We start from the raw sequence: 438172 nt of genomic DNA, 5'->3' as shown, positions 1-438172 counted from the left end.
CGTGTATATTACATTGCGATGTTTTTTAGAAACCCCACTTAGAGAGTTTAGAAAGTTTTACTCTATAACATTATAGACCCACCTGGGACCAACTCATTATTAAATACAATAGTCTTCCCATATAACACAACACAATCCTACAGATATCTTGAGAATATCCACCAAGGATATAGTAAATATCTTAGGGATATCCAAAAACTAGAGGAGGATATTTATGGGATATCCAGATGGGACAAAAAAAGTCATCTTCAAGACATCCCTAGGCAAACCTTTTACGATATTTTGGGATATTTATAGGATAATACAAGGATGATGTTGGGAACATTATAGAATATTTTTAGGACATATGAGGACTGTTACTTGACAATACTTCATCCTTAGTTTATAGTAAAAACGTTCGCAATTTAGTTTTATTTAGCCACATTTTGACGTTATTCATTAGATATTTTTATTAACAGCTCTAAAATATACCTACATATTCATATTATGTCAATGAATTTTGCGTCAAAATCATGTCAAAATTTAGAAGTTTATTTGTATGTGGTGTTTGTATGAGTTAAGAGCTTTCAATTTATACTGTACCTTCGAAAAAAAACGGCGTTCAGTTGGCTTGAAAATTACGATCGATGGCATTCCCCATATAATTTTACATACAAAATAACAGCAACCAAACCAAGCCACCTCTGACGCCGTTTTTTTCGATCGTATGGTGTTATACCAGATTATACTACCCTTTATGGAGTCTAGCAGCAACAGTTTACATCAAAGTTAGCACACAGGGGCATAGATAAAAGACTTATACTATTAAATAGATAGGCAACTTATAATACATTTTATTTTTATTATACAAGGGCGCCTCTGGTAGTCGGAGGAAGAAATACTTATGGAAGAGAGGGGTGCGGGGAAGGGGGGTTGTTTTAGTTAATTTAAAATAAATTTAGACATACATGTAAGAACACTTTGTGTGCTTTTAATTAGGTCGAACATATTATAAACGATAAATCAACTTAATTAAAAGCATACAAAGTGTTCTTATGTCGGATATTAATTAAAAATATATAAAAAGACTAGAAATAGTATATATTAAGTTGTTACAGTTATAATTTAATCTTTGGCGGTTTTCAGCAAATAGCAGGCAGTTTTACATAATTTTCCTCCCTTTGAAGTGAATTGGAAACGGCTATATAATTTTGGTGTAGGCAAGATTCCCAGTTTGTTTCCGTTTGAGACCTGAAATAATAAAAACAAATTAAATTAGATGTAATCATCTGCTGATCATGCTAATATAACACAACGCGTCCTTAATTCACCGTAAAAAAATTAAATAACTGCTTAGCAAGTAGCATTTATTAGCAGTACTAATTTAAAAAATCTATAACTGTAAGTAGATATGTTTAATTTACTTACCATTGTATCCTTCGGAAACCAGGTGTACAACAATTAAACTCCATGATAAAAAATAATTAAGAGTCTATACAAAACACAAATGTCCCACCATTTTTAAAAAACATTGTCTAAAACAGAATACTGGCAAAAACTCTGAAGGAATTTAATTTTACAATAATTCGATAAATCAAAACGAAATCAAACCGTAAAATCACAACAAAAGCGTCTCTGAGTGACAGTTAAAAATCAAATTTTATTATTGTCAGATATTGACATTTGCATTGATAATATTGACAGTTTTAATATTTTGCGCCTCTGCACAGTGCCTTCTATTAAAAGATCAGCCTACGGGCGAGATTTATGACGTCACTCTAGTTAGATATAACGGATTAATAAATTATATGTTGTAGAATACATGGAAAACATAATTATTCCTCAGATTTTTGGTTTGTATTTTAAAAATGATATAGTTTACATGAAATATACATAATATACAGTTAATAACTACAACATATATACCTATTTATAGTAATAAATACTTTGGCAAATAAACTATGAACCATACAAATGCAGCAAATGTTTTACAATGTACAAATAATGTATAGGTACATAAGATAATGGGTAAAATGTAAATATATTTTAAATTTTGGGGTTTGAAAATCGATCTAATTTAACAAAAAACATTCAATATCTACTAATAGTGATGTATTATTATTTGCATTCACAAAATTTATATGTATATTTTGCAAGTATCAATGTTCGAAAAATTATATTTACAAATAATACAATATTATCTAAAAAAAGGCGTCAGCGATGGCTATGAAATGAAGATCGCTGGCATTTTAATGTAAAATTATTCTAAAATTTTTTATTTTCTTGGGATTTTTAGGTTCGGGAAAAACGCCGATTTAAGTTTTCATTTGGGTTTTCTTTATTTTTATTTGGTTTAAAAAAACGTTTTGGCTAACTATAGCCTTCATCAGTGTTGTGTCATATGAGAAAAATAGTCTCGGATATAATCCAAAAAATTACATATACAATATAATTCACACCTCATAATGTTTACTGCAATTAACAAACTAATATAAACTTATCAAAAGATGACCACATATTTTTTAAAATTACTATTCTTAACACTAAAATTATCTACATTGACTATGGAGTACGCGGGAAACATTATGTGTGTGGTGTGAATATTTTATATGTAATTTTTTGGATTATATTCGACACTATTTTTTTCATGACACAACACTAATGAAGGCTATAATGTTAGCCGAAACGTTTTTTTTAAACCAAATAAAAATAATAAAAAACCAAATGAAAACTTAATCAGCGTTTTTCCCGAACCTAAATCCCAAGAAAATCAAAAAAATTAGAATATTTAGAAACAAGGTTCGAGAATATCAAATTTTCCAAGATTGTAAAATTCTAGTTAACTATTTTATGTGTACAGTTATTTAGGGAATGTCATCGATGTTCATTTCCAAGCCAACTAGACGCCGATTTTTTTCGATGATACGGTACAATTCTTACGTAAAATGTAAATATTATTAGACCAATTAAAACAAAGAAATATGAATTTCTTAGTATTTTTAGTAACACCTTTATTCTTAAAACTTAATTTTGTATTATGCAAATATACCAATTTTATTGTTATTTTATTCATATTGTATTCAGCCATCACTTAAATATTTGATATTAATTTGGTATTATAAATAATCAACACTATTCATTAAAAATTACTGAACAAAAATATATGTTATGCTTGACAACTTGACATACATTATATATTATCAAATTGTTATCAAACAAAAACACATTCTTCTTTTAAACTGTATCAGTCTTGTCTTTACAAAAATCTTTTTTAAAATTTGAACTCAAAATAATAATCTTTTTCATGATCTTTAATACACATATTCTTTATTTTTCCCTAGATCATAATACCTACTTAGGTGTTTGAATCTATCGAAGCTGAACCAACAACACTTGGAGTGGAGATTCCACAATATGAATAAAATAAACATAATTGTCCAGTTTTCATTAATACGATCATGGGAGAATATTATTTTTAAATATATTAAAGATATTTTCAATAGAATTCTCTTAATTTATAACTCGTACCCACTTTTCTTGCTCTTCCGGACACTTTAGGCTGCCTAGTATAACTATCCTTTCCACCAGGAACACAACAAAGATGATGCATAGCACCGAAAACACACTCCACTTAAGCTTTATTGATGAATTGTTAGAGTCTTAAAAAACACACACAAAAATCACGATGAGTAAAAAATGTATCGGCACTTTTAGGTTAAATCACTTACACAACGTGTAATTTTTCAATTTTTCTATTTTTTTATGCGAAACCGAGAGTGACCATATATCTGGTAGTAGTTTATGTCACTTAAACACCAAAATAATTAGTTTTTTGCACTACAATAATAAATAATACCAAAAATCAACCGACAAAATATGAAACGGAATCTAACCCAATGTCTAAGTATGTACAGCTGATGAAGTAAACAAAAGTCCGCCCCAAGGCTGATCTTTTAAAGAACGGCAGTGCTCTGCATCTTGGAGGAAAAACTATTTTTAATGAACCGTCATTTCCATTTAAGTTTCTCAGCCATGCACAGGGGATACAGGTACAATTTCTAACACCACACCTTCCAGAAACTCACAATTTAAACACAAAAATAGGATTTCTGTTCGAATAGATCAAACACGAAAATGGGTTCAGGGATAAAGAACAAGCGCTTTTCAACAAATTTTCACCTATAATTTTGTCACAAATTTTTCATTGTGAGACCCTGAGTCGTTCGTCGTTTTTCGACATTAGTTGAGGTTAGGATAGAATTTCTGCTAGAAGAAAAGGTTAGAACCAGTGTTGCCAGATATACCATTTAAATGGTATCTATACCATTTTTTCTTCCTTGATACCTGCAAAAATTTTGAGTATACCATTTTCCATTTTTCTACCATTTTTTGAAGACGTTACCATTTTTCTACCATTTTTTTAGAATCCCAGCGATCTACATTTTTTAAACTTTTTAATGCAAACCAATCTAGTTTTCACATCTACTAAAAATATGAAGCACATCTCTATTAGGCTATCTCATATCTCTATTATTTTTTATAGGTATTATTTCTTGAAAAGTTTTATTTTATTCTAAGTCTATGGTTTTACCTATATTTTCAGAGCCAAATATGTAGATTATTAATGCTGAATTATTAATAATATATTTTATGTTACCTATCTATTTAAAATGTTCCCATTACCTTATTATTATATTAGGTCTGTTCGTTTTCCTGTTATTATCGATTCTGAATTGTCCAAGAACTCTCCAGCGCATGCGCAAATGAAATAATGTCTTCATATTTCCTTCTGCGCATACGCATCACAATTCTAGGACGGTTCAGAAACGGTAATAACTGGAAAACGAAAAAAGCTATTAATTATACCTATTTCTTTTATTATTATTTTGCATAAATAAAATGTTAAAAAAAATTTAAATGCCTTGCGCAAGAGTTCAAAACTGATGTGACAACCAACAGCTACGATGTTTTCAACCAAATTGAGGTTCGTTTGGTTTTTGGGGTTAATCCACGGTTAATCATAGTATCAAAATTATAAAAATATTAAGATCCTCTTTAAAAGTAAAAATACCATTTTTTTCAGTCAAATACCATTTTTTTAAATACTCGATACCACTTTTTATTTTTTCCATCTGGCAACACTGGCTAGAACTATGGGTATAAGAAAAAAACTAAGTCAAACTCAACCAGTTTTGTTAGTTTCAGTCATTTTTAAGCCCATTCAACATCGACAAACGACCGAATTCACCTCGAATTTCACTAAATCAAAGAACTGAATAATACACGATGCAAAAACAAACAACTGTCTCTGCAACCATACAACCACCCTTAGATTAAGAATAAAAACAACCACCAAACACCAAACACATACACAATCTGCAACTGTCGAGATGGATTGTGGGAAATTTTTTGAGCGGTCGTTTTAAATTCTCTGTCGCATTACTGAAAGTGGCCAAGCTCATAAATATCCAGATTATCGAGAAGATACCAAGTTGCCTTGACGTAATATATATCTATCTGTATGGTTTATTGCATTTTATGTAATATAAAAAGTAGTAAATTATTTATTTTTCCTAAATATCTAGACCATATTGTTAGGATATTTTATTATCCTGAGCATGTTTGGATATCTCAGCTGGATGTACATTAGATATACGACAGATATATCCATAGGATATTCTATTCTGAGACATCTACAGGATTTCAGGATGTCTAGAGGATATCCTATAGATATCTTTATAGGATGATCCTGTAGTGGGACATTCCGACATTCTATGGATATCCTGCGGATATTGTGTGTTATATGGGTTTTTATCTGCAATAAGGCTCGTTTACGTTAGTATTGCAGTGGCGGCTCGTGACCCCTTCTGACAAAATTGTAGGGTAGGCGCCGCTTAAAGATAAAACCAACTTACTAAAAGCCATTTGCGTCATCACCGCAAGACAGCCTTGTAGAAGTTGGTTTTATCTTTACCTTGCCTACCCTGACGAGCCCGCCACTGTCGTACTTATTCATTATTATGAAGGCTAGAAGCCGTCTAGCCTCCATATTCATTATAAATCTTTTAGGATGGACGATTCATAAAAAAACGGACATTGTTTTGGTACTTTTTTATATATCAAAAGAAATACATACAATTCTTTATAAAAAGATAATCAAACATATAATTTTACAAATATAAAAAAATAAACAGTTGTAAAACTTTTACACTAGACACACTACATTAATTTCACTATAGATGAATTATTACAAAAGTAATTTTTAAATGTAATGTAATGATTCATAAACTTATATCAAATAAATCAAATTATTTTACATATTATAAAGATTTAAAGTGGTACCACTAGTTATATACAGATATTAAAAAAATGCTAATTATTATATAATTAGCATTTCCGATTAGTTTTATACACCCAAGAAATATTGTTCAGGTGTATGCTCCAACTGTTGCTTCGAGCGATGTTGAGATTGACCATTTCTACCATGAAATTCTCTCCAAAATATTCCGAACAAAGACCTAACCATAATAACCGGCGACTTTAATGCTAAAATTGGAGATACAACTAATAACGAATATATTAAAACTATTGTTGGCAAATATGGCATTGGTATGGGGGGAATGCTTACTTTGCAATCGAAAACAATCTAAATGTAATGAACATAACATTTCAACATCATATCCGAAGGCTCTACACATGGATTAGTCCTGGATACAGAGCACCGCAACCGGATAGATTATATTCTCTCTAACTCGAGATGGAGAATCTCGTTCAGGACAGTGGGGATTCATATAAAGTTAAAAAATGTTGTAAGAAAACCAAAACCGAAGCAGATGGAGATCCACGACTAATACATTTTCAACAAGAACTACTGAAAACATCGTGGAACGTCAATGAGAACACGCAACCGCAACAGATTTGGATAGACTTTAAGAACTGTCTCAGTAATACCACTTCTCAACAACTGAATAACAAAAAACAACATTGGATTTCTGACAACACATTGCTAAAAATTGAACAAAGATGAACATTAGTACAAAGTGGTTTAAAAACACAATATGAAAAAGATAACTACATATAGAAAAATAAAAATTGACGCAGCTGAGATGTACTGCTGGCGAGGAATGCTCAGAATTCCCTGGACTGCCTGATAAACCAATGAAACCATAATCCAAGAACTGAACATCATAGAACGTCTCTCACCTTCTATACAGTCACGTATGCTTAAATATTTCGGTTACGGTATATGAGGAGGGATGCTGATTGTATGTAAAGACTCATTATACAGGCCAAGGTTCCAGGAAAAAGACCAAGAGGCCGCTCGCCCATCCGATGGATAGACCAGTTAAGGACAAGACAGGGAATTATGGAGACAAACTACACACACATCAGTTCACCACCACATTCCTCTTGTAGGAAGAAAGACAGAGAGAGATTATTAGTTTTATAGTTATAGTGGTTATATATTTTGTACTATAATTGAGTGTCCTTACTTATGACTATTTTCTTTTTGCACAGAACGTTGGTAATTTATTTTTTCTTTTCTTGCCTTTATTTTCATTAGCTGATAATTCCCCAAAATCATATTTGATTTTTAGCCGTTCTCGTATAAGCAGCCCTTGAATCAACCTTTTCCAATTTTTATAAACACGTTTATCAATTCTTTCTTGTTCTTTCCGGTCCAATTCATCTTGCTCCTAAATAAAACCGGTAAAATATATGTAGGTAAAGTTAATGTGAATTAGAGTTGGGCTAGAACGTGAAATCGCATTAAGCGGTATACCGGTGACCGCGATTTTTTATTCGCTGTAAAATTTACCTGTGAACGTGAATTATACCGTTAATGTTAATTTTTACCACGGAGGAATAAGAGAGGGGAGGCGCTACAGCTGTTGCGGAAACGATATCAGCCGGTCATATTGATACTCTATGTCATTTGTGCATTTTTCTTAAAATTAAAAAAGTTCCATCGATAATTTGAGTGTTTTCTATTAAAAAAAAGCATTAAAACCATGGTATCGTGTGGGGTATAGTTTATCTGAAGTCAGTTGGAATAGATTGGGACTCTTAATTTCGGCACTGTCTTTCTCGGTGCCTTTGTCGGTATCGACGGGACAAGGGAATTAAGAGTCTCACTACTTCCAACTGACTTCGGAAATACTATACGCAGTTGTAGGAGCCAGCAAGGTATCGACTCGAAGAAACTCCCAAAAACTACAAAATTATCGATAAAAAAATAAAAATTAGATTACGGAATTACGAGGTATAAGTTTACTACAGCATAACGGACATACATTTAGTGGATCATTATTACCTTAGTTGAAGGCCTATTTTAATCATTGTTTGCTTTTATTATTTGAAGTTTTACCTAAACCGGTCCTGTCGAATTACTGTCCTTTGTTGTATCAGTTACGCTTTAGCCAATCAGGGTTTATTCTTATCTTGGTAACGACCATGAAATGCTACTGTTATTTCACGGTGAAAATATCACTAGGTAGCGATTTTTTGCCCAACTAATGTGAATTAATAACGCTAATAATAATTATATCTGTATAATATTTACCAATTCCCAGGCTTTAACTAATTGATCTTCATATTCTTTGCAAACGACATAACCATCATATACAGGATGACTCCAACCCCCATGAAAATCAAATCCGACTATAGCTGCTGCACAGTCAATATTCAATTTCCTTGCAGTTTTATTTAACCCTGAAACTAAATGTCAGATATTAATAATAAATGTTTCAAAATGGTAATATTAAATTGTTTCCATACGTATTAAATGAACAGTTCCTTTAGGTAGCATGCAAGGTTTAAATAAATCCACATTTCCAAATGCATTTTTGGGCACTATGCCATTTTCAGCAGTTGGAGGATCATAATCTTCCACTTGCCAGGGCCCATATATTTCAAGCATTTGATCAGTAATTACCTTATTTGATAACTGAAAGTGCAAAATTTTATCATATACATTCTGAAAATGATTTTATATTGAATGTCACTTACTTTATCATATTTAGGTCTAGCCTTGACAATCTTATAAGGTTGTTCGCCTAACTTTACAACCTTAGCTTGCTTGAGCCAAATATCTCTAGAATGTAAAATATAAACGCAACTTCTTGGATAGACGGCCTCTCCCCTAATAAATCCTAGTGTTGGTGGTTGTGGTGGATACAGACCTTCAAACTTCAGTAAATGCCTCTTCAATACATACAAAGGATGACTTTTGTATCTGAAATAGAACAATATGTATGTACTAGAGATGGGTAGATCCGGTATTTTAAAAAAAGTCGGATCCGGAGTTACATCATGTTTCATAGACCATCCAGGTTCCAGTTATGCCGTATCTATATCATTCTAACCTTTAATTTTAATTTAGACCTTTTTGTTTTGAATGAAGCAATATCCGCGTTCAAAAGTTTGGTAGTCCGTTAAGAAAATCTGATGTTTGCGTTTTGCCAAATCCTTATCACCTGATAACGTAAATTCCCTATGAACGAAAAAAAAAACCGACGTCAAATACGGCTGGGAATTGACAATCAATGATAATTTCGGCGACGTCAATCTCTAGGCGTCATTTACTAAAATTGACATAAAACTTGTCAATATTAACACTAATAATTATAGAAAGATTAGACAAGGACATTATTCCTGGACCGCAGAGGATACGTTTCCAGACACAAAAATCTGCTGCGACACGTATAATACAATTAAATCAAATGGTGCAACGCGCACTACCGTACAGGCCGTTGCGTTAGCTGGTCGCTGCGACCTGGTTGTCACTGTTGCCAGTGCGTTTGAGCCTTAAAAGTTACTATAAGTGCTATATATTTTAATGTAAAAAAAGTTGACATCAGGTTCAGTCATTACAGAACCATGCGTCGAGCCTGGTGCTGTAATGGAAGTCGCTCAGTGTGAACAGGGTCTTAAATGAGAAATGTTCTTATTGGTTTATGTAATTTCAAAGACCTTAAATAAATTAAAGAAGAGAAATTATTTTTAAAAAAGCATGGCCTGGTCAAAATATTTAGAAACCCTGGTGATACTTTTTGTGTGGTATTTATACCAAACCAAACAACAAACATACTCAGAAATCGATTTAGGTAAAGGTTGATCCAGTTGTTGCCTTTCTAGATCTTCATCTTCCTCTTCATCTCTAGGTGTTGATATTCCTTTAAAAGGGTATAAACTTTCATTCCACCATTTAGAGTTTATTCTTTCTTTTCTTGTAATAGTATTGAAATTAGGACAATATCTTGAAGTTACATCTTTAATATTATTGTTGTTATCCCATCCAAGAATATACACAACCGGATGTGAAGCCCTTTGCTAAATTATAAAAAAATTGTAGATTATGATTAAACACAAAAAGGAAATCTTACATAAAGTTCTTTTACACAATGTAATTTTCCATTTGCCACATCAACACTTATCCATTTTTCTTCAGCATCGAGAAAAACCTCAACCCATACATCATTTTTATTGTTCTTCTCTAATTTTGGTTTCTCTTCGACTATTTTTCCAGGTACTTGAACTCTTCTCTTAACTTTAACTTTTGGGACAAAATCGTCATCGCTACTATGATATTTCTTTCTTATAGGTGTAGGTATATCACTATCGCTGTCATTATCAGGCATAGATTTTCTTTTTCTTACCATTCTAAGGGCATATTAATACTATAATATAGTAATAAATAAAATGTCACCTAAGTGACAACTACCTTACCTACTAGAATCATTTCTTTTTTGTTCAGTAATTCTTCCTTTAACAAGATTGATAATATCCTCACGGACATCAAGCTGTCTAGATTTTCCTTTACTCTGAGCTTTTTCCAAGTTAATTGGTACTTTTTTCCCACTTTTACCATTTAATAATGGTGTATTTTTTCTTAGTTCCTTTAAGTCTGGTTTTGAACTTGACTTTTTACAACTCCTCGTTCTTCTCTTATCATCAAAGTCACTGTCACTATCATAGTTACCATCCAGTTGTGGTATAGAAGTACTTTTATATCTTTTTGAATTTGTTTTGTTTTCAATGTTTTTTTCTAAATTCAAAGGTGTCTTTTTAAGCTTCGTTAAATCCAATTTAGTTTTTCTTTTAGTAGCATTAGAGACTTTCGTTTCACTTTCAGAAGCAGATACTTGTTTTAAGTTAGTATTTTCTACTTTTTTATTTATATTATCTTGTTTGCTTTTACCACGCTTTGCAGAATCAGAACTCTGAGAGGATGTAGATTTATTTTTTAATTTACTAGATGTCGAGTCAGCTTCTGTAGTTCTCAAATGAGTATTAATTTTCTTGGTAACTGAACTTTTTGATTCAGTGGTTTTATCCTTTTTTAGTTGACTTGTTACTGTGTTATTCAGGTGTTTTTTGACATCTTTAGAGATTTTTGAAGATCTATCGTTGTCTTTATTTTGTAACTTTTCTTTTAAACTGATGTTAGACTTATTAAGACGGATCTCTTCGTTTTTAACTGTACTAAGTTTATTTTCTTCTTTTACATTTGTTTTTGACTTACATGAACTTTCTCCTAAAGTGACTTGCTCATTATTTTTTTTAGTTGGTTTATCAACAGCAGTTTTTCTTTCTGATAGTAATTCATCAACTGGAGGCCTTAGAGGTTCAACTTGAAGTGACATTACAATTCTGCACTGAATACCTAATGATCTTATTATAGCAACAAAAATAAAGGCTAACATTTTTTTGTTATATGCCTCTTTTCTACTCATTTGCAAGCAAAGGCATTTTTCTAATAGTATGTCACTAGGCACCGGCTTCTCCAAGACATCCATTGTCTTCTTATACCAACTTAGAATACTTTCTAAATAAGTCAAATCAGGCCTTTCAGATGGATAACTCTTTACTGATGGTATAAGAGATAAAGCCATAGCTAAAACTTCTGTTTTATTTAAAATACTGTTAACATAGTTTCCGTGTGCTATCCAGCACAATAAATGTACTTTGTGTACTAGAACTTGATTTTCCTTTCTGACACGATTTAATCTTCTTTTTATTTTTGCAGCATAATCTATATCTAACAAAAAACTCATAAAAAAATAGTAAATTTTATATAATATGTATTACCTTTCTTTTTTGATGTGCCTGGCAGATCAACAATAACTTGTATATCTTTTAATGGCATACATTCAGTATTTTTGCTTGCAAGTTTAGAATTAATGTCTTGCCATTCATCACATGAATTTTCTGAATCAGATGATGTAGAATGTTCAAGACCTGAAGATTTTCTAACGTCATTTTTTTCTCCTGCAGCTAGTAGCTGTTCTACATCAACTCTTTTGTTTTGAACATTTTTTTGTGCTTTATATTTCTCTACTACTTTTTTTGCTTCTTCAATTTTATTCCTATAATCAGACAATTGTGTGAAGACTATTTTAGATGAATTACACATAGGAATGTTTTCTGTTTTTAATGAAGTACTATTTTCTGAATTTTCACCTGTCTTACTGTCATTGTCTGATTCAGAATCACTAAGTGTAGCGAGTGCTAAAATTGTAATGTCACTGTATTAGAGTTTAATTCTAAATTATTAATTTTTATTGAATTTTAATAATGTACTTTTTTTAAATTACTCACCTGCAGAAGTGGGTTTTGAAAATGTACTTAATTCAGTTACATTTTCTCCTTTACTCTCAAATAAAATTGAGTCTAAATTTATATTTCCCGGTTTTATAAAATAGTTCTCCATGTCACTCTCACTTGACGACTCATGATGAAAAGCGGAAACCATTTCCTTAGAAGACTTTTCATCTTCACTCTCACTTGAACTTATATACTTTCTAGTAGTGTTTCTGTTACGTCTCATCATTTTCTATTAAAACAATTAAAACAATAAAAAATGTTTATACCTCTGTTGTTCAAAATATGTTTATTCATCTCTTCAAAGAAGTCCAATGGGTATTTAGCCACTTGAACTACAAGAAAAACTACAAAATAGAATAGTTAGAGTAGAAAAAAATATGTTCTTTGTGTTTTCTGGCGACGGGAAGAGTTACTTCCTGAAACTTAAGCATTTTTTTTATTTATTATTTTGTTTATTAGTAAATTACTCCTGACAAATTGGTCTTCTTTGGATTAACGCATCAGTGTTTACAAAAAATACCTATTTTATTTTATTTTGTAGTTTTTCTTGCAGTACAAGTGGAGAAATACCCATTGGACTTAATTACTTTATTTCAAATAGAAACTTAAAAACCAAAAAAATATGCTGAATAATTATGCAATATTGGTTCATAAACTGTTTAAACACACCTTAGGTATATAATTGTATTAATCAATCCCAACTGCTTCTGAGGAACAAAAATGGTATATAACAAAGGGTTTTTGTGGCGTACTTCGTTACTTGTTTTTTTGAAATATCTACCATTACCTAAATACTGTTTTAATCTCTGCTACCTTTAAACAATTCAAAAAATTACCAAACCTTCAATGATATAATACCAAAATAACACCAAAAAAGGGTACAATAAAATATGTATTAAAATTACCAGTCATATTTTTTAAATTGTTATTCATTCGGAGATGTTTTGAAAAAGATTGTGCTAAAATTCAAAATATTCAAAACAGCAAACATTTCACAAGCAGCTGATATCGATACACTATCGACAGGTGACAGGAATGACGTACCAAGGCCAATGTCTTTGGTTCCGTGCATCAGAGATATAGGGTAAGGACAGTTAGCTGTTATATTTTGGTCAGAAATTCAGTAAATTCTAATCATGTTTAGCTGGCGCTAGCCTGGCGTTAGCTGATCCTCTGGCTGGTCCATAGATTACTGATCTAATTTTTGATATATATGGAGAGGTCAAAAAGTTGTATCATGGATCATGGTCCACAAGTCCACAGTTCACACTGAAATTGATAATTTGTCATTTTGTCTTCAACACGTCCTCAAGAAAAAGGTTTATCTTTTCGAAAGACCGAATTGATATTTGAGACTGACATTTAGCAGGAACAAACTCATTACCCATCTATAATAGACGACCAAAATAATTACATTGTGGAATTCTTGTGGAAGGCGGTCTAATGATTAAAAATATAAATTGATAATTAATTAAAAAAACTACTGTCTGTATCTGTACACCTTCAATTTATAAATTAGGCGCCGCTTTAAATACCTGTATTCCCTAAAAAGTATATCACTCTGTATCGATATCGATATTTTCCCTTGATATTTTTTGAAAGAGAACAACTCTATAAAGGAGACAAAACCACGGACAAAACCGTGACAAAACCACAGATCTGACACAGAATAAAATTTAAAATACATATGCTGTCCTCCTTTCACGCAGTTGAGCAGCTCTGAACTGTTCAAGAACGCGATACTCTCACTCCATTCAATTGAGTCATAAAGTTCCAGAACTGTTCCGCGCCATATGGAGGCACCAGCTATCGCGCACCGCTCCTTTCAGAACCGTTCTCGAATGGAGGACAGCAATCAAACTCGATCTTCTGTCCTTCAATACTGGGACATAAATTCTCTCATTGCTCTTATGGGGAGGCCGCAGTATATTTTAATTAAAACGTATTTGACAGCAATAATCTCTGACAAAACTGTCAGATTACCGGTAAAGTAGATTTCAGTTTTAGGAATGTTATATTAGCATCCGTAAGATGACCATACCCCAAAAATGGAAATCTGTGTCTATGGAAGTGAGTTATTCAAAGAACTTTAAGGTTAGATGGCGGAACGCTCGACAAAACAATCGAAACTAACATCAAACTACTTGGGCAAAAATTAAACAGTTTTACGCGTGCTTTCCGAGTGGTTGGTTGAGTTACGGATTTTAGTGTTAGCCCGTTTGTTTCAAAATGGCGTTCAATGGAGATGGACCTCATAGCAAAAGACAGAGGACTGATACCGACTCCGCTAATAATAGAGTAAGTACCTCACTAGTCAGTTTCCCCTGTATATCTTCGAATCATAATTAGGCGCCGCTATAAAATGTTAGGTTATGTACAACAACAATCGCTTCTTAGGGGATGATCCCTTTAAATCGTACTCTAGGAGGTATTTACTTTCTAGAGGCGTTATTCATCTGCTGATTGGAATACTTGCTTTTCTAGTCTTTTCCCATATAATTGATTTGTTTTTTTGATTTAAAGAAAGTTTTCAGTGATGTTTTCTTTATTTTGTTTTGAAATTCGCTCGCTCATTTCGCACATTCGAAAAACTATTTATTTGACATAAAATTATTTTATTACTAAGTTGTTAAGAATATTTTTGATTTAATTTTTCGTATTAATTTATTATTCATTATACTATAAGATATGCACATTTTTGTAGTAACTTCTATTAAAAAATAGCCTTTTTTACATACTTGTTCGGGTTGCATATCTGCTTGTAAATTGTAAATAAATAGATTCGAATGTTTTACAAGGATCCTACAGTAGGTACGCGCAATAAAAAAAAATAACCTTAAAACCTATCTAAAATACATTTTGAAAAATTTTATAGACCAATGTGCCGTTAAAATTGTGAGGTATTTTACCTTCAGCTGTTTCGGAGAGTATCTCTGACAAAACATTTATTTTTTTTTATCTTTGGAAATCGTAAACACTTAATTTTATTTATAGGTAGATTTGTAATACAATTATTATACAGTAAGATCCCAGAGCGATCAGACATAACTTATTTTCCCAAGGATGAAACCTTACTTACGCTCTCAGTAGTTCTCTCATGTGCTTTGAATAGGTACCGGCTTGGCAGATACTAGGTGAGAAAGGCAACTAAAAATAAGAGTTACTTAACTTAAATTTCAATTTGTATGGATGATTTTCATATATATAAACATATATTGTAGAATATTACTTTGAAATAGTATCAAAAGTATCAGACATTTTTCATGGACCAGAACTTTTATCAGACGCTTTAAAGCTCCACAAGAAATAAATGAACTTTACTTATTTTTATATGTATTGTCTGTAAAATGCATGCTGGTCATTTAAGTTTGGCGGTCACTTGTCGAAAACGTAACGAAACGACCAGAACTTAACAAAAAAAAATATTCAACGTTATCAATCTTCGCTAATTAGTACATTAAAAGACTTCAAATCAAAAATAAAACACCACAAATACGTCTCTGGCGAGGTCTCTGCTTAACTCACTGAAACCCAATGCCCACAACTGCGGCTCATTCGACGAAACGATTGAATTGAACAAGTCAGGGACTATTTCGACAGAGGACATCCAAAAATGACAGAAAATACGATTTACTTGTGGATTAAAATGACAGATACAACTGTCACTGTCATAGATCTTCTCGTTAGATAGATTATAGCCGTCGGTCTAAGCGCTGCCGTTGTGCGTCCTCTATGAGAACCGCGATAGGCGATGCGCAAAATTTTATTTGAGTGAGAGATTTAGATGTACTTAGTTGGCGAAAATGTTTTACGATACTATATACTTTGAAAACCTCTTATGTACCCGAAACCTATTTTCGTAGGAGAAACAAACTTTCAAGTGAGCCCTATTTCTATTAATTGTAAAAAAATTGTGCACAGATCGAAATAATTAGATTTTGTCTTACAATAAAATAGACTATGAAGTCTCTATCGAAATAGGCTATAAATATAACTTTTCCCAAAAATTGAACTTACGAGGTTTTCGAAGTAAGGTATCGTATATCATTATAAAATGTTCAATTTACTCAGTTTGCTGAATGCGTATACGATAACTATTTTCTATTTTTTACGAATGAAGTTTAAATTTCCCACGAATATGGTGTTTTGGGTTAGAATTTCCCTCTGGATCTCGAAATTTCCCATGAATCGGGAAATTTCCTGCGAGTTGGCATTTGGCATCACTGCCCAACCGTCTTTGACGCCGTTTTTTAATCATACGGTATAAAATCCTTTTATATATGATTGGTTTTCGAACATTTTTCAAACAATCGAACATATTTTTATCTGCGAAAATTTTTAATGGCTGAAATGTATAATAGGATGCTAAAAATCTGTTTTCTGTCTCGATTGTCCGAATTCCGTTTTATACGAGCTGCCCGCGAGCAGTAGCAAACTACCAAACTAGAAATTAATGTTTTTAAAGATTTAAAAGAATGCTTTGTATGATGACCACTAAGTTATTCCACTAATTTCGAGGTTGAGAATGAGGCTCTAAGTTTGATTCAGAACTTCGATGGAATAAATTAGTGGTTTGAATTAGCGTATAAGTTTGTTTCTCTAAAGCTGCATTCACAACCTCGCAATTAGTGGAATAAATTAGTGGTTTCAATTACACTTTATACTTTTTAGTTTACGATCATTCACAATATTTAAAAAGCACAATTAAAATTAATAGAATATCCTAGCAACCGCTAGTTGTATCAGTTGTATCCAGAGAAAGCCTAATATTTAGATTATAAAACAATCAACTTTTGATTTATAATCACAATTTCTCTTGGCAGAAGGTAATCAAAGGCGCCAAAATTACATTTCTCGCAAATTTTGTAGTATAAGTTTTGTAGTAAGTATCTACAATTAGTGGAAAAGTTAAAAGTTTGATAACTTTTTCTACTAATTGAAATTGTCTACTACTAATTTTGACGTTATAAACGCTTACATTGAAATTAAAGGAACAAACTTCTACGCTAATTGAAACCACTAATTTATTCCACTAATTGCGAGGTTCTGAATGAAGCTTAATTTCAATGTGAACATTCAAAACGCCAAAATTAATGGTAGTACTTTTCAATTAGTAGAAATAGTTAGCGTTAATGCCATTTTGGCCTTTAATTATCATCCGCCAAGAAAAACAATTTTAAAAAACCACTAATTTATTCCACTAATTTCGAGGTTCTGAATGAGGCTTTAAATATACTTATTTTTCAAGTTAGGTATTGCGATAAATCTATATGTCATGTTATCGTTGATATTACAAGAAATTAAAATACTGTCATTTACATTCTAATGATAAACATATCCTGCTATATGTAATGAAACAATTTTCTTCCCGCTAAATAGTGCGGAATGCTAGGTAATAGAACCGCATGCAGAATACATAAGTTATAGATTAAAATTCGCTCTGCTCTGGGAAAGGCGTATTCACGAGGACATTGACCTTCTACCAAGGAAGGTTGACCAGATGCAGTTCAATCTGGTTGATTTTTTTTTCATTTGCTCTTCCATTCTCGTAATTCTGCTTTTATTTATTTCTGTTTTGCGAGAATCTGCTGCATTTTGAATATCGAATCAATAAGCAATAAGGTACTATATTCTAAAATATAGTTTTTGATATTTATGTTTTGGTTTCGATAACTAAATTAAGAGTTAATGGATCATATTCTTCAATAGTATTATGATCTATCCATTCAGTTGGCTTGGAAATGAACATCGATGACATTCCCCATATAATTTTACATATCAAATGACAGCGAGTCATTCTTCATTTCATAGCCATCGCTGACGCCGTTTTTTTTCGATCAGTAGTAGGATGAAAATGTAGTATGGGCTAAGGATATGTTTTAGTGTTCTCGGATTTTCTTCTTTGAAAAGATATCGCCACAGATATTTTTTTTAAGTTTTTTTTATGGAAATAAGTATAGTAGAGCATATTATTTTAGAAATCCCATATCAAGCCAAATAAAATGAAAAAATAATATACAGGGTTTCCCATTTAGAAAACATAAGTTTGAGTCACGTATTTCGAGAACGACGACAGCTGCTAGCGAGAAACTAGTTACGCCACTGGTTTCTAAGTAAAATACTTTACGGAACTCAGTTTTCACTTTTTCGCTAAGATATAACCAAGATACGGAGGGGGTTGAAACATGCAAAATTCTCTAATTTGCCATGTATTTCAGAAACAAAGGGGGCTAGGACAAGTCTGTGTTTAATATGTGTGTTTCATAAAAAATAGCACAGTGATGTGAAAACCACATCTTTATATCTCTACTCATGAACGAGAAACCCCATAAAACACACGAAAATGGGACACCTTGTACTGATGCCTCGTATTTTTAATTTTTTTTATTATGACATACATATGTATGTCATAATAAAAATATATATTTATTTAAGACATACATATGTATATACAGGGTGGCCCATCGAAAACGTTCCGCAAGACATAACGGCCAGGGTATTTTTATTTCAAAAAATCCAAAAACACGTCAATTTTGTTTGTGAGGGGGACAACTTTTGCCCCAAAAAGATTGCAAAATCTTCAACCCTCTAAGCGGGGGTGTCATCTCCCAACTTTTTTCAAATGGGAAGGGGGGCCAAGTGGCGCCGCAATGAAAAGAGCTTTCTATTCTCTATATTTCCCCGCTTCGTTTTTGAAAATCGGTCTAGTCATTGAGAAAATATGAAGGATTGAAATTTGAAAAGTTTATTTAAACATTTATCAGAGTAAATCGTCCCATTGCTGCCAAAAGTCACTAACTTACTTTTTATTACTTCCGAGAAAAACGCGTCTAAAGATGAATTGCATTGCATAATGATGTTATAGTTAGTAACTATTCGGTATTAAAATAAAACATAGAAAACATAACCAGAAATCGTAGTTAATGACTTTCTCAATCGATTCTCCGCTTCAAAATATAGTTAGTAATTCAATTTTCAGGTTGTTCGGAAAAATGTTAGTTAGTGACTTTTGGCAGCAATAGGACCAAATGATCAGGACAAATTCCTTCGACCAATTTGCTGTTTTTTCTTATTATTTCTAAATGTTTACGCATTTTTTCACTTGCCACAAGGTTGAACGATCAGGTGTGGTCTCAATATCGTTAAACTGACCCACAATAGAATTTCCAAAAATACCAGCCCGCGACGATCAAAATCGTCTTCGTTGAGTTCTTGTACCAACTGAATTTTGTATGGGTGGAACTTGTGTTTTTTTAATATCGTTTGGACACTTGTACGATTCACGCCGGTCGCGGTCTTATTGGCTAATTTTCTTGTACTCCCGCCCAATACGAATACCTCCATAGCTTCATTTACTACAGGATTTTCCCTCTGCCTCTTTTTATTCATAACGGAACCAGTTTCGTGAAATTTTGCTACTAAATCGCGAACAATTTTGCCATAAAGGTGTTTGTCAGGATGGCGTTCATTTAATATCTGCACAAACTGATTGCCACATTCATTATTTTTAAAATAAAGTTCGATTATATCCACTTTTTCTGCAAGTGAGTACACCATAATTGTTAAAAAGTTTAACGATATTGAGAAGAACTTCAACGCACAAGTCACAGAACAGCTATCTAGCAACTACCGCACCTGATCGTTCAACCTTATGGCAAGTGAAAAAATGCGTAAACAGCTAGAAATAATAAGAAAAAATAGCAAATTGGTCGAAGGAATTTATCCTTATCATTTACTCTGATAAATGTTTAAATAAACTTTTCAAATTTCAATCCTTTTCAAAAACGAAGCGGGGAAATATAGAGAATAGAAAGCTCTTTTCATTGCGGTGCCACTTGACCCCCCTTCCCATTTGAAAAAAGTTGGGAGATGACACCCCCGCATAGAGGGTTGAAGATTTTGCAATCTTTTTGGGGCAAAAGTTGTCCCCCTCACAAACAAAATTGACGTGTTTTTGGATTTTCTGAAAAAAAAATTACCCTGGCCGTTATGCCTTGCGGAATGTTTTCGATGGGCTACTCTGTATTATATTTATTATACAGAATATTATTTTTCTAGAAATATTTTCCATTCGTTACAGAAAGGAAATGTAGGAAGGAAATACAGGGTATTTCAAAAAACATGTCAAATCTTTCATGGAGAGATTCCTCTCGTAAAAATAAGATTCATTTTTCATATTAACGTAGGTTCAATTCTGCTCTCTTCGTAACTAAAAGGGGTTAAAGTTTTCATCTTTTTTCGATTTATTATATTTTTTTCCAACCACTTTTAGACAGTCGAATCAAATTTTGAGGGTAAAAGTCACTATAAGTGCGACATATCGACACGATTTGTCGACACCAGGGACGTGCATATGGGTTATCACTGGAATACTTTAAAAAAAATGTGCGCCACTGACTTTTTTCTCTTGATAGCAAAATTTTGTAGACCGTTAAATGTTGACTAAAAGTTGTCTCTTCATATTTTATCCATTTCGGTCTCCTTGATGAGATAATCCCAATTTAATTAATTTGCCTTAATCCAATTCTAAAAGCAACCTTTAAAAAATTTAATGTCATTAACTTGGCAAAATGTTAAATAAGTACTCAATGATTCGTCATCAATATGAAAAAAAGTTCTTAAAAAAAATATATTATAGTAGTATAGAGTATTAAATAAAATCTCATTCATTTCTCATCAAAAAATATGAAAAAAAAAATCCTATAAACATGGGTGGGGAAATGCATAGTTTTAAAGTTACAGGATGTTAAAACTTCTAAATAATAGGCTTTTTGTAATTATCTTAAATACCAGATTTTTGGGGGGAATTTGTTTAGGCAGCACTGTACATCAGAGTTATACATTTTAATATAATTTAGTAATAAATTACATTAAATAAATAGTTTATTAATTTTATTTTTAATATAATTTTACGGGCGAATAATAAAGCTACGTTTATCTCATCTTATTATCTCTTCTCGGAAATAATATTCATGTCGGTTTACAAAACACTGCCCGAAATAGATAATGTAGGTAAATCATTGAAATTGAATGTTTATCACACATATATCGTTTGTCTTATCAAATCACATTAGTTCACTACAAGTTATCGATTAGCTAAAGCCAATAGATCCACACCCGTTCGTAGATATGCTTGTTGACCATATATACAGGGTGTTTCAAACAACATGTACCATCTTTCGTGGACGAATTTCCTACGTAAAAATAAGATAGGTACATTTTTACATTTTATAGGTTAAATTCTTCATTTTTTTCGATTTATTATATTGTTCTTTCTTTAGTGCTTCTAGCGATTTGAAGTAAATTTTGAGGGTAAAAGTTAAGTGAGGGTACTACCGTATGATTGAATAAAAACGGCGTCAGCGATGGCTATGAAATGAAGATCGCTGTCATTTTATATGTAAATTTATATGGGAAATGTCATCGATCGTCATTTCCAAGCCAACTGGACGCCGTTTTTATTCGATCATACGGTATAAGTGCGACATATTTTACTACTAGAAAGTTGTTGACATATTCATCAGGAACGTGCATATGGGTTATCACTGGAATGTTTCTCTAAAAAAAATGTGCGACACTGATTTTTTTTCTCTTGTTAGTAAACTTGGGTAGACATTTAATGCCGATTAAAAGTTGTGTCTTGATATTTTGTCTCTTTGAAGAGCTAAACGCAATTTTATTAATTTTTCTTAATCCAAGTCTAATAGCGACCTTTAAAAAATATAAATGTCATTCACTGGTCCAAGTGTTAAATAAGTACTATTTGATCCTTCATCAAAAAATATAAAAAAGTTCATATAAATATGGGTGCGGAAATGAATAGCATAAAATTTTATTTTAATTTTATTAATTGTTATTAATAAATTTGCGTTTATCTCTCATCAGTAAAAAAACCATTTTTAGATGCAATTGAAAATTGGATTTCTGTTAAACATTTTACTACATAATATTTCATTACTGATTAGAAGGTAAAATTTTCGATAAAAGTTGGGTTTAATTTTATTTTCAAACCGCATATGCACAGTCATAAAATAGAAACACTTTGCAATATAAGTCCAACGGATTAAAACCCCATTTACATTTTCATCTGCTGTTGAGAACTTGATCGCTACCATTTATAAGGCAATTTCGAAGTCGATACAGTTACGTGAAGTAGTTTCTATAGCATCGAAATTTCCTTAGGAACGTATTCAATTGGTTTCGTATACCATGCGACTACTGTCGATGACGACGATGGTCTAAATTCGGAAATCCATTCACGATCTCGAAATATCTAATAAATCATAAAGCATATATTCAATCGTCAAATAGGTTTTGACCGATTCAATATACAGCGTTGATTTTTGTTGTCAAATCTTAATAAATTCTATTGTAAGGTTAATATATTCAGCATTGTCGAAAACATAAGAGATACGAGTACGGTTAAATTAGGGCCTATAATAATTAGTGATGGGAAAAACCGATTAATTTCAATAATCGAGTACTCGAGTTTCAAGCGATTTTAATAATCGAGCAATCACTCGAGCGAAAGATTGCTCGTATTTAAAAATACGGTTTTTCTCCCGTCGCTTGTTGTACTCGCTAAGCAGTAAGTTGCGTGCGCAGAGCACATATTCTTTCGGTGATAATTGGCAAGTAGCAAGCGACGAGCGACGAGTAATTCGCTTGATTTAGTTTCTTTCAAAGCATTGTCGATGTAGGTCGTTAAATTTTGTCACTCAGATACGCAACGGATAACGTCGTATAAATTTGCTACTTGCAATGTATGTAGAAAATTCGCTCGGCTTTTTATCGAGTATGTCACATTAAAATCGGATTTCAATTTATTTCATTCTAGGACCGCTTGCGTTCGTCGCTCGTAACTCGTCACTTGCATCGCTCGTTCATAATCGAGCGATGTCGGTTATTTCAATAATCGAGTAAAGAGCAAATTCGCTCGAGTCATCACTAATAATAATATGCCGTTTAGAAATTTTTATCCTGAGTAGTTCCACAGATATTCGAGAAAAGCCGAAAATAATAATAGTGGAGTGCTTTAAGCCCTTATGGGATAGAAACCTCGGAATTCATTTACTGTGAACGAATTTTTATAAAACTTTTTGCATTGTATTGTTAATAAGATATGTTACAAAGTTTACCCATTTAAATTCGTTGCTTTCACTTTAGTATTTAAATAAACACACATATACAAATGCATACATACTCCGTATTCCGGAAAAGCTCTGTATCAGGATTCCTATTTGAGATTTTCACTCCAAACCTTTTACAAAATATATGTTTAATGATCACCCTGTTTACTGTCCACAGAGTCAAATATATATAATTTATTTATTCGAGTTCAGTGAATTTGCTATAAAATTCCGGTTCCCAAAATACCTTAATACCATAGAGTATACTAAATGGTCTTTGAATTATGACCACGTCCATGAGAACGTCAATCTAGACGTCCAGGAACCTTCGTATGAGAACTTCTAATCGATACGATCGACTTATTGTAAGTTTATCGCTAAGAAACCGCCGTTTGCCAGCTTTTGAAATTGATAATGAATTGCACTTAAGGACCGTACATATTAACTGAGATATTAACTAACGGACTACACAAGAAAGATTAAATGAAGCAAATCTTATCTCAAGAAGGCCTTTTTCGGGACCAGAACTTACTAGATGTGTTGACTAGGCCCAAAAGCAAAGGCATGGTCTTAATGTAAAAATTACAAAAAAATATTAGTGCCTTCTTTAAAACTGAATATTTCCAACAAAAATAAAGCTAATAAGATGAATCAAAAAACAAACCATCGAGAAGGGATGTATCTAGGTGATAAAATGATTTTTAAATTTCTTGCTGTTTTAACATATTTCACAGGGTGTTTCAAACTTTCACCAAAATATCAACATTTTGTTTTTCCTCGTATAATTAACAGATGGGGAGTTTCATTTTTAATTTAGAAAAATTAAAAATGAAACTGTGAAAAATATGATACTAAAAAGTCAAATAATTTAGCAACACACTGCTTAAAAAATCATCATTTTTCGTACCGGTGAATGTATTTCAAAAACTATACATTTTAGTCATATACTTTTCTAATGAAACAAACCTTTATTTTTTTACTAGAATCCAAAAATCAATTAATATATAGGGTGTTCCATTACAAAAAACATAACTTTTATGTGTAACTTTTTGAGGGGACACCCTGTAGAACTCTAGATAATTTTAGAAAATGCTTTAAATTGACTTACATAAGCTCACAAAATTTCACTTCAATATAAACTTTTGTTCTCCTTGCAAGAACCGCGGAATATATGACGCGCCACCCTGTATAATTCGATTTAAATCAAAATTTCAATAGAATATAAGCAGAATAGGTATAGCTTATGCATTAGATTTATTTATTTCAATAAATTTACTTAGAAAAAGAACTAAAAAAATCAAAATATTAAGAAGGAAATAATTAAGAATTTACTAAAATTACTAAAATAAAAAATTAAAAGCAACGTAAAAAAATGGGTAAACATTTTAGTATTTTATCTATAAAACACAATACAGAAGGTTTTACATTAATACATTCACAGTAATTGAATTCCGAGATAAAAGTCTCTGGGCACTCCACTAATAATTGAAGATTTCGATTTTATTTTTTTTTTCGATTTCATTTTATAATTTTCCCAACAAATTTAGTGAAGCTGATAAATATGGTAGGACCTCGCTAATACTATTAATCATGAGAATAGTGGTTTGCCGCAGACGTCTCACGGTACGAGTAATCCTAGGTCGAATCGTCCATGGTCTTAACGGTGATTGACCGGACGAAGACAAAACGACACCACCACAAAACTTAACGGATTAATTGCATAAAAACATTTTCGATTAAATCTCATGTAAAACCGAGTAGGTATTTTCTTAGGCTTTTGAAGGCCGGCTTTTAGCTTTGAAGGTTATAAACTTTGTCAAATAGTGAGATAGCGGTAAGCTGTTCGGACCATATTTAATGAATTCTACCAAATTAAACTGTATAACAAACAATTTAATGAAATAAAGGAACCTACGTTGTGTTAAAAATATTTTTTAATGTGATTATCTCGGATGCGCTCGACAGAAGCAATATTCTGGGAAATTGGAGGAGGATAGGTTATGTAAATGAAACGCTAAATTTGTAAATAGCCCTACTTATTTTATTGAATGAAATGAAATTAATGAGTGCCGTACTCTGCATGGAATTCACAAGTAAAAGAGCACGGCAGAGAAAACCCTGATCACTATTCCAGAGATCCAACTATGTTGTTTTGAACTTTAATTAAAGATAAATAATAATACAAATACTATCTTCATACCAAGGTTTCGGGTTTAATACATTCATAACTGAAGAAGTTTTGTTAGTTAGCAGGTCCCCATATGCAGGTACTGAGGTCCCTGGGATTCGGGAGGCTACTCAGCTAGGGTTTTTGTTGATATGGTTGGTGCCAATATATTTAGACTACGAGTTTATACTATATACTAAGGGTCGGCATTTCTGGTCTTGGGTGCCGGTTTTCATGTGTACGAAGAGTACGGTCAACACGCTTAGTAAAATAAGATGTACTGAATAAAGACAGAAGGCGAGTTTTTTCCCAAGCGCATGGAATCTAGCGTCAGATTAAGTAGTTATGTAATAAATACTTCGTATTTTTGCTCACTCCAACTTACTAGATCGCCATAACGACTCACTCCTCTACATGTAAACGCCGACCTAAGTGTGTGCTTGCCAGAGGGGTATACCATTTATTGGTTTTGACTGCTCATTTGTGTGCTAAGATATTCACCCAGGCATGATTGGAAATTATTAGTATACGCAACAAGGCCCTTATTGTCACACTATTATACTGTCAAAAAGTCATCCTGTTGTCATAAGTTGTGTCTCAAAAAGTCATACTGAACCTAAAACATCGGCACGAATGTACAGTAAACGATTGCATTTAGTTTTAATTTTAAACTAGATATTATTCACAGCATAAATGGAATCTATTAAATACATACACATGCTATACAGGGTGAGTCTTAACACATTAAAATTTTGATGTATTTTAAAATTTTATATATTGTGTTCTAGTGGACCGATTTTTATTATTTTTTAAGCAATTTGTAGCTAAATTATTTGATTTTTTAGTATCTCTTTCTAAATCAATAATTACATTTTCTATCTTCAAAAAAAATTCCATCTATACGAGAGAAAACAAAATGTTTATATTTTGGTGAAAGTTTCAAGCACCCTATGGAGTATATTAACAAAGCAAGGAATTTAAAAGTCATCTTCATCAGTTCTAGGTGCATCTTTTCTCGATAGTTTGCTTTTTGGTTCATCTCAATAGCTTTATTTTTTTGGGGATATTCGCTTTTGAAGAAGAACATTTTTTTGTAATGTATAACCAACACTGGTGTCGGTGTTGATCTTAGGTGTTCAGGGCCGTTCCTGGCGAGCGTGCAGTGCGTGCACGCACGTAGGAAAAACATTTTGGGAGCGCAAAATCAAAGGGCCAATCAGTACTTTGTAACAAAAAACCGATACGCTTTCTTGCCAATAAACAAATACTTAAACTATCAGAGAATAAAGTTTGCTTAGCGTCTTTTTTGCGTTGGCCGCACCGAGTAAACAAGTTAATAGGGCAATCTGTCGGCAACACATTGATCTCATCTATTTATTTTTCATTTTATTCATTTTATGGAAAGCACTGTTTATTAAAATGTTGTATCCTATTTTATAGGGCTTGTTTCTCTCTACAATTTCCTGTCTCACAATGTACCGTTTGTGTCGGGGGAAGGGATCATAGTTTCATAGTTGTCGATTTTCGAAAGAAATCAGTACATGTATATTATTTCGTATATTTTTTTATTTTATTGATTTTATGGAAAGCACTGTTTATTAAAATGTTGTATCCTATGTTATAGGGCTTGTTTCTCTCTACAGTTTCCTGTCTCACAATGTACTGTTTGTGTCGGGGAAGGGATCATAGTTTCATAGTTGTCAATTTTCGAAAGAAATCAGTACATGTATATTATTTCGTATATTTTGCATTTTATTGATTTTATGGAAAGCACTGTTCATTAAAATGTTGTATCCTATGTTATAGGGCTTGTTTCTCTCTACAGTTTCCTGTCTCACAATGTACTGTTTGTGTCGGGGAAGGGATCATAGTTTCATAGTTGTCGATTTTCGAAAGAAATCAGTACATGTATATTATTTCGTATATTTTTCATTTTATTGATTTTATGGAAAGCACTGTTCATTAAAATGTTGTATCCTATGTTATAGGGCTTGTTTCTCTCTACAATTTCCTGTTTCACAATGTACTGTTTGTGTCGGGGAAGGGATCATAGTTTCATATAGTTGTCGATTTTCGAAAGAAATCAGTACATGTATATTATTTCGTATATTTTTCATTTTATTGATTTTATGGAAAGCACTGTTCATTAAAATGTTGTATCCTATGTTATAGGGCTTGTTTCTCTCTACAATTTCCTGTCTTACAATGTACCGTTTGTGTCCGGGAAGGGTTCATAGTTTCATAGTTTTCGATTTTCGAAAGAAATCAGTACATGTATATTATTTTGTATATTTTTCATTTTATTGATTTTATGGAAAGTACTGTTCATGAAAATGTTGATCCTATGTTATAGGGCTTGTTTCTCTCTACAATTTCCTGTCTCACATTGTACTGTTTGTGTCGGGGAAGGGATCATAATTTCGCAACATCATAAAACACATTTCAACACATCATAAAAATTGTGTTTATTTATTTTATGCATTTTCTTTTATTAATATTTTACATAGCGTTATAAATTTCCAGGCCTACACTTCATACCTTTTACATGATTACTAAAGAATCGACAAGTTAAGAATAGACCATCATTAGTTGATTATTTAAGCAATATTCTTGTTTACGTTGTAAAATAGAGGCGTGATTTCAGGACAAATTAGCTTTTCCCGATAAACGTCCGCTTCAGTTCTGAATAAGATATAATGCCACGCTTGTTGTGAGCATTTCCTCTAGGAAATAATAGAATAATGTTGCATTGTGTAGTTCTGCATATACGGAGAATGCAATTTCTGTCTGACGAAGGTGAATCAATAGAACGTGAGCTTGTTTTTATCTTTTAAAATTAAAAATAAATTATACAGTATGTCTCCGGATGGTCTTTACCAGATAAAAAACTTTTTTATTATTGATAATAATTGATTTTATTAAGTATTTTCTTAGTATTGACGGACATAATTTTCTCAGTATTGACGGAAAGCTGTAATTGTGTCTTGACTGTCTTTCCAAAAAAATCCTGTATGGGTATTTCGCCACTGCACTGCAAGAAAATCTACAAAATGAAATAATTATTTTTTGTAAACACTTCTGCGTTAAACCTAAACGGACGCTGCTTGTCAGAAGTTATGTTTACGGTAATACAAATTTGCCTAACAAAGCAAAAAAAAATGCTTAACGTTTCGGAAAGTTATCTCTTTCCGTCGTCGGAAGCAAAAAAATACAAAGAATAAAGAAAAAACTATTTAAAATATTTAAAGTCAACTATTCGAGAACACTTTACTTTTTTAAAACAGATACGTCTACAAGAAACCGTTGACGTTCTGTTAAAAATAATTAATTTACATTTTTTTTTATTTTAAAATTTTTTTATTTAATTTATTTTTTTTTATTTTATTTTTTTTATTTTTTTTTTTTATTTTTTAATATATTTTTTAATTTATTTATTTTTTTATTTATTTATTTGTTTTTATAAAACGTCAACGGTTTCTTGTAGACGTATCTGTTTTAAAAAAGTAAAGTGTTCTCGAATAGTTGACTTAAAATATTTTAAATAGTTTTTTCTTTATTCTTTGTATTTTTTTGCTGCCGACGACGGAAAGACATAACTTTCCGAAACGTTAAGCATTTTTTTTGCTTTGTTAGGCAAATTTGTATTACCGTAAACATAACTTCTGACAAGCAGCGTCCGTTTAGGTTTAACGCAGAAGTGTTTACAAAAAATAATTATTTTATTTTGTAGATTTTCTTGCAGTGCAGTGGCGAAATACCCATACAGGATTTTTTTGGAAAGATGAATCCGCCACAAGGTATAGACATTTTTTACAATTCAGGTATTTGACTGTCTTATGTCGACTGACTTGTCAGTATCTAAGTTCGTCATGTTTTGCCTCATATAGTCATAAATTAGAACCTTGTGAAGCTTGCTCTAATTCTGGACCTGACTTTTAAAGTACTTTTTACGACAGTATTTTGTGTTATAGAGTTATAAAAAGTTAGACATTTTAATATATAAAATGTAATTAAAAGTTTTTAGTGTACATCTATTGATATACTTTATACGGTTTGGAAGTTTTTATTAGAGTGACACGAAAAGTTAATTAATGCTGGTAACGCTGTGTACTTTTATGGAGCACTTGAATAGACACGGGTAAAATTTTTTAAAAAGCGTATGCTTTTTAGTAGAAAAGTTAGTTATCCGGCTTTTTAATATCAAAAGCAAGAGTTAAAGTGCATTTTTTTCTCCAGTGTTGGCGCTTTTGACGCTTAATGGTTCTCTTGTGTCTCTTCATTCTTCATATTTAATTCCATCAGTTTTGGGTAATATCATTTTAGACTATAAAAATATGATACTTTGACTTAATTTATTATTATAATAAAAACGAGTTACTTATGGAGTAAAATGTGTAGCAATTATAGTAACTATAACCCTGAAAATTTCATTCCAATCGCTATAAGCACTTGAAAGAAAATTATAATAAATAAAAAAAATAATTATTTTTTTTTTAGACTTTAACACCCTGTAGCTACGAAACAAAGTAGAATCGGACCTATGTTGATACAAAAAATAAATATTTTATTTATATGTGAGGAATCTCTCAACGAGAGATGGCACATGTTTTTTGAAACACCCTGTATATCGCTGAGATGTAATTATTACTTAAAAGGGTGTTACTTTTTATATTATTTGCGACTTTTGAAATTGTTTAAAAAATTATTAATTATTTGTGAACGTTCTTTGAATGGAGTGAAACGTACTTTTTGTACCTTTCCATGAAACCTCGAAAAAAGCCGTATCAACACCAACATCAAACGTACAGGCTCGCCGTAAAAATATCGTTTTTACTCCTAATAAAACAATATACGTACTATTTTTTTATTTTATTTTTTTTGTCATAAAAAGAGACATATTTCGATTTATAACTTATATGATTTAAAATACTGCTAATTTTATTATTTGTTATAATTTATTGTAAATGAATTGTGTATTTTGTTCCAGGGCTTTAATGCTTCAACAGAAGAACCAAGAAGGAAAAGACCAGAGGAGTCTAAACCAAATCATGTTCTTCTATTTACTATTATAAATCCCATGTATCCTATTACAGTGGTAAGTCTTGTTTTTTTTTAATATTCTTAATACTATAGATTGGTTAATTCGTATTAACTATTATTGTGCTTATGTGTTTATATCTAACTTATAATTATTTTGCTTTTGAATATAATATGTTAAAGTAAAAACAATAAAACCTATTTTGAAATATAATACAGTAGAATGGCTTATTTCGGTGGTTAAGTTGGATCACTTAATATAAAATAATTTTTAAAAAAAATTCTAATATATTATTTAGATAACTCATAACTTTCAAGTAATTAAATTTTATTTGAAAATAACTATCATTATCAAATTTAACTATCATATAATTGACATATCATTCCTCTAAAAAAATATTCGATTATATCACCAGTAGGGTTTCCAATTTTCGGGATCGGGATCCCGTTTTGAAATCCTGGGATATGAACCTATAATACCGGGATTGACTATCAGAGACTAAATAAAAGACTAATTAATAAAAATTCAGCTACATATCATGTCAAAAAGAACATGAGAAAAGAGCTTTATTAAAATAGACAAAACAAAATAACATTCATATTTAGTAAGTAAAAAAATACAATTCTTGTTGTCTGATATCTCAAGGATGTAGCATTTGTGCCACTAAGGGGTGATTTATCTGCTATAAAGTTAGTCACGAAAAGGCTTAGGGTAAGGCGATTGTTTTAGAGACAGGACAAATCTTCTTGATGAGGTCTAGAGGATCAAATGCATACGAGAAAAGCTAATGCCGTTTTTTGAGACAATGGATGTGTCGTGGTTATTATTTAGATATGTTATAAATCGTGAAAACATTATATATGTATTTCTTAATTGGTTTGAACAAATACCATTATAATATTAATGGTATTTGTTCTTTTGCAATCAGTATACCGGATGCGTCTCAAAAGTGGCTCACCCGTATAACTTTTTTATTTTTTTAGATAAAACAACGAGATTTGGTTGTAGATATGTGATGTTAGTATATGACATAAATTGGCATTGATTGACGTATTCAATTGTCTTCGGTGACTTCCGGTTTCACCGGAAACGACTACAACTTTTGATTTTTAAATGGTACCCTCGGTATTTTTTTACTTTATTCGATAGAAAATGATACTCTGAATCGAATGACATATCATATGTCAACTTTTGACTTAGTCACTCAAAAACAAATTGTATTTTAAATTTCAATCTAGTGTGCCATGGCTGTGTTAAAAACATTAAATTTTAATCAAGGAGCCTTAGACAAATAGATTTGATCGTCTAATGTTTTTAGTGTCTTGTCCTGGCCGGTCAAAAGATACCCAAATCGTATTTTTAATCATATTTCAAATGGAATGAGGGTGGTTCATTCGCTCATTAGTATATTTGGAAAAATCATTTTTTTACGAATCATTTGATACCACACACTTGGTATTTCGAGTCAAATTGTCGTTATGAACCGTATGTTACAATGTCAAAAGTAAAAAAAATTGACATATGATATGTCATTCGATTCAGAGTGTCATTTTCTATCGAATAAAGTAAAAAAATACCGAGGGTGCCATTTAAAAATCAAAAGTTGTAAGTAACCGAAAACAATTGAATATGTCAATCAATACTAATTTATGTCATATACTAACATACCAAATCTCGTTAAATAAAAAAGTTATAGGTGTGAGCCACTTTTGAGACGCAGCCGGTATACTTAATTGTATTTAGGTCTCTTACGTTTTTATGGCAATTTTACAATTCAAAACCTTACACTTTTTTGGCAATAAGAATTAGTTAATAGTAGCTAATATCAGAGAGCCAGGTGCAACTATTTCGCGTTGTAGAAAAGGTTGCTAATGAAAATAATGATGCATATTCTAGCGAGTTTATAGAAATATGATTCATGTATCCAGTTTTTGATAATGAAAAAGATGATGAGAATTTTGATAGTTCCATGTTTGTGGTATACCAGAATGGCACTGGAAAACACTGGTATAACATTGTTTGAAATATGAAATAAGAGTTTTTACACTGCGTGTTTTGATATAAATATGTTGAAGATATAGATGAAGGTACTGTAGAGATGAGTAGCTCCGGATGGATACGAATCCGCAAATCTCTCTCGGTGCTAGTACTGATTGATGTAGATATTACTGAATATCGACCCCATCCGCGGAACTGCATTGCTGACAGCCAACCGACCAGGTCGTTGGCGGATAGCGAAGACATAACGATGCAGCGAAATAAATCAATATTGGAGAGTATTGGAATAAGGAGGGAACTATGACTGCTGTTGAGCTGCATTTACTGTTTTTTAAATTTACTTCATACCATTAATGGTTTAATACGGATATACCCATCTCTAGAAGGCGGACAGATATATAATAGATATTAATAAAACCATAGAGATATAGTAAAAATTAATTACATACTTTGTTTGTTGTAATGGTGTCATAATGGAGAAAGAGTTAATCATAATGCCAGAAAGGAATTTTGAACAATGGTATGATTTATATAGAAATTATTAGAATCGGAATACTTTATAGAGTAACTTAAACCTACCGGATAATCGAAAAAAAACGGCGTCAAAGATTGGGGAATGGAATTCGATGATTTTGAATGATTAATTTTTAAAAAAGAATCGGACACACAAATCTATTTCCAAAAAAAAAAATTCTGGAATTTTAAACTACACCATTTTTACTAAATACAAAAATAAATTACAACCATCTTAAGGCCAACTGGCAGTAAGCGCCATTAAAAAATAAAGAAGACTACGGACCAAGTAATGACGTCTAGGGCTTGACCTCGCCAAAATTATTATCGATTCCCATTCCCCAGCCGTCTTTGGTCGTTTTTAGGGTTCCGTACCCAAAGGGTAAAAACGGGAACCCTATTACTAAGACTTCGCTGTCCGTCCGTCTGTCACAAAGGTCTATCTTATGAACCGTTATAGTTAGACAGTTGAAATTTTTACAGATAATGTATCTATGTTGCCGCTATAAGAACAAATACTAAAAACAGAATTAAATAAATGTTTATAAATAAAAAAGTACTTTCACTAAATATTACCTTTTAAGTAAGAATTTTACATAGAATCTTTCAAGTCCTCGGTGGCCGCGTGGTTTAAAGCGTTATGACTTTACGCTGCTATGACGTTGGAGCTGTAGTAAGGCAGTTTCGAATTATTAGTCAAGGCGACTTTTTTTTAATCGTTTTTTTTTATTTTTACATATTTATTTTTACTTTTTACATATTTATTATTGATTAATACAATTTTTAGTAATGTGTTTCTTCATTTTTTTTTAAATTACCGTAAAATGGGGTGAATAGAAACATAGTGGTGAATAGAAACAACATTTCTGAAAAAAATCAAATCACGATTAAAAATATTCAAAGTAAAAAGAGTCGACATATCTAATTTTTCTATCATTGGTAATACATAATAAAATGTAAAAACTATATTTTTATCTGTGGCAGCACTGTTTCTGTATTTCCAATTACCAATTATTTTTTTCTAAACAATAATTATTTATTGATTTATCTTAAATGGGACAGCGTCAGTGATATATTAGGTATATTCTGATATGTTTAGAAATATATTTGGAGTACATTAACATCCTATTTGTCACTGTCCGAAATACATGCTTCGTATAAATCAATTTATTAATCTAAAGGTACCATGAATAATGTAAGTTGGTTAATTATGGATCTGGTTGACAATGATGGATTTGATATTATTTTTATTTCTAGTTCTTATCGGATTCGGCGTGATAGTTTAACCATTCGATAAAAAATAGATACTTACAGCTACCTAACTTCGTACGGTAGGGATATACAAAGTTAATTTTTTTCTTTATTTTTTTAATTTAAATTTAATTTTTTCATTTTTCAAATAGATATTTTTCAAAAAAATAATTTACTAATATTCGCAGTAAACAGTGGATATTAACAATAACAATATATTATTATTCTTAAATTAATTTTTGGTGACATTTAGGTTCCGAAAACACTGAAATTATGTTTTCATCTTGTTTAAAAAAAACTTTATTTAGTCTATAGACAAACGTTTCGGCCCCCAATACAGACTTCATCAGTGTTACCTGTATCATACAAAAATTAATATTCATAAACAGATAATCTATCACAGCACAATGACATGATTTTCACTAAAGTTTTTCGAACAGTATAAATTTGTGCAAGAAAAAGAGAAATACCTGAGACGGTTGGAAGCTTTTGAAATGTGGATCTACAGAAGACTCTTGAAAATACCCTGGACAGATCATGTACGCATTGTACGAGGTTCTTGGGAGGCTTAACAAGGAAAGGGAATTACTTGCAAATAGAAAAAAAAAACGAAAGACAGCATACCTGGGCCATGTCATGCGCAATAGTAGAGCAAAGCTTCTGAAGTTGATTATACGAGCCCTAACAACTATATGTTGGGACAAGGTCTTTTTTTGCAATAAATATAGTAATTTGTTAAAACGACTCAATTTATTTTGTTTATTATTCTAAATTCAAACATTACAATATGATCTAGACAATTTTACTATATTTTTAAACTTTGCAAACAAATCACTTTTGATAATAGCTTATTTTGCCAAAATCAAGCCAAATTTGCTATATATTGGGACAGCACAACAAGAAATTTGTTTAATACGGAGTTACATCACCTTTCGCCTTAACAACTGCCTGAACTCTTAATGGCATTGTATTTACCAAAGATTGGTACATTTGAGGAGAAAAATTATTCCAAATTTCCTGCAGTTTTGTCCGCAAATCAAAAATTGTTCGTTGAGGGTGGTTTCTTAAATATTGCTTCATTTTATGCCACACAATATCTATAACATTGAGGTCCGGACTACTTGCAGGATGGGATAGAACTTTTATATTATTATTACCGAACCAATTTTTAGTTGATTTTGCTGAATGGCACGATGTTCCATCTTGTTGGAAAATATAGTCTTCGTTAGGAAACAATCCTTGAGCACTAGGCAAAAGTGAGGTCTCAAGTATATGTTGATATTTTTGGGCGTTAACAGTGCCATCTATAAAATTCAATTTGCCCAAACCTCTTGCTGACATGCAACCCCAAACCATAATCCCCTTAGGAAATTTAACAATCCTCTTTAAGCAATCTTTATGAAAGGCTTCTGCTTTATTTCGTATTATTCGTTTTCGATGATCTCCAACGCAAACATCAAATTTAGGCTCATCGCTAAATATGACCTTATTCCAATCATTTTGTGTCCACGATAATTTAGATTTTGCCCAATTGTAGCGATTTTTCTTTTGAATTTCTGTCAGTAGCGGTTTTTCTTTGGCCTAAATAAGAATTTGTATCAATAATCTTCAGGTAATTGATTATCCACACAAAATAAAGTTTACCTTGTAAAACCCCAGACAGCATTTAAGGATATATTTTTGGCAACATTCTCTTGATATATTTAAACCAGTTACAGTATTCCATTTAACTGTTACTTCGCGAAGAGTACTTCTTCTCGCAGACTTGCACATTTTTACTAAATTGCGTAAATATCTCTGAGATACAGTTTTTGGCATTCCCGAACTTTTACCTCTAACGTCTACATTGGCAGATTCGCCCTATTTTTTTTTATTATATTAAAGACCGTGGTTTTTGGAAAACTTAAATCATCAGAAATTTTTCGAATTGTTTTTCCCGTACTGTATTGACGAATGATAATATCGCGTAGTTTTTGATTTGTAGCTTTTCCACGGACCATTACTTTGAATTAAATTAGCAAAATTGAAAATTAAAAAGAAAAATTATTAGTTTAAATCTCACTACTCAAAGTATTTTTCAGTTTATTACATTTGTGACGTTTATATTAAAATAAAATGATGATAAATTAAAACCATTATCCCAACATTTAGTTGTCAGCAAATTTGTCCTTATAATACCAATTACCAATTTACGGTTCGTTGCCTCGACTTTATTTTATTTCATTCTCAACTCTAAAACACTGGCTATGATAGAAAAAAAAATGAACACTGGTTAATATTAATGCTGGGTTTATACAACATTTGCATAAGTCGTAATCATAATCACAGTCTTAATCATCGTCATAATCACAACGCAATTTTAATGTGCGTTTATAGAACATTTTCATAATCATAATTTTTATATCAGTGAAGTTGGGTAACATAATTAAAGGCTAAGTTCATGGTAGATGTCAACAGGTTTATAGGAAGTGGATAGTTTAACTTTTATGATTATGACGATGATTGTGATTACGACTATGTAAATGTTGTATAAAGCCGGCATAACTTGCGCAAAGACCTAATTATCACTTAAAAAATGTATCATTTCTAACTTACAAGAAATCTTGCAAGACTCTTGAAATTTCTTGCATATTAAAGTCTTGTCTTGTCTTGAAATTCAAGACAAGAAATTTTGAAAGTCTTGTCTTGAATTTCTTGTAAGAGTCTTGGTCTTGCAAGACTTTTTCAAGACTCTTGTGCAACACTAGGACAGACAGTGTTTCGCCGCGATTGTTGCCAACCTTCGTTAGAGGATGATACTATAAGAAAGAAGATTACTCTACTGATGTTTCCAAAACCAAAGCAGGAACAGGGATAGGAACATTTGAGTCGAAAACTAAGTACTCAGAACAAATGGGCATCTACCCCAGCATCCTTCAGGTAGAAATATATACGGAAGATGCGTACAACTTCTTATCTTAGATAGAAACTATCGGAAACAAAAAATGTCCATCTTATAGATAGTCATGCAGTATTAAAAGCGATCAACTGAGTAACTACCAATTCGAAGTTGGTGAAAGAATGATTGGAGAAGCTGAACAAATTAGGCAAAGAAAATAAAGTCCTATTCTGGGTGCGAGCCCACTAAGAAATAAAAGATATCGAAAAAGCAAACGATCTAGCTGGAAAAGGAGCGAACACTAAACTTAACTGGACCAGAACCGTTGTGCTTCCCAAATGGAAATCAGCCTAACGCGGAACTCAAGAACCTGGTAGACTCGATCCGTAACCTGGAATGGGAAACCTTTAACGGTCTAAAACACTGGGAGAAATTTCTCAGTTTTATTAGGTTTTCTTCACAATTCTCAAAGAAAAATCAAAGATTTTCCTCGACTGAAATAAGAACAATCTTCGGATTGACACGGTTTTTTTAACAGGACTCTCAATGAAGACCTCAGTAGATTGAAGCTAAGAAATAACAGCGAATGCAGATTCTGTGGAGAAAATGGGGAAACACAATAAACTTTGGTACGACTGATATATCTGAGGACACAATAGATCTATAAGGTCGCGGTGGTTAACCTTCCTCTTTCTATACAATCTACGAGTACATCTACATTATATTTAATACTAAGGGCTTAAATAATATATTCTGCGGTGGAAGCTGCATTGCGGTCTTTTTTTGAGAATATTTTTATTTTTTCAGATAGGTTAATCTTTATTTAATCTACTTACTGAAGTACATTCTTATATATGTAGATCTTTTATTCAGATCTTATTTGTTTTGTATGTGTCTATACAGTATTTTTTACTGTCTTACTCTGTATTTTATTGGCTAATAAATTTCATTGCAATGAATGAAAAATATTTTGTTTTGACGGTTTTAGTATATCCACAAACAATAAATTTAAATTAGAATAAATAAATTGCCCCTTTTTACTTGTACTGATTGTACTGACTATCTTCATTATATTATTATATTTTTTTTTAATACATACCTACTTTTTTCAGAGAAGCAGAAACAATAAATATTTAAAAAAAAATCTGCGATTTTATCACTGAAATCGTGTTCACTGACCCAAACATAAATATATATTTTTTATAGTGTGCTAACTATAGAAAAATATTAATGTAGTCTGGAAACAGTTCATTTTGTTTTATTTTTATAGTTGGCGAAAAGTTTTAGTTAAGTTGTATTGATATATAGACATAGACGCTTTATAGAGAAATGAGTGTCACAGGTGGCAACGAAAGTTGATCGTTTGTTTAGCCAGCGGATTTGTGTTAAAATAAATATATATTTAAGATAAAAGTTATTGGAATTTATCGTACAAACGTTAATAAAAAACATAGTTAATAATGAAAAAAAAATATTACAGAAATAAAATTGTTAATAAAAAAACAAAAAATGTTCATATTCAGTAACTTTTTTTGTCCTAATACTTATAGATAAATGTTGCAATATACAGCATCATAGATTTATGCCAACTTAATGTGTAAATATATAATTTTATTCAAAAGGTAAAAATGATTTAGGCGATTGGCAGAAATTTTCCACTTCACAAATTACACGTTTTATTGGATTAAGAATAAGTACATTTAACTGCATACGACCTGCTTTATAAAAGAGACCGGCGACAGGCACTTTCACTAATACATACCGGAAAACAACCAATCATATTCTATCAACAAGATCTACAGCTTGATTTTAATCGTAGTGTAGATTTTAAACTACCTATTGGTGTGACGGAACAAGGGTTTCATTTATACCTACTAGAGATTGCATTAACGGTTTATCGATTTATCGGTTTACCGATTAAAATGTACGAAAACTTGCGGTAAATCTGCAATCCCTAATTTATACTAAAAATCTGAAGTTTAATAACAATTTACTTTTAGCTTTTATCATTTTATTTGACGGCTTCTGGTTTAGTTACTTATATCTTAAAGCGGATTTAAAAGATCGTAAATCTAATAACGACTACGAAACCTGAAATCGTACCGAGAGTAAACATTTCACATTATCGATAAAACTATTATCTGTCTGATAAATGATAAATATTTGATTAGGTTTGAGCACCTAGTACGGTCGGCATTTTGGAAATTAATGGCAGGAGAAATTGGCGCGTAAAAAGATAACCTTTCTGATATAGACGGTTGAAAGCGAAAGTAATGGACAGTTTAATCAATGCATCATAATGATTAATATACATATATATATATATATATATATATATATATATATATATATATATATATATATATATATATATATATATATATATATATATATATATATATATATAAAGAAAGAAATTTATTGGGCAAGTCCACAGAAAGATTAGTCATGATACATGACTAAAACATGACTACCCGTAGACACTCAGTGTTTCTGCCTTTCGGCTTCATCAATACGGGAGGAATCAGCAACGATGAACTAGCGATCCTGAAAAAAGAGAAAGAAAAAGGAGAAGCAAACGAGGCACAAAGGCGCCATTTGCAGCTGGTCCGGCAGTAGCTTACAATTTGAAGCGTTACTACCGAAACCGCCGCGGAGGCGTTCCAACACACCTCGCCGCTATCACCCTGGCCCAGAGAAAACAATAAACAAAGGAAGTTATCGTGGAAACTATAAAAAAACGAAGAAAGAAATTTATTGGGCAAGTCCACAGGTGTGGACTTGCTTTGTTTATTGTTGATGATTAAATTGGGGCAAAATTGCGCTCTGGGCTGTTTACCAAGATGCCATCACAAAAGTGTTAAACATTTCAAGGATTGCTGAGTTTTTTGGAAAAAACGGATTTTTTTGAAAATCAATTTTATTTTTTCCTGTCGTTACTTTTTAGAAAATCAAAAAACTAATTGCACATTCATATAGCCAGTTTAGTAGGGCTATCTGATAGTATTTTTAGATTTTCAAATTAGCTGATAATTTGTGAGATACAGAGGCGAAATTCTAAAAATAAAAAGGAAATATTTTGATATCTTCAGAAGGTCTAACTTGTATTAGAGTTTATTCCAGTTAAAAAAACTTTTTAGATGAGTTCAACTACGGTAGCGAGCATAGTTTTAATCACCGGTTTTGCTAGTGGAGCATAATTGGGGCTATTTCGGCTATAACAGTATTTTTTTTAAATACGGACCTGCATTTTTTATTTCAGGTTTTGAAAGAACTCGGTCTCCTGAGTACAATGATATGCCACACTTTATACTTTTATTTGGTTTTGGGTACCTTAACAGCAACAAAACTATTTAATTATTATTTAAAATACCTAATTGTAAGTCCGACTCTGGTTTTTTAAATTATTTAATCTGATTATATCACCAATATTGATCACCGCTAATTATCATTGAGTAAGGAAAACTGAGCCAATTGGAAGATTCAAATAAATAATATCCGGATCAATAATTTAAAGATATTATTTTTAACTTTTTTTTTATTGTGAATTTGAAATCTCCCTGTATGATCTAATAATTTGCATAATAATAATCATAGTTATTATGAATAAATTAACTTCTACAAACTAGTTTCTAATGCTATACATGTTCGAAAGGTTTACCACTCTCCCTATTACATAAATTTATTTTTTCGTTTAATTTTATTAATAGCTCGTTGAGCAGATCTTCTTCTTATACTTCCGAATGCATTGTAGAAGTTTAATAAAACAATCATTAAATCATTATGAAGAAATCTATGTTAGATGTTTTCTTTGATATCATACATCATACATCTAATTTACAGTATGTTTTTTGGATTGGAACGATTTTTTGGATTGGACGATTAACTTAGAATCTGGCGGCATCATTAACCTTTATAGAGAACCGAATTGTGTTAACTTTTTTATTTTTAGATAATAAATTGGAAACATATGTTTTGTACAGCTTGAGTTGCATGACAATTTTTTCTTTATCAAGTTCCGATGATACACATTGGCTTATCTAAATGAACAATCTTTATGAATGTAAGAGACCAGAAACTGAGCTGGGGACATTTTAAGGTTGCGTGGGCTATATACATACGTGTCTTTAATCTGAAGTCTAATCTATATTTAGATTATTGGATTATTTTTAATATAACCAGTTTTTTTTGTAGAACCTACTGTGATACGATGAGGACTATACTCAGTTGCTCTGCTTTAACTGTTTCTAACATAAAATTATTATTGTATCTGGATCAGTTTATTATTTTGTAAATTTTGTGGACTTTTTTATTGCTTTTGACCACTATCATCAACTTTGTTTTCTTAGGGCGCTATATTAGATTTTTATACATTTAAATCTAAATAGATAAATTCATTGCGGTTTTAACGATGTACAACAAGTTATGCACAGGGGCTTTTAGACGTCAGTAATTTGTAAAAATCGTTTTTTTTTCAATAGGCGGCTTTGGTTGTTTGAAAGAAAAACACGACATGTTAAAATTTTACTAAAAATTTGACAGAAATAGCGCAAGAACATCATAAATATATTTACAAACTTATCCAGAAAGATAATATGACAGAATACTATTTGAAAAGTTGGAGTAAAGCTTAAGTTTTAGCAAAGTTTTGCGCTTTTTAAAAACCAACGAAATACATGGAAACTAGATAGACATAATAGTAGATAATCTGAGGGTCAGTGTGTGAGTGTGTCTCACTGTTGAAATTACATATACCTACATTTTCTTGGCAGTCGCTGGAAGTCTTTGGCATCAGTCGACTAAAATCATATGGCAGACATAGGCAGGGTTCTTCGCAGTCATTGGCAGTCGCTTGACAATAAAATTAGTGACTCCTCGAGATAATTCATTAATTTATGCTAAAATTATAGTAAGTGTTTAAACTGATGGCCCTCTTTCTGGATACATACTAGTTATATCCTTACTTCTGATAGGTCGAGACTACGATCTGTTTTCCTTTAGGTCTTCCACTGTTACCACTACATCTTACTGCCACTACACTATTCTTCAAGGTGTCCCACAGAAATGTGTCCAAGCGGTAAGATTAGGAGATCGCACTGGCCATTTAACAGGCCCTTGAGTTGTTTCAGTATTTTGCTTCAGTGTTATGTGAGGCGCTTTGTCGTGTTGGAACCAGTACCTGTTGAAATAGACCAGAGGAGAGTTGTCAAAAACTCCAAATATGTTGCTTCAGTTAAATGTTCATTGTCTGTCGATCGCCGTAAATGCCTGGCCACACATTTAAGCTGAAACGAACTTGAGGTCTATCTTCCCTAAAGTGCCTGGGATTATTTGCGCTCCAAATGTATTCATTATTTCCATTGAACACATTACAATTAGTAAAAGTGCTTTCATTAGTTATTTTTTAACTTTGCCCTTATTTAACGATCCTCGTATCTCCTATAGTTTTTTGGAGGTGAAATTTGGATTACCCTGTATACAGTTTTGTATGGGATAGAAACTTTTGATGCCAAAGCAGGTGCATATCGGAAAACTAATTGCGAGCTTGAAATTCCTTGAACGAAAAAGGAAAATCTCAAATACTTGATACCTGTTACAAAGAAAGTTTTATCCATTATGTTGGCTTCACGGTACAGTTTGTAACAATCGATTATTCGGGAGCGATTTGTGAGCAAGTAATGTGAGAAGAATTCTGAAGCTGAATATTTTGACTAAGAAGTTTAAAGCAATTTATGCAGAAATGCTGATCTGTTTAGAACAATTTTATTACATTTTTAAGGTTCCGTACCTCAAACTTCTAGATACTCTCAGAGCTTGACCTCGCAAAAATTATTATCGATTGTTATTCCCCAGCCGTCTTTGACGCCGCTTTTTTTTTCAGTCGTACGGTATAATGTTATGCCAGTTTATTTAAAATATACTGTAGTTTTTACTTCTTATGAAATTTTAACAGAAGCGGCAAAGTTGCTCGCTTTGATCTTGTCAGTATAAAACGGAAATAAAACCTAAGGAATCTTATATCGCGTAGTTAACTAAAGACAATATGATTTTTTATCGTATAGATTGCAAGTTTAATATTAAAAAGTGTAATATTGTGACCTAAAATGGTAAAAATATTATGACATAGCTTAGAAATTTAAAACATTAAAAAGAATTTTTCCATAGGAAACCATACTTTAATTATTATTTCAATAAAATTTGCAATTCGCATATTTTATACTAATAGGCTTTAATTTTAATATTAAATTAGATATACATACATTGTGCATAAAGAACTTTGCATGAATGGATGATAATAAATAAAACTAATCGTTTTTTGCAAGTGTATTATTATTTTTACCACCCAGTAATGACCATACCAATAGGTATGGTAGGCTATTAAGATCGGCAAAAAAAAGTTTTTTTAATTTCACTCAAAATGAGTTATTTGGGTCATAAATGACCTAAATACAAAATAATTTCATGGTGTCTGTCTGTCTGTCTGTCTGTCCGTCCGTCTGTCTGTCCGTCTGTAACACGATAACTCAAAAACCGCTAAACCGATTTTAACCAAAGTTGGTACAAAAATACTGTGGCACCCGAGAATCTTAGTTTTTGGCCATTAGTTTTTGGTGGGGGTGGGGGGTTGGTAAGGGGGTATGGGAGGGGGTTAAACATTTTAAAAACTCGTAACTCCAAAATTACAGTAGCTAGCGAAACGGGGTTTTAATTTAAGATTAGAAATAATATTTGCAACAAAATTTATAATAACATCAAAATCAGTCAAAGTCGCAGTTTTTGAGATAAAAAAAAATGGAAAAATTCCTTTACTTTGAAACTAAAAAAACTGCCTATCAACTTGTTATTAACATATGTTAGTATGGGCGGCTATACGTGCTTCCCGGCGTCAATTTTTTTAATTAGGACTTGTATTTTTTATTTGTATATTGTATATTGGACTCAGTCATATCTTTGTATTCCTGTCAGATTTTCTATTGTATGTGTTACTTAAATCAAGGAAAATCTTAGTAAGTTCTGAGAAATTTCTTCGAGTTTAAGAAGATTACGAGGTTTTGGATGGAGTCTTGAGTTCCGCTTTAAGTTGGTTTCCACTTGGGAAGCAGAATGATTCTGGTTCAGTTAGTGAGTGGAGTGTCCGCTCCTTTTCTAGCTAGTCGTTTGTTTTTCATTACCGTCTATCTTTTGGTGGGCTGGCAGCCAGAGTAGCAGGACTTTATTTTCTTTGCCTAATTTGTTCAGCTTCTCTAGGCATTCTTTCACCATCTTCGAATTGATGGTTACTGACTTGATTGCTTTTAATGCTGCTTGCATATTGGATAAGACGACTATTTCTTGTCCGTTCGCTATATTACATTTTAAAATGTAATTCTTCACAATCGATCCAAACTTTTATGATAGGTATTCTGTTTATTGTATTAATTGTAAACCTCGATCTGTTTTATTTATCAACACTACTGCGGCAACTTTATGGCTAAGAGCTAAAATGGAACGAAACCCATATTTTACAGCGCTGTTCTCATAACGGTAAATTTTATTAGCAATAGAAGTTAGGTGCTTTGTTTTATGGTATGAGTAGTGGAAGCTAGATTACTTTATCCAATAAATTCTCTTGAAATTAGGCGTGTAGCCTCGAGAGAAAAATAAATTATCTAGTTTCTCTCCTTTCCGAAATTCTTAGCACAATAATTTATTAATATCGATATTAAATTTATGTCACGTTCGATAATATTGAAAGTAGAATATTTATAGAGATTTAAAATTGTGTCATTAGTTTGTATTTATCTTTGTATTTTTGGTTTGTTTTCACACTTTTTGCATATATTCTGAGGATTTTGGTCATTTGCCATATGAGATATGGTAAAATTGCGACCCTAATATTTTGCGCTGGATGTACAGGGTGTCCCAGGTTGTATCGGATCACAACCAGATGTATCCGTTAAAAATATTTTCAATATGGCGACACTTCCGGAAATACCGGAAGTTGACAGCAACTTTCTTATTGTAAATGGGTGCCCCCATTTTTTATTACATACTTAAACTCTCTGCAAAATTTGATCAATTTTGATATTAAACACTCTATACCTAACATTAACCGTTTTTGAGGAAAAAAAAATATTTAAAATTTTTGGATGAAAAAAACTACCTGTCAAAAAGATTTGTATAATCTAAAAGTGAAATTTAGTGACTACCACAGCCACTGTGACATAAAGAGAAGACATGTGGCTATGTATTTCAAAAATTAAATTGTTCAAATGTCATATAATAATGGCTATAGCTGTCATGGAATTAAGCGATTAAAAAATTATCATAAATCATTTTTTCAAATGGAAGCCCACTTTTTTTATTTTGCTAGTAAGAAGGTTTTTCAATTCGTTACTTTTTAACTATACATGTTCCTATACCTAAAATAAATCGTTTTAAAGTTATTTAAGATTTAGTTTGAAAACGTATATTTTTGTTGATTTTATCTAGCTTCTTTTAAGTGTCAAACAGTCAGACAATTTATTTCCATCTGTCAGAAAACGAATTATTTGAATTTCCTATATTATAAATACTGCCTGCTTAAGAATTTAAAAAGTGTATTTATAAAAATATATATCTCGCATTTTCGCTCTTTAGTGATATTTAATAGTTGATATTAGTAATAATATACCGTATGACCGAAAAATAAAACAGCGCAAACTTGGTTTGGAAATGACATGGCCAGATCTATTGTTTTACATCACTTGACGTTTAAAGTCATAGGCTACTGGTTAAAATCAAGAAAAATATATGCTTTATAACTAAATCTTAAATAACAATTTATTTTAGGTATAGGAACATGTATAGTCAAAAAGTAACGAAGTAAAAAGCCTTTTCACTAGTGAAATAAAAAAAGTGGGTTAAAAAAAGTGGTTATTTGAAAAAAATGATTCATGGTATTTTTTTAATCGCTACATTCCAGGACAGCTGCGGCCCTTGTTATATGACATTCGGACAATTTAATTTTTGAAATAGATAGCCACATGTCTTCTTTTTATGCTACAGTGGCTGTGGTAATCGTTAAATTTGTCGTTTAGGCTATACAGATTTTTTTGACGAGAAAAATTTTAAATATTTCTTTTCTCAAAAACGGTTAATGTTAGGTATAGAGTGTTTAATATCAAAATTCATAAAATTTTACAGAGAATTTAAGTATGTAATAAAAAATGGGGGCACCCATTTAAAATAAGAAAGTTGCTGTCAACTTCCGGTATTTCCGGAAGTGTTCCCATATTGAAAATATTTTTAATCGATAGATCTCGTTGTGAAATAATTATGTGCAAAAAATCTCCGATCAAGATATTGTAGTTCTCTAGAAACTTCTAATGCACGCTCAGCCTGGGACATCCTGTATACCATAATACGTCGGCCTAATGTGAAAATTGCACAAGTCCCAAAACCTAAATTTTACAGGAGAGCAAAAAAACTATTTTATTTCTTTAAAAATAATGCTATTGGGGTCAAAGTCGAATATGAATAAAAAAAACATTAGGGAACTGCTATTAAGTATTGATTCTTTTTATAATAGTTACCTGTTGAAAAATAAAGGAGTTATGCAAAATTCATTCTTATATTCAGTACAAAGATGGACTTATGCAAATTTCACATAATAAAACAACGCTACTATTTACCTAACCTAAGGCATTATTTTTATTAAATTTAAAATAACTACAAATAAAACAACATTAAAGAACTTGGAAGATCGAACTTATTATATTAGAAACACAACTTAGGAACACAACATATTATATTAGAAAATAATCAAACGGTTAAGTCTAATGGTACATAAGTTATTCATGTCTTAGATTGTCATAAAATCATGATAATCTTTTGCAAGAGATTGTTTCAAAAACATAAGATGTTCAAACTTTTCTTTTTAATTTTTAATTGTTCTTTGTACAATAAAGGAAGAGAGTCAATTGATACGTAATTTAAATTTGGTTTTAATCTCATAGGCATATCTTGAAATTCCTCGGAATGTTTAATCTTAAACTCGATTTTACCATCTGGATTATACTTCAGAGCTCTAAGACTGTTGACAGTTGGATCACCAACTTTAAATCCAGGTCTAATTGATTTTATTAAATTAAGTTTACTAAAATCTTTGAAAAAAGTATGATCTAAATAGCTCACCTCATACGGCCTAGGATTTTTTCGAGCCAATTTACATAGGGAAACATAATCAGCTGGCAAATTAATGGTTCTACCTTTTAATTGCCTCTCTATGGTAGAGTGCATCGAGTCACACTCCATTTGGGTGTGACCTTTTTCTAAATATTTTTGGATGATACAAACATGTTTTTCGAGTGCAAGATTTAACAAGGCGTTGCTTAAAGTCCAATTACGATTTTGAGCGCTACAACCGTCACTATATAATATTATTTGTTGCATTGGCTCAAGTTGGGGAATTACATTATTAATCAAGAAGTTACAAATTATTGATGAAAAACAGTTGGCACTGAGCTCCCCCTGACCTTCGTGCCAGAGAAAACAATAGCCATCTTTAGAATGCAAATCAAAGACTGTAAAATTGTGTACAATAAGCTTGGTGCGATAGTACAGAGCTGATACATTCGATTTCGGGCACAACAGTACTGACTGGAGGTCCATCGTAAATACCCTATTTTTGGAATTTTTGTCTTCTGCTTTTGCTTCCCGTGCTTCTTCTTCTTGATAATGTGTTCCCTGTAGAGAGAATCCTCTACGTTTTTGGTCTTGTAGCCTACGCATACATCGCATTCGTCTTTTTTTGGCAAAAACAATGCAAGATTCAGATCGTCAAATGTTTGAGAATGTGGCAATGGATAAGGGAGCTACATTATGTTCTACACACCAATTATCTTTATAAAGTAAATAAAGCTCCGATTTGGTTTTGAACGTTGGCTCTACATATAATTTTGTTGACGATTTCCGACAATAGTGTGATTCAAGTTTAGGCAGTTCTTCAAAGAATTTTTTCAAGTTTGCCCTTCCTTCATCAAAACGTAAAGTTTTTTTTTAATATTTTTGTCACTATTCTGTTCATTTTCACTTTTGGTTGGGCTAGACATGTCACCTTTTATCCACGCTGATATGGTCCTCATAGAAAGTCCTAATGTATTGCAAAATATTAGCTTACAAACCCTAATTGCTTCGCTTTTGTTTTTAAGAAAGTACTTATACGAAGTTGTCCTTTGGCTAACTTCCGGATCCTTTCTATGTCTCGCCCTTTCCGTTTTATTCTTCAAGACTTTTGCAGAAATGTAGATCTTTTTTTCGGGCCACGACAGGGACCAAAACTTCACGAAAATTAACTTTCGTTCTTCATCCGTCAACTTGTAACACTGAATTGCTATTTCTTTACCGGTTTTCAATGGTTTGTTTGAACAAAGACATCTCGTTTTCATTACTCTCTTAGTTTTCTTTTTGTCGAATTTGTTATTTTTTCTACCCATATACTCAACCCCTTTCTCTCTGTTTATTTTATTAGTATTATATTTCCATTCTGCAGGTTTAGAAAATCTTCTCTTTTTTCTTTTTTGTGTAACTTCTTCAGTGGAATCATTATTTTCTTCATCAGAATGTTGTTCCCCATCATCGTCAATTTGATATGTAGGGTCATTGTTTTCATTATCTACTTCACCAGGATGACTTGTTGCATCTTCTTCATCATTATCTTCATTTATAATATTTCCTTCTCGTTGTTTTTCTTTTAAATCCAAAAGAGTTTCTGTTGGCGCGTCAATATCGTTTGTTGTATGGGCATTGAGCATCTCATCAGAAAAAATAAAACTATCATAGTTTGTAATATCCGTTTGCTCTATGCCGGATATTATTGCATTGTTGAGAAAGCTGGATGATAAATCATTATTTTCCCCTATGTCTAAAATGTTTTGTGTCATATGAATTTCTTTTTGTAATTCTGTTAGAGCTGACTGCAGTTTTTCCTCATTTTTTTCTGCAAGACACTTTTCATTTTCCGCACTCTTTGTATCAGTATGATCTTGATCTTTTTCTCTGAACAGTTTTATTGTCTTGTTTAATTCTACAGAATCACTAGTTAATGTTCCAGAACTATCGTTAGTTATGTCCTTCAAAGCGTTGGCCGGATGTTTTGTTAAAATCAACAGTTTGAAACCTCTGCTTCTACGATCCATAGCTGAAACAAAATACTTGTTTATACCTACCCTTAGCCACAAAGTGTAAAGCCACTGGTACAAAAGACCCGGTAAAAAAGCATCCGACCTCGGTATTGTTCGGATGTGTGACTTACAAAAAAATTTGTTTTTATTATTATCAGGGGGCTTTTTTGGAATGAATTTTTTCACTGAGGGCTTTTAACAGGGACTTTTTCACAGGAACGTTTTTAACAGCGGCTTTTTCACCTGGTACCAATATTTCTAGCCAAATTTTTTTTTTATACCAAAAGGAGGGTTTACTTATACCTCAAGATTTGTCAAGAATTTCCATCTACACGAACTGTTCAAAAAGGTAAGGTAAGGCAAAAAAATGTGAATTTGTCATCATTCTTTGCAGTAATTGGTATTCAAAATGCTTTGAAACATGCGTAACTCCCGTGAGTTCCAAATATATCAACAGTGTGAAAAATGCACAACTCCTTAAGTTTACAAAAATGGCATTAATCCAGTCCAATGTATGATAACACATTTAAAAAGCTTAAATTTACATAGTATGTACTTACCTAAATGATATTGAAACTCAGTCTGATAAAATATCGGCCAATTTAAAGTCTGACAAACTAAAAAGCACGACACCAAACAACAGACAGAACACCAACGTACACTTTCTAGGACTTATGCAACTTTCTTACTGATATAGAACGAGTTGGACTTACGCGCATTTCATATTTTTGTTTCTAGCGCCATCTAAATACTTTTTGCGTAGTTTTTTTATTTGGATGTATAGATAAGCTGCTTTTCTAACAGATGGAGCTAAAAAACAATTTTGTGAAAAATTGGACTTATGCAATTTTCACATTAGGCCGACGAATAGTAATATCCATGATTATTATGGAGCAGTTTTTTGGCACACAAAACTAGAGCAACGTATACAGCAAGACAAAACCTGTGCAAAATGAAGAGAGTGGCATGCATTTGCATCACAGGAGCCATGAGAATAGATATGCCAATGCGACAGTGATCATAGAATGGTTATTGACGGAAACAGTACTGGGAGAATTGTCAACTCAGGAGCTTGGAACACCCTTAAAATGAAAATTCCACTCCTCCCAACTCCCAGTAGATAACCAAGAATATACAACTTTGAGAAACACCTCACTGTAGTATTGAGCAATAAAAAAAATGGAAGAGAGAAACTTTTGCTCAGCAGGTAAAAGCCCATATCATAATGTGGCATACTGATGCCTCCAAAACGGAAAATTAAATACTTCGATCCAATAGGTACCTACCTCAGTATCCTTCAAGCAGAAATCGACGGTATGGAAGGATGCGTACAATTAACCTCTGTAAAACCGTCTCAGATACTGGTTTTTGTTAAAGCTCTGAGACTGTATGATCTGTTAGGAACTCAAAAAACGGTCACGGTGATTAGCTTCCCCCCTCCCATACAATTTACAATGGTAAAGTTATTATTTTTTATTGTGCATATTGAATGAATTATTGATAAACTTTTTTCAATATCTCAATAATAAAAATGTTTCCCATTTATTGGGATCTTTTTGGCACCCTGTATAATTATTCATAGATTTAAGCGCAGTGCCAGAATACGAATATTGATGTATTATACATGCATTTTGGTGTCATTTTTGTATATTAGTGATCAAAGGTTTGGAAAATGATTCAAATTGCGAGAAAATAAGTCACAGTCACTGTCTGTCTGAGAAGGTCGGTCTAATTAGTGAAAAATGCGACAAGAAAAAAATAAGTGTATTTTATTTTAACTTTTCAAAAATTGACAGTAGAATGATCAATGAGGTAATTTTATACTCACGTGAAACATGAAGTTGTTTGGGTGAAGTAGTCTAAGATTTTGGTTAGTTTTAAAATGGAACAAGGTTTAATATTTGCTTGTTTCGTTTTTATAGCACCGTTTTTATTTATTTTATTTATATACTTTCTGTCCTACTTAAAAGAAAAAGAAAAAAACTTTAAAGAAAGGAAAATAATTAGGTATCAATATTACAACTAGACATGAGACATATTTTCATTGATGGTGATATTATATTAATAACGTTTAAATTTATTTTGTAATGATTCGCTTTGCTGTAATCTAAGCATTTCGATCATATTATTTCACAGTTAACATATTTTCTGACGGGTGAAGTTAAGAGTTGTGGTTGGTGGTAAAAACTTGTAAAATACATACATTTGTCTAAAACTTGGTAATACTTGATAATGCACAAATGTTGATAATGACTACCAAAATGTCTAATACTTGATAATGCACAAATTGATAAAGCACAAAGTTAAAATATTAAAGCATCATTCATGCAGAACTTCGAAATTAATGAAATAAATTAGTGGTTTCAATTATCCCTTACCATTCTGTTTTTTTTGTTCTTAATTAATTATTTAGAGTTCTTAATTATTATTATTATTAGATTTATCTTTAAATTTTGAATTACAATTGATATATACAGGGTTTGAGATGTGGGTATATCGCAGAATGCTGAGAATACCATGGACTGACCTATGGTGTCTCGAATGAACGAGTTCTAAACCAAATGAACAAGGACCGAGAACTCTTCGATATAATAAAAAAGAGGAAAGCAGCCTATTTGGGCCATATCATGAGACATAGCAAGTATGAATTCCTTCAGCTCATCATCGAGGGTAAAATTGAGGGAAAGCGCGGACCCGGACGACGGCAATGCTCCTGGCTGAAGAACATCAGAGATTGGACAGGCCTGGACTCACATACTTTGCTGAGAAGAGCGAAAAATAGAGAGGAATTTGCCATGGTTGTTGCCGATCTTCACTGAATGGAGAAGGCACTTTAAGAAGAAGATATACAGGGTGTGTCTTAAATAAGTGCAAATATTTTCAGGGCCAAAATAACCGAGTTATTTTACTTTGAAAATTTCCCCGAAAATTATGTTTTTTGCTAAAATTTTGAGAACCACTGGATCTTTTCTGAGCTTTCTTTCTTGTAAATTTAACCTACCTATGTTGCCATATTATCAATAAATTTTGTTTTTAACTAAAAACTAAAAATATTTCCAAAAAATTTCGAATTTTCAATTTTTTTTTGGGCAAAAAAACTCTTTATCGTATTTCTGGGGTCGAAATATACTACCCCTAAAAATATTTGCACTTATTTAAGACTCGCCCTGTATATATATTATTGATTGTAATTACATACGATAACTTCAATCAATTTTTATTTAATCGTTTTATCATTGAATCTTAACAATATATTTATTATTATGTTCTTCGTAGTCGCAAAGTTGATAATGGAGGATGTTTTATTTATATCTTCTATTGATAATAAAATATTCAGTACTCATACATAATAAGTAGTATTGTATATTATGGTACGTGTGCCGGATTTTTAAAACTTTATTCTGTGAAGATATGTTTGTTTTGCTTTTAAGATTTTTTTATTAAAATTGTACATGTCATAATATGTGAGGTATTATACAGGGTGGTCCGAATTAAAAAAGTACGTATATATTCATGTCGTGTTGTCTTGGTCTTGGTTTTGCACAAAAAGCAAGACCAAGACTAGCTTTAGATCTGCAAGACCACTCGTGGACAAGACTCTTGCGGTTTTGTATTTTTTTTCGCGTTTTTTATTTGTATCTCATTTTTTATAGGTAATAATTAAAAAGAAATGATGATATTTTTGAACACTTACACCTTCTCCTTATATAATTTATTAAATAAAAAATAATAAAGAAATGTTTCTCCGAAATACTGTCAGCGAATATGTGGTTTATGCTAATTGTCAACAATAAACCAATCACTATTCATGTCGTCCTAAAATGCTTCTTTTTAGTGATACGGGGTGACATGTTTGTGTTTGACATAAGAAATTCGATTTCGATTCCCACTTGTAGGGGCGCTACCTAGATATTTTTTAATTGTTTTGAATAACTCTTTTCCTCCATACTTGTATCATACTACTGAGGAAAAAAAATCTTTGTCATTTCTAACGTAAAATAGGTCTCGTGTGAAGGAAAGCTCTACGAACAGATGATACTTGCAAAACTAAACCAAGAGCTTGACAGAACGGGTGGACTGTCAATAAACCAATTTGGCTTCAGAAAAGGAAGGCAAACCGTAGACGCTATTATGCAGGTAATGAAAATTGCCAAAGAAGCAGTAGATTATGCCCCACGAAACCGAAAGCTTTGTGGAGTCATCACGTTGGACGTGAGAACTGCCTTTAATAGCGCATCTAGACCATTAATTCTAAACAGACTTATCGAAAAAGAAATTAATATCAACTTGATTACCATTATTGCGTCTTACTTAACAGATAGAAGAATAATTATGGAAGCTGAAGAGACCGCAAAAGCTATTAGTGTTACTAGTGGTGTACCCCAAGGATCAGTGTTAGGGCCAACATTGTGGAATATATTGTATGACAGCCTGCTAAATATAGATCTACCTAACGGCGTGACGTTAATTGGATTTGGAAAGGATTGGAAAAAAAAATGCCAAAGTCCGAGAAAAAATGCCAAAGTCCGAAAAAATAGTTTTTTTATTTTTGCCAATTATAACTAGTTTGTAATCTACGGACACAAAATCAAACCAAACTTCTCCATGATTTTTAATTTTACTAACCAGTAAAAACTCTAACGTTTTAAGTGGTATATCTACGTCGTCCAAAAAAAAAAATGAAAAGAACAAATTCTTAAAATATCGATATCTAATTATAATATGAGAACGATTCTTTGGAGACACTTAAGTTTGACCGTTGACGTTTTGATAAGACTGATTTTCCTATCTTGTTTTTATCAGGTCTGGTTTTCAAGATTCTTTTTCAATTTTGTGTTCTTATATGTTTCAATAATTTGTCCGTAAAGTACTGAAAGTATGATCGAGAAAAAACTGCGTCAATGACGGCTGAGGAATAACAATCGATAATAATTTTGGGGAGGTCTTGGACACAATAGATTTTTAAGGTCGCGGTGGTTAACCACCCTTCCACTCGTCGATTATTTTGGATCAGTTGTTATCATCGATTGTCATTTTCCAGCTGTCTTTGACGACATTTTTTTTCGACCGTATGGTATATGTTAACAGAGACAGAATTGTCTGGTTGATTTAATTCAAAAATAGATTGGTTATTCTGTCATTTTTGGGAGTTGAGAAATTATAATCGTCTTGTCGGATGCACAGGATTGGATGCACAGGATTGTCGGATGCACATCGTCTTGTCGGATGCACAGTACGTAGATTCGTGTCAACAAACTACATAATTTCAAATTGATCGTTTAGTAAATATTCGTACAGTTTGTATACAGCGTGAGTCTTACAAAAGTGCAAATATTTTCAGGGCTGGTAGATCTCCATAAAAGAAAAATAATTTCTCTTTACCATTTTTCAAGTAGGTCCAAAATAACCGAGTTATTTAAGTTTGAAAATTAAAAAAAAAAAGATTTTTTTTTGGAAAAATTTTGAGAGCCACCGGATTTTTTCTGTATTTGCATCCCGTTTAGTGCCGTAACCATAGAGTAAAGCTGTAACTATGGTAATATCTGAGATTAAGAAATTATGCCGTGGCAAAATTTGCGGTGAACAGGCAGTTCTAAAAAGTTTTCGAAAAATATACAGGAAAATTTAAAAGAAAATGCACGATTTTCAATATTTTTTTTGCGAAAAAAACTCATAGACGTGTTCCTGGGGTCGAAATATACCACCCCTGAAAATATTTGCACTTATTTAAGACTCACCCTGTATAGGTCATTATAGGATATGCAACACACGCAAATGATGATTTTGATACGGGTTCGAATACAAATAATGTAAATTGGCATGAATTATCTTAAACTACATATTCTCTGATTCTGCTGACGGAATTACGAACTCAGCTCATATTTATAGCCAATAAGTCAGCTGGCTTGCTTGCTGGTTGTTAGTACAGCAGGCGGAAATAGGTGATTTTTAAAAGTTTATGAGAAAAGTGTGTCATCTGTATGAAGCATCGGTTACAGATGATCTTTAACGTAAATTTTCAAAAGAATAGTTACATTTTGTTTTGGTTCTGGGCAATGAATATGAAATCAAAATACTATCTAAAATTTAAAAGTTCTAGGGGCTTACCGGTGGTAATCGTATTACATAGTTGCGCATATTTTGATATTGGTTTGGATATTTTATTAAAATATTCTTATAGACTAAATAAGGTTTGTATCGAAAGAAAATTGGAAAGTTTTCCTTGCATTAGTAAATATTTATTCTCTGTAGAACAACCTCGCTGTTTGTGAATATTATGGAAAAGATTTTCAGAAAAAGAAAATTGAGACAATTACGAGTAGAGAATGTTCGAAAAAAATCAAAATCAAAATTTTATACGCTCTCTGAATCATAATATAATATTATCAAGAAATTTTATGAATAAAGTAGAATTGAAGTCGAATGTGAATGTTAAAAAAATAATAATAATAACGTTTTTCTTGCGGTATGAATTCTTCCGGTGTCAATATAATAATAGTGCCCGGTTACCTGGTACAGTTCTCGTCTACCAACCTAAAGGTTGTGGGTTCGAATCCTGCAGCCGACAGTTCATTAGCCGACTATTTTTAATTAAATAAAAATAGTTTGAGTACCTATGTCGACTCAGCCTTAAATGAGTACTTTGGATTCACAATTCTGACGTAATGATAGGCGATTGAAGAAAAATTTATTTTACTTGATAGTAATAAGACAGTACCAGGGGCGGATACAGAAATTTATTTTAGGTGGGGCCCAAAATAAAACGTAATGTAGAATGTGCTTTTAGTGCGCCATTTTTAACCGGAAAGCCTAATATTTAACCCAACTTACAAATTTCAGGGGGGGCGGGCCCCATGGGTGCCCCCCTCAGTATCCGCCACTTGACAGTACATTATGTATATCATATAAAACTGACGTGATTTTTTTATGTAAAAGTAAAGTAAAGATTTCAGTTAACGTCTCCTTGTTGCTGCCAGGGCTAATCTGGACGGGGCCTACTTTGTTTACGCGGAATCCGAACCGCGGTCCTCGGCCATATCATGGTCAAAGGCCTATCGACTTAGGAAGTGTCTAAATCAACCCTTACTTACGAGATATCCGATCTCATCCGGCCTCGCACCGGCGTGAATGAGCAGTGCGTCACAAGATTTTACACTTTTCCCTTGAACAACCGCACGGATACAGAGTTCCGAACCGGTCACCCGTCCATCCACCAGTATCGCCTTACGTCGCTTAACTTCGGTGTTCTAATGGGAACCGGTGTTTCGACGTAGCTGGGCCGTTGCCTTTTCGATTTTTTATGTACTGATATAGTTACAACTTGATGTTTTATACAACATAATTATTGTTTGTATGTTTATTATTTCTATATAATTACATTTTGCTATTTTAATCACATTTACATGTCCATTACTATAGACTTTAATATTTTGTTGTGACACTAACATAAAGAGACATACAGTAATTACAAAACAATTGTGCAATTATTAATCATTATTAGTTGTTTATAAAATGAACGAAGTACATACCATATTTTGATTTTCTTTAAAAAAATCTTTAATAACTAAATATGTGTTGTATCTCAACTAAAAAACTAGATATTTATATAAATAATAGGCGATATTTTTTTAGAAAGATATTAGAAATTGCATGCATTCGACACCAAAGGCTGATTGATTTAAAATAAGGATATTTTGTATTTGTGGAAGTAAATTTGTTTCAATGACAAATATTTTTATTAATAACGTAATATCGGACATATAGTTATCCGTTCTTAGGTAATGGCAAGGTTATTGAATTTTATTTTCTGGGACCTGTTACTACAGTTGACTTTTACTTGTTTCGTTACGACTTTTTTTACATTTGTCTAGTTTTTCCATATCTTTTGGGATTTTGCGTATTAGTATCACTCTTACTTATAATTTTATTAACGTGTTGTTTTTATTACATATTTACATTTATTTTTCTTTTGTTTCAGGATGTGTTACATACAATATGTCAGTCCAGTGGTCAAGTACTTAGAATAGTGATATTCAAGAAGAATGGTGTGCAAGCGATGGTTGAATATCCTTTTTTATACTGAGTAAATTATAGTAAATATGCGATTTTGCGTTAATTTAGCTTAACAAATAATATCGTATGATATAAATAAGTGTGATCAGTAAGCCATAAAATAGCAATCTTCTCTTCACTTAATATACGCCGATATTAACAGCTAATTATGGTGTCTAATTTGTCAGAGCATGAGAAATATTGAAATTACGAGGAATATGTACTAAATCCAGTAATATTCACTTTTGCAGCATTGTGTTTTTGTTTACATGCCTCTTAATAATTTTAAATATCCGTTACACCGCTGTTTTAATTACTTTAATACCAAGTGTTGGAATACTATCTAATGTAATATCACTAATTTAACATTTTATTTTGTTTGTTTAATTTTTCGGTTGTATATTGATATTATTTTGATGATCAGTGAAGTTGAATTATATTTAGTGCGTGTGTGGCCTTGAAGGTAGTTTGAATGGTATTTATTAAGTTTATGCTTGTATTTTTTAGCCAATATCTATTTTTATTTTTATTTTTATTTTAAATTATCTCATGCAAAGTGTCATGGTCACACACCTATAGATAAAATTTGACAGTAGGGATATTTGGAACTTTATTTATATTTTTGTAATTTGGAAAATGCTAAAAAAGTCTTAATTGTATTTATCTGTGATATTTATCTGTGATACTTATTTAATACTTTTTTTTAAATATGCATAAATTGATCTCATCGCTGAATTGTTTTAAATTAAAATTAGTTAGTTTATTTTTTATTGAGTATATTTTTATTTTTGTATAATTGAAATTGTTTTTTTTATAGTAATTTTGCAATAAATTCGTTATTTGGTAAATATATTTTTTTTTGTTTTAGAACCTTTTAAAATTTTCACACAGCACATAAATACAATACATAAATACAATTTAAAATCCAATGTGTGCTATCTAATAAGATAGACCGATTTAGTAATGCAAAGCTTATTCATTAATTAATATATGGCTTTTCCAATATCCAAGTTCTACATTAAAAATCTATTATTTTAATTATTTCATAATTTTTATGTTTCTAATTACCTAATTCATATTTTTTACATTTTTAAATTTTCAACGGTAAAGGCTTTGGTTAAGTTTTTTTAAGCTCTGAAATGAACCTAATTTAAAATTAAGATTGTTTTTTGAAAAGAACGCATGTAGTTGTCGATTTTAGCTAAGCTTTTTTTATGACAAACTTATACATACAGGGATACAGTTTTTTTTTAAATAACTGCCGGTTACCAACTTGCTTTATATTTATTCAAATGGATATATTACCAGTTTATTTTCTGTATTATTGTGTTTATACAGGGGGTTTCAGAAAACATGTGCCATCTCTCGTGGTGAGATTCCTCACGTAAAAATAGGATTTATTTATCATATCAAAAAAACAAAATAAAAATAAACAAAAACCCTTAAAAAGAAAAAAACTTGAGTCCTTTGGACACAATGAGAGGACCGAAATATGCTCTGCTGCAGAACATAATAGAAGGAAAGATAAAGCTCAGAAGGAGCCAAGGAAGATGAAGAACATCATGGCTCAAGAATTTGAGAGAATGGTTTGGAATGACTTCAAACCAGTTATTCAGAGCAGCCGTTAATAAAGTTAGAATTGCCATGATGATTTCCAACCTCCATTAGGAGATGGAACCAGAAGAAGAAGAAGAATATTTATTATATATTCTGGCCGTAGCCCTGTAGTAATATAGTAATAACGATCAATATCTTATCAGTATTTATTATTTTTTGGAACAGTTCCATATGTCTGGGTTCCTAGTTCCTAGAGACGCGGTGTACGCACCTTGCTACCCGAACTGCCTAGTATTTAGTAACATAAGGTTTGTTCCAACCCAAGGTTATTAAAAGATAAGGTTGTCTCGTAACTCGATCCGTCATCCGACAGTCCGACGGTGCATTTCCGAATCGATATTCATTATGTATATGGAGTACGGCGGCCATAGTTTTTAGTTGTTTGATGTTTGTTTTCTTTATTACATTGACCATTTATCTCTCTTTGTCCGTTGCATTTTATTTTTTATTCCTTTTATCTATGATTTTATACGTTCTGTTACCGTCAGAGGGATGCTATTCCGCGTCGCTCCTATTGGTCCAAAAGTTATGAGGCAACCTGTTATAATATAGTAACCTTGGTTCCAACCAGCATTTCGGGATCGTTCCGAAATCGTACAGAATCGGCTGTTAAAAATCGATAATCCCTGCCAATATGCTTTAATGCACAAGTCAACCCAAACAGTCTCAATTTGGACCATGTACCGAAATTACCATTCTGAAATCGTAACTAAACGATCCCAAGGTAGGTTGGTACGCAAATAGGATCGTTCGATAACCGTCAAATCTCGGTTGGAACGCATTTGAATTACTGCGCACGAGCGTGATCGCTCGGTGACGGTTCTGCGGTGGGTTGGAACAAACCTATAGCATTTCTTAAATCTATCGACTAAATTCGCTGATACCTGTTACCGCCGTACGCGTTTTCCAGTCCGTATTCGTATCAATTCTAAACTTGCACGGTATGGACTGGGACTGTCATGTCGGCTCGGCTCCGAATACGCGCCTGGCCAACTGAACTACCTAGTACTATTTGGTACCCTAGTATTTTTTAAATCGATACAGTATTTCCTTAATCTAAGAGTATTTCTCATCAACTCTAATAGCAACCTTTAAAATATGTGAAAATATCTTTAACTTGCGAAAGTTTTAAATAAGTACTCATTGATTCTTTATCAAAAAATATGAAAAAAAAGTTCTTATAAACATGAGTATGAAAATGCATAGTTTTAGAGTTACAGGATGTTAAAACTTTTTAAAATTAGTTTTTTTGTAATTATCTTAAATACCATTATTTTTCTATTTGAAATTGCAGTAGGTTGGGCTAATAGTAATAATAACTAATAGTAATAATATTTAAAAATAAATTAGTTAAAATATATAATTATTATTTTTTTTTAATTTTATTAATTGTGATTAATAAAACTGCGTTTATCTCATCAAGGAAGCCGAATTCGACAAAATACCAAGAGATAACTTTTAATTGATATTAAACGACCTACACAATTTTGATCAAAATCAAAAGAAAAAAGTCAGTGGCGCACATGTTTTATTTTTGAAAAATAGTCCAGTGTTACCCATATGCACGTTCCTGATGAATTTATTGACACTTTTTTAACATGAAAATATGCAGCTAATAGTAACTTTCACCCTCAAAATTTCATTCGAATCACTAAAAGTACTTGGAAGAAAATTATAATAAATCGAAAGATTATTAAGACTTAACACCCTGTAGCTACGAAACAAAGCAGAATCGGATCTATGTTGATATGAAAAATAAATCTTATTTTTACGTGACGAAACCTTCCGACGAGAGATGGCACATGTTTTTTGAAACACATTGTATATATCTGTTTATTTTCTTTATTTTCTGAAGTATAACTAGATGTTCCAAACTAGACTAGGGTTGGATCAGGAGAACGCTTGCAATCACATATAAAATACCTTAGATCATATTAAAAATAGTATTAAAACGGATTTTAATAACGTTACAACCTGTAAACATGAAATATAGTTACAGAAAAAAGTTAATTCAATATGTAGACAGCCGTTCAAAAGCCAGCCGTAGAAAGTTTGTTCAATCCGTGTGCACCAAAATAATGAAATAAGTTTACAAAAAGATTTTTATTTTTTCTAAGGAGCTATATTTTAATTTCTATAAATGGTATATTTGCTCCACTAAATTCTTCTCATTGCTTAAATTACAGAGGCCATTTTCAAACTACAAACATAAAATTCTTAATATGCTATTCAGTTTTACTAGTCGGGTTTAATTATCTACGGCCATGGCTGGAAGCACTCAAAAGATTAAAACGAAATACCATCGTATCTAAAACAAAAACAAAAGCTGTATTACGACAAAGGAAGAAGTTTTATTAAATATCAAAGAAAGGCATAAATCCCTTATGAAAACTGCCCGAAGACACCCAACAATATAATTCCAGTTTAAAGACCCGGCGAACAAGTGCCGCACAAATTATTATTCCGCTTCCATTCACCGTATTCAGATTTGTCCTTTTTCGACTACCTCTCTGCTGTTTATGCATTATTCAGTCCAACGATTATGTCAATCAGAGCTTGAATAGAAATAAGGCAGGTGCTGACATTGTTCTGACATGTGTGCATTATAAACTAGTGAAAACGAATTAAGGATCACTTTGATGAATTTCATTTAAACAAAGAAAATATATTTTAACACATAAATTTAACAATATTAAGCATACATTTTGAATTTAATGTATATGCATCTTGGTTTTTTTTCTTAATAGTGTGTGTGTCCTCTGCGGTTTCTGTCCACTTCTGCACATCGATTTGGCATAGACTGAATAGGTTCCGAATAATCTCTTGAGAAAAAGCGTTCCACTCACACGAAAATTTTCTGCCAAAGTTTGGTGTTTATGGTCTACTTTCTAGTCTTCTCTTTATTAGGCCCCAAAGGTGCTCAGATTGTCATCAGGACACTAAGATCCGCAGGCCAAGCCATAATTATTATGATAGGTATTGTAGTCTTGAAAGTAATGAGTAACTACTCTAACAGTATGAGGCCTGGCATTATTCTGTTATAAGATGAATTCTGGACCATGTTGTGTAGCAAATATACCGGGTGTTTCTCAAAAGTGGCTCACCCCTATAACTTTTGTATCTTTTCAGGCATGTTATTATATGACAAAAATTAGAATTGACTGACGTATTCAATTATTTTCGGCCACTTCCTGTTTATCGGAAATGACTACAACTTTTGATTTTTAAATGGCACCCTCGGGTTTTTTTACTTTATTCGATAGAAGATGACACTCTGAATAGATTGACATATCATATGTCAAGTTTTTACATTTTCGTTTAACATAAAATTGTATTTTAAATTTCAATCTAGAGTGGCTGTGTTAAAAACACTAATTTTTAATCAAGGAGCCTTGGAAAAATAGATTTTATCGTCTAATGTTTTTATTGTCCTGTCCTGGCCGGTTAAAAGATTATTAATTATATATTATTACCTATTAAATAATATTTTTAATCATATTTCAATTTTTTCAAACGGAACGAGGGTGGCTCATTAGCATATTTGGAAAAAGCATTTTTCTACTAACAATTTGGTACCACACACTTGGTATCTCGAGTCAAATTATCGTTATGAATCGCATGTTGCATTTCAAATAAACCATATTCGAAAATGTCAAATGGTGACATATGATATGTCATTCTATTCAGAGTGTCATTTTCTATCGAATAAAGTAAAAAAATACCGAGGGTACTATTTAAAAATCAAAAATTGTAGTCCTTTCCGGTGAAACAGGAAGTGACCGGAAACAATTGAATACATGAGTCAATCCTAATTTATGTCATATACTAACATATCAAATCCCGATATTTTATCTGAAAAAATAAAAAAAGTTATAGGGGTGAGCCACTTTATTATAGGGGTGAGCCGGTATATTATGTGGATATATAAAATGCTATGGGGAATAACAAAAAATATAAATGGAGGATATAATTATTATACTTTTTTAATTAAGAATTTACATATCTTACGCTTTTACTTGCAATATGTAGTATTTTTTTAATAGATAGACTATTATTATTACAGCTTTCACTTCTTACATGCTATTTTAATTTAACTTTCATTAAAAATGCATCTTACGATAAAGGTACTTGTTATGTAATATGTAAGTTATCGTTTCACATATCGCTAATTTAACTTTGCATGTATGAAAAATTGTGCACACGGAGTATTTGAGTTTTACTGTTTATTTTTTATTTCTTGAACACTCACCTAAGAACTACTCTGTCAAATTGATAGAAATAAAAACATACCTACATATTAACAATTTTTCAAAATCTTATTACATTTTCTACCTACTAAGACTCTTTCTACAAAGTCGCAATAAGTTCTCTTTCTATACAGGGCGAGTCTTAAATAAGCGCAAATATTTTTAGAGCTAGTATATTTCGACCTCAGAAACACGAATATGAGGTTTTTTCGCGAAAAAAAATGGATTTTTTTTAGTTTTTAGTTTAAAAGCATAATTTCTTGATAATATGGCAACATAGATAGTAGATTAAATTTACAAGAAAGAAAACCCAGAAAAGATCCAGTGGTTCTCAAAATCTTTTAGTAAAAAATATATTTTTTGGAAATTTTCAAAGTAAAATAACTCAGTTTTTTTGGACTTATTTACAAACGGTAAAGAGAAAATATGTTTCTTTTATCGAGATTTAACAGCAGTGAAAATATTTGCACTTATTTAAGACTCACCCTGTATAGCTTTTCGATTACTAAATTTGTAAAAAATATATTATTTTTAGTATATGTTTCTATTTTTTTTACTGTGAATCACTGAATACTAAACGCATATTTTAAATCTGCTTGCGATGAGCATAAAATACAAGCGATAAGAAAGTTCTTTAGAAAAAAATTACGTAAATATCTATTACATAAAATGTATATGTAATGCGTTGAAACAAACGAATCATAAGAGTCGATTCAGTATGAGAAATTGAATCGTGTGATTCGGTTCACTAAAAAGTATCGTAATGCCCATCACTATCTGTAGGTATACAAAAATAATTTTCACTTTTCTATTGCCTTTATCGAATGACTTCCCCATCCAAAAATTTCACTGCACGCCACTTGGAAAGTTGAAGATTATGACAGCTTAATATGTAAACAGATACGAATGCAAGTGAAGATTCGGGGAGCGTATGTAATAGAGCATAGTTTTTGTAAACCTTATCTGTAGCAAAATATGGCAAATGGAATCTGTGAAGGAGTTATTTCAGTTACTAGAACAATCAGCTAAAATACTAACCATCTAGTGCAGAAATCTATCTATATCAGAAGTATACAGGGTGTCCCAGAAATAAGTGCAAGTATTTTAACTGGTAGTATACTTCGACTCCAGAATCACGCCCATGAGTTTTTTTGCGAACGAAATGTTGAAAATTTTATATTTTTCTTGACATTTTCCGGAAAATATTGAAAAACTTTTGAGTGTCGCTTGTTCAGTTTCAGGAAATTTGTTAATAGTGTTACGTTATCCACATTCTGTATGTTTATAAGTTATAAGTTAACATTTTTAAATTTCATACTAAAACTACCTACTTAAATTAATTTTATAGTATAGTAAAACTAAATAATGAACAATTATAGCATCTTTTCAACAGTTCAGAATCAGTGCCATCTGTTAGATATTTGAATAGTCAACATTGACCTACATTTAAAGAAATCAGCTGATGGTATTTTTAGGTTATCCAATATATTTTAGAAATGGTAAAGAGAAAATAATATGCTTCTTTTGTCCACATCTACCACCCCTTAAAATACTTGCACTTATTTCTGGGACACCCTGTATAGAATCTAGAATATAAATTATATTTTTATAAGAGTCAGAGTGGTCTATAGTACATAATAGAGTGGATAATGGTAAATCATCCCCAATCTCGTCAACTGGTTTCTTCTTTTCGTGCTTTTGTCTGTTTTGTAAAAGCTTTGTCGATGAAGCTATTTTGGCTTTTTGTACAATAAAGCGTTATTTATTTCCCTTAAGTTTACTTTCAAATCGATATCTTCTTTTTCTTACATTTCTTTCTTAGCAGCTTCTACCATTCTTGGATATTCTTCTCCATTTAGTAAATTATAATTGTAGTAATTGTATTCAGTAAATTATAATTATTGGGCAATATAAGTAAGTTCAATACAATTCATAAAGGCGGGGTGACATAGTCAAAGTTACTTGAACCAAGTACGCTTGGATATCGCCATATAATAATGCTGCGCATGTCTTACTTGTACGCTGCTTGTATAATATTAACTGTTTGTTTAAAGTCGAGATGGAAGGCTTTTTAACATCAAAGTTGCACCAAAGTGAGTAGGCTGCCTTCCAGCTTACATGTCAAGCAGGCTTAAGTTAATTTAAGTTCTTTCAGTTGCGGCTGGGGACGATGGTAAATTTAAAATGTCTAGAGCACCTTTATCTATGTATGGTATGGTCCAGAGCCAACATACTTATTTTAGAGCTGGGCAAATGAAAAAGAGAAGGGCGGAAAAAAGCAATATTTCCAATGTTACCGATCTTGCGGTAATGTTACGCAATATTACCAAAATTACCAGTAATATTACCGGTACCGGTTTTACATCAGTAGGCGAAGTCCAGATGGGGAACCCTGATCTACTTAACCATTAATAAGCAGGTTTAATCACAATACTTTTTAATTACATTGATAATATATTAAACTTAATTTCAGCTAATATTAATTAACATCGATTGAGGAAATAAAAAAGATGCACAATCTTATTGGCGAATTTGTGCCACAAAGGTTGTCCGAGATGTATTACAGCATCGTTGCATACTAGGGCTGAAGACAATCATAACTAATACTGCAATAAGTTCGATTATTTAATAGGGGGGTAATGAGGGTCCGGTTTTTTCCCATAGATTTGTGCATAGTTTTTTTCCTCTTCAATTTTTTCCTCAATCAACAATGAGTACAGGGTGTGTCATTTTGGGACACTATTGTGTCATTTTGGATAATAGCCTATTTCTCCACAGGAAAACTCTTATCTCTTACATATATATAGTAAATGGTTTACTTTATATTCTGCGTGGAAATATAATTGCACCTGACAAAATTCTTGTGGATTCTCGTGTAAAATGACCTCTATCCAAATATGAACTCCGTTTTCTTCCATAACCTCTCTTTTTTAAACTTCCTACCTATTTTTACTGCTTTTCGATAGTTTGGTGGGATGAAAAAGATTATTTTGACTTCTATATTGTTATTTCTGGGGTACTAGAGATATTAAGTGTTCTGAAAACATGAGCTTTTGTAGGAAAGGTCTAGGATTTCTTTACTTCTTTTTGACATAAATTTCACCTTCCATCCCTAATAGGTAATAAAGTTATAAGTTTTATTAGTTGTTTCTTTGGGTGTTGTGGTTATGGTCAATTAAAACAAAAATCTTTCGTTGCACAACGTTTCGCATTTAATGTAATGCTTCTTCAGGAATGCTTTTTTTGTCTTTCTTACTCTCTTGGAAGTAATAATGCTTATTTTCGTTTCTTTACTGAGAATCGAAATATTATAATTATTAGAAATATTATAATATCAACTGTATAGCAATATAGAAAGCAACATGCTGATATATAAAAGTATATAGAAACTATAATAAAATTTACGAAAAAGATTTACTCCCGGTGAGAGTCCACGATCCTTTGCACATTCCGCCTTTGCACATCAAACTACAGTTGACCAAACAGTTTGTGAAAGTAACAGATAGGTGATGCATTTCACGTAACTTCCTCGTCTTACAAGGCTAAAGTCTAGAAAGGAGTTTTTGTGGGTCCCCAGCTTATACATCTTTTCCAATATTCGATATTTTTTACCTGAATCGAAAATAAAAACGATGTTTTGCAATCCAAAACATGTGGAACATTTGGGTAACCACAAAAGTAATGATTATATTGATTGTGTCCATGGGATGTAACATACCTCTTAAGGTGCATTTTTTTCACTCGCACCTGGACTTCCTCCCTGAAAATTTAGGAGCAGTTTCGGATGATCACGAGGATAGATAGGCTCTTAGAGGTGGCTCTCGGCCTGATCCACTGCGACCTTCTCAGATCTATTGTGGTCCTCTTCTGATCATTAGATTACATTCTCCATAAGTCCTATTTTTTTCACGAAGTTTAGCAACTTGGAGACTGAATCCTTATTACCGAGAATCGCACATTTGCCAGGCTGTCGCACAGACATAAAATGTGTTCTGTCATTTCTTCTTCAGATTGGTAGAACCTACATATAGCTTCTTCTGTCAGTCCCATCAGCTTTAGATGCCTATTCAGCTTACAATGCCCTGTTAGTAGACCTACTACAGCATTGACTGTCTTTTTCTTCTTGCTTATTAGGTCTACCGTGAATTTTGGCGAATGTTCTATAATGAACTTTTTCGCCTGTCTCTGCCCTGGTGAGTTTCTCCATCATTTTAGAGATTTGTTGGCTATCCATCGTTCCATGGCCATTCTCGTGCCCGCTTTTGCAACGCCGCAGAAGGGTTCTGGGCCATGAACACGAGGAACTGTTCCATCAAGACATCGCTAAGCAGGAGAACACATTTTCAGGGAAGTGGAATGTAAGCATGTTCGCGGAGTACTGCTGCTTTTTGAGACGAGAGAGCACCCTCTATATTCAGGTTATAAATGGCAAGCAAACGCTAAATAGAAGTAGAGATCTTTTTATTTATTATTTTTTAGAGCTAAAATAATTCCTTTTCACTTCTCCCAATTAAATTCATGTCCATAAAATTATTATCGAAAAGGGATAAAAATAGGAGTGGGAAGGGAAAAAACGGGCGTTATAGTTGCATTCAGGACGCCATTTTACATAAGAAGTCAGTGGGAATGGTGCAGGGCTCGAGAAAAAAAAATGTTTTTGCAGACCAGCTTTATGCGAATTAATCTTGTCCTTTTAAAAATAAATTTATTCTAGTTGTATATGACTATATACCTACATGAAAATTACAATTTCATTTACACGTAAATACTTTTTGCTAATGAGTTTTTAGATAATTTTGTAGTTGATAAATTATTTAAGGTCGGTAAATATTTCGTTAATTACAAATTTGCATTTTAATTAACTGGTCTAGCGTTACGGGAAAGCATTTTAATCGTTTTTAACAAAAAAAAATGGATTTATTAAGGGAAAAATTGGTTTTATGTTATATACATATATAGAAATAAGGTTAATATTTTATTGTCTTTAACCAAAATTAATACAGTATGATCGAAAAAAAAACGGTGGCACTGATTGTTATGAAATGAAGATAGCTGTCATTTTATATGTAAAATTATATGAGGACCGTCATCGATCGTCATTTCCGTGCCAACTGGATGCCTTTTTTTTCGATCATACGGTATAACTGCCTTGTTATGAATTCTAATAGATATTTTAAGTTTATACATTCGATTTGATCGTTATTGGCAACTAAACTGCATTAATTTATATTTTTGGTTTATATTTTTGGTATTCCATTGTGAGATAAAAACACAAAGTTGCTCTTGAGTACCTGAAAGAGAGAAAGTAGCGTATGTACAAGAAGTAAAAAAAGAAGAATAATTCAGTAAACAGTTAAATTGCAAAAAGGCACAAAAGTTGTACATGGGTTCAAAAAATCTGCCCAGTAGTTATACTTTATGATCGAAAAAAAAAACGGCGTCAAGTTGGCTGGGGAATAAAATAACAGCGATATTCATTTCATAGCCATCGCTGGCGCCGTTTTTTTTTCGATCATACGGTATTTAATATGCCATACTTAGTTGTAATTAAGTATAATAAAACTAAGAAGAAAGAGAATTTTTAATTTATATGAGTAATAGTTAAATATCGAATTATTAAATATAGGTTGTAATTATTGATATATTAAATTTAAGTATTTAATTCCCCTTGGCGATAGTATGGAAAATAATGGCTATTAGTATCAAAACTATTATTGAAATGAACTTTAGAAATCATACTTCCTTAACTAGATATTACATTTGACAGCGTGGAATCAGCAGTTAGAGCTAAGGACACATTAAATGGAGCAGACATATATTCGGGCTGCTGCACACTTAAGATCGACTTCGCAAAGGTAAGTTGAAATTTTCTATAATTTTTTTAACAACATATAATTTTTGGAAAGTTTTTTCATATTATTTCTTTTATTATCATTCTGTTATTCTTTCGCTTAATATAATGTTCGAAGGGTGTTTTGTAAGTTAATAACGATTAAATGTATACAGGGTGTGTCATTTTGGTAACTATTGAATTTTATCTATTATCTGGCTTATTAGTAAAGATAGAGCATTGCATTTTTCGCGAACAAAAAATTGTCATGACTTTCTTAGACTCAATGATACAGGGTAATTTAGAAAATATTGTATTTTCAGACACCCTTTATTATCTCAATTGTCTGACAAAAAGGTAAACGGGACACCCTATACAGGGTGTCTAAAAGATGTGGGGAGATTCCTCACGTAAAAATAAGATTTATTTTTTGTATCAACATAGGTCCGATTCTGCTTTGCGTGGGTTAACACTCTTATTTTTTTTTATTTATTATAATTTTCTTCCAAGTGCTTTTAGTGATTTAAATGAAATTTTCAGGGAAAAGTTACTATTATAATCAATACTTTTTACTGTGTATGTATATCAATTCTTGTAGTTGATACACCCTCTATATTATATTACTATCATAATTTAATATTATTATAATACAGTTTATTAGTATTTATGCATGACCTGTAATATGAAATTTCCTTTTATTTTGTTTTCTATTTATAAGGATTATTTAATTTATTATAAAATCCTCTTGAATACTGAACTTGACCTTGGTCAGTTAAGTTTATTGACACAGAAAATACGTGGATTGCATCGAAGTGTGCTAACTAGCATTCTTACTTTCTCATAACGATTCTATTGAGCAATCTAACAGCGAGAAAGACAGTGAAGACACGCAAATATGATTAACGTTCGGCTGTTTAAAAATATTCAAGAAGTCAATAACCGAGAAAAAGTTCGTGTTGTCCTTCCTGATTTATAGTTTACATATACTTTATATCAAAGTTTACGCAAAACTTTGTTTATATTAGGTTTTATATAACCTGTCTGAAATTCTTGTTTTGATTTTACGCCCACACTTTATTACAGATAGCGGAAAGTACAGGATGTCCCATTTTCGTCTGTTTTTATGAGGAGAGATAGAAAGATGCGGTTTTCACATTACTTTACTACTTTTTTATGAAACTAAAGATGTAGAATGTAGAATGTATGGGATCTCAGGGATAATCACCGCGACCTTTCAGATCTATTGTTCCTTTCTTGAGTTAAAAGTCTCAGGGCTCTGACTAAAGCCAGTATATGAGACGGCCCTACAGAGGTTACTTTTCCATCTCCAATATCAGTCGTATCAAACTTTATGGCACGAATGGTTGTCGTCTCGGCGCACTCAGTGATGAGGTGTTCTAGTGTTTTCCCATTTTCCCTACAGAATCTGCATTTGCCGTTATTTCTTAGCTTCGATCTACTGAAGTGTTTACTGAGGAGACAGTGTCCTGTTAAAACCCCGTGACAATTAGTGTTGCACAAGAGTCTTGAAAAAGTCTTGCAAGACTAAGACTTTCACAATTTCCTGTCTTGAATTTCAAGACAAGACAAGACTTTAATATGCAAGAAATTTCAAGAGTCTTGCAAGATTTCTTGAATTCGAGATTTCTTGAAAGTTAGAAATGATACATTTTTTTAAGTGATAATTAGGTCTTTGCGCAAATTATGCCGGGTTTATACAACATTTACATAGCCGTAATCACAATTATAGTCCTAATCATAAAAGTTAAACTATCCACTTCTTGTAAACCTGTTGACATCTACCATGAACTTAGCCTTTAATTATGTCACCCAACTTCACTGATATAAAAATTATGATTATGAAAATGTTCTATACACGCACATTAAAATTGCGTTGTGATTATGACGATGATTAAGACTGTGATTATGATTACGACTTATGCAAATGTTGTATAAACCCGGCAATAATATTGACCAGTGTTCATTTTTTTTATCATAGCCGGTGTTTTAGAGTTGAGAATGAAATAAAATAAAGTCGAGGCAACAAACCGTATATTGGTAATTGGTATTATACACAAAATTATATTGGTATAATGGTATTATAAAAAAAACTTACGGGAGTTGAAACTAATGGTGGGTTCGTGGAGCACGCTATTTGTGCTATTCGGTACTACTTTTCATGCACGAAATTGCTCCGCGAACAAGAAGTAGTATCAAATAGCGCAAATAGTACACTTTAGCATGACCTTTCCGTACACCCTGTGTCCAAGCTTTTCCAACCAATGTTCCGTAATAAAAAAAATAAAATAAATACCATAAAAAATAAAAGTAACAAACGGGTAACCAAAATAACACATAATAAACTATCAAGAATTAACAACTAGAACTAAAAAATAAACGGACGAGGTTAGGTACGAAATAATAACCCAAAACCCATAAATCGAACTTAACCTGACTTATTCTTATTCAGCTTATATTTGGTAATGGCTCCTGTTTCGTCAAACGGGCGAGTTCGTTTGCGATTCGTTAAGATTTTTTTTACTAAAATTAGCATCGTTGTTGTTCATTTTTCTGTATTACATTTTGTATACGACGCTTTCTATGAAATAAAGTATAGAAATATTATTACCTTTTTGTTAAACTGTAAAATTTTTCAAGACAAGAAATTTCAAGAGTCTTGCAAGACAAGACAAGACTTTGCCATTCGAGAAATCTGCAAGACAAGACTTTGAAAATTTCTTGTCTTGAATTTCAAGACAAGACAAGGAATTGATTTTCAAAACAAGAATTCTTGTCTTGCGCAACACTAGTGACAATCCGAAGATTGTTTTTACTTAAATCAAGGAAAATCTTATTATATTTAGATATTATTTCTTATTTTAGTCTTTCTATAATTAATTTGTTAATTTTTGACACGTTTTGTATCAATTTTTAGTAAACGAGTCTAGAGATTGACCGAACCAAAATTATCATCGATTGTCATTCTCCAGCCGTCTTTGACGCCGTTTTTTTTTTCTCGATCATACGGTACTTTGTAAGTAGGTAATAATTATATTATATCGAGCAACAATGAAGACACTCGTTGACTTTGACACTTAATGTTAGTTTAATAATATATTTTTGTACTTGTTGTGCTTAGGCGTAAAAGTGCTTTACTTTTATGCCTAGGCGTTAAAATTATCTTTTTATATTGTCAATCAAGTCGCAAAAATTAACACTTTTGTGACGTTAAAAAAAATGTTTTTATGTATTTGCCAATAAAAGTTTAGGCGCTATAGAGGCGCTGCAACTCACTTGGTTGTATTCGATATAGTTTTTTGGTTAATAACTGGTTGAATGCGCTGAATTTAGTTGTCAAAAGTCATAAAACAGGTAAATTTTAGTTTGGTGGAACGATCCTCCTAGATATAAAAGTCAACCTCCAAAGTTTGCATCGCCAGTAATAATCTTGGAAATTCCTAGACTAACTGAATTTCCAACTTTTCCCATAAAGAACCTAGCATATTCTAGCTATATCTGGCCATACAGCGTGTCTAACAAACCTCAAAAGACCAGTTTACATCTCGCATAGTGTTAATTCTATTACACGTGCCCGTTATTTATCTTGTTTTGATCTACTCGACGTCGTACTTTATCAAACTAGACGAGGTCTCGCCCGCATGTTAAGAGTTGTGTTATCTTGTTTTTAGTCGAGTTTTCCCGTCAAGTTTTCGCTCGGAGAGTGCGAAATTTTCCGCCAAGTTGGATCTTTAAAGGAACCGAATGATGGCCAGACCAGTAAACTTTGCCCACACTTTATTCAGGTTAAATTACAACCTGTTTGGAAGTGTGAATGTTGACGTTTCTGAAGGAGCCTCTGATATACGGACAAAATACTGACTTCGCCGAAAACTAAATTATGATTTTATTTATGTAAAATTTGTCTAACGGAAGAATACCTGATAGTGCGAGCCGGTATCTCTATTTTAAGTCACCGGTAAATTGTATTTTCTGTCATTGTTTGGATGTCGTCTGATGATATTCTTCCTTGAATGGCTGGATAGACTGATAGATTAATTAGTTACAATTGTTATTATTGGTTAAAATTAATTAACTTTACTCCAATAAACTAAAATCGCAGTCGTGAATTTTAGGTATACAGGGTGTCATTGAAATGGTGTAAAAAAATCGGGGGGTAGATATTACTCCTAAAAATAGTAAAAAAAGTTCCTATAAGTATAGGGCGGAAAATGCATATTAAGGGAGTTAGGGACACTGAAAGGGTGAATTTAAAAAACGGTTGTTTTAAAATTGTAGGCTTAAAAAACGAGATAAAACTTCGAAAAAAAATCCTCTGCCATAAATTTTGACCCTAAATCAAATGGTGATACTGAAAAATTATTTGGAATGGCGGAGAGGGTAGTTTTTGCAAGGGCAGGGGGTTGTTTCGTGAATAACTTTTTTGAGGTTATTTTTTTTGTAACGTGGGTTCATTTTTTGAGAACTACATACCTTTTCCTACAAAAAAGGTACTTGTTGCACATCGCTCAGAGTGATAGTTTTCGGGAAAATTGAAGACAAAAAGTTTGCTCTGATGGGTTGCTAACTGGTTAATCAACATAAACTTATGAAAGTTATGGCGGTTCAAAAGTAACCAATTAGCTATCAAATAATTAATTGAAAAATCAAAATTTCATGGTTTTTAAAACATCTTATTGCTTTAAAAAACGAAATAATCCAATTACCAAAATTCTTTATTAAAATAATGCATTCCTTAATTCATTCATAGTAAATGTTCAAAGTGACCACCATTCATTTCAATGTAGACATCTGACCTCCACGATCTGCGTAGGTACCCTGTGGAATATCCTTGGTGTTGTCCGAATTTGATTGGAACAGTCAATGCGTTGCTGTAGTTGCTTTTCAGTATTAATCGGCACTGAGTAAAGCTTGATTTTCATGCATCCGTTGTCCGACGATACGATGATACGATATTAATTTTATTGGTTGAATTGAAAGGCTTCGATAGGTTAGAAACGGTTAACCAATCGAAGCTGTTAAATTCAACCTAATTCAACCAATAAAATTAATATCGTATCATCGTATCGTCGGATAACGGATGCATGAAAATCAAGCTTAAACCAAATTTTTTTAAAACCAAAAAATTTTATTTCGTTTTTAAAGTAATAAGATGTTTTAAAAATCATCAAATTTTGATTTTCCAATTAATTATTTAATAACTACTTGGTTACTTTTGAACCGCCATAACTTTCATAAGTTTATGTCGATTAACCAGTTAGCAACCCATTAGAGCAATCTCTTTGCTTTCAATTTTCTCGAAAACCATTGCCATGGGCGACGTGCAACAAGAGTACCTTTTTTGTAGGAAAAAGTATGTAGTTTTCAAAAATCCACGTTGCAAAAAACATAGCCTCAAAAAAGTTATTCACGAAACAACCCCCTACCCTTGCAAAAACTACCCTTTCCGCTTTTCCAAATAATTTTTCAGTATCACTATTTGATTTAGGGTCAACATTTATTGCAGAGGATTTTTTTTCGAAGTTTTATCTCGTTTTTTAAGCCTACAATTTCAAAACAACCGTTTTTTAAATTTACCATTTCAGTGCCCCTAACTCCCTTAATATGCATTTTCCGCCCTATACTTATAGGAATTTTTTACTATTTTTAGGAGTACTATCACCCCCCGATTTTTTTACACCATTTCAATGACACCTTGTATAACACTATTACATAAGAAAGTTATAGAATTTTACACAGAATTAAAAATAAAATAAAAAATAGGGAATTTCATTTTTAAAAAACATATGTTATATTCGCCACAATTTTTTGAAGCACCCTGTATATTTTGTAATAATTTTAAAATGTGTATCTTTACCTTCCCTATAACTTTTATATTCAATATTTTTTTTGTAAATCTCGAAATAAATGAGATACGCTAGGACTTTACTCTATCGTTGACTCACCCTGTACAGTTTAATTTCATTTTATTGTGTTTTAATAATAAGCTAAAAAGTAATTTTGCCAAAGAGGCTTCTTTCCAGCCTTTTAGTTCTCTACAATTTTATGTTTGCTGGGCATGAAATACGATTAAATTGTCTAACAACATAAAACTGTCGTGTGTAAAGTTATAATTTGTCAGAATAATTTTACGACTTTATTAAATTTCTATGCAACTGAAGTTAAAATAAATACTACATTGTATTCTTATCGCTCATAATGATTTCTTAGATATACAGGGTGGTCCGAATTGAAATCGTGAAACTTCGCCAAGATATTCTGCATTAAGAGTAGATACAGATTCAAAATAAGTAAGAAAGTTCGTATAAAACCAAATCCTGTAGAATGTGTGGAAGTTTTATTTTTATTTCGATTTTTTCCAAGTAATTTCTAAACTAACGTTCATATTTAGATAAAAATTGGTGTCTGGGTGTTTTTTGACATGAGATTTCGATGCATATAAAAAGTTGCAAAATTTACCATATCAACTATCTAGTCAAATGTTTTTTTCCAATAATGACACGTATTGACTATTTCCACTTCAAATATCTTAAGAACGGTTAATCGTAGCAATTTTTACCAAAAGACTTTTAACTTTAGGTAAAAAATGACGGAAAAGTATATTTTTTCTAAGTAAAAAACATGTTTCAAAAAAAATAGTCAAAAAGTACTTTTGTTTCGTTATTGTGCTTATAAGTTGATACTAAAAACGCACAGAAATATTTTTGTGATTCTCCTATATAAAAACTTTTATGTTTTTCCTCTTCTCAGTTGTGGTGTTTGAAAATGGTGAACAGTATATTCTTTTCCTTGGCTTGTAAGGCAATATCATATTTTATTTTTATTGAAGGGTCTTTGTGAAAAAATATCGTTTTAGTAGGGGTGGCATTTTTCTTTATATCAGGGGAAAAGGGTATTTATGTATGAAGGGATGTCTCGAAGTCATAATAAGAAACTCCAAATTGATGAAGGACATTGTCAATAATAATTTGAAAAAGTTCTATAAATATTACTTGGGTTTGACGCGTTTTATTGATATTTGTAGTATTTTTTATATTTTAAATTATTATGTTTAATACCTAATATAGCTGTGTTTTCAGGACAGTTCTTGTATTTTTAGTAATTTTTTTTCAGAAAGGCTGAAAAATATATTTTTTATTTATTTATTAATATCTCTGAAACTATCTTAATATATTTACTCATAATATCTTAGGATTATGTAAAGCGATCTGAAAGGAAACCAAAAATGCAATAATATACAGGCTGTTCCATTTAAAAAAAATAATTATCCCGATCCGCTCACAGTTTCTTGAGCCACCCTATAGAAGTTAAAATATTTTCCTGAAACACATCCTAATACATACTTTAGATTTGCACTTAAACAAAATTCCCAATTTTTTTTATTTTACTACAAATGTCCGACTATTGCCGGACCCTGTATAGCCCTTCTTTAATATTATTTTTTTTTCGGTTTTCCTTTGAATACTTGTACACAAACCAATTTATCACAGAGCAAACATGAAAGCATTGTAGAATATTGTTTTTTTCGCTGTCCGGATACATTTATCATGAACTTATCTGGCGATCAAATCTTGAATATTTATCTTAGCCTGAACGTATTATTCATATGGTTTAACGATGTTCCGTTCTTGACTTAAAGTACAATTTTATGTAAAATATTTACTTGTGTCGTTTATGAATATGTTGTATGAAATGTTTTTTGTCTGCCTATGCTGCTATGCTGAATACACATACCAAATTTGAACAATTTTGGACAAGCCGATTTTAAGTAATTTAATTTTAAAACTTAAAAAAATTAAAACTAGATAGGTAACAATGCAAAGTCAGGCAAATGCCAACGTACCTTAAGTTGTCATTCTATAATTTTGTCAATGTCAAATTGTATTTTATAAAAGACTTTTGCCTTATTCGAAACAGTTTTAAATTATAAAAATAAGCGTAGGTACTATAATATAGTAGTGTAGACAGCACAACAAATTGCACTTGATAATGATAAACTCATCGGTTGACAACTTAAGGTATTGTTACGTTTTTCGTCGGTTCCGTGTGGATAAAAAGTCTAATTTATTTAAAACACAATTTATTCAAACTAAGTAACAAAACAATAACGATAAAACACTTATAGAACTATTTACAAACTTATTTACAACTATTTATATAAAACGGACTTATTTGAATTTATTTTAAGAGGCGCGAGCACGATACCGATTCTGATTGTTTCTGTCTTCCTTTCACCGGCCTTGGTTTATATACTCAGAGACAGAGAGCCTAGAGTAATCCAGTCTTTTCTTAGCCGCTGTTCCTTGCCTTTCTGGTGAATTCGCTAGGTCGAAATGGGGGCGGGGCATATTGGTCCGAGGACTGAGTTATGTACTGCAACAGTATGTAGACATTTAACTGGTTTTGTATTGTTTAGTGATGGGAAAAACCGATTCATTTCAATAATCGAGTACTCGAGTTTCAAGCGATTTCAATAACCGAGCGATCGCTCGAGCGAAATATCACTCGTATTTAAAAATACGGGTTTTCGCCCGTCGCTTGTTGTAAGTAGTCGTTAACGCCAAGCACCAAGCAGAAAGTTGCGTGCGCAGGGTACATATTCTTTCGGTGATGAATGGCAAGTAGCAGACGACGAATGATTCGCTTGATCGCTTGATTTAGTTTATTTCAAAGCATGTCGATGTAGGTAGTAACATTTTGCCCCTCAGATACGCAACCGATAACTATGCATATATTCGGCGTGGTATAAATTTGTTACCTGCAATGTATGTAGAAAATTCGCTCGGCTTTTTATCGAGTATGTCACATTAAAATCAGATTTCAATTTATTTCATTCTAGGATCGCTTGTAACTCGTTACTTGCATCGCTCGTTCATAATCGAGCGATGTCGTTTATTTCAATAATCGAGTACTCGAGCGAATTTTCGCTCGAGTTAACCCATCACTAGTATTGTTACCTGTTCAGTTTTAATTTAAAAACAGATGCAGTTTTTCTTAAATTATTTAAAATCGGCTAGTCCAAAATTGTTCAAATTTGGCATGTGTATTCAGCATAGGTAGACCTTTAAAAATCTATGTGGGACTTAGCTGTAAAATTAATAGGAGAGCCAATATTTGGACAATTTAAAATTTGCATGGGATTTCCTATGTTTCCAACGACGATGAATATGGTATATTGATTTTATTGGATATTCAGAAGTACCTACATTTGCTTAACAAGTTTCTAAATTATGTTCTACTTCGTAATTGTCAAAGGAAAATTACTTCGCAAAATAATAAATTCATCTTGCTTGTAGTTTTACAAAACAAACATGATTTTAGAAAACGTCCGTTCTCTTAACCCCTTTTAAATATTTGTTGGTACATTAACTTGAGCAAAATATTAAACTTTAAAACTAGTTTCGTTTCAAAAGTTCTCGCTTTTCCTTTATTCTGTATTTTCTTATTTATAATGCCGAGTGTCTGTTTGCGACGACCGAATCTGAAATTATTGAAGAGGAATCTGCTGTATATACAAATTTAAAAGGTTTGAATTTAGAGTTCGTTAAAATTATTTCCAATCGAGAGCATTTTACGCGGCCTGCATTCAAAGGCTTAGTATAGGTTCACGTACCGTAGCGTCATTAGTAATTGGTATTCGGTGTTCGAATGGATTTAGAGAACACTATGCACCAGCTGTTTGTTCGTATTGCTTCGTTTGAAATCCTGACTAATTCTGTTAAATAAAAAATGGTATGTCATGAATGAAAAGTGCCTGTTATCGCATCAGCAGCTGCTTTATCCCTGTTATTTGTGCTAGAGAGAAAAATACATTTCTTTATTTACAACCACATATCTAATATTGATATTACTGCCATTTTAAAATTTTCAAAATGTCATATTCACTTATTCCGTGATTCTTCACTCCATTTTTCTTGATCCTGCTCTGTCTTTCTCTAATTTCTGATTCGGTACCAATGTTATCGATCGGAAAGCCACGAACACTACAGAAATAGCAGGTTTTGAAGTTGTAGATCAATAATGTCGGCTTACTTGATCGGCTTGATACCTCGGCTCTTTGATCTCAAACAAAAGAGCATGCGAGGCAGAAATCAAAAGAAGACTGTGTATAGCACGCTTTTTCATGACGAAACTTCAATTGTTTCACTTAGCAACAAACTAAGCTCTCATTTTTCCCATTGCCACTTATGCCGTAAAATCGATGCTTTTGAAATTACTTACTTACTGCCATTACGCGCTGACGAGTATTTGACACGCATCAGAAGATGATTACGCAAGGCGTTTCCTGTCATGAGCTTTTCTGTGACTGAAAAGCCCGATACGTGATGTTATCTCTCTTCCGCACTCCGGACATTGGAAAATCTCATTACTTTGTTGCCTCTTTACTTTTTGGTTGTCGTTATTAACTGAATTTACAACTCTCCTCCATTGCGTTCTATTAAAATGCTTTTGAACCGTACACAGCTCACCATACAAACATTTTAATTCTTCAACAACTTAATATCGAATCTAGACTCTCTTTCTCTTTCTCTCTCAACATCTAATAATAGTTATTTATGTATCATGAAATTATAAAAATCAACAGATACCTTCTATGGTATTTAAGCCTAATTTATCGATTCCGATTCCAATTCCGATTTTCAAATTTTTCAAAGGGGTTTACCCAGAACATCGACAATCGAATTTTTTTAAATTAAATATCGGAAACTATGCCTTTTCGAAGCACAGTTTAAATGGGGCGAATTTAGAGTTCCACTAGCTCTATCCGTAGAGACCTCATTCTCATTAGTCGTTTAGCTACTTACCGTTTACCTTACCGAGAGGAAACATCTTATTTTTGTTTACACCTTTATTTTTTTTTCTGCTGCTATAATTTAATGTAGCGACAAAATGCCAAAATTATTGAAGTGACTTCCACGCTTAATTTCAACGTTAAGACCTTATAAAAATTATTTAGAATCATAAAAAAGACAGTTTTTTGGTAGCTCGACCGGGCTATGCAGCTATAGTTTCTAGATTGGTTCGTAATGAAGTTGGTTTTTTAATATGATTAATTTGTTTCAAATAATCCTAAAATTACTTTATTAGATAAAGCGAAAATAATAATTAGATCATTAACATAGCAATAAAACTTTAATCGTCTGTAACTAATTTGTTTTACAATTTGTGGTGATCGTAGAATGCTAATTATAGTGATTTAACACCAATTTTATGTTATGCTAATTTCACTGAATTTTAATTTTATGTATTACTAGTATTTAAGTATTACATGATGTTTACATTTATCTGATCCGTGCGACTTTATAGATTTATCCACATTGTATTAATGAAATATTCATATAGGTGCCCGGTGGCGTAGAGGTACAGCTCTCGTCTATCAATCTAAAGGTTGTGGGTTCGAATCCCACACCCGGCGTTGCATCAGCCGACTATTTTTATTAAAATAAAAATAGTTTAGGTACCTTACCGACTCAGCCTTAAATGAGTACTTGGGATTCACAATCCTGAGGTAATAATAGGCGGTTGAAGCGTAGTGCTAGCCACATTACTTTTCTTGTATACCGAACGGCTCTAGCATGGCAAGCTGTACCTTGCTACTCCCAAGGCATTAAACGCTATATACGGGAGCTATTATTATTATTATATTATATTAATGAAATAAATTATATTATATTAATGAAATAAATCATATTATATTAATGAAATATTTTAATTTGAAATTAGAAAACCTTTTGTATTGGAAGTCAACTACAAGGTAAAAGTTATAATCTTGTTAACACGTTGGGCATTGTTTAACATATTTTATTTCTGACTATGCTGAAAACTTGATTCATTCGTTATAATAAATAATCGTTTGACGTCATATTGGATATTTTCCTGATTTATTGAATTTTTTCATGTATCCTTATCTAAATTGACTAGTATGGATGGTGTTGTTGCACTCTAAATAATTTATTTAAAAACAGGTTTTTAGATGGTAAGCGCCTTGTTTTGCTTTATAATAAATATAAATGTGTTTAGTAATTTAATATCTTAAAATTGAAAGAATAAAACTAAAGCCTCATTCACAACCTCGAAATTAGTGGTTTCAATTATAGTTTTTACTTAATAATTTATGATCATTCATAATGTGCAATATATAACAATAAAACAATTAAAATCAATAGAATATCCTAGCAACGGCTTGAGGTAATCAAATGATCCATAGAGAAAGCCTAATAATTGGTTTATAAAAAAATAAATTTTTCATTTCTAACCACAATTTTTCTTGACGCCAAATGGACATCACTTGCTGATTTTGAAATATAATTAGTGGAACAAGGGTAAGGTTTGTTAACTTTTTCTACTAATTGAAAATTATTACCACTAATTTACAGTTGGGGTTTGGAACCTTTGGTGTTACACAGCAAAATGATGAGGTGATTTAGTGTTTTATTTTGCTACTACCACTAATTTTGACATTCTGAATGCTTACATTGAAATTAGAGGAACAAACTTCTACGCTAATTGAAACCACTAATTTATTCCACTAATTTCGGGTTTCTGAATGAAGCTTAAGTATGTAATTATACAAATTATTACCTACTTGAAAATACTTCTACTGGCAAAAAAGTATTTTAAAGAAATGAATCCGCTATAAAGGTATAAGCAAATTATTAGATACTTTATATCTTTTATGACGCTGATGTTGATTTACAATAAGAATATTTGTGATTATAAAATAACGTCTTAATGAATATCAGGATTGGATAGATAATTCTTTGAGAATACCTAATATTATAAAAAATCTATACTGTGTAAAATTCTTTTATACTAAAATTGTAAGTTATTGCTTTTTGACCTTGAACTGACATTGATCAATTCTTCACGCTCTGAAATTGGTTAAATGTCCTATAATAAAGAAAAACAGGGTCTTAAATATACCGTATGATTAAAAAGTTTTATTTAAAAGTTTTCGAACGTTGTTAGTTTATCAAATTTTAATATTATTTTATTATTTTAGGTTTCTAATCAGATTCTTTCTGTATGTTTTTACTTGTAGTTATTGTTTCCTATAATTTTAGTATGGCTTTTCTACTAGGATCCATACATACCAAGGGTTTTTTCAAGACTGTTTTAGAAAACATTAAAGAAAAGAAAAAAATTAGATAAATTCAATTTATTTTATACTTTTTCACTGGCATGCAGAGTAACTTAAATAATTTATTTAATTATGGCGTTTTACTGAAATATTTCTTCATTACAAGGAGCAACTGAGATCTACAGTCAAACGATGTACCAATTGTTTTTCCTTGATTTTCTTCGGATTGTCGCGGGGTTTTTAACAGGACACTGACCCCCAATAGATCGAAGCTAAGAAACAACGGCGAATGTAGATTCTGTAGGGAAAATGGGGAAACACCAGACCAGAACACCTCATCACTGAGTGCACCGAGATGAGAACCATTCGCGCCATAAAGGTACCACTGATATCGAAGATGGAGAATTGACCTCTATAAAACCGTCTTAGCTACTGGCTTGAATGAAGAGTTATAACTCAAGAAAGGGTGACACAATAGATCTATAAGGTTGCGGTGATAACTTCCTCCGTCCCATCTACAGTCTACAAAGCACCGAATGACTTCAAAGTCATATTTCACTTGAATCCATTATCAAGACAAATACATAATTTATCTGTCACACTGTATGTTCCTTGAAAAAAGTAAATTAGTTAAAGTTGTTACATTAATTTGACCGTGTCTAATCGGCACGAGGCGGTTGGAATTTCGCGCGGCGTCTATTCAGGCAAAAAACTTTTAGCTTTATATTTATACTCGTTCGCAGCTCTTCACTAGAGTTAATCGACCCTAATAGTGCAAGGGATCGCAAAATGACTTTTCACTCCATTTAGAAAGGCATTTCTGATTCGATCTAAAAGTCCGGTCGGCAAAGTTAGCTTTTCTAGACAAATAACGGTTTCATAAGTTTCAATGAGACGGAACTGAATTCTAACAATATCCGACAATTTGAAGGTTAGAGAAAACGTGGTTTCATTGTCACAATTTGTCACCTTGTTCTTATCAATAGATATAGTTAATGCGTATCTTAATATTTTACATTACTAAATGTCGTCTTACGATGTAAAATTTCTAGTGATTTTTTTTCTCCGCCTTGTACTTTTACTTCTGAATTCCAGACAGAGTACGGCACTCTTTTCATTTCGTTTAATAAAATAAGTGGATAGGGCTATTTACAAATTTAGTGTTTGATTTACATAACCTATTCTCCTCAAGTTTTCCTGATATTGGTTCTGTAGAGCGCATCCCAGGTAATTCACAATATAAAAAATATATTTTTTTCCATAGCAACTGTTAAAATTGCCTGATATCTATCAAAAATAGTAGATAAAAAATGTACTTTAACCGCAAGGGTAGATTAAATGTTACTTTAACAGCGAGGATAGGTTAAAAACTTTATTTCTTTTCGCACGTTATTTAATTGCTTCCATTTTTGAAAATTTTTGTATTCCTTTTCATAAGTTATTCGGGATTTAAATGGAAGTAGTTTGGATATGGCGTTTGTCGCCTCAGCCTGAATATCTGTTAGTAATTTACTTATTTAGTTTTGAGCCATTTCTGGCTCCAATTCAATCACCAATCATCACGAAAGAGAATTAAAAAATATTGTAATAATTTCATTTTTTTCTTTTTTCATTTTTAACGGCAATAATAAATTAACCATGCCCATCATAAAACATGTAATAATCATGTTAAGACGCCGGTTTCAAAGCCATAACAACTTACTTTGTGACAGACAGTAAGGTATTAAATTTATTACTAATGCTAGCGGCGATAATGAAATCCTTTTAAATGTGTTATGTACACTGTAAATGTGCAGATATTCTGCATTATTAGATATTTGTCTTTCCTGAAAAAATAGAGTGAGTAGAGATTTTTGCCGGTTTTGCTTCTATACCCGTCATATTTATAATATGCATGCAATATTTTAACGATATATAAGCTATTCTCCCACGTCTATTTATTATGAATGTTGACTCTATGTAAAGTGTTAACTGCATAATTAAGCTGCTAAATAGGTACTATTTAAATAAGCTGTTTAAACATTTCGAGTCGGCAATTATATTTTTTAACGATGATGTTTTCTCATAAATAAAAACATATTTAACTCGGTATTCTGTTTTTTTTTCAAATTCATGTGAAAGATTAGTTTTGAAGTTTTTTTTGGAATCTTTTTTTTGTAGGCTTGAAAAAAAAATTCTACTAATTATACTTGATTTGCGAATAATGTCATTTTGGAGTCTGGTTATCATCAAATTATAGTTAATAAAAAGTTTATTGTTTTATAAAGTAATTATTAGCCTTTCTTGATGGACATAACTGATTAGCGCAAGCTGTTGCTAGGACATTCTATTAATTTTAATTTTATACGATATAATAATTAAAACCACTATTTTATTCCACTAATTTCGAAGTTCTGGTTGAAGCTTAACTGTTGACGTTTAATGCCAGCATGTTTATAAAACATTTTTATCATACGGTGTAATGTAGTGTAAAACAGTATTTGGTGTGTTAGTTCTCGGGTGACTTTCTACCTTCTAACAAAATTCGTATACCGTAAATATTTTATTCAGAGTCGTAAAAATGTATCGTAGCACGACTTCTGGCCGAAGTCAATATTTACGAATGTGTATATGTACATTGAAAGGAATTGAATCGCTCTCAATGAAATAATTCATCTGTCTTGCATATGCCGTTGCTCGTGCGATGTCATGCCGAAAATATACGACTGCCAATGAATTATTAGGCCGATATATTATTAGAAAATTCGGTCGGTTCTAGCTTGTATTGTTTTAAATTATTTTCGCTTCTGAAAGATATTCATTACTCGTAAATTTCTTTGGACCACGCGGTTTTGTTTCTTTGTTTTCTATGTAATGTATTATTGTATACCAATGTCTTTTGTCTTTTTTATGGAATATACATATATCCGACTTAGTATACAGCGGGGACAAACATTTAGCGTGTTTTAACTAAACTCACAATAATTATTGTAAGTCCTAAATTTATTTAATCGCGTTATAGTTATTATAACGTCATATAGGCGGTGCATTCTCTGCTGGCACTGCCACCATCGGAGAGTACCTTCTAATCTGAATGTCTAATGTGTATATTCTAATTTATTACTCAAGCTAATAAAACTTTTTAGATTAGTAAACAGGCCCGTTCCTGGGGTATCTGGCGCCTACGTGCAGCATTCTTTGGTGCGTCCTTTTTATATTTAAATCAATTATATATTTTAATTTTAATCTCAAAAATTTAAAGAATTTATATTCTGCGACAAACGAGGATTATGTAATTGGAAATATAAAAAAACTATTCTAATTAAAGTATAAAAACATTTATTAAATAAAGAAAACAAGCCAAACCACAAAAATATTTAACTAAGTAATACAAGTAACAAAAATAGTACCCTAAAGAAAAAAACTGACCCATTTTATATGAAATACATAAAAATAATAAACTAAAAATCGGAAATAATATGCACGTTCTGATTTCTTTCGAAAATCGACATCTATGAAACTCTGAACCCTTCCCGGACACAAACGGTACATTGTGAGACAGGAAATTGTAGAGAGAAACAAGCCCTATAACATAGGATACAACATTTTAATGAACAGTGCTTTCCATAAAATCAATAAAATGAAAAATATACGAAATAATATACATGCACTGATTTCTTTCGAAAATCGACAACTATGAAACTATGATCCCTTCCCCGACACAAACGGTATATTGTGAGGCAGAAAATTGTAGAGAGAAACAAGCCCTATAACATAGGATACAACATTTTAACGAACAGTGCTTTCCATAAAATCAATAAAATGAAAAATATACGAAATAATATACATGTACTGATTTCTTTCGAAAATCGACAACTATAAAACTATGATCCCTTCCCCGACACAAACGGTATATTGTGAGACAGAAAATTGTAGAGAGAAACAAGCCCTATAACATACGATACAACATTTTAATGAACAGTGCTTTCCATAAAATCAATAAAATGAAAAATATACGAAATAATATACATGTACTGATTTCTTTCGAAAATCGACAACTATGAAACTATAATCTCTTCCCCGACACAAACGGTATATTGTGGGACAGGAACTGTAGAGAGAAACAAGCCCTATAACATAGGATACAACATTTTAATGAACAGAGCTTTCCATAAAATGAATAAAATGAAAAATAAATAGATGAGATCAATGTGTTGCCGACAGATTGCCCTAGACTTGTTTATTCGGTGCGGCCAACGCAAAAAAGACGCTAAGCAAACTTTATCCTATGATGTATGTTTAAGTATTTGTTTATTAACAAGAAAGCGTATCGGTTTTTTGTTACAAAGTACTGATTGACACTTTGATTTTGCGCATCCAAAATGTTATGCAATTACGCACTGCACGCTCGCCAGGAACGGCCCTGATTAGTAATAACACGCTGCGCCGGCTGGCTGCTTCAACGCTTCAACTCAGTAGGGACCATAGTTTTATGCACCGGTTTTGCTAGTTGGTATTTAACCAAAGTTTACTTAGTTAAGTTAGTATTCAGTAAACTTTTATATTATCATTTTTAGCTTATTCAACCATTTCTAATTATGGTGTAGCCTCCCTCACACACTTTGATATAACTAGGGCTATATGGACTGTAACGATTTTTTATAAAGATACATAATTATAATTTTAGAAGACGTTCACAAAACATTTAAGAACTATTTAATTTAAAAGAAGTGTGCCATTAATATTGACCATATTATATTGTATCCTCATAGTACAGGCCTATTTAATTTTTTGGTTATGTAATGGGCAAAGGTGTTTTGATTATGATTTGTTAATTTTGTTTTCCGTAATTTTATTATCATTCTTTGAAATTGCCGCAACATAACGCGTCGCGTCGTCCCGTTTGGGTTCTTTTTTACTTAATTTTTGTTTCGTATCTCGGAATTTTATAGCTTCAATAACTGGCCCCAGTAAAAACTAAAATACCTACTTAAATATATGATAAAGCCACGATTTTAATATTATTTCAATGCGATCAACATGTACGTTAACTGGGACTGCGCGAAATACAGATCCGTGAAGTACTGATTTTTGCCGTACCGAGCGCTGCTGTCGAAATTTTAAAAATCGACTGGTATGCACCAAGCCTATACTAATAACCTTATTCCGTTCGTTTTGCTTATTATTTCGAATAAGCTATTTACCGTACGAGTATATGCGTAGTGGTAAAATACTTTACCTAGCACTTAATTAGTATGCCTTTTAACGTGGTCTAAAAGGGCATACTAATTAATTCGATTATTCACATGTAAGATTCTTCATTGAATCCATATTAATTATTAATTTATAGTAATCTTTAGCATCTTTGTTGAACTGTGTTTATTGTATACTGTCTATATTATAAAATTTGAACAACCCTAATCAGGATTTACATACAATGACAAATTGTAAATAATTTGTTCTATTAACTTACTAATAATTAATTACACAAGGAAAGCTACTAGACGAGAGATTTATTAATATAAAGTGAAAGTTACAGTAATAAGAAAAAAATATATAGTGCATTGATTTCGAGATTAGCGTTAAGACAGTAGCGGTTCTTGGATTTTTTAACTTTTATTTTTGCATATTTTAAAAAATTATAAATAAAAACTGACCTGTTAAAAATTAGGTCCATCTTACGTGATTTTTATTTAATTTTATTCGGGAAACTTCGGCAGCATATTTTGCGGATATAAATAAGTGAAAAAGTTCGTGTAAATGTATGTCCTAAAGAAATTTCATTTTTATTTCGATTTTTTTTCAAATAATTTCTGAACTAACGTCGATATTTCAATGTCAATGTGACTCCTAATTATAGGGGGCGACACCTACGTATTTTGTAACTGGTTTGAAGAGTAATAACTTTTCGTCCGTACCTGTATAACTGAGTGAAAAATATACATTTTCACAGTTTTCTACGTAAAAAAAGGTCTCTTGGTAAAAATGGCTACGAGTAATGGTTCTCGAGATATTCGACATTGAAATAATAAATACATTTCATCATTGAGGAAAATTGATAGTTATTAGATTGAAATAATAAATTTGACATGTTTTTGTGCCAAAAGTTCAACAGAAACTGTATCATCATATATTTTTATGATTAATTTAAAAAAAAGTTCCCAAATTACCACTTCACTCAAATAATTATCTAGTCAACGTGTTTATTTTTTGTCAATGATGGCATGTATTGATAATTTTCATTGCAAGTATTTTGATAACGGTTAATCATACCGATTTTTATCAAGAGGCCCTTTTTACATAGAAAATTAATTGGTATTATATTAATTAATTATAAAAAAAAAGTATTAAATTGTTAGCAAAAGGCTCAAAACTAGTTTCGACTTATAGAACATATCAAGTAAATATAATATTAGAAAAATAATTACCAAATTCAATAAGAAAAGAATAAAAGGTGGAGTGGGCTGTTTTTTACCTATGAAACGTAACTTCTGCCTCTTTCTTGTCGTTGCGGCTTTTGCACTTGAAAGCTGAACAAATCACCATTGTAATAAAATTTATACAAAGTTCACTACACACAACAGACTATTAAAAATCGCTAAAATTGTCGCTGGTAACACATCCGTTGTCTCGAAAAAAATGGCGTTTAACAACACAAATTCTGCTTCAGCCGTATATGGGCGTTACGTGTTCTTGTATTCTTTAGTCATTGATATTTTGTCACTCAGTAGTTTTATACAGGTACCGACGAAAATTATTATTCTGTAAAGCAGTTAAGAATATGTAGGTGGCCCCCTACAAGTAGGAGTCATGTTCACATCGAAATTAAAATTTTCATGCCAAAAAACACCCAGATATTTTGAAATCATCGAAATAAAAATCAAATTGCTATACCGTGTCTCCGAAACGAAGCATTTTAGATGTCCTGTTTATGGAAACTTATATGAACTTTTTTAATTATTTTTATCGGTATTTTGCCGGAGTTTCCCGAATACAATTTGGACCACCCCGTATTATTATTACAATTTTTAATTAAGTATAGGTAATATTTTAAAACCACATGTATGTCGATTATTTTTATATTTCATACTAGCGTGTACCAGCGACTTCGTTCATTAATAATTTGTAATGGTGATGATAAAGCAAAGCAAGAATTTCCATTAACATACAGACTGGATAAAATTTTCTCACATTTATGTCAGCACGAGAAAAAACAATATGGCGATATTATTATATAACTTGGTAATATTTGAGAGGTAGTTTCATTTCGTTGGAATTTGACTTTTTGTCAAAAATAAGATTTTTACGTCAAGCAGTTTAAGCAGAATCGCGGTTAAGAAATGACCCAACTTTTTGGAACGCCCTGTATGATTTTTTAAAAAAATTCAAAATATGTAAAAAAACCATATAAATTATGCTTGTCCAAGCGTTTTCCCGAAAGACTAACCGTGTTTTAAATAACAAATATTGTAATATTTGAGGGGCGTTTTCACCTTCTTGGAATTTGAGATTCGAGAAACTCCTTATCGAACCTCTACACCCCACAGTCAATCCGTTTGCCAAAAATCAGCTTTAAACGTCAAGCAGTTTAAGCAGAATCGTGATTACTCAATGGTCATATTTTATGAAACACCCTGTATAAATTTGTAAAACATCTTAGATATGTAAAACAACAAAATAAAATATGCGTGTTTAAGAGTTTTTCCGAAAAACTCACCGGTTTTTAAATAAAAAATATTTTGATATTTGAGGGATAGTTTCACTCCCTTAGAATTCGAGTTTCGAAAAATCCCTTCTTATCGTACCTCTACACCCTAAAGTCAATCTGTTTTCCAAAAATCAGCTTTTTACGTCAAGCGCTTTAAGCAGGATCGTGGTTAATCAATGCCCAGATTTTTCGAAACATCCTGTATACATTTTTAAAAAATCTTAAAATATGTAAAAAAACAAAATAAAATATACGTGTTTAAGCGTTTTTTCGGAAACTTGACCGTTTTTTAAATAAAAAATATTGTAATATCTGAGGGGTGGTTTCACTCTCTTGGAACTGGAATTTCGAAAAATCCCTTCTTATCGAACCTCTACACCCTAGAATCAACTTGTATGCCAAAATTGAGTTTCTTACGTTGAGTGGTTTGAGCAGGATCGTGATTAATCAGTCAGTCACTTAAGGATTTTATATATTAGTATACATAGATTAAGATTACTTCGATTGTTTAAAATTTAGAAAATAAAATATTTGGGAAATTGGTTAGGTTATATAGGCACAAAGGTTTGGTTAGGTTAAACAGGCGAGCAGTGCGAGCACCCCTTCTAATACAAGTGCCCTAACTACTAGCTACGCCTCTGCGTTTATGCACTAGCCGCCACTGTATGGTTAAACAATTAAAAAGTATTCAACAGAGGTCTTTGTCGCTGGCATGGCGGTCGCCAGGTTGTTAATCTGTTAGTCGACCTTCTTACTCTTTTTACTCGGCCTTGCAGCAATTGGAAAATTTTAGTAGCCTGTTCTTAGTGAGCAATGCAAGTTGCTGCTGTTTTCCCTTAATGCCTTAATAATCATGATTTGAAAGTAATTATTATGTTCTGCTTTCTAACTATTCTTTCTTTTTGTTTACGGGCGATATTAGAAAGAATAGTTTTTCATTTAATAAAAAATACATTTCATTTACTGGTAAAATTATTTGTAACATTCTTAGTTTGTCTTAATTTTTAAAAGTTTAGTTAGTATAATCTCAATTAAAGCTTTAGAGTATCTTTATAATATTACTCTGATGTTTATCTGTTACAAGTTACAAGAGTGGTACTCTGAATAATAGTAATATACGCGATGTATTCTAAAGTATTTTATTTTAATATAACAACCTATTTTTTAGTTTGATAATGAACAGTTTTTTACACCTGACCGAAGTATAAAAATATCGAATAGGTGCTGCGTTGAAAGACAATACTATCTCTGTATTACTGACGGAAAGTATGCGATTTTTATGTTATTTATTTTTAGTACCGGGTGGCGATATATTCTGTGGATCATGTGGCGACAGATATGGTTTAAATATAAAACACATTTTTTTACATTATAGTTTTGTTGGTTTAGCATAGTATACCGGGTGGTGCATCGTTGTCATTGGAAACAGGACCGCCCTTGCAAATTTAGAACTATCCGAATATTGAAGAAAGGCATTTTTAGAAAAGCAAATGTTGATATAATAATATTTTGATGAAAATATCCGTTAAAAGCAATTTCCAAAGCCTACCATGAATTCACTGAGGCGTCGTTTCTTGTTCACTGTCATTGATATCTTAATTATTAGATATTAATACACCTATAATAGTATTATGGTATTCTGGTACATTTACATTGTCGAATTTTTGAATAAAATAATCTTTTTTATTTTGTTAGAATGATCATAGTCAAGAGGGCTAGTGATATCGTGTTAGAAAATGTAAGGTAATTAAGGGCTTATTTTTTCGTATCTATACTAATAATATGTATAAAATTCTTAAGTGACTGACATACTGATTAATCACGATCCTGCTCAAACCCCTCAACGTAAGAAGCTCAATTTTGGCATACAGGTTGATTCTAGGGTGTAGAGGTTCGATAAGAAGGGATTTTTCGAAATTCCAGTTCCAAGAGGGTGAAACCACCCCTCAAATATTACAATATTTTTTGTTTAAAAAACGGTCAAGTTTCCGAAAAAACGCTTAAACACGTATATTTTATTTTGTTTTTTTACATATTTTAAGATTTGTTAAAAATGTATACAGGGTGTTTCGAAAAATCTGCTCATTGATTAATCACGATCCTACTTAAAGCGCTTGACGTAAAAAGCTGATTTTTGGAAAACAGATTGACTTTAGGGTGTAGAGGTTCCATACGAAGGGATTTTTCGAAACTCGAATTCTGGGGATGAAACTATTCCTCAAATATTAAAATATATTTTATTTAAAAACCGGTGAGTTTTTCAGAAAAACTCTTAAACACGTATATTTTATTTTGTTGTTTTACGAATTTTAAGATTTTTATCAATTTATACAGGGTGTTTCATAAAATATGACCATTGAGTAATCACGATTCTGCTTAAACTGCTTGACGTTTAAAGCTGATTTTTGGCAAACGGATTGACTGTGGGGTGTAGAGGTTCGATAAGGAGGGGTTTCTCGAATCTCAAATTCTAAGAGGGTGAAAACACCCCTCAAATATTACAATATTTGTTATATAAAAAACGGCTAGTTTTTCGGGAAGACGCTTGGACAAGCATAATTTATTTGTTTTTTTTACATATTTTGAAATTTTTTAAAAAATCATACAGGGTGTTCCAAAAAGTTGGGTAATTTCTTAACCACGATTCTGCTTAAACTGCTTGACGTAAAAAGCTTATTTTTGGCAAACGGATTTTTCGAAAGTCAAATTCCAACGAGATGAAACTACCCCTCAAATATTACTAAGTTATATAATAATATCGCCATATTGTTTTTCTCATGCTGACATAAATGTGAGAAAATTTTATCCACTTTGTAAGTTAATGGACATTCTTGCTTTGCTTTATCATCACCATTACAAATGATTAATTCGACGCGAACGAAGTCGCTGGGACACGCTAGTCAATTATAATTTTGCAAATAACTTTGGTTTGAAAAAAGATATCAAGATGCGGTTTTTACTGACTTTTAAGCTTTTATTACTCTTTACTATCAGCTAAAATTACATACTATCGCATTTAATTTTTTTGAAAAAACGCGCAATGTTTGTTAAATTGTAAGACAGCGCCCCCTAGCGTGTACGTTCAAAAACTTATTATCATATGATATAATATAGAGTAAGAAACGCTCTTTTAAACGAGCCCGCGTTTGTTGGATTCCGTCCATCCAGTCCAAGGAGTTATTAATATTTAAATAAAAACAAATCTAACCTTCCCCCACCACTTTATTTTGGCAGATAGGAAAATGGTTCTAACAAAAAATATTCAGAATTTACTGTAGATTATGAAGCTATTATTTATAGTACACTTTATCTAGGCAATATTGTGTAAAAACTCCATTTTCTTATTTTTTATAGTAGTTGCGCCCTCTAGCGGCCATTCTACAAATTTCAAAATAATTTCAAGCAATTTCTTATGGCCTCTTTAGTTACAAATATTTTTTCCGCAGGCCCTACAGCTAATACTTTCCGAGATTTCGCCTACCAAAATCTCTGCTTTACGGTGAGCTTGTAGATGGTAAGAGAAAACCGGGTGGACAACTAAAAAGGTACAAGGATATTTTCCACGAAAACTTAAAGGGGATTAACATGCAGAATGAGTGGGAAGAGTCAGCGCACAATAGAACGCAGTGAAGAAGAATTGTAAACTCAGTTAACAGCGACAACCAAAAAGTAAAGATGCAAAAAATTAATGAGATTTTTGAATGTCTTGAGTGTGGAAGAGAGATAAAATCGCGTATCGGGCTTTACAGTCACGGAAAAGCTCATGAAAGAAAAAGCCTTGCGCAATCGTCTTCTGATGCGTGTCAAACACTCGTCAGCGAGTAATGGCAGTATGTATGTATGTATGTACTTTCCGAGATATAGCCGAGAGCTATTCTTAGTGGGACATCCTGTACACTAAAATTTAACTTCATCGATTTTTTGTTATAGAAAACCTTATTATCCATAGATACATTTATGATTTATTAGGAAATATACTTAACTGTACACGCCTTTTACTTGTCGTTTCTATTTGTCTCATCGTCACACAACGTTTTATAACTAGGTGTTTTCTGAGTATATTTCATTCTAGGTTAATGGAGTTTTCTTACATACTCGTAGTTCTGTTTGTGTTTTGTGGATGAATATTTTATAGTTCCGCATATGGGCAATTGAGGTAGAACAAGAGAGAAATTATTTATGTATTTTAGAATTTGTTTTGTGGATTTCGCAGGACAATATACAAACTTTTTGATTTATTATTCAAGTTTCAGTCCGTTAAATGAAATAACAATACAGATTTTGTACTTTGTACTTGTATGGACACTATTGTTGTATGAAAGGTTGAATATATTTAGTAAGAAAATGCATATGCATAGTTATTTATTGATAAATAACATTCAATGATGTGTATTTAAGATAGATATTGTAATTCTGTTATTATGAGAAGTTAGAAACTGGCTTTAAGTATTTTTTTATTAATATTGACGTAAAAATCTGGGCTGGCATGTCTTGGTGGTATGTATATATAGGTACATCCAAAGTGTCGTCCGCAATTGTATACAAAAATATAGCTTTTACGTTCGGATGATTTATTTGTAACTATTGCAGCGGCCTACCGAAACACCGGTTCCCGGTAGATCACCGAATGTAAACGACGTTAGACGATACGTGTGAATGGACGGGTGACCATCTGGAAACTATGCAATACTGTGATAAGAGTGTAAAATCTATTACACACACTCGAGCCCCATTCACGTCTGTTCGAGGCCGGATGAGATCGGATACTTCGTGTGTATAAGAGTTGATTTAGATACTTGCCAAGTCGGTAGGCCATTGACAATGACAAAGGACCGCGGTTCGGATTCCGCGTATACAAAGTAGGCCCTGTCCAGATTAGTCTTTGCAACAAAAGGGAGACGTTAACTTAAAATACTTTATTTTTACTTTTTATAACGAGTAATGCTGTTGATAATAAAATATTGTATAAAAATTTATAGTGCAAGTACACACTCGCCGAGACGACCCGAGGCCGAGACGAGGCGAGTGTGTACTTGGGGCCCTCTCGTCTCTCGCTCTGAACGTTTTGTACCAAGTATACGCTCGCCGAGGGGACCCGAGGCGAGACAAGGCGAGTGTGTACTTGGGGCTCTTGTCTTGCCTCGGAGCCTCTCGCCTCGTCTTGGGAGCGCTCGATCTAGAGGTGGTCTCCAGCACGAGTCAAACGAGACGAGAGCCATAGAGAAACAAAATAAAAGAGAGACGCAATAGATTTTATATTTCTGCATGACGAAAGCGTTAAGTAGGACTTAGTTCGTTTTCTCAACTGCCTTTGATTTGACGCTTATTTTCGGTATTTAAATTATTTAATACAGTGGATAAACGATTTTAGTCAAAGTACCCAAAAATCTGTAAGAGAACTGTAGAAAAAAAAGTTTCTTTAATGATCACTTTCCGGGCCGTTTAAGAAAGAAAAACCACGTATATTAAAAGCCATGCACGAGGTTTTCATTCAGTTTGATGGAAAATCTTCAAATTCAAATATATGACTGCCAACCTAATATAAACACCCATTAGTTTTCATAAGTATCTAAGTTTATTTTAATAATTGAGAAGCGATCAAACAAAACAAAATAAATCCATTTTGAGATATTAGCAAAAAACGTGTCGTCTTTTTGCGTGTTTTAAACGAAGAAAATTATAATGTACGTGAAAGATATTTTGATACAGACTTTCTAGACACTGTTTTCGCTTTTTTGTCATTATTAACATAAGAATTATTACACTAATTACAACATTATTGATTAATCTCTTTTATTCTCAGTTAAAAATAAAGTATGGCGAGTGTGTACTTCCAGCATAAATATCTTAATCGAAGTATACACTCGCCGAGGCGACCCGAGGCGCGACAAAAAATTAACGATTTGTACATTGTTATTAGTAAGGACTGTCTTTTTTTGTCGCGCCTCGGGTCGCCTCGGCGAGTGTGTACTTCCAGCATAATAAAATTTGCGCTAAACGAAGGATTAATGTTCTTTCTAGTTTCTTCTTATTTTACTTTTCAATCTAAAAATGATTATACAGGGTGAGGTTAAATAAGTGCAAATATTTTTAGGAGCGGTATATTTCGACCCCAGAAAACACGTCTATGAGAGTTTTTCGGAAAAAAAGTGTTGAAAATCAGTCATTTTCTTTTCAATTTTGCTGTATATTTTAGAAAACATTTTAGACTGCCTTTCACCGCAAATTTTCTTACGGTATAATTTCTTAATCTCTGATATTACCAATGGTTACGGCACTAAGTAAAATGGATGCAAAACAGAAAAAAAATCGGTGGCTCTTAAGTTTTTGCAAAATAAATAATTTCTTTTAATTTTGAAATTTGAATAACTAAAAAAGAGAAAAAAGAGAAAATCTATTTTTATATCGAGATCTACTAACCTTAAAAATATTTGCGGTCATTTAAGACTCACCCTGTATAAATCAGGTCTATTTTCTGTATGATTATACAGGGGAGTCTTAAATAAGTGCAAATATTTTCAGGACTGGTATAGGTCTCAATAAAAGAAAAACATTTTCTCTTTACCGTTGTTCAAATAAGTCCAAAATAACCGAGATATCCAAGTTTGAAAATTTTAAAAAATTGATTTATTTTTAAAAAATTTTGAGAGCCACCGGATTTTTTCTGTATTTGCATCCCTTTCAGTGCCGTAACCATCGAGTAGAGCCGTAGCCATGGTAATATCAGAGATTAAGAAATTATATCAAGGGAAAATTTGTGGTGAACAGGCAGTTTTAAAAAGTTTTCTAAAATATAGAGGAAAATTTAAATGCATGATTTTTAACATCTTTTTTGCGAAAAAAACCTCATATAGATGTGTTCCTAGGGTCGAAATATACCAGCCCTAAAATATTTGTACATATTTAAGACTCACCCTGTATGCTGTTATTGATTTATATTATTCTATTGTACAAAAAAGTAACAAATCTGCTGGGTAGTTAGGTAGCTATTAAATTGCAAGTGAACAACGTAACATATAAAACTATTAATATCAACCTCCTATATGTTGAAAATTTGCCATAAAGGTAATTTATGTAGTCATAACATGTGTTTAGATTGTCCGGTTCTAAACGAATCGAATAAATTTTCTGAATATCCTAAACATTTCTCTTCGAATTCATAGATTTATTTCTTCTATCTTTATAAATATCCGTTTTGCAATTTTATGAGCATAATTTTAAAAGTTTTTCTTACAAAGTCAATATATTTGCCGACATAATATGTCGACACAATATGTCGGATATATTCTTTACAATAAAATATCACATACACGATCCGCAAAGACCGGCATTGGGTGCCAATTTTCTTGTGGACGAAGAATACAGGGTGTCCCATTTTTGTGTGTTTTACGTAGTTTCTCGTTCATGAGCCGAGGAACAAAGATGCGGTTTTCACATTACTATGCTACTTTTTTTATGAAACTAGAAATGGTATACACAGATTTGTCCTAGCCCTCTTACTTCCGGAGATACAGGGCGAATTTCATTTTTCAATAGTAAAATATTCTCGTAAAATTCAATGGTGTTTCAATTCAACATTTTTTTTTTGTTGGATACGTCAAATTTTGGATATTAGCTATTTCACGCTATGACCGACATGACCCGCTTTTTAGACAAATGTCGCCACCATCTTTTTGGAAACATTTCGAGAATAATTTATAGAATATTTCGAGAATAATTTAAATTATACATTTTTCGTATACTCGCTATTTAAACCTCTGTGTATTTGTATATATCGATTGCTTACGATATTCTCCGATGGTGGCAACACTGGCGGAGAATGCACCAAGCCTATATACAAGAATATAATTTTTTTATGCGATTTACACGGTGACGGTAATAGACAGAGCTTGGAAAACAGTGCAGTCGTTATTGGTTGCGTGATTTTATTAGTTTTTTAATGTTTTTCTTCTTATTTTTTTAATTTTTATAAAGATTATGTGTCATTTAGGTGGAAAAATGCTGAAAAAAATAAAACTGATTTGGTATTTTTGAAATTTTTTTATAAGTAAGTAATGTTATTTAAAATATTTAGAGCACGCCTATGTATGAATTGCTCGCTACAGGGAATTTTATTTCGTCCCTTAACGGATACCCCGTAGCTTCAGTATGGATCGACGTATGTAGATAATTTAATCTTTTATTTTTTGTAAAACCAATTTAAAAGAAATATAAAGCGATACATAAACCTACATGTAACTGCGTTGTCTGAAATAAAAAAAAACAAAAGCAATAAAAACGATTTGTTTGAAATTCCGCCGTGGAAAATAAACAAAGCAGCACCTCTCTTGTATTTTGTAGTAAATTTTTCGAATAAAATTTGAAATCGTCTATGCCTACCGACATTTATTTCTATACGCGCGTATAGGATCGCCGTGATTCATACATGCGGGAAACGCTGGTATCAGTTGCCAAAACACGCATTTTTTTTAATTGTCGGTCACGGGAAAATTGATGATTATTTTTTTGGAGTTTAACAAGCTCGGTGCCATCACTCATTCAAGCAAGTCAGATATTTAGAAATTTAGCGCAGCTATTGCTGACGCGATTGGTGCTATTTGACATTCTTTTTTTAATTTTGAGAAACTATATATACAGGGTGATTCATGTAATTCGAGCATTCATGTAAGAACTTCGTGTAATTCGAACACGTTTTCTTTTGAGTTCACTCCAAAATGTTTGATAGAGGAAAGACTGATTTCTTCAATGGAAACCCTCGGGAGATAGATTCTGGATATACATCAAGTTCAAACGTGCTACTCAAAGAGGCAGGAATGCGAAAGACAGAAGAAGAAGACACAGTGCTACGTAATTGATAAACTATATTGTTTTTGAAACGTTGATCAGCATTATCAATGAATCGTTTTCATCGCTAACTGAAAACAAAATAAAATTACAAAATCATCAGACTATTTCTACATTTCAACAGAAATATTTTTATAGTAAATATTTAGATTAGATTTTCTATTATTTTTTTATTATTAGGAAATTATTAATCTAAAATTAAATTTGTTTTGATTGCTCCCAATTGAGGAATCTTCCAATGTTAGTGTAACTGTGCGCTCGAACAGACACCCGATGCTACAGGCATATTTTAAACACAATTTAAAATAGGTTTATGCTATATTTAGCGCCACCGAATTACCAGCTCTTTAAAGTTCAACTAGAAATAAAATTAGTTCCGACTTTTTTGAAAATAAAATGGAATGTCAACCTCGGCTGGTAATGTCAATTATTTTTTTATTATTTATAGGTATATTTTCAATATGTGCCAGAGACATATAATATCTACTATTTTATTTAAAGACGTTCTTTATAAATTTATTATATTAAAGATAACTCATAATTTCCCAATTTTCCAAATTTTATACAGGGTGTCACAAGATTCGGATTGTCACGCGCCTTTAACAGGACACTGTCTCCTTAATGCACACCTCAGGAGATTGAAGCTAAGAAACAACGGCGAATAAAACAGATTCTGTAGGGAAAATGGGGAAACCCAAAAACACCTCATTACTGAATGCGCCAAGACGACAACCATTCGTGTCATAAATTTTGATACGACTGATATCGGAGATGGAGAACTAACCTCTGTAAAACTGTTTAAACTGGATGATGAGTTATAAGTTATAACTGAAGAATGGGGGAGAAAATAAATCTGTAAGGTCGCGGTGATTAACTTCCTCGCTCCCATATATTCTACATTCTAAGGATAAAATCGAATATTGTAAATATTTGCTTAGGTGTTTGCTTTAAAATTGTAAATAATTTACTCCAAATTGGAAAACAACTTTTATATATTTAAGATTTAAGTGTCATTTTAGTTAACTGAGATAGTCTGTTAACTGTTGTAATTCAAATTCTCAATTTCTATGGTAACAACCTAACTTATCTTTTAGATATAAACACCTTTAATAGATTTAAAATTTTAACCTATTTAAAATATAACCTAGAATATTTCATATTGAATTAGGACAACATTTTTGTCTGTGAGCGGAACGAACAATTTTACAAAGAATCGTTCTACGTCAATCGCGTCGTTAGATTGGCTGACAGCCAGAAATGCCTAGATGATTAAAATTTGCGATTTAAACACGTGTTTACACGCTTGTTTTCTTATTCTACGGTCCTTCCTTTTTACCCTATTTTTTTATTGTTTGGCTAACTGGTATATAGTCTTTACGTTTGAGGGTGCCGGGCGTGTAACATATTGCTCTAATAATTGTGTTTGAATTTGTGATTTCGTTATTTTAATAAATTTTCTGATGAAATCTTTTATCGACAATGAAAACAATATATCGGGTGTTTCAAATTCGGCTCTCACCAATGACATCTCAGAAACATAGATAATTGGTTTGGAACATTGCCGTAGAAACATTGTGATCCGAAAAAAGAATCGTGAAAATTGAATCACGATTCTTTTTACGGGTCATCGTTCAAATCTTATGGATCCGTGCTGGCCACGATCCAATTGAACGAACTGTATTGTAAGCAATGAATCGATTCTCACGAATCTTTGAACCAACGATCGCACTGTGATCCGATTCAATTCTCACGATTCTTTTTTACGCCTTATCGTTCAAATCTTATGGATCCATGCTGGCCACGATTCAATTAATTCCCACGACTCTTTGAACCAAAGATCGCATTGTGATCCGATTCAATTCTGACAATTCTTTTTTACGGCCCATCGTTCAAATCTTATCCGTGCTGGCCACGATTCAATTGAACGAACCGTATTGTAAGCAATGAATCGATTCTCACGAATCTTTGAACCAACGATCGCACTGTGATCCGATTCAATTCTCACGATTCTTTTTTACTGCTTATCGTTCAAATCTTATGGATCCATGCTGGCCACGATTCAATTGAACGAACCGTATTGCAAGCAAGGAATCGACCCTCACGATTCACTTTTAATACTCGTTCAAATAAACGACTCGTTCAATCTTTGCCCACTTCTACTTGAGACGTATTTCCAAGTTGTTAATAGGCAAACTGATCATATAAAATTACATCCTTAAACCAGTTTGGACTTACGACATGACATAAAGAATGATATAAATATAGATAAGTACCAATTTTATATATTAGTAATTAAAGAAATAATAATTTAACGCCGTCTTCATAATTATTAAGAATGTGTATTTATGTAGTAGGGTATCATATATATATATATGATATATATACACTTATATATATATATATATATATATATATATATATATATATATATATATATATATATATATATATATATATATATATATATATATATATATATATATATATATATATATATATATATATATATATATATATATATATATATATATATATATATATATATATATATATATTCCGGTTTGCTTCCTTTAGCTCCGACACTTGAAGGAAACTTGCCGGTGTCCTCTTTCAGTGTTCAACTCCTGACGTCCATCTGGTAAGCCCTTCACTGAATCCGCGTATCGTGTGCCCTGAGTATTTTGAGAGAGCCCAAAATCACAGCTTTCTGCATGCTTGCAGCAAGTCGTTCAGCTACATTATAACACGCTGGTATCAGTTTCAATTGCTGGAGCAGGGTGTCTTTAACTCCTCCTAAACTTCCTATCACTAGTACCACCAACCTTACAGAATGATCAGCGTACATTCTGCGCATTTGCTCCAGGAGTTCCTGGTACTTCTCCCTCTTTTCCTCTTCTTTACTGATTATGTTCTTCTCTGATGGCGCCGAGAATTCTATGACATAAATTATTTTCTTCGCTATATCCTGGAGAACTATGTCTGGTCTGTTCGCCCGTCGAAATATATATATATATATATATATATATATATATATATATATATATATATATATATATATATATATATATATATATATATATATATATATATATATATATATATATATATATATATTATATATATATATATATATATATATATATATATATATAGATTCGAACAAAAGCCCTAAACAAACATCATAGATATAAAATGCAAGCGATGTGAAAGTTATTTACAAAAAATATCTATTTATACTGTGATACGCAAAATGTGTTTGTAGTTTGTTCAAATGAACGAATCGTAACAGTCGATTCATTAGGAGAAATTGAATCGCGTGATTCGATTCACTAAAAAGACTTGTAATGTCCATTGCTAGTAGGTACAGTGCAATCTCGTTAATCGGAACACAAAAAATCCGATTTAAATAAAAAAAATCGATTTTTTGATTTTTTTAATTTTGATTTTTTTGCACTCTGGTTACAGCTCACCAAGGAAGACACAAACTCGGCTAAAAACGAAAAAGCAAATCCTATTTCCGACAAATACGTTTAGCGAGTGACTGACTCACTCTACGTACGACCCGTACGCCCAAGCGAACCCAAACAGCCGCCCGCGACCTTTAAATAAAACATTACTTACGAGCTTGCTGGGTTTTGGCATAGAATCCTGTGAATGCAGCGACGGAATTCGGCAAGGTCTCCCGAATGTTGTTGACATTGAATGAACGGCGAACGCATCGGTAAACGGGTTAAGAGTTAAATCCAGCTTGACACTCGGGACCGACGGAACTGTATAAACAGATTTGCCTCGATCCGACGCCATCTTTAAGTCTACCCAGGTTACACTGGGGCTCTAAATCTTTATTAAATTTACTAAATCAGTTTAACCATTTAACTTTTTAGAACATTGAAATAAAGATTTCTGTTATTATTCAAGATGTATTGTATACATGTTGCTTGGACATACCAACATAGCAACCAGAAAATTATACGAGGGTTGCCGTAGCATATTCAAACTTGGAAACTATATTTCCCAAGAATTTCTTGTAAATAAGGGCTTAATACAAGGGTGTTCATTAGCACCGACTTTATTTAAAGTATATTTAGAAGAAGTACTAAAAAGTTGGAAGATGAAATGCCGTGGAATGGGAAATCCCAGTAGGAAAAGACACTTTATATACCTTACTCTTTGCCGATGATCAGGTCTTAATAACGGGGGACAGAGACGACTCCAGTTATATGTTTAGAAAAATGCATGAGGAATATTCGAAATGTGTCCTAACAATACACACAAAGAAGACGGAGTACATTGTAGTGGGTGATGATCAACGTGAGGATTTAGATGTAGGAATCTGCACAATTAAAAATGTCTTTACGTTTAAATACTTGGGCGTCACTTTTACAACAAATGGAAGAAGCACTCAAGATATTGCAAATAAAGTTGGTCAAGGAAAAAGAGTGATCGGTCAACTTAACTCTTTGTTGTGGAGTGACAACATTTCCCAAAAAACAAGAATTCTACTATATGTATAAAGCCATTGTAGAGAGCATTACCACTTGTGGTGCTGAAACGTGGGAGCTAAACAAATTAGGGAAAAATAAGCTGCTGTCTCTTGAAATGGATTTTTGGCAAAGAAGTTGAAGCATCTCAAGACTGAAACACATCTCAAATCAAAGAATAAGTACGAGAAGTTATTGGAGAAAAAGAAACTATCCTCGACGCCATTGCGATGACAAAAAGAATTCATTCATGGGCACTAAGCGAAAGGCGGAAACGTGGAAGACCACCTCGAAGATGGAAGCGGGGCATCGTTGACGCTATGAATTCAAGGGGCCTTCAGGAAGAAGACAGGACAGAAGATCTGTGGAAATTGAGAAGCAGGAGACGACGAATGTCGTAAAAATCCGAAGTATATATATTGTAGAGTATGGCGACATCATGTCTCAATTGCGCAAATTATTGTTCTCCATCCAGAGGGTACCAGTTAAAAATTAAAAGCATGCATTTCCAGCAAGTGTTCGAAACAGCAAGTGACCGAAAATAATAGAAAACTTCAAACAATCAATCCTAATTTGCGCCCCTATCCAGATTAGCCTTACCAGCAAAAAGGAGACTTAAAACACTTTTTTAATATGTTACTGTTTCGTAATCGCCTAATAACTCTAATGAAAAGTTTCGATTTGTTGAGTCTTTTATTTATAAAAGCATAATAATTTGCTAGCGCCGCTTGGGGAATCCATCCAATAGAAAAATATCCTTTTGATATAGCGACTTTGTGCTTTTTATCTTGATATGCACCGTTCCTTTTCAGTTTGGCTTAGTGTGAACCAATTAATTGCACGAGTAATTAGAGATGAACAAAAGGACGATTTTCCAATTGCAGTTGAATTCGCAGTTGAAGCTGCGATTTCAACTGTGATTGTCTTCTTCTACAAGGTTGCGGCGATTAACTTCCATACAATCTACAACCTTTAGAATTAAAGATATAATAAAAAAAAAAATACTGCGCAATAAAAAGGCATGAGTTCAGTTAGTTATAATGTATGTTATTATTTTTTTATCAGTTTATCTGGGGTAGGCAAAGCTTCTTTTGCCTACATTATATGCACGCCACTGACGGTAAGTCATTATTCATTAACGCAACTATCTAGATCATTACTGAAAATAAATAATCAAATTGAGTTGCTATCGAAGGAATCTTCGAAGAACTCTCTAATAACTAATGTTAATAGGTACGGACTTTTAAGGACTTACATAAAGAATATTTGCTTAAAACAATTCAACGAATCGTTAATATTTCTTTACAAAAATGTTGAAGGGTCTTTTGTTTTATTTAAAGAAATGTCTTGCTTTATCCTTTTACGTCTGCTCGTTAAAATTTAGCGGAAAAGTTTAAATCTTTTGTATATCCCTCTTCTTAGACAAATTATTTTAAATTCATACTTCAAGTGAAAGAATTTAACAAACAGTTTATCTCGCCGGTTAGTCTTATTGATTATATTTTTGTAAATGTGCTTTGTTAAATCTCGTCCAAATATAGTCTGCAAAAAAATAAAATGACGATCATGTTTTTGTCAATTTTTATCTCAAAAACTATTAGAGACAGGTATGTATATATGTTCAGAGGAAAAGATGTTTTGGAATGCTCACCAAGCGCGTTTTTATTTTCGATTCAGATGATCAATAAACGTAGAATCTTGGAAAAGCTGCTCCACTGGGGATGTAGAATGTAGAATGTTTAGGAGAGGAGTTATTCACCGCGACCTTATAGATCTATTGTGTGTTCCCCTTTCTTGAGTTATACCGAGTTATAACTCATCATACAGTCTCAGGGCTTTAACAAAAGCCAGTATCTGAGACGGCTCCACAGAGACCAGCTCTCCATCCTCGACATCAGACGTACCAAAGTTCATGGCACGAATGGTCGTCGTCTCGGTGCACTCAGTGATAAGGTGTTCTGGTGTTTCCCCATTTTCCCCACAAAATCTGCATTCGCCGTTGTTTCTCAGTTTCAGCCTCTGGAGGGGTTCGTTGAGGAGACAGTGTCCTGTTAGAAACCCCGTGACAATCCGAAGATTGTTTTTACTTAAATCAAGGAAAACCTTTGATTTTTCTCGGTCGTAAGTTCTGAGGAACTTTTTCGAGTGTCTTAGACCGTTGGAGGACACCCATTCCAAGTTACGGATGGAGTCTTCCAGATTCTTCAGTTCCGCTTTCAGTTGGTTCCCGTTTGGAAAACAGAACGGTTCTGGTCCAGTTAGTGGAGTGTTCGCTCATTTCCTAGCTAGATCATTTGCTTTTTCATTGCCTTCTATCCCTTGATGAGCAGGCATCCAGAGTAGGACGACTTTATTTTCTTTGCCTAATTTGTTGAGCTTCTCTAGGCATTCTTTGACCAACTTCGAATTGATGGTTACTGAGTTGATCGCGTTAAGTGCTGCTTGAGTATCAGATAGGATGGCAATTTCCTGTTTTCGATAGTTCCTATCTAAGATAAATTGTACGCATCTTACGATAGCGTAAATTTCTGCCTGAAGGATACTGGGGTAGGTGCCCATTGGTTCGTAAGTATTTAGTTTTCGGCCCAAATACTCCTATCCCTGTCCCTGCTTTGGTTTTGGAAGCATCAGTATACCACGTGATGGTATGGTCTTTTATATGCTGAGTAAGCGTTTCTTTCTTCCAATCCTTTTAATTACTCCACTGGGGATCCACAAGAACTTTCTTGATTTTAGCGTCACTAAGAGGATGAAATTTAGTATTCAAAAATTGAAATGGACAAGCGATGGTTATTGTGGCGATCCATGGCCAGCCATGGTGATGGATTATTCTTTATATTAGACTATATTAAAAAAGCCTCTTTTATTTTTCGTTTATAGGCTATCGGTCTTTCATAATAATTTTTGCGTTGTTAAAATGTACTCTATGGCCTGTGTCCTACGAATGCTGACAAATCTTGGATTTGCGAAAATCGCCCTTTTTAAATAATATTTATGTTCTTTAATTTGAACATTTAGCGGCCTAGATGTTCCACCAATATAAAATTTACCATCACATTTACATCGTATTTTATATATTACATTTTTATTTGTTATTCAGTGTTCATTTGTTTAGTATGGGCTAAATGGATCTAAGTGTATTTTGCATGTGTTTTTTTAATTTTTGAATAATGTTCTGTTTTTTATAATCACTCTTTTGTTTCGCGTCCATCTTAAAATTTTAAGACTTTAAGCTTTTTTCTTTATGTTTTATCCTTCCTTTGTTCTTAGGTTCCCGCATTTTAAATTTTCTGCTTGTCCAGCCGTTAAAGTTTAAGGGATTCGGTGAAATTCTACAGGAATATCCAGAACAATAAAACAACCGCAATGGGTATTCTGTTAAACGGATCGTTAATGCCTATGGAAAAAGTTTAATCTTTAAGATCGTTGTTTTACCTTTAAAAATTGGGGAGAATTTTTATCCTCCTAATCTTAGCCGTAAAAAAATAATGGGATATACCTTGTTCATTTCATAAAGAATTTATATTTAAGATGGATTATTTCATGGATTACCGTTTTTATCACACAGAAGATGTTTTGTCTCTCTTTGATTCATAAGTGCCGAAAATTTGATAACAATTTTAATACAATTGTTAGAGTATACTTTATCATCTTAAATCAAAATTTCAATAGTTCTTTTTACTTCTTACTGAATTAATATAAGGTTATATCCAAAGATATTTAAACTCAACTTAACCGAGTTTAAATATTTTTGGTTATATCATATTATATGTTATTATACAGGGTCCGGAAATAGTACGTCGGGCATCTGTAGCTCCTAGAATAAAAAACTTGAGAATTTTGTTTAAATGTAAACCTAAAGTATGTACGAGGATGTATATCAGGAAAATGTTTTAACTTCTATAGGGTGGCTCAAAAAAGTGTAAGTGAATGGGGATACTTTTTTTAAATGGAACACCCTGTATATTATTGCATTTTTGGATTCCTTCTTAAACACTTTACATAATCCTAAGATATTATTAAATATGTTCTGCTAGTTTCAGAGATATTAATAAATAAATAAAAAATATATATTTTTTATCTTTCCTTAAATAAATTATTAAAAATACAAGAACTGTCCTGAAATCAAAACTATATATAATAGATTTTTACTTTAGATGGTCTATACTTAACTTGCTTTAAATATCGCAATTTTAATCATACAGGGTGTTCAAAATTCTACGCCAAACTTTCTGAAAATAATTGTTCTTTGTAAATTTTTAAATGGAACACCCTGTATATAATTTTTTTTATTAGATATATAGTTAAAAAATGGTTATTTTTTGTATTTAAAATATTTCAAAATTTATAATGGTTTCGCAGATATACGTGGTATTATTTCATATGGCTCTCTCAACGGTAAAATAATTGTGTGGCTTTCATAAAAATTTGCTGTGGTAAATGGCCATATGAAATATAAAACCGTGAATATCTGCGAATCCGTTAAAATTTTTGAAATACTCTAAATACAATTTATTTTTATTCATTTTTTAATTTTCCATCTATTGAAAGATATTTATATTATATTAGAAAGTTTGGCGTAGACTTTTGAACATCCTGTACGATTTACGATTACCATATTAGAGGTGGGCAAAGATTTAACGAGTCGTTCATTTGAACGTGTATTAAAAATGGATCGTGTGATTCGATTCATTGCTTAGAATACGGTTCGCTCAATTGAATCGTAGCCAGCACGAATCCATAAGAGTCGTGAGAATTGATTCATTGCTTGCAATACGGTTCGTTTAATTGAATCGTAGCCGGCACGGATCCATAAGATTTGAACGATGAGCCGCCACGGTGGAAAGACACAATATAAAATGTTGGACATTGACTTAAAAATAAAATTTTAAATTAAATAATTTTGGTAGAAGATTTTAATTACTTAAAGTCCAGACCGTTATATTTTATCCAACTCAAAAAAATATTGTTAATTATATGTCTGTTTGAAAAGTTTCAAATGAAGATATTACACTGACTTAATTATGGTATTCATTTCTTGTGAAACAACCTAGTTTTATAAAAACTGGCAAAGACATTAATAATTTTTTTTAACCATACATATTAGTGCAAACGATTGTTTTCACTTTAAAATAAAAGATATATATAGTCACAAAAGTTTGGGAGAACAATTGTATATAAGAGACACATAAACATTTTTTTGCTGCCAAATACTATATTTAGTAGCAAAAAAATGTGTATGTAGAAAAATAAAAAAATGGCCAAAGTTGGCCAAGACTTTATATATATCACAAGGTAGATTAAGCCTTTCTAATAACGAAACTAATTTAACATCTTGCCCCAGCTTGCCCCCCTCTAAAAATTTCCATTTAATATATTACTAATACATGTTATACTAAAATCAAAAACCTTTTCAATTCCAATAAATTAATTTAAAATTTTTAGAGTCAAATTATCTTTATTTTTTTATAAATTTATTAATATTTAATTATTAATTGGATAAATACAAAATGACGCTAAAATCAAAAACAGATACAGGGTGCTACAAATATATGGAAACTTATAAACTATTGGAAAAAGAAAAAGGGTTAAAGTGCAGCGTTGAGCTTTTTTGTTTGTGTTAAAAATATTCTAGTGCGTAGATTTACTGTTATATTCTTTGCTTATAATAAAGTTAGTGTACAGGGTGTCCCACTAAGAATAGCTCTCGGCTATATCTCGGAAAGTATTAGCCGTGAGGCCTGCGGAAAAAAATATTCATAACTAAAGAGGCTATGAGAAATTGCTGGAAATTATTTTCAAGTTTGTAGAATGGCCGCTAGAGGGTGCAACTGCTATAGAAAAATAAGAAAATGGAGTTTTTACACAATTTTGCCTAGATAAGTGGTACTATAAAGAATAGCTTCATAATCTTCAGTAAATTCTGAATATTATTTGTTAGAACCATTTTCCCCTACCTGCCAAAATAAAGTGGTGGGGGAAGGTTAGATCTGTTTTTATTTAAATATTAATAACTCCGGACTGAATGGACAGAATCCAACTAATGGGGGCTCGTTTAAAAGAGCGTTTCTTACTCTATATTATACCATATAAACAAATAGTAAGCTTTTGAACGTAGACGCTAGGGGGCGCTATCTTACAATTTAACAAACATTGCGCGTTTTTTCAAAAAAATTAAATGCGATGGTATATGTAATTTTAGCTGACAGTAAAGAGTAATGAAAGCTTAAAAAGTCAGTGAAAACCGCATCTTGATATCTTTCAAACCGAAGATATTAGCAAAATTATATTAAATAGGAAAATATAAGCAGTGTACCATATACACATAAATATATGCGTCATATTTTTATAATACGGTATCAGTAATCCTAGATTTCAGTGGTAAAATCTAAAGATATTTCTTTTTAAAAGAATCCAAACTAAAACATTTCACGACAGTTTGGCAAAGTTTATTAGCATTTAAAAATTCTAAGATTTTTCCAAACATACTATATTTTTAGGTCACCCTGTAGATGGTTTGTAATGAGTCAACCACTTTCTTTCATTAAAATTTAAAATTGTTCTGTTTATACATTATTACGGTATATAAAAATCATTTTTTCGTCCTTTGGATTAAAAGTGTTGAGAAGAAAACCTCATGTCCAACCGCTCCCATAAGCTCGTTCCACTGTGAGCCGTAAAAAAGAATCGTAAGAATTGAACCGGATCACAATGCGATTGTTCGTTCAGAGTCGTGAGAATTGATTCATGTTTACAATACGGTTCGTTCAATTGAATCGTGGCCAGCACGGATCCATAAGATTTGAACGATGAGCCGTAAAAAAGAATCGTGAGAATTGAATCGGATCACAATGTGATTGTTCGTTTCTACGGCGAGGCGCGTCGCGACTGTGATATAGGCATAGAGAAGTTCCAAATATTTGCATTATTTTAAATAAAGCAAATAATAAATATGTAAATGTATTTCATACTTCTTAATAATGAATATCTTATGACGAAATATACATTTAATAAGTAGTATCATTCTAGGACGCATTCGTTTATGCCACATAGCTTAGCGTAAAGGAACAGATTTAATGGGTCGCATACCAAATATTCAGTAGCGAGAAAATTAACTTTGGCACTGGTTAATTACTTTGAGAAAAAATATTGGCAAACATTAACTTTAATATAAATGGGGTCGAACCAGAGGATGTCTGTCCTGGCTGTTACATAATATTATATAATACTATTCTATGGAGCTTTTAGGACTTACCGCAGACCTTCAAATTATTTTACTACATATTTGATGTGCCGAAAAGTTGTTACCTCGTAATTAAATTAGAGTTTATATGTAGTTTACCAACCGTATTCTGTAAACTTTTTCCAACTTTTCCTAGTTTAGTTAACAACTTTTTTGTTTGGATTCATGGTCAAACTAAAACGGTTTTCTGCTTTCTAAAGCAGGTGTAATTAAATTATCAGAAATATTTCAGTTTAGAGAAATTTTATGCCTTATAAAACCTGTATTTTTTACCAAAGTTGTTCGTTCAGATTTTAAAAAAAAATTCCTTTTAAATATACAAGTATCTATGTAGATATATTCGATACCAATAAAACTTTTAATTACGTAATCGAGGGCGCAATTTTTAAATTCATTGTTTCCAACCATGGACATATTCGGCGTCGGGCTGGCTAACTGGGATTTAAATTTCCCGTTGGGTATTCAGGTGGTAGATCTGCTGTAAAAATATCCAGTTGCCACATTTATTTATTCATTTCCTGACTTTGTCATTCGTTTTGACACTTTAGTTTTGTATTACGAGTTTTTGTTTTAAATGAATTGTGTTGTTATATTTTAACATTAAACGTTTTTACTAGCAGACCTTGCGAGCGTACATTGTTCTTTTTAGAACCTCTTTTAGTTTGAACTGTACAAGACAGCTTAATAGCCTGAAAACTCATCGCAACTTTATTAAATATTTTAGATCATTAGAATCTAAAATTAGTATTATTTGTTTAATTAATTTGTAATAATTTACTGCCTTATTTTCTTTAATCCAAAGAATGTCTAAACTTTCGAAAACAAACATGGTGTTTTTATTTAAATTTAACCACAAATTGGACAAAGTTTCCTACGAAATATTTATAGCCAAGACCAAGAAGGATGGGTAACGTATTGCTGTCTGCGTGCGATTAATAACGATTTTACGAGTTTAGGAGTCAAATATTTCATCTGTGGTACAGTCACGAGCAGATGTTGCAAGATAAGTTTTAAGCGGTTTTAGATCAGCAACTATCATGCAAACTTTCGAACGAGAGGTAAGTATGTTGATGTGGTAAAGTTGGGGGTTTCGGCTGTGGTAAAACTCAATTCGTTGTCGAAAATGATCTAGCCAGTTGGTATAAGTGTTCAAGTACGAAATTTGCTTTGGAGTAATAATGGAATGAAAGTTTCTTCGTGTTGCCAGTGCGGCATTGCAGCCTAGTTAAAACAGATGTATTAATTTTTTATTACATAATTTAATTATCTTCCCGTATATTTGTATTAATGCTGCTGGTAGGAACTTTGTTTGTTGCCAGGTTACTATTGCATTAAATGGCCTGTTATATAAAATATATAAAATAAATTGGCAGTTGTTGTCAATTCAGTGCAAAACATAACTCGGCTATTACTACACCTATACGGTAAACAACAAAAAATGAGTCGATTCGTTGTTCCAAAAGCTTCATTTTTTCTTTATATGAGTTTTGCGATAAAACGCAAGATTTTCGAGTTATTTATAAAAAATTGCAGAAAAATATGCAGTTTTTAGATGAAAACTCAACATTTTCAATCCTAAATAACTAGGAAAATATTAATTTTCTGGAAAAATGTTATAGAACATTTTTGCTTAGCATTCATCCCTTTATTGATTTTTGTAATTAAAATGGGTGATTTATTTTTCACCCCCGAGAAGGGGTGGCACTCACCCCCAGGGTGAAAGCACACATCGCTACTATGTAACTTTTGTTTCTTACATATATCTCTATTCACTGTTAAAATTTCACGTCAATCGGTGCGGGTGCGAAGAATTCGGAGGTAGTGATGTGCAGGTCGGAACGTGTCTCAGGGAACGTGCCCATGTTCCGGGAAAGTTCCTCTAAGGTCGGGAAAGTGACTGAAATTCGGGAAAGTTGTATTTTGATGCGAGTTGGGATATTCCTCAGAACATTCCCCACTTTTCGGGAACTTTTCTTAAATTTAGGGAAAGTAATCAAAACATTGGAAAAGTTGGGAACAGGCCACGCCACAAATAAAAAGAAGAAGAGAAACTAGGTTATAAACATAACCTAAATTTGTTTCTTTTATCGACTTGTGTTGCTTCTGTTGTTATTTATATATTTTTTGTTGTTATTAAATATATTTTGAAAGTTATATTTTCTTAACTTTATCACTTTTCTGCTTTGGGGAATATTTCCGGGAACATTCCCGGAAAAGTTTCCAATTTTTCATAACATTAAAAATTTTTTCCATTCCCATCACTATCCCGATTTGGGGAACATTCCCAGGAACATTCCCTCAAAATAAGATTCCCGGAATGTCCCCATCTCTATTCGGAGGTAATACCCTATTTTTATCCTCGCTTACTGGCCTATAAGCCCCATACTCATACTCACTATGCGCTGATGCGTTAATTTGATGCGTCCATGCATGAATATAGTGGTATAATGTGGTTCGCCAATGCGATTCGTTAGTTCATTTGGAAATTCGTCAATTATTGTGTTCGTGATATTTCTATTGATGGTTCACCCAAAAACCGCGCGACATTGACGAACTCTATCGGCGAATAGTTAGTATGAGACTTCTTAGTATTATATATTTTTGATATTCTCAACTATCTTTATTTCAATAATATATAATATTTTGTTCTATAAACTGAATATTGTGCAGAGTGTCCTATTTTCGAGTGTTTTATGGGGTTTCTTCTCTATGAGCAGAGATACAAATATGCGGTTTTCATAAATAAGGTAAAAAATATGTTAACTTTTTAACATAAATCAACCTATGTAGTTTAAAAGATATAATTGTGTCATATTAATAAACTGCACTAAAAGTGAATTTGTGAAGCTTTTATATAATACGCCGTCAATCAGAGTTATTGATATTTTTGATGCAGTTATGCAGTAATTTCACATACAGAAACTAGCGTGGAATAGCCAATTACCAATATTTAACGTCGAATAAATTATTTAAAATTTCACGTCAATCGGTGCAGGTGTTCAGAATTCGGACCCTAAAACCCTCACTTACTGGCCTATTAACAATGAAGCGGACACAAAAAGTAGGTATACGTTTTTTTTCTCATAGTTTTAATAAGCAATATTAATTTCAAATCTTCAATACATTTTCATAGAGGAAAATGTATTTGAATAACATATTTCAAATGGCGAGAATTACACGAATTGGGAATATAGAATGAAATATGTTCAATTTATAATTTGATGATTTGGGACCGGGACAATTCATCGCTGACAGGAGTCACGACCAGATGTTGGAATACTTGCTTTAAATGCTTTTGAACCTAATAGTATATATATTAGATTGTATTTTGAGTGGACCGTTTTACCACACAATGGATAAATTTTGCATATTTAATATTTGAAGTAATAGCATTGGGATATAATTTTTTCTTATTATACATGGTGAGTCTAAAATAACTGCAAATATTTTTAATTTAAAAAAACTGCGCCTCATCAATGTCAATATATAAAGATATAACTTTTAATCGGCATTAAAAGTACTTATATTAACTTTCACCCTTAAATTTTCGTTCGAATCAGTAAAAGCACTTGGAAGAAAATTATAATTAATCGAAAAAAAATTGAGACTTTAAGCTTCTGTTCAACAAAGTAGAATTCGACCTATGTTGATATAAAATTAGATCTTATTTATACCTGAGGAATGTTTCCACGAGAGATGACACATGTATGTTTTTTTGAAATACCCTGTATAAGCAGCTAACAAAACGAAGTATATCATTCCTAGCCTAATTTTATAAAATCTCTAATTTTCCTCATCAAGCCTAACTTTCTAAATAAAAAGCTGATAAGTTAGTAGTTATTTAATACATAATATTATTTAAAAAAGGTAAAACAATTAGGTAAGATTTTTTTAATAGAAAATAATAACTAATAACCTAAAAAAACTTTTTTATTTCAAATATTTTCATTTAATAAATTTAATGCTGCCAGCTTTTAACACGAAAATTACAAAACAGGGACAACATTCTATTTAATTATTTAAATTTATAACGGCTTTTAATATCCGAATTTTCATAAAGCTGATAATAATTTAATGGAAGGGTTTATTGGAATATCTTAACCTCAAACCTTCTGAAAATTAATAGGAGATTGTTTTTGTTGGAAACATAATGAAAAGTGCCTTGGGTTTTTTTTAATTAAGAATTGGGGAGTTTTATTTTATTTTATACGAATTAATATAATACTCCAAATCCGTAAGATTATCATTAAATAAAAGTTGCCGGATTCATTTCGACTTTTAAAGACTTTTTGTATTTCGTAAATACATTTAATTTTTGAATGAAAGTTTTAGGAGAATTTTCAGTCTTAATTGGCCTACTTAAAATGCAATTAATTTAACATGTAAATATGAAGATTAGTAATTACGAAAGGACTAGCTATAAAAAAATTGTTTATTTTCTATAAAAAGTAGATGTTCTTATTTGATTTTATTACAGCCTGCAGTAGGTTTATTAAATCAGGTACTCTATTATCCCTATTCCTTTTTCAAACGAGTGAGAGTAGTTATTATATTCATTAGTATAGAAAAATTGTACACTTTTTGATTAAATAAGTAACTTATTGTGTATTTTGTTTCAGGTAATTATATTGGCCATCCATTATGACTTTTAAGGTAATAATATTCATTTTTAAACCAAGGAATCAATTCTCTCGACTCTTTGAACGAACGAAGCGTAGAATGAATGAGTCGCATTAATTCTAACGACTCGTTCGTTCAAATTTTCTGGATCCGCACTTGGCACGATTCAGTTGAACGAATCGTATTTTAAGCGGTGAGTCGAATCTCACGATTCATTTTTAATACTTGTTCAAATGAACGAATCGTCCAATCTTTGCCCATATCTACTACAAACAGCCCTATTTTGCATCCAGCCCAACGTGTATAGCCGGTCTAAACTTTCTTAATATCACTAATTTGTAGCTTTTCATTTAAGCTGTCTATTTTTATTAACCGGAAATATTTTACCGTTTAAATTAAAGTCATTATCAAGATAGTAATAAAATAACTATAACTGCATTTTATTTGTTTTCTTAATCAAATAATATATATTATGTTTATTACTAACCGGGGCAATAGGTTAAAGTAAATTACTGCTCTTCATAATTAACTATGACAATAATTACCTATAAAGTTAGTTTTCGTAATATAGGTTTTCACTTACTAAACTGATATACACCAGACGAAGCATAGTTTATTTATTTATTGCCGTAGTATGGTTCTTAATAGCTTTTTTAATGGTTTTACTTATCAACAAATATATTTTTATGGCAACAAGAAAGTACTTGAAGTTTTATATTACCGTTATAGATTTAGTTAGTTGTTTACAACTATTTTTACTAGTATGTATTACATACATATACATACAGCCGTTACTCGCTGACGAGTATTCGACACACATAAAGAAAATGGTCACGCAAGGCGTTTTCTTTCATGAGCTTTTCTGTGGCTGAAAAGCCCGATACGTGATGTTATCTGCCTACCGCACTCCGGACATTCAAAAATCTCATTGCTTTGTTGCCTCTCTACTTTTTGGTTGCCGCTGTTAACTGAGTTTAAACCCTTCTCCATTGAGTTCTATTGTGAGCTGCTTTTTCCCACTCATTCTGCATGTTAATTCCCTTTAAATTTTCGTGGAAAATGTCCTTGTATCTTTTCAGTTGTCCACCCGGCCTCCTCTTACCGTCCACAAGCTCACCGTAAAGCAGAGATTTTGGTATGCGGTTTTCTTGCATTCTGCATACGTGACCAGCCCATCTTAAGCGGGATTTTGTGACCATGACTTCAATACTCTCGCAGTTAGATTTTTCAAGGACCGATACGTTTGAGACATGATGGAACCACCGGACTCTTAAGAGTTGTCTAAGGTGTCTCTGTTGCAACTTGTTCAATGCGTTCATGTGTCGGCGGTAAGGCACCCAGGTTTCGCTCCCATATATCATGGTGGGGATTATAATTGCTCGGTATACTGCAAGTTTTGTTTTTGTACTCAAGTCATGATTGTAGAAAACCCTGTCTTTTAATTTCCAGAATGCTCTTGAGGCGCTACTAATCCTGTGCTGAATTTCAGAGTCAATATTGGCCTTTTCCGAAATCAAACTGCCAAGGTAATTGAATTCCGCCACATATTCGAATAGTTCTTCTCCGATTTTTATAGCATTGTTGTGATCTTCCGGGGGAGTGCACATGATTTTAGTTTTGCCGATGTTCAGCTTAAGGCCCAAAGCCTCGTATGCCCAGGTATATGTGTTCAACATTTCTTGTAATTGTTGTACCGTGTTTGCAACTAGAGCGCAGTCGTCAGCGTATTGAAGTTCTGTGATAAATTTTGTACGTGTTTTTGCCCTGAGTCTTTTTATGTTGAACAGACCGCCGTCATATCAGTATCTAATGCCCAATCCTCTCTCCTGCAGTTTGCTGTCCACTATAATGGAGAGCGCTGCCATGAATATGTTGAATAGGAGAGGCGCTAAGACACATCCCTGCCTAACTCCTGTATTTGTTAGGAATGGGTCTCTCAGTGATCCATGATGTGACACTCTTGACTTGTTGTTTTGGAGGCTTTTACACACTGTAAGAAATTTGTTGGGTACTCCGAACTTTTCCATAATTGCCCAAAGCGCATCTCTGTTCACAGAGTCGAAGGCTTTTGTTAGATCGATGAATGCAACATAAAGTTTAGACTCCTGCTCTTTTACTTTTTCCTGTAGTTGACGGATGGAAAATATGGAATCGACGGTGCCGCGGTTGGTACGAAAACCCCTTTGCGATTCTGGAAGGATTTTTTCTATATATGGGTGCAGGCGGTTTGACATTATTTTTGCAAGAATTTTTCCGCCGATAGCCAATAGCGAAATTCCCCGGTAATTTCCGCAGTCTGATGCACTTCCTTTGTTCTTAAATATATTCACTATATTCGCGTTGCGAAAATCGTGAGGTACCTCTCCGCTTTCCCATACGACATCAAAGAGAGCCTTAAGATGATCCATAATTTCTTTACTTGCACACTTATAGATTTCCGCCGGAATCGCGTCACAGCCAGCTGATTTGTTGCTGTTTTATGGAGGTCTTTATTTCTTGTTCTGTTATTGGGATGTCTAATACATCGAGGCTGTTATACTGAGGTATTGTGTTTAGTGCTTCCATATTGGGGTTGTTTTCTTGGTTAAGGATATGGCTGTAATGTTCTTTCCAGTGATTTCTGATTTGTTCTTCCTCTTTTAGAAGTTCGCCATTTTGAGCCATGATTGGGCAGCTTACCTTCTTAGTTGGACCGTATACTTCTTTTACAGCCTCGAAGAATTTACGATAATCGTGATGAGTGGCGTACTCTTGAATCTGATTCGCTTTTTGTGACCACCAGTTATCCTTTACTTGGCGCAGTTCTCTTCGAAGGGTGTTGTTGGCTGCTTTAAAGTTATCTACCAGTCTTGGATTAAGTGGATTTGCAGTGACGGCTTGATGTGCTCTATGCTTTTGTTCCAAAAAAGCCTGTATATGCTGTTGATTTTCGTCAAACCAGTCTGGTTGTTTCTTTTTGTTCGACTTTCCCAGTACTGCTTCGCTGGTTTTATGAATCGCATCCCTTAATTGTGTCCAGTCTTGTTCAGCTTCCAATATTGAGATTGAAGTTATCGGTGGAAGTGATTCTTTGATGGCTTCCCGGAGGGCGTCGGCGGTATTCTTGTTCTCTAGATCCCGTACGTTCAATCTGGTCATGTTGTTTTGCTTTTTACAGCGTGGATGTTTGGGTTTTAACTGGATTTTCATTTTTGAAATTAAAAGTCGGTGGTCAGTGCCGCATTCGGCATCTATTCTAGCTTTTGTGAGCCTAACATCTTTTAGATGCATCCTTCGAACGATTATGTGGTCCAATTGATGCCAGTGGCCTGATCTAGGATGTTTCCAGGTATCTTTAAACTTGTTCATCAACATGAACCACGTATTGGTGATGCAAAGATTATACTCTGCGCATGTTGTTAATAAGCGTTCACCATTGCTATTTGCGTTTTCCATTGTTTTCCCAATACGTCAGGCCATATTTCCTGTTGTTTGCCTACACGGGCATTAAAGTCACCTAGCAAGATGATTCGTTCGTGCTTTGGAATTCGTTGAAAGGCATTTTGTAATGCTTGGTAAAATTTATCCTTATCTTCAATTTTAGCGTCAAGGGTGGGAGCGTAGGCACTAATGTTGTTGACGTAAGTTTTGTCTGATATGGGGTACCTTAGGGTCATAAGACGTTCGGAGACACCAATAGGTACTTCTGTTAACTTGGTGGCGATTTCGTTTTTGATCGCAATGCCTACACCATGAATTCTCCTGTGTGTTGCGGGATGACCTTTCCAAAAGAAGGTGTAATGCTCCTCAGTGAGACTACCTTCATCTGCAAAGCGTGTTTCGCTTAGAGCGGCAACATCTATATTTAATCGGTTGAGTTCCTGTGAGACCAGTGCTGTTCTTCTCTCTGGTCGATTTGAATTTATCTTGTCCAGTAGAGTGCGGACGTTCCACGCCGCGAACGTGAAACATTGATGTTTTTGTTTCTCCGATGATACGCTCGAGTAGGCACCCCTCCCGGAGATCCGATTGAGGGGGTATTTTTACCTCCGGACGATAATTTTGTCCCACTCGAATGTTCCATCATTGCTGTGTGTAAGCTGCGTGAAAAGGTTTAACTGTGGCGGTTACGCTGCCGCACAGTTTTGGCTGCAACTGTAGCACGGGATGGCTATGGCACAGTGAGGACTGCGACGATAGTTCCCTGTGCTGCGTTCTCGGCCGGCTAGGTGTATTTTATTACTCCTTTTCCCCAGAAGATGGTAGGTCTGAGGGTTGTATAAGGTTATACCGCCTATACTCGGACGTCAGAGCCTCGTTTGTGTAAACAGGGTGCACCACGTGAAGGTGAGGTTGACTTTTGGGTAAGCTAGGCTATATGTATCGCTTCAATACCCCTTGCACCCACGTAGTTATGTATGCTTCAATACCCCTTGCACCCACGTTAGTATGTATTATATTTATGTTGATATATGCATTTTATATCGACAACAAATTGTTTTTAAATTCAAAGGAAATCATTATTTTTCATACCTTATAAACTGTGTTTTAGATATTGCGCTGATTAGGAGGTTGAAAAAAACGAAGAAACATTCTCTAGCAAAAATATCTCAAACTTTTGACTACATTTTTGAGATCAACGACAATTTGACCAAAATTGATTGAGACCAAGAGACTGAAATATCATTTGAGTGATGCAGAAAATCTCCAAAAATATCTTTATTTTTCGACACAATAATTAATTTTTAACCAGGAATAAGAGACGAACAAGAAAAAACGATTCCTGCGATAAAAATAGAATCTAATGCAGTCATAAATTTAACTGCTCTTTGTAGCGACATTACGACCTAGAATCTGAAGCGGCACGTCAAAAATAAAATACTGAAATTAATAAATGCCTTTCAAAATTTATTTTAATTTGACAGCAAGCAGAAACCGTCCGTTCATTTATAAATACATTATTTGGTAATCGAAAATAACTTCTGCAGTAAGAAATAATCCAGATTATGCCTGCTTTCTTATCGAATATCCAATTAAACATGATGACTTATTGTATAGCATAAATTATAAAGTGTATTCTGTATTGTAGGAGCAAGTCAAATAACGCAAAACTACAGCAGAAAGCTCAAAGAAAACTTAAGTAATTTAAGTAATGTAAGTCATTTTTTAATATTAAATCATTTTATTAACTTAGTTCATTTCATTTTAAGTAATTTTTTATAGCTGACTTAAGACTTTTTATTTGAATTTGTAATTTAAATCTTTATTCGAAAATAGAAAAAGATAAATTAAGTCATTAAAAAAGGCTCAAATGTCTTAGAAGATTTAAGTCGTTTTAGAAAAAACTTATCTCTATATAAGAAAGATATCTTATAGAAAATTTTGCGTTGAATTTGAGGGATATCATCTGAAAAATTATTAATTTGGAAGAAAAGCGGCAACAAGGACAGAAAATAATAATATTTTAGTGCAGTCTACTGATCGCAGCGACCTGGTCGTCAGTACGTTTGAGCCCTTAGTTTTGGAAGTTTTGGAAGCATCAGTATACCACGTTATGGTATGTCCGCCAATGTTTTAACATACGTACATACTGTCATTACTCGCTGACGAGTATTCGACACGCATCAGAAGAGGCAAGGTGTTTTCTTTCATGAGATTTTCTGTGACTGAAAACCCCGATACGTGATGCTATTTGCCTACCGCACTCCGGACATTCAAAAATGTCATTGCTTTGTTGCCTCTTTACGAAAAGAGTTTACAATTCTTCTCCATTGAGTTCTATTGTGAATTGCTTCTTTCCACTCATTCTTTATGTTAATCCCCTTTAAGTTTTCATGGAAAATGTCCTTGTACCTTTTGAGTTGTGCACTCTTACCGTCTACAAGCTCACCGTAAAGCTGAGATTTTGGTATGCGGTTTTCTTGCATTCTGCATACGTGACCAGCCCATCTTAAGCGGGATTTTGTAACCATAACTTCAATACTTTCGCAGTTAGCTTTTTCAAGGACCGATACGTTTGAAACATGATGGAACCACCGAATTCTTAAGAGTTGTCTAAGATGTCTCTGTTGCAACTTGTTTAATGCGTTCGTGTCGGCGGTACGGCACCTATGTAGGTTTCGCTCCCATAATATATAACATGGTGGGGATTATAACTGCTCGGTACACGGCAAGTTTCGTTTTTGTACTCAAGTCATGATTGTAGAAAACCCTGTCTTTTGGAAAGAATGCTCTTGAGGCGCTGCTAATCCAGTGTTGAATTTCAGAGTCGATATTGGCCTTTTCCGAAATCAAACTGATGCCGAGGTAGTTGAATTCCGCTACATATTCCAATAGTTCTTCTCCGATTTTTATATCATTGTTATGATCTTCCGGGGGAGTGCACATGATTTTGGTTTTGTCGATGTTTAGCTTAAGGCCCAAAGCCTCGAATGCCCAGGTATATGTGTTCAACATTTCTTGTAATTGTTTTAACGTGTTTGCAACTAAAGCGCAGTCATCAGCGTATTGAAGTTCTGTGATGAATTTTGTACGTGTTTTTATGTTGAATAGACCGCCGTCGTATCTGTATCTAAGGCCCAATCCTCCCTCCTGCAGTTTGGTGTCCACTATGATGGAGAGCGCTGAAATCCCTGCATAACTCCTGTATTTGTTAGGAAGGGATCGCTCAGTGATCCATGATGGTGACACTCTTGACTGGTTGTTGTTATGGAGACTTTTATACACTGTAAGAAATTTGTTGGGTACTCCGAACTTTTTCATAATGTCCCAAAGCGCATCTCTGTTCACAGAGTCGAAGGCTTTTGTTAGATCGGTGAATGCAACATAGAGTTTAGACTGCTGCTCTTTTACTTTTTCCTGTAGTTGAAGGATGGAAAATATGGAATCGACGCGCGACGGTGCCGCGGTTGGTGCAGAAACCCGTTTGCGATTCTGGAAGGATTTTTTCTATGTATGGGTGCAGGCGGTTTGACATAATTTTAGCAAGAATTTTTCCTCCGATAGCCAATAGTGAAATTCTCCGGTAATTTCCGCAGTCAAATCAGCAGTTAATTTCCGCAATGTTTTAAATATTATAGACTTTCGGATTACTGTATGCTACGGTGTTGTTTTGGTACAGGTAAAAATATTTATATGAAATACCTAGATTACAAATAACCAATTATTTTTTAAGTAACTTTATAATGACGACCGCTACAGTTCATCTGATTTATTTGAATTTTAGAAATTACCATCATTAGATTAAATAAGAAGGGAGTTGTCGACAAAAAGTTTTGCTTTGAAGTCGATTCCAGAAATGTTTTACTTTTTCGTATTTAAATTTTAATTACGAGTAAATTTGAAACTGGAACTTAGTTCAAATTTAAGCTGGTTTTGATAATAACTTTTGCTTAATTAAACGCTTGCTTTGCCTAATTTACAGCACTCGGTAATGAACTGTTCGGATGAATTCAAATTAAAGAATAACTGTAGATAAAAGTTGATTAATAATTAAAATGGATATCGATTTTCATTTCAATTTCTGTTCAAGCCTGAATAGTAGTTGGTAAAACAATAAAAAAATTGTTATAGGTTTCTAATATGATATCCAGTCAAAAGGACATTGATTAATATTTTAAATATAGCATTAATGATTTCCTGGACTCTTTTTCGGTTTGTGTTGTCAAATATTTATTTAAAAAAAATACCTTTACTTTATATTATTTAAGATACGTATTCGTTATAGTTTTAAACTGGATTTTAATAGTTATTTGTGGGATTATAAGGTTAATTACCGAGGGCAAATTTTCAGTCCCGAAAGTCTATGGTACGAGGGACAATAATTGACTGAGGTTATTAACACTTTATAATACCCCTGGTACATAGATAATTTTATTTCTTACTGAATTTAGTATACTTTTTGTCCCATTTTTAAACGACACAAATGTTGCATTTATTAATCTTCCTTAGTAGGAATTTTATTTGTTGCCTGGGTATACTATTGTATTAAATCACCTGTTCATTCAATCAACTATGTGGCATTAATGATGTACATAAATTATTAGAGTAGTTAGATGAATGTCCATTTTGATTTTATATTACTCAAAAATATCTCTATTAATTATATGGTTGTTACCTATAAAAGGTAGAGGGAATTATGGCATCTTAAATTCCCGTTAATAATGTTCTGAGGGTGTTATAATTCTATCTATGGTTATCGTAACGATATAAGCTTATATTAATTTAGTTGGATTTAGTTTAGAGGAAATAATGGTATTTTTTGTCGGATTATTAAAATAATTAGCATATTCCAGTTTCTTATTCATATTATCTGTGAGTAAGTGGAACGTTTTCTATTTAATCGAGATGCTATTATTTTCATAACATTCAGATAAACATGACATGGGCAAACCAGTGTAAAAGGAAAACCTGACACATTAGTAACAAACTTTCTCTCTCTTATCTACTATTTTTAGTCGATCACTTGCGTTTCTCTCAATATTTTATACGATAGATAGTTAACGACCAATACTAATACAATAGGAAATAATTTTCTGTATTCTTCACGAAAATAACGAATAATTCATTATTTACTAGTAACCCAAAAACTACCATAGACAAGTAATCGATAAGTATTCCTAACAAACAACACAAAAAATAAATAGTTTGTATTGTTAGGATATTTAACAAAAGAAATGCCTTATAAGTTTCGTTCTACTAATCCCTAGAGATTTAAATGTACAGGGTGTCCCACTAAGAATAGCTCTCGGCTGTGTCTCGGAAAGTATTAGCCGTAGGGGCTGCGGAAAAAAATATTCATAACTAAAGAGGCTATGGGAAATTGCTGGAAATTATTTTCAAGTTTGTAGAACGACCGCTAGGGGGCTAACTGCAACAAAAAATAAGAAAATGGAGTTTTTACACAATTTTGCCTAGATAAGGTGTCCTATAAGTAATAGTTTCATAATCTTCAGTAAATTTTGAATATTTTTTGTTAAAACCATTTTCCCCTATCTACAAAAATAAAGTGGTGGGGGAAGGTTAGATCTGTTTTTATTTAAATATTAATAACTCTGGACTGGATGATCGGAATCCAACAAGTGAGGGCTCGTTTAAAAGAGCGTTTCTTACTCTATATTGTACCATATAAACAATAATAATAAGCTTTTGAACGTAGACGCTAGGGGGCGTTGTCTTACAACTTAACAAAAATTGCGCATTTTTTCAAAAAAATTAATTGCAATACTATATGTAGTTTTAGCTGATAGTAAAGAGTAGCAAAAGCTTAAAAAATCAGCGAAAACTGCATTTTGATATCTTCTTTCAAACCGAAGATATTAGCAAAATTATAATAAATACCAAAAAATAAGCCCTTAATTACCTTATTTTTACAACACGGTATCAGTAGCCCTCTTAATTATGCCCATTCTAACAAAAAAAAACAAGATAGAAACAGTTAGTTTATTTCAAAATCGACGAAATACCAGAATACTATACTGCCGTACTAAGCTGAAGCGTCCTAACTGACAAAGTAACATTTCTGAGAAATAAACGTTTTAGTTTTTTGTTATGTACCACCTCTTAGATATCGTTTAAGAAAACTAAAATTTTGGGTAGAGCTTGTTAATTGGTATACAATTTTATTATTATTTTGATTAGTTAAATTACCTTAGTAGATAATAGGTTTTTGAAAGATAGGACATTATTTTTAGTAAACTTTAAAAATAATTTCGTATGAACCACAGATAGGACAAAGACGCACCTTAAACTTTTACAAATAATAAGTATTTATTTTCATTTTGAAAATTTTAAAACCGTATAAAACGATTTAAAACAAAATAAATTTTTAACACATTATTGAAAACGACAAACAGTATAAAATGATATACAACAGTTTAAAAACAAATTTTAAACACATTATTAAAAACTACAAACAGTTCCAAACACAATTTTTATGCAGCGCTCTCATCGTCACCGTCATTAGGTGGATCACGATAAACATCCAGTTCCTGCCAAAATTTAAGACGAGTTTTAGGAATAATTGGAGCAAGGGTAGAAACTAAAGTGTCTTTTCGAGTTAAATCTACCCCACGATTCCTATCTCTAGGTTCTGGCATGGGGATCCCAGTTTTTACTGCCTAAAAAAATTAAAATTACTTAGGATGTGTAAACAAAAAAAAACACTATCTTACCTTATTATTAAGAAAATTCAAAACTTTGAATTGTTCTTCTTCAAAATTAGTTTTATATTGAAATACATTCTCGTCTCTGTTAAAAGTTGCGATGACTAAATTTTTGAAATAAAATTGCTCTTTTTTGAGCTTAAATTTTGATGAAAAATCTTTCCAGTTAAAAAAGTTTTTGACGGACATTTGAATAACATCAGTTTTGCCTCCATTGGCTGACGAAACACAGGCAACAAAGTCGTCAAAATCCCACACTGTTTTGTGTTTTTTCATCGACAGTTCCACCTGGTGATGAAAGTGGTCTGCCGACATAAATGAGTGACCCGGCTCGAAATATTTAATTGTTAGACTTTTTAAACTAACTTCTTTGCTATTAACAATGTGAACAAAAAAAGAAAAAAGAGCCCAGTTTTCGTTCTGAGCCGAGCAATTATCCATCCAAATTGTAACATTTTCCTTGTCTCGATTTTTTAAAAAGAAAGCATAATAAGCGGAAATAATATCTTCTTTGCTGCGTTTAGCAATTCCTTCGTGCCACAAGACTGCTAGTGGTTTTATTTTTTTTCCCTTACCGACAGGCACTAAACTTTCGTTGAAAACTGTGATCCGTGGTACGAAAATTACTTCTTGAACATCTCTGCTCTTGGTAGCATAATTACCTTCTCTAAATCGGCCGATACTGTTAATTCGCTTTCAACTTCTAATTTTTCCCCATCTTTTGCATATTCTTTTCGGGCTGCGGGGTATTTGGCTTCATGGTGAAGATATTTGCAGCATTGGTCACAATCTAAGTAAATGCATGGATCCTCATGATTTTCCTCTTTTTTATGCAGTTTATATGCTGTGCAGGTAAACATTCTTCACATCCTAACTGAGCAAACGAAATATTCAACGAAGACACTTCTTTTCTGTATAACTCATAACTTCCTGTAAAATGTGGATTTTTTGATTTAAAATCCTTATACATCATAGTTATGTTTATCTCGGAAGGCAGATACAAACGTTTTGGAGCGTGCTCCCTTCTATAATGAGATATGTTTGGTTGAAATGATTTAATATGATCTATTATAGGATTCTTATCAATTTTATTTAGTGCAGGGCGATGTCCTCTTTTCGTGGCTGAAGGAGTTAATCTAGTTTTCTTATTGGATCTAAGGTTTTTTAGGAAACGATCATTTTTCGTGAACCCAAGTGTTAAAAGAAAAAAAACTTTGCAAACATGTATATCTGTTCCTTCGGAGTTTTTCAGAAAATATTTGTACGTGTTCTGACGACGAGAATTAGGTCCATTACCAGTCGTGGATCTTCCTTTACTTATTTGTTGCACGCAACCATTAACAAATAAAGATTGCTCTGCTTTACTACTGAGGTTCCAGTATTGCCTATTAATATCCTCTTGGCGAGCTTCATCAATAAATTTTCAGCACTTGCGTTTACAGGTTGCAGAATTGCACGTACCTTTTACCTTATGTTGCGCTGATTCGGTTGTTCTTTTTAATTTTTTTCGTTCACTTGCAGGTGTATCAAATCTTTGTCGCTTACGAGGATTTCCTTTTTTGGTAAAGAACATATTATAGTTTTTTTCAACACAGTCAAGGGACAACTTCACAATGTCTTCGACAATGTCCTTAACCATATCGTAATTTGAATGGAAACCAGTTTCGTTTCCAGTATCCGTTAAAATTTCAGAATTGGCTGTTACATGACTAGTATCCAATTCAGGGACTTCAGAAGAGCTTCCAGAAGAACTTTCAGAAGAAGAGTCATATTCACTTTCTAAACAATACTCAGGATCATCTTGTTTGTTTTTAATATTTTGCTTTTTATTTGCCAATTTGGATTTGTCTATATCTTGTTTTAATTTTTTGTTTAGAACCAGCGTAACCAACAATTTACTTCGGCTGCTTAAGCCCGCGGCCATTATTCTAAAACCAAGTCAAAAATTTAAAATAAAAATTAGAAAAAACATCCAGTCTGTAGAAAAAAAAAATATATTTTTTAAATGATGAAATTAATTGTTTGTCCTTTAAAAATACATATCCTTACAACGCAAAGATTGTTAAAATAAGTAAGATAAAACTATTAATTAAAATGATTTCGTTCGCGTCATCAATGATACCACACGCATTCAAATAAAATTTGCTGTTCACCGCATTATGACGCGAACAAATACATTTAATAGTTTTACCTTAAAAAGTATGAAAAAAGTACAAACAAATAAGTTTTTCAGTTCTTAAAAAAGCGTGAAATTAGTTTTAATGCTTAAAAAAATCTATACTCTTCGTATTTCCGCATAAAGTAATTGAAATTTATATCATGAATTTGTCGTTATAAAAAAGTGTAAGTATACCGTAAATTAACATGCATTTTATCTTAATACTTACCTAATTATTATTGTAAACACAGCAAACATAAAATTTTTGTATTATCGTGACAAAAAATGCTAAACTTAAAACAGGATCGCGACCGGCTTCAGCGACTTTCAATACAAATTTTTAGATTAGGTGCACCAAAAAACAGGAGAATACTAAGCGGTTTTGTCTTATGTGCGCCGAACCAAGTGAGTGATACTAAGCTGACTAGTCCGATTTGCCAGATAGGACTCTTGCTTTGTAATAATATTTGGGAATTATTATATGTACATAAGTAAATGTCCAATGTGTGCAGTTAGAACAAAAGAAGGAAAGGAATATTACTTAGGACAAAATATCTTAGTATTTAGTATGGTTTTGTAGATAGGACAAAAAAATGGACAATACTGTAGCATACCTAAGTGGGATAGGACTATAATGCTTAGTGAATTAGATATAGATGTATAATAAGTGACCAACGATGCATTTAGGACAAAATATAAATTTTTGTCAGTTAGGACGCTTCAGCTTAGCACGGCAGTATAATATACCAGAGGTATTAACATCTAATAATTAAGATATTAATAACAGTGAACAAGAAACGACGATTCAGTGAAGTCATGGTAGGCTTTGGAAAAAAGTTGCTTTTGATGTAATAGTATAAACGTCAAATTATTATTAGATCAACATTTTGATAGTCTTATCAGCGTTTTTTATCTTTTGATTACTTTTTCAAAATGCTAACAACTCAACTATTTCAAATAATAAAGGCATTTTGAAAATAATTTCAGTTGATGTAAAATCTTAAGTTTCATTCAGTCAAAATTCTGAATGAGGCTTTCCATTTAAGTGTAAAATCACTTGGTACTTGGTATATTCATAATTTTTTATATTTATTAATTATTTTAACATTTTTGCAAACATCAGATGTTACCATTTCCCTAATGTTTGGAAATACGTTATAAATATAAAAACTCATGAATATCCAAGTGGTTTTACACTTAAATTTAAGATTATTCAAAAGTGGAATAAATCAAATTGTGTAGTGACGACTCATATGCTTGCAATATTATGTATAGCGAGTAGAAAAAATATTCACTAAACCAATCTATTTGACTATCAGTATTATATTTTTATAATATTTTGGAAGATCCAAAAATGTTTTAAAAAAAGCATCAAATTAAGATGGTGTTAAACAAATTTCACATAATGTTAACATTTGAAACAGCTGGTTCTGTTTAAGACATAGAGTGAATAGTAGTTTGTTACATTTGTTAAATGATGTGTAGGCATGTAATTTCGCATGTACTGTTAACGCCTCATTTATGTTAATAGATTTTCCTTTACACCATATATCATTTTGAACACCGTCAATTAACAAAAGCCTTAAAAAGATTTTTTTTGTTTATTACAACACTAGTAATTTTATTTCTTTTGTTTAGCATTATATAGACAAAATTAAGATATACAGGGTGGTTCGAACTGTATTCCGGAAACTTCGGCAACATGTTCTATGTAAATAGGTAAAAACGTTCGTATAAATGTATGTCTTAAAATGCTTACTTTCAGAGATACGGGGTGCAGAAGTTTCATTTTTATTTCATTTTTTTCTAAATAATTTCTGAAGTAACGTCAATATTTGGATGAAAATTGATGTCTGGGAGGTTTTTGACATGAGAAATTTGATTTTGGTGTCAATATGACTCCTACTAGTAGAGGGCGCCACCTACATGTCTTTTAACTGTTTTGAAGCGTAATAACTTTTTATCCGTACCTGTATAAAACTACCGAGCAAAAAACTTTTTACGTAAAAAATATGTCTCTGTAAAAATCGCTACGAGGCAACCGTTCTTAAGATATTTAGAATGGAAATAGATAATACATGTCATTATTGACGAAAAATAAACACGTTGAATAAATAGATTTCACTGAAATATAAAGTTTAGTAAATTTTTATTTTTTTAATTTATATATTTATTTTTCTGCAAAAAATGATGATAAAACAGTTTCTGTTGAACTTTTGGCACAAAAATATTTCAAATTTATGATTTCAGTCTAATAACTATTTAGTCAACATATGTTAATTTATGTCTATGATGACCGGTATTGATAATTTCGATTCCAAATATCTCGAAAACCATTACTCGTAACGATTTTTACCAAGAGACCTTTTTCACGTAAAAAATGTATATTTTTTACTCAGTGGTTTTATACAGGTACGGACGAAAAGTTATTACTCTTCAAACCAGTTAAAAAATATGTAGGTGGCTCCCTCAACTAGTAGAAGTCATATTGACATAAAAATCAAATTTCTCATGTGAAAAAACTCCCAGATACCAATTTTTATCCAAATATTGACATTACTTCAGAAATTATTTGGAAAAAATCGAAATAAAAATGAAACTTCTATACACCCTGTATCTCCGAAACTAAGCATTTTAGAACATACATTTATACGAACTTTTTTAATTTTTTTTATCTGCAGAAAAGTTTTATCGCAGCCAAAGTTTCCGGAATACAGTTTGGACCACCCTGTATAATAATTCTGACGCGTTATGTTGTATGTGTTTTACTATGCTACGCAAGTTTACACACATCATACAGCTTATTTCCTTTGCAATTAAATGAGTGGCGTGCATACTCATCTGACGCTACGCTATCTGACGTGCTGTGTCACAAATGCCTCTAATCCAGATTTTCGTCAAAGGCCGTTTCACGCCAGAACGCTTTCAACCGATGAATTAACTCAAAAAAGTCCTTTTCGAACATTAAATTCCCACATTTAATCAACAATTTAGTCTTTTTTCCCAATTGTGTCAACAGCATAAATGAAATACACGCTTTATAATATAGCATACAGGGTGAGTTTTCAACTGGTTAAATGGCGAAAGAATTGCAGTTTTGTGGGGTTATAAATATGCGCCTTTCAGATTTTTGCAAAAGTTCATGGCTTACTAGATATTTCGAAAAAACAAATTTCGGCTATTTTAAAAATGATCCCTAATTCCATTATAATTTTAGACAAAAAGTTTTCAGATAAAAGTTATAGATAATCACATCCTTAATGAGATTGTGTTCTCCGTTTTTTTTCTAGAGCCTGTCATTTTTGACATATGACACAAACTTATGTTTTTTTAAATGGAAACCATAGTTGGCCATAACATCATAAAAAGCGCCATTTTCAGCGATATAAGCTATAATATGTTTTTTTTCGAAAAAATTACTCAGTTATAGTAGTAAAAAATATATATATATATATATATATATATATATATATATATATATATATATATATATATATATATATATATATATATATATGTATATTCTTATGATTTTTAAACAATATCACTTAGTTAGCCATGGAAACAAGTTCAATCGTCGTTGCTCTCAGAAATGCCAAACTGTCACATCCAAACTTGTATATTAAAATAACCAAAAATTGTAAATATGACTTTTTCAAATGAAGAAAAACGTGTTCTTGACCATACATTTTCGAGGATACGTTACATACGCCTTTGAGAGAACGGTTTTCAAGACATGTTAGAAAAGTTAAATTTAGAGACTCGTGCATCAATAGAGTGGTTCCAACATGACTTTCATTATGACACTTATTATAATAATTAAATAAATAACAGAATTTGAATACCATGCCAACTAAATGAAATTAGTCAAGAAAGATTAGTTTTTATAGATTACTAATAATCTATAATTTATTAATCGAGTTATAACTCTATTAATAAATTACTAATTTTCAACACTAATTTTTCGAAAAAAAAAACATATTATAGCTTATATCGCTGAAAAGCTTAAAAATGGCGCTTTTTATGAAGTCACAGCCAACTGCGGTTTCTATTTAAAGAAACATAAGTTTGTGTCATATGTCAAAAATGACAGGCTTTAGAAAAAAACGGAGAACACAATCTCATTAGGGATGTGACTTTTTGACGATGAAAAACTTTTTGTCTAAAATATATTAGAATGGAATTAGGGACCATTTTTAAAATAGCCGAAATTTGTTTTTTTTTCGAAATATCTAGTAAGCCATGAACTTTTTCAAAAATCTGCATGTTTATGACCCCACTAAATTGCAATTCTATCCCCATTTAACCGGCTCTCTATCTTCAGCAGTTTCCGAGATACCCATAGAGAACATCGTAGAAAACTCACCCTGTATAGTTGGAATGTCAGAAATCGAAACATTTTTCAAAGTAATGATCTCCGATTCTGTTGATTTTTAATCGACTAAAAATACACGATCTTAGTTATTTACGCATTATTCATTCTAACATCTTTGCAATGGCTGAATGAGTTGAACGTTCATAACGAGAGAAAAGCAAATGAAATAACAATGCTCATTACCTACCATTAACTTACAGACAAAATTAGACCGTGGCGTTATTTTGGAACGCCTGCACCCGTCGAGTTATCTCGGGCTTGCGGGTAGCGGCATGCAAACAAATACCAACCAGGATTTAGGCTAAAATAATTCAATATTAACCGTTCCCGGCTTAGAATAATATACAGTTGAAATCAGTTAATGTGCCAAAACGCAGTTTACAGTTCAACGCCGCCACGCAATTACGTCTTAATGCAATTTGCATTTTCGAAAAATGCATTTTATTTAGTCGACTATCTATACAGGGTGGTCTGAACTTTATTCCGGAAACTTCGGTAGCTTATTTTGCAGATGAAAATAAGTGAAAAATATCGTATAATTTATGTCCTAAAATGCTTAGTTTGGGAGATACAGGGTGTAGAAATTCTACATTATTTTTATTTCCATTTTTTCCAAATAATTTCTGAAGTAACGTCAATATTTGGATGAAAATTGGTGTCTGGCAGTTTTTTGACATGAGAAATTTAATTTTGATGTCAATATGACTCCTATTTGTGGGGGCGCCACCTACATGTGTTTTAACTGTTTTGAAGAGTAATTACTTTTCTCGCCCGTACCTGTATAAAACTATTGAATGAAAAAATATATATTTTCGTGATTTTTTATGTAAAAACTGTCTCTTGGTAAAAATCGGCAAAAATCAGCAACCGTTCGCAAGATATTTCAAATGGAAATAGTCAACACCTCATTATTGACAAAAAATAAACATATGTTCAGTAGATAGTTATTTGATAAATTTAGGAATATTTTATTTTTTTAAATTAATCATACATTTTTCTTCGAAAAAATAATGATAAAACAGTTTCTGTTGTGGCACAAAACATTTCCAATTTATGATTTCAGTCTAATAACTATTTAGTCATCATGTTTAATTTATGTAAATGATGATAGGTATTGATAATTTCAATTCCAAATATCTCGAGAACCATAACTTGTAGCGATTTTTACCAAGAGACCTTTTTTACGTAATAAATGTCGTAAATGTATATTTTTTTACTCAGTTGTTTTATACTGGTACGCACGAAAAGTCATTACTCTTCAAACCAGTTAATCTTCAAAAATATGTAGGTAGCGCCCTCTGGAAGTAGGAGTCATATTGGCACCAAAATCAAATTTCTCATATCAAAAAACTCTCGGATACCAATTTTCATTCAACTATTGACGTTACTTCAGAAATTCTTTGGAAAAAATACATACATACATTTATACGAACTTTTTCACTTATTTTTATCTGCAGAGTTATGCTACCGAAGTTTCCGGAATACAGTTCGGACCACCCTGTATACAGTGGCGTGTTGATTTTTACGAACTTCTAGTTGTTGTCTTTTATTCCTATAGATATTTTATTACATGCATTTATTCTTATTGTTAACTTTTTGTTTATAGTGAAACTAAAATATTGCTGCAAGTTTACTCCTAGACCAAATACTTGCGATTTGTCAGAGCTTGCTAGTATAGACGGTTGATTTACGCAAAATTTTATCCTTTATTTAAATTGCATAAAAAATCTTCTGCAGGGATTCGTAAAATATTTTTTTTAGTTGCTGCGGGTCCTTTGCTTTTCAGTTCAGTCAGCAATTTTTTAAAAAGTTACCTTAAAACCAGAAAAATTGCAATTATTTTAGTTTTTTTTGCATTTTCTTCAATGTTTCATCACGAAATTTTGTTAGCAAACATCAGATTCGAATTGAGCGCAGCGCAGCGCCCCAAAAAACATAGAGATAAAAATAAAAATTAGGACTATTCCAAAACTTTCCTCCGAAAAATACAATTCGACTAAATTATAGCGATACATACAAGATATAAGTCGACATCGAAGGAAATCTCCACTCCAAGAAGATATTTTATTACATTATTCATCAATAATCAGAGTGTCTGCCACTTTCAAACATCACAACTCATAAATTTTATCTTATAATATTGCACAAATATTTCCAAAATTAGAGAAAATTTTTGACTTTATCAGAACTTAAAAGAACTAATCTACTTATAAGCTGAACTTTATCGATCATATTTGATTTATAACGGGAGTTTATATAGGGATTTATTTGCATATGAAGGTTTTATTTGTATTGCCTATCTTATAACAAATATTTATGCAAGACAACTTATGGCATTGAAAATATTATATCTATTTTATTTGGTCAACTAATAAAAACTAAAAAGGTTTTTGATTTCCATACATTAAGGCAGTATATTGTGCTTTTAGACGGAGAGCTGGCTACATAAAAAACCTTATCATCGTTAATTTTTTGTGTGAAGTATCCTTTTGTGTAGCCATTATGAAATAGTCATGTCTGCCAGCGCGATCCCGGGGCTTAGAGCGGGGGCGGCCAATCGAAAGGGTGAAATTTTGACACTAAAAATATTATAAGGTACACATGTTATAACTGCGAAAATAGCTTTTATTTGTTATTAAGAAACGTGTAAAACTGCCGACAGACATTTTTCTCGTGGCTAAAATGCCGGCAGACAACCCGAAAAAGGCATGGAATTTGACAAAAATAAATCATCGCATACATGCATGTCGATTGGTGGAATGTCATGTTTATTTATTTAAAAAGCCGTATGCAAAAGGACAGACAAAAAAATCGTGGCTCAATCAGCGGTAGACAGTTATAAAAAACGCGATATTACGCTACAGAGTGAATCTTGAATAAGTGCAAATATTTTCAGAGCTGGTACACTGAAAAAAAGGATCTCTAAGTCGAAATGAATATGACTTTGACCCAAAAGATTGGCGCTTTTCAATAGGGCCAAGAACGACGTTTCTTTGCCCAAAGCATTAACTATCTGTTCATAAGCTTTAAAAAATTACTTTAGAGAATAGAAGAATCTATCTGTCCAAAGTATTTCGCTCTTGACCCAAAATTAATATGCAAAGAAGTTCTTGCTACAAGAACAATAGTCTCTTTGATTCATGCAAAAATTCTTGATTGAAAAGGGACATTTCTTGATTAAAGAGACACTTTTCTTAAACCAATAGCGAATACCATTGACTCAACTAAAATTTATTTTGATATAAGAGAAGTCTATACATCATAAACAGGCATATTACGAGGTATATTATTTTCTGATAAATTTAGGTTTTCCTAGTCTGTAGTAGGTAAAGTGATATTATTTTCCTCGATAGTAGGTAGTTATTTCTGCTTCTTCACTCCTTGGTATTTTTTGGGGTGGTTCATCACTCTACAAATTACAAAAAAATGTTACATCACGATTAATCAAAGTAAAGCAAACAAATAATTAAAATTATAAGCTTTGGTCACATTTTGTTTTTTTTTAATACGACGACTTGAAATTCTAAAGTTTTTGTAATTATTTGCATAAAAAAATCGATACCTATGTATATTCTTATTCTATCTATAGTCACGCATGCATTATCTATACAGGTGCATTAGGTAAACGTCTCTTACCATGGGCGCCGGACAGGGCAAGACAGGGGCAAGAGGGGGCATTTGCCCCCCCCTCCTTGATCACTGAAACAGTAAAAATAAAAGCTACCTTTTTACATCCATCTGTAAAAATATAATCATTATTATAAATTTTTAGGTGTTACCTGGGGTAAAATAATAAAAAATGTGTTTTTCAATTTTTTTTCAAAAATTTTTTATTCATTTTTACCTTGCCCCCCCTAAATTTCATTCTTCCGGCGCCCATGTCTTTTACCTTCAGATATAGCAAATAAATGCTCTAATTTCCATTTTTTCAGAAACTCCTTTAAAGAATCCATATATCCTAAAATTTGTCCATAAAAAATGACAAATGCATGTTAATAACGATCACTAATTTGTTATACGATATGCGTTTAAAAAGCAAATTATGCCAAATTCCAAGTGGAAAATTCCAAGCAACAAAACCCGTGCATACTATGATGTGCGACCTATGAAATGCGACGTGAGACTGATCGGACTGCCGACTGATTGTATATACCGTCCATCGTCATCGTCTTTGCGTGTCGTTATTATTTTTCATCAAAAGAGTATTTAGCTATTGGAAAAATGGCCATGTTTCTTGAATGAAGTACTTCCTAGCGTATTTCTGTTATTATCTTAAAACAAAGTAATTTGCACTTGGTTGAATGAAAATAGATTCAAGAGAAATTTTCGAATTTTTCAAGAGAACAAGTTTTCTTGAGTTAAGACAGTTCTTCAGGCAAAATATTTTCTTTTACGCTAAAATAAATTCTCTTGCCACTAAATTTTTTTTTTCAAGAACGATGACGACTTTAGTTCAAGTCTATCTTTTTTATCAGTGTAGATCTCGATAAAAGAAACATTTTCTTTTTACCGTTTTCCAAATAAGTCCAAAATAACCGAGTTATTCAAGTCTGATTATTTTACTGTCGTAGCCATAGAGTAAAGCCGTAAGCATGATAGGTTAAGAAATAATTATACCGTTGGTAAATTTGCGGTGAATAGGCAGTTCTAAAAAGTTTTCCAAAAGATACAGGAAAATTTAAAAATAATGCACCATTTTCTACATCTTTTTTTGCGAAAAAAAAATTATAGACGTGTTCCTGGGGTCGAAATATATCACCCTTAAAAGTATTTTCACTTATTTAAGACTCACCCTGTATAAGCGTTTTCAAGAAACGCTGTCCGCGTTATCAATTGAAACATAACACCTGTAAGTCTATACAAAAATTTTACGGTGCAGATATCGACTCAAAGGAAGAGTCGTTTGCGAGAGTGGGGATCTGCAGTACGATGAGTCAGATACAAATAGTGAGACAGAATAGTAAATGTATGATATCTGTTTTGAAATAATAAAAAAATATATTTATAATATAATCGTAAACATAGTAATATTAAAATAGTAATAGTAACATAGTAGATAAATAATCGCTAGAGTAATATCGCGCTTTTGATAACTGTGTGCAGCTGATTTAGCCACGATATTTTTGTCTGTCCTTTTGCATACGGCTTTTAAAATAAATAAATATGATATTCCACCAATCTGCATGCATGTATGCCATATTTTTTTTTCATTCTTCAAATTTCATTTTTGAATAATTTTCGAGATAATTTTTAAAATTTCATGCCTCTTTCGCGTTGTCTGTCACGTGTACCTTATAATATTTTTAGTGTCAAAATTTCACCTTTTCGATTGGCCGCCCCCGCTTTAATATAGTTATTTCGTAATGGCTACATAAAAGGATACTTCACACAAAAAGTAGCCATGTAACGATGATAAGTTTTTTTATGTAGCCAGCTCTTAGACTATTTCATCATTTTAGTTCATACGTTTTACACGAAACAGCTTATTTTTGTTGCTTATTAAAACGTTAAAACCATCGTAGTTTTAATTCGTGATGGAAATTATATATAATTATTTTAAATTAAGCGATTTTGTTACGGTTTGTAAACGACACTTACCCACCCATTAGAAATGTGTTTTAAAATAATAGCTATGAAAGTGGTAACCGCTGTGTGAAACAGCTGAGACAGAAGTTAAAGCAATTCTTGTGTAAACTTACTTGAGCGAAAGTAAAATTGGAAAATTTAATTCTCAGGAAATTATCTATCGAGAAGGGGATATGGCAGCTTTTAGTATGATATTAAGTATGTATAATAATATGTAAATAATATAATATGTAATTGGATTAGTAAAAGTAATTATTCTTTGCTAAGTTGTATACAGGGTTGTTCACCACATACGACACGGAGTATTGTAGCTAAACGATTAGATTTTTGCAAATTGTAAGTTTTGGGTTCGTTGAAGAACTATTAGAGCTACAATACCACAAATTAACTACAACAGATGCGAAAGAACACCGAATTACGCGTTCAGGTTTCTGTGACCTTCAGAAAGAGTTCATATACAATCCGCATCAATGTATAGTTTGGGTTATTATTTGTTTGGGTGAAAATAATCTGCACCAATATGTTATCGAGGCATACAAAAAGGTCCACAGACTTCGAGATATACGAAAATTTTCACACCTTAAAAAATTAGTTTTTTATAGCTATAGCAACTGCAGCGACTATGAAAAAAGCTGTGTGATTTTCATAGAAAATAAGGGCACCTGTAATTCATTAATTAAATATTAAATAAATTTTATTAAAAATTGAACTAAAATTGTTAGTATCATTAAAAACAATTCAAATTCAAAAATTGTATCAGTCAAATTCCCTCATTTAAGGTGAATATTAAAGTAAATATAAATACAGCTCATTCTAAGCTCTACTTATCTTTAAGAAAAATTTAAATCATTGTTGCAATTGGGCCTAATGCTATTTCGAATGAACAATAGTATTAATAATGTACATTATAATAATAATAAATTTTATATCATAGTGTGTATTAAAACAACTAAAACACTTTTAAATTGGTATTATATTAACAACTTTTTGTTTTTAATCCAAAAAAGTTACCAATTTTCTCAATCAAAATATTTGTGGTCCTGAAAAGGACCTTCGTTTTCCCATGTTCGTCAAGGTAGGTAATGGGTAAACGGTAAAAAAAAACAGGATAATGAAATTTAAAAAATTACAAAAATTGTTCACAAGTGCCTCCCGCTTGCATTAAACCAAACGATCATAAAATCCCCTCCTCACATTGGATAACATATCAGGGGTGACAGTGTCAAAGGCATTAAATATTTTCTGCCTTAACTGCTCCAAGTTTTGAATTTCTTCATGGCCGTAAATTTTAGATTTTATGTACCCCCATAAAAAGAAATCATTCGCCGAGAAGTCAGGTGAAATTAAACGTCAGTCTAAACAAAACTGTCATTTTTGAAAACTTGTCAAAATTTGGACACACGCTAAATGGACTTGATTTTCCTATGTCTCGAAGTCTGTGGACTTTTCTGTATAATCTCACAGTAATTTAATAGATTGCTCGTCATATTATATCAGCTCGTAGGAGACAAAAAAAGATATTTATAGTATAAAGAAATTTATAGTATTTAAAAAATTTAATTAAAGATGTGACAAAATAGTTACATTTCTATTGGTTTTATCGGACTTTTTTCGACTATATAAATCTTTATTTTTTGTAAACTTTAATGCATAAATATTAATATTATATTTTCAATCTAATAAATAATTTAATGATGTAAATAAGACGAAATTTCTCACATGGGTGGTCAAATTCTATAGTTTTCATTATATCAAACAGCCTCTGAATGTTTTCTTCAGTGCAAAACTCATCAAAATTTAATATAAATAATTTTTCCAGCCTGTAAATAAAATGAACAAATTTTTCCACTTTTATGATCAAAGGCTTTTAAATGGGTAAATAATTTCGAGTTATCCAGAGATTCGGATTCTTTTGCACATTTTAGACAAATATCAAATTGATGTATTTGAAGACCCTTTTTAATGATGTAGTCAAACATAATTAAAGGCATTTTGAGTTGAAAACATTTCTCAGAGGCTGTTTGATATAATGAAAACTATAAAATTTGACCACCCATGTGAGAAACTATAAAATTTGACCACCATTTCCTCTTATTTACATCATTAAACGATTTATTAGATTGAAAATATTTGATGTATTAAAGTTTGCAAATAAAGATTTATATAGTCGAAAAAAGTCCGATAGAACCAATAGAAAGGTAACTATTTTGTCACATTTTTAATTAAATTTTGTTAAATAAATTAATTTTTATACTATAAATATCTTTTTTTCCTTATAAATAAACACATTTGCATCCCATTTTAAATAAGATATACAAATTACCAAAACTTAGAAATAACAGTTCAAAAGTTCAACAAAAATCCTACACGCGTTTTTAAAAAGAAACATATAACCACGCACTATGTCATTCCAGCAAGCGAATACGACACAGCATAGGTTTCCGGACTAAACGACTGGTGTATTTACACCACTCAATAGGCGTGTCGGGTTTGCCGAGCGGTTTCCGATGCAGTCGCTTTCTTTCGCATCTGTTATAGGTAATTTGTGACAATACAATGAAAATATTTTTACAAGATACGAAGTGTCCCAAATAAATAAAAAATATCAAAATTGTATTTTTTTAAATGGAACACCCTGTATATTATTACATTTTTAGTTTCTACGATTAAAATAAAGGTAAATTTGATTAGGGTTTACCGCATTTTAATCTTACCGTTTTTGAAATATTAATGTTTCTGTCAAATTACGGTAATAATTTTAATGCTTTATTTCTCTAGACGTATTTAAGTTTTTAAAACCAAATATTGTACTGACGTGTTTCTATTTACTAAATTTTGTGTCGCAATAATAAAAATTATACTACTTTCTTCAGAGTGTCTAAAAATTTATTTTAAATAATTACTAGCTTTAAAGGGCAATAACTTGTTTAATTTAAATGGAACACCCTGTATATTTTATGAAAATCAGATGCACAATTTAATTGTCTATCAAATTGTGTTATACCATTTTTTACCTATCCCTTCAAGTTTTCATAGAAAATGCAATTTCTTATAATTTAGACCTCATTTATCAATATACCCATGGAATATTGACATTTTACATTATTTTTAAAGATGTAACAAATTTTTAAAGAGTACAGATACTAAAAATATTGTCGATATAGTTCGTTTATTTCATTAAAAAATAAATAAAAAACTGTTTAAATATTATTTGTTAAAAGAGGACCAATTAATATGATTCCAATATTCAAACTACATTAACTGACTGTTTGCGTTGATTAATAATAATTGCGATAAATACTAAAAAACTGAATTTTTTATGTGTATTAGACAGTGCGGTAAATAGTAACACCTTAAAAATTTTATTTCAATTTTTGCTTATGCATAACAACAGATACGTTCATTTTCATAACTTATTATTATATTGATATCTGATTCAAATCCAAATTTATTTAGAATAATTTATTAACAAATACAATGAAGTATGTAATTAATTAATATTTGAGCGGAAATAATAGTGATATATTTAATTAATGGCATACACTTTTATAAAAATTTAAATAGCTTTTATTTTGTATACAAATGGGCTTATTAAAAACAATCTAAAATGTCAATATTCCATTATAAGAAAACGCATTTTCTACGAAAACTTGAAGGGATAGGTAGAAAATGGTATAATACAATTTGATAGACAATTAAATTGCGCATCTGATTCTCCTAAAATATATAGGGTGTTTCATTTAAATTAAACAAATTTTTAGACACTCGGTATGAGGTAGTATTATTTTTATTATTGTAATACAATAACTGATCAATAAATATACTTCAGTAAATATTTAGTATTAAAAACTTTGATACCCTTGGATGGACAAATGAAGCCTTAAAATTTTTACTGCAATTTCACAAAATTGAAAATATTTCAAAGAAGGTAAGGTTTAAGTGTGATAAACCTTAATAAAATTTTTACCTTTATTTTAATCGTAGAAACTAAAAATGTAATAATAGACAGGGTGTTCCATTTAAAAAAATACAACATTGATATTTTTTATTTATCTGGGACACTCTGTATCTTTTAAAAATATTTTTAAATTGTAGCTCTAATAGTTCTTCTACAACCCAAAACTTACAATTTGTAAAAATCTAATCGTTTAGCTACAATACTCCGTGTCGTATGTGGTGAACAACCTAAACGAACAACCCTGTAGATAAGTCTTCAAACAATATTTATATTTATCTATAGAAAATCACAGGCTTGTTTTAATTGACGAATAATCAACTAATGAAGCACGACGAACTGATTAAATAGACTGATTAGAAATTTGCCACAAATAACTTTAAATGAAAGTTTGAAACCCTAAGGAAATAATTATTGTGCATTTGTTTATTTAGTCGTTTGGGTCGAGAAGCTGATTTTGAAATGTAATATGTACATGTGATTTGATACATGTGTATATCATATTGTGATTGATACAACATATACCGTCGTCTTCGACACAAAGTGTTGTAACTAAAAGAACTATTTTGAAAATTTTACAGTAGAGCCAAAAAAACGTCTTTTAGTGTGATCTAAAAATTTACTTTAGTTATGTAAGCCATTTATTTTGTCTACTTAAATTCATAAGTGCCTTTTCTGTTACAGTTACGAGACTGTAGGACTGTTAGATCACACTTGATCACACTAAAAGACGTTTATTCCCTTTACTGTTACAACCTTACCTTGTTGGCGTCACGAGCCGCGGCATTTGTAGTTTTACGTGCAGAACATAGTGGGAACGAAGGACAAAATGAAATTTTGACCGGCAGTAGAGAAAATTGGTAAAATAAAACGTTTTCAAGCGAAAATTGGACAAATTGAAGATTTTTGGGAATAGTTTTGAATATCTTAGGATGAAAAAGATGATTTACAAAAAGTATAATTTAAAAAGGTTTTTTTTAATTTTCTTCTGATTTTTTTGGGGGCATTGACCATTTGACCTTATGGTTAAGCCGCCACTGGATAGAACACTTTGTTTGGAAGGCGACGATATATTCATGTATATGTTGTATCAATCACAAAAGCCAAATCTCATTAGACAGTAAACAGCCGACTAAAGAAATTCACGGGTTTAAATAGTAAATACACGAAAAATTTATTATATTATTTGAAAAGTATTAGTAATTAATTATTTCAATGCGATCAACTTGAACCAGGAAAGTTCTGATTTCTGCCGTACCGAGCGCTGCCGTCGGAATTTTAAAAATCAACTGAAATGCACCCAAAGGACCCAAATCGAAAATTCTATTTATAAATTTGTTTTAATTAATGTTTTAACCATACAACTAAAATTATTGTTTTTACAATATCTTTTTTCTGAAAATATTAATTTTCATTGCAAATAATTAATTATGTATTTGTGTTACGACGTTAATTGATTTTTGTTTGAATTTATTTTGTTTACAATTCTATCTAAATTGCATATATAATTTATTACTAATCAATTACGAACTTAATGTTATGTAAATATTTGGATATTTTTAATAGCAAAACTGTTTTGCGATAGAAAGTTCGAAATTATTATATGATATAAAATGATTGAACAAATGTAAAGGCAAAAAACAAGTCATACTGAAACAAAAAAAAATTGGTTCAGTAATGAGTTAGTGTGACAATAAGGTCCTTGATGAATATAACTAATATTTTCCAACCGTGACTGGTGACTGGACATTCCTTAGCAAACAAGTGAGCAGTTAATATCCGATAGTCAAGCAGCACTTAACGCGATCAACTCAGTAACCATCAATTCGAAGTTGATCAAAGAATGCCTAGAGAAGCTCAACAAATTAGGCAAAGAAAATAAAGTCCTCCTACTCTGGGTGCCTGCTCACCAAGGGATAGAAGGCAATGAAAAAGCAAATGATCTAGCTAGAAAAGGAGCGAACACTCCACTAATTGGACCAGAACCGTTCTGTTTTCCAAACGGGAACCAACTGAAAGCGGAACTGAAGAATCTGGAGACTCCATCCGTAACTTGGAATGGGTGTCCTCCAACGGTCTAAGACACTCGAAAAAGTTCCTCAGAACTTATGACCGAGAAAAATCAAAGGTTTTCCTTGATTTAATTAAAAACAATCTTCGGATTGTCACGGGCTTTCTAACAGGACACTGTCTCCTCAACGAACAGCTCAGTAGGCAGAAACTGAGAAACAACGGCGAATGCAGATTTTGTGGGGAAAATGGGGAAACACCAGAACACCTTAATACTGAGTGCGCCGAGACGACGACCACTCATGCCATGAACCTTGGTACGTCTGATGTCGAGGATGCAGAGCTGGCCTCTGTGGAGCCGTCTCAGATACTGGCTTTTGTTAAAGCCCTGAGACTGTATGATGAGTTATTACTCGTTATAACTCAAGAAAGGGGAACACACAATAGATCTATAAGGTCGCGGTGATTAACTCCCCTCCTAAACATTCTACATTCTACATTCTACTAGTGATCGGAAAAACCGATTAATTTCAATAATCGAGTACTCGACTTTCAAGCGATTTCAATAATCGAGTACTCGATTATTGAATCGAGTAAAATATCGCTCGTATTTAAAAATACGGTTTTTCGCCTGTCGCTTGTTGCTTGTTGTACTCGTAATGTCAAGCAGTAAGTTGCGTGCGCAGAGCAAATATTCTTTCGGTGATGAATGGCAAGTAGCAAGCGATGAGCGATCCGCTTCCTTGATTTAGTTTATTTCAAGGCATTGTCGATGTAGGTCGTAAAATTTTGTCACAAATACGCAACGGATAACGTCGTATAAATTTGCTACCTGCAATGTATGTAGAAAATTCGCTCGGCTTTTTATCGAGTATGTCACATTAAAATTGCATTTCCGTTTATTTCATTCTAGGATCGCTTGCGTTGGCCGCTCGTAACTCGTCAATTGCATCGCTCGTTCATAATCGAGCGATGTCGGGGTTATTTCAAAAATCGAGTACTCGAGCGAATTTTCGCTCGAGTTATCCCATCACTAGTTAATACCAAAGAATAGAATAACTTTTAGTCTAAAGATATTGGCACCAAAAATATTTACTGTAGCTCCAAGTCTCGCATTCCAGAGATCTCAGTACCTGCGGGTGGGGACCTGATAACCAACAAAAACCTCTTTAGTTTTGAATGTAATAAATGTGTCATGTTTTGAGTGTATTAAACTACAAACCATGGTATGAGAACAGTATTTATATTGTTACTATTACTCCTTTTATTATTTTATTAAGTTCAGAATAGCATAGTTGGATTCCTTGGAATAATGATCAAGGTTTTCTCTGCCGTGCTTTTTTCACTTGTGAATTCCAGGCAGAGTACGGCACTGTTTATTTGATTTAATAAAATAAGTAGGCCCATTTACAAATTTAACGTTTGCTTAAACATAACTTATTCTTCCCAAATTTCCCATATTGCTTCTGTCGAGCGCATTCTAGGTAAGTCAGAATAAAAACAATTTTTAACACAACTTTATTTCATTTAAACTGTTTGTTATACAGTTGGCCAAAATCTTACTTCTTCAACTTTGTTGAACGACCCTCTGTATGTTACAAGTTGTTTAAAATAAAATAGCATTGCTTGATTTTTTGACCGAAATATTTCGGATGTTTGGCGAGCCGATTTAAAAATACAAATTTCTAATTAAAAAATAATAAACGGTTCTGACACTTGACATAAACAATTAGAATTATTGATCGTTTTTACATCACTAATTATACTTTTCGTTTTTCTTTTATTAACATCACTCAATAAATCCGAACTATCGTTGCTTTAAGTTTATTATTTCAATTTAGGCTTGAGACACTGCTTATTTTGATAAAATGTTCTTTTTCTTAGTTTTCTTGCATCCGGTTATATTTAAGGAACTTTAGTTTTGTTTTTATTGCGTTCGAGAAATACCACAATAGCTTTCTAATGAATTGGTGTCAGTTTCAGATATACAGGGTGAGTCTTAAATACATAAGTGCAAATATTTTTAGGGCTGGTAGATCTCGATAAAAGAAACATATTTTCTTCTTACCCTTTTTCAAATGAGTCCAAAATAATGGAAATATTTTAGATATTCAGATAGTCAAAATTTTTTTTTCGCGAAAATAAACCTCATAGACGTGTTTCTGGGGTCGAAATATACATGCCTACCTTTAAAAATATTTGCACTTATTTAAGACTCACCCTGTGTATGGAATATCTTGGAAGAAACTAGAAAAAAAATTATCTTATATTATTTGCCTCTTTGTTAGCTGATTATTTATAGATTTTGAAGAAACTATTTATGAATTAAGGGTTTATAATGTAAAATGTATAATCTGAGATCGTCCTAAACTTACAAGAATTTAGAGTAATGAGATAGATTCCAATAGAATCTGGAGAATTTATGCCGCAATTTACAGTTTCATTATTTTACAGTAGTAGAAATGCTCTTACTTACTTTCTTACGGATCCCAGACCTGGACACTGACAAAATCAAATAGGGATAAGGTAACAAAATCTCAAAGATCTATGGAAAGACAAATACTATATATAAGGCTGACAGATAGAAAAAGGAATGAGTGGATCAGAGGAAAAACTAAAGTAAGGGATGTTAGAAGTGAAGTAGCAAAATTGAAATGGAAGTTTGCCGGTCACAATGTCAGACAGAAGGATGATCGATGGAACAAATGCATCGTAAACTGGAGGCCCTGGGAGAATAGAAGAAGTAGAGGAAGACCCCAGATGAGATGGGCGGACGATCTGAGGAAACATGCAGGCACAAGATGGATGAGCACGGCGACAGGGAGGGAAGAGTGTAAGAGATTGTGGGAGGCCTATGTCCAACGATGGACGGTAATTGTATAATATGGATTATACAAGGAATGAGAGTAAAGCAATTTTCTGAAATATTTTAGGGGTGGAGTGCGTTTTTTTAGCGTATGGATATTATAATATTAGTATGATAGGATATATAATAAAATAAGTGATATTACTGTAGATCTGCTACCTTTCGGGAGTGTATAGGGTGTCCCATTTTCTTGTGTTTTATGGGGATTCTCGTTTATGAGTATAGATACAAAGATGCGGTTTTCACATCACTGTGCTACTTTAACTAAAGCTACTGCACACAAATTTGTCCTAACCTTCTTAGTTCCTGAAACGTAGGGCGAATTTTAAATTGTTACATTTTATAACTGTCCCAAATTATTATCCAAGTCCAACTGGTCCGAGGCCCAAACTGAATTTTTCACGCAGAATTCAATGACGTAACTAGTGCTTTGCTGTGAGCTGTCATTCTTTAAATATGATCCAAACTCATGTTTTTTTAAAGCTTAAATTATTGGTTGGAAGAATATCAGGTCCCTTCCGTTTCCCTTCCGTTTACATAAAATATTATATCATGTAAATGAATAGGACAATGCACACTATCCGTTTCGTTTCCCTTCCGTTCCATATCCTTTCCTTCCATACATATTTTTGGCGGACGAACTGAAGCGTATCGGAAAGAACGTTATCAAGTTCTTACATTTGTACCAGCTCTGTTAAAAATTTGCTGATATTTATTTATTCTTTCACCTCTTAATTAAATCTATGAACTTTTTCAGAAGATACAAATTTTTAAATTAAAACTTTTGTAATGATATAAATTATACAATAACAAGTATGGAACTGATACGGAACGGAAGCTTACGTATAGCGTCAATACAATAAAAATACGGAACGAATATGGAATGGAAACGGAAGGTATAGTGAGAATCAATCTTTAGACATAAAATATGGCAAAATAAGGGCCGTATTTCTGTTTTTTAAAAAAGTATATTTTTAAAAGTAACAGTAGTCTTTATATATTTATAGCAACAACCACCGTACTGAAAAATTTACCTCGTTATTCGACGGTATTCATGTTAATAAATATGTAAAACAGGTCTCTCTTTTGTCAATTGTCTATGCCGCCGGTGATAATTTAGCCAGTTTGAATAGTAAAACATGTTAAAAATAATTTGGTTTAGTCATTTCAGTTTGATTAAATTTCTTTTCATTTTGGTGGACCATAGACCTTTAGTGTATAAATAAAAAATAATATTAAAATAGTTACACTAAACAAGGAAAGCCAGAAAAGGAAAATTCCCGCATTATTTACAACCGCTATACTCGATCGTATGCCCTTGTTCTCCTTTACTCATTAAAATTTGACAAAACAATCTGTCGTAACGCGTCTTTTTTTCCATCTCTTCAGCCTTTTTATTTTCGGGATTTCTTCATTGGGCCATTCGCTCGCGTGAACTCCGACTGTTAAAGTATTAATTTTTTCATTTCCGAGGCGTGGCCACCGCCGGGAGAAAGCACGCAAATCTATATAGGATACGGCAGCGTTCGTATTTTACCTAATTTGTTGCCTGACATTTATAGGGAAATGGTTTCGTACCATTTATTTCATTTTAAGTAAGGAAATCTACAAAATAAAATATTTATTTTTAGGGTACCTCACCCCAAAAGGAAAAAACGGAACCTTTATAGGGTCACTTTGTTGTCTGTCTTTTCGTCTGTCTGTCTGTCAAGTGTGTCAAGACCTTTTATCTCGGGGTCGCGTCGAGATATCGAGTTGAAATTAAAGTTACATATGTCTACAGTCTCTTGAAGCTGTGAAAAAATCAAACTTCTAAGTTAACTTAATAAAAAGATACGGCTGATATGCCGCAAAAAAACGTATATTTATATTTCGACACTCACAATGGAATAAAAATTGGTCAAGTGCGAGTCGGACTCGCGCACGAAGGGTTCCGTACCATTCATTATCTATACAACATTAGACACTTTAACTATAAAAAAAAACATATAACACATAAACTTTTTTTCCGATTTAGCTGAAACTTTGAATGCGCGTATAAGTAATTTAAAAAAAAATGAAGAAACACATTACTAAAAATTGTATTAATCATTAATAAATATGTAAAAAGTAAAAACAAATATGTAAAAATATGTAAAAATTAAAAAAAAAACGATTAAAAAAAAGTCGCCTTGACTAGGATTCGAACCTGCCTTACTACGGCTCCAACGTCATAGCAGCGTAAAGTCCTAACGCTTTAAACCACGCGGTCAACGAGGACTTGAAAGATTCTATGTAAAATTCTTACTTAAAAGATATTGTTTAGTGAAAGTACTTTTTTATTTATAAACACTTATTTAATTCTGTTTTTAGTATTTGTTCTTATAACGGCAACATAGATACATTATCTGTAAAAATTTCAACTGTCTAGCTATAACGGTTCATAAGATAGACCTTTGTGACAGACGGACGGACGGACGGATAGCGAAGTCTTAGTAATAGGGTTCCCGTTTTTACCCTTTGGGTACGGAACCCTAAAAATGTATAGAGTATTTTCCGTTCACCGAGAACTATGAAATTTTGCAAGTAATACCGTCGTATACTACAAGTATAGGGAAAAATCTGAAAACTATACATTTGTAATTAAATCGTGAAAAATGTACAGGGGGTATATCACCAGGTATCTTTACCTCGGTCTTTACAAAAGGAAAAACTCTTAAGTCCTATAAATCAGAATGCGTTTCTATGGTAATATAATTTCGTTTTTATTCTTTGATAGACTGTTATAGAATATGATAGATATATAGTAATAGAATTTTAATTAATACCATATTTTTGATTGTTTTAAAATGTTTAAATAATAAAAATGTTTTTCTTTTGTAAAGACAATCCGGCGACATGCCGTAGTTTTATTTAAAGTGTATTATGTATGTACGGGTAAATTCTTGGTATGTCATGCACTGGTAGAAGTGGAATTTCTTTTAAGGGTGCTGCAAGCTCCTGAGCTAATAATTCTCCCAGTACTGTTTCCGTCAATGACCATTCTAATCATTGTCACATTGGTATATCTACCAATGACAATTTGCAGTGATGTTAGGTCTAGAGTGTCCTCCATTGCTGCTGTTGGGGAGGTTCTAATGCATGCCACTCTTTGCACTTTGCACGGATGCATGCCACTCTTTGCACTTTGCACAGGTTTTGTTTTGCTGTGCGTTGTCATGTTTACATTGATCTAGTTTTGTGTATCAAGCAACTGCTCCATAAGTAATCATGAGTCTTACTATTATGGTATACATGAAACAGAATATTATTAGGTTACTGATTATTTGTTGTTAAATTGCGGAACTACATGGGAATATTTTAGTGTAAATGTAGTAAACCTTATTAACATTCAATGCGTTCAAACATCCGTCTTGTAGATGTCGCCGCTCATACCCATTTTATTAAATAAATCTGGTATGCGGATAAAAAATATCTTCGATTTAAGTAAATTTATTTCTACATTTATTCTTAACTTTTGCAAATAACGGCGGCAGCCTGTGGTTTAAAATTTCACCATACATCTTATTAGTTATTATATTTTGTAAGACCCTCTCCCGACCCTCAAAATTTCCCCCTGTTACATACATCCAGCGCAAAATGTTAGCCTTCTATTTCCTTCTAGCCTTTATGGCTTTGCTAGTAATGTTCCATACAAATTAGATGATTAGTCCCAGATATAGTCCCAGATATTTGACTTCATGTGATGGCAGTATTTATATTTTCTACCTAGTTGGATTTTTCTCAAGTTTTTCAGACTTTGCTTTCTGGTGAATTGTACTACCGCAGTTTTGTCTGAGTTGATGCTCAGCCCGACAGTCCTGTACCATCTCTCAGTGAACTACAGCTCTACAAGTAAACGATACAAATATTTAATTTAACTCTTTTTAACTTCATTTTGAAATTGTAAAATTTAAAAGAATTCCTAAAGTTAATTCCAAATTGAAAATTAACGAAGCTTGCATATTTCTGTACCGTTTCGAAATTTCCATATGCAATGTAATTGCGGTTTTGTATTAGTTCGATCGCCCATTTCAATTGTAACAGTGGTTGTTCAATCTGTTTGCATATTGGTTTATTGTTATTTCTTGTTGTTTTTCGGTAAAAGAGGGAATTGTGCTTAATATGAAATAATAGGAACGAAATTCGTTTAATGATTGGATAAAATTCAGGGCTTTTTATTCCTGCGTCAAAAAAGCTTTTTTCTTGTGATGGAACGCTTTATTTGAGCCATTGCATCTGTTTTTTTTATTGTTGCTTGTTAAATCTTGTTGCTGTGGAAATCAAAATTGATTTTAGGTATTTTTATGTCTTATTTTTACTATAACATTAATAACTATCGTAGTAAAATAAAACACTAAATCACCACAACACACCAAAACATAAGACTCATGTTTTGGTGTGTTGTGGTGATTTAGTGTTTTATTTTACTACTGTATTGTGGTGATTTAGTGTTTTATTTTGCTGTGTAACACCAAAAGTTCCAACCCCCAACTGTAATAACTAGATGGCTAGATTAGTATTGTTACTTTTCTATATGGTCCCTTGATACTCCGGTCTAAAATTTTGCACAAACTAATCTGCAAAAATATTTCTGCATTATATATCAAATTTTGACACCGAGAATACACCTGATATATTATGGTTTATAAATTTAGTGAGATTAGGAACATAACGGAATGGTTCCTGTGGGCTTAGCAGTCTAATTTAGGATTTAGCCCTATTAAATAATTTCTTTAAAGGGAAGATGAAACGACTTGTTTGCCGAGGGTGTATAATAATTCAGATGAATATTACTTAAGGGAATACTTAAAGCATTAGATAATATTTAAAATAATTATAAATATCTACTGCATTTTATTAAGAATATACTAACTAACAGTATATTAAATATACCTATAGCTGTAACATTCTTAGTTATAGTAATAACCAAAGACATTATAAAGACAGACCGAACATCTCATTCATAAATACTCGTTGGAAGTGTATCAAACATTCCAATGTGTCAAACAAGGACAGAAGAGACAGAGAAGTCTAAAATTTCCGACCCCGGCAACTAGGCGCATTGCATTGTTCTAATGGCCAGTGGCGTATCGTTTTTTAGAAGGAATTTAATTAGTAAAGTAAAAGTAAAGTAATTAGTAAAATTTTTCTTTCAATTTTTTTTCAGAATATGGAGGCAATGGTAAAGCACATTTTAGACATTTTTGTAAACATAGGTGGCCGGAACATATTTTCAAACTAAAGTTGTAGATTTGCCATTAAATTTCCATTCCAGAAATACCTAGGGTTGCCACTTGTCCTTTTTTGAAAAAGACAGTCCTTTTGTGGAATAACTTGTCCTTTTGACTTTTTTTGACTTAAAAAGTCATTTTTATTTACGTATTTTCCCTGAGAAAATTACCTACAGCAAACAGAAATATTATTTTCGTCCAAATTTAATTAGAGATGTTATAAAACTTTTCTTATTTAGAATAGGCAACATTACTTAGAACTTCCTGTTTAATCTCAAATGATAGTTTAGGTTTTAGTTTTACCTTTTTTGATCTTAAAAATAACTTTTCAAAATTAGTAATTAGTAACGATTTAGTTAGTTCGCAATCGATAGCTTCCTGTGAAGTACTGTGTAATAGTTGTTTAATCTTGTATTATTAATAACTTTCTATACCTAAAATCAATATTTAATGAGAAAATTGTGTTTTTCTGAAAATATAAGACAAGATTTGACTTTCGGTCTTCTTCTTGTATTGTGATGGCTCTGATATGAGGCAATTACCTTTTAGTCTTTCAATAGAAGGATTTATCATTAAAAGTATCAAATCTGTGTGCTACAGTATGGGATTTCTGCCGCATAATAATAAATATTACGTTTATTATTATAATTATACAAACCCATTACTTTTAAAGGTAGCTTCATCAGACAATCAAATTTTAGTTAAATGTCTCAATCTTCATGAACTGTATTAAGCATATGTATTGCGGTTTGGATCACCCCGTATGTTGACAAAAATATTTTGAAAATGTGTGTTACAATGGCCTTATGTAAAAAATTGAAATTAAAATCACAAACCAAAAACGTAATAGGTAAAAAGCTTTTTTGGAGGCCTGGGTGACTCTGTATATAGGTATGTATAAAACTAGTAGCCTAAAATTACAGTTCGTCCCATTCTAAAAAAAGGTAAACACAACATACAAATAACTCTAGGAAGAGGTATTTATACGGTGGTAAAAAATTGTCTAAACAAGGCCGAAGGGGCAGATATAATAAAGCAGTAAAATGTAAAAAGGTGGGGTAAACACATTTGTTTATTTGTTGAGCAAAATTCCTTTAGAATATCGTATATAATGACCAAAATATCACGCAATTTTAAGAAAAAAAATGTCACTTTCTGGCTTATAATAAAGTTTCAAATGCAACGTTTATATTCAAATTTGTTATGATCTACAACAGTTAGGTAGTAATTGAGACGAATTATAATTCAATTACCGGCTACTACGTTCTTGTTTTAATAGATCAAAATTCAACAAATATAATTAGAAATTATTTTAATTGTAAGGGGCTCCCCTGTAGGATGCCTATGTACAATTACGGCGGAAATTTGTACCTACCTGTGAAAAGACAAATTCGGGTAATTTGATTACTTATTTTTCCACACACTTGACACTGTCGTACCATATTGAAAATTCGCAGATTCAAAAGTACGTTAAACAAAAACAAAAACTACTGAAAAACACTGAAAAGTTCACTTGTGACTTGATTCCGACTTCAAACACACCTTAAGCTAAACGTAGTACGCTATAATGGACCAAGGGCCGTCGCGAGGGATGGTGGGACGGACGGCTCATTTTCATTCTGGAAGACTAGCAGCGACGTTGCCAATAGTTCTAGACGTTTCAGCACATTAAACAATAAACACAACGCATATATCCTCTGGTTAATAACATATTAATACGTATGCTTCTTTAAAAATAAACTATTAATTTAATTAAGAAATTGAGATTTATTGATATCTGGTGAAGGTTTTAAAGTCACCTTTTCTGCAAATCAAACTAAGTAGATAGGCGCAAATTTGAGATGTGGCAATGTCGCCTTCTCTATCTCAGTTGGTTTTTACAGTACGTAGTCAACCTCCGATTGTTTGATCGGGTTAAAATGCACAATATGATATCTGTTCTTCCTAAATCTATGGTAATAACAGTTTTGTGGAACTTTTATGTAGCACATAATAGTTCCACAATATATTAACTTTGATACCTTTTATTTATTTTGGACACTCTGTATCTTTTGAAAATAATTTGAAATTGTAGTTTTATTAGTCCTCTAAACACACAATTTTTAAAAATATAAGTTGGCTACAACACTCCGTATCGAATATGTGAACAACCCTGTATAAATTAGCTTCCTGAAGCAGAGTTTTTAAACTCGATAAAAATAGCTCAATTACGGCACTACGAAGTCACTGAGATTACCTAACTAACATCGACTGAAACCAGAGTAAAAATAAACAAAATTTCTTCATTACATCACGTGGCCGAGCTTTTATTCCTTTTTCGATCGCGGTCATGTCAGATTGTTGTGGGGAACAAAAAGATAATAAAACTAAATGTACATCACGAAGGGTATATGTTTTGGCTCTCCTTTTAAATTATTTCGATATACTCGTATTCTGTAGGTCATGATTGATAAGCTTGAAGAGATACTATTAGACAGTTTAAATCCAAATAATTCGATAAATTTAATTCTAGAAAAGTTTAATGTATTTTGCTACTTTGTGTAGTCGATTTTTTTGTATACAGGGTGGGGCCTCTCATATGCCACGGAGGCTCCAAGGAGAACGACAGTTTGTATTGAAATGAAATTTTGTGAGCATACGTAGGTTAATTCAGAGCACTTTTTAAAAATATAGAGAGTTCTACAGGGTGTCCCGAAAAAAAGTTACATATCAAAGTTGTGTTTTTTGTAATGGAACACCCTATATATTAATTGATTTTCGGATTCTGGAAGAAAAATAAAGGTGAGTTTTATAAGAGAAGTATATAACTAAAATGTAAGGTTTTTGACATATTTAACATTTTCTAGAAATAAAGAACAATTTTAAAATTACAATAAAAGCTACCTAAATTGGAATTTACCCGGTATAGCCTAATATGTAGTTAAATTAACCATTGTACTTTAAATTAAATTAAAACTTAATCCAAAAAGTTATACAGGGTGAGACAAAATTAATATTGAACATTGGCCACCTTTAAAAGCATGTTACTCTTTTATTTTAAATGGAACACTCAGTATATTATTCCGATATTCAATGGAGAATTCATGTCTCTTCAAAATACTATTAAGGTTGCCTACCCTTCAAACAAATATGTTCCTAGATATTTTCATTTACATAATTTGATCTGAGTAAATCCTTATTATTTGATAAAATCTAGGTGGCTGTGATATGTCTGACGTTGCTTCAACATAGCTGTCTAATTAGTCCAACTTTAACAACTAGTTATCATTTTATGTCAGTTAAAACAAAAAAAATTCTCAGAAATTTGCCGAAAATGCAAACTTATCCTACATCAGAGAGAAATGATATGATTCCATTAGTTATCGAATGCAGGTGTGCATTCACCAATTAATAGAATATTAAATGCTCCTGATTTTATCTAGTCTGTTTTTTATGGGGATATGTTAAAGACAGTGTTTACAAAACTCGACCAACTATTGTCGACAACATGAGAGAAATTATTGTAGCTGCTTTTCGAGGTAGAACTCCACATACGCTTTTTAAAATGAAAAGATCCTCTTGAAAAGACAATCATTTTATGCAGTTAACAGGAAAGGAAGCATTTTGAGTATTTGATTTCATTTTAGCTGATTTTTGTCACATAATTATAGTTTTATATCTAGTTTTAATTCTGTAATAATTAAAATATGTTTTAAACGTGTACTTTTTATTACCGTTGAGTATTTTACACTACAATCGTTAATGTTTCTTAAATTAACAAAAGGTATATCACACAGCCCCCTAGATTTTTTCAAATAATAAAGATCCATTGACGCAAAATCATAAAAATTAAAATATCTAGGACAATCTTTGTCTGAGGGGTAGGCAACCTTAATAATATTTTGAAGACATATAAATTCTCCATTGAACGTCGGAAAAATATACTGGGTGTTCCATTTAAAATAAAGGAGTAACTTGCTTTTAAAAGTGACTAATGTTCCATATTAATTTTGTCTCACCCTGTACAACTTTTCGGGTCAAATTTCAATTTGGTTTAATATACAATGTTTACTGTAATTAAATATCAGGCTATACATAGTCAACTAAAATTTAGGTAGCTGTTATCGAAATTTAAAATTTACTTTTCGTTTTCACAAAATGTGAAATATCTCAAAATTCTTAGATTTTGGGTATATGCTTTTTTAATAAAACTCACCTTTATTTTTTTCCTAGAATCAGAAAATCAAAGAATATATAGGGTGTTCCATTAGAAAAAACACAACTTTGATGTGTAACTTTTTTTGGGACACCCCATAACTCTATATATTTTTATAAAATGCTTTCAGTTAACCCACATATGCTGACAAAATTTTATTTTGATATAAACTACCGTTCTCCTTGGAGCTTCCGCGGCGTATGAGAGGCGCCACCCTGTATATAGTTTCAGAAAATTATATACAGTTTTGAATTTTGCATTTCTGTTTAATGGCTTTTTTATGTAGGATATTTGAAAAAATGTAGAATATACAGGGTAATTCACATTCGACCCCCACTATTTGGATTTCAGAAATCAGAGGAGATACGAGGATTGTTAAATTAATATGTCTGATAATATACCCTGTAGAAAACATTTAAAATCACGAATAGTTACGGAGATATTCGAGAAAAACCGAAAATTGAAGATTTCGATTTTATTTTTACTGGCGTGATGAATGTTTCATGACTGCGTTGTTTTCACAACGGTTTTCTTCATAATTCGTTTTTTACCACCATTATCAAATTTATGTTTAAATAGGTACCATATTATATTTTTACTCATCTAAATAGATTAATTCATTGCGAAAAATCATTTAAAAAAATTCAAATAAAATCGAAATCTTCGATTTTCGCTTTTTCTTGAATATGTGGTTAAATGTTAAATATTGAAAAACATGTGGCCAAGAACCAGTAAAACAAATAATTAACATTTATAACACTTGCATTTGCACATTAATTAAGGAAAAGGCTCTAGTTTTTTTTCGCGATACAATTTGGAGAAAAATTCTGCCGTTCAAGTGGTATGTACTTCTTTTAAACAACGAAAATCTTGGAGAAAGAAAGAATACATAAATTGGCTATTTCCAGCCGGTATAAATCCCGCAAAAATAGCTCAATTACGCCACTACTCACCGAGATTACGTAATGCCGCCTGAGACGAGAATAAAAATAAACAACGTCACTTCTTCGGATCACGTGGTCCTATCCTTCGTTCTTCTTTCGATTTGGGTCATGTTGGATTATCGGCTTTTGTGGGGAAGAAAATAAAAAGAACAGTCCACCACAAAGAGAAAATACTGGAGTTTCTTTTAAATTGTTTAATTGACGTCTCTAGATGACACGATAGGAGATATTAAATTGATACTATTTTATAGTTCGAAGGTTTTTAACACTTTATAATTCCCGTGGTACTTTTATTTCTTACTGAATTTAGTACCTTATTTTGTCTCATTTTAAAACGATACAAATGTTGTATTTATTAATCTTCCGGTATATTAACGCTGCTGGTAGAAACGTTGTTTGTTTCCAGGTTACTATTCTATTAAATGACTTGTTTATAAATTGACGGTTGTTGTCAATCGAGTTCAGTTTTTGTCAAAGAACACCTTTCGCACCAATTCGGCACACGTTCGAGTCCGTTTGAGTACCATTAAAATGGAGGTAATATAAAAAAAACTGAAGAAGCACTACAAGCGTTGCTCCCACCTAAAAGTGAATCCAGTTACTAAAAGGAATATAAAAAATACCTTCAGTGGCTGGGACAGAAAAATATTGTAGCAGGTGATGTCGTTGAAACTGTTCTCTTGTAAATTTATTATATGTGACATTAATGATGTAAATAAATTATTAAAGTAGTAAAAGATAAGTGCTCTGCATTTTAATTTTATATTATTGCTCAAAATCTCTGTTGTATTTCATGGCTGTTACAATTATGCCATCTTAATTCCCGTTAATAATGTGCCCAAGGGAGTTATGACTCTATTTATGGTTAGCTTAACCAGGACGAGATATAAGCTTATATTAATTCAGTAAGAAATAATATATTATTTTATGCATAGACGACGTACACATTTTAACATGACTATTGAAAGCTGTTTTTGAGAAATACATTATTACGTCTAGCTTGATGTTTTCTCAATTATTATCCTCCATTCACGCAGTTGTGCAGCTCTGAACTGTTCAAGAACGCGATACTCTCACTCCCTTCAATTGAGTCATAAAGTTCAGAACTGTTGCTTGCCATGCTATCACGCACAGCTCCTTTCAGAACCGTTCTGAGTAGCCCAGGGCGTAAAGCTCTGGAACTTGAAATTCGCGAATGGAGGACAGCAAATGTAGTTTATATACTTTTTTGCAATGCTTTCTCTGTGGTAAATATTTATCGCTTCATAATATGGCCACTTGTTTTGGCCATTGTAATAATTATATTCTAAACTAGACTTTTTTTTACATTCTATGTTTTTGATGGGATATTTACTTTAACATGATTTTTACTTTATTTATAAATCTAAATGTATATATGTATGCGTGTTATTAAATTTTACAAATCATACAAAATATATAGTCAAATACAAAAACCAGATGCGCTTTTCTGATAACTTGGCTGTCGTCAGGGCGATTCAATCTATATTACAAAAATGAAAACTGGGAAATTGGAAAACAAATAAAGGAAGCAAATGAGAGAATAAGTCTCAATACATGCAAATAATCATATGAGAGCCGTTAATTTTATTTATATGTATAAATTTACTGAGTAATAAATCTTCATCGTGTTATCATTTGACGTGAGATTATTTTTTTAAGTAATGTATATATTATATATTTTCATTGGGTTGTTGTTTTTGGACATGTGCCATTTTCAATTTAAGCTGACTGCTACACATAATTCTTTCTCTAGTTTTGAAAATACCAATGATTGGGTAATGACTTCATTATGGCGACAGTTGTATCAACAATACATCAATAATAATCAGTTTACGTTTTTTTAGCGTGCATGAGAAATGTTTTTGACGTTAACTTGCTTATTTCGAAGTATTTCATTTTTCTTGCACATTTCCATTAAATATGGTGGATATATTTTATAGTTGATTGTTTGGATGTTTGCTTATTCTATATATGATGTTAGTTTTTTAACTCTATTTGTAGATATTTAGAAATTCTTTGACATTTAAAACAACTAAATATGTATTTTACTACCTACTTCATTTTATAGTAAAAATGAATGTGCCATACGATGAAAAAAAAACGGTGTCAAAGACGGCTAGGGAAAGAAAATCGATGATAATTTTGGCGAGGTCAAGCACTAGCCATCATTTACTTGGTCGGTACTCCTCTTAATTTTTTAAGAAGCCTCAAGAAGGTTATAATTTATTTTTATAATGTTTATAGCCGGACTCAAACGACTTGTGTACTTGACAAACATTTGTTATTGGTATATACCGTATGATAAAAAAATGGCGCCAGCGATGACTATGAAATGATATCGCTGTCATTTTCTATTTAAATTTATATGGGAAATGTCATCGATTGTCATTTCCCACATTACCACTTCCCACGTTACCATGTGGTAGACCAAGATTGGATCCTGCTAGACCAAGATCAAGACTACGTCTTACAAGATCAAGGGGGTTGATCTTGGTCTTGCATTGCTCATCATTAAGAGCAGATAGTAGAGAACAAAAATCACAGTTAAAAACAAACCTATATATGTGTATTTTCTGTATTTATATAGTACCTAAAACCAAGCCAATTAGTTTCTAACAAGTTTAAAGATAAAAATAAAATACCTTCAGTTGTAAATTACCAGGAACTGTGTTATTTAATGCATTTTACTGTACCAGAGAACGGAAGTACTGATATAACAGTAATACGTTTCCCTTTTCGTGCAATTTCATATCAGAAAGGAATAAGCTCGGAAAAAAGTAACTATATATCTAATTAATATGTCGGACCGGATCACTTCATACATCCTTATTTGATATTAATTGACAAGTAGTAAATATAATGATTGACATACTTATTAAAGATCAGTGATTCAATAGTAATAACGAAATAATTATTACTCGAATTATTATAAAAAAATGACATTATTAAAAAAACTTTTATTAACGGTCAGTACTTTCATTCCCGGTTATGCTAAATTTAATCATAATTAGTCGTAAACATGGCTTAATCAGAGCTGTGGTTTAAACATCGGTTATTAATTTAACCATGATTAGAGAAGCTTAACATGCAAGGAAACATATTTTTCGTATATAGTTTTTTAGTTTTCTTTCTTTACGTTTAGTTTATGATTTTAGCAGAGCTCGATGATATTTTGTGAAGCCGAAAACTCTACAAGTTATTATAAAATACTTCATAAAAGATCGAAAAAACTATTTTGAATTACGCGACGACGCAGAATTTGATTGAAAACGTAGTTTTAATGAAATAAATTTACAGAATATTGAAAGCTTTACTTCAATCGGAAATGCCACACTAACCAATACGTATAAAAAAAATTTGAGTCGTAGAAATGCTAACGTATTTTTAGTACCATGAAATATCAAGCTCCTTATTTTATTTTACTACTTACAGCGTCTGTTTTTAATTGTATATGTATCTTTCCAAATATATACCTATATGTTTCATTAACAATTCTATCTCAGTATGGGTAAAGTTTGTCGATCTCTCTATGTAATGCAACACACGTATCTTCATCATTATTTTTAGCCTATTAAACCATTTCCAATTATGGTGTGGCCTCCCTCACATATTCTCTTTGTATTTGGTCCCATTGTTGTCTATTGTTGGCTATGCGGGCCCAAGTTATTCCTGCTTATTTCCTAATATCATGGTTCCATCTCAGGTTCGGTCTTCTTCTAGATCTCTTAATTCCTCGTGGGTACCATGCTGTAATTTTTGTGGTCCATCTGTTGTCCGTTCTTCTTGCCAGGTGTCCTGCTCATTGCCATTTGAGGGATTTGAGTCTGTGGATGACATCTATTACCTGGGTCTTTTGTCGTATCCACGTTATTCCCAGCATATTTCGTTCCATTGAGCGTTGTGCGACCTGCAGTTTCCTTATGATGTCCGTTTTAAGTGTCTAGGTATCGCATGCATATGTCATGACTGGTAGTAACTGTTGGCACTATTTAAATGCACATACAACGGCATATCACGTTGTATTTGCATTTAAATAATAAATATGCGTTTATCTCTTTCTTCATAATTTAACAAAGATATGATGCAGTCAAAACAGTGAAATGATAAATCTCACTTTTGTTAATGCGTCTGTTGAGATATTTATGAAAGTGGAGTGTTTACTGAACAAATACCTTTGCCATAATATAGTACATTTTAACGGTTCAATTTTTAATGCACCTGCATTCGCTCGTTTTCAGAAATTTCCAATCTGCATTCGTGTCATAAGTAATTTCCGTGCTTATGAATATTTTGAGAGGAGCTGTTTTGCAGATTTTATTTCATTTCTCATTTTACAAGTTTCGGCTTTTGAACTTTGGAATATTGAAACTTTCAACTTTCTAGAGCTTGAAGTTTATTAATATGATACTAATAGTTCTGTAGTTTACATGTCATTTTTTATTGTGCTTAATGGTTATCAGCGGCTGCTGCTTGAATTTCGATGTACAGGGTGTGCCATTTTCAGGGTGTGTTTTACAGGGCTTCTCGCTCAGAAGTAGAGGTACAAAGATGCGGTTTTCACATTACTGTGCTACTTTTTATGAAACTAAAGATTTGTGCTATCCTTCTTGTTTTTAAATACAGGGCGAATGTTGCATTTTTTGACCCCCTTCGTATCTCGGTTAATTTTTAACTTATCGAAAAGATGAAAACCGAGTCCCATATAGTTTTTCACGTCGAATACAGTGGCGTAACTAGATTTTTGCTGGGAGTTGTCCTTTTTGCAATCTAACCCAAACTAAAAATGTATGGTAACTGCTGCTGAGTTGTATGAGTTGTATTTACACGTTTACACACGTTTTATTTAGACGAAAATTAAAGGTTAGAATGATACAGTTTCGGCAGAACTGGAACCTGGATGTAGGTTCATGAAGCCCATGGGTCCATGAAGCTTGATGTAACTCCGGACCCGACTCTTTTAAAATACCGGATCTAACTATCTCTAATTACAACTGGATTCTGTGTTTTTTTATTTATTTATTTAAATTGCATGTTAACATCACTTTTTCACATTTAGATGACCATATTTTTTTTAGGTCTGGTTATAACAAATGCTTCAGTACAGTTAGAACTAAGCTGTATTTACTTTAACATAAAAGGATGAAGTTAAAAAACATTTAACTACATGCGACTATACAAACCTGTAGTGCATTCAAGAAAATGTCTAATACGGATAAATAGAGTATAGCATAAGTGTATCTTTACGGAAAACTTGCACCAGTACGCGTACTTAAAATGTTTTAATATTTTACCGTAGCCTAAGCTCCATTGAACCGCTCGGGGCTTTTAACCTGCTTGTCAATTTAACTTAGTTGTGAGAAAGAAACGACGGACAAGGTTTGAAATATAAATGAATAGAAAGAAACGATCGAAATTATGCCAGTATATATTATAATGTATAGTTAGTTGTAGCTAGTATTGTTGTTAGTACTAAAACTTTTTTAATGGTTTAAACTAATATTTTCTAATTACTCTTTTTTAGTTTGCATTTAACACTCCTCTAGTATATTCAGGAGCGAAGAGTTAATTTCGTTACTTAGCTTTCACATCCTTATAAGAACCTGATAGTTTACTTTAACTGTATTTAGTTCAGTCGCCTTATTGACCTTTGATTTAAATGGATAGATACTTTTGACATTCTATATAAGGGAAATACTACAAATTTTACTATTATCTCAGTATGATAGATTATTTTCGTCCTTTTAATAAATGGATGTCTTACTACTAATTACTATTTAATATCTACCTGTTTAGTATTTATACAGGGTGTTTCAAAAAACATGTGCCGTCTCTCATATCAACACAGGTCAGATGCTTTGTTTCGTAGCTACAGGGTGTTAAAGTTTTAATAATTTTTCGATTTATTATAATTTTTTTCCAATTAATTTTAGTGATTTGAATGAAATTTTGAGGGTAAAAACTACTATCAGTGCTGCATATTTTAATGCTAAAAAAGTGTCGATAAATTCATTAAGTCCCTGGTGAATATGGCGACACTTTTTAGCCTTAAAATATGTCGCATTTATAGTAACTTTTACCCTCAAAATTTCATTCGAAACGCTAAAAGTACTTCGAAAAAAATTATAATAAAGCGAAAAAATATTAAGAATTTAACACCCTGTAGCTAGGAAATAAGGCAGAACCGGACCTATGTTGATATGAAAAATAAAACTTATTTTAACGTGAGGAATCTCCCCACGAGAGATGGCACATGTTTGAAACACCCTGTAGGCGAATTGTCAGAAACTGCATTTTAGCAAATATATTATCTCTCAAAAGATGCTAGTACTAACATAGTAGTATCTTTTTTATACACTTTATATTTTTTATTGCGTTTTTAATATACTTTTTGGTATACACTGTTCATTTACTGCCGCAAAAGGTTCGCAAAAGATTGAATAAAATGAAAAGTTCCTATCAAAAACGAAAAAAGTTAGCATCTACTAAGTAAGTACCTAAAATACCTTTTCTGCTCCTTTTGCCATCTATTGAACTTGGTCCTTCTTTCGCTAAACAGATTTTGCATTTAATATACTTTAATTGACTTTATCTTTCCCAAAATTCACGATAAACCTTGCTCGCAGTATGCATAAATTACTTTATACAAAACAACAAGAGCTAAAAATACTGGCATGTCCTAACCAAGGCTCTTAAACTTATTAAAACACTTGTCTCATCTATTCGTACTGTAATGCAATTGCACGTAATTGAAGCTTTCACACGACATCACGATCGGGGAAACTTCAACGGAGCGAAATTCGAAACTTTCGACCCAACTTCTCCCTTTCTAAACTACTCTCAACGGTAATTTGTTGATTTTTGTTCCGCTTCGAAAGTTTTAAGTAACAATCCACGTCGAAATTAAAAATTGTTTATCGCGAGAAGGAATTTGCTGGTGCAGTTGTAAAATTAAATTCTATCCGATTTAATTAAGTTAAACAGAAAACAGAAATTAATCTTGAACTTTCAAAAAAGATTCAGTTACCCAGGAGACCAACAAAATAATAATAAAAATATGTAATGATGATAATTATACGAAATCCAAAACCCCAAACCAAAGGCACAATACACAATGCAGAGTCCGGCAATAGTGTGTCGGGCATCTGTAGCTCCTACAATAAAAAACTTGATAAAGTATGTTCTAGGATGTATTGATTAATGGAATCTGCTGTAAATCGTCTATACTGCTGTAAATCGTAATCGTAAATCATACAGGGTGTTCAAAATTCGACGCCAAACTTTCTAAAATATAAAATAATTTTTCTTTGTTTTTTTTTTAAATGGAACAACCCTCTATAAAATGTTTTTATTAGACGGAGATTTAAAAAAGAACAATTTTTGTATAAGTATTTCAAAATTTTTAATGGTTTCGCAGATACACGTATTATTTCATATGGCTTTTTCAACGGTAAAATACCAGAGAAAAATTATTGGGTGGCTTTGATAAAAATTTACTATGGAAAATGCCATATGAAATATAAAACCGCGAATATCTCCGAAACCGTTAAAAATTTTGAAATACTCTAAATACAAAAAATGTTCATTTTTTTAAAACATTTCATTTAAAAAAAAGAAAGAAGAAATATTTCATATTTTAGAAAGTTTGGCGTAGAATTTTGAACATCCTGTATGATGTAATAGTCGATGTCCATTTCCAAGCCAACTGGATGCCGTCTTTTTCCATTAATCGGTATAATACGGTGAGGAACATGCATTGTAATTTATTTTGATGATTGTTTATTTTAATGTAAACTGATGACACGCATTGTATGTAGAGTAATAAGGGTTTCTCGGTAACTCACTTTCGTCGAATATTTCTGCGTAGTATTCTTAACTATTTTAATTTTATATATTTTTTTGTAATTCTATTTATAATGGGAGGTTGTTCTACTTTCCAGAAACTATTATACATACAAGATAAAACAAATATATGTTTTTTAGTATACATTTGCTTGGCTATGATTCAAAACTAAAGCGTTTTATAACAAGGAAATTTAAAGAAAATTTGAACAGCGTTGTAACAGTATTTATAGTTAAGCGAGTATAGGTTAACTGAGGGGGGAACATTTCAATAAAATTACCATGTTTTAAAGCATGATAACATAATAGTTATTTCTGTATCAAGGGAATTATAAGGGTGTTATTTACCGGGGGCCAATAATAATAATTGCCCGAGGTTGTTAACACTTTATAATTCCCGTGGGACATAGGTAATTTTATTTCTTACTGAATTTAGTATTATTTTGTCGTATTTTAAAACGACACAAATGTTGCATTTCTTAATTTTCCGGTACATTTCTAGTAACACTGCTGGTATAGCAAGCCTTTTTTACTAGTGTATTAAATAATCTGCTTATAAATTGACGGTTGTTGTCTCGAGCTCAGTTTTTTGTCAAAGAAGCGCTTTTAGCACGAATTCCGCACACGTTCTAGTACGTTTCCATTAAAATGGAGGGAATATTAAAAAAGCTGAAGAAGCACAATATAAGCGTTACTTCCACCTAAAAACGAGTCCATTTACCAAAAGGATTATAAAAAATTCCTTTAATGGTTTGGACAGGAAAATATTGTGGCACGTTAAAATGTTTTCTTGTATATTTATTTCATCTGACATTAATGATGTAAATAAATTATTAGAGCAGTTAGATGAGTATCCATTTTCATTTTATATTGTTTACTCAAAATCTCTATTGTATTTCATGGTCGTTACTTATAAAAGGTAGAGGGAATTATGACATCTTAATTCTCGTTAATGATATTCCAAGAGAGTTATGACTATCTATTATATGCGATATAAGTTTATATTAATTCAGTAAGAAGTAAATGTGTTTTATCATTAAAATATATAGATTTTTTTGTATTTGGTATTTAATATATTTTTTTTTGTTTCAGCCTGAAAAACTAAATGTCCACAAAAATGACTCGGAAAGTTGGGACTATACGGTTTCATTATGTAAGTATTTTTGTATATACTAAAGGCCTCAAAGACGGCTGGGGAATGACAATCGATGATAATTTTGACGTCATTTAATTAAAATTTACATAAAAATTGTCAAAAATTAATACTAATTATGGAGAGACACAAATCTGTTTCCAAAATTTTTTTTTTATTTTATACTACACCATTTAAAAATTATTTTTACTCTAAGCTCTAAGCGCCACAAAAAATAAAGAAGAGTACAAATAAATAACGTTTAGGGCTTGACCTCGTCAAAATTATAATCGATTGCCATTCTCCAGACGTAGGTTTTTTCCGATTGTCTGGCATTTTGTCCTTATGTGCATATTAACATTTTTATGTCAATTTAAAATTGTTGTGTCTTCTGAACCAACAATAGAGTTTTAAGCTAGGGATAAAGATTTTTAACTATCAGCACTGCGAGGGTAACCACAAGGGTAACTCAAAAATTGTGTTAGCGTTTGATTCTTGTTTAATTTCGAAATAATTTTTTAGTTTAGAGTTTTTGGACTGGTTTATTTTATTTTAAGTTGGGAAACTATATGGAAATTTGGTCGCGAATTTACCAATATTAAATACCCCATATATATTATACAGGGTGAGTTTCCTACGATGTTCTCTATGGGTATCTCGGAAACTACTGGAGATAGAGTGTCGGTTAAATGGGGAAAGAATTGCAGTTTTGTGGGGTCATAAATATGCGCCTTTCAGATTTTTGAAAAAGTTCATGGCTTACTAGATATTCCGCAAAAAACAAATTTCGGCTATTTTAAAAATTGTCCCTAATTCCATTGTAAGCTATTTTAGACAAAAAGTTTTCAGATAAAAGTTGTAGATAATTACACCCTTAATGAGATTGTGTCCTCCGTTTTTTTCTACAGCCTGTCATTTTTGACATATGACACAAACATATGTTTTTTTTTAAATAGAAACTATAGATGGCCATGATTTCATAAAAAGCGCCATTTTTTAAGCTTTTTAGTGATATAGGCTATAATATCTTTTCTTCGAAAAATTACTGAGTTATAGCCAATTCTTATCATTTTTAAACAATTTCACTTAGTTAGCCATGGAAACAAGTTCAATCGCCGTTGCTCTCAGAAATGTGAAGCAGCCACATCCAAACTTTATAAATTAAAATAAACAAAAATTGTAAATATGAATTTTTCAAATGAAGAAAAACGTGTAGATACTCGCGCATCAATAGAGTGGTTCCAACATGACTTTCATTATGACACACCACCCCCCACCCCCCATAATGAAAGAAATGTTAACAATTATTTATATCATAATTATACAAACGCAGGGATAGGAAGAGGTGGACTAATTGCATGGGCCTCCTCTATCACCTGATCATTTTAAAAAAATTTATGCGGTACTATAGTTTACAATAAGGTTTACAAAAGAACTTATGAATTAAGAGAGGCACTCGAAGTGGTGGCACGAGAAAAGTTTAATTAAGTCGACCGGTCCTTCTGTGAGAATAGATAGTACAACTTAACAAGTATAGCTAGAGACGTGAGAAATATAAAATATCACGCGACCGGTGCTATCCCCAAGTCTCTTCCTATATTTGTACAACTGTAATTCAGTTTTAAAAAGATGCAACTCAAAACAATGGCGGATTTTTTGAACATTTTCTAAAATAACTTAAAATGTATGTAGTGATATTATTTTTTTAAGTTTTAGTTTGTGTAATGTAAATTGTAAAGAACCGTTTAGTAATATATTCTGAGTTTTTATAAGTTATAAATCATAACAGAATAAGAATACCATGCAATCTAAGTGAAATTAGCCAAGAAAGATAAGAATTAGCTATAACTAAATTTAACTTTTCCTAACATGTCTTAAAAACCGTTCTCTAAAAAACGTAACAGTCACCGGTCAACGTATCCTCGAAAATGTATGGTCAAGAAAAGTTGAACCAATAATCCTACACGCTGGTCTTCATTTGAAAAATTCATATTTACAATTTTTGTTTATTTTAATTTACAAAGTTGAATCTGACAGCTTCACATTTATGAGAGCAAAGACGATTAAACTTGTTTCCATGGCTTACTCAGTGAAATTGTTTAAAAATGATAAGAATTGGCTATAACTCAGTAATTTTTCGAAGAAAACACGTTATAGCTTATATCGCTGAAAAGCTCAAAAAATGGCGCTTTTTATGAAGTCACGGCCAGCTATGGTTTCTATTTAAAAAAAACATATGTTTGTGTCATATGTCAAAAATGACAGACTTTAGAAAAAAACCGAGGACACAGTCTCATTAAGGATGTGATTATCTACAACTTTTATCTGAAAACTTTTTGTCTAAAATAGCTTATTAGGCACAATTTTTAAAATAGCCGAAATTTGTTTTTTTTCGAAATATCTAGTAAGCCATGAACTTTTTCAAAAATCTGAAAGGCGCATATTTATGACCCCACAAAACTGCAATTCCTTCCCCCTTTAACCGACTCTCTATCTCCGGTAGTTTCCGAGATACCCATAGAGAACATCGTAGAAAACTCACCCTGTATATAACTCTCTGCAGTACTATTATAACAACTATGAAATTTTTAAATTTAGAATTTATATCCTTTAAGCTCCATTCGGAACCTCGAAATTAGTGGAATAAATTAGCGGTTTCAATTATCGTTGAAGTTTGTTCCTCTAATTTTAATCTAAGCATTCAAAACGTCAAAATTAGTGGTAGTAATTTTCAATTAGAAAAAGTTAACAAACTTTTAACTTTTGCTATTAATTTTACTTTCACTCAGTAGTTTAATACAGGTATGAACGGAAAGTTATTATTCTTCAATTTTAGAACATAAATTGCTATGAACTTTTTTTTACTTGTTTTTATCTGAAGAATATGCTGCTGAAGTTTCCCGAATACAATTCGGACCACCCTGTATATGGATATGGATACAACTGACTACCGCAAGATGTTGCTAGGATATTCTATTAGTTTTAATTGTATTTTTTACACATCGGAATGATCGTAAACTCTAAAGTATAATTGAAACTACTAATTTATTCCACTAATTTCGAGGTTCTGAATGAAGCTTTGGGTCTGTCAATAATGTAATTTTGTTTTCGTGTAAATGCTTTCACATAAGAGCTTTTTTCTTCATATCGATTATTCTGTTTGGTCTTGTGTAATATAGGAAACCATATAATTTTGTTTGCTTTCAGTGTTTTTCCAGACCACCCTTTTATAGTAATATGAAATATTGAAATCGGCTCTTCGGTTTGTTTACCACACACGGTTTTAAGTAATTGAAGGAAAAAAATGTCTTCAACTGAATAAATTTAGGTTACTACTTATTTTCCTATTCCTTTTTAATATTTAAAGTAAATAAGGTTAACGATTTAAGATAACGATCCACTAGTTTTTTAAGTTAAAAATAAGAAATTAAATCAATGACTAGATTTAATTTGGAATTATTCAATATTAAAATAATTGTAAATTGATTTTTTGGGACTTATATATCGTAAGTATACTTAATATTTCATTAGGAAACATATTTAGAAAGAATTTTTAAGTAAGTGTTATAAATAATTCACATAAATAACGAACTAAGGCGGGTTAAGTACGCTACCCTAACGAAGAGGTAATTTACTATCTACTAATTATACTAGATATATTATACCTTACTTTGGATTTAACGATATCTATAACTTAGGTAGTTATTTATTTATTGTAGTATAGTGACTATCTGTCCAAATGACCCCAATTTCTAGATGATAATAGAGTAGATATACAATATACAGAGTTTTTCACAAAAAAGTTTGAGGTTTTTTAAGTTTTAATTAGGATACATATCTGAAGGTTAGGAATATTTTAAGGTGTTTTAAATATTTTATATGTTTTAAGCGTGAATCTAGGTTAGGAATCTTGTATATTATCTATGGCTATATGTATTGTATTGTAAAAGGTACTAAGGGCTGTAGTTTTTACAGATCACAAATAATAAGTGTTCTTCTGTCCGAAAATATTGAAATTTGGACTATAGCTTCATTCAAAACGTCGCAATTAGTGGAATAAATTAGTGGTTTCAATTACACTTTATACTTTTTAGTTTACGATCAGTCACAATGTCTAAAAAACACAATTAAAACTATTAAAATATCTTAGCAATATTCGCCCTAGAAGCTTGCGGTAATCATTTGTATCCATAGAGAAAGCCTAATATTTTGCATATACAACAATCAACTTTTGATTTCTCACCACAATTTCTCTTGACGGAAGATAATCAAAAGCCAAAATGACATTTCTCGCAAATTTTGAAGTATAATCAGTGGAAAAGTTGAAAGTTTGAAAACTTTTTCTACGAATTGAAAATGTTTACCACTAATTTTGACGTTCTGTATGTATGCTTACATTCAAATTAAAGGAACTAACTTATACGCTAATTCAAACCACTAATTTGGAGGTTCTGAATGAAGCTTATAAGTTACTAAGTGAATACAAAATTTAATATGTTCCTGTACATCACTAATGAAAATGTACCTTGTATTGTATATGCACCTTGTATATCATTAATGAAAACGTTTTATTAGCTAATTTTGATAAATCTTGTTTTTATATTAAAAACTACACCATTTTTAAGTTGTTTAACACTCCTATTTTGGTTTAAAGTCTATTAATTTCATGATTTTAGTTAGTATACTACCGTATGATCGAAAATAAACGGTGTCAGCGATGATCAAATTTGTATAACTGTAAACATAACTTCTGACAAGCAGTGTCCGTTTCGGTTTAACGCAGAAGTGTTTACAAAAAATAACTATTATTTTGTAGATTTTCTTCCAGTGCAGTGGCGAAATACAAAAAAAAGGATTTTTTTGGAGAGATGAATCCGCCACATAGGTATATACATTTTTTATATGGAAAATGTCATCGATCGTCATTTCCCAGCCAACTGGACGCCGTTTTTTTCGATCATACGGTATAACTATTGACGTAAGACGATATACATATCTGTTAATGTCTAATTGTGATATACAAACTTGTGACATAATTTATGAACTTTAAATTCGCTCAAGCTTTTTTTTATATTAAGCACATTTACCTGTCCATTTCAAGTTTACCCTTTAACGTCGAACTCTGAAGTTTGACCCAGTTCTAATGGATATCACGTGTGGCACCGCGCTGGTTCCACAAGTGTTTTGGTCTCTGGGGCAAATTAAACCGATGTCTCTTCCGCCCTAGACTTGAGGCATGCAACTTGCAAGTCGACCACCCCTAATTCGTGGCCAATTTAATTAATCGAACTCCTTTTTGAGACAATTTGCATGGATTAGGCCGAGGGATCGGGTGGATGTGTGTTTAGTGCGAAGAAATGTCGGTAAATGGATTGCTTTATTAGGGTTTAGGATTTTGCGTAACGTTTTAGCAAGGGGTTTTGGTTGAATTAGGTTATACTGATGATTCGATCAAGCTTAAAAAACTTTATGTGTTTCCAATACGTATTTTTTCAGTAGTAATTCAAATTCGAAAATTACTTTAGACACGACGAAAACAGTTATTAAGCTCTAATTTAATGATAAATTGGTAATTAATTGATATCCCGATCCCTAAAGTAATCTCACAATTTTGTTAAAGTATGTTAGTACATTTAATTGAGATATTGGCAGTTTTTTTCCAACTATTAAACTGTTGAAAATACTACTGGGATCATTTTTATGTAAAATTAACATTGGCTATCGCGACCTCGACATGGCAAATCGACAACGAAACAGTGATATCGCTTGAAGTAACATAATACCTTACGTTACATATATAATAAAGGTCTGTTCCCAGAAGAATCCCTGACTAGTCAGCGCGTTTCTTATTGGTTGAAATGCGTAGAAACCTGACTAACTATCAGGTTTCTACGCATTCTAACGAATGAGAAACGTGCTGACTAGTCAGGGGTTCTTCTGGGAACAGACCTTAAGACGTATACGTATCTTAGTAGAGAATGGTTCGCGTAATAATTAAGATTAATTTGTGTGTATTCTTAATGTTTGGCAAATGAATAGTTTTGCTGGATGATTAATAATTTGTGTATATTCTAATTGTTTGGCAATCCTTACTAATATTATAAACGCGAAAGTTTGTTTGGATGTATGGATGTATAGATCTTTGTTACTCTTTCACGCAAAAACTACTGAATGGATTTTAATGAAAATTTACAATAATATAGTTTATACACCAGAATAACACATAGGCTATAAATTACGGGTAGTTCAGTACTGCGGTAGTTCGTAGTTCGTTAGTTCGGTAGTTCGGCTGTTCGGTTTAAATATTTCAAAACATAAATATGAAGGAAATCTGATAAAAAAAGAAAATCGGACGATGTCAGTCAAAGCGTCTGAAAAAAACGTCACAAAATCTAACGATATAAATCAAAAGGAGGAAGAGGTTTCGCTGATAAATAATAACAGTTTGACAAAAAAGAGAAAAGGAAAGTTAAAGAATTCTTCTATAACAAACGCAGAAAAATGTCGTAATTATAGGCAACTTAAACTACAGGCATACTCTACGAACAACTAAATATTCGTTAGTGTTACAAAAGAAATCAGAAAATTGTGTTATATATTTGTGTTTTAATACCGTTTTTTATATGTTTGTTGTTAGGTTTCTAGTTAAATGGCGGCAACACTATATGGCTTTTCTTTATTTTTTCCAGTGACTTACACAGGAATAATATTCGTGATATTGTCCTTTATTGTTCAACCAAGTTATGTCCAAATTAAAATACAAGAGAAAGGAAAATACACATAAAAAAATAAATTCAAACAAAAAGTAATCATATACAGAAAGTTTGAAGCTTTTTAGATTTACCTCATTAAGTAATAAATGTAATCAGGTAGTAATTGTTAATTTTGAAGTATGATTTCAAATAATGCTATTTTAACAGAAAGTCAACGGTTTATAAAACGAGTAGACGTCTCTGTTAAAAAAAAAATAAAATGTTCTTGAAGAGTTGTATATTAAAATATTTTAAACAGTTTTTTCTTTGTTCCTTGTATTTTTTTGCATTCGAAGATATACCTCCTGAAACGTTAATTACCAAAAGCTTGTTTCAAATCTTATATACTACAGAGTTATAAATACAACTTCACTGTTAAAGTTGAAGAATCGCATAATTATTGGCTACAACTGTTTAAATATTAATACAAATACAAATATCTAACACTAATTTTGTAATACTATACGATAATTGATTACAATGCGTTGTTTTTCCGGTACCGAATATTTGAAATTACCAAATAAATAAATTATTTAAAATTCTGGAAATGATAATTGTTGTAGGAAAATTCTACATAATCGAAAAAGCCGACCACAACGAACATTTTCCGGTACGGTAATTAAATAATGACTCCATGCATAGATAATAATTCGGCATTATAACCGAAGGTAGTAAATTATCGGTAAAAGCGGAATAAAGTTATAATTAAACTGTCCGTTTTGGCGCGAATAGAGAGACATTTTGAACGGTAGAGATAATTTTCATGCGCACTCTAAATTCGGATTAACTCCGCGGAAAATGGTACGTCATTTACGCTCAGAACTATGTGGTTTAGTCGCTTATTATTATTCACCGTATATTCATTAAATTTTCCATAAGAAAGGGAGAAATTAAACAATTACTTGATAGATTAATAAATAAATAATATACAGGGTGGCGCCTCTCATACCCCGCGGAAGCTCCAAGGAGAACGGTAGGTTATATCGAAATGAAATTTTGGCAGCGTATGTAGGTTAACTGAAAGCATTTTATAAAAATATATAGAATTATACAGAGTGTCCCCCAAAAAAGTTACACATCAAAGTTGTGTTTTTTCTATTGGAACACCCTATATATTAATTGATTTTCGGATTTTAGGAAAAAAATAAAGGCGAGTTTTATTAATGAAGCATATACCTAAAATCTAAGGATTTTGACATATTTCACATTTTGTGAAAATGAAGAGTAAATTTTAAATTTCGATAACAGCTAACTAAATTTTAGTTGACCTTGTATAGCCTTATATTTAATTACAGTAACCATTGTATGTTAAACCAAATTGAAATTTGACCCAAAAAGTTATACAGGGTGAGACAAAATTAATATGGAACATTAGTCACTTTTAAAAGCAAGTTACTTCTTTATTTTAAATGGAACACCCAGTATATTATTTCGGTGTTCAATGGGGAATTTGTATATCTTATATTATTAAGGTTGCCTACCCCTCAGACAAAGATTTTACTAGATATTTTAATTTTTATGATTTTGCGTCAGCAGATCTTTATTATTTGAAAAAATCTAGGGTGGCTGTGATATACCTTTTGTTAATTTAACAAAAAATAAAGAATGTAGAGTAAAATACTCAACGGTAATAAAAAGATACACGTTTAAAACAGTTAGCTAGATGAAATCAAATGCTCATAATTCTTCCTTTCCTGATAACTGCATAAAATAATTATCTTTTAAAAGGATCTTTTCATTTTAACAGGTATATGATGAATGTGTAGTTCTATCTGGAAACGCAGTTACAATAATTTTTCTCATGTTGTCGACAATAGTTGGTCGAGTTCTGTAACACTGTCTTTAACATATTCTCATAAAAAATCCAGATAAAATCAGGAGCAATTAAGTATTCTATTAATTGGTGAATGCACACTGCATTCACCAGCTAATAGAATCATATCAATTCTCTCTGAATAAGTTTGCATTTTCGGCAAATTTCTGAGAATTTTTTTTGTTTTAACTGATACAAAATGATAACTTGTTAAAGTTGGAAAAATTAGGCAGCTATGTTGAAGTAACGCCAGACCTATCACTGCCATCTAGATTTTATCAAATAATAAAGATCTATTCAGATCAAATCATGTAAATGAAAATATCTAGGAAAATCTTGGTTTGAGGGGTAGGCAACCTTAATAGTATTTTGAAGAGACATGAATCCTCCATTGAATATCGGAATGATATACTGAGTGTTCCATTTAAAATAAAAGAGAAACATGCTTTTCAAGGTGACCAATGTTCAATATTAATTTTGTCTCACCCTGTATAACTTTTTGGGTGAAGTTTTAATTTGATTTAAACTACAATAGTTAATTCAACCCTATATTTAGTAGCGATGGGAACTATCGAATGAATTAGACTATCGAATGGTTAATGAATGAATGATTTCAACTATCGAATGGTTTTATTCGAATAAAATCATTCATTCATTTGTATACTAAAGCATATGTGACAACCTCGCCGTGCGACTAAATGGTTATCGTTGAGCCACGATATCGAATGCTTTTGATAAATGAAATTTAGTATTCGTTTGATTTTTGTATGCGTCAGTGCATTATTAGTTCTTCCAAATTTTTATAACTTCGCCGTATAAATACTGTGCTATTTTTGCGTTTATTAAAATAGTTAAAATAAATGAAAAAAACATTGTGTGGTTTTCCGTAATCCGATCTTTCAATTATTTAATTTTATATGGTATATGGTCTATTTTTTAATGGGAAATTTTGAGAAGTAGCAATTTTTAAGAAAGATGAGATGAACTTACAATTAATTTTAAAAATACATATTTGTATTTTAGATGTTTTAATAATATGAATTAGCTGAACTTAATAATCATATTTAAGTAATGTGGTTAAGTAAATGCGGTTATCGAACTCAAACTATGGGGTGAGAAAATTAAAATGAAAGTTTTACACGTGCCAATTTTAAAAAAAAGTTAACGATGTTCGTATTTTGTTTATGCTAATTCTCTTACATGTAGTTTTTTGCGAAGAAATATTTCATTTATTTTTTAAAGTAAATGCCAGTAAAAGTAAATATAATTTTTAAATAGTAATATAAAGCACCTAATATAAATAATTTTGATTTTTAATTTTTTATTTATATTTTCCTTCCATTACACTGCATGCTTAGAAAATTAATAAATGTTTATATTTCATGATTTTAAAATTTGTTGTTAATATAACAAATTAGTTCTGTAATTATTATTATTTAATAAACCAACGTTGCCACACACAAAAAAATTTAGAGACTATATTATTTTTAACAGGATCTAATATAAATAATTTTGACATCTAATTTGTTGTTTATATTTTGCTACTGCTAAAAAATATTTATATTAAATGATTTTAAATTTTGTTGTTAATAGGTATAACAAATTATTACCGTTATTATTATTTATTAAACCAGTCTTTGCTTAAAAACATTAAAAATAATTTTCCTACATCCAAAACAACAAGTATTATTGCAGTGTAACAACAGAATATTAATAAAAAAAATGCAGAATATATAGACATGCCTACTATCCCTAACTAACTAAAGCCAAACAATAATATTCTTTGATAATATCAACTAATACCAAAATATGGCAACAGCGCCCTTCATAATGTATTTTCTGTGTAAATACTAGCACCTTAATAAAAAAAAATAATGTGTCCTTATCTATATCTGACTCCGCAAAAAATCAAAGATGCCGGCTTCTTTCATAGCATTGCCACCGACCGCTGTCGGGTCCCTCGGAAAGAAACCTACGTCGCCGGGCGACAACTAAAATTCAGTTAATATTTTATTATAATCGATCCTGACGAATAAATGAATGAATTTTATAAATGAATGGTTTATGCTGCCGAATTACTAGAATACAATATTTCAAGGCAGATGACGGATCTATTCGATAATTTTTATTCGAATAGTTTTAAATGAATGTTTTCTTACTAACTATCGAATTATTCGAATGAATTGCAACTATCGAATGTTTCGATAGTATTCATTCGATAGTTCCCACTACTAATATTTAGGCTATACCGGGTAAATTCTAATTTCGGTAGCTTTTATTGTAATTTAAAAATTGTTCTTTATTTTTAGAAAATGTTAAATATGTCAAAAACCTTCTCTTATAAATCATATACTTCTCTTATAAATTCATCTTTATCTTTCACCCGGAATCCAAAAATCAATTAATATATAGGGTATTCCATTACAAAAAACACAACTTTGATATGTAACTTTTTTTAAATAGTTTAACACCGTAGATTATAACCTATAAAAGGCGGACCGCCAGCTACAGTTAGAGCGTCTGTACACTGGTCGTCTGCCTTTCGAAGTGGAAGTGTCTCGAACTCCGAGAGCGATTATTTTTTACAGTATTTATTCATACTCCATGTTTACTTATTTCTCCGAAGCTACAATATTTTAGTATTGAAGATACTTCTGGCTGCGTTTATATGGGACCCGTCTTTGAAAAAACGACATGCTAGAAGCGACATGGGTTCAATAACCTGCCTGTCAACACGTATTTAAGTCGATAGAGCCGGCGTTGATGGGCGAATAGGGCAAGGACGTTCGAGTCTGGACCGGCGGATAAATAAAAAATAATAATAGAAAGACGATGTTATTTTAAAAGAAAATATGTCAAGGCATGGATTGTTAGGTACAGTTTGGCTATTTTAATCTAACCATTTCCGTATGAGAAGCAAGGGGCAAATTATACGGGACAGAGCAGAATCAAATAAATAATAAATTTAGACTAATTGCCATATTTTTTTATATGATTATTATTTTTTTAATTAACAACTTAGGACAAAGAAAAAAGGAAACTGTAGAGAGAAACAATCCCTATAACATAGGATACAACATTTTAATGAACAGTGCTTTCCATAAAAACAGTAAAATGAAAAATATACGAAATAATATAAATGTACTGATTTCTTTCGAAAATCGACAGCTATGAAACTATGAACTCTTCCCGGACACAAACGGTACATTGCGAAACAGGAAATTGTAGAGAGAAACAAGCTCTATAACATAGGATACAACATTTTAATGAACAGTGCTTTCCATAAAATCAATAAAATGAAAAATATACGAAGTAATATAAATGTACTGATTTCTTTCGAAAATCGACAACTATGAATCTGTGAACTTTTCCCGGACACAAACGGTACATTGTAAAACAGGAAATTGTAGAAAGAAACAAGCCCTATAACATAGGATACAACATTTTAATGAACAGTGCTTTCCATAAAATCAATAAAATGAAAAATATACGAAATAATATACATGTACTGATTTCTTTCGAAAATCGACAACTCTGAATCTATGAACCCTTCCCGGACACAAACGGTACATTGTGAAACAGGAAATTGTAGAGAGAAACATGCTTTATGACATAGGATACAACATTTTAATGAACAGTGCTTTCCATAAAATCAATAAAATGAAAAATATACGAAATAATATAAATGTACTGATTTCTTTCGAAAATCGACAACGACAAGTGATAGACATTATAATATTTTTAAAATGTGTATTTTTTTAAATTCGACTAACAATAAAATAGTTGAATTTAAAATTGTAAGGAAAGAAAATTAATTATTATGAATTAATAACTGTAGGTAATTATAATACTGGTATAATAATATAGTACTAATAATTATTATTCATATAATTTTCATAAAGTCGGTTATTTTGGAACAAAGCATAAAACCCCCGAATTGCTTCAAGCGATATTTAAAGGATAAAGGGAAAATAGGATTTATTTTTAGGCCGGTTATTTTTAACAAGGATCATCAGATTAAATTAAAATAAAAAAATATGGTTAGTAGTAATATAATTTTTTGTCCAAAATACATTTATTAACGACATTAATTAAAATAAAATCTACTACTTGTTTGAAATACATTTTTCTTCAGAATAATATAAGATTGTAGAATGTAGAAAGGTATGGGAGGGGGGTTAATCACCGCGATTTTACAGATTTATTGTGTCCTCCTTTCTTGAATTATAATTCTTCATACAGTGCAGAGCTGCAACAAGTCAGTTTTAAAAAGACTTAAGTCTTAAGTCTTGAGTCATTTCTAAAATCAAAATAATTTAAATCTTAAGTCAACTTCAACATAAAGTTCAAATGATTTAAGTCTTATGTCTTTGACTTTATTATTGTATAGACTTAATCAATATAACTTTATTTAAGACGTTTTTATCGACTTAAGTCTATATTTTTGAATTAAATCATGATGTTCTGCAAGATAAGTCAGTAAAATGACTTATCAATATAATTACCCTCAAGTCAAGACAACAAGAATTCAATATAAGTACCTTTTTTAAATGTTAGTATTAATTTTCTTGTGTTACCAATTAGGCGATTTGCTTACTAAGTATCATATTATTAATTTATTGTAGGTACAGATGAGTAATTGTACGTAGAATCTAATAAAAATTATTGAATCTAATAATAAAATAGCTTTTTCAAGGACCGATACGTTTGAGACATGTTGGAACCACCGGATTCTTAAGAGTTGTCTAAGGTGTCTCTGTTGCAACTTGTTTAATGCAAAACAAGTGAAAGTAAAAGGGGAAAACAACCAAAAGGGAAAAACCGACGATGAATAAAATACGACGAACCAAATACCATGTTAAAGATGCAAAAATGCATTACTGTATGTGTTATAGATGTTACGAATGCTAAGAGTGCCCTGGGTCGACCGTGTGAGGAATGAACACGTTCTCAGAAGAGCTGGTCTAGAAGAACGTGAACTCTTCGAAATCATCAAGAAGAGGAAAATAGCCTATTTGGGACACATACTACGTGGAGAACGCTATCACTTTCAGCGTCTGATTCTCCAGGGTAAAATAGAGGGGGGCAAAAGGGGAATATGCCGAAAGAAGCTATCCTGGCTGAGAAATATTCGTCATTGGACAGGCATACAGGACTTCCAAGAACTCCAAGTCGCTGCAGTTAATAGAGCCATCTGATGAGGAAGAAAAAGATGAACGTCTACGCAGGAATCTGCACGGCACTTTAAGAAGAAGTATGCGTTATTAATTGGCTATCGTTTGTTATATTCAATTACAATTTAATGTGTGTTTGGGCTCCTTTCACTATGATTCAACTCTCTTTTTTCGAAGTTTCGCTCTTGGCTCGCTCTCGTCTCGCTCTCGTCTCGCCATGTCTGGACTTAAGAGTACTTATGTTTAACTTTCTTTAAGATATTCCTTAATTTCTATGGCACCATTACTAACTCCTATTTCCATAATTAATCTTAAACCAAACTTTTTCTTTTATGTAAAAGCCGGTAAGGTGATTATAGATGTTAAGTATCACAATATCGCATAAAACATAATATTCGGGAACTATAATTTACGTTCGTATGCGGAAATACCTATTTCACCCGATATTTTCTCTGTGGGAAACAAACGGGCCTACTCCCATTTTCATTAGTTATCGTGTCAAAACCTGATTCCAGCCTTCAACGGCTCTATTGTTGCACTCGTGTTCATTTTGTTGGGTGAGTTATAGCTGCTTTTGAGTGTCTATTAAATAGAGAGGCGCGTCTAACGTCATATTTTCCCATTGTAAACCGGCGGATATTATTTTGGTATTACTTTGACATTTATTGAATTTTATACGAACGAAAGACGAACATTTTTCAATTGACGTTTGGTAAATGAAACGGTCGTCGATAGGACGGTGTTTTGGATAAAAATGATATTCGGGAGATATTAAAAATGTAATTCTGCACTTGTCACTATTGTTGTCATCTATTGAATTATGAAATACTTTACGTATTCATGAAAAGTTTTCTGTGACAGGATTTCAACTGTAAATTCTATTCAAAATCTTGTTATATGTTTGTTACAGTTTTCTGTTTTCTTGCTTTCCGTTTTCCATTTGTAATTTTTTATTTTCTTCTTCTTCTTCTTCTTCTTTTATTTATTTGTAGGACTTCTTGGGAGATGTACTGCCAACTGTCTTTCCATCTTTTTGGAGGTCTTCCCGGCTGTCTCTTACCCATGGGTAAGAGAAAAGACTTCAAGAGCTATGCGTGGTAGCTTGTTTTCTTCCATGCGTTTTACGTGTGCGAACCATTGTCTTTTTCTTTGCCTACCCCATCTCACTACGTCCTGTATTCCACATTGTTGTCTGATATTTGTGCTTCTAATTCTGTCTCTTCTAGTCTTCCCCATTATGGTTCTTAAGTTCTTCATTTCAGTGACTCCATTCTTTTGGTTTTGTATGTTTCCTCTCGGATTTCTAAGCCATATTATTGGTCTGATTGAGGTCCACACTATTTGTCTCAGACATCCTGACATAGCCGTTGCTCTGTTTATCTGGCTTCTCAGATCTTTCTCTGGATCATGTTAGTGCGACATATCTATTCCTAGGTATCTGAACTGTGATACTTGCTCAATAATTTTATTTTCTACTACCAGTTTGCATCTTACCGGCTCTTTAGAGAAAGTTAAGCATTTAGTTTTTTCTGTGGAGATAATCATATTTAATTCTCGGCTTACTCGATAGAATTTATGAAGCTATCTCTGCATATCGTCCTCTGTCTCCGCGATAATGGCAGCATCATCAGCGTAACACACCATGCTAACTCTGTTGTGTCCCATTCGATAATCGATATTCATCTTTTCGAGGTCATCTTTTCTATGATGATGTCCATTAAAAGATTGAATAAGAAGGGACTAAGGCTGTCTCCTTGTCTAATGCCTCCTGGTGTTGGTATGTCTCTTGTTAGATTATTACCTGCTTTCACTTGGGTTGTGTTATCGATATTTAGCTTTCTGATGGTTTTCACAATATTATCAGGCACTTTTTTCTCTTTCAATATGTTTATAATGTCAGATAGGCGTACTTTATCGAATGCTTTAGTCAAGTCGATGAAACAGGTATAGGCTGGTGTATTAAACTCTATTGATTGTTCGTTAATTTGTTTAATGATATATACGGCGTATGTAGGTTCGTCTAAAACCTTGTTGTTTGTCCCTATTCGTAATTTGTTCCTCGAGTTTTCCTTTCAAATTTTTAGTGAAGAGTTTCATGGTTGTACTGAGGAGAGTTGCCTCTGTAGTTTTCGAGTGTAGTTTTTTGTCCTTTTTTAAATATAGGAATTGTGACGCTTTTGTGCCATTCTTGAGGAGTTTCTGATGTTTCGAGAATCTTGTTAAATAACAATCTTAGATATTTTAAATTTGAAAAATTTGAAATTTTATAAATATATTTCTTTTATATAAATATTCTTGTTACAGAATGCTATAACAAATTAGTAGTTTTACAGCATTCTAATGTAAACATTAATATAATAATTAATATACAAGGTATGTTAATGTAGCAGCCATCATAGTGTCTTTAGGACCGTTATAGGTTCTAAGGTACTCTTTCGATTATGTTTATTATAAATGTATATTTATTAATAATAAAATATTGAATAAAACAATTGAAGACCATAAGTATGAAAGAGGCTAAGTACCAAAATAACACAACAAATTTATAGGCGTGGTGCATTTCAGTTGATTTCTAAAAATTCCGACCGCATGTTTAATTCCTTTGTCGCAAAATGCCTTGCTCTATATTAAAATGTTCGTTACTTTATATTGCATCTTAAAATGTCGGAAACTGGACGCTTTTATTTCCCTATATTTTCTGCGCCATTCAAAATTTTATTTATTAGGTCGTAATCACATCACTTCGCTGTTATTTGGTCAACACTCCTATAAAGTGGTTTGAGTACCGGTAATTTGGCAGTGGTTTTGTAAATATTTTGTACCGAAAAATGGCCGAATTTGAGGATAATATGATCCTCGCAGTAATTTTGATTGTTATATCTGGTGATTGTTTAGAAACAGTACTTTTTTTGTAATGAATTATAATTCTTGTTAAATATAGGAAATTGAATATGCAGACATGGCTATCCTAAATTAGTGGTTTGGATTTTAACATGCGAGATAATGTTGAAGATATCGTAAGGGAGAGCGCCCACCAAAGTGACGTAGCATAAGACGTTGCACATACAATGATATGACAATAGCGTTGCATGATTTTTCAGGAAGCGCACATATAAGTGATGTGGCAGTGGCGTAAACATGTCGTCCTCAGAGGATGAAGATTTGTTAGCAGTTGTGAACCTAATTAATATGAACCAAAATTATCCAAAGTGTCGCTATTGGTAACCCCTTTTGCAAAAAGAGACAAAGGAACAGTGGATTTAGTGTTTTTAAGGAATTGAATATGGGGGGTATCCGGAAAGATTTCAAGCATTTTATAGAATGAAAAAAGAAACCTTTAATGTGCTAGTTAGAAAAGCGTCAATCAGTGACACAAAACGTATATTGAAGTCCGAATGATCTTTCATTTTACCAAATTCGAGTAACGTGTTAATAGCACGTGGCAAAAAGTAGAACCACTTCTATTTTTGAAGCAGTGGCGTGGCATACTACAACGACAAATGACACATTTCTGACAGCGCTACTTCAGTGTGCGCTGACACACTTATTGTCGTTTGTTCAATTCGACATAACTTTTGCTAGATGCATCTTGCGAGATTACGTGCCACGTCAGATGCACGTCACTTTGGGGTCGCACTCACTGGAAGGCGCGCACCAAGGTGGTAAGTAAGTAGCGTGGCAGCGGCGTGGCAATCGAGTGGCAAGTGGATTTGCTAAAGCCTACGTAAAGAAATGCTGCCGCGCTAATAGGAGTGGGGTGGCGGTGGAGCGGTCTTTTGCAAGTGGCGTGGTGCCAGTCGGGTGCCACTAGTCTCGGACAAGTTTAATTTTCGACTGGCAAACGGCTGGTGACCACATGAAGTTTGAATTGCAACTGCCTTTTCGCAATTTGTTTGATAATGTATGGGCCGCTTTAGTGTCATTTTTGTTGCAATTTAATGCTGATTTCTTTCATTTAAATTCAAAGGATTTATTTATTTATTGGCATGACAGTTTTCATATTAAAATAGTGTAGCCGCATATCGTACATTTTGTGAAAGGCTGTTTTGAATATAGATATATTGAAAATATTTTTAATCCAGTTTGTTTTGATAAAAAATGAATGGCTGTGGTTTACTGTCGATTCTAATTTATTCTATTGATACATATTCATTTTAATTGGGTTGCGTAAATATAAAAAGTCATTTTTGTTAATAATATTTGAGTATTGGATGTATTTTTGCAGGTTTGTTAAATTTGAATACGAATAAATCACCATTGAGAAGCAGGGGCGGTTCTACCGTGGGTGCAATGGGCGCGCAACACTGCCATAGTTCAATAATTTGATCAAAAGAACGATATTTCAATTAGCGGTTTAATAAAATGAAACTTTCGTTTAAAAGAAAATCAGGTGTTGATTGCTAAGATACTTTGAAAATTTCCTAGAAAATTATTTTTTGCTTAAATTTTGACGACCAAACCACTGAATCTTTTCTGTGTTTTCTTTCTTCTAAATTTAATCTACTATATTGCCATATTATCAAGAAATTATGTTTTCTAACTAAATACTAAGAAAAATTCCAAAAAAAATTCAAAAAAATTCTTTCGCGAAAAAAAACTCATAATTTTGTTTCTGCTGTTCAAAGACGGCTGGGGAATGACAATCGATTATAATTTTGGCGAAGTCAATCTGTAGACGTCAATTACTAAAGATTGACATAAATCTTGTTAAAAATTAACTCCAATTTTTATAGAGAGATTAAAAAATGGGATAGAACGTTTCGAGACACACAAACCTAGTTCCAAAAAATTATATTTTACCGAATTTTAAATTAAACCATTTAAAAATCATGTTTACTTGATATAAAAATACATTACAACTTACAACCTTCATATTAATTGGCAATATTTTTAAAACGTTAAAAATTATATTTTTTAAACAACTTACTCAAAGGAAAATCATGCCTTAAATATATAAACTTTTTCAACAAATATTAAGGATTATTATGTTAAATAGCTATTATATATGAGAAATAGCGGATAAGTCATAAAAATAGCTTTATTTTTTTATATGGATATACATACCCATTTCTTATTCTTCTTTTAAATCTAGAGGTTACTTAATATCATGCTGCTGATGGTCGTTTCATGTTTTACGTTAAATTGTAACGACCTCCATATTTATTTTTATAGCACTGTTTCTTTTCGTTACACAAATGTAGAAAAAGTGATGCTTTTATTTATCTCATGCTCCATTAGGTATGCTATATGTGCTTTTAGGAGTGCCAGGGGCATCATTTTTTTTATGATTCATGCAATAATTCTTGTACAAAAATAGCTGGGGAAAAATATGGTTAAAATATGGTTAAAATATATATCTACAAAATTTAATACGCATGTGGAATTTTTTGTCGTTTTGTTTTAGGTTATTGTATTAGTATACCTATAAATGTGTAAATAGTTTATGAGAAATCAATAAAAAACCGCATGAAAAAAACGCCTCCAGTTGGCTGGGGCAATTACCTCGGCATCGGCAGTTTGATTTCGGAAAAGGCAAATATCGACTCTGAAATTCTGCACAGGATTAGCAGCGCCTCAAGAGCATTCTGGAAATTAAAAGACAGGGTTTTCTACGATCATGACTTGAGTACAAAAATGAAACTTGCAGTGTACCGAGCAATTATAATCCCCGCCATGTTAAATGGGAGCGAAAACTGGGTGCCGTACCGCCGACACATGAACGCATTATACAAGTTGCAACAGAGACACCTTAGGCAACTCTTAAGAATCCGATGGTTCCATCATATCTCAAACGTATCGGTCCTTGAAAAAGCTAACTGCGAGAGTATTGAAGTCATGGTTACAAAATCTCGCTTAAGATGGGCTGATCACGTATGCAGAATGCAAGAAAACCGCGTACCAAAATCTCTGCTTTACGGTGAGCTTGTAGACGGTAAGAGGAGACCGGGTGGACAACTGAAAAGATACAAGGACCATTTTCCACGAAAACTTAAAGGGGATTAACATGCAGAATCATTGGGAAGAAGCAGTTCACAATAGAACGCAATAGTGAAGAATTGTAAACTCAGTTAACAGCGACAACCAAAAAGTAAAGAGGCAACAAAGCAATGAAATTTTTGAACGTCTGGAGTGCGGTAGGCAGATAACATCACGTATCGGGCTTTTCAGTCACAGAAAAGCTCATGAAAGAAAAAGCCTTGCGTGATCATCTTCTGATGCGTGTCAAATACTCGTCAGCGAGTAATGGCAGTATGTATGTATGTTTTTATTGTTTATGAATTTGCACGGATACAGAGATAATGCCTGGAAGAGGTGTAGGTAGGTAACAGTGACCAGAAATACGAAGGCAGGAACAGCGACACTTTGCAAGCCGGAGCTTCGGTTACAAAATCCCGGTATTTTGTCGCGGTATTTCTCTGGAACGGTCGCTATTGTAACGCGACTAATCTGGAACCGGTATTCCCATCTAGTAAGGGTGGTACGAGTGCGACTGAAATAATTTATGTGGAGTTGCTGTCAGTGAAGTATTGTAATCATATTTTCTTATAAAAATATATATGATATTATGAACTAAATTTCTGATTATGAATTTGTATTCAAAGTTCAAAGTAATTGTGTTTTTTAAATTCTTATTTTTTTACTATACAGTTCGGGTTATTGTTATGCAGAGCTTTAATGTAAATCCGCGGGGAAGGTGCGAAATATGATTGCAATTTCATGGGCTTGCCTGAATAAATTTGTTTAGGATTATGCCAGATTTGTTGCGACGTGTACAAAGAGACAGTGTTACATAAATCACGTAAACCTTAAGATTCGACTTTGAGAAACTGTGTCCAAACTTTGTTGCTAGGTAAAAGTTGTTTAATTTGACTTTCTTAATGAACTCCATTAGCGAGTGAGGGAAAAATGTTCTTGCAATATTATATAAAAACTGTTTAATCAGATTTAAATTAGAGCAATTAGAGCATTTAGGGTTTTATATTAAACTCATGTTGTTTTGCATTAGTAAGTTCTTAGAGTTCTGCATTTTTTCGCATATATTTATAAATTTTACTTTGAAAATCAGTTGATTAGGAACTTCACAAAATTAGTTTGACATAGGATATATCGTTTCTTATATAAGAACTATCGTTGGAGAAAATTGAATATTTGAAATCCAATAATAGACATCATTGCGGAGTTTACCGTAAAAAAGATTTTTAACAATTCTTTGAATATATAAACTAATAATATGTGTTCATGTACAACGAGTTTTGCTATATATTTAGAGCTATGAGTAGTACTGAAATTGATATTGCCTCCGTATACCAATAACAGCTCAAAGTTAAAAAATTGTCTAGATTAGTTCTATTAGAGTCTTATAATCTTGTTGTTTTCTTTTTTATATTTGGTTACGCAGTTAATCCACATGAGTTAAATTATATAATAGAAATCAACTGATAAAAATTTGTAGTTTTGAGCGATATATGAGCCGTTCACTGTACAATTCGATTAACTCGAAAAATCTTAAATTTGAGTGTAAAACTACTTGGTTTGAGGGTTGTCTTTTATATTTTGCATAGAGATAACTTTTAAACACAGTTTAAAAGCTATCTTGTAAGTTTTGTTTTGGGGAACTTGCATTTTGATTTTGATACAAATCTCGTCACCATCTTTTTGGAAACACTTCAAGAACGAATAACTTTCGTGGTTTTGGTTCATCTCGGAATACCCAAACAGCCGATTGGCGTTTATTTTTGGGTTCATAAGAGTAAATCCAGAAGAAATTGTAGAATCTAACAACATTAGAGAAATGGTAACCTCTGGAAAAATGTTAAAATAATTAATAATTGTTAATACTGTGTAGTCGAACAAATAGGTGACTCTAAAACTATAATTTGGAATTGTCCGAATAAAAGCAATTCCGAAAATAAATTACCTCGTACGTCAGGATCTCGAAGTAGATGTTCTGTTAAGGACTTCTAACGAGAACGGGATTATATGCTTGCGCGATATGTAGATATGCCGCCGTCTCTAAAAGCCATTGCCGTCAGAGAAAGTAGGAATGTATATGCGACCCACTCGGAGTCGTGAGACGTTATGCTGATTAGATTGAGCAAAAGTGAGGAGTCGTTTGCAGTAGCAAATCTAGTTTAACGGGTATGAAGGCGATGAAGAATTTACTTTTACGTGCAAGACACACGGAAATGACATATTGTTAGAAGCAAAAACTTTATATTCTAGGTATAAGATGTATAAAATTATATAAATTGTTTCGTTTAAAAACAACCCTCGTATATAGTAGCCTTAAAAACTTATGACATTAATTCGGGCTTCTTGCCTTCTTACCGTCTTACCTGTTAATTAATCTGTAACTAAAGTATGTATAAAGAAATGTAGGAAAAACTAATTTAGTTTTTTAGGTTTGTATGTTTGCCAGAGTTTTTTTTAATATAGTCTCTTAGTAAATCTCAATTAGAACAGCCCTCTCTACGGGCGGTAATATCAGGGTTTAATGAAGTTTTCTTCGAAATTGCTTTTGATATTAAAAAATAACATCTTTTTAATACCGGAATACGAACGAGAATAAGAGACTACGGTAATATTGAAGTAAAAAATGTAAAAAGCATTAAAGCTATGATTTTTATGTTTTATTCATTAGTCATATTGAAACCTGTAATTCTAATCAGTTCTAATCAGTGGCGATATGATATTACGACAATAGTCACCAAAGCCCACCTCGTGATATTAAAAAATAATTTAATAAAATAATGATAGTTGAAAAAATTGCCAGTTATTGGTGGCAACTGCATTTCGCTCTTACAAATTAATCAATGCATGATGTGTTGACATGAGTCAGAGAACAAAATACTCAGGAGACATGGTTCTGATCGAAAAATAACGTTTTAGAAAAGTTACTCACGAAATTATTGTACAGGGTAATTCGAAGTTGGTCAAAGAATGCCTAGAGAAGCTAAAGAAAATAAAGTCCTCGTAGGTACTCTGGGTGCCTGCTCACCAAGGGATAGAAGGCAATGAGAAAGCAAATGATCTAGCTAGAAAAGGAGCGAACACTTCACTAACTCGACCAGAACCGTTCTGTTTTTCAAACGGGAACCAACTGAAAGCGGAACTGAAGAATCTGGAAGACTCCATCCGTAACTTGGAATGGGTGTCCTCCAACGGTTTAAGACACTCGAAAAAGTTCTTTAGAACTTACGACCGAGAAAAATCAAAGGTTTTCCTTGATTTAAGTAAAAACAATCTTCGGATTGTCACGGGGTTTCTAACAGGACATTGTCTCCTCAACGAAAACCTCAGTAGGCTGAAACTGAGAAACAACAGCGAATGCAGATTCTGTGGGAAAAATGGGGAAACACCAGAACACCTTATCACTGAGTGCACCGAGACGACGACCATTCGTGCCATGAACTTTGGTACGGCTGATGTCGAGGATGGAGAGCTGGTCTCTGTGGAGCCGTCTCAGATACTGGCTTTCGTTAAAGCTCTGAGACTGTATGATGAGTTATAACTCGTTATAACCCAAGAAAGGGGATCACACAATAGATCTGTAAGGTCGCGGTGATTAACTCTCCACCTAAACATTCTACATTCTATTGTATAGGGTGTTTTAAAGTTAGGGTAAAAAACAACCCTTCAATTAACCCTGTATAATAAACCAAATACTAAAGTTTATAAAAAACCGAGTTTATGAGTAAAAGGTGACATATTTATATACAGTTTGTTAAAAATTCATAAAATAAAAAATAGGACTAAAAGTAAAAAAATATAACACTTTAAACTTGACAAAAAAAACCTTCCGTTGCGTTTTTTATTGTATCTGAGTGTATATTAATATAAAACGAAAACAAACTAAATTATGACACCTTTTGACTCTCTAATCCTTCATTTTCTTTCACATAACGACATTACTAAAGGCTTATTCGCATCGACAATGTTTTGGTAACATTCTCTGCCGTCTATTTTATACGTACATGAATTATTCACGAAGTGTGTCATTGTTGTTTGGACTACGAGTTATTCGGCGTGGAATATGATATGGGATAAAAGTTTAAACTTTCATGTGAAATGACGATGCTCGTTTAAACGAACCGGTATTAAATAGATTATTTGGTATATATGGTTTTATTGCGTGTCGTTATTCTAAATAGTTTCCATGTGCACTGATTGTATGGGACATGACATTCATCTAATTAATACACGAATTTACGATTTCAAACTGACTGCGAAAGTCATTTTCGTGTCGAATAATCTCTCTCATTGGAATTAAATATAAATTGGAATCGCTTGTATTTTCGTAGGCATTTCGAAAGTTATTTTTGATACGTTAGGGTTTAACAGAATTTACAATAGTGATGGGCAATATGATTCTTTTTAGTGAATCGAATCACAGATTCAATTTCTCATAATGAACCGGCTCTTACGATTTGTTCATTTGGACAAACTACAAACACATTTTACGTATCACAGTGTAAATAGATATTTTTGTAAACAGCTTTCATATTGCTTGCATTTTATATCCATGATGTTTGTTTAGGACTTTTGTTCGAGTTTATTGATGCCCTACTACACAATTATGAAGATATTATAATTAGATAGAGAGATAATAAGATGTAAACGTATTTTAAGCAATGAATCAATTCTCATGATTCTTTGAACGCACGAACTGTAGAAACGAAAGAGTCGCATTGTGATCCGATTCAATTCCTACGACTCTTTTTAACGATCGTTCGTTCAAAGTTTATGGATCCGTGCTGACCACGATTCAGTAGAACGAACCGTATTCTAAGCTGTGAATCGAAGCTCACGATTCGTTTTTAATACTCGTTTAATTGAATGACTCGTTCAATCTTTGGCTACCTCTAATTTGCAGTGTCCATATACTAATTTAACTATAACAGAAATATTTTAACTGTATAATAAGCGGAATACCGTTATACTTAGAACTGGATGGCATGTGTCCATCAGAAGTGTACCATTAGCTGAAGAAGTATGGTGTTGGATTGCAGTAAGACTATTCTCATCAAAAACTATTAAAATTATAGTAATTTAACTATAACAGAAATATTTTAACTGTATAATAAGCGGAATACCGTTATACTTAGAACTGGATGGCATGTGTCCATCAGCAGTGTACCATTAGCTGAAGAAGTATCGTGTCGGATTGGAGTAAGACTATTCTCATCAAAAACTATTAAAATTATAGTAGTTTAACTATAACAGAAATATTTTAACTGTATAATAAGCGGAATACCGTTATACTTAGAACTGGATGGCATGTGTCCATCAGAAGTGTACCATTAGCTGAAGAAGTATGGTGTTGGATTGCAGTAAGACTATTCTCATCAAAAACTATTAAAATTGTACTAATTTCACTATAACAGAAATATTTTACCTGTATAATAAGCAGAATACCGTTATACTTAGAGCTGGATGGCATGTGTCCATCAGCAGTGTACCATTAGCTGAAGATGTATCGTGTTGGATTGGAGTAAGACTATTCTCATCAAAAACTATTAAAATTATACTAATTTAACTATAACAGAAATATTTTAACTGTATAATAAGCGGAATACCGTTATACTTAGAACTGGATGGCATGTGTCCATCAGCAGTGTACCATTAGCTGAAGAAGTATGGTGTTGGATTGGAGTAAGACTATTCTCATCAAAAACTATTAAAATTATACTAATTTAACTATAACAGAAATATTTTAACTGTATAATAAGCGGAATACCGTTATACTCAGAACTGGATGGCATGTGTCCATCAGCAGTGTACCATTAGCTGAAGAAGTATGGTGTTGGATTGGAGTAAGACTATTCTCATCAAAAACTATTAAAATTATAATAATTTATCTATAACAGATATATTTTAAATGTATAATAAGCGGAATACCGTTATACTTAGAACTGGATGGCATGTGTCCATCAGCAGTGTACCATTAGCTGAAGAAGGATGGTGTTGGATTGGAGTAAGACTATTCTCATCAAAAACTATTAAAATTATAGTAATTTATCTATAACAGAAATATTTTAACTGTATAATAAGCGGAATACCGTTATACTTAGAACTGGATGGCATGTGTCCATCAGCAGTGTACCATTAGCTGAAGAAGTATGGTGTTGGATTGGAGTAAGACTATTCTCATCAAAAACTATTAAAATTATAGTAATTTAACTATAACAGAAATATTTTAACTGTATAATAAGCGGAATACCGTTATACTTAGAACTGGATGGCATGTGTCCATCAGCAGTGTACCATTAGCTGAAGAAGTATTATGTTGGATTGGAATAAGACTATTCTCATCAAAAACTATTAAAATTATAATAATTTAACTATAACAGAAATATTTTAACTGTATAATAAGCGGAATACCGTTATACTAAGAACTGGATGACATGTGTCCATCAGCAGTGTACCATTAGCTGAAGAAGTATGGTGTTGGATTGGAGTAAGACTATTCTCATCAAAAACTATTAAAATTATAATAATTTATCTATAACAGATATATTTTAAATGTATAATAAGCGGAATACCGTTATACTTAGAACTGGATGGCATGTGTCCATCAGCAGTGTACCATTAGCTGAAGAAGGATGGTGTTGGATTGGAGTAAGACTATTCTCATCAAAAACTATTAAAATTATAGTAATTTATCTATAACAGAAATATTTTAACTGTATAATAAGCGGAATACCGTTATACTTAGAACTGGATGGCATGTGTCCATCAGCAGTGTACCATTAGCTGAAGAAGTATGGTGTTGGATTGGAGTAAGACTATTCTCATCAAAAACTATTAAAATTATAGTAATTTAACTATAACAGAAATATTTTAACTGTATAATAAGCGGAATACCGTTATACTTAGAACTGGATGGCATGTGTCCATCAGCAGTGTACCATTAGCTGAAGAAGTATTATGTTGGATTGGAATAAGACTATTCTCATCAAAAACTATTAAAATTATAATAATTTAACTATAACAGAAATATTTTAACTGTATAATAAGCGGAATACCGTTATACTAAGAACTGGATGACATGTGTCCATCAGCAGTGTACCATTAGCTGAAGAAGTATGGTGTTGGATTGGAGTAAGACTATTCTCATCAAAAACTATTAAAATTATAATAATTTATCTATAACAGATATATTTTAAATGTATAATAAGCGGAATACCGTTATACTTAGAACTGGATGGCATGTGTCCATCAGCAGTGTACCATTAGCTGAAGAAGGATGGTGTTGGATTGGAGTAAGACTATTCTCATCAAAAACTATTAAAATTATAGTAATTTATCTATAACAGAAATATTTTAACTGTATAATAAGCGGAATACCGTTATACTTAGAACTGGATGGCATGTGTCCATCAGCAGTGTACCATTAGCTGAAGAAGTATGGTGTTGGATTGGAGTAAGACTATTCTCATCAAAAACTATTAAAATTATAGTAATTTAACTATAACAGAAATATTTTAACTGTATAATAAGCGGAATACCGTTATACTTAGAACTGGATGGCATGTGTCCATCAGCAGTGTACCATTAGCTGAAGAAGTATTATGTTGGATTGGAATAAGACTATTCTCATCAAAAACTATTAAAATTATAATAATTTAACTATAACAGAAATATTTTAACTGTATAATAAGCGGAATACCGTTATACTAAGAACTGGATGACATGTGTCCATCAGCAGTGTACCATTAGCTGAAGAAGTATGGTGTTGGATTGGATAAGACTATTCTCATCAAAAACTATTAAAATTATAGTAATTTAACTATAACGGAAATATTTTAACTGTATAATAAGCGGAATACCGTTATACTTAGAACTGGATGGCATGTGTCCATCAGCAGTGTACCATTAGCTGAAGAAGTATGGTATTGGATTATATAGATATACGTTAAGGAAAACCTCAAAAAGTAAATTATAATCGGTTTGATATTGTCTGATTTTATTTGTATATGAATGTAAGAGCAATAATTCAAAGTTTCTGAAGTATTGCTAGTCAAACTTCTTTAATATTTTTTTCAGAGATATATTACTCGAGAAAAAAATAGGAGGATGGCCTACAAAAAGAAATGAAATCCCATCAAGAACACAGAATGTAAAAATGCCTCACAAGGCAATTCTTCCACTAAAAAAAGTTGTGAAATCTCATGTAAAACCAAATCTGTTTATTTTACTTAGTTTCTATGCAAGTACTTATTCAACAATTTTGTTGGAAATTGTTATAGTATCAATATTAGCATCTTTTTTTCTAAAAAATGTCTATACTTATGTGGCGGATCCATCTCTCCAAAAAATCCTATATGAGTATTTCGCCACTGCAAAAAAATCTACAAAATAAAATAGTTATTTTTTTTGTAAAACACTGCTGGGGGGGCGTTAATCCAACGGAAACCATTTGCAGTTAGGGTTACAGATATACAAATCTGCCTAACGAACAAAAAAAAATATTTTATAGATTTTCTTGCAGTGGCGAAATACTCATATAGGATTTTTTGGAGAGATATTTATTTTTGTTATAATGTAAATGACTTGGCAGTTGTACGCTATCGGTAACTATAATTATAAAAGAATAATCTCCCATTTCGATTACTAAGTAAATCTAAGCAGTGCACTTAAAAATAGAGTATTTTAATTAGTAGAATATCAACCGAGCATTTAAAATTAACTTTTACTTTTTAAAGTCACAATTTATCTGTTCATGTGCCGTCTCCATGATTAGTTTATCGGCTAAACAAGCGTAAAACACGATCGCCGATGGTGTTAAACGGAGCGTTATTTTATACTAATTTTCCCGTAAGCGCATTCTTGCAGACGCCCATTTTCATAGGGAAAATAGCGAGCGACTGAACGAAAAATCAAAGTTTGCCAGAGCGGAAAACACCTCTATTTAGCAGGATTGTATTCCTAGCATCAGTGTCGGTCGATTTCCAATTTTTCGCTTCGGTAGCCTATAGTAGTCGTCAGTCTATCAATAAATATCAACTGTCAAACGTTAGTCGAAAAATATTATAATAAAAGAGAAGTTGTGCAAAGAGGTGGCTTTTAAATTCGCTCTGGATATGATAATAACACTTGTAATGATATTATAATCAGAGGAAAGGATGGAATAAAACTTTTTATTTATGCGTTTAAAAAAAATATTTCAATTGTTCTTTCATTTGTTTTTCAACACTTTATGACACTGGAATAATTGGATTGATTATTTTACCAATAATATTAAATTATCAAACCAATTCATATTAACTATTTATTAAAGACTTCTTAAAGACTTTCCAACCTTAGTAATCATAATAAATAGTGTATAATATACTAAAAACCGCAGATAAATAACGCATGATCGAAAAAAATGGTGTCCAGTTGGCTTGGAAATGAACACCGATGACATTCCCCATATAATTTTACATAAATATAAAATGACAGCGATCTTCATTTTATAACCATCGCTGACACCGTTTTTTATCATATTGGGCAGAGACCAACAATAGTCCAACCTGAAAGTTTGTTTGGAGTTGCAGAAAAACACGATTTCATCTTTTAGTCCGACATTTAATGGTTTGTAGTTGGTGATTAATAAAAATATTAATGTGAAAATTAAATACCTTATTGATACGCCCGTACTAAGCACAGTATAAATAAGTTTTTCTTGTAAATAATTTTCTTGTCGTTTGCATTTTATGCCCATGATGTTTGTTTAGGGCTTTTGTTCAAGTCTAAACATTGGTGCCTGACTGTATGCCTATATCACCGCCGCGCCGGCGCCGCGCCTTAGTAACAAACGATCACATTGTGATCTGATTCAATTCTCACGATTCTTTTTTACGGCTCATCGTTCAAATCTTATGGATCGGCGTTGGCCACGATTCAATTGAAAGAACCGTATTTTAAACAATGAATCAATTCTCACTAGTCTTTGAACCAACGATCGCATTGTGAACCGATTCAATTCTTACGATTCTTTTTTACGGCTCATCGTTGAAATCTTATGGATCCGGCCACGATTCAATTGAACGTACCGTATTGTAAGCAATGAATCAATTTTCACCACTCTGAACCAACGATCGCATTGTAATCCGATTCAATTCTCACGACTCTTTTTTACGGCTCATCGTTCAAATGTTATGGATCCGATTGCTGGCCACGATTCAATTAAACAAACCGTATTGCAAGCAATGAATCGAATCTCACGATTCATTTTTAATACCCGTTCAAATGAACGACTCGTTCAGTTTTTGTCCACCTCTACTTTGTTGGTAGATCATTATGAGTAATTAGTTGAAATTAGCCGAAATGACACGAATTATTTTACTTTTTACTAGTTTTTATCTTTGCCATCAATCTTCAGTTTTAACATATTTATTTTAAAATTATCCCTAATTACCAAGGAACACTGATTAGTACTAGCATCGCGATATTCCTGTTTTATACGTATTTTATGATTTCTTACGTGTAAGTATGTTATTTTTGAAAACCTTGTTAAAAATTTTTCACTGCATACGCGAGAGTTTGTTATAACCAGCCCACAGTTTTATTTACGACCGGAAGCATAAAAGTTTTTATTTTTCCATTTACTACACCAATGTCGACATTATTCCGCCATTTTTTTTAGATGGTTTCGAAGAAATCAAGGCCCAAACAATGTTCTTTTTTCATTTTAATTTAATGTGAATATATTTGACCTTAGTTTCATATTTGATCTCTAGTTTGTTTAATGGGCGAGTCTTAAATTAGTGCGATAGTCTTAGATAATTGCGATAGTGTCAGATAATTGGCGAAAAAACTCTCATTGACGTGTTCCTGGGGTCGAAATATACTAGAAACACTACCCTTGAAAATATGGACTCCTACTTATTTTAGATTCACCCTGTATGTGAGAGTAACTCAGCCGTTAAACTAATCGCAGGTCTATTGGTCGGATAAAGTTTAATAGCTATTTCTGTAAAACCGACACTGTTGTACACAAAGTTGTCGGCTTTTCGAAATTGCTGGTTTAGAAATTTAGTTTAGCAATAACATACAAGTAATTAAACATGAATGACTTATGCTAACCAAGAATTACCGTCCCCTAATTCCAGTCCATTGTGTGTTGCTAATTTTAGATAGGGTTGCATAATTGTGGAAGTGCAAAGTTAGGTAAAATAGTTGTTTGATTTTATGGATGTAGTTGTCATTTTCGTTGGCTGTTAGTCAAAAAGTTAAGTTAACTAAATTAATATAAGTAGGTATATTTATTTTCAAGGAAATGATCCTCTGCGATCTTTTCAGATCTATTGTGGTCCTCTTCTGATCCTTAAGCCTTGGTCTCCACTAAAGCAACATATGTCGACGTCATTTTCATCAACTTTTGTTACTATTTTCATAAATATTGTCGAGAAATGTAGATCGTACCTACCAAAGAAATACTGTTGCTCGACTTCATTTTTCGACTAAAGAGCGAAAGTTTATTTAGTGTTTATCAACATGTGGAACGACGAGGATGTAATTATAATCTCAGCCGCATTCCTTATTCTTTCGCGAACTGAGCGTCATCAAACCAGACGGCAACGTCGTTTTTGGATACGTCCTAGCCTCCGGAAGAGAGATTTATATAGTGGTAGTGACTTGCTCACTGATTTTTGTACAGATGACTTAAATCCGCTCCACAATGAAATAAGAAGTAGTTTTCTAAGAATGAGTTCAGCTGACTTTGAATCATTGCTCCAAATGATTGGTCCCCGATATACCCCATAAAGTTACTGATAGGAGTTGATTCGGTGGAGACGTCTTTCGACATGTTTGTAAACATTGTCGTCGACACGATTTTTCTTTGATATACCGCTCCTCAAGCGAAACATGAAACCAAATCGGCGACTTAAATCTGCGACATAAAATGTCGACGACTTTACTGATTCTTCAGCAACATTGTTGACTAGTCGGCGACACAGTCGTCGAAAAATGCTGCTTTGGTGGAAACCCGGCTTTAGGTTACATTTTCTAGTCCTATAATTTTTAAAAAGTCGAGCGATTACAGAGAATCGCATATTTGCTAGGCTGTCGCACCGACATGAAATGTTCTTTCCTTTTAGTTTTAATTTTATTTTGCGAACACTGAAACACCTGTTTCTTACTACTTTCTGTCATTAGATAAATTAGCATCTACCATTACGAATTGTTACTTAATTGATACCATGATATACCTACCATTTCTACTTCAGTATAGACTGTATAATAACAGCATAAACCAGTTTTGAAAGCCTACCGCAAAAAAGCATGACGGAATTTAAACACCATGGAGCAAACCTGTTATTTCTAAGTAACCGATGAATCTGTAAAAATGTTTAAGAAAATTACAGCTTTAAGAAAATAAATTTCGAAAAGGATAAATCTGATATTTGATATACAGGGTGCTACAAATTCGAGGTACGAGCATTGGTATCTCGGTAATCGTAATAGATACGAACATGGTTAAATTGGGGCAAAGTTGCGCTTTCGGATGTTCACCAATAGTCTAAGAGGTTAAATAAAAAACCTTATCATCGTTACATGGCTAATTTTTTGTGTGAAGTATCTTTTTGTGTAGCTACAAGATTGTCTGCCAGATTGTCGGTCTACAAGATTGTCTGCCACCGCGATCCCGGTGCTTAAAGCGGGGGCGGCCAATCGAAAGGGTGAAATTTTGACACTAAAAATATTATAAGATACATGAGTTATAATTGCGAAAATAGCTTTTATTTATTATTAAGAAACGTGGAAAATTGTTGGCAGACATTTTTCTAGTCGCTAAAATGCCGACAGACAACGCGAAAGAGGCATGAAATTTTAAAAATTATTAAAAAATGAAATTTGAAGAATGAAAAACATTATGGCATATTTGCATGCCGATTGGTGAAATGTCATATTGATTTATTTTAAAAGCCGTATGCAAAAGGGCAAACAAAAAGATCGTGGCTCAATCAGCTGCAGACAGTTATCAAAAGCGCGATATTACTCTAGCGCTTTATTCAGGGAATGCTAGCCGCCTCATCCATTTAAGTATAGATAGATCATATAATATACGATTATATTATAAATATATTTTTTTATTATTTCAATAACGATTTTTTTGTGTCATTATCAAAAAAGTGTGTTATTATCAAAAAAGTTTTAAAAATTTCAAGGATTGCTGAGTTTTTTGGAAAATGAATTTTATTTTTTCCTGTCGTTACATTTTAGAAAATCAAAAAACTAATTGCACATTCTCATAACCACTGTATTAGGGCTATCTGATAGTGTTTTTATATTTTCAAATTAGCATTTTTTATTTCAGGTTTTGAAAGAACTTGGTCCCCTGAGTATAATGATATGCCACAATTATTTTTTTTTGTTTCGAAAATTTGGACACAATTTATTTAAACTAATTTTAAGTCCCGGCTCTTTTTTTAATATTTAATATATTCGTCGTTACAATATTGATAAGCTTTCAAACTTAACAATGACGTGGGTTGAATACGGAAAATCAAATGCAATAAAATACTAAAAAATAATATAAAATAAATAATATATACATTGATATGTACTTACACTGGGTTGGAGAACGTTTAGTTAGATAATATAAACATAATGTAATATAAAGAATCAAATCATTTTCCCGGAATATGCATGGATTCGATGAGCAGCAGTATAATGGCCAGCGAGGTTCCTGGATCTGTCGGCAAGGGGGGAAGGGGGCGGGGGCATTACTTGACGTCATTTGTAAAAGTGATATCAATACATCTGGGCATTTACAATAAATACTATAAAATGCCATTCGGAAGTATTAAGAAGATCTGCTCAAAGAGCTATAAATAAAATTGAACGAAAAATAATTTCTGCAATAGGGAGGGTGGTAACCATTTCGAACATGTAGAGCATTAGAAACTAGTTTGTAGAAGTTAATTTATTCATAATAACTACAATTAATATTATGCAAATTATTAGATCGTACACTGAGATTTCAAATTCACAATAAAAAAAGTTAAAAATAATATCTTTAAATTGCTGATCTGGATATTATTTATTTGAATCTTTCAATTGGTTCAATTTTTCTTATTTAGTGTAGCCCTAATAAAGTGGCTATGATAATGTGCAATTAGTTTTTTTATTTTCTAAAGAGTAACGACAGGAATAAATAAAATTGATTTTCAAAGAAATCTCTATTTCCCAAAAAACTCAGCAATCCTTGAAATTTTTTAAACTTTTTTGATGGCATCTTGGTGAACATCCCAAGGCGCAACTTTGCCTCAATTTAACCATCTTCGTATCTATTACGGTTTCCGAGATACCAATGCTCGTACCCCGAATTTGTAGCACCCTGTATGTTATAATCCTGAAATTTTGAGAAACAACCGGTATATCATACATCTATATAGGATACTTTCAGAATTCCTTCTAATAATAAAAGTTCCAGTTATACAAGTTCTTTTATTTCAAAAATTCTTTTCCAAGCAATTTTTATACTCTCCAGCAATCTAGTTTTTCAAATATAGCTCTGGAATAGCAACTATTCGAATACGCTGTCTGCATGCCGCCTGGAAAAATGGAATATTTAAAATTTCGAACACGATTCGTAAAAAGGCGGATGCCTGCATGACCCGACAATTTCGGATTAAAAGGCCCAAGCAAATGGATTTCGCTTCGATTAAGAATGGATTTATTTCAGTTCAAAATCGGCGACTCGATCGCTGGAAAAATAGTTTTACACAGCAAAAAATATGATAAATTCTAAGCGTAAAAATAAGATACTAACAGAATATTAAGTAAAACATACAAAAGAAAATAATCTAATCTAAAATAAGTTTTATTTCTAATAATAAAAAAATAGTTTATTTACTATAGGCTACATTGAAAAAATTAATTTCTGAATTTAATAACAATATTGAGGGTTATTCCTTGCCACAGATTATTGTAGTAAATTTATCATCCATTCTTTAATTTTGCAACTCTTTTGTAACATCGCTGTATTGCTAATTTTTGGCGTGTATGGAAACCTGTTATATTATATCTTTATATTCACCAATATTCTTTGTGAATTTATTTAAAATCTCATAGAAAATCTAATTATTCATTGTAACTTTATCTTTTAAAAATAGCCAACTTCTTGTACTATTACTATACAGGGCGAGCCTTAAATAACTGCAAATATTTTTGAGGGCTGGTAGATCTCGTTCAAAGAAACATATTTTCTCTTTACCGTTTTTTTAAATAAGTCTAAAGTAACCGAGATATTTTAGGAAAATTTAAAAAAAGATTTTTCGCTTAAATTTTAGGAACCGTTAAATTTCTCAGAAAATTCCAAATTTTTATTTTTTTTTTCGCAAACATACCCTCATAGACGTGTTTCTGGAATAGAAATATACTACCTCTAAAAATGTTGCACTTATTTAAGACTCACCCTGTATAGTAACAACAAATAAAAATATATTTATTTAGTCTGTTACAATTACTTTTGTAAATATACAAATCTTTAGTAAATATGAATAAATTTAATATTAACAGGTGTTAACTACACACAAAACAGAACGTATATGTGAATGTAGACACTTTTGCATCTCTTCTTGTCTGGAAGTTTTTGTGAAACTATGCAAAAATATCTTATTTTTACAAGTTTCTTATTAAAAATACCATAATGTATCAAAATTACTTATATGTTTTTCAGTGTATAGTCAAAAATACAAGTAGATAATAATAGTGGTTTAACGAATATCAATTATTAGCTATTTGGGACTGAATACGAATATCTATCGTTCTTTTAAAAGAAAAATTGAGATACAACTTCTCTTTGAATGAAATAAAAGCCACAAATGCAATAATTTACTTTAACTAGTGTCATTTGCCGTCAATATACCTCCGTTTCTCTTTCGCTTTTAGATACATAATATAATTTTAATTATTTAGTTGTAAAACTATTTTACTAACTGTTTTAAAACTAGGCAATTAAAATTATATTATAATATCTAAAGGGGAAAATACACACATGCCATATTTATACTTTTATTATCTCGAGGTATATTAAAACATTTCGTTCCTGAAATTCTAGTAATCGCATATCTATAATTTCATCCATATCGGAAATATTTCTGGACGTTTGTGAGTCGCAATAAAAGTTGAAGAAATAAACATATTTTCAAATAATTGGAAATTTTTCCAAGCTATAACAGTCATTCCACACCTAACGATGTTAGTGAGAGTTTAAAATTTGCAATAATGTAATAACTGCAAATATGAGATAAATAAACGAAATAATATAATAGCAAAAAATCAAAAAGAAAATATGAAGCAAAAAAGAATCATATTTTTTTAGTGAGATCAACGATGCAACACACCCTATATAAGGCCCCTCATTATAATAAGCAGAATATTTCCAAAAAGATGTCTATAATCTTAAGAAACGTAAAATCACGCTACTTAATAAACGGTAAAATCAATAATCATTTTAATATTACGGAAGATAAACAAAAAAAAAAACGTAAAAACAGGCCTAAAAATAATTTGATTTCTTTGCTGTCAATACATACATCATTTCATATTCTGTAACACTTTCGATTATATTTAGAAACACTCATTCAAATATTTATGTGTGGTTAAAAATAACTCTATTCCTCTACGGTAAAAATATTTTTAACCAAAATAACTTAGACATTTTGATACGACTGTAGATTAGAAAGAAGCTATTTATTACAACCTAAATATAATGAAAATGTACGAAGTATATAATTTTATATGATATTGTAGTTTTTATTTGTCATGGAAAATATTATACATTTTCTCAAGCAAATAATTCAAGTATCACAAGACTGTTTATAAATATATATAAACTTTAAACAGAGACAATCGACCAGAAATACAAGAATCGTAGGCGTCCCCTAAATTATTTTGCTGAAGTTATATTTAAATCCTTTCTCTGGAAATATGACACTAAATATTTATGAAAATTTTAATCCTACTATTAATTATTCTATTTGCGTAGCCCACTCTACTTTTTATCGTTATTAATACTTTTATCTTAATTACAAAGAACATCTTTTATTATTAAACTCAATTTTTTATCATACATATTACTTTCACACTGGACGCGCGTTTTGCTAACCATGTTAGCATCATCAGCAGATGATTATAAACTAAAATTCAATCTGCAATTGGAGCGTTTATATACTTGCTCAGTGGGCACAGAGTGGGGGTGGCAAGATCTAGCCAACCGAGTCAGAACCCACCGAGCGTAACAGTTAGATTTCCGCAACTAGAGTAGTAGGAACAAAGAACTTAACAAGGAATTGGACCGTTGTCTCTGTTCATACTATCTTTACATTTATTAATTCTGCTGCTTTCATATGCATCCAATTGCATGTAATTTGAGACTTGTTTAAGTAATTTTTAGTTATTAAGATCTATACAATGTTCTTTATCAACAATATGTTCGGCAACGCAAGATTTATCAGGTCTACCATATCTTATCTGAGCTAAATGTTTTTTAAATCTAGTTAATATTGATCTTCTAGTTTGCCCAACATATTTCTCATTACAATCTTTACAAGAAATTTCATAAATACCCGAGCTTTCCAGTAGCGGTGTTTTATCCTTTGGATTACCTAATAATTGTTGTAATTTATTATTAGCACTATACACAAGTTTATAATTGACATTCTTAAAAATTCCTTTTAGACCACTAGACAGTTATTCCTGTCTATCAAACGGTATTGAAAAATATTTTGACGTATCTTTCTCCACTTGAAAAGTCGAATTTTCAGAAATCATTAACCTATACCTACGTTTTCTAATTATTTTGAAATTATAAAATAATTGTTTTGATTTTTTTTTAAATAATTAGAAAACGTAGGTATAGGTTAATGATTTCTGAAAATTCGACTTTTCAAGTGGAGAAAGATACGTCAAAATATTTTTCAATACCGTTTGATAGACAGTTATCCCGTGGTCTAAAAGGAATTTTTAAGAATGGCAATTATAAACTTGTGTATATTGCTAATAATAAATTACAACAATTATTAGGTAATCCAAAGGATAAAACACCTCTACTGGAAAGGTCGGGTATTTATGAAATTTCTTGTAAAGATTGTAATGAGAAATATGTTGGGCAAACTAGAAGATCAATATTAACTAGATTTAAAGAACATTTAGCTCAGATAAGATATGGTAGACCTGATAAATCTTGCGTTGCCGAACATATTGTTAAATAAAGAACATTGTATAGATCTTAATAACTTAAAATTACTTAAACAAGTCTCAAATTACAGGCAATTAGATGCATATGAAAGCATCAGAATTAATAAATTTACATTTATTAATTATAATTTACATTATATTTATCTTTACGATAGTATGAACAGAGACAACAGTCCAATTCGTTCAAGTTCTTTGTTCCTACTACTCTAGTGGCGGAAGTGTTTTGTTGTATTGGGGTAATCTAGTGTTTTATTTTGCTGTGTAACACCAAAGGTTCCAACCCTCAACTGTAATACATGTTACTTAATAAAGTAATACAACAATCCATCGATTGACGTTGATCAGCCTGACTGTGGCTAAATTAAAATGACAGTTACACCACTGAATTCTACGCGAGATACGAGGGAAGTCGAAAAATGCAATTTCATTCACTCATATATAGAAATACAGAGGTATTTCAGGAAGTAAAATGGCTAGAACATATCTTTGTTTAGCATCATCAGTTCCATTAAAAAGTAGCACGGTGATTGAAAACCGCAGCTTTGTATCTCTACTCATAAACGAGACACCGTGTGCAGTACATGACAATGGGACTGCAACTTATACTGTTCAATTATGTCAATTATGTTATAAATTAACCTCGTAAGCACTTTAACCCTACCTTCATATTTTTTTTAATTAAGGAATATTTTTCTACATATATCATTATCATCATCATCATTATCATTCTCAATTGCTTATTCAACCATTTCCAAGTATGGTGTAGCCTCCCTCACATATTTAAATAGTCTCTTTGTAGTTGGGCCCATTGCTGTCTGTTGTTGGCTATGCGGGCCCAAGTCATCCCTGCCAATTTTCTAATAGCATGGTCCTATCTCAGATTTGGTCTTCCTCTAGATCTCTTAATTCCTCGTGGGTACCATGCTGTAATTTTTGTGGTCCATCAGTTATTCGTCCTTCTTGCTATGTGTCCTGCCCATTGCCACTTGAGGGATTTGAGTCTGTGGATGATATCTATTACCTGGGTCTTTTGTCGTATCCATTCTATTCTTTTACGGTCTTTCTTGGTTATTCCCAGCATATTTAGTTCTATTGAGCGTTGTGCGACCTGCAGTTTCCTTGTAACGTCCGTTTTAAGTGTCCAGGTTTCGCATGCATAGGTCATGACTGGTAGTACACATTGGTCGAATGTTTTCTTCTTTAGATAAAGTGGCATTCTAGATTTGAATATGATTTCTTCGGTTGATTTCTGGTAGTAGAGATCCCGAGCTGTGTATTAATTGTCCCCAATATATGTATTCTTCTACTATTTCCAGTTTTATGTTATTTATTAAAATGTCTTTTCTGTCTACTAGTTCGTTGTACGTTACTTTAGTTTTTGCTAAATTTATTTTGAGACCTACTTTATTGCTGGCTGTATTTAGTTTAGATGGTTAAGATATTCTCCATCTGTTTTTAATCCTTTGCTGGTCTTGTTGACGGAAGATTTCTTCTAGTGCTGCTGTAAACAGCTTTGGTGATATAGCGTGTCGTACTCGTTTGCCACTTGGAAATTCTGGGGTTGTTTTGTATATTGTCACTCTTGCTTTGGCGTCTTTGCATATATTGGCGGGAGTTTCTATACAATGCCGATTTGTTCTTTAACTTTAATATATATTCATTACATTTGACACGAACCACAGATATAATCTTATTACTAACGAAAACTTGAATTTTACTCATATATCCAACTTTCCAAATTTGCATTTCTAACGATCCCAAAATATAGAGCGAACAGACTGAGCAAGCAGTCGACCTAAAAATTCGATGTAAACTTTATTTGCGCTTAGACTGATAAAATTTTAAAGTTATCCGAGAAAGGTTCCCATTTCGGAACCGATAGATGGATAATTTGATCGGCGAGACCCAGATACTGTCATTTAAAGTTTGCAACTTCTGCAGATGCTATTAATTGATAGCGTGTCAAATAAATGTTTTGTATAGATTGATCTGCAAGGCGGATAATCTTAATTAAAACTGCTTGATGATGGATTAGGTGTCAATAGAAGGACGACGGGGAATATTATTACCATTTTTTGTGTTATTTTTATATTCTTTGTTATCAAGCGGTGGCTTTACTAAAATTTATTTTAATTTTATTATTATTTATTAAATTTATTTAAAATTAGCAGTTTTAATTAAGTTTCATTCAAAACCTCGAAGTTAATGATATAAATTAGTGATTTCAGTTAACGTAGAAATTTGTTCCTCTAATTTCAATGTAATCATTCAGAACGTTGAAATTAGTGGTAGTAGTTTTTAATTAGTATAGCAAAAGTTAACAAACTTATCTTTTTAAAAGAGAAGTAACAACATTATACCCAACACAGTAAATACATAATCCCTCTTTATTCCAATACTCTCCAATAATTCTCAGAAACGCAATATGGCTTTCGTGAAGGATGGCAGACTGTAGATGCTTTTCTTAGGGTAATGCACATAGCGGAAGAAGCTGCTGCATATACAAGTATCAATCTATGAAAGAGAAAAATAGATCGATGTCTAATCGATATTATAGCATCGTATCTATCAGAGAGAAAAATTATAATTGAGGCCGAGAGGTTACAAAAAACTGTGATGGTAAATAGCGGTGTACCACAGGGGTCTTGAGACCTATACTCTGGAACGTACTTTATGATGATCTACTGAGGATAGAAATGCCAGATAAAACAACTCTAGTCGCTTTCGCAGACGACCTTGCCATTCTTACATGTGCAAGCGATGAAGCTGTACTGATGAACACCGTCAACTTGGCAATCCAGCGAGTTGTAAATTAGATGGAGGACTCACCGTAGCTTCACATAAAACATAAACAGTATTATTGACCAAAAAAAGAAAAATATCCCCAGTGTATTTTTATATACAAGGAGCTGTAATTCATCCAAGTAAGTCTTTGAAATACTTAGGAGTGTGGTTGGATACCAAACTGAATTTTTCGGACCATATTAATAAAACGATCACCAAGGCTGAGAAAACTGTCACCGCTTTAGCCTTATTCATGCCAAATGTGGGAGGAGCTAGGTCATCCAAAAGGAGAGTGCTTACTAGTGTGGTACACTCGCAGCTTTTGTATGCTGCACCGGTATGGCATAAAGTCATTAACAATCGAAAACTTACAAAAAGACTACGCAGAATACAACGTATCATGGCTATTAGAGTATGTAGCACATACAAAACGGTATCTGCAGAGGCTATAGGGGTTATATCTGAATGATAGATACCATGGGATGGATAAGGATCTAGCGAGGACAGAACTTCTCCAACAGTGGCAGGACAAATGGAATACCGGAATATATGGCAGATGGACATACAAGTTAATACCCGACATTCAATTATGGTTGAACAGATCATACGGAGAAGTGGATTACTTCATGAGTCAAGCATTGTCTGGCCATGGGTGTTTAAAAAAATTGACTTTTTTTTTGTAATTGTATGATCGTCGTAGGGTTGAAGTGCATCATCACCTACTGCGGTCAGGTTGATGATGTTCAGCATACATTGTTTGCGTGCGAACGATGGCAGGGCTTTAGGGACCAATTCCGTATGGAAGCCGGTAGGGACTTCGACTTACCCACATTTATCATATACTTAGTTGAAGGGGAAGAACAATGGACGCTAATATATATTGGATAGTCCGAAATATAAACTGTAAAGAGAGCGAAGAGAGACAAAGAGCATGATAAGATAAATTTAGACACCCTTTGCACTGAAGCAATGCGAGAGCGGATTCCAGTGTATAAAGTGGTAGTTGGAGGAGGATTTTTTTAGCCGGTAGGAATCCGGCACTACCTAACTTTGGGTGTCTTATGCAAGATTTTTTCTCTCCTCAACGAAAAAAAAAAACTCTCCAATACCACAGTTTAAGGAAATAAAGTATACTCGTAGTATATAATTCTCTAAAATGTGCCAATACTGATTTATTTCGCTGCATCGTTATGTTTTCGTTATCTACCGACCACAAGGCCGGTTGGCTGTTAGCAGTGCAGATCCGCGGGTAGGGGTCGATATTCAGTAGGATCTATATCCATCCGTATCGGCATCGGAGAGAGGTCCGTGGATTCGCATCCATCCAGACCTACTCATCTCTACAACCTAATGACTATTATAACTCTATGATATTCTTGGCTTAAGCTATAAGTAAAACCTCATATATAAACTACAGATCTAAATCTGACTAATGTTTATTAGTGTTTTTTAAATAGGGGCGTGACCAGACGAGTTACGCCTTGTTTACAGAACCGGACGAATAACTTTGAAACGATCAATTAATTCTGACCAATATAAATGGATGGGCGACATGGACCTCTACACAAATATTAATAGTACTTATGTAGGTCGGATTAGAAAAAATATTGGCAAGTGAGATCGTCGCGCCCAGTTTCAATTATCGCTTTGGATGCCGGAAATTCCTAACTAGCGTTTCATCTTAAATTATGGTAATTTGTCTGGATGGATAAGCTGTTCCATTACGATGCCAAAAAATGTTAGACCATAATAAAAAATTATTTAATTTATAAAATCGCACTATAATGATTTATAGTTACAGTTTTAGTTTATGATCTGACGTAAATAGGCTTAACTGAGATACATTTTTAGTATGTTACAGTAATCCACATTGGTTCATTATTTTATTCCTGTTAAATAAAATCACGAATTTAGGTAAGTTGTGTCCCGGATCCCGGAAAATCAGTATACTATCTCGGAAAACGATAACGAAATTATAAAATTAAATGTTTTAAAGCTTACGAAGTGAAAAAAATACACACTTATTATGCTTTACACTTAAGAGTTTATTATGCTGTACTATTCGGGTCGGTCTCAGGGGTCGGGTAAAGCGGGTGTGTGGCCGAAGGAAATATATATTATATTTCAGAAATCTGCCAAAGGCCTAGCCCGATCCTGTCGTGTTAAGCCACACCCAAAATTCCAAACATACATGCTTTGATTAAGGCTTGATTAAGGTTTCAACATTTGCCATAAAATAGCGAGCAATTTGTTACAAAACCATATAAATTATATATCACCGTAATCACAAAAATTCAATCTATTTCCGTATTGTAGCGGAATTTTAAATTGTCTTTATTTTCGAGAAAATTTAGTCCAAACATAAGGAATATTTTATTGACGTTTGATCATCAAAATCTAAAAATAAAGGAGTTGTCTAAAAATTTGCTACAATACAGATATAGTATAATCTTTTATCTTTAATTCCCTTCTTCATTTGTGTAAAAATACCTAGCCAGTTTTACATAAAACGTTAAATGCCGAACGCTTATTTTGCTACTTTTTGGGACTAGTGAAATGGACTCTTAAAGTTAGGTTAATCTCTAGCTATAGCTCTAGCAATTAAAACATGCTGCTCTTATTTTTTTCTAGGGTTTTTTCTACTTGGAATTGATGAAAGACGAGGTTAGAAGTACCCACCTAACATACCAGCGTGAGAATCACATGATTCTATAGTAATCGGAACCGAAAAACTGACGTGAATCGCATGATTCTCCTAGGAAATTCCGGGTTAAGAACATCAATTTTATTACTGGCGTAATTTTCTCGTCTTAAAGACACGTATTAATAATGTCATAAGACATGCCATTTTCGTCTTAAGCAGCCCATACATTAGCAAACAAATTGCGCAACAACGCGATGCGCAACGTTGTGTTGCACAACTGCATCACTCATGCACTTGGTAAAATTTTGATCAAACTTTTTATTAAAAGTTGTGCATTGTTCAAGAAACAATCATGCCCTCAATTGTCATTGCGTCAATTATTATCGTACATACCCTAGATGATGTCGATGATACCAAAAAACGAAAAAGAAAACAAAGAATTTGGATGAAAGCACTAAAATATTGTACAACGAAGCGCAACACATACATACACTGCACAACGCGTTGCGCAACAGTCCTGTTGCACAAATGAATTCAAACATTCTTGAAACTTATCAAACAATTGCGCAACGCATCAAACAGGACCATACATTGGCAACTCGTTGCGCAACAGCCTTTGTTGCGCAATTTGTTTGATAATGTATGGGCCGCTTTAGTTGTGTAATGTCAATATAACAATTACTTTTGATAATAGTTATTTACAGTACAAGTGTGTTTAAGAACATGATTACAACAACGAGTGTTGTAATCATGTTTAAACGCACGTACAACGTTTTATCTACAATCGAAAAATAAGAAAATGCTGTTTTTATTTTCGTTTATTAGTCGCCCACCTTTAACTATGACATTTGTCACATTTTTTAATGACTATGACATTTGTCACAATTATAATTGTGGGGAATTGTCATTATTATAGAAACTAGTTTTTGTTATAGATTCATAACACCACTAGTTGTGTTATGAATCTCATAACGTAACTGAAATACTAAAAAAATAGTGATGTAAAAACGTTATAACTAAACGGTTGTAGATAAAATATATATAGATTACAATTCACCATAATCTTTGAATAAGACCACAATAAACCAAAACACTTTACTTTCAAAACTGGACGCGCGTTTTGCTAATAGTGCATCAGCAAATGATTAAAACAGTTTTAATCATCTGCGGATGATGGCAGCGTGGTTAGCGAAACACTCGAAAAGTGTTTAAAGTAAAGTGCTTTGGTGAATTATGGTGAATTAGTATTTTATTTTTTTGTTGTTGTAATACCAAAGATTCCATCCCCTAACTGTAATTTTTATATACCAATAAAAGCAGATGGATGTTTCTTGAGATGAATTTTTTGTGCCTTTTAATTTACACGATAGTTAAAATTTTACTGGTGTATATTGCACAAGGAAATTTAAATTTTGCCAACATAAAACAGACTTCTTAATCCGGCAGCTAGTTAATGGGAAGGGATTATGCAGGATTATACTGAATTTAGGAACATTTACGTTACACTATCAGTTGCGGAAAGATTTATTTGTAAGCAGTTTGAAATATAAATTTTGGATTAGGTTCTTCCGGCTTTCTACGTACACATATGTGCATTTTCTATATATATCTCTTCTTGTAACTTTAAAATTTGGATTTTTCTGATCCGAACTTTAAGCTTCTTTCTAGATATATACTGTACGAAGTTTCGTATGTATGAGGTTTCTAAATTCTCTACGAATTTCCGTCTTAAAGCTTCTCAAATTTTTTTGTTTTAACGGCGGAGGTACCACGGGCATATTGTAATATCCTTTATAATATCGCTCGGCATTTTTGCAACTCTTATATGAGAATCTGTTTTCATACTTTGCATCAGTTTTAATTATATAGTGATGCTTAGAAACTTATAGTGTTTAGGTTATTTTTTCATTTTGCATCAGGAAAATTAAATAATTTTGGGTTTTGTGTGTAAAAAAGAGGATTTTTTCGCTCAAAGAGGACTGTCCTCCGGAATAGAGGACGGATGGCAATCCTACATGTAGATGAAGATTGTATATGAGGGGGGAAGTTCACCACTTACACCCTTTTTCTTTAGTTATAACTCATCATACAGTTTCAGGACTTTGGCAAAAGCCAGTATCTAAGACGGGTTTTCAGAGATTAGTTTTTCATCTCCGATATCATTCGTACCAACGTTTAAGGCACGAGTGGTTATCGTCTCGGCGCACTCAGTGATTGAGGTGCCATTTTGCCCACGGTGTTTGCATTCGCCTTTGTTTTGTAGCTTTAATCTAATAAGGTGTTCATTGAGAAGGCAGTGTTCTGTTAAAAACCTCGTGACAATTCAAAGATTGTTCTTACTTTACTCACAGAAAATCTTTGATTTTTCTCGTTCGTAAGTTCTGAGAAATTTCTTTAGTGTCTTAGACCGTTGAAGGATTCCATGGCAACCTAACTATTACCAAGTCATAGAACTGATTTTTTTCAATTTAAAAATTCTGGAATGTTTTTATTAATTCAAATATATATGTGTTTAATTCTTGGTGTCCACCCATATTAATATTTCACACTTGCATAAAACAATATTTACTAACTAAAAATTACATCCTTATAGTTTTCTATATTTTCTTTATAGTTAAAGAGAAGTGTTGGAAGAAGAGTTTCTCGTGAATTTAACTATACAGACTCATGAATCTAGCTTTAAAATTTAATGTTAACACTAAATTCTAAATCCTTAGCCACTAAATTATGAAAGATAAAGTATATCGTATCGTTAACGGTTACAAGAAAATCGATAATAGTTATATTTTCACATGTATGTATTTTTTGCAAATGTAAAAAGTTGAAATATGTATTGTAAAACTTCTAAAAAATACATATGTAAATTAAATAAATATTTTATTATTATTTGTCATATTTCATGTTTTTGAATTAATCTACGTATTTATTTTGTGCTAACAATGGTATTGTGGGATTTACTGTCGTTTGCATAGGGTTTTATTAAACAATTCGATTATATTTTGTTTTAAAAAAATAAAGCTCTAAAGGAAACACGATCATTAATAATTGTTTATATTTTGACATTCATGCGGAAATTGCAGCTGCACTGATGCACGCATTTCATTAAAATATAAATTATTGCAGTGATCTAAAGTGATTTTTAAATATTTACAAAAATTCGAGCGCAATTTACTTTTTTAGTTTATTAATGATTGAGTATTTCAGTTTATATCGCTCGGGTCATCATAAAAGCGTAGTCTGGATTTTAACATGTAAGTCAAGTCAGCGATATAGTCCATTTCACTAGTCCGAAAAAGTAGTAAAATAAGCGTTCGGATTTTAACGTTTTATGTAAAACTATAGTAGGCTAGGTATTTTTACACAAATGGAGAAGGAAATTAAAGATAAAGGTTTATACTATATCCGTATTGTAGCACATTTTTAGACAACTTCTTTATTTTTAAGATTTTGACGGTCAAACATCAACAAAATATTCTTTATGTTTGGACTAAATTTTCTCGAAAATAAAGACTTAATTTAAAATTCCGTTACAATACGGGAATAGATTGAAGTTTTGTGATTACAGTGATATATAATTTATATGGTTTTGTAACAAATTGCTCGCTATTTTATGGCAAATGCTGAAGCTCTGCAAACCTTAATCAAGCCTTAATCAAAGCTCGTGTGTTTGGAATTTTGGGTGTGGCTTAACATGAGAGGATCGGGCTAAGCCTTATGCTGATTTCTGAAATATAATATATGTTTCCTTTGGCCACACACCCGCTTTATCCGACCCCTGAGAGCGACCCGAATAGTACAGAGTAATTGACTCTTAATGAAAAATCAATCTATATGTATACAGGGTTGTTCACCACATACGACACGGAGTATTGTAGCTAAACGATTAGATTTCTACAAATTGTAAGTTTTGGGTTCGTTGAAGGACTATTAGAGCTATAATTTAAAAATATTTTTACAAGATACAGAGTGTCCCAAATAAATAAAAAATATCAAAGTTGTATTTTTTTAAATGGAACACCCTGTATATTAGTGCATTTTTAGTTTCTACGATTAAAATAAAGGTAAATTTGATTAAGGTTTATTACACTTAAACCTTACCGTTTATGAAATATTTGCAATTTTGTGAAATTGCAGTATACATTTTAAGGCTTCATTTCTCCGAGGGTATCAAAGTTTTTATTACTTAATATTTACTGAAGTTTATTTATTGATCAGTTATTATGTTGCAATAATAAAAATTATACTACCTTATACAGAGTGTCTAAAATTTATTTTAAATAAGTACTAGCTTTAAACGGCAATAACTTGTTTAATTTAAATGGAACACCCTGTATATTTTATAAGAATCAGATGCACAATTTAATTGTCTATCAAATTGTATTAGACCACTTTTTAACTATCCCTTCAAGTTTTCATAGAAAATGCATTTTCTTACAATTTAGACCTCATTTATCAATATACCCATGGAATATTGACATTTTAGATTTTTTTAAAACAACAAATGTACAAAATGTACAGGCTAGTAATATTATCGTTTTTAGTAAAACAATAATATTACTAGCCCATTTGTATGCAACAAGAAAACTATTTAAATCTTTATAAAAGAGTATACCACTAATTAAATATACCACCAGTATTTCCGCCCAAATACTAATTAATTACATATTTAATTGTGTTCGTTAATAAATTATTCTAAATAAATGTGGATTTGAATCAGAAATCAATGTTATAATAAGTTATGAAAATGAACGTCTCTGTTGTTATAAATAAGCATTTGTCAGGTGTTTGACCACACTGTCTAATGCACATACCTAATTCAGTTTTTTAGTATTTGTATAATACAATTTGGTACAAAATTAAATTGTGCATCTGATTCTCATAAAATATACAGGCTGTTCCATTTAAATTAAACAAGTTATTGCCGTTTAAAGCTAATAATTATTTAAAATAAATATTTAGACACTCTGTATAACGTAGTAAAATTTTTATTATTGCAACACAATAACTGATCAATAAATAAACTTCAGTAAATATTTAGTATTAAAAACTTTGATACCCTCGGAGAAATGAAGCCTTAAAATGTATAAACCTTAATCAAATTTACCTTTATTTTAATCGTAGAAACTAAAAATGTAATAATATACAGGGTGTTCCATTTAAAAAAATACAACTTTGATATTTTTTATTTATTTGGGACACTCTGTATCTTGTAAAAATATTTTTAAATTGTAGCTCTAATAGTCCTTCAACGAACCCAAAACTTACAATTTGTAAAAATCTAATCGTTTAGCAACATTCCGTTACAATATTCCGTGTCGTATGTGGTGAACAACCCTGTATAATAGAATAACAATTATAAAATATTTGTTATTCTATTATATTTTATATTATTGTGTATTTTCTTGACAAAATAAAAACCGTTTTTTAACTAACTGCCAAACAAAATGTAAGCATCTCAGGAAAAAGTTCTAAATACCGGCTTTACTCTATTAACCTGATATTTGAGAGTTTTCGTTGTCCATTTTCTAGTAACTTTAAAAATCTATTTTATTTTCTCATTTCTTCTAAAAACTTTAAAATATGAAAGGAATAACTAAAGGTCACAAAAGATTTATGTTATTTTGAAGGGTTTCACATATCGAATGTTCGTTATCTTTTAAACTTTCAAACCCCTTTGAAAGTTAACTGATGTTAACGAGTTTTTAAAAATTGCGTTTGCTTTGAAATATAAAAGCTTGTTATATTAGAGAATTTTTTCCTAGATCATTAGAGAAAGAAAGAAAAAAATATTGCTGTAGATTTTGCGGTACCTTGTATATTTTACCTAATAATTGACCGTTTCCATACATAACAGCGACCCTGTATATTTTTTGTGTATTGCTTTTGAATATGTTTGTAAGTTTCAATATAATTTTTAGTGTAAACTGGATCATGCCATATTGAGTTATCAGCCAATTATTTAGAAATTTGTACAATTTAGAAAAATGTAATTCAAATGTTATATTTGAAGTCTACGTCAGATTATAAGTTTCCCAGTCCAGAGATGTATTATTTTCCATAATCGATAGATATTTCAGCGTCCGAAGTAATGCAAATTCTCGAATTTGAAAGCAATTGGTTGAATAGTTCAGATTATTGGAAGAAAGGAACAGATGCAGGGTCTCATGGGGATTACACGCCCCAACAAATGCAGATGCGTTGCAAGAAAGTGGCAGGACGTAGCAGATTGACTGCGATAATATGTATAAAATAGTGAAGTTTTCTTATGGTAACAGTCTGACAAGTTTTAACAATAACTCGATAAGTTTTCTTTTAGTGCACACTGTTCTTGATAATCGCATCAAATAAGCTATTTTTATTGTTTTTATTTTGCTTTCTTAAGTTTAAGAAAGAATATTTTAAAATATTTCAAACTTTATTATATTGCAACAACGTAATTCCTCTACTGAACCGGAAAACTACAGTAAAATAAATATTTTTTGTTTGCCACTTGGTTTAGAATTCAACGTAGACTCTTTAGACTTTTTTTAAGAACTTTTCTGTGACTTTTTACTTGCGAACAATTTTATATTGGCAACATAAAATACGGTTTTATATCGATTTACCCCGTCGTCCGAAATTAAAAAAAAATACAAAAAATACTTCTGACAGCCCGGTAGAGATAAATTTATTGTGTCTGAAATTTACTTATTTATAATAACATATATACATAATATTTTGATAACTAATAATGGTATTAGTTTAGAGTTATTTTTTTATACTTTGATATATTTATATATAGAGTTTAATATAAATTAACCTATTTTTTTAAACTAAAAACTAAACGTGATTTTATTAGTCCAGGAGGCAGTGAAATGTTTTTGTGCCTATTTTTGCAGTGGGTGAATATACAGGGTGTTCCAGAAATAAGTGCAAGTATTTTAACTGGTAGTAGAGTTCAACCCCAGAAACACAATGGGTTTTTTTCGCGAAAATTTTTTTTTGAATTTTTTGAAAATTTTTTTGGAAATTTTTTTAGTTTTGATTTAAAAAAAATTTCTTGATAATATGGCAACATAGGTAGTAGATTAAATTTACAAGAAAGAAAATCCAGAAAAGATCCGGTGGTTTTCAAAATTTCGTTATTTTGGTCTCCGTTATTTTGGACTTATTTGAAAAACGATAAAGAGAAAATATGTTTCTTTTATCGAGATCTACCGCCTCTTAAAATACTTGCACTTATTTCTGGGACACTCTGTATAATAGTTTGTTCGGATGGTAACATTAAATGACAATTTCTGAGTCTGGCTAAAATTTTCGGATGGGTTTTCTAAATGAAATAAAAAAATTCCACTTATTTTTCAGCTGCCAGGCATATTACCCATTCTCAAAGATTAGCCAGACTATTTTTTTTCTTAACTGCATAACATCTTTCACTAATAGAACTATTTTTATCGCTGGAAAAAAAGTGCAGTATATTTGTATTTTCTAACGCATTTCCGCGCAATCCATCGGATTTTCCCACAGACTCTGCATTCACCTTTGTTTCTTAGCTTCAATTGTGGTGCAACCAAATCAAATGCTTATTCAGTAAACTCTGCTATTAACAATAATTAGTATTAAAGTAACCTAGTTTTAATATTTTACAACCATAGCAATAATCAATCGAACATTATAAATTTATATTATACGAGAAGGTAGATTAAATTAGTATTAGTATGGCAGCAATCGAGTAATCATTTACATGACCCTAAACATATTCTTACATGGCGATCCAGCCAGGATGCTCGGAAAAGCATCATCTCAAGAATTTAATAGAAGTTTTTGAAACTTGCCGAAAATTTAATCCTAAGTTAAATCCAAAAAAATGCATGTCCTTCCCAAATAACGTTACGTATTTGGGTCATAAAGTTACATCGAACGGCGTACTACCAGACGAAACGAAATATGATATTATTAGTAATTACCCACAACCAAAATCATCAGATGACGCAAGGGGATTTGTTGCATTTTGCAATTATTATAGACGTTTTATAAAAAAATTTTGCTGAGATAGCAAGACCTTTAAATAAACTTTTAAAGAAGAATTCAGAATTTTTATGGACCAAAGAATGCCAAGAATCATTTGGAAAATTGAAAAAACTCCTTTTAGAACCACAAATTTTACAGTATCCCGATTTTAACAAGCCTTTTCTGCTCACAACAGATGTGTCGAGAGAAGCTTGTGGAGCAGTATTATCGCAAAACTTCGGGGGAGAAGACCTACCCATTGCTTTTGCATCGAGAGGATTCACGAAAGGCGAAATTAATAAATCCCCCATTGGGAAAGAACTAGCTGCCATTCATTGGGGAATTAACTACTTTAAGCCTTATTTGTATGGTAATACATTTTTTGTCAAGTCAGATCATAGACCACTTGTTTACCTATTTTCAATGAAAAATCTATCTTGAAAACTAACGAGAATGAGGTTGGATCTTGAGGAATACGATTTTGAAATTGAATACATTAAAGGCAAAAATAATGTGTTAGCAGGTGCATTATCCAGAATAACGATTGAAGAATTAAAAGATATAAACTCAAAATCAGTGCAAATTTTCGCTGTTACCACGAGATCTATGGCGAGGATAAGGCAAACATCACCCAATATTGACACCAATTTTCAAGAAGTTCAACGACCCGATATGACGCCAAAAATAATTCAACAGATGATAATTACGATTTATGCCCTGTTCCTACTTTAAAGTTTATAATTAAGCCAGATTGTCTACGGATAATTATGGAAAAATATGAAAAAAAGAAGTTCAGCGCTGAAAGAATGATACGTTTCACTAATGACAATTTTTCCTTAGGGAAAGTGTTGTCTCAGCTTCAAAAAATGGCTAGTGAAAATAAGCTGGAAAAACTTAAATTAAATATAAATGATGAAATATTCAAATCATACACTATAAGCGATTTTAAATTAGTAGGCCAAGATTTTTTAGAAAATACTAGAATATCTCTATACAGGGAACCCAAAGTAATTATAGAAGAAGAAGAAAAATTGAAATCGATACAACAATTTCATGATAATCCACTGACAGGAGGACATTGTGGACAAAAGAGACTTTAGAGGAAGTTAAGATCAAAATGCCGTTGGAAAAATATGTCTCGTGATGTTGCTACCTACGTAAAAAAAAATTCAAGAAATGCCAACTAAACAAAACCAAAATTAAACACATTGAACCCATGGTAATTACGCCAACTCCACAACAACCGTTGTTCCGAAGATTGTTCTACGATGTTTTTCTTGGTCGTAAGTCCTTCTACTTGGAGTCTATGTATAATTTCTCCAAAAAAGAAATGGCATTGACAATTATTGTTTCTTATTTTAATTCATATCAAAGGTATATTGTATTTCGTTCATTTTTTGTAAGTCGTCTGTCGATGATCATAGCTTCTCTCGCTAAATTCTACTAGTAGCTGAAAAAAGTATATTAAAAATATAGATTATACTAAAACATCTCTGTTATCGATATATTAAAAAAAAATAAGTCTCTCTCTACTCGTGTCCCCTCTCTCATAAAATCAACCTGCAAATATTTATATTCGCATGGAATTTTATGTATTTGCTAAAATGAAAGTATATAAATTCAAACTCTACATTCGCCTTCTTTTAATATTTTTGCGTATGAGAAATGTACGTAGAACATAAGGTAAAAAGATTTTTTTTTTCATTTCCAATTTAAAATTTGTTTTAAGAACACCTTCCTCAAATATTTAGTCACGTAGGAAAATATAGCTGCTAGAAAATTGCAAAACTCTCCAAAGGGAAAATTTCAAATTCTTTTGAGTACTATATTTTGGGGTGATGCGTTAGTAAATCTTCTAAATGTCACGTTTAATTTTCTAGGTAGTGTATATTTGACGCTTTTATTATGGACTTTTTTTGTAGTTTTGTAAGTTGGTTATTTTGAAAATATAAGTATGATTTAAATGGACGTAGGGGTATATTTTTATTATTTCTTACTGAATTAATATAAGCTTATATCCTCTTGGTTAACTCCAAGGTTATTAAATTAAACAGGTTGCCTACTAACTTGACATTAGCCGCAATATTGCGCGTCATCGTATGGTACTCGCAGTTTTGAACTTGTTTACAAATAATTTTACATGTTTTCCTGTAAACAAGGTTTTCCATGTATTAAGTGCACTTGCGTGCCTTATAGGGATTTTTAGTGGACATATATATGTGGCCAGTTCACAATTTGCATGGGATTTCCTATGTTTCTAATAGTACGAGAGCTAGCAACGTCGGAAAAACAAGTATTTTAAGACGTCTGGCTCTTTGATATATCTTTTACTATGCTCTCAAGAGCAGCATTATATATATAAAAATGAATATAAATCGAACACGTCTCCATAGCTCAATTCGTAGAGTTTCCGACCACGAACTGATGATTCAGAATTCGAATCCGGGTCACGACAAACAATATTTTTTTACTTAGTTTTTTAAAATTATTTATCAAATTTTCTTTAGAAATAGAGACCATTTCTACCTATATCAGCCTATAATACTCAGTCTTGTTTTTGGTGAGTGATGTATATGTATAATTAATTATTTCGACTAGGTTACAATATTTTGATATGGTAAAAAGCTAAAACTATTTTTTTTCGAATACAAATATTGCTTAAAAATATTAAATGTTAGTAAAATTAGATAAAACTAAACAAAGACTTTATAGAAGAACAATTTAACTTGCGTAATTGTTATTATTATTAAACATTTTGTTTATTTATTATTGTTATTTTAAATGTCCCATTAGCTGACGTAATCGCCTCAACTACTGTGATTGGTCTAAAGTTACGAGGCACCCTGTTTAATATATACTAACCTTGACGGTACATTATTCTTTATTTGCTGCGCTGTAAACGACTATCAGCGCGCAGCGGCGCAGAGCTAACCTAAATCTCGGAATTCTTGAACAGGCTGACGGACCACCAGCTCCATCTCGGATAGGTTTTGTGCCACAAAATCGCCCATAGGGTTGCGCATCTTCTTATTTCTTCAATCAATAATTATTGCGTATTTAATATATTTATATTGTTTCTATTTTCTGTTTTTATTTTAATTATTTAATATTGGCAGTTATGAATAATACATTTTGTAATATTGAGCTGCTCAAATATAATTTTTTTCCCCTAAGGGTTTAATTTATTCTACGTGAATAAATAATAAAGCAATTAAAATTTGTAAAGGGAATGTGTAAATAAAAAATCGATACGCTTAAATTGAAATTTATTTAGGGGTTGGCATAGTAGGACAATAAAGTAATTTATTGAGTACTGGATATTTTGTTATCACCGGCATTTGTTTTACTAAATAGAATTATGATTTATATCTGTCGCAAATATTTTTAATTTTTATCTGTCACTTACGTTTTCTTTTTGTTTCAGGTAAGTTTTACAAGATTTCACGTTATATTGTAAGTATATTAAATCTACTTTTTATCGAACACCTTTGAATATACAGGGTTGTTCACCACATACGACACGAAGTATTGTAGCTAAACGATTAGATTTTTGCAAATTGTAAGTTTTGGGTTCGTTGAAGGATTATTAGAGCTACAATTTAAACATATTTTACAAGATACAGAGTGTCCCAAATAAGTAAAAAATATTATAGTTGTATTTTTTAAATGGAACATCCTGTATATTATTCTATTTTCGGATTCTACAATTGAAATAAAGGTAAATTTGATTAAGGAAACCTTACCGTTTTTGAAATTATTTCAATTTTATGAAATTGCAGTAAAATTTTTAAGGCTTCATTTCTCCAAGGGTATCAAAGTTTTTAATATTAAATATTTACTGAAGATTATTTATTGATCAGATATTGTGTTACAATAATAAAAATTTGACTACCTTATACAGAGTGTCCAAAAATTTATATTAAATCATTACTAGCTTTAAACGGCAATAACTTGTTTAATTTAAATGGAACACCCTATATATTTTACGTGAATCAGATGCACAATGTAATTGTCTATCAAATTGTATTGATAGACTGAAAGATAGTCACTATACCCATGGAATATTGATATTTTAGATGATTTTTAAAGATGTAACAAATTTTCAAAGAGTACAGATACTAATATTGGCGATATAGTTCGCTTATTTTATTAAAAAATAAAAAAACATTCATAGACACTGAAATAAATCCGCACATTGTAGACATATTGTTAAATCTGTGATTATTAATACTTAACTGGTATTTATGGATGTAATATAAAGAGAAATTGAAGGGGTGGCTGTAATAACCAGGCAGCTCCACTTTTCTTGGAAAAGAGATTTTTAATGAATTACTTTTAAAAAAAATGGCCGATCGTTTCCTGCAACAATCAGTTCTCTCAATATAACAGTACATAGATAGCGACGTTAATTGGAGCTGCCTTGCTCTGGGTTTGCAGCAAGAACCGAGCAGGTTTTTTTCGATTTTTTTCCCACAAATTTATACAAATGGAGCTGCCTGGTTATTGCAGCCACCCTTTCAATTTTAATTTTATTTTAAGGATATAAAAAATAATTTTTGCGTAATAGAATTTTTACAAAATCTATTGTGTTATAATTATTGTTTATTTAAAACGGAATACATCTAGGTTAAATGATATTTTTATAGCAACAATAAGCGGGTTATTTTTTTTCTTATTTATCACAATTTTTGAGGATATGAGACCTTGTTTTTAAGTTTTTTACTTTTTTAAGTGGTTATGTTTATATTTCATATACATTGATGTATGAAAAGTAAACTATATTTAAGTTTCGAATTTTTTAATTTAAAAGTTATTTTATTATTTTAAAGCATATATTAAAACCATTAAATTTGGATAAATATATATTTAAATCATAAATTATAGGCTAATTTCTTGTATGACGTGAATATAATTATCTTAATTACCGCTTTAGGTTAATTGAAATTGATATTACGGTATGCCTGCGCTTGTGCTATATGCCATGCATGTTGAACTACTAGGTAATGGTAATTTATTCCTGATGTGATGTTTACCCTAAAATGTCCTCTTCTTGTTGGTAAAATATTAAATGAATGATGTTACTCTGACTATTAATTACTTTATTTTTAAGATTTGACCGAGGATTTGACATTTACAAAATCATAGGTCGACAGCTTAGAATATTGCATTGCATTGTTACCTGGTTTTGCATTGTTTTCTGTTCAGTTTTAATTTGAAAATAGACGCAGTTTTTTTTAAATTATTTAAAATAAACTTCTTCAAAGTTGTTCAAAGATGGCATGTGTATTCAGTATACGCAGACCTTTAAAAATCTCTAATAATCGCTGTAAAATTAATAGAGGAGTCTATTTTGAGATATGTGGCCAGTTCACAATTTGCATGGGATTTCCTATGTTTCTAATAGTACGAGAGCTAGCAACGTCGGAAAAACAAGTATTTTAAGACGTCTGGCTCTTTGATATATCTTTTACTATGCTCTCAAGAGCAGCATTATATATATAAAAATGAATATAAATCGAACACGTCTCCATAGCTCAATGCGTAGAGTTTCCGACCACGAACTGATGATTCAGAATTCGAATCCGGGTCACGACAAACAATTTTTTATTTTATTTTCGTTTATATTCTGATAGTAAAGTATTAATATTTGTTTTTTTTTGAATCACCAGAATTATTTAATACTTTACTGTCAGAATATAAACGAAAATAAAATAAAAAGTCTTTGCCCTCACCCGGATTCGAACTCTGAATCATCGGTTCGTGGTCGGAAACTCTATGCACTGCGCTATGGAGACATGTTCGATTTATATTCAATACTAGAATTTATAGGACTAAATTAATAAAAAAATACAGGATCTTCTTCCGATGCGCAGTAGTGAACGCAACGGGTATCGGCAGCCAGACGGGCCGCATGCTGTTCCATAGAGCATAGTAAAAGATATATCAAAGAGCCAGACGTCTTAAAATACTTTCTCGAAAACGTTGCTAGCTCTTAGACTATAACGACGATGCACCACCCGGTATTACGTATGATATTATCTATATAGCGGAAATGATGTCAAATCGATTTTCTTATTTGTCACAATTTTTGACCATATGATTCACCGTTTAATTTTTATTTTACTAGTGTTATATTTTTATTTGTATTTTTATTAATTCGTATTGGAGTTAGTTTTTATGTTTTGATTTTACTTATACACATAAATATAGTTTTTTAGTTTATACAAAAGAATAAATTAGAATTTTTATGTAAGCGGTGATGTACATTATTTGTTTACTTTAGAATTTCAATTATACATTACAATGTGCATTTTGTTAGAAATAGCCTTATGGGTAATTAGTTTAATATAAATAATGGACGGGAGGAGATAATTACGTTGGAACATATATCATGATTAATAGAGCGACCGCATATACTGGTCTAATAACATGGAAACTGATTACTATGGAATTATTTTCCAATAACATTGTTTTTGTTACACGTATATTTATGGTTTTAAAAATATAAGAAACTGTACAAAAAAATGTAAAAAATAATATATCTACACTATATATTTATATTTTTATTTCGGTGGAAATCATATCCATATTAGAAGATTAACAGATGGAGTATATGTTAAAATATTTAATAAATTATTTACAAATGGTTTTAGACTAGTTTTAGATTCAAAAATATAATAAATTCAGTAGGAAATAACATTATCTATGTTCCACGGAAAGTGTTAACAACCTCGGGCAATTATTAAACTTTGCCCTTGGTAATTAACACCTTTATAAATCTCTTGATACATAAATAACTATTATTGCCTAATTACAACTGTAAATCAGTGTTTATTTTAAAAACTTACAACAGTGTAATATATATTGTTTTTTGAATTAGCTGGCCTTGCATAATGCCTTTGTCTGCGACTACATTAAGTCCACCTGATGTTAAATTACAATGTATTGTTAAATTGTTCCTGATGTGTTGTCCGCCGCACGGTGTGATATCCCGATGCCTTTGTGGGTTTGTACCCATTAAGGGATATAATTGGCTTTCGTGTTCGTTCCCTCGAATGATATCAATGTGTTTACGGGTAAATTATGGATACGCAGGGAATTAAAAATGGAAAATATATATGATGATTTATAGCTTAAACTTTTATGTTTTGTATTGCTCTGGTATTTTACAATAAACTAGCTGTTCCGGTAAACGTTGTGCCATACAAAAAATTATTCCTAGGATTATTTTAGTAGAAAAAAAATAACTTATTGTCAGTGTCTAAATTTATTTGAAAATAACACTGAAATAGTGAAATTATAAATGTAAACGTCACTATTAAGCGGCTCATACATTATCAAACAAATTGCGCAACAAAGCGATGCGCAACGTTGCATTGCACAACTGATTCAGCGGTCCATACACTATCAAACAAGTTGCGCAACAAAGCGTGATGCACTTAGTAAAATGTTGATCAAACTTTTTATTAAAAGTTGTGCATTGTGTGAGAAACAATCATGTCCTCAATTGCCATTGCGTCAATTATTATTGTATATACCCTAGATGATGCCAATGATACCAAAAAACGAAAAAGAAAACAAAGAATTTGGATGAAAGAACTAAAATATTGCACAATGAAGCGCAACACACACATACACTACACAACGCGCTACGCAAACGCCTGTTGCACAAAAGAATTTAAACATTCTTGAAACTTATCAAACAATTGCGCAACGCATCAAACATTACCATACATTGGCAACTCGTTGCGCAACAGCCTAAGTTGCGCAATTTGTTTGATAATGTATGGGCCGCTTAACGTTGCGTTGCACAAGTGCATCACCCATACACTTGGCAAAGTTTTGATCAAACTTTTTATTAAAAGTTGTGCGTTGTTCGAGAAACAAGCGACGTTCCACCAAAAAAAAACGGCTGGCAACTAAATATTGCACAACGAAGCAAAACATACACTACACAAAGCGTTGGGCAAACAGTCCCGTTGCTTAAAAGAATTCAAACATCCTTGAAATTTATCAAACAATTGCGCAACACATCAAACAGAGGCAAACATTAAAAATTAGGGGTTGATGGTAGAAGGGTGAAAATTTTGGGTTGTATATATTTTCTAATGCCACATCATAAAAAAATAAAAATATAAAATTTGTTGTCTAAAAAATTGAGGTGGACCACCCTTATCACTTAGCGGTATGAAAAATATATAACAACTTATTCTCAGACCTACTGAATATAGATATAAAATTTCATCAAAATACTAGATTCAAATCTAGAAGTAGCAATTTGCCGATATGCTACCGGTATGACTAAGATTAAAGAGTAAAATTCTTTGAAAAATTGATGTTAACGTTATTCCATCGGCCAAAACCCATTTTTTTAAAATATATGGGCGGGCCGATAGCCCATTCAATCAAAAAAACTTTTTTCTTGAGTATATCGATTAATCTTGATGTAAACACAAATAAACTACTAAGAGGTTAGTATCAAATACCATTTATCATTTTTATTCTCAAAATTTATTGGATCATCCGGGAGGCAAACGAGAAAACGAACATTTTTGTATATTTTAATATTTATCAGATTTTTCTCTAATATTTTGACACTTGATTTATCGCGCGAAATTTTTTGATCTAAAAGTGATTTGTGGCGTAAATCATACATAGACATTGAATGAATTATTTATTATTTAGCGTCCTTCAGTTTGAGTTTAAATTTATAAAACCAACATACAATGATATGCAACAGCACGAACTCTAATTTTTTCTCTTTTTTTATGTATAATTTACAATCGATTTAAGCACCAAATTATAGATAGGACAGAATATCCTTCATGATACTTTGTCGAAAATGTAATAGTTTTTATATAGGCAAATATATTTAACGACGAGTGTTTGAGATTTGTCTACATGTTTTTTTTTATTTTCAATAATTTATTTATTAACTAACACGATATACAACTGTTAACCATATTATATATGTATTAGGTATAGTAAATTTATTGATTATAATTTTTCTTCATCTTTGAATCCTTCATCTTCTGCAATAATTTGAAGACTTTTAAGATTCTCCCTGGGCAGTTGATATCAAAGGCATTGTTTTTTTACAAGTTGGTTGATGTCATCTACGTTTGTAATATAATTTTCTTAAATATTATGTTTTTAATTTTTTTCTTAAAGTTTTTATAATTTAATTCTATTATATCCTTGGGTAACATATTGTTATTTGTGGTAATTTCTATTTTGTTGTGTTATTAATACCGGAAGCCAGGTCGCTCTGTTTCTTATTTATATGATATTCTTCTATAAGATCCCACATATTTTTTTCATAAATCAGTAATCAATAAAAACAGTCACTAAAAATATTTAAAAAAAATCTAGAAGTCAATAAAACTGAACCGTTTTATTTTATTTTTTCAATATTGTCGCTTCAATATGACTCTTAAGACGATCAATGTATTGACCAATTTCGACATTGCTCAATAATATTGACCGTGTCAGGTTAAGTCGACTGGGTCAGGTCGTTGTCTAAGATATTTTTTATCTTACTAAAATCTAATTATCTACAGAAAATTTTGGGTTTCTGTTGAAAAATGCGTACAACTTATCTTAGATAGGAACTATCGGAAACAAGAAATAGCCATCTTATCTGATAGTCAAGCAGCGTTAAAAGGGATCAACTCAGTATCAATCAATTCGAAATTGGTCAAAGAATGCATAGAGAAGCTGAATAAATTATGCAAAGAAAAGAAAGTCCTCCTACTCTGGGTGCCTGCTCACCAAGGGATAGAAGGCAATGAAAAGCAAATGATATAGCTAGAAAAGGAGCGAACACTCCACTATCTGAACCAGAACCGTTCTGCTTCCCAAGTGGTAACAACTAAAAGCGGAACTCAAGAACTTGGAAGACTCCATCCGCAACCTGGAATGGGAATCTTGCAACGGTCTAAGAGACTAGAAGAAGTTTCTGAGGGCTTACGACCAAGAAAAATCAAAGATCTTCCTGGATTTAAGTAAGAACAATCTTCGGATTGTCACGGGGTTTTAACAGGACACTATCTCCTCAATGAACACCTCAGTGGATTGAAACTAAGAAGAAACGGCGAATGCAGATTCTGTGGGGAAAATGGGGAAACACCAGAACACCTCATCACTGAGTGCGCCGAGACGACAACCATTTGTGCCATGAACTTTGGTACGACTGATATTGGAGATAGAGAACTACCCTCTGTAAAACCGTCCCAGATACTGACTTTTGTCAAAGCCCTGGGACTGTATGATGAGTTAACTCAAGAAAGGGGGACACAATAGATCTGTAAGCTGGCAGTAATTAACCCCCCTCCCACTCATTCTAAAATTCTAGCAGGAAAGTTCGAAAAAATACCGAACTACAATTTACGATTTGGTATAGGGAGTAAATGTGTCAGCCGATGCGGCGGAAAAGTGTCCCTAGGGATCGCTGGGACTCCCCAGGGATTTTTATCGAGTTGAGTTGCCAGCGGCATTATAATATCGGATGAAAGGGGTCCCCGTATATCCATCCAGTTTCGTCCGATATAAAACGTTTTGTCGCGATAAGAGCGGCATCATATGGGAAAAGTCTGAACGTAGTGGAATTTTATTCTCCGCCTGACGTCGGATTTTTTCCAGGAAAAGTCGTTTAATCTTTTTTATTTACCGTGAGCACGAGTCAAAATAGGGATCGTTAGCTGACATTCTGCTATTTGATCGGAAACGAAACGAGAAACGTTTTAGATTACTTATTTTTTGTGTTATGTTTTATTTTTTACTGTAAATAGTCTAGACAAAATATATATTCCAGTTTTCTTTTGACATTTTTATAAAATTTTATAACGGCACACTTTAAAATGAAAATATCATCTACAAACATATCTATGCTCTGTGAAAAACTGACAAAATTGAGTGGATTTACTAAGGATATATCCATCGAAAAAACAGCAGGTACACTGAAAAAATTAATTTGTGAATTTAATAACAATATTGAGGGTTATTTCTTGCCACAGATTATTGTAGTAAATTTACCATCCGTTCTGTAGTTTTACAACTGGTTTGTCAAATCGCTGTATGGCTAATTTGTGGCATGTGTGTAAATATATTATAATACTCACTAATATTCTTTGCGAATTTATTTAAAAAATGTGTATCTCATAGTAAATTTACTTATTCAATGTAAATTTATCTGTTAAAATCGCCAACTTCTTGTAATATTACTACAGAGTAACAACAAATTAAAACATTTTTTTTTATTATAGTAAATTTACAATTATTTTTATAAATTCACAAAGCAAAACTAAATAATAAAATAAAATAAATTTAATGTAACACGTGTTTATAATAATTATAATATTTATTATAAAAGTTAATAAAAAGTCACAAAACTGAACTTATATGTAAGATACTCATTGTCATCTCTTCTTGTCTAGAAGAACCCCCCCCCCATACTGCTCGTTCCACATTAGATATAAATACAGTTACATTAACATTGAAATCAAAATAATAATAATAATGTGTATATTTTATTAATTCAAGTTGATATAAATTTGATGTTTTTTTCTTTATAAAAAATAACAAACTTCTAATTACATTTTATGAGAATTCTGTGAAACGATGAGGTTTGTTTTAAATCGTTTTTATAAATGTAAGAAATACGAATTGGGTCTCAAGGGAGGTCGATTTCTTAACACAGAATGGGAAGTAATTTCTTCAATGTTCTGCTACTTAATAGGTTGTAGAAAAAACATCGCAAGGTTTTTTCGGTAATTTTTAGATTCCTTTTTGTTATTTCTTCTTAAATTGGGTTTAAAAACGTTATCCAAAAAGTATTTGAAACGAAAGTTGATAGAGGTTTTTATATTATAGTATAAGCTATTTTTAAGGAATAAGACTTATACACAATATATATTTTTTACCATTTACTATCTTTATATTATAATATTGAAGAATTTAAGGATTACTCTGAGTTCAATTATAAAAATGTTATATTTATATAACAAAACACTTTGTATTAAATCTTTCCCATAACTATTATAGTCTTTGACAACTCATCCAATATCTACAAACATAATATAATTATATTACTACACGGTAACATAATATAATTAAAGCCTATGGATGTCATAATTTTCCAGGCGGAATTAACGGCAATCCAATATTGTGTAAAAGAACTAATAAGGCAAGAAAGAACGCATCGTTCGGTGGTCATCTTCACAGACAGCAAAGCAGCGCTAAAGGCTCTCGGTTCCACAAAGGTCAATTCTACACCAGTGTGAGATTGTGTGTGTACTCTAAATATTGTATACATTATGCTTTTTTTCACTTAGTGAGCAATGTCTGGGTACCAGGACACGAGGGTCACAAGGGTAACGGAAAGGCAAATGGAATAGGCAAACTAGGCTCATCGTTGCCATTCATAGGCCCAGAACCCTTCTGCGGCGTTCCAAAGGCGGTCACGAGAATGACCACAAGATGATGGGTGGCCAACAAATCTCTAGAATGGTGGAGATATTCACCAGGGCAGAAACAGACGAAAAAGTTCATGGTAGTTCAGTGGGTCTACTAACAGGGCATTGTAAACTGAATAATCATCTTAAACTAATGGGACTGACGGACGAAGCCATGTGCAGGTTCTGTTAGTCTGAAGAAGAAACGACAGAACACATTTTGTGTTGGTGCGACAGCATGACAAATGTGCAGTTCTTTGTAGTAGGCAATGATAAACCATTGACAAAGAGTTATATGTAGGGTTCAGTGTCTAAGCTGCTAGACACTGCTGAAAATGGTAAGGTTGGGGAATGTAACCTAAGGATCAGAAGAGGACCACACTAGACATGGAAAGGTCGCAGTAGAACAGACACATAGACACCTGGAAGAATTTAATCTAATCTAATATATAATAATGTCTATAATATTTATTTTTTGTTGTACTTTTATTTCTAGGAAAAAGCCTGTGTGGATTTTTTTTGCCGCTGAAACCGAAATCTAATAAATAAATAAAAACATTTTTTGTAAAGTTCTACTGCTCGAGTCAATGCAAACCAGCTCGTCAGTGGTTTTATACTCATAAACAAAATAACAGAAGCAAAAAACAAAAATAATAAACAAAAACTCTTTAAAATGTCTAAATGAAACTACTTACTTTGAATAGTTTATTTATGCTTTTTGCTTATTGCTTCTGACGACGGAGACGCTATACTAACACTGAAATGTTAAGCATTTTTGGTTAGTTAGCAAAAAGCCACTGACAACTTACAAAACACTGTCATTTTACAAAAAATATTTTTGACATACGTAGTTATTATTTTATGGAGTTATTAATTACCTATTGTTTTAATTATTATTTACTTTCATAATTATGTGTTGTATTAATATGTTTTTTTTCTTTTCAGGTAAGTGTTTGTTAGAAAGAAAGATATCAAGCAGTAAGTACAAATTTGTTATAAATGGTAGTTATTATTGCAAAATTTAATGTATTATGAATTTACAATATAAAAAATCACAACTTAGGTGAGTGATTTTGCAGATAAAAATAAAACAGAAAGTTCCTATGAGCATAAATATGCTCTAAAATGCTTATCAAAAAGTTACAACCCTCGACAGTAAGTAATATATTTTGATTATTTTTAAGAACACTGATAAACCGTTTTTCTCGAAATTTAGTACCTTTACATAAAATTCCGTAACAGCCCTGAAAGAGATCTATGTTCTAAAAATAAACAAAACATTATTTTTATTTACCTTTTCAAGGGCTGTAACTTCCTCGGGAAACATTGTAGAGCATATATTTATAGGAACGCTTTGTCTTATTTTTATCTATAGAATCAACCACCAAAATTAGATACACTATTTTTTGACACTCTGTATATTACACATGTTTCAACTGAAGGAACTATTTAGATGATTTGATACTTCTCAATAAATTTATTGATTGAAGATTCCAGTTCGAATCTGTATTGCTCTTATGATTTTAATTTTTTTATTGGAAAATGCGTCTCGTAGTTTCATAAATTGCGTAAAACTAATCTTAAAAAATTCAGATGCTTCTGACTTTAAAATTGATGGTATTAAATATTTAAGGAAATTGATTTTTGTAAAGTTTATATTATAAATTTGTTCTTTATCCAAAAAATTAGTTTTGAGAAAAGTAAGAATGCATATAAAAATATTTTTCAATTTTGATTATTGTATTGTCCACAGTATACCGTATGATCGAAAAAACCGGCGTCAAAGACGGCTGGGAAATGATATTCGATAATAATTTAGGCGAGGTCAATCTCTAAACGTCATTTCAAAAATTGATAAAAATTAACACTATTATACCGGGTGGGTCTCAAAAGTGGCTCACCCATATAACTCTTTTGTTTTTTTCAGATAAAACAACGACATTTGGTATGTTAATATATGACATAAATCTGGATTGATTGACATATTCAATTGTTTTCCGGTGAAGCCGGAAGTGACTACAACTTTTGATTTTTAAATGGCACCCTCGGTATTTTTTTACTTTATTCGATAGAAAATGACACTCTGAATAGAATGACATATCATATGTCAACTTTGACATTTTTGCATATGGTTTATTTGACATTGTAACCTGCGGTTCATAATAGTGAAGGGTTGTTATTTAACAATCTGTTATTTTATAACAATTATTTATAAATAACATAACGCAACCGTTACTACTTCTAAAAAATAACAGATATAAAATAACGACACGTAGAGATCGGCCGCTCGTGAAACGAAAAACGAAGTCGGAAATTCCGCTGCTCGAAGCAATTCCAAAAAACAACTAGTATGGATGGGAAACATGTTATTTCGTCAACCATTGATACAGGCGGCGAGACAACGGACAACGGAGTTAGGAAAGCGCTACGGCGAACGTAGCTGCTTCGGTCGATACCGTCGATGGTCGTATTGGGTTTGCAATAGCTTAAAAATAATAGGATATAAAAGAAGCAGGTTTTTTGAAACAGTTGCGGGCATAACGCCTGGCGGTCGAGATAACAGGAGTGGGAAAGGAACGCTGCTGCATCGATTGCCGATTGTCGATGGTCGATTGTCGATGGAGGCTCGCAACGGGTTGGAGAAGCAGTCATTTTGAAAAATCTGGTCATTGATTAATCACGATCCTGCTTAAAGCCCTTGACGTAAGAAGCTGATTTTTGGAAAACGGATTGACTTTAGTGTGTAGAGGTTCGATAAGAAGGGATTTTTCGAAACTCGAATTCTAAGGAAACTCAAATATTAGAATATTTTTTATTTAAAAACCGGTGAGTTTTTCGGAAAAACTCTTAAAACACGTATATTTTATTATGTTGTTTTACATATTTTAAGATTTTTTAAAAATGTATACAGGGTGTTTCATAAAATATGACCATTGAGTAATCACTATTCTGGTTAAACTGCTTGACGTTTGAAGCTGATTTTTGGCAAACGGATTGACTGTGGGGTTGAGGTTCGATAAGGAGGGGTTTCTCGAATCTCAAATTCCAAGAGGGTGAAAACGCCCCTCAAATATTACAATATTTGTTATTTAAAAAACGGTTAGTCTTTCGGGAAAACGTCTGGACACGCATAATTTATTTTGTTTTTTTACATATTTTGAAATTTTTTAAAAAATCATACAGGGTGTTCCAAAGAGTTGAGTAACTGATTAACCATACGATTCTGCTTAAACTGCTCGACGTTAGAAAGCTTATTTTTGGCAAATGTGAGAAAATTTTATCCAGTTTGTATGTTAATGGAAATTCTTGTTTTGCTTTATCGTCACCATTAGAAATTATTAATTCGACGCGAACGAAGTCGCGGGTACACGCTAGTTTAAGTGTAAAATTAATTCGAACTCTAGTGTGTAGTTGGTTTACTTATGAAGAATATACTAGACATTTTCTTATATTGCTATTTTTTGACCGCAAATGGTAAAATCATAAATAAGAGCTTCTCGCCCGTCGCGCGTCGAGTGAGATGCGCCCTGTACACTGCTACGCAATTCAGGATCTACGCGGATCGAAGGGCAGGGCGTAGGTAGATCGGAATGTATAGGTATAGACGAGTGGCGGAATTTTGGCTTTTTTTATATCCCAATTTGTACAACCACTTTATTTGTGGTATAACCACGTATTTTAGATAACAATCGATATTTAAAAATGTTTTGACACCCTGGAAATACTACCACCGAGCACGTCATTGTTGCAACACTTGCAACTGCGTTAATATACGCCTGGCGGTGACCGCCTCATACTCTTTCAGATATTTAGCAGTAAAATAAAGAAACCTGTTATTTTTAAGCTGTTATTTTAAGCTGTTTTTTTTATAAATACTTATAACAGTTTCAACTGTTATCTAAAAATAACAGTTTTGCCCATCACTAGTTCATAACGAAAATTTGACTCGAAATACTAAGTGTGTGATATCAAATTATTCGTAAAAAAATGCTTTTTCCAAATATGCTAATGAGCCACCCTCGTTCCATTTGAAAAAATTGAGATATGATTAAAAATACGATTTGGGCATCTTTTAATCGGCCAGGACAGGACACAAAAAACATTAGACGATCAAATCTATTTTTCCAAGGCTCCTTGATTAAAAATTAGTGTTTTTAACACAGCCATGGCACTCTAGATTGAAATTTAAAGTGCAATTTGTTTTTGAGCGAATATGTCAAAAGTTGACATATGATATGTCATTCGATTCAGAATGTCATTTTCTATCGAATAAAGTAAAAAAAATACAGAGGGTGCCATTTAAAAATCAAAAGTTGTAGTTATTTCCGGTGAAACAGGAATTGACCGAAATCAATTGAATACGTCAATCAATCTTAATTTATGTCATATACTAACATACCAAATCTCGTTGTTTTATCTGAAAAATAAAAAAGTTATAGGGGTGAGCCACTTTTGAGACGCACCCGGTAGAGGATATGGATTTTAGACTCCACCACTTAAGAATCATTTTTATTCAATATAAAATAAATTACTATCTTTTACTTTCAAAATAGCGGTAAGTTAAAAAATAAAGAAGAGAACGGACCAATTAGTGGTCTAGGGCTTGAGTTCGCCAAAATTATCATCGATTGGCATTCCTCAGTCGTCTTAGCCGCCATTTTTTTTCAATCTCAAGTATAAGAAAAATCATGGGTATTGGAAAGTCTCAATAAAACAATTATTATATTTTGTTTGACGTTTCGCGACTTTATTATCGTTTCTTCAGACACTAAATGTTCAGTATTCAAAATGCCTACACAAATGATCCATGGCGACTTTCTAACCTCTCACAGTAGAAAAAACTTTTTCTTTTGAGAAAAAGTCATATCATATTTTATGAGTCAAATCAATTTAAGACTTAATTTTTCTACGAATTTAACGAATTTTCGTATGCGAAGCGTACGCGAACTTTACTAAACCGTAAGTGACGTTAAGGGTAGGTTCAGCACCGCGTCTGGTATTAATTAGATTGTTTAATTAATCCGCATAAATCGAAACGAGTCTTGCGCGTTATTCAGAGCCGAAATTTTGGCGTCGCGTCGTCGGGAGCCATATTATTAAGTCTGATATTCGGTAACGGGGAAATTTTGGTTTTAATACCTCCTATCCTATTTATCAGATGGAGGGGGTCGTTAGTATGGTAATTTGTTGCTGATAGGGTGCTCGCTTTTAATTAAAAAGTATCGCTAATATCTACAATATATTTTCTTGAGAAATTTATTCCCTTTAAACCAGTTTTATTGCATCGCTTAATTGTTATTGATTATATGCACTCACCGGCAAGAAAAACGGGCATCGTTTAATGTATTTTAAAAGTTTTATACTCCTGCTGGAAAGGTTTTTGTTTGGGTCGAGATTTCCATATGTAAGAAGAGTAGGTACAATGCATTTATAACGTACTGATCAAAAGGAGAACAGTAAAAACGTTGCCAAATGTATGAAATAATCCCTCTGTGTATGAAATGTATGAAATAATAAACTGTGCACATTGAGACATGGCAGGGAATAAGGCAGTTTCGTCGCGGTCAACCACATAAATTGATAAATTTTATAAATTGAAATTCAGTACTTCGAATTCTAGGGAAGTGTGTACATCATGCGTTCAACGTTTACCACTTTTGGTAAAAATAAGTTGAAATGAGTTGGTGCTAGATAGTAGTCGCGCTATTAGAATTCAAAAATCAATATCTTGAAATCCATTAGAAATAATTGATTGTAGTTTTTTTTAAAACTTTGTGAATGTTTCAGCTATATCTTCTTCGCAGACAGTATGTGAAAATCTTAACAACAAAACAAATAAAACAAATAAAAATAGTAAAAATAAAACAATACAAATAAAAAAATTACACAATTTCTGAAAATTGCTATGCACAAGTAAATGGACGCGTTTTTTATTTTCTTTTGAGCGGAAAGGAATAAACCTGTCGAATTTTTCTCATTTAAACATATTTTAAAAGATCCGAACTTCAAAATAAAGAAAAGAAATTTTTAATATCCAAAGTACCTAGTCTTTTTTCATTATAAAAAATGATCACCCTAACGATATTCTATTATTCGATTTCAGATGTCCAGGAACATATCTAATGATTTTTAGTTATCTTTCCGAAAAAAAAAGAATGAAAAATAAGCGCCTTTCGACCGTGATTTTAGTATAGTACACAGGGAATGTGGCAACGCCGCAACAGCACACCGCCGCATTTTTCTCACTCCGATGTAATAAGATCCCTAAGAGATTCACTCCACACATGTTAATACCGACCCAAAAGTAAGAGTCGCCAGCACGGTATATTGTGTTCTAGTCTTCTAGTGGACCGATTTTGACGATTTTTACAACAGTTTGTCTCTTTCTAAATTAAAAAATCAAGTTCTCGTCTGTCGATTATACGAGGGAAAACAAAATGTTGATATTTTGGTGAAAGTTTAAAACACCGTGTTGAATATTTTAAGACAGTAAGGAATTTAAAAATAATTTTATCATCTAGGAACATCTGCTTCTCGATAGTGTGTTTTTTGGTTCATCTCAACAGCTTTATTTTTGTTGGACATATTCATTTTTGAAGAATTAGCGTCGTCCTTTCATGATTTTTACATTCAAACCTGCCTTTCTTTTGGTCCTAATTAACGACTTGTTTTCCCGATGCAGGCCTTCTAAACATAAAATTTGCTTCGTTTAATCTTCTTATAGTCCGTTCACTTACATGTAAGTGCAATTCATTACAAATTTGAAAAGCTAGCAAACAAAACTGTGCCCCTGTCTGCTTTTCCAGTGGATATTCTGCTTTTTCCTGATCCAGAGTTTTATTGCACTACGGAGTATACCTTTGGCTATTCCCAGTATTGGCTCTGGACCAAGATAGGATTTCGATGATCCTTTTCTAGCTAGTTCACTACGGAGTATACCTTTGGCTGTTCCCAGTATTGGCTCTGGACCAAGATAGGATATCGATGATCCTTTTCTAGCTAGTTCACTACGGAGTATACCTTTGGCTATTCCCAGTATTGGCTCTGGACCAAGATAGGATTTCGATGATCCTTTTCAAGCTAGTTCACTATGGAGTATACCTTTGGCTATTCCCAGTATTGGCTCTGGACCAAGATAGGATTTCGATGATCCTTTTCTAGCTAGTTCACTATGGAGTATACCTTTGGCTATTCCCAGTATTGGCTCTGGACCAAGATAGGATTTCGATGATCCTTTTCTAGCTAGTTCATCGGCTTTTTTGTTTCCTTGGATGTCGTTGTGGCCCGGCACCCAGAATAATTTAATTTCCTGACAACTTACACCAAATTGCGAGTTACGCTAGTACGTGAGATAGGGAACGATATAATTAATTCATATTGAGTCGTGAATATAATATAGTTTTCAAATTGCTAATAAAATTTACGTGTCATTGTCGTTAAGTCTGTCGGAAATTATTTTAAGGGAAATTGCAGAGTCGACTTTCTCGGGCCATTACGGTTTTCCCTTGCCAGAAAGTTACGGTAGGGAAAATGAGAATTGGAAGTTGGCTGAGAGATGGAAAAGGTTTCGACCGAAATCTCAGATCCGTATTTCCGGAATGGGTTTAATTTTAAAGCCGCTGAATCTCAGGCATTGTTATTAAGTAAAAAAAAGGATAATGATATTGCTATTGTGTATGATAATATTTTTTTGTTGAAGTGAAACTTTTTTACGCGCGATGGGATTAAAAGTTGAAGGCCGTGACACACGAGACGCGAGACGAAAAGTGGTAACGATCGACGGTTACGACGGAGCGTAACTCGGGCCCTATGTGAGCTAGGCGCTGAAACTCGGAATGTATATCAGTGGTTCTGAAGATTTAAGCGAAAAATCAACTTTTTTTGGAAATTTTGAAAGTAAAATATCTCGCCTATTTTAGACTTGATTCAAAAACGGTAAAGAGAAAATATGAGAATAAGAGATCTACCAGTCCTGAAAATATTTGCACTTTTTTAAGACTCACTCATCATTACAGTATAGTCAGACGGTTAGTTTTAAGAAACTAACCGTAAACTTTATTAAAATACTGATATTTACTGGTAACACAGACATACAAAGAAAGTTTATTATTTTATTATTTTTTTTATATTTTTTATTTTTATTTACTATGTTTTTTAGTTTTTTATTATTTTCAATTTTACTTTTTTATTATTTTATTCTTTATATTAAAGTCGAAAACAGGAAAAGAAAGTTATTTTATTAATTTTTTAAATTTTTTATTTTTATTTACTATGTTATTTTAGTTTTTTATTATTTTCAATTTAGGTTTTTATTATTTTATTCTTTATATTAAAGTCGAAAAGAGGATTGGAGCAAATAGCAATTATTTTTTTATTTATAATTTTTCATCAATTTACAGAATACCCCTAATAAAATAGTAATCCGAAGTTTTTATTTGAAGATATTCGACTGTATTTGGAAATACTTTAGTGTTAATTTTATTTTATTATCTTTCTTTATAGACTATTAAACTAATGCAACTTGTTTTTGAAAGGATTTTTGTATTAGTGTCTAGTAAAGTTTTACGAGACTATTCTGGTTCTAGGGTTTTCTACATAGCTGTTTACTTTTACAGTTATTTAACTAAACCAACTACGCTGTTAACTTTAAATGTTATTTTCGTTATAGTTAACTTTAACGTTCGTAGTTGACGTTACGGTTGAGAAAGAGAAAAACTTCTGTCTACCATTTCTGGATGTTCTTGTCAATAGAAGCCATGGATCCTTTAGCACTGTTGTATATAGAAAACCCACACATACGGGACAGTATTTAAATTTTCAGTCGAACCATTCTGAAACAACCAAAAGAAGTATAGTTAAAACATTTTGCATCGAACAATCGCAATATGCAGTAACAAAGAATCTCTTAATTCTGAACTAAGTAATATTAAAACAGATTTGCTTCAAAATTATTACTATGCCAAGTCTCTCAACAAGATTATATCCAATTGCAAGAGTGACTCATTGGTCCGCCAATCTCAAGATGCTCTCTTATTCTCTTGATGATATATATATGTATATATATATATATATATATATATATATATATATATATATATATATATATATATATATATATATATATATATATATATATATATATATATATATATATATATAGCAGCCATGATATATATATTGGATACAATAGAGATTTTGAGTAGGTAATAATATAAATTCACTCATCTAACTATAATAATTTATTTACATCATTAATGTTACATACAATAAATTTACAAGAGAACAATTATTTCATTGACATCCCCTGCTACAACATTTTTCTGTTCCAACCACTAAAGATATTTTTTATATTGCCTTTGGTAAATGGATTCACTTTTAGTTGGAAAGAACTGAAACGCTTGTCGTGCTTCTTCAGCTTTGTTTAATGTTTCCTCCATTTTAAGGGAAAGGTACTCGAACTTGTGCCGCATTCGTGAGAAAGGCGTTTTTTGATAAAAAAAAACTGAAGTTTATTGACAACTGTATTTATAAACAGGTCATCTAATACTATAGTAACGTGGTAACAAACAAACTTCCTACCAGCAGCGTTAATACAAATCTGTACCCCAGAAGCAAACTATGTTAAGTCCAAAATTGGCATATTTGAATCATTTAAAAAAATGTGGGTATAATTTATTTAAAAAACTGTTTTACATTTCTTTTAAGGTCAAAATAAGTTAGTCATATTATACCAAATATTACAATCATAGGTTAGGTTAGGTTTACCCGGTTATTAAAAATAACCGGGTATTGGGAAAAAAGAACTTTAAATTCGTTTTTCTCCAAATTGTGTTTGGTAACTTCACATAGTTTGCTTCTGGGGTACAGAAATATACCGGAAGATTAGTGATTTAATTAAAAAAATTATAAATTATTAATAATCTCGGTGATTAACACCCTTATAATTTCTTTGATACATATAACTGTATTAATTAGTGATTTGTAAACGTAAAAAAATATGACACTTATGGGGAATATGAATGATTGTATCACATCTACTGAGTGGTGATTGAAAAAATCATGCTTATTATGATGCTGATCGTTTATTGTTTTGCATTTTGTGGCTTTATTTTATCGGTAAATGATGCCGTATCTAAAATTCATTCAAATTCCGCTTAAAGGTCGTAATTATACCGTGCGTCCGATTGAAAATTAATTACAGTTACGCTTGAATTGCGGCTGCAGCAGGTTTGTCAAGCCGGCTTAGCGGGAATTGCAGCTATTTGCAAATTGTAAAAAAATGTACCGGAAATTTTGATTACCTATTTGACAATTTATTACATGCCTGTGGAATTTTGTTTTTATTTTGATAATGGTTCACAACACCTTGGAAATTAGAAGATTTCAAGAATAAAAACAAAAATATTTATAAGTTAAAAAACATGTTGTACAGGGTCTTTCAAAAAACATATGCCACATCACGTGTGGAGATTCCTCCCGTAAAATTAATAAATGAATATTTATTTTTTATAACAGCGTAGGTCCGATTCTGCTTTTTTTTCGTAGCTACAGGGAATTAAACTGAACATCAGTGTGTTATAAATTTATAAAATTTTAAATTAGATTAAATATAATTTTATTTTTATTTTATTAATAGTTATTTTGCTAACAAGGAAAAAAAAGTTAGTGACGCTTTTTGTTGTTTTTTGATATTTTCTCGGATATTTTGTTTTTAACATTTCTGTGATAACCCATATGCTCGTCCCTGATCATCGATATCTATCGATACTTTTTTAGCATTCAAATATGCAGCATTTATATTAATTTTTATCGTCAAAATTTCATTCAAATGACTTAAAGCACTTGGAAGAAAATTATAATAAATCGAAAAAATTAAATTTTTAACCCTCTGCAGCTACGAAACGAAAGAAAATCGGACCTATATGTTGATATAAAGAATAAATCTTATTTTTACGTGAGGAATTTCTACAAGAGAGAGCTCCCTGTATAATTGATGTAGTATAAGGTAGTAGGGGTTTGGTTGTTTATTAAGTGCCGCATGATCGAAAAAAGGGACTGGCGTCCAGTAGGCTGGGAAATGACGATCTATGACATTTCCCATATAAAATATAAATCTATATATAAAATGACAGCGATTTTCATTTCACAGCCATCGTTGACGCCGTCTTTTTTCCGATCATACGGTTATGTTATTTTATAGAACTGTTTTATCTAAAAATATCACAGGTATGAAAATAATTTCTTTAATTAAGCTTTTAATCATATTAAATTGACTTTTTCCTGTAAATTTACTAATAAAAAATATTTCTATATATTACAAACTTCTTAATACAAACTGTACGTTTTGGGTGTTCTCATATTGTAAGAAATATTCTATTTCCGAATGTGTTTGTAGTTGTTTCTTCAAGTTTTGTTTGTTCAATGTCCACTTTGATATTTATCTCATTTCCGTTTTAGTTGTACGTTATTCTTCTGCGAATTGTCACCTAAAGTAAATACTTAAAAATATCTCTTCTTTGTCATGTAACACAACGATAAGATAAACGATATAACAGGTTATGTATTTAAAATTAATAATGGTAAAATTAAAATTGACAAATACACACATTAAGCTGAGGATGTTACGTCTGACGATTGTTACCATTCGTTTGCATTTGCGAGGAAATCTTTCTCAGGTGTAGACGTGCACTTGCAGCGAATATTATGCTTGACGAATGCTGTCCATTAATTTTATAATTTTTTAATTTCAAATAAAAAAATTGTATTTGTAACAACGGAATAATAATCATCTATTTTATATTTAATATCTATTGTATTTGCATGTGAAGAGAAGGAAAAATATTGGATACATTAAGATGGTATCAGAAAATTTTATAAGTTTTAACAGTATTATAGAATTGATCTGGCAGAAGTTATATATGCTGATACCTACTTATATATCTAACAGTTTTCCAGATTATAGTAAGTATGCTATTCTTTGTTGATATATTTCCTATTTAGCACACTACATCAATCAAGAGCATGACACTAAAACCAAAAATTTCAGGATAACACAAAACAATTTAAAAATTATACACAATTAATATATACGAGGTGTCATGTAGAACAGCATTAGTTGCTTAAATGGAGAATGTTTTCGTTAGATATTAGCAATAGATACTTGTGAGTTTAATTTCAAGCCTTAAAATTACTATATTTTAACTCGAAAAATTAAATTTGATTTTTACCTATAAAACTGTAGAAATCGTATTTAATTAATTTATGTTTTAACTTAGAATTTTTGGTTCTAGGTATCCAACAGGAACCAAAAATACGACGTGACATTTTTGAAACACAATTTAGTAAAATATTTTTGATTGACTGTTCTACATTACACTTTTAAATGATTTATTTTCTATTAAAATCTGCTTATCTCTCTGAAACAACTGCGCCCTGCATACAGACCAAACATCACCAAAAACATCATCACTTACCAGAAAAACTTTTTCAAAAATTTGCAATTTTTTAAAAAATAAATATAATACTGTAAATTTACATTTTATGTGTAAATAGTCACCAACTGATATTTAAATTGTATTTTCTGTTGACAAATATTAATTTGTTTATTATAAAAATATATTCAAATACTGAAAGAAATTTTCATTCACCAAAAGTGATGAAAGGTGTTTTTGTCTGTGTGCAGGTGTATGCAGATGCAGTGGGTAAATGGCGGAAATGTACCCGTTCTTACAAAATGGAGTCTATTGGACAAATGTAATGGAGCTGTAGCTGGGAGACAACTTTGGTGGTAAGCTTTTTTATATATTTTACTATCCATGTTCTGAATTTTCACTATTTTTGAATTATTTTTTTATATTATTATGAAAACTTAATGTATTTAATTTATTTATACAGGGTGTTTCAAAACACATGTGCCATCTCTGGTGGGGAGAGTCCTCACGTAAAAATAATATTTATTTTTCTTTAAACATAGATTCTGCTTTATTTCGTAGCTACAGGGTGTTAAAGTCTTAATATTTTTTCGATTTATTATAATTTCCTTCCGAGTACTTTTAGATACATATTCACCAGGGACGTGCATATGGGTTATTACTGGAATATTTTTCTAAAAAAAAGCATGTACGCCACTGACCTTTTTTTTTCTCTTGTCAGCGAATAGTGTAAGCAGTTTAACCCCTATAAAAGTTGATAAGTAAAGAGTAAGGGTACATTCAGGCTGAGAGAGTCGAGCGTCGTGTCGCGTTTGCGTCGCGTCCCTCTCATTGCACTTGACCCCCGACGCTCAGCGGACGCTAGCGCAACGCCAAACGCGACGCTGTCTGCCTGAACGGTCTAATTTAAGTAAAGTGAATTGATTCCATTTCGACACGTGGTCGCGACGCAAACGCGACGCGACGCGACGCTCGACGCTCTCATCCTGAATGTACCTAAGGAGTAAAAAAGCTTGTTAATTTCTATAACTCCAAAATCATCTACCAAAACTCCAAAAATATGAATAATACCAAATCACAAAATGATTGTAAATCAGTGTAATCTAAGATGTATTCTAAAGGTCTCTTGTTTATACTTGCCCTTTTTGGCGGTGTATTATCATTTCTTTTAATTTTATTTTATTTTTTGTAAAAAAGCTTGCTGTTCAAGATAAAATATAATTCTGGTAAGAAAACAAGAACTTCCTTTTAGACCGGCAAATATTTGGTATCGCTCCGAACAGCGTTGGAGAAAGTTCAATTTATCACGGTCTTAAAACAGTTTGCTTGTCGTCGCGATATCCCGACAGATACGGTAACGTCTGATAGATAATAAGCTTAAGTTGTTTCTAATCCACTCTCATATTATGTATTTTACGGACTTCTTCATACGATAATAATTCGGTTGTTTTATTAGTACTTTGTTAATTAACATTAATTACTGTAATATTTTTTTTATAAAAATTCCAAATTTAGAGGGTATTTTCCGTTGACCTAGAACTATGAAATTTGGCAAATAATACCGTTTTATATTAGAAATATGGAGAGGAATCTGAAAACTATACATTTGTAATGACTATCATATAAAAACTAGTCTTAATTTAAAGTACGTAATATATCATCGAGGTTGAGCAATGGGTATGCGTGGTCATAATTGTATGGGCGACCAAATCCTTTTGTGGATTTTTTAAACTTTTAATAATTTGTACAGGGTGTTCCACTAAGAATAGCTCTCGTCTGTATCTCGGAAAGTATTAGCCGTAGGGCCTACGGAAAAAATATTTATAACTAAAGGGGCTATGAGAAATTGCTGGGAATTATTTTCAATTTTGTAAAACGGCCGCTAGAGAGCGCAACTGCTATGGAAAATAAGAAAATAGAAGTTTTACAGAAATTTGCCTACATAATGGGTACTATAAATAATAGCTTCATAATCTTCAGTAAATTTTGGATTTTTTTTTGTTAGAACCATTTTCCCCTAACTGCTAAAATAAAGTGGTGGGGCAAGGTTAGTTCTATCTTTATTTAAATGTTAATAACTCCGGACTGGATGATCAGAATCCAACAAACGGGGGCTCGTTTAAAAGATCGTTTCTTACTCTATATTATACCATAAAAATAATAATAATAAGGTTTTGAACGTAGACGCTAAGAGGAGCTTTCTTACAATATAACAAACATAGCGCTTTTTTTCAAAAAAAATAAATACGATAGCATATGTAATTTTAGACGATAGTAAAGAGTAGTAAACGCTTAAAAAGTCAGCGAAAACCGCATCTTGATATCTTCTTTCAAACCGAAGATATTAGCAAAATTATAATAAATACCAAAAAATAAACCCTTAATTACCTTATTTTTACAACACAGTATCAGTAGCCCTCTTGATTATGCCCATTCTAAGAAAAAATAAGATAGAAACAGTTAGTTTATTTTAAAATCGACGAAATACCACAATACCATAATATACCAGATGTATTAATATCTAATAATTAAGATATTAATAACAGTGAACAAGAAACGATGATTCAGTCATGGTAGGCTTTGGAAAAAATTGCTTTTGACGTAATAGTATAAACGTCAAATTGTTATTAGATCAACATTTTGATAAACGGTCCCCTAGCGGCCGTTTTACAAACCTGAAAATAATTTCCAGCAATTTGGTCTCTGACGTGTTTTCATCTCCAGGTTGTAAACTTATAATTTGAATGCACCGATCTACTGGCCATGAACAAGGCCATAAACAAATAAGGCGCGATTCTCACTGTAACGTACCGTCACCGTCACGTCACAGAAAACATGAAGTAAATGGGAAACGGACGTTGCCACGACGCGCGACGTTATGCGCAGTGTGAATATGTTCATTGTTGGCAATTTAAGAATACTTATTTACTGTGGTGGCCGGCGCGGCGTAGGGTATACTCGTAGGTATATTTTTAGATCCATATATTTTTTTCCTTTTCTTGGGTATGAGGTTTTTTAATAAATTGAAAGATGGAAACTTCTTCTTTTTATGCGACGCGACGTTTCGCTCCAACATAGTGGGCTTTTTCAGGCACTTTATTCTTGAAGTCGCCTTGCTAGCACCAGTTTGTATAAAACTACTGATATTATAAAAAAAAGTTTCCATCTTTCAATTTATTAAAAAAACCTCATACCCAAGAAAAGGGAAAAAATATATGGATATATAATCTAAAGGTTTAAGAAAAAAGAAACAATTAAACTATTATATTTTTAGAGTTATTAAAAAATGTGTATTGTTATAATTACATACTTTATATAGAGCACGAATTCCCTTTGTATCGCAGTATTTTATATCCATTAAATCTTAAGATATTCGATATCTTTCTTGCCTTCTTAGATAAGTTCTTAGGTCTTTTGTTTTGTACGCCGGAATTTCCAAAGTTATAAGGATAAAGAAGTTGTCTGTTGCAGGCGCTACTGGTCCGAAGCGAATCCTTTCAGAACCAAATATGTTTGTGAACATATGAAAATGACAGACTAAGTGGTATTAAAAATACGAGAATTTTGATTTATAATTCTCAGGCTATTACAGTAATAAATATTTGAATATCACGCCTATACTAACATTTTCACAGCTTTTAAGTGCATTTAATTTAACTCGTCATACAATAAATTGAATTTATTTGATATAATTTTCATGTACAGGATGCCCCTCATATACGCGGGGGCTTCAAGGATAACGACAGTTTTTATTGAAATGAAATTTTGCGAGTATTTTTTAAAAATATACAGAGTTCTAAAGGGTATGAATGTGACTAAAATGTAACGTTGTTGACATATTTAACATTTTATAAAACTAAAGAAAAAATTTTAGTTTTCAATAAAAACGTACGTAAATTGGAATTAACTGGTAAATTATAGCCTAATATGTAGTTAAAATAACTATTAGTATTAAGTACTTTAAATCAAATTAAAACTTGAACCAAAGTTATAGAGGGGGAGACAAAATTAATATTGAACATTGGTCACTGTTAAAAACATTTGAAATAAAAGAGTAACTTGTTTTTAAAATTGATCAATGTTCATTATTAATTTTGTCTCGTCCTGATCGAGATAGAGAACTAACCTCTGTAAAACCGTCTCGGATACTGGCTTTTGTCAAAACCCTGAGAAAGTATGATGAGTTATAACTCGTTATAACTCAATAAAGGGGGACACAATAGATTTGTAAGGTCGTGGTTATTAGTTATCATATTACTTGACATAAATTAAAATTAAGCTACATAAGCAATTGTTATTTCTAGTTACATTTTCCATTTATATTATGACTCTAAGATAAATGACACATCGTTTTGCCGCTGAAACTAAACTGCGAACTTGAAAATTTTAAAAGTTTTAAGTTGTTTACGAGAAGTTTATCTTTAAAAAGATATTCTAAAATAAAAATTAGAAACATAAATTACACATTTTGCAACAAAAAGTGGGAAGTAGTGTAGTAGTCTGACAAAAGTTTTTAAGATATTTTAAGGTACTGTTTTATAACTTCTCAAATAAATATCGAATACGATGAACACTGCCGTTTCGTTTACCATGGTCCATTGTGCTCGCCAACATCGAATGCTTTAGAGCAGGGTCGGACTGCGTCTGAGAGGCCCGGGTTGCATTGTAATTTTGAAAATATTCTTCACATTGAGGCTAAAAGATTTAAATAGGTATCTAGATTTTTTTGACGTTCTCTTGTAAAAGTTGTGATGTGCACAAATAATTATCACTTTTGTTATATTTCTGGGACAAAAAGATGTGGTAGATTAGATAAGATTCTTCGAGGTGGCTATTGGCCTGATCCACTACGACCTTTTCGGATCTATTGTGGTCCTCTTCTGATCTTTATGTTACATTCTCCAGTCCTATCCTTTTTACAAAATCTAGCAACTTGGAGACTGAACCCCCATATAGCTCTCTGTCATTCGCCGCCCATACATGCAAGGGATTATTTAACCGATCTGTCCTGCAGTCCAGATTGACATTCCATATCCGTCGACTCGATTGTTCAGAGTACAGCTATTTTGGTAGTTAGAAACGCCCATATCTAATCTTTTATATCCGATTCTTAAGGGTATTAACCTTGCAGTTAATGCAAAATTATCTGTTTTATAGCGAATATTCCATATCCTGATCTGTTTCGTAGCAGATCCACATATTCGATATTTATCCGTGGTAGTCCACTAACCTACAGACATTAATGCAATGTATAGACTGCGACGGACCATCCTTGTTTTTCTTTTTTTTAATCCTTTGTGTGTATGGGCCACTAATGCCCTGTTGGTAGACCCGCTACAGCTTTGATGGTCTTTTTGTCTTTGGTTACCAGGTCTGTCGTCATTTTTAGGGAATGTTCTACTATGAACTTTTTCGTCTGTCTCTGCCCCGGTGAATTTTTCTACCATTCTAGATATGTGTTGGCCACCCATTGTTTTGTGGCCATCCTCGTGACTGCTTTTGTAACGCCACAGAAGTGTTTTGCCTATGATTGGCATTGATGAGCCTTGTTGACCATTTCATCTCCCTTTTCGTTACCCTTGTGACTCTCGTGCCAAGGCTAACGTAACATTGCTACGCGCACACATAGGTGTGTATCTCTACGCTCATTCTTTTGATTTGTCCTTTTTTGCTTTCAGTAATTGTCTCGTACTGGAGTTACTGGAGTCCTTCAGTATATGATACAACCAAATATAGAAGATTGTCGTGAGTGTGGTCGTCGTCATTGAAGCCTCACTTTTTCCTCTTTCTTTTCTATGAGTGATTTTGTACCTACCATATTCAAACTATATCTGTCAATTTATACATAATGTAGAATGAATGGGAGGGGGGGGGGTAATCACTGCGACCTTAATTGTATCCCCCTTTCTTGAGTTATAACTCATCATACAGTCTATAATCCATCATACATGTTATAGGGCGGACAGGGTATTTCCCATCCTCCTCTGAAAACATGTTCTTCCTCCGAGGGTATATGTATACACCCTTCCAGGGTTGGAGTTTGAACTTCCGTGCATTTCACAGTCGATGAGCTTGCCTCCAGCTGAGAAGGCTGGAGGGAAGGTCTTCATTTTCTCCGTCTCGTTAACTTGGTCTCTCCTTAGACCTGATACCGGTGTGGTCCTGTATCTATAATAGAGGATATATCCCTCTTTCTCTATTAACTTCTTGGATTTCATTTTTTTGGAGGTCAATTCCTATTTTGAGGAACAATTCCTATTTTTGAGGAACTGACCGTGACCCTCCTCCCTCGAGTTGATGACTCGCCAATTCGATGTCCTTACATTGGAGTTCTGAGTCTGGATAAAGGCTCAGTAGATAAGGCTCAACAGGTGTCTTTCTCCTTGCTCCTCGGCAGAAAGACCGTGATGGCCACCTTCTTAGGACGTTTTCTCTCTTCACTGCAACCAGTCCCCGCCCCTGCTAATGTTTAAGCTTAGGAGCGATTTTCACCAACCAATTCGCCGATTCTTGAGATACACAATCTATGAGGATCATGCCCACCCGAAAGATTATCCCTGCAAAACGCAGCTGACCCACATTTTGTAGATCGTTGTGTTGCGATCCGATCGCCACTACTTCGTCCAGTATAGTCTCTTCTAGAGACGTTTGCTGGTCGGTGATCAGAGCAACCTCTGGGAAATCCTTCGGCAACACCGCCATTTTCACTTGTCCAGCAATAGCGGCAAAGCTGGTGATACGTCCCTGCTTCCCTCTCGGTGTTGGACGGCTTTCCATCCTGGCTTTTTTTTCTCCCTGCCGGAGAAGAGGTGAGAGGTTCTCGCTCCCTCTCTTGCCCTTTGATGGAGATGAGTCAGGTTGTTTCTTGGTTTCTTTACTCTCTCCTTTGCGGAGGAGTGTTTTCGCTTTTGCTTCCTCTGGAGCAAGTTCTTCGTGGAGCAGTCGGAGGTATCTCTGTGCTTCTGCTCCGCTAAGACCTACTCTCAGATGATCGTCTAGCTCGCCTGGTTGACCCAGGCCGGGTAGACGAAATGGTAGCTTATGTCGCTCTAGCTAGTTATCTCTATTGTTAATCAAAAAAGAAATCAGATATAGCTTCAGAATAGTACCGTCACTTTTTTCGTTTCTATTACCATTTAAGAATAAAAGAGTTATTTTACGTGTACATCATGTGGCCAGTCCGACCCTTCTTTAGAGATCAGATACGATTTAAAATAACGTTTGCACTGTGTCCACGATGGAGAAAATTCGTTTCGAAGTTTTGTACAGTTAGCTCTGAAGTAGGAACTTCTATCCTTTGTTTGATCTGCTTGAAGCTACTGCTCGATAAAACTTAAAAGTGTAATCGCAATTTATCCATATGACGAGCATTGTTTAACTTTACTGAACTGGGATAGTAAGTTTTGAAATGAATATGTTTAAATTTGGCTTATCTATACCGTGCTTTACCGTTGCATCGCCGATCTGAATATAGACGATCAGAAGCTAATTCATTATGAGTAGTAAGTCTTTTATTACTTATAGGAATTAATTTTTCTGTTTTTTAATGTTTATTAACTTACTGTAACTTTTATAGAGGTTATCAGCAAAATTAAACATGAAATTACTGGCTGGGGATCGAACACATGCCAATCTTTTTTATAAGACAAAATCTTCCACCCTTTGTGTGACTAAGTTTTAATTTTATAGGGTGTACAAATATTTATATAGTGGGAATTATCATAACTGAAATTACTAGAGCGTATATAATGTAATATTTTGAAAATTAGTCCGGCTATTACCGAGTTAGATAATATTTACTCTCTACTATTAAGTAGAGGAAGGTGCTCAGAGGGGATGTTATAACTCCGTGTCTATTTGCTGGCTTCATGGGGAAATGCATAAAGTAAATTCCCTGTGTAGGTTTAATCTAAACGCAAATAAACTATAGTGGAATGATAATTAGAGTTGCTTAATGTCCGTTTCCACATAGCAGCAGAAAATTCGTGTGATAATTATGTCATCTAAAAGTCTATTTTCATTATTAGTATATCTATATTAATTTTATCTGATCTCTTAATTTTATTTAGAGCATTTCTATTGTATATTCGATAATATTTTTTAAACATATAGAGTATTGTTTAAATTCATTTTTTATTCTGAATAGAACATACTATTTTTTTTTCGTCCCAAATAATTTCAAACGTTGCAAATAATATAAAAAATTTAACAGTAATACCTTGTGACATGAACCGCCCATTTAAAAATACCTAAACATATTTCTTTAAATTTAAAACATTCATTTTTAAGACCCCCTGTATACATAAATAAAATTATTGATTTTTAAAATATTATTGGCAAACTAGGGAGAGGGAAATCAGACAAAAAATAGCGATAATAGATGTCAAGTAACAGCGCTTTCAGATAGAGCGGACCGTACGCGCGGAGCGTCCGCGCGGATGTTTTTTCAATATAGCTCATCCGGACGGAGTATACGCGACCCATGTGAAATCGTTCATTATAAACTCATGGTACTTGCTCGAAGTCGCGGACGCTCCGCTCCCTCTGAAAGCGCTGTTAGACTACCATTCGAGAGATGTTATTTTGGTAAAAAAGAACTGTTTGTAAATTTTAGTTATTGTGACACAGGTTATTAAAGGTGAAATAAATGTTTTCTCGTTATTTAACTAATGTCAACTAAAGCATAATATTTTATTTTTGTTTGTTTTAGGTAAGTTCGAACTACAATGCAACTTACGACTTGTAAGTAAAGTAATTAGTTTTGATTATATAAATATGACAATTGGATTTTGCTTTGATAGCGACTCTACTTTTATTATTAAATTCGCATTACTTAAAGCACATTTAAATGAACATAAGTTTGGGTCATATTTCAGGAAGGACAACTCGCAGCAAAAATCTAGTTCCACTGAATTCTATGTAAAAAATTCTATGGGACTCATTTACCTTTTCGATAAGTTATAACATAAGTGAAATACGAGAGGAAACATTCTAGGTGTATTTCAGATACTAAGAGGACAAATAATCGTAGTGTCGTAAAAAAGCAGCACAGTGATCCGCATCTTTGTAGCGCTCTATATACCCATAAACGAGAAACCCTGTAAAAGACACGAATATGGGACACCCTGTACTGTACTATAACTAGGTAAAATAAAATTCGGTATATTATTTGGATTATTGCGTTACTTTTTGTCATTCAATTTATAATTTGTACGCTAAAAAACGGCGTCAAGTAACATCACAAATAACGAACCATGGTAGTTTATATTTAAAGACCTTTCCGAATTTTCTTGTGTGGAAATCCGGCCTTCGTTACTTGCTATTGTACATTTTATTGGTGATATTTTTAGAAGCACGTATTTTCTAGGTAATAAAAAGAAAATTGTATCGTTAATTTTCAATCAGGGCATGGATTAATGTTCTCTATAAAAATGCAGCTAACGTTTAATATAGGAAATTAAACTCATATCCATTAAAAATTAAAATTAAATGAAAAATGAAATCTTCCATGCGGGTATTTGATGTACAGAATAAACACTAATCGTATCATTTTACACGTTTAATGTGTAAAATGTGAACGTGTGTGTGGATTCACTTTAATTGTATTTGTAAATTAGGAAGATCTTTTTATTATTTGTTAGTTACTTGGGTTCTTTCCTGTTAAGTCTGGTGATACTCGTATGAGCGAAACACGTGTCACTGTTTAACTTAGTGTAAACGTTGAGACCTAGAATTTGAATCTTTTTTCGTTTTCTTTTTAAACATAAAATTAATATAGTAATCTGTTTAATTATTACTGATTTTAAATTATTTTCGAAACATTCTCATTTCCATTTTCAAACAGATTTAATGCCAGATGAATTTATCCCGATTTCAGTGAGTTCAGATATAAACTCTTAATTATTCATTAGCACTCCTCTTTTACTTTTATTTGTATTTTGTTCTGATTGTAGTAATTATGATATAAATTATTGATATAATGCAAACAATCTTCTAAAAATAACAAAAACAGAACTATAATTTTGACATCTAGAGTAAAATATACTATTCTAGCCAATGCTGTCCATAAATTAGAGAGTTATATGTTTTTGTTTCGATATTCATTTCTACAAATATAATAATTTTTATTATTCATTCTCTATTTCTCTTCGAGAGTATTACATTTTTTATTGATTAGCAAAACATATGTCCAAACTTAAATAATGTTTTGGTTCTAGTTTTAAGCTGCGGTTTTTCACACAGCATTTTTTCTAAAAAAACTAAACACTCCGAATCAATGGGGGCACCTACCCCAGCATCAGTTAGGCAGAAATCTACGCTATCGAGAGATGCGTACAATTTATCTTAGATAGGAACTATCGAAAACAGGACATAGCCATCTTATCCGATAGCTAATCAGCCCTAAATGCTATCAACTCAGTAACCTTCCATTCGAAGTTGGTTAAAGGATGCCTAGAGAAGCTGAACAAATTAGGCAAAGAAAATAAAGTCCTCTTACTCTAGGTGGGATAGAATGCAATGGAAAAGCAAATGATCTAGCTAGAAAAGGAGCGAGCATTCCATTAACTGGACCAGAACCGTTCTGTTTTCCAAGCGGAAACCAACTAAAGGCGGAACTGAGGAACCTGGACCTGGAAGACTCCATCCGTAACTTGGAATGGGTGTCCTCCAACGGTCTAAGACATTCGAAAAAGTTTCTCAGAACTTACGACCGAGAAAAATCAAAGGTTTTCCTTGATTTAAGTAAAAACAATCTTCAGATTGTCACGGGGTTTCTAACAGGACACTGCCTCCTCAACGAACACCTCAGTAGGCTGAAGCTGGGGAACAACGGCGAATGTAGATTCTGTGGGGAAAATGGGAAAACATCAGAATACCTTATCGAGGGATGGAGGGCTGGCCTCTGTGGAGCCGTCTCAGATACTGGCTTTTGTTAAAGCCCTGAGACTCTTTTATGATGAGTTATAACTCAGGAAAGGAGAACACACAATAGATCTGTAAGGTCGCAGTGATGCGATCCCCTCCTAAACATTCTACATTCTACATGATCTATGTATATAGAAATAAATCCATTAACAAAAAGAAACAGACCTCTTGTATTACAGTTCAATAGATTCACCTTAAAAGATACATTTTAATCAATTTTTTCTCGTTCTTCCATCAACTTTATCTCGTGTGTTACGGATAATAAATAGCTCAATTTAACCGTGCACCGCTGCATCTCTCCTAGCAAAAAGTTTATCGTTACAGAATATCTATGTGTACATACATATAAAATATCACGGAGCAATTGTGGACTACACTGTACTGCAACTTTCGTATCATTATGATGTCGCTTTAGGGTTACGTGACGGATGTGCACAGAAAAGTAATAAACCAGAGTTATATAGAAAAAAGCAGCGTCCAAAGGCAAGAACTTATGTGTTATCGTTCCCTTAGGTAGCACTTACACTAATGGTTGCTGTATGATAGTTTATAGTTTTTTACGTTTTTTTTTGTTTGATTTATCGTACAAAGATGGACTATAATGTGTATAGCTACGGTATTGTTATCGTTAACGGAAGAATGATATGATTTGTAACTACACTAATCTAATCCAATGATGATGTCTTGGGACAGGATCTGTTATTTTTGACACAGATTTTCCAGTTCCAGTTCCAGTTGTTCCAAAACACTGTGGCACAAATAAGAAGTTAATGGTGACAAGTGTAACAAGAACTGTTGTACACTCACCGGTACGAAAAACGGGCACCTTAAATTTATGATTTGGTATTTTAAAGATTTATACAGGGTTCGGCAATAGTGCGTCGGGCATCTGTAGCTCCTATAATAAATAAGTTTTGTTTAAGTGCAGGTCTAAAGTATGTATTAAAAATTAGAATGTATTTTAGGAAAACATTTTAACTTCTACAGGGTGGCTTAAAAAAGTGTGAGTGGATCGGGATGATTTTTTGATTTCATTTTTGATGACTTTACATAATACTAAGATATTGTTAAATATGCTTTGATAGTTTCAAAGATATAAATAAATAAATAAAAAATATATATTTTCAGCCTTTCTTAAAAAAATATTACAAATACAAGGACTGTCCTGAAATCAAAACTATATATTAGGTATTTACTTTAGATGGTCTATAATTACTTTGCTATGCATTTTTTTCAGTTGGGGGTTGGAACCTTTGTTGTTACAACAGCAACATAAATCAGCAACATACTTACAGGATTAAAACTTACAGTTTTGATCATCTGTTGATGATGCTGACATGGTTAGCGCGTGTTAAAATTAAAGTATTTTGGTGAATTATTGTTTTATTTTTCTTCGGTATTATTACCTAAATTGGTGTAACGATGAAATGGTAATACCTAAAATCCAGAATTACACAACATCTCTAAAAATACCACACTTTCTCTAACTTTATTCCTCGGGTTTATCATTAATGGTCTTTTTCTGTATTACCTTGCTATATAGGCGAACTTTGTTCGGAACTAAACGGTAAAATGACAAAAATAGAATCAATTAATTTTAAAGTTGATGCCATAAAACAGTCCTGTTACACCAACGTTATCGTTCAGGCATTTCTCGTCTCTAAGGGTTCCTTCAGTTGGCCGATGTTGTACAGACGGTTTCATTTGGCAACCAGCCAGAATTACGTTATGCGGCGGGCAATTTTAAATTTGCCGTAAAGTTAGTTTGCGTAATCCAGTTACCCACTTACTTAGTTAATTAAATGTATTCCTTTTGGGAGAATTTAGACGAAGGCAGACTCTCTCTTTTAGTATTTTATATTTTTGAATAATTTTAATAAGTTTCAGATACTTTGTTGGTCGTTTTATTTGATATGAAGGGTCCAGGGGAAGAACATGATAAGCGCCATTTTAGTAATTTTACAGAAGAGCCAGAAAACGGTTCAGAACGTAATAATGTGACAACTAATATACCTGTAATATTTATGTTTTGTAGGTTTACTAATTACAGTAATAGGGAATGAAATAAACACTAACCTTTACAAATCAGAAAAAAAATGAAAATGTCAACACCTAACAAACTAAAAAAATGTTTTCAAAATACACTTAGATACGAGGCAGTGTAGATTTTCAAGAGTACTTTCTGGAACTTGCAGTTATATTAACACACAAGTATATTAACATGGTCAGAGTTTTCAGAAAGTTCACTGCTTGAAATAACGATCAATATCAAAACTCTAAGTGCTGTTTCACATGGAGCGGTCCGTCCGCGCTGGTCGTCCGTTGGTTGAACAAGTACCATGACTTTATAGAAATATTGTCACAAGGGAGTGGATGATTCACCTGGATGATTTCGTCCGACTGCCATCCGCCGCTGGTGGCTTAAACTGGCCGTGCTTCAGACATGACACAGGCCTCAACTTGAATAAAATAACGCAATTAAATGGACTTGTCAAGTTATTTCCCTGGACGGCTGGTGGTTTTCAGGTTCTCTCCCTGTATGTATATTTTTACCTGGCATATACAGGAGGGAGTTTATACATCCACCAGTTAGGCCTACTATAATAGCACAGATTATAAACTTATCGTCAAAAGCATTGTTTTTTGTGGTTCTAATTTTCGGAGTCGCGCACTAGTTAGGCTACTAGTTTGCGCACAAGCACGCCCACTTATGGCCTCTAAAATTGTGCACAGCGCCTGACCGGCCCAGTTATTACACTATTTAAACGTGAGTTTATTTTTGCGCACAAGAAAATTTAATCGTTTGCTCATCGTCATAAAAAACAATTTTCTTACCACGAATTAGGGACAAGATTTTTATCTGTATACTTATAGGATACCTAATCTGTGCTGGAAGGCTCCATCCGCAATTAGGAATGGGAATCCTCTAACGGTTTAAGACACTCGAAGAAATTTCTCAGAATTTACGACCGAAAAAAATGAATCTTCGGATTGTCTCGGTATTTTAACAGGACACTGTCTACTCAAGGAATACCTGAGTAGATTGAAGCTGTAGAGGAATACATATTCTATAGGGAAAATGGGGAAAGACCAGAACATCTCATCACTGAGTGAGCCGAGACGACAACCATTCGTACCATGAACTTTGGTACGACTGATATCGTAGATGGAGAACTAACCTCTGTAAAACCGTCTCAGATAATGGCTTTTTTCAAAGCCGTGAAATTGTATGATTAGTTATAACTCAAGAAAGGGGAACACAATAGATCTGTAAGGTCGCGGTGATTAACCCCCGCCCATATTGCAGAATTAGAAGTTGACACCACGACTTTAAATTGAGATTATAAATAAAGTTTTTCCATATTTTTCTTTATAGTAATTAATATTTTACATATGTTTTTTTCCATTGACAAGTTCAGCTTTAATGTCCTACATTAAAACCGACAAGAGAAAAAGAAAAAATAATTTGAAATAAACCAATAAAACACATTTCTACTCAAAATGCTAAAACGATACTCGAGAGAACAGCATTTTATTATTCTATTATCATATTTCTCCCTATCCTTTTGTTCTCTTTTTTTTCTTTTCGGTAGGTACAGTTGAAATTCCATTATAATATTGTTATTTGAACCGAACTGAAAAAATGTACTTCCAAAAGAGTGGAGAGCGGTTTTCTCATTTTAAATTTTACATCGGAGTTCGAAGTAATAAGACAGTTGGTTTATGAAATATTCATAAAACTTAAAGAATAACGGTCATGGAGGTTTTCGTAAAGAGGAAATATTAAATCGTGTGAAAATTAATTTATTTTCTTCTATATTTTAATTTTTATGCATTGTAAATGTTACTGTAACAATTAAGAATAGTTGAAATATTTTTTTAATAGGTCACCCTGTATATTAATTTTTTATTTTATTTGCCTGATATAATAATAACTTTTTTTTTTAACATAAATCAACCTAGTCTAAAAGAGTTTTATCATTTTATTTTATTTAAGTTAACCTGAAAATGTTTCTTTCAGTAAATATAATAAAAAAATAATATACAGGTTATTCAAAAATAGCACAGTGAAAAAAGTTATAGAAGTTATAGGAGTGAGTCACTTTCGAGACGTACCCGGTATACCGGGTGCGTCTCAAAAGTGGCTCACCCCCTATAACTTAATTATTTTTTCAGATAAAAAAACGAGAATTGGTAAGTTAGTATATGACATAAATTAGGATTGATTGACGTATTCAATTATTTTTGGTCACTTCCTATTTCACCGGAAATGACTACAACTTTTGATTTTTAAATGGCACACTCGGTATTTTTTTACTTTATTCGACAGAAAATGACATTCTGAATAGAATGACATATCATATGTCAACTTTTGACATTCTCGCTTAATAAAAAAATGTATTTAAAACTCAATCTAGAGTGCCCTGGCTATGTTAAAAACACTAATTCTTAATCAACGAGCCTTGGAAAAATAGATTTGATCATAAAAAAGTTATAGGGGTGAGCCACTTTTGAGACGCACCCGGTATAAATACTTTTATTGTTCAGTAACTATTCTGATTTTTAATTCTAAGTATTATTCTTATATTTTTTCGTTAAATAAGAAATATTGATTACAATTTTCGTTATTCCCTAGAAGCCATGAACTAAACATAGCTTTCTTAATAAAAATATCCGCGGGAAAGACTTGGTATTATTTCCACTTTATTGTCTTTATTGTTTCGTTCAGATACAATGGGGCTACTTGAGTATTCAGACCGGGTCTTTAAAGTGCCACAGCTAAGGGGATATGGGGGCACAGTTAGTCAACTGGTGGGAGAAACGCTATGGGCGAATATCGACTATAGACTATCTACTATAAACACACTGGTGTTTATCGATAGCGACATTTATAAGGGTGGCAAAGAAAATAAAATATGAGATATATTGAAAAAAGGGGATGCTCTATGTTACTTCGGAAGATATAATAAAATCAGTTTTTCTCCATCAGCATTTATACACACATGGCCAAAATTATTGCATATATCGTTTAAAAATATACGGAAAGGAATATAAAGAATCTTTTTTTATACATAGCTTTGATAATCTGTAATAAACATTTTTCTGTTAAAATTGATATGGTAAACAATGTTTATCGTTCAGACCCAATATTATTACAAATTCTTGCACATTTCGATTTGTGGTCTCTTGGGTTTCAGAAGAAATTTGACCATTGTTTTGGCCTTAAAATGCCTAGAAACATTATTTCACAGTTTAATAGAGTCAGAATAGTAACACTGTCTCAACAGGGCTACCGGCAAGTTGCAATAGCTGAAATTGTAGGAGTTAAACAAAGCGATGTTTCGCGAATATTAAAAAAAAATTCATGGAGACAAACGAGGTTACAGACCGGCCTGGAAGAGGTAGAAAGAGAGTTACTACTGCTGTGCAAGACCGTCAAATACCCCTAATTGCACGACTTAATCCCCTGCTTTCTAGTACTGCTAGAGCAAATGTTTCAAGAAAGACCATAGCAAGAAGACTCCATGACAGAGGATTACATTTAAGGAAGCCTCTACGTGTTCCGAAGCTTAATTTACAGCACAAAATTACGCGACTACAATGGGCTGAGGAGATGAGAGCAAATGGACCTAATTGGAATTTCGTCATTTTTAGTGATGAAACAAGAATAGGCCTATGTAGTGTCAGACTCGCGACGAACTTTGGTCTGGAGAGCATCTGGAAGACGAGCACGCTTGACTGCAGCTCAACCCTGTGTCCCGTTTTAAGGGGGAAGCATTATGGTATGGGCAGGTATATTGCACGGAGCTCGAACTCCTCTTGTTCTTGTTGATGGCACAATGACAGGTGCCTCACATGGTACAAAGAAAACAAGGTATGATCGATAGCGGATCCAATTTCGTTAAGTTTGCGCATACCACCGCACCACGTGACGTCATACGCCATACAAAAAAATATCCATATTGTTCAATTGCCACTAATAAAAAAAGACCTAAAATAGGGAAGAATTAGGACATAACCCCAAAAGTTATGTTTTGACATCGAGCTTGACATTTGAAAAATTATTTTCACATTTTGACACAATCAAATTTCACAGATGACACAATCTGTTTGACAATTTGAAATTGGCGCGCAGAGCTTGCCGACCAATAGTGCCGTTTATCACCTGTGACGTAGTGACCAACCTGCGCAATATCATACCTTGTATTCTTTGTATCATGGGTGCCTCATATCTTAGAGACGTTTTAGAGCTTATTGTGCGTCCATTTCGAGGGGCAGTGGAAGTGGATGAATTTGTTTACATAGACGATAATGCTCCTCCCCATCGCACTTTAGCGGTTCGCGAATTTTGTGAGGAAGAGGGTATAAGAAAACTGTGGTGGTCACGGATGTCTCCAGATATGAATGTGATCGAGCATTCTTGGGACATGCTAAAACGCCATATTGCCAAAAAGAATGATCCCCCCGTACCTTAAATGAATAGAAAATTGCTGCGCGCGAAACATGGGAAGCCATTCCTCAACATCTTCTGGACAACTTAATTGAAAGCATGCCACGTCTTGTCACAGCTTGCATCGAGGCTCAAGGAGGCAATAGAGACTATTAGTTGTGAGAAATAATTAAAATTGTTTTCAATATTTTCTGTTTAAAATGAAATTTGTTTTTGTTGATTTGCACTCATTATGAAATAAAATTATAATAACAGCCTAGTTGCACTTACATTTTTAATTTTATATTAGTTAGTCGTGTTCCGCTCAATAAAATTTCCAGCGATGTTATTGCAGCAATGTGTTGTTGAAAATATGAGCAATGAGGTTCATGTAAGATAAATACTAGATTTTCAATATTTTCAGTTAAGTATTATCATCATCATCTGCACCTTATTCAACCATTTCCAATAATGGTGTAGCCTCCCTTACATATTTAGATTATCTCCCTATATTTGGACTATCCTTGCTAATTTCCTAGTATCATGATCCCATCTTAGGTTTGGTCTTCTTCTGGGTCTCTCGGGGATAACATGCTATAATTTCTGTGGTCCATCTGTTGTCCATCCTTCTTTGGAAATGTCCTGTGCATTGCCGCTAGAAGGATCTGATTCTGTGAGTAACACTTATTACCTGGGTCTTTTATCGTACCCACTCTATTTTTTACGAATTCCCAGCAAGCATTCAATTTCCGATTTTATTCCATCGGGCGTTGCGTTGTTTGACCAGGTTTTGCATGCAGAGGTCATGACTGGTAGTGTACTTTGATCGAATGTTTTCTTCTTTAGATAAAGTGGTATTCTAGATTTGAAAATGGTTGAGTTTCTTCCATATGTACTCCATACTAACTTCTTTTGATGATTTCTAGTAGTACAGATCCTGAGCTATGTATTAGTTGTCCTAAATGTACAAATTTGTTACTATTTCCAGACTTGTATTATTTATTAAAATGTCCTGTCTGTCTATGTAAATAAAATATCTGATTTCACTCATTTATAATAGACAAAACAGTATTTTGAGTAGATGCTTAGCAAACTATCGTTTTATTTTTAACGGTACTCAAGAATAAGGCAAAGCAATTGACCCAGATGTAGCCAATATGTCAAATAAATCAGTTGGAAAGTTGGAAGAAACGACCAAAGAAGCGAGTTAGTTATCTGATAAAGTAGGAAAACATCAAAAGCGAATTAAGCGGACGGATTCATTATTTGTCCACCGCATTTATCTATCTTGCGTTTAAAAGAATAAAAAAAACAGCAACTCTATAACAATGAAAGAGGAATATTAGGAAGGAAGTTATATATTTTTAATGATATTCAATCTAATGAAAACTGATATGACTGGTTAAAGCAGCTTATTAGTTAACGGAAAAAATATACGATAAAAAATCCAATTTCTTTTTTTCTTTTTAATTTTACTTATTTCGATATGCTCTCCAAAAACATCTTGAGGTGACAGCACAAAAACTGCCACAACTACCTGTTGTACTGATTTTATTAAATAACTTTGAGTAACATGAATTAAAAAAGCAATGAATTAAATTCGTTTCTTTTGGAACAAACATTTATAAGAACATATTGTGACTAGAAAAAGAGAAATGTAACTTCTTTCCATCATTTTTGTATCGAAAATGGTGATTATTAGTGTTATAGAATTTTGAGTAATAATCATTAATGCCTCATATAATACATTTACAAGAGAACAGTTTCATCGACATCCTCCGCTACAATATTTTTGTGCCCCATCCACTGAAGTATTTTTTGTATTCTTTTTGGTAAATGGCACTTTTAGATGAAAGTAACGCTTGTGGTGCTTCTTAAGTTTTTTTTAATATTTCCTCCATTTTAATGGAAACGTACTCGTTGGAAAGGTGTTTTTTTTGGCAAAAAAACTGAACTGGATTGAGATCAACTTTTAATTTATAAACAGGTATTTGTGTCGTTTTAAATTGGAACAAAACATACTAAATTCGGTAAGAAAATAAAATTATCTATGTACCACGGGAATTATAAAGTGTTCATAACTTCGGGCAATTATTGTCCTCGGGTCATAAACACGTTTATAATTCTTTTGGTTCATAAATAATAATTATTTTTTAATTAAACATTTAATTTACATTTCAGTGCTTATTATATTATTATACTCAAATAATTTTAAATTTATTACATTTTTCTATGTACATTGTCAACATTTTCTCTTAACACAAATGATGTAAAAGTTTTTATTTAATTTTCCGAGCATTATAATTCATAGTAGACAAAGCTCACCTAAAAGTGCTTGTTCAAGCCCTTTGTCATCGCTAATTCCTCTTTCATTACGTTGTAAAATAAGTTTCTTTAGGGGCATATAAATGCACTTGAAATTATTTTAAATTATGATTAATTTTGAAACATCAAAGTAACTCTTTCGATGTAGATACAGGAATCATCACAATACACCAAAATTTTAGCATCATCAGCAGATGATTAAAACTCAGTTTTAATTCAAATTTGACGAGTCTTTTTTAAAAAGACAAATATTTTAAATGTTCCTTTAAAAAATTTAGAACTAATAATAACTACTAATATAACAATTACTTAATGAGGTAAAACTAAAAAGCTTCAAACTTTTTGTATACATATGATTATTTTTAGTTTGTATTTAATTTTCACTTATCTTACGTTATGTTTATTTATTTTATGTTTATTAAATAGGCCATAAATTACTAGCCTCTATATATACCTGAGCAATATATTTTTTTATATTAAATTAAATAAAAAAACAATATTGTTTTCTATTTTTAATAATATTCAACTCTTTATCGTAAGTCTGCGTCATGAAGTTCCTCTTTTACTGCTATTTTAATTATATTAAATCTCTACAGTGTTTTAATTATATTCCTTTAGTTTCAGACATTAGCTGACTTTAACATCTTTAATGTTTCTCCCTTTTATCTTCACTTTCTTTATGGTATCGATTGAACTCGGCTGCGTGCTACTTTAACTCAAGCTGGTATTAAAGGGAGCAAAGCAATTTAAAACTTTTATTTTTTTTACTTTGGTAATTATTATTTACCAAGGAAAGTACTGCAGTAGTCATTAATAGGATTTTAATAAAATTATAATTAAAAATTATTTTTATTTCTTACTGAAGTAATATAAGCTTATTAAATAAGGCTTTAGGTCTTAAGCTAAACATCGAAAAAACTAAAATCATGTGCACTCCCCCAGAAGATCACAACAATGCTATAAAAATCGGAGAAGAACTATTGGAATATGTAGCGGAATTCAATTACCTCGGCAGTTTGATTTCGGAAAAAGTATCGACTCTAAAATTCAGCACAGGTTTAGCAGCGCCTCAAGAGAGTTCTGGAAATTAAAAGACAGGGTTTTCTATAACCATGACTTGAGCACAAAAACGAAACTTGCAGTATACCGAGCAATAATAATCCCCACCATGTCTTATGGGAGCAAAACCTAGGTTCCGTACCCCCCCTCCGACACATGAACGCATTAAACAAGTTGCAACAGAGGCATCTTAAACAACTCTTAAGAATCAAATGGTTCCATCATGTCTCAAACGTATCGGTTCTTGAAAAAGCTAACTGCGAGAGTATTGGAGTCATGGTTACAAAATCCCGCTTAAGATGGGCTGGTCACGTATGCAGAATGCAAAAAAACCGCATACCAAAATCTCTGCTTTACGGTGAGCTTGTAGACGGTAAGAGGAGCCCGGGTGGACAACTCAAAAGGTACAAAGACATTTTCCACGAAAACTTAAAGCAGCTCACAATAGAACTCAATGGAGAAGAATTGTAAACTCAGTTAACAGCGACAACCAAAAAGTAACGAGGCAACAAAGCAATGAGATTTATGAATGTACGGAGTGCGGTAGACAGATAACATCACCTATCGGGCTTTTCAGTCACAGAAAAGCTCATGAAAGAAAACGCCTTCCGTGACCATCTTCTGATGCCTGTCGAATACTCGTCAGCGAGTAATGGCAGTATGTATGTATGTATAGGCTTATATCGTCTTCTTCGAACTTCGTATTCGCTTATTCGTATCTTCGAACAAACATAACTTTTTGTTATTTTCAGTTTTTCATTATTTTTGAAAGCTGAAAATTTTACAAAACAGCAGTTATATGGCGAGAAATATTTTTATTTAAAAATAATATTAATTATGTATTTTTATTAAATACATTATAATTCTATATACCTATTGGGAAAACTAAAATGGCAACTACTAATCTATGGATTTAGTAAAGATTTAAGCTTGTAAAGGAATGGAATCCATAACAACAATTTTCGTTTCATGTTTAATTTAGGACACTATTTCGTGCCCAATTACTTTGTCTTGGATTAGACCTAACAAATTCTGGGTTACGTCAATAATTAAATTCTAGCCTAGTTAGGCACTGGATATAACGCCGAGTATTAAGGTATAAAATAGTAATTTGCCACTGGAATGTTAATCAGTATCGAAATAATGGTTATTTTTATAAGGCATTTGTACATTATTACTTGTTTGATTTGGCTCGAATGATTTTTATCATCAATATTATCTGCGGTATTACTTTTTTATAACAATAATTAAGTCTGTGGTATTTCCGATGGTATATTTCTACTTATAACTAATTTTTTCGCAAGACTTCGGCCGAGAAAAATCAAAGATTTTCCTTAATTTAACTAAGAACAATCTTCGGATGGTCAAAGGTTTTTTAACAGGACACTGTCTCCTCCATGGGGAAACTGACTGCGCTGAGACGACAACCATTTATGCCATAAACTTTGGTACGTATATAATAATATGTACCCTCGTATGGGGGGGGGGGGGCTTCTAATTAGTCTACTGGGTATTTTGCCACTAGAGGAAAATCTACAAAATAGAATAGATATTTTTTGTAAACACCGCTGGGTGTTGATCCACACAAAAAATACAACATTTATTACGTTTAGAAAAATCACTATTCTATTTAGTAGAATTCGTTCTAGTGGCGAAACAGGATTCTTTTTTTAAAGAAATGAACCCGCCACAAAGTATGTACATAGTTATTATAAGTATGTATAGATGGGGCTTAAAATTTTTCTCAAAAGAGGCGACATATCCACAATAAATCAACTGGCAAATAGAATAACAATGCAACTGGAAATTACAGAAATAGTTCAAATACTGTTGGTTTGTTAATGCACACGCCGAAAGGCTATTGTTTATTTGTTATTTAAACTACTACTGCGAACATTTATTTTTACCACCGCGTAAACTTTTGTATATTGTACTAAATGAATAAATAAATTTTGGTTTTAATTTAGTACATTTTTGATGCGAATGACAAAGAAATACACATGTTTTTAACGTTGGATTATTTATCCTTTATTTTTCTTCTCGTACAGGTGGCAACGGTCATACGCTACGGCCATACTAGCTGACAACATTCTGCACCTTCAGAACTTCAGAAATTGTTGTATTTTCCAAACTACCAGTATAAAAGTAAAGCACTTTTACGCCTTAACACAAAAGTACGAAAATATGTTTTTGTGAAAGCGTTTCGAAATTGACAGTTTTTGATATTTATTTGAGATTCGAAATGACATTCTTTTAGGCACTAGTATTTAAAAATGACACTTGTTTAGGCACTAGTGCCTAAAAGTAAAAAATGAAACATAAAATAAAGCTTTTCTTTTTTAAAAATGCAATAAGGTTTGTGAATTTGCTAATATCTACGTTTCTGTTCAGGTAAATCATGGTGCGGAGCATCGAATATTTACTCCACAGAGTTGAAGGCTTTAAGGTAGTGGATAACTTCTGGAAATAGGTTAGCAATACCTTTTCTGTGAAATTTTCAACATTTTTTTCTTTGGACCCAGGTTTCAAAGTTGTTGTAGGTGGTCTCGTATAAGTTTTTCGACTTCTCGGGCTCTAACGTCGATAGCGCAGTTTCAGCAGCTTGTTGAATATCCAAAGACTCGTCATTATCACTCATTTTTTCATAAAATTTTCTTGGAAATACGGCGACCTTTGAACCTGACAGAACTTTGTCATTAAACAATGCATAAACAATGCCTTAGAAACCGATTACCAGAACATTTTAAAAAATGTTTAAAAATAAATAATAATAATAGCATGAAAATCATTGTCCACATGAAAATTTTGCGTCCCGTGCTTAAAACACATTCATTTCGCAACTTGTTACATAAATAGCTATATTAAACTGACATAAAGTGTCAAATTCAACGAGCGTAACCATAGTTTCTTCATATTTATTAACATCCTAGGTATTACTTTAAATCTTTTTATATTATTTCGAACGTTTGAAATTGTTTAAAAAATTATTTGTGGTGCTTTAAAAAAAAGCATGTTTTATTTGGAGTAAAAATGACTTTTAGTGGCTCGCCTGCATGACTTACAGCCAAACGTATAGCCTTGCCACTCATTTTTACTCCTAATAAAACAATATATTATTTTTTCAAACGTCACAAAATTATTGAATTTTTGATCGTCCGATTTTGGACTGTCCGTCGTGTTTTTTCAAGATAGCCGTTGGACGAACTCCGTCGGACGGAGCATACGCGCCCATGTGAAATTGTTCATATAAACTCATGGTACTTGCTCGAAGTCGCGGACGCTCCGCTCCATCTGAAAGCGCTGTTAAAGTAAAGCACTGACTTATGTAAATATATTATTAAACCATTATTAAATTGACATAAATTGTCAAATTCAACGATTGTAACCATAGTTTCTCGATATACAATTACTTTCAAGGTATTAGTTTTAAACCTTTTTATATTATTTGCAACGTTTAAAATTTTTTAAAAAACTATTTGTGACATTTGAAAAAAATAACATGTTCTATTCGGAGTAAATGTGACTTTTTGTGCCTCGCCTGTACTCGTAATGTCAAATGTACAGCCTCGCCACAAAAAGTATCATTTTTACTCCTATAATAAAACAATACACTATTGCTCACAAAATATCTAGATAAAATTATTAATATTTGTTACTCTGAGTCGGATCGCATGTAGAAACAATGAACGTGTAAAGCGCAAAATTATAAGGTTATATGGCGTGTGTTTAACAACTCGAGCCGCTCGTTCACCATCGATCTACACTAAAAGGCGAACGCGACTCTAATGCCTGTATGTTATTTAAATTCTTGTCACACATTCTGAGATAAAAGTTTTCTTTCTTTAAAGCCAATAGAGGATCTTGTAAGGAATGTTGTGATATTTAGGATGTGTATGTTTTAAAAATTAAATTGCTTTATTTTTTTATGGCGGAACGTGTGGCCCCTGTTAATAAGCTAATAAATAATAATCTTCTATTCATGGTATAGAATGTATAGGACGAATGGGAAGTAGTGATGGGAATACCGGTTCCACATGAGTCGCGTTACAATAACGACCGTTCCAGAAAAATACCTCGATTTTGTAACCGAGGTTCCGACTTCCAAAGTGTCGCGGTCCTCGCTAAAAATATATCTAACTTATCTATATTTGTAGATTAATGTAACTTTTATCTGCCACTCATTTTCCAACTATCGATTTATAATTTTGTATAGCCAATCTATTTCAATTTTCGTTTAAATAAAATCAACGGCTCATATTTATGTGTATTGCAATATAATATAATGTTAAAATCAAGAACAAAGTCCAAACCACTGTTAAAAAAAATGTTTATTGGCCTAACCTAACCTTAAAAATAGATATAAACAATAAAACTTATATAAATGTATAAAAGCAAATAAAATATTTTTATTTTATTTTATTTGCTTTTGCGTTTCATCTGTCAAACAACGCTTTTTTATAACATGCCTAGTACATACCAAAAATCGCTATTTCGAAAGTAACGTAGCGACGGGAGCACCAACACCAATAGTAACCGACCGCGACAGGCAAAACCGGAACCCTAAAAGCGCTCTAGCGACTGCTGGAACGAAGTACGTCGCCGTCGAGGTTGAGCGTTGATAGCCAGTTACAGCAGGGACCAGTTACTTCTGTTCGCGACAGACGGAACTACGGCTCTAGGAGCGCGACGGCTGGAGCGAAGTTACGTCACCGCCGAGGTCAAGCGTCGACAATCAGTTACAGCAGTTACCAGTTACTTCTGTTCGCGACAGGCGGAACTATAGCCCTAGGAGCGCGACGACTGGAGCGACATACGAGTACATACCAGTGCTAGTTACTACTGTTGGCGACCGACGCGCGACGAAATCGCGACGGCTGGAGCTAAACACGTCGCTATGCGGTTTCTACGGTTCAAGCTAACTTCAAGAGCGATTATCCACTTAGGAAGAAGAACGATTCTGGTCTAGTTAGTGGAGTGTTGACTCCTTTTCTAGCTAGATCGTTTGCTTTTTCATTGTATTTTTCCCTTGGTGGGCTGGTACCCAGAGTATTCATGGTATAACGGGACTTGCCGTATCTAACAATGTGTTGGAAATAACGTCTTGTATATACAAATTGATGATTACAGTCATTTAATATCATCTCATTGTTATGAACTAATATACTCGTTACCAGGAAATGGTTCTGATGCTGTTTAGGGTGTCAGTAAGTGAGTATTTGCAATATTGCTGAACACCCGGAAGTATTGAAAATTGACATGATTTTGACATTTCTTATTTTCTTCATAAAATTTAACAATTTTGATATTAAACGACTACTTATATTGTCAAAGGCTTGCATTTCGAACACAAATATCGCCTCAATGGTCTAGTATAAATGTTGCATGCTGTGGTAGACAATGTAATATTATGTGCCAAATTTTACATTTTTCAATAATTTTTTAACTTTCTGTTAAATGGTTTATTCCATGTTGTCGAAACTATCGTTTTAGTATTGTCACGTATCTATACAAAATACGTGACAAACCTATGCTAAAAAAATTATGTGTATTTTTTATTGCTGTAACGCTATTTGTTTTTGGCTAATAGGAAAAAATACAATACACAATAATTTCTAAAAATGCAAACTGCATTCATACATAGTATTTATAAGTTTATTTTTTAAATACATTTATTTTAGGTAGAAGTAGCAATATAAAACATTAAATCTTCAGCAGATGATTAAACCTCAGTTTTAATCATATGCTGAAGATTAAGATCACATAGTAGTTTTTAAAATTTCGTTTTTAAGTCGCTATGCTATTATCTATTTGCTATAGAGCAAGATCTTTCGGGATATACATATTATTAAATAAAATTCCATAGAAACCGCTTTCTTTGTAATATTCATTATTCTCTATGGCCTTAAAGCTGTATTATGATGTATTACATTTTCTTTAGGAAGAATTTAGATTTTCCCTCGAATAAAATACTTGAAGGCTATTGTTTCCGTATAATTAATGCCAAAAACTGTTTAAACACTTTTTCTAATCTATTGAGAAGCGTTAAAAACTCTTAAATGCTTTTTTAATTTTTACGGTCTACATCTTTTATTAACTTCTTAACTTTTTACCTGTCGGTGTGGTAGGCTATTATGATCGGCAAGAAAAAAGTTTTTTTAATTTCACTCTAAATGAGTTATTTGGGTCATAAATGACCTAAATACAAAATATTTTCATGGTGTCTGTCTGTCTGTCTGTCTGTAACACGATAACTCAAAAACCGCTAAACCGATTTTAACCAAATTTGGCACAAAATTACTGTGGCAACCGAGAATCTGGCCATTAGTTTTTGGTGGGGGGTGGGGGGTTGGTAAGGGGGTATGGGAGGGGGTTAAAAATTTAAAAAAATCGTAACTCCAAAATTACAGAAGCTAGCGAAACGCGGTTTTCAATTTAAGATTAGGAATAATATTTGCAACAAAATTTGTAATAACATCAAAATCAGTCAAAGTCGCAGTTTTTGAGATAAAAAAAAATATCAGGTATGGGCGGCTATACGTGCCTCCCGGCGCCAATTTTTTTAATTTGATTTTATTGTTTAAGTTTTAAAATTTATTCTCATTTAGTAAAAGAAGTAACTATCGTTTCAAAACAATATAGTTTCATTTTAGTGAGATTATTGTGAAATATTAAAATTAATATTAAATTACTGTTTGATATCAGATTATATTATGTCAGCTAAGTATTTAAACTAAAAAAAAAACTAATTTGTGTAACGTTCATTTCATATGGTTATCGACTGAAATAATATATTTATGTGTTTTTGATGTTTGTTTAATTTATTTAATATGTACTAATCCACAATGTGTTTTGCAAATGTGTAGAAAATAACGCGAGTGACATTTTTCAATTATTTTACTATTTAAAGTAATTATGTTACCAAACTGCGACAACATTTTCATGAACAACAGTTATGCAATTTGTTTAATTAAATGCAATATTGGAATTGCTGGGTTTCGAACCGGCACGCAAAGTGTAAAATGCCTTTGTTTTTAGTTTATTAACAATTTTAAATGTCACGTCAACTTCTCGTATATGAAATTCATTTGCCTAATTCGATTTATTTTTTGTACTATATTTTTAGCCGTAGCTGTCACCAACATTTCTAAAGGAAGTGTAAAATAAAGCAATGTGGGCTTATAAAAAACAAAACGATGTTATAGGTTTTCGAATTAGTGATATAATAGCATTATTTTCGTTAAACTGTGGTGTTGGTCCTTGCTGGTCATTAAGATTGTTTCTAATTTGTAGTTGTTATGTAATAGTGGCTTCTTTTGCTTGGTAAATAGAAATATTAGAGAAAAGATAATCCTAAATAATTCAGAGGGCATATGAGTGTATTTTGTGCCAAAAACAGGTATAGTGTTGTCAAGAATCGCATTTGAATGAAGTGTTGTTAAGTGTAGAGTTGGGGTTTTAGGTAAAGCGATAAAACGACGCTTTAAGCTAATTACATCGATCATCTTTCTATCGGAGTTCCGTTTTCTAATGTTAAGTAAGTTTTTTACTTTTAATATGAATTTTCCAAGTTGTTATTAAATCTTTCTAGTCGATGTGTCTACACTGGTCGTCGAACAAGTTGAGATTCTAGTAACTGTTTGGTATTTGCGACCAAAAGGTGTAGCTTTTTGAGACGGAAAAATATTATGCATTAAAATCAAATTAGCAAAAATGAATTTCATCATTTTCCCGTGTACTCTTTAAATGGTAAAGAGAAAATATGTTTCTTTTGACCAGATCTACCACCCCTAACTACATTAGTCATGGTTTTTGGGCGAACGTTAAATTAAAAAAAAGATTTTTGTTACATTAAATTTCTTTTTTTACATTTCTTATATGATTGTTTTTGTTTTCGTACTTTTTCAAATGGTCTTTTTGTTGCTTACACTAAACTTTGTATTCGAGTTTCATCCATGAAGTTATTATTATGGGTTAAAGTTTTTCGAACTTCGGAACCGAAGGTCGGGTATTGTTTGTCTTTTAGTCTTTGACAACATAAATATAATAACAGGTGAAATTTTTCATATAATGGGCTTATTCAGTATTTGGTTTATATTCTATTATCTATTATGTTATTGGTAATATATTTGTTTTATGTTAGAAGGTTTATTGTTTTAAAAGTCTAAGATTAAGATTAAAGATTTTTTATTATATTAGAGAAGTAAAATTAGGTTATTTATTATTAGTTTTATTTATATTAGTTAGCAGGGTTAGTTTTTGTTTACTAACTTGGTTTAAATGTTAAATATTTTGTATTGGAGCTTTCAAAAAATGCATTTACGTTTGTTAAATGTTGCATGGTTTTTTATCTACCATTCAAGTTTTGACATCCTACAAAAAATATATTTTTTTTGTCAATGTTTCGAGTGTTTTGTCCCTATAAATTTATTTATATAAGCAACATATTGATTTAAAAATATATCAATATATTCAGGGTGAGTCATAAATAAGTGCAAATTTTTTTAGGGGTGGTAGTATATGTATTTCGACTCCAGAAACACGTCTATGATGTTTCTTTGCTAAAAAATATGTTGAAAATCGTGCATTTTCTTTTTTTAGAACAGCCTATTTACTGCAAATTTATCACGGTATAATTTCTTAATTACTGAGATTACCATGGTTAGGGATTTACGCCATGGTTACGCAACTAAAAGGGACGCAAATACAGAAAAAAATCCGGTGGTTTTCAAATTTTTTTAAAAATAAATATTTTTTTATATTTTCAAATTAGAATAACTGCATTTATTAATCATCCGGTATATTTGTATTAATGCTGCTCGTAGGAACTTTGTTGTCATGTTGCTATTGTTATTAAATGACTTGTTTATAAATTAACGATTGTTGTCAATCGAGTTCAGTTGTTTGTCAAAAAAGCGTCTTTCGCACGAATACGTTCGAGTACGTTTCCATTAAAATGGAACAAATATTAGAAAAAGTTGAAGAATAAGCACGACAAGCATTACTTCCACCTAAAAGCGAATCCATTTATCAAAAGGAATATAAAAAATTCCTTCAGTGTCTGGGACAAAAAAAAATTGTAGCAGAGAGCAGAGGATATCTATGAAACTGTTCTCTTGTAAATTTATTATATGAGTGTCTATTTAATTTTATAATATAAAGGATAGGGGGAATTATGGCATCTAAGTTCCCGTTAATAATGTTTCAAATCAGTTATCTATGACTCAAGACGATAAAAGTTTATGTACTCAGTAAAAAATTAAACTATTTATTTTGATTTAAACACCAATATTCTTAGTCCTATGTACGCACGTATAATTGTATACCTATATTTTATTGCTTTAACATCTCTGTTGCCTCCGATTGTCTGGTTGGCATGTAATGTCAGCTGTCTAATCGAAGGAACATCTATCCTACAGTTATCGGTTTTCAGAGAATGCTCTTTGCACAAGATAGCCTTGTTATCGGATCCTAAACGGATTGCCAACATGTTAGTGTATTTAGACGCGATATAATAAAATCTTATTTTAAGTTATTAAAACATGTGTATTATTTTAGTACGTTTATTATTACACCACTACACAGATTTTTATCATACAGCCCATTGATTCAAAGTTTTTTAATATTTTGAGTTATGGGTATTTTAGTATATTTTCTGAGCACCTTTCCACGACCGGTTTAAAAAATCTCAATATGGGTATCCAACACAAATATCTTTTTTTTTCTTATACATTTATCTTTGTTTTTGTGCATTCTGTTCTTATCTAATATTTAGAAATCGAAAGAACAAAAGTTAAAATGGATTAGAATAATGGCGATAGACAGAATTGAACAAAAAGTGTTTCAAGCCGATTGATTGAATCGGATTACAAGTTACCGATATACACGTAGTCTATGAACAAGTTATGTTGCAGTAATATAATGCAGGAAGTTGGGTCTGACAGTTTCCGCTTTGTCGGCATTGGAAGGAAGTAAGTCTTAAGGTTAGAATTTCAGAGACAAAGGACGCAAAAGGGTCTGTCTAGGATTTGTCTCTTTTCCACTATAAGTACTCTCATTTAACGTTACCGCTCTTTTTTAAATTAATTATATTGTGTTTCAATTCGTAAATAATTACCTTGAAAAACTCCTCGGAAATATTACTAACCACTCACTTCAAAGCTAAAATTCTCAATTATCTATTTGTACGTTACCCGAAACTAACTTGTCAACCCCAAAATCATTTCTTTTTATTTGCACAACTTTTAGTCCTAGAGAAATAACTACTAATACACAGTGTTCTGTACTTACCCTACATCATATATACAATATGATCCAAAAAAACGTCACACGGAAAAAGTAAATTGAAGGGTCCACAGGAAAAGACGATAAGCGTCATTTTACTAATTTTACACGAAAGCCTTGGACTAATAATAATTTATATCATATACTAACATACCAAATCCCTTTTTTTATCTGAAAAAATAAAAAAAGTTATAAGTCCATGATTAAAGAATAGTAATCATCGTTTTTAATTACTTATACAAGAAATATGGTTGAAAAAGTACAAATTAAACATTGTTAAGGACAATCCTGGAAAGTGTTATAAAAGGTCATAAAACTCATAACATATTTGTCTATATCAAGCATACATATAAAGATTTCTTTATGATTTACTAAATTCTGTTGTATATGTTCCAGTGAAAGCCGGAAATTTAGTGATTGTTAACCTTCACTAGGAAATGCTAACAATTACGCATTGGCCCAGTGAATGTGGTACTTTAAAGATATTGGATCACCTTGAATGTTGAGGTGATCCAATATTCTTAAAAGTTTTATTTCTTCTAACTTCTACCAACATTCTTCCTTACCACACTCGCCCTGTGCAATAGAATAGACACACATATCTTAAAATTACAATGTACTTCTTTGGTATTTTTATTAAAAATTATAGAACATAACCTTCTAAATATTAAAAGAGAAAACATATAGTCTAAGAGCTAGCAACGTTTTCGAGAAAGTATTTTAAGACGTCTGGCTCTTTGATATATCTTTACTATGCTCTCTGGAACAGCATACGGCCCTGCCGAGGTCTGGCTGCCGATACCCGTTGCGTTTACTACTGCGCATCGGAAGATCCTATATTTTTTATTAATTTAGTCCTATAAATTCTAGTATTGAATATAAATCGAACATGTCTCCATAGCGCAGTGCGTAGAGTTTCCGACCACGAACCGATGATTCAGAGTTAAAATCCGGGTCAGGTCAAAGACTTTTTTATTTTATTTTTGTTTATATTCTGATAGTAAAGTATTAAATAATTCTGGTAATTTAAAAAACAAATATTTAATACTTTACTATCAGAATATAAACGAAAATAAAAATAAAAAAGTCTTTGACCTGACCAGGATTTGAACTCTGAATCTTCGGTTAGTGTTAGGAAACTCTACGCACTGCGCTATGGAGACATGTTCGATTTATATTCAATACTAGAATTTATAGGACTAATAAAAATATAGGATTTTCTTTCAATGCGTAGTAGTAAACGCAACGTTTACCGGCAGCCAGACGGTCCGCATGCTGTTCTATAGAGCATAGTAAAAGATATATCAAAGAGCCAGACGTCTTAAAATACTTGTTTTTCCGACGTTGCTTGCTCTCGTACTAATAGTAAACATTTTAAAGCGAACAAAACAATTACACTTTTACTGGCGTGGTCTTAGCAAATCAGTGAATGTGAGTTTTTACTAGTAATTGTTAACAATCACTGATTTCCAACTTTTACTGTATTTATAAATGTTTATTTTAACAATAAGACTGACAATATTATTTGTATAATGTTTTGTATTATCTTTTGTTTGTTTGTTTGTGTACCTTGTTTTTTTACTTTCTTTGTTAGTTTACCTTTGTCTACAAATTGAAAAATTTTTTGACAATAAAGGCATTTATTTATTTGACAAACATTTATCTATAAACATAATTGTTTAATAAAGACAACTTTTTCACAGTTACATTTATTTATTTATTTGCATCTCAGTTATTATTTTAAAATGACTTCACAATATCTTATTCCAGCACGAATGTTTAGATGTTGAGTTTCAACGTTTCATCCATAATTTCCTCTCTGCGAAATTTCAAGCTTTTGTGTAAATGCATTCAATAGAAATGCATTCAACAGAAATGCATTTTTCTGGAATCGATTACATTTTAATTTCGGAACACCTATAAATCCGTCGGTTTTATTTTTGCCGACTGATATTTTTGTTGGAATCGTAATTTGCATGCTTTGGTTTTATTATTAAAGGCTGGTGTTCCATATTAGTTACGATGGTATTTTAGAATATTGAGTTTTTTAACTTTTATATTTAATAGTGTTTAATATATTTTTTTCATAGTATTTGTCATAGTTTTCTGAAACTGTTTGACCCTTTATATACAGGGTGGTCCGAACTGTATTCGGGAAACTTCGACAGTATATTTTGCAGATAAAAAAGTTTGTATAAAGTAAAAAGGAAATGTATGTCGTGTATAGAAAATACAGTTTTCCAGAAAACGGTATTTTCTATTGTTGTTTTTACTATTTTTTTTTCTACAAATATTTCGAGACCAAAATTAGCCAAATTGGTCTAACCGTTCTCGAGTTTTAGCGTCACTAACAAATATGTCATTTCATTTTTATATATACAGGGTGTCTCAATATTCCGTGAACATAGAACTACTACGTATTTTTGGAATCAAAATAAGTAAATTGGACACAATTTACCTCTCTACAAAAGTGCTTCGTTTGTCCGCTAGGGGGCATCAAATTTTAACAAAATAAACACATTTTTTCAAATATTTTAAGAACCATTTTCGATTTGAATGATATGTTTTGCTAAGTGCTTTAACATGTGACATTCACAAAAATCAAGAAAATATACGGGAAGGGTAAAAACTAGGGGCAACCCTGTATATTGATATTGATATATCGTCCAAATTGAAATTTTCCACTCTTTTACTTTATTTTCTTCAAAATTCGACCCAATTTAAATATAAAAAGGGTCAGAAGCCAGGGAATTGGATCCCGGCTCAATTTTCGAACTGAAAAGAAAGCAGGATTTTTATTAAATGTTTTACCAAAGAATATTAAGTTTCACGGGGGATATCTTTTTGCAAAATTGTTTATTTAATTTTGATGATCATCTTTCTAATTTGTTGTGGAAAGTATAATGATGGCATTTAAGGATAAGCGTTTAAAAGAGATACACCTACTAGTAATATTTATATACCGGGTGCGTCTCAAAGTGGCTCACCCCTATAACTTTTTTATTTTTCCAGATAAAATAACGAGATATGGTATGTTAATATATGACATAAATTAGGACTAATTAACGTATTCAATTGTTTTTGGTCACTTCCTGTTTCACCGGAAATAACTACAACTTTTGATTTTTAAATGACACCCTCGGTATTTTATTACCGTATTCGATAGAAAATGACGCTCTGTATAGAATGACACATCATATGTCAACTTTTGCATATGGTTTATTTGAAATTGTAACATGCAACAAAAACGTATATCATATATACGTTTTTGTTGAACGTCAACGGTTTCTTGTAGACGTATCTGTTTTAAAAAAGTAAAGTGTTCTCGAATAGTTGAATTTAAATATTTTAAATAGTTTTTTTCTTTATTCTTTGTATTTTTTTGCTTCCGACGACGAAAATAGAATAGAGATAAACTTTCCGAAACGTTAAGCATTTTTTTCTTTGTTATGCAAATTTGTATAACTGTAAACATAACTTCTGACAAGTAGTTTCCGTTTGGGTTTAAAGCCAGAAGTGTTTACAAAAAATAACTATTTTATTTTGTAGATTTTCTTGCAGTGCAGTGGCGAAATACCCATAAAGGATTTTTTTGGAGAGATGAATCCGCCACATAGGTATAGACATTTTTTACGATTTTTTTTTCGATTATAAAATGTTTTTCGGTCTCTTCCTTGGTTTTCTTTCGCATATTCCCGTTATTGAAATCGAATTTACGGATTTACTTAACTCATTCATCTGAATAAAGGTCCCATTTCCTCAAGCCCCCCAGATAAAAATTTTATCTGGATTTAGTAGCTCAATAAAGGAAATTTATTTAAAAATTTTGTTTTAGCATAAACTTATTAAATTTTGGTAGAGAGAAAAGACATTCTAATAAATAACACAACATAATGAAAATAGTAGAAGAAAATATATACCGGGTGCGTCTCAAAAGTGGCTCACCCCTATAATTTTTATTTTTTCAGATAAAAAAAACGAGATTTGGTATGTTATTATACGATTTACATCAACTTACTATATTTATTATTATTATTTAAATGATGGTGTAGTAATCATCAAAGTGATCAATCGTAGGTGTAGATTAAAATTAAAAAAAAATAATTGTTTTTAATCTACACAAAAATACTTTATTGGTTTAAACACCAAATATAACTATGTTTATTACCAAAATTTGGCTTATTTATTTAATTTAAAAGAAAGCATTGGCTTTTAATATAAGCCCCCATAAAGCTAAAATAAGATTCCAGCATTTAATCGAATTTTAAACCAATTAAGTAAAGAAATGTAAAAAAGCTGATTGCTTTGCAAATTTGTGACGGCACTAAAAGCATTTTACACTTCAATTAAATGAAATTTCAGCTTTCAGGGCTGATAAAACTCCCTTTGAATTACAATTACTTGGCAATACCTTAAAATAATACGCATTCTTTGTTAACCACTTTAAGATATAATAGCGAACGTCTTTTGATTTCAACTCTTTTACATCGGTATTTTATTAAGTTAAATAAAAACTTTCGTATCTTAAAATAATTTACAAAGGACTATTTTTCATTTTTCAAAAATTTCAATTTTAAAAAAATAGTGGTATATCATAAAGAGTTAATTTTCTTTTAAAGTTAATTACAGTAAAATAGCAAAAGCAATGGATATTATGTAAATATATAAACCAGCAATATAAAAAAATTCCTCTAATATAATAGATAGTTATGTATCAAGGAAATTATAAGGGTCTTTCAGGAAAATATTTTAACTTCTATAGGGTGGCTCAAAAAAGTATGAGTGGATCGGGATAATTTTTTTAAAATGGAATACCCTGTATATTATTACATTTTTGGCTTCCTTTCAGATCACTTTACATATTCCTAAGATGCGAGTAAATATATTTCGATAGTTTTAGAGATATTAATAAATAAAGAAACTTAATAAAATTATTAAAAATACAAGAACTGTCCTGAAACTAAAACTATATTAGGTATTTACATTAGATCGCCTTACTTTGCTATAAATAAGTTAATCGTAAATCATACAGGATATTCAAAATTCTACGCCAAACTTTTTAAAATATGATATAATTTTTGTTGTTTTTTTTAAAATGGAAAACCCTGTATATTATTTTTTACTAAATGGGGAGTTTAAAAATAAACATTTTTTGTATTTAAATTATTTCAGAATTTTTAATGGTTTCATAGATACACGCCGTATTATTTGGCTCTTTGAACGGTAAAATACGAGAGAAAAATCAGTGGGCGGCTTTGATAAAAATTTACTGTGGAAAATCTGCGAATATCTGCGAAACCGTTAAAAATTTTGAAATACTGTAAATACAAAAAAATTTTAATTTTTTAATTCTCCATCTATTGAAAAAATTATATACAGGGTGTTCCATTAAAAAAAAAACAAGAAAAATTATTTTATATTTTAGAAAGTTGCACGTAGAATTCTAGTAGGATCTTGTAGGATTTACGATTTCCATATTTATAGCAAATTAAGTACAGACTATCTAAATTAAATACCTAATATAGTTTTGATTTTAGGACAGTCCTTGTATTTTTAATATTATTTCTAAGACAGACTGAAAAAATATATTTTTTATCTATTTATTAATATCTCTGAAAATATGGAAATATATTTACTCATATCTTAGCGTATGTAAAGTGATCTGAAAGAAAACCAAAAATGCAATAACATACTGGGTGTTCTATTAAAAAAAATCATCACGATCCACTCACACTTTTTTGAGCCACCTTATAGAAGTTAAAATATTTTCCCGAAATACCCTTTAATTTTTTTTAAAATTCATATCAATTTATTTATTGCAAAATCAAAAAGGCCTTTTTAGACAATCTATGTTCTTAAGCTCATCATAATTTATAATTTAAAATTAATATGTTCTGGCTTGGACGTTTTACGAAGTTAAAATTTGTTCTTTAATTATCACGACAAAAATTAGTTGATGAATAATTCCGCCTTAATTAAAACTATGTGACTTTCAAAGTTCAAACGTGCCCTAATTTTGATATGGTAATAGTAGACTATTTTAGAGAAAATGTCACTCATATACGCGAAAATTATGAAACAAGACTTCAAATGTGTTGATAAATTTCAAAGTGCATCTAAAAAATATATAAATTTAGTTATATTTTTGGATTAATTAAGAAATATCCTTATTTTTGAAATTATTTATTTTGTATCCTGTATCCTTTTTGAGTCATATTTTTGGGACGATTTGGTGATTTTTATAGTTACTTAAAATTACGTACATTAAATTTGGAATAAAACGTCGTTATTTTTAATAATCATTTCAACTTGTGATATGTAGAATGTAGAATGAGTAAGAGGGGGGGGGGGTTAATCACTGCGACCTTAAAGATCTATTGTGCCCCCCTTCCTTGAGTCATCACAATCTATAACCCATCATACCTCTGTTGAAGAGGGGACAGGGTATTTACCATCCTCCTCTGACAACAGTTCTTCCTCCGAGGGTACACACCCTTCCACGGTTGGAGTTTGGCCCTCCGTGCCGCCCTTCACAGTCGAGGAGCTTGCGTCCGGCTGAGGAACCCGTGAGGTGGAGGGTGGAGGATCTGTCTCCATTTTCTCCACCTATTTAACTTGGTCTCTCCTTAGACCTGATACCGGTGTTGTCCCGTATCTATAATAGAGGATATGTCCCTCTTTCTCTATTGCCTCCTTGGATTTGAGGTCAATTCCTATTGTGGGGACCTGCCCATGACCCTCCTCCCTCGAGTTGATGACTCGCCAACTCGGTGTCCTTAACTTGTGATATATAAGAGAGTATACTGGGTGGTGCATCGTCGTTGGAAACATAGGAAATCTCATACAAATTCTGAACTATGCAAATATTGGCTCCCCATTTAATTTTACAGCTAAGTCATTAATATTTTTCTCTGTTTGCTGAATACAAGTTGAACAATTTTAAGTAATTTAAAAAAATGCAATTTCTTAAAGTTTTTTATTTATGAAAGTTTTTTATGCAGAGGATTACATTAATTACGATTATTATATTAATATATGTTGTATCTGGTAGAAGAAAAATTTAGAACTCTGGATGGAAATTGTGTAGCAATGGAACAACAGTTTATAATAAGTATATTTCCATTTTCTTACTAAACCAAACTGTTAAACACAAAATATTTGTTGAGAGTTAGAAATTAACTGATATTATTAATTTCCTAAATCTTATTTTTTGTTTGTTTTCTTAAAATTTAAATTAATATAACAGAAAGAAAAGAATACTTTGGAGATTTTTTTCTTAATTAATATCAAATTAACTTGAAAGAATCGAAGCGAAAAATAAGATAATTAAAAGTTATAATTTATATTGAACTAATTATTCACCATTGTTATGAACGAACACCGAGGGGAGGAAAAATAATACGTAAAGAGGTCATTTTAGATACAAATGTAATTGTTTGTTAATTAAGTTCATTACTAATTAAACTAATTTTATTAATTAAAAATGAATATCTAATTGAAACTGTTGGAATATTTTAGACTCTTTTAAAGTTTAATTGGAAATAATTAATTTATTGATTCACAGAATTATTCCGTTATAAATCTTTATAAATATCTTGTATTTTTAATAATTTTTAACTAGCAGGATATAAAAATATACTTTTTTTTAAACTGGTTTTAAGTCATATTTCATCTATTATATTCTTTTTAGGATTCTGTACCTTAAAAGGAAAAAAACAGAACCCTTATTGGATCACTTTGTTGTCTTGGTTTGTTTGCAGGAATCTAAAGGAAATAAATTATATTCTAAAAAGAAAAAAATTATCGCATCCTTCTCAATTTTTTCAGTTTTTTTCCCGGCCTTCTTATCGACATCAACAGGCAATATTTAACTTAATTTTATACGGTATATCTTATTTGCATTTGAATTTTGCTGTCGAAGCGTTATATGTTAAGCGGCCGAAGAGTTTCTCTTTTTCGTAGACAAGTTTGAAATTTTATAAGCGGAATAAATTCTTACGAATATTTTTGGCTGAAGAATAATGAGTATACTAAAATTTATACGCCGAGATAATAATTTATTACCATGTCTTCAAAAATATAGTCGAAATAATCAATACATGTCATAATTGACAAAAAAATAAAAATGTTGACTAGATAATTATTAGACTGAAATAATAAATTTGGAAATGTGTTTTTGACAAATGGTCAACCGAAACAAAAAATAGAAAGATTTATGATTAATTTTAAAAAATTGGCGCTGGGAGGCACGTATAGCCGCCCATACTAAAATATGTTAATAAAAAGTTGGTAGGCAGTTCTTTTAGTTTCAAAGTAAAGGAATTTTTCCATTTTTTTATCTCAAAAACTGCGACTTTTAACCCCCTTTTAACCCCCTCCCATACCCCCTTACCAAGCCTACACCTTCAAAAAAAAAATATCGGCCAGATTCTCAGGTGCCACAGTATTTTTGTGCCAAATTTGGTTAAAATCGATTTAGCGGTTTTTGAGTTATCGTGTTACAGACGGACATACAGACAGACAGGCGGACAGACAGACACCATGAAAATATTTTGTATTTAGGTCATTTATGACCCAAATAACTCATTTTCAGTGAAATTAAAAAAAACTTTTTTTCTGCCGATCTTTACCTATTGGTATGGTCGGCTAAAAAATAAAATTTTCCAAATTTATCATTTCGTGACATTAAGATAATTATCTCTCAGCATGTTTAATTTTTGTCACTGACGCTCATTGATGAAATGTATTAGTTATTTCGATTGAAGTATCTTGGGAATTGTTGATATAGTAGCGATTTTTGCTAAGATAATTTTTTTTACTAGTACAGACGAAAAGTTATTACTGTTAAATAACATAGGTTGTATGGGACCCCTACAAGCAGGTGTCATACTGCTTTTTTAAAGTTTCGACAAACACGTCTAAAAATTAATGATGGTGTATGTGACATGACACTTTTATCACCTAGGATATTCTTTATTATTTGATATTTAGAGTCTATTGGAGGATAGATCTGTCAAAGGGATGTTAGAAAATTTTATATAATGAATAAAAAATTTATATACTGAATAAAAAATATATATACTGAATAAAAAATGTATATACTGATTAAATACTGAATAAAACTGATTTTTTAAAAAATGTGACATGACACCTATATCAACTCATGTCTTCAATTTAGACAGATGGTGCCTTTAAGCAAAAATCCAATTTTTTTAAGAAATACTATCTCCGCTTCTCCATAAACGCCTAACGTACCATAGTTGTGAATCATCCTGTATAGTTCTACTCCACAAAGTATACTTTTCTATGATCGCCGAAAAATACTGCTTACAAATGTATAGAAAAATGTGCTATGTTGGAATAGAAGCATACGCTTGAATATCAGACCTGTCAAACGTTTCAGTATTATTTGAAATTTACGCGGTACGCACAATTGAACAATTTGGCGAACAAAGGAGAATGGTTTTATGACCGACATAAACTGACACGAACTTCCTGCAAACGCCCGAATATATGAGCTTTATCGAGTAACGATCGAGGCCCGCAGGCCTTTAATCCCTGTACACATCGGCCCGATAGCTTCCCAGATTTAACCTCTATCTGACATAACGTTCCTTGCGGCATCAGACCACAAAATCTATCGGCTGATAAGTCGCTAAGTTTGTGGCGTTACGACAGTGTCAGTTCTTAGAGAGGCTGATTTTTAAAAGTAAAAAAAAAATGTATAAAAAAAGAGACACATGGACATGGACGTGGCTTCTTCATTTTATACAAAAAGTTAAGATTCGGAATTTATATAAAGCCTAATATTCTTATTATTATATATTTAGGTAAATTATGTTGATCTTTTAAATTTTTAATAAAACAAAACGCTTAACTCTATTTATGCCATGATTTAATTGAAATCGACTAGTGTGCGGCGGCTCGACGTGAAAGTGACAGTACGTTATAGTGAGAATCGTGCCTAAGGCGTAACCTACTCAGTTGTTAAAAAAAGGAAGCGGATATCATAGCCTAATATGTTATGACTCACTGACCTTTTTAATTACTAATTATCTTAAACGATAGGTGAATATATATTGTGGAGATATGTCTAGTATAGGGCTGTAACGAGCCCTGTTTTTTAACTTGACCGAGTACCGAGCATTCGCTCGGCCTTAAACCAATGATCTTGTTTGTTTTGTCTGTGATTGGCGAGCGGCTGGGATTCCCCCACTACAAACCAATGACCTGGTTTGTTTTACTTCTGGAGATATTGTTTTATTCTGTGGTTCTCCATGCAAACTGATATTTCTAATGTGCTGGATTCTGAATTGATTCTTTTAAGGTGCGGTGGCGATGTTGATTTTGTTTTAAGCAAAACTTATATGTGTAACTAATTTAAAAGTGAAAAATAATTCAAACAATTAATAATAACCTTTAAAGTTATATTAAAATGAGTGACAGTGCTGACCTCTTTTAGATTATAAGTATTAAATTATTATTTCACTGTGTTTGTGTTATTACTTATACTTATTATTATTACTTTGCTAAAATACATTAATCAAAGTTATGAATGAATAACTTTTTGTTTATTTTATTATTTGCCACTGTGAGTCTCATTTCTATCTGTTTTGAACATACATAAATGGATTGTTTCTATTACTATACTTTACTCGGCCTACTCGGCCGAGTAAGGTCGAGCACCGAGTACATATTACTCGGTTAAAATTCTGGCCGAGCACCGAACTACTCGGTACTCGGTGCAGCCCTAGTCTAGTATATCGATAAATAAACTATTTTTTTAGAATTTGATATGTAACGTTTAAGGGAATTTTGTTGAAATTTCTCGGTATATTAAGTGCTTTTTCAATTTTATTTGTAAGTAATTACATTAACAATAAAATTTGGTATATTAACTATTAGTTACTACAGTTGTCATATGATGGAAATGTCATGGAAATAGGTCTTACGTCTAGCGTAGAACTAATTAATTAAAATAGAAATTTAGGATGAAAAAAATCTGTTGCTGTTTATTTAATTGTAAGTTTTTTTTAAATAAAAGTGTTAGTAGGATATTTTTCCTCTTGTTCTTAGAGATATTTATTAATGGGAAATATGAATTATAAAGAACTGACAATCGTAATCTGATATATTATGAATTCTATTTTTAAGATTAATTTATAAATAGTACTAATGTAAATAAAATGGACAATATATCGGTATTATGCGTTATTTACTTTTATAATAATGGTACTCAAGGTACGTATTAGGGGATAATGGTGAAAGATAATACACCTGAAACGATAAAGTGTTTTTTTGTTTGGGTTAAAATTACTAATGTGTTTTTCATGGGTTTACATTTTAAAGTAAAATATAGAGCATGCTATAGTAAAGTGAAGTGGGATAACTCTTTAAATAAGGTTATTACATTTTTACTATCTGTCTTTATAGTAAATAACTCGTTTTACAGTATACAGAACTTCACTGCCGTCGTCTTTAAGATATCGGCAAATTACGTATTTGCAACATTAAGATATCGCAAGCTAAAATAGCTACTTCAAGGTTTTATCTTTATGGTTGGATTCTCGTTAACAACGAACGTATTAGCTTGATATTTCGGTCATTTGTCGCTCCTCGGATTATATCACACATTAGAGGGTCGCTGTGAAAATGGAACGTAGATGTAATGATAAATTTAACGTTGTCGTAGCTTTGCTCTTCCGTTCTTACTTCCACCATAAACTGAAATTAAATTGGAGTTAAGAACAGGAAGGGGTCTAATGAACTTAAGTTTGTGTTGCAAAGATTTAATTTTCGATTGATTGTGAAAGTAGAATTACACTTGAAATTTAAGACGACAATCTTTAATTTTGAAATCTTCTTATTTTATTATTAAAATACAGCAAATTATGATACAACAAATATGTTTTCTCTAAAATTACATTCAGATACTTTCTGTAGCAAAATGTGTTGCAAGATATAAAAAGTTAAGTACGATGACCTGTACAATTTTTCATTATATTTTTACTACGTGCCTTTATCGTATATAACTTGTTTCGCTCTGCAAGGAACTTCTTCGTCTAGATATCAGCAAATTACACATTTGCTACATTAAGGTATCGCAAACTAAAATATCTTCTGCAACGTTTTATCTTTATAGCTGGATTCTCGTTAACAACGAACAGATTAAGTAGTATTTCGGTCATTTGTCGCTACTCGGATTATATCACACATTAGAGGGTCGCTGTGAAAATGGAACGTAGATGTAATGATAAATTTAACGTTGTCGTAGCTTTGCTCTTCCGTTCTTACTTCCACCATAAACTGAAATTAAATTGGAGTTAAGAACACGAAGGGGTCTAATGAACTTCAGTTTGTGTTGCAAAGGTTTAATTTTCGATTGATTGTAAAAGTAGAATTACACTTGAAATAAGACAACAATCCTTGATTTATAAATCTTATTGTATTATTAAAATACAGCTAATTTTGATACAAAAAACATTTTTTCTCTAAAATTAAATACATTTTTAGACACTCTGTATAAGGTAGTATAATTTTTATTATTGCAACACAAAATTTAGTAAATAGAAAAACTTCAGTAAAATTTAGGTTTTAAAAACTTAAATGCGCCTAGAGAAATGAAGCATTAAAATAGTTACTGTATTTCCACAAAAACGTAAATATTTCAAATACCGTAATATTAAAATGTCAGTAAGATTAAAATTTAAAAAAATACAACTTTGATATTTTTAATTTTTTTTGGGACACTTGTAAAAATATTTTTAAATTGTATCTCTAATAGTCCTTCAACGCACCCAAAACTTACAATTTGTAAAAATCTAATCGTTTAGCTACAATACTCCGTGTCGTATGCGGTGAACAACCCTGTATAACTGTCTAAATATTTTTCATCGACTTATGTTCTGTAGTAAAATATAAGGCAAGTTATAAAAAATTAAGTATGATAACTTGTAAAATATCATCTCTATATTTTTACTAGGTGCCTTTATCATATTATATAACTTGTTTCGCTGTTATAAAAACTTTGGCTGTACAAGGAACTTTGCCGCAGTTACCGGCAAATTACACATTTGCTACATTAGGATATCGCAAGTTAAAATAGCTGCTGTAAGGTTTTATTTTTATGGCTGGATTCTCGTTAACTGCGAACACATTAGATGATATTTGGGTCATTTGTCGCTTTTCGGATTATATCACACATTAGAGGGTCGCTGGGCAGATGGAACATGGAACGTAGATGTAATGAAAAAGTTAACGTTGTCTTAGCTTCGCCCTTTTGTTTCTAATTCCACCATTAACTGAAATCAAATCGGAGTTAAGAACTGGAAGGGTTTTAATAAACAGTCTGTATTGTGGAGATTGAATATTCTATTTTTTGGAAGTAGAACTAGATAATGAAATGAAGAACAACTTCGTCCTTAATTTTCTAAAACATTTTAATGTATTGTCAAGATAAAACTACTGGGGTTTTAAATATGTTTTATTCTGAAATATTTATTTTATTTAGATAGAAGTACATATAAAGTGTGGCATATCATGTACTCAGGAGACCAAGTTCTTTCAAAACCTGAATAAAAAAAGTTGGCCTCTGTATCTCACAAATTATCAACCAATCTGAAAATCTAAAAATACTGTTAGATCGCTCTAATAAAGTGGCTATAGAATGTGCAATTAGTTTTTCGATTTTCTAAAAAGTAACGACAGGAAAAAATAAAATTGGTTTTTGAAAAAAATCCGTTTTTTTTTCAAAAAACTCAGCAATCTTTTAAATTTTTAAAACTTTTTGGATATTACTATTAATAATAAATATATTACTAATAAATTTAGTTTATAATCATCTGCTGATGATGCTAACATGGTTAGCGAAATGCGCGTCCAGTGTAAAAGTAAAAGTGTTTTGGTGTATTGTGGTGATTTAGTGTTTTATTTTGCTGTGTAACACCAAAGGTTCCAACCCTTAACTGTAATTCTTTATTTGTGCAAAAATATCTAGCCAGTTTTACATAAAACGTTAAATGCCGAATGCTTATTTTGCTACTTTTTCGGACTAATGAAATGGACTCTTGAGGTAAGCGCACATTCATTCACGGACGGCACGCAGCATTTAAAAGCCCAGACGCACATTTATCGGCAGCAGACGGACAGAGCGCATTGGAATCATTGGATATTGTTCCTGAAATCAGTTTGAATAATGGATTCCTCTGATGAGGAACTGTTTGTAGTGCTAGAACTGGAATCGGAATACCAGAAAAAAAAAGGAAAAGAAAAATATGGGTTCACGAAATTAATTTAAAAAGAAGGGTTTGTGGTGAATACAGTCATTTATTTAATGATTTGCTGTTCGCTTTCCATTTCTGCACGACCGGTTATGTCAAACATATGTATCGTTCACGATATACTGACCACCAATGTGTTTTTACTCAAAATTCGTATCAAAATGCTGCTATTTTAATTGTTTTTCAATCGGCAAGTTCCGACTCGCTATCGCACACTTGTCGTCATCGGCCCGCAGCGGACGCAGAGTACGGATTTCAATTACAACCCGGCGAATTTTTAAAATGCTCTCCGTCCGATTCGTACCGATCGCCGACTAGTGTGCTTTGCCCCGTTTAAATTTATGCTAGTAATATTTTTCCGCTACGTGCCGTCCGTCCGCTTCCGATGAATGTGCGCTTACCTTTAAGTGCAAGCCTAAAGTAATGTATTTCAGGAAAATACTTTAATTTCTTCAGGGTGGCTCAAAAAAGTGTGAGTGAATAGGGATGATTTTTTTTAAATGGAACACCCTGTATATTATCGCATTTTTGGCTTCCTTTCAAATCACTTTACTTAATCCTAAAATATCAGTAAATATATTTCCCTAGTTTCAGAGATTACAGGACGCACTATTGCCGGACCCTGTAGAGTCGGCTTTTGCTTGGCGAAATTTTACAGTCCAACTGTAGCAATTACTTTAATTTCTAGATCAGATCAAACAGAATTTCGGTTTTTATTCAATCTTCATATCCGCTGGGAAAGGAATAGTCCCAACTAGGAGGTTTTATAAAAGTTGGATTTGCCGTCGGAGAGAGCTGAATAAACAGTAATTTCCTTTCAGAGGTCCGAATTCGCGGTTTTTCGAAAAATTCTCTTAGCCGAGATAAACCGCTTTGTTTGCGTTTGCGAATCGAACGGACGGTGGAAGACCGTGCCGCATGGCAATTCCTAGGAGAAATTTCCATTATTTGCTCGGAAAAGCAGAAAACATCTTTTCCTGTCGTGCGAAAAAAGGATCCCTTGAAATAGATGTTCGGGATAATCATATAGAGAACGAGTCATGGCCGTATTGTCTAGTATTTTTCGCATTGAGTAGAATTTATTTATTTTTTACATCTTGTCCAATGCGTGAACATGAAATTGCGAAGAACTAACTCATTAGAATGAATAATGTGTGAGGTAATCAATTTTCAGCGTTAAATAACTAACTATTATCAATTTAGTTTAAAAATGGTAAAGAGAAAATATGTTTCTTCTGGCCAGATCTATAACTCCTTAAAATACTTGCACTTATTTCTGTCACTCTGTATATGTGCGTCACTGCGTGTAAGTATTGGAAAACATATTATCTTTAATTTTTTTAGTATAACACACAAATAAGCTTTTCAAAAATGTGGCATTATATTATTTTATTGGATTCTAATTTTTTTTCTACAAAATAAATACCTTATTTCAACTATTTAGACGCCATTTTCAAAAAAACAATAAAAAGAATTTAAATTACGTGAAAATTCTTCAAGCTTCAGGACACCGAAAGCAACTAATTACTCTGAATTAGAGCTCGCTAAACCCGTTTGTATGTTAATTTTCATGAAAAACGGCTGACAGAAAACAAAAAATTATACGCGTAGTATCTGGGTAATATCTTGCTCAAAGCCCAGAATGGCAAGAATTATATTTTTTACGTTTTCTAGCGTTCCGAAATTAAAATATAAAAATCCGACTCATGGAAATGTTATAATGAAAAAAATGTTTCTTGTTAAAATAGTACTTACTACAAGGTAATTATTACATTTAAAAATGTTATGAGAAAAAATATAACAATTTAATGCTTTTCCATAAACTGGAACAGCGATAGGAGTATTTGGGCCAAAAACTAAGTACTCCGAACCAATGGGCACCTATCCCAGCAACCTTCAGGCGGAAATCGATGCTATCGAATGATGGGTACAACTTATTTTAGATAGGAACTATCGGAAACAAGAAATAGCCATCTTATCCGATAGTCAAGCAGCATTAAAAGCGATCAACTCAGTAACCAGCAATTCGATGTTGGTGAAAGAATGCTTAGGGAAGCTGAACAAATCAGGCAAAGAAAATAAAGTCCTCCTACTCTGGGTGCCAGCCCATCAGGGGCAATGAAAATGGAAACGATCTAGCTAGAAAAGAAAGGAACACTCCACTAACTGGATCAGAATCGTTTTGCTTTCCAAGTGAAAACCTTATCATATTTTTTAAAATTTAATTGATTATTTCTAAATCTGTTTGGGTAATATTCAATAGAAATTTTCAAAATTTCAAACAATAAAGGTTGCTATCTCCAGAAATATATTTTTATTTCTTATTTCTGCAAGACGAATATCTGCTATCTCCCTATTGTGTCTGAAAAAAATGAAGTAACACGAAATATTGAGTTTTATTGTTCCCCAGCAAATAAAACTCTTATCTCTTTATCATATTAACGCATCAAAATACTTCCTACATGTGTACATATTTTTTTGTACCGTTTTTTTGCTTTCCTGTAAATTTAGGAATAATGGAATTAGCAGTTTATCACGTTAGGCCGACGATATATTTTTTTAATATTCCTAATAAAATTATTATAACATTCTCAAAAATCATAGGACAAGTATTTTCATAAACTCGTAGTGCTTATCTAACTGTAAAAATATTTCTATCGATACTGTGGAATTACTTACAGTCTCGGATTACTATACGGAACTAATGCCAGAAATAGTAAAAAACGAAGTATAAGTAATAGAAATCTTTAACAAAGCGGAGCCGGATGGAGTATCGTGTCAGGACTAACGTATCGCGTTTCCCGAGGGGATTTTTGGTCGTAATGGAATTAGCCGCTTGATAAGTGCCTTCTTAAAGACATGTATCGTTGGCGAATTTAAGGTCTTTATTTCGTTAAATTTATTTTTCACTGCATATTTTCGTAGTTTAACATACATATCTGTACGAGATATTTATGTTCATTCTTTCTTTTGTTCTTCTAAAAAGTTTACTTGAAAATTCATCAAAAATACTAATATCGAATCTAGTGTCCATAAATACATATACTGCCATTACTCGCTGACGAGTATTCAACACACATCAGAAGATGGTCACGCAAGGCGATTTCTTTCATGAGCTTTTCTGTGACTGAAAAGCCCGATACGTGATGTTATCTGCCTACCGCACTCCAGACATTCAAAAATCTCATTGCTTTGCAGTGGCGCATCTAGAGATTGAGTCTGGGAGGGATAATGTGAATATTCAAAAAAGTACTAAATTTGAATTAAATTTTTGCTGGAAGGTATTGTAACTGTGGAAAAAATCTACTTGGATTGGTTTGCATATTCTGTTTTAATTTGTATTATTAACTTTTTTATAACAATTTTATTTTATACCAAATTTTATCTTATTAATTAATTTCTTTCTGGGAGGGGTAATTGTATAGAGCTTGTTTCTCTCTATAATTTCCTTTTCACAATGTACCGTTTGTGTCCGGGAAGGGTTCATAGTTTCATAGTTGTCGATTTTCGAAAGAAATCCGTACATGTATATTATTTCGTATATTTTTCATTTTATTGATTTTATGGAAAGAACTGTTCATTAAAATGTTGTATCCTATATTATAGGGCTTGTTTCTCTCTACAATTTCCTGTTTCACAATGTACCGTTTGTGTCGGGGAAGGGATCATAGTTTCATCGTTGTCGATTTTCGAAAGAAATCAGAACATGTATATTATTTCGTACCCATTACCCCTCCCGTATATGCGCCCCTGTTGCTTTGTTGCCTCTTTAATTTTTGGTTGTCGCTGTTAACTGAGTTTACAATTCTTCTCCATTGTGTTCTATTGTGATCTGCTTCTTCCCACTCATTCTGCATGTTAATCCCCTTTAAGTTTTCGTGGAAAATGTCCTTGTACTTTTTAAATTGTCCGCCCGGCCGCGGCCTCCTCTTACCGTCTACAAGCTCACCGTAAAGCAGAGATTTTGGTATGCGGTTTTCTTGTATTCTGCATACGTGACCAGCCCATCTTAAGCGGGATTTTGTAACCATGACTTCAACACTATCTCTCCATACAAATGATAAAATAGTATTTCATTATTGGGTTACGATTGAAAACAAATAATAGAAGTTTGTTTTTTTTTCTGACTAAATCTGTTGACGTTTCGGAAACCTTATTTGTATTATCACGACATGAATTTAGTCGACGAATACCTAGAGAAGCTGAACAAATTAGGCAAAGAAAATAAAAACCTCCTACTCTGGGTAAGGTAAGGTAATGACCCAACGGTCAAGCTAGAAAAGGAGCGAACACTCCACTAACTGGACCAGAACCGTTCTGCTTCCCAAGTGGGAACCAACTTAAAGCGGAACTAAAAGACCTAGAAGACTCTATCCGTAACCTATAAAGTTGTGTAACTATCTTAATTTTTATGAAAATGTGACATATCTGTTTTTTTCCGTGTAGTCTTCATATAACCTAGATTGGGAATCACCCAACCGGTCTAGGACACTCGAAGAATTTTCTCGGAACTTGCGACAGAGAAAAATCAAAGATTTTTCGTGATTGTTTCGGATTGTCACGGTTTTTTTTTATCAGGACACTGTCTTCTCAATGAAGAAACAACGGCGAATGCAGACAGTTGAATGACTTTTATCTAAATCGAAAGAAAACAAATGAAAACATTTATTCCTTTCGGGAACTGAATTAGAATTAGTGTTTCTCCAAAATCCAGTTCTTCATTTCGTTTTTATATCGGTGTTTTACTTTTAGAACCTGGGAATACGAGTTACAGAGCCAGATCCTACTAAATAAATAATTACTTCCCAAAGTAGGTTAAAAAAGAAACAAACTTATATAGCGAGGGGAAACTACTAGCATTAATTCAAAAGAAATTTACTTTTGCTGCCGGTTGTTTGGATTATTTGTATCACTATTATTCAAGAGGATTAGATATAAATATTTATTTTTTACTGAATTAATATAAGCTTATATCGTTTTGCTAACCATGAATAGAGTCGTACATACCCCTTGGGACATTATTAACGGGAATTGAGATGCCATAATTCCATTCACATTTTATAGGTAACAACCATGAAATACAAAAAAGATTTTGAGTAATAATATTAATATTGAATATAACATATAATAAATTTACAAGACAAATATTAACCATTATGAACCGAGCAATAATAATTCCCACCATGTTATATGGAAGCGAAACCTGGGTGCTGATGCCGTACCGCCGACACATGAACGCATTAAACAAATTGCAACAGATACATCTTAGATAACTCTTAAGAATCAAATGGTTCCATCATGTCTCAAATGTATCGGTCCTTGAAAAAGCTAACTGCCAGAGTATTGAAGTCATGATTACAAAGTTCCGCTTAAGATGGGCTGGTCACGTATGCAGAATGCAAGAAAACCGCATACCAAAAATTCTGCTCTACGGTGAGCTTGTAGACGGCGAGAGGAGGCCGGGTGGACAACTCAAAAGGTACAAGGATATTTTCCACGAAAACTTAAAGGGGATTAACAAGCAGAATGAGTGGGAAGAAGCAGCTCACAATAGAACGGAATGGAGAAGAGTTGTAAACTCAGTTAACAGCGGCAACCAAAAAGTGAGGAGGCAACAGAGCAATGAGATTTTTGAATGTCCGGAGTGCGGTAGACAGATAACATCACGTATCGGGATTTTCAGTCATAGAAAAGCTCATGAAAGAAAACGCCTTGCGTGACCATCGTCTGATGCGTGTCATATACTCGTCAGCGAGTAATGGAGGTATGTATATGTAACCATTATTACGCTACGTCCAAATATTTTTTCTGTCCGAGCCTCTTAAGGTACTTTTAATATTCCTTTTGGTAAATGGATTCGTTTTTAGGTAGAAGTAACGCTTATCGTGCTTCTTCAGTTTTTTTAATATTTCCTCAACTTTAATGGAATCGTACTCAAACGTGTGCCGAATTCGTGCGAAAGGCGTTTTTTACAAAAACTGAACTCGATTGACAACAACCGTCAATTTATAAAGAGGTTATTTAACACAACAGTAACCTGGCAACGAACAAAGTTCATACCAACAGCGTTAATACAAATATACCGAAAGATTAATTAATGCAACATTTGTGTCATTTTAAAACGGGACAAAGTGTACTAAATTTAGTAAGAAATAAAATTATCTATGTACCACGCGAAGTATAAAGTATTAATAACCTCGGGCAGAAACTCTGCCCTCTGTAATTAACACCCTTATAATTCCCTTGATACATATAAATAACTATAATACTGTAAATTGTATTTATTATGTTCATCATCATATAGGGTCTATGTATGAAACAACATTGATTCAAAAGTATTTAAATTATTTTACTAAATACTTTATCGTAAAAGCTATTTACTAAGTTTAATATATGCTATAAACTAATTTTAATTACCTGTTGTGGATGATGTTTAATAACCCTATAGTGCTCTTCGAAATTGGTTACAAATTCGAATCTAAGAAGTACATTAAAAGAAGCTCGCAAAAGCTTTTAGATGTTTGAAATATAATTAGTGTATTTTAGCTTTACATAATATATCTGCTTTGGTTTGTTAAGCCTTTGTCATGTACGTAGTTTTAGACCTTTGAATACTTATGGTTTATTTAACAGCGCCTTAAGAATGAAGTATATTTCGTACACATATGCAAATCGTTATAATTGCTCGTACATCTTCTGAAGCACAATAATTGTTCTAGAAGGCTTACGGTATTACGTAGCGGCCTAGCTTCGTTAAAATCCGGGTTCTTAATCGACTACCGAAGTTAAGCAATGTTAGTCGATGTTCATATTTGGACGGGTGTACCTCTGGAAATTTCCGTAGTTCTGTTGTTCTAATAGATGACATACAAAACTTATGTGAATATCAAGGTTCGAGAAACTATATAAAATGTAACTACAACAAAGAAATCTACTGCCATTACTCACTGACGAGTATTTGATACACATCAGAAGATGGTGGATTCGAACTCTGAACATTCATAAGTCTCATTACATTGTTGCTTCTTTACATTTTGGCTGTCGTTAATAACTGAGTTTACAATTCTTCTCCATTACGTTCTAAAAATATTGCAATTTTTTTTAAAGAATTATAATATAATTTATTGAAAAAAAATCATACGAGGTCCTGCCTTGTAACCCTCAATGCCTAGAAGTTAATCGCTATAGCGATCTTGTTAAAGGGGCACGCATATCTCTGCCTACACACGTAAAAACCGGCAACATTGTATGCCGCCTTATATTTTGTCTCTCTGTCTGTCAACCGGTCATTTATATTAATATCTCTGTTGTATACATTACAATACAGACTACAGAGATGAAGTGTCCAGGACTGTATATATTTTCTAATATAATAAATTTCTTATACTTTTTCGTAAATAATTTTCTGCGTTTTAAATCTTCACAACATTAATGAAACATCTAAAAGCATTAGTGCGAGCTCCGAATGAATTTAACTTAGTTTTCGAGTATGTTTAGCAACAAGCAAACGCTAATGCTTTACATTTAATTTAAATGGAGATGAAGCAAATTAGAAAAACAAGAAAAGGGTTTTATAGATAGTAGCTAGACAGCCAATATGGTTTGCAAATGCAGATTGGGAATAATATCAAGAGAAATTCGTTTTAGATATCTCTCATAGCACGACCGTAGATTTGAAAAGGAGCAGTAGGTAATTTAATTTTGTTAGCTTAAATTTAATTTGAAATTGTCCAAGAAATGTACCTATTAATTTGGATGAAAAGTTTATAAAAAATTAGAAATTCCTCATAGGTTAGGTGGCGAAAAATTAATATCTAGAATTGTTTAAAAAAAATATGTACCGTGTGGTGCATCGGAACACGAGACATAGGAAATCCTGTGTAAATTTTGAAAAGGTATCATATTATCTTTGCAGATGATTTTGCAGAAGAGGTGCTAAAGTTGTACTCTCGTTTAAAATTTTGTTTTATTAGCATTAGTAAATGTTTAGCATTAAAATTAGTAAAATTTATAATACGGCTCAGAGAATGCTGCAATTAAAATACCAGCATAAATATGATTTTCTCATTGTCAAATTCGATGTCACATTTTATTTACAACCTGTGTTACTACCTCTATATACAGGTTGTTAACTCGACAGTTACTGATAGGGGAACAGAATGGCAACACTGCCTATTGAGAACGCATGCACTTATAGGGTTTTCTGCCGATTCGTCCCGTCGCGTCGTCTATCGACGAACGGGCCGAGGTTGCCATATTTCAACCATAAAGCTCTTGCCGCAAAGAATAAACAAATTAACAACCTGTATAGAGGTATCACACTATTGCGATTTATCGAAAAAGAGTGTAAAATAGTTGGTTGTGTAGCGTGTGGTAGATTTTGGTCAAAAATCGAGGGAAATAATGGAATAACTTTTTACTAGTAAGGGCCGATTCTACAAAGCATGTATAAATTCGGAATAATTATTCTCCGAACATTTTAGAACTTAATGAACGGAAATTTTAAAAGATATTTCAAGAATTGGTTATATACCTACTGGTATATACTTGCTTTGTAAAACCGGCCGTAAGCTAGTAAGAATAAGTGACATATACGTATAGCATATGCTTGACATATATGTATAGCAGACCTATCATTTATGAATTCATTTAGAATTAACTGATATTTATTATCATATATATGTTTTTCTTGCATTTTCGCTTTTATTTACTACTTGTCAAAAATAATTTAGATACGTCAATTTGACTAACGTGCTTCAGTAGTTTAGTAGCGGTTCTTATGCTTGTGCTATTAAATAATTATAACTTATCTCTTTTTATTAATAATATATACATTTGTATAACAATTTCAATAACTATGAACATGTATTAACAATATAAAATAAAACACAACAAATTATTAAGTCTATCCTACATTCTTTTTTATAAGTTTTGAATAAAAGTAGGACGGCACTGATAAACCGGAATTTGAGTCGGCCATTTTAGGTCCCCATTGCGCTCGACCTAAGTTTTTCCATATGCCCCTTCCTTAATCTTTTTACTCAAAGAAACTAATCAATGATTTAAAATTAGTGATGGGATAACTACTCGATTATTATTGTAATAACCGACATCGCTCGATTATGAACGAGCGACGAACGCGAGCGATCTTATCGAGCGAATTTGCTACATATGTATACTGCAGATTGGCAATATTTTATCAGTATTTTTGGTAAAATATCTTCAAACAACAGATTGATCTTTTGATTGGGACCGCATTGTCAATTATAGGACTATACGACGTTATCTGTTATGTAACTGTGTGACAAAATTTTATCACCTACATCGACAAGGCTTCCATGCATGCTCAAGAGAAACTATTCGTCGCTCGTCGCTTGTCGCTTGCCACTATCATCGAAAGAATATGCGCTCTGCGCACGCAGCTTACTGCTTAGCGTTACGAGTACAGGTACAAGCGACAGCGACGGCGAAAAACCGTATATTAAATACGAGCGAAATTTTGCTCGAGTGATCGCTCGATTATTGAAATCGCTTGAAACTCGAGTACCTACTCGATTATTAAAATTCATCGGTTTTTCCCATCACTATTTAAAATTAAAGGTTGTGCGACTCATATACTGGAATATTATGTAATTTAATGAACAATATTCTATATGTATAGATGTCTTTCGGTTAAAATTCCATTTGTATACTTTTATATTGCAAATATTTACGAACAAAATTTATTCCAAATGCTTCTTAAACGAACCAGCATTTTCTTTCATTGTCTACGTTTTCGTCGCATCTCGACAAACATCGCATGATTCGTATCTGATTTGGTGCACTTTACAATATCAACAAAGTTATTACCGAAGAAATAGGTTTACATTACGAAACAAATTGAATATGGAGAATTTGGGTAAACTTCCATTTCAGAAACGAATATCGATACCGAAATTTTGCTATTCTATTTAGTTTTTGATGTGGACTTTTTCTAATCGATTGCTTGTTTTGTTTCAGTAAAGGAAAACACAAATGGGAGGCCGCAGCCTTTATTACAAGAACCACATTTTGGCTCAAGGCCACAACCATATAGTAAGTACATTTCAAATCTTGCATTTTTTATTACTTATAATATTGATTGACGAATGATAACGAATAGTATTATATATACTAGTATAAATATAATAGTATTATATAGTACTCAATAACAATGTAATAATAATATATTGCTATTATTATTATTACATTGTTATTGAGTAATTATTAAGTATTTGTTGATTTCAAAGTTATAATTCCATATAAATAATTTGAAATAACGCTTCCTTTTATAAGTAATAACCATGAAATACAATAGAGATTTTGATTAACCATATAGAATGAAAATGGACACTCATATAAAGCGAAAGCTTTGAATAAGAAGACTAAGGAAGGAGCATAATGCTATCCATGTATTCAACCATGGTGGGCGGAAAAAGCACCATAAAAGCACTCTAGGGTGGGGATCCTTGACAGTTCTGTTTGACGATTCATTTGACACATTTGAATTTGATTTGAAATTTTGTGGATTTGTCAGTCTTTACGGAGCTTATTTTATGTTATTTATTATTTAATCTACTACTGATAGTTGTATAAAGGTAGTAAATCTAGATGGAAATTGTGACAGAACTTAAATTAACAGTGACACTATCGCGATTTATCGAAAAAAACTCTAAAATAGTTGGTTGTGTAGCGTGCGGTAGATCTCGGCAAAAATTGAGTGAAATAATGGAACAACTTTTCGCTAGTAAGTGACTATATAATATACATACGTGTAGTAAACCGATCATTTACGAAATTCACTTAAATTAACTAAATTTATATTTTTCTTGCATTTTAGCTTTTATTTATTACTTGTCAAAGATTAGATCTCAAAGAATTTAGATACGTTAATTTGACTTACCTGCTTCAGTAGCGTATCGGATGTTTGTGGTAATAAATACTTATTATAACTTATCTATTTTTATTAGAATTATATATTTTTATGACAATTTTAATAACTACCAACATTTATTCACAACGTAAAATAAAACAACAAATTATTGAGTCTACCCCACGTCTACCCTACATCATAGTTTTACATTTTTTTAAATAAAATTAGAACGACACTGATAAACCGGAATTTAAGTCGGCCATATTTGAGGCCCATTGCGCTGTACCTAAGATTTTTGATATGCTCCATCCTTAGTCTTCTTATTCAAAGAGCGAAAGGCATTTTTTGACAAAAAACTGAACTCGACTGACAACAACTGTCAATTTATAAACAGGTAATTTAACACTATAGTAACCTATCAACCAACAAAATTACCTACCAGCAGCCGTTATTACACATATACCGGAAGATTAATAACTGCAAAATTTATGTCGTTTTAAAATAGACAGAATATACTAAATTCCGTATTATAAAGTTTTAATAACCTCGGCCAGTTATATCATTGTCCCTCGGACCATAGGCCCTCGGAACAGAAACTTTTTACTCTCGGCAAAGCTGTAATTAACATCCTCATAATTCCGTTGATAGATGAATAACAATAAATTCGTTCATCACAAAACTTAAGGGATTTGTAGATTCTGAAATATTTTACTGAAATCTTAGAAATAATGAAGTATCATTTTTTACTTATGTAGTTTACATGAATATATATGTTCCTCGAGCACGACAAGCCAATAACAAAGCAGACTAATGCGTTTGACATACCAGGGCACTGTTATTGAAGATAAAACAATACGAATTGTATTAATAGCGTTGGCAGAATTACTCTCTTGGGTGCAACAAAACTTAATAACTGCCATAACTGTGCCAAATTAATTAATGTTAATATTATTAGGTCTCCAGCATAAGCGTGAAAAACATAATATGGAGTCGGCGAATTTATTTTTATAATATATTCATGGATGTGGCGAGAGCCAACGAGGTCGATTATATTTAATGAAAATAAAAATAGATTGTCATATTATGTGCTCAAATGGAGATAAGTTATTCTTCATAATATATGAAACCAAAAAAATGGGTATATCCATAGTAATCCTTTCAATTCATTCTAGTAGTCTGCATTCTCATGACTGCCCTTCTATTGCTCATCTTAGAAGCAACAGATGTAATACAATACACACGCTGATTTTATGGCATATTAAACTATTATAGTAATATTTTGCTCCTAATTTCCTAGTTTATTATTTATTATTCTTGAAAACACGCTAAATGACAAAGTTATACTTTACTGAATAATTCTATTTATCCTAGCTAAAGTTGTTGTTTATGTAACGCTAATTTAATACAACTTTATAGTTTTAGTTAATTGTCTACGTGATAAAATGCTATTAAAATAAAGCACAACAGTTTCAAAACTATATACATTGAACTTGCAACCGTTTGTCCTAAATAAATAATTCGTTCTATTACGAACAATTTATCCAAGAGCGTAATTATATTTTATTCCGTCTAAATTCTAATTCTATATACATTGTTTATACCAGCATTGCTTTTACTAGAATATCTAAATCGTTGTTTTTTGAAATGTCATAATGAGTTTTCTCGATTAAAAATATTTCTGATATTCAATAATTAATTTAAATTCTTTAAATTCAAACAATTTTTTTTGGAATTTTATTGTGTTCTAACAAATCAGCGTTTTGTAAAAAATCAATACATATTCTTGTAGGAAATTGAACGGTCTTCAAAAAAGATCTGATTTGAATTTTCATTTAATCGACTCGCTTGAGAGTTAATGAAGGTTCAACTTCAAATCATATATGATACCTGCCACAATTTTTTATATTTTATCACGAAATAATGGATAATTTTGAATAATGAATAGTAATTATAAAACATAAAAATCATATTTTATGTTTATGTTATAAATTATCATATTTTATATTTTTGGGCCATTATTTCGATAAAATTTAAAAAATTGTCGATTTGAAGTTGAACTTTAACATTCAACAACTTTCAAACGAGTCGATTACCGTAAAATGGGGGGAATAGAAACATAGTAGTGAATAGAAACAAAATTTCTGAAAAAACATCAAATCACGATTAAAAATATTCAAAGTAAAAAGAGTCGACATATCTAATTTTTCTATCATTGGTAATACACAATAAAACGTAAAAACTATATTTTTATCTGTGGCAGCAATCAATGTTTCTGTCAATCAGCTGATCAATAAATGTGAGATCGATTTATCACCTATTTTGTATGGCGCGAAAACTTTATAAATAAAATATTTATTTTTAAAGTAATACATAAGCTCTGGTACATGTAAGTTGTTATATTATATCTATTGTTAATTATTGTTAAACCTACTTAAATATGTAATAATTTACTGTTTCTAATCACCTTGTTGGAAATAGAATAGATAAAAACCTTAACATCAATGTGTGTTTCTATTCTCCCGAATAGCAGGTGAATAGAAACATAAATGTTATTTTTATTTAATATTTATATGCATATTTTTCAAAAATCAAATTATATGTATACGCAAAGAACAAACAAAGACCCATGTTTTAAAATATTCGGGAAAATAATACCACATTTTTATCAACCGGTATATCGCTAATAGCCTATGAAACTGTTTCTATTCACCCCATTTTACATGAAAGGTTTGGTTTGGTTTGGTTTGGTTTGGTACATGAAAATTCATATCAGAGACTTTTTGAAGACCGTTCAATTTTCTACAAGAATAGGTATTGATTTTTACAAAACGCTGATTTGTTACAACGCAATAAAATTCCAGAAAAAAAATTGTTTCTTTTTGTGAACAATTGTGTTGAGAAAGGCATCATGGGGAAACACATGTTATTTAAATGGGAAATTAAATTGCTTTGACAAAAAAATCCAAAGCATCAATTTTTGTAATTGATATTTTTTGTAAAGGGCAATAAAATGTACTTAATCATCATATGCAAACCCTATAGAAAGCCGGCAAAGGCAAAAATCCCATTAGGAAATTGCGTGAGTTTCAAAAACGTGTTGAGGTAAAACCATTAAATCCATATAGCGTGATCGATAATAAATTATTTCGTTAAAAACGTACTCAACAACGAATTCCGGTTAAAAATATTAGCTCACATTTCCATATTACGGATTTAGAGGGAACATCATTCCTGTAGATTTGCAACGATAAATTTCCGTTAATCCTACTTCAAATATTCCGAGGTTTCAGTCGGTTAATTCAACAGTACTTGCTTCAGGATATCTGAAATGAAGTGTTTGAATTTACGCGTGATTTCGCCAATACTAAATCGAAAATCCAATAGTGCAAAATAGATACTAGAGATTGCAGATTTACCGAGATTTTTATTTTATTTTTTATATTTAATTAAAACACGGAATTACCGGTTTACCGACATTTACCGGTTTATTTCCTTATCAGAACTAGCGGAAGAAAATAACATAAAGTAATCGCCGATTTACAAGTATTCACCCACCGAAGGTTTTGTACAAATTTGTAGGTAATAAAAAAAATAAAAAAAAATAAATAAAAAAAATGTGGTTATACTAACAGTTCATATATAAATTAGGTAACCTTAGTTACCTATATATTTATAAAAGGAAAAATATATTATTATTGTTTCATTCTGCGCAAGTGATCATATAAAGGCCGCCTCAGACACGCATGCTTTTCGTCCGTTTTGCTTGCACAGTCATAAGTTGCAATGCAACACTGAACGCTGGCAATCCTTCATACACTCCGTCTTAACGTGCAGTTTTCTCTTCAGTCGTCAGTCTTCAGCTTTCAGAATAAACATGGACCGTCATAAATTAGCTGTTTGTGCAGCAGCAGTCTTGATCATAAAAAAGAAAAAAAAGGAAAGACCCCGAAAAATATGGTCAAAAAAATGGTTAAATTCTGTTATTTTTTAATCTCCGTTATTAATATAAATTGATTGTTGGTACAATACCTCATTTAAAGGCCGCCATAGACATGCATGCTTATCTATCATTTTACTTGTACAGTCTTAAGTCGTCATGCAAGTCGGAAGATGATAATACTCCACAGACATTCCGTTTTAATCCTCAGTCTCAGAGTTGAAAGATGGCTGATCGCCGGAAGTTATTAGCAGCTACAGCTGCAATATTAATAATAAAAAAGAAAAACAAGCAAAGAAGTAGAACCATGTGGTCAAAGAAATGGCTGTTAAGGAGGTCAGAGTTCTCTCACGTTAATTTGTTGGAGGAATTAAGGTTACAACCTGAAGATTGGTTTAATTACCTACGTATGAATGAAGAGACGTACAATGAATTGCTGAAAATCGTAACCCCGCAGATAGAAAGACTGAATACGCGAATGAGAAAAGCAATAACTCCTCATGAACGTCTGACTGCAACTTTGCGTTTTTTAGCAACAGGCAGAAGCTATGAAGACCTGAAATATACCTGTGCCATTTCTGCTCAAAGTTTAGGACAAATTATACCAGAGACTTGTGAAGCTCTGTATGATGGCTTAAAAAATGAATATATGAAGGTGAGTGTTTTTAGAAATTTTTAGTTTGTTGAATTCTTTATTAAGAAAAAAAAAATACGGAACGAAAACTACAACGTACACTAATCTAACACTAAACTAAAACGTACTAATTAACATCTTATTTGTACCAAGATTTCTACGATCTAATTATTGTATTGATAGTCAATTTGACTGGAATTTGGCACAAACTGCGAGAAGTATTGTCCTACTGGACGGTTTCCATAATCACTATTGTTGTGATGTAGATCGGTAGTTGTAAGTTCTGGTCGATTTATCATTGTCGAGTGTGATACCGACAGATTTTCCTCCCGTGACTCTAAGTGTTGAATGTCATCTGCGGGCTGCGTTTCATAATTGATGTAATTTAGACCAGTATTTCGCAAGGTAGGCTCAGGACCATTTACCACTCTTGATTGTGCCGTTAACTTTTCCATCTGTGCCTCATAAAGTGCTTCATTAATAATTTTTTTGCAATAAATTGCCATTCTTGGGGGAAGCTCTTCAAGTTCTTGAGCAATGTGTCTTCCATATGAATCATACCTTCCAACGGAATCATTTTGGTTATTACTTGATTGCAACGATTCTGCTATAACATCTAAAACTTCATCAGCACGATCTTTTTTTTTCTTTTTGGAACCTACTGAGGTAGCTCTTGATGCTGATCGTGAAAGGCTTGGGGTAGCAACAGTCACAACATCTGACATAACTGCATTTTCTGATTGGTCATTGATATCTCGAAGTATATCTTCATCCTGCAACAACATAAATACAACAAATAATTTTTGTTTCAGTTTCCTAAGACAGAAGATGAATGGAAAAAAATCGGTAAAGACTTCGACACTAAATGGCAGTTTCCAAATTGTTTGGGTAGTGTAGATGGCAAGCATATTAGAATAATACCACCGCCCGGAAATGGATCATATTATTGGAATTATAAAGGTTATAATAGTTTAGTATTAATGGCAGTGGCAAACGCAAATTATGAAATAATATACTGTCACATGGGCACAAATGGGCGTGTTTCAGATGGGGGTGTACTCGAGCAGACATCATTTTACCAAAAACTCATAGATGGACAATTAAATCTACCAAAGCCTGAGAAAGTTAGAAATTCAGCAAAGGAACTTCCATACGTTTTCATCGGCGACGAGGCTTTCCGCCTGCGTCCCGATTTTCTGAAACCATTTCCACAAGACAACTTATCTAAAGAAAAAAAAATATTTAACTATCGCCTCTCGAGAGCTAGAAGAATAATTGAAAATGTCTTTGGCATAATGGCTGCCCGCTTTCGAATTTTACATACCAGCATTAATATGAGATTGGACCGTATAGATCTTGTAGTCATAAGTTGTGCAGTGCTACATAACTTTTTACGCAGAAAATGCAGCGATTCATATACCCCGGAAGCATCTTTCGATAATGAGGATTGGGAAAATTCTTCAGTAAATGTTGGATTACGAATGAACCCAGATATAATTTCTGGATTGCAAAGGGGACCGAATAGACACTATGCAACAGAAGCGAATGAATCCCGAAATAAATTTTTAAGATATTTTAACAACGAGGGAAAAGTTAACTGGCAAGATAATATGATCCATTAAATACTTACAAGAAATGTATAAATACTTAAGTATAGTATATTGTTAAAATATTATAAATAAATATTGATAAAATGGTTACTATATAGTAGCTTATGTCTTACCTCATCACTAACGCCCTCATGCTGGTCAGTTATCGTGTCTCTGCCTTGTCTTGGCGTCTCTTGGTCATTCAAAAAAAGCAGCAAATCGAAGTACCATAAATTTGGTTTATACACATCTTCGGTTCCACTTCCTGTCTTCAATGATGTCGTATATTTCTTTAATTCCTTTCTAAAGCATGTTCTCATGGAATTAATTTTTTTTACAATCATGTCCTTATTAGCTTCCGGCTCTACTTCTTTCAATTTCTCAACCAATATATTATAGGCAGCATTCTTCTTCTGTTTATCTGAGTAATCCTTACTTTTTATTTTCCACAAACACTCATTCTGTCTATATAAATCTATAAATTCTGTGAGAAACTCCCTGGATATTAATCGTAAGTCAGCCATTTTCGTTAATAAAATGTAAACGCAAAATAGAAATACCGCACAGACACACCGTCTTTTCACTTCAAGCAAGTTGGTACATGCAAAATATCAACGGCCGGTTGATTTTACGCAAGCCAAACAATTGACGGAACGCATCATTTAAGACGGACGACTTGATATCATACACACTCCGTTTTGCATGATGATTTGGGACTGTACAAGTAAAATGATAGATAAGCATGCATGTCTATGGCGGCCTTAATATAAAATAATATTCTACTTTTTGAAATGTATCGGGCCCTAATTGTACCTAAAAGTAATATATTTTTAGTGATATACCATATTGTAAACTATTTAATATTTCACTTAAAAAGTTAATTTGCATTGAATAATTGCCTACCATTAAAGGAAATTTGAGCTATATAATCCTTGATGGGCATATTCTGGGTATGCAAATACTTCCTCTAAATTTTTTTTTAAATAAGACGTAATGCAAGACTGAAGACCAATCAGACTCAACGTTTTCTTCGCAAGCAAGTTGGAACGCGAACGAAAAATTAACCCGCGGCTGATTGCGTTCAAGCCAGTCAATTGACGGTACACGATAAACAAAACGGACGACTTGATGCTTCACACACACCGTCTTGCATAGCAACTTAAGACTGTGCAAGCAAAACGGACGAAAAGCATGCGTGTCTGAGGCGGCCTTAAGAGTTGAATTTTTTTCCTTTTGGGGTATGGAACCTTAAAAATGGGAAAATATAAGAATATTATTTGTAAATTATACAGTGTGGTCCGAATAGTATTCCGGAAAATTAGGCAACATATTATTTGAGACGCACCCGGTATTTAACAATAAACTTCATTAAAGCTTAGAAAATCAATAAATTTTAAATTAATAATTTTAAATACTACGTACTTGTTCTATGTCCACGGAATATTGGGAAACCCTGTGTAATAGAAATCACTAATTTATTCCACTAATTTCGATAATTCGAGATAATGAAGCTTTGAACTTTAATTTTCTCTTTAACACTAATTCACTTTATATCAGAATAGGTCTTCATTGTATTAATAATTTATTGAAATTCTATTAATTTTTAACTTAAACAGTGGAACAAAAGAACTTATTTTTAAACTTACTTAAACTAAACGGAGGAAAATAAATCAAACGTCTGGAAAAATAATCATTTTCCATTTCTTTGGCAAAATCGAAACTTTTTAAACAGAATTTTTAAATATTTTTCAACGATACTTATTTGACAAAAGCACTTCAAACTTTCTTTTCCTGCTTCTACGAACCTTTTCAATAAACTTCTGAAATAATCCCCCATTTTATATTCAAAAACATTCCTAACTTTCAAATATATAGAAACGAGACCTGCTTGGTGACACTTTCTACTTTAAATAATTAATTCTCTTTCAGTTTCAACATTTGAAATTAAATTTTGTTGAATTCCACATCTTGTAACATCTTTTGCTGACATTGCGAAAAGCTTAATAAATGAATATATGTATATGGATTTTCTCCGCATTGGAATAATAAATGAAGTTAAAACGATGAATGAACAAGAAATTGTGTACTACCAATAGCCTCTTTTTATTGAGATGAGATATCTCTGGTTGCTTTTTCATATTTTTTTTGCTTATACCATACGATCGAAAAAAAATGGCGTCAAAGACGGCTGGGTAGTGCAAACGATGATAACTTTGGTGAAATCAAGCTCTTAACGTCATTACTTGACCCTTTATGATTTGATGACTCTTTTATTTTTCAACGGCTCTTACTGCCAGTTGGCCTTAAGAAGATTGTAATTTATTTTTATATTGAGTAAAAATGTTTAAATGGTGTAGATTAAAATTCGAGAAAAAACTATTTTTTGGAAATAGATTTGTGTGCCTGACAATGTTCCATCCTTTTTTAATTTTTATACGATTATTGCTAATTTTTGACAAGTTTTATGTAAGTATTTAGTAAATAGCGTCTAGAAGTTCACCTTGCCAAAAATGTTATCGATTTCATTCGATGCCCAGTCGTCTTTGACTCCGTTTTTTTCAATCTTACGGTACATTAAGTACAGACCAGCCAACAAAATATTAGCAACATATTTGTTGATTTGTTTATTGTAATAGCTTCCCATGCTAAAAATGGAAACAAAATGTGGTAGCAGCGAAACTTCAAAAAAATAACAACTTACCTATAAGGTGATTACCTATGGAGTAGTCGCTTGGTACACAAAACCAGAGCAACGTACAGCTAGGTAAAACCTGTGCAAAGTACAGAGATTGGAATGCATCTGCATCACAGGTGCCATGAGGACATGCCCAACAGCAGCAATGGAGGTCATCTATAATACCACTGCACATTGTCGTCGGTAGATATGCCAATGCGACAATGATTAGAATGGTCATTGATAGAAACACTAGTGGGGGAATTGTCAGTTTAGGAGCTTGGAACACCCTCAAAAGGAAAATTCCACTTTTCCAACTCTCAGTGGATGACATACCAAGAATGTACTAACTTGTAACTTTGAGAAACACCTCACTGTAGTATTGAGCAATACAAAGGATTGGAAGAGAGAAACGCTTGCTCAAAAGGTAAAAGACCATACCATAAAGTGGTATATTGATGCTTCCAGAACCAAAATAGGAACAGGTATAGGAGTATTTGAGCCAAAAACTAAATACTCCGAACCAATGAGCACCTACCCCACCATCCTTCAGGCAGAAATCTACGGTATTGAAAGTGGCGTACAATTTATCTTGAATATGAACTATCGGAAATAGGAAATCCGATAGTCAAGCAGCACTAAAAGCGATCAACTCAGTAACCATCAATTCGAAGTTGGTCAAAGAGTGACTAGGGAAGCTGAACAAATTAGGGAAAGAAAATAAAGTCCTCCTACCAACGAGTAGAAGGCAATAAGAAAGCCAACGATCTAGCTAGAAAAGGAGCAAACGCTCCACTAACTGGACCAGAACCGTTCTGCTTTTCAAGTGGAAACCAACTTAAAGCAGAACTCAAGAACCTGAAAGATTTTCCTCTATATGAGTAAGAACAATCTTCGGATTGTCATGGGGTTTTTAACAGGATATTGTCTCCTCAGTGAACACCTCAGTAGACTGAAGGTAAGAAACAACGTTGAATGCAGATTCTATGGGGAAAATAAGGATACACCTCATTACTTAGTGCACTGAGACGACTACCATTAGAGTCATAAACTTTGGTACGACTGATATCCGAGATGGAGAACTAACCTTTGTAAAACCGGCTCAGGTACTGACTTTTGTTAAAACTCTGAGGATGTATGATGAATTTAACTCAAGGAAAGGGAACATAATAGATCTCTCTATAACGTCGCGGTGATTAAGTTCTCCCCATCCCCTCCCATGCAATCTACAATACCTCCTAGTATACACTATAAAAACAACGACAATATCAGACGCGCTAAAAAACTTAGCAAAGAAATATTTTTCTGTATTCTTTTCAAGCGCTAAGTAGATTATTCTTAACAAGAAAGAAAAATATCTGCGTGAACCGCCTTCCAGAAAACTTTTTCAATGACACGGAAACTTTTATTGGAAAAACGTAACGAGCTTTTTATTTTCAGTCAGTTGGCTTTATAAAACTTTTTAATAAACTTGAATATTCATCTTGGATATATGAAAGTCAATAAGATTGGGTGCACGCAAAAGTAAAACATTTGAGAATAAGATAAATATTTCTTGAAAATACTTCTGGATTTTTGCCACTAGAAAAAATCTACAGAATAAAAAACTTATTTTTTGTAAACACCACAGCGTTGATCAAATGGAGACCAATTTCTCAGCGTTATTTTACTATTAAAATAAATTTGCCTAAGGCACAAAAAATGTTTAAAGTTTCGGGAGGTATATCTTCTTCCCCGGTTATACTTAATGTCATTTTAACGGAACGTTAACGGTTTATAATAGATGTATCTGCTAAAAAACAAAGTGTTCTCGAGTAGTTGTATTTAGAAATCTTATATTTTTTTTGTCCTTTCTGTTTTTTTTGCATCCTACGACAACGGGATGAGATATACCATATTTTTGTCCGTTAGGCAAATTTGTTTTATAGTACAAACTACCGCTGACAAATTGGTCTCCGTTTGATGAAAGCAGTGGTGTTACTATTTTATTTTGTAGATTTTCTTCTAGTGGCGAAATACCCACAAAGTCTTTTTTGAAGAAATGAATTCGCCACATTTAAATAAACTCGTTTTTCTCTCTTTAGCAATACATGAATAATCAGTAGGGTGTCCGTTATTTATCAAATTGATTATTTCTTTCACGACGCCCTCTAAATTTTTAGTTTATTGTCTAAAAAATAATAACAGACCATTGTAAACCCTTAATATTCACAATAAACCTTGCCCCAAAGACGATTAATTTCCCATTTATATTACATAGGAATTTGCCATTTTTTCCAAATATTTTTTTTTCTCTTGATTTTGTTCTCTTGCAGCCACGATAATTACATATTCTTATACAGAATTCAACGCTCCACAAAAAAGGTCTCTCACAGTTTTTCGATAAACCTACTCTTTCAAAAGTTATTCACGGTTAAAATTAACCACTCCGGTAAATTGTTAAATTCTTCAACTTTTTTGACAAAAATTATCATTATTTTTTAAAAATTTAATCTATTACTGTAAAAATATACAATTCTGATGGTGCTAGGGTTGGAAATTAAGAAATCTTCAAGTATAATGAAGTTTTAACTATTTAAGCTGATATTTAAATATAGCTGATTTATTAAAATAAATCTGCTATACTTAAATAGTAGGAATAACTTTAGAAGGAGTAGGTTTATTGAAAAATTGTAAGAGACATTTTCTGTAGAGCGTTCAATTCTGTACAAGAATATATGATTGTCATGGCCGCGAGAGAAATATGTGTAAAAAGTGACAAATTCCCATGTAATTTAAATGAGAAACGAATCGTCTTTAGGACAAGGTTTATTGTGAAATTTCTGTTTACCGGTAAATTGAGAAGTCGGTAAATTTGCAATGTCTACTTTTGAACATTATAAAAAGGTGGCTATTATTTCATGCATGATATCTAGTTTCAATCGCCAACCTACCTGACTACGTTTAACACTATTTAACTTTCCACGCACGTATTTCCATAACATTAGTTTAAAGCAAAATCAGCCAATAAGTTCGTTGGCACGTTCATTGCTATTCAACCGCCGACGTCAATAATTCTAAATTTGGTCAGCTACCCGTATTTTTCAGAAACTTTTCAACGGGAAACCGCTTGAAGAATGGCATTAATTCGGTTTCTGTGTTTCTCTCGTTTAAATATTTCTCTGCTTAAATGTAAATGGGAACAACCTTTTTTTTTTGACTGAGAAAAATCAGTTTTCATTTACATTTAGAGCTTAGTTTTTAGTCCCGTCTATACATACATAACGCTTTACCTCTTAATCTTACCTATTCTGGTCAGTCAAAAGGTATGTGAAATAGGCCGTCAACGCTCAGAAAATGCATCATGGCATTCCGGATTCAACCACCTTGATTGGTGTAGATTCGGTGTCAGGCGGCAGCCATGCTCAGTGTGCCATCGCTATGTTAAAAACACTAATTTTATTCTTAATCAAGGAGCCTTGGAAAAATAGATTTGATCGTCTAATGTTTTTAGTGTCTTATCCTGGACGGTTAAAAATGCCCAAATCGTATTTTTAATCATATCTCAATTTTTTCAAATGGAACGAGGATGGTACATTAGCATATTTGGAAAAATCATTTTTTTACGAATAATTTGATACCACACACTTGGTATTTCGAGTCAAATTTTCGCTATGAACCTCATGTTATAATTTCAAATAAACCATATGCGAAAATGTCAAAAGTTGACAATATCACATGTCAACTTTTCTTCTTCAACGTCTTCTATTCAGAGTGTTATTTTCTATCGAATAAAGTAAAAAAATACGGAGGGTGCCATTTAAAAATCAAAAGTTGTAGTAATTTCCGGTGAAACAGGAAGTGACCGAAAATAATTGAATACGTCAATCAATCCTAATTTATGTCATATACTAATATACCAAATCTCGTTTTTTTAAATAAAAAAATAAAAAAGTTATAGGGGTGAGCCACTTTTGAGACGCACCCGGTATTGTATTTTATAGTTTTAACTTGATTTGTTGTGCATATTATAATTTATTTATGTTTAGGAAATTACCAAACAAAATCTAGATCATTTAAAGTAAAATAATAATATGGCAAAGTTTACTGGAACATATAGTAAAAATTTCTGATATGGTTTTCATAAAAGAGCACACGCCTCTGAATATTTTGTGAATGAAATCGGCCATATTTTTAGAAAAGTGCGTTACCCTTACCATTGCCCCCTTGTTTCAGATCCGTTTGTCAGACTGGAGAGAACTGACATCAGTTAAAAAAACAAACAAACTGTCATTTTGATTACATTTTGTGATGGTTGGATTAACTCAGCAGTGGTTTACAAAAAATAGCTATTTTATTTTATAGATTCTACCCATAGGACTTTTTGGAAGAGATGAATTATTATTCATTACAGAGGTTTAGACATTTTTGAAATGTGATGGTGTAATAAATACAAAAGCATAAGTCTGTATTTATTTATTTTGTGAACTTTATAATATTACATTTTTATCGATAATTTAACGCGTATCTCTAAACTAAAACAATGCTAATAAATTCAATGAATGCAATTCAATCATTACAAAAAAACAGTTTTGTAATGATTAGACAAATCGAAACAAAACCACAATTGGAAAGAGATCGGAATGTATAGTCTTAAATGAATGTTACGCACGTTGATTTGCAATTTGTTTCTATGTGCAAAAATATTCATTAGTATCGCTAATTAATTTTTTGGCACACAGAAAACTTAAAATGATGTGAGTTTATTTTTATTATTGAGAGTACACAACTCCAGACTCTTAAACATCAATAATAATTCGTGATAGCTTGCGATGGCTCCACACTCAATATTGTTAGGAAAATTAACGACTTTTCATAATAATTTGTCAGGTTGTCTGGGTTAATTAGTTTTAGGATTCGGTTTAATGTAATGGACTGCAAGGATAAAAATATAATATATATAGTGAGAAAAAAAAGAGTAGATTGTAGATTGTACCGGGGTTAAGCTTGATTTTCATGCATCCGTTGTCCGACGATACGTTGATACGATATTAATTTTATTGGTTGTATGTAAAGGCTTCGATTGGTTAATCGTTTCTAACCAATCGAACCCTTTAAATACAACCAATGAAATTAATATCGTATGAACGTATCGTCGGACAACGGATGCATGAAAATCAAACTTTAATCAAGGGGAAGTTAATCACTGCGACCTTAGAGATTTATTGTGTCCGTCTTTCTCAGTTGTAACAGACAACAGCCACTATCTGAGATGGTTTTACAGAGGTTAGTTCTCTGATATCAGTCGTACCAAAGTTTATGGCACAAATGGTTGTCGTCTAGGTGCACTTAGTGATGAAGTGCTCCGGTGTTTTTCCATTTTTCCCTTGAGCTACCGTTCTCGGCTGGCTAGGAGTAGTTTACTACTCCTCATCCCCAGAAAGATGGGAGGTCTGAGGGTTGTATAAGGTCATGCCGCCTATACTCTTTTATTATTGACATTTTGAGAAAAATACATTCTTCATAAAAAAATCTCGTTATACAAGTGACAGTGCCCTGTTAAAAACCCTGTGACAATCTGAAGATTGTTCTTACTTAAATCAAGGAAAACCTTTGATTTTTCTTGATCGTAAGTTCGAAGAAATTTCTTCAAGTATCTTAGACCGTTGAAGGATTCCCATTCCAGGTTATGGATGGAGTCTTCCCAGTTCTTGATTTCTGCTTTAAGTTGGTTTCCATTTGGGAAGCAGAACGGTGCAGTTAGTTCGCTCCTTTTCTAGCTAGACCCTTTTCTTTTTCATTACCTTCTATCTGTTGGTGGGCTGGTACCCCTGGGGCGCTATTCTGTACAATCCTCGGTATCGGTAAGTTACGACAGCTCTCGGTACGTATTTGTATATAGTAAAAATGTGTTAATTGTTGGTTGTCATAGTTATCGATCGGTCCTATGCTTTGAATAAGAAGACTAAGGAAGGAGCATAATGCTATCCATGCATTCATGTATGGTGGGCGGAAAAAGCACTCTAGGGTAGGGATCTTTGACAGTTCTGTTTGACGATTCATTTGACACATTTGAATTTGATTTGAAATTTTGTGGATTTTTCAGTCTTTACGGAGCTTATTTTATGTTATTTATTATTTATTCTATTACTGATAGTTGTATAAAGGTAGTGAATCTAGATGGAAATTGTGACAGAACTTAAATTAACAGTGACACTATCGCGATTTATCGAAAAAGACTCTAAAATAGTTGGTTGTGTAGCGTGCGGTAGATCTCGGCAAAAATTGAGTGAAATAATGGAACAACTTTTCGCTAGTAAGTGACTATATAATATACATACGTGTAGTAAACCGATCATTTATGAAATTCACTTAAATTAACTAAATTATATATTTTTCTTGCATTTTAGCTTTTATTTATTACTTGTCAAAGATTAGATGTCAAAGAATTTAGATACGTTAATTTGACTTACCTGCTTCAGTAGCGTTTCGGATGTTTGTGTTAATAAATACTTCTTATAACTTATCTATTTTTATTAGAATTATATATTTTTATAACAATTTTAATAACTATCAACATTTATTCACAACGTAAAATAAAACAACAAATTATTGACTCTACCCCACGTCTACCCTACATCATAGTTTTATATTTTTAAATAAAATTAGAACGACACTGATAAACCGGAATTTAAGACGGCCATATTTGAGGCCCATCGCGGTGTACCTAAGATTTTTGATATGCTCCTTCCTTAGTCTTCTTATTCAAAGGTCCTATGACAGATATCGCAAATTTGTACCGACGAGGATTGGTATCTCTACCGTGCCCTTGTTAACCTCATGGTAGAGATACCCATAGTCGTCGGTACAAATTTGTTATATGTCCTATTAATGACAGCTAAAACTATGACAACAACAATTAACACAACGCTCAAGCTGTCGATAAATTACCGATACCGACGATTGTACAGAATAGCGCCCCTGCTTGACTGTCGGATAAGATTACTATTTCCTGTTTCCGATAGTTTCTATCAAAGATAAGTTGTATACATCTTTCGATAGCGTAGATTTCTGGCTGAATGATGCTGGGGTAAGTACCTATTGGTTCGGAGTATTATACCAGTTCCTGCTTTGGTTTTTTGGAAGCATCAATATACTACGTTATGTTATGGTCTTTTACCTGCTGAGCAAACGTTTCTCTCTTCCAATTCTTTTTTTTTCTCAAAGTTGTCTTTTTTGTTTTTCAAAGTTCTACATTCTTGGTATGTCACCCTTTGGGAGTTGGAAGAGTAGAATTTTTCTTTTAAAGGGTGAGTCTTAAATAAGTGCAAATATTTTCAGGACTAGTAGATCACGATAAAAGAAAGATATTTTCTCTTTACCGTTTTTAAAGTAAGTCCAAAATAACCGAGTTATTTTACTTTGAAAATTTCCAAAAAAATGATTTTTTGTTTGAATTTTCAGAACCACCGGATATTTTCTGGCTTTTCTTTCTTGTAAACTTAATCTACTACCTATGTTGCCATATTATCAAGAAATTATGTTTGTAAGTAAAACCTAAAAAAAAACAAAATTTTTTTCAAAAAACCAAATTTCCAAAAAAAAAAATTCGCAAAAAAAAACTCATAATCGTGTTTCTGGGGTTGAAATATACTACATACCTCTAAAAATATTTGCACTTATTTAAGACTCACCCTGTATAACAAAGATTTGTTGTTTTTAGATTTGAAAGAATTGAAATTTCAATCTCCGTTTGTGTGGAAATTTACATTTTAATTTCTTAACGAAAATATTTACCTGAGGCAATTTCCAAAATTGATGCTATATCCGAAGCTATACCTTAAAAAAGTAAATCTATTGAATAGAAAAGAAAGAAGTTAATAGTTTTAACCTAGAATGGTGTTAGAAGATTTGATAGTTTTTTTTTTCTATCAGTTAAAAATAAAAAAATGTATTTTTACACATTTTAATTAATAAATTGGTATTTTTACTAGTAAACATAATTCTTTTTTTTTTTAATCCGTTGTGTAAGGCAGGGTATAGCATTCTAGAAGTATGCATGATTATTTCTGGATACTATTATATTAGATATATTAAAAACATAAAATACAGCTTACTTTTTTTAAACTATAATAGCTTATCAGTCATAACATATAGGTACATGTGTGTATCTTGTCTGGCTCCAAAACCTGTGGGTAAAAATACTTGTTAGCAATTTATTTTACCGAACGGTAGATACGCCTAAAAATTTCGTAAAATACGTTTGGCTGTCAGTTTCTATCTAAAAAACTGTTTCATTTGCTGCATTAATAATGGTTAAAACAGTTTTTTTACTTTTCAACGGCGATTAATGTTCATGTTGATGAATTACACAATATACTGAAAAATGCAATGAGATGCATAAATGGGAATGTTTGAATATTTAACCTTTAATAAGGAACGTTGATCAACATGGTGTCGTTAATTTTTAAAACAAAATTTTGCTGAATTTGGATGATGACGTTGATCATATTTAATAATAACCATCTGTCACAGAATGAAATTGAAATTATATTACCATAGAAACGCATTTTGATTTTTAGGACTTTTAGAAAAAATTCAATCATATTTTCATGTTTTTTTTTCAATTTTATCTAAAACGGTATGGAAATTTGGAAAAGCATAAATGGGATTAACCATTGTATAACGAGATTTTTTTATGAAGAATGTATTTTTCTCAAAATGTCAATAATAAAAGAGTATAGGCGGCATAACCTTATACAACCCTCAGACCTCCCATCTTTCTGGGGATGAGGAGTAGTAAACTACTCCTAGCCAGCCGAGAACGGTAGCACAAGGGAACTATTGTCTCAGTCCTCACCGTGCCATAGCCATCCCGCGCTACAGTTGCAGCCAAAAAAACCGTCATAGCTCTACCTTTTCACGCAACTAACACATATCAAAGATGGAACATTCGAGTGGGACAAAATCATCGTCCGGAGGTAAAATACCTCCTCGATCGGATCTCCGGGAGGAGATGCCTACTCGAGCGTATCATCGGGGAACTAAAAATCGTCACAATCGTCAATCTTTCACGTTTGCGGCGTTGAACATCCGCAGTACTGAACAAGACAAACTCCTATAATAAAAAAAATTGTAAAGACAATCCGGGGACATACTCTAGTCTTTATTTAAAATGTATTTATCATATGTACCTACAAATTTGTACAAATTTTAACTTAAGTGATTGGGTTACTGGGAGCTGTATACATCTTGAAAATACAACTCAATCTCAAAAATAGGTTTCCAATTGAATCTAATGTATTTGAAGAATTGCCAAATTTGAAAATTCATAAATAACTATAATTTTACGCCGAAAACTTCAATTTTACTTACTCACCTTTTTGATATCAACAAGTAAGTGTAATTTTAAATTGCATTTCGCCATGCTTTTCTCAAATGCAATTACGTTCTTTGCCATCTAAATTGGAAATTAAAGGAACGGAAACTGGAAAAGGCCAGTTCCTGCTCTTTACACGCTTGAAAATAGCCGCTTAACGTAGAATTAAGATCTTGTATTGTTGAACGACTGTTTAGACTTCAAAGGAATAGTTTGCGTGAATTTATATAGGAATTTTTTTTTAAGATAAATAAATAAAATTGAATTTTAACTAGTATCAGACTAGGGATTTCAAATTTACCGGTAATCTGTAAATTAAAACCTCCTCCGTCCTTATCAGAACTAGCGGAAAAAAATAAAAAATATAAAAGCAATCTGTATCAAATTAAAAAATTATCAAAATTATGAAAATACTACATTTCTGTTTTCAAGGTTTGGACTATAACCATAGATTAGCATAGATGTTATATATTTTACAGCTGGAAGCTTGGTTGGCTTATTTACAGTAATAGAGAGATTTCCTTAATCGACAACCATTTTAGAGACTGAGTTAGAACTAATGAATTCATCAATATCAGTAGCGTTCGTTTTCGATTTTTTTATTCTGAACTTTGAGATGTGTTGAACTAGTTATAATTTTTCTATATCTAAGTCAATGTACTAGGATGGAATTCTTAATTAGTTATGGAACTGTCTTTATTACTACATTTTAACCGGTAGCTAAACCGGAAATCTATAAATCGGTAATACAATCTCTACCGGGCGCGTCTCAAAAGTGGCTCACCCCTATAACATTTTTAATTTTTCAGATAAAAAAAAGGGATTTCGTATGATAGTATATGACATAAATCGGGATTGATTGACGTATTCAATTGTTTTTGGTCTCTTCCTGTTTCACCGGAAATGACTACAACTTTTGATTTTTAAATGGCACCCCCGGAATATTTTTGCTTTATTCGATGGAAAATGATATTCTGAATAGAATGACGTATCATATGTCAACTTTTGACATTCTCGCTTAATAAAAAATTGTATTTTAAATTTCAATCTAGAGTGCCATGGCTATGTTAAAAACACTAATTCTTAATGAAGGAGCCTTGGAAAAATAGATTTGATCGTCTAATGTTTTTAGTGTCTTGTCCTGGCCGGTTAAAAAATTCCCAAATCGTATTTTTAATCATATCTCAATTTTTTCAAATGGAACGAGGGTGGCTCATTAGCATATTTTGAAAAAGCATTTTAATTTGATACCACACACTTGGTATTTCGAGTCAAGTTTGCGTTACGAACTGCAAGTTATAATTTCAAATAAACCATATGCGAAAATGTCAAAAGTTGACATATGACATGTCATTCTATTCAGTGTGTTATTTTCTATCGAATAAAGTAAAAAAATACTGGGGGTGCCATTTAAAAATCAAAAATTGTAGTCATTTCCGGTGAAACAGGAAGTGGCCGAAAACAATTGAATATGTCAATCAATCCTAATTTATGTCATATACTAACACACTAAATCTCGTTTTTTTTAACTGAAAAAATAAAAAAGTTATATGGGTGAGCCACTTTTGAGACGCACTCGGTATATCAGACCATTATTTTTTTGTATTTAGTTCAGAAGAAAGAGTGACTTAAATCTTTGAATATATTAATAAGAAAGATATATCTAGACACAAATAAAATTCATGTTTCAATTATCCCACCGTATAAATCTGTCTTTTATTTAGCAAATCTTTATATTCATCTTATTTTTTATTAAAACTACTTTTAGTTAATAGACCATTTTAAAAATATACATTGCTAACATATAAATATAAAAAAAAATATTACTTAATATTAACTTTTGTAAGTCCACAATTTAACTGAAATAACAATTAATCTTGTTGACTCTATTCTTGTGCCTCTAGTATATTTACTGAATAATTTATTCAGAGAAAACCCTGTTGCCGGTACTTAGAACTCTAATGTGAGATAGGGTAAGGTGTGGTAAACTCTTGAGGTTTACATCCATCTTGCGGCCAACACCCAACGGTATAAGTGGTTTGAGTTCTGAATTGTTTTATATTTATTATCTAGTTAAATCAACTGTCTTGAGATAAAATTGAGAAAGAATTTCGTTTGGTTATATTTCTTTTTGACAGAACAGCTTAAATCAACAACGGCAAATGCAGATTCTGTGGAGAAAATGGGGAAACATCAGACTACCATTCTACATCAGACTACCATTCGTGCCATACACTTTGGTCGAATAATATTGGAGATAGAGAACTAACGCCTATAAAACAGTCTCAGATACTTAAGCCTTAAGACTGTATGAAAGGGGGGAAAGTCTCATGAAAGGGGGACACAACTTACTTTTTACTTTATTGGCAAATGTAAGAAATTATGGAATATGTTATGGTTGTATAGAGTTCTTCAAAGAAATCAGCAGACGAGGACTACACGTTCAAATTCAGTTTTAATTCTTTTTTTTTTCTAAAACAGGGTTATTTTATTTTTTAAAACGCGTTCTATTAAATGCCGATCATTTTGCTTCTGGCATGAAACAGTTCTTATTCAGTAGTTTTGATTGAAGGCTGTAATTTTGTCTCGACTATATTTTATTAGTAGGTAGAGTTCGGAATGGTTTACCTCAATAGTATGCAGTGTAGATGTAAGGAGAATGCCTCTTATGGGACTAAGGATGTCTCTTATGGGACTTTATTTGAAAAAGTGATCACAAAAATGGGAAGAATAAGGATTCACCAAATAACAGTAGTAGTGCAGATAGGGCAGAATAAGAACCTGTATGTATAGGTTCATAAAATTTAATGTAACTCCGGACCCGACTCTTTATTTAAAATACCGGATCTACCCTTTTTTATCTTTTTGATATACCTCATTTTTAGGGTTCCGTACCCAAAGAGTAAAAACGGGAACCCTATTACTAAGACTTCGCTGTCCGTCAGTCCGTCCGTCTGTCACAAAGGTCTGGGAAATCTTATGAACCGTTACAGCTAGACAGTTGAAATTTTCACAGATAATGTATCTATGTTGCCGCTATAAGAACAAATACTATAAAACAGAATTAAATAAATGCTTATAAATAAAAAAGTACTTTCACTAAACATTATCTTTTAAGTAAAAATTTTACATAGAATCTTTCAAGTCCTCGGTGGCCGCGTGGTTAAAGCGTTAGTACTTTACGCTGCTATGACGTTGGAGCCGTAGTAAGGCAGGTTCGAATCCTAGTCAAGGCGACTTTTTTTTTTATTTTTACATATCTTTACATATTTATTTTTACTTTTTACATATTTATTATTGATTAATACAATTTTTAGTAATGTGTTTCTTCATTTTTTTTTACTTATACGTGCATTCAAAATTTCAGCTAAATCGGAAAAAGTTTATAATAATATAGTGTCTAATGTTGTATAGATAATGAATGGTACGGAACCCTTCGTGCTCCGACTCGCACTTGACCAATTTCTAATCTTGTTGATATACCTCTACCTCAGTTCTTTTTATTCAATGTTTTCAACAAAATTCCATCACGAAAGATAAGTGCCCTATAATTTCGCACTACAGGGTTATAGAAAACTTTATCTACATTTTCTTTTTCCCTTTGAAAACATTTTCTAAACTAGACTGTTTTTTACGACGACGTTATTTCCAGTCAGACACGATTTCTCCGAAACCCAACGGCGATGGCTACATTAATTTTATTGTGTCCAGGCCTTACGACCTTCCCGCTCATTTATTAACAGACAAATGGTCCTTTTATTTTCCAAATGCACATCTTTCCTAGTTAAATTATCGGAATTTGATTTATGTTCTTTTGTAGCCTGACGGCTTTCCATTACGATTTATCAAAAGGCATTGTTTTATTTAAAAAAAAATTGATAAAACTTTAAAACAGTTTATTACTCAAAATTACAAATATATCAAATATATTCAGTCAACATACCGGGTGTTTATCAAAAGTGGCTTACCCCCTATAACTTTTTTATTTTTTCAGATAATAAAACGAAATTTGGTTTATTAGTATACTATGATATAAATCAGGATTGATTGACGGTACTCAATTACTTCCAGTCATTTCCTGTTTCGCTGGAAGTGACTACAACTTTCAATTTTTAAAAAGTGTACCCCCGATATTTTTTGCTTTATATCGTATGTCAAATTTTGAAAGTTCAATTAAAAAAATAGCATCTTAAATAGTGATGGGATAACTCGAGCGAAAATTCGCTCGAGTACTCGATTATTGGAATAACCGACATCGCTCGATTATGCACGAGCGATGCAGTGCCGAGTTACGAGCGACGAACGCAAGCGATCCTAGAATGAAATAAATTGAAATCCGATTTTAATGTGACATACTCGATAAAAAGCCGAGCGAATTTTCTACATACATTGCAGGTAACAAATTTATACGACGTTATCCGTTCCGTATCTGAGTGACAAAATTTTACGACCTACATCGACAATGCTTTGTAATAAACTAAATCAAGCGAATTACTCGTCGCTCGTCGCTTGCTACTTGCCATTCATTACCGAAAGAATATGTGCTCTGCGCACGCAACTTACTGCTTGTCGTTACGAGTACAACAAGCGACGGGCGAAAAACCGTATTTTTAAATACGAAATCGCTCGATTATTGAAATCGCTTGAAACTTGAGTACTCGATTATTGAAATTAATTGGTTTTTCCCATCACTAATTTTGACGTTTTAAATGTCTAAATACAACTATTTTTCATTTTTTTCTTTGTTCCTTGCGTTTTTTTGCTTCCGACAACGTGACGGGAGGAGATATACCTTCTGAAACGTTAAGCAATTTTTATCGATTAATATTCGTATTATTAGGAAAATACCACTGACAAATTGGTTAGGTTAGGTTAGTTAAATTGCTGGTTTCCGTTAAATCAACTGGTGGTTACAAAAAATAACTTTTTATTTTGTAGATTTCCTTGTAGTGGCGAAAACCCAAGAATTTTTTTCTTAAACTCTACAGGATCCGCGGATCGTCTTTACAAACTTTTTTATTAACGACCAAACCTTTCTTATTAACATTTTAAGAAAAATGGGTATTTTTTATAAAAAATTTGCTTGCTTTAATATCGTTAATCCCCTTTATACTTTTCCAAATTTTCATACCGTTTTAAAGAAAAAAAAATGAAAATACGGATGAATTTTTCTAAGGTTTCCTACTGTTTTATTACTATTTTAAAGACCTAACCTAATCAATCTCCATTGAAGTTGCATTCGACAGGTTGTTAAAATTTATCAATTACCACGTAATTAATATTATGGTATCTATTATTACCGAGAGACACAATAGTATTGTTGTAATACCGATATAACATAATAATACTGGTGAAATTGTATTTTATATCCGATAGAATACCGGCAAAATCAATAGTTGGTTCATTGTATACAGTAATAATTTTCAAGTTTGAAAATTAATTTTATATTATACAGCTACCTGTTGAATTGTAAATAAATAGTCAATCAAATATATTATTTTATTAAAAAAAATCCATTAAAAGTACCATAACTTTGAAACAATTTACGGTAAAAATTTTTCCATCGCGGATTCTTCTAGAGCATAAAATTTACTAAAAAATCTATCTGAGATTAATTTTTTTCAGTTCAATAATTCGTATATTTGAAAGCTTTGAAAAGTGAAAAAAAAATCAATTTTCAATCAAAAATCCATCAGTTTTAGTGTTTATTGATTAAACATTTTCATATTTAGTAAAAAGAAACTAGATTTCTCTCAGATAGATTTTTTATGAAATTTTATGCTCTACAAGAATCCGCCATGTAATTTTTTTTATCGTAAACTGTTTCAAAGTTATTGTACTTTTAATGGAAAAATATTTTTTACGTGTTATTTAAGTGGAAAACTTTGAATGTTCACCGACACCTTTATAAATTGAGCTAAAAATCCTGCCTTCCGGGGATATTTTTTTCTCGGTTATTACGTTCATTTTAACCCATAAATTCGATAGGTTAGTTTTTTTGGCTCACCCTAATGAATACTTATAACTGTTTTAATTATCCAGGGACAATGTAACTTGATATTATCTGTCACAATTATTCACACAAAATATCAGCAAAACCAGAAATAAATAACGGTCATAACCAACCCTTTCCTGCTTAGTTCACCCTGCGATTAAAATGTAACTCTAATTTCCCTCAGCGTCTACTCGTCGTCCACCGAAACGGTCCAAAATTAATTTCGAACCTCGTAATGAAAATTGTGTAAAGTACGTCCTTCTCCAGTTTCGCCCTACGATCATTCTTGCAGCCAACGAAGGGCCACTAAAATTCAGCCCTTTTATCGTTGCACCAGCGTCGACAATGGAATTGAATAATTGGAAGCCGCTCCAATCCAAACCTGCCCAATATTAGATTTGGAAGGTAGGTTTTTGATGAGGGTGAACTTAATCGGAATGCAAATTCTGTTTGCGTAAAATACGTTTGACTAAATTAATCGTGATGTTTGCGTTTCGATAATTTGTTGTCAAGTTTAAGCTCTCCAAAGGTTATAAAGGGTCCGAGTTATTTTCGGTAAACTTCGGCGCCATATTCTACCGATAAAGATAAGTAAAAAGGTTCGTATAAACTTATCTCCTAAAATCTTCCCAGACAACCTCATCAAAAACCTAAATCCTACGGGACAATAAATGACGGGACCAGGTCAAAGAGATGCGTGACTAGATAGAGGACTAGCCATTACTGGCCTCAACCTTGGGGCATCAGGGGGCACCCCATTGTATTTACCCCTTACTTCTACATGCAGGGCTCTGTAGAAGTGGACCGACTATCCCTAGCGACTCGTGGGAACATAATGAGATCTAGCATTAAAAACACCACCGGTGAAGCTGTGGGAAAACCCCCTAGTAACACTAGGAACATTACAAATGAAAGTTCCAGGAGACCAAATCCGAAGTGGCACACAAGCTACTACCTTCTCCAGCAAGGGTCGGGAGCCTACCTTTAGACCCAATAAGCGACACATGCTACCGTTTCGTCTACCTGGCCTGGGTCAACCAGGCGGGCCAGACGATCCTCTGAGAGTAGGTCTTAGCGGAGCACAAGCACGGAGATACCTCCGACTGCTCCACGAAGGACTTACTCCACAGGAAGCAAAAGCGAAAACACTCCTCCGAAAAGGGGAGAGTAAGGAAACCAAGAAACAACCTGACTTAAATTATTTTTTTCTTTCTGTGTTATTTTATTCTTTTTTATTGATGGGTTGAATTTTTTACTATTAAATTCATCCATCGTACTGAAAAGAAATATTAAAGTTTAATTTTAATGGGAAAGGTATGAGTGGGAACTGGGCGTGAATTGATGGTGCAACTCTAGAATTATGTATATCCGATGAGAGAGCATTTTCCGCACGAATGCTATTCGCTAGCACGCGACACGAGCAAGAACTGAATAAAAATTTTCAGCAGCAGATTTTTCCTTATTTTCTTCTACAGGGTCCGGCAATAGTGCGTCGGGCATCTGTAGCTCCTAGAATAAAAAACTTGAGAATTTTGTTTAAGTGCAAACCTAAAGTATGTATGAGGATGTATTTCCGGAAAATATTTTAACTTTCATATGGTGGCTCAAAAAAGTGTGAGTGGATCTGGATGATTTTTTTTAAATGGAACACCCTGTATATTATTGCATTTTTGGCTTCCTTTCAGATCACTTTACATAATCCTAAGATATGAGTAAACCTATTTCGATAATTTCAGAGATATTAAAAAATAAATAAAAAATATATGTTATTCAACACTTCTTAAAATAAATATTAAAATACAAGAACTGTTCTGAAATCAAAACTATATTAGATATTTACTTTAAAAGGTCTGTTCTTACTTTGCCATAAATATGGTAATCGTAAATCATATAGGATGTTCAATATTTTACGCCAAACTTTCAAAAATATAAAATAATTTTTGTTCGTTTTTTTAAATGGAACACTCTGTATAACTGTATATTATTTTTTTATTTGATGGAGAATTAAAAAATTAACATTTTTTGTATTTAAAGAATTTCAAAATTTTTAATAGTTTTCCGGATACACGCAGTATTATTTCATATGGCGCTTTCAATGGTAAAATACGAGAGAAAAATCATTGGGTTGCTTTGATAAAAATTTATTGTGGAAAATGCGATATGAAATACAAAACCGGGAATATCTGCGGAACTGTTAAAAATTTTGAAATACTCTCAATGCAAAAAATGTTCATTTTTTAATTCTCCATCAACTGATAAAATAATATACAGGGTGTTCCATTTAAAAAAAACAAATAAAAATTATTTTATATTTTGGAGAGTTTGGCGTAGAATTTTGAACATCCTGTATGATTTACGATTTCCATATTTATAGCAAAATAACTACAGGCCATCTAAAGTAAATATCTAATATAGTTTTGATTTCAGGACAGTTCTTGTATTATTAATAATTTTTTTAAGAAAGGCTGAAAAATATATAATTTTTATTTATTTATTAATATCTCTGAAATTATCGAAATATATTTACTCATGTCTTAGGATTATGTAAAGTGATGCGAAAGGAAGTCAAAAATGCAATAATATACAGGATGTTCCATTTAAAAAAATCATCCCGATCCACTCACACTTTTTTGAGCCACCCTATAGAAGTTAATATATTTTCCTGAAATACATCCTAGTACATACTTTAGGTTTGCACTTAAACAAAATTCCTAAGTTTTTTATTTTAGGAGCTACAGATGCCCGACGCACTATTGCCGGACCCTGTATAATGCTGATCTGATCACTTGTTTTAAACCAGGGAATTTTAATATTATACTCTGTTCCAATCGGTCGTGACTTCTATGAGAATATTTTTTTGTTTGGTAAGATCATTCCAGGCTAATCTGTCTTCAGCTCGATGGAGAGCTGAGTGTAGGGGTAGATCCGTTATTTATGTGCTTGATTGATCCACCTTTTTGGGGATCGACCTCTAGATCTTTTTCCTTGGACATCATCAGTTATAATAATTTCTTCAATGTTGTCAGCAGGATTCGAGCAATGTGTCCAAAGTAGTGATGTGTCGGTATTTGAATAACGCGATTTTGGAGTAATATTTTTTGTAACGTCGTGTCGCGCTCCACAACGAATCAGGAACCTGTTACTAAAGAACGACGATCATAATAACGACAATAGTATAAATTTATAATCGCTCTTGGAGTTAGCTCGAACCGCAGTAACCGCATAGTGACGTGTTTGGCTCCAGCCGTCGCGCCCCTACTGTCGCGATTCTGTTGGTCGCGAAGAGAAGTCTGAAAATGGAAGTAGGTAGCGTCGCGCGATCTCGCCCGCGACGTGTTCGCTCCAGCCGTCGCGCTCCTAGAGTCATGGTTTCGTCTGTCGCGAACTGGTAACGACCTATACCGCGACGTGTTTCGCTCCAGTACCAGTGGTGGCGTGACTGCTGAAGCGCTCGTACGGTTGAGTTTTCGTCTGTCGCGCTTTGGTGGCTCGCTGTTGGCATTGATGCTCGTTACTTTACTTTCAAGATCGCAATTTTCGGTAGGTCTAGGTACTAGGCATTTTTGATTGATAATAAATACATGTTAGGTATATTAGATTAAAAATATAATCCCAATTAGAGTTATATAGTCTGCAAAGAAAGAGCACTACATTTTACTAACACATGGGAATAAAGTAAGACTGATTTTACTTTGGTTATATCTGACATAAATATTTTACTTCTAACTTTTCCAGCAATAAGAAATATACGTAACTACATATTTTAAAGTAAAACAGATTGTAAGAAACAGATTGTAAGAAAAAAATAATGATTATATTAAAAATGTAAGTATTTTAATTTAAATTCTAACGGTTATATATATTTATATAGGTTATATCTATATTATATCAGAAGAACATAAATCTAAATATTATTGGCAAAAATATAAAACTTACAAAAAACTATTCTTAGGCCTGAAGAAAAGATGGCGAATGAAAAGTATTGAATACCAATAAATTATATTATTTTATATTAATAGTTTTATTTTGTCGAAAAACGAAACACGAAAAATGCAACATTTTCAAATGCGCCCTGTATTTCAGAAAACAAGAAGGCTAGGGCAAATCTGTGTGTAGTATTTTTAGTTTCACAAAAAATACTACACACGATTTTAAAAGTAGCACAGTGATGTGAAAGCCGCATCTTTGTATCTCTACTCATAAACGAGAAACCTTGTAAAACGATAATAGGACACCCTGTACTTTGCCCTGCTTTTTAAAAATGATTGAATTATCTGAACTAAATTATATGCAAAACATATAATATTCATGTTGATTTTCTAGTGAATTTTGCTATTGTGTAGTTTGTGATTTTATTATTTTGTATTGTATTCTCTGATTTACACGTGATATGTTTATCTGTTCTTAACTACCAAACTGCTTACTAGTGTTATTCGTTTTATTGTTCAATTTATTACCTTCTCTTTAGTCCTGACATATTTGCGTGCTCGCGCAAGAAAAATCGCATAAAACTCTCATAAACCCAAAAAATTTGGCATGATAGTAAGCGGTGAACCGTTTGAGGTGACTATAAACTAAACGCGAGCTCGACATTAATCACATTAGTGTGCGTTTTAAGACTGAGCTTAAGTGCGATGTAAAACTCTTGCTGACTGTCTTGCAAATAGAAATATCTAGATGCCAACCAAAACGATAAATGAATGAGTTTATACGATGCCGTTCTTGTCATAATAGTAAAATATTTTAAATTTCGGAATAAGATTTATACGATAAAAGTTATAGTTTCCTTGGATTTTTACAACAGCCGAGATATTTTTAACGAATAGGATAAACTATAAAACTGTTGATATTTTGCAATCAGTGTGAGAAATATTTCATTATAAACAATATTAATAAAAATTCGGATCTAAACAATTAAATAATAATTTTATTTTATTTTTATTATATCATTCTGTGGACAATAGATATACAGGGTGTCCCAGGTTTTTATATTTAAATTAATTATATATTTTAATCTTAATCTCAAAAATTTAAAGAATTTATATTCTGCGACAAACGAGCAATATGTAATTGGAAATGTAAAAAAAACTATTCCAATTAAAGTATAAAAACATTTATTAAATAAATAAAACAAACAAAACCACAAATATTTAGTAACAAAAATAGTACCCTAAAGAAAAAAACTGACCCATTTTATATGAAATACATAAAAACAATAAACTAAAATTCGGAAATAATACACATGTACTGATTTCTTTTACGAACATTTTAATAAACAGTGCTTTCCATAGTATCAATAAAATGAAAAATATACGAAATAATATACATGTACTGATTTCTTTCGAAAATCGACAACTATGAAACTATGATCCCTTCCCCGACACAAACAGTACATTGTGAGACAGGAAATCAGTGCTTTCCATAGTATCAATAAAATGAAAAATATACGAAATAATATACATGTACTGATTTCTTTCGAAAATCGACAACTATGAAACTATGATCCCTTCCCCGACACAAACAGTACATTGTGAGACAGGAAATTGTAGAAAGAAACAAGCCCTATAACATAGGATACAACATTTTAATGAACAGTGCTTTCCATAAAATCAATAAAATACAAAATATACGAAATAATATACATATACTGATTTCTTTCGAAAATCGACAACTATGAAACTATGATCTCTTCCCCGACACAAACAGTACATTGTGAGACAGGAAATTATAGAGAGAAACAAGCCCTATAACATAGAATACAACATTTTAATGAACAGTGCTTTCCATAGTATCAATAAAATGAAAAATATACGAAATAATATACATGTACTGATTTCTTTCGAAAATCGACAACTATGAAACTATGATCTCTTCCCCGACACAAACAGTACATTGTAAGACAGGAAATTGTAGAGAAAAACAAGCGTTATAACATAGGATACAACATTTTAATGAACAGTGCTTTCCATAAAATCAATAAAATACAAAATATACGAAATAATATACATGTACTGATTTCTTTCGAAAATCGACAACTATGAAACTATGATCCCTTCCCCGACACAAACAGTACATTGTGAGACAGGAAATTGTAGAAAGAAACAAGCCCTTTAACTTAGGATACAACATTTTAATGAACAGTGCTTTCCATAAAATGAATGAAATGAAAAATAAATAGATGAGATCAATATGTTGCCGACAGATTGTCCTCTTGTTTATTCGGTGCGGCCAACGCAAAAAAGACACTAAGCAAACTTTATCCTATGATGGTTTAAGTATTTGTTTACTGGCAAGAAAGCGTATCGGTTTTTTGTTACAACGTACTGATTGACCCTTTGATTTTGCGCCCCCAAAATGTTGCGCCTACGTGCGTGCACGCACTGCACGCTCGCCTAGAGTCGGCCCTGGTTGGGGGTTGGAATCTTTGGTGTTACAACAGCAAAATAAAATACTAAATCACCACAATACACCAAAACACTTTTACTTTTGCACTGGACGCGCGTATTGCTAACCATGTTGATCCTCAGCAGATGATTAAAAATTTTTAGTGTCCTGTTAAAAACCCCGTGACAATCCGAAGATTATTCTTACTTAAATCAAAGAAAATCTTTGATTGTTCTCGATCGTAAGTTCTGAGAAATGTCGTCGAGTGTTTTATTCCAGGTTAGTGGATTTAGTGGTTGTTGGATTCCAGGTTATTACATTTCTCTTAGGGAAATGCTTAATTATAGTCTGGAGATTTATATTTTTAATCGATACGCGGAACATCGAGATTAATAAAAATCGTCGAAACAGTAATGAAAGATTTCCTCCTACGGGTTATATACTATTTGATTTACAAACACACCCATTAATCAAAAAGTAGGTATAATATTTTATTTGGAAAATGACAAGATGTAGTAAAAATGCCTAAATTTTAATTTTTTATTTTGACTTGGGAACTTCAAACGCGAAGAGACTTCAAACATGCAAGACTTTTGACATTATTATCATATTGTTCGATACATGTTATAATTTTTAACTAACTTGTTTTTTTCTTTTTGTTACAGGTAAGTTTTAACTTCAAAACAAAGTTGATAATTTTGTAAGTAAGTACCTATGAATAATAACTAAGTAAACACCTAAATCTAACTTGTTTTAAAAGTCTTGGTTTAAAATAATTTGGTTAATACTAATTTAGGAATTCCCAATTTATATTGGCAGTAACTGGATATAGTAGTAGAACATAAAATTAAACCTTCATATGTCATTCTGAAATTTAATAAACGATTGGAAAATCATGCACTTTATAAATTTACTTTTATGAATATTTCAGTTTATGACCAACAATTTTAATTTTAGGTTGAATATTTTATCCAGATAAAGGTTGATACTCACTATACCCTCCGTTTCCGTTCCATATCCGTTCCGTATTTTTTATTGACGCTATACGTAAGCATCTGTTCCGTATCAGTTTCACACTTTTTATTGTACAATTTATATCATTACGAAAGTTATATTTTAAAAATTTGTATCTTTTGAAAAAGGCAATAAATTTAATTAAGAGGTGAAAGAATAAATAAATATCAACAAAATGTTAACAGAGCTGATACAATTGTAAGAACTTTACAACGCTGTTTCCGATACGCTTCAGTCCGTACGCCAATAATATGTGGAAGGAAGGAATATGGAACGGAAGGGAAACGGAACGGATAATGTGCATTGTCCTATTCATTTACATGCTATAATATTTTACGTAAACGGAAGGGACACGGAAGGTATAGTGAGGATCAACCTTAATAAACAAAGTGACAGTGAGTCATTGCTTTTAAATATAGTTTGGTTATAGCCTAAGAGCTGACGACATATTTAGAGAACATATTTTAGGCAAGCTAGAGTAACTAAAAATGTATAGTTTATTAACTGGTGAACCCAGAATCCTAAGTCTGGCTGGGGGGTTGGGGGTATTTCGCTACTGCGCAACCCATAACATTTGCAAAAAAATCAATCCAAAAAACATTCTTTAGGCAACTTGAAATTTGTTTATTCTTAAATTTTAGCATCTATTTAACCTAGAAATAAGTATGCCAGACTTTTTTTTCGGGTTTAAAGTGTGACCAGACCATTCCAAATATGTTTAATTATTATACCTGGAAAACATACTTTAGGCATTCTGAAATTTTTACAGCGTGTTGATTAGATGATATTAAAAAATATGTGTTAATTGCCAGACGAATTCAATGGGATTTAATACTTGCCAGACGCGAATAAAGATTTTAAATGAGCGCGATAAGAAAGTCTTATGAGTATCTATAAGCGCGAGAAAGATAGTTTATTGAGACCCGGTCGGCAGCCGATGCGGCTGACGTAACAGCATTTTGGAGTCGTAAAAACTAAAAAAAAACTATCTAATATTGAATAAATAAAAAGAAACATTTTTTAATAAAAATGTATGATTGAAATCCTTTCAATAAGAAGACTTTTTAATTTAAGTATTTTGTATCTGAAAGAATAAAAAGACGAATAATTATTTAAAAATTAGCATAATATAACATATATTTTTTTCAAACGCCACAAAAATATAATTATTATTATACTTTTGTGACATATTATATTATTATTAATTTTTGCGACCTGATTGACAATATAAAAAAGGCATTTTAACGCCTAAGCATAAAAGTAAAGCACTTTTACTTACTTTTGAATCTATTTAGAAAGATTAACAATGGTAGGAACTTTAATAAAATTCCAGAATACATATTTTTTTAGCACTGTACATGGTACCCTTTTGTCGGGACTACGTTTTCTGGTAAAACCACTTCTATAAATTTTAAACCATGTTGTTGGTGCACTGTTAAAAATTCTTTGCATTTTTGTAGTCTGCCTTCATCAAAAACAATAACTTTGTCAGTATAGTAAGCATACATCAGCATAGTAACTTTTTTACAAACTACACAACTTAAATGTTTTTTATCTATTGTGATTTAGTAGTTAGTAGCGAAATTAGTAGTTACTAAAATATTTATTCACAGTAATTATTCTAAACTATTTACAATATGCACGTCAATATTTATATTATAAATACATATTTGTACATGGTAACTAATTCCAACAAAATAATCTCTGAATTAAAAGCCTGCAAATAATTGAAATGAAACCGAAAAAAAATTGTTTTTATGAAAATTTGAAGTAAATACTTCAAAATACTGTTACGTCAGCCGCATTGGCTGCCGACGGGTCACAATAAACTATCTTTCTCGCGCTTATAGATACTCATAAGACTTTTTTGTCGCGCTCATTTAAAATCTTTATTCGCGTCTGGCAAGTATTAATTCCCATTGAATTCGTCTGGCAATTAACACATATTTTATTCATCTAATAAACACGCTGTAAAAATTTTAGAATGCTTAAAGTATGTTTTCCAGGTATAATAATTAAACATATTTAGAATGGTCTGGTTACACTTTAAACCCGAAAAAAAAAGTCTGGCACACTTATTTCTAGGTTAAATAGATGCTAAAATTTAAGAATAAACAAATTTCAAGTTGCCTAAAGAATGTTTTTTGGATTTATTTTTTTGCAAATGTTATGGGTTGCGCAGTAGCGAAATACCCCCAACTCCCCAGCCAGACTTAGGATTCTGGGTTCACAAGTTATTAAACTTTATTTTTTTGTTATTCTAACTTGCCTAAAATATGTTCTCTAAATATGTCGCCAGCTCTCCGGCTATTAGGTTTGGGTTGGGTGCAAGATTTTTATTTGATTATATAACAGGCACTTTGTTTACTCACTTGTTCCGTCTAACTGCTTGAATTCTCGGGAGAGCTGAATATCCGGGAAAGTTGAGTTATTGAATGTTATTGCACCGAACAACGCCCTAATTACGCTCTCTTTTATGTGTTAACATTTTTTCGGCAATTTTATTAACATTTGAAATTGTCACAACACAACACAACACAACAGCACGCCGAGTTCGGATTCTTTTTCACTTATTTTTTACCACCCGAAACAGCGTTACATCACACATACCTCGTACCTGAGTGTTTATAGTTTCAATTACTGCACTAGCAAAAAACTAAAATACTTAAATATTATGACAAAGCCACTATTTCAATATTATTTTAATGCAATCAACATGCATTTTAGCAAACATTTTTAATTTCTGCTGTTGGGGTCGGAATTTTTTGAATTCAACTGAAATGCACCAAGCCTATAGTGTTAGATACAGGTTAGATATGAAATTTTTTCAAATTTTGCAAATAATTTATATCTATAACAAAAAAAAGCGTCGCTATCAGCTCTAGATATATCCGTGTTTCGATATTTATAATTGAACTTTTTCAATGTTAAAAACTGATTGCAAAAAAATCTGAATATTCAAGTCTTTTAAGCTCAATCAGAGACCCTCTGCTAGTAATTCTTACTTGCAGCTGTAATTGATAAATTAAAAGTTCTAGAATGCAGTGCAGTAAAAAGAGTCTCGATTACAGTAACAAGGAGAGTTACGTGGCACTTGAAAAATTGAACTAATTGAGCAGAACACGCGAGAACTGTATGACCAGGTTATTTTTATCCATCGAAAATGAAAAAACGATGTAATTGTTTTGAAGTAGAGTTTGCTCCAAGAGACGTTAGAGCAAACGATTTAATTCATTTCTTAGAGTATCATAATCTTCTTAAAGATTTAGCAATAGTACATGGTTTACAGTAGGGATTATAAGCATAAATTCCAGTGAATATGTACAAATAATTTAAGCACAGAATATATATTTTTTTAATTTTCAAAGTAAACTAACTCAAATATTTTGGACTTGTCTGAAAACAGTAAAGGGAAAATATGTTTCTCTTTACTTTTGTCTCTTTTTTTTCTAATCAAAATTAGAGACCTACCAGCCCTCAAAATATTTGCACTAATTTAAGACTCGCCCTGTATAATACAGTGATCCTAATTGTATTCGCAAAGAATCATATTGACATCAAAATCGAAGTTCTCATGACAAAAAAACACCAGACACCAATAATTATTGTCATCTATATATGTATATACTATATCGACGTTAGTTCACAAATTTATTTGGAAGAATCTAAATAAAAATAAAAGTTCTACACCTCTATCTCTGAAACGAAGTATTTTAGCACATACATTTATACGAGCCTTTTTATTTATTTTTATCTGTAGAATATGCTGCCGATGTTTCCCGAATACAATTCGGAAGACCCTGTATATTAACAGCACAAGTTACAGTACAGAAATAGTGATTTTAATTCCATTGTTACAAATTACTGATATCTACAGTCCTACATGCAGCTGCGTTTATTTAAATTGCACTGGTTTTCAGACGTATCTCATTAAAGCTGTTTTTTTGCAAACCAGTTTTGTAGCAAATTGCAAAATATTAAATTAAAAAGGTTTTTGTTTTTGGCTGAACTCATTAACTTGAACATGCAAATACTAAATGAACAGGCAGCGTCTTTATATGGTCTTTATGTAGTACACGCAGTTTGCATTTTTATATTTTCATTTTAGTTGTTTCGTTTAATAATTTTTGTGTTAAATCCTACAATGAAAAAAAAGGCAAATATATATATATATATATATATATATATATATATATATATATATATATATATATATATATATATATATATATATATATATATATATATATATATACATATATATATATTTTATATGAATAAAACTATAAGATGTAATATTTTAATAAAATCTGAATTTATAAAAAAAGTTATTACACTTCAAACCACTTAAAAATATGTAGATGGCGCCCTCTACCAGTAGGAGTCATATTGACAGCAAAATTAAATTTCTCATGTCAAAAAACTCCCAGACACCAATTTTCATCCAAATATTGACATTACTTCATAAATTATTTAGAAAAAATCGAAATAAAAATGAAACTTCTACACCCTGTATCTCCAAAACTAAGCATTTTAGGACACACATTTATACGAACTTTTTCACTTATTTTTATCTGCAGAATATGCTGCCAAAGTTTCCGCAATACAATTCGGGCCCCCCTGTATAATAAAGAGTAGAATAAAAATGATAAGTAAGAGTAATTGTGTAAGCTAAAAATAGTCAATTTAACTATTTATTTCTTTTTTAAATTTTTGTTCAATGTTTAGTACACCGAAAATTGTCATGCAAACGTCATTGTCAATATTAATTTTATTAGATTTATTCATCTTTAAAATGATGTAAACTATACTATCAAATACCGTGTGATCGAATAAAAACGGCGCGGGCGTCAGCGATGTCTATGAAATAACGGTCGATGACATTTCCCATATAATTTTACATACAGGTTGTTAATTTGTTTATTACTCGCGGTAAGAGCTTTATGGTTGAAATATGGCAACCTCGGCCCGCTCGTCGAGAGACGACGCGACGCGACGGGACGAGTCGGCAGCTTAGCTTAGTACTCATTTGCAATGTAGGCAGTGTTGCCATTCTGTTCCCAATAACTAACCGTCCAGTTAACAATCTGTATAATATGACAGAGGGATCTTCAGTTCATAGCCATCGCTGACGCCGTTTTTATTCGATCATACTGTATTATGATTTAACCACAAAATTTAAGTCACAAAGACTGAGGAATGGAAGTAACCGAGAGCTTGCCATTTCATTTTTATTGACTTTTTATTTAGTTTGATACGATACCAAAAATATACCTAATAAATATTCATTGTCAAGGGCGGAACGACAAGGAATCGTGGGTGGAATGATGTATGATATAACTTTTTTTAGGTTCTCTTCCACATACAAACATGAAAAATCAAATTTTCTTCGAAAAAATATATTTTATAAATTAAATTTAGAAACAACATTGTGTGATTAGTTGTTACATGTATCTTCTGTACTATTACTACATATAAAATTGTTAAGATTATTCAGAAAATTGTTTATCAACAGTATCTAGCAGGTAATTTTTGGTAGTCTAAATTTAGTTTGGCGTACTAATAGTTATTTTATTCTTGATTTATGCCTTATATTACGTTACATTATTATATTAAGATTTTATCTTATAAGAGTAACTTTATTACTATGTATTGATTTTGACGAATTTAGCTTAAACATCAATTAAATTTTGCTAGATGCAAAAATGATACGTGAATAGCTAAGTATTAAACATTTATTATTCACGTATGACTAATATGTATTATTTAAAATAATTTTTATTATATTTTATATCTAAATAAGTTTTTAACTTATTTCTTCATTGTCATGGGACCTATAAAATCTTAAGAATAAAGATGCGAACTTTCTAATAGTCTTAGATATTCTGTGGTCTTAGATAAGTTTCGACTTTACGACCGAGAAACATCAAAGATTTTCCTTGATTTAACTAAAAACATTCTTCGGATTGTCAAGGGTTTTTTAACAGGACACTGTCTCCTCAATGAACAGCTAAGTAGATTGAAGCAATGGAACAACGCCGAATGCAGATTCTTTGTAGAAAATGGGGAAACACCAGAACACCTCATCACTGAATGCGCCGAGACGACAACCATTCGTACCATAAACTTTAGTACGACTGATATCGGAGATGGGGAATTAACCTCTCTAAAACCGACTCAGATACTGGCTTTTGTGAAAGCTCTGAGTCTATGATGTATAACTCAAGAAGGGGGTATGCAAAAGATGTGTAAGGTCGCGGTGAGTGACACTAGTGATGGGAAAAACCGATTAATTTCAATAATCGAGTACTCGAGTTTCAAGCGATTGCAATAATCGAGCGATCGCTCGAGCGAAACATCGCTCGTATTTAAAAATACGGTTTTTCGACCGTCCCTTGTTGTAAGTACTCGTTAACGCCAAGCGCCAAGCAGTAAGTTGCATGCGCAGGGCACATATTCTTTCGGTGATGAATGGCAAGTAGCAAGCGATTCGCCTGATCGCTTGATTTAGTTTGTCAAAGCTTTGTCGATGTACGTCATAAAATGTTGTCCCTCAGATACGCAACGGATAACGTCGTATAAATTTGCTACCTGCAATGTATGTAGAAAATTCGCTCGGCTTTTTATCGAGTATTGTCACATTAAAATCGGATTTCAATTTATTTCATTCTAGGATCGCTTCCGTTCGTCGCTCGTAACTCGTCACTTGCATCGCTCGTTCATAATCGAGCGATGTCGGTTATTTCAATAATTTAGTACTCGATCGAATTTTCGCTTGAGTTATCTCATCACTAATTGACACCCATCCCAAATATCCTATATTCTACAACATGTATTAATTAAAATATTTTTTATTATATTTTATACCAAATAAGTTTTATCTCTTCATTGCCGTGATACCTATAAATTGTAAATTTTAAAGATGTGGGCTTTCTAATAGACAAAAGTCTTTTTTCAAAGCGGACAAAAATAAACCTGAAGATTGTAATTAATAAAATCTTATCTCATACTTCTGAAAAGTTAATTTACTGCCCACGATCGCTTTTTATTCGACTGAAGTTTTCCACCATTTTGTAACAAAAACTTCAATTTTTCTTTCTCGCTTATTAAAGCTGCAATTTTGTGAATTTGATTCATTATACTCGCTCACTACTTTAGTTTTTAGATGCCAGGGTTTAATATTTAATATCCGAAATGAAGTAACAATGTTGACTAATGTGACATAAAAGAGGAGCGGAGCGTCAGCAGCTTGGGTATTACTTAAGCTTTATAATAAAACTTTCTGGAAATATATTAAGAAGTTATTATGTATTAGAAATCTGCTACTACGTTATTAGGCTTTATTTAGAGCCTCGATATTAGTGGAATAAATTAGTAATTTTTAATTGGCAGAAAAAGTCAACAAACTATTAACTTTTTCCACTAATTATACTTCAAAGCTTGTGAGTAATGTCATTTTGGTCTTTGATTAATATATTAATATTTGGGTACCTATTCCATATTTAGGTGCCTTTATGTTCAAAAATTGTAAAATTTGATCGTATTTTCAGACTTCAAAAGAGAGCAGTTCGATATTTATTGGGACTGAACAGTAGAACTCACTGCCAGAATTTCTTTAAAAATTTCAAAATACTCATTCTTCCTTCTTTATTCATTTTGGAATCCTTTTGCTTAATCCGCAAGCACATATCTGCTATTCCCGAAAGGCCATCTCATAACTATCCTCTTAGGAATGCGAAGCACGATCTTTTTCTGCCAACCCCGAGCTCAGAACTAGTTAAAGGTTCAATACTGTACAATGCCAAAAAAATGTACAATCATCTGCCTTTGAATATATCAAGTCGCTTTCATTCTTTCCCGCATTTCGCAAAGCTCTGAAATCATACTGGAGAGAGCCCTATATGCGGTAAACGACTTTTTTGTCGATGTTTAATTATGAACAATTTTGAATTATAAAATTTTGATCATGTTACACACTGGTCAAAGGTCAAGTATATAATATTTTATAACACTTAAAATTATATCTATTTACTGCTTACTGTTCTGCAATTATCCATGTATGTTCTTTTTGTAATTTTAATGACTTAAATTTTTTTGAATTGTATGATTCGTATTGTGTAGTTTTTGTTGTTTGTATATTTTTTTGTGCTTTTGTTTGTTTTGTGAGTGCTTTGTCAATGAAGCTGTTTTGGATTTTTGCACAATAAAGCGTTGTTTGTTTTTTGTTCAATTTGTTTTTGAGAAAATTTTACACTGTAAATTAATATATCTGCTACGGCTAAAATGGATACTTGGCTAGTTTTCAAATTAGCCAGCTATTTTGCAAAAAGCGCTGTTGCGCAACGAGTTGACAATGTATGTTTGATGCGTTACGCAATTGTTTGATAAGTTTCAAGAATGTTTGAATTCTTTTGTGCAACAGGCGTTTGCGCAGCGCGTTGTGTAGTGTATGTGTGTGTTGCGCTGCGTTGTGCAATATTTTAGTTCTTTTAATTCTTTCATCCAAATTCTTTTTCGTTTTTTCATTTTTTGGTATCATTGACATAATGTAGGGTATATACGATAATAATTGACGCAATGGCAATTGAGGACATGATTGTTTCTCAAACAATGCACAACTTTTAATCAAAAGTTTGATCAAAATTTTATCAATGGGTGATGCAGTTGTGCAACGGAACGTTGCGCATCGCTTTGTTGCGCAATTTGTTTGATAGTGTATTGACCGCTGAATCAGTTGGTCAACGCAACGTTGCGCATCGCTTTGTTGCGCAATTTGTTTCATAATGTATGGGCCGCTTAAGAGTAAAAAGTGTAATTAAAACTACTAATTTATTCCACTAATTGGGAGGTTCTGAATGGAGCTTAAGAATAAACATTTTTGATTTACAATACCTCTTTTTATATAACACAAAAACTAAATGGTATTCCGTATTTGGTTACTATATTTTTAGCATTTATGCCGGAACCCCATTAGGCCACACGCCACTCGACGCAACGCTAACCCCCGTGGGCCTACGTGACCCCACGTGTTGCGACGTGGGAAAGAGTGTACACATGAGATCTGGGACAGACGACCCACGGGGGATAGCGTGGGAAGGCGTGGGGTGGCGTGTTGCCTAGTATGTACGCAATACATGTAATTAAATGGAAAAACATACGCACAGATCTTCATGACGTAAGGTGGCATGGCGTAGCGTGGCGTGGCGTGTGGGCAATGGGGCCCCGGCTTTACTGTTTGCTTTGATATTCGCTATTATTTCATATTAATTTAGTATGCGGAAATAATAATTGTAATTTAGCACGGGAAAACGGACATTTGCAAATAACTCTGCCACTCTCTAATAACAGGACAAATATTTTACGGAATTATCCGAAAAAGCTTTTATGAGAAAAACTCTAAAATCAAAATAATTGGCGACAAAGCTCATTTAATAGTATTTACGTTGCGGGCTTTATAGTTAATGCGTTTATTTAAATTAGCTTGTTAGTTTTCTGTTTCCACTTTTTTGTTTTTGGAACAAAACAAAATTCTAGCAATACCTAGACTTTTTTTATTCAGTTCCCTACTATACAATTTTATCATTTCAGCCGTTTTATATCGCGAGCGGAAAGCTACAGGAAAGTTTCAAAAAAAATGCCTATACCTGAATTGTAGAATGGCTAGCAGCATATGTGTATTAATAGCGTTGTTCGACAAAGTATGGCCTATTGGGAACGGTTTACTAATAAACTTTACCATTAATTTTTTATCCTCATACAGTTTTACAATAACGCCGCCAACGGTGTTTGCGTTAAAAAAGTTTGCTGCAGATTCAATCACCTTTGTTTATTCGAATTTGCTTGCATTTCCTTTAAATTATTGAAAAAATGAAACGCTATAACTTTGGTTTGAATTGAGCATTTATGCCTTATTCTTTATATTTGTTTATACGTTAAATATAGTACTTAAAAGTTCAAGCAACAAAGTACGTAACTTAAAGTTCTTCCATGGTAATTTTGTGATAGCTATAGAAGATATCACAATAATAATTCAGTATTGCTACTAAAAGAGTTCTAGAGTTCCATTGTCTTTATTTATTTTAAATCGAAATTCGAATAGTACGAATGACTGCAATGAGAACGAATGGTAAAGGCGGATTCTCACGATTCGATTCACGACGTGTTTCTGTGGTCCAATTATACTACCTCTAAAAATTAGGGTTTCCGAAACCGGAGCCGTTTTTCGGAACCGGGAATTTCGGCACCGCGCCTCTTAGGAACCGGGATTTCCCGGTTTCTTCAGTACTTTCCGTACTGACTAATTTTTATTCAATGGTTATGCAGTTCATCAAAGTAAAATGAATAAAAAATTTAGATTTTTAATGAAAATAATATCAAATTATTAAGTAATCAGTCATGAGAAAATTAACGTGAATACAAACATGAACACAAGTATAGAAAAAAAAAGGTAACTTAAATTTCACATAAACCAACTTAACTGAAATTGAGACAAAAGCCTTAAAATATTGAATTAAAAATGCAAATATCTATTAAAACCTAACATAATAAATATTATAGGAACTTCAAAAGGGAGAAGAACAAGAACAATAAGAAATAGCATCATTACTTATTTAGAAGAGTTTGATTTCGACCGCTTGAAAGTATCAAAGGACGTTCTCACGTAACAAAAAAATATTTTTTTAATTATTGTTACCGAAGCCCTGTTCTGTGATGGCCAAAAAGATCTGAACCCTAATTGACAGTATTAATTAGAATTTCCGGAACCGAACTAAAATATTTTCTTTCAATGATCGTGGAGTTCGTTAATTATCAAGCAAGGAATTGTTTTCAAAAGTAAAACCAATAAAAAATTGAGATTCAAATGAAAATAATATCAAATTATTAAGTCATAAGAAAGTAAACACGAATACAAATAATGAACACAAACGAAAAAAAAACGAAAACACATAGGTAGCTTGTAAATTACATTAGCAATATTATACTAAATAATAAAATAACACATTTAAACTTCAATAATTACTAATAAACATTATAGAAACTTCAAAATAACTTCAGAAGTAAGAACAGTAGCTAGAAAGTATCAAAAGTCTTTCGCACGTAACAAAAAATATGTTTTTTAATTATTATTACCGAGTCCCGAAAGTACGGAAATAACCGGGAATTAGTAATTTCGAGTCCCGGTTCATTGATGTCTCAAAAGAACCGGGAATTCCCGGTACTTTCGGTTCCGGGATTTCCCGGTTCTGAACCCTACTAAAAATACTTGCAATTATTTACTCACCTTGTATATATGCGGTATCTGTATAAGAGAAATAAGAAATAGCCATAGAAAATACCAAAATTTTACTAATAAATGTAATATACAAAATACTAAAATTTTAATCACATTCTTCCAATAAACCTAACCGTTTTCCTAAAGAAGAATTTATAATAAAAACTTAACAGGAAAATAGCACAAAGTAGTAGTGTATAAATTCAGCTAACTTAAACTAAATCTATCTACTTGTCTATTTAAGAAGAAGGACTCTTCTTAAGTGGGAAAGAGTCAACAATAGGTCAAAAGGCTATTTCTAATTCCGGGCAAGATCGAGAGTATTCACGTAAGAGCTGAAAGAGCCACGAGGGAATATTATCTTTGTCGGTCGAATTGTTGATTTTTCGTTTGAAATTGAAACGTTTCTCCTGTCCGTAATTTCATTTTGCTTACTGGAGAATAGTATTTATTCCTTTCATTTCAGACGCAAAACGTTTAATCGCATTTTTCTTCACTCTAAAATCTAATTTTATCAGACCCTCTCCGACGACTGTTTTACATTTTAAGTAAAATTATTGCTTGATCCTTTAGCAGTGGCGTGCAGTACGGGGGGCACGGGGAGGGGGGGCGATTGCGAGTGACGCGCCCTATTGAAAACGCAAAATTGAACGTAAAATCTAACTATTCTCATTCTACGATCACGTTATGGTCTAGTCTTTTTGTTTGTTTGCATTCTCGACATTTTCCTGACCAACACTACTTCTTGTAAGAGCGGTTGGCATATAATTGAGACATTTTAATTTAAATTCTTATTGGTTTTATGGCGAGAACTACTTAAAAAAATTGATATTTTATCACGATAATTACAAAGTTCAAATTATTTCATTTCCACTGCATCGTCCATGATTAAAAGTACACAAAACTATATCGAATCTATAAGAAATGAAATATCATTTTTTAAATTTAAGGAAGATGTGACATAAAACTTGCTACTAAGTCAAAAACTTCGATTGATTTTGCCAATAAACGAGTTAGGAGAACAAAAAAAATCATTTCACGACAAAAAGCAACAGGACTTTGTTATTGAAAGCGCCGAAGACAGATTTAAAATTTCTGTCTATTACACTGTTTTAGACGTTTTTATTGCAACTTTGTGTAATAGATTTTCTGATTTTAATTTACTTGGTATTCTTGCTTAGTGGATTTTAAGAACTGTGAAGAAAATATCAAGTGCTTAATGGATCTTCAATTGTTTTATGAAAAAGATGTTAATAGTTCCATTATAGATGAATACCAAATGTTTTGTAACTTACTTGTAGAGCTTAGACATGATGGTAATAATCTTCTGACAGAAGAAATTCTTCCTTTTATTATGACAAACCATTTAGATGCCTCATATCCTGCTCTCACTGTGTTGTTAAAAATATTTTTTACCATACCCTCTAACAGCGCTGGAACAGAAAGATCGTTTAACAGGTTAAATAAAATTTTGAATTTCCAAAGATGTTCAGTGACTCAGGAAAGGGCAAACAACTTATCATTACTTTATATCGAATCCGAAAAAGCGCAATTAATCGATTATGATAAGTTATTAAACAAAGTTAAGTCTGTAAAAACAAAAATTTAATTATGTAGAAAATTTTATTTTTTGTTCGTATTTTCCCTAGTAGTACAGTAATGTAATAATGTATGAATAAATACATCCCAATACAACCCCTATAATCCGAAGTACTGTATAATCATATAATCCAAGCGCCCCAATCGTGTAAAATGAACCATAATCTGAACACCTTGAATTCGGCAATTTGAATTACTCTGCATGTACCCGGCGCCCTCAACATAGCTCGCCCATCCCGCCCTTTACCCACGGCACGCTACTGTCCTTTAGGATGGAATTAGACAAGATAGTTATTTTACTTTTTACGGCAAATTTTGACACTTTGAACCAACGATCGCATTGTTATTCGATTCAATTCTCACGACTCTTTTTTACGGCTCATCGTTCAAATTTTACGGATCCGTGCTGGCTACGATTCAGTTGAATGAACCGTATTCTAAGCAGTGAATCGAATCACACGATTCATTTTTAATACTCTCGTTGAATCTTTGGGCCCCTAGTCATAACCCACAAAATGGGGTGTGACAATATTATCTTCATTTCAGTAGTATACATGAAAGTTTTTAAAATATTTTTTTATTTTTTTTTCTACATACATTTTCATACGTACGTAAAAACCGGCAACACTGTATGCCGCTTTTTATTTTGTTTCTCTGTCATTAGCAGTAACACTTTTTGAATTAATCATCCAAAATTTATCATAACTCATTTTTTCAAATGGTGAAACTAAAATGATTAATGTTATGTTTATTTTAAATGAAAATTTAACCTAAAAACTATTCACAAAATGAATAACTTGCTTGACCGTTAATGACTTTTAAAACACTACTAATCGTTTCTATCATTTTTGTTAAAATTTATATTGAATTTCGTATGTTAGGTTGTGAAAACTAAACGTAACAAATATGTATATTTATTGTAACAATATTTTAAAACAATAATATTACCTTCATTTAATTGTTAATTTTATACTATAATTTGCTTGTATATTCCTCATTAATCGCTCCATTTATTTATGCAATCATCCATATTGATTGTGTTGTAGAACTGATTTGCAATCTCTAATCGCGTTTTAATCAGTCACGGATTATTGATAGATCAGAATTGATGAATTGGATTACCTACATTTATTTTAGTACTTAATCTGGATGTTTTCCCTTTTTTGTGGAATAATGTTATTCCAATAACATGCTGCTAGTAATACTCTGAAACAAACAACAAAAATGATCTAGATAATAGTCGTGTTCAAGTAAATAAAATAATATATTGATTCATACTTAATTTTTACTATTTGATACGTTTGCTCTTTTTTTAACTAAATACCTCAGTTTATTTAAAACACTGAATGTGTCCAATTTTCGTGTGTTTTACAGGGTTTCTCGTTTATGAGTAGAGGCTCAAAGATGTGGTTTTCGCATTAATTTGTTACTTTATTTATGAAACTGAAGATGCTGTTACACAGATTTGTCCTAGTCGTCTTAGATCCTGAAATACAGGGCGAATTTTAAATTGTTGCATTTTTCGACTCCTTTCATATCTTGGTTACCTTATAACTTATTGACAAGTTTGGTTTAATCAAAATAATTCACCTAAATTTTTAGCTCTTTAACTCAAACGGTTTTCGAGATTTTGAAAAAAAACTGTTTTTTCAATTTTATTTTTATTTTTACAGTAAAATTTAAAATTAATTAAGGATGATTTTTTTTTCTAATTCTTAGAAGTCTAAGACATGAAAAAATAATATGATCATGATTCTTAAACGAAAAGCCGATTTTTAGCGGAGGAAAGAAAATTAAAATCTTCATTTTTTTAACTTTTCTGAAATATATCACTCACTAAAAATCAGGGTTGGAAAAAATCATGATTTTTTTTTAAAAAAATTAAAAAAATCAGATTTTTTTTATTTAAATCAGATTTTTTTGATTTTAATTCAAAACAATATTTAAATCGGATTTGCAAATGACTAGGACTTATATCCACTTAAAGTCCTATTCTAAATGGCTAAATCTATCTAGATTAACATTAACAATTCTACGGGGCGTGTGATTTTTCCACATATATTCCACCAATATATTCCGCAAAGAAAAGTCGTTCGCTTCAGATCAAAAGGATTTTTTTCAAACGTCTCAAAAGTATTAATTTTTTGTCATTTTAACGCCTAGGCATAAAAGTAAAGCACTGTTACGCCTCAGCACAAAAGTACAAAAATATATTATTAAACTGATATTAAGTGTCAAATTCAACGAGTGTACAAATTGTTGTTCGATTACTGTTTATATTATTAGCAATGTTTGAAATTGATTAAAAAATTATTTGTAATGTTAAAAAAAATAGTATGTTCTACTCGGAATAAAAATGTACTTTTTGTGCCTCCCTGTAACGTTGGAATAGCTTTACCATGGTCCTTCAAAGGTACAGCATCTTCAAAAAAAGTATAATTTTTACTCCTAATAAAAAATACACTATTGTTCGGAAATAGTCTTAAGTCGAGAATGAAATTAGTATTATTATCTAATATCAAAGTGTAAAGTACTTACTGCAGATCAAAATGTCGGTAGGAATTTGGAAACATACAACCGTTTCAAAAAAAAATAAAACAACATATTTTCTGACAACAGTTATAGATTCTCGGGAATAATATATAAGATATAATCTCTATATTAGAAGAACCTAGTTCTGCACTAGACTTTGCGAATGATATGTATTTGAACAGCGAATTTTTGTCACTTATACAGAAATTTTAAAATAAATCCTTGTGTTTGGCGGTTGGATTCACACGAAATTAGTTCAAAAATCGGTCCAACACTTAAATTGATAAATAGATATTTTTATATAGTTTTATAACATTTACAATTATTTTCGATTTATTATCTGCTACATTTGTTATAGAAAATGTTTATAGTATTCTATTACACATTTTTATAAGTTTTACAGTTATTTTTTGATTTATAAAGTTTCAGTAATTTTTTTTTATTTAAATCACATGATTAAAATTAAAAAAATCACTTGATTTAAATCATGATTTAAATCATTTGATTTAAATCATGCCAACCCTGCTAAAAATCGTCAGAAAATGTCTTTTATACTTCTTTACACTCAGGAATTTTTTAGAAATTTTTGAAGCGGTGGAACAATATGAAAAAGATTAAAAGCGCAATTTTTTTTTCTAAAATCGATGACGTTATTATGCGTCTGACGCGGATTTTTCAAAAACCCAGTCTTTACGTAATCATTGCGTAGCAATATGATTGAAAATGTGTAATTAGCAATATCATTGTGAATTTGAAGTAAAAAAATATTTTACGCACTTTGTTAAACTTAAAAAAATAGTTAAAATAGAAGATTTTAGAAAAAAAATGATTTTTTATTTATTTTTTTCATATTGTTCCACCACTTCAAAAAATTCTAAAAAATTCGTAATAAAATGTTTGACAGAGTGTAAAAGACATTTTCTGACAATTTTTAGGGAGTGACATATTTCACAAAGGTTAAAAAAATGAAAATTTTAATTTTCTTTTCTCCGCTAAAAATCGGCTTTTCGTTTAAGAATCATGATCATATTTATTATTAGCCCCGACCATACCTACCAATAGGTATGGTAGGCTATTAAGATAAAAAAAAAGTTTTTTTAATTTCACTTAAAATGAGTTATTTGGGTCATAAATGACCTAAATACAAAATATTTTCATGGTGTCTGTCTGTCTGTCCGTCTGTCCGTCTGTAACACGATAAGTCAAAAACCGCTAAACCTATTTTAACCAAATTTGGCACAAAAATACTGTGGCACCCGAGAAGCTGGCTATTAGTTTCTGGTGGGGGTGGGGGGTTGGTAAGGGAGTATGGGAGGGGGTTAAAAATTTTAAAAAATCGTAACTCCAAAATTATAGTAGCTAGCGAAACGCGGTTTTCAATATAAAATTAGGAATAATATTTGCAACAAAATTTGTAATAACATCAAAATCAGTCAAAGTCGCAGTTTTTGAGATAAAAAAAATTGGAAAAATTCCTTTACTTTGAAACTAAAAGAACTGCCTACCAACTTTTTATTAACACACTTTAGTATGGGCGGCTATACGTGCCTCCCGGCGCCAATTTTTTTTTCACGTCTTAGACTTCTAAAAATTAGAAAAAAAAATCATCATTAATTAATTTTGAATTTTATTAAATAATAAAAATAAAATTGAAAAATGTTTTTTTTTCAAAATCTCGAAAACCGACTTTCTTGAGTTAAAGAGCTAAAAATTTAGGTGAATTATTTTGATTTGACACCAAATCGATCCCCTGAGTGCGAGTCAAAATAACCGCGGGGGCAGATTTCCCATATTACCGGCTATACCTTTTAAATTGATTTTCAAGTAGAAATATATTTTCTACCCTACCATTTATCCCCACAATCTAGTCTCATTTACATTAAATAATGAGTAATGTGGAGCGTCAAATTGAGGGTCATAATATGTTACATATTCCCGTCGGTAAACTGGAAAATTACGGCAAGAAATTTCAGTGAACACTTCCTCGTGAAATTTACGCGCGATAAGAATTTAATTTATAATTTAGTTTGGGGCCCGAACACCGAGATGGAGTAAATGTTTCTTACGCGGACATTTTACGAAATTTATTCTTCTTTTAAAACGAGGGAAAAGAGGATTTCGCGTTTCTTTGCAACGAAATTTAATCCTAAAATATCATTTTTAAACACGTTAGATAAAAACGAGGTTTCGACGCGAAGCTCTGTTATATAAGAAAAAGCGATACAGAAAAGAATCGTCCATAAATTCATTTCAGGAATGTGAGTAAAATGTTATACCCTTAAAGTAGGTTACATTCCGTTTTTGAAATATCTTCAATGTATAAGGTGTCCCATTTTTGTTGAAATCATACGGTATCTCCGTTATTAGTGTAGCTAGAAGAATGGGTTTGCACAAACCAGGTCCCACTTTTTTGTCAAACGAAAAATGCTCTAAACAAAATTTTCATAACACTCTTTGTTTCTGAGTTACAGGGTCTTTTTGAAAATCACTATTGCAGTAAATAGTGAAAATAAATATAAGGTATTATATATTTTTGAGAAGCTCATAGCAAGCCAGATCATATGATTTATAAATATGTGGGTGTTCCATTTGAGAAAACATAACTTTAGTGTATATCTTCAAAAATATTTTTTTACCGAAAATTCCACACCTGTAATTTTTAACCAATCAAAACGTGTTTTTTTGATAAATCACCATGGCAACGGATAAATTTTAGTGAAAATTTCACACCTCTACTTTTCAACCAATAACATGCTTTAATGTTGACTAGTTACCATGGCAACTGAAAAAATTTCCGGAAATTTTTTCGAGGCGCCACGAAACTTTAGTGGAAATTTTTGACAGTTGAAAAGGTAAACATAAGATCTACAATCATAATGTGAATGAACTACAATGTCTATATATTGAAATATTACCCATTTGAGTTTTAGCAATACCTTGGCCAACAACAAATTGAAATTATTTTAAAATGTCATGTTGGATTAATATTTTTTTTTTTTCAAATTTAGGTGTGAAATTTTCTTACCGAATACCACGCAAGCTTAAATTATTCCTGGAAATTTTCTTTCGGGCACGAATATTTTAGGAAAATTATCCCTCGTCTTCGACTCGGGATAATTTTCAAAATATTCGTTCCCTCAAAAAAATTTCCGAAAATAATTTAAGCTCTTGTGATTTTATAAGTGAAAATTTTTTCCTTGTGGGCACCCAACAGCGAATTATACTGGAAATTTTTTGACGTTTATAATGACAGAATATATTTTTGAGAGTCTGGTTTTTATATGTTTACATGATAATTTTGATACATTTCAATTACAAAGCTGAGATGAAAGTTTGTAAACTGCTTCCATACGCTTGACTTCGATTTCCTAGTATTCGCGGGTGTCAACTGCTTAATCTCCTGGCGAATATTTTCTTTGCTTTCATGACCGAAGCGAAACATTTTTTTTAAGCCGTGCCGCTTGACAGCTTCAAAACTGAAATAGTTTTTAAGTTTGGGTGTCTCTTAGTTTCATAGTAACTAAATAATCAATTCGACCAAAAAGCGAAAAACACATTTTAATTATTTGATTTTCAAACACAATTTGGTGTGGAATTTTCTTACCGAATACCACACGAGGTCAAATTAAATCCGGACATTTTTTCTCGCTCATGAATATTTTTAGAAAAGTATCCCTCGTCTTCGACTTGGGATAATTTTCAAAATATTCATGGGCTCGAGAAAATTTCCGGAAATAATTTGACCTCTAGTGGTATTACTAGTGAAAATTTTTAAAATAAAAAATTGAAATTTTTGTTTGTGTGTATTTTTCTTTCAAAAGGTTTAATGGAACAGAAATATTCCTAATAGTTATCTTAAAACTTGTTCTTAAAGTATTTGTTAATATTACGTACGGAATCGAGAAAGAAATAAAAGAGAAATCCAGCCGTATAGAAGTGTCGGAATGTTAAAATTGAGTTCTGCTTCGACCCCATCAGATTTTTATCTCTATCATCTGTCTTCTATCGTGAAATCTATTATCCCTCTTCAAAAACTTAACGCAAGACCAAACCACCGACGACAGCTAAGGACTTCTAAGGATTTATGTTTCGGTCAGACTTATTGAACATCTTCGCAGATAATGGTCAATTTTCTGAATCTAATAACAATTGATTTTACGGAATGGGGAAAGTTTAGCTTGCATTGCGAATAGATACATCGTTTCATTTAAGTGAGCTATTTGATAACAGCGTGGTTTAAAATACTTTGTTTGGTTAGCAATAGATAGAGCAAGGAGACACCGTGCTGGTGTAATTGACAAGTCTTTAGAGGAACGTTTTGATTATGGAGGTAGCGCTCTGACTATAACATTGTAATTGGGATGTTCCGATTATTGGATGTTTCGATTAATGTGTGTTCTTATTAAAGAAGTTGCACTATAATTTTGTTTTGTTTACATTCATGTTGCTAATTGCCAAGAGAAATGTACCTGTCTGAACGTAATCAGGACATTTGTCAAATGACTGAACGGAAATCGGCAAATACTAAATACCTAGTCAAATATCAAAATATTTATCTATATAATATTTTTGCTATTTGCCAAGGTACTTGCATACTCCTTGTATTACTAGTATATTTTTGGGCAAATTACTATTTGCCTGAATTTTTTTTATGCCTACGACATATCCATATCCTTTTGCAGTATTTATGTATATGGATAAATTTAGTAATGAAGTGAAGTAGACGTATTATATACGTTACGCTCAATAGTCGAATTCAGGCAATGCGCGAAAAAAATACGCAAATCTAGTTTTGAGCAAGGAATATTTCCCAAACCCCAAAAACCAAACCAACTAACCAGTGAATTAACACCCTCCAAATAACCACGCTAACCAACTCGCCAAATATCTAAATCAATCCAACCAAAAAGAGTGAAACCAATGCAATCAAATCACACTATAAGCAAAAAAAATAATCGAATAAAATTAACTTTTCGGGTTTGGGAAATATTCCTTGCTCAAAACTAGATTTGCGTATTTTTCTCGGGCATTGCCCGAATTCGACTATTGAGCGTAATACTCGTTACAAGTAGACTTTATTTACTTATGATCGAATTGTCAGCTCAGGAGCTTGAAAGACTCTCAAAAGGAAAATTCCACCCTTCCTCATGACATACCAAGAATGTATACATTTGAGAAACATCTCACTGTAGTATTGAGCAAGAAACAGGATTGGAAGAGAGAAGGAACAGGGATAGCAGTATTTGGGAATATTTGGACCGAAAACTCAATACTCTGAACTAATGGGTCCCCACCCCAGCATCCTTCAGTCATGAATCTATGCAGAAGATGCGTAATCTATCAAAAGATGCGTACAACTTATTTTAGACAGGAACTACCGGCAACAAGAAGATAGTCAAGCAGCATTAAAAGCGATCAACTCAGTAACCATTAATTTGCAGTTGGTCAAATAATGATAAGAGGAGCTCAACAAAAAAGGCGAAAATAAAGTCCTCCTACTCTGGGTCTCAGGCCACAAAAGTAAATGATCTAACCAGAAAAGGAGCGGACACTCCTCTAACTGGACCAGAAACATTCTGCCTTTCAAGTGGAAATCAACTTAAAACGGAACTCAAGAACCTGGAATGGGAATCCTCCAACGGTCTAAGGCACTCGAAGAAAATTCTCAGAAGATTTTCCTGGATTTAAGTAAGAACACTCTTCGGATTGTCAGGGTTTTTAACAGGCCATGAAGTTTGGTACGACTGATATCGGAGATGGAGACCTAACCTCTGTAAAACCTTTGTCAAAGACCTGAGACTGTATGATAACTCGTTATAACTCGTTATAACTCAAGAAAGGGAGACACAATAGATCTGCAAGATCACGGTAATTAACCTCCCTGGACAAATGACTATTTTTTTAGCAATATTTATATAGATGAATGTTAAAATTTAGTAATGAAGTGAAGTAGACATATTATCAAGGTTCAAACAAATCTATTTTTTTTATTTATGAGAACAGGGAAATACTTTGGAACCATATGAAAATGGATGCGCCACTGTTGCGAGTAATAAATTTTGCATTACGTGGTTAGATAACTTAAATCCCGTGTGTTGCCGTGGTGCCGATAATTTGGTGCACGTAATGCTGGTTTATTTCTGTCGTTTAAAGGACGGATATAAATTTACCATTGTTCGCCATTATTTCGCTCTACTTTAATATAACACCAGTGCAGGTGCACTTCTATGAAAATGTACGTATATTCATAAAATTGCAAGAGTCCCATATAAAATGGTATATTTTGAATACCCCTATTCTTTCAATAGATGTACAGAAACTGTCACCTCAAACAAATCTACTCTAATTATTTAATCTATTCTCTCTTTGTATATAGTATTTAATATATTCTCTCCAGTAAAAGAATAAAGTCAAAGAAAAAAGAAATCAACAGAAGAATTAAGTTAGCATGGAATACTTATGAAAGAAACTCAATCATATTTAAATCTAGAATGCCACTCTATCTAAAGAAGAAAACATTCGATCAATGTGTACTAACAGTGTGTATGCAGTACTAACAGTGTGTATGACATAGGTATGCATGTGAAACCTGGACACTTAAAATGAACATCATAAGGAAACTCCAGATCGTACAACGCTCAATGGAATTAAATATACTATAAAAGAATAGAGTGGATACAACAAAAGACTCAGACAATAGATGTCATCCACAGAGTCAAATCCCTCAAATGGCAATGGGCAGCACCCCTGGCAAGAAGAACGGACAACAGATGGGCCACAATTACAGCATGGTATTACGTGGTACCCACGAGGAATTAACAGACCTAGAAGAAAAGACCGAATCTGAGATGGAACGATGATATTAGGAAATTAGCCGGGATAAATTGGCCCCGCATAGCCAACAATAGATAACAATGGGCCGAACTATACAAAGGAAGTATGTGAGGGAGGCTATACCATAATTGGAAATGGTTGAATAAGCTGAAAATGATGATGATGATTCTCTCTTTGAATGATTTTACTGATAATCAGGCACTTTATATAGCCAATGCAGACCTAAGGGTTATGATTGTTATTGTTTACTTTCAAAATTTTCTTTTGCACATAGTATTTTGAGCATTATTAAATAAATTAAATACAGCTGTATTTAATTAACAAACAAATTGGCTTAACAAAATATGCCATGGTTAACGGTTTAATTAAGTTTACTATTTCGCAGGAAACACAATTGCAAAACGCATGATATATTGAAAATACCGCAAAGTGAATCATAATTTTGGCAAGTATTCAAAATTTGTCTCGTTTTTCTGAATAAATTGTCGAATGTTTTGTTTTTTCGTAACCTAGGTAACAGTTGAGAATCAGTATATAGAATTAATTACACATTAATAGAATATCCTAGAAACAGGTTGCGGAACTTAATTGTATCCATAGAGAAGGTTAATTAGCTTATAAAACAACTTTTAAAACAATAAAATTTCAGTGGTCAAAATGACATTACTTGGAAATCTTGAAGTATAATTAGTGAAATAAGTTAAAAATTTGTCAAGTTTTTCTACTATTTGAAAATTACTTCCACTAATTTTGACGTTCTGGAAGATTACATTGAAATTAGAGGAATTTTGATATTCTCATAGATATGAAATTGCCTGCAGACATTTAGATGGGTTTGTTTCATTTGTAAATTATTAAATACTATTTAAAAACGATGAGTAGTAGATATTTGAATGCTATTTAGAATAAGGTTTTTTATTATTATAAACCAGTAAACATTTGAAAATAAAAAGATATTCCTTATTGATTTATGAATATATTTTTGTTGCTAAGCAAATATTAATAATATATATCCACACCTAAATAGGTATTACTTCTGAATGAAATTTCTTATGAATCGATGTATGTAATAGTTAAAAATAAGCTTTAATTATATACCTAACTATATTTTACCATAGATATTAACATGAGGAATAATATCTATTTATACAGGTGTTACACAGTTTAGGGTTCGAAATGTTACAGCAAGAATACTTTTTCTTTATTCCAAACTTCTTGAATCTTCAATATACTATTGGTTACTTTATTTCCGTGGTCTGTGTTTTAATGCATACAGCAGAAATAAATGTATAAGACTAGCTGTCAGACAAAGAGACAAAATAATAAGCGGCATACAGTATTGTCGGTTCGTACAAGAAATAACATAATAAATGAAGATAATATAGCTACATATTTAATAATGCTCAGATTTGTTGCTTGCAAACTTGGAATAAAATATATCCTTACAAAGTCTCTTCAAAAATGTCATTGAAATAAATATTCATTGGTTTGTTCAGATTATTTCAGAAATAGTGGTAGTAATCGTATTTTAAGGTATAAAGTTTCATACACGCCATAGAACCATTAAAAATTGTACTATATTCAAACAGCTATCAATTTTGACTTTAGTTAGGAAACTAACAAATATGATTGTTTGTTTTTGTAGGTTCGCCACTGAAACAACGTAGTTCTGAGACCAAGGCTTAATAAGAATTTATTGCTTTAGCAATACTGAGTACTAACTGTGGAAATTAAAGATCCAACCCTAGATGCAACATTTTTCTTAAACGTCTACTTTTTAGAGATTGGAAATTTTGATGCCAAATCCGGCAATCAACCAAATCTGTTTAACTTATTACTTACTGTAGTGGTCCCCCGGTTTATTGATAAAATTATTAAATTTTCTCTAGGATGACTCAGTTATTGTTCCGACATAAGAGAGAATGAATTAGAAACTGATGTCATGTTGCCAATAATTTTCACGCATTTTTGGAAGTTTCCCAACAAAATGATTAGGTTTGTAAACAAATAGTACTCTCGTTTTGACAAGGTGTGCCTATTTTTCATCCGATTATCGTGCGAACTGCATTAATAACGTTAGTAATTTTTAAGAATTATATTTTTAGTTTAGTCATGCGAGTTTAAATCGCTGAGGTAGGTTATACCACAGTTAAACGTTTGAAAATATAAAACTATTTGAGTATACCCATCTAGCCTTGAGTATTTTAAATAAAAATTTTAATTTGTCCAATTATTAATTTAATGAAAACGTATTTGAATATTTTTTTGAAGTCTCGTTAACGTTATTAAGTTATTCTGTAACGCCACAGCATAAAATGTATAAGGTTTGGTGCATTCTCCGCCGGTGCTGCCACCATCGGAGAATATCGTAAACAACTAGTATATACAGACACACGGGTTTAAATAGCGAGCATACGAAAAATTAATTATTTTATAAAATTAAATTATTTTATTATGCTAAAAGTGTTGGGAAGTATAATTTAGGAAAATTCTAAAAATAAAAAAGGAAATATTTTGATATTTTCAGAAGGTCTAACTTGCACTATTATTTATTATTCCAGCTAAAATTTTTTTTTAGATGAGTTCAACTACAGTAGCGAGCATAGTTTTAATCACCGGTTTTGCTAGTGGGGTCATAATTGGGGCTATTTCGACTATACCGAAATGTTTTAAAGGTACATAATAATTATAATTTTACAAGATGTTCATAAAACATTTAATCACTAGTTGATTAAAAAGTATACCATTAATATTGCAAATTATATTTCATCCTCTCGGAGTATATGTCTATTTAATTTTTTGATTATGTAACGAGCACTTTGTTTACTCACTTGTTTCGTCGAACTGCTTGAATCCATTATTGATTCAATCGGTGTGAGAAACTATGAAGCTATAAAAAAATGTTGGCTTCGGGAGAGTTGAATATCCGGGAAAGTTGAGTTATTAAATGTTATTGCACCCAACAACGCCTTAATTACTCTTTCCTTTACGTGTTAACATTTTTTCGTCAATTTTATTAACACTAGAAATTGTCACAACCCAACACAACGCCTAGTTCGAATTCTTTTTCACATATTTAATTTATGTTTCAATAACTGCACTACCAAAAAACCAAAATACTTTAATATTATGAAAAAACCACGATTTCAATATTATTTTAATGCGATCAACATGAAGGTGGCGTTAACTATATTTTGATAATTTCAGATTTTTTCCGTAGAGTGCGCTGCGGTCGGAATTTGTTGAAATCAACCGAAATGCACCAAGCCTATAGAGATTTTGAGTAATAATATAAAGTGAAAACGGACACTCATCTAACTACTCTAATAATTTATATGTATATGTTACGGTTAAAGTCCGATGTCCGGTTAATGTGTTAATGATGACGATAACGTGTTAATGATGACATTAACACGTTAATGTTTGGGTTAGGTTATGTTTTGGTTGTTTTGTTGTGTGTTATTCTCGAGATTAACCGGGTAATGTCGACATCAACCGAACATCGGACCTTAACCGTAACATATACACTATTAATGTAACATATGTATAATAGATTTACAAGAGAATAGTTTCATTGACATCGTCTGCTATAATATTTTTCTGTTCCAGCCACTGAAGGTATTTTTTATATATTCTTAGCTGCTGAAGAAGCACGACCAGCGTTACTCTCGTACTTCTTCAGCTTTTTTTAATATTTCCTCCATTGTAATGGAAACGTACTTGAACGTGTGCCAAATTCATGCGAAAGACGCTTTTTTGACAAAAAACTGAACTAGATTGACAACAACCGTCATAAACTGGTTATTTAATACAATAGTAACCTGACAAGAAACAAAGTTCCTATCAGCAGCCTTAATACAAATATACCGGAATATTTATGAATGCAACATTTCTGTCGTTTTAAAATGGGACAAAATATACTTAATTCAGTAAGAAATAAAATGATCTATGTACTATGGGAATTATAGTGTTAATAACGTCGGGCAATTATTTTCCCTCTAATCATAGCTATTCTTGCTTCTTGCTCCTGTGTCTTTTTTAAAGTGTACTTTTAATATTTTTTTATAAAAATACTAAATAATAATTCTTTTCATTTTTGCTTTCACAAGAAATATTCTAAAATTAATCTATTTTCCCTCAAATAAACTTACTGTATAAAGTTAAGGCACATTGCTTTCTTCAGCAACGTAGGTATACATAGATAATTTATATTTTATGGCAGAATATTTAATTTATTACGACGTAATTTTTTATGGAGAAATTAAATGCTAAAAATATGATATGATGCATTAGTAACGTCTAAATTTATGTCATAATTAAAACGTAGAAAATTATTTACGATGTTACTCGCTTAGTAACATCAACTGAATTATGCGTTAATGCTGTTTCATCTATTACATCTTCCGGCAGTATAATGACTTTTCGGTCAATATATAGACTTAAGCGTTAAACTGGTAAAATAAATTTGTAAAAAATAAAAACTAAAACCGGAAATTTTATTTTTTCCGCCATATTTTCGAAAACGATAAAGATAAGTTCAATAATTACTAAACGGTTTATCTTTGGGAATCACTAACAGGGTAACTTCGCACCCTGTATCCCTTACTGTTTCCGAGTGCCCAGTGGTAAAGACCGAATTTTAAACTCCCTGTATAACTGTACAGTGTGGTAAAAATTCGAGGTACGAGCATTGGTATCTCGGAAACCGTAATAGATACGAAGATTAATCGGGGCAAATTTGCCGCCTTGGGATGTTCAACAAAGTGCCATCAAAAAAGTTTTCAAATTTTCAAGGTTTGCTGAGTTTTGACCTTGAATAAAACGGCTTTTTTTGAAAATCCATTTTATTTTTTCCTGTGGTTACTTTTTAGAAAACCAAAAAACTAATTGCCCATTCTCATAGCTACTTTATTAGGGCTATAATCTGATAGTATTTTTAAATTCTCAAATTACCTGATAATTTTTAACTTAATTTTTTTAAATACGGACCTGCATTTTTTATCTCAGGTTTTGAAGGAACTCGGTCTCCTGAGTACAATACTTTACACTTTTTTGTTTTGGGTATCTTAACAACGACGAAACTATTTAATTATTAATTAAAACAATTTCAAGTCCGACTTGTTTTTCTTAATTATTTAATCTGATTATATTCATCGCAACAATATTAATCAGCGCTAATTAACACTGAATAAGGAAAATCGAGCCAATTGAAAGATTCAAATAAATAATATCCAGGTCAGCAATTTAAAGATATTATTTTTAACTTTTTTTTATTGTGAATATTGTGAATAACTGTGAAATCTCAGTGTACGATCTACTAATATCCATAATATTAATCGTAGTTATTATAAATAAATTAACTTCTACAAACTAGTTTCTAATGCTCTACAAGTTCGAAAGGGTTACCACCCTCCCTTTTGCAAAAAATTATTATTCGTTCAATTTTATTTATAGCTCTATGAACATATCTTCTTCTTATACTTTCGAATGCATTTTGTACTCTTTATTGTAAATGTTGAAAAATATTTTGATTTCACTTTTACAAATGACATCAAGGAATGCCCCCCTCCCCTCCCTTTGGCGACAGGTCCAGGAACCTCGCTGGCCATTATACTGCTCTACCATTTCCAATCCATCTTCCGGAAATTATTTGAATGTTTATATTATATTATATTTATATTATTTATTTTATATTATTTTTATTGCATTTGATTTTCCGTGTTCACTCTTTTATCCCACGTCATTGTTAAGTTTGAAGGCTTATCAATATTGTAACGATGAATAGATTAAATATTAAGAAAAACAGAGCCGGACTTGAAATTAGTTTAAACAAATTGTGTTCAAAAGTCCGAAACAAAAAAAAGTATAAAGTGTGGCATACCATTGTATTCAGGAGACCGAGTTCTTTCAAAACTGAAATAAAAAATGCTGGCCCGCATTTAAGAAAAATTAAATCGGTCTCTGTATCTCACAAGTTATCAGCTAATTTGAAAATATAAAAATACTATCAAATAACCCTAATAAAATTGAAAAAATAAGAAAAAATAAAATAAAAAAATAAAAAGGAAAAAATAAAATTGATTTTCAAAAAAATTTTTTTTTCAAAAATCCTTGAAATTTTTAAAACTTTTTTGATGGTATCTTGGTGAATACCCTAAAGGCGCAGCTTTGCCCCAATTTGTCATGGTCGTACCTATTACGGTTACCGAGATACTAATGCTCGTACCCCGAATTTCTAGGACCCTGTGTATAATTATTATTAATCGATCTTCTGTTTTTTTTTTCAGATCCATATCCATCGGATCCACACCGTTACGAGGACATTTGTAACGCGGGCACGGGTCCTGGAGCGTTCCCCCACGAAGCTCCGCCCTTCGGCCCGGGGGCAGTGGCGGCGGCGGCGGCCGCGGACGTCTTCAGAAAAGGCGGCGCGCCGCCCCCCTCTGCCGCCCCCGATTTCAGGGCGGCCACCGAGGCAAGGGCCTTGCCGTTCCAGCAACCCGGCGCCGTTCTGATGGTCTACGGTCTCGACGCGTTGCGCACCAACGCGGACAAGCTGTTCAATTTAATGTGTTTGTATGGGAATGTAGCGAGGGTAAGTTATCCTGTACAGGATGAGTCGTAAACAAGCGCAAATGTTTTCAGGGCTGGTAGATCTTGATAAAAGAATAATATTTTCTCTTTTCAAATAAGTCCAAAATAACCGAGTTTGAAATTAAAAAAAAAATGATTTATTTTTAAAAAAATTCAAGAGCCACCGGAGTTTTTATGTATTTGCATTCCTTATAGTACCGTAAGCATAGAGTAAAGCCGTAACCATGGTAATATCAGAGATTAAGAAATTATACTGTACGAAAATTTGTGGCGAACAGGAAAATTTAAAAGAAGATGTACGAGTTTCAACACGAAAAACTTCATAGATATGTTCTTGGGTCGAGTTATACCACTTCTAAAAATATTTGCGTATATTAAAGACTTACCCTGTATATATTGCCGGTTAAATATCCTAGAAGCGATAATTAAAACTTGATATATGCTAAGATATTGTGTAAAACACTTTGATCTATGTATTCCTTAATAAATTCATTTTCTTTTCCAATGCTAGCTAAGCAGATAAGTAGGACTGGAGTACTTGTAAACTTGTAGTACCTACAAGCCTCATCGCTTAAAAACGGCATACACATATATTTCCCTTGAATGAATACGATATATTGGTGTGCAGATTTGACGAGTTTACATTCTCTGCTACAAGCAATAGCTTTATCTCTATTACACACCAATTAGGTACACAATTTTATTAACATTTGTCACAATACAACGCGACGCGACGCCTAGTTCGATTTTTTTTTCACTTGGCAACGGCCCAGCTACGTCGAAACACCGCCACCGGTTCCCATTAGAACACCGAAGTTAAGCGACGTAAGGCGGTACTAGTGGATGGACGGGTGACCGGTTCGAAACTCGGTATCGTGCTGTTGTCCAATAAAACAAGGCAAAAGTGTAAAATCTGTTGACACACACTGCTCGTTCACGCCGGTTCGAGGCCGGATGAGATCGGATATCTCGTGAGTTCGAGTTGATTTAGACACTTGCCAAGTCGGTAGGCCATTGACCATGATATGGCCGAGGACCGCGGTTCGGATTCCGCGTAAACAAAGTAGGCCCCGTCCAGATTAGCCCTGGCAGCAAAAAGGAGACATCAACTGAAATCTTTACTTTACTTTTCTTTTTCACTTATTTTTTACCACCCGAAACAGCGTTATATCACACAAACCTCGTACCTGAGTGTTTTATAGTCTCAATAACTGCACTAGCAAAAAACTAAAATATTTAAATATTATGACAAAATCAAGATTTCAATATTATTTTAATGCAATGAACATGACGGCACGGCGGCGTACTTCACGCCGCTCATTATAATGATAATTTCTGATTTCGGCCGTTGAAGCGCTGCGATCGGAATTTGTTGAAATCAACTGAAATGCACTAAGCTTATAACGTACCCCCACCGTCACGTCGAGCCACCAGCATGCCGCTAGCCACCACGGTAAATATTCTTAAATTGCCAACATTAAACATATTCACACTGATTCACACTGCCCGTAACGTCGCGTCGTGGCAACGTCCATCTCCCATTTATTTCATGTTTTCTGCTTGAAGGCGCGGTGTGTAATAATACCTAACATTAATTACGTAATAAAAGCAATTGATGTTTTAAAAGTAACCTAGATTTTTTGTAGTTAATAAATAATAAGAAGCTAGCTATCGTTCTGATTACTGAGAAGATAACCTACCTGGTATTTATTGCAAAAGCAAAAAAATAACGAAATTATTTTATAGTCGTCCGTTCCATTCTGTCCCTATTTATACCAGACTTGAATTAATCTAAAAGTAATTGGAGAAGCCTTAAAACGAGGCCACGACGACTATAATAAAACTTCTCCAGTACTAATAATATGTAGAAGAAAAAAATAAGTAATCGCATGATGGCATAAATTGTGTACCAAACTGTAAGTAACTAATCGATATTTATTGATTGCTTCAGAGGTAAAAGTTGGGGAAAAAAGAATTCGATTATGATTTGCTAGATTGTACAGAAATTAAAATTTTTCCTTTATGTTTTTGGTTGTTTAGAGTTTTATGTAGAATTCAGAGATCAAAAGTATACAGGGCGTACCAATATTCCAGTTCATTGGACATAATTTACCTCTATACAAAAGTGCTTCGTTTGTCCGTTAGAGGGATCGAACTTTAAAAAAAAATAAACACATGTTTTAAGATATTTTAAGAACCGATATTCCGGTTTGAATGAGATTTAGGGTACCTATATTTTGCTTTAACATTTGATTTTGACAAAAAAAAGCAAGAAAAAGAACGGGTAGGATGAAAACGATGTTTTGAACAATATTTATAGCTTCAAGTCGTAAATTATCCATTACTTATTGAGGAATTTGTAGAAGAAGCAATAATTTTCACTAGAGAGCAAGAGAACGCACAAAATCACAATTTTTTCTATTTTTACTGACAATTCGACAAGCAAAATGATCCTTTAAGGTAGATGTTTTCAAATCGCTTAGCGCATTGGGAAAAGACGCTAAGCGCGTCGATGAGAATACTAAAGTCGGTAGTTAAGTGCGCGCTATATAAGCGAAAGTTAACGTCATATACGCTGAGCGTCTAAAAGCGCTTAGCGTTTTCTAAGTTACAGAATTCGGGCCCAGTCGTCGGTTTGAAAATATTTCTTAGTAAATTGTATATAGGGATGGGGGTAGTTTTTACCCTTCCCGTACTTTTTCTTGTCTTTTTGGTGGTCTTTTTTGGTGGTTATTTTGGACTTACTTGAAAAACAAAAAAGAGAAAATATGCTTCTTTTATCGAGATCTACCAGCCCTGAAAATATTTGTACTTATTTAACTCACCCTGTATACTAAAGTATATTGCGATGAAAGGAAAAAAAGAGGGAAATTTATTGCCAAAAGGTAAAGTAAAAAGCAAATAAAATATTTAGAGCGCTCAAAAAAAGGTTAAAATATCGCCTTTTTGTGTTTGCGTGTTGAAAATTGTTGGGTCTCTTGTTGACGAAAAACGAAAAGGAAACGAGGACAATAAAATAAAATTTATTTATGAAAATTATGTCATGTATTTTGAGATAGTTTCGTGCCTGCTAAACTTTTCTGCCGATAGAAATTTAGTGTTATTATATGTATTAAAATATCTTCCCGTCTTCCACCTAGGTTTCTTCTTGGAATTCTTTTTAAGTGATATCGCATCGTAGCAATTTATAGGGTTGTAATTTAAGGCTTAAACCTATCTAATTAACTTCTAAACAAAACTCTCAATTATTGCTGAATGTTGAATATACTTAACGTGCCAATTCCACTCGTATTGTCATATCTGTCTCCAGAGAATCTCGAGATTTTTCATTTTTTCCTACCCGCTATAACCTTAAAGCTATATAAAATTCAAAATTTGAATTTTGATGTGTCGAAATTAAAGAAATTTGACAAGCGATAATTCCTAAACTATGAGGTATAATTACTGGATATGCTTACTTACTGTATAGTATAGATATTATTTTGCTGACGAGTATTTTACATGCATCAGAAGATGGTTACGCAAGGCATTTTCTTTCATGAGCTTTTCTGTGACTGAAAAGCCCGATACGTGATGTTATCTCTCTTCCGCACTCATTGGCGTAACTACAGGGGAGCCCGGGGGAGCCGGGCCCCCTCCAGGTACTGCTGGGCATCCCCCAGAGAAATCCTGATTTATGACTCTTGGCTACGTATTAATTTTTATTTGCTTGTGATGCAGTAAAAATGACGTTTTCTAGTTTTGTTTATGTAATATTATTTTGTTGTGTTCAAAAAATGTGTTAATTTTTATTTTTTTAGAAAATTTGTAGGTATTTAAGTAGGTAACTACGGGAACACAGTTTGATAACCAAGTCTATGAAATATATTGATAGAGAAATTCATGTAAACGTGTATTCAAAAAATGTGTTTTTAAAATTATTTTTCATTTAAAAAAAACAAAAGCCCTAGGCCCCTCCTCGGCTCAAGCCCTGGCCCACCCCCAGGCCCACCCCAGGATAAATTGCTAATTACGCTAATGTCCACACTTCGGACATTCAAAAATCTTATTATTTTGTTGCCTCTTTATTTTTTGGTTGTCGTTGTTAACTGAGTTTACAATTATTCTCCATTGCGTTCTATTGTGCGCTGCTTCCTCCCACTAATTCTGCATGCTTATCCCCTTTTAGTTTTCATGGAAAATATCCTTGTATCTTTTGAGTTGTCCACCCGATTTCCTTTTACCCACTACAAGCTCACCGCGCACCGTAAAGAAGAGATTTTGGTAGGCGATTTTCTTGCATCCTGCATATGTGGCCAGCCCATCTTAAGCGGGATTTAGTAATCATGGCTTCAGCGCTTTCGCAGCTAGTTTTTTCAAGGACTTATATGTTTAAGACATGGTGGTACCACTTGATTCTTAACAGATATCTAAGGTGTCTCTGTTGCAACTTGTTTAATGCGTTCTATGGGGCCCAGGTATCGCATATAACATGGTGGGGATTATTGATGATTATTATTGCTCTGTACACTGCAAGTTTTCTTTTTGTGTTGAAGTTATGATTATAGAAAACCCTGTCTTTTAATTTCCAGAATGCTCTTGAGAGAATTTCAGAGTCGATATTTGCCTTTTCCGAAATCAAAGAAATCGTTCTTCTCCGATTTTTATAGCACTGTTATGGTTTTCTGGGGAGTGCACATTATTTTAGTTAATTACTAGTTAGATTTAGTTTAATTACTGGATATATTGGCAATATAGCCAGCTGTAGCATGTCCCCATTATTAGTAAAAAGTAAAAATTAATATTTTTGCTTTATCCAAAAAAAATTTTTTTGGGGTCAAAAGCCCAAAGTTTCTTCGAGAAAAGGGTGGTACGGCTGTGCTCGACTTAGCTAGCTCACTACCGTGCCCCCAAATCAAAAGTCAGTAAAATATGTAAATATTTTTCATTTATTTCAGATAAAATTCTTAAAATCAAAGGAAGGTACGGCAATGGTACAAATGGGAGACAGTGTTGCCGTGGAACGTTGTGTTCAAAACTTGAACAACGTAACAGTTGGACTCACCGGTGCAGCGCCACTACTTAACCGTCAAAATGGATCTAACCAGGACCAGATGGACGATAGTGATGGCAAGGTACGAAAATACCATGCGATAAATAAAAACGGCGTCGAAGATGGCTGGGAAGAACAATCGATGGTAATTTTGGCGAGGTTAATCCCTAGTCGCCATTACTTGACCCGTATTCTTCTTTATCTTTTAATCGCGCCTTCTGTAAGTTGGTCTTAAGAAATCGACGTCATTTCAGCGATGATTTGGAAAAAGTCGAATTAAAAATATAACCTCTACGCCCTGTATATCCAAACCGAAGCATTTTAGGACATAAATATATACGAACGTTTTTACTTATTATTATCTGCAGAATATGCTGCTGAAGTTACCCGAATAACAAATCGGACCACCCGGTAGAGTAGATTTTCAGTAAACTGGGTGATCCTGTATTAGACATTGATATTATTCATTATAAAGCTTCACTCTGAACCTCGAAATTAGTGGTATAAATTAGTGGTTTTACTTAACGTAGAAGTTTGTTCCTTTAATTTCAATGTAAGAACGTCAAAATTAATGGTAGTAATTTCCAATTAGTGGAAAAAGTTAATAAACTTTTAACTTTTGCCACTAATTTTACTTCAAAATTTGCAAGGAATGTCATTTTGGCTTTTGATTATCATCCGTCAATAAAAATTGTGATTAGAAAGTTTATTGCTTTATAAGCTAATTATACTCTATGGATACAACTGTATACCGCAAGCTGTTGCTAGGATATCTATTAATTTTAATTTTATTTTTTAGATATTGTGAATAATCGTAAACAATTAAGTATAATATGAAGTATTATGGCAACCACTAATTTATTCCACTAATTTCGAGGTTCTGAATATGAACTATTTTTTTTTATAATTTTGGTAAATATTATTAATTCAATAATAACGAAAAACGTTTTTTGTATGAGTTATCTATCAGCGTATGGACGTCACTTTGTAAAAAGTAGGTAACGTTTGTTAAAAGGCGCTTCCTGAATAACCTCCTTAAATAACGAAGCCTCTCATAGCATGTGAGTTACGACAGCGTTCATCTTGTGAGAAAGTACGAAAATACGGGCTTGAATGCGGACTTTTTATTAAAAATCGACTGAATTTCCGGGCTCTTTTATGTAACGCAGATAAGGTAGTAGTATAGAAAAATAAGAAATATAGAATATGTATTTTAATCTTATGAAGACAACCCAGCGTGTAGTTCCATTTAAAATTCTCAATATGGTAGTTCACTTAAATTGAGATGAGCTTTGACGTACTAAAATAATTTCAATTTAAAAACTATACAGGGTGATTCACGGTCATGGTACGTTAGACGTTTCTGGAGAACCAGTTAAAAGATTTTTTGAAAATTTGGATTTTTGCGCACCTGCTCTATCTATTCTAAATTATTTTCAGCGTTACAGTGTTGCCACTTCGTATTAAAAGTGGTAGCGTCTTTGTCATTTTACATGGAACGTGTAACTATTTTTGTGGACACTCTGTAGAACTCTGTATATTTTAAAACAATGCCCTAATTTAACCAACATACGCTCACAAATCTCATTTCAATACAATCTACCGTTCTTCTTGGATCTTCCGCGTCGTATGAGAGGCGTCACGCTGTATAATTTCATTTCTATTTATTAATACCGTAACATTCATGGTCTTGGTTATCATATTGTTTTATGTTTTGTAGATAAGGGAGCACAAATTGCAGTTGGCATTTAGTAAACAGCCATATCTCAGTGAAGTTACTAATCCATATCCATTACCTGATAAATCGCCATCGTATAAGGAGTACCTGAACAATAAAAATAATCGTTTTATGAATCCTGCAATGGCAAGCAAAAACAGGATTCAGCCACCAAGCAAGGTAAGATGTTTTAAAAATGTTATATTTTTTAACCATTACATATATACATATTACAGGCCTGAAAAAATCAGACAAGATACTTTTGAAAATTGTGAACTTTCAGTCATAATCTTCCGATTCTTCTAGTTTACTAAAAGTTATCAAAAATTTAGTTATAAAATTCTTCTTCGGGTTCCATCTCCTAATGGAGGTTGGAAATCATCATGGCAATTCTAACTTTGTTAACGGCTGCTCTGAATAACTGGTTTGAAGTCATTCCAAACCATTCTCTCAAATTCTTGAGCCATGATGTTCTTCTTCTTCCTTGGCTCTTTCTGCCATTTATCTTTCCTTCCATTATGTTCTGCAGCAGGGCATATTTAGGTCCTCACTACGTGTCCAAAGTACTCAAGTTTTCTCTTTTTAAGTGTGTTAATCACCTCTTCGTCCTTCTGAATTCTGCGTCGCAGTTCTACATTTGTAACCTTGTCAGTGCATGCAATCCTCAGCATACGCCGATAACACCATTTTTCGAATGTCTCAAGCTTCTCCATTTCGGCCTTTTTAAGTGTCCAAGCCTCTGAACCATACAGTAGAGTTGCAAATATGTAACCCCTTAGTATTGTTAATCTAAGCTTTAAGTTGATGTCTCCACTGCACAGACATTTTTTGACTTTTACAAAGGATGCTCTGGCTATTTCTATTCGAGCTTTTATTTCTGCTGATTGATCCAAGTTTTCGGTCAACCAACTACCTAGATATTTATATTTTTGTACTCTCTCCATAGGTGTATCATCTATTAGAACATTGGCTTGGACATCTTCTCTCTATAGTTATAAAATTAGAAAAAATATATTTCCTGTATGTTGAAATTCAAAAGTGAAATGTATCAATTTTTCTTTGATCAATTTTCTGTTGTAAATATTATAGTCTTTCGTAATTGTATTAGGGATTGCATATGCCACTTTAATTAAGTGCTGTGATGGAGATAAATATATTGAACGTTAACTATATTTAGCAGAATAATTACATATTCGAGGATATGGCGTGCAATAATTAATTAGATGGAAATGATTCTGTAGTATGCAAATTAGTAATACCACTGAAATTATTCATAAAATTATGCACTAATCCATTTCAGGGTATCTAGTTAATTTAGTACTGTCAAGTTAATATCAGACATTTTTTATGTTTAAATAATATATGTATGAAATTTAGCACAAAATAATAAAACGTATTGAAGTTTGCAAGATCATAATAAGTGTCTAAGATCATTATTGCAGTAGTATTCACTCTCTAAGTACAGTGGTATTTTACAAGACAAATTAACAAATTTAAGTATCATTCTCATCATTATCTTCAGCTTATTCAACCATTTCCTATTATAGTGTAGTCTCCCTCACATATTTAGATAATAGTTTTGTTATTAAAATAAATATATTATTATCTTTTGCAGATACTCCATTTTTTTAACACGCCCCCTCAAGTGACAGAGGCAGAACTGATTCAAGTGTTCAAAGACTATGACGTAGTTCCTCCAAAAGCCGTCAAACTGTTCCCGATGAAGTCAGAAAGAAGTAGCTCGGGGCTTCTAGAATTCGACACAACTACAGAAGCAGTTGCAGCGGTCATGGCTTGCAATCATGCTGCTATTGAAAGTCCCGGTAATTCTTTAGTAATAATTTAAAAAGACTTAAATTTATTTTAATAAAATAAATATTAACACATTGCTTCAAAAGAAAACTTATTTTGGTGATAATTTACAGAAGAACTTGTCAAAAATTAATATTTAGATGGATAATAGTAAAAAATGTATAATTTATCTTAACTATCTTAAAACTATCATCTTATCTTTAATTAACTTATCCTTAACTTACTACCAGTTCTTATACTAGTTTTTATCTCATATTCTATTAAATAAAGAAAAAGTAATTGTTGAATTTTCAACAGAGAACAGTAGCAAGTCGGTTAAAAGCCGATGGAATATAATTAAAATAATAAAATTCGCAATTCTAAAATTTATGATACACGTTTACTTACAAATTTTATATTATTTTATATTTTATGGTTTAAATGCTAATATTTACCTTGAATAATATTACTTCTTTAATTCAAGTATCCCTTATATAGAAATTTTAGTACAGAGTGTCCCATTTTCCTTTGTTTTATGGGGTTTCTGGTTTATAAGTACAGATCCAAAGATGCAGGTTTCAGATCACTTTTCTATGAAGTCCTTTCTAGGTAAGAAGGCTAGGAAGGAAGGATCCTCCTAATTTGAAATTGATGCATTTTTCGGCCCCCGTTGTATCACGGTTATATTATAACAAAAGGTGACAGCTATGTCTCGTATGGTTTTTCACGTAGAATGCAGTGACGTAACTAGTTGTTGGTTGGGAGCTGCCATTTTCGAAATACAACTCAAACTTATGTTGTTTTAAGTTTTGATAAGAAATATTATATGACACCCTGGACATATAATATTTTTTATGACTATTAATATTTATAAAAAAATCATCAAATTTTTGTTTTGTTTTTAGGAACCAAGTTTCCATTTATAATGAAATTGTGCTTCTCGTCGTCCAGGAGCATGACTATCAAAAACGGTGACAATGCCAATGGATCAAGTGTCAAAGATGAAGGAAAGGGCCTAAACTGAAAGTCTAAAAATGTTGACAAATATGGGCTATTCGAGTTTGCCCATTCAGGACTTTTATTTCCTGACGCTGAATTTACTTGTTATTAATTTTAATGTCTGATATTTCCATATTTACTATTATTATTTTCATTGTGGTTATTTATTGTTTTGTAAAGGATGTACCCAAAGCAAAAAAGAATAATTTAAATTTAATTTTTAGAGTTTACTTCGAAACGTGTATTTTGTCCGTGTTATCTTTGGGTCGTTCTGAATGTTATGTTTGTTATGGGTGAAAAAAGTTATTATGAGTTAGATGAAGTACTTACTAATAGTGTCAAAAGTTTGTTATTTTTAATAATAATGAATCATTACCCTCTAATATTTTTTGAATACCAAAAAATATAGACCAAACGGTTTGATACAGTGGACCAAAGAAATAAAATTGAATTTCATTTTATAGATTGGCATGTAAAATAATTTCCTAAAAAAATTTTAGAGGGTGTTTCAACGCAACGTGCTAAAATTCAATAGAATATTTGACTGCAATATTTTTTAAATGGCTTATACTATATTCAACATTTTTCTTCTCCTCTAAAAAGGTTTTTAAAAGCTTTTCTGATTATAATACAGTTAAAAGAAGTTTTATCATATCTAAAACATACTCTAAAAATCTTTTTAGATCAATGATCAGATAAAAAAAACGACTTTTTAGGAGACTAGTTTTAAATTCTAGTGATTTTATATCAAAATGAAAGTTACATTTAGCTACATATCGTAATTTTTAAACATTTTATCTAATTATTAACGCAAAATTAATTAATTGCAACGATGTAATTTTAGTGTTATAATAGCCTACTTTAGAAGTAGCTCTGTTAGAAATGTTTTTTTTTGAGCAACAGATAGGTTTAATAAAATTAATATATTTTGCATATAAAATATGTGTATTTCAAAAGCTATAACTAAATCTGATAATATTACAGTATATTAAATTTCATTCCTGACATACAGTATTACACAAAATTACTACGTAATAACGTGATTTTTTTAAAAATAACTTTATTCAAAGAAAAAAGACAAACCGATTAATTAGCATTAATAATACATTAATTTACAATACATATATGACCATAAAAATTCAAATAAGTACAGAAAATAAAAAAATATACTCAAATATTTTGTTATGGGGTTTTCTCATTGTTTTTTACAAGTTCTAAGGTTATCTATAGATACCGCATTGGCAAGTCTTGATCTTGGGTCAGTATTTACATGTGTGTAAGTCAATCGCTTGGGGATCTTATTAAGTCGGCGGGAGAAAATACGTCGGTGTGCTGTTGCGACGTTGCTACATTTATCAGAGATACAGGAGCGCCTTTGTCTGTGTAGTGGAGTAAAATCATGATCGAAAGATGCTTATTTCTACAAGTTTTTTTTGGATTTGTAACTAGATAAAATCACACACCGACAGTTGTATTTAATTTTGTTGTATTTGCATATCCCCGACTATTTTACCGAATCGGAGTATATGTGCTGGAGCTCATTTATTTATATTGCAATCGATTTCAGAACCGGCTCCGGCAGCGATTTTGCCGGTGTGTGTGAAAGCGCTCTTAGGTGGTCCATTTTTTATAATGAAAACCTTCAATAATCGCGGTAATTTGAAAAAAAAACAACTTTTTAACATGTGTCTCGCGATAACTAGAGAACAACTTTAGTTATTGAAACTTATTATTTCGAAGTTCGGATCTTTGCTAAGATGTTTAAATGAGAGACATTTGATAGGTTTATTTTTTCCATTGCAAAATTGCAAAGATCTACATAATATATTGTCTGCGAAGAAAATATAGCAGAAACAATATGATATTTAAAAAAAACACAATTAGTTATTTCTAATAGATTTCGAGATATCGCTGGGCTTTTTCGAGTAATTTAATAATTTACAAGCTATAAGGAAAATTACAACGATTCGTATAAATAAAGAAATAAAGTATAATTATTTATTGTGAAGCTGAACGCATAATGTACACACTTTCCTTGAATTCTAAGTACTGAATTTCAGTTTTATGATTTTTATGCGGCGCTACCGTGTCGACCGCGACGAAGCGGTCATATGTCCCCTTCTACGTCTTAACAATGTACACAGTTTCTCGGTTTATTTCGTACGTTTGGCAACGTTTTTACTCTTCTCTCCTTGTTCAAATGCATTGTACTCTTCGTACATACTGACATCGGAACCCAAAGCCGAGCGTTGCCATTAGGGTATAGACAATGTTGTGATACCAATTAAAAATGAATAAAATATTCTCAGATTAACTTTTTAGGAACTATATATTGTCATATTATTCTTTAAATTTGTGATTATATCTTCGATCGATAAACATAAAACAAATATACTGTAAAATATCGAAATAGTTTAAGCTTATAGTATTTAGGAAGGAATACTTTTTGCCTAATAACTTATCTGTTGTTTTTCTTTTGGTAAATGAATTATTTTTTGTTTTAATTATTAAATGTTAATTTTTGTGATTGTTTCTCAACGAATCTAGTTAGTTATTGAATTTGATTAAATACGTTTTAAATTGTATTAACGCAGCACAGTTATTTAGGTCGCGTGATTATTCTTAAATAATTATTGTTGTAAGGTAAACAGAAGTCAATATTCATATCACCTACTATTTTACATGGCGAAAAATTTAAGCAAATAATAACACTTACATATTTTAGGAACATATCAATCACCTATTTTTTATGCGATTTTGAAACGCGGGGCTTTGTATTTTCCAAATAAGAAAAATTGTTTTAACTGTGAATAAAAAACTTACTTTAACGCTTAAAATAAGTAACCAAACGTTACGTCCTTTAGAATATAAACTTCTGCTACTTTAGTTGCATGTCTTCCTATGTCAGACCTGGCAAGAAAATTTAACAATATATTGCATTGTTTTATAAAAAGTTTTAAGGTTTTAAATTTATTTTATATTATATTTTCATTGTTCACACATTCTTTTGAATTTTCTCTATACAGCCATTAAACGGAAATAAAATTGACTTCATATTTTAGTACAAATATTAGTTATGTATTATACTCCGTTGATCTTGTTATAGACATTTTCAACAGAGAAAAAAACTATTGTTATATAATCGGGAAACATTTGAAGTGATATACAGGGTGCTACAAATTCGAGGTACGAGCATTGCTATCTCAGAATTCGTAAGAGATACGAAGATGGTTAAATTGGGGCAAAGTGCGCTTTAGGATGTTCACCCAGATGCCATCAAAAAAGTTTTAAAAATTTCAAGGATTGCTGAGTTTTTTGGAAAAAACGGATTTTTTTGAAAATCAATTTTATTTTTTCCTGTCGTTACTTTTTCGAAAATCAAAAAACTAATTGCACATTCTCATAGCCACTTTATTAGGGCTATCTGATGGTATTTTTAGATTTTCAAATTAGCTGATAATTTGTGAGATACAGAGCCCAACTTATTTTTTTTTAAATACGGACCTGCATTTTTTATTTCGGGTTTTGAAAGAACTCGGTCTCCTGAGTTCAATGATGTGCCACACTTTATATTTTTAACAATAACAAAACTATTTAATTGTTATTTAAAATCATTTCAAATCCGACTCTGGTTTTTTAATTTATTTAATCTGATTATATTCATCACAACAATATTGATCAGCGCTAATTAACATTGAATAAGGAAAATCAATAAAAATTGTTTTGGACATTTGAAATCAATACATGTCAATATTAAGAGTACAAAAACAATTAACGAGTAATAAAAAACAATTAAAGAGTACAAAATGCATTCGGAAGTATAAGAAGATCTGTTTAAAGAGCTATAAATAAGTTTGAACGAAAAAAAAAAATTTGAGCATTATGGAGGGTGGTAACCCTTTCGAACATACAAAGTATTAGAAACTAGTTTGTACAATTTGATTTATTTATAATAACTACGATTAATATTATGCATATTATTAGATCGTACACTGAGATTTCAAATTCACAATAAAAAAAGTTAAAAATAATAGATATCTTTAAATTGCTGGCCTGGATATTAACTATTTGAATATTTCAATTGGCGTGATTTTCCTTATTCAATGTTAATTAGCGATGATCAATTTTACTGCGATGAATATCATCAGATTAAATAAATTAAAAAACCAGAGTCGGACTTGAAATTTTTTTTAAAAAGCAATTAAATAGTTTTGTTACTGTTCAGGTACCCAAAACTCAAGTGTGGCATATCATTGTACTCAGGAGACTGAGTTCTTTCAAAATCTGAAATAAAAAATGCAGGTCCGTATTTAAAAAAATTAAGTTGGCCTCTGTATCTTACAAATTATCACCTAATTTGAAAATCTAAAAATACTATCAGATAGGCCTAATAAAGTGACTATGAGAATGTGCAATTAGTTTTTTGATTTTCTAAAAAATAACGACAGGAAAAAATAAAATTGATTTTCAAAAAAAATCCCTTTTTCCAAAAAACTCAGCAATCCTTGAAATTTTTAAAACTTTTTTGGTGGCATATTGGTGAACATCCTAAAGCGCAACTTTGCCCCAGTTTAACCATCTTCGTATCTCTTACGGTTTCCGAGATATCAATGCTCGTACCTCGAATTTGTAGCACCCTGTATAGCATATCAGGAAGTATTAAATCATAGAAATTAATACTGCTATCGTTCTGCATGCTTTAGTACGACATGAAAGTAAATTTTCGTTTCTTAAAGTCTGAATTTATAATGAACACAGTTAATGATTAATAAATTACTAATAATTCAAATTAATAAAAATTAATAATAAATTATTGTATTTATGTTTTAACTAAAGTCTAGCAATTACCTTCTAGTGCGGTCACAGGTTCCTATTGTGGCTCAGTTTTAGAAATTAAATCTGAGGAGTAAGTTTTAAGATTTTAATATTTAAAGACAGATGAACTCAACAACTGATTTAGCAATTATAGTAATGATATGATTGGGGGAAATTTTTTATTAATGATGAAAGTAATTATTATTATTTCAAATGATAATTTTTGGTAACATCTAATTTTTTTTTCGATATTAAATTAATTAATGCAGTGCAGTATATCGTTATGTTTATCTTTAGAGGCCTACAATGTATGAAAAATACATGTCAATAATTATAATAATTAATATACTGGCATATTTAAGGTAAAGTGCAATATGTTTGTACAAGGCAACTAATTTTTTGGACCTTTGGACAAAACGTATAATGATTTTTTTGTTGTTTTAGAACCACAAAGGTTCAAAAATTTTCCTTTATAAAAGACAAATAGATAAAGTAAACGTAGTATTAAAATATATTAAATTTAATAGAGTTTAGTTATTTTGACTTTGGCAGCTATTTTAAGTTTTTTAACTGTTAATTTTATTGTTAAATCAAATTTCTTCATTGGTACAAAACGAAAAATAAAATGGCTGCCAATAATATTAGATGTAGTCACTGTTTTAGACATTGTATGTATATCTTATAATGGTGAGTATTAGATGATATTCTGATATATGGCAGTTTTTAGAATTTCTCAAATTTCAAAAAATAGAAGTATATTTTTTGGGATTAAAAAATCCATTTTTATTTTGAAGCTTTTCCACGGTGTCCCATTTTCGTGCGTTTTATGGTGTTTCTCGTTTATGAGTAGAGATACAAAGATGCTGTTTTCACATCACTGTGCTACTTTTTTATGAAACTAAAGATGCTGCACAAATTTTTTTCCTAGCCTTAGTAGTTCTGTCTTAGTTCCTGAAATACAGGGTAAATTTGGTATTCCTCTACCCCCTTCGTATCTCGGTTATTTTATAACTTATCGAAAAGGTGAAAACTGAGTTTTTGTAGATTTTTTCTACGCTAGTTTCTGTTTGTAGAAATATATGCCAAGTGCATCGCATATATGAATAACTGATTCATAGGGTTATAGATAAAAACTACACAAATATCTCTACTCATAACACCCGGTACAGGTCAATTTACCATCTCTAGGTACATGACATTGACATATTTTTAAATATTGTACCTGAATATGACAAAAACCTAATGTAAAACAAGATAATCTGCCAAATATCGGAATTTTTTTTGCAGATTCCTGTGTGTTATTTATTTTGTAGTATTCTATCTCTCTTCATGGAATTTGCATCTTGCAATATATGTGTCGTATATATATAGTATATATAAAAATACATAAAAAAGTTAGTTTGAGTCAATTACTTGTGCCTCTAGCATAATGTGGTAGTCGTACTTTGTCTATCACACTCTAAAACTCCATTAAAACGTTATACCTGTCTCTCTCTGTTTATTTTTGTTGGAAGTATGCTCATAAAATTAGTTTGAGTTTTTATGAGCTTCTTTATGAATACGAAACTATTTTTTTTAATTTACCAAGTTGAATTTGCTGTTATGAACTCATGAAAGTTAACAGCATTTTGTTTACTGTGATATTTTTTTCTTAAACAAAAAATCTTTACTGTTTCTTTGTGACATTCCTGTATGAAATATTCTTTTTTTTTAAAGACCACTCTGTGCCAAATTTATGTCATTTTTTTAAATTATTTTTTAATAACAGGTTTGCGATCATTTATTTCTTATTTCTAAGCAATTAATATAGCCAGATAAAATTATCTATTAATATCAGCGTAACTAAAACAACCTTATATTTTTGCCAATAGTTTTATTTTAATATAAAAAATATTTATGGAAATCATTATTTTAATATACAGAGTGGTCCGAATTGTATTCGGGAAACTTTGGCAGCATATTCTGTAGATTAAAATAAGTAAAGAAGTAGTTCATATAAATTGGTAAGTTTCCTTTCGGAGATACAGGGTGTAGAAGTTTTATTTTTATTTATTTAAAAAAAATGAAAACGGAAAAAAATTAAAGCGGAAATGGAAATGTGTTTTTTATTTTTTCCCTCATTAGTTTAATACAAGTACGGAGGAAAAATTATTCCCTTAAAAACAGTTTAAAAACATGTAGGTGGCGCCCCGTACAAGTAAGACTCATACTGACATCGAAATCAAATTTACAATGTCACAATCCAGACACCAAATTTCATCCAAATATCGATGCAAGTTCAGAAATTATTTGGAAAAAATCGAAAAAAAAATAAATTTCTAAACCATTCTTCGTATCTCCGAAACGAAGCATTTAAGAACATCAATTTATACGATTTTTTACCTATTTTTTCAGTAGAATATGCTGTCGAAGTTTCCCGAATTCAATTCGGACAACCCTGTATACTATTCGTTGTTATTGTGTAGTTGATTAATAGCCACAATTTTCCTCTTGTGTATACAAAGAAAATCATATATAAATCTACATAATAAAATGCTAATGTTTATCTGTGTCGTCTCTACTGAAGTAACGACTTGCTGTAGAAAGTTGCTTTTTTACTAAAAGATAGCTAATTGGCTCTTCTAAAAACTGCCGTCGCCGGATTTTTTGTTTTTCATTTAATTAAAAAAAATAAATAAAAAGTATTTTTTTCCTGATTGTCGTGGCGGATGCGCCAGGCTTCAACTAGTAAATAATAAAACCCTAATTCCTCATTTACTGGTTTGTAGTTAACTAACGAATTGAAAGTCTTTTTATTTATTATATTCATTAAAAATTATATATATACTAGATTTATTTTTCCTTAATATATTGTTAGAATTCGCGACCTGTTTATTAAATAATTTATTACCACTCTCGTTATATCGAAACAAACGATATATGTTGATATTACCAAAGAAAAAATAATTGTTTTAAAATATATGAAATGTAAAAATTTGTACATATATGTCTAGAGAATTATTTAATATAAAATATAAAGCAACGTGGACATGGAGAGAGACCAAGGTATCCACACAAAATCCACCCATGATACAGAATGCTTACACGTTCAAAAACATACACCATACAAAAATAAATACATTCAAATACATCTCTTAAAGGCATAAAACATTTAAAAATTCGGCTAGTCTGATAGTTGAAATAATTTGTTTTGTTTCTCAATCTATTATGTATTGTATATTTCTCAATTTATTTATTTTAATGTACTTTTTGTCTCACAATATTACAAAATTGCCACTGAAGATTAAAGTGAATTTCAAAAATAATTTGGTTTATGAATATGCCAGTTATAACTTCAATTTTACATTTTGTGATGTATTTAGAGTTACTAGTGTCCTAGTATCATATAGTATTTTTTGAATCAAGACAATAATATAAAAACGTAATGTCTTTTTATTGATTTGTATAGAACAAAATACAAATTTTTTGTTGGATAGAAGGAATAGGCCTGAATTTCTTGGAATATGCCTGAAAATCATAAATCAAACAACGTTTTTACACGTTAGTTTTATCATCATATATGTAGGTTTGGTGCATTCTCCACCATCGGAGAACACCGTAAACAGCCGACTAAATTTCAAATATTATTTGAAAATGCAATTTCAAATTTGAAAATTCTAAAAAAGTAAATCTTTTGATATCTTCAAAAGGTCTAACATGTTGTCAAACTTTTTAGATTAGTAATAACACACGAGCTACTTCAGCTACGGTAGCGATCATAATTTTATGCACCGGTTTTGTTAGTTGGGACATATGTAATAAGGGGCTATCTGGACTGTAACGAAAGTTTTTAAAGGTACATAATTATAATTTTATTACTAACTACACTAATTCACTAAAAAGAAGTATACTATTAATATGAATTAAATTATATTTTATCCTCATGGTATATGCCTATTTAATTTTTTGATTATGTAATGGGCACTTGGTTTACTCACTTGTTCGTCGAACTGCCTGAATCCATCTTTCGATCAAATCGGTGTGCTAAAGCTGAGAGGTTGTAAATTGTTGTTTCAGGAGAGTGGTATTGAGTGTTATTACACCCAAGAACCACGCAATTATACCCTCCTTTTCGTGTTGACTAATTTTTTTTGGCAATTTTATTATCATCTGAAATTGTCATAACATAAGGCGTTATCCAATTTGGGTTCTTTTTCACTTTTTTACTACCCGAAGTAGCGTTACATCACACAAACTTCGTACCTGAGAATTTTATGGTTTCAGTAACTGCACTAGTAAAAACTAAAATACTTATCAACATAAACGATATCCTGGATTGCGTAAAATACAGAGCTGGTAACTGCTGATTCCTGCTGTCAGGAACGCTGCTGTCGAATTTTTATAAATCACGTGAAATGCACCAAGCCTATACCTAATATGTTTAATATATTTTAAATATATCTAGTGGCTATAAACTACAAAAAATAGACAAAAAGTTCAATAATGTTTTATGCACATTTACACATCTTTATTAACATAAGTTTTCGCCAAACTTATTCTGCTTACTTGTCAATATTAATATGAGACTGATTTATTTCATATCACGACTAGCCGCAACAGAAAACACACAATACTAAGTTTAGGTAAATGTTATTGATGTATTTTCCGAGCTGTGTATAAAAATATATATAACTAAGAGTATTATATGATATTAACGCGTTCTATAAAATATGCCAAATATCTGCTTTGGCGGTTTCTTCTTCGATTGTACTATCGTACTTGTTAACAGAAAGACATTTTCTAAAGTTGTTTTTAATTATTTTTACGTACCTGTATTGTTCAAATATGTTCTAGTTAATTGATAGTCGCTCATTGAAGGAAGTTCCAAAGCAATTTATTCTTTTATTTATTAGTATTTTTTTCAAATATGTAAATATATACGTGGCTAAAAAGTAAATTCTTAAAAGTTAAAGTGTGTTTTTGAACTGTAAGATGTCCTGTTATTTCCTTGATATCCTTTGCTCTTAAAATGGAATATAAATCAATATAAAGCATATCATATGCTTTCATCACCAAGGCTCTTGTACCGCTTACCAGATGTCAGTGAAGCGAGTTTAGTTAATCTTATGAATCATTTTTTTATTATTAAGTTTAAATCAGTTTAAATCAAGTGGTGCCCGATGGCGTAGAGGTACAAGCTCTCGTCTACCAATCTCAAGGTTGTGGGTTCGATTCCTACACCCGGCATTTCATCAGCCGACTATTTTTATTAAAATAAAAATAGTTTGGGTACCTAGGTCGACTCAGCCTTAAATGAGTACTTGGGATTCACAATCCTGAGGTAATAATAGGCGGTTGAAGCGTAGTGCTAGCCACATTACCTTCCTTGTATACCGAACGGCTCTAGTATGGCAAGTTTGTACCTTGCTACTCCCAAGGCGTTAGTTAAACGCTATACACGGGAGCTATTATTATTATTATTATAAGTTTAAATCAGAAAGGTAACATCGTCAGTATTATTGTAAGGTTATACGATAATTTATGATGTAGAGAAATTACTAAAAATCAATATTTAGTTTACACCGATAACCAAGTGCATATAACTTGTCAATCGTTGAGTGACATATATAAGATAAACTGAAAAATGTTTAACTTCTCTGTTAAAGATGGAAGTGTATAGAGGGAACTTTAAGTACTTTTTTTCAAACGTCACAAAGTATTAATTTTTGCGACGTGATTGAAAATATAAAATAGTTATTTGTGTTACTAGTGCAAAAAGGACATATTTGTTGCACGACGCATGAGTTTTGCAACTCGAGACGATGTCGAGAGTTGCAATCATGCTGAGTGCTAATATTACTACTAACAATGACACTTTTTTCTAATAATCAAATATATCATAATATTTGTGGATACGATCTACATTTTATGTTAAGTAACTTCAGTTTTGGAGTTTTGGTTAGTATATAAGGAAATTTTTAAAATAATTATTTCAGTACCTATAGCCTTCACGGTTTCAGCTGTCGATATTCTTATGTGTTCTATAGTATGCACAAAATTGCGCAACTTGAGGGATCAAGCAGAAGTATATTAGGACATTCAACTGAATATAATCTACGGTTTTTTATGTCAAGTTGATTTTGGTTTTATCCCATGATTTTCAGATAAATCAAAAAATGCCAAAAGGAGTAAATGTCTTAATATATTTTTGGTTCTGATAGGGAATTTCAATTATTCAAATTATTGATTTGACTAAATTGTAGTAAATCATTTTCGGACATTTTACAATTATACGAATAGTAGTTAATTGTGAATATTTTCAATTTAACATTGGTCTTTTGTAAAAGAAATTTTAAGCATTATGATAAAGCACTCAACATAATTAATTATTTTAACAGAAGACGTAAGCTTTTTTAAAAAAATATAAAACAGAAATAATTCCATTGAATTATCTGTTCTGTATTATTTTTTTTAGAATAAAATTTTAGTGGTGCTACTCATAATTTTATGGAATTTAAAAGATGAAGGTATAAGTTATGATGTAAGTGAAAATAAAAGAAGATGAAGGTAAATTAGTAAATTTTTTATCTGCAATATATCATAATATTTGTGGATACGATGGACATCCATGTTGTAATTTTCTGTTTTGGTAAGTATATTTTCAATTCTCAAAATTTCAGCCGGAGGTAATATCATCATACCGTGCTGGCAACTGTTACTCTTGGGTCGGTATTTACATGTGTGGAAGTAAATCGCATAGGGATCTTATTAAGTCGGAGTGAGAGAAATGCGACGGAGTGCTGTTGCGGCGATGCCGGTACGCCTTTCCCTATCAAGTAAAGTAAAATCAGATTTCGAAAAGATAAGTAGATAAAATCATTAGAAATGTTTCTGAGCATCTGAAATGGAATTATAAGGATATCCTTAAGGTGTCATTTTTTTTATATGACGAGAAAACGTCAGTAATCGCGATAATTTAAAAACTCAAATTTTTAACACATAACACGCCATAACTCAAGAAACACTTTAGATATTGAAACTTTTTTTTATTTTGAAGATAGGATCTTTTACAATATGTTTACATAAAAAAAATCGTTAAGGTTGATTTTTTCCATTCAAAAATTGTAAACAACCCATCTATTTACTTTTAGAGCATAGCAATTTTCAGCAGTCGTGTAATTTTTTTATTGATAAAGATTTTCACTTACTGTCTACGAAGAAAATACAGCAGAAATATTAAGAATGTTTTTGGAAAAAACTACAACCAATTATTTCTAATAGATTTCGAGATATCAATTTTTGAATTCAAAGTTCTAATATCCCGACCACTGTCGAAAACCAACTCAATTCTACTTATTTTTACCAAAAATGCAAGTGTTTCTAGCTTGCACCTAAAAATGTTCAAGCTATAAATTACAACGGCTCCTTAATAAATATACAAATAAAGTATTACGAGACGTAATTAAATCGTGAAGCTGAACGCATGATGTACACCTTTCCCTAGAACTTTAAGTACTGACAGAGGTACTGATTGGGTCGACCGGTCAACTGCGATAAATCTGCTTATCCCCTTCAACGTCTCTTAGCAATGTGCACAGTTTCTCGATTCATTTCAAACTTTTGGCAACGTATTTACTGTTCTCTCTTTGTTTAGTACATTATAAACGTACTCTTCTTACATACGGAAATCTCGACCCAAGACTAACCTTTGCCAGCCCTTAGTATATCGGAGGTACCTCCGTGGTCGCTAACACTGAGACCGAATCAGAATAGTACATCGAAATTATAAAACAAACTACTTTTATTAAGTTTTTATTAAAAATAACCAAACTATATAACATGTCTATATTTAATTAATGAGTATATTCAATGCAGAAATGGCCAAAAGGTGTATATCTGATAGTCATTCTTGATACATTCATTTTATGAATATAAATAATCATATTTTATTATTTTTTCAAAAATATTTTAATATGGTTATTTAATAACCATGAAAACCTTAATCACATATGATAGATATACATCCATTTCTGGTTACATTAAAAATACATCATGTTTTGTAAATAGGATACATTTTGTATTAAAATTGTTATGAAGCACCAAATATATCGATAACAAATTTAAGAACTATTTAATTTTGTCAAATAACAATTTTGCTTAATAATAAACTTTCATATAAAATTTTAAATTGTCTATATATAAATAAACGTAATGTATAAATGGATACTTAATCCTAACACTCTACTTTAGAATATTGACGCTTGATTTATAAAATTAAAATATAATACTTTAAAATTAATCCAAATAATAATGATGTTATTTTCTTATAAGATATTTTTATAGATACTAATAATAGATAACAATAGAAAATGAACGTTATTGGATTATATACAATTTTACATTTTAATGATACCTATATTGCTATGTATTACAAAAGATATAAATTTTCTTTTCTATATATGTATATGGTATGTTTAAGAATTTAAATTTGTTTACATCTAAGTAAGTACAAAAATTGAAAATATATTCGACCTGCGAATTTTGTGCGATATTTTCATTCATTTTAATTCCTATTCGTTACAAAATATCTCACTCTATGCCAATTCATATGAATTAAATCATTTAAAGCTTCTTTTGTATAAGATTTTACTGTATCTACATTCATGAATGGTCCAAAATTTTACAATATGATCTAAATGTTTTACTATGCTAAGAACTTATTTTTTTCCACGTTCGGCATCTCTTTTTCGATCTCCAGCCAAAAGTGCCGGTCTACTGGTTTGTTCCTCAAATTTCTCAAGTTGTTTGAACTTTTTGTGTTTTTCTAAAACAAATACACAATTTAGCATACTAAAATAGCAAGGTTTAGATTGATGGCAGTTTTAATTAGTGATGGGAAAAACCGATTAATTTCAATAATCGAGTACTCGAGTTTCAAGCGATTTCAATAATCGAGCGAATTTTCGCTCGTATTACAAATACGATTTTTCGCCCGTCGCTTGTACTTGCAACTCGTAACGCCAAGCAGTAAGTTGCGTGCGCAGAGCACATATTATTCTTTCGGTAATGAATGGCAAGTAGCAAGCGACTGAGCGACGAGTAGTCGCTTGATTTAGTTTACTTTGAAGTATTGTCGATGTAGGTTGTAACATTTTGTAACGCGACGGATAACGTCGTATAAATTTGCTACCTGCAATGTATGTAGAAAATTCGCTCGGCTTTGTATCGAGTATGTCACATTAAAATCAGATTTCAATTTATCTCATTCTAGGATCACTTGCGTTCGTCGCTCGTAACTCGTCACTTGCATCATAATCGAGCGATGTCGGTTATTTCAATAATCGAGTACTAGAGCGAATTTTCGCTGGAGTTATCCCATCACTAGTTAGCCGACCATACCAATAGGTATGGTAGGCTATTAAGATCGGCAAAAAAAGTTTTTTTAATTTCACTCAAAATGAGTTATTTGGGTCATACATGACCTAAATACAAAATATCTTCTCATGGTGTCGGTCTGTCTGTCTGTCTGTCCGTCTGTCCATCTGTCCATCTGTAACACGATAAGTCAAAACCCGCTAAACCGATTTTAACCAAATTTGGCACAAAAATACTGTGGCACCCGAGAATCTGGCCATTAGTTTTTGGTGGGGGTGGGGGGTTGGTAAGTGGGTATGGGACGGGGTTAAAAATTTTTAAAAATCGTAACTCCAAAATGACAGTAGCTAGCGAAACGCGGTTTTCAATTTAAGATTAGGAATAATATTTGCAACAAAATTTGTAATAATATCAAAATCAGTCAAAGTCGCAGTTTTTGAGTTAAAAAAAATTTTTGTATGGGCGGCTATACGTACCTCCCCGCGCCAATTTTTTTAGTTGACATTTAATTAGTAAGAGCAAAGCTAATTCACGCTTCAATGAAATGTTATGAGAATACATTTATTATAGAGATAAGTAGTTTTGAACGATATAGATCCGACAGAACTGGAACCTGTCCATGAAGATTGTAATCCTGGACCCGAATCTTTTAAATACTGTACCTACCCACCTCTAATTTGTTATTGATTTGATAGATTTCAGTGGAATAGTATTTCTGACGCTTTGAGTAGTATTTAGTTTGGTTAAAAACGTGTTACTTACTTGCAACTTTGACCATGATAACTCCCCACCATATAGACCAACCCCATCCAACAAGACAAAATAAAACTGTAAAGAATTGACTGAAACCTATGATAATATCTATAATGAAAGCTCCAATTCGAGGTTTAGGTCCATCTTTTTGCGAAAATCGGGGTTTTCCTATGCATAAACAAAACAGTCCACTTAAAACCGTTCCTAAAATTGAAGAATACCTTTATTAAATAAATAATTAATATTTAATATTGTATGTACCTGTTCCGGGGCCAATACAATTCATAAAACAACAGAACCATGCCAACCATACAGGTAATACGGGAATCGCTCCTTTCATATGGGATGTATGTTCAACTAGACTTGCATCGATTTTAGGTTTGGTATCCTATAATTAAAAAAAAAAATAGAAGTAATTTTATAACGTTTTTCTTTTTAGTTAATCATTTCAACTTGATTACAACGTAATTTTGTCAATTTTGAATTGCCAAAGAAAAACTAAGCGCAATTCGTCACACACGGGTCCTGCCGTGTGTGCACGTATTGCGTGCAGCGATCTTCATTTCATAGCCGTCGCTGACGCCGTTTTTTTTTCGATCATACGGTAGTTTGTTGTGCAGCGCGCGGTAGATCTCAAAACGGTTAAAAATTGACTGAAACAACGGAATAACTTTCCACTGATAAGTGACTATACAGGGTGTCCCAGAAATAAGTGCTAGTATTTTAAGGGCTGGTAGATCTCGATAAAAGAAACATATTTTCTCTTTATCGTTTTTCAAATAAGTCCAAAATAACCGAGTTATTTTACTTTGAAAATTTTAAGAAAAAATATTTTTTGCTAAAATTTTGGGAACCATTGGATCTTTTCTGGATTTTCTTTCTTGTAAATTTAATCTAATACCTATGTTGCCATATAATCAAGAAATTATGTTTTTTAACTAAGAACTAAAAAATTTTTCAAAACATTTTTCAAGAAATTTCGAATTTTCAAATTTTTTTTTTCGCAAAAAAAATTTCATAGGCGTGTTTCTGGGGTTCAACTATACTACCAGTAAAAATACTTGCACTAAAATACTTGCAATTATTTCTGGGACACTCTGTATTATATAAATACATATAGAAACCGATTATTTATGAAATTCACTTAGAAATTACTAATTATACAGGGTGGTCCGAACTGTATTCTGGAAACTTCAGCAGCATATTCTGCAGATAAAAATAAGTAAAAAGTTCGTATAAATGTATGCCCTAAAATGCTTAGTTTCGAAGATACAGGGTGTAGAAGTGTCATTTTTATTTCGATTTTTTCCAAATAATTTCTGAAATAACGTCAATATTTCGATGAAAATTGGTGTCTGGAAGTTTCATGACACGAGAAATTTGATTTTGATGTCAAAATGACTCCTATTTGTAGGGGGCGCCATCTATATGTGTTTATAAAAAGGTTTTAACTGTTTTGAAGAGTAATAACTTTTCGTCCGTACCGGTATAAAACTACTGACTGAAAAATTATACATTTCCATGACTTTTTACGTAAAAAATGTATCTTGGTAAAAATCGCTACGAGCAACCGTTCTCAAGATAATTAGAATGGAAATATTATTATACATGTTATTATTGACAAAAAATAAGCATACATTGAGTATAGCTATTTGACTGAAATAATAAATTTTAATTTTTTTAAATTAATCATAATTTTTTCTGCGAAAAAATTATTAAACAATTTCTGTTGAACCTTTGGCACAAAAAGATTTCAAATTTATGATTTCAGTTTAATAACTATTTGTTCAACATGTTTAATTATGTCAATGATGACAGGTATTGATAATTTCGAATCCAAATATCTCGAGAACCATTACTCTTAGCGATTTTTAACAAGAGATCTTTTTATGTAAAAAAAAGTCGTAAATGTATATTTTTTACTCAGTAGTTTTATACAGGTATGGACGAAAAGTTATTACTCTTCAAACCAGTTAAAAAATATGTAGAAGGTGCCCTCTACAAGAAGGAGTCATATTGACATGAAAATCAAATTTCTCATGTCAAAAAATTACGTTACTTCAGAAATTATTTGGAAAAAATCGAAATAAAAATGAAACTTCTACACCCTGTATCTCCGAAGTTTTTTGATATGCTTCTTTCTTAATCTTTTTATTCAAAGGTTAGAGACAATCAAAGTCTATGTATACAATGTACCTACCTAATTAATAACAGATTGCGAAATATTATAAAAATGACGCTACAAATGAGAATTTTTTTGTTTTTTTTTTTATTTATTACACATTATTTATTTTTTTCCTTTTTGGTGAATACTTACTTCCGGTGGTGGCATGGAAGTTGGCGTTAAACTCTTCTTCTTACTACTAACCATCGATTCTTTTCTTGTGGCAGGAATAGGAACCTCTTCCTTCTTCTTGCAGCAGCAACAAAAAATCTTCCTCCAAAAGTTCTTGCAGCCATCTTTCGAGCAACACTTAGTCCTAGAAGAACAGAAAGTTACTTTATTATTTAATACTACTATACAACATAGTGTACAACTGTCACTGGGCACAGACCTGTTTGGTTGTACTTCAGATTCAAGGAAACTTCCCGCACTTCTCTCAACCCAACTTTCTTTTCGTTTTCCAATAGGGAAACAACTTTGCGTATCGCCTACTCTGTTCTTCTTGCAGCAATTTAGCTTATTCCAGAATTTCGCTTTAGTCTGCTCACTTTCATCTTCAACGTTAATTCTAATTTGTTCCCTTTTGGGCTCCTTCTTTGATTTCTTAAGGCACTTAAAGCATCCTAAGAAAAAATAACTAGAGATTTATTTATTAAAATATAAACACCTACACTACACTCAGAATTTTCGTAAAATTTAGGAATCTTGTATATTAAGTACCAACCTAAAGTATGTGATAGGATGTATTTCAGGAAAATACTTTAACTTCTACAGGGTGGCTCAAAAAAGTTTGAGTGACATATTATGAAAATTTTGATATTATTAATTAACAAAAGGGTATTTTAAATTTCAATTAAGTGACATGGCTATGTTAAAACCATTATATTTTAATCAAGGAGGATTTTTGGAAAATAGATTTGATCGTCTAATGTTTTTTGGTGTCTTTTCTTGACCGGCTAAAGAAAAAATGCCCAAAACGTATATTTTGATCATAACTCAATTTTTTCAAATGGAACCAGGGTGGCTCGCATTAGCATACCTGGAAAAAACTTTTTTAACAATAATTTGGTACCACATACTTTAGATGTACTATGATGATGATGTATATGATGATACCAGTACAAAGAATTTATTAATTTAGTCTATATGAACAGCAGAACTGCATTTTTATAATTCGCCTGCAGAAGACAGAGTATACAAATATGTGCAGTCCAAAATTTGTCCATAGATTAAAAAATATATCGTTTAAAGTGTTCTAAAATTTTCGATTTAGAAAAACACAGTGCCTGTATCTTTTATTAAGTGCAGGTGACTTTTGAAAGCACCCGGTGTATTAATGTAAAAAAGTGCCAAAAACTTTAATAAGCATTCCGTACCCGTGGTGTGGACTTCCTCATTACTCTTTACTACTTTAGGGACTCTCTTGCAGCTCCTGCATCGATTACATGTCAAAACCTTAGAACAAGAGTGTAGTATCCTCTTGCACCTGTTAGGAGGCGGGTCTTGTTTGGCTGGTTCATTGGGAGGAGTACTTGGTTGGGCTGGAGGTAACCTGTAAATATCAAAGTTTCTTTTAAAATCTCATTGATTTCCATTGATATTTTTTATTTTTATTATATCGAGTTTTTGCGACTAAATTTATATACGCTTAAAACTATTTAAAATAGAATTAAAACATTATGTATCCAAAATACTATTTCAACTCAACTGACTTCGTACTATATACAGGGTGGTACAAATTATAATTCAAAAATTAAAAAAATTGTACAATATTTTTTGTCAGAAAGTTTCTGTCTCCTATAAATAGTTTAATTTTCAATTGATTCATTCCCATTTAGAGAATATCACACACATTATTATAATTATATTTACAACCTTAATAAAATCACTACCTTCTTCAGCATTAAGGTACATTCAGGCTGAGAGCGTCGAGCGTCACGTCACGTTTGCGTCTCGTCCGCGTGTCGAAATGGAATCAATTCACTTAACTTAAATTAGACCGTTCAGGCAGACAGCGTCTCGTTTGGCGTTGCGCTAGCGTCCGCTGAGCGTCGGGGTTCGAGTTCAATGCGGCTGACGCGACGCAAACGCGACGCGCCGCTCCCAGCCTGAATGTACCTTTAGTCTCATTAGCGTTATTTAGAGCTAAGTTTTCATCAAATCCCCTTATATACCACTACAATGTCATCACTACGCAGTCAAATTCATTATACCACTTAAGTAACTGGTCATCGTAATATTTATCTGATATTGTTTCAATTATTTAGCTGCTGATCCAGTGCACAAAAATACTAACGCAATAAAACTAAAGTAATGTCTAGAAGACGATTTGCGATATATTATTAAGAATAAAAAGGGAGTCGAACAAGCTGTTTTGTTCAAATTTGGAACACTATCTACGTAGAGATATGTGGAAAGGTAGATTTCTATACCTAACTTCTTCTGGTTAAGGTTGAAAAGTAAAGATGGACTTGGTTATTCACTGATGGTACATGTGGTAAGATTAATAAATTTCCCAGAAAGTTGTATTATTCATATATTTTCAAAAGAAGAAAATCGTAAACTATAAAATTTCAAGAATCATCTTTAGAATTTACCTGTTACTGTAGCTGAAGAATGGATACGAACGAGTGTAGACCTTTAATAATAAAAATATTAATAAGGTCATAGGTCTTTCAATACAGACGTAAAAAGGCATTCTGCATAAATTAAAATATGTACGTTTTAAAACAAGAACTTTTGCAATATTTCCTTTGCACTTTGTATAGTTCCAGAAACATAAAAACTGGACGTGGCGTGTTGGCATTATCGATTTGGTCAGCTGCCATTTTTATATAATTTGCGTTTTTTCTTGCACGGCAAATTGTTATTTTCTCAGTACAATTATTAGCAAGTTTATTAATGTCAAGTAATAAATAGAAATAACCAATATCTTTATTTTATTGTACTCTACAAAATCGATGAATGTTACAGAATAGCTTCATTGAGAACCTCGAAATTAGTGGAATAAATTAGTAGTTTCTATTAGTGTAGAAGTTGAAAATTCTATACACTACACTCACTTTAATTTCAATGTAAACATCCAAAACGTCAAAATTAGTAGTGGTATTTACAATTAGTAGAAAACGTTAACAAACATAACTTTTGCAAATACCTACTTCTAAATTTGCAAGTAACGACATTTTGACCTTTGATACGCCATGAGAAATTATTGTAAGACATGAAAAGTAGGTATATTGTTTTATGAGCTAATATAATTAGCCTCTCTCTGTATATACAACTGTCTACCGCAATCTGTTTAATTGTGTTTTTTAGACATTAAGAATGAACGTAAACTATTATGCTTCATTCTGAACCTCGCAATTAGTGGAATAAATTAGTGGTTTTAATTACACTTTATACTTTCCAGTTTACGATCATCCACAATGTCTAAAAAACTAAATTAAAATTAATAGAATTTCAACAGCTTGCGGTAGTCAGTTGTATCCACAGAGAAAGCCTAATATTTAGCTTATAAAACAATAAACTATTGATTTCTAACCAAAGTTTTTCTTGACGGGTGATAATCAAAGGCCAAAATGACATTCTTCGCAAATTTTGAAGTATAATTAGTGGAAAAGTCAAAAGTTTGTTAACTTTTTCCAATAATTGAAAAGTATTACCACTAATTATAACGTTCTGAATGCTTACATTAAAATTAGGTGAACAAACTTCTACGGCTAATTGAAACTAATAATTTATTCCACTGATTTCGAGGTTCTCAATGAAGCTTAAAAATGATTACCACTAATTTTAGCGTTCTGAATGCTTAGTAAGCTAAGTAAATCTTAAGAAGACCAATTTGTCATGGATATTTTACTAATAAAACAAATTTGCCTAAGGAACAAAAAATGCTTAACGTTTCTGGATTTTGAAGTTTAACTTGATATAATGTCTTTGTAACAGAACACCAGCGGTTTTTAATTGATGTATCTGTTGAAAAAACAGTGTTCTTGAATATTTTTTTTATTTAGATATTTTAAATAGTTTTTTTTCTTTGTTCTTTGCATTTTTGTTGCTTCCAACGACGACGGAAGGAGATATATCTCGTGAAACGTTAAGCGTTTTTTTGTCCGTTAGGCAAATTAGTAGACAAAAAATAACTGTTTTATTTTGTAAAAGAATTTTTTGAATAATCTATAATAATTACTACTTAGCTGTCATTAAAAGAAAAGTGAAGAAGCGTTGTTATTTGACTATTAAATATAAAAAAAATAGTTTTTCAACGTTACTGCGAAAGTTAGATATTGGGTCTCTACTAGAAATTAAAAAGCAAAAAAAAATGGTTGCAAGCAAGTATAGAAATATATTATGTAAATTCTACAGTACAGAAGTTATGAAAAGTAGTAACTAATTTTGATCAATAAATATTTATTAATATTTTACCCAGCATGTCCGTTCAGACCATTTTCAACGTAGCCATAACCATTATTGTACTCTTCATGCAATGGAGTGACGTATATAAACGTCATTATACTTTCGGAATAATTGCATCTAAAATAAGTTAACGTGCAAATGGGTCTATTGGTTTAATTTAAAAACACCGTATCAGCGCAAAATGATTCGACTAGTATTTACAGACATGCGCAATAACCTTTTATATTCACACTAATCAAATGTATATCTACACGTGCAAAAATACATCTAAACAAAAGAAAACATTAATAATCAAGGACAGTCCTTGTAAGTTAAATCAAAACACATAAAAATGTACCATTTGTATTTGTCGATTACGCTCACTCGTAGTAATGTCATTTTCTATTTTTTAAAAGATTAAAATAATAACGTCGCAAATAATATGAAAAAAACTATTCGCGGAATGCAGAAAGTCACCAACACTGTCTTTTCAAATTTTAAATAGTTAACACTGGTTAGTTTTATGAGGTAACATAAAAAAAACTCCCTAACCAGAGGGTAAGAAAATTTATAATGTGGTCGATGGACGACTGGTTCAATGCGGTCTTGCTACAGTCTTGAGGCCAGCCAAAGGCTGGCCATTGGCCAAACACTTTTCTTCAAGGTTCAGGGGTGTGACCTAAGGGACTAAATTGGCAAAAATTATTTATTCTTTTTATTATTTTTTTTTACAAAATAGCTGTAGTTAGTGTAATAAGTAATAATAAAATATTTTTATCTTGCTATCTCTTTATCTTGCTTATTATTTTTTTTTATAAAATTGCTGTAGTTAGTGGGTAATTAGTAATATAATAAAATATTTTTATCTTGCTATCTTCTTTTATATCTTATATTTTTATCTTCATTATTTTTTCATTAAAGAAATATAAAAGACTTAAAAATTATATTTATACAATGGTTGTCTTTTATATTTTGCATATGGTGGAAAAAAAGAACAGTAGATAACTTTTAGGTACTGTTGTTTTTTGAAGTATTCCTTACGAAGAGAAATGCATTTTTGTATCTGTTGGAACCAATTCTGGAAAAAGTTATTCCACTCGCTTGCTGTTACCTTCAAAATTGTGTTTTTGAAGACGCTAACTGCATTTTCTGGGGACTTGAACTTTTTACCACGTAGTTCATTCTTAATTTTTGGAAGAGAAAAAAGTCGTTAGGACTTAAGTCGGGACTGTATGGAGTATGGTCCAACAATCTTGTTTTAAAAACTCAGTTGTTTTTCGAGTTGTGTGGGAACTTGTATTCTCTTGGTGTGGGATTCGTCGTTGAGAGTTGGTTTTTCGAAATTCATTAATTATTTTCGGCAAACAAAGAGATATGTACCAACCAGCATCAACAGTTCTTTGATCTTGCATATGAATTGTTACGACATGACCCGCTTTGGAGACAAATGTCGCCATCATCTTTTTTGGAAACATTAACAGAACACACACTCTCGTCGGTTTTGGTTCTCAGAACACCCAAACAGTCGATTAATGGTTATTTTCAGGGTCATAAAAGTAGATCTAGGATTCATCACCACTGACAATACTGTATATATATTTTCTGAGTTTCCTGCGCAAAACCGGTAAGAGTATTTTGATACCAATACCACAATTGACTCAAATTGTTTTTGTTCTTCCGACAACAGATGCATATAACGGATATTTTTAGCAATATTCGATAAAAATATATATGGTATCTTCAGTCATATTGTAACAACATTTTGTAGTATTACTTTTTTTATCGTGGCAATTAAATGATCTTTTCATAAATTTCCTAGGTCGCTAGATTTCAGTTAACGACAGTCAAGTTGTTGTTTTCTTATAGTCACTATATCGTATCTTAAAGTAAATCACTATCATTTAGATGCACTGTTTCATAGAAAGTATTATTATTATCGCCATTTTATTTAAAGAAGTCAAGATCAGAGTTTTTGTTATTAAAAATATGATTTTTTTATTGCTAAAGAAATATATCCCGTACTCATTTTAAAATATAAATTTCTATACGAATTCAATTTTTGACGCTTATATATTTCAAATTAATAATATTCTTCTATATAACAACCTACGCTGATGATCGAATTTTTTTAGAAAATTTAACGTTTAACGCTTCTTTGTAGCACTAACGATGATTTAATGGTATAGTAATTTTCTAAAGAGGTAGCTTCCGATATGCCTTTAATTTCCTAAATGATTTATACTGTTTTAAAAATTGAAAGCATGTACCAATTAAGAATTTCATTCATTTAAATCGTCGAGGCTTTTAATCATGATGTTTAATTATGGTTTTATTAACGATAGTATTAATATGCGAGAAAGAGTAAAGTTGGTTTTGATACTATTAATTATTTATGAGAATCTAGCTAGTACTTAGAACTGAACAAAAAAGTAGAAAGAAATTTTACTGTTCAATATATATTTAGGTTTTACTATTACTTGTAACTTTCATAATGTTCTCAAAGTTCATACTTGAGTTTCAATAATCGAGCGATCGCTCGAGCGAATTATCGCTCGCATTTAAAAATACGTTTTTGCGCCTGTCGCTTGTTCTACTCGTAACGCCAAGCAGTAAGTTGCGTGCGCAGAGCACATATTTTTTCGGTGATAAATGGCTAGTAGCAAGCGACGAGCGACGAGTTGACGAGTAATTCGCTTGATTTAGTTTATTTCAAAGCATTGTCGATGTAAGTCGCAAAATTCAACGTCGTATAAATTTGCTACCTGCAATGTATGTAGAAAATTCGCTCGGCTTTTTATCGAGTATGTCACATTAAAATCGGATTTCAATTTATTTCATTTTAGGATCGCTTGCGCTCGTCGCTCGCAACTCGTCACTTGCTTCCCTCGTTCATAATCGGGCGATGTCGGTTATTTCAATAATCGAGTATTCGAGCGAATTTTCGCACGAGTTATCCAAAACAAATGTTCGTCTTCGATCCTCCGATAAGTATTTGAGATCTTCCTGATAATTTTTTTAACGCCCAAGAGATATTTTTTATATTATATTTTTTATACTGTCACCATGTATATTTTTCTTTGAATGCCGTTCTTATTCAAATGAAAAATTATAACGATATTAGTAGACCATCTATTTATAAGACCTATGAAGAAAATAATCGTGGATGGATACGCCTATGTGGGATCCTGGTCATTCGAGCGCACGCCATTTTATACTTTCCAGTATTTCCAGCCACTCGAATCTGGAATCACGCAAAATGGTAATACTTAGAAAAAACGCCTGCTACCACCCACTTTAGCACACCCCCATAGTCCAGCCGGGCTAGAGGGAAAAGTGCGGAGTGTGTCAAGGACGTGGATTTGGTACAATTTTTGGAGTTTTTTGGGCCAGCAGATTTCTGATTATCGTTACTATATTTAGATTTGTATTTAACAAAATTACTTTCTATAGATAAATATGGGGTCACATACAAATTAACTTTTTTTCAAACGTCACAAAAGTATTAATTTTTGCGACGTGATTGACAATATAAAAAAGTCATTTTAACGCCTAGGCATAAAAGTAAATTTAAGCTGATAACTGAAGGAAAAAACTCGAAATATCCTTAACCATTAAAAGTCTAAAGATGTCTAGCCGCTACAGGTAACTGTCTTTCCAGTCTAAAAACTAGAATTAATCGATTTGAGATTGTCTTATTTTATTTGCATATCAAAATAACAACAATAATTCAAAGTTTATTAATTCTCAAACTTCTCACCGGCAAAAAAAAACGGCCACTAAAAACTAGACCCAATTTCAAAGTTAGATTTCTCGCGAACCACTCATTAGATTTTGACGATTTTTTTTAAATTGTAAATTAATTCCTTTTTAACGGATGCTACTTCAGCAATTTGTATTCCGAATTTATTTTGAGCATATACAGGGCACAACAATAAGACGAAGTTTTTTGCCCGAACTTTGTAACACCCTGTAGGGTGCAGCAGCGGTAGCACCTATTGCTAAATTAAATCACATTGTAGCCTCATTTTGTGAGCACTTTGTTTTTTTAATCACCACATTATCTCTTTTTGTATTGGAGATATGCTGTTTTAAAACGAACGTCTCGGAAAAATGCTTCGCAGGCAAAAAGTTTTATGTATAAATAATCAAGGCGATATGCGACATAGGCGAAAACGGATCTATGAGTATTTGCAATATGACAAAAACGGTTCTCAAATTAAAAAATGTCATTATCTGTAACGGATGTTGCTCGTATTGTGGCTTTAGCTCTTTGCTTTAGTTGAGGTTGGGGATGGCCGAAGTCAACGTTATGTCTCCGATACCCTGGATATATTTCGAAAAACAGTCCAGGATGCCTGGAATCGGTATATGGAAACGTGAAATTTCACCAGGCGAGTGGACACTAGATATTAGACCCTTAAAATTTCTTTACCCTTTTTTTAATTTTCATATTTTATTTAGTTAGTTTTCAGGTTAAACTTGCTTACGTTCTGATGTTTGATTTGTTTTTAAAGCCTTTTTCGAGGCGTTTGTTTTAAAGAAGCGTATCTCCAATACAAACAGAGATAATGTCGTGATTAAAAAAACAAAATGCTCACAAAATATGAGGCTACAATGTGATTTGATTTAGCAATAGCTACTATAGCTGCTGCACCCTACAGGGTGTTACAAAGAAAGTTTGGGAAAAAAACTTCGTCTATAGCCCTGTATATGCTCAAAATAAATGCGGAATAAAAATTGCTGACGTAACATCCGTTAAGAAGAAATTAATTTACAATTAAAAAAATCATCAAAATCTAATAAGTGCTTCGCGAGAAATCCAACTTTGAAATTGAGACTAGTTTTTAGTCCGGTTTTTTGCCGGTGGTATTTTGAAACATATATTACTCAAAAAAAAAATAGGAGGATGACCTACAAAAAGTTGTGAGATCTCATCTAAAACCCAGTCAGTGTATTTTTATTTCGATGTATTTAAACAGCCGTTAAACGGTAGCCTACTAAAATGCCGTTAATAGATATTGTGAAGTCTTTCATGTCGGCGGAAAGTAATGCCTGGCCTTAAGCATTTTGCAAGAGCATCTGTAGGTCAGTGGCTGAGGCTATCGCTTCGTAAGCGAATGGTCCGTGGTTCAAATCTCACGCCGACCAAGACTTTTTTATATTTTTTTTGCTTATAGCGTGATCTTATTGCATTGGTTTCACTCTTTTTGGTTGGATTTTGGACACAAGTTTATGTAGTAGAAGAATTGCGTTGCGAGACTTGGCGTTTTTTACATTCTATGTTTTTCATGGGATTTCTGTTTCTTATTGTTCCTCTTCTTCAATCAGAATAAAAAAATGTTTACCATATTACCGAGATACTAGACAAAATTAAATCACCTGTTATAACAACAAGGCAGGATGTATACGAATATAATTTCAGTAATTAAATCAGAGATGTCCTATTTAGTTACACAAAAGAAAAAGCTATGTAAATTTCACCCGCCAAGGGTAAAAATATAAAATGAACGAGGTAACAAGAAAATTATTACGAAATTTACGGGAATTTTATTAATGCAAGAAGTGGAAAAATATGCAAGTTGTATGATGTTGTAGAACTTACAAATGCTTGTAATAAGAGGCTAAGAATATAAGTAACCGAACAGTGTTGTTTAAGGTCCCTATTTATAACTACTGGTTGAATAGTATTCAGTAATGCATGGTGGATAATATATTCGTAGTGAGAATAACACATTTTGGCTTTTAAGTGGCTTAGTTTGACTAAAGATATCGAATTTTTGTCAAAGATATATTGACTGTTAAATTTACACATTTTTATTGTGATTATTTTTAGTGTGAATTTTAATATAAATCTTAATAATAATATTAATTCAAAAAATTATGACTTAAGCAAACCTGTGTACTTGTATGAATGTAGAATGTAGAGTGTTTGGGAAGCGGGGTTAGTCACCACGATCTTCCAGATCTATTGTACATCCCCCTTCTTCTTTCAATTCAATCTACTGATGTGTTCGTTGAGGAGGCAGTGTCTTGTTAAAAACCCCGTGACAATCCGAAGATTGTTCTACCTTAAATCAAGGAAAATCTTTGATTTCTCTCAGTCGTAAGTTCTGTAAGTTTCTTAAGTGTCTTAGACCCTTGAAGGATTCCCATGCCAGGTTACGGATGGAGTTTTCCAAGTTCTTGAGTTCCGCTTTAAGTTTACACTTGTAAACTTGTAAACTTGCAAAATAATAATGCATAACTTGCAAAATAATCTTGCAACTTACTTGTAAACTTATAAAATAGGCTGGTTCTGGTCCAGTTAGTGAAGTGTTCGCGTTTTTTCTGGCTCTTACACTTCTTAATATGCCAGAAGTTAGTCCAGGGTTATTCCCAGATATTTGACTTCCTGCGATGGCAATATTTCTTTTCCATATAGATGGATTCTTTTCAAGTTTTTCAGACTTCTCTTTCTGGTGAATGGCACTACTGCGGTTTTCTCTGAGCTGATGCTCAGCCCTGTTGCACCATCTCTCAGTGATAAGGACTCCTCTTTGGATAATATCATACAGGATGCATTCATGTTTCACCAGAGCGATCATGACTATGTCATCTACACACCCTATGGAGTGTACTCCCGCTAAAGTTAGTTTGTCTAATAGTTCATCCACTTCCAAGCTCCAAAGTAGGGCGGGCGGGGGTAGATTACTCAACATTGTGGAGTTCCTTGTGTTGTTTTAGAAGCTCTACATTCTACATTCTACAACTTGACGAATTGGTATCACAATAATTATCACTTGGCAAAGAGTTTAGATTAAGAATAAAAACTAAAAACAACCAAAGAGTTGTAAGGCTAGAGACAATGATGTTCGTAAGACTGGTATAGTGGAGCTGAATTAAGGAATAACTTTCATATTTTATAACCTTTTTCATTTTTGAAATTACAAGGCAAAAATGATAAATTGCGTACTTGAGCATAAAACAATTTTTGTATTTTACAAGCTGTTGAGCAATAATATTGGAACGAGGTTTGTATTCCGTTAAAATGGAATGCTTCAATTTTATATCCAAAAATATATTCGATATTATTATTTTTTAAATACAACATGCAAGAAAAATATTATAAAAATAAATTATATACAAGGTTTATCAAAACATTGAATAATACATATAAAATCTTACACAATAATTCACAGGCAACTATTTACACGCTTGCTACTAAGTAGCAAGGATACTTTTTACAAAGGTGCTTACTCTCCAGGAGCAGGTTTGTATTTTCTTAGCCAATGTGTGGCCATCACGATTACTCTAATCAAGGTAAGCTACAAATTTACAGGGTATTAATCCTACCTTAGTACCCTGCCACGAAAAAAGTGAACAACTGGAGTAACCACAGCATTGAATCGTCTGTTGACAAAAACAAGATAACATTAATAAGAATTAAGTTATATCATGTTGTGTAAAATCACATAATGATATATTAAAAAACTGCAATTTTTAGTGTGTATATTGTGAATCTTCCCGTTCTCTAAAAGACATTTTTTGCGTTGAGACAGATATTTGATCTTAAGTAGATTAGGCATATTAATTTCAGTTTGTGTACATCTATGTTTCCGTAATTTTTATGTAAAAATTAAATCGAGTTTTTTTTAAGAAAAAAGAAGATTGTCGTTTCTTATTTTAAGTCAGACGTCACTTATGACTAATAAAAGTGAACAAATACATGACGTATACATGAAAATATTGATTTTGCCAACAATCAGGTGTTTTATACCATAACTAATCATAAATGGTATAATTAGCATATTAACCAGCATAGTTAATGACGTGGTTCGTGTAATAAAAAACTGAAAGTCAGGAAAGAAAAATATTCAACAAACTGTTTCCTGTTGCGCCTAATATAAGTGTTTAGAACCTAAACTGGTGGTACAAGAATACGTAGGTTGTAGCTTTAATTATCAATTGATCGTATGGGTGGCTTTCCTACAACGTTATAAGTTTAAAATATACGTAATTTGGAGCCTAATTTGCATTGCAAACAAATTTATTGATTTTTTACGTTAAGTGCATCATGCATTCACGTTGAAAGTTCTTTGTTTTGAATCGTATGTATGTCTTCTTTGCACATTCTTTTATATGTTTTTAAAAATCAGATGTATAAACGTTTTTTATAATTTAGTACTATCCAGCGTCACTGTTCCTCTTAATAGTTTGAAAATAATCTATCAAAGCTTCAATAACGAATAGTGATTATCGTAAGTGGTATATCTTAGTTATCAGTAATATACTACTAAGAACTCTAAGGTTACCTACCTACATGTTTAGGTTAATACTGTAGCTATTTTTTTTTGTTTTTTTTTATACCATGGGCCACCACTTTGTGAAAATGAATGGACTCTAACTGTAGCTAATACCATACGATCGAAAAAAATCGGCGTCAAATACGGCTGGGGAATGCAATCGATGATAATTTTGGCGAGGTCGAAAGAAATACAAAAATATTTTTCTTAAAAACATTTTACTCCGCATATTTGAAGTGAAACTTCTTCATGCTTCCTTCTATATATCTGTCCTTCTGTCCGTCTTTCCATCTGGGCACTCCATTCGGGTACCTCTATACACGTTCCTAGTTTGGTTCGAATCGACCCACAATTAAGAAAAATCCTGATGATTTCGTCCATTTAGAGGTATCGGTTCGAAACGTCGAGGGCGTCATCCTGTAGCCCGTCCTCAGTTATGCCGAAATCAACCTACATTTTTCTTCAATATGAAATCGTTAGTCCTACCCTGATGAAGATGTAAACGAAATGTCGTATCCAACTTTGTAGGGTGGGACCGTATGCACCATCGCATCGCTCACATAGCATACCCACCAAATTTGGTCGCGATCGCACGACATCAATTTTTGACGTTTGTTGCGTCAAAATTAACTGTCACAGTGACACTTGTCGTACATGGTCAAGCTGGCCTTGGTCCAATCTATGTCAACATACCAAATTTTATTTAAATCGGACGATTTTTTGATTTGATTAATTGATGATGGTATTTCGTAGTCCACGAAACGTCAAAATATCATAAAAAGATTACTACATTCCGAATTACCACATTCCGTCATAAACTCCGATTGTTACCACTTTTCCTCTCGCGTCTCGCGTCTCGTGTGTCACAATTTCAAGTTTTTATTCCCTTCGCGCCTAAAGAAAGTTTCACTTCAAAAATCAACTTGACCCTGTATAATTAATCAATCAAAAATTTGTCCGTAACGACGTATTGATGCAACAATTAAGATGCTTAAAATAAAAAACGCCTTGAACTTATAAGCTGTGTTATAAGGTACCCGGTTTTAAATTGCTTGCAAAAAGCTTTCGTGTGAGATATAAATCCCTAAAATAAGTGTAATTTTCATGATTTTTAAGAAATTTATACCTTAAACCTAATCACGATAACGTAGAAATAAATAGAATTTTGTCTTTATATGTCTTACACAGAACGTCAGATAACTATATGAAACTATTTTTATCTTCAAATTTATTTTTAAGATTAAGAGAATGATAGCTTCATTCGGAACCTCGCAATTAGTGGAATAAATTAGTGGTTTCAATTAGCGTAGAAGTTTGTTCCTTTAATTTCAATGTAAGCATTCAGAAAGTTAAAATTAGTGGTAGACATTTTCAATTAGTAGAAAAAGTTATTAAAGTTTTAACTTTTCCACTAATTAAGCTTGATTTTGATGCATCCGTTGTCCGACGATACGATGATACGATATTAATTTTATTGGTGGAATTTAAAGACTTCGGTTGGTTAGAAACGGTTAACCAATCGAAGCCTTTAAATACAACCAATGAAATTAATATCATATCAACGTATCGTCGGACAACGGATGCATGAAAATCAAGCTTTACACCTCAAAATTTGCGAGAAATGTCATTTTGGCCTTTGACTCTCTTTCGTCAAGAGAAATTGTGGTTAGAAATCAAAAGTTGATTGTTTTAACTTGTGTTTAGCCCCAGCAATGCAACTATTAAGCTTGACCAATCACGTTAGAGTTTTTGACAAAAGCGAATGAAAAACAGGGTCGTTCACCACATACGACACGGAGTATTGTAGCTAAACGATTATATTTTCACAAATTGTAAGTTTTGGTTTCGTTGAAGGACTATTAGAGCTACAATTTAAAAATAATTTTACAAGATACAGAGTGTCCCAAATAAGTAAAAAATATTATAGTTGTATTTTTTTAAATGGAACACCCCCTATTATTCTATTTTCAGATTCTACGATTTAAATAAAGGTAAATTTGATTAAGGTTTATCTCACCTAAACCTTACCGTTTTGGAAATATTTCCAATTTTGTGAAATTGTAGTAAAAAATTTAAGGCTTCATTTATCGAAGGGTATCAAAGTTTTTAATACTAAATATTTACCGAAGATTATTTATTGATCAGATATTGTGTTGCAATAATAAAAATTGTACTACCTTATACAGAGTGACCAAAAATTTATATTAAATAATTACTAGCTATAAACGGCAAAAACTTGTTTAATTTAAATGGAACACCCTGTATATTTTACGTGAATCAGATGCACAATTTAATTGTCTATCAAATTGTATTATGCCATCTTTTATCTATCTCTTCAACTTTTCGTAGAAAATGCATTTTCTTATAATTTAGACCTCGTTTATCACTATACCCCTGGAATATTGACATTTTAGATTTTTTAAAGCAACATATGTACAAAATGTACAGGTGGTAAAAATAATAGCATAGATAAGCCCGTTTGTTTTCAAAAAGAAAACTATATAAAAACTATAAACTATTCTAAATCTTTGTAAAATAGTATACCAATTATATATATATATATATATATATATATATATATATATATATATATATATATATATATATATATATATATATATATATATATATATATATATATATATATATATATATATATATATATACTATATATCATTATTTCCGCCCAAAAATTATTTAATTACATACTTAATTAATTTATCCAAAAAAATCCTTATGGGTTTTTCGCCACTGCACTGCAAGAAAAATCTACAAAATAAAATAGTTATTTTTTGTAAACACTTCTGCGTAAAACCTAAACGGACGCTGCTTGTCAGAAGTTGTGTTTACAGTAATAAAAATTTGCCTAACAAAGAAAAAAATGCTTAACGTTTCGGAAAGTTTTCTCTTTCCGTCGTCGGAAGCAAAAAAATATAAAGAATATAATGTCATTTTAACAGAACGTCACCGATTTCTTGTAGACGTATCTGTTTTAAAAAGTAAAGTGTTCTCGAATAGTTCAATTTAAATATTTTAAATAGTTTTTTTTTCTTGATTCTTTATATTTTTTTGCTTCCGACGACGGAAAGAGAAAACTTTCCGAAACGTTAAGCATTTTTTTCTTTGTTAGGCAAATTTTTATTACTGTAAACACAACTTCTGACAAGCAGCGTCCGTTTAGGTTTTACGCAGAAGTGTTTACAAAAAATAACTATTTTATTTTGTAGATCTTTCTTGCAGTGCAGTGGCGAAAAACCCATAAGGATTTTTTTTTGGATAGATGAATCCGCCACATAGGTATAGACATTTTTTACTTAATTAATTGTTTTAATTAATAAATTATTCTAAATAAATGTGGTTGTGACTCAGAAATCAATATAATAATAAGTCATGAAAATGAACGTCTCTGTTGTAAATAAGCATTCGTCAAAAAATGAAATAAAATTTATAAGGTGTTACTTTTTAACACACTGTCTAATTCAAAATTCAGTTTTTTAGTACTTAGAGCAATTATTATTAATCAACGTAAACAGTCAATTAACGTAGTTTGAATACTGGGATCATATTAACTCTCTAACATAAAATATTTAAAGAGTTTTTTCTTATTTTTTAATAAAATAAGCAAACTATATCGACAATATTAGTATCTGTACTCTTTGAAAATTTAAAAATAATCTAAAATGTCAATATTCCATTGGTATAGTGATAAATAAGTTCTAAATTACAAGAAAATGCATTTTCTACGGAAGCGTGAAGAGATAGGTAAAAAATGGTATAATACAATTTGATAGACAATTAAATTGTGCATCTGATTCTCATAAAATATACAGGGTGTTCCATTTAAATTAAACAAGTTATTGCCGTTTAAAGCTAATAATTATTTAAAATAAATATTTAGACACTCGGTATAAGCTAGTAAAATTTTTATTATTGCAACACAATAACTGATCAATAAATAAACTTCAGTAAATATTTAGTATTAAAAACTTTGATACCCTCGGAGAAATGAAGCCTTAAAATTTATACTGCAATTTCACAAAATTGAAAATATTTCAAAACGGTAAGGTTTAAGTGTAATAAACCTTAATCAAATTTACCTTTATTTTAATCGTAGAAACTAAAAATGTAATAATATACAGGGTGTTCCATTTAAAAAAATACAACTTTGATATTTTTTATTTATTTGGGACACTCTCTAACTTGTAAAAATATTTTTAAATTGTAGCTCTAATAGTCCTTCAACGAACCCAAAACTTACAATTTGTAAAAATCTAATCGTTTAGCTACAATATTCCGTGTCGTATGTGGTGAACAACCCTGTATATTTATTGCTTTCGGTCACTTCCGGTTTCACCGGAAATGTCTACAACTTTTGATTTTTAAATGGCACCCTTGGTTTTTTTTTACTTTATTCGATAGAAAATGACACTCTGAATCGAATAACATATCATATGTCAATTTTTGACATAGTCACTCAAAAACAAATTCTATTTTAAATTTCAATCTAGAGTGGTTGTATCCATGGCTGTATTAAAAGTTAAGTTTTAGTAATTTCCGGTGAAACCGGAAGTGACCGATAACAATTGAGTACGTCAATCAATCCCAATTTATGTCATATACTAACATACCAAATATCTTTGTTTTATCTGAAAAAATAAAAAAGTTATAGGGGGTGAGCCACTTTTGAGACGCACCCGGTATACCGTATGAAAATGGCGTCCAATTGTTGTCAACTTTAAAATAGCTGAAATCAGAGCTACTTTCGTTTATTTAAAATCAGTTATGAGGGAAATATTTGTTTATTTAGTATTTGGAAGCCTTTTCGAATAGAACGTCATAAAAAATTGTCTGCGGAAATGCATCATTTTGCACCGTTAGTTAGTTGAGGCTTCTATATACAGGATGTTTTATTTTTTTTGTATGTGATTTCAAGTAAAAAAAACACCCAACAACTATTTTATTTTGTAGATTTTCTTACAGTGACGTATGGTTCTCAGGCATACCCATAGAAAGTTCTATTTAAAATAAATAACCTCATTATTAGAATATGTTCTATTTTTCAATATTTAATTTTTCTGGTATACTTCGATACTAAAATCGACATATTTCATCGTAACTCATTTATAACGATAGAAAATATTTTCAAAGACTTCAAATATTCATTATAGCAACAAAACATTTAATATTTACCCTTAGTAAAATTCAAATAAAAATCTATTGGCAATCAACCTACCTATATGTCAGCTATTGACCTCGTTTGTTTATTTCAAAAACTTGCATATAATGCTCTATAGAGTTCGATGGCTGTCAATATATAAGACCATTAATACCGATCAACAGTTAATTTATACAACTGCCAATAAAAGTCCAACACAAAGGTGCGACGTAGAGTAAAGTACGAAAATTGGCTTAATTCTGGTAAATTCGTACGAGGAAATTTTTAGGCGTGGTTTCAAAGGGTAATTACTTATAGTGGCGTAGTAAATCCCAAGAAGCCATATTTCATCATTTATTCATAAACAGGTGCTTTGTATCTTTTTTGCAAAGTCTTTTATCGATGCAATAACATCGTAAGAGGTCAAAGTGATTTTTACACTTGCTTTGGTATTCTATCGTCAGCCATTCGTTGTACATGGCCGTACCACTGCAGTTGTTTTTCTTGTATATATATTGTATATCTTCATTTTTTCACGTATTCTCTCGTTCCTAATTCTGTCTAAACGACAGATTCGGGCTGATCTTCGCCAGAAGTCCATTTCGGTCGACAACAACTTCTTTTTATGTTTTTCGCTTAACTGTCATACCTCAGAGCCATATAACATTACGCTTTTCAGAATCGCGTTATAAATCAGTTTTTTTCTGTGATCCGAGATATCCCTAGACCAAAGCACCGAGTTCAGCGCTCCTAGCACCTTTCTGCCTTTACCAATCCGTTCTTCGATTTCCTCTTTTCGCATCTCCCTTTGCTTGCGATTTTTACCCCTAAATACATATATTCTTCGCAAGCTTCAATTTTTATATTGTTATTTAATACTAGGTCTTCCAACTCGCCACCAACACACATATATCTTGTCTTCTTCTTGTTTAGCTCCAGTCCCCATTTCTCGTACTCCTCTATCAGTTTTTTGGTCATGTATTCTAGGTCTTCTTTGTCTTGGGCCATTACTATCTGGTCATCGGCGAAATGCAGAGTATACAGAGAAAAGTTGTCATTAATAGGTATTTCCATCTGAGAGCACTTCTTGCGCCCGTGCTTAAGAGAGGTAGATTTTAAATAAAGTTGGGGACAGACAACAACCCTGTTTTAGACCTTTTGATATTGGGAATAATTCAGATAGAGTTGGGCCTATTTTAATTCTTTCGGAACAATTTTAGTAAAGTTGCTGTACCGCTTTTATTAGTGTTATATTGTGGCTTTTTTCGAGAACTTCCCATAGTTTCTTAATTGGTACCGTATCATAAGCCTTACTAAGGTCCACAAACAGGAGATGAATTTGGTCGTTATTCGTTACCGTCTTTTTCTCAATGATCTGAGTTATTGGAAAGATATTATCAATGCATGAGCGGCCTGCTCTGAACCCGGCTTGTTCTTCAATTTCATGGAGGCTAAATTCATCTTCTATTAGGGTTTTAAGTATTTTTCCGTATAGTCTGCTAAGAGTGTCAGACACAGCTATACATCTGTAGTTAGTGCAAATATCTTTCCTTCCTTTTTTGTGGATCGGAGTTATCCATGACGTTTTCCATGAATCAGGTATGGGCTCCCCGTTAACATATGTAGTGAAAATACAAGAGAGAATTTCTTTCAAAATTTTCGGTCCGCATTTCAGAAGTTCCGCTGGTATTCCTTCAGGACCACTAGACTTTCCGTTTTTCATTGCAATTAAAGCCTTTTCAGCCATATCTACACTCACCGTCATATATGTTCCTCGAGTTCTATATGCTGTTGGGGACATCATACATATAAAGGGCGACTTTCTTTCAATTCATTTTTATAATGCAATTTGTTTTCTATTATAGACAACAATGGGCCCAACTACAAAGAGAGTATCTAAATATGTGAGGAGGCTACACCATAATTGGAAATAGTTGAATAAGCTGAAAATGATAATGATGATATGTGATATGTCATCGATATTCATTTCCAAGCCAACAGGTTGACATTTTACGACCCACGAGGAATTAAGAGACCTAGAAGAAGGCCAAACCTAAGATAGGACCATGAATTTGGAAATTAGCAGGGATAACTTACAGGGCCCGCATAGCAAACAATAGATAACAATGGGCCCAACTACAAATAGAGTATCTAGATATGTGAGAGACGCTACACCATAATCGGAAATGGTTGAATAAGCTGAAAATTATGATGATAATATGGGAAATATCATCGATGTTCATTTCCAAGCCAACTGGACGCCGTTTTTTTCGATCATCCGGCTATTATATCGTATGTAGTGTTACTTATAACTAGAAAATATAGCTTTGTCCCAAAGTCTCTCCAAAACCAAATATTAAACGAACTAAAATATTTTTAACAAATTATTTCTTATTATTATGTAGATCTTCGTAATGTGAATTATCAATAAGCTAAATATTCAGAGCAGCAGTCAACAGTTTGCAAGTTATAATGATGATCAGCAATCTTTGAAAAAAAACGACACTTTGAGAATAAGAAGACAAGAAGTAACTATTAATTAAATTAATTCTTATTTAGATTTAAAAATAGTGCAGTAAATCTACATTTAATTTAATCTAAATTTCAGATAATAATTGCATTTGCAAAACTAAAACATCGGTATTATTTATATTAATCTAGCTATTTATATTAATGATAACAAAAAATACACCTCCCTATTCCTACTATCAATGGTTGTATTAAACAATGATGTTGATAGATCGCAACTTTTTTGTAAAACGCAGAAAATTGGCGTAAAATTGTTCCATTTTGAAAGAATAATATAAATCTATTGTTTGTTTTGTGCTTTTTACCTGTTAATTAAGAGGTATTGTATACTTATACGCTTTCATATTTCTACACTACTTGTTGCTTAATAATACTTTTAAATCATCAAAAATTAATATGTTTTATAAAACGTATTTTTACTCTTAATGGAATATGACTCTAGTAGTTTATTTTAGGTATGCAGTTTTAAGCTTCATTCAGAACCTCGCAATTAGTGGAATAAATTAGTGGTTTTAATTATACTTTATATTTATAAGTTTACGATCATTCATATACAGGGTGTCCCACTTAAGATGGATACAAGCCAATATCTTGGTTGTTTGTTGAGCGATTTTTTTCATTTTTGGCAGGAGGCTGTATGGCTATAAGACGTACATTTTGCCCAGGGTAAGAAATGTGATACCTCATAGACGTACGTTTTAATGGCGTTTGATAGTTTTCGAGTCAAGAGTAAACTACCCTTAGGACAGTATTTATTTCAGATCTGATAAGTTATATTGAATCCTCCTTACCTAAGATACTTAAGTTCTAATTTTGATAAATATTCATACAGGGCGTTCCATTAAAATAAGACATTTTTATTTTTATTATAATTTTTTTAAGTACTTACAACGGCACTGGATAAACAACTGGTTTATTATCAATAACCAATTATAATAATCAATTATCAATTAATAATCGTTTTTTTGTGGTGGTTTGGTCGAAGATGTTGACTTTTAGTTTGTTATAGTTTTATAAATCTTTGTTTAGAGCAGATTTTTCAAAGTTAATAGTGATTGTTTTAAATATCTAACTATTTGGATTTTTTTAAATATTCCTCAATAAAACGAATAAAAATCATATTTCAGATTCCATTGAAAATTGGGTTTTTAAATTATTTAGTAATTAATTTTATTAATTTGTATTAGCAAACTTAAAAAACAATTTTATAAAGTAAACAAAATAAATTAAAAATATTTAGTTTTTTTGTATCGTATCTTAATTATTATGGAAGCTATCTGAAAACTTAAATCTATTATTAATTGATAATTGGTTATTGATAATAAACCTGTTGAGTATCCAGTGGCGTCGTAAGTACTTAAAAAAATAATAATAAAAAAAATGTCTTATTTTAATGACGCACCCTGTATCAATATTTATCAAAATTAGAACTTAAATATCTTAGGTAAGGAGGATTCAATATAATTTATCAGATTTGAAATAAATACTGTCCTAAGGGTAGTTTACACTTGACCCGAAAAATATCAAACCCCATTAAAACGTACGTCTATGAGGTATCGCATTTCTTACCCTGGGCAAAATGTACGTCTTATAGCCATCCAGCCTCCTGTCAAAAATGAAAAAGATCGCTCAACAAACAATCAAGATATTGGCTTGTATCCATCTTAAGTGGGACACCCTGTATATGAATTTTTGTGTCCGTTGTCTGGAACAAAAAGTCTGTTGACTGGGACAAAAAGTAAAAGCATAGTTTTAATATAAAAATTACGAAAAGATGTTAGTGTCTTCTTCAAAAGCGAATATCTCCAAAAAAAATAAAATAACTGAGATGAACCGAAAAACTAACTATCGAGGAAGGACGTTCCTAGATGATAAAATGATTTTTAAACACCTTGCTATCTTAACATATTCCACAGGGTGTTTCAAACTTTTACCAAAATATCAACATTTTGTTTTCCCGCGTATAACTGACAGATGGAAATATTCATTTTTAATTTTGAAAGAGATACTAAAAAGTCAAATAATTTAGCTACATATTGCTTAAATTTTAACGTGCACGTTTTTCGTGCCGGTGAGTGTATATTAAATCAGTGGCTCCATAAGGACATATTTTAAAATCTAATTTCATATTTTAAAGTTATATTCATAATCATCAAAAAGAATAATTAATCCATAGTATTAATTTTCAATAATAAATTCAGACGTTAAAAATTTTCTATTTCATAAAAATAATGCAAAATAGCTGCTTTTGCAAGTTTCATTAATCTAACGTACATATCACAGCAATTAATCTCGTATGCTTTATGTGTTGAAATAAGCAGTTTAGTTTACGTCTTTTCTTACTTTAATACTAAACAGTTTCGATGGAAAATGCTATTTTAAGCACGAATAAATAAATTATAATAAGTTTGAAAAAATATTCAATATTTGTTGGGCTACCACTTAAAAACCGTTAAGAACAAATTGACCTTTATTCGTTTATAGTTGACCTAAAGCCGTTTTAGCCTTGTTTATACATGGTAAAACACGCACTCTATGTTGAGCCCTTTTTAAGAATTGTACTATATTGTGTAGTGCCCTTAACTTAGAGCTGTAATAAAAAAAAGGAAGAGAGAAAAGTTAGATCAGCAGTTAAAAGACTATACCATAACGTGGTATACTAATGCTTTCAAAACCAAAGCAATCAGAGAAAAGTTAAAGATTTGCCTTGATATAAGTAAGAACAATCGTTGGATTATCACGATGTGCCTAACAGGACACTGTCTCCTCAATTAACACTTCAGTAGATTGAAGCTAAGACACAACGGCGAATGCAGACACTCTGGGGAAAATGGGAAACATCAGAGGTTTACACCTCATCACTGAGTGCGCTGAGACGACAACCATTCGTGCTATAAACATTGGTACGACTGGTATCGGAGATAGAGAACCCCTGCGACAGTATGTTATAGAAAAGTATTTCGCATAAAATCATAAAAGATATGAATTGGTTATGATATATGATATACAGGGTGTCCCAGGCTGAGTGTGCATTAGAAGTTTCTACAGAACTACAACATCTAGCTCGGAGATTTTTTGCACATCATAGTTTCACAACGAGATCTATGGATTACAAATATTTTCAATATGGCGGCACTTCCGGAGATACAGAAAATTGACAGGAACTTTCTTATTTTAAATGGGTGCCCCCATTTTTTATTATGTACTTAAATTCTCTGTAAAATTTTATGAATTTTGATATCAAACACTCTATATCTAACATTAACCGTTTTTGAGAAAAAAAAAATATTTAAAATTTTTGAACCAAAAAAATTGCCTGTCAAAAATATGTGTATAGCCTAAACGTCAAATTTAGTGATTAACACAGCCACTATGCCATAAAGAGAAAACATGTGGCTATCTATTTCAAAAATTAAATTGTTCGAATGTCATATAATAATGGCCGCAGCTGTCATAGAATTGAGCGATTAAAAAATTATCATAAATCATTTTTTTCAAATGGAAACCCACTTTTTTTATTTCGCTAGTGGAATGGCATTACTTTATACATGTTCCTATACCTAAAATAAATTGTTTTTGAGTTATTTAAGATTTAGTTTTAAAGCGTATATTTTTCCTGATTTTAACCAGTAGCCTATGACTTTAAACGTCAATTGATGTAAAACAATAGATCTGGCCATGTCATATTGTGATGCTTTGTTCTAAAAGCAGCATCATTTTCGAGCCAACTTTGCGCTGTTTTTTTTTCGATCATACGGAATATTATTAATAATAAATATCTACTAACTATTATATTAGACATCACTAAAGAGCGAAAATACGAGATATATTCTTATAAATACACTTTTTAAACTCTTAAGCAGGCAGTATTTATACTATAGGAAATTCAAATAATTCTTCAGTATTTATACTATAGGAAATAAATTGTCTCACCGTTTGACACTTAATGTCAAAGGAAGCTAGATAAAATCAAGAAAACTATACGGTTTCAAACTCTAAAATCTTAAATAACTTAAAAACGATTTATTTTAGATATAGGAACATGTATAGTTAAAAAGTAACGAATTGAAGAACCGTTTCATTAGTAAAATAAAAAATGTGGGGTTCCATTTGAAAAAAAATGATTTATGGTAATTTATTAATCACTCAATTCCATGACAGCTACCGCCATTATTATATGACATTCGAAAAAGTTAATTTCTGAAATAGATAGCCACATGTCTTCTCTCTATGTCACAGTGGCTGTGGTAATCACTAAATTTGACTTTTAGGCTACACAATTTTTTTGACAGGTAGTTTATTTCGTCCAAAAATTTTAAATAATTTTTTTCTCAAAAACGGTTAATGTTAGATATAGAGTGTTTAACATCAATATTTATAGAATTTTACAGAGAATTTAAGTATGTACTAAAAAATGGGGGCACCCATTTAAAATAAGAAAGTTTCTGTCAACTTCCGGTATTTCCGGAAGTGCCGCCATATTGAAAATATTTTTAAGCGATAGATCTCGTTGCAAAAAAAATGATGTGCAAAAATTTCCGATCTCGATATTGTGGTTCTCTAGAAACTTCTAATGCACGCTTAGTCGAGGACACCCTGTATATTTATATTTATATTTTGATATGATATTCGCATAACATTAAGATACACATAGTAATGTGTATCTAAGCGAAACATTTATTTCAAGAATATATGTGACTTAAAATTGATTTGTCAAAACAAATACAACAACATATTGCTTAAAAAAACAGTAAAACTTTGACTTACCCCGGTCTTTCGCTAACTCCGTTTGAAATGCCATAATGGGGACCAACGTTTCCACTCTGCACATCTAAATCTGATGGTTTCTCCCGTACCGTTATTTTTATAGGTTTAGCATCGTCTTCAATCAATGCTTTTGCCTCACGATTTCGGTCATTTTTCCCAAACTTGGCCATAGACAAGTCTCCCAAACTCGAATCCATTGATCCGATTAACTTATTCATATTATTCTGAACTTCCATTTCTATCGCTTTCGCATTTCCCAATCCTATCGTCGCTACGTGATTATTAGTGTGATTATTAGAGACACTTAATGGTTGATGATTTGAATCTGAAGTTTTAATATTATTCTCTGTTAATAAGCGATCAGTAATAACTTCCGATGATGAGTTTGAAGCTTTCTTGTTATTGCCGTTTGGAACAGTTGCTATATTTTTAGTTGATGAATCTATTATCTTATTGCCAACTTGTCCAACAACATGTTGCTTTTTTTCACCATTTCCATTATCAGTATGTACACTATTATTATTTTCGGCATTAGCAGGTTTATTTAGGTTACTGGTGAGATCATTAGAAATAGAACTTATTCGGTTATTCAGACCACTATCCTTAATTAGCGTTTTAGTATTTAGAACAGTATCATTCATTTTGTTAATTGCATTGCTAACACTTGTTGCACTCAATACCCTCCCGTCAATCATTGGCGATACTGCTTTGGCTCTTTCAAAAGTTGGAGTATCAATCTTAAGTGGTTTAGTAACGGTAGTGGTCGTACCGGAAACAACTGCTGCTGTAGATGCTGGTATTTCGCTAATAACTACATCTTGTAGATCAGTTTTGCTGCCTCGAACGGAAGACGTTTTTTCATTTTCTTTTTTGTTGTTGTTTCCTTTTTCATTTATATTACTCGACGATGATATTGGTTGAACTTCATCTTTGTCTTTCTTATTATTGTTAATAGAAACGGAATTATTTGGTTTTGTTAATGAGTTATTTAAACTGGCTTTTGTATTACTATTTAAGGCAGGCTTGCCCACACTTCCCGAAATGTTCGCGTTAGATTTGCTGTTCACTTTAAGACCGACCGACTTACTGGAAGTTGTCTTTGATTTACTCGAGTTTGTTTGTTCGTTACTAACACTACTATCACTAACATAATTTTGATTTTTATTACCCATATATGTTTTTGGAAGCAAATTTGGCCGAGAGGAAGTTCTATTTATTGAATTCCTTCGTGGAGGTATTCGTTTTTGCGGCGATTCATTTTCATCACTACTAGATAAAGGTGGTTTTGGCGACAATTTAGGTTTATGAAAAGTATTAATTTTAGACTGTATATGTTCGTATCTATTTAACGGAAGTTTTCTTGGAGACACACCTGAATCCTTATTATAACCTAAGTTCGATCTAGATTGACTCCTGGATGGTGGTTTACTACCGTTCCTGGTAGGAGAGTGTATCCTACTGGGTGGTGTACTTTTACTCTTTATTGGTATTCTTGATGGGGAAGACAATGATTGACTAGGTTCGGGACTAGAACCTAAAATGGGTGAGAGTTCTTGAAATGCATGAAATCCACGTACCCTTTTTCTAGGACTAGGAGGTAGCCGTTTTGGAACATTTTTTGATTCCAAGTTAGTCAAACTTTGACTCAATTGTCTGTTGAATTTTCTAGGCGGTAGATGAGACACTTTCTCGCCAAATACTCCACTATTAGAATTTTTTCTTGTCCTAGTGGCACCGGTCTTTGATGATCTTGTTCCATTGGGATTAGGGCTCGTACTCCTTGGATCCTCAGGCGGTACAGGTGATCCAATGGGACTCGCGTGACGTGAGCCAGTTGGATTGAAACCATGTCCCTTGAACGGACTCACTCGTCCTGTCGGAGAGGAACTGCGAGAATTAGGATTGCTGGGTGAGACTTCACCGATGATAGCAAAGGATTGGTGCTTGTGGCGGTGAGTAGATGGAGTCAATCTAAAATTAATAAACTTAAGGTTACTAAACAATAGTTATAATCCAATTAAAAACTAAAAACTACTGAATTATTGTAGTTCTAAATAGTGTTACCTAAAATTTTCTATCTTTACATTACGTATTTTTATTGCAATTAATAATTGCTAATTATTAATTAACTATTAATAAAGATGTATTATTATTATGCACATTGATATTTTATCAGTGTGTGTATGCTATTAATTTTAAGAAACTATAAATAAACTATACAATCGCTTAGATAAATTTTATTAATAATAATTTACAAAGCGTAGCCGAAAGAAATAAATATATCATACGGTTTATAAAACATGAAGAAAGTCGCATTTAAATATGAAATCCAAATATAGGTGCCTAAAGCGTTTTGATATATTAGTGTTTTAAATCATAACAGGCATTTAATTTAATAAAGATTTCTGAAGAAATCTGGGTGCAAATTTTACCTCTTCTGTCCCTTGCTGATTGGAAAAAAGAAGAAAGGGTATTTATCTCCAAAAATATTATATGTAGATATACAGGGTGTCCCAGGCTGAGCGTGCATTAGAAGTTTCTAGAGAACCACAATATCTAGACCGGAGATTTTTTGCACATCATTCTTTCACAACGAGATCTATTGATTAAAAATATTTTCAATATGGCGGCACTTCCGGAAATACCGGAAGTTGACGACAACTTTCTTATTTTAAATGGGTGCCCCCCTTTTTTAATACATACTTAAATTCTCTGTAAAATTTTGTGAATTTTGATATCAAACACTCTATACCTAACATTAACCGTTTTTGGGAAAAAAATATTTAACATTTTTGGACGAAAAAAACTGCCTGTCAAAAATATTTGTATAGTCTAAAAAGTCAAATTTAGTGATTACAACAGCCACTGTGCCATAAAGAGAAGACATGTGGCTATCTCTTTCAAAAATTAAATTGTTTGAATATCATATAATAATGGCTGCAGCTGTCATGGAATTGAGCGATTAAAAAAGTATCATAAATCATTTTTTCAAATAGAAACCCACTTTTTTTATCTCGTTGTGAAACAATGATGTGCAAAAAATCTCCGATCTAGATATCGTGGTTCTCTAGAAACTTCTAATGCACGCTCCAACCTGGGACACCCTATATACCTCAAAAAGAAAGTAGGTATCATAATGGGTATTTTTCAAAAAAGACACACCTCTAAGACTTTTTTATTTTTTCACATAAAAAAACGAAATTTGGTATTTTTTACTTTATTTGATAGAAAATTGCATTCTGAATAGAATAAACTTAGAATAAAAATAGAATGAAACTCCGTTATTTCACCTCAAGTTAGTTTCGTAGTTAAGTGTTTATTAGTTTTTAAGAAAAAAAGTTACTAGATTTTAAGAAATTGTGACTTTTTGAAGCAAATATAGGTATATAGTAAATATGAAAACTTCATTGTATATTTTCTTTTAAAAGTTATGACATGTAAGCTTAGAGCCTTAAAAGGCCATTAAAATATCAAAACAAAATATTATACCCGTGTGATCTCTAAAAATCTTATCAGGGTATAATACTCCACGTCAAATAAAATAAATCTAGGTGGTGGAACAACCCAGACTATTTATTTGTTGAAAAGATTGGAATAGGTGATATAAAAAAATACGTTTAATTGTTTTACAGTACCTGTAGGGCACCGGAGCAGGAGGGGGATCTGGTAGTCTGGCTGCGTCTGTAGGTAACACCGTAAATGCTCCAGGGGCCAGATAATGCATATTCATGTCGACCTACAGAAATACACTATTAATAAATGAAAAAGATTGATATTAAATGGTTATGTTCGGCATGGTTGACACGGTCAAAGTGTACTTGGATCAAATACACTTGGACGCCTCTTGGGATTGTATCAACCGATTTTAAATCAGTTGATATGAGTCCAAGTGAGATGGGCGCAGTAGTATACTTGACCGTGTCAACCAGGCTTTAATGGCTCTTAGAAACTAACTATAAATTTAAGCTACATTATTATAAATTGGACACCCAATATTCTACTATTAGAAGTGTAGTGTTAATGTAATACCTACTATTAGAAGTGTAGTGTTATTATGCGTATTTTGTGTTTTTTACACACATTTTTTACATCTATCAGACACCATTTCTTTTTATTAGTTTTATTTAAAACTGGCTAGGTATTTTTACACAAATGAAGAAGGAAATTAAAGATAAAGAATTATACCATATCCGTATTGTAACACATTTTTAGACAACTTCTTCATTTGTAAGATTTTGATGGTCAAACATTAAGTCATATCTTGGCAACAGAAGGCAGCTTGTGAGGATTGATACGTCTATGTCTTCTTGTAAGCCTATAGAATGTGGTGTCCCTCAGGGTTCAGTACTTGACCCTATTTTGTTTCTGGTGTTTATCAACGATATTGAAAATCTAGACATTAGCGGTAAAATCTGCCTTTTTGCGGACGATACTAGTTTCACTTGGAGCGGCCCAGATGTTACAGCACTATATGATACTATATCCAGTGACTTACGCACCATTAAATCTTGGTGCGATTCTAATCTCGTATGCCTCAACCTATCAAAAACTAAAGTTTTGTCATATAAAAGTATGTGTGTAAGCTGCGTGAAAAGGTTTAACTGTGACGGTTACGCTGCCGCACAGTTTTAGCTGCAACTGTAGCAGGGGATGGCTATGGCACAGTGAGGACCGCGACGATAGTTCCCTTGTGCTACGTTCTCAGCCGGCTAGGAGCAGTTCACTACTCCTCTTAAAAGTACTATACAACCTTTTATATTTAATAATACCACTATTGACGTCGTGGACTCTATGAAATTCTTAGGACTTGTTGTAGACAACTCGTTAAAATGGGACTTTCACGTCGAAGCTCTATCAAAGAAACTAAGCGCTGCCTGTTTGCGCTAAGATCAGTTTCTAAGGAACTTAACTTCTCAACCTCTAGAATAGCCTATTATGCCCTTTTTGAGTCACATCTTCGTTATGCCCTTCCGTTCTGGGGTACTTGCTGCGCTACAAATCGTATTTTCAGACTTCAAAAGAGAGCAGTTCGATATTTATTGGGACTGAACAGTAGAACTCACTGCCAGACTTTCTTTAAAAATTTCAAAATACTGACTCTTCCTTCTTTATTCATTTTTGAATCCGTTTGCTTAATCCGCAAGCACATATCTGCTATTCCCGAAAGGCCATCTCATAACTATCCACTTCGGAATGCGGAGCATGATCTTTATCTGCCAACCCCGAGCTCAGAACTAGTTAAAAGTTCAATACTGTACAATGCCAAAAAAATGTACAATCATCTGCCTTTGAATATCAAGTCGCTTTCATTCTTTCCCGCATTTCACAAAGCACTAAAATCATACTTACTGGAGAGAGCCCTATATACGGTAAACGACTTTTTTGTTGATGTTTAATTATGAATAATTTTGAATTTTAAAATTTTGATCATTTCACACACTGGTCAAAGGTCAAGTATTTAATATTTTATAACTCTAAAATTATATCTATTAACTGCGTACTGTTCTGCAATTGTCCATGTATATTCTTTTTGTTATTTTAATGACTTAAATTTTTTTTAATTGTATTATTTGTATTGTGTATTTTTTGGTTTGTATTTTTTTTTGTGCTTTTGTTTGTTTTGTGAGTGCTTTGTCGATGAAGCCGTTTTGGCTTTTTGTACAATAAAGCGTTGTTTGTTTGTTGTTTATTCATCAACAAAATATTCCTTATGCTTGGACTAAATTTTCTCGAAAATAAAGACATAATTTAAAATTCCGTTACAATACGGAAATAGATTGAAGTTTTCTGATTACAATAATATATAATTTATATGGTTTTGTAACAAATTGCTCGATATTTTATGGCAAATGGTGAAGCTCTGCAGACCTTAATCAAGCTCAATGAAAGCTCGTGTATTTGGAATTTTGGGTGTGGCTTAACACGACAGAATCGTGCTAAACTTTAGGCAGATTTCTGAAATATAATATTATATGTTATCTGTGATAATATATATTTCCTTCGGCCACACACCCGCTTTACCTGACACCTCAGAGCGACCCGAACAGTACAGCCTAATAGACTCTTAAGGTATTTTCTTTAAAGAAAAAAAGTGAAATATTTATAGTTCGAAACCCGTTTATAAATGTGTTTCGATATCTAATACCGTATGATCGAATAAAAACGGCTGGGGGATCACAATCGATGGGAATTTTGGCAAGGTGAATCTCTAGACGTCATTTACTAAAAATTGGCATAAACTTGTCAAAAAATAACACGAATTATTATAGAAACATTAAAAAAGGTTATAACATTTCCAGACACACAATTCTATTCCAAAAAATATATTTTTTTCTCGAATTTTTTAATCTACACCATTTAAAAATCATTTTTGCTCGATATAAAAATAAATTAGAACCTTCTTAGAGAACTGAATTATCATCGATAGTTATTCCCCAGCTCTCACCGTCTTTGACGCCGTTTTTTTTCGATCTCAAGGTATAATTAAGATAAAAAAAATTATACCTCGAAGTTCTTGCCTGCTCTGGAAGGAGCTCGATGCTCTGGAGTCCTCATTACGAATATCAACTATTCTATTCAGCTGCTTAGTATCAAATGTTGAAGCTGCATTACTGATAACGGGTGCCATTCGTTTCTCAAACTCGAACGCGTAATTTTCTAACTCATTTCTGTAATAAAAAAACAGAAAGCCTTTAATGATGCGATCGTCCAAAAATAGTTCGAAACATATTTATAAAAACAGGAAACAGATATCTTTCCCTGCTACGGTTAAAAATATACTAAAATTAGATATGAAGAACTACATTTTGAGAGGATGTTTCCAGTCATTTCCTTCCATTTTTGAAAAAAAAAAAGAATATAATGCTGTCTACAAAAAAAATTAATTGCAGCTGTCTATCAAGAACTTTAAGAGTGGAGTCTCATGTATCAGACTTCCGACGCCACGATGATAAGGCAGCTATATTCTATTAATTAAAATATTTTGGCTGGAATTATCATCCAAATATTTTAGATTTTTCTCAACGTCGCGTCTTATGAAGTTCAATTTTTTTTATTTCTTACTGAATTAATATAAGACTTATATCATCTTGGTTACACTAACCATAGAGTCATACATTCATTGGGACATTATTAACCCGAATTAAGGTTGATTCTCACTATACCTTCCGTTTCCATTCCATATCCCTTCCACATCCGTTCCGTATTTTTTATTGTATTGACGCCATACGTAAGCTTCCGTTCCGTATCGGTTCCATACTTTTTATTGTACCATTAATAATATCATTACGAAAGTTTTATTTTAAAAATTTGTATCTTTGGAAAAAGGTAATAGATTTAACTAAGAGTATTTTATGTAAACGGAAGGGAGGTGATACGGAAGGTATAGTGAGAATCAATTTTTAAGATGCCATTATTCCCTCTACCTTTTATAGGTAATAAACATGAAATACAATAGAGATTTTGAGTAAAATGTTTAAATATTTTTTATTCAAAACGTTTTTTAATTCATTCGGCCTAGCATTCTACTTTTATTTCAACTAAACTTTTCGAAAAAATAAGCTCATTTTAAATAAACAAAAGTAGTCAGTATTATACGTTTTATTTTTTTTCAATAATTTGTGGCAACACAATATTTTATTTTGCATAATGTCTTTATATTCAGGCAGAAATCTACGCTATCGAAAGATGCGTACAACTTATCTTAGATAGGAACTATCGGAAAAAAGAAATACCCATCTTATCCGATATTCAAGCAGCCTTAAAAGCGATCAACTCAGTAACCATCAATTCAAAGTTGGTCAAAGAATGACTAGAGAAGCTGAACAAATTAGGCAAAGAAAATAAAGTCATCCTACTCCGGGTGCCAGCCAAGGAAAAGATAGAAGCTAATGAGAAGCAGACGATCTAGGTAGAAAAGGAGCAAACACTCAAATAACTGGCCAGAACCGTTCTGCTTCCCAAATGAAAACCAACTTAAAGCGGAACTCAAGAACCTGGATAAAGAAACCAAGAAAAAAACCTGACTCATCTCCATCAAAGGGCAAAAGAGGGAGCGAGAACCTCTCACCTCTTCTCCGGCAGGGAAAGAAAAAAGCCAGGATGGAAAGCCGTCCAACACAGGGAGGCAAGTAGGGACGTATCACCAGCTTGGCCGCTATTGCTGGACAAGTGAAAATGGCGGTGCTGCCAAAGGATTTCCCAGAGGTTGCTCTGACCACCGAACAGATAGCTAGCTCTAGAAGAGACTATACTGGACGAAGTAGTGGCGATCGGATCGCAACACAACGATCTACAAAATGTGGGTCAGCTGCGTTTTGCGAGGATACACTTTCAGGTGGGCACGATCCTCATAGATTGTGTATCTGAAGAATCGGCGAATTGGTTGGTGGAAATCGCACACCTAAGCTTAAAAATTGGCAAGGGCCGGAACTGGTTGCAATGAAGGGAGAAAACATCCCTAAAGGGGCGGCCATAACGGTCTTTCTGCCGAGGAGCAAGGGGAAAGACACCACCTACCTGCTGAGCCTTATCCAAGTTCAGAACTTCAATGTAAGGACATCGAGTTGGCGAGTCATCACAATAGGAATTGACCTCAAATCCAAGGCGGCAATAGAGAAAGAGGGAAATATCCTCTATTATAGATACGGGACGACACCGGTATCAGGTCTAAGGAGAGACCAAGTTAAAGAGGTGGAGAAAATGGGAACAGATCCTCCAGCCTCCACCTCCCGGGTTCCTCAGCCGGAGGCAAGCTCGTCGACTGTGAAGAGCGGCACAGAGGGCCAAACTCCAACCGTGGAAGGGTGTGTACCCTCGGAGAAAGAACTGTTGTCAGAGGAGGATGGGAAATATCCTGTCCCCTCTACAACAGGGGTATGATGGGTTATAGATTGTGTGATGACTCTTACTCATTCTACATTCTACAAGAACCTTGGAGTCTCCATCCGTAACCTGGTATGGGAATCCTCCAACGGTCTAAAACACTCAAAGAAGTTTATAAGGACCTACAAATACTCAAAGATTTTCCTTCAATTATGTAAGAACAATCTTCCGATCGCCACGGGTTTATTTTTTAAACAGGACACTGTTTCCTAAATGAACACCTCAGTAGATTGAAGCTAAGAAACAACGGCGAATACAGATTCTGTGAGGAAAATGGGAAAATAACGGAACACCTCATCACTGAGTTTGCCGAGACGACAACCATTCGTGCCATAAATTTTAGTACGATTGAAACCGTGTATTCTGCAAAAACCGTCTCAGATACTGGCTTTTGTCAAAACCCTGAGATTGTATGATAAGTTATAACTCAAGAATAGGGAAACTTCTCCCCTCTCACAATCTACATCTCTACAAAGTCCTTATAATTTGAAGTTATGCTATTGGATATTTACATCAAATATTAATTTATTATTTAAATTTTACAGGATTGTTATTCAACTTATATTCATAATGCCATACAGTTATACAAAATAGTAGAAAAGCATCAACTATCATAACGGTATTATAAAGTCATAAGAAAGTGTTCTTAATTGGTATGCCATCAGTAATCGTACCTCTCGTTATGTAGATGTAATAATACCACTAAAACTAAAAAAGAAAATGAAATTCTCGCCTGGTTCTGCTTCTTTAACTTTTTTAACATTTAGTGATAAAAAAGGCAATTATACCAATTTTCTTCTACCGTTAAATTGCAAATGCATAAAAGAAAGTGTATCATCATTCGTTTGCAGGAAAAACATAATTTGGTAAATTGATGCTATCACGTTATATTCAGGTAAGTTTTCTAGTACAAACAGTAGCAAAATAACAACAAATAAATGCAGAGTTTCACCTAATTACTTATTTTCTTTTCAAATGAAAGTGCCAATTGTGTATGCATGTATTTATTAAAATTATATACGATTTTTTTGAATATAAGCAATTAAAAATTTAACAAGTGGCACAAACAGAGTATTTAATTGTTTAGCATTTATATCTATTATTTGAAGGTTTTCACTGAATACAGGGTGTTTCAAAAAATATGTCTCATCTCTCGTGGAGTGATTCCTCACGTCAAAATAAAATCTAAAATCTTCTTTTCTTCGAAATGCTTTTAGCGGTTCGAGTACAATTTTGGGAGTCGAAATTACTATAATGCTAAAAAAGTGTCGACAAATTCGACAGAGTCCCTGGTGAATCCTTCGACACTTTTTTAGTACTAAAATATGTAATATTTATAGTAACTTTTACCCTCAAAATTTCATTCGAATCGCTAAAAGCACTTGGAAGAAAATTATAATAAATCGAAAAAGAATGAAGATTTTAACTCCCTGTTGCTACGAAACAAAGCAGAATCGGACCTATGTTGATATAAAAATAATTTTTATCTTTACGTGAGGAACCTTCCCACGAGAGATGGCACAGTTTTTTTGAAACACTGTGTATAGTAATGAAGTAATTTAGAAAGAATTATTAAAAGAACTAATAAAATTCCCGGGCGATATTGTTATTTAGCTTTATTTGATAGCAACCACTAATAAGAACTAGACTGAAACTATAAGAAAATTAAATATTTGTTTATTCGTTACAAAATATGCCGTTAAATATAACTAAATATTTGATTGTTTTAATTATTATCTTAAATACTAATTAGTTCGGTTAAAGGTTTGTATATTTAAAGTAGTTCATAGAACATCAGATAATTATTGATAATTTAAAACAATATTTAAAACTAGTAAAATACATATTTTCAAAATTATTATTATCGATGTTGGTGAATAACCTTAACAAAACGGCCATAAAATAATTAATGTAAGATTGAAACTGAAATCAAATACGCCGGGTGTTTTTCAAAAGTGGCTCACTCCTATAAATTTTTTACCTTTTCAAACAAAAAATCAAGAGTTGGTATGTTACTGCACGCCATAAATCAGGATTGATTGACGTATGCAATTATTTTTGGTCACTTCCTGTTTCACCGGAAATCACTACAATTTTTGATTTTTAAACCCTCGATATTTTCGATAATTCTATAGAAAATGACATTCTGAAGAGAATTACATCTTGTATGTCAATTTTTACATATTTGCTTAAAGGGAATAGTATTTTAAATTTAATAGTTTTTTGTTTTGTTATTACATTTAGTTATTACAGGTTTTTTTTTAATATCCTTAGTTCTATTATTGTTACTAATATTTATTAAAACCAAACCTGTATCGTGTTACTTTTTAACGTTTTTTAAATTTTAATAATAATCGCAACCAATCAGTGTCGATATGACACTACGACAATAGTCACCCAAAGCCACTTCGTGATATTAAAAAATAACCTCATAAAGTAATGATAGTATAGAAAAAATTTCTAATTGTTGATGGCAAGTTCATTTCGCTCTTACAAATTAACCAAGATATGTGTTGATATGAGCCAAAAAAAATGCTTAGGACACAATACATGGTTCTGATTAAAAAATAATGTTTTAGGAAAAGTTACTCAAGAAATTATTGCACAGGGTGTTTTAAAGTTAGAGATAAAACACAACCCTTCAATTAACCCTGTATAATAAGCCAAATAACCTGAGTTTATGAATTAAAGTTGATATATTTATATAGTGTTTGCTGAAAAAATTATGAAAATAGGTCTAAAAGTGAAAAAAACATAACACTTTAAATTTGACGAAAAAATTCTCCGTTGAATTTTTTTGCATCTGAGTGAATATGATTTTTTTTCTCGATCAGTGAGTGATATAAAATATAGAAAGAAATTAAATAAAATTAATAATAATTAGGTATATAAAATAAACAACTATTTTATCATTTACCGTAAATATCTTCAAAAAGTGTAGAGTGTAATTGAGTTTAATAAATTATTGTGAATTTTTACCAAAGTCCTGTAATAAAAAAAAATAATATAGTGACTTTGACTCTATCAATCCCTATGAGTTATAAGCCCAGAACCCTTGTGCGGCGTTGCAAGAGCAGTCACGAGAATGGCCACAAAACGATGTGTGGCCATCAAATCTCTAGGACAGTGGATAAATTCACCAGGGTAGAAACAGGTGAAAATGATTAGAACATAAATAACTATATAATTTATTAATTTTATTGTAGAACATTCGCCAAAATTCACGGCAGACTTGATAACCATGCAAAGACAGAAAGACAAAGTTGTTCTTAGTGGATAATGTGTACCACCTGAAGAAGAAACAACAGAATACATTTTGTGTCGGTGCTACAGCCTGATAAATGTGCGGTTCTCTGTAATAGGCAATGACAGGCTATTTATATGAAGAGTCCAGTCTCTATGAAGAGTCCAGTCTCCAAGTTGTTAGACTATCTGTATTAGCGTAACTAGCAATTTATCCTGGGGCAGGCCTGGTGGGGCCTAGGTTTGAGCCCAGGGGGGGTCTAGGGCTTTTGTTTTTTTAAAAATGAAAAATAATTTTAAAAAACACATTTTTTGAATAAAACGTTTACATGAATTTCTCTATCAATAAATTTCATAGACTTGGTTATCAAACCGTGTTCCCGTAGATTACTTAAATACCTACAAATTTTTTAAAAAAATAAAAATTAATACATTTTTTGAATACAACAAAATAATATTAACTAAACAAAACTAAAAAACGTCATTTTTACTGCATCACAAGCAAATAAAAATTAAAACGTAGCCAAGAGTCATAATTCAGGATTTCCCTGGAGGGTGCCCAGCAGTACCAGGGGGGGGGGCGGTAACCCCTGGCACCCCTGCAGTTACGCCAATGACTATCTGAAAAGGATAAGACTGGAGAATGTAACCTACGGATCAGAAGAGGACCACAATAGATTTGAAAAGGTCGCAGTGGATCAAGCTGATAGCCACCTCGAATAATCTTATCTAAGCCATGTGTAAAAGAAAAAAATGCAGCGACTAAATTACAAGAAAAAATATTTCCTAACACAACATTTCTAAAGATATTCCATCTTATATTCGCGCATTTTATTTCTCTTTATAGTTCACACTATTAATCATTTTATACTAAGGCGATTCAAACAGCTAAAAGATCGTTAAGGAAATTTTAGAGCGCTGTGTTGTATTAATTAAGCGACAAATTAATTCTGACATATTTCTGGAAAAAGTTAGCAAGACAACAGAATCGTTTTTTACTGCAAGTTGCAAAAGTATGAAACTTGTTCTACTTCTTGATATGTCTTCATTTAATAAAAACTCACAGTTTTCCTCAAATACCGAATAAATAATTTACATTTTGGCTAAGTGAGGTAAAAAGTTTGTCATGATTTTATGTTATAGTTGTTTTGGTAAAAGTCCAAATTTTTCGAATTACCGGCAGGTACAGTTTCTGAACATTTTTAGGTCTATCAAAAAAACAGAAACCGATAAATTTAGTACTGATTTATTACAGCGTTTTCAGATGGAGCGTCCGCGACGGACCGTCCGCGACTTCGAGCAAGTACCATGAGTTTATATGAACGATTTCACATGGGTGGCGTATGCTCCGTCCGGATGAGCTATATTGAAAAAACATCCGCGCGGACGCTCCGCGCGTACGCTCCATCTGAAAGCGCTGTTAATATGGGCATGTTCCTCTAAATTTGAAATTATCTATCTCCTATGCAAATATTTTTTTATTTCAGTTTAATATCTCGCTATTTTTTATTTATGCGTTCTTCTGGAATTAATCTTTAAAAATCATAATAATAATTGTTTTATGTAAAAATGTAGCTTGCTTAAAACCTACAGACACAAAACTCTCACTGGTTCTTTAATTAAATCCGCGCTTTGTAGAATATAAGGTTTGCGGAACCGGAGTTGTCTTTCGGAACCGGGAATTTCGGTACCGCGCCTCTTAGGAACCGGGATTTCCCGTTTTTTTCGGAACTTTCGGTACTGACAATCAGAAAGCAAGGAATGGTTTTTAAAAGTAAAATTGATAAAAAAATTGGAATTTTTAATGAAAATAATATCAAATTATTAAGTAATCAGTCATTAAACTGAAATCATTATTAAAAATTAACATGAACACAAGTAAAGAAAAAATTATATAGGTAACTTCAATTTCACATCAAATGAGACAAAAGCCCTAAAATATTGAGTTAAAAATGCAAATATCTATTAAAATAAAACATAATAAATATTATAGAAACTTCAAAAGAGAAAAGAAGAAAGAACAATAAGAAACAGCATGATTACTTATTTAGAAAAGTTTGATTTCGACCTCCATGAAGTATCACGACCTCTATGACTTTCTCACGTAACAAAAAAATAATTTTTAATTATTGTTACCGAGGTCCGGTTCTGTGATCTAGGTAGTATTAATTAGTCTCCGGAACCGTACTAAAATATTTTCGTTCAACGATTGTGCAGTTCGTCAATTAGCAAGCAAGGGATGGTTCTCAAAAGTAAAACCGAAAAAAATTGAGTTTCAAATGAAAATAATATCAAATTAAGTCACGAGAAAGCAATCATGAACACAAATAATGAACACAAGCGAAAAAAAAACACATAGGTAGCTTAAAAATGACATCAAACAACATCAACCTCGAAACAAACTTAACTAAATTTGAAAAAAATACCTAACATTTTCAATTAAATATGCCAATGCCTATAAAAACATAACACAAAAAAATATAACTAATAGATACATTTCGCAATATAGTACTAAATAATAAAATAACATATTTAAACTTCAATAATTGCTAATAAACATTATCGAAACTTCAAAATAACTTCAGAAGTATAGCATCACTATTTATTTCGAAGAGTTTGATTTCGAACGCTAGAAAGTATAAAAAGTCTTTCGCACGTAATAAAAAATATGTTTTTAATTACTACCGAGTCCCGAAAGTACCGAAAGAACCGGGAATTCCCAGTACTTTCAGTACCGGGGTTTCCCGGTTCTGAACCCTACTGTGTACGTCTGCGTAAACACGAAAAGCCTGTAATAAGCTACAATAATTAATATTATACTATCGATTAAAGATCTATGACCACCCCAATTATAAATCTGGTTAAATGCCCCCAAAACGAGAATAAAAATGACGCATTTCATTCAAGACGAAAATATTTATTTGCCGCAACTCCTTATTGCATGAATAATGTATTAAGATTAATGCCTTATCTCAGATCTTTACATTCAAATTAGAACACTATGACAAAACGTGTTGCTAGAAAAATAAAATTGAAATAACGACTTCTACTCTAGTCCAACTACCATCCATTACGTTTAAACAATCTGTGACTTCAACTTTATAAAACAGACATATACGGGGTGTTTCAAAAAACATGCGCCATCTTTCGTGGGGAGATTCATCACGTAAAAATCAGATTCTCACGACTTAAGCAAGGCTTAAGTCAGATTTTCCAGAGGGCTTCCAAGCACTTGGAAGACAATTATAATAAATCGAAAAATAAGGACTTTTAAAACTCCTGTAGATACGAAACAAGCAGACCAATGTTGGTATAGAAAATAAATCTTATTTTTATGTGAGAAATCTCCCCACGAGAATTACATTACACTAATAATATTCAATCTAACCAATAGTAGTATCACGTAGTATCTAAAAAAAACATTTGAGGTTTTGATTACTAAGATGCATTTCGTTAGAAATATATATTTTTTTTAATATTAAGAATTATTACGGTTGGGGATTGGAACCTTTGGTGTTACAACAGCAAAGTGTAACACTAATTCACCATAATACACCAAGACACTTTACTTGTGCACTGGACTCGCGTTTCGCTAAACATGTTAGCATCATCAGCAGATGATTAAAACTTAGTTTTAATTATCTGCCTTTTTTAAAAAAATTGGAAATTTGGAAAAATATAAACGGGATTAACCATTTTGGAACAATCAAATTTTTTTATGAAGAATGCATTTCTAACAAAATCTCGACAATAAAAAGTTTTTCTTCTTGCGTTCAATTATTTTGCATTTTAAATTTTAAATATTCTTTATTGTTATTTTTTTTATTATTATAATTTTTAATAGCAAAATAAAACATTAATTCACCACAATGCACCAAAACAATCTACCTTTGCACTGGACGCGCGTTTCGTTAACCATCATCAGATGATTAAAACTAAGTTTTGATTTTTAGGACTTCTTGAGAAAAAAATATATTTTCATGTTTTTTTTTAATTTTCTTAAAAACGGTAATGAAATTTAGAAAAGTATAAACGGAATTAACCATTTTAGAACAAGCAAAAATGTGTATGAAGAATAGATTTTTCTGAAAATGTCAATAATAAAAAAAAATCCTCCTGCAAAGACAATCCGGGGAAATACTGTATATTTAAAAATGTGGCTATAACTTACCTTGGTTTCTTATATCCACATCCCTACTTCAGGCTTTCAAGGCGACACAATAGAAAAAAAAACAATAAATATTATCACTTAATTTCTAACAGAAGATCAGATATGAAAGAACGAATAAACCATTCAATAATTTGAGGACTTGACACGTTAAAGGAGCCCATTTAACTGAACGCAATCATAGACCGGTTGCAACCAAGTAAGAAAAGAAAAAAAATGCCGCCTCCCTCAACGTACGTGTCGAAAAAAATAAACGAAGTGTTGAATCAACGTTGTTCGCTCACATTGCGCCATACTACACTGTAGCAACAAAGCACTAGAATTCGTGCCCATTTGAAAGTTAATAAGTGGCGATTTTAGCGCCACCGGCCATGCGTGGAAGAAGAACGAAACAAGTGGAAAGCCCCCGAGTTTCCTTCGAATTTATTTAAAGAAGTTGGAGGCGAACGGTGGCCATATAATGGGAGATCGGTGCGATATACCATGCTGGCAGAAAGTCGATAACGAAGCTACGAATCCAATTGAAAAAAAAATTAAAATAAAGGATAATCTTCCTTATTTTGAAACAGATATTTATTTTGCTAATTGTAATAATTGTAATCTTGTAACAAAATATTTTATATATTGACATGTCTGGTAAATCGGACAAGGGTGCGAGTCGGACTCGTCCACCGAGGGTTCCGTACAAAATTGTAGGGAGAGGAAGTGAAGGTATTTTGGAATAGTAGTTACAAAAAAAATTGCAAAAAATTTAAATGTTGATTTTGAATAATATAAATAGCATACCTTAGATCTACATATCTAGTATGCCATACGAAAGTTTCAAAGTAATTTAAAAAGACTGAACGAGTCGTTCATTCGAACGAGTATTAAAAATGAATCGTGAGATTCGATTTATTGTTTGCAATACGGTTCGTTCAATTGAATTGTGGCCAGCACGGATCCATAACATTTGAACGAGGAGCCGTAAAAAGAATCGAATTGAATCTGATATGCGATTGTAGGTTCAAAGAGTCGTGAGAATTGATTCATTGCTTATAATACGGTTCGTTCAATTGAATCGTGGCCAGCACGGATCTATAAGATTTGGACGATTTGAGCCGTAAAAAAGGAATCCAGTTACTCCAGTATCATAAAGTGTTGAAAAACAAATGAAAGAACTGTATATTTCTTTTTCTGGTACTTTAAGTAATTGTCCGACCAAATTATCGTCGGTAGTGCCAGTTACGATTCTTGTTTTTATGAAACGTAAATTAATTGTGCATGTGATTCGTTGAAAAAGACAAATGAACGAATCGTAGGAGTCGATTCAATATGAGAAATTAAATCGTGTGATTCGATTCACTAAAAAGAATCGTAATGCCCATCACTAATCGACATAATATGCAGGTAATTTGGAATAGCACCTAAATATCAGCAGATATGTTGTTTATATTAAAAAGGTACATAAAACATTGTCAAAAAAGTATCCAAATATTTATTAAAAGAGAAAATTAGGTAGAATATTTACAGTAGTCACACACATATACGTTCCGGCGTCATTCCCCACACAGAGTGCACTCATGATTTGCACGTGAGGCACTGATCCCACCCTTGTACCTTTCCTTCGCTTAAAAAAACATAATAGCTTACTTTGGGTTTTTCTTATTACCGATTCTGAACCGTCCTATAACAGTAATACGAAAGCGCAGAAGGAAATATGAAAAGAGTAAGTATTTCATGTGCTGCAGAGTTTTAGGACGGTTCAGAATCGGAAATAACAAGAACTCGAACAAAACTACAGTCTCTTCTTGCTATCTATTTACATCAAATTCTGGAGCGAGTTCTGAGGAGGTCGAAATAATTCCGCTTGCATTAGATTCACTATTTGTTCATGTTTTCTGATATTTGCTCCTGTTACCTATATCTCCTACAATCAAGACCAGATTAAGACAAATCTATCGACACCACACACCTTATATGGTAAAATCTATCAAGCAGGTTGAGCTACAGTGCGTGCCAAAGAAATTTATATGTCGTAGTCTCATAGTGTATTCAAAACCCCCAGACACCAATTTTCATCCAAATATTGACGTTACTTCATAAATTATTTGGAAAAAATCGAAATAAAAATCAAACTTCTACACCCTGTATCTCCAAAACTAAGCGTTTTAGGACATACATTTATACCAAGTTTTTTAATCTGCAGAATATGCTGCCGAAGTTTCCGGAATACAGTTCGGACCACCCTGTATATATGGATTTCAATTGTTAGCGCTAAAGTCTAAATAGACAAAACTGAATTTGTAGAAAATTTTGTGTACTTTTATAGTGAATATTATTTTAATTTCCGAAAAGTTTCACTTTTACACACACGCACATAAGCACAAAAATACATTTTTTATGAAATTTTTCAAGTTTCCTCTCGAAATTTTGTTCGTAAATATCAAAATCCGAATCAGCACACTATAAAACACTAGAGTTGTGTAATTTCAAACTACCCCAAAAGCTTCCCAACAAAAATACGATTTGCCTAGACTACTAAAAACGGGTATAAAAATGTAAAACTTCTGATAAATTCAATGTGTTAATTGAACAGTAAATTAAAAATTGTTGTTAACTTTTATGACGGATTATTTATTCCTGTTGTGGGATTCTAATATGCAATATATCTATAAGTTACAACTGTAAAAGTTTTAGTATTTCAAATATCCTGATGATGCACACAATTATAATTTTTCAGTGGGATAAATTTTTCAGCAATACACAGAGAAACGATGTGTAGGACAATAATAATAGTTTCTGAAATTCGAATATCAACGAGATTATTCATTCAATGTGGTCGTTATATTGCAATATCCTTGTAAATAATAAATATTAAAAACTATGAAGAAACCAAAGGCATTAATTTAAATCACTGCCAATTACTTCAATATGCAATAACACAAAAGAATTGACTAACTACTGAAGATAAGAAACTAATGAGGTGAAATAAGTGTAGAGAAAAATAGCACAAAACATGTAAGTAAATAAATATATTCCTCTAACACACATAAAAAACATAATAAACAACAAATATAATATGTGTGTGTAGAAATTTAAAAAACAAATATAATATGTAAATGACATTAAAAATTATACCATACGATCTAAAAAACTGGCGTCAAAGAAGGCTGGGGAATGACAATCGAAGATAATTTTGGCGAGGTCAAGCCCAAGATATCTTTTACTTGGCCCATACTCTTCTTATTTTTTTGAGATGAGTATTGAACAAGGCGTTTACTCTCAGTTAGCCTTAAGGAGGTTGTAATTTATTTTTATATTGAACAAAAGTTATTTTTAAATGGTGTAATCTGATATTCGATAAAAACTAATTTTTAAAAATAGATTTGTGTGTCTGAAAACAGGGGGGTGGTGCTTTATCCATGTTAATCTTTTTATAATTAGTTTTAATTTTTGACCAGATTGAAGTCAATTTTTGGTAAAACGTCTAGAGATTGATCACGCCCAAAATTATCATCGATTGTCATTCCCCCGCCATCTTTGACGCCGTTTTTTTTCGGTCGTATAGTACTTAACCACATACTCAATTTTTTTCCTTCTGAGAATACAAAAATAATTAAATTGATTTTTTAATAGTTAGGTAGTTGTAAAAATAATTCAAGTTAATTAGATTTTATGTTTCACATTAGAGGCCAATTTATATTATTTTATGCCTAATTGTGTAAATAGGCCTTTCTTTACTTAGAAACAATTCTATTTTCAGTTCTTGTTCAGTTTTATGTAGTTAATTAAACAGAAGAATATAATGTCGGTACGATATTTGCTTGTAGGTACTTCTGCATGAATCAAGTTAGCTCAGTAGCAGCATAACAATATTCTAATTAGATTTAATGATAAAAAAATAAATCAGATGTTCGGTTTGTAACAACCTGCTTAAAAAATATCGTCTATATATACAGGGTGTTTCAAAACAAATGCGAAAAACTTCAGGGGGTGATTCCTTGTTCAAAATAAAGGGTAGTTTGCTTTATAAACGTTGGGTCAAAAGTCAACCATTAGGGAGATATCGCAGTACAAAGATGGCGGAAAAATAATGTTTTTATTTTTTATCTTGAAAACGAAATGCGACAGACTAAAATGAAATTTTATGGAAGCATTACTGTTGTAAAAACACACTTTCTGGTAATTTTCTCACTTTTTTAAAATGAGTGGAAGGGGTTGAGATATACTACCCCTATCATTCTTGTTAACGAAATTTAAAGAAAAATCTTAGCAAACACATGCAAAAAAACTAATTTGGATAGTTTAGTTTATTTAGAAACTTTTTTATCTCTTGGGTTTTTTTGATAAAGCTCACCGATTTGAAATTAAAAAATAAAATGTCATTTACATGTCAGGACAAAAAATATTTTTATTTTTTAATTTCAAATCGGTGAGTTTTATCAAAAAAACACAAGAGATAAAAAAGTGTATAAATATATAAATAAAATGTCAATTACATATCAGGACAAAAAAATATTTTTATTTTTTAATTTCAAATCGGTGAGTTTTATCAAAAAAACACAAGAGATAAAAAAGTTTCTAAACAAACTAAACTATCTAAATTAATTTTTTTGCATGTGCTTGATAATATTTTTCTTTAAATTTCGTTAACAAGAATGATAGGAGTAGTATATTTCAACCCCTTCCACTCATTTTAAAAAAGTGAGAAAATTACCAGAAAGTGTGTTTTCATAACAGTAATGCTTCCATAAAATTTCATTAGTCTGTCGCTTTTCGTTTTCAAGATAAAAAATAAAAACCTTATTTTTCCGCCATCTTTGTACCGCGATATCTCCCTAATGGTTGACTTTTAACTCAACGTTTATGAACCAAACTACCCTTTATTTTGAACAAGGAATCACCCCCTGAAGTTTTTCGCATTTGTTTTGAAACACCCTGTATATCGGAGATAAAGCAAAAAAATTAGCAAAAAATGGAAAAAAAAATTATGGACCTTTCGAATACAAAGAAATATATAATCAATTTAGAATAAAGTTTAGATTGGAACCTTTAGTGATTTAGTAGCAAAGTATAAAATACCAATTCATCCCAATACAAGTCCATGAGATAAAGCCAAAAAAATTAGCAAAAAATGGAAAAAATTATGGACCTTAAAGAAACATATAATCAATTTAGAATAAAGTTTAGATTGGAATCTTTAGTGATTTAGTAGCAAAGCATAAAATACTAGTTCATCCCAATACAAGTCCATAAAATCCAGAATCATAATCAGTATAACAAAAAAAGTTATTTTGACAAATGACATATCAACTGTCATGATGGAAATTAACAAAAAACCTCGAAAATACGTAAAATTAGTAAAACGAGTGCCTAGAGAAGCTTAACAAATTAGGCAAATAAAATAAAGTCCTCCTACTCTGGGTGCCAGCCAGGGCCTATTTTTCATCTGGTGGGGCCCTAAGGCCCAAGCAAAAATTCGGGCCCTCTTTTCCAATAAAATTCAAAAATTCTCTTGTTAGTTTGGGTTAAAAAAATTAAACAATTATTTTTATTTTTTTAATAATTTTAAAAAATAAATAAGCATTATTATATAAATATAACATAATATAATAATAATATAATATAACATAATGAAAAAAAAACAACAATTAATTCTAATTTTAAAAAATAAATATTTTTTTTTAACAAAACCGAGAACAAAACCGCCCGAATCGCGCGCTTTTGTCTCCCACGTAGGATGAAGTGTTATTTAGTTATTTTAGATTGGGGAATCGTTGATGCCGGTATCTTTGATATAAATTTATAAATAATTTTAAAAAATGCATTAATTATATCAATCTAAAGCTTATTTTATTTAATTCTATTTTCCTTATCAGAGGTAACTTTTTTTTCTCTGCTATGTAAATTTACATTTGAAATTATGAATATTTTACAACCTCTAACGGGCCCCCCAGACCACGGGCCCAAGGCCCGGGCCTTATGGGCCTTATGATAAAATAGGCTCTGGTGCCAGCCCACCAAGGCATAGAAGGTAATGAAAAAGAAAACGATATAGCTAGAAAAGGAGCGAATGCTCCACTAACAGGACCAAAATTGTTCTGCTTCCCAAATGGAAACCAACTCAAAGCGGAACTCAAGAACCTGGAAGAATCCATCCCTAACCTAAATGGGAATCATCAAATGGTCTAAGTTACTCGAAGAAATTTCTCAGAACTTCAGACAGAAAAAAATCAAAGATTTTTCTTCATATACATTGTATAAGTAAAAACAATCTTCGGATTGTCACGGAGTTTTTAACAGAACACTGTCTCCTCAATAAACACCTTAGTAGATTGAAGCTAAAAAACAACAAACAACGGCGAATGCAGATTGTGTGGGGAAAAGGGGGAAACACCAGAACATCTCATTACGAGTGCGTAGAGATGGTAACTATTCGTGCCCTAAACTTTGGTACGACTGATATCGGAGATGGAGAATTAACCTCTATAAAATCGTCTCAGATACTGGCTTTTTTCAAAGACCTGAGACTGTATGATGAGTTATAATTGAAGAAATGGGGATACAATAGATTTATGATGTCGCGGTGATTAATTTCCCCCATACAATCTACATTCTACATAAAATTGATATAATTTTGGAGTAAAATATTTTTAAATCAATCCTGTCTACCCGTAAAAAGTATTTTTGAAATATGAGCTACTATTGCTCGCATACTTTTCAAAAAGATTAGAATGAAAATCTTAAATAGAATTTTTGATACCAATTCGGAATACTAAGTCACCCTTATATTACGTATTATTCAAATTATATTCTATCAAGTTTATAAGATATAAAAGCGTCGTACTTTTATTTGAATATGATTCACTCTGTTTTCAGAAATATAGATTATTAAATTACAAATAAACTTATCTAGTTTTCTTTTATAACTAACTCATTATTCATAGAAATAGGTGTTTGAACTCTAACATTTTGATTCCCTCAATGGTTTATGATGAAAAATCATAATATAGGAGTAATTAAAAAAGGGCTTTATCAAGTGAATTACAACCTAATGAAATTATCAAATTTTATTTTGTTATTTTTGTTGATGCTTGTTGATTTTTGTGATCGAATCGTAATTCAACCGGAAGTGATTTAAGATATAAAACTTTACAATTGAAAGGGTGGCTCAGTGGCTGCAATCTTACTGCAATAACCAGGGAGCTCCACTTTTTTACGAAAATTACATTTTTACTTAGATACCCTTTAAAAATAGGCCGATCGTCGATAGGCCGTATAACCCTTATTGTGCTTATATGAAGAACTCTGAATGTTAGTTAGGGAATGTTAATTTGTTAGTTTTATTAATTTTTTGATTTGTGATATAAACAAAAAGAATGGATATACAGGGTGGTCCGAACTGTATTCCGGAAACTTCAGCAGCATATTCGGCCAATAAAAATTAGTAAAAAAGTTCGTATAAACGTATGTCCTAAAATGCTTAGTTTCGGAGATACAGGGTGTAGAAGTTTCATTTTTATTTCGATTTTTTCCAAATAATTTCTGAAGTAACCTCAAAATTTGGATGAAAATTGGTGCCTGGGAGTTTTTTGACATGAGATATTTAATATTGATGTCAATATGACTCCTATTTATAGAGGGCGCCACCTACACGTGTTTTAACTCTTTTGAAGAGTAATAACTTTTCGTCCGTACCTTTATAAAACTACTGAGTGAAAAAATATACATTCCGGGACTTTTTACGTAAAAAATATCTCTTGGTAAAAATCGCTACGAGCAACCGTTCTCAAGATATTTATAATGGAAATAGTTAATACATGTCGCTATTGACACAAAAATAAACACACGTTGAGTAGATAGTTATTTGACTGAAATAATAAATTTGGGAAATTTTTATATTTCCAGATTAATAATAAATTTCTCTGCGAAAAAATGATAATAAAACAATTTCTGTTGAACTTTTGACACAAAAACATGTCAAATTTATGATTTCAGTCTAATAAGTTGTGAGTCAATATGTTGAATTTATGTCAATGGTGACAGATATTGATAATTTTGATTCCAAATATCTCGAGAACTATTACTTATAGCGATTTTTACCAAGAGACCTTTGTTACGTAGAAAACGTCGTAAATGTATATTTTACTCAGTAGTTTTATACAGGTACAGACGAAAAGTTATTACTCTTCAAACCATTTAAAAACATGTAGGTGGCGTCCTCTACAAGTAGTAGTCATATTGACATCAAAATCAAATTTCGCATGTCAAAAAACTCCCAGACACCAATTTTCGTCCAAATCTTGACGTTACTTCAGAAATTACTTGGAAAAAATCGAAATAAAAATGAAACTTCTACACCCTGTATGTCCGAAACTAAGCATTTTAGGATATACATTTATACGAACTTTTTTACTTACTTTTATCTGCAGAATATGCTGCCGAATTTTCAGGAATACAATTCGGACCACCCTGTATAGTCTATCTTTAATATTTAGCCATTTTAAAAGACTCAGAGTGTGACTTAAACTTCTTCAACACATTATGAGCTTATGCGGCGATTTGATTATGTAAGGAAAATGGGAAAATACCGGAACACCTCATTATCACTGAGTGCGCCGAGACGACAACCATTCGTACCATAAATTTTGGTATGGCTGATATCGGAAATGGAGAACTAACCTTTGTAAAACCGTCTCAAATACTGGTTTTGGTCCTGAGACTGTATGATGAGTTATTAATTAATGAGTTAAAAATTAATTTAACTCATAAGGTCGCAGTGATTAAATTTCCCCCTCCCATACAATCTAAAATATCTATAAAACACTGTGCTACTACTATTTCCCTCACACTTTACAAAAACAACTGGACTGTTAATTTAAAAAATATAACACGTGACTTTTTCAAAATAGTGGGTCATTCTGTATAGTCTGTTCAACGACAAAATCCTTGACAGTGATAGATATGTCATTTTAACTTCAAAGTAGGTAGTTTATTTTATTTTGCAAAGAAATAAGTTGGTACAATTGGAACGCGTAATTAATATATTTAAATTTTGAGTGACTACTTCAAAATAAAGTGATTACTTCAAAATATTGTAAAAAAATGTAAAAAACTGAAAAAATCATATTTCAAATGTTATACCTTAAAAGTTGGTCAATTAACTTTAATCTTATTTTTTTTAAACCAGTACCTTTTAACAACATTATCTATCTGCAGTACTAAAATGTATTATTTACCTATCGTGTGATGTTGTTTTACAGATACTACAGTTTTTGGTACCATATACGAGACGGTATACAAACTTTATTTGTGGCTGCACCAAAATACAACTCTCTAGCCATAGTTTCTGGCAAACTGTATCTCTGGCGGTCCCTGGGCACCGAATATTAACTGTAAACTATGGTCTGGATCAACACTTAATTTTCCCTTGAGTTTTCCTCCACTCCTTAATTTTAAAAAACACGAAACACAAGTAACAACACAGTCGAAAATGCAAAATTCAAAATTTTATCATTTCTATTTGACATAATTTGACACAAAATTATAACCTATAATTTGGCAAGAGTTTGGCAACTCTCAAAAATCTTAAGTCGAGTTCATCGGCGCGCGGCGTCAGTTTGTCGTTCACCATTCCGTCAAACCAATAATATTGAAATATGATCTGACATTTTTGAAATAAACCAATAAAACTGGTTAAAAACAACAAGAGACGACGCATGACGTATTTATTTATAAACCCATCCATAGTTAACTTAAAAAATATTAGAAAGTTTTTTTAGTGAAGTAAATGGATTGGTATGGAAATCATCTGCTTTTTTTTCTGTCATCGTCTGTCGAAATCTTACCTGAGAAAAAAACGAGTATAGATATGTAACAAAATAATATAATATGTAGAAGATCAAGTAAATTTAAACACTATTTTAACTCATTAATGAGTTTAAAATAGTAAATATAGTTCAGAAATGGTTGCTGAAAATAATATACGATAAAAACTATAGATATCCCTCTGATGCCTTATACATAGAAGCAGCCATTTTTGACGCTAAACAATTATTTTGGTTTAATACATTATCTATAACATTCAGTAACAGAAGTAAAAATAATCTAATCCCACATTCATACCCACTACGTCGACTCGAATTAACTATTAATGTACCTCGGATGCATAAAACTATCGGACAAAAAGTCATTTATATGTAGGACCTAAAATTTTTAATGTTTTACCTTAAAGAAGTTGTTAATTGTCAAACATTAATATTTTTAAAAAGATTAAAAGAATGGATACTTGGTAAAACAATAACCGAAATGCATACATTTATACTCAGCAAAATGTGAAATATTAAAAACCATTCACAATAAATATAATATTTGAAAAAAAAATAATGTAATCTTATATGCCTTAGAACTTGCAATCTACCCTATGTCAATATCTGACCGCTGTATAATAACTTGTTTTTTAGCGTGCTTAAGTGTTGGACAATGAAATATATTAATTTGATACATTTAGATATAGTTAAGAATTTAGTATAAAATATTGTAGTTATTGTTCTAGAAATAAAACTCCTCAGACAAGGTTCTACCTTAAGAGGATATTATGTTTATTAACTATTTTGTATTCGTAAGTTATGTATAAGTCTTGTATATACTTTGTAATTGGATCAGTTTGAATAAACATTATTTATTATATTTATTTTTAATACGTAACATCGTCATCACCGGTCATTCCTCCATGAACTAAGCCCTTGACTGGACAAAATAAGTACACCCTTCGCCGGGCTTTGAAGTCAAGAATAAGGACTTATGGTCTTTAGATATGGGGGGTCGTTCTTCCGGTGCAATGCCCCGTACAGCGCTTCGGCTATAGCGAATGCATTTTGCATAAATGGTAATAAGGGCTGGAAAATGGCCGAAAGCTGGAGTGCAATAGAGTATAAAGTGATATTTTTAGATCAGCCAAAATGATAGCGGTTTGTTTTGTGTATTGATAAACATTTCTTGTTTGAAATTGAGCCGCTTGGATGAAACCAAAGGTTAGAGTTGAGCGGGGTCAATATTACCGGCTAAATAAATGCAGCTTTCGTGAAAATGACATACCGTGTGGTGCATCGGAACATGGGACATAGGAAATCCCATGTAAATTTTGAAAATGTCAAATATTCTTTCCCCAGATAATTTCAAGCAAAAGTTGTATTATACTTTTTTGAAGAGGCGTTGAAGTTGTACTTTCGTATAGAATTACGTTTCATTTGGAATCGGCATTTAAATGTTATTGGCAAAAATCTACCTTCAAAATACTAAAATTTATAGTTGAAGTTTGGAGTATCTGAAAGGTATTTAATGTTTACGTTAATATTTTTGTTAAAATAATATTACCGACTATAAACCATTAAATGTCGGACTAA

At 32.0% G+C, this 438172-nt stretch overlaps 5 protein-coding genes across 10 annotated transcripts; 2 read left to right on the top strand and 3 right to left on the bottom strand.

Moving 5' to 3' along the window:
- Positions 1-6075: 6075 nt before the first annotated feature.
- Positions 6076-13603, bottom strand: LOC115882196 (DNA repair protein complementing XP-C cells homolog). Of its 3 annotated transcripts, XM_030900099.1 has the most exons (12): positions 13491-13603; positions 13255-13398; positions 12580-12814; positions 12070-12489; positions 10708-12019; positions 10365-10641; positions 10070-10311; positions 8989-9214; positions 8758-8926; positions 8543-8697; positions 7473-7676; positions 6080-6525 (listed from the first exon to the last, which is right to left on the bottom strand). In XM_030900099.1, exons 3-11 carry the CDS (start codon positions 12809-12811, stop codon positions 7479-7481), a joined length of 3231 nt encoding a protein of 1076 aa, XP_030755959.1. In that variant the 5' UTR covers positions 12812-12814; positions 13255-13398; positions 13491-13603; the 3' UTR covers positions 6080-6525; positions 7473-7478. The 3 variants fall into 3 exon arrangements, with proteins under 3 accessions (XP_030755957.1, XP_030755958.1, XP_030755959.1); XM_030900097.1 differs by having other exon boundaries at positions 6076-7676; XM_030900098.1 differs by having other exon boundaries at positions 6076-7676; positions 13255-13426; positions 13491-13592.
- A 1065-nt stretch (positions 13604-14668) lies between these two features.
- LOC115882159 (heterogeneous nuclear ribonucleoprotein L) lies at positions 14669-371512 on the top strand. 3 transcript variants are annotated; one of them, XM_030900031.1, is made up of 11 exons: positions 14669-14883; positions 30869-30976; positions 57681-57766; positions 69377-69473; positions 165858-165918; positions 297431-297505; positions 358432-358739; positions 363676-363915; positions 365491-365667; positions 367103-367310; positions 368184-371512. In XM_030900031.1, exons 1-11 carry the CDS (start codon positions 14815-14817, stop codon positions 368300-368302), a joined length of 1548 nt encoding a protein of 515 aa, XP_030755891.1. In that variant the 5' UTR covers positions 14669-14814; the 3' UTR covers positions 368303-371512. The 3 variants fall into 3 exon arrangements, with proteins under 3 accessions (XP_030755891.1, XP_030755893.1, XP_030755892.1); XM_030900033.1 differs by having other exon boundaries at positions 14670-14883; positions 363676-363852; positions 368184-368318; XM_030900032.1 differs by lacking the exon at positions 14669-14883 and adding an exon at positions 26480-26610 and having other exon boundaries at positions 368184-368318.
- LOC115882161 lies at positions 302370-304585 on the top strand. Its single transcript, XM_030900034.1, has 2 exons — positions 302370-302914; positions 303706-304585. The coding sequence occupies exons 1-2, from the start codon at positions 302486-302488 to the stop codon at positions 304513-304515; spliced, it is 1239 nt and encodes a 412-aa protein (XP_030755894.1). The 5' UTR covers positions 302370-302485; the 3' UTR covers positions 304516-304585.
- LOC115882162 lies at positions 302983-305145 on the bottom strand. Its single transcript, XM_030900035.1, has 2 exons — positions 304617-305145; positions 302983-303666 (listed from the first exon to the last, which is right to left on the bottom strand). The coding sequence occupies exons 1-2, from the start codon at positions 305004-305006 to the stop codon at positions 303058-303060; spliced, it is 999 nt and encodes a 332-aa protein (XP_030755895.1). The 5' UTR covers positions 305007-305145; the 3' UTR covers positions 302983-303057.
- Positions 371513-380916: 9404 nt separating the features above from the next.
- On the bottom strand, positions 380917-427069 carry LOC115882434 (protein stum). Of its 2 annotated transcripts, XM_030900493.1 has the most exons (11): positions 426789-427069; positions 416996-417159; positions 414127-414227; positions 412924-412938; positions 410492-412462; positions 386740-386915; positions 385755-385986; positions 385517-385679; positions 383461-383587; positions 383209-383403; positions 380917-381895 (listed from the first exon to the last, which is right to left on the bottom strand). In XM_030900493.1, the coding sequence occupies exons 2-11, from the start codon at positions 417044-417046 to the stop codon at positions 381789-381791; spliced, it is 3138 nt and encodes a 1045-aa protein (XP_030756353.1). In that variant the 5' UTR covers positions 417047-417159; positions 426789-427069; the 3' UTR covers positions 380917-381788. The 2 variants fall into 2 exon arrangements, with proteins under 2 accessions (XP_030756353.1, XP_030756354.1); XM_030900494.1 differs by lacking the exon at positions 412924-412938.
- Between the last annotated feature and the right edge of the window lie 11103 nt (positions 427070-438172).

The sequence above is a fragment of the Sitophilus oryzae genome, unplaced genomic scaffold (genome assembly GCF_002938485.1).
Source record: "Sitophilus oryzae breed Bouriz unplaced genomic scaffold, Soryzae_2.0 scaffold_177_pilon_pilon, whole genome shotgun sequence".
Taxonomy (NCBI): Eukaryota; Metazoa; Arthropoda; class Insecta; order Coleoptera; family Curculionidae; genus Sitophilus; species Sitophilus oryzae.
The sequence above is the reverse complement of the archived record's forward strand: the minus strand, read 5'-3'. Positions and strand labels throughout refer to the sequence as shown.

What these genes read in the sequence shown, in the direction of transcription:
- LOC115882161 (XM_030900034.1), top strand. Translation starts at nt 302,486, where the DNA reads ATGGCTGATCGCCGGAAGTTATTAGCAGCTACAGCTGCAATATTAATA. An exon ending in TAAAAAATGAATATATGAAG is followed by an intron (nt 302,915 to 303,705) that starts GTGAGTGTTTTT and finishes TTTTTGTTTCAG; the next exon opens with TTTCCTAAGACAGAAGATGA.
- LOC115882196 (XM_030900097.1), bottom strand. Translation starts at nt 12,811, where the DNA reads ATGATGAGACGTAACAGAAACACTACTAGAAAGTATATAAGTTCAAGT. An exon ending in TTACCTAAATCGATTTCTGA is followed by an intron (nt 9,215 to 10,069) that starts GTATGTTTGTTG and finishes GTTCTATTTCAG; the next exon opens with ATACAAAAGTCATCCTTTGT. An exon ending in AGGAACTGTTCATTTAATAC is followed by an intron (nt 8,698 to 8,757) that starts GTATGGAAACAA and finishes TCTGACATTTAG; the next exon opens with TTTCAGGGTTAAATAAAACT.
- LOC115882434 (XM_030900493.1), bottom strand. Translation starts at nt 417,046, where the DNA reads ATGAGGACTCCAGAGCATCGAGCTCCTTCCAGAGCAGGCAAGAACTTC. An exon ending in GGAGTTAGCGAAAGACCGGG is followed by an intron (nt 386,916 to 410,491) that starts GTAAGTCAAAGT and finishes TGATATTTACAG; the next exon opens with GTTACCTCCAGCCCAACCAA. An exon ending in TCTGAAGTACAACCAAACAG is followed by an intron (nt 385,680 to 385,754) that starts GTCTGTGCCCAG and finishes CTGTTCTTCTAG; the next exon opens with GACTAAGTGTTGCTCGAAAG.
- LOC115882159 (XM_030900031.1), top strand. Translation starts at nt 14,815, where the DNA reads ATGGCGTTCAATGGAGATGGACCTCATAGCAAAAGACAGAGGACTGAT. An exon ending in CCATGTATCCTATTACAGTG is followed by an intron (nt 30,977 to 57,680) that starts GTAAGTCTTGTT and finishes CTTTTGTTTCAG; the next exon opens with GATGTGTTACATACAATATG. An exon ending in GCTGGGAAGAACAATCGATG is followed by an intron (nt 363,916 to 365,490) that starts GTAATTTTGGCG and finishes TATGTTTTGTAG; the next exon opens with ATAAGGGAGCACAAATTGCA.
- LOC115882162 (XM_030900035.1), bottom strand. Translation starts at nt 305,006, where the DNA reads ATGGCTGACTTACGATTAATATCCAGGGAGTTTCTCACAGAATTTATA. An exon ending in ATGAGGGCGTTAGTGATGAG is followed by an intron (nt 303,667 to 304,616) that starts GTAAGACATAAG and finishes ATGTTGTTGCAG; the next exon opens with GATGAAGATATACTTCGAGA.